At 37.0% G+C, this 471,376-nt stretch overlaps 5 protein-coding genes, 3 long non-coding RNA genes and 1 other non-coding gene across 10 annotated transcripts; 4 read left to right on the top strand and 5 right to left on the bottom strand.

Annotated features, from left to right (window-relative positions):
* The first annotated feature begins 1,494 nt into the window (after nt 1-1,494).
* Nucleotides 1,495-118,350, top strand: LIN7A (lin-7 homolog A, crumbs cell polarity complex component). The gene is made up of 6 exons (XM_032346905.1): nt 1,495-1,566; nt 42,155-42,273; nt 82,644-82,715; nt 85,120-85,329; nt 111,468-111,686; nt 118,250-118,350. The coding sequence occupies exons 3-5, from the start codon at nt 82,656-82,658 to the stop codon at nt 111,684-111,686; spliced, it is 489 nt and encodes a 162-aa protein (XP_032202796.1). The 5' UTR covers nt 1,495-1,566; nt 42,155-42,273; nt 82,644-82,655; the 3' UTR covers nt 118,250-118,350.
* A 54,582-nt stretch (nt 118,351-172,932) lies between these two features.
* Nucleotides 172,933-175,945, bottom strand: MYF5 (myogenic factor 5). Its single transcript, XM_032345597.1, has 3 exons — nt 175,308-175,945; nt 174,549-174,624; nt 172,933-174,143 (listed from the first exon to the last, which is right to left on the bottom strand). The coding sequence occupies exons 1-3, from the start codon at nt 175,806-175,808 to the stop codon at nt 173,953-173,955; spliced, it is 768 nt and encodes a 255-aa protein (XP_032201488.1). The 5' UTR covers nt 175,809-175,945; the 3' UTR covers nt 172,933-173,952.
* Nucleotides 175,946-183,325: 7,380 nt separating this feature from the next.
* On the bottom strand, nt 183,326-185,155 carry MYF6 (myogenic factor 6). The gene is made up of 3 exons (XM_032346906.1): nt 184,573-185,155; nt 184,194-184,284; nt 183,326-183,974 (listed from the first exon to the last, which is right to left on the bottom strand). The coding sequence occupies exons 1-3, from the start codon at nt 185,089-185,091 to the stop codon at nt 183,856-183,858; spliced, it is 729 nt and encodes a 242-aa protein (XP_032202797.1). The 5' UTR covers nt 185,092-185,155; the 3' UTR covers nt 183,326-183,855.
* Nucleotides 185,156-209,552: 24,397 nt separating this feature from the next.
* On the bottom strand, nt 209,553-427,938 carry PTPRQ (protein tyrosine phosphatase receptor type Q). 2 transcript variants are annotated; one of them, XM_032346908.1, is made up of 50 exons: nt 427,749-427,938; nt 424,203-424,300; nt 411,819-411,984; nt 410,202-410,462; nt 403,004-403,164; nt 402,071-402,182; nt 401,186-401,412; nt 398,734-398,803; nt 394,731-394,930; nt 393,335-393,584; nt 391,632-391,760; nt 389,621-389,767; nt 383,516-383,688; nt 373,911-374,091; nt 372,445-372,606; nt 372,161-372,340; nt 371,457-371,564; nt 371,031-371,312; nt 362,182-362,364; nt 361,725-361,826; nt 357,678-357,798; nt 344,777-344,937; nt 343,915-344,060; nt 339,182-339,350; nt 337,467-337,757; nt 336,944-337,219; nt 336,424-336,575; nt 335,654-335,761; nt 332,936-333,077; nt 329,045-329,314; nt 299,865-300,188; nt 280,766-280,887; nt 275,077-275,263; nt 271,853-272,097; nt 269,354-269,420; nt 265,990-266,148; nt 265,218-265,440; nt 263,305-263,378; nt 253,136-253,235; nt 250,257-250,385; nt 236,846-236,872; nt 236,126-236,207; nt 232,951-233,041; nt 227,588-227,664; nt 221,969-222,103; nt 221,648-221,773; nt 220,639-220,787; nt 216,647-216,782; nt 211,007-211,130; nt 209,553-210,760 (listed from the first exon to the last, which is right to left on the bottom strand). In XM_032346908.1, exons 1-50 carry the CDS (start codon nt 427,861-427,863, stop codon nt 210,723-210,725), a joined length of 7,758 nt encoding a protein of 2,585 aa, XP_032202799.1. In that variant the 5' UTR covers nt 427,864-427,938; the 3' UTR covers nt 209,553-210,722. The 2 variants fall into 2 exon arrangements, with proteins under 2 accessions (XP_032202799.1, XP_032202800.1); XM_032346909.1 differs by lacking the exons at nt 335,654-335,761; nt 403,004-403,164; nt 410,202-410,462; ... (1 more) ...; nt 424,203-424,300; nt 427,749-427,938 and adding an exon at nt 402,539-402,655.
* Nucleotides 242,454-247,413, top strand: LOC116593089. The gene is made up of 3 exons (XR_004286740.1): nt 242,454-242,485; nt 246,756-246,834; nt 247,334-247,413. It is a non-coding gene; the product is annotated as an uncharacterized LOC116593089 (long non-coding RNA).
* LOC116593092 lies at nt 261,165-265,324 on the top strand. The gene is made up of 3 exons (XR_004286742.1): nt 261,165-261,297; nt 262,860-262,930; nt 265,241-265,324. It is a non-coding gene; the product is annotated as an uncharacterized LOC116593092 (long non-coding RNA).
* LOC116594585 lies at nt 280,267-280,373 on the bottom strand. Its single transcript, XR_004287298.1, has one exon. It is a non-coding gene; the product is annotated as a U6 spliceosomal RNA (small nuclear RNA).
* LOC116593090 lies at nt 318,952-328,281 on the top strand. The gene is made up of 3 exons (XR_004286741.1): nt 318,952-319,012; nt 321,750-321,860; nt 327,648-328,281. It is a non-coding gene; the product is annotated as an uncharacterized LOC116593090 (long non-coding RNA).
* Nucleotides 427,939-428,100: 162 nt separating the features above from the next.
* Nucleotides 428,101-457,802, bottom strand: LOC116593460. The gene is made up of 14 exons (XM_032347733.1): nt 457,737-457,802; nt 457,350-457,622; nt 455,946-455,993; nt 454,905-455,042; nt 453,071-453,203; nt 452,332-452,589; nt 450,316-450,530; nt 446,816-447,005; nt 446,403-446,708; nt 444,519-444,794; nt 439,273-439,542; nt 430,402-430,532; nt 430,093-430,222; nt 428,101-428,461 (listed from the first exon to the last, which is right to left on the bottom strand). The coding sequence occupies exons 1-14, from the start codon at nt 457,800-457,802 to the stop codon at nt 428,238-428,240; spliced, it is 2,658 nt and encodes an 885-aa protein (XP_032203624.1). The 3' UTR covers nt 428,101-428,237.
* Nucleotides 457,803-471,376: the final 13,574 nt, after the last annotated feature.

Consider the following 471,376-nt stretch of genomic DNA (forward strand, 5'->3'; position numbering starts at 1 on the left):
GGATGGAGGCAGCTTTGTCATTTCCAATCCTGAACCCACAGCCATCAACTTTCTGCTTATGTAAGATTTCTATACGCTTCTTATTTTTCTGGATCAGGAAATGAAAGTCCCTACAGTGGCAGGATAGTGGAAGCCATCTGTTGGGGTGAAGGGGTCACAGCCAGTATTTGAAGGTTCTAGTCACTGAATCCTGATCAACTGACTCTAAAATGACCCTTTTAATAACATTATCTCCCACCAGACCACAGGCTAAATGAAGGCGGGAACTGTCCTCAACTCCCAAGTGAGACCATAGCACATGGCATGGAACCCTCCTAGCTTATTTCCTGTCACACACGTCAGCGAGTGGCAACTCTTAGTAACCAGTGGCAATAAATCAACCCCCCAAAGTGCTAGGTACACGTTTTTCAAACTGAGTGACAGAAATTTCTCTGTGTGTGTGTGTGTTGTGTGTGTGTGTGTGTGTGTCTTTTAATTTAAAACCATTTTTAAAAAGTTTGTGTTTAAGATATATTGTTTTCTAGGCAATACACTCGGGTCCTTAAGGGAGACCTAGTGATGGAACACTGGCCTTAGGTCCGTTATCCTGGATACTGTTATACCTCAACATTCCAAAAAACACTTTAACAGAAATTAACAGCAACTATACTGAAATCCTGACATTTCTGAACGAGAAGCGTTTTCTAAGGGGTGGGATTACTGGGTTGACAATTTCTCTTAATCTGAAAAAAAAAAAAAATCCATCTTCCTTCCTCCCTCCCTCCCCCCATCCCCTTTCGGTCTTCTTCCATCCCGAGAGACGCACGAAGACTCTGACGGTTTTTATTTGAGTGGAAAGTTGAAAGAGAGCAGCACACCGGCTGCACCCATCCAGCGCTCCTTGGGGTGGAATAGCAAAGTTCTAGGGCACAGCCTTCCAGCCCGGAGCCGGCGAGGCAGCCGCTCTCCGCTACCTGCTCAGCTTCACGCCGCATCTGAAGGTCCGCCCGCCGCGGAACAGTTGCGTCTCCATCTGGCTGCCAACCCACCCAAGCTTTCTTCTCCTCCACCACCACCACCTTCCCTCCTTCCCCCCTCCTCCCCCTCCTTTCCGTCTTCCCTCTCCACCCCCGCCCCCAATCTCCTCCTCTTTTTCTCACTACAAGCGGTTGCTGATGCTGAAGCCGAGCGTCACTTCGGCTCCCACGGCAGACATGGCGACATTGACAGTGGTCCAGCCGCTCACTCTGGACAGAGGTAAGGGAGCGGCTCGCCCGCCAGGCCACTGCGTCCCCTCTGCCTCCCTCTCTGCCCCTGCCAACTCCCACCGGGACAGCCGGACGCGCTCGGGCAGGGGCAGCAGGGCGAGCGAGGACGAGCGAAAACGAGCGTAGAAGGCGTTCGCGCGGAGAGCAGGATACTTTCTTCCCCTTTCTCTGCCCGCCACGTCCCCACTGTCCCTGCACGCTGCGCTCGCCCGGCCCAGGGATGCCTTCGCCGGGCTCTGGCGCCCCCGCTGCCACTCCCAGCCCCTCGCCCGGTCGCCTCCGGGCCGCCGGCTTTGTTGGAGCGGAGGCGCAGAGACCGGTAGGCGCCCGGGGCTCGGGGTTGGAGAGGGGCAGGGAGGAAGCTCGCCACGCCGGGCGAGGGCGCCTGCAGCCGGAGACCGGGGAAGCCTGGCGAGGGAGCCGCCTGCCAGCCTGCGCAGCCCGCGGGCCCGAGAGGGAGGAAGTTTGTCCGGGCGCGGGGGAACGAAGGTCGGTAGGGCTGCGGCTGCTCAGGCGGCCGCCCGGGGGCGGAGGAGGCGCACCCCGGGGTGGCCTGTGCCGGGGCGCACGGCGGCGGGGCTGCAGCGGCGAGGAGCTGCCCTCGGCCGAAAGGGCAACGCGGAGCACCGGCAGCAGCGCCCGGGCTGGGGGCGCAGCGTCGCTGCCGCCGAGCCCGACTCTTTCCGGCTTCTTGCTCCGAAGGCGGCCGGGGTCTCCTCTGCCCCTCGCCGTCCGCCACGCTCCGGTGGTGGCAACTGTTTCTCCTGCCCCGGCCAGCCTCGTTCCTTCTCTCCCCAGCCCGGTGTCAGCGCCGTACCCCGGCTGCGGAAGGCGCTGGGACGCCGCGTGGACTGGCTTGAAATTCAACTTCTGACCCGCGACCCGGTGCGTCTTGCTCTCTGACTTGAATGGGGAAGCAGTGTGTGCTTCCTCCCAGGACCTCGCCAAGCCCAAGGCTAGAACCCCCCGCCGCTCTGCGGTGGGGTGAGGGGCCTCTCTGGAGCGCGCGTACGAGGCTGTACCTGTGCCTGTGTGTTCGGGTTTCCTTTCTGGCTTCCGACGTCTAGTTATGCAGGCGCGGGAGTCCCACGACGCCGCAGCTGAGGACACCTGCTCGTCCCCGACCGCAGCAGCCGGATTTAGGACCCTGGGCGGCCATTTGGAAATGGTGTGCTCAGTCGGAGATGATTTAGTCCGATGTGCCTCTAAAAATATTCTTCCTAGCGGATTAAACTGGACTGTGGGGCAAAGCGAAAGAGCATCCCGCTGCGAGTACAGTGCAAAAGCCAGGGAACTCAGTGGGGTTTTAATTTGGAGAGACTGTGGATGACTTTAACGCAATCTGTTGGCGCCAGAACAGATAGTATGTAGTGCCCAGGCAACCTTACTTGGGGTAAGAGTAGAAAAATAAAAACCAAAAATTAATTAATTAATTAATCAATTAATTAAATTTTAAAATGTAATGATTGATTTATGTTGGGAAACGTTGATTTGCAAGCCACTAAATTAATAACAGTAGTTAAAAAAACTCAGAAATCTAGGGTATCATGCATGATTTCACCCCAGTATCATCATCTACACTAAGCAGGATAAATCCATTGCCACTAAGAGCCAGATGGCAAGCTATTAGAAATTATGGATTTCCCACGAATTTCTGTTTTAATGTTATGAGCTCTTATATCGTCCCATTACTAAATCAGCCTTTAAACATCCCAAGTAAAACGACTATACTGGGAGAAAAAAACCAACTGCAAGAAAATTGCCTACCTGAGGAATTTTATATATTAAGACTACTAAACGTATTTCACCTCTTGGGTTTTACCTTAGCCCCGAGATTCCTGACGCAGTTGTGGAGAAGTGCAATCGGATGGGGATCTATTCTTAAAGTTTGTTCTAGCTCACAGCCAGACTGTACCTGTCCTTCCCAGTGTGATTAGGTCCATTTAGTAAGTAGCTCAAGAGGCAGAATGAGACTAGACGTAGCTGAATAAATTAACCAGCAGCAAACTGCAAAGTCTGATTTGTGGATGATGAGTTATTGGCACCACTGCTGTCCATAAAGTCAGTGTGTGTAAATATTTTCCCCTCTACCTTATTAAAACATGATTAATTATTTGATTAATTGCATCATTAAACCAATGAGAGAAAGAGTTCTGAAAAATGTTCCTCCAAAAAGATTCAAATCTGTTTAGAAAGGCAGCCCAATAATACTTATCTAGGCCCTATTTGGTTAGAACCGTGGTGCTTGCTTTGGATAGGTTGGTTAGCATCTTTGGGCATCAGTTTTCCTCTGTGCGCTGTAAGGAATTTGAATTAGATGATTCTGATACTGTGCAACTTTCGTAGTCTATAAGTCAATTAGTTGAAATTAGAACTCAGTTTCTGGTCATCTACTGGAAGATTTTCCAGATTAGTCCCTCTCCCAGGTTGTTTGAGTGACCTTTGATGTATCCAGAGGTCACACACTGATCTGGCCCCGTCAAAGCATTTCTCATATGCTGGTGCATCTGTCTCCTTGCTGAATGGTTGCTCCTTGAGAGAAAAGACCATTTCTAAATTCATTTTCTTATTCTCAGTGCCTGTCATAGTTCCTGACTCACAGTAGAAGATCAAAAATTAATGTGAACTAAGGACTGCAGTAATTTAAACAATGTTAAAAGATAGGATTTAGCAGTGAACCAAGGTACAGTTCATAGATTCATGACATTTTGGTTCTGGGAAAGATGGCAGGAAAAACACAGGCCAGTGGTTCTTAACCTTTCTTTCTCTCTATGTGCTTGACAGATTCCTATCAGTAACCATAGCTCACCAAAGCTGTCATTAGTAACCAAGGGGGGTTGGAGCAGGTAGGCAAAGAAGAAGGAAATAAGATGCTTGACAAAGCCTCCCAAAGGCATCTCAGCAAATCGGAATGCATAGATCCATAATTTGATTTTTTTTTTCCTAGCATCTTTCCTTTTCAAGTGAGAAACCTTGAAGAAGTAGAAAGTATTTTCAAGATTACTCTACTAGTTAGTGGGAGGTTTTATGCTAAAATTTAAATCTCCTTGTTTGATGCCCTTTGGCACCATAAACTGATTTATCTGGAATCTTCAGGGCAAAGGTTTTAAGCAAAGAAATCAAACCTGTGGATTGAAATTATGATTTACTCCTCCCAGAATTCAAAAGATATTACCTGAAACTAAGAAGCTCAGAAGTCTACACCAGCTTCTTGGACCTTGTTTGGGAAGCAAGATTTTGCCAGGACCAGGCTGGGCTCTGAAAAGATGAACACAGGGACCTAATATTCGAAACTCTTTTCTACCTTCCATTAAGATCTCATATTAAGCCTGTAAAGGCCTCTGGTGGCTATGGCCAGAGGCGGTTCCTGTTTACCTTGGTCCTAGTCCTTTGGATTCTTTACTCACTCATTAAATGCCTGGTATAAGGCAGACCCTACTATAGAAAGGTTAACTGGTTAACACGGTGGTGAACTAAACAGACATAATTCTAGTCTCCGTGGCATTTAAAGACCATGGGGAGAGAGAGGTTATCCATATAAAAACATATGCACACATGCATACACAAAAAATTCACTCATGCAATAAATATTCATTCATTGAATGTTTATATCATATATGTATATACACATAAGGTATACATATGATATATTACTCTGTCTATATGTAATATACTATAGAAATACCAGAAACAAAAGTTTCTGCTTTTCTGGTCCTTAAGAGTGTCGTGGTGGAAACAGATAATAAATAAAGGACTGATTAGTTAATTCAACAAATGAGTATTGAGTGTCAGCCTTATGGAAAGCATTATTTTCAGCTTTGTGGCTAATGAACAAAAGAGATAAAGTCTAACAGAGTCTACACACTCATGAGTGAGACGCAGAGCGCATTCACGTACAATGCCACCAAGAAGAGCTAAGACTGGACCAAGGAGAGTGGCAGGGGCTGCTCTTGTGGATGCGAGAGTCAAGAAAGGCCCTCCCTCCTGGACTGATGACATTTGAGAAAAGATCCAAAGGAAATAAGGAAGCTAACTCTGCAGACATGGTGGGGTGGAGTGGTGGTGATGGGGGGTGCCCTCTGCAGAAGGATGTTATCTGTGCGTCCTAGGAACATCACGGAAGTCTACATGAAAAGGAGAGCCAGGGAAGAGTGGTGGAAAGTGAATGTGTGACGTTGGTGGCCAGGAACCAGATGATGTAGGTTATGATGTGGATTTTAGATTGGTTGAAAGTCTGAAGACAGAAATGATGGGAAGATGGAAAAGAGTGGGGAAGGACCTATTTACATGGTGTTGGGCAAGGGAAGGTCATGAGAAAGCAAAATTTAAAACTGAGTTTTGATGTATTAATACAATTTTTAGGAACAACATTCTGGATAAAGGGAAGAATACACATAAAAGCAACTTGATTGTGTACAGCTTGGCTACCATTCCATTAATACATCTAGAACCAAACAAATGATCCAAAAGAAGAATTACCGAGAAGTAGTAACACTTCAAATGTGCCTCTGAGGATAGAAATTTGGTTTTAAGTATACCAAGAAAATCTATAGATCAGTTTTTTCTTCTTATTGCTGGGATAAAATATCATATAATTAGATTTTTAAAGACATACTGAGAGCTGTAACGTACACATCACTATGCGTAAATCTACATGTTGAACCCAAGTGGTCATACTATGAGATACAGTCATTTTTAGTCTAATATTTTATATTAGACAGTGATGTAGAAAGTAGTACCTGTAATTTACCCTTGTGGCAGAGAGAAGAGCCTGATAAGGAGATTAGTGTGGAGTCTTCTCTGCCAGAATTTAAAATGTTTATAGCAATTCTTCCCTACACCAGAGGTTAGTTTGTCCCTGATTATAATCTCTAAAACAGGGAATGACCTTCAGCTAAACTCAACAGAACAAGGCAGGATGCAATCCATGATACTTAACACTTTCATAACAAGAGACACAGGAATACTTCACTACATTCAAGACTTCATGGATTTAGGCACTTTCTTAAATACAATAGCTCCAACTCTCCTTCACTTTCCATCTCAAGGTCAGAAAAGATAACACAACTGAATTCTTCAAAATTTCACTTCTTTCTACCTCCCTCCTCTAACTTTGATCGGAGTTGCTTTTTCTTTTCAAATTAAGGCTTATAAACAAATAATACAAAAACAGGTCTTAGAGAACTGTGGATAAATAAAACAATTTCTAGGTGTGATTAAAATTGTATCAACTTTTGAGACTTTGTTAATGACATGATTAATAGTTTACAATCTATGTGAGGTGCCTCCATAAAATAAAACATTGGTATCCCTGAGTTAGATGCAACTTGGATAAGTCACAAAAGTATAAATGGAAATCTTGATTTCTTGGTTTCTGAAAAGAGTCATAATCTAAGATATTGATTAAACAAATCTTGCTGTGTTTTCTCCTTAAGAAAATGAAACTTTTAGTCCTTTAAAAATTAAGAGCTTTTATTTTGTGGATGTCAACTTTATGAAAAAAAAAAAAGAGTGCAAAATTGAATGCAAATGAAAATCCCATGGGTGCCACACTTTTCACGGGATGTATAATACATTAAAATTTTCTTTCTTTTCCTTTCACTTTTCAAGGCATTCAGAGCTTATTACTTTATGTATCTCCCATTTCAGGCCTTGGGCAGCCCTATAGCTTTCTAATCAACTGTATTTGCCCATCTTTATAAAATCTGCATTTGCCTGAAATTGCTTTTGCTCGCAGTCCAAAGGGGCTTGCCCTTCCTCGCTCTCCTTGCTATTTCTTTTAACATGAGGAGCGGTAGAGGAAAACGGAAAACAAAAATTAAGGTAGTTCTTCTGTTGTTTCACACATGTATGCCGTGATGGGGAGGAAGAAGAGGGATCGACATTGTCTTATGGCTCTGGTCCTAAAACCTCACATCAGCAGCCAAGTATGTTTTCATCTATAAACATTAAGTGCTTGCTTGATTTCTCGTATTTTCTGTGAGCTTCACTACATCTAAAAATTTTATTTTTATTGAACTTTTTTTTTTGACAAATCAATATCCGAGTCTTTCATTCTTCACTATATAGTTAGTTACGCAACATTTTCCAGGAGTCAGAATACGCCACATCCATCTTCTCTTTTCCTTTGATAATGAAAAGTTGCAAGAAGAAGGTCTCAAATTTTAGAAATCTGTTGATTATTAAAAAAAGGTATTTTTCATGTAATGGGAGCTTTATGTACAGTTTTAAATCTGAAAAGAAATCAAGAAATTAATGATAGAGCTTCCAGAAAAAAGAAAAATATATCTGATATGTACTCTGGGTTGGCGCAGTAACTATTCAAACCCTGAGACGTTTTTGGTGTGCTCTAGTCATTTATGAAACTAATTCCTTTGCTTTTGGAGTGCTTCCTGGGCGATCACAACTAGGGCTAGTAAGGAAAAGGAAACATGGAATGAGTAGTGTCAAATGGGTATTGGGTAATACTGGGTATTGGGGAAGCTATTATAGGTGCAAAGCCAATACCTCTTGGAGAGAATTCTTTTCTTAGTCCTGATATCAGTCTATTAGGATACAGGCTTCATCAGATCAGGGCACTGGCCTCGTTTATGTAGAACTCAACACATTATCTGGCACAGAGTTGGCACACTCCTAATATTTGCTGATTGAACGAACGGATGAAATTGACTTAGCTGGACTGCCTCTCCTGGACACATCTGTAATGCTTAAAAACAAACAACAACAACAACAAAAGAACCAACCTTCCAGCCTATAATAATGTGAAAAGGTGGCTACCTTACTCTATCACTTTGCTTCTGTGTCTGTGTATGTGTAGCAGACTCTTAAAAGTGGCATGCTCCCCAGGGCCCAGAAAGGCTGCAAAGTGCTGGTGTTGATATCAAGGGCTACTTTCATCGTTCATATCCACCTGCAATTTTAACTTGTTATTTGAACCACTCAAGCTAATGCTAAAATACAACTGAAAAGTTGTATTGAAAAATGCTAAAATACAAACTAAAAAAAAAAAAAAAAAAAAAGTTGTGTGTGTATGTGTGTGTGTGTGTGTGTATTTGTATGTAGAGGGGTCTAGCAGAATTTCCTACGTGCGCACACACACACACAATCTACACTGCTTCATCCCTTTTTTAAAAAACTACAAATGGATGAATGATAAAGCTGTGTTCTGATAAGCAAGTTAAAACGGATTTAGTTTGAAATCACTATGTGTTGGCAAGAGGGAACACGCTTTAAAAGTCATATTGATTACATCGATGATTTACTTCTGGGCTAGGTGGTAGACAAGTTGTTTTATGATTGAATTTTACTAACATTTTGTGCTAGCTGAATTTGAAGACTGGTCTAATAAAAAAATAAATATGCCCAAACACTACTTGAAAAAAAAATTATGTTGAATTAAGACTTACTTTGACTTTATACTCGGATAGTTATTTATCTTGGATAGAAAACTGTAGCTCCTTCTTTAAAGTGATGGCAATTTCCCGTAGAAACACTGTAGCTATTTCAAGTCCAACTGGTTCTGCTATTTTTGTTTACTTGGCCAGTGTGGTGATAGTTATGATATTCCAGTATAAAATCTGTTTTTTTTTTTCCTATTAAAGAATTATCTTTAACTAAAAAAGGCTAGAATATAGGGAATCACAAAATGGCAATACAAGTTAAGCCCCCAGTTTAGATGGGGGAGAAAACCATCAAATCCCAGCTGAGTCTATTTAATAAAATGAGGGAATTGTGAGATATGGCTGAGAGATTCCTGAAAGTGATCTTTTGAGGAAAATTGGAGAAGAGCAGTAATTGCTGATAGACAAATACCCTTGATTCCAAAAGAGTGAGAAAAGTGTTTTAGGAAACTGTAGTTCAATCTACTAGTTTTGTGGGGGGGGGGGGTTTGGTTTGTTGTTGTTGTTGTTGTTTTTTTTTTACAGAAAAGGCAGTGATCAGCTACTTTTTATTTATTTATTTATTTAGTGTACCAGAATTTGTTGTTTATATACCACACCCAGTGTTCCATGCAATACATGCCCTCCATAATACCCACCACCAGGCTCACCCAACCTCCCAAGGTTTTGCTTGCTGGCAGAAAAATCTAAGGACAGTAGTAGAAGAATGGGATTTGGGCACTTACAAAAGAAATTGGTGATCCCGCAGAGCCTACATGAGATCACTGAGAATAGATCTTGTCAAATTTCAGGTGTGTGCTATGACCCTACAATACCCATGCCATCACAACTGTTAGAGAAGCCTTATGAAAAGCATAGAAATACATGAAGTGGCTGATCATATTCTAGGATTTCTAGTGGTTGAAACACTGCTGCAAGGCAGTTTGGTTCTCTGTCCTGTTCACTGTTGTTACTGTTATTTTGGATGAGGGTCTCGGGAGATTTGTGTAGATGATGTAGAACTAGGCAGGATAGCGAATGGTTAAAGAAACCATGTCAATATTCTAAAATTATACTTGGCTTGAATGGCAGGTTACAACATTAGAGATAAAATTTAGGGGCAATGAATAAAGTCTTCATTCATTCATTCATTCACCAGGAAAAAGGAGCCAACCTGGCTATTTACTGCTCTTGGTCATACTGCCCAGGGAATACTGCTCTACCGACTCCATTCAGCCACCTGGAAGACCTCGGTCCTGGGCTGGAGTAGGGGGTGTTTCAAATGACAAAGAGGCATTCCAGAATCAGCCTGCCTGGTTTTGAATCCCAGCTTTTGCCTTTACTGGTTCTGCACTTCCAAAGTTTCTAGACTCTTTTGACTCTCCATTTTCTTGTCTGTAAAATGTCAAATGACAAAAATAGCACTGACTTCATAAAATGTTCGCTTTACATGACCTAATACGTATGAAGTATTACTATTGTACATATTACAGGTCATCCTAGTAACCACTCAACAATAGTAATTATTTCTTCCTTGAATCGGAAGTTCTGTCACCCCACCATACTCCCAGGGGGCAGAGACAGATAATGTTTCATGTCTTCAGGCTATCCTAAGAGGCAGAGACTATTTATTTTGGTATTCTCTAGGAGCAAGATACGTTTGGAGATGCTTGGAGTTCAAAACCAAGTTTCCTGTATACATACCTTATTTGCCAACCCACTCTCCCCAAATTGCTTTTTTCTTGATGCTTGAATAACAGCTCCCCCCCATAATTCCGTTGGAGTACTTAGCACACAAGAGTGACTTTTTTTTTACACTGCTCTCACCCCAGCAAAATTAAGTTATTTGCATTCATTTTGTTGTTCTCATTACCTATCACAGTGCCTGAAAGATAAGCGCTCAGATGTGTGCTGAATAAATTACTGGTTGGTCTTCACATGTTGCATGTGAAGGGAGTAAGCCTAGCTAGGTAAGCAGATGACACAAGACGACAGATTTTTATTTAAGAAAAAAAATTATCTACATTTATTCTGCTCAAAATTAAAATGGGTGCCTTCCAGAAATAAGTGAACATCTTACTACTGGATTCCTGGAAATATACAGGCAAAAGTTGGCTGACAGATTGGAAAAGCTACTGAGTGACTTTAAGATTCAGTAAAAGTTTAGGACAGAGATTAGAGTTTATGTAGATGTTCATTGTTTTTTGCCTTGTTTTATTTGTATGCGGATAGCAAAAGTGTTCCAAATGGTTGACTGGAGAAAATATAACCAAGAGCAACTTTTTTTTTTTTTTTTCTCTCCTTTGTAGTGCTATTTCATTGCTAAGCATCACAGGACAGGGAGAGGCATATAGATGCCAGTGAGGGGTAAGAGCTCCGGATCTGGATGGCTGGGTTCAATTCCTCCCTATCCCTACCTCTCCCTTGCTATGTCAACTTGGCCTGTTTCTACCCTCTCTCTCTCTTTTTTTTTTTCGTTTTCATCTGTAAGTTTGGAAATAATATCTCTCTACCTCTTGAGGTTGCTCTAAAAATGAACTGGGAAAACCTATACAAGTGCTCAGACCATTGCCAGGTCCATATAAATGCTCAAGCCTGATTGATTATTCCCCACCTCTTCTCCCCAGGGCATGCATTTTCCCCAATGCAATAAATGAAAAGTGTGCAAGCTTCAGATCTAGACAGATGGGGATTTGAATTGCAGTTCTGCTACTTACTATCTGTGAAAGCGTAAGACATTTCTTATTCTCTCCACATCTTCTTTCTTTCATTCTTTTTTAAAAATTTTTTTAAAGATTTTTATTTATTTATTTGACAGAGATCACAAGTAGGCAGAGAGGCCGGGGGTGGGGTGGGGGCGCGAAGCAGGCTTCCTGCCATGCAGAGAGCCCAGTGCAAGGCTGGATCCCAGGACCCTGGAATCATGAAGGCAGAGGCTTTCTCTGGCGCCCCTTTTCTTTCATTCTTAATACAGGAATAATGACACACACTTTGTATGGTGATCCATTCCTTCGATTCTTCCCCTCCTTTAGCCTTTCAAGGAACAGTGAATCAGTCTGCTTTGTGCCTGGTACCAAGTCAAGGGCTAGAGGTAGAGCTTGCAGTCCAGGGGAGAGAGACCTTACGCAGATGGTTCATAATAAGATAGTTTAAGTATTAGAACAACGGCTCATGAATTGAGCATTTACTACATTACACTGCATTATACTACCTCGGCTACTAGGCAGCCAGGCGTTCTGCTTAAGTCTCTTCTTGTCCCATTTTAATTAGTCCTCAAAACAAGACTTTGAGGCAGATGCTTTTAGTATTTTGAAGATGTGGGAATTGAGGCATAAACAGGCTAAATAAAGTGATTGAGGCTCAGGCTGGCTGATTCCTGAGGCCTTCAGCTTCATCACTATGCTATGCCAGAGGGCAAGTGCATAGGTCCATAACGGGGTCTGTAACAAGCTTTGAGGAATTTGACCTTGTAAGGGACAAAAGATGCAGGGGTGCTTGCAATGTCTTCAAAAGACAGACAGACAGACAGACAGAAGTCACACCAGGAATGCATGTTACTCTGAGAGAAATGACTTTGTCCAGTGCTTGCAAAAGGAATGTATACCAGTGTTGGTCAAGATTAATTTAAGTGATGTATTTTTAAGAGTCTACCACAATTATTGTAAAATAGCAGGTGTTTAATAAATGGTTGTGCTTAGTTTCATTTCTTAGTACCAAAGAGAGAATATCAATAGATAGAATTATAAGAAAGTACTAGCAATATTCTGTTCCTTCCCATGCTGTGCCGGTGAACACAAAAATAATGACTGTGGCATTCAGATTACGTTTCGGCAATCTGTACTGCTCAGCTAAAACAGCCAAAACTTCTTTGTAGAACCAGAATTTTCACAGACTCTCTTAAGGGAGTGATAATAATGTCCCAAATCCCCTTTCCTTACAGTCTTTGCCTCTAAGTGGGATTAGTGAGAGGGATCTGGGAAGGTAACAGAACTCAAATTTCAGGCACACAGAGAAAATTGTGACTTCTTTTTCTCTTTCAAAATTAGCTTTCAGTGTCTTGAAGAGTGTAAACACACTCTGCTTACCCATTATTATTAAAATATATGAGATGATGTTTAAATACGGATTTCAGTGGTGCAAGTAATGCTGTATTTGTGTAGCATTAAGTGTGGAGGAGAGGTTGCACTGAGGTAAAATTTACAGATGATTGAGGTTTACTCCTGTAGGCCCCAAACTTACTAATTTTTAACTTAAAAAATATAGGATTCATTTACTTTCCTTCTTTGATACCAGGTATGTTCTCTAGAAAATGGGATTTTTGTGAAGGAATTGTGGAAGGTAAATAAGGCAGTAAAACTTAATGCACATTACTGAAGGAAAGATGAGATACTTATTTGGACGGGAAAGGGAAATTCTGCATCTCTCCAGCTTCTCAGACCTACTTTAGTTATTTGAGGGTGACAGATACACGCCTCTGGATAAATGAAGTACTCTGGATCGTGTAGACACTCTGTGACACTCGTGTGACACTCTGATGTCACGCGCATTCCCAGTATTGCCAATTTGGCATCCCAATGGGAACTGCAAATAGCAGAATATTAAGATGGGCATATGCTATGGACTGAAAGTGTCTCTCTCATTCCTATTTATACATTGGAGCCCTGACCCCCAACATGGTAGTATTTGGACTTTCAGGAGGCGTTTAGATTCAGGGGAGGTCATGAGGGGTTTGCCCCACGTTGAGATTGACGTCCTTCCAAGAAGAGACCAGAGGACTCTCTCACCTGGCGAGCATGTACATGCTGAAGGCACAGGTTGCAAGCTAGGAAGGAGCTGAAGGAACGGCATCTGTGGGCACCTCGATCTTGAACTTCCCAGCCTCCAAAACTGTGAGAAATAAATGCCTGGTTTTTTTTTTTAAAGCCACCTAGTCGATGATATTTGGCTATAGCCATCTAAGCTAGGACAGAGTGGCAGTCATCACATGGTCTTGGCCTCAGCAGTCCTTTGTCCTAAGAAGTTGAACAAATTAGCCACCAGCAAGATCTGCTGTGCATAGATACGCATTAAGGTATGCCTAATTTCCTGCTTTGCTTTCATTTTCTCCCCTCTCTGGGTTTAGAAATCTCTGCTTTACATGTACTAACAAGTTTTCAAAGCTTCTTGTCTTGCATTGCTCTCCATTATTTTCAGAGCTTTGAAGAAAATATATTTAATTATTCTTTTCTTAAAAGTTTCTCCGGGATATTTTCCAAGAGGAGATTTTCTGTTTGTGAATTATATGTTTTCCAAATGTGAAGGAGCTCTAACTAATCAATTGTCTTATATTCAAATAATACTTTCCTGATCTATTATTGATGTAGGCCTTTGCATATCTTGCTATTACCTTTCTTTGACTGATTGTGGTGGTAGCCCCAGGGTTGACAGGATATATCTTTAATTTAGCACTGTTGTCCTTCAAACAATACTCTTCCAATTGCTTCTTCCCATCTTTTGCCCTATTGTTGTACCTATGCTAGAAGCCTGTAATTCATTGCTATTAAACCAGGGGTCACAAACTAGAGCCCCCCAAACCCAATTTAGCGTGTGACCTAAGATTGTTTGGATTTTTTTTTTCCTACATTTTTGAATGGTTAGAAAACTCAAAAGAAGAATATTTTGACAGAAGAAAATTCTATTACCTTCAAATTTCAGTGTCCACAAGTGAAGTTTGATTGGAACACCGTGTGGTCATTCATTTGCATATGGTATATTTGCATATGGTACATTTGCATATGGTACATGGCTGTCCTCCAGCTGTAAAGGAAGACTTTGAGAGTCAAGGAGTTGCGACAGACCATTTGGTCTGCAAAGCCCATGCTCTTTACTGTCTGACTCTTTACAGAAAATGCTTGCTGACCTCTGCTTTTAAAGCATTAGAAAAAATAGAGGAGAGAATATGTCTTTTATGTTTATCTTATTTTAACCATTTGAGGGTCTTTGCCCTCAGCTTTCAGTCTTTCTTGTGCACCTGTGTCCCAGATGGCTCACTCCACTTGCTCTCTGCCTTCCCCCAAGGGTAGACTGCTGTTGCTTCTTACCTGATACTGATCTGGTGGTGGGGATCGCAGGGGTTTCTCTATTGTCCTGGCCCAGCCTCAGTCTCAGGAAGGCCCTGTGCCTGCGTCTCAAGGATGGCCTTTTCTAAATCATCCTGCCTCTCTTTGGTCTACAGACTAAAAACTGTACCTTCATCTCTGGAAGGTCTTATGTAGGAGAGTTCAGCGCGGCCTTCCCTAGTGGTAGGAGATTTCTAATAGTATTGGCATAGGATCCTGGATCTAGGAGTTTCCTGCCTCCTCCCTCCCCCTTGCGGTAGAGAATTTTTCTTTTACCATCTTCCTGTTGTAATGTGTCTTCATTTCCGGTTCTCATCCTGATCCATTCTTTCTCATGAACTCCCAGCAAAAGTTTGTGGAAAAAGCCCATGAGTATTTGCCTGCACTCACTCCCCCTTTCTACTTGAAGGATTTTCTATACCCTTAGTTACTACTGTTTTGCCAGGTTAACTCAATCTATGTGAGCTGTGATTCCTACTAACCTAGTTGAGTAAGGAATTGTGTTCCCAGTTGAGAAGACAGGCTTTGAAAGCATTTTTTACAGCTTAGTTAATTTTCAGTACCGATTTGCACATCTGAGCAACTATTTGGTTAGGCAGACTGTCTTTATGTTGTTATTCATATTTCAAATTAAAATCCAATTCTGAGACTAATTTGAGTGAATCTGTAATATGGCAGACTGAGCTCACACAGAACCTCTCCCATTACAAACATCAAGTTGTGCCAGATAAAACCCAACAATTAAAAAAACTATCTATAGCTTAGATTGCAAGTGAGAAAGCATAATCTTCAGGTGCCAGAAATGAAAAGGGAAGTGAAGGTTGGAATGACATCTTGGTAGAAGTGGAGGGAGGGAGATGGGAAACATGTCAAGTGGTTCCAGACTTAGAAATTAGCCCCCTGGTTGGGGGCAAAGCAGGAGCTAGGGGTGAGGTTAGATATGCTCTATACCCACACTTTAGACTTAATTACTTAGCTTGGATTTTAAATATATGCCACAGAGTTGATTCAGGAAATGTTCTGTCAAGAAATATACATAAAGTGATTGCTAGTCTAGAACAAACTAGACGAAGTAAAATGAAAGACAGTGATCTTAAGAAACATCTAGCGACACTGGTTTCTCATAGAACAAATAATCCCTGCCCAACAGGGGCTCACAATTAAACATTAGAAACATATCAGAAGGAGCTAGAACCTTGGGCTGAGTCAGTATTCACAACCAATCAGTGAGTGAATGAACCCTGCATTTCTGGCAGAGGGAACAGAAATTCAGAGAGAAGGTATGTCTGTAAAACGAAAACAACTTGATGTGGAAAAAATCAGAAAGAGACTCTAAAATAAACATAATTTATAATTATTTTAAGAATGTATTTTAAAAGAGTGGGAACTATAAGGAGATGACCTGACACTGAAAAATTAATAGGCACATTTGAAAAACACTATTGAAAAACATGAGAAAAGAATGCTGAAAGATTTTTTTTTAATAAAATGCTATTCAATTACGTTAAAGTTCTGAAAAATTTAAAAACTTCAATGTATAAGACCATTTTTGTGTTTTACATACAGGGAAAAAATCACTTACATAGCAACATTTTCACTTTTTCTGATGTTATAGGCTTATATTAGAAATTACTGGGGAACCTGAAAGGAAGCTATTGTGGATTAAATATTAAAGAAGCCAGGAACTGGGGGTGAGGCTTATGTTGGGTTTTGTTTTTCTGAGAAATTAATCTGATCATGTCATCCCTTGCATTAAACTCTTCAGTGACTTCTCACTGTCCGACATTCTTAACATGTTTTATATGTTCTTAATTTTATTCATTGAGCATATGCCAAATATTCATTTGTGTATGACGTCTTCCATTTACCCCTTAGGTCCCAAATGCCTGGAACACAGTCTGGTACACTGCAGGTGTTTAATAGCTGTTGAAGAAACAGATAAACTCAAGGTCTTGGCTGATGTTCACTTTGCGGGGAAACTCCTCCCGTCCCCTTCTTTCCCTTGGCCTGGCAAACTCCTCTATTTGTCAGCGTTCAGATTTCAGATTCTGCAAGAAATCTTTTCTTGCTCTTTCAGCCTAGTTTAGACCCCTGTTTTATACTTCTGCCGCACCTTATAATTCCCTTTTGTAACATTACTCAATTATTCACTTGACAAGTAGTTTTTGAGCACCTGCGACGTCTCAACCATTGGTCTAGGCCCTGGGAATGCAGTAGCAAACACAACAGACCATCTGAACTCTTGGGAAGTTTACATTCCAGTGTGGTTGGGGTGGCGAGGGCAGGCAAGACAGAAGTAAACAAGTAAGTACATTGTACTTCATTTAATTATAAGTAGCAGGAGGAAACAGGAAGCAAGCTTAGGGGGATGAGAGAGCCAAAGAAGTGGGGAGTGGCTCATGGACACAGGGGACCAGAGAGGTCCTCATGCAATGAGGCATTGGCCCTGAGAATAACTAGGGGAAGTGGACCCGTCAGAGGAAAGAGCAAGGGTAAATGCCTTGAGGCTAGAATATTCTAGGGTATTATAGGACAGCAATGAAGCTAGTGTGGTTGGAACATAGTGAAGGAGAGAAAGGGTAGTAGGATATGAAGTCAGAGAGGGACTTAAAAATTTTCTTTTTTAAATTTTAGGAGTGATGTCATTTTAGTTGGTACATTTACCCCTGAGCTGGGCATGGTGCAGGGAAAAGGGACATGGTATGGCTTCTGGACTCGTGAGGGTTCAGAGGAGTGCCGGAGGCCCAACAGCTCCAGGACCAGCAGTGAGATGGCGCCGGGTGGCACAGGTCAATTCAGGATGTGGGGTGTGGGGCTGGGAGCTGGGTGTCCACCACTGATTCTAGAGGACCCCATAGCCAGCCCTCTGCAAAGCTTGTGGGCTTAGGAACTTCTTTCCTCAAGCCTCAGATGGGCTTCGCTCCACTTAAGAGATCCTGGTCCCAAGGTCTGGGCGTGGCCATGGTGGTGCCCACCTGCTTGAGGGGCAGTTCCTGGTCACAGCCTGGGGATTGACCGGGTCCAGCTGAGCTAACTCAGTAGAAGGTCACACCCAGCTCCTTTCCGTGCTGCTGGGGCCGTCGAAGCAGTGAGGGCCCCACAGAGCCAGTCGCCATGATCATGGCTTTTGAGGGCCACGTTGGCTGCCTCCTGGAAGAGGGTGTGGAAGTTTTTGTGGAGATGAGCTAAGTGCTGGAGAGAGGCCACTGCACCCACGGACTGGCTGAGGCTCGCTATTTTAAGGGCTTTGGTTTTGTACTCCTAAGATATTAAAGCCATGAGAGGGATTTTAGTTTGAACAGGCTCTTTGCTAAGTTGACAATAGTGGGTAAAAAGTTCACGGGGAGTTAGAAAGTAATTAAAAGAATCTAGATCAGAGATGATGGCATTTGGGACCTAGGTAGTAGGAGAAGCAGTGATAGGTGGTCAGCTTCTGGATACATTGGGGACATTTAGCCAGCAGGATGATGAAAGTTTGAATATAGGGTATGAGAGAAACAAAGCAGTCAATCATGATCAGGCCTCTGGTCTGAGTATCTGGAAAGAGGGAACCCAATTTACTGAGATTGGGAAGACTACAGAAGAGCAGAAAGAAGGGGTTATTCCAAGAGGAATACAAATTTGGACATGTTGAGGTATCTATAGGACACACAAATGAATTCGAGTTAGCAACTATATATAAAATTCTGGAACTCAAGGGGAAAGTCCAAGATGAAGATATAAATAGGGTTATTAACATATAGATGTTATTTAAGGCATCTGGAGGGTAGAAAGATGAAGATTGTTGACTCATCTCTGGGTAATTCCAACATTTAAAGGTTGAGAAGATGAGGAAGCATGAGCTAGAGAGGAAAACTAAAAGAGAGTGGTGATCAGAGTCCATGTAAATGTCTTTTAAGAAGATGGCAAGGATTATCTCTATGAAATGCTAACAGGTAAGGTAAGATATCATTTAGGAATTGACCATGGTATCTAGCAGTGTGGAGGTTATCGGTGGTCCTGACAACTTGTTGGAATAGGTGAAAGCTTCATTAGAATAGGTACAACAGAGTATGGGAACAGTTATTTTAGAGACAGAATGAATGAGTTTTTGGAGAAATTTGCTTTCAAAGGTTTAAAGAAAACAGAGTAGCTGGAAGAAGGTAGAATACTTGACATACTTAAAACTCTGTGTCTGTAAGTGGTAAGAATTGTATGTTGTGGTAACAGCTCTGTCCATCATGTTAACTTTTTTGCCTACTACAATACTTGACCCACAGCAGAAGCACAATTAAATATTTCTTAAACAAGTACCATTTCAGTTAAAATTAGAACCTCAAATTTGTTATCATTTAGAAATATTTTCAATTGACATTGCTTTTTCTTTTAAATTGGGCAAGCATATGTATTTTGACACTGGTGAAAAAATGAAGCGATCACAGATAATATGATTATTCCACATCTACTCCCCAGTTCCCCAGCTGACTTAATTATGCAAAGCACCACATACCACCTTTATTTCAGAAAAACCATGCGATGTGACAAATTAATTTGCTAAAAATATTCAGCACAGGTAGCTTTAATTATCTGGAGCAGAGTTTTTCAAATCACAGAAAAAAGAAAGAAAATCTTATTTTTCTTCAACAAAGTAGACTTTGACTTACGTTTGGAGAGGTTCAGGAAACCATGAAGTCTTTTCTAAAGTCTTTTCTAAAGGAGTGCCATAGTTGTGTGTCAAAGGTTGATTCACTGCTAAGGGATGGTACACTATTATGTGATGAAACACATGTATTTGATCGGAGGATGATCAGTTGTCGTACTACAGATCCTAAGCCTGACATCTAGGGAACTACACAGATGAACGAAGTCATAAAAGATAAGATGAAACACATAAGGTGCAGATAGATAGGGGTGCTTAGCTTTGTTTGATGGATAATCAAGAATGTTTAAAACTTTTAAGGCAGGTAGTGAAATGATCTGAGCTGTGAATTTATTAACTAATATGAAAATTAGCTGCAAGATTGAAATGTATGAAGATCAGTATTTTACAAACACGACTCTGGGAGATTTTATTGGATGCACTTTGAAAAAAGTCCCATGGTAAAAGGAATGAGGATATACCAGATCTCCAAAGTGCTGGATTAAGGAAACTTAAAGATGTCTGTCAACTTTACAGCCTATAACATGGTTTTGAATCTCCAAGTCCTAGGCACATGATCGAACTCTTTGTTCAAGAAACTCAGTTATTCTTTGGAACAGTTTGACAGTTTTGGTCTGTATTTTCATTGTGATCTGGTTGGATGACCAAACCTGACCCTGAGGAAGAATTATGGGAATGGAAATGAAGGAGGTGGTGATAATGGGCATGTATTGACTAATAGGGGGTGAAAACAGGGAAAGGGAAAAGCCTAAAGGGAAACATATTGATCTACAAGGCTGATGAGTTAGCTTGGCACTTAATAAGCTTTGAGATGCTGTGAGGACAACCTTATATAAGTTAGGGCTTTGATCCTGAAAGAAGTTTCAGAAGCACAGACAGCATATAGTGCACCATGTTGAGAATAATGGGAATGATTAGAGCACTGATTAAGGATATTGAAGAAATAGTAGCTACAGAGTTTTGTTTTTTTGGTTTTTTTTTGGAAAAAAATGCAGTATAGAGCAAAAGACTAGTTTTAGAAAAGATACCGCAACAAGTACTTGAAAGTAAGTATTTGTTTATTTTTTTTAGCGTGACTAGCATCATTTCCAGTATTCAGATGGAGATATAAAAAGAAAACCAATGTAAAAAATGTTTTTCTACTCAGCATATTAATTCACTGTGGCAGGAAAGTGTGATGCCTCCTTCAGAAATCCTGAAATACTCAGGATCCTTGGGCAATCAGTGTTTTGTGACGAGTCAGGAATTCCACACTCAGCTTTGTCATCCTTCCGGTGAGTCTTTGGGGTGGCCCATTGTGTCATATCGGGATTACATGCTAGGCTCCCAACGCCTCAACTTGACGTGCTCAGAGGTCTCCCTTCTGGGCTTCCTTGAGAACCACCAGTTCGCAAAGAAGTATTTATTCTTAGAACTGTGCCTGTCAGCCCTTGCAGGTGTATCATGGAAAGTGCAGGAATTTACTGAATGACTGAAAAGCTGACAAGGCGCCATCACCAGAAACAAAACCTTTTAAAACGTCAGAAAGCTGAGATTAAATAAAATACAACACACTGTGTCCCTCGTTGTATTAATATCCTTTACATAATTAAGTCCACTTGCTTTTATGTTTAGAAGGAAGTGGATGTAGCAAAACCTATGAATGCATTTTCAAGGTCAGAATGTGGAGTTTGGAAGAAAAATAGGGAGCAGAAGGTAAGCTCATAGGAAAATTAAATCAGCCAGCTCTCCCCAGATGGTCACCTTTATACTGTTTTTTGTAGCTCCTGAATTAGGCACCTGTGTTTTCTTCAACTCACTCCCTGCCATGTGAATTCTTGCATTTGACATTTTAATTGCAAATGAAAACAATAAATCCTGATTTTTTTTTCACCAACCCCCCCCCCCCATGTTTTTTACTCTTATTCTTTCTTGGAATGCAATAACACATTTGTATTCGGTGATTCCTAAAATGCTTCTTTGAATTTTACAATTCAAATTGTATAATATGTTATGATAATAGAAATGCAAGGATAGTGGTTTGACACACATAAAGGATTTCTTCTTGCACTCTTCAGGAGACCTGACGAGTAACTTTTAAGATCTGTTCAGTTTCAAAATATATATTACATGTTTTCTATAGTATGCATTTTTAAAGTAGATCTATGATTCATGATAAGAATAGCCATATGGGGGCCCCTAAGTGGCTCAGTCCGTTAAGCTCTGCCCTCAGTGCAGGTTGTGATCCCAGGGTCCTGGAATCAAGCCCTTCGTCTGGCTCCCTGCTCTGCGGGGAGTCTGCTTCTCCCTCTCCTCTCTGCTTGTGCTCTCTTTCGCTCTCTCTAAGAAATAAATAAAGTCTTTTTTAAAAGGGGTGGAAAAAAGAATACCCATAGGGTTTTCATACCTAATTCAATTTAAAATGTTCCTTGAATGTGATAGTCACATGTCAAGTACCTCATCTACCCCCATACATGAGAAGAACATAATGCCTTTAAATAAACAATGACTTAATAAACAAATGACTCAATAAACAAAAGAATGTACTTTTCTCAGTCACTGCTTTCAGACTTCAGGGGCATTTGAACTGGCATTCTTATTATTGAAATATCAGGTAAAAACAGTAAGCTACCACCATCAGTTCTTAATAAACCAACACGGTAATTTCCACTTTCTTTTGCAGTGCTTCTATGCATTGATAAGTGTTAACACTGAGGTTCATATTAAAGAAAAGGGATTCCTAAGAGATACACCTTATTTTTTCTCTTTCTGTTAGAGATACCCTTGATAAATATAGCAGAAAACTAAATGTGTTTAAAGCATTTATACAATGTGATGAAATATTTGCACCTATTTTACGGTGCTCAGTGCACATACAATTAAAGATAGGATAAAACTACTCCGTAAATTATGGCAGGAGTGGTTTATATTAATACCACTTGAAAAACAATGCCTTTCAAATTAAACTCATTTATGTAGGAGTAATTAGTCTTGCAGTAAAAAAAAAAAAAAAAAAGAGAATTCATGATCAGATTTAAAGATTAGTACCTTATTTATCTCATTCAAAAGATAAAACTAAGCTTTTTATTTAATAGTCTCTCACATGGAACAAAACCAAGTTATTTACTGTATATTCAGGACCTTGTTGAGTAAGTCATTTCAAGTTTATTGCATTAGCCTGTTTATTTTGAGTTAATTAGATCCTAATGACTCATGAAATAGAAAAGGTACAAGTATAATTTCAAGGACATCTAGTGGTCTATGGATTTAAATTTTTTCATCTGACAAAATATTAAATTATTATTTAATCTAATATGAGCTTGTAGCAGCTGTTTTTACCCAATTAAATGTTTTACTTGTGAATTTAAAAATTAACTCCTCATGCTTAGAATCTACAACTCAACCTCCAATTTTATCTCCTAGAACTTCCTTAAAATTGCATTTAAAAGTTTCTGATACATTTTCATGTATACAGAGATTGAATAATGATTATAGAATCAGTGAACAGTCTTTTGAACAGTATGTGTTGAATGGCATTGAGCAATTCAACCCTACCCTCCAAATAGTTCCTCCATTTTCTGGACAGGCATTTTCTTTTGGCTCATTTATTTATTCTGCAAATATTTAATGAGTACCTGTCATGTTACAGGCCTTAAGCTAGGCATGGACATCAAAGGAGAACAAAAAGCAATCATGGTTCTTGTTCTCATGATACTTACAATCTGCAGGAGAGAGAGTAGCCAAATAATCATGGAAATAATGTAAAAGTTAAAATAATAATAAATACTAGGAAGCAAGGGTAGATGGTACTATGAAAGAATGATGGCACATGGTAGGCATTTAATAGGAGGCACTTAATCTTTGTTTGCTGGATTAATGAAAGAATAATGGAGTAAAAGGGCTAGCACAGGGACTTGTCTTAGAAAAAGCTTCCAAAAAAAAAGAAAAGGAAAGAAAAGAAAAGAAAAAGCTTCCCTGAGGAAAGTATATTTGACCTGAGATCTGAAGCATGCATAGGCATTTACTTGGCAAAGAATAAAGGGTTTAAAACAAAAACAACAACAAGATTTGGTGGCAAGATAGAACTTGACAGATAAAGAAGAGTGAACCTGTAAAAAAAGTTCAAGATAGAACATGATGCCAGTAGAAACTGGAGTGGTTGATCTTTATTCACAGACAACATGATTGTCTATATAGAAAATCCTACAGAACCTACTGAAACAGCTACTAAAACTGATTTTTATAAGATGAGAAAATATAAGGTTAACATTAAAATATCAATTATATTTCTATATAATAACAGTGAGCAGTATCAAAATCATGGAATATTTTGAATCACATGTAACAAAATATGTACAAGTATTATTTACAAAAAAACTACAAAACACTGCTGAAAGAAATTAAAGATTTATATAAGTGGAACAGCATACTATGTTTACAGTATTGGAAATTCCAACATTGTAGAGATGTTAGTTTTTCTCGAATAGATTTGACACAATCCTAGTTAAAATATCACAGTCTTTTTAAAAACAAAAGCTGACAAGCTAATTATATGTAATTATTATAAAACTTATATGAAAATGTAGAAGATATAGTGTAGCAAAATTGAAAAGCAAGAACAAAGTTGGATGGTTTATACTACTGCTTCATTTCAAAACTCACTATAAAGATATAGTAATTAAGAAAGTATGATATTAGTGTAAGTATTAATATACAGGTCAGTGAAATAGAGCAGAGCTCAGAAATAGGCTCACAGATATATAGCCAACTGATATTCAGCACGTGGGTTGGGAAAGTCAGTGAAGAAAGGCTAATCCTTTCAATAAATGTACTATAAAAATTGGATACCCATATGCTATGCTGAAAAATCAACTCAAAATGGGCCATAAATATAAATGTAAGATCTGAAACTATATTATATTATTTTATTATATTTTAAAAGATTTTATTTATTTATTTGACACAGAGAGAGAGAGATCACAAGTAGGCAGAGCCAAGTAGAGAAAGAGGGGGAGACAGGCTCCCTGCTGAGCAGACAGCCCAATGCGGGGCTCGATCCCAGGACCCTGGGATCATGACCTGAGCCAAAGGCAGAGGCTTTAATCCACTGAGCCATCCAAGAGCCCCTGAAACTATATTATTTTAAAAGAAAGTATAGAAGGGAGGACTCCTGGGGGTCAGTTGGTTAAACGTCTGACTCTTGATTTCCGCTCAGGTTATGATCTCAGGGTCTTGAGATCAAGGCCTGTGTTGGGCTCCCCACTGAGTGGAGAGTCTGCTTGAGAGTCTCTCTCTCCCCCACATCCCATCTCAAATGAATAAGTAAATCTTTTAAATAGTGATAATAATAATAATAAAAAGAAAGTATAGAAGAAAATGTTTAAGACCTTAAGCTAATCCAAGATTTCTTAGATTGACTGTAAAAAGCATAAACCATAATAGAAAACAGGGTCAAATTTAAAATTACTGGCTAAAAAAAATCAATTTACTTTCATTTTATTTAAGAAAATTTTTTAAAAGCCAAGGAATAAGAGAAAACACTCTTGAAACATATCTGATAAAGGATTTTCACCCAGAATCTATACAGAACTCTTAAAACTCAACAATAAAAGAAAATAAAATGACCCAATAAAAAAATAAACAAAAGATTTAAATAGATAAATAAGTGGCAAATAAATATATGAAGATATTCAACCAGTGTTCAGGGAAAAGCAGATTAAAACTACACTAAGATTCCTAGTAGGATTTTTTTTTCCTTAAAGTCCTAAATTCTGTGTATTATTTTTAAAAAGGTAGACTTTACTCTGTGTGATTATTAATTACAGAACAGTATAGAAATGGCTCTTCCCTCATACAAGAGGTCTTATCTAGGCTCAATGCTGTCAGTCTTCTTTCTCCAGTAATCACCTTTCATTTGATAATAAACGCTCATTTTCCGAAAATTTTCCCTGTTTAAAACTTCAGACAAATCATAGTGTGTCCTTTGACCTCAGATATAAAATGTAGAGTTTGGAACACAAAGTCCCTTCTGACTCCGTGATACTACTCTCTTAAAATTGAGATAACTTTTTGATAAAAATCAAACAAAACTAGCCTCCTTCATCTACATTTGGCCCATCTATGGTGGGAATACAGGCATATAGATACCAGATTCTGGTAAGACATACTCCTCGTACAATTGTGCATATTAAAACTGTAACATTTATTTTGATTATTTTTGTAACCTTTTCCCCTGAGTCAAATTTTTACTATAACTCTCATTACCAATATATCTGAATTACACTAAAAAGATGAACCTTGATATAGTAGATATGTGAGTATTGATTGAGGAAATGTTGGACTCATTCTTATAATTGGTACATTTATGTATACAGTAAGTTATTTTTAAGTAGGACTCAAGGACAAAAGCAAGTCTGAACTATTTCAGTTAACTATTGAATGGTAGTATAGTGGAAGGACATCTGCCCTGGGATTCAGACTATCTTAGTTTTTGTTCTGGCTTTATCAGTAACATTTCAGACTACTTCATCTAAGTACTTGAGTACTCAAATGTACTCAAGTAACATTTCAGACTACTTAGTCTAAGTACTTGAGTACTTAGACAAATCTTATTTATGTATGTATTTATTTAGAGTTCATTCATGTGGAGGCGGGGAGGGGTTGAGGAAGAAAGAGACAGACACTCTAAAGCAGGCTCCGTACCCAGCATAGAGCCTGACACAGGGCTCGATCTCACCCTGAGATCATAACCTGAGCTGAAACCAAGAGCCAGGAGCTTTCCTTAACCATCTGAGCCACCCAGGAGCCCGCGTACTCAGCCTTTAGATTGTGGGCAGTAATTTTATCTTACTTGGTGTTGATTTCCTCATCTTTAAATTTATAGATCTGATTTGATTATCACTAGTGTGACTCCTGTTTGAATAGTTTATTGCTTCTATTCCGATTTATTACTTTCAAGCATGTATAAAAATTTAAATTAGGCTAACTGTCTATGGAGAACACTTTTAAATAACTCATTTTCTTTTACTATCTTTTATTTACTATTAATTTACCTAGTAGCAGGGCTTTCTGTTACCTCCTCTGTGAGCATTCTTCCTTTTGAACTCTCCTGCACAAAACCGTCTTAGCCTAATTGTGTATTGGGCCCCATTCTTCCTGGGGCTCAAGCCATCCTCTCCCACCACTTTTTTTTGTGTCCCATTAATTAATGGCACTCTTGATAAATGAACCATCCTGTTAGGCAGAACACTTACTTTTTAAGGCAAAAAAAAAAAAAAGAAAAAAAATCAACTAGTCCAAAACATTGATTTTATAAAGATGCTGAAGTTGATAGAAATTAAGCAAATTTCCAAAATTATAGCAAAAATTTTAGGACTCTGAACCAGGAATCTTGACTTCTAGTCTTTCGTGGTTTCCATAATATCATAAGGCATTTCTAGAGCAAGAAGGTAATGATAAAAGGAGGATTTGTATCAAGGTGGGAGGTTAAGCATATGTGATTTCCCCCCTACCTCAAAAATCATCGATGTCAAATAGATGTAAAACAAACAATAAATTTTAAAAGATGATGGGGGATAAAGGGTTGTTACTAAAACACAAAGTTTTGAAGAATTCCTAGAAGTGAGCAAGCAGACAGGATCGGATTGGTGATTGACGAAGACAAGAATGATCAGTAGTAACATTCATTGAGCATTTACTATGTACCAGGCGCAATGCTGAGCATTTTCATTTATAATGCTCACAGACAGGCACGTACACACGCACACACTCTGGGGTAGATTTTATCATGATCTTTGCTTTACGGTGAAGGAAACTCAACAAGGTTGAGACCCCTATCTAATACCCTATGCCCAAACCCCTTAGCTTCCCTGCCTCTCGGGTTCCTGTCTCCTTTCTAACCACTGTGATATTCTGGCAGAACAGAGAGTACTAAAACTCTAAAGCATGAACCTGAGAGAGCAAAGTATGGACAAATTCTCCTAGTGAAGGCCGGACAAGAACCCTAAACTCATATAGAGAGGGCAGAAGAGATTCCTGGTACAAACATTTGGTGATCCATGAAAGAACTGAATTGATAGAGTAAATCCATTCTCTTTCCTTCTTTAGACTTCAACACAGCAGCAGTTGTTCCTAGCTTAAAAGCTCCAGCATTACTCTCTAAAGGAAGACATTTCAATTTCAGAGTAGGAGCCGAGATGAGAAAAGCATAACAATAATCCCCAGATGTTTTTCAAAAGCCAGGAGCAATGGAGCCATCATACCCTGGGACAGCCATCTCTTTATTACCCTTTGCTGAAGAGGCCGATTCCTCAGCCACTTGGCATATCTACTCCTGGAAGTAGGTTTTAATTATTAGAAACTCTATCCCCTCACAAATGGATGGGAATGCCTATTTGATTACAGAAGCATATAGTTTAAGTTGTTAAGTATATTTATTAAATAAAGCAAAAAAAAAGTCACTAGCTCTTTAAGAATGACCATCTATATGGTGATATATATATTTATATAATTATAGATAATTATCCTAGAGGAGATAGAATTAATAGAGCAAACAGTGCATTCTTTAAAAAATAAATATCAGAAAAATCAAGAAAATAATAGGCTGAGGTGAAGAAGGGACAATCATAGAGAAAGAGTTTGAAAATAAGAGATGAAAGAGTAAGGAACCTATCAGAGTTTATGGAATACAATAATGAAAAAAGCAAAAACACTAGAAAGAAGAAATACTAGGGAAACATTAGAAAAATATAGCAAAATCATTAAAACATCAGTCAAAAGAAAATCTAAGCCAAAATTAAATGGGACAAGATGATACTTAATTTAGAGAAAAATTACTAAGAATGTATTAATATCGGGTGCCTGCGTGGCTCAGGTGGTTAAGCCACTGACTTTGGCTCAGGTCATGATCCTGGAGTTCCAGTATCGAGTCCCTCATCGGGCTCTCAGCTCTGTGGGGAGTCTGCTTCTCCCTTTGACCTTCTGCTCTCTCATGCTCTCTCTCTCTCTCTCTCTCAAATAAATAAAATTTTTTAAAAAATGTATTAGTATCCTAGAGAATGTATTAGTATCCTTACATACCTAAGATCAGAGTTTGAAGTACATGTGTATGAGGTAACAACTAATAGTGGGAAAAATTAGCAATTCACACAACTTTCTCAGAGATGATCAGCTCCAATAGACAAAAATGTAAGACCAGTTGAAATTTCAATAAGTCATTTTAACAAACTTGAGTATACATATAGGTTTGTGTACGTATTATCTAAAGTTTTCAAGCATCTGTGCTATGACTTTAAATTTGTTATTAAAATCCAAAATGAGAAACGAAACAAGTAATTTTTTCTCTGATCAATATGTAAAAAATCACAAAATAAAGATTAAAAATATAGTCCTTTTAAAAGCATTGCCTTGGTAACTTTTTTTTTCTCCCTCTAAATAATGTTTTCTTAAGGAGCACCTGGGTAGCTCAGTTGGTTGAGACTGGCTCTTGGTTTTGACTCAGATCATGATCTCAGGGTTGTAAGATTGCCCTGCATGTTGGGCTCCATGCTTAGTGGGGAATCTGCTTAGGATTCTTTCTTTTTCCATCCTCCCTGCCCCTTCCCCCAACTCGTGTACTCAAGTGTGTGTACTTGCACACTTGCTCTCTTTGTCTCAGATAAATAAATAATTTTTAAAAAACCACTTAATAAGAAATCAAAATTAAACAGTAGACAGGAAAGAAATGATCCACTCTGTCAAAAGAAGAAAGATAGAGCTATGGTGGGATTCTGATTCCTCAGAACTCATGCAGAATCATGAACACACCCATAAACCTACGCAAACTATAAAGAAGGAGATAATAAAGATATTAGTAAGTAAAATAATCATGAAACAAAACATATTTCATGAAACCAAATGTTGGATTTTTGAAATGACCAGTATCATGAATGAAATGTTTTTATGTTTGATCAAGAAAAAGAGCACTGGTTCAAATTTTAAAAAGAGAAAATCGGATGAAATGTATATTCTAAGACCACAGGACAATGAAGTGATAGAATATTGGAATAGCCCAATAGCAGAAGAAACTGAAAAGAAAAGCTAAAACCTACTGTAGGGTCCCAGTTCCAAATGAATTAGTAAAGATCTGTCCTTCAAAGAACAGGAACTTCTAAAGTATTTTACCTATTCCAGAGTATATGTTAAAATTAATGGAAAAATAATATTTGGAAACTCAGTAAATAAGATATTAGGTTTTTTTTTTTTTTTTTTTGAGAGAGCAAGTGAGAGAGAGCGAGCAAGTGAGCATGAGTGGTAGGGTGCAGAGGGAGAGGGAGAGAATCTTAAATAGGCTTTATGCTGAGCACAGAGCCCATCATAGGGCTAGATCCAATGACCCTGAAATCACATCTGAGCTGAAATCAAGAGTCAGACGCTTAACCAACTGAGCCACCCAGGCAGGCCAAGGATTCTATTAATTCTAATATAAAGAATGATTTGATGAAAGAGTAAATGATTATCATAAAACTAAAATTTTATAGAATGGAGTCACTATATACCCATGATTACAATTTTTTTAAGTTTTTTTTTTTTCTTTTTGAGAGAGAGAGAGAGAGAGAATGAGAGGGGAGAAGGTCAGAGGGAGAAGGAGACTCCCCGCTGAGCAGGGAGCCCAATGCGGGACTTAATCCTGGGACTCCAGGATCATGACCTGAGCCACCCAGGTGCCCCCTATGATTGCAATTCTTGATAAAATAATGAATTTTAAGACTTAGAAATTTAAATAATTACTTTCCATTTTAACCTAAAGTTATTCACTTAGTTAAAATTAGTTTGAATCATCTTTGAAATTTTTCATTTTAATTTTAGGAAAAAATGATTAATAATAGAACATGTTAAAAGATTTTTTAAACAAAGAAAAAGTGTCTAGAGCACAGGACTGGGCTTCGGACTTACCCTATAAACCCACAAGATGTGACTTTATTTTATAATTAGGAAAAAATACTCAAATTCATTTTGATAATCTCTAATTTTATCTAATACTTCATAAAACTGTACTTAAATCAAATAACACTTCATTAGTAACTATGCAAATGCAGTAAGTTACTAAACAATTACTTTTCCTCCTCCTCTATTCCCAAGATTTAGTTTATAAAAGAAACATCAATAGAAAATCTGAGAAAGCAGCCCCAAGGAATCTAACATAATGAGGAGAAACTCATTATTTCATGTGTTACACTTGGCAGTTTAAATCCTCTTAATAGTAATCATGTTCTCGAGAAAATACATAAACTATTCACCATAACAACTTCTGCAAAGTCCAAGCTTCACCTTGTCCCATGAGCATCTATTACAGATGTAGATAGACCACACTAACCTCACCACATAATTCCAAAGTAACTAAGAAACTGGATGACAGTATGATACAGTAGCGAGAACACAGAAGAGCAAACATATTGTTAAGTAGCTCGATAGCCGAATAATACATCAAAGTGTCAGTTTGGATAAAAACATTCATCCATTTTCTGGTATAGGAGATACTGGAGGACATGAGAAGTTAAATTTGTAAGGTTTCTTTGTAACAAGCTCTCTGAAAACACCCCGTTTGATTGGGTGTCTCTCCAGCAATTTCTTGATAAAGTCTTTCCCTTCCAATTTCCTGAGCACTGTGAAAAAGGGAATTGGGTTTTACTAATGATAATTATAAAAAGAGCCTCCCAATTTTATGATACACCCAGGTGGAATCACTACCAATATGAAAAGTTGGTTGCTTTTTTAGGCACTAAGCTAGGGAAATATTATACAGATTACTGTAGAGCCTAAGCGTCCACATCATTTCGGGTCTAGTGTTTTTAAGATGTCAAATAATAATTATCGTTTTACTAACTTTCATTGGAAATCATTAGACAGACAAGGAGTTGTAGGAAGGAAGGTAAAAAAATACACAGACTTTAATTTTAAGGTGAACTAAAGCTTTGTGAAAGCTTTCAACCAGCTGCATCTAAGGTCAGTTGAGGTCATAAATAAAGCAGAAATATATAATAGTGTAGATGGACAGGCTGGGTCTCTGGGGGTGCACTGTGGAGGTATCCTGTTGCTGATCTGGATACGATGGTTTTATTGTGTTTCTACAGTCCTCTACCCAGTACAGTTAATTGGCTAATGAATAAGTGTTCATCATACTCATGTTCTAAGAAACTTCAGAAACAGTTTATCTGCATACAAAATGTTGTCCTCTGGACAGCCTATTTTAAAATACCTCCCTAGCGAGCTTAAAATAAGACTTCTCTAAATTTTTTCACAAAGCTAAAATGAACTTTGATACACGTTTAAGTCATAGTCATGGGTTCTTACTCCTGCTTATGGAAGAATGATTAAGCTGATCATTATGGAAAGATAGGGTCTGGTCCCTTTAGTTCTCATTTTCTTAGAACTCACACTTCGTAAGAAACCTAAATCTTGTCAGTGAGGCTCTACACAAGTATCACTGTTAAGTAATGAATACAAATACAATAGAACTGTAACAAGAAAATTTAATTCCATACAATCAGTGCCATTCTACAGACACTTTTCAAGTGCCTACAATTGTCATGATTCTGTATTGGATACAATGGCATATGCAAAAATTAGTAGGACACAGATGTTCTAGTATTTAGCGTAGAAGAGGACAGTAGATTGTTTCATTTCATTCTTTCAGACATGAAAAGACAGTTTACATTTTAGTTCAGGTCTAATCCCTCATAGGTTCCCAAAACACATTCAAGTCAGCTGTTCGTTTGCATGGATGCCACGAAAGTTAGAAATAAGAAAATATGGACTGAGCTAATTTCACTTTCATTAGGAATAAGTTATAGTTGGCTGTCATGATGTACAGACATGGATGCAAGATTGAGTAGAGAAGTGAGGTGAAAATATAGAAGGAAAGGGAAGACATCACATACAATAGAGCTCAAAGAAAGCTCAAAAAAAGGGACGTGCAACTTTTGACTTCCCGAGATCTTGGGTAACGGTAGGCAAATAAAGATTCAGTTTCAGCTGTTTGGGAAAATTAGATGAATTTTAAAAGGGGGAGGGGTGGGTGTGGAGGAAGAAGAAAAGAAAAAGAACAAAATGCTGATTATAGTTCCTAGAAAAACTGGGAAACATTACTCATTCTGACCACATAATGGATTGTTTAACAAAGAAAACTGTATCTTAAGCTTTGTATACCTAAAGATTTGTTTATTGGGTAAGTAATCACTTTCAAATGAAATAGGTACCTTCCATTTCAGAGAATCTCTCAGCAACTACAGCTTTTCATTTTGTAGCACAAATTGTTCCCTTGGTTGTGGTAGGTTTGGTAAACACTTTACAGAGAGTCTGGGCCAGGATTTTGTCATTCTATAAATTCATGACTTAAAAATTCTAGTATGGTCAAACTTGTTTTTTTTGTGTGTTTTTTTTTGTTATATACTCCAGTATCATCCCAAATCCTATGAGGAAGAGTCATTCTGTTTTTGCTAAATAACATAAAATTGGGTATTTTAAAGAACATAGTGAGCGCATTTAAATTGGGATAATTCTTTTTTTTCGAGTTTACTAGTTGGTCTGCATTTGAGGAACATGGCAAGTTGGTGGTGGATCAAAGCAGAAACGATTGGCAGATGAGAAGGACATACTGATTCTCATGTCTCATTAGTAACCTGTGAAGTGAGAGCGTTTCCTTTCATAAAGAGTCTTGGAAGCGCACAGCATTATTGAGCATTTATTTGGTTGGTACATATGCTCCCGCTGTACAGCATTAGATTTTTAAACTGACCCTTTACCTGCCCAGTGGGAGCTGATTGGTAAGTAGTGAGGAATTTTGCAATCTAGTGATATCATACTGGTAGTTTGAAATGGCTGTGGTAGGAGTATTTACATAACAGAAGTCAGCAAATGTTACCAATGAGGACTTTTGTCTTGTTTTGTTTTTGTCTTTTTGTTTTGGGGAACTGTTTGTGGATTATTTACCAGGACACCACTGTTGACATGCTCTGCATCTCACTCATCAAGTTGCATTGACCTTGGTTTAGCTTGTTCTTCTAACATGTAGACTTGCTCCTCTCAGTTTTTAGGGTCTTTGCCCTTGCTGTTCTCTGTCTGGATGCCCCTGCTTTGGATTTGCATAAGGCTGGCTTCTTCTGAACATTCAGGTTTCACTCCAAATGTCACCTTTCCAGGGAGGCTGTCTAAGACCCTCTTAATCAAAAGACGAACATAGGTGACCCGATATCTTCAACCTTAGCTCTGCAACCTAGAATAGTGTCTTTAAAGTTATGTGCTCATGTATCAGCTAGGTCGTATCTGGTTGCGAGTCACAGAAAACCAAACAGTAAAGCCCGTATTTGTCTCGTAGGCAGAAATCATGGGGCTGCACAGTTCAAGGCTGGTACACCAGCTCAGGGATGGCATCAAGGGCTGGGATCCTTTCTTTTTCCTGCTCCACCTTCCTTAAGAAGTGAAGGTTCTTTGCATGATCACAAACTGGGGAAAGAGGAAGGGTGCAAAGACCAAATGGCTGAAGGTCTATGCCAGCAGTTTGTCCATTCAAAAAGCCTCCTTAGAAACCATGCCCAGTGTCTTTACACTTAAAACAACTGGCCAAATGACAAGAGTCTGGAAAGAGAAGTATGTTTGCTTTCCAGCTTTTATAGTAGAAGGCAAGAAACATGAAGGTTTTAGGTGGCTTTAGAGTAGATAATTCATATTGTTTGCCACAGTACCCAATAAATGTTTATGGGATTAGTCAACAATATGCTTTAAATAACCCAGCTTCATCTTCATCCAGGTTCCAGATGGAGATGAGTCATAGGTCAGATTCTGCAGTCTAAATGTCAGTCAAGTTAATAAAAATTCATCATTAAGGAAAAAGAAGAAGGTAATTTGATTTTTCTAGATCACTGGGAGCTCATGCCATTAAGTTTCAATGTTTTCTTGTTTTGGGTTGTAATGTCCAACCTATCTTAAAGGAAATCTTTCCAAAATAGGTTATCCTACTATCATCAGGTACTTGATGACTGATCATTTTTCAGTGATCAAAATATGTTATTAGGGACATTTCACTCAGTTGATTAAGTGCTCAACTCTTGGTTTCAGCTCAGGTCATGCTCTTGCATTTGTGGGATCAAGCCCTGTGTTGGGCTCTATACTCAGTGTGGAATCCGCTTCAAACTCTCTCTCCCTCTCCCTCTCCCTCATTCTCTCTCAAATAAATAAAATCTTTTAAAAAAAATATGTTATCAATATGAACATATTCATTATACCATAATGTTTTGAGTGGTCACCTCCTGGGTCTCTGGGCAGTGTTACGACTCTTTGTCCCAGCTTACAGTGGTCCATGATGCTATATTAAAATTAAAAAAAATTTTTTTTTTGCTCTGCCTTTATTGTTTTATTTTTAATCCCTTTTCTGTGGCAGGGTAGAGAAATAAATAAGAACATGGCCACTGGAGTCAAACACGTATGGTTTTGGATCCTGGCCCTATCATTTACTACTTGTATTGCCTTGAGCCAGATAATTCATCTTTCTAAGTCTTATTTGTTATTTTTCTTTAACTATACAGTGGAAACAACAGTAATTCTTGTATATATGGTTGAGGATTTTATAAAATGATATAAATAGGGCAAATAAGCGCTGAATAGATGATGACCTCACCCTGTTCTGGATCACATATTAAACTGTTAGTAGTAACCCAGAGACTATGTCTGTGATCTACTGCCTGCATCAGCCCCATCTGAGAGGATTACTAACAGAGCAGATTTCAAGGTTCAGTCAACCTTCAACATCTTTTTTTTTTATCTCAATTTTTAATAATAATAATAATAATAATAATAATAATAATAATAATAAATGGCCCAGAGTTAAATTTTTATGTTGACTAAAATTTGAGAACCACTGCCTTCAGGCCTCAAGCAAGGATTTGTTGATCAGATTAACTTAATCTCTGTTAACAACCTTGGAGAACGGCTGGGAATGATTGTAAGAATATGGATTCCTGAGTCCCTTCTGAGTGTAGTCCAGATTCTACAGCAATATTGCTGAGATTCAGATCTTAACTTTACAACTTACTATTTCCCTGGGGAAGTCATTTTAACTCTACTGGTCGCAGTTTCCTTTTCTGTAAAATGGGAGTAATAACGGTACCTACCTCATAGTGCGGTTAAGAGGAGTGAAATGTTTAAATCAGTGCCATACTACATACCAGATACAACAGCTAATACTATTAAAAGTAACATTGCTCTTTAAAATCCCTGGGCTATACGCTGAGATTCCCTATCGGTGAATCTCAGTATGACCACACATCATCACCAGAGAGCTCTGAAGATCTTGATGTCAAGTCCATACCCCAGAACAATGAAATCAGAAATAGATGTAGGTAGGATCCAGGTACATGGTTTTATTTTTTTCCAGTGTTCCCAATTGACGACAGTGAGTAGCCAAGACCAGAAATCACTCCTCCCTGCCATTTTAAAGCTCTCCAGGTGATTCTGATGATCAGAGAGTACTATCTGAGAGAGGTAGACTGGCAAATGGAACAGGGGTTAATCTTTATTGAGGGAGGAAAGATTAAGAGCTCAGCCTCCGACCAGGAAAGCCTGCAGAGCGTAGAGCTATTATAAAAGTACTGAATGTTGAAGGCAAAAGCTGCTAAAAGAAAAGCTGTGAATGGAATAAAAATAAAAGGCACAGGGTTTAGAATCCCTTAGATCTGGACTCCAGACTCCGATCCTGATTGTTAATGAGGTACTTAATACTCCGTAGAAACCTCAATTTTCTCATTGCAAAATGTGGATATTTACTACCACATACAGGTTGTTGGAAGGATAAAATGGGTTAAAGATGTAAAGTTCTTAGCATACTATGCCTCCTACTTCAGAGGCATTAAATCTTTATTGTTATTGTTGCTTTTAGAAGTGAGGATTCAGGAATGCCTATAATTAACAACACAGGAAACAACATGTTGGTGAGGATGCAGAGAAAGGAGGTCACCCTTACACTCTTGCTGGGAAAGCAAACTGGTGCAGTCACTCTGAAAAACAGTATGGAGTTTCCTCCAAAAGTTAAAAATAGAACCACCCTATAATTCAGCAATTCCACTATTAAGTATTTACCCAAAGGATACAAACATACTAATTTGAAGGGATACGTGCCCCATGTTTATAGCAGCGTTATCTACAATAACCACAGTATGGAAAGAACCCAAATGTCCACAAACTGATAAATGGATAAAGAGGATGTGGTGTGTGTATATATATATATATATGTGTGTGTGTGTATACACACACACACACACACACAGGACTATTACTCAGCCATAAAAAGGAATAAAATCTTGCCATTTGCAACAATGTGGTTGGAGCTCGAGAGTATTATGCTAAGTGAAATAAGTCAGTCAGAGAAAGACAAATACCATATGATTTCATTCATATGTGTAATTTAAGAAACAAAACAGATGAATGTAGGGGGCAAAAAGAGAAGCAAACCAAGAAACAGACTCTTAACAAACTGATGGTTACCAACAGGGAAGTGGCTGGGGCGGGGGGGACACTGAGATGGGTTAAATAGGTGAAGGACATCAAGGAGAACACTTGTGGATGAGCACTGGGAGTTGTATGTAAGGGATGAATCACTAAATTCTGTACCTGGAAGAAAAAACTATAACAACATTGTATGGTGACAGATATTACTATGCTTACTGCAATGAGCACTGAGTAGTGGATAGAATTCTTGAATTGGAATGTTGTATGCCTGAAACCAAATATCACAGTTATGTTAATTATATTTCAATAAAAATTATGTTAGTAATCTATATTAAAATAAAGACATGAGGATTAATGGAATCCAGGATATGAGAAAGAGTGAGGGGGCATGTGTAATACCCCAGCACTTCTGGGACAAATGCTGCATAGAGGGATGAACTTGAGAATTGGCAGAGCAGAGGAGGAGTCGGTTTCAGGAAAATATTCTGAGATCTTCTTATTTTCATTGTTTGTCTGGCAGCCTTCCCAGTCCTTATCTAATATTCCTTCTAGGCTGAGCTAAACTAGTAAACCCAGACTTCAATATTAGTAACCAAATTTGGTAGAATGGGTTCATGAAATAAGTGCAAGGAGGTTCTGAATAAGAACCTTAAGGGGGCTCATCAGTAAAGTAGGCACACTTGCTGTGGTTTTAAGAACAAGTTTTTTGCTGACTCCAAAGCCTCTTTTGCTCCCTTCCAGATCCTGACCTTGCAGGTTTCTGTTACTTCTACAGAGCTAAAGGGAATTAGAAATCCATGGAAAACTCTAGTTTGTATCGAGTTGATTACTCACCAACTTTCTGCAACACCAGCCAGGTCTGGGTTGGTGAGACCCAATTTCTCCCACTTTTGGTCTTTAGACTTCTTTTGGCTTTTACCGACTGCTGTGAATCCCATGACCTTATCCTGCTCGATTCTCTTAGGTGGCTTCCAGCAAGACGGTTTAGGCCCCAGAAGTCTCTGCTTTCCAGTTCTCTCCCTCTCACCAGATAGGCATACAGGGCATGCAAGCCTCCAAGTCTGTTGTCTGTGCAACCAGGAAAGACTCCAGTCTCCCTTCTTGCAGGGCCCCCCAGCAGCCGTCATTGGTTCTACTGGGAACATACCTCAGTGGATAGAAGTGAAGCAAAGACTTAGTATTCTGACCTAAGTTAATGACGTAATACTTCTCCATGAGTTTTCCTTCCGCTCACCATTACCTCTTCATAAGGACTGGAAAAGGCCTAGCCTGTAACGTAAGAGGGCTGGTCCAGCTTTTAATGGGATGTGCCCGGTTTCCTTGATCTTTTTTTTTTTTTTTTTGAATTAATATTTCTTAGCCTTGGATGGGCATAGGAATCACCTGAAAGCTTAAACAAACAAAAATTCTGATGACTGGGTCCCAGTCTTACAGATTCTGATTTAATTAGTGTGGAGTAGCAGGCGGGTTTAAAAACTCCACAGGTGATTCTAAAGACAGCCAGCCTAGTGGTGGGTACTAGGGAGGGCACGTATTGCATAAAACCTTGGGTGTGGTGCATAAACAGTGAATCTTGGAACACTCAAAAAATAAAATAAAATAAAATAAAATAAAAAATAAAGACAGCCTTTCTAAGGAACACTGTTTTAGAATGGGGTGGTACTTAACATCCATAAACTTGTACCAGTCATTCTGAGGCTTCTGGAAAAACCCTATTCAGTGTTACACAGGGTAGTGAAGAATAATGGAAATGCTAGGATTCTGGAATGTGGGGACTGATAGGAGCCTGAAAGATCCATTTTATTTACTTTCTCAACAAACAGGGTCTGTGAACCAACAACTTCAGAATCACTTGAAACGTTTGTTTAAAAGGCCAATCCCTGGGCCTTATTTTCACACCTTCTGAATTAACCTCTCTAAGTGGGGGTAGAGGGTCAGGAACATATGTTCTAATAACTTCCCTCAGGTGATTGCTAGATACATTCATGGTTTAGAGACATTAATCTGTATCAGAGCTTTTAAACCCTGGGGGCACATTAGAATCACATAGAGCTATAAAAATACCCATGCCAAGTAGACCAGTAGTTCTCAACCTTGCTTTCAGCTTGAGCCATACTGAACTCCTTTTAGTTCTCTGAGTGCCCCACACTCTGTTGACCAGACTACTCAACCAGTAGTTCACAACTGGTGTTGTGAATATTATGGCATAATTTGGGGGGGTGGGTGGGCTGGGGAGAAGTCTTAGGCATTAATAATTTTTAAATATATCCCAGAAAATTATAATGTGCAGTCAAGGTTGAGAATTCCCGAGTATTCAGGTTGGGGTCATTTTCCCTCAGTGTGGTTGGTTACTCAGTGGCCTCTAGCCTAGAGATGCATGCTTGCCTCCTTCTCCCATACCAGATCCATGCCAGTCTTGACCAAGGAGGTCTAGTCTCATGAGAAGTCATGTGTCCCTGTAGACACAAACCTCTAACCCCTGCTTTCCTGAGTTAGTTTCATTAATTAATCTATCACTCATTCGGTAAGTGTGTATTAAACTTCTGATATTTGCCAAGTACTCTGCATTGAACCATAGATACATTGGCAAATAAGATATTGTTCCCACCCCTCAAGAAGCTCGGAGATTTGCAAGGGTAAAGGAGGGAGATAGACATGCAAACAGAGGCAGAGCAGAGAGTAGGAATTACTACATCGGATGAGTCAAGAGAACTGTGGGATCACAGATAAGGGAGAAACTTCAACAGCCTTGGAGAATCAGGAAAGCCATGCCAAGGAGATGCTATTTAAGCCAAGTCTTCCCCCATGATTTAAAACAGTTTCCATGATGTGATTTCTCTCTATTTCATTTCTTGCTACCCTTGCCTTGCTTTCAGCTTGAGCCATACTGAACTTTTTTCAGTTCTCTGAGTGCCCCACACTCTGTTGACCAGACTTCAGTCTGCGTTGATTTGCTGGAGATATAGTTTCCCTTTCCCCACCCTGCACCTCCTACCTAAGACCCTGCTTACCTATTAATTCCATGAAGAGGCCCTTCCTGGCCTCCTGAATGATGATAAATGCCTTCATTAGGTCCATGCAGCAACCTGTAGTGATTCTTCTATAGGACATGCCCGCTTTACTGTGTGTCTGTGACTCCTCAAACCTATAAATGTCATGAAAGGGACAAAACCCAGCTGTGTCCTTTACCACTGTATCCTATGCATAACACGGATGAGTGACTTAACTGTGTTCCAGGAACAGGGGATGATGTGTGCAAAGCCATATAGGTTGCAATTCTGTGCCACATCCTAGAATAACAGAAAGTTTGGATGTCCAAAATAACAATGAGCAGGGAAAAGTTCTTAGAGATGAGTCAGAAGCGGTTGGTTGTGAAGGGCCTTGAGTGTAACGCTACCTGGTCTGAACTTCACCTTGTAAGCAGTGGGAAGCCAGAGAAGGTATTACGTAGGGGAGATAATAATGAGGTTTATCATTCAGGGTAGTCATTCTGGAAGCAAGGTGGAGGATAGAATGAGCAAGAAAAGGCTAACATAAAGAACAGTTGGGAGATGTTTCAGTTCTGTGAGTGAAAAATAATAAAGGCTTTTCTGAAGTCATCAAGCAAAAGGGCTCCATTCAAAAGGGGTATTTGAGATAGCATCTTCACTGCCACTGACTAACTGCATGTGGGGGTGCATGTGAACAATGTTGCCATTGTCTAGCTTGCAGGACAGGCTGGGTGGGGGTGTTATTAATGGAATTATGGAATATGGAAAGAGAAGAATTAGCTTCAGGAAAAATATTAATGAGCTCAGTTTTTAACATGTGGAGAATTCCATATACCTGTGGACATCTAGGTAGAGTCTTCTGTGCAGTAAAAAATGCATGAAATTCTTAGCTTGGTAACTTACTGATTATGAATATGGCTGGTATTATCCAATTGACTACCTCGACTTCCAGTTTATGTACAAAAAGACCAAATTTTCAAACTGGCAGTGTTGTGTCGATTTCATGATTTTTGCTTCGTTGGGCCACACTTGAAAATTAGTTGGCAGTACTTCAAGGGAGAGTCTCCATTAAAGTTGCTTACTGGTTATTTTTTTTGATTAGGTACATACATGTATGCTAACCTAAATTCCAAGGACGTAATGATTTTATTATAGGTAGCCATGCTGTTATAGTCTCCTCATTTGACTGTGAGTTCAGAAGGGATGTGTGTCTTATTCTTACTGTCAAACTTAGTGCCTGCTCTAATAGGAACACAAATTAGTGGATGGATGGATGGGTGGATAGATGGATGAATTTAAAATCTGATGGCAGGGATATGGGATGCTTTCTGGAACTAATCCCTTAGGAACTGAAAACCCTCTATCTTACACATAAATACCTACGTGACTCTTCACTGAGCTATTGACTACAACAAGTAGAAGAGATCACCATAAGTATTTTTAAAGGAAGGGGTCTTTCGTCATATCATTTTTTTTTTTTTTTTTGGCAGTACAAAACCATGCTTGGAATTTTAAAGCTATGGGTATAAAAGACAGTGGTTCTTGATACATTAACTTTTGATGTTGTCAAGTACAAGAGGAGCCTTTAACTTAATTGTTACAGAAAATTCTTTTGCTTGGTACTGTTCTAAAAGTTGGTAGGTGGGTACATGATCAGATTCTTTAGGAAGATAACCTTATGGACCTTATGAAGAGACTGGAGGAGAAGGAATGACTCTGTCTGAACAGAGAGGAGATAATGATGAGGGCTTAGAATAATAGAGAAGCAGTTAAATGGATAGAGCCCATTAGTTAATTAATTAATTCATCAGATATTTAGTCACTATATTATACCAGACTCTGGGGATGCAAAGGTGACCAAACTTAGAGAAGTTCCTACCCTGTAAGAGTTTATCAGTAAGTGGAAGAAATGCACATTGATCAAATCATGACACTAATAAATGTAAAATTGCCGATGTGATAAATATAGTATGGGAAAGGAAGAGTCAGACTGCAAACAGCATCTCAGAGACAAAATTTACAGGACTTATTTCGTTATTGGGTGTCAATAAAAGGCATGTTTCCTACTCTTCTTTGCTAAGAGAATATTCAAACTAGTGTGTGTGACAGAAATAACATACATGAAATGCCACCGAGGAAGGCATATTCAGCGACGAATTGTGTAGAACAAATTAAAATGACTTTTTACCAAAAGATTAGATCAATAAGCTATGAATTTTAAGTTGTGATTTTGCAATTCATTCCACTTGTTTTTCATTGCACCATTCAACTGGAATAATAGTACTTTGCTGATGAGATACAGTTGATTCTAGATGTCTCTATTTTGATTTTTTTTTTTTTTCAGATGTTGCCAGAGCAATTGAATTACTGGAAAAACTACAGGAATCTGGAGAAGTACCAGTGCACAAGCTACAATCCCTCAAAAAAGTGCTTCAGAGTGAGTTTTGTACTGCTATTCGAGAGGTATGACACTAAAATTTTAATCACTTCTATTTAGCCATATGTCTTCTGAAGAGAAAGCATGTCTTTTCCACACAAACAGTTGAATAGTTAAGACTGGAGCTACATTTAAGCTTTCTGTTTTTAGTTCCTTGGACAGATGATAAAATATGATTTAGTCTGCTAAATTCTTAAATTAGATCCAGTCAGGATTTATACATTCGTGTAAAACCAAATGTTGACCTTATGGTACCGATGAGGTCACTCCCTCAGCAGGTTAACTATTACATACTTGTAGTTTAAGTTACTTCGTGGCCACATGCAGTCATATGGAAATTCAGTTCAAAATAGTCATAATTCGTGAGGGTTGAGCTTTTCTTAAAAGGACACTCAACTGAATCTTAGATAAATCTGGAAGAGTTACTTCCTACGGACTAATGTTATAATTATCCAAACATTGCTGTCTAGTGAAATAATGGAAAATCTCTGAACAGACTGCTATGCCCTTCTAACAAATTTTTGTAATGCTTTCCTCGCTGGTGGTTGCAAGAAGCTTAACATATCCAAGTGTGTAGAAATGACTGAATTTTTGCATTGACTTGTGGTGGCATTGACTAATTCACTAATGAATTTAATTGGTTATAAAAGAGTTCATTTGGGATGTATAAGCCATATTGTTTTTTGAACAAAATAATATTAAGTAAGCCCATCATTTCTTCCCCATCAGGTTCTAAGTAATAATTCATTATTTAATAATTACTTAGAACCTAAAGTCCCTAAATCCAGCATATTTGCTCCACTAGAAGCCCCCAATAATAAATTATCTACCGTCATCCTCTCCAAAGCCAGTTGAACCCAGTGACAATCCGGAGAGTTTGTTCTGGTGAAGGACATACACTCGACAAGGAATATTGATATCAACTTCCCTTTCTCTTTGCAGTTCTACCTGTAGCTAATGCATTTATTTTTACCTCAACAATGCTAACAGTCACCACACAGGAAAAACCTAGGGGACTAAGAGAGACATACAAAACCTCTTTCACTACAAGTTTAAACTGTAGCCTATCCAGTGTGGTTACAGTTTGGATTTTGCTGAGATTTGACTTAAACTAGGCTTGTGCTAAATATCAGGTAAAGTTGTTTGCTATTGAAGTGTTCTTTATAATGAACACAGCTTAAGTAAATAACCATAATTGTGTCTCCAAGTTCAAAACTGTGGATTTAACCAAAAGCTGAAAGGAAATTTCTCAAAGTGTGTGAGTTCTTGGCCACCGGCTGCTCAGTGGGAAAGGTATGACTATGTGAAAACCCTGTGGGCCTCTCTGAGGTAAATTTCTGTAGTTACTCTGTAGATCAAGGTTAGATTCCCTACACACACTTTTCTTCCTTCACAGAGTGCTACTCCTCTGAGATTTGATGGCCGATTTTCATTTTTAGATATTCTATCATCTCTTTTACTCTCCGCAGAACTAACTGAAGAATAGGACACATCAAATATATAACTCTCCTCACTGGGAGTTTGGCATATGATCAATGTGAAGTATCTATCTTCATGGAATTTACTTTCCAGTGAGAATATGATTAAATAAATATGCAATACAATGTCAGAGGGTGACAGAACTATGGAAATTAATAAAGCAGGATTAGGGGAGGTAGGAGTAAAGTTCTGTTAAGTTGAGGTGGTAAGAAAATAACCTAATTGAGTTGAGGTGGTGAGAAAATAGCCTAACTGAAGTAATTGAACACGTCACAAATATAAGTGAGGTAGAGTTTTTCAGGCAGAAGAAACCACAAGTGCAAAAACCAAGAATGATCTGAGTCCATAGAAGGAATGTCCCCCAAACCAGACCGTCTGCAGTAAAATAAGCAAGGTAGACTTCCCAGAGGCAGCCAGAGATCAGATCACATAAGGCCTTGCATGCTAAGGTTGGGACAGTGGATTTCATTCTAAGCATGGGAGAAAGCCCTTGGAGAGTTTTGCCCTGACCTGACTGGATTTTTAAAAGGGTCCTCTGACTGCTGTGAGAGAATACAAGTGTGTGGGCAAGAGAAGAAATCAGAGATTCCAGGAACAAAGTCATGAGCAGATCGAGTGAGAGGCTAGATGATGGCAGCTTGCATGGTTAACAGTGTAAGTCGTCAGGTTCAAGGTGTGCTTTTTGGAAGTCAAGTTAACAGGAATTGTTCATGCGCTGGGTACACAGATGAGAGAGACAAGTCTCAATCGAGGTTTCAGCTTGAACTGTTGGGTGAATGGTTACATAACTGGGTAGGAATCTTTGCAGCTGGACCAAATTTGGACTGTCCAAGGGCTCTGTTGTGGACAAGAGTAAGTTGATGATGCTTTTCTGGCATCCAAGTAGGAGTCTGGTAGGCATCTGAGTCTTGAGCCTGGAGGAGAGGCTGGGTCTGGAGATGTAGCCTATCCATCATTTCTTCCCCATCAGGTTCTAAGTAATAATTCATTATTTAATAATTACTTAGAATCTAAAGTCCCTAAATCCAGCATATTTGCTCCACTAGAAGCCCCCAATAATAAATTATCTACTGTCATCCTCTCCAAAGCCAGTTGAACACAGCTGTGTTATGGGTATGTGTTCAAACAAATGCACAGGCCTTTTTCTTTAAAGAGTTTATTAAGGAAAAAGAGAGTAAAAGTAAAAAAGAAAATAAATATGAAGACATTATATTGGCATTAGAAACATAACTTCCAAACCCCATCTGTGGTAAATCGTTCTGTGTGTATCATTAGTGATCCACGGAAATCTGTAACTGAACTACGGGGGCAGTCCAATAATTTCGGAGGGAAATAGGTGATGTAATTTATCTGCCTTACATTTTATAAATTTGGACTAATGAGATTTAATTTTAGGTTCATAGTAAGGCCCTTATAATAATTTTGTCCTGAAGGGCCATGCATGTTATACAGAAACTGTTTTCATCACTTCATCTTGACTCATATTCCACACTAGTTTTATGATATCATTCATACTTAAGTTTGGAATGTTCCTTGTTATTCTCATTATGTCACTGTACATTAACTGGGAAGTCACAGTAAAAATAGCAATATGTATTCAACAATTCTGAATCATAGAATTGTATTGTATCTCCATGTAGTAACAAGGTCTTCAATAAAAATGTAAAACATGAACCCATGTTGCCAGACAGGTGAATCCACAAGCCAGGAAAGAAAAGGGCAGCTAGGAAGTACGATGATGTACAACAGCAAATATGTGAAAATTAAATTTTTGGAGTCAAGGATCCTTTCCCTCTTGGTCTCTTGGGTACTATTATACTGTCGTGAAACCTTTGAAGTTACAGTTTCTTATTCAATTCTTGTTCTTATTCTTATTCAATTATAATTCAGGTATTATTCTTACTCAAATTATGCTCAGAATCTCTATGATTAAATTATTTGATTTTTCAGAGATATTTGCTAGTTAATACTTCCCAGTGTGAAAGTTATGTGTTTGTCATGACAGGTAGCCCTTTGTCGGGCTTACCAGAGCAAAAACAGGTGAGGTCATTGTCAAGAAGACCGTAAAATCCTAATTTTGCTAAAAAACAAACAAACAAACAAAAAAACGGGGCGCCTGGGTGGCTCAGTGGGTTAAAGCCTCTGCCTTCAGCTCAAGTCATGATCCCAGAGTCCTGGGATCGAGCCCCGCATCGGGCTCTCTGCTTGGCAAGGAGCCTGCTTCCTCCTCTCTCTGCCTGCCTCTCTGCCTACTTGTGATCTCTGTCTGTCAAATAAATAAATAAAATCTTTAAAAAAAAAAAAGGCAGGACAATCAATGGCCAATTTTTTTGAATTGCCTTACACAAGTGTAACAGTAGTTATTGTTCCAATCCCATGTTTTGCTTTACATTTGGATGAGACCACTAAATCAACTCTTGGCCTATGGGCAGTATTTATAGGGGAGAAATGGTTTAATGAAATTTTATTTTGTTTTTTTGCTGCAGATCAATGATTAAAAGACACTTGATGTTTTCTGTTTGTAACTCTTCTTCTGTGATCTCTAATAAAGATGGACAAAAATCATGTTGAGCTCAGGACTGAAGCAAGACCATGTATGTGTATAACTAGAAAAGACCTCGTTCTATTAATGAGTTTCACTCGAATGCCAGTCCATACACAGCTTTAGCCACAGAATACAGAGAGTAGTTTGCAATACTCATGTACCTTGATATTGTGTTTTCTTGCTGAAAGATCTTAAAAGCACCTGATTAATAATTAAATTGCACCTATTCTGTGCAAGTAATTTTGAAGTGCATGGCTGGTAAATGAACTGCCACATGCTTCTGCTCTCCCATAGTGAGAGGCACTGGCTGACAAGAGAAAGTTCACAGAACTTTTTGAATGAGAGATGAAATAAAATTTTATGGTACTGATATATTCCCAGTAAGGACCATTTCTGGGATTTTAAGTGGCTTCTTCAAGTTTTAGTTCTTCACTCTACTATTTAGGTTGAGTGACCTAAGTTTATAAATTGAAATATAAGGAAATATAGGGTTGAAATATAGGGATTATAAAACGTTGACTTCGGATAAGAGAATAGTCCATGAGAACTGGAGGGTGAACTTGGATTGAATTCAAATAGCTCGATTGCCAAGAGATGAAATTTTCCCTGACACTTCATGTTCTTTGCGCCTCAGAGAAAGAAATCAATAGTATCTGAGTGGTCATATTTTAAGGGGATGTCCAATTTCTGCAACAAAATTCAAAGAAATTCTTTCTGAAACTAAAATAATAAAAAAACAGAATGAATTTATTTACCACCATCATCTTCCAAGTTTTGCAACATTCAGGATTCCTGATTTCCAGGGTGATATGCTCATTGATCCGATATTTGATGTGCTGCTGAGAGCGGTCTGTGGCGATGATTTGCTCCCACATTTATGACTATCATATTCATGTGAGAACCAAAAATGCAGAACCAAATGACATAGTCACCAAAGACTGCCTTGCTTGGCCAGTCACCAGATGCTGTGTGCTAGTATGCTCTAATGTAGTAGAACTGTAGATTAAGAAAGTAATCCAACTCCATATGGAATCCTTCTGTGAGAGTCAGTAGGATTGTTGGAAAACATTCCAGTTCTCCTCTCCTTCTTAGCACATGTTACAGTTGGATTTCCCCAAACTCCTTAAAGCAGGATGTGGTTATGACAACTGCTTTGGCGAAGAAAATGTGAATGGAAGTGATGTGTGCCATTGCCTTGGTGAAGCCTTTGAGTCAGTGCGTGATATGTTGTGTTCCTTCCCCTTTACCATGGGACTAGTGATGTTTTACCTGATAAAGGATCAATCAGCCTGGGTTGCAGAGGGAGAAAATGAGAAATATGGGCTTTAGCCAAGCTTTTGCAAACACGTAGCCTGAGCAAGAAATACACCTTTGTTACTTTAAGCCTCCAGGATATTGGGGTTACAGTACCACAACATAATTCAAGCCATCCTGACTGATAATACACAACTATCAAGCCAAATTTAGCATGGGTAAATGTTATAAGCTGTAGCAAGCAACCCTTTAACTGCTGTAAATCAAAAGTCTATGTTGTTATTTTTGGTAAGCTAGGGTAAATCTTTTTAAAACTATATGAAATTAAAATTGATAACCACTATAAGTACCTATGCCCATTAGGTGACTCATTAATTTTAAATTGAGACACTTAGGTCATGGATTTTGCTACTAGATTATTTTCCATTTGCTCCTATTCTCATTTTTTTTTTCTCCCTGAGGGTGAATCTCCTTAACCCTCCAGCACCACCTCCCACCCTATCTAAGTCTTACATTTTTGCCTTATAAAGGAATTTCTTTGTTTTATATACTTAAAGTTATAAGCCACTTAGAAGAGATATTTAGAATGTATCAGTCTGCTAATCAATGGCTCTTAGTCTCCAGTGAGATTCTTTCCCTGAAGGGATTTATAGATTAGGAATTACCACCACAGTGCCTCCCACAAGGAATGTATTAACTGTCACTGTTATGCATTCTGTCAGATGGGGGGAGGTGTGTGTGTGTGGTGGGGGTGGCAGCAACATCATTAGAGCAGTGTTGTAGTCAAGTCAATGACCAATGTTTGAATCCCAACTTGGCTACTTATTTCAGTCCTCTGTAATATTTTATTCGTTAATTTTTAATAATGGAATGATACCAACAGTCTTGAAGTGATTCTGACAATTAGAGATCTTGTATGTAAAGTCACAGAGTAGAGTCTGGCATCCAATCAGAGGATGCTATTGTAATTGAAGAGTAGACTCCCAAATTATCCCTAGGTCCAGTGTTTTGGTAAGTCAGGAAATGGAAAACAGGGTTGGGGGAGAAGAAATCTATAGGCTAGATTTAAGAAAACCCGTAAGACTAATGGACATACTCATTGCCCCAACGTTAATCATGAAAACAAAATTAACAGAGCCATTGTACCCTACTGCCATGGCCATCTGGGACATACCATTATGACACACATGTTTGTTTTTGGTGCCGTTCTGTACATCTTAATCTACTGTGTGAATGAAAATGTGGGCAGTACGTTTAATCAGCTTTATGAGAAAACTAATGGTGGGCGGTATGGCAGAATACAGATTTATAATTACCTTAAGAAAACACGTATGTGGGGGCGCCTGGGTGGCTCAGTGCGTTAAGCCGCTGCCTTCGGCTCAGGTCATGATCTCAGGGTCCTGGGATTAAGTCCCGCATCGGGCTCTCTGCTCAGCAGGGAGCCTGCTTCCCTCTCTCTCTCTCTCTGCCTGCCTCTCCATCTACTTGTGATTTCTCTCTGTCAAATAAATACATAAAATCTTAAAAAAAAAAAAAAAAAACAGAAAGAAAACACGTATGTGGATCAGTACTGACAAGAAGAGGTGAAGTAAGGATACGTAGGAGGAGAAAAGAGAGTGGGAGGAAGGGAGAGTGGAAGGGAAGGAAGGTAGAAAGGGAGAGGGAGAGGGAAGGAAGCAGCTGAGAAAGGAAGAAAGAAAAGGTAGGAAGGAAGGAAGGAAGGGCGGCAGACTGATGTGGAATCATGGCTTTGCGTTGTGTATTAGGACAATGGCAAGAATATGGAGTCCTACAGAGCACTGACCACGAATTCTGACAGCCTGGACTCAAATCATTGCTTAGCCCTTTAATGATATGCTCTTGCTGTACTCACTACTTAACTTCTGTGTTCTTGGTTTTGTGTATCCTTTTTTAAAAAAATGATTTTTTGAAATTTATTTTATTTTATTTAAAAAAGATTTTATTTGTTTATTTGACAGAGAGATAGAGAGCACAAGTAGGCCCGGTGGCAGGGAGAGGGAGAGGGGGAGAAACAGGCTCTCTGCTGAGCAGGGAGCCCGAGGCAGGGTCCTGGGATCATGACTTGAACGGACGGCAGCCACTTAACGGCAGCCACCCAGGTGTCCCCCACCAAATATTCTTATTTATTAATTTGAGAGAGAGAGAGAGATACTGAGAGAGCACAGAGGCGGAATGAGAGGGAGAAGCAGACTCCCCACTGAGCGGAGAGCCCGATGCGGGACTCGATCCAGGACCCTGAGATCATGACCTGAGATGAAAGCAAATGCCTAACCAACTGAGACACCCAGGTGCCCAGGTTTATCCTCTTTTTTAACATAAAGGAAGACAATAATAACTTTGTGGGGCTGTTGGGAAGGTTAAATCAAATGAGACTAAAAAGTATAAAATACTTAGGCTAACACAGTATAACTAGAAGTATAGCTAAAAGAAGAAGCAGGTAAGAAATGGTAGTTACTCTGGTGAAAAAATCAGTGGTTTTAGTGACAAGACAATAAAATTTTATTGTGTTCTAATAGAAACATTAGTTATAAATACAAAGAATAATTGTTCTGTAGTTATTAATCGTCCAAACAAATGAAAAATCTTTTTCTCAATAGGAAGCTCACATTTTAAAAAATATCTTGACAATCTGGAGTGGTTTTAGAATAAACCAGTTAGTAAGGAATCTGGAAACCTTGTCATTCTACAAGAAGTTAAGGACTTGGTGATTGTTAACCACAAAAGAAAAAAAAAAAAAAACAGTGGGTAACATATTTGTCATTTATTATTTGGTAGGATAAAGTGAAATGGATATAACCAATGTGGACCACTGGGTGAAAAGTAGCAGATTATAGATAATTAGCAATAACCACCAATTGGCTCTTTTATAATGTAAGAAGCTTCCTGTAACAACAGCAGAGGTTGGACGGTCATATTTCAGACCCATTTTTGCACAAGAGTTTTTAACTTAATGTCATGTATAAACTTCATGTTGTAGGTAAAGTAAAAGCAAATATATTTGCATGCTTTAATAATTTATTTATATACTTACATATACATATATATAGTACAGAATTTATATTTATATGCCTTATTTTTATTCCCTTCCATTTGTGTGCAAAAGTTTCATGGAAAAATATGTTTTTAATGTTTTACTTTAAACATGGACAGAATGGCATGGGTTCATTATGTAAAATTATCAATCTGTTATATAATGGCATCTAGAATAGTATTACATTCAAGGGAATTAACAAAAAATGTGTCTGACATATGTTTACACGTATCTTTCTGTTCATATTGAATTTAGCTTAAGTTGGCAGATGACGAAAGAAAGCTTGATGGCTCTTATACATTTCCCTTGATTTTATTTGCACTGCCAAATGTGATAGGACATGAAAGCTAGATTGTTCCTTGTGTGATATGTTTCCTGCCAAGAAGAGCATGAAGTCAATAAATCTTATTTCTGAGCATCCTGAAGATTCATCGCACAATAGAGAATTTTTATGTTCTTTACCAAAACTTGTATTTGTCCCCGCGTGTCTTGACATGTCTCCAAGCCAAAGGAACCATAAATAATCGGGGAAAGCTTGATCAAATCAGGTACTCTAGAAATGTCTGAACGGGTGGGTTGCTCAGAACTACAAGAACAACAAAAATCTCAAAGAGTGCCTCTGTTCATTTGCTATAACCTATTCCTGAACTCTGACATTTTGCTACTATTTTGAAACCCGTTATGGTGAAAATAGCTGTATGGCATGCAATTAGTGTAAAGTCTGATTGTTTCGGTAAAGCTCTGATTTTTATCTATCATGTGAGTGCTGAGGGTCCTATTGAAGTCCGTGTGTGTGTGTGTGTGTGTGTGTGTGTGTGTGTGTGTGTGTGTTACCCCATGGGTAATTTAAAGACCCAAGTTGTTCCAACGGTAAAAAGTTTCTTTGTTCTGCAGAACTCCAGATGGAAGAAAACTCTTCATATTCAGAGAGCATGTGGGGTAGCGTTTGGAGTTTCTGGGTTCAACATCCAGCTCGATTACTCTGGAGAAGAAGATGGAGCTTTTACTTTTTATGGAGATTTATTACTTTTCAACATCAGCAGGCATTAGTGTCAAAGACTCTGACGATTATCCTAAAAGATATCTTGCTTGCTCTGGGAAAAGTGGCCCAATAATTTCAAAGCCGTAGCCTAGAACCTTTGGCTTTCTAAGGTTTTATTTAGAAATGGAGCAAACTGTGTTCTCTTTACTGTCAAAGGTTTTGTTTGTTTGTTTTGGGGTTTTTTTTTTGGCTTTCCCAAGGATAAGTGTTAATGCACTCGGTTGAACTTGGGTCAGAAATTTCACTTTATTCATTTTTTAAATATCGGATTTATTTTTCCTGGTACCTTAGAACAGATTGACAAGAGAGGTTCATTTGTAGCTAGACTTTCTTGTAGTAACATCTAAAATGGCTGTAAGAAGGAGGCTAGTCATCAGATTCCAGAGACACTGTATGATAGCTGCTAGAAATGTCTGCCATTTTGGAAGGAGACATTAGAACTGAAAACTTGTGACCTTTCCAGAGCTGAAGCAAGGATATTTGTGAGGGGAAAGGGAGTTGAAAATGAGAAAGCCTTGTCAGTTTAACCATGGGAAAGAACTAGAGCAACTGAAAAGACTGCAAAACTCTTTTAAAGGTTACTTCTGCATAGATGATTTAAATTGAAAAAAAAAAAAATTTCAAACGTCTTTCTTTGCTGACAGAGGCTGCATTGTTGATGCCAACCTTTCCCAAAAATAACTTTATTTGCCTTAAGGACACAGGATTTGGTAGGACCTAAATTCAACTTGAAGTGTCTTGAAGGAAGTTCAGGTGTCTTGACATAAGTCTGTTCTGCCATAATGGAGCTTAATTCTGTTTGCTTTTGAAAGTGCCGCAGGCGGCAACTTTGTGCCCTTGCTGGTATTAAAACAGACTCAGAACTGACTGAATACTAAAAATGACACAAATATTTCCGTGTAAAAGATCACTCCAAACTTTAACTTCTTCCAAATCAAACAAGCTTCTCATTGAAATATATATTTAAGCAGACACAGAATTTTCTTCTTTTTATATGGTTTGGTTAATTTGATTAATTTTCCAGACAGCAGCCATTCATTTTTACAAGAGAAGAATCACATAATCTTAATAAAACTAACTCAATGTCAAAAGCAAAACATGGCATGAACCCTTACACACATGGCTGCGTTTTTCTTGGGATGACACCATAACTTTATCCGACTCTCGAAAGGGCCCATGATCTAGGCTCCCGCTCCACCTCCCAGGAAATGAAGACTACTCCCTAATGAAAGATTCTGGTATCAGTGGAGATGAGATGTACTACTTAACTCAGCTGGTCTCCCTCTCTAAGATCCTCCCAGTTTTATGAATCTGTAATTGCATAGCAAGTGACATATGCTTTTCTTCACAAAAATGACATGGAATTATAGAAGGCTGAGCATCTATGGATGGTAGGAATATGTGACTCTGTGAGGCCGTGTGTTATTGGTGTAAGGAAGACAGATATGATGGAGATTTTGAAACTGAAAAAATAATGAGAAAAATAAGTATACTCATTGAGTTTTTCGAAGAATATAATTATAAGTTTATCACAGGAAATTGCAAAAACGGAATGACTAACTCATGGGAAACCAAATCTTTAAGTTATATTTCTGCAGCTTTCTCGGGAAAGACACATTTGTAACAATGTGAGGAGCGTTTATAACATCAACAGGTCACTTTCTGGTAGCGAGAACGGGGTTCTGTGTGGCAGGAACCATCTTAGACTGTAATTGCGCTAATGGGTCATTGATCTTAAAGATATCTAAACAGAACCTCACAAATAGTCTGTAATGACTCTGAAGGCTGTTAGCATCCACTGTTGGGTAAATACTCAGCTCAGACTTTCTATTTGCTGTAACAAATGATAAACAGTTCATAATTCTAGAAGCTTGTAATTACATGTACCTACATAGGAGTTCAAAATAATGGAGTCCTCAGAGAAGTTGTATTTTATATCAGTTAGATAAAGTGAACATCCTGTCTTCTGTTGAGATCACAGGGCTGGAAGTCAGAACTTCTATTTTTGGTTGACAACTTTTTTTTTTCAGTGAACAAGTCATTTAGCCTTTTCTTGCATCAGTACTGCCAACATATGTGCAGACAAGTCCATTTGTACAAGCCATCTCAAGTGAATGTTAAGTTGCAAATTGTCATTTTTAAGCAGCTTGCTATTATCCCTTGGGTGTGATTTGCATATTAGTATCACTTATAATTCAAATATATGCAAGGTGATCATTAACTTCCTCCCTCCCTTCCTTCTTTCTCTCCTTCCTGCCCTTTTTCTTTCATACAAGATGTAGGGCTGACTGCTGACCACGACATCTTGTATTCATCATTTCCTTGTTTTTTATATGGGCTGCATGTTTGTGTATTTTCCTCAAATATATTATTTTATTATTTTTTAATATTTTACTTATTTATTTGAGAGGGAGAGAAAAGGAGCAAGTGAGCATGAGCTGGTGGGGGCAAGGCAGGGGGAGAGGCAGAAGCAGACTCCCCGCTGAGCAGGGAGCCCCTATCCAGGGCTCAACGTGGGCCTCCATCCTAGATACCGAGCTCACAACCCGAGCTGAAGGCAAATGCTTAACCAGCTGAGCCACCCAGGTGCCCCTCATGTGTATTTATTTTAATTCTATTTAAAATATTATAAAAAGGTATCATGCTGCTGAAATCTTTGGGGGATGTCCTTTTTTCACTTAATATTCTACTTCTAAGATCCGCTCATACTTTATGGTGTTACTGTAGTTCACTTATTTTGACTGTTGTGTGATAATTCCATTGTATAAATATACTATCTTTTGTTAATTCACTCTCTCATTGATGAACATTTAAATTGTTTCCACGTGCTACTATTAACATACCTGCACTTCTTGTCACATGAACAAGACTTCTTTTGGGCTCATATCTAGATTTGGAATTTCTGGATCATAAGGTGTAAAAAATATTCAACTTTAAGAAATAATGCCAAACTGTTTTTAAGTTTGGTTGCTCCAGTTTATACCCTAACAAGTAATACAGAAGTTGTGTATCCACATTACCTCTAACTTGGCATAGGAGACATTTAAACTTATACTAACTGAATATACTAAAATAGCATCTCGTCGTAGTCATCATTTGCATTTAAGTGATCACTACATTATTTAATGCCTCTTCTTATAATTATTGGCCATTATGTTTCTTTTTCTGTTAAATATCTGTTCATGTATTTTTTTCACTGATTTATGCTTATTTTTTAAAATCAGGCAATTTTTACTTACCTGATTTTTTTTAAAGATTTTATTTATTTATTTGTCAGAGAGAAAGAGAGAATGAGCACACAAGCAGGCAGAGAGGCAGGCAGAGGCAGAGAGAGAAGCAGGCTCCCTGCTGAGCAAGGAGCCCAATGCGGGACTGGATCCTAGGACTCTGGGATCATGACCTGAGCCGAAGGCAGCGGCTTAACACACTGAGCCACCCAGGCGTCCCTATGTTTATTTTTTAAAAGATTTTTTATATGTATTCTTTTCTTTTCTTTTCTTTTCTTTTCTTTTTTTTTTTAAGTAGTCTGCCCAAAATGGAGCCTAGCACAGGTGTTGAACTCACAACCCTGAGATCAAGACCTGAACTGAGATCAAGAGTCAGTGGCTTAACCAACTGATCTACCCAAGTGCCCTTTACATAATCTTGTTACTAACTTTTTGCTGATGGTGTATGTAAGTTCTCCTACATTGTACTTCCTATGTTATAACTTGTCTTCAAGATGTCTTTCATAAATAAAATTCTTAATTTAAAATAGTCACATTAATTACCTTTTTAATAATCACTGATTTTGGGGGGTATCTTACTTAAGAAGTATTTCCTTCCCCAATGTCTAAAAGATATTCATCTATATTTTCTACGAAAAGTAGAAGTTTTATTTTTGAAATTTATGTTCTTAATCCATCTAGAATTGATTTTTTCTTGTATGTTGTATGAAGTAGGCATCTGATTTTGTCTTTTATTTATAAGGATAACTATTCCATGTCCTATTTTTTAAAATGTAATTTAAATTTTTTAGTGTTCCAAGATTCATTGTTTATGCACCACATCCAGTGCTCCATACAGTATGTGCCCTCCTTAATACCTACCACCAGGCTCACCCAACCCCCCACCTCTTTCCCCTCCCAAACCCTCAGTTTGTTTCTCAGAGTCCATAGTCTCTCATGGTTCGTCTCCCCCTCCGATTTCCCTCAATTCACTTTTCCATTATTGAATAATCCATAATTTTTTCTGTGACTTGCCATATTAATACATACTGAACTATACATATGGATCTGTTTCTGGGTTTCTGATTAATTGGTCAATTTATCTAACCTTTCATTAATGCCCTACTTATTTCTTTTGGGAGAGGCAAGGTAATGAGTACAGGGTTTGGGGGTATAGTTTTAATCCTAGCTTTTGTTTTATTAGGAGATTTATGAGTGCTTATTACATGTGTGTATGTGTGTGTGTATGTGCAAAAGGAAATTGATGAAAGCAAACCATTCATGCATCAATGAACAGTGATAAGTATGTACCGTAAACTAACGATTTTTATAACACCAATTCTGCTTTTTACATTAGAGGTCCCGAGGGTGGGGGGATACCGCAGTTTCATATTCGTAATTTGTGGGTCCCTTTCAATTTATTTCATCAAGGTTAATTAAGATTTTAAGTTAAGTCATTTTTCTTATTCAGCTGAAGGCAGAGATTTCAGTTATCACAGCAAAATTAGTGCCCACTGCAGTATCTACCAAATAGTGAGCATTTAATAAATACTTGTAGTATGCATAAAAAATTAATTAAGATGACCTTTTTATTAAGACAAACATATATTTGATTTTCATGGGTCTTGATTTTAAAATGGGACCCTGAGCTCATACAAATCCCAGGTAAAACCTGATAACACCTCTAGTTCAGAATAAGATCTTACTTACCTTAAAATGGCTTCCAACCTTGAAAGGTGATCAGTGATTAAAACCAAATGCTTTTCTTTTTATATTTAAAAATTGTTTCTGGGGTGCCTGGGTGGCTCAGTGGGTTAAGGCCTCTGCCTTCAGCTCGGGTCATGATCCCAGGGTCCTGGGATTGAGCCCCACATTGGGCTCTCTACTCAGGGGGGAGCCTGCTTCCCCCTCTCTCTCTGTCTGCCTCTCTGACTACTTGTGATCTGTCAAATAAATAAATAAAATCTTTAAAAAAAATGTTTCTGACTATGAAAACTGACCAGTAATTAAAATAAAAATTTCAAATCTTTTTATGTATTTGTATAAATATATACACTGGTATGGGTGTGCATATATGTAATACATCGGTTTTCATGTGGTGAGTGTATAACTATTGTAGCTGACATAAAATTTAGTAATGTGTATAGGTCATAAAGGAACCTTAGAAAGACCCTACTCCTGTGAAATTTAGACTTAGGGGAGTTATACCCTTCTTAGTGGATCTTGTGATTGCAACTCTTATAAAATTATGAATCATTTTTCAAGGAATAGGTATTGCAAATTTTATAAATGCAGGGCGTTGGTAAGTTCTCTAAAATGGAGCCCTTTGGAGTCTTAATCTATTATAATTGTAGTTTTATAGATAAGAAAATAAGAACTGGAAAGTTTAAGTTATCTTTCAAGCTAGTTAGTGCCTGAGTTAGTAACAGCAAAGTTTCCTGATGCTAGGCCAGTTCTAATTCCCCTTGCTTTGGACAGTATTTCAGAACATTCTGAAATGTGGAAACAATGAAACATTATTTCACTATTTATCAGTAATGAACCAAAATAATTGGAAAATTGCATCATGGTTCCCATTTCCATAATCCCTATTCATATCAGTGTTCCATGTGTACCAACAACATTATTCAAAATTTTTGCCTTTTAGTTCTTCCTTTGCTTCATTTAACATAAGACAATACATTGTGGCTTAGTTTTATATCCTCTCATATATTTGTAATCCAAATTTCCAAGAGACAGCGTAAAAATTTTAGTTACTAATCATTGCATAATTGGCATTATATCACCGAAAGAGTTACGACATTTGCAGAAAATTTCAGCCTCTACTAGAATAATTTAGTATTTTTAAGATCAAGCTTTAGCAAATGTGTTTCAGAATCTATCACAAATATGCATGTCTATTCAACTATGCCTTTAGTCCTTTTCTTAGTAAGTTAGTCCTAGAGGCAGCAACACCATTTTCAACAAATAGCTATATTGGGGAGAATGCCTGCTATGCTAGCTGGAGGAAAAAAAATCTATTACAGGTAATCTTGTCTTCCAGACTACTTTGTTTTCCTCCTGTCTGCCTGTTGATTATATAAGAGATGCCAAATATTTATTAAGCCTGATACTTGGAAACCTTTTGAACTGCATTTTCTTCACGTTGTTTCCTGTAATCAGCAATGGGGCCAACAGGGATCCATCCTTTTCTCCTTCTCAGTCTTGCTTCTAGAAGGGTGGGGCCAGTGACCAGGGACACTGGTGACAGAGAATTCATGGAGGTCTGAAGAGCCAACAAGAAGCATCGCCTTGATGGCAGTGGACAGATGTGTATTTTCCATGTTAAGTGCTGTATTGACCCTCTTTATTTAACGTGAAGAAAGAAGAGGGGACTTAGTCTTTCTGGAACATCTAGTAGAACAGATAACTGCTCACTCACTGATTTTGTAGAAATCATTTCCTAAACAATTTTCAGGTCCTATCCACTTTGGGATAACAGTACAGGCATGTGGTCATAACAAGGATGACAGCGCCACACACATTTTTCTAAAGAATACTTGTGTACTATAAGCCCATATGAAATCAACGTGGGAAAGGTTACTGGCTGTGTAGCGAAATTAAAGAATCCTACCTCCTAGAGTTTCTAATTGAAAAAATATTCTGTTAAATTTTCTTTATGACCACCTGCATGACTGCCAGATATTTTTTTACTCCTTATTTCAGAAAGTGAATTATAACTGGATTCTCTTACATTTCTTTGAAAATCATTCCGTTTCCTCACAGATGGGACAGTAATTACTTCTGTGTCCAGGATAGAGACTAGCCAACTGCCACTATACACTGAGAGAATTGGGATTGCTAGACATTAGCTAAGTAAATTAGACTTTCCTAAACAAGATTAAAAAATATATATATATGTCCTTTCTCCACAAATGACAAAGATCTGTGTCAATTATATTTCAGTAAAAATTAAAATAGCCAAATCATAAAGTTGGAAGAAATTTGAGGTCTTAGAAAATTATAAAGACACCATAATTATTCGGTAGAACTTCTAAATAATAAATATTTTAAATGTCTGAAGATAGTCCCATGAGAGGACAATAATTTATTAGTTACTATGGTTGAAGAGTTTGTAATTATATGATTCAAATCACATTGTTGATATTTCATGCAAAATACCTTGTCAAGCATAGGCAATTACTCAAACAATAGTTAAGAGGAAGAGATTCATTTAGAATGTTCATTTGCTTTAATTAATTTTGGCACATGACTACAGCCGAGGGAGGAATTTTTAAGATTTCCATGACTTACTGATGGAAAGTAGGAGAGCCACTGAATCATACTTGATACTCATATTTTCATCTTAGAAAGGATGAACTTGGGTAATAAAGAGTCCATTTAAAATGTTGATTTACTCATTGTGGTAATAAAATTGTTTTTAATGAAATTGCTTATTATTATAATTATGGCTTTATAATATCTGCATAGCCAAGTATAAAAACAGACTGAGGTAGCCACACATTTGAACATGTGACTATGTAAATGAATTTTCCCTAAACTTGAATTTAGTATATAATGAAAATTGGACCCTGTTAAGCTATAACTTAGAAAAAAAAAGGAAAACCTCAGAACGTTTATTCCATCTTTAGTCGAGTTCGTTATAATGATCTACTAATGAGAAAAAGAAATATTTCATATTTCATAAAATATTTCCATTCTGTAGGAGATAAAATATTTTTTCATTGAATTACCAGTGATAGTAAGATTTACATTTGTTAACTTATTGTAAGATTCCAGAAAGTATTTGACTATCAAATACTTACATTTAATTTTGAAAGATGTTTTACAGTGGATACATAAACGTGAGTTTACAAGCAAAATATTCACAATTTCATCATCTGTCAGGCTATTTTGTTTATTTAATGTCAAATGTTCAGATGTTTACAGACATCGATTTTCTTTTAGGAAAGCAATATTTAGAATTGTTAGGAAGACATATGCTTATTGAACTATACATTTCAGTGTATTCAGTATTGATATACATATTGGCAGCTAAAAAATAGTAAAAGGAGAGTTTCCCTCAGTGACTGATTTCAATATATAAAACTAGTTAGTTGGCTTTCAAACCAGATGCATTGTAATTAAGCTTATTGACTTGCTTTGCTAACAGAAATAATTCCTTAAAGATACTCTTTCAGACACTGCAATTCAATATACATTATTTTTAATGTAGCAGGTTATTAAGGAAACAAAATCATTATGTGTTGTGCGTTAACTCAGGGACATTTCCTGTTTCCCGCCCTTCTCCGCTACCTTCCCTTTCTCTGAGCATCTAAAAGTCAGGTAACCACTGAAACATTGTCTTTACCTCCTCTCATTCCACCGCTTCTATCCTTGAATGTGTCTGGAAAAGGGAAAGAAGCTGAGTGAGAAGGATACCTACCTCACCCCCCGTCACTGTTTTCAGCTGAAGATTTCTTAATTCTGACTGCGATTTTGGTTCTTTTAAAAATGTAGCAATTACTAGTTTTAGGGCCTCGGGGCTTAGATCATTTCTACATGAATGCTTTTTCCATTTGTAGCAGAATTTTCCATTGACCTTTCCTAAGGTATACAAATAATCCCTCAGACTCCCTGTTTGCTGCTAAAGTTAATACAAACATATTACATTTACGGTGTTCATGGACAGTGGTAAATTAGGCCCCGGATCAATGACTTTTTTAGTATGTAGCTAGCACCCAGAGGAGCCCCCAGGGAAAGGAATGACTCTGCTAAACATAGTCTGGCCAGAGTTCGGGCTCAGCAAGTTTTTTCCTATTTATGATCTCTGGTCACAACAGACTTTCTCTTCCATTGTGGTCTCCCCTAGTAAGCCATAGTTGACGGCACCAGACACCTAGAAGGTGTTTGTGGTGCTAGCTGTAATTCAGTGCATCTTTGGACGGTGTCTTCAGTCCTCTGTGCTTGCTGTGCCCCCTCCCCCACAGCCCCAACTTCTGTTTACTTCTCATCAGCTGCTGCTCCTCAACTCTGTGCCCAGGACTTGTCCAGAATTTTTTTTTTTAAGTATCAGGCTGATCACCCGGACTGGCAGAATTCCCTTTCTTCCTGTTGAAGAGGAGAGTGTACTTACGCTAGGTATTATTCTGGAACTTCTCAAGCATCGTAAGTAAGACTGGGCACTGCATCTTTTTGGGACATCATTCATTTTTGTCGTGGATTTGAATATTTATTACTATGATGTCCTGGCAGATGGCTGTGTCTTGAAGAAGGGCCAGCTTTCTCTAACATGCACAGAGGCACCAATTATGCTAAGTACAAGATGGGATTTCCCACAACATATTCTTTGTCATTTTGTACATTTATAATGGGAAGGTAGGGCTTTGTACATTGAGATTCTAAGAGAGATCCCAAACCTATTAGGAGTTAGCCAAAGTCCCCAGAGCCTTACAACCAACAAGCTTCCTCTCCCTGATTGGAGCTTTCTTATCCTTTAACTCCCATCCTTTCTATAATCTGGTTATCTGTCTATAATAAATGCAGAAGTTCATGAGAAATGCTTGCTGAAAATATTTGATTCTATAATTTTAAGTTTTGCCTGATTGCTTTACATGTAACACTGTTATGTAACTCATGCCCACTCAGTGCCCCATGGGGATTATATATATGGCCTTAGTGATAATTCAGTTGCATTATGCTCTTAATAGTTAAATTTCTAACAATACATATACCGTTGTATGGTCATCTATTTCTTGGAATCTTCCACAATATGTTATTCAGTGAAACGATTTCCAAAAAGTTTATAAATTAGGAATATGTCTATTCATGGGGCGCCTGGGTGGCTCAGTGAGTTGAGCCTCTGTCTTTGACTTGGGTCATGATCTCAGGGTCCTGGGATCGGTCCTCACATACGGCTTTCTGCTCCGTGTGGGGGCCTGCTTCCCCCTCTCTCTCTGCCTGCCTCTCTGCCTACTTGTGATCTCTCTCTGTCAAATAAATAAAATCTTTAAAAAAAAAAAAAAGAATATGTCTATTTTAAGGACACATGGGATGTGAATTTTATTTTTTTTTTAAAGATTTTATTTATTTGACAGTTCACAAGTAGGCAGAAAGAGGAAGGGAAGAAAGCTCTCTGCTGAGCAGAGAGCCCAATGCGGGCTCGATCCCAAGACCCTGGGACCATGACCTGAGCCGAAGGCAGAGGCTTAACCCACTGAGCCACCCAGGCGCCCTGGGATGCGAATTTTTAAAAAGTACAGGGTCGCAACAGGCATGGTTCTCAGCCCAAACCTCTAGGGCTCTTTGCAACTCCTGATAGCTGTGATGGAGTATGGTACCTTCTGCCGGAGTGACTCCACACCTGGCCGACTCAACTATCTACCCAAGCAGTGTGGATTGGGCAGAAGGGACAGACGTGTCCCCAGCACTCTCCTCACTGGGGCATCCTCAAATTCGTATGGAAACACTTTCTTTCTTTACGTGTGACCAGAAAGCACAGGCATCTGAAAGACCAGAGGGAGTTCCCACGAAGCCTTTAGCTGAGCCTCACAGGCTTCTTCTGCTCGCCTGTCTCATATACCACGTGACATTTTAAAACGAAGTTTAAGCTATTTGGGGTTCAACTGTTAAATTCCAGTGTCTTTTCTCTGTCTACTTTTCAAAACGCAGTTCACCTGAGCTGCTTCTCCCTGTGGCTTCACCTGGGCTCTTCTCAATGGCACGTGTGTCCTTGTTTCGATAAGATCACGTCCTTATCGACATTCTTAGGTGTCAAATGCGGAGCAGTTCCAATGCAGTGGGTCTGTTTTTGGACACCGGAGAAGAGTCTCTGCTCTAGGATTTCCTCAAGATGGAGCCAATCCCACCAACGGATAGTGATGATAACCAACAGGGACTGCTTGCAAAAGCAGCCAAGAGGCGAGTTCTAGCCTCCAGTGATCTTATCCAACGGGGTGTCTGTGCTCACTTAATTAACGCTGAGCCATAAGTTTGCTGAGCAGTTTGGCAGGTAGCATTTCTGATCTATCTTGTCAGGAGACAGTTAAGTGAGATCCTAGCCACGTGCTGGTTTCTGAATTAATTAGTTCCTGGCAAGTTTGACCTAAGAGACAAATGGCACACGGCTGTGGAGAAAGGCATACTTCCTGCCAGTTTCTTTCCTGTCTTACCAGCAGGGCTGATGTCTCTGGATCCTTGAGTAGGCAAACACTGACGTGTTGGAAGAACTCTGAGTGATGACCTCGCCACTAAGCAGATGGCCTCCCATAATTACCATTACACTCCCGCGGAAGGCAACTTCAGCATTACCAAAGATAAGAATTGCTACCAAGGTGCGGTCAAGATGCTAACCATCCAGTATTTCACCACAGCAGGCCCAGACTAGCTGCTTCCAGCTTTTCTTTTGCTCTGCTGTCAGTGTAGGAACACTTTAGGGATACGTATTTTGGTGTGGACTGTGTATCTGAAGTATACTTAAATGTAAACGGAAATTCTACTAATATGTTAAATTGGCAATATAATACCCATGCAGCAGACATGTCTTTTATACATTTCTGGGCCTGAAGGGGATGGGTTGCAAGTACTAACAAAATGCATATTGAAAAGAATTGGATTTTATTATAAGAAGACCCTACCACCAAGGAAGCATGCTTGGAGAACGAGATTGTTTCCAGTTGATTTTCCTCGGAGCCCTGCCATCCTCATAATTTCTCACTTTGATGGAGCAAAGAAAGATGGGAGAAGAATGGATAGAAATCCTACCTAAGATGAAACCTATCTTATGATGATGGCGTAGAGGGAGTAGAATGGGGAAGAAAGGAATAGAGCGGACGCTCCATGGTTCCTACCAAACAGCTTCCCTCACTTCTCTCCGATGGCCGGAAAGATGACTTTATTTAGGGGCTTATACCTCCTACCTCTGCATCCTTCCCCCAGAATAATTCAGGGAAGGATGAGTTTACTCCCTCAGAGGGGTTAGTCTTACTGGCTTAAAGTAAGGCAGGTGCCCCAGTGTAAGCCCCTTGGGAATGATAGGTTTAGCAGGGTGAGGAAGTGACCCTGATACAGCTAATGTGGCAAGAGAGGAAGTCCAATGACAAGTTTCTGGGGAGTTTATTGTAGCTATTAAGGAAAGACATAGAAACAGATAAATACCTCTTTTCTACTGGATCTTATCTTGTCTGGATATGATTTTTTTTTTTTTTTGGAACTATGATGGCCTTTTGAGGGCTCTAAGGAGAGCAAGCCTCCAAAGACAAAACGGACATTCGGAACATTCCAGAGGAGTAAAAGCCTGGGTTTTTGATAAAAAGATTAAGTCCCTGAACTAATTCTCTAGATTCGCCTTATCTTGAACTTTATTGTTGCTAGCTTTTCTCAGTATTTGAGCCAGTATTTTCCAAACTGCACAGGAGAATCTGCACAGGCAGAACTTTAAAAAATCCGAATGCCCAGCTCTCACCCCACTGCTGTCTGGTCAGAGTATTGGGTGGGAGCCAGATACCAGTATATTTCAAGGAACCCCCAGGTGATTCCATTATGTAGCAACATTTGGAAACCATCTGGTCTGAGCTATTTTGAAGTATATCTTTTGTTATTTCCATCCAAGTGCTTCCTAACTGAAATGACAGAATTCAAACTAAGAAAAAAAGAAAAAAAAAAGGAAAAAAGAAACTAAAAACATTATTTGTATGAGTAGCTACACTGAATAAGAAAATAGAAACAATATTAAGGAGAGTATAATAAAGAGTCAAAAATGCTTTCGTAGTTTTCAAGAGGAACTCTAAGTCAGTTACTTAGCAATTTAATTGAACCACATTCAAATGTAATCAAGTACCTACTACTCTTGATAGAGTAGTCTTACTGATTAGTTCCTTTGATAAAACTTCATGTCTATTTAATAACCTGAAGTTTAATTTATGTAAAATAATTAAAAGTGAGAGAATCCTTCCATCTTTATTAAATTTGGTCTTTGAAGAATGTCCACACAACAGAAACAAATATTGGCTTCTGTTATATAGAATTTCAACAGCGGAAGATTCATTATCCTTGTCAGCTGTTACAAATCTCCCTGAACACACATACGCACACACACACACACACAGGCAAATATACACACATCGTGTTTTAACCCCTGGGGAATCCTAGATTAAGTTCCTCTGATATCTTATCTTGCTGTGTAGTCCATAATTATTATAATATTGAATTTAGGAAACCATCTAAGGAATGATCTACTTACACTCCACATGGGGAAACTCAGGCCACAAAACTAACAGCTCCCTGGGAATCATGGCAATAATTCTAGGATTCAACCAGGAAGTCTCATTTTCTATTCTTCAGAAGGTTATACTTTCTCTTATTTTGAGAAGGGGAACTTCCTGTCTTCTCCTTCAGGGTAGAGATTAGAGAACAATAATCCATCAGTTGTTTCCTTATCTCAGAGCCAAAGGACAGCAGTCTGTGCCTTTCTCACACTTTTAAAACACTGTGCCGCTGACTCAGGATCTTGCTGAGAATTTCAGTGTCACCTCAGCCCAAGGGTGGTTATTTTTGGTTCCCTAAATATTAACCTTGTTTGTAATCACAGTACATCATAATGTAACATAATGGCTTCCAGAAAAACCTTGCAGTTTTTGTAAAAAATGTTCTTGATGTCTCCGAGCTATCATGGATCCCATTCCTCTTCTCCACTGTTCAGTCGTTGGATTGGGACCTTGACTTCCTACTTTGTCTTCAAGTAGGGTCATAAAAACTGGGATAGGTACGACATATGAAGGTATCTCTAGTCTCATTAGATAGCAGGACAGGCCACTCAATTTAAAAAACAAGTCTGGTAAATTGACAGATAAATGGGCTTTGCATTTCATTGGTCATACCAGTGTAGAATGTCTTTAATTCTACAATACAGAGAGATAAGTTTCTCAACAGATTCGCAAAGGGACTACCCAATCTATTTAAATAAAAGACTTTTCAAGAATATGCATTTGCATATTCATAAAGAGGACACTGCAGATTTAGAAACAGGCTTGAAGGGCACCTGGATGTCTCAGTCAGTTAAGCATCCAACTTCAGCTCAGGTCGGTCATGATCTCAGAGTCCTGGGATCAAGCCCTGCTTTGGACGCCCTGCTCAGCGGGGAGTCTGCTTGTTCCTCCTCCTCTGCCCCTCCTTGCTGAATCCCCTCTCCGCCCTTCATGGCCCTCCTCTCTCTCAAAATAAATAAATAAAATATTTTTTTAAAAAAACCAGACATGAGATCACAAGATTGTTTCCCTTTAATGGTGAGTTGTGCTGACAATTATCTCTAATAAAAATGAATGGGCAGGGGCGCCTGGGTGGCTCAGTGGGTTAAGCCTCTGCCTTTGGCTCAGGTCATGATCCCGGGGTCCTGGGATCGAGCCCCGCATTGGGCTCTCTGCTCAGCAGGGAGCCTGCTTCCTTCTTTCTCTCTGCCTATTTGTGATCTCTCTCTATCAAATAAATAAATAAAATCTTTTTAAAAAAATGAGTGGGCAATGTGACAGGAATCATCAGTGACTGAGAGAGAGATTTTATCAATCTGAGTGGATAGCATTTACCTGATTGAGGGGAGGTAGTAATGAAGCACTTCAACGTGATTAATCTTTGAGCTTTTCTTCCCCCTTTTGAGACTTAGATTTTCTTTTATAGGATTTAATTGGAAGGATATGGAAATACAAAGGGGGATTTTTGTCCCGCGTAAGGACAGGTTAATAATGCAGTCAGATTCACATCATCTTCGAGGTTGATAAAATTGACCTACTTTTTCTTCAAGAGACAAAAAGTCTCATGAAATATTTTCACATTAAAAAATGTTGCATTTTGGTGTCTTTCTTCTTGCATTCTATAATTAAACCTGGCATATCACTTCCAAAAGTTAAATGAAGTTTAGTTCATTTTCAGGTCTGGGCTATGCAATGAGTTAGCATTTCTGCTGCTTGAGACAAGTGGCATTTGCTGCTTTGTCTGCCAGAGAAGTTTTCTGACAGTAGTGATAATGATGCAGATGTTTTTCTTTGTAGGGATCTTCCAACAATATCCCTAATGGAAACACATGCCTACTTCCTGGCAAAGAAAAACAATCATTTTTGAAAGCAAGAAAATTCAAATGCCTTTATCAAAGATGGTCAATGTAAACAGTCCATGATTTTCTTTACCTCATTTCTGCTGTGTTCTGTTGCAGCCATAAAGTGATTCTCTTTTTTTACTTTTTTTTTTTTTTCCCCCTGGCTCTCATATTGACCCAACTTTGGAAAATCTTATGCAGGTTCCAAGTGGAGTGGGGGTATTTAAAGTGGTGAGGGTGTCATTGGAGCAGAGGGTTCAAGCTTTGTGAATGCACTCTTAAAATTGATTTGCCATGTCATCTTGAATGTTAGGTCCAGGTGAGCTGATTTGGTTTCAGTAAAGAAAGAAATACAGTCAGTATCAATCATATGTCCTTACACTTAGGAATGTAACTTTGACTCTTGGGATTTTTCTAGATGAAAATATTGAAAGACACGTGTAAGTAATCTTTAGCAAATCCTTTTATAAATATGGTCAATATATAATTGAACAAATCTTTTTACATTGAACAAAAATGTGACATTTTACAAAAATGCAGCTGAGATTCTCACAAAACTGAAAAAAATTTGGGGTTAAGTGAATGTTTGATTCTGCCCTTTCCTCAAAGGAACATTTTAATATGTTCCAGAAAACAAGCCTTTTGTCAGTTAGCTTTTAAAAAAGAATTTCCGTTGATATGCACAAGACGTGTCCTTTTCTATTCATTTTTTTAAAAATGTTATTTTATTCTTGTAAGAATGCTTAACATGAGATATATCCTCTTAGCAAATTGTTACGTGTACAATGCAGTAATTTTGACCAGAGGTACAATGTTGTATAGCAGGTCTCTAGAATTTATCTTGCTTCATTGAAACTTTATGTCCATTGTTCAGTAATTTCCCATTTCTCCATTCCCCCAGACCCTAGCAACCATTAGGCCCCTGTATGAGTCTATTAATTTAATTATTTTAACATCCCTCACATAAGTAGAATCATGCAATATTTGTCTTTCTGTGACTAGCTTATTTCATTTCGCTTAAACAGAGGACAATACATGTTGGTTAGGATGTGGAGAAATTAGAACCCTTACGCAAGGTTAGTAGAAATGCAAAATGGTGCATTGTTGAAAACAGTATGTAGTTTCCTCAAAAAGTTAAAAATAGAACTACCATATAATCTAGCAGTCACACTTCTGAGTATTTATCCAAAAGAATTGAAATCAAGATCTTGAAAAGGTGTGCGTGTCCTGAAAGTCATGACGATGTATTCCTCAGTCTCCCTGCAAGGCTGACCCATTCCACGAGATGGGATACGGAATGGAGTAAAGACCAGAAATATCTGTTGTAGCCATTGTTTGGTCCTTGAAAAATCCAGCATTTTAAATATACTTGTCCGTGTTAAGAGAACTATGTCAAAATGCCACTTCTGATGAGCCAGACCAAAATAGTCATTTTCAAAACCTATTTACCACCAGGGCAGCTATTTTGAGCCAGCTCTCTCTCCTTCTTGGGTGAATGAGCCATCACAGTCATAGGACATAAAAGTAAAAAACTCACCAATATAGAGGGGGAGGGCCCAGAACAGTCTGGGTAATTCAAGCCAAATAAATTCTGTCATTAGTAGCAACCTGGTTAAGTTTGGGTGTGCCTATGGACAAGTGATTCTGTTCTCTCTTTCTCTTATCTTTGAGAGGACACACTGCCCTTTTGTATGACTAGCCTTAGAACCATTTTTAGGCTCTACCTTTATAAATTAAGTATGTTTAATTATGTTTGCTTACTTGCTCTGCTTCAGTTACCTTTTTAATCTAACAAGAAAATGGAGAACAAAATCACTTCTGTGTGTCTATTTAGCCCTTGAATGAATGAACTTGAAATAGAACTCTAACTCTGTTAGAGTTCTTAAGCCAGTAGTTTTTAAAAAACAAAACAAAACAAAACAAAACAAAAAACCTTCATTCCCTCCCTCCCTCTTTTTATCAGACCTGCACATGTTTAAGAGCTTGGGGTCATCTTTGATGACAAATTAGAACTTAGTGATCGTTTTATGCACTTTATGAGATTAATTGAACAGAGCCAAGCCTGGTGCCTTGAACAGAAGTTGAATTTAATAGAGCACATCAGAGAAGAGGAAATGGAAAACTCCTGCCCTTGCAGAGGATAGTCTGGTGTTTTGGTAATGGCGAGCCGGGACAGTGTCAGGAAAGGGAAGCCTGTTCTGATACTCTTCATTTTGTAGCTTCTTAAATGAATTATCCTCATACAATCAGTCTTCATTATTCAGGGGTGCTGTATATATGAATTCACTTACTTGCTAAAATTTATTTTGCGGTCATTCTTGAACATGTGCACAGTTGTGAAAAACGTGAGTCACCCAGTGAGCACCCTCATGTTCCTGGCTGAAAATAAGCAAGGCAGTGCTCCGCCATAAACAAGTGTTCTTTTCATGGTCTGTTTAGTGTCAAGTCTGTCTCATTTTTGTATTTTTGTTGGTGATGCCGCTGTTGGGATTGGCCCCCAAGCATAGCACTGAAGTTCTGGCCAGTGTTCCTCCCTGCAAGAAGGCTTGGGATGTGCCTTACAGGAGAAAGCTCTTTCTAGATTAACTTCATTCCGGTGTAAGTGGTAGTGCTGTTGGCCTTGAGTTCAATGTTAAAGATCAAAAACGTTTATTGAATTAAGTGTCTTTAAACAAAAACACACATAAAACAAGTTAATAAATTGGTTGGTTGATGAGGATGTTGTGACCAGAGGCTCGCAGGAACCTAGGCCCATGTTTCCCTGGGAACAATGGCTCAGTATTGGCTAATTCAGCATTTGCAGACACTTAATAGACCTTAACTACTGCAAGTCACAGGAATCAGTTGTAGAGCTCATTTTCAATATAATCATTCAAGAGGAGAGATCAGGCCTAGGAATGCAACTAATATGTATAAATATATAATTATAAAGATTCATGATTTTTTCCCAAGAGACTCAGAAATTATGATAAAACTATTTTTATAAGTTTCCCAGAAATCACCAAAATGTGCCTCACAGTAAAGGTAGTGCGAGCTGGAAGACTCGGTCAGAGCTTTGACAGTTATGACATCTGCATTCTGATAACTTCTTTGGAAAAGAACCAAATCTTCTACTTCTCTATTTTGAAGATTTATTTCAAGGACTGCATAACTCCTATCTCAAAGTCTTTAAATGGGGAATTAGCACTCTCTTTAAAACTATTTTTTTAAATGGTAGAAGGAGCCATGGAACATTTGGAAAAATTGGTGATTATGCAATAATTTCGTATTAAAACTCAGACCAAAACTTGGGATTCTTTCTGTTCATTTTTCAACATGTGTCTGTAGCCTCTCCTGTTCTGAAACTTCATTTATCAAGCAGATAAAACAATATCTGTTTTAGTAATTTTCTCGCTTGTTAGGGTAAATTTTATCTATAGCAAGAATTGCTTCCTGTAGTGAGTATAAGAAAATTTTGTTTCTGTGTATCACTTAAATTGGCAGGAGGTACAGATGGGGAGTTACTGAAAATACTTTGTTAATATCTTCTCTTTTTATTCAACTGTCTATAACTCAGTTTTAACATCAGTAAATTTTCAAGTAATCAAATAGAAAGAAAAAAGAAAAACAAAACAAAAGTAATTAGTAGATTAAAAAATAAGTCACATGATCTGATCCCAATCCTTTTTTGCATTAGCAACAAACTTTTATGGTTGAAAAATCATGTCTGTCACCAATAGGATTTTTTCTAATGCACACTTTTTTACGACAATCAGTACCCACTCACCACCTAGCGTGGTTTTGCCATGAGCAGTGATAATGTATACAATCTGCTTTTGTGTTTTAATGAGCTGGTTATGATCTAATTGGTAAAATGCAGAGTTTAATTTTATGTGTTATATTTATATGCTTAAGATTTAAAGAAAATCAAGACAAGTCTAATGTATATTTAGCAGTGAACGTACTGTATTTGATCAGGAAGTAATTACAGTCCACTTCTCTTTTCTATTGACCCTATCACATTTATCCCGTTTTTTAACAGACTTCTAGTTACAACTAAATGGGTCTGTTTTTTTCTTGAGTCTATCTGAACATGAGAAAGAAGAGGTAGGAATGAATAAATATCCAGTGTATAAACTACAGCAAAAATGGTAATTGATAAACTCTTTCACAGGGACAGATGATAAGATCTGTACATAAGGTATAGAGTGCCTTTTATGTTTCATAAATACATATGGCACAGTATAAGATTAAATACAAGGAAACCATTAAAACATATGAAAGAGTATTTAATACATGAGGAAAACATTCCCAATATTTTAAGTAAAACACCAGATTACAAAAAGTATATAGTGACTGAATTGATGTTGATTTTTAAAATTGAACAAATAAAACAGACTAGAAATAAATCTCCCAAAATGTTAACAGTGGTTGTATCCTAATACGGAATTACAAATTATTTTAACTTTTTGCTTGTACAGTTCTATATTGTACAAATTTTCTATAATGTATGTAAATTATATATGCTGGTAACTCACTTTTTAAAGATGTATCTATTTGTATTCTTTTTCTCCTGGATATAGTTTTTTTTCTTTTTCTTTTTCTTTTCCTTTTATTATTTTTTTTAATTTAATTTTATTTTTTCGGTGTTCCAAGATTCATTGTTTATGCACCATACCCAGTGCTCCATGCAGTATGTGCCCGCCTTAATACCCACTAACTCTAGAAATATTTTGCTGGAAAAGGCATATTTGTGAATTATTTAAGTTCAAAAAAGATGACTTGGCTCCATTGGTTCAATATAAGACTAAGGCTCAGTTTATACATTACATAGGTGGATGTTAGAGCCAGCCCTTAAGACCCCATTTTCTCACTCTAAATTTCTCCTAGAAGATAACATCTACACAAAGGGCTTCATTTGCCAACTAAGTAGATAACTCACAAATTGTATCTTACAGTTTATATTCTTCCTCTGGCCTTCAGATCTACATATCTAGCTATCTACTGAACATTTCTTGGAGATCACAAGACAAATCAAGCAATATCATCCAAAATCAAACCCATTATCCAGCATCCCTGCCCACACCTCCACACTGGACCTCTTTCCATCTTTCCTCACCCAGAGCCTACGAACACCAAGTTCTGTTCAGTCTACACCTTAGTTGTATGGACTATTTTGCTCTGAATTTTATCCAACATTTCTGGCCTCCCAAACTATAATAGTCTCTTTTTCAACCACAATCCATTTATGATGTCCCAAATATTATGTGGGACATATTTAAACTAAAAATCTAACCATTGTCTGAAATTCCAGTTTAATTGGGCATCCTGTATTTTTACTGCTACCTCTGGAAACCTATTATTAGTCATAATAATTTCAGTTCAGTCAACTGAATAATCAGGTTTGTTTTTAATAACTGAGTTGAGTTTTTCTTTAGTGTTTACTTATTAGTTCATATGACTCCTGTGACAATGACTGTACACACCAAAATGACCCAAATGATTAGTTCACTTACCACATAAAGACCTGTTTGAAGAAGTAGAATTTTACAACACTTGCAAAATTTTAAGTGCATAGGTGAATTTTAAATTTTAAAATTGCTCCCAGTGAGCAATATTCTCGTGTTTTGGGACCCTTCATGAAATTTCACATCATCTTAATCCAATCACTAAAATGAGACAAATTTTTAGGCCCCAAACCTCATTTGAATTTTACCCCGAATAAACAAATAGAGATAATCCAGTCCCTTTGAATGGTGTTAGACTAATTGGATATGACATCTTCCCAACATTTTGTTCAGGCATTTCCTGTCACAGAGGACTCTGGCTGTGTAACAAGGACAGGATGGGAACAGCTGCCTTAAGGGAATTCTTTTTTAGACAACCATAAGGAAAGAGATTTCTCCCTGGTGGCTTGGCCACCTGCCATGTGGACCCTGTGAAAATGCTGTTATTTATGATCTCCCTTTTTTCCTTCAGTTATTAAATGATTTGTACAAAGCATTTAATTTGCCTTACCTTATGAAAGTTATATGTGTAAAGAACCCGCTAGGAAATATAAACCCATCATAAAAATAAGTAGAGAAATTAATAGTTAATGACACAGTTTTCTTTTAAATTATAGCCATTCCTCAGTTTTATAGCCTAACAGCTAATTATTGTACTTTTATATAACAGAATAATTAGTTGCAAAACTATAAAACTGAACAAAGTATTTTCTCTTCCCTTTGGAAAAATAAGTATAAGTACCGTCATTTTAATTCATTTAAAACAAGCGATATAAATAACCTCTGGAAATTTCACAATTGGTAGAGATCTGAGGACTGTGTTATGTAACACACCAATAGTTTTGAGGCTTTCCTACTGAGTCCCTACAAAACCAAAAACAAATTAAAAGATGTGCCATTTACTGTCAAGCGTGAGGGGGGCATTTAATCCTCATTGTTAAGTGACCCCAGAATACCCTCCTTAAGGGTCCTCTCATCCCTCCGACATCAGTTAGGCAGTAGAGTGCTGGAGAACTTTCTTAATGGTTCTTCTTATTAACATTAACCTATAAACAACATTTCAAAAAAACTTGTAGTTCCATTGTAACTTGGCGAGGCAGATGGGTGGATATTTAAAGGCATCATTCTGTCCAAAATATTCATCTTTATCTAACTCCAAGCATTAGAGATCACTTGCAACTTGAGGCTGTTTTCCTTCAGCAGAATAATACTATGTTCACATAAATCCTCTAAGACATGAGATTGGTCACAAATTATGAACCCTTTCAATTCAGCTCTTCTACTGCTGTGGTCTACTCAGTGTCCTTTGAAGAAAGTCATAGATGGTATGTGTCACAGGGCAGCAGAAAGTCTGAGTCAGGTAGTTGAGCTTGGACTTACACAAGTGGATTGTGAGAGACAGACCTGAAGTGTCTACGCTGTTAAGATGTTTTATAGCCAGTGGGTCCGGGAGTGCTCAAGTCCTCTTCTGCATTTCACCCTTCCTTCTCAGGGAGTTACCAATCAAAGATGCTAGATGAAAGGACCAAAACCAAATAAGAAACATATTACTGCTTTGTTAATGGCATGGAAAGTAACCAAATCCTCTGTAGGGCAGCTCTGTCTAGTAAAACATAGATTAGATAATGAATTTTGGGCCCAGACACCTAAATGAACCAATCTTTTCTCCAGTCTGAATTTGTGGTGTCTGGTTAAGCCTGCGAAAGTAGACTTTGAAACAACACGGCCAGCTACATCTGCCCCAGGTGGGCATCTCCTGCCTGATTTCTTGTGACATGGATACAGAAAGGGATGAAGGGGTGTCTCATGACGGCTGAGCTTTTAGAAACACGATCAGTGTCACTAGTAAAACCGTGGCCTAACACAGCTCCTGGCTGCTGACCAATCACAGGAGCAACAGGTCTTCCTTCCCTGTGGCTACTGGGACAAAAAGTAAGCAGGTATGCAGAGGCTAACATGGGGGAGGGAGGGCCAGAAGCTTTTAGTCTCAAAATGTCATATTTGTTTAAGATCTTCAAATTCAGTATTTATTGTTTGTTTATTTTTGCTTTAAATTATAGGTAATGCCATCTTGTTGATGACTTAGTTGTCAGCTGTATCTTGGCAGGAGACTGGTGAAGTAGGAGGCTCTGTAGGAAAGCTGATTTGCTTCTGGAGAGCAGTAGTTGTATTGACAATTTTTTTTTTTTAAGATTTTATTTATTTATTTGACAGAGATCACAAGCAGGCAGAGAGGCAGGCAGAGAGAGAGGAGGAAGCAGGCTCCTTGCTGAGCAGAGAACCCGATGTGGGGCTCGATCCCAGGACCCTGAGATCATGACCTGAGCCGAAGGCAGAGGCTTTAACCCACTGAGCCGCCCAGGCGCCCCTATTGACAATTTTTAATTGAGGTTTTTTTCTTCAGTGCTGAAAGGAAGTGCTCTCTTTCAAAAAGCATTTACTATATACCATACCGGCACTGTTGAAAAAAAATGAAGTTTTGAGGCATACTGCCTAAAAAAAAGGTATTTTGTGGCTAAAAACTGCAGAGTCCATTTATCTTCCCCTTCCTGGTTTGAGGACATAAAGAGTATTTTACATGGCACAGTTGTCACTGAACCAAGGAGGAAGACTTCCACTTCAAGGTCCATTTCTGGAAGCAATGTCAGTCGCCTGTTTGATTAGTCCAACAATACCATCAATTGTCTGCCTTACTGACTGAACCCTCTTCTGCAAATCATTGCAGTCTAATAGAGATATATTGTCCTTTGCTTCTTTATACCTGTCAATATTTTTCTTGTCCAGCGGGTGGCATATTTTCATCAGGGTTGATGGCTATTAGAAAGCTGTAGAAAAAGACATTACTCTAGAAATTTTATCCTTCTTGGACTTTCACAGGATTAATTTGACCTCTGCTAATTGTAGCAGACATGAATGGTAACCAGTATGTCATTTTCGTTCCTTTTTGCAAACAATGGTTGGTTCGTTCTAGACATGAAGTTTTATACATTAAATTCCTTAGTTTATAGGAATTCTAACACTGCAATTTTAAACAAAATGTTTGGCTGCTACAAAAGCATATGGAAAGCATATATGATAGATACATAGATAGTTATAGTTTTAAATACATAGCATTTATTTATGGTTGCCATTTTTCCAAAATGGAAGAAAAACTCAAGGCAAAAGTTAGGTATTTTTTGAACTCTTTTCGTTAATAGATGAACCAATTTTCGGTTGATCTGGGATTATTTCTACAAAACCTCTTAAAATAAGCAGATCGTATTTTCAGTAACTTAAGCTCTATCTCTATTTTATTTTAGCCATATGAAGTATATAGTATGCACATCCACATCAAGGCACTTGATTTTTTGCATGCATGGACTCCACTCCACTAAATGCATTTAAATTTAGAGCCACAAATTCATTTTAATACCTCCCCTGCCTAAAATCTGCTTTCAGAAAACCTTCCATATTTTTAGTATATTATGATAGGTATATTGTGACTTAATATTGTAGATGTTGTCCAACTACCCAGGTGGCTGTAATTATAAAAGATATGAAAAAGGATCAATCTTTGCTTTTAATATCATTAGAATATTTAAATACTTTGCAATCAAGATACTATATCAAATAACTTTCTTTATTCAACTCTTACCTGAGTTTCCAAATCTGAAAAATCAAGAAAACCACTAAAAATTATAAATATAGATACAAATATCAGTCTTAATATTTTTACTGGCTTTTTATTATCTTCAAAATGTGCATTCTTATTTGCTTTTTAAATAAAAACTATAGATTTCATAAGTCTTAACGAACACTGTAATGTAGTAGGATTTGGACCATATCGTTTTCCCATTTGGACTTTGTTTCTCATTAATTTACTCTAATAATTCTGATCGTTTGTCTTTCCACTTTTTTTTCCTTCTCGAGTTACCTAATGTAATTTTCATTATTCACAATGTTGCTGAAAGGTTTATTTCTTTTTTCTAGTCACTGATATAGAGGAGTGTATTTAATCCTAATTGTAATTCTATTGACATTTTAGGAGCCAGCCTCTTCGTAATGAGGTACTACAAAATCTCTGGAGCATCCTTACTTGAAAGAAATGTTACCATCCATTAAAGTATATGTTGCTTTCCACATTTATAAACTTTAAGGCATGGGAACTGATGTCATCTTTTCATTCTACTAAGCACTTTAAATATATGTTGTTCTTTGTATTTCAAAGCCCTTGTGTTTCATTTCCAAAACCATGATGAAGTTTCAGAATATTTTCATCTCAAAATATTTTCTGCTTTTTTAAAAATTTGGGTCATGGAAGTATAATTTACATAAAGTAATAATATTTCCTCTTTTCGGTGTACAATTCTAAGAGTTTTAATTGTCACAGGCAATCATGTGATCCTCACCATTGTCAGGATTAGGATTTCCAAGACACCCAAATTTCTTCATGTCTGGTAGTCAACTCTTCCCCATCCCCAACTTGTGGCAACTTTGATCTATATTCTGTTCCTCTTATTTTCCCAGAGTGTCACAGACATGAAATAGTTTTGGATTCTGGCTTCTTTCATTTAAGCGACATCCATCTGGGATTCATCTACATCGTCGTATGTATGAGTAGTTTCTTCCTTTTTACTGCCAAGCGGTATTCCTTTGTACAGATGTGCTTCCATTTAATTATTCATTTGGCATCGGAGGCTATTTGAATTGTTTCCAGTTTGTGGTGTGTATGAAGAGGGCTGCTATAAATATTTGCACACCATTTTTTATGAATACATGTTTTTATTTATCTTGGACAAATAGCTGGAAGTAGATAAGGGAATCTTAAGATAAGTGTAGGTTTAACGTTATAGCAAAATGGTATCCTGTTTTTGCAAGTGGTTGTGCCATTGAGCGTTCCTACCAGCAATGTACAAGAGTTCCAGTTGTTCAACATTCTTGCCCATAGTAGGTGTTGTCAATGTTTTTAAAAAGTCTAGACATAGTAAAAGAGTGTAGATGTATCTAATTATGTTTAATTTGAATCTTCCTAGTGACTAATGATATTGAGTATCTGTGGTGATGAGGATCTTCATATTTGTCACCCATAGATCTTCCTTGATGACATGTCTATTCAAAGAGTTTATCCAGCTTTTAATTGGACTGTTTTCTTACTCTTGACTTTTTGGAAGTTCTTTATTATTTGTTTAAGCCACTGAAGTTGGATTTTCTGCTACGTTCAGCCAAGAGAATTCCTGATTGCTATATTATTTGAGTAAACATTAAATGGAACTCTGCTATATTTATTTTTTTTCTTTTAAACTACATTTTAGTCTCTCCTTTCTCAGTGTCTAAACCCTGATATTGACAAATTTGCACTGGACTGTTGGTAGGAAAATTAAACCCATCTTACCCAAGTGGAAAGTACTTAGAAATGCTGTAGCTGAAATTGTCCAGACATTTGGAGACCCAGCTGATTCTGGAAACTGTAAGCCCCACTGTCCCTGACTGAAGCTCATGCAACCATTTTCTGTTTTCCCTTTAAGAATTCTCTTCAGGGCATCTGGTAAAATATTTTAGCTTCCTATAACAACTTCCTTCAAAGTTTTACAAATGTTTGCACAATGGTCTTTGAAAAGTAAGATAGGTAGGGATACATTTTGTCCCCAGAAATTGATGAACTCAGTAACTTTCATAAGGCAACATAGCTAATGGAAATAGAACTAATATCTCCCAGTTTTGACTTGACTCTAACTCGACCATGTCAGCCAGTATTTAAAAACCAACGGATCAGAATCTGCGGTGCCTTACAGAAGAAAAGACTAACAATAATATTTGGCTTCTTTTCCTTGACTCTCGGTACATTATAATCATAAAAGAATTTAAAATGCTATTTCACTTTCATTTGGATTGATGAATTTGTTAGTTTCCAAATCATATGATACATTTGCAGCCACCACTTGTATAATGGTAGGGATCATATTCAACCTAGATGGATTTATTCCAAATGTAAACAAATATTGGTGACATCTTCCAAGTTTTTGTTTCCCCATTGCTGCCAAAATAATAGTAGTCTGATGCTGTCTCAATAAGAAAGCCTCATGTGGTTGAAAGAGGGAAGATTTGGGAGGCAATTACATCTGAATCTCTACATCAAATCTGCCATTACCTGTGTGGTCACAGGCATGCTACTACCGTCTCTGTGGCCGGTTCCTTGTGTGTAGAGTGCCTGAGCCCTAAGTTGTGAGCATCGAATGAACTTACAGATATAAAACGCTTAGCATTACACTTGGCCTTGAACAAGTCTTCATCAGATGCTCACCAGAATCATGACTATTTACTCCGAAAGATATTTGTTGAACAAGAACCCCCCCTTTTTTTAATCGTTTACAAGATCCTTTACCCAGTGCTACGTAAGTGTCTTTTCATGGCTGACTATTGATTATGTATAAGAAGAAATGATAGAGCATGATTTCTTAGGTCCGGGTTTTTCTATCTCAAGACTATTGACATTTTGGCAGATGGTTCTTTGTTCTAGAGAGCTAGTCTGATCCTGGTAGGCTATTTAACAGCATCTCGGTCTTCAAATAATAGATGCCAATAATGCCATCCCCCTCTGCATAGGTGACAACCCAAAATGTCTCCAGACATTGCCAAATAATGTCTCCTACTATGCAAAAACAACCCCAGCTGAGAACTACAGTCTCCCATCGATTCTCTGTAAAATATTTTCATGGACTACCAATCCCAGGAGATGCTTCCCAAAAGATCCCAGTGTCAAATAAGTTGGGAAACATTGAATATTAATCATCATCATCATCATCATAGCTCATTTTTTTATAAACTTATTACATGCTGCAAACTGCTCTGACCTCATTTAATCCTCTTAACAGACCTAGAAGTTAGTTACAACTCTAAGGTTTATGTTGCAAATGAGAAAATTGAACCCTAGTGAAATCAAGTAGCTGACCGGAATGTACAATGAATACATGGCATCTGCAGGACCTGTGGATTATCTGTCCATAAAGCTGCCTGTTGCATACTCCACTTTTTAATTCACAATTCAAATTGGAATATTAAAGATGATTATTCTTAAATTTTTATTGACTTTATCTCAGAAACTCACAAAATTGCTTTCTGCTTTCATCCATTGATGACAACTTCCTCATTATTTGCTAATGATTGTCCTCATAAACATCCTTGGTTGCAAGCAAAGATAGAACTTTCCCTGGAAAAGATCACAAAAATGACTCCAGACAAATTCAAATGGTTTAAAACTAAGGAGGGAGAGATTTCTCTGCTTGGATGAAGCCAGGAACAAGAAATGGAGAAAATGATAATTGGGTCTTTTAGCATCGTGTTAAACAGGTATACACAAGGGGCTGCCAAGTGAAAGGGCATTCCAAACAGAGCAAACCGTACATGCAAAGATGTAAGCAGCTGGAACCCTGTGATATGTTTGGGGAACAGTGAGGGTGGAGGAGAACAAGTAGGGGAATGAAGTCATGAGAAAAGGGTGGGTTCCGCATTATTGTCATTGGTTTAACTCCTGGAGGCATCTGACTTTGCAACTTTTAAGAGCTGAAGACAGCTAAAAGCACAATAGTGACATGGTCAGGTAGGTCCTTGACAATGGTAACCAAAGTTAATAGTGTTTGGTGGTGGGAGACCCAATGAAGACACTAATCCGAGCTTTGAGCAAGAGATAGTGAGTTACGATAGAACGAAAGAGGAGCACCTGGGTGGCTCAGTTGGTTAAGCATCTGCCTTTGGCTCAGGTCTTCATCCTGGAGTTTCAAGATTAAGCCCCACATAGGGCTCTCTGCTCAGTGGGGAGACTGCTTCTCGCTCTGCCTCTCACCCCACTTGTGTTTGCTCTCTTTCGTGCGCTCTCTCTCTCTTTCAAATAAATAAAAATCTTTTAGAAAAGAGATAGAATGAAGGGATAAGATTTAAGAGAGATTATTAACAAGAAAAGCAGAGTAAGGAGAATCTTGCTCTTAAATTGTCTGTAAGATCAAATAAGTAGAACTAATTTGTGGAAGAGAGATCTCTCCAAAACAAAGCGATGCACTTTCAAGGAAATAACATGGAAACATGTTAAGCAGCTGGTAACCCGGAGAATTTGCATTAACAAGTCTCAGGCTGCACAAATGCTTTCCTGGAAAACTATTCCCTTCCAATTCAGACTTCTCACTACTTCTTAGTGAAGTATAGGGCCAAGTGATAGATTCTGAATGGTGCCCCTACCTTTCTAGTCCAGGCCACCTTGTCTTTTTCCTTCTAAACATGCCCCTTGGGAAAGATGCATTAGCCTTAATGGAGACTCAACCAAATGTATTTTGAGAAATGATGAGCCAGCTAAGAAATGTTGGGAAGAGGTCCATCTGAGATAGTCAGAGAAAGATTGTTGAATAGATGCATGAATCACATTCTGAATTCACTTTAATAACTTTTTACTTAAGTGTGGAAAATAATTTTCTACTTCATCTTTTACTGAAGTAGCTAATTGATCACTCTCAAAAAAGTTCCCCAGCAAAATTCCAAATGGACTTTTACCTCTACACATCATATAATTGATTTTTACAACTTTATTATTTAAATCTTTAAAATGGGCAGAGAGTCTAAAATATTTAACCTTCCTGGTTTCTTTTCCTAAATGTCATCTTCAAACTATGTTTTAAGGGTCCTTCTCTATACTTAAGCTTATTTATGATGAAGCAATGTATTTTAGCACTGATATATAGGTTTTATAACCCTATCCTTGACAATTTAGAAGGAAAACATTTTTTTTCTACTACATTCTAACAATTTTCATAGTTGTGCCTAAAATCGTAATTAATAATAATGCCTGCTATTTAAGGAGTGGTCTTTAAGTGCCAGAGTATTATTTCTTGAAAGTATTATTTCAAGAAAAAACTATACTAAATAAATATTCTTTACCCATTTCTCAGATGGGCAAAAAGAAGGTCAAACTGGTGAGGTGGTTCAACCAGGACCTCGTAGTTCCCCAGTTAGACTGCAAGGCTTAAACTTTGGTCCATTAGTCGGCAAAAACTATGTGCTTAGTACAATATCATTCTGAGTCCAGATTTTACTTCTGTTATTTTTATTTCATTTAAATGTTAATATGAGCCCATAGCTGATATGTTCCTCTCTGCAACTAGTCCTAAGAATCTCTGTCTTTACTTGTCCCTACCCCCAAATACCATTTATCTTCTATATTTATGAATTATGAATATGTGTCATGAATGGTAACATACCTTCCAACATGCAAGGAAAAGATATTGTTAGGCCAGCTTTGTGGAATATTAATTTATGAAACTATTTAAGATTTAATTTATTTATTTTAGAGAGAGAGTGTGTGAGAGAGGGAGCGGAGGTGGGGGGAAGAGCAAAGGGAGAGGGACAAGCAGACTCTGTGCTGAGCTCTATCTCTGTCTCACTACCCTGAGTTCATGACCTGAGCAGAAAACAAGAGCCCCACACTCAACTGACTGAGCCACTGCAGTGCCCTAAAAATTATTTTTAAAGTGTTACTTTAAAAATAAATTTTTAAAAAATTTAAAAAACATTTTAAGTATTTTTAAAGTGTTACTTTACTAGGGGTGCCGGGGTGGGTCAGGCATTAAGCATCTGCCTTCGGCTCAGGTCAGGATCGAGGGTCATGGGATCGAGTCCCATGTCAGGCTCCCTGCTTAGGGGAAGCCTGCTTCTCCCTCTCCCACGCCCCCTGTTTGTGTTCCCTCTCTCACTGTCTCTCTCTCTCTCTCTGTCAAATAAATAAACAAAATCTTAAAAAAAATTTAAAGTGTTCCTGGGGCACCTGGGTGGCTCAGTGGTTTAAAGCCTCTGCCTTCAGCTCACGTCATGATCTCAGGGTCCTGGGATCGAGCCCCGCATCAGGCTCTCTGCTCGGCGGTGAGCCTGCTTCCTCCTCTCTCCTTCTCTGCCTGACTCTCTGCCTACTTGTGATTTCTATCTGTCAGATTAATAAATAAAATCTTAAAAAAAAAAAAAATTTAAAGTGTTCCTTAGTTTTTATGTTTGACGAACGCAGATAGCCAATAATAAAAATGGTCGTCTTCTCTGTTGCAACCATCCCCCACCAAAAAAAAAAAAAAAAAAAAGGAAGGAAGGAAGGACTTTTGGTCCCAATCACCAGGATAACTGACCCAGAGCTATTTCGCATTGTGACATAGAACTTGGTTTTACGATGAAAATTTGTCATCCTATCGCAATGAAAGAATCGATATTCGTAATGTTCTTACCCATTCTTTTTTTTTTTTTTTTTTATGTGAACATTTTAGGTGTATCAATACATGCACGAAACGATCACTGTTAATGGCTGTCCTGAATTCCGTGCCAGGGCCACAGCAAAGGTAAGGCTTGAGTAACTTTGAAAGTATACTTGACCCCAGTGATCTAGTAATTGATTGTGCGCGTGTGTGTTTCAGGTATTCTCGTGTGTACACTGTAAGAGAATTTAGACATCAGTGGCAGCCCAGAGTCTAGAACCAGTACTACTTCCCAGGTAAAAATCCTAATGGACAATTGAACGTTTCTGCTGCTTCTGTAGCTTAAGAAAGGAGAATGATTTCATTAAACTCACTAAACGTCCATTTGGCACAAGCAAATCTACTGGTTCATTGTATGAGATCATATGTGGTTTTCTGACACATGTCTCTGATCCAAAAGAGCTTGTTCCCTATTCAGTGCATGAAGATTTATTTGCATAAGTCGAAAGATTTGACTTGAAGCAGACTTGAAGGGAACTCCCCTGAAACCCACTGACCTAGCATTCTTCCTTATCTTCAGCGCAGTGGGTAGCTTGCGGAAAGAATGTGACCTTGACCTAAAGGGAAAGCCCATCACCTTTTGTGGTACTGACCACATTTGTTCCTTGAAGACTCAAATCCAGAGACTGCAGAGAAACCTGATGGAACTCTGTCCCTAACAGAACTCTTATAGCAACAGGATCATGAAATTATCTGGAAAATAGACCATTAGGAAACAACAGTTTTAAACTAAGACCACTGATGTAGTTCTTATTTTACAAACACAGAGGTGTTACAATAGATGCACAACAACTTGCTTTTCAAAAGCTCTTCTCTTTCTAATAATGTATGAGAAACAAGAACTGGTGAAAATAATCAGCATTTTCCATTAAATTCTTTTGTGTTATATCACCTCGTTTGGTTTCTCTCCTGATTTTTTTTAGTTGTCATTCTGTAACTGAACACGGTAGATTTGTAAGTTGTTTTGGTTTGTTTTGTTTTGAACCCAGACAAAAAGAGAGTGTTTTTATCATTATATCCTGCTTTGCTTGTACTGAAGTGGAACACACACAGAAAAATGATCCCTACATGGTTTAATTAAGGGGAAAGTGAATTATGTAGTGTTTTACCATTCTCATTTCTTATTCATGTAGAACAGCAGGATAGCAGCATACTGTTGCAATAGCACAATATTTTCTGGTTGTTTCTGGGCTGTCTGCATTGCATCCATGTCAGCCATTAAAATCTATGCATGACGATGAGGTTTGCATGAGCAAATGCATGTAGCTAAAAACAAGCCATTATTTCCATATCATTCACTAAATTTCACTAAATGCAGACAGTAGTATAATGCTCAATTGATGTGACAATGCTGTGTGTGGAAAAGAATGGACGGTAGTTGGCAATCAGTACTTTCAGAGTGTGGAGTAATTCACTTCATGGTAGGCCTCTAATCAACTGTGGTTAAGGCAGGTGAATGCAAGTGGAAAAGACGAAGCAGGCAGAGAATCTTTTCTTGGTAGAAACTACTTCAGGGCTGTTCTTTTCTTTCCATGAGGGGTGGGAACTAATGGTAAGTTGTGTTTTGGACTTATTTTTTAAAAATTAATAGATGAGTCTTAAAACTATATCCATAGTAAATGAAATTTTGGACGTGTTGATATAAAACCATAGGCTGCTCATTTTTGCCCACAACCCCACAGGAGGTGAAATATTAAATGTAAAATGTGGGGGGAAACATCCTTACCAGATAAGAAGACTTCTCATAATAATGCTCAACATTGATGTGAAATACTAATAATCTGTTTGAATCTATTGTTTTAGCTTTTATTTTCCTCTAAGTATCCTCAATCAAAAAAGAAAGAAAGAAAGAAAGAAAGAAAGAAAGAAAGAAAGAAAGAAAGAAAGAGAGAAAGAAACCCCAAAAACAAAAACCAAAAAACCCCCCCAAAACTCAATTTGCTAAGCCAGTGGTCAGGCCAGAGTGAGATTATATACGTATCCGCCAGAGTTTATATGTATAAGTGCTTCTAAGTACATTGAGTAAATATTCATGAGCATTTATGGGCAAGCACTGGGCAAGACTGTGTCACACAAAGAAGCAGATTACGTAATCTCTGCCCTTCTGGGGCCCACGGTCAACACGTACACAAAATCATTAGAGCACGCGCAGGGTGCGGAGGTAGTCTATGGACCCAACCTATTTTGGAGTGCAAGAAAAGGAGGAATTTCAGCTGCCTCAGTACCTGGGAATGAGTTTGGTGAAAAGGGGACATTTGTATCAGAATGGATGAATTCTAGAAAGCCGGAAATAGCCAGTTAGGGCTTTGCCAAAGAAAGGACTCCTAGATGACATTTAAGCGAAGCAAGCTCCCTCCCCACCGTGTTCTTTTTTTCCACAGGAGAATGCTATAAAAATAAGAGGAAGTGCCCGACCCTACCCACTGCAAAGCGTAGGAAGAGCCTTATTTCCCTCGTTTTATTACCCAGTGACCATCTTTTCTTTCAGGCAACAGTTGCAGCTTTTGCAGCTAGTGAAGGCCACTCCCACCCTCGGGTAGTCGAACTGCCAAAGACTGATGAAGGCCTTGGTTTTAACGTGATGGGAGGAAAGGAGCAAAACTCCCCCATTTATATCTCTCGCATCATTCCTGGAGGGGTGGCCGAAAGACACGGAGGCCTCAAAAGGGGAGACCAGCTGCTATCAGTGAACGGAGTGGTATGTTCCTAAAATAACCAGAGGTTTTCTCCCCTGAGCACCTTTCTCCCCCCTGCTGTTCCTGAAGTCAATGTTGAAAACCCAGAAGAAATCAGAATTTTGCGTCCAAACGGCTTCCTCCGTGTTGATGGACGGGAAACCCACAAAAGCAGTCACTTTGTATAGTTTTCAGGTTTCGTTTCGTTGGTTTGGGTATGATTAATACAAACTAGTTAGAAAACCATGCCAAAGAGTCATCCCAAGTAGTAGAAATTTCCCCGATACGACACTCTAATGGATTTCATGTTTAGAAGAACATAATAATCCCAAGGCACTTTTTATTCAAATTACTATAGAAAAATATATGCATTTAAGAAATAAAGATAAAACTCCTCACCCTGTATTTTTTATTTTAATTAAAGAGGAAGGATAATTTTAATGGAAAAAGATAACGCACAGCTAATTCCTTAATGTACAGCTCTGATAAAAATATATTAGCCTCTTCCCCCAAAAAGCTTGATTATGTTATATATTCATCCTGTATATTTTCATTTTGGCATGAAGTTAAGGCAGATTAAAATATATAACATTTTAAAGTAGAAGTATGAACATATTTTTTTTTTCATACCCTTGCATTCTTTGGATGCCATTACCTCCACATGTAATAAGGACTTGCTTAAGAAATAGCTTTATCTGAATCATTTTCTCCTCCTAACTTCTACTTACATCAAAAATAATTGAAAAGCATAAATTTTAGAAGTTTAAATAGGAACAGATCAGTGTTCACCTGTGTATTATTCTCCTAACAGCTTTTCCTGAGAACTTAAGATTTTAATTAATCAACTAGATCTGGGTTATTTGTGGCCATGTTGATCTCTGCTTAGAACACAACATCTAAAATAAAACACATCTGGAATGTGAGATTGGTAACGAAAGGGTAAATTCTTGTGTATTTATATCTTGTATTTTGTTTGTTTGTTTCTTTTTTTATTTTTTTGGCCTAACTAGTAGTTTTACAGAACCCCAGACTACTCATTCAACTCTGCTGACCATCAATGGCCATCAAAATCATCAATCCATGAAAATTCTATGTCCCTTCAGCATTCCAGTTCTCAAATTACCATTTCATTTACTTTTTTCTATGTAACAATGCTTTGCGATGAGCTTTCTTGTTGACCTTTAGGTAACTATGACTTTTTCAAAGCATCATTCTACTGATCATTTCAGAGTCCAACTTTCTGGTAGACCTAGGTCATTCAAGTATGTCACAAAGTAATCTGTACCTCAGTGTATGAATTTACTATAGTTTATCCGAAAATATAGGGAAGATCAAAAGAAAATATAGATTTTTTTAAAAATGAAAAGTACAGGAAAGAACCAAAAATACATTAATAGAAATTGTGATTATATATAGCAACAATAAATGTCAATGAAATCGATTTAATGGGTGGTTGGTTGACATTTAACTATCTGTCAAGGGAGCTAAAGAGCCTTTGTTTAACCCATGTATTTGCAAGGAAACAGCTGTAGGCATTTCATAATCTCTCGTCTATTCCTTGCAGTGACCATGTGACTTTATCTGGGAGGCTGCAGGGGGTATTGGAGAGTGGAATCAGATGCATCAGTCTCTATCACTCAAAATTCATATGATTATAAGCTAACATCCCCCACACTTGAATTCCCTAGCCACAATAAGGGGAGTTGTAAGAAAGGGCCCTGATGAAGATTAAAATGAGGCAGACTGTCTTTTAAGAACTGTCCTGTCATAATTTGGTGAAACACCCTTTGATAAAGTAAGGGTGTTTACTGAAGAAGGTAGAAGAGGGTTAGCGGTAGCCCCATGATAGTTAATGCTAGCCTTGCTAAAAGTATGTCTTAAGGCAAGTTCTACTACACAGGCAGGTATATTTTATTTTATTTTTTTGAAGATTTTATTTATTTATTTATTTGAAAGAGAGAGAGATAACAAGCAGGAGGGAGGAACAGAGGGAGAGAGAGAACAGACTCCCTACTGAGCAGGGAGACTGACTCAGGACTGATCTCAGGACCCTGAGATCATGACCCGTGCGGAAGGCAGTCGCTTAACCGACTGAGCTACCCAGGCGCCCCTACATGTAAGCCTATTTCAGCAAACATGTTAGCAAAAAGGCACTCATTCATTCTCTTTCAGAAGTTGATCAAATTCTACTTCTCTGTCCATTCAGATGTTTCAGTCATTACCTGGGAAAAAAGGTTCACTTGAAGCAGATGAAACAACATTCCAGGGCCAGGATTTTGCTACCCTTACCTTCAGTCTCAGACAATGAGAGATCCTATTAAACTGGCAGTTAGAAATCAGAAGCTTTAGTGATCAGACTTGGGCCGCTAATCCTATGGTATGGGCTATGAGCCTCCTCAAGATTTTTGCACCCTGCTTGTGCAAAGATGGTGAGTGTCTCCAAAAGTCTTTAATATTCCACGTATACTTAAAACTCTTCATCTTACCAGTGAAGTTCCATTTATCATGTAGTTAATGAGTCACTAGTTTCACCAATTTTGAATCCATTTCTGATATACTTTTGCTAATAAGCAAAGCATAATTTTTTCAGTGAAATAGTATAATTAATGCTTTTACGGTGGCCAAGCTCTTGGACTGGTTTAAGCTTCTCAAATTAGGGTTTCAAGTATTGCACATCCATATATTTAAACTATATGTTATAAGCTACATATTTTAAAGTTTTTTAAAAGTAAGTTGTATACATTTTAAGAGTGCCTAATATTGACTAGATGTTCATCAAGAGGTAGTTTTCATTCTGTAGATGAGAAACTTCTTGAGTTTCTCCTAGCCATGCAAAGAGTAATTAATCCCATGCAAGAACCCCAGGCTTCTAACACCTAATCCAGAAGTCATTTCAGTATGAATTTCAGTCAGATAGAAGTACTTAATTAGAAAAAATAATAATAACCCCATAATGGAAGAGCTAAAAAAGAGGAAAGATTGGCAAATGATCAAATTATTTCTCTTAACACCTTAAAGTACCATTTGAGGAAATTACTATGGAAGATTTTGAGAACATGTCATTATAAACTGAGAAAAAAAAAATTAGAATAAAGTGATCTGAAGGGCTGAAGCAAACCTAAACTACTTTAGTACAAGTACTCTGGGGAACATTTCCTAAAGTCCTACTTAAAAAGTGAAGAAATTATTCCATGGGTCTTTATACATCTGAAAAGATATTTGAAAGTATGTCTTTATTATGTATGTTTGTTTTTATCCCCTGCCTCCTTTTAGAAAGGATATGTCACAATGTCTGATAAAAAAAAATGTATATATAGAACTATTAAAATGCACATTCGGTAATAAAGTGGGATGATGGAAAGAGGGAAAAATAAATAAGTAGATATAAATAAAAGATACAGCAATGGAGCAGGTGATTTTCAGTTTCTCTCTTAGTGTCTTGGAAGACAAAACAGAAGGAAACTCATACCAGCTCAGCTATCATTGGAGGGAATTTTTTTTTTTTCTCTAAACCTGAGCTTCGGAGAAATTTCCCATGGGATTCTTACAAATGGGACATTGAATCACCTAATACGATTTTCTAGAAAATACAGAGGCCTTTTGTGTAGGGCTACTTCTTATGTCAATCCTCAGTAAAAACAGAGCTGAATGCTCGATTAAAATCTAACGTTAACAGAGGGTCAAAATGTTACTGTTCGAGTTTATAGCTTTGTATTGATCTTCTTTTCACCCTTCTCTGCCCAAGTATGTCATCAGCAATTTTGAGAAAGGACTCAAGCGTGTAAGCCTTTTTTTTTTTTTTAAGGGTGCAGCCATTGTGGAGGCGGCAAAGACAATAAATAAATTTAGTGATAAAGCCCAGATAGTAAAAATAAAAATCTCAGTAGAATGGTAGAATAGGCCTAATTTTTTTTTAAAGATTTTATTTATTTATTTGACAGACAGAGATCCAAGTAGGCAGAGAGGCAGGCAGAGAGAGAGGAGGAAGCAGGCTCCCCACTGAGCAGAGAACCCGATGCAGGGCTCGATCCCAGGACCCCAAGATCATAACTTGAGCTGAAGGCAGAGGCATTAACCCACTGAGCCACCCAGGCGCCCCAAGAATAGGCCTAATTTAATGGGAACCTACATGAGGTCTTGCTCCTGTGCCCACAATACTAGCTACCTCTGTGCAAAATCAGGGAGGAATGACTAAACATCAAAACCAGAGAGGAAAAAAAAAAAGTTTGGGGATTTCAGTTGATTTCAAGAGGAATATGAGGGAAGTTGGAAAAAATAAAAAGAACAACACAAAAACATGTTAATGTGAGTGTCAGGGCATTAATGCAAATATAATGTACAGACATGGCAGGAAACTGGTCCAGCTCTGGAATGTGCTGTTCAGCTCCCACCCCATTGTGCTCCAGCCCTGGTTCCATCCCTGTGGAGAACAATTAAGTCCATCCAGACATGAGCAGTCTTGTATCCAATGAACATGTTAAAGAAGGAAGAGAGTTGTTTAGGATGGAGAAGATAACATTTAGGGGAATGATGCTTGTCTTCAGTCATCCTGCCTTGTGTGAGGTGCCTGATGGCAGAACCAAGGCCCTTGGGTAGAAGTCATAAGGAAGGTATTTCAAACTTATTATACTAAAGAGCTTTTCAACACATAGAGCTCTATAAACGGGGAAAGACTGAATCCTGAAACAGTGTGTGCCCATCATTTGAAGTTTTGATCAGAGAACAGAAGAACCACCTTGAAGGAGTATTTTAGAGTACGTGTAGAAAGCTGGAATAGTTGGCCCCAAGTTCCCTTCTAACTCTGTAACGGTGATTCTGTGCCCTCAGATGGAATTTCCCTGAGACCCCTATACACACCCCCACACACTCCTTTTTATACAGGTAAGTAGGTTCCAACTACTCTCTGTGCACACGACTAATGCGAGATTTTTCCCGAACAGAACGATTAGGAAGCTACTTACAATATGATACTTTGTTTATTTAGAACTTTACGATTTATGAGTGGCATTTACATGATATTCTCCCAGTTGTTCCTCAGAAGAGTTGAGCATGAAATGGGTAGCTTGGCCAGAGTTTGCTCCCCGTCCCAACACGCGCACACACACACACACACACACACACACACACACAGAAATTGATACACAGAAACCCACACTGAAATACACACACGGGAAATGAATTCCGGTCTTTATTGTGATCATAACCGATGCTTACCAAATGTTAACTATTAGTTACTTAAAAAGTCAATCCCAGTGAAATCTGAGTAAGTTCCATGGATTGTGCCAACATCAATTTTCTATTTTTAACATTAAACAATACTTTTAAAAGATGCTAATATTGGGAGAAGCTGAGTAAAGGGTGCGTGGGGCTTCCCTCTCTATTGCTTTTCAACTTTCTATGACTCTATAATTATTTTCTAGTAATCCTTTTTAAACAGAGAAATTTCAAAAGAATCCACTTGAAATATGATATCCTACTGGTACTGATGGAAGAGAGGGCAGGTGGGAAGCAAACAGCAGAAGACAGAAAGATAAAAGCACCAGAACTTTAAAAATATGTGCTAGTGGGAAGAGGCCTTCATTAGCCTCTGAAATCCATGCGTGTTTTTAGAGCATCATTGGTAGGAAAATTGCAGTTAAATTTGCCCAGCTCTGTAGTTAATCCTAAATAAAGCTGTTGATACAGTGTATGCACAGTGCTAATTGATTTTTAAGCATAACAGATGAATGAGCAAAAGTTTAGGGATGGAACAGAGTAAATTGTTTTCCTGGAATTTGGCTTTTTTCCCATTTTACAAATACCTATGCCAAGTTAAGGGTGAGTAGTCACAGTCTAAATTACTTATGCAGAAATGCTGTCAGGTGTGGAAGGAGGGCGGAACAAAAATTAGAATTCCTTAGATTTGAGCTCTGAAGAGCTACAGTATCCCAGAAGGGAAATCTGTGTGAAAATCTTACTTGCCCATTACCGGAACAAAGAAAACACAAATAAAATAATTTTTAAAAGTTACTATGAAATGTATTAAGATTTCTATGAAAATTTAAGCTCCACATCAGAATGGGTGTCCAATGACAGTAGTAATTGTTTTATTAATTATTTTTATTAACATATAATGTATTATTGGCCCCAGGGGTACAGGCTTGTGAATCGTCAGACTTACACACTTCACAGCACTCACGACAGCACATTTTTTGTTCATTGCCTTACCTTCAGCCTTGAACAGTCCCTTTACATAGACAAGGCTCCATATCGAATCGCTGGACACCAGACACCATTGTAAGCGCTCTACAAAATGAATTTGTTGTTTCCCCATAATGATCTTTTGTGGTAGGTGCTATTATTAGTACTCTTATTTTACAAATGGGGAAACCGAGGAAGAGAGCAATCAAGAAACTTCCCCAAGGTCATACAGCTACTGAATGACAGAGTTGGAAATTCTAACTCAGGCAGTCTGGCCTTATTCATTCATAAAGGTAAATATATACCTTAGCCATTAATAAATTCATATTTTTTTCTATCTGTAGGAAAAAAATCAAGGTATCTTAACCTTTATGGGTTTACGTAAGTGCATTATTGGTGGGAAAAGGGTCTGTCCTTTTTCTCAGACTCTCACAAGGGGCTTTGACCTTTCAAATTTAAGAAACATTCCTAAAAATAGTCATGTCTTGGAAAAGGATGCGTTTATTTGAAATCAGGTGGCTCAGAATACAGAAGGGGCCTGAAGAGCTTGGTTTGAATGTATTTGAGCCGTTCCACAGCTGGCTAACCCCTCAGTCCACTCTGTGCAGAAATCGCAGAGGCCACAGCGTGGCCGGAAACACCAGTTACAGCCCCCACTGACCCGCAACCCCTGCCCACGTCACTAGCCCGTTAGAAGGGAGCAGGCATAGACCTCAGCAGGGGAAGGCAGAGAGGCGGAGCCTCTGTCTTCACTTTCCCTAGAGGCCTGCGGTGAAGAGTCCCCAGCTCTGCTCTAGACCACGGGGCCTCAAGGAAAGCTATTCTCCTCACTTCTTTCTGCCTAGGAGGCCTTTCCAGATTCTTCGCCTTTCTTGGCAACTGAGTGGCAGATTGTTTCCATTATAATTAAATAGGAGTGCAAGCTGGAACCTCATTTAAGTACTGAAAACTTTTGTTCTCTGGATGTCTTCACGAGACATTCCACTTACAACTGTAAAGGAGCCACGAGAAATACAACTGTGTTGTTTAATTATCCCAGTCACCTTGGGAGGGACACACCCAAGACACCAGGCACCATATCCTCCAGTATGTGGCAACGCTGAGCAGGGAGTGGTCTGGTCCCCTTTGTCCTGATGTGGCTTGTGAGGTCAGCCACCCCAACAGAACAGGTGACAAGAGCTCACAGGCTATAGCTGCGGCCTTCCCGCTGTGTGGTTTCAGCCTGCTGCCCTGGGCCCTGTGAGTACTGGTTCTCAGACATGAACAGCTCTACTTGAGATTTGAGCATCCAAATCTCAATCCTGAGATTGTTCTGGTAAAACTGACTGAAAATGGCTCAGTGCCAGGACACACTCACATTTAGGCAATAATAAAAGACAGATATCTAGATGCTCAAAAGCACTCCTACACATGGGGTCAGACTGACCTAAATCTCTGCTTAGCTTGCTGACAATGGGTTTTTGATGGTTCTCTGTAGTTGCTAGTGCAGTCTTGCTCAGTTATTTTTACCATTTGTTTTTTGTGTTTTCCTTGTTTTGTGCTATTTTAGCAATTTTTTTTCATTCATTCAACAATTATTTGTAGAGCAATTATTATATGACAGCTGCTGAGCGAAGCCCTGGGTACAGATGGTGAACAAAATAAAAAAGGTTTTAAGTCTGATGGAACTTTCTGCCTGGTAGAGAGTAGGAAAGTGATGCTGATAGTGATAATGAGAATATACACATAAATCTATATGGTACTGGTGATATATCTGTCACTTCTCCAACCTGAAGGAAATCACCCTGATGACTGAGTTCTGTTCTACACTGGCCAGAATAATGAGATTTTCACTCCAGATAGTTGATACAGGAGCAGTCCTATGGCTGCTCCAACAAATGATCACAAACTTGATGGCTTAAACAATAGAAAAGAGTTCTCTCAGAGTTCAAGAGGGCAGAAGTCTGACATCAGTTGAATGACCCAAAACCAAGGGGTGAGCAGGGCTTGACCCCTTCCTGAGTTTCTAGAGGACAATCCTGTTCTCTTTCCGCTAGCTCTAGTGGCTGCAGACATTCCTTGACCTGTGGCTATCTCGCTTAAATCTCTTGCCTCCACGGTAACATTACCTTTCTCTCTCCGGGGTCAAACCTTCCTCCACTCCCCTCTTATAAAGACGCTTGGGGTTGCACTTAGGGCCCACCTGGATTGTGCGGGATAATCTCCTCATCTCGATTCTTAATGCAATCACATCAGCAAAGCCCCTTTTTCCATGTAAGGTGACTTTTGTAAGTTCCAGGGAATAAGACCAGCCTAAGACCAGCCTTCTACAGCCTTCTGCAGGGTGCTAAGTCCAGAGGGCATACGGGTGTCCAAGACCATGGAATAGGACAGCCTCACAGGCTGGGGGCCAACTGGTTTTCCAGTCTTAGGCAAGCATGTGCTGAATCTTGTCCAGCTTCCTCCCGATCCTGCCCGGCCACCTTGGAAACTTTCCTCCTTTCACTTTTTGTCTCTCCAGTCGACGAAGCCCCTCGGCCGCCTCTTGGCCGTCCCCCCAGCCCCAATTCTATCTCATCTTTGGATGATGGAAGATACTGCTGCCATTTCTTTCTGCAGAACAGCCAAAGGTTTTCAGCTATTTTTTTGAGTCCTTTTTTTGTCACCTGGGTGTGGTTTGAAGGAAGCCAAGGGTATGGGGGGTGGGGAAACACAACACACAAAAAAACACAAAAATTTATTCTTCTGGACATAAAACTGCCTCATAAGTAAGCCCTGTGACAGGTGCCAGAAAGGGAAAAGGAGAAGAAAATAAGGTGCTGTATAAAAGAGTATGAGAAGGTACTTTTAATAACCATTAGGGATAGTCTGTCTGAGACAGAGGGCAAGGAAGAGTCCGTTGTCCTCAGAGGAGAGAGTTTGTGTGGGGGCACCCAGGTAAGAAAGTCTGTGGCTTGCCACGTGGGACTGGCCAATATGAACAGATCGACTGCATCATGGAGAGTCAGATACCATGAGCTCAAGGGCTGGCTGGGAATGGGACAGATTCATGTAGGTGCAACCAAAGAGGTTTTATTTCCTTTTAAGTGCAAGAGGAAATCTTGATGTCCATCTACTCTGAAATCTGGTGATAGGCTAAGGATTTCTGATACCTTCTATGGCTATTCATTATGAAATGAAACACGTGATACTTTTTCACTATTTAAATATGGTGTTTTTTGGTCTCTTATTTACATTTTCTTTCTATACTCTTACACCACTTGACTAAGATCGGGCACCTGCTAACAACTTCAAAGCAATTTTCTGTCTTTCTATCCTACTTTTAATGGAAATGAGAACACTTTCACTGCCAATTGATATTTTCAACATCTCAATTAAGACATGAAAATTCGAGTTCTTATAGGTTCTGAGGCGTGTAAGGATATTCTAGCCATAATAAGATCATTTATTTTTTTTTAAAGATTTTACTTATTTATTTGAGAGAGAGAGAGAGAGAGCACAAGCAGTGGGGAGGAGTAGAGGCAGAAGCAGACTCCTCACTGAGCAGGGAGCCCAATGCGGGACTCGATTCCAGGACCCTGGGATCACAACCTGAGCAGAAGGCAGACGCTTAACCAACTGAGCCACCAGGTGCCTGATCATTTACTCTTTGAAACTCTGTTTCATCATGTATAATGCAGAAACGACAATACCTTTCTTGCAGGGCAGATGTGATTAACTAAGAGAAAGTATGTGAAAGTATCTGCCACTAAGTATCTGCCATTAATTCTTACTAATGACTATTTATATTAACTGTTAATGTAAATAACTTTCCTTTAAGACAGTTAAGGGTCCCTTTCTATCTTACAATTTTACCTGTATATATATTTAAACTCCCATTTCAGGCTAAGTCATTTCCTTTCCTCTTCTCTCTGTTTATCTTCAAACGTCAGTAAAAGTCCCCTGTTGACCATTCTAAGTCCAGAGGCAGTTGGAGCCTATTCATTGGTTGATATTGACAAGTCATTGGATTTCTTGGTGTTCTTATACCTTCAAAACTGATATAAGAGCACCTGTCCAATCTACCTTGCTTAATAGTATTGAAGGTAAAAGAGGGAATTAATGAATATAGATAGCATTGGCAAAAAGAAGACTGTATCTTTCCACTAAAAAAAAAAATGCACCATTATTGCCATATATTATTATCAAAAAGCCTTTACCCTCAAGCTCCCAGATGGGTCTGTCTGTATTTCCTGTTGCTACAGAGTCTTAATTTGCAAGTGCTGAAAATGGAAGTAATCATCCTTCTTCTGTTGGCTGAGAACCATGTGGTTTATCTCAAAGGAATACAGCATTTGTCTTCAAATTCTGTGCTTCATCGAGTTCTGGCATCATTCTGGCTTTGAGGAATTCACCAAACTCAATTACTGGTTATTGTTATAACCATTAGCAGAGAAGCCAATTTCTATTGCCTAAGAGCTGTGCTTGATGATTCAGTTTAAGCTTAACTGGCTTGAGAAAGAGCATTCTTTTAGGTTATTAAATGTTGGTCCACAGACTGCTGGCACCCGCCTAAAGCAGAGTTAGGATGTTGTTAATATACCACGATTCTGTAGGTATGCCTAATGAAATGCAGACCACGTGAAAGCCCAGTTTGTGGAGGTTTCCACAAGGGATTTTGATCTTGTCTTGTTCTTGATTACATTTACAAAGAAAGTAGATGCCGATACAAATGGCAGTCATATAACAAATCGTAAGCTCTGTGTGGCTACTGGGAGGTTCATCCCCCCCAAACCTAGATGTTAGTTGCCGAGCCTCAGCTATGGGAAGTGGAAGGAGGGAGTCCTGGCCATCGTGGTGTCAGAACAACACCTCTCTAAGTTAGCCAGGGGCTATGACCGCATTTAATGAAATTGCAAAGTGTGTCATATTGAGCCATAGACTTCCACCGAATCATAGCATGTAGCATGCTCCTTTCCAGCATTCTGGAGAGGGGACTGCATCCAAGGCTTGTCTCAGAATGATAGGATCCATGAGAAGGAAACCTGCCATGGACCTTAATTACCATGGGTGACAAAGGCAAAGAGACTGACAGCTCATCGTGAGTGAATCTGTGTCTACAGGCCGGCAGCACTTTGAGAAATCACTTCAAAGGATTCAATCAGACTGCCAAAAAAGAATTATTAACCATGTGCACCTATGCCTGGGAATGGGAAAGGAGCAGTTTAGCAAAACAGAGATCATACCGTGAAGGGGCTTGCTTTTATCTAATTATCCTGGAAACATCAAGTTAAGTCTTTCATAAATGGCTACATTACCCATAATTGGCCTTAGATTTAGCTTTGGATGATTGGTAGAAATATTGGGTCACTATGTTATGAACAGAAACAGGCTAAGACCTCTCCACTTTTCTGCCTGAATCTAGATGGCACAGTAGTCTATTTGACCATGCTATTAAAGTCTAGAACTGAAGTCTGCAGGGAACCTGAGATCCTGAGAGCCCTCTGAGTTTTATATTGGATCTGGAATGAGACTGACTACCAGGCTGGGAGGAGGGACAGTTCCTGATCGTGAAATTCTCTTTATTCTTGTGTCTACGATCTATCTAAATTTTTAGAAAATTTAAATGGTTATTATGTTGTTATTCATTCTTAACGTAAAAAGCAACTTTTTATTAACTAATTAATTTATTTGTTTATTTATTTTTAAAGATTTTATCTATTTGACAGAGAGAGATCACAAGTAGGCAGAGAGACAGGCAGAGAGAGAAAGGGAAGCAGGCTCCCTGCTGAGCAGAGAGCCCGATGCGGGGCTGGATCCCAGGACCCTGAGATCATGACCTGAGCTGAAGGCAGAGGCTTAACCCACTGAGCCACTCAGCCACCCCAAGAAGCAACTTTAAATATCACTGGCCATGCTATCGCAATTGAGACAGAGCTAATTCCCATAGGAACCCACTGTACACTCCCTTTTGCCTGGGTCTTATTTTACTAAGTGAAATTGGCAGGAGGGATAGTACAACGCTGTATGATGCTAGTTATCAGATCACACATCATTTTAGGGTGTCAATATTTGTAGAAGTTAAAATGCCTTCTCTAGTTGTATTGAATATATTTTGCACATATTTGGAGTGTTCCACAAAGACCCAATCACTTTTAACCTGCTTGACCTCTAATACATTTATTAAGAAAATCATCAAGAAGTTAATTATGTGCAACTTATTAGGCACATTTGATTACTCTGTGAATAAAACAAATCAAATATAGTCATTAACATTCCATCTGATGTACTTTCAGTTATCTAAGAAATGCGGGACCCTAGTCAAACTTGAAATTTTAACTCTCTTTTTCGTGTTACTCTCTCTGGACCTAACCACACCATCTGCTTTCTCTTAACACATTAGCTACTTAGTTACTCCACCAAAATTTTAGTTTGAGAGAGTAGAATCAGACTATCCGCTGACAAAAGATAGTTAAATTCCCTGTCCCTAGAGCACATATGTAGCCAAATAAGGTTATATAACATTGCCTGGTTATAGTCTTGATAGTCATTTATTTGTCCAAAAAAAAAAAGTATTTTTTAAGTGTCTGTAGGGTGCCAGGCACTATCAGAGGCAGTCAGGATCCTCTGGTGAGAAAAAAAAAAAAGAGAGAGAGAGAGAAAGAGAGAGAGGGAAATTCTTATCTTCATGGAGTTTCTATTCCAGTGAGGAAGATAAGCAATACATGAAATAAATAAACATCTATAATGTTAGATGGTGGCAAGCGTTAAAGGAAAAGAAAAGAAATCAGTACAGTGTAAGGATGGGGAGTGCCAGGGTACCGGGAGGATCAATAATCATCATAGAGATGAACATAAAGGAATATGAAGTCAACTCACGTCATTTTCAAAAAACTTCCTGGGTGGATTGATTTATACCTGTCTCTGGGATCTCACATCTATCAAGCTTGAAATCACTGCCGTTTTTCAACTCAGGAGGCATTAGGTGAAAAGCAAAAATTTAAAGCTGCAGTATTTCATAATTCTTCCTCACCATTTCTCAGTCAAACAGCATTCTCTGAAAACCTGGAGGTATACCATGCCTGCTTCAGCACGAATGATCTACCAGGCCGTGAAACCGAAATGTTAGCACAGATCAATAAGCAACGAGAGGACGTGGAAGAAAGGAAAACTCAGGCTGGTTTCAGAAAATTAAAGAGACCAGCAGAAAAAACATTCGGTGATGACAGTTCAAACGGAATCTCGGTGGTTTTCCCAGACCACATTTCTACATCTATAACTTTTGCAATAATGCAGCTAAAATCCCTTCATTTCACCTAAATTACCCAGGCAATTACAGTTATAATTTTTTTTTTGCTCAAATTCCTTCAAAGCTGTGCCTCAAAGCCCTTTTCAAACAAAATTACCCTTTGTCCCACCTTCGGTTTATTCTAGAATGACTTTCCCCTCTCATTTTCTTTATGATGATATTGGGCTAGTGTATTAAATTATACAAAAAATATGAATCCATCCTTATAAAACTTGCAAATCATTCAGTGTGAAAAGACCCCAGTCAATTAAAAAAACAAAAACAAACCTTTTTAACCATTCTTCATTCCATTCTAGTTCTTTCCTCCCTCCACCTGCCTTTGAGAAGAAACGCTATGAGACTAGGTACTTACGCAAACATTTTTATTTGCGCTCAAGCACATTTATTTAATTATTTATTTTCAAGAATTTAAATTATTTATTTAATTACTTTTTAAAATTACTTATTTATTTAATTACTTATTTGTGTTTAAACCTAAACATATAAGGCAATACAGAGCTGTGATTACAAGGCAAGTGGGGAGGCAGAGTCCTTACACATTAATGGTGTTGTGTCCTTGGAAACTCACTGAGCCTCAGTTTCCTTGTACAAAATTCAGATGATAACATTACATACCCCACCCGGTTGTTAGGAAGGGTAACTATTTTGATAAATTTAATAGTAAACACTCCATGAATGCTATTTTTATAAGTAAGCTTTAAAAATGCATTGATATTTTCATATGTACTTATTATTCCGTGACTTGCTTTCTCAGAAGTATGTCTTGGGGGGCATCTGGGTGGCACAGTCTGTTCAGCATCTAACTCTTGGTTTCGTCTGCAGTCGTGATCTTGGGATCATGGGATCGAGCCCCACACTGGGCTCTGTGCTCAGCAGGGAGTCTGCTTGGGTTTCTCTTTCCCTCTCCCTCTGCCCCTCCCTGTCCTCCCCCAGTGCTGACTCTCACACTCTCTCTCTCTCTCTCTAATGACTAAATAAATATTTTTTTAAGAAGTATGTCTTGGATATCTTCCCTTGTCAGCATATGCTTACATTTTTAAAGAAGGTTTTATTTATTTGTTTGACAGAGAGAGAAGGAGAACAAGTAGGGGGAGCAGCCAGAAGAGGGAGAGGGAGAAGTAGGCTCCTCACTGAGTAAGGAGCCTGAAGTGGGACTTGATCCTAGGACCCTGGGATCATGACCTGAGCCGAAGGCAGATGCTTAACCAACTGAGCCACCCAGGTGCACCATATGCTTCCATTTTTAATCTGCTCTGCAGTATTCTGTGGTGTGTGAGCACCACAGTTAATCTAAGCATTCCCCCAGAGATAGACATTTACCTTGTTACCCAACTGGCTTTCTGTTTTTTGGTTGTTTTTGTTTATTTGTTTGTTTTGTTTTTGTTATTGTGAACATGGCTTTAATGAAAATCTTCATGTTTACCAGTGACTGTTTTTCTGGCGTGGATACTGACATGGGCTCTAAGGTTAGGGAGATCTGGGCATACTGTTATTTTAATGGACACTGCCAAACTGACCTCCAGTTTATACTTCTGCATTGTATGAGAACATAAATTTCTCCAAGTCTTTGGCAATACATTATCAATTTTTAAAAATAAATGGATAATTTTTGTCCCATTCTGGATTTATTCTGTATCTCCCTAAGTAATAAAGTCGAGCATTTTTTTACTTGAACGCTTTATGAGAGGGCGCTAGTCATTCTAAATTCTGGCAGAAATGAACGAGGCATGTACAATTCAAAAAAGAACTCCATTGTGATTTTGGGGTATGAATGAAGGGGAGAGTCTTAGGAGGTAAAGTTAAAGAGGTCAGCTGGGAGTGCAGAGGGAAGGTCCTTGTAGGTCACTGTAAGGTGTTTGGACCAAGAAAATGAATGACCTAATAGAGAAGTGCTATCTGGAATGGACTTTGAATGATGGGTGGGGATTTACTACCACAGGAGAATGAAGGAAAGACATTCTAGGCAGAGGGAATAAGACTGAGAGATTACGGAAGCATGAAAATACATGGAAAAAACAGAATATGAGTTGACCATATATTGGAAATGAATATAAGGAAGCAGGGTTGGGCCCACCTATATGAGGGAAGTAGTTTGCATGCTATACAAAGTTATGGGAAAATATTCATCAGGTAGAGGAACCTGCCTTTCTTGGGTGCATTCTGTGGGCCAGGTACTTTACATGGTACTTTACATGGGTAGTTCATTAATCCTTAAGTGACACTGCTAAAGGAAGCATTACACCATTTTGCAGGCATAGGAACTGAAGCTCAGGGAAATTATATAATTTGCCCTAAATCATACAGCTGCTAATCTTTGGGTCAAAGCTTTGAAGCCAGCTCTCCCCAGATAGGTTAAGCAGACGCTGGGTGCGTACTGTGTCCTGTGCTGGGTACTGGGGAGAAACGATTGATGTGGCCCTGTTCCTGGTCTCTAGGACAGTGTCTACCAGAGCTGTGTATATTCTGCTCCTCACCGGAGTAAGCAACAGCATGGAAAGACCAAGGGACTCAGACAAGACTCTGGAGAACAGTTTTGATGATAAGAGAGAAGACAGAGGATATTTTAAAATCCAGGCAAGATATCATAAGAAATAAGAGGGAGGAGAGATGAGATGGTAAGTGGGGAATGAATATCAATCAGTTTGGTGGTTAATTGGGTGAGGGGAGCATGCAAGAAATGTTCCCAGAGTGTCTAGTATGGCCACTGCATGGCCAGTGACAGCAAGATCCAGAGAGGAAGGGTGAAAAGAATCTTTGGAGGTTAGAGCCAGTTAAAGCATTGGAAATAAGTTTTATTTTGTGGACCTACCTGAAAAATCTTAGTGTTAAGTCACTGGTGACAAATCCAAGAATATTCTCTGGGTGTACTTTTAATTGGAAAAGACATTTATATGCAGAGCCAGAGAGATATTGGACAGTAAACCCAAAATAGCCTTTAAATGTTCGCTTCTCCTGCAAGAAGGCATCTGTAATGTTAAGTCTCCAGAATTAAATTAAATATTATAGCTATTATTAATGTTTATTATTCATGATACACAGCAACATAAATGTACCCCTGCTGCTTTTTACACTTCACAAAAAAAAAAAAAAAAAAAAATCAAAACACCACATTTGACAGCTCTGGACTCAGAGCTGCCTAGGTTTTTTATGTTTCTCCCAAATGCTTTATATGAATTGCCTGGGCGTCTAGGATTCTAAAACTGGTTAAATTATTATTTAACCATGTATCATTTGAGGGGTTTGATTGAATAATTTCAGGAACCTATTATTTTCTCTGACACCCCTTAGAATACGGTGGTCTCTGTGAGATCTCTAGAGTTAAGACGCCGAAACACGGGAAGGGAATCAAAACCAAACACACTATCCTGGTTGACAGAATCCCAGTTGTTACTGCAGGGAGAGAAGACAGGGTGATGTGCACTGTGCTTAGTTAAATAGGATTCCCCTATGCCTCCTAGAGATGAAGCCTTTTTTATAAGCTGCAACATCTTTCATACAACCTTCCAGTATTGGCCTTATCCCTATCACAGCAACAGCCCAGCCATCCTCAAATTCAGTGGGGACTGTTAGGAGAGTGGGCTTTGGGAATTTGACCTGAGGGATCTCAGCCAGTGTCAAGGTACGCCACACGACCTCATCAACATTTAAAAGACCTCCACTGAATCGGAGTACTCCTTCTAACCTAGTTTGACAAGTCAAAGCCAGCCCCCTCCGGGCTTAGGATTCTGCAGGAGCAGCGGATCCCACTCAGTCTGCTTTTCGGGTCTTGGGCAAAATTGCAAAGTGAGCAATAATGACTGAGGTGCCAGAAAACCTACTCTTTCCAACTTTTCTCTTAAGTGAGATCTCTCCTTCCTTTCCCTTCCTCATGCTGCCTGGTATGCAGCGGACCTGTCCTTTGATAAAACTGCTTCCCCTCGTGTCCACTGAAAATTCATACTCCACAAGGACGGCTGATTTTTTTTAAAAAACCAAAGATTTACCAAAGAAAGAGGATGTACCAGGCGTTACTATGTATTTTTTGGTAACATCTTCCTGCATCTTAATGAGTGACAACTGTCGTGGGTTGCCGGGGACGGAGGCAATTCCTGGGACATGAGTGCTCAAACCAGGGATTGTCTCTATCTAGGAGTTGAGGCTCAGAGAGGAAGGGCATTTTCAAAGGATCACACTCTTCATCAGTGATTTGTCTGCTCTTAACATGCCTCGATCTTCTTGACTCCAGTCCCTGGGCTTTCAGCCCTGTCACACAGGCTATACTAGGGTCAGTCTGGTGAGTTGCTGAAGAGTCACTAAATGTGAGAGGCTGAGATATATTTGCGTGTTTCAGTGGAGTATAATAGTGGGGAGTTTGGAGAAGGCATTTTTGGGAGGGGTATGTGGGATGGTGGTTATCACACCTCCACACCACCCCCCCTCACGGTTTGCAAACCACACCCGGAAGCAGATGTTGAAAATCAGCATTTACTGCACGACTGTTTCTAGACGAGGGCAAGAGTCTCTGCAGCTCAGGGCTTTAGTGTCACAGAGTCTGTGGCTTGGGAGAGTGTGGATGGACACAGCATGCATGTTAGCAGCACAAATCAGGTCAATCATGACTAGGAAGGGTTCTCTGTAACCTCAACTTTTGCTGAAACTCACTCCTCAGAAATGAACAGACCAGTTGGAAGATCTCCCATGCAGCTGGCTTCTGTTTCGGATCCCTAGTGCTCACATTTGTACTGAAGATGGTGATGTGTGTGTGTGTCTGTGTGTGTGTATATGTGTGTATATTTACTGTGTGTATGTGCATGTGTGTGTACGTGTATTTATTGAATGTGTGTGTATTGTGTAGTGTGTGTGTGTGTGTGTGTGTGTGTGTGTAATCTTCAACTGAACAAGCATCAGGAATTTTTTCCCTTCCTTTGGAGCCAGAACATCATGCATTGAGCAGTTACTACAAAGCATTACAACTGAAGTGTCATAGCTGCATTTGTTTTCCATCTTAGCCTCCAGATCTGAAAGGTGGGCTGAAATCACCCAAATGCTAGAATGGTGTATTCTGGTGCTGATTTTTCTTCTAAAGCTTTTGCCCTCTCCAGGTATTTTGCCTCCTGGGCCACCTGGCAATGCTCTGCATTCTCTGCTGTCATGGTTCAGAAATTTTTATATTTATAACTACTCCCACAGGATGAAAATACGTGTAATTATAGAAACGCTTTTCTCCTGTCAATCTCTCCACTCTTTTGTAGTGTTGGGTCAGTTGATGATTTTCCCCTCTCCAGTTCGCTCACATAATGTGTGCTACTATCAAGCAAATCTCTTGCCCACTGTTCTTCTCCTTAACGAAGTGGGACACAGTGGAGGGACTGAGAGGGATAGTTTTTCATGAATAAATAATGATCATTTGTAATGACCATATCAATTGCATGTATGGAAATGGTGCTTCTAAATTACTTGACAGTGATTAGAAGCAGTTGATTTACCTAAATAGTTGTAAACGCCCTTCCAGCAAACTCCACCCACTGTTCATTTATTTAACAGGCTTGGCCCCTAGATAATATAAAGGAAATGTCTACTTACTCCAGAATTAGAGTTTGTTGTTGCTATCGTCCTTAAGCACCTGAAGCCCTACAGTAAGATCATCGCAAAGAGCTAGCATTTCTTGGACCTTCTTTAAATGTCACACACTTTTCCAGGGGCTTTGTGTACGTTAAGTTCAATGCCCATAATGATCCTTAGGAGTGGAGAATCTATACCAGTTTTACAGATGAAGACCTTGAAGCTTGGAGGTACTAACCAACTTGTCTGAGCTGATAAGGGAAGAAGTTCAAATTCAAACCAAAGCAGTACTGACTCCTTAGCTTAATAGGAAAAGTGTTATATACATGCATACATACATATATGTATATACATGTATCTATAGGTATATGTATATATGTAAGCATTTGTATATGTAAGACTCATGTCACACACATGTTATATGTATGTGCCATGTGTCATGTCATATGTATATATGAGACATGTGGTGTGTGTGTATATATGTATATGAGTGGGGGGGAGGGTGAGAGGGAGGGGAGAAAGGAGAAAGATGGTTTTTTCATTGACTCTTAATTGAACACACAATGCACACAGTAGATGCTGGGCATAGAGATAAGTAAGACTCATCTTGCCCTTGGACAGTCTGGTGACAGCAGAATGATTGTAAACTGATAAATTACAGTGCACTGAAATAGATATTAGCATTTAGGCAGGGAAAGAGTACTATGGGAGAATATTAGCATATTTTTTCCAAGGGATAAATGTGATACTTTTTATACACTTGTCACTTTTCTTCAGCAAAAGAGAATACATTTAGAACAGGAAATTAACATATTTGAGGGAAGGAATGGATCAAAAAGTCATAAAAGTTTTTTCTGAATATGTCCTGCAGCTAGTGCAGAGATATTCCATTCTTAATTAAATACCCAATTAATATGTGTAAGGTATTCTCAGTGACCAAAAATGATGATTCTAGAGCTACGCCATGGCAAAATTACAAGATTTTCTAACCCACTCAGCTCTCTTTCCCAGAATAACATAGCAGAGAAATTGACTATTTACTATTTGGGTTAATTATAGTCTAGAGTACTGTGCCCAAACACTGATGTACGTGTCCGTGCCTGGTTGGCTGGCTGTATGAGTTTTATAAAGTCACATATTCCTGGTCATGTTGCTGAGGATATGGTAAGTTTGAGATACACAGGCCTCTAATATTTTAAAAAAATGCCTCAGTTGATTCCTATGGACATCCAGATTTAGAACTACTGGTCTTTAAAAAAACCACAAATAGGGAATAGCCCCCCCCCCATATGATATTTACTTTCTCTTTAATATCTTGTTTAATGCTATGAATTTGGTAAGTAAGAGTCTAATTCTCTGGAAACAGATCTCAGTTCATTTTAATCTGATCCACATACTACCTGGAGGCCTAGGATAAATTTCTTAAGCGTTTCATTCCCATTTTTATAGAGTTATGAGGATTATATATAATGCACAGAAAGTAGCTAGCAGTGCTTTGCACTCAGTAAGTGCTCAATAAATGTCAGAGTACACACACACACACACACACTTATTTTTATATATAGACATATGTACTCTTAGAATAATAAAATGACTTAATGGACTAAAAGAAAAACTATCCTAAGAACAAAATGATCAGTCACTGGAAACTTTGTGGAAAAGGAGTAGGTCTGTCTTTGACTATATTGGAACATTTCCAATGTGAGAACCATAACCCACAGGGAGCCCCTCACTAGCCCTCATGCTGCCTTCACTAGACAATTCATGCATTTTAGAGCTAGGAATTGACCAATCTCACCCTTGTCATTATTTCCTATTCTTTCACATCACCCACAAAAACCAATCTCTGTAAAAAAGGCACAGATTTCCAGATATTGGTAAGTCAGAAGGGCACCATGGCAACTGTAGTTAATAATTCTGTATTGCGTCTGTATTATAGTTAATAATTCTGTATTAATAAAAATTGAAAGTGTTAAAGTAGATCTTAAGAGTTCTCGTCACAAGAAAAGCATTTTGTAACTATAATTGGTGATGGATGTTAACAAGACGAAAGATTAGATACAAGGAGATAACGAAGATTGTTTCTAAGGGTCTTTACAGCTGTAATGTTCTGAGTTTCTGAGCTACCTGATTCCTATGACCCAGCGCTCTTCATATATTTTACTCCCTGGATCATTTGGCCCTTAATGCAAAGGAATGACTGATGTCATGGTAGGAGCCCATATATTACCCTGTCTCCAGATATGCCTAGAGTAACAGAGAGGTAGAGTGAATACTTGGTTATCTGGAAAAGTATTTAAGCAACTTTTGTAACAGCAAACTCTGTCAGGATTATGTTCAAGTAGTCCCCACAGAGTGAGACCTACATAAAGACCTGGGCATGGACCATCTGACAGCTAATTACGCACAGATAACAAGCTTCTTCCCCAGGATGGGCATCTCTTCTATCTGAGGGCCAGCCAGGGTCAAAATTTAACAACGAGGTTCCCTAGTGCAACAGGGAAGAAACACAAGTCATGAGCAAATTAGTGGCTGCAGTGTGATCCAAAGTTCTCTTTTATTAGACAGAATTCTTAATCAACCAGGAAATTGAGCATACCATGAACTAGCAAACATTTTGCTATCTCCCAACCTGTGGAAATAGCAAAGCTATTGAAAGAGCAGAAGCCAGCCATGTTGTTAAGTTGGTTCATTTACCAGCCACTGATTTATTAAACTTTCATCAAATTAACTAACTTCAAAGCTTCCTTGAGCTTACTGCTGCATGAGATTACTGATGAAACCAGTATGCAACTGGTTTTTACTGAGCTATTTCCCGCCCCCCCCCCCCTCCGGCTTCCTGAATGAAATATCTTCTCTTATATAGTAACATTATAGGATTATGGTTTTATATCAATTCAATGTTTTATTAGCTTGTATTTGTGCATTTAGAAGTGATAACAAATGATTAAAATTCTCTCATACTGATTTCTATGTATATTTTTAAAAGATTTAGCAGGAGAAATATGTATTTTCAGGATAGAAATGTCCGTTCTTCCTGGTGCCTTTTAATTCATTCCAATAAATGATTATGGCCAAAGTATGTGTAACTGTGGGGCAGATAATATCTCTCTGTAGGGCCTTTTCTTTTTCAGGACCATATTCGCCTTAGTCTAAATGTTTCTTAGGTACCTACTATTCCCCCATGCCTTCTCTACCACCCCTCGCCTTCTAAATAACATCTTTCACCAGATGTCTTTACTAAATGAATCCTTGCTTATGAGTTCCTAAAATTGCAGTAGGTACACCAAAACTCTTAAAGCAAGAGAATGAAATCCAATCATATAGAATTTCCAATTTTAACTGCAAGAGGGGGTTTTGCTTTAAAACAGGAAGCCCCTCGAGGTTTCTTCAAAGTACAGAAGGGCCACACTCTCCCCATCTGTGACGAGCTGGTGCCCCAGGGTCTCAGTGACCGCTCCAAGAGCGAGGTGTCACAAAGGACAATTCTGGGTCAGGATGGCTTTTATACATAAAGCTTTGACAGAAACAGTTCAATTGTCAACAAATGAACGATTACATTTCAAAAAGCATGTTTTATATACTTACCTCAAAATAAGGCACACTTTTCATTAAAAGTGAGAAATAGGAGAAGCCAAAAGTAGGGATAGGTGATAAACTTTCAGGGCTCAAGGAATACCTATTAACAAGTGTTTGCACATCAACACATATACCCTCACTGAGCAGATAGTTTGGTGGCTTTTTATGCATGGATGAGACCTCCATGGGAAGGTGATCTGCTTTTTCATTCCTAGCTTTAAAAAAATAAAAAAAGAGAGAGAGAGGAAGAAAGGAAGAAAAGAGAGGGAAGGAGGAAGGAAGGAAGGAAAGAAAGAAAAAAAAAGAAAAAACAAAGAAGAGAAAACAGCCTTATTCTTCTAATAAGTCGAGCTAAGGGACTAAAAGCACGCAAGAGATAAATTATAGGTTAAAGAGGCAAGCATCTGCATTGAAAAGCATCCGCAAAGTAGGCAAAGGCCATTGGAAGAAGCCATCCAGATCAGTCATTAAGACAAGAGTTGAGACATTTTTCCGAAAACAATTTAAAAATAAGGTTGAAGAGGGTTTGAAATAGTACATTCTACAAACATACTTCTATTTCTTTGAATCTCTGAGTTACCTCTTAGTTTCTCTTGTACCCTTCAATTATAAACTTTAGACTCTTTGAACCAAGCATTTTTGGAAGCAGAAGTATGACCCTCTGCCCAGATCCCATCAGAAGGTTCTGTGCTCTGGTGAAGAAAGCAAGGTGGAAGTTGGAGTCAGACCAGGAGACCTGGTATCGCTGGTGAGCTGAAGGAGAGCCTGAGTCAGAGGGAGAGAGCATCAGGGCAAACATTCCAAATTCAAAGACCGTGGAGTCTGGTTTTTAATAAATCGCTGACTGTATGGGGGAGAACAGAAGTTGGGCTGGGAGAGGGTAACTTTGAGGATTCCGTGGGACTGAGTATGGCATACCAGCCATATTTCTCTCAGTTCTCTGTCCCTGTGGTGAGAGCTTGATAGCCCCATGTATCAGCCCCACAGCCCTCCCGTGGCAACTCTAAATTGCAGGCATAGTGCCTACACGGGGATAATGGGCCTCTAAAGGTCTGGCCTAGAATTTCCAACTCTATTAAATGAAAGCAAACAGAACAAAAGCCAAAAAGGGAGTTTGGAGATTAATCATCTGGCCTAGAAAACGGGTGAACCAATGAAACTGAACCAATTTCAATGTTATTGAAATACATGAACACATACATTTTAATATTAAAAAAGAAATTAGAGAAGGGCGTCAACAATCAAATCGCCCAGATTTCCTTTTGAAGATTTTTCACATCATAACCATTCATCTTGAGGCAAATTAGAAATTTTGAGCACACTGAAAACAGGGATGATATTTTACAAAGTAGTCAGAGTTTTCCTCTATCCTTTAATGTTCTTCCCAAGAACTGAGTAGAATAGAACTCATAGAATAAATGCTAAATAAGCATCTGTTGAGGGACCAAGTCCATGATTGAATGAATAATTAAGAGAATGAATTGATCAATAAACAAGCCTATTTTCCTAGGCTTTAACCACAGGCAAAAACTCACTCTGCTCAACCACTGTTTATAAACCCTTGCTCTCCAGACTTGGGGAAAGGCTGGTTCTGTAAATTATCTCCAGGGCTCATCATGGTCATTTCTTAAATCCTTAGTATCTGCTTCGTACATGTGATGAAGCAGCATTCTTACACGCCATGATGGCTGCCTCATTGCTAAATTCAAAGCACTTTCTTTTTCTCAGTCCGCATCCACCTTGATGAAGCAAGTGATAAAATTGGAACACGGTCTCTTGTCTCCAAATCTGTATAATGTGGCAATCATGAGTCTCCACACATATAACTGAAATGTGCTTGAAATGCAACTCACTTTACTTTTTTGTAGCTCAATATAATACCATTTTTAGACCCCTTTCTGCTTGGGTTATAAAATGTGATCTCAACCAACCTGGGGTGGCCTTCCTAGTCTCTTCAGTCCACTCTTGGGTGTTCTGACACTCTCTCAGCCTATCTCCTCATGCAGACTTTTTTTTTTTTCTGGGAGCTTTATCTAGGAAGCAAGTCAAAAAGACCTATGCACTTTGATCTATAAAATGTGGGTTAGGTTATCTGCCCTGAGGATCAGCTGACAGAGAAGATTATCTCCTTTTCATGCGGCCCTGCAATGTCTGATTACAGCTTTCTTCTGTTTTGCCTCTCCCTAATCCCAACCTGGAGACTCTTTAGAAGGTTTGGGAATAGAAACCTCTTTACCTACTTGTAGTACAAGTAGTAAAAACATAGTTTCCCAACTATTATCTATACCATGATGTCTACAAGACTTGGAACTCAAAAGCCAAGAAGTGATTTATTTTTTGCTTTCTGCTTCATCATCCCTACCTTATAAGTATGTGTGCATATCTGATTATATCCTTAGTAAGCTTTTCTGAAAATAAACTATTCTTTATAAAGGGCTTATTTGATGCATAACAATAATGCCCTCTGGAAAAATCGTGTCAGTTTGTGTTAAGTTACTAGCCTTGTATGACAGTCCCATTTCCCTCGGTCTTTGCAAATACACCCTATTTTAAAAAATACATATTCACCATTTTAAAATTAGAGTTATAAATGAAGTATTTTTTTTTCATCTGTACTTCTTTCATTGCAAGGGAGCTTTAACATCCTTTCATAGGGTGTTTTTCTGTTTTGTTTTGTTTTATTTTAATCATTTGTCCCTGAGTTCATGAGCCCATCTTGCTTAGGACTTTATAGACTCTTCAGAGTCCTTCATGGTAAGAATATGAACAAATTGTCATATACTGAGAATATTTTTTCTTGTTTGTTATTTGGCCCTTTTATTGTATATGAGATATAGAAACTTACAATTTGTAAATCTGATTTTGTGATTCCCCCCCCGCCTTGGCATTTTTACCTAAGCATTCTTTCTCCATTGCCAGATGAACGTTTCAGCTCTGCTTCATTTTAGTTGTTTTATGGTTTTATTTTTCCATGTAAATTTTTAATTTGTTATGTTTAGCATAGTCTAGGAGATCGGGCTCTACATTATTTTCCGTCATTTAATGATTTGTTTCAGCATCATTATTTAGCTGTCCTTTCCCCCTTTGGTCTAAATCCCCCATTTATCATATAACAAAGTTTTACGCATGATGGATCCGCTTCTAGACTCCGTGTTCTGTCTGTCACTACAACAATAAGACACTTCTTTAATCGAGATAGATTCCCAATCACATCAGTCTCTGATAGCGAAAGTTCCTCTTCGTATTACTTTTTCTTAAATTCTTTCAGAATTTCCTTGACCAGTGCATTTCCTCTTCCAGCTGAACTTTAGAAATCCCACGCTCAACCTTAGCGAGGTCTCTTAGGTCTTGGTGACTTCTCACCCTCCAAACCTGAACCCCCATTCAATCCGTCCTGTACCCTAGTGCGCCCTCACCTGCCTCTCCTTCGACCACAAACGCAGTAAATAACAACAGTCCTAGCGGCGCGCCCCATCTGCCGTGCCTTCTTGACCTGTCAAACCGGGATTTGAAGGAGACCCTAATCGCAGATGGGTCTCGCAGGGAGAAGAGGGCGCGAGCTTGCCCTTTTAAGCGCTGCCCCTGTCTTTTCAGAGCGTGGAAGGGGAGCACCACGAGAAAGCGGTGGAGCTGCTCAAGGCTGCTAAAGACAGCGTCAAGCTGGTGGTCCGCTACACCCCCAAAGTCCTGGAAGAGATGGAGGCGCGCTTCGAGAAGCTCCGCACGGCCCGGCGCCGGCAGCAGCAGCAGCAGCTCATTCAGCAGCAGCAACAGCAGCAGCAGCAGCAGACACAGCAGAACCACATGTCCTAGGTGAGAAGCGCCTTCTTCACACACCCGCGAGGTCCCTGACACAGACGAGTGTGTGGAGGGTTTTCCTACGTATTGTTTCTGAGACCGCTGGGACAGAAGCATTAGATTTAACAACACCCCCCCCGCCCCCGCCCCTGAATCACTCAAGCAAATAAAAACAATGAAGACCTCAGAAAATGTTAACAAGATAGTCGCTGACGTTTTATAGGCCATTCAGCCGTGTTGTGCCAATGTAAGATATTTTGGAAAATAATATACTTGGGAGGGCCAGGTGGAGACTCTCTAGGACGCCTCTATACACATGAGGGAAATGCGGCCTCTGGGCAACCCAGGTCCCTGGGCACGCTCAATGACAAGAGTGCGGGCTGGGTTCCAGCCCCCCACTCACCCTCTTGGCCAGTTGCCTTTGCACAGTGTACAGACTTACCAACCATATAGTGTGGATCCTGGGAAGATCCCTTTAGAATACTGATAGAAATTCCTGGAAAACTACTCCATGGTGAAGAATGATGGGGAGACCTGCCAGTGTGGGTGCTTCTAAATACCACTGTAACAAAATTTCTTAGTCAGGTCTTGCGATATGCTTTTAAGAACATTAAGGGGGAAAAAATGTAAAGAGTAAGAATCCCCGTCTTTGAAGTGCTTCCTATGTGCTAGGCTTTTCACCTATGTTATTCCTTATCCTCAGAAAAATCCTTCCAGGTATGTATCTCTAAAACCCCATTTTTTAGATGAATGATATGAAGTTGCAGTGGCTTTGTGGAGCCCTCACAACCACACTTTCAAGGAGTGTAGAATTATTTTCCTTTTTGCTGTTGCAGGCCATTCCATCTGCCAACATCAGATAGTCTGGAGTTCTATAAATTGTCCTTGCTCTCCTTTGGAAGGATAGTTAATAGCATAACACACCTCTCCACTATGATGTCTGCAAATGTGATTTTGAAGGGAGGTCCAGAGTTCTTGGGAAAATGGCAGTAGGCATTTTATCAGACTACTATTGGAACAACCAGAAACATTGGATATGACATGTGACTTTCAATGGTTTGTGACTCACACAGAAAGGAGAAGCTACATGGGGAAGTGTAAAGACTACAGGATTTGTCCTCAGACATGGCTGAGAATTCAGCAGTCTAAGTTTCTTTTATAGCTTGTAGGTTTTATGGTATATATCCCATAGTTTGGTGACTTCAACTAAAAATCACCTTCCATTCACTCTAATTTTTTTTTAAGAGTTTATTTGTCAAAGGGGGGGTGGGGACAGAGCACAAGCAGGGGGAGCGGTGGGCAGAGGGAGAAGCAGGCTCCCTGCTGAGCAAGGAGGCCGATATAGGACTCCATCCCAGGACCCTGTAACGGTGACCTGAGCCGAAGGCAGTTGCTTAACCAACTGAGCCATCCAGGCGCCCAACCTAACGTTCACTCTAAAAACGACATTTATTTAGCGACAAGTATCTATTTGGTACTGCCCGGGGCTTGACACTGTTCAATGGGCTGTAGAAACAGCCTGAGCAAAGCAAAGTGTTGCATCATGATGCTTACCTTCTGGTTGGAGGAGATAGTTAATATCCAGGTAAATGAAAATAGCCTATGGGGACCAGTACTTCAGAGAGTTCAAGTAGAATGCTTTGATAGACACTGGCTAGGGGACAACCTTCTATTAGGTGATCAGGGGAGACGTCTCAAAGGAGAGAACTTTTATTCTGAGGTTGAATACTGAGGAGAAGCCAGAAATGAGCATAAGAAGGAAAGGAGTTAGCCAGTGCCTGGCTCTAAGAGAGACAAGGGCTATTTGATGTTTGAGGAATAGAAAGAAAGCTGGGGTAGTTAGTTAGGAAATAATGAGTAAGGACAGAGAGGTAGATCGGGGCCGGGTCACAGAAAGCTTTTTAAATCACGGAGGGAAGTTAGATTTTATTGCGGTGGAAGCCACTAAATGTTTCAGGCAAAGGAGGGACATGATCTGATTTATGTATTTAAAAAGATCACTCGTGCTGTTCTGAGGAAAACGGATGATTGCAAGGTAAGAGCGAGAGCAGTGACTAATTAGAAGGCTGCTACAGAGCAGTCCAGGCAACAGACGCAGTGGTTGGACCAGGATGACAGGGTTGGGATGGGGGGATAAGGGTGCATGTGGACAAGGCAGTTTGCCCACGTCATTTTCCTCTCTAACCCATTGCGTATACAAAGGCACTTCACCTCACCCGGTAGTGTCAGAATCCCTTCAAAGGTCTTTTTCTCCTAATATCCATCCACAATTCTTTTTTTTTTATTTTTTTTTTAAGATTTTATTTATTCATTTGACAGAGAGAGATCACAAGCAGGCAGAGAGGCAGGCAGAGAGAGAGGAGGAAGCAGGCTCCCTGCTGAGCAGAGAGCCTGATGCGGGGCTCGATCCCAGGACCTCGAGATCATGACCTGAGCCGAAGGCAGCGGCTTAACCACTGAGCCACCCAGGTGCCCCTCCATCCACAATTCTTTAGTCAAACGTGGAACTCTTTCCACTAACTCATTTTTTTTTTCTTCCCTCCTCAGTAATGCGGACTTACACCATTTTCCTAATTGATTTGCCACACGGGCCCACAGTGAAATTATTCTACAGTGTTTTAAAAGAAATATGTTGCCGTTCAGACTTCTGAGGTCTTACTAAAAGCTTCTACTGTTCTATCTATTCAGTCATCTTTGGAAGGATACAGCTTGGCCACGACTGTGGGCTGGGCTGTGCACCCCATTTCCTTTCTCCGCTCCATCAGTCTTCATTAAATCACTTCAGAATTTCCTATTGTCGCATTGCCAAAGACTAACATTTTTAATAAAAGACATTTACAAACTCTTTTTCTCTTGTAGAGGATACGGGAAAGTTCTATTTAAATGAACGTGAAATTTACATTTATGCCTGCCAGGACAGCCCTAGCTACGCTCGTGGCCCCTTGAGGTGAAATGGTAGCGGCCACTTTAAGTAGGAGCGAAGTGGTACCGAGTCGTGTCACCCATGGATTTTATGGTGAATTCAGTCAAAGAGACCTGCATTAGCTCTTGCTCAACTCTTAATTAATTAAATTTTTAAGGATTAAATGGGATTTGTTACACTTCCTAACTCATACTATGGTTGCTTTGGGGAAGAAATTTGAAGCTAATTTGACTAATTTACTTTGAACCGATCTCTGATTTTTTTTTTAAGTTTGACAAGTCACGCAAAGACCAAATAAAGCAACATACTTGTCAGATAGTCTTATTGTTTATCAAGCAAAACACAATTTCTATTCTCTAAATTAGGAATTTTTAAAAATCTAAAATAGTGTAATTTATTAAGTAATGGTAAGTAGTGCATACGTAATGGTAAGTAGTGCATACAAATGGAAAACTGGTTGAATGCAAGTGGTATGTGGAGACTATCTCTGTTGCCCACTTATAATTTCAAATTCCCCTGAAATAAAACTCACTTGTCTTTTCCCCTAACTTCCATGTTTCATAATCAGGAGTAGATTACATTTTCTAAAAGGTAATAGAGATGATCACTATACAACCGAATTATAGAAACCTAAACAGAGAAGAGGAATAAAGCTATTTTTATGCTACCCCCACTTTCTTGGCAAAGAGCAGTACATTTACTCAGCGTTAAGCACCTCATTTTTTAAAGCATCATTTTATAGACATCTCTGTTTCACTCAGATTCACAAAGAGTAAAAGGAGGAAGGAAGAGGAATCCTTCTTGAGTTGTCAACATTCTGAGGAAGTCAAGACTGAAAGATTGTCCAATTTCTCTGACCTCCTATTGCTGGGTTGACAGTGGAGAATTCCCTGCATTTGAAACCAGGCTGGATCTTAACAGATTTACAAATAGCTAGAGCTTACCAGTGGCCTCACCACCTGTCAGGCCCCCACTCTCCTTCCCTTGTCCGCTACCGACCGTCTCACCTCCCACGACCAGGGCCCCAGCCACCGTCCTGCTGGTCCGATCCAGGGACCCACTGCAGAATTGAGGAAACCAGCCTCAAAGGATGACTCTGATAAAATCGAATCCAAGGAACTCAGAGTTCACCAAGCAGAAAACCAGAGTAATAGCAATAATCATCGTAATGCCAAGTAACATTTATCAAGCAGTCAGGGTGTGCTGAAAGCCTCTTCTAATTGCTTCATCCATGTTCAAGTACTTAATCTTCACAACAATCTTATGAGTAGGAGGTACTATTTTGAATCTCATTTTAAAGGGAGAAACTGAGGCATATAGGATTTTTAAAAAATCTATACCACAGTTCACAGCTTATAAGTGATAGGGCCATGATTCGAACCCAGAAACACGGGCTTCAGAGCCTCTTTCTCTACATCACCATGCTGTGCTTCTGTTTTCTTCAATGGCTCCCGCCCTTACATTCCCCCATCCCTTGTCACAGGACGTGGTCACACGAGCTTTCCAGGGATTCCTTATGCTACTTAGAGTCATCCAACTCATCCTTACCATTTACCCCTTACTTCAGAGTACTCCCATCATGTCAGCTGTCTTCCTTTCTTAACTGCTGCCTTAGAAAAATTGCCACAAATTTGGTGGTGCAAAGGAACACAAATTTATTATCCCGTAATTCTTTAGGACTGAAGTTGAGCACAGTCTCTCTGGGCTTTAGGAGGCTCCAAGGAGAAAATTCATTTCCTTTACTTTCCTAGCTTCTAGACACTCTCTCAATCCCTTGCCTTGTGGTCCTTTCTCCATCTTCACAACCAGCAAGCGTGGTTGAGCCCTCACTTGCTCTGACATCTGCTTCCACATCACATCCCCTCCGTTGGCTCCTCCTCTCTCCACCATCCACTTTTAATGTTAATTACAGATCCTACCTGGACAATCCAGGATCCTCTCCCTGTTTTAACATCAGCTGTTTAGCAACCTTAATTCCATCTACAACTTTAATCTCCCTTTAACGTGGGATCTAATGCCAGGGATTAGGATGTGGATAGATTTAGGGTCCATTAATGTGCCTACCACAATGGCTCATTTAAAAGTTAGCAAAGGGGGCATCTGGGGGGGCTCCGTCGTTAAGTGTCTGCCTTCGGCTCAGGTCATGATCTCAGGGTCCTGGGATCCAGCCCCAGGTCTGGCTCCCTGCTCCGCGGGAAGCCTACTTCTCCCTCTCCCACTCCCCCTGCTTGTGGTCCCTTTCTTGTGGTCTCTTTCTCTCTCAAATAAATAAATAAAATCTTTAAAAAATTAAAAAATAAAAGTTAGCAAAGCAATCAGAGATAAAATTTACATCAAAAGGGCTTTTATTTAAACAAGTAAAAAAAAAAAAACCAGTGATCCTTTGAATTACAAATCAAAGCAATGAGAGAAATAATGGGAACATTTGGTGCAGATGGTTCTTCCCAGTGGGTGTTTCAGTGACCCACATTTTGGATGCCCGGTGATCTCTTAGCTGCTGGCATATCTCTCAGGCCTACTCCCTCCCCACTCTCTGGAAAGGTGAAAAGACCCAAGACTGTTACTAAAATTCACCTGTTCTGAGTCCTGTTCCCTTGCGACATATACTATATAATAAATTAATTTGTTAAAAATTCAGTTTCTAGATCTCTGTCCCTTGCCCACCCCGGGGACCTATAAGAAGTTATTTAACAGAAGATTCTGTGAAATGGTCTGTTATGGAGATTAAGAAAAAAATATGTAGAACTTCTAACAAAATATGGGACAATTAGTGAGCACTCAGTTGGAGTAGGTGTCCTATTGTAGTAGGGGTCCTGAAGAAGCACAATGGCCTTGTGCAGGGCTTTGAAGCCCCACTCAAGGCCTTCCAGGCACATCTACTGAAGGCCTGCCAGCGCTGAGTGGGGGGGAGTGGGGGGGAAGGGGGGCTGATGCAAAGTAGGCAGATTAGGAGGCCGGCCACAATTTGTAAAAATCCATTTTGTGTAGCATGCTTGACATTCATGGGCATAAAAAATATCTGCAGCTTTAGAAACAGAGATCAGAAAGCACTGTTGTCTCTGAAATGATCCCATAGTGGGGGAACAGTTACTGGCCTCGGGAAGAGTGTTCCCATGAGGCTGCTTCTCGGGGTCCGAGCATGTGGGCGGCTGCCCACGGCGTTCAACTTGGTGTCAGGCTGACCTTGTGCGAGAAGAAACGGGCCTGTGAATCTGCTTCAGAGCAGGGGAGGCTGGTGTTTCCCACTTGTCAGTGGGAGGCTCTGCTGGTGGTACCCCAACCAGAGCACTACTAATCGCCCTGAGAATCACACTGTAAAGGTTAGCTAGGCTTCACCTTCGTGAAGAAGAAAGAGAGGCATCCGGAACTGGGAAGCAGAAATGTTGGGCTTTGGAAATGCTTCCCAACTGGTGTTCTGTGTTTCATTTTGGGGAACAACTGTGTCTTTTCCATCCTCGTTTGATAATGACTTCCTTGGCAAACATCAAGCAACTTTTTTTTTTTTAGTATTTGGAAGATTGTGCATGAGTGACAGGGCCTAAAATAATTCTTGCTGTTCTCGCATAGCGCACGCTCTTTTGATATTTTTAGCATATTGTCGTTGACAAATGAATACTCATCACTGGCTTCCCTTCGTGCTTTCCCCCTCTTTCAGGTCCTTAAAGAGAAGCCACCTGATCGAAGATCTGATAGTCACAAATTCGAAACCGGGCTTCCGAATCCCAGCACATAGTAAAAGGAAGAGACCACATTGATAATTATACCTGTCAAGAAGCTGTGAACACGGGGTGTATGAATTCTTTACCAAGGCGACTCGACACCATCTTTCTCGGGGGCTGAATCCCACTGCTCACACACTCTTTACACACACAGACCTTCCATTCGCTGCAGTGGGAATTCTCAGTGTGTAAAGGGAGAGGTTTTCCAGTCTGCAGACTGAAGTAGTACAAGAAGAGTCAAGTCCATGACTTTCTGATAAATCACCAGGCCAAGACAAAGTGAATCTTTGGGCTATAGCTTTTCCAGAGATGAACGAATCCCTCTTTAGGCTGTATTTCAAACTGTATCAGTTCAAGGTTGTTATCACTTACAAGATACCTACGCAGGGTACCCATACCCTGACCTTGTCCACATCCATATTGCTGAATTGTCCGAAATAGAATTCCAGTTAATTGCAAATTTAGCATTTATCCACCCCCCCCTTCAAAATGGCAAGTTATACTATTGATACTCTATTCAGGTTCTAGAAGCAACTGGCTTTTTATTTTCTGTCTCCATGAATTTAATTATGCATTAATGGAGTGCAACAATTTTTGCCCAACTTTTGGTTTACTAGAGGCAAGGGAAGAGAACTCTCATAGGGTATTTTTTTTTTAATTTAAGTATTGCTTTTATCTATGATTATTGATTCTAACAGGATATAATGTATATTTATTCCACACAATATATATTATCAGAGTGTATTTGCTACGAACTGAGGTCTTCTCTTACCAAATGTTACAAATCTGGTAAGAGAACACTAGCAACAGACCTAGCTTTTGGTTAAGTTTTATATTTTTTGATTGATAAACTCTGGAGAAATCTAAACTCTTTCGACCTATACCAATACGTCATTATAGAAATTTATTTAATATTTTAAAGCTGAGAGCTTTACAAAGCTCAATTATTGATATGTGTTCATATGTATATATATATACATATATATATATATACAGACACACAAATACATATTTCACACAATGTTTAGATCAGTTTCCCCAAAGATAAACTGGACATTTTTGGCAATCTAAGACCAAAAGTATTACTCCTTTTAAAATTATGCAGCTGTAAACCAGGATATAATATTGTAAATGAAAAGAAGCTGTTCCTTCTAGAGGGAAAAAAATGCCTCGTTCATTACACATATTCATGTAGGGAAATAGACAAGGAGAAACCATCTTTCAGGAAGTATCAGTTGCTGGAAAATGATCTATTAGGAGCCCCCTATACAGATCAACCCTTTTGACTTATGATAAATCGAAGCACATAAATTGACTTTACTCAATGGAATGAATAGGAAGCAATAATCATTTAGGCACTTAAATAACTTAGGCACAAAAATGTACCAGAAAAAAGAATAAATGTTTCAGCTGAAACATTCTAGAAAGAGCATTGGAACTGAGGCAAATATTTGGATGTTCCCTTTTCTCAAATGCAGAAATTGATACCCCAACCTAGAGTTTACATTTCAGATAGTCCCCCAAATTAGAAATCGATGAAACTCTGTTCAAGAGCTATTGCTTGAAAACAAGATAAAACCAGTCAGAATAAAATAGAACCACACATTTTCTTTTGCCCTGCCAAGGGGTAGTATTGTCAGTACCAAGTTCTGCCTGTTCTTCGCAACACATCCCCCAGCAGAGAGCAAAGAGCGAGGAAACTAGGAGCTACACCAATTTCAACAACCTTCCTGTGAACATATCATTTTTTACTGGAGAAAACTGGGGTGGGGGAGGGGAGGGAGGGCAAAGGGAGGGAGGACCTTGAATGTTATGTAAAATAGGTTTACAAAAGAGATAAGCATGACTAAAGGGAGTGAATGGAGACTACGCGTGAGTATTACTCAGTTTGAAAGAGGTAGTTCTCATTTTTATAAGAAAAATTTAATAAAACATATATTTTAGTTATCATTTAACAAAGAAGTATAAAAGCTATTCAGACGATGCCACAGATTCTCATAAAGGGAAATCATTGCACCCTTGTAATGAGAAAATGGTCATTTCAACACATTTCAATGCCTTGTGTAAATTTGGAGCTTAAGGTTTGTTTTCATTTAACCGTAAGCGTATGGTTGATATGAAATGATCATATGTTTTTCCATCAATATATATTGTCACGGTGTTATAGAAGCAGCTATCAAATGAACCGATACCTTACATTTGTGTTTTCTAGATGTCTTTGTATGTTATGCTTCACTTGCATAATGTTAAATGCTAATAAATGTATGCCAAGTCCTTTGTCAAAGTGAAGGGGCGAACCATCACACCAAAGGCATCTAAAGACAGATTACATGTCACAGTGGTCCTACATACAAATGACCAAATGGCCAGGTTTGGGTTTTGTTTTGTTTTCAGTAAAATCTGGTCATTGAAATATAAACCTTCCCTTAAAGTTTTAATCAAAAGTTTCTGTTCCTAAGACTTAGAGAGGCCCCTGTGTGGTTCTCTACGTTTCACCGAAGCCAGAGGGAAAGGGAAAAAATTTACTACCACCTGTACTAATGTTCTAATGTTCTTTATTATTAATGATCCTGGTAGAGCCACTGACGTGTTCAAAATCATATTAAGGACATATCAGGTTGCTCTTACGTGAATGTCACTCTTGAGTCTCATAATTAGATATTCAAAGTTAGTGGGGAGATCTGGTACGACTAGTCTTCCATGATCCTGGTGAATTTGAGTTCTTCCCTTTGGTCAGGTCGGTGGCCAGATTTTGCTAAACTCTTTCCTGCTGTGATTTTGAAGGCCAGTACACAGAGCATAGTTTAGTAAAAAGAATACCTGAACCTCTTCATTGGGGGCATTTCCATTTTGATTCTGTTGCCATTTGAAATAGAACATCCGCTGGGAGATAATGAGCTTAAATTACAATTGACTTTTGGAAAAGTAACAGACTTTTGTGCTTCCTCAATCATGTAATCAATGGGGAATTCTCTCTGTCTGTGAATTACCCCTATCTTTTAAGACAATGCTAAAATCTAAATGTAAAATCTAGCTTTCAGGGGCTTTTTAAGAAATCAAGGCTGTCTTGGACAAACTTGGCTAGAGATGGATTAATTACATCAATTTACAAATGCGGTTCTCAACCGCGACAAATCGAACGGATGTGATCCCAGCTCGTTTTACTCAGCTGTGCCCATAGGACTCCAAGATGCTGGGAGATTTTGTCTACGTTATCTTAAACGTCGATAGATATCTGTGAATGGGTGAATAATGCCTGAATTTCTCATCTTTTAGCTGGTTTGTGTTTATTATACGGACAGCCTGTTAATAAGACCAGCTTTCGATAGGGCTGTGAAGTAGAAATCAATGTTCTGAAGACTTAGGGAAGCCAACGTTAGGCAATAGCTCCCCAAACTTGGGGCAGTCCTACCCAGCGTGGCCCTCTCTGGATCATAAACTCCACGAGAAGAAGGTCTGTGCCGGCTTTGTGGACCTGACATCCGGTGGGGGGCCTGCCACATGATAGGTGCTCAAATGGTGTTTGTTGAATGAATGGAAGACTGGGTTTAGGTCGATAGACAAACGAATCTTGCCTTCAGATAATTTGAAAAATTTCACCAGCATACAGCAATTGGCACTGTAATTTCTGAATTTCATAGAACCAGAATTGACTCTTTTCATAAATAAATACTTTTCAGATAGATTGAATTTGGAATCAATTACTTGAAACCTTCAAGGATTTGAGGCCATTTAGATGAGGGATAGTGTTTGGGGATTAAGTTTTTAACAATGAAGAAAGCTCAGCCTTTCTAGTTCTTTATGAAAGCTCCCTGAGTTATTTTGTAAGGGCGATTAAAAAACATAGAACTCCATTTATGAGTTTTATAAAATATTCTGTTTCAATTTTTAAAAAAGGAAGAAAAGTCATGACATCAAGCACATGATTAATATCACCTTTCATATTTTCTGATAACTTCTCTCTGAGGAGTTCATAGTAATTGGGGACACATCTCTAAATCTTCTTCTGCTTTCAAAAGATCACTTCTTTCCCATTCGATTTCTAGACTATACGTGACCTAAAGATGAATCACAGCTACTAAGCCTTTTCCGTGTATTTATTCATTTAACAAATATTTCCTGTGCACCGAGTACATGGTAGGTTCTAGAAATACAATGGCAAACAAGACAGACATAGTGCCCTCCTGGGGCTTACTGTGAGGAACTCCACGTTCCTCTGGCGATAGCTAGGGTTTACTGTCCATCTCCCTCTTCACAGCCGACATAAAGAAAATGCCTGGCTCATGGAAATCATGAAAGACCCCCTGCTCATATTTTATGCGAGCTTGCTTTTCTAAAAGCAACACTCAAAAATACTACTCACCTTGCCCATATACCATAGTTAGATCCCAGCAAGGTAGGTAAGTAATAATTTATTCATAATACTTAGCTATTACTAGGTTCTGCTGTGCTTAGTACTTTCCATGAGCTGTACCACTGAATCCCTTCAACAACTCTAGTAGGTTTCATTTTATAGGTAAGAAAACTGAGGCACAGGTATGCGACTTGTCCAGATCACACAGCTAGCAGAAGAAATGGGGATCTGAACCCATGCAGTGTAACATAAGAGTTCATGTGTCTAACCATGATCTGTGGTTTGGGGGATGCCATTACATTAAAATAAACGGGTCATTAAATGAGTCACTGTATATAAAAGTCCTTTGAAGTTGTAAAGTAGTAAACAAAAAGATAGTTCAGTATTAAGGTCAACAGTCCATCAGAGGCAGAAGCAGACTGAGAACTCAATCTTACATTAACAGCTTACTCTCGAGAAGAACATGTCAAGCCAGGGACATGGATAAAGTGCAGGTTCCGAAAAATTTTGACGTGTGATAAATATGTCAATGACTTTTCAGAATTATGTGTTAGCCACTGTGTCTATCTGGTGCTACAAGAAACAAACAAAATCCCTTGCTGTAAGGGCTTCTAATAAACACACAGTGTGAAGCTGAACCAAGGATATTCCACATTTCCAGGGAAAGATCGGGCAATAGTACTATTTTCTCACCATTGCATGTGATCGTGTCTTTCCAATTGTTTTCTTTATTTTCCTGAAAGAGCTGCAAAACTGTGCAGTGGTTCAACCTGACCAAAGTGGTATTATGCTGCTGGGAAGTAAAAGTATTAGACACCAGACTGGAAGTATTGTCTTCATTATCAAATAACTTTTAAGTTCATTTAAAAAAAGGGTGTAGGGGTGCCTGGGTGACACAGTCTGTTAAGCCTCTGATTCTTGGTTTCTGCTCAGGTCATGATCTCAGTGTTGTGAGATGGAGCATAGCATCGGGCTCTGCGCCCAGTGTGGAATCCGCTTGAGATTCTCCCGCTCTGTCCTTCTGCCCCTCCCCCATCCTCACACTCACTCTCTCTTTCTGTCTCTCTCAAATCAATCTTTAAAAAATAATAAAACAGTGAATGCTGTGAAGTGTGCAAACCTGGCGATTCACAGACCTGTACCCCTGGGGCTAATAATACATTATCTGTTTATTTTTAAAAATTTTTAAAAAATTATCTTTTTAAATAAAAAAAATAATAATAATAAAACATGGATATAGAAAGATTTTTAGATGCTGAAGTTGCCTGAATATTTGGATGCCAATTTTCTTGTACTTTTTCAGTCCAGACCATACAGTGGGGTCACATTTTTGAAGGGGTGGGTTTGAAATCCAATATGAAAGGCAGAAATTGAGACTGGCCTAATGTTAGAACAACAGTCAGCGGATGTGACCACATTTCCAGAGGCTGACAGGAACTGACCCCTTCTGTGGGAATAGCGAACTCCTGCTTTCATCTTATTCCCTCACAAAGAAGAAACCTCCACGTGATTTACACGTGTGCTCTCTCTCTCTGCCCCTCCAGTTAAATGTGCACAACATGCAACTTAAGTGGTGGTTCCTGCTGGTGACAGCAAGGAGTCTTCTTAAGAAATCTTTAAAATCATAATTCTCCCCCCCAGTACTAAGTAATTAGCCCCCCTTCAAAATAGCTAACATTTTAGGAAGTTTAGCTTTGCACATCATACACCAGTGGGGACATTCAAATATTTTATATCCCAAATCACACTGGTTACACCTCTCCACCTCCCTCCTCCTTTTGTCCTCTTTATTTTTTCTGGTAATATTCTCCGTGCAAATATTGTCATCTTTCTCACTTCTATTTATATCTAGTCTTAGATTCTTTGGATTTCACTTTGGCAAAGTCTCCTGAAATTATCTTCCTTTACCCATTCTCACTATTCCTACCCATGCATAGAACCTGAGTATTTTTTAGCAAGGCTTTCATGAGCTTTTAACTATTTTCACAACATGCTTCTCCAATTTTCCCTATATATCAGTGCTAGGTAAGCCCCTCCCCCCAACTGAAGTTATTCCTTTGTTCAAAATCATCTGACGGGTCTCCTATCACCACACACACACACACACACACACACACACACACAGTCAGATTCTCAGTCTAAACCAAAACACTAGTATGGTGTTGGGGAAAGAGGACGTGAGAGTGCCCTCCCACCCACAAGTGTAAAATATGGAACATGAAATGTGATAATATTGATATCTGGTGCATAGGTTGTGAAATAGAAGTTACGAGTTTCATGACACTGAAACAATTACAAGTTCTTTTTCAAGGTGAAATTAAAAACAAAGAGACACTAGCAGTGTTCTATAGCAAAGATATCTATCAAGATTCCATCAGATTATGATCCACAAACTCCAGAGTATTTGCTTGAGGTAGGAGCTGTGTGTGTCCGCATGTACGCGTGTGCACGCTCATGTTTGTGTGTGTGTGTGTGTGTGTGTGTGTGTGTGTACAGATGGGTTACCATGCTAACGTTAGGAAGAGGTATAGGTTGAGATGCATTTCCCTACTATACAGCATCGCGTTTTTAGCCATCTTGCTCTGTCTCGTGGTCCAAGTTTACCACTACCTATTACTAGAAACTATAAGACCTATACTATGATATACAGTAATACCTACACTGTAAACCTTCCCCTGAGCTTTTGGTTATTTCTGAGCTGCCTCTTGCCTTCCTCTATATCTATGCCTAAAAAAAATTGCTCAAATTTTAAATGGTCCCTCTTCAAAGAAGCTTTTTCTTTATCTTCCAAGCCTGATACTATCTACCCCATCATCACACTCCATTGTGGTACTTGTACCATCCTCCAGCTCTTCTTTTAGCTGACAGTATAACTATTTGTGCCTTTATCATCCTAATTTGCCCTGTAGTTAGTAATTACCTATGGAATGGGTGCTTACTTAAGAGGAATTACCTTTCATTTGTCAACACATTTGTCATCACAGAACGACTTCTGTATTATTTTGGGGTCTATCTCAGTAGTTCACCCATGAAACTCATCTGAATTGAGGACTCAACACCAGACACTTTTAAAAGAGAAAAAAATGGGGACGGCTGGGTGGCTCCGTGGGTTAAGCCTTTGTCTTTGCCTCAGGTCATGATCTCAGGGTCCTGGGATCGAGCCCCGCATCATCATCGGGCTCTCTGCTCAGCGGGGAGCCTGCTTCCTCTTCCTGCTTCTCTGCCTACTTGTGATCTCTCTGCGTGTGTCAAATAAGAGGAAAAAAAAGTAACTTCTAAATCTTTTTATTAAAAAGAAAAGAAAACATAAAGATAATAGTGTTAATTCTTATCACTTATTTCCTAGGTTTCTCTAACCTGGTTTTTTGCTCTCAGGATGAATATGAAGGTTGATATAAATATTTAAGACATCCCCCCCCCACCCTTTCCACACACACATACACACACATACAATGACTTTAATGATCGCTTATCCCCATGTATTTATTCCGTTGCATATTACATGGAGAAAACAGTAATGGGTAAAATTAGGTTTCAAGTTAGCAACTGAACAAACAAGGTGGGTACCGTGTTACCACTTCCGATTAGAGTCCAGTCCTGTATGAATGGTCCCGACTGTTTCTGCCATTCACTAGATACAGGCCTACCTACTTATTATCAGTCCTCCCTTCCATGAGCCCCCAAGCCTCTACATCAGCCATGAAGGACTGGGAAGCTAAATATATTGCCTCTGCTTTAGCTTATACAGGAAAATAAAAGTTAATGGAAATCAAACAATTTCTCCAGTCGCAGTCACGCATTGCGGTTTTTGGTAGGGTCAACCTAGTTTTATCTGAATGGCCTGTCTATGCCAAACCTATTTAACATCTAATTTGAGCATGATATTCATTTATTTCTCTCCACAAGATAGAAAACACAGTATCTTACAGGAAAATTCCCACGCAGAGACTGAAACCTGCACTCTTTTGAATTCTTTAAGTTACAAACAGAGCTCCAAGAAATCTCCTACATGAACACAACATAGTGTCAATGAGCTTAGTCGCTACCTGTCTACTAAACTCCCTGTGGATTCTTGTCCATTAACTGGGTTCTATCTAACCAGTCTGTAAGAGCAGGGTGCTGACTGACAGCCACGGAAGGAGACCCAGAGAGGCTCCATACCTGGATTTTTGGCGACACGACTTCCCAGCATCGGGTCCTCTGAGGAGAGGGTTGACCTCCACAAAGAACTTGGCTCAGACGAACACACTGTCACTTCCACCATATTCTAGTGACTAAAACAAGTCACAAGGCCAGCCCAGATTCAAGGATTGGGGAAAGAGCCTCTCCTGCCTAACAGGAGATGTTCAATGCAAAGGACATTACAATACAGAGAGGGACAGAAAACTGAGCGATTTTTCAGTCTGCAGCAATGCTTTTGTGAAAATAAGATGATTGAGAAAACATCCTGGGTAGACAAAGCTATAGCTAACAGCTAACATTAAGTGTTTCCTGTGTGCGCCAGGCACTGTTCTAAGAGCCTAACACGCACTGACACATTTTAATTCTTCCAACATCTTTCATTTCAGAGAAATAGATGACCTGCCTATAGAAGGCTGGATGGGACTTATTGTTAGAAAAGGAACCATAGTTGAGTCCAAGGCCAGGAATTCCCTGAACTCTGGGCCATTGTCATCAGAAGTCAAGATTATGCTGCGTAATTGCTGCTTGGGTGTCCAGCTGCCCAGGTAGAATACAACAACTAATAACATAAGGTATTAGGGCTCTCCAAAGAAACAGAAGCAATGGGAGATGAATAGATAGATAGAGATCTATGATAGGAATTGACTCAGGTTACTATGAAGGCTAAGAAATCCCACAGTCTGCCATCTGCCAAACAGAGAACCAGGAAAGCTGATGGTGTAATTAGGTCTGAGTCTGAGGGCCTTGGGACATCCTGAGAACCTGCACTGCCTGTGTCAGTGGGCAGGAGAAGATGGATGTCCGCGCCAGCAAGAGGGCAAATCCACTCTTCCTCTGCCTTTTTGTTCTATTCAGGCCCTTAATGGACTGGGTGTTGTCCTGCATTGGTGAGAGTGATCTCCACTTGGTCCACTGATTCATATGCTAATCCCTTCCAGAAACACCCTCACATACAGTCCCAGAAATAACATTTTGCCAGCTATCTGAACATCTCTTCTCCCAGTCAAGATGGTACATAAAAATCAACCATCACAGATGGTTTCAACTTCTTCCTCCCAAAGAGAATGCGATCTAATGAGGCAGATGTAATAGGATGTTGAGAGGATTCCCCCTCCCCCGCCCTGCCATTGGCAAGAATTATGGCTAAGACTTGAGGCTGAAATCAGAATTTACCAAACATTACCAGAATCTGAAGACAGTGTTAGACTTTCTAAGACCGTAGCAGAATTGGCTCCATTCACGTCTACCCAATCACCAAACATCACAACAGCGGAAAGAGGGAGAGAGACAGAAAGATATAGAATATGTAATATTTTAGAAATTTTCCATTTCTGCCTCCACTCCCATCCAGCACAAGCCATGTGAGAGAGGAGAGCTTTAAGGCAATCTCTCATAAAGAGGAAGGGGTTACTCTAAGAAAAAAATAATTGGAAACTCACTCCCTTGCTGAACAATTGCTGAACTGTGGAAATACGTCGTTCCCCCAAAGTGCCATTATTTCTATAGCTGAGAGCGATGAGAGGGTTCTTAGGAGAGCTTCGAGATTATCCCTTGGACGTGGGGCACACGTGGACAAGGAGACCAAAGACAAGGAGACTCCTCCAGGGCCTGCACCAGCAAGGCTTGAAAGGAGTGTGGTGCTTGAGGAGAACAAATCTCTGTTTCATTCCAATTCCCTCTGGTCCTCAGGATACCCTAACAAGGTTCTCAGTAGTGCCAATAGGTCTGTACGATGAAGTATAGAATTTAGAGGAGGTGCTTGAACGAACTTGGTGTTACATCAATGTCAAGTTGTTAAACAAGCTTCTAAATGCTTAGACGCTTATTTTGCCTCTCACCAGTAGTAAACCATTTGTGGGCCAAAGAGACTCCATGGACCGACCACACTTTGAACGTGAAAGGGAGCAAGTTTTGCCAGGATATGTCACTTTGGCATAAGGATTATTTTGAGCTCAAGGCATTCAAGACCTAACAGACTCAAGGAAAAATTTTACCCCTCCCTTAATTACCTAAAAGAATTTAGATATGGGGCTTGGCCCAGAAAGAGAGCTATTATTAGATAAGTTTTTATCTGAAAGACCTATCGGTAGGGCAGGGCAAACATCTCATTACTAAACTAAACATCTGCTCTTCTGACTGCCCAGTGAATTAGCCTCCTCCCCTTCCAAGGCCCCCATCCTATTCCTTAGCTCTGGACGGCAGATAAGCCTCAACTGCCTGACTTGCCCTGGAGTCTCATATGTTTGGGGCTCCCATGTGGACTAAATTAAATTTGTTCTTCTCCTGTTAATCTGTCACATGTCAATTTAATTATTAAAACAACCAAAGAATCTAGATGGAAAGAGGGTAAAAATTTTCCACCGCTACAAACAGCACAGCCTATATACACTCTGCAGAAGAGCTCTGGATCGAATATAAAGATCGCAGATTTAAATAGAACCAAGATTTAATTTCAATGGACAAAAGCAAACAGAAAGTTGTGAAATCTGCCCAAGATACCGCCAAAAAAGGATTGCAAGAAAAAATTTTTTTAAAAATTGCTGAAAAAAAATTGAAAAACAGAAGAACAATATCATTTATACCATTGAATACAGAGATTTTCAACAAATTCATGAACTTATAATAATTCTCATTCTAAGTTTAAACTCATTTTACCCTTTTGTGAGTGCTTACATTAGAATACAGTCGGATCACAGCAATGATCTGCTTCAAAAGTGAACCAATCAGAGCAACAGTCTTGTGTGACACTGTTATTTATAATAAATATTTAATCTGTTAGGGCACCAAGCTCCTCAAAAACCCTTGGAACTTCCTGGGATGAGCTCAACAAAGGTGTCTTTTGTTATGTTAATAAAGCAGCTTTCAGAAAGTCCCTAGGTCACCTAAAGATGTGGGCTGATTGCTGGTGGAGCCAACTTCATGATTAGAAGTCTCGAACATTCAGACTTACCCTGTACCCTTCCAGGAGGGAGGAGGAACTGGAGGTTGAGTTCAGTCACCAATGGCCAGGGATGTAATTTATCATGCTGCTGTAATGAGGCTTCCATAAAACTCCTCAAAGGACAGCATTCAGAGAGCATCCGGGCTGGTGAACATAGGAAGATTGAGGGAGAATGATGTGCCTCAAGAAGGTGTGGAAACTCCATGCCCTTTCCCCACACCTGTTCTATGCTTGCTGCTCCTGAGTTGTATCTTTTTATAATAAACCAGTAACCTAGTAAATAAAATGTTTCTCTGAGTTCTGTGAGCTACTCTAGCAAATTAATAGAAACCATAATGGGGGTCACTGGAACCTCCAGTCTCTAGCTGGTTGGTCAGGATATCAGCAGCAAGGGACCGACCACAGTGATGTTCATGCAGTTTGCTGAGTTGCATCCTTTTATAGTAAAGCAGTAATCTCGTAAATAAGATGTATTTTATTTGGACGCAAGGCAAATGAAACCTCCTTAGTACTGTTCCTTACATGTTCCTCCAGGTAGACGATTGCTTGGTTCAGGTCAGAGAGAAGCACACACACCGCGCACACAAGAGTTTGTTTCCCAGCCTGTGAAAGAAAATGCCTAGGCCAAGAGATGGAGGCCTGTTGTGGTTCTATGCTGAGAAATTTTCAGAAATTCATATGTTCAGGAAAAAAGCAAGCTGTTGAATTTACAATTTTCATTTCAAATATACTTTTAGAGAGGGATCACACTCAACATAGCATTAAGAGTTTTGCATTTCCTATTTCATATTGGACAGAAATACACCCCAGTAGGAAGATGTCATTCTCTTGCATACCTTGACTGGAAATCACTGAACAAAAAAAGGCGAACACATGCCCCCTTTCCCACAAAACACAGAGCTGCTATATAAAAACTTGAGACTCGTGGCTTACCTTTCTCTGGCCAAGGTTTATAGTGCAAGCAGCACCAGGGGTCTTTTTATTTAAAACAAAAACAAACAAACAAAGTAAAGAGGAATATCTTGAGAGTGGTTTCTCATCATGGGAAGCATGGTAAAGTTAATGAGAATCGTCATTAGTTACAAAATAGTGGGGAAGGGGCCCTGAGCTTCAAAGGTTGTCTGGATTTTGTTTTGTTTTTGTTACGGTCATGGTGATGGTAAAGACTTGAAGAGCAGCAAATTCGAAGGGTGGAAGCAGGTCTCTTTCCCCATTAGAGAGAGAGATAGCAATTCACCTTGCGGATTGAATGAAGAAGTTGGAATTTAATTTAAACATAAAGCCATTACCCATACTTTATTCTTAGAGGAAACTGAATCACCATTCTGTGTGTGTGCGTGTGTGTGCGCACGCGCGCGCGTGTGTCTGTATAGTGTATAGTGTGCGGCGTGTGTGTGTGTTAAAGAAGTAAAGGAACCAGAGGAAAGCCTTGGTCTTACCACTCCAGCAACTGGGAAGCGTCTCATGAAACACCAGTCTTCCTCTCTCTTCCAGGAATGACTCATAATCTTGCTTCTCTCCTTTTTTGTTTCCTAACAACTGGCGTCCCAGACTATAACTCTATACACTTGAAATGAAGCAAAAAGAAATTTGTAGACGGGTTAGGATATACATTATATAATAAAAGAGTCACTTAGAACCTTCAGTGAAATTAAGAAAACAGTGATGTAACCTAATGCATGACCTACCTGTTGATAAAATGAGAGCAGTGAACTTCCGAATGCAAATTTGAGATACAATTTTTTCACGTGGCCTGGAAATACACAAATGGCTTTCCACGGCTCGCAGGTGCAATTTTCGATATTACCACCAGGGGGCAGAAAAAGGCCTTGAAAGGCGAGCTCTTCAATCACTTAGACGTGAAAATGTCAAAACCTTACCACGAAGGGAATGCAAATAAAGCCAAAGAAATAAAGTGCGTTGATGAACACGATGGTTCTTTTGTTTTAACAATACAGGATGCCAGAAGGTGTAGCTACGACAAACCATCTCAGCCATTTTCCATCTCAGTATCTTTTAAAGATATGATAGTTTCATCAACCATCATTTTGCTGGTTTGCGTTGAGGAGGCAATGCCTCCTCTCTCTGAACGTGAGCAAGTACTAAAGAAAGGAAGGGGCAACATACGCACCCGGTTTACTTCCTGAAGTGAATTCACCTGTCTGAAAAGGGGGACATTGTGATATTGCCATAGGAAAACCTTCAACACGGACTTCTTCCCTAAGGAGTTCTCTTGAGTCCTAGCACATCTAGCTGAAAAACTGCAAGCAAATCCACAATTTCTCTTGGTGTGTCAGTGCCAATAGAGTTTAGTTTAGTCACTGACACATTCTAAATTAAATTCCAGGCTATCGGCTATACAATCAAAAATCATGGTTAAACTTCTGGTTTATAGGCAAGTTTCACAAGTTATCCTTGAATATGTAAAATCAACCTGCCATGTGCCTTTAATTTAAAGTAATGAGTTCATGTTCAAAAATCTCCCCTGGGTTTTTATTTTAAACAGGACTTCTCCAAAAAATAATTGGTCTTAGAATTAAGTTGGAAAATGTGTCTTTGAAATCTGGCAGTCCTAATCTTCCCTTCCCAGTTCCTTAACTCTTTTTGCATTCTATACACCACCACCACCACCATCTTCCCTGAGTGCCAATATATACATGATTGCTCAACACCTGTTGTCACAACCTCAATTGCTATAAATGACCCAGTGACCACCTTCCCAGGTCACCCTTCTGAGCACCAACTGAAGTGTTACAAGCCTCGAATACTTAAAGCCGAAGGAAGAAGAAACGGCATAAAACTTTAGACTCAGGATGCTGGTTTAAATCCCAGCTCTGCTCTTACTAGCAAATTTCTTAACTTCTGAGTGATTTCTTTTTCTCTTTTGTAAAACAGAGTAGTCGTAGCAGCTAGCTTGTGGAGCTGCTTAAGCCTTAAGCAAGATCATGGGACATTGTGTCTGGCGTGTTGCAAACTCTTAATGAGAGTTAGTTATATGTCTTCATTACAAGGGAGGTTTTCTTTCTTTTCTTTCTTTCTTTCTTTCTTTCTTTCTTTCTGTCTGTCTTTCTGTCTTTCTTTCTTTCTTTTTTTAAACAAGCCCCTTCTCGAGTGGTTGGAGTCATTTCTCCTGGCAGGTTTTCCCTTAAATAGACCAGAGCATTCTGTGCTTGGCTATGATTTAATGCCTAGACGGTAGTTTATATCAACAACTGTTCATGACAACAGTGCCATCTGCCGAACCTGGTACAAGTCATCCAATCTTTTTGACAAATAAACCCCTACATTTGTAAAGAAATGTTATTGACTAGACCAACAAATAGTGTATAACCGTAATCTCCAAGTTCTTTCCCAACGAAGAAGTATTAAGGTAGGATCTCGTATGACTAACCCACATCTCAAGCCCAGCACACCCCAAACTGAACTCCTGACCACCCCACCTCCACATTCATGTCCCCCCTTCTTAATTTATGACAGCCTCACCCTGCTGTTTGTTTGGCGTGACCCCCACATCCAGTATGTTAGGAAATTAGATGGAGTCCTCCTTCAAAAATATACCTACCCAGCCGCTGACCACTTTTCACAACTTACATTGCCATCATTCTGATTTTGGCCACCATCTCTCACCTGAGTGGCTGTAGTAACTTCCCCACCCCCAGGCTATTCTCAGCACAGTGGCCAGATCCTTAAAAATGACGGGTCAGATTATGTAACTCCTCTGCTCACAGCCCTGTAATGACTCTTCACCCAGAGTAAAACCCATGTTTCTTACAACATCCTCAAGGCTCCATTAGCCCACTCCTCTAGATCCTACTGTCCTTGAAGTTGTTCCTCAAAAATGCCAGGCCTCTGAGCTAGCTCTTCTCTCTTTCCAGCATATTCTCCTCCAGACAACTGCTTGACGAATTCCTGCAGATTCTTCAAAGCTTTGTTCAGGTCTTAATTTCACAGTATGACCTATCTTAACCTCTCTAGTTCCCAATGCAAATTGCCCGTCCTCACCCCTCATGCTCTGAACCCATTTACCCTGCTCTGCTTTTTCCTCTTAGCACTTACCACCACCCGTCATATATATCGGTGTAGCCTCTCTTCTTTCTCTGTCCATTTTTTTGTGCTGCTTATTTTATTTTGTCTATTTCCCTCTCCTGGAGTATAAGCTCCACAAGGGTAAGGATTTTGATCGGTTTTATTCATTGATGGGTCCCTACCTAAAACACTCCATAAAATTTGCTGAATGATGGGAGAAAAGTAGTGCGGTTCATTGGTTATTGATCTAAACAATTTCACATACGTATCTATCGGTTTTCCTCTTTCACATGATTAACAAAATCCAAGCTTCTGTTAACACAGACTTGTGTCATCATTTTGATCGGTTTTATTCATTGATGGGTCCCTACCTAAAACACTCCATAATATTTGCTGAATGATGGGAGAAAAGTAGTGCGGTTTTTTTTTTTTTTTAAAGATTTTATTTATTTATTTGACAGAGAGAGAAATCACAAGTAGGCGGAGAGTCAGGCAGAGAGAGAGAGAGAGAAGCAGGCTCCCGCTGAGCAAAGAGCCTGATGAGGGGCTCGATCCCAGGACACTGAGATCATGACCTGAGCCGAAGGCAGTGGATTAATCCACTGAGCCACCCAGGCGCCCCAGTAGTGCGGTTTATTGGTTATTGATCTAAACAATTTCACATACATACCTATCAGTTTTCCTCTTTCACATGATTAACAAAATCCAAGCTTCTGTTAACACAGACTTGTGTCATCATTTCTTGCCTAAGATTTGCTTTTCAGGTATCAGCAGTAGATGCTGAGACACAATTACCACCTCTTCATATATAATTGGTTCAAAACCATAACAAGAAGAACAGGAATCAAGAATCAGAAAGACAAGGAAATGGCAAATTCCTTGAATATAGCTTCCGAAGGTAATAAGCACAGCCCTTACATGTTCCAGAGTCCAGCAGTCAAGTTTGTCACATGTAAACTCACATTTGTAAGTCATTTTCTTAAAAATGTTAAAATCAATAACTTATAATAATTAATTAATTAATATAAAAGATGAATTTAAGTTTTACTTAAATTTTAAAGATTACTAAATTCAGGGCACCTGAGTGGCTCAGTCCATTAAATGTCCAACTCTTGATTTTGGCTCAGGTCATGATCTCAGGGTCGTGAGATCAAGCCCCACATCAGACTCCATGTTCAGCATGGAATCTGCTTGGGATTCCCTCTCTTCTTCTCTCTCTCTGCCCCTCCCCCAGCTCAAGCTCTCTCTTTATGTCTCTCAAATAAATAAAATCTTAAAAAAAAAAAAGATAACTAAACTGAACACACATAAAATGAGTGACCATTATTCACCAAGCAATGTATAAGCAGTTAGTAGAATACCAGATGAAACATGGTGTTCACCCAGTAAGAGTAGGAAACATAAGACATGTACCACCAGTAATTATAATTCAGTGCAGAATGTGATAAGTGCTATCATAAAGGTACAGAGCACAATAGAGAGACAGGAATGAGAATGATTAATTCCAATACTTGGAGATATTCACTTTTAAAGTTCATTTTAAATTTGTGCATGTGTTTATCTCTTGCAAGATGCTTCAACTAAATTGACCTCAGCCAGTTCCAAATAATTGCTATGGTTTTTATTTTATGTTATCAGACTCTATGCTCTTCATTTGTCATTCCCTCAATTTGTTTAAGTAATGCTTTGCAAAGTACAAAGCCCTGAATCCTGAAGTTTTAAAGATTATTTTTTAAATCTAATAACTTCCCATAATCTAAAGTACTACTGAACTCAATTTAATTCATCTCATTATCTGAAGTCAAAATGAATCAGGAAATGTGAATTATGAATCCCTTAAAACACTTCAAGCACCTATCAAATGAAAAATATTGTGAAGTTAGCTTCATGAACACAACTACCTGATGGTGTTTGGTCAAAATTACAAATATACGATCAAAGCAAAAACAATGAGGACATTCCTATGCCAATATTCCCTTTTCCCGTGAATGATGAAATCAGAAGCAGAAACTTAGGAACTGTCTTTGAAATCTCCCTATCTTTCCCCCCACTCTAGAGCAAATTCAGCATCAGACCCTATAGATTTTTCCCTCCCCAGTACCTTCCAAATGCATCCATTTCTCTCCATTGCCTGCCATGCTAGCTCAGCCTACCACATATGCCCCCTGGACAATTGCACTGGCTGGTCATCTACGTGGGCTCTCACCTCCTACACACCATTCTCCACGCTGTGCCAGGAGTGAGTCCCATTTGCATCTGTGGCTATTATGGGGACTCTGGGTGTCCAGGGCCAAGTGACTCCCAGTTTTCAGTTCATGGCATAATATCATCACCGTCCGTACAACGTCCCTCTCTTGTTTTAACTGTTTTTATTTTCTCCCTCTACCCCCCATTGCCATTATTTTCTTCTCTCATTTCGTTTATTCCTGTAGACAGATATACTTGCAAGAAATATGAGGTTGTTTCAGCATAATGGGGTTTTAAACGGTATAAATGTTACTATGTGAAAGATTATACTCTGTATCTTATTTTTATTCACTCATCACTATGCTCTTAAAGATTTCACAATGTCTGCACTTATCAAATCACCATGGTGTACTTTTCAAATGCATCAAAGCACCAAATTTTAATATTTAGGGGTCATTTTACCTTGATTAAAAAATATTTATTTATGACACTGTTTGTTCATCTAATTAATTACTTTCACCTGCTGCCAAGCGTGCTGTTGGCTGCATTCACTACATTTTCATTCACTGTGCTATGAACATGAATTCTTATATTTGACCCATATACGTTGAGTACAACTATGGGTTTGGCAATTTTTCAGGCCATGGAGAAAATAAGAGCATATAAAAAAGACAAAAATCCATGCCGCTCAGGAATTGGTATTCTGTTGGTAGAAACAGATAATAAATAAGATAAATAAGTAAAATATAGATTATGTTGGATGATAAAATCTATAGGAGACAAACAGGGGAGCAGGTGTAAGAAGTATGCAAGGATAGGGGACAGTCAAGAAAACAGTTTTGGGTTCTGAGAAGGTGATATGTGAATGAAGACCTAGAAGAAGTGAAGGTATGAGCCATATGAGTATTTGGGAGAAGAGCATTCCAGGTCCTGAAAGGGCAAATCCTGGGGTGCCTGTGCCTTCAGCTCAGGTCATGATCTCGGAGGCCTGGGATCAAGCCCCACATTGGGCTCTCTACTCGGTGGGGAGCCTGCATCCCCCCCCCAACCCCGGCCTGCCTCTTTGCCTACATGTAATCTCTCTCTCTCTCTCTCTCTCTCTGTCAAATAAATAAATAAATAAAATCTTAAGAAAAGAAAAAGAAAAGGAAAGGGCAAATCCAAGTCCTGAGGTGAGAGTGAACTAATGTGTTCAAGAAACAGCAAAGACGCCAATGGGCTAGAGCAGAGTGAACCAGAACCAGGGAGGAAGAGTAGAGGTGGGATTCGAGAAGGTGTGGAAGTTCCTTTTCTATGGCTTTGTAGCTCACTTTAAGGAATTTAGCATTTGTGCTAAATTAGATGAGAAACCACTGAAATATTTGAGTGAGGAATAACATGGTCAGGTGTATGTTTCATCAGGATCTGACTACTGTGTTGAGAACCGACTGAAAGGGGCAAGGCAGAAGTGGGGAGACTAGTTAAGTGATAAGAAGCTATTTGGCTTTTGATATATTTAGAATGTAGAGCCAGAATGGTTAAATAAATCATAATAACTTATGAAATAAAAAGAGTCAAAGGTTTCTGGCTTGAGCAACTGAAATAATGAATTGTCCTTACTGAGGGGGGAATATAAAAAAAATTACATTTTTCCCATGTGCAGTTTGAGATGCTTATTAAACATCTAAGCAGAGTGGTTGATCAGACAGCTAGATTTATGAGTTTATAGTTCAGAGGGAAAAATCTTGGCTAGAGTTATAAATTTGAGAGTCTTCAACATTTGACCAATGTATTTAAAGCCGCGAGGCGGAAGGAATTCACTAAGGTACCCTAGATACCCCAGACTCACTAACATTTGTAGATCAGGAAGATGAAAGAAAACAAAATAAAACAAAGCAAACAAAGCTAAAATGTGTCCAGAGGGGCAGTTCTCCATCTGGTGTTAAAAAAAATAAAAAGAAATAAAAAAAAATAAAGATTTTCAAAAAGCATGCCTGTTTCAGTCTATGGAAATACAGCTAAGGTCAAAGCAAGGACCTAGGCTTGGCATTTCGGGTTTTCTTTTTCTTTCTTTCTAATAAAAAAAAAACACAACCATTTATTTAATTTTATTTATTTATTTATGTGACACAGAGAGACACAGCAAGAGAGGAGGGATCACTGTAGGGAGCGGAAGATGGAGAAGCAGGCTTCCCCAGGAGCAGAGAACCCCTTATCCCAGACCCTGGGACCATGACCTAAGGCGAAGGCAGTTGCCCAATGACTGAGCCACCTAGGCACCCCGCATTTGGGGTTTCTGATACCAAGAAAAATTGTACATCAACACCCTTAGCTTAAGAAGCTTTTACTTTTTTATTTCCTCTAGAAGCTAAGAGACATCTGCACGTAAGCAAGATGGGGTGGGGCTGGAAGGGGGCATCTTTCTCACCAGCTAAGCCTTTGCTCCCCGCCAACAGGTTTATCTCAGGGTCTCACCTGCAGATGTCTTTGCCAAGGGTAGGGGATACATAATGGTCTTCATGTAGCAATTTGCAGCCAGCTCTGCACACTCTCTAGGACACAAAGGTCAGCATGGCTCATGTCTGCCCAGCAGGCTGTATGCTAATTGGGGAAATCCAGAGCTCTGGAAGGGTCTCACATTCTATTGGTTTGCAATGGTTATCAGCCTTATTCCGATTGGTTAGACCCAAAGTTACCTAAGCCATGCCAGCATTGATTATATAACATTTTTTATATGTTGTTCCTTATAAATGCGTTTTAGAACTTTTTTTAAAAAATTCTCAAAAAATTTTTAAAAAATTTTTAAAAGATTTTATTTATCTATTTGACAGAGAGATCACAAGTAGACAGAGAAGCAGGCAGAAAGCGGGGAGGGAAGCAGGCCCCCTGCGGAACAAAGAACCCATGCAGGACTTGATCCCAGTACACTGAGATCATGACCTGAGCCAAAGACAGAGGCTTAACCCACTGGGCCACCACCCAGGCTCATCTTTGAGGTACATCAGGTCTTTATCTCCTTTGAGTGAGATGCTCTCTACTGATCTGAAAGGAAGAAAACATGTTCACAACTTGAGCAACTCTTGACAAGAGCATGTTTACCACCATTATGGCACAGAAAAAAAAAAGATTTTATTCATTTTTATTAAAATGCAGGATAAGGCATACTTAACAAAAAATTTATTTGAATGCCTGACCATGATTCTGCTTCAAATGCTTTAAGAGATTCCTATTGTTCTAAGACTAAAGACCAAATTATCTAAAGTGGCCAGTTGGACCTTACAAGGTCTAGCCTCAACCCACCGGTCCAGTCTGATCTCAGAGCAATCACTTTTATCCACACTGGCCCTTTCGATTGAACCTCTGTTCAGTGCAGGGATTTTGTATGCAGTTTTCTCTCTGGGGAGCTCTCTTCCCCAATCCCATTCCCAGCTACCCTATACTCACCCAATTAACTCTTGTAATCTCCCATCATTTACTTCTTCCTCAGGGCAGACTTTCCTGATTCTCCAGACTAGGTCTAGGTCCATGTCACTTGTTTCTACAGCACCCTAGGTCTTGCCTTTGTAGCCCATTGTATCATTTGTATTTTGATTTTCATCTGTATAATTATTTAATGAATATATTCCTAAGCAGAAAATAAACTCCACTGCATCCCAGCAACTAGCATAATGTCACATTACAGAGTAGGTCTTCGTTAATACTTGTCGAGTGAACCAATACATAGAAAGCACCTGTTGGGGCACCTGCATGATGCCATTGGCTCTTGGTTTCAGCTCAGGTCATGATCGCATGTGGTGGGGTCCATGCGGGAGTCTCCATGCGGGAGTCCACTATATGGCTGTAGTGGAACAGGGCAGCTTTCTTAAAGTGCTTATTCATTCCCTTGAAAGGTCCAAGTTGGAAGCAGCAGGCTACGGGTTTCCTCTTGTTATCCAAAAATAGTGTTCCTACGAAAACTTTCATAAGGCGAAATCGCATAAAGTGAAGAGACAATTACTATTAATTTATATAAGAAAAATTTGAAGCATTCCCAGACCCCAAACTTAACCTCCCTTAGGCTCTTCTGGTACTTTAGGACACATTGCCCATGGATGAGCAAAATGAATGAAGACAAAGCACAGACGCTGTGATGCAGGAGAGTAGGTCCCGGAGAAGGAGCTCGGACACATGCTGCGTCCATAATGGCTCACAGCAAAACAATCATGAACACTAGTTTTTGTTTTTCACCTTTTTATAGAAATGAAGTTTCTTTTCTGAGGCCCTTCAGTTAGTGAAAACAGTTACTAATAGAGTAAAGTGGTTGTAACACAAACTTTCGAAAAGCGGGGATAGCTGTATGTAATACAGATATCTTAAATCTACCACCAAATTGGATTTTTTTTGCCTGCATGTTGCAGAAGCTAGAATAGTGGATATTATCATTCATGCTCTGGATGTTTCAGACAACAAAAGTGACCTATTGTCAGTCTGCGTGTCTGACACCTATGCATTACCGTTGGAAGAACACAGCTCAACACACACTAAGCGTGAGGGGAATTTGACTCATTGAGCATCCATGTTCTTACATTGAATTTGGGGATTTTTATGGAACACGGCCACAGGGACTATGGGCATGAGTCATGAGAGGCCTACCCTGAATATGCTCACTTCCAATCAAAAAGAGAATTTTGACAACTCTGTTGACACCTCAACGCTCCCACTGGTTATTCTTATTTTTTTATTTTTTTAAAGACTTTATTTATTTGACTGACAGAGATCACAAGTAGGCAGAAAGACAGGGGGGAAGCAGGCTCCCCTGCTGAGCAGAAAGCCTGGTGTGGGGCTCGATCCCTGGACCTTGAGATCAAGACCCGAGCCCAAGGAAGAGGCTTAACCCACTGAGCCACCCAGGCTTCCCCCCACTGGTTATTTTTAAATTGTAATATATGTTTTGGGTTGACCAGTATCTAAATTCCTTGATTATTAGTTACATAGTTCTGCTGAGAATTTTGGACTGCCGTGCATCTCATGCTGCCAAAGATTTATGACGTATCCATGCCAAAAGCCCAAAGACAGGACAGTTTCCCAGTGTTGACTCTCCCATCTGGGAGGAAGAGTTGTCACAGTGCCTGCTGTGAGCGCCCACTCCTGCAATCCTTTCTTTTCATTCCAAGCCTAAACAAAGCACACCACCTTCTTTATTTCCTTTTGTTTTCCTTGGATCATTTCATTATGGAGGCAAAAAGGATACAGGTGGTTTTCCAAGAGATTTAGAGTTTGATTGTAGGCTTAATTAAGCAGAAAGAAGGGGTCTTGTTGAGAATGTAGTAGAAAAATTCAAGAAGTTCAGAGTGGAAACAAGAAAAAAACAGCAAAGGACCAAAAGCTCTGCCCAGCTAAAGAAATCATCCTTCAGAACACAGCTTTGACACCTTCCATAAGCAGGAAGCTTAAGACTTGAGCAGAATCAGTTAAGAAAATTATAGACTTCTGGTTGAGTTTTGCTGTGTAAAAGCTTTACTCATTTTTGCCCTTATTCACACCCCTTCATATAATATTGTTTTATTTTCCTATAGCACTTATTACCACCTAATGGGTTCTTTCCCTCTCTCTCCTTCTTCCCTCCTCCCTCCCTCCTTTTCTCTCTCTCTCTCTTTCTTTCTTTCTTTCTTTCTTTCTTCCTCTTGTCTCTCTAGCCCTACTCTGTAAACTCTGGGAACAGAGAACTTGGCAGTTTTGTTCTAAACTATATTCCTACTGCCTTAAAAAGCATATGGCACTGAACGAACCCTCAAGAAACCTTTACTAAGTGAATTAAATAATGTTTAAAGTCCCAGCAAGGGGCATCTGGGTGGCCTTGATAGTTAAACATCTGCCTTGGGCTCAGGTCATGATCTCCAGGTCCTGGGATCGAGCCCTGCACTGGGCTCCCTGCTCAGTGGGGAGTCTGCTTCTCCCTTTTCCTCTGCCTCTCCCCTCATGAGTGAGCTCTCTCTCTCAAATGAATAAATAAAATCTTAAAAAAAAAAAAAAAGTCCCAACAAATATTTCTATCTTCTCTATAAAGTCCTTGCTGATTCCTTGAGGTGAAGGAAGTCACTCCCTCTATATTCCTGACATATTTCATCCGTCCATCCATTCATCTATCCAATGATTCATTTCTTCATTCATACCACAAACATTCACTGCGTGTGTGCAGTACACTAAGCACCACGAGAGACACGGAGGCTGTAGGTCGGATAAAACTCTACCTACTGTTACAGTCTGGAGGAAGAGACAGGAAGTCAGTGCCAAAACAGAGCTACGCACCGGCGTTTAGGAGCGTGCACAGGAAAGAGTTCTTAACCCAGCATTGCCGGGCCACGAAGGTTTCCCCAGAGGAGATTCTTTAAGCTGAAATCTGAATAACGAATAGAAGGGAATTGCAGTTTAGAAAAAGAAATGGCTTTTCCAAGTCAAAGTCGAACATAGTATATGTCAAGAACTATGCTGTTCATCTGACAAATAGCAAGGAGATGCCATGCACATAGTAAATACTCAGTAAATGTTTTATCCCAGTGGTTGCATGGTTTCTGCATCGACGAACAGAACAATTATGGAAATGAGAAAATCACCCATAATGAATTACTTCGTGCTTTCCTTGATCTGATTTAAGGGTAATGCAATTTCCCTCTCCTGTTAAACCAGTATATGGCTGAAATAGCATTCGTGCCCTCAAGTGTTGTATTTTGTAAGTACACTGAAGGACAGAATCCAGGTCTCCTATGCAGTCCCCTGACTGCACAAGGCTTCTCAATTCAGTGGTGCATCTCCTCCTGTTGTGGATGTAGAAAGGCCTGGTACCAACTGTCCCCCCACCCGGTACCCTCACCATTCCAGGTCTGAAAGGAAATCATCCTGCACTCTGTCTCAGGAGATACAAAACAGGTGCTTAAAATCTATCAAAAAGCTTTTACGACTCTTTGGCAAAAAGGCAAAACAATGAGCTCCATTATTCTTTCAGTATTCTGAGTTTTCCAGTACATTCCATGCTACTTAATATAGAATAACTTTGGAGGATTTCTTGGCAATCATGATTCATGGCTGGCTTCTCTCTGTTCTTTATGATTTCTAACCAACTCCCATCTGTTCTGTAATTTCAATATGGACTTGTCACAAAAGAGATTCACTGCCCACCTAAGGTTCAAGGAGGTAGCACAAGAGTGGCAGAGATGTCTCACATCTCAATCTGTAAGAAAAAGGAAAAATGGTAGGACCCAGGGTACCTGTGAAGGTTGTTAGAGTCAGAAAATGTGCCAGTTATTATTGAGGTACTGAAAACACATACAAAACAGCTTGTTCAAGAATTACCTGACTTTAAGGGCACCTGGGTGGCTCAGTGGGTTAAGCCGCTGCCTTCGGCTCAGGTCATGATCTCAGGGTCCTGGGATCGAGCCCCGCATCAGGCTCCTTGCTCAGCGGGGAGTTTGCTTTCTCCCCCACTACACCACCCCCCAACTGCCGCCTGCTGCTACGCCTACTTGTGATTTCTCTCTCTGTCAAATAAATAAATAGAATCTTAAAAAAAAAAAAAAAGAAAAAAGAAAAGAATTGCCTTACTTTAAAACGAAACCAAAGCAATCAATCTGGAACACAACAGGATTCTAAGGAGAGAGATTGCTGCACGAGGTCAGCTGCCAACCTGCATAGTATTTGACATCGGTCTACTGGCCATCTCGTCCCCAAACCTGTCAGCTCCTTTCTGATGGGTCTATCCCTTTTTTCTCTTCTCCAGATCAGTCCTCCCTTCCTGACGAGGCATGTACAAAATTCGTGATTAGAAAACAATTTTATTTCATCCACATAACTTACAAACATGACCATTTTACATAAAAATTGAGATGCTTAGTGTCTCTTGGAGGGAAAAAAATGGGCCCGCATTCCTTTTTGGTGATAATTAGCTAGAGCTGACGTCTCACTGTTCTGGAGTCCCTGTTTGCCCCATCGTCACGAATCCCTTCAATCGCACACAGCGATTCACTTGTTTACTTACGTCAGCTGTCTGTTTCTAGAGAAGTTTGAATTTCATTTCTCCGGTTTTCAATTTTAGTGCCTGGATCTCTTTTAGGGCGTGTATCACCTACCGTCTGTTCTTATAATCACCGAGACACAAGTCCTTCCTCTTCCGCAACTGTTAGCTCCGTAAGATATCTGTGCTTCACTGTTGAATGAACATGAACGCAGAGGAAGGCATATAATGGATGTTCAATAAATATTCGATGGAAGGATACAGCAGTAGATGAGAAAGTGTCACAGAGTGGAGACAGGACTGGTCCTGGAGTTAGAACATCTCGCTTTTCTATTAACATATTATGTGACCTTCAGCAAGGTATACATCCATTTTTGACCCTCAGTTTCCGTGTTTCTCAAAACAGGGAAGTTCATTTGGATGATCACAACTGTCTTTTCACTCTAGAATTTTATGATTCGAGAGTTCTCTGAACTGGACTTTCATCAGTTTCTATAAATTTGCCAGCTGGGTCCCGAAATCCCCACCCTGTATGATTGGGAAATTATTGTGATTACGGTTTTGCAAAAGCGAGAGAGCATGTCAAGGAAAATAATACTTGGCACCTTGTGAATGAGATTTAAGGCCAAATATTTTTAGACTGTGTTTTTTTTTCTTTGATGTGTCTTTATCTAAATCCTCCTCACAGGGCTCCTTTCAGACGTGATTTAGAGTTAATAATATGTTAAGAGTCAAGCAACTCTGTCTTCCCCCGTTATGCAACACAAAAGAGGAGAATGCAGGCGTCAGGGAACTTGTGATGAAGAATTTGCCAAGTCATCTGTTCCTTTATATTCTGCAGAGCAGTGAGAGTTCTGTTGCCACTTGAAAGATAAATAATAATAATTGTAATAAGTTCTTCTCTATTCCCAGCAGGACTGTCAGAATCTGAACACTACTTCTTTGCAATATTGCAACTGGGGGACACAGGCCCCCTGGTGTTTCTAGGAAGTGAGAATCATGTCATAGGATATCTTCTTTTTCCCCTGACTTGGCCTCAGGCCGGATGTCTCAAGTAAAGGAAGTGATTTCCTTCTTAAAATGTAGCACTAAAGAAATATTAATTAACCATTGTAGAAACATTTAAATATAAATAAAAAAGACAACATTACAATGAAGTCCCCTAAAATACTGCTCTATAGATAGTTAACAATTCCAAATACAAGCACATCATTTTGAAAAGGATGTTTATCATTTTCTTCTCTAGTATCTTCCCCCCTTTTACCCGCACTCTGCTGTCCTGGGGAATGTCCTGTCCACCTCCGTCACTTGGAGTTTTAGGGAGGCCGTGAATCTGAGTGTGAAGAAGAAGTATTATTTCCCAACATTTGTACTTCTGTAAGGAGCGGTTATTCTCAGCCTTGCACCACTGTCCCCTTGAGCCCGGTAAGGTTCTGTCGTGGGAGCTTTCTTGTGCATTGTACTTGTTTAGCAGCATCTCTGGCCCTTGTCCTCCAGATGCCGGCAACACCCCTCTGATTTTGACAGCCAAAAATTTCTCCAGCCATTGCCACTGGGGCAAGATGGCTCCCAGTACAGAACTGATGATGTAGTATGATTGCCCTCAAATAAAATTCTAGGCCTCTTGGGAGGGAGGAATGACTTAGCTTTTTAGAGATGCAGAGGAGAGGAACCAAGCATGCTTGCTCTGGCATCTCTGGACTTCCTTTTGGGATCTGTGGCTGTTAGCGAACGTATTGTGCTCTGCTCTTAGTCTTCTGGTCATATAACCAGAACTTAAGATTTGGGTGGTGATTTACCGAACCACCTTTTTTTTTTTTTTTTTTTAAACTTAGATGATGGTCAAAACTGTGCTATTTGACATACTTTTAAGGTTGTGGAGTTGACTTTAAACTGACATGATTTAGGCGAGTGGCTTTAAGACTTGGCATTTTTTGTGTGCAGGCTACATGGTTCTTTTGACCTTGACAGGTCATCACAGTGTAAGGTGGCTTTATCCTCAGGCAACTGACTGTATCTTAGCAAAATGGGCCATAATGGCCTTGGCAGAGGTCTGCTGTGTAGGCTCTAGAAGGCAAGCAGCCGTAGCTTGACCATAAGCTCTATTTTGACTTGGACTGCAATAGAGACAGAAAGTGGATTCGTTCCTTTTGAGCATTAATAGGGAGAGAAATGTTGGCCATTTGTGCTGCTTTTCAGTCAGGCTTTCAGGGAGGACTTCGCACAGCACATGCCGCCGGGTTCCAAGTGGGCCCCAGTAGTGAATTTCAGACTTTAAATCATTGGTGCCAGGCCTGAACAGACGGTGCTGCATCAGCTGCCTGAAATCCCCTCCTTTGTGTTGTCTTCAACTGCATTCTTGGCAAAGGAAGAGCTAACATCTTTGATTCATGGTCCTTGTCCACATGCTTGCACATGTGTACCCTCCACGGCCGTCACTCAGTGGCTCTCGAAGGCTGTGGTTTTGTTCATTACATGAATTCTGACCATTTTGACCTCCACACTGGAGAGGCCCTAAGTGTGATTTTATTCATATTAATGTGGCCAATTTTAGTAATCATGAAGAAATAAGTAAAATTATGTCATTCCTCCCCATAAAGATGATATCCTTTCTTCTTTGTTGGAATCCGAGAAAGTGTTCACTGAACTTTTTGCAAAGTAAGGGTCTATGCCTGCAGCCACATGTTTCCTGGAATTGCAGTGCCCAAGAATTGGTTTAAAAAAATTAGGCTTCAGACATATATTCAGAAAGAAGCAAGAGAAGACTAAAAATAAAACAAGGAAGGCAAAAAATTAAACTCGAGGAAGAGAAAGAATTCTTTATTTTTTTATTTTTATTTTTTTATTTTTTTTAAAGATTTTATTTATTTATTTATTTGATAGAGAGAGATCACAGTAGACAGAGAGGCAGGCAGAGAGAGAGAGAGGGAAGCAGGTTCCCTGCTGAGCAGAGAGCCCGATGTGGGACTTGACCCCAGGACCCTGAGATCATGACCTGAGCTGAAGGCAGCGGCTTAATCCACTGAGCCACCCAGGCACTCAGAATTCTTTATTTTTTTAAAAAAATATTTTATTCACTTATTTAACACAGAAAGAGATCACAGGTAGGCAGAGATGCAGGCAGAGAGAGAAGGGGAAGTAGGCTTCTTGCTGAGCAGAAAGCCCGATGCGGGGCTCGATCCCAGGACCCTGAGATCATGATCTGAGCCGAAGGCAGAGGCTTAACCCACTGAGCCACCCTGGCCCCCCAGAAAACATTCTTTAAAGTTAAGACCATAGAGGATATTCTAGAGAGATATGAAGGGGAGAATGACATTAGATCTTCAAGACTGTAAGAACTAGATACAAAAAAAGAAAAGGGGGGATCACCGGGTTGGCGCAGTGAGTCTGACTCTTGATTTCAGCTCACGTCATAATCTCAAGGTTGCGAGATCCGAGCTCTGAATCAGGCTCTGAGCTCAGCAAAGATTCTTCTTCAGGATTCTCTCTTTCTCTCCCTCTGTCCCTCCATCCCCCCATAAATAAATAAACATATTTTTTTTAAGTCTTAAAAAAAAACCAGAAAAGGAATTTTTTAGATCTCATTTCGTTTAGAGAGAATATATAGAGGAATCATTTCAGTCATTCACAAAGGGTAACGAGGGTCCAACAAGAACTTCTAATAGAAGAAGGGATGCCATATCTTAAAGAGTAGGTTAAAATGACTGCCTTTCAAAGAATAGGACTTGAGAAATTACTGACCTTGAGTCTCATAGTTCAATTAAAGCGGTTGCAGGGTCAAAGTCAGCACACTTGGAAAGCCCCCTTGAAGACTAGGACAGTTACAGCAGACAGCTTCAATATAGAAAATTTGTACCTATTGAAAAAAAAAAAAACCAAAACTGTAAGATTGCTATAGAAACTCAAGAAGGATCTGGTGAATGACTGTTCAGGGTGATAGTAATTGTCAGCAGGCTAGCAAGTACTGCCTGTGTTTTGAAGGAATATGTGCCAGGAACTCTGGACATTTTAAATCCAAAGGAAGCACAGGCAAGATGAGACATCCTACTGAAAACTGGGCAGAACCATACTAGCGTCCATGCCTGACCTGAATTTTGCCTGAAGAAGAATATCTCCTGGGTGAGATGATCTGACTTGTAAGGAATAAAGAGGGACACAATTTGTTTGAATACTGGAGACTTTTAAGTGGTCCCATAAATTACATATTTCTATGGCAGATGCCAATAAGGCAAAATCTAGATGACTATGTAAGAAAATGAAGTCTGAGCCAAAAAATAAAGGAGAGAAAGGAAAGAACAAGACATTCAAATCTAGCGAATAACGCCAATTCTACCTACCTAGGAAAGGGAGAAATGTAAAAATCAGAAAAACGGTTGAATCTAACTGAATGTCTCTAAAAGCAACAAGGGAATACCAAAAGGTCATAAAGAAAAACTATAACAGCTCTGTAACAAATCTGCACAAGATTGATCTAGAACTTTCCCAGGTTTCAGGAAGACAATGTCTTGCGGAGCACGTGGCAGAGGTATTGACTGGTCTTTACTGCATGCACCCTGGGACACGAGCCTCAATATGTCAACAGCAGTGTCAGCTCAGGAATGTGCTGAAGGTGATTTTGTGGCTGAACAAACGTGGAGAGCAGGTGAAAACCTTCCCAAGCTCACGGTTTCACAAGCCTCAAAACTAGTACAACAAGAAAACAGTGAGAGCAGCCACTGTGCTTGTGTTCGGGAGAGAGTGGAGGCTTTCCAGTAAGTGTGGAACCATGGCATCAGAACACAGACTCTGCTGGAAGATGAGGTGAAGGAGTTTTGAGTCTGCTGAGTAAGACCTGGTCACAGGAGATCTCACAGCATGGATTTTAAACTTTGCAGGGCAATAACAGTATTACAGTATGTCTACGTAAAGCATTTGATGGGCTGATTAGGAAGGGAAATTATTCCAGAGAGAGGGAATCGTGTCTTCAAGACTAAGAGTCCTGAGGTAAGTGTCCTAGTTGGAGGATCACGAAGTCAAGTGATGAACGATGTAATGCCCAGAAATGAAGACGAGGGGAGATCATATGTACAGAGAAGCACAACACATCGTAGGTACTGAATTTATGTCAGAAAGAGACACGAAAGCATTCAAATGTAACAACAAATTTGAATCATGGTGATACTTAGTGTCTTAGAAAAAGCAACAGTTACAAGCATTTATGGTAAGGCTGATAACATTGGGCCAGAAACAGAAGTAGTTTTAGCAGAAGTAACAAATAAATACTATATACTGTTTTGATTATCTGTCATTGCTCAGAAATATGGCTGAAAATTTAATAGCGTGAAACAACAGCAGTTTATTGTTTTTCATAACCCCGGGGGTTGGTTGGATGGCTCTTCTGATCTCAGTTGAGCTTTCTCATGGGGTTCATTTGGTTCATTTGGTGTTTTGGTTGGGGTTGGGCTCAGCTGGGGCAGCTGGGTTGGCAGGGTTTTTCTCTCAATGTACTCTTTTCCTCAAAGAGGCTTGGTTGAGCTTCCTCATAGCATGGCAGTCTCAAGGTTCCAATGGGGTGAAGGTGACAGCTGTAAAACTTTTTGAGTTCTAGGTTCAAAAACCTGTACAATATTACTTATACCACATTTTATGTGTCAAAGCAAGCAGCATGGTCAGCCCCTTGCTGAGATGCAGCAAAATACTGTAGCCATATATTTTTCAGTCCATCTGACCAACTCATAAACTTGAAATTCAAGTCAGTTGAGAACTGACTTCAAACATCTGAACATCCACTGGCCAGTCTAGGACACTGTCTGTATTCCAGATTACTCCATTTGTAATGAAGTAATGGTGTTCTAGTTCTATAAATGCTACTCACAGATGGGCCTTGCAGTATATGGGTTATTTTTTCCTTCATCCACAACTTTTTTTTTTAATAGAATTAATATTTGTTTTGTTTTTTTGTCTGTTGTGTGAATTTTTTTACATTTATATTAATCCATCCCCAAATTCTCTCTCACTGGGCTGTTAATCTCTTCTCTGTTCACTTAAAAACAGGAGGTATTCTTCATTTTCTGAAGATGTTTCCTGTGGAAAATTCTATCTCGCTCCAATCTGATTGGTCAGCCAAACAGCTGCCTCCTCAAAATTTGTCATTAGTTTATTGATGGGTCTTATGTCTCACTTGTTCCTTTGTAAACTCCCTGCTACTAGTGAAATATATCCCCTAGTAACTTTCTGAAAGACAGTAAATTTTTGAAACTATGCGTCTCTATTAAAACTATCCTTATTCTATCTCCACACTTAATTGAAAAATGTCTAGATGGAAACTCATTTTCACACAGGATTATGAAGTCATTGTTTTGCTGTCTTCTGTCTTTGTGTATTGTTTTGAGATGTTTATTGCTTTCGGATCTTGATCATGTGTGTAAAATCTATGGTCTTGTCTCTGGAAGGTTTTTAGAATCTTCTTTTTGTCCTTATCTTCTGAAATTGCATACTAACATTATTTGGTTTGGGTCAATATTCACGCAGTGTGTCAAGCATTCAAAAGATTCATTCAATCCGATAAATCCATTTCTTACTCCCTGGAGAATTTTTTAAGTTATTCCTTTCTCTGTTTTCTTTTAGAACTTCTATTATTTGGGTGTTAAGTTACTTGGCATAGTCCAATAAGATGTTCAGTCCTTTCTTTGCTCTTTTTTCTCTACTTTCTGAGAGGCATCTTTGACTTTATTCTTCAGTCCTACTCCTGAATATTTTATTGTTATACTTTTATTTTCCATGAGTTCTTTTTTGTTCTCTGAATATTCCTTTTCTGTAGGATCCATTCCTGTTTCTTTATTTTTTTGAAAGGTTTTATTTATTTGATAGAGAAATAGTGAGCAAAAGAGAGAGAAAGAGCAGGGGGAGAGACAGAGGGAGAGGGAGAAGTAGACTCCCCGCTGAACAGGGAGCCCAATATGGCACCCGATCCTGATCCAGGCGCTCTAAGATCATGACCTGAGCTGAAGGAAAATGCTTAAATGACTGAGCCTCCCAGGTGCCCCTCTTCTTGTTTTTTGATACAATAATTTCTAAGAATCACAAAGGCTAAATTTTTGGTCTGTTCTACAAACAACTGAGTACTTGGTGCTTGGCACACAGTAAATGCTCAAATATTTGTTAAATGAATCTCTCTGGAAATATTTTTTACAGGATTTTGGAGGTTTTCTTCTCTCTGCATAGTCCCTGTTTCCTCTAAATTTTTATTTTCTAATTATTTTGCTTCTTTCATTGTACATCTACTGATTCTTGCTTGTCTGCTCATAGAAAAGCTTGGCTCTAAAAAACTGATTTAAAAAAAAAACTCTTTAAACACAGACTGAGCTTGTTGACAGATTTCTTGTATGGCATCAGTCAAATGGAATTTAAGATATTCAGTTCCAGTTTTTAATACACATTTTAGTTAGATTTAACTACAGAGTGTTCAAAATCATGTAGGATATATGTAAATGTCTAGTTTTAACATTCTCCACCATTTTTCTCATCTTCCTGAATCCTTCTTAATCTTTTCTATAAAGACCTCCACAGGGTAAGTCTACATCAAATGCTTATCTCTTAATTTTACCTTCCAAATATATTCATATAAATATCCAAAGATCTATAAAACTATTCACTGCATTGTTGTTTGTAAACAAGCCAAATTTTCATCAGTATGGAAAGTGTAAAATAAATGATGGCATATAATGAGACATTATACTGATTTTTAAAAACATAAGGGATACGTACATGCGCATATATGGAAAGAAATTTAAATTTTCTTTAAAACATTGTGCAAAAACGTAAAGAAAAACAGGTAGTGTTCCACTTGCATGAAAAATGAATAGGCACAGAATTGATTATCCCTCTCCTATAAATAACACTTAGGCTGTTGGGAAATAAACAAAATATCTATTTCCTCTGGTAACTTACTCTAAGGATTAATAAAAAAATCCATGACAATAAAGCCATCTTTATGTCTCATTTCTGTAACCTCAAAAGAAAATTTATTTACTTATATATTAGTTACTACATTTCAGGTACCCTTTTGTGAACATGTATATTTCAGATACTTTGCATATGTTAAGTTTAATTCTTAGAACTGAATATAAAGTAGATCCTATCATTATTTTTATTTTTTCCTTTTCCTTTTTCTTTTTTTTTGAAGATTTTATTTATTTATTTATAAATATACTGTATTTATTTATAAATTTATAAATTATTTATAATATTTATTTATTTATTTGACAGAGATCACAAGTAGGCAGAGAGGCAGGCAGAGAGAGAGGAGGAAACAGGCTCCCCGCTGAGCAGAGAGCCTGATGTGGGGCTCCATCCCAGGACCCTGGGATCATGACCTGAGCCGAAGGCAGAGGCTTAACCTACTGAGCCACCCAGGCACCCCTCCCCCCATTTTTAGATGAGGAAACTGACACACAAGGAAATTAATTAACTTGCTTAAGTTTACTACCTAACATTTGAATCTATAATATCTGTATCCAGAACTTTTGCTTTAACCACCATGCTATCCTATTTATTTATCCATCATATGTTGGGTTTTCTATTCTTTGAACCAAAGAATTTCTAGTTGATATATGATTGGAAGGGCCAACTTTGATCAGTTTAAAATTATCGTTGGTCATTCCAAAGAAGATGATCTTTTAAACATTTTAATCTGCAGCTTACTCTAATATGCATTATTAATCACATCTACACTGAATCACAACTCCTACTGGTATTTCATTTTTATATCTTCATTCTTATGAAGCCTTAAATTCCAGACTTGTCTTTCCCTCACTTGGTGCTGGCAGCAGCCAAGGAACATTTGTATACTTGAAATCTAAGAAATAGATTTTCACCACACAAAAGAAGGAGAAGGAGGAGAAGAAGAAGGAAAGAAGGAAGAAAGGAAGGGAAGAATAGAAAGAGAGGGAAAAGAAAGCTATGTGAAGTAATAAATTAATGGATATGTTTATTAGCTGGACTGTGGTGATCACTTCACAAAGTACACATATATTGAAACATCAAGTTGTCTACTTTAAATATAATACAATTTTTATTTGTCAACTTTACCTCATAACCCTGAAGACAAATCCCACATTTGCACTTACACACTTATCCTGAGTATCGTCTTTTCTAGTAGCTAGAGATACAGTCAGCAAACTGGCAGGATCATCATAGCAAGGGCTCAGGCTCAACTCAAGAAATATATTCTCAGGGCACCTGGGTGGCTCAGTGGGTTAAAGCCTCTGCCTTCGGCTCAGGTCATGATCCCAAGGTCCTGGGATCGAGCCCCACATCGGGATCTCTGCTCAGCAGGGAGCCTGCTTCCCCCTCTCTCTCTCTGCCTGCCTCTCTGCCTACTTGTGGTCTCTGTCAAATAAATAAATAAAATCTTAAAAAAAAAAAAGAAGTATATTCTCCTCATAGCCTCCCCTTGCCCTCTGAATTATATCAAACCTTCTCAGAGCTTATAAAGCCCACATTAATGAAATCATATTTGTGTAATATGCTAGTGTGCCAAAGTTATTTTATTTCTATACCATTGAAGAAAATGAAGAAAACTAGAATATATCTCTAAGCACTCTAGCCTCAGTTCCAGCTCTCCTATTTTAAAAAATTATTTTATTGGAAAAGGGATTGATTTTATTTTTAAATGTCCTAGGAGCCTCTGGAGACCTTCCTGTCTATGGCCCACTTTACCCTTCTGGTAGATTCCAACTGGTTCTTTCTATAGCATTGTATCCTACTAAGAGAAAACTATTTTAAAGAGCAGTAGACACTATGCTCGCCCTGTTCAGGTCCCCTCAGATCCCTTCTGTCTTGTCTGTGCCCATCTCCAGGTTCCATCCTTGTTTCTCCACCAATACTGACCTTGGCTAGAGCCACTCTGCCAAGTGTAGAGGTAGGAATTTCCTAGGACATTACCGGCAGAGCCCTTAGCCAATAACTGATTTGATTCTCAGGCATAAAAACCCAATTCCTGCACCTCCAGTAAGGACAAATCCTGAGATAGAATTCATGTTTCAGCGATCGGGCTGATGCTGGAGCTCTGTCTAAAATCCCATATTTTCTTAGTTTCTTCCTCTTCTCTATTCTGCTTCGTACACTCTGTTGCAGGGTTTTTCTGGGAGACCTTCTTTAATAAATGACTTATCGTGGGACCTACTACTAGGGATGCCAACTTCCTAACCCAAGACATGAAGGAATAGATTTTCATCAGTTGTTTGGAGCATCAGATTCTCCCCCAAACTCAGTCCCACCGTGTGTCTATGGTTTTGTACAGTCTGGATCTGATGGCTTTAATAGGTTTTTCTCTCCTCATCTACCTACCTCATGCTACTGTGGTATTTTTGCATGTACTTGTTTCTTTTCTTGGCATTCATTTTTAAAGTTCAAGGCTCTTCTGGCTACTGAATGTTGTCTGTACTCTACAAGATCCTAAAAACTGCATTCTTTGCTACTAACTCTTTCTCAAGAGTTCAAGTCTGATTCCCTATTAGATATTTTGAGATCTTCAGTAAGTCAAAGTCTTAAACCTTTTCTCTTTCATCCTTACTGCTTCTAGAGTATTAGTTCTGAATGTGTGGATTACCGCATCAGAATTAGCTGAGTCAAAGTGATTTCTGCTGCTATTCTCACAAAAATGTTTTTACATCGTGATTCTCTATGCACATACATACCCACACATTCCCCCACGCGTATATAACTGAAAGAATATTTTTAAAGAAATGACACTTATTCTTACTACATATAATACGATCTGATATTTTGTACTCCATTTCATATTTTGATTCTACTTAAACTCAGCAACTTTAAAATATATCCTTTTTTCTCTCCAGCTTGTATTTCTACCCTTTTTGCTCATATAATCTTAGGGTAATATAATTTTTATGACTCGTCTTTTTAAATTTTAATTCCAGTATGGTGAACATACAGTGTTGTATTAGTTTCAGGTGTACAATATAGCGATTCGATAATTCTATACACCACCCAGTGGTGATCATAACAATCCCTATCACCAATTTCACCCGTGCCCCCACCCACCTCCCATCGGGTCACCATCCGTTTGTTCTCTATAGTTAAGAGTGTTTCTTGAGGGGCGCCTGGGTGGCTCAGTGGATTAAGCCGCTGCCTTCGGCTCAGGTCATGATCTCAGTGTCCTGGGATCGAGCCCCGCATCGGGCTCTCTGCTCAGCAGGGAGCCTGCTTCTCTCTCTCTCTCTGCCTGCCTCTCTGCCTACTTGTGATCTCTCTCTCTGTCAAATAAATAAATAAAATAAAATAAAAAAAAAAAAAAAAAAAAAAGAGTGTTTCTTGATCTGTCTCGCTCTATGATCCCTTTGCTTGTTTGTTTTGTTTCTTAAATTGCACATATGAGTGAAATCATATGGTATTTGTCTTTTTCTGACTATCTTAGTTCACTTAGCATTATACTCTCACCTTTAACCATGCCACTGCAAATGACAAATTTCATTCTTTCTATGGCTGAATAATATTCCACTGTATGTATACCACAGCTTCCTCATCCATTCATCTGTTGATGGACAGACATCCAAATCTGGTCAATGGACACATGAAAAGATGCTCAACATCACTCATCATCAAGGAAATGCAAATCAAGCTACAGCGAGTATCACCTCACACCTGTCAGAATGGCTTAAATCAACAACACAAAAACATCAAGTCTTGATAAGGATGTGGAGAAAAAAGAACACTCATGTGCTGTTGGTGGAAATGCAAACTAGTACAGCTGCTATGGAAAGCAGTATGAAAATTTAAAAATAGAACTACCTTATAATTCAGTAATCACACTACTGGGTATTTATTCCCAATATGCAAAATATTAGTTCAAAGGGATATATGAACCCCTATGCTTATGACCCATTGTCTCTTATTGAGCTCACTATCATAATTCTGCATAACAAAAGTACACATCAAATTTGAATTTAATTAAAAATGAAACTTCCTCTGACTATAAAATCCTAAGTGTGTTAAAGGATCCTAAATGATTCTTTCAGATGGTTTTTCCAATGAACACTCCCACCAGCATTAGTCCACATCCTTACCAACACCTGGGATTGTCAGACTTCTCAATTTTTGCCAATCCAGTATACATAAAATGAGAGTCAATTGTAGCTTTAATTTGCATTTCCTTGATTATAAATGAAGTTGAGCAACTTTCTATGTGTTTATTGAACATTCCAATTTCCAATTTCCTCTTTTATGATGTTTTGGCTTATATGTTTTGGCCACCTTTTAATTATTTGTTTTTTACATTATTGATTTGAATAGTTTTAATATGTATATTGTCTAAATATTAAGTACTATATATATAAGATATAATAACAATCCTTTGTTGGCTATGTGTTGTAACTACCTTATTTGTAGCATATATTTTCACTCTTTTATTATGTTCTTTGATGGACATAACTTAAAAATTTTAATGGACAAGTATTTAACATCTTTTCTGTGCTTTGTGCTACATGCCTTATGTAAGAAATCCATCACTATATCTGAACATCACAAAGATATTCTTTTCTTTTTGGACTGTTATTGAGATATCATTGACAAATAGAACTACATAGTTTAATGTGTACAGCATAATGATTTGATTTACATTTACTGTGAAATGATGACTACATTAAATTTAGTTAACATATATCCATCTCCGTTGCATGCATGTTACACCTTTTAAAATTGTCCTCTACTTGGGACGCCTGGGTGGCTCATTTGGTTAAGCGACTGCCTTCTGCTCAGGTCATGATCCCAAGGTCCTGAGTTTGTGTCCCAAGTCTGGATCCCTGCTCAGTGGGGAGCCTGCTTCTCCCTCTGCCTGTTCTGCCTGCTCGGCCTACCACTCCCCCTGCTTGTGGTCTCTCTCTGACAAATAAATAAATAAGATCTTTAAATAGCTATTAAATAATAAAATAAAGTAAAATAAAATTGTCCTATAGTTCCTGGATAGTCTATTCTTTTTTATTATTTTTTTCTTTGTAGTTTAGTTTTGAAAGTCTCTATTGATGCCTCCTTTAAACTTACTGGTTCTTTTCTTGGCCTTGGTCAGCCTGCTGATGCGACAGCCCATGAGAAACATTTTTCATTTCTGTGGTAGCATTTTTGGTTTCCAGCATTTCTTTTTGACTCTCAGAATTTCCATCTCCTTGCTTATATTGCCTATCCATTCTTCCATATTGTTTACTTTTTCCATTATAGACCTTAACCTCTTAATCGGAGTTATTTTAAATCCCGTGTCTGCTAATCCCAAAATTTGGGTCATACATGATTTTTTTTTTTTCTGATGGTTGATGGTTGTCTTCACCCTGAGTCTCTTTCTGCCTTTTAGCATGACTGTAGTACTTTGTGGAGAATCTGGCATAATGCATCAAGTAACAGAAGCTGAGGTGAATAGAACTTTGGTAAGAGGTTTTATGTTCACCTGACTAGGAGTTAAGCTGTGTTTAATATTTCCTGGGCTATAGATAACAGAAGCCTCAAATTCCCAAGTATCCTTATTTTTGTCTTTTTCTGTGTCTTTGTGTTTCCCTAAGAATCCTTTCTTAAATCAAGTCTGAGCCTTGCAGCTCTTTCCATTATAATCTACTCTTGGGGCACTAGAGTTCTGCTGATGTGGTGGCAAGGAACAGGAGAATGTAAGCATTCTGTAGCCTATGATTAAATACCCAGCTTTTAGTTGACTTATGTCCTAGGGCTGTGACCTTCACTTCTGTTTTCACCCAGGGTAGGACTTTGTTATGGAGAAGGTGTTGGGTGTATTTCCAAATGGTAACTTTTCCCCCATTCCCTGCCTGAAACAGGCAGTGATTTTTCTTGGCTCTACAGTGAAAACCTAGTGGGTTCCTGGAAGTAAAACACATGAGATCATGGGGACCCTTCTAAGACTGAGGCTCCCAAGAGCATCTCACTCTCAAGTTGGTCCACACTGATCCTCTGCAATTTGTTAAAATTATCATCTAAATATTCCTGTCAGTTTATGACTCCAGCCCCTTATGCTCCAGATAAGCTGATAAGGGCTGTGTTTCCCTGGGTTCTTGAGTCTTCCAGATTTCAGGGGGAAAATTTGCATTGCAACCTCAATTTTGTGTTAGGTCTAAGAAAAATTATTGGTTTTCAGTTTGTTCATTTTCTCTCTGGTTGAAGAACAGGTGGCTTATTTTTAAGGTTTTTACGTGTCAGAGTTGAAACCGGAAGTCCAACTCTTTTTCTTAGAGTCCTGTGTGTCCCCCCCCCCCATTTTTATAAGGGATCAGCTCTTGAATATCATCTATCTAGATGCAATGCAGAACACCACCTTTAGTGATAAATAAACCCATCTTCACTCCCCATCAAATCAAGAACAACCAATACTGTCCCTTACCACAAAAAGAAACATTAAGAAACAATCTCACGTATTATATTTCTTATCTGGGGCTTCCTTACAACACTTTTGTAGTTTGCACAGACTTCTCTGAGAGCTCGTTCCTGCTTCTTTTACCCATTCTTCTCCCTCCCCTTGGTTCTTTTTTTTTTTTTTTTTTTTAAGATTTTGTTTACTTATTTGACAGAGAGAGACACAGTGAGAGAGTGAATACAAGCAGAGGGAGCGGGAGAGGGAGAAGCAGGCTTCCCACAGAGCAGGGAGCCTGATGCTGGGCTGGATCCCAGGACTCTAGGATCATGACCTGAGCCGAAGGCAGATGCTTAACGACTGAGCCCCCCAGGCATCCCTCCTCTCCTTGATTCTTAAATATAGTCAGTCTTCAGGGACCATCTCTTCATTCCACATGCTTTCCTATAGTTCATGGATTCAGTGAATATTCAGCTAATTAAAAATTTCAAAATCTTATTTCTGTCTCAGCTTTTTAAAAAAAATTCCAACATATATATCCAGTTGGCTCTCAGTATTTATATTTAAGTTTCTTAAAAGCGGCTCAGTAAATATTTTGATGGATAGAATGATCAGAGTCTTGTGAGAATGCCATTGCTACAGTGTCATTAATCAGTGAGCTCAGTAATTAGTGCCTGAAGAGCACTGTCAGTTGGGTTAAAGCCCAAAGGCGAAAATATTTGTGTTGTTGTTGTTGTTGTTTTCTCCACATGTGATTGTAAACCCTTGAAAATAGTCCCCATAACTTGTTCATCATGGAAAGGGTCATAAAATATTTTTCCAATTATATTTTCCAGGTAGTGAATACTGTTGTTCTTTCAGAAAAAAAATCTGACAAGTACGTTATAGATTTCTTCACCTTGATTTCATAATCTGTAAAATAATGCATGTCAAAGAGTGAGTGCAGTGAGTGTCTTTCTGTAATAGCTGTTACTGAGCTAAGGCAGTGCACCTCGAGTCCTTCTGGCTACAGGCTCGTAAATGCATGTCAGGAGCTGGGGTGCTCTGGGTTGCCACTCATTACTAGAATTGATTGAACACCAATTTAGGATTATTCAATCAGGCTTTTGCTTTCAGGTGAATGGCTTCTAACATTTTTTTACCAACTTCTAAAGGAGCAGAACACCTCTTTCTTACTTTCCTGGAATACAAAATCAGAAGACACATGAAAGAAAGAAAGGTTTTCTGCAGCAGGCCCTAAGGTTTTTTGTTTCTTTTTTTTTTTTTTTTTTCACCAATCGATGTCTCCTGAGCTTCAGATCTGATCCACAGTCCACTGAGTTTAATCTGAATACTGTAGAAAGAAGAGACCATCTAAAGTTAAATAAGAAAAACTATGTTTAAAAGTCTTTTCCACTCTGGGTAGCAACTGTAGACTCAATTTAATATTCCAAATGATGTAGTGTTCTGCAAAATTCATGCCAAGGATTTAAACCTTCACGTTACTTAGATTTCCCCAAGAATGTTTTGCCCCAGTTAACACTGCAAAATGTATGATGAAGTAACTGATACCGGAAATGAGTTTCCCTTATTATTTGTTCCCTGACTCACCATGGCAGGGTTGTTTCTCGCCCTACCAGAACCCAAGCTGGCCAAGCCCAGTCCTGTGTTGTCTGCTGCTTGGATCTCTCAACACCATCCTGAGGAAGTTCCCGGTGCACTGATGATCCAATACAGACATGATAACTGATTATAGTCTCGGTCTGTGTATTCTAAATGCAGGCATATCAAGGATGGATTCTGATTGAACCGGCACATTCTTCTAAAGGGGCAACGTTTGGGAGATATATTTGTTAAGAGGCACTCAAAGGTGCCTCCTTCCAAAAGGGGAAACAACAACAACAACAACAACCAAACCCCAAGCCAGTTGCATATCAGAAATAGCATCCATTAATCTCTTTGCCAAGCAGCCCGAAGTAAAGAGGCCTTTGAAAGGAGTTGCCCTTAAGAAAGGAGTCATGGTTTAATGTGGTTGATTTGGAGCACCTTGCTTCCAGAAGCTAGCACCTGCAGCGGACTGACAGAGTCACTGCTTCTGGGAGCAGATTGGGTAATGATACTGATGACATTTATGGTCCAACATTTCAAGAATGAATTTACAGTGGAAATGGTTCTTAGTGCGGTGAATACATCATCGCAGTGAAAGATGGACGCCGAGTTTATCAGCTATAAACTATGCAGCCCAGCTTAAGTTCTCTAGAAGGCAAGCCTTACACACATTACTCACAGTTATTGGGGGTTCATAATTCACTGGGAGAATATTTGAAGTACGAAGCTATATGCCACTATGGTAAAAGCAAGAACAAAAAACCTAGAAAGGGATTTGCAGGCAAGGAAGAACAATGGAGAAACATGTTTCAGGTGCCTCCGTGTCTTTTTCCTCCTCTGGTCAGATTTTCCATGGAAGCCACATAATTTTATCCTTGACAATCCCCTATATCCTGCTTTAGCAAGATTCTACCAAAACATTATATTTATTCATCTTGTCTTCTTTATCATTACTGTATAGGCCAGTCCATCATGTTCATTAGAAAGAATTTTTTTCTCTGAATCTATTAGAGAAATTCACACAAAATGCATATCTTTAATTTGTTGTGTGGACTTTATTATGCTTTACAAGTCACTCCTTTCTAGCCTTCGATAAGAACAAATATTTTCCTCAGACTTCTGGAATATTCTCCAAATGACGCTAAGTAGCTTCTCTTTCAGTGGGAGATGGCTCTGTGTACTGAAAAAAAAAAGTACTAGAGATATACTGGCAATAAATCCACATGTAAATATTGATAAGAATATATGAATAGACTTGTGTTAAAATTGAAAAATAATAAAAATTAAAATTATGCAAAGAGGATTAATGTAAGCTATTTATTGCAGTAAGCTCAGACTAATACTTGCATTAGAAAGCTAGTTATTGAGAAGCAGAGATACTGGAGTCATAAGTATTAGTACTTATTCTTGGCTCTGAAATAGACTTTGGATAAAGTCTTTAATTGAAATCAATATTTTTCTGTCTTGAAATTAACATGATCTTTCTCAAAGATATCCTGAGTATAAATAATATGTAGGGAGGAATATTTTGATGGGGGTGGTCTAAGTAATCAGTAGGGGAGTAAGGAGATACACTCCAACTGGCTTTCACAGAAGCTTCTGTCAGAATTCTGTACAATGGGTTTTTACTAAGTCTGGTAAATATACCAGGGCCCACCCTCAAATACATTTTCCTTCCCTCCCAACCTATCCTTCTTATGGTTAAAGCTTATGGAATTAGATGTATACAGTAAATGAAACATTAGGTCTACTTTCAAAATCAACTAATTCTCTAAAAGAAGACTTTACAGATTGAGTAATGTTGGTATAAGAAGAGCATGAAGTTTTATCCACTGTTTTGTTTTCTTTATTCAAGTGTCCATTTAAAAAACTCAGAAAAGACTAAAAAAAGGAAAATAATGAGGCAATTGTATCCAGAGTTCCCTCACCCAGATGTGCTCTCATTCTTTGTACATTAATATCCAGGAATTTATAGTACGAAGAATTTGCCACATACTATAAAATGTCATTACTTTGGCCTGCACGTTTACTGGCAACCAATATATAAAGTAATTTTTAAAATACCACCCATAAAAACAGAAGTCTTCCATATAACTTACTAGCAAGTGATACGGCTCAGCGATTAAAGCTAGAATGGACGAACCAGAGACACTCAACACTTGGTCAATGTTCCCAAGTGCCATAGCAAATATAACACATGAAACTTAATAGCCACGATTTTAAGAATTAACCTCCGGACAGGATTAGACTAACAATTAGAATCCTATGTATTTAAGTTTCAGTGAGCTATGAGTCTTGCCACCCGACTTTGGTTACACAATGATTTTAAAAGGGATGATTTTGCATACCACACTCAAGTTAGAATGAAAAATTATCTTCTCATGAATGCTGAAGTAACCATACCTACCCAGACAAGGTGAAGAGCACTTTGATTGTAATTTGCTTGCAACTCACTTATGCCAATCGCTAGTATATGATCTCAAAGTGTAACTCAGATATTTTTCTCTAAGGATTATTAAAATAGTTTTTATAGCACTTCTGTATTGTATGCACACATGTATTTATTAATATTTCAGAGTTTGATTTATATAGTGAAAACATTTTAAAATTTGCATCTTCAGTTATTAATTCAGAGAGCGATGACCAAAGTTCAGAAGGGAGATGGGATGGAGAAGATATAGTTCTGGTGATGAAAGTAAGATTTTATTAAAGCTTATAAATTAATCAAAATAAAAAGAATAATTATTTTAGGTAACTAATTTAAGTAACTTTATTTAATACTGGAGCATTATATAATGTCGTATATAAACATTAATATTTGTTTGAAAATTCTAGGGTTTATCAAACTGAGTTTGAAACAACTCATTTTGGAATCTTGATTGAATATTTATTGTTAGGCAGAAACAACAAAACAAAAAACTAGTGTGTTTGTGTTTTCTCTAGTTCTACCTAAACATATCTTCCAGCTATGAAAGATACTATACAAGGTGTATAATCTATTGCTATTGCTGAAGCATCTTAAGTTAAACCAGACTCTCTCTTGGGCCAACAACTTTCAGGTCCCTAAGTTAAGAAAAATTTAGTATTTAGGAGTATATGTCTCAGAATTCCCTCCCTGGTGTTTTGTATGAATTCTGCCTACCAGAACTTTCCCATGTATAGTGTGGGTTCTCTGTAATAGGAATTGATTTCAGAGCTTGATACATGGTACGCGTATAACTAATCCTAAAAACAGCTTGCCGAGCCGAGAATTAAGAACTCTGTGTTGTGACTGAGGAAAATAAAGTACAGAGAGGAAAAGTAGCTTGATCAACCTTTAAGCTGGGAAACCGTGACTTGTCCAGTGTCACTCTTCTTTTGCGGCTCATTCCCTTAACTATACCCATCGCTTTCTACACTCTGTATGCTGGATCAGAAAACCGAAGAAGCCCCATGTGTTACTAAGAAACTCTTGAGCTGTTGAATCACCTCTTAAACTCAGTTAGTTGCACTAAGATGACTTTTGTGGTCATCAAGGACCCTAGGGACTTGATACCGATACAGAACATTTAACCTCCCTGGCCTGGCCAGAAATCTAATTTGAGCAGTTTTACTCTGATGCTCTATTTTTGATTGGTTAAGCCATTCATCCTGTTTGACATTGTTGTGTAGTGTTGCTATGCTTCCTTTAGCCAGCTGTCACATTCCAGCCCAGAGGTGGGTGAAATGATTCTTGTTTATTCTGAAACGACTCTTAGATGCTCTGAGTTGGCAATGTGTCAACGTAAAAGACACTTATCCTTTCAGCATAGCAAGCCTGAAAGACTTTCAAAATTCTTCGTGGAACTTTAAAAAAAAAAATTTCTTTCTGCCATTCAAATGTTGGCAGCCTGATGCAATTATTTCCAGCTCTGTTATTAACCCTGTGATTGTAAAAAGATGTCTTTGTAGTGGGTACTCATTTCTTCATGTTGAATTGATTCTAAATCTGTATGAGACTATTCATATCATATATCCTGTCCTTCTGAAAGAGATTACAACATTTAAAACAGGATGCATGTTCTGATCTACAATTAAATATGGAAAGAAGTTTGAATTCCTCTAGTAGAGGTTCTACTCATGTATACAAACTGATTCAAGAATATAGAAATTTATTCAATGAGCATTCATTTTATACTTTTTATGTGCCTGAAGCAAGACTAGATATCAGGGGCTCTGGATTCTGGGAACTCATAACCGAGTAGGAAAAAAAAAAGCAAAACCACATGCTTTTAATATTCTTTAGCCAACAACTTAGGCTCCTTCCAAAATGTGTTAAAAACTAGACTCAGTGGAGTTTTGGTGTAGTTGTCCAGAAAATCATCTCAATTCTCCTTACCACTTTTCTGTGTAGATAGTTCGTCTTTCTAGTTACTATTATCCTTATCCACAGAATGTAAAGCCAATCAAGTGATTCAAAAAGTAATTTTAAAAATCAGCATTTTTTTCAAGGAAAAAAAATATGGGAAGAGCCCAAGTGTCCATTGATGAATAGATGATGAATAGTTAAATAGATGGCAAATGGATAAAGAAGATGTGGTGTATATGCACAGTGGAATATTACTTAGTCATAAAAAATGAAATATTTTCATTTGCAACAGTGTGGATGGATCTAGGAAGTATTATGCCAAGAAAAGTAAGTCAGTCAGAGAAAGACAAATACCATATGATTTTGCTCATATGTAGAATTTAAGAAACAACACAAATGATCATAGGGAAAAAAAAGAGAGAGAGAGAGAGAGACAAACCAAGAAACAGACTCTAAACTGGAGAGAACAAACTGATGGTGACCAGAGGGGAGGTGGATGGGGGCATGGATGAAATAGGTGATGGAGATTAAGAATGATGAGCATTAGGTGTTGTATGGAATGTAAAATTACTAAACTATACACCTAAAATTAATATTACACTGTTTTTTAAAAAGTATCACACTGCATGCTAACTCAATGGAATTTAAATAAAAACTTTTAAAAAGTATATCAGAAGAGCCATAGACTTAACTCATTGGAACTGCAATGTGTATGGTGCATCCTTCAACTAACACTCTATTTCATTACGATACAAGTGCTAGTAAACATATGTGTATAAACACAAGTGATGAGCCCTAGGCTTATCTCATTAAATCTACACTGTGTATCAAAGAGAAAATAAAAGTCAATCCTATAGCAGCTGATCTCTTTATCATCATGCACACAAACCACTCACATAACCAGTTATTCAAACTTTTATTTCTCAGTAAGTCAGGGTAGCAGTTAGATATTCAATGAATTTGATCAAAAAGTATTATCTTCAGGGATCCTGGGTGGCTTAGTCAGTTAAGTGTCTGCCTTGGGCTCAGGTCATGATCCCAGGGTCCTGAGATCCAGCCCAACTATGGGCTCCTTATTCAGCAGGGAGCCTACTTCTCCTTCTCCTCCCTATTCCTGATCACTCACGATCTCTCTCTCTCTCTTTCAAATAAATAAATAAAATCTCAAAAAAAAATTTTTTTTTGAAAGCGTTACCCTCAATGATAGATCAATGTTCTTATTTTCAAATTACATTTACTTTACTTTGGCAATAATTTTTAAAAAACCAGAGGTATATGTATTTTATGTTACCACCATTACTTAATTAAAGTAGTATGATTTTATCAAAGTTGGGATTTTAGAATACATTATTATGTGCAATATAGTTGTTTAGGAGGATAAACTTGACTTTTAGTGAACTGAATATGGCATTACAATACTTCACTTTTTTTTTTTATCACATTTGAACTGTGCACAGAAGGAAAGTGTTAACATTTAATTGTCTGTGAAACATTTTGAAGGAGTTAGCTTTGATGTGCAAAAATAATAGTTACTTAGAGGACTGTAATGCTGTAAGCTTGAGACACCCAACCCAAAGAAAATTTTTTGAATAAAAAGAAAAGAAACCACCACAAATAGTGCTTAAGCTACGTCTCTGATAATATGAAGCTTTCCCTTTCTTCATAATTTACTAGGTCTCACTTATTTAGGTCCACCTGCCTGCTATATAATCATATAATCATTCATCTTTTAGCGATTCATCAGCCCTGGCAATCTGATTAACCATTCCACAGGAAAAAAAAAAAAAATTGAAGAAATAGCAATTGGTACAGGCTCAAGCTGCGTTAACTCAATGCTATTCATCTGGATGAAAAGTAAAAAAGGCAGTCAATCAGTTAAAAGTTTTAAATGTTTGATGGCAACGTATCATGTAACCTTAACATCTGGATGACTGGATTTTACTCTTTATATCCAGATGTCTGGCATCATACAGACACAACCTCAGCAGTTCAATCAGTCAACAACTTTCATTGAGAACCCTGCGTGTGCTGGACAAATCAGCAGGGCCTGAAGGACAGTGTCACCTCACGCAGGGGCCATTTACAAAATCCTCCTAATTAGTCCTCCAGGCTCTACCCTCTCCCCACTACCAGAATACTAAAACACCATTTTCAAGATCTCTCGTGACTCGCCCAAAATACTTGCCTTGCCTCAGGTTTTCACTGAACTCTAGTCACTGCATCGGGCTATAATTGGACGGTTTACAGGAACCCCATTTATGAATTGATCATATTACTTTCCTCTCTGCGTGTCAGTAAGCCCTTCCTCAGCTAGAGCCTGGGGTCGGTAATACTCATCTCACTGAGCCGCTTTTATGCTTAGAGATATATTATGCCCATCAGACGCTGAGAATATTTCTAGGGACATAGCAGTCGCTCCACGAGTGGAGGTAATTATTTTATCTACTAGTGATCAACATTAATAATACATGTAAAACCCAGTTTCTAATGTAAAAGAAATGTTTAATCAAGGTCCTTTCTTAACTTTCTCTTGGGGTCAACGTTTCTTTGACCTTAAAATCCCGTTGACTGTAAGATGTTCAGCTTAAAATGACTTTATGAGTAAAAAAAAAGAATCTTCATTAAATGTTGGCAAAGAATATAAAACCAGAACTGATTTCATAAATTACAGTGTGGGAAATTATACTTATTGAGGAAAAATACTATTGTTTCCATTACTGTTACTGTCATTACTTTTACAATTCCCTGTCGTGTGTTTTACCCACCAACTGAATTAACTATTGTGTGGGGAAATGAGGAAACAAAAATGGTTCTAAAATTTCTGGCAGGCTTACCTAGGCAAAAATCCCACAAAGTGAAATAGGATACACAGGAGAAGATGCATCTAATTTTGTCCACGTTGGGACTGCCGTCAAAGGGCAACGTTTCAGGGGCCACTGGAAACAGGAATGGCTTTCTGTAGAAAAACCTGCAGATAATATTTGGAGGATGCTTTAATGTGATTCTTTCAGTTGCAAATCCACTCCATGTAGCTCATTTGTGAGATTCATAAAGAGGAATAAGGGAATGACTTGGGCCCACAGGCAGTGAAGCGGGAGGATTTTCTGGATGGTTCCAAAGATCCCCACCTCTGACATTTATTTACGAGCCTTCATCCTAAGTCTCAACCATTGAGCTTTCTTTTATTAATTATCATTCCCTGAGTATTTGTTATGTATGAGGCACTAAGCTAGCCATTTTTATGCCTCAGATCATGCAATCCTCCCAAGTTCTGTGATTTATATTCTGTTACTATCCCCATTTATAGGGAAGAAAACAAGGTTTTGAGAATTTAAGTAACTTACCTAAGTTCCCTCAGCTAATTAGTGATAAATCAGTGGAGCTCAAATTCGGCTCTTGTCCAGGGCCCCGGATTTACTATAAATAGTGGGCACATAGTCGGTGATGTGTTCTATTCTGTCTCTGAGTCCTCTCTATCCCACTACTGATGGGCTTCTCTTGTTGACTTAATTCATATTCTTCCATAATTTCAGCCTATGCATAGCTTATAATAACCTCTCCAGCCCTATCAACATCATGATCTTTCAGTTTAGCTCCTATAATTAAACAGTGATCTATTTATCTGAGTCTGAATTCCTGATTTAAAAAAAAAATACGTTTATTTCAATGCATATATTGGAATCAAGCTACGTATTTCCTAAGTGTTGATCCCTCTGTGGGATTGGTTACTCTCAGGTCAGATATCCACCCCTACCAGATTAAGTTACTAAAAAGGATAATCCATGCCAATCAGAGGCTACATGCAGGGAAGCTTCCCTTAGAAATGGTATAGATGAGGCAATGGTAGAAACATCTCCACCATAGGCTCTAAGTAGGACATGAAGCTATGGAATTAGAAAAGTCCACAGTAGACCAAAAGAAAAGAGGCCACACAACAGAACCTTAAGAAATAAATGTATACAGATTGGCCAGAATTAGAGAGGTCAGTATGAGAAATTAACGAAAAACAGAAAAGTAAGAGAACCAGTAGAAAAATAGAAAATAGTATTAAAGAATTCTATGAACAAGGGAGTTTAAAAAATAAGAGTGTGTTCCACAACAACAAATGCTTCAGCAATATCAACTCATTCATATATATAACATAAAATATGCTACTGCAGTCCAGGGGACACAGGGTTGAGCAAGAAGAACAGGTCCTTGTTCACATGGCAGAAGAAACAAATGTTAATAATCATGCAAAACAATACATGATTGTGATACATGATGAGACATGCTACAGAGGGGAGGTATATGGTATTTTTTAAGGTTTTATTTATTTATTTTTTTATTTGAGAGAGAGAGAGAGCATGAGCAGGGGTCAGGGACAGAAGGAAAGGAATAAGCAGGCTTCCTGCTGAGCAAGGAGCCCAACATGGGGCTCACAATCCCAGGACCCGGGATCATGACCTGAGTGGAAGACAGATGCTTAACTGACTGAGCCACCCGTGCATCTCTTGGGTGATGAGATCATAGAATCAGAGGACATGACATTGTGAAAGAGTGCAAGGAAAACTTCAAATTGATGCCTGAGCTGACGTCAAAAGGAGATTGGAAATCAACTAGGTGAACTGGAGGAAGGAAGAGCCATGCAGACAGAATGTGGGAAGCTCCTTTGGCAAGAGGGAACACGATGGCTGATAAAGGTCCTTTAGGTGGCTGGAGTGGAGAAAGCAAGGACTTGATATTACCTCTACAAAGAGGTAATGCTTGAGATGTAGCTAGGAGATAGGCATGCAGAACTGGAGGGTGCTGTTAAGTCTGGTCTATTGTAAACCTATGTGCAATAGTAAGCTGGAGGGGAAATGGGGTGATTGACATGATCAGATGAACGTTCTGAGATGATGCTTCTGGCTGGAATGGGCAGAAAAGACCAAAAGTGATAATATGCAAGATTTTTTCAGTTCACAGTGTTTGCACTTATACTGGTTTAAGGGAGAAGATAACGTTCACTCCAAACCTGTAAAGCCTGGCCAATCGTGGATATTCAGGTATATTGGGATCCACATACTTAATGATGTTTTCAGGAATATAATTCTTGGCATCACAGGCACAGCTTGGCTTTCTACTCTGTTGGCTTTGTTTTTAGGCAGAATTTCCAGTCTTGGGGATGAAATGGCAGCTGGCAACCTAGAGTTAAAAAAAAAAAATCCTCTATATTATCACACTAGCAGAAAGAGAAATTTTCCCCCCTATCGATCCAGCAAATATCCCAGGACTGACACTTGAACAACTTGGTCAACTTGGTCATGAAACAATCATTGCGGCCAAAGAAGAGGACATACTCCGAGTGAGCCCTGAATGACTTGCTCACTTCTAGAGTCAGATGGTAGAGTCAATCTCACCTGAGCGACATGGCCTGAGAAAAGAAAAGGGACAGTCCCCAAAGAGAACCTTGGATGATGTCTCCAGGAGTGGGAGACCCAGAGAAAATATGAGGTGAGGGGACAGGTTAAGAGGATCTTATGATATTCCTGGATAGAGATAACCACAGTTTTGATTGAGAGTAGAGGTCTGAGAGCTACTTAGGAGAATAAATTTACAGGATTTTGTAATGAATTAGCCAAGAGGAAAAGGGATATTGACATATCAGGAGTCAGTGCTAAGCTTCACGTTTACATCACTGGTGATACCATTCACTGAGAGACTCAGTACGGAAAGGGAGCCAGGGTAAGAGGTCAGGAGAGAGACGGAATATCATGAGTTGAATTTGGAACATATTCGGTTGGAAGTGCCATTGAGACATTAAAGAGACGCCAGGAATACACAGGTAAAAAGATCAGGAGTGACATCTGGGCTGCAAGTATAACCTTGCCCAGAATAGGAACAGTCTACTGATTTGAAAGTTGTCTTGACGATGGATAAGGAGAGTAGCAGAGCCAGATTACAGTGAATGGGTAAAATGGGTGAAAGTTAGAGAAACAGAGAAAGTATATACTAGTCAGTATGGTAGATTCAATGTTATAAATTCATTATTATTAAAATAAATTCATTATTATTTTTTCCATTGAAAAGTGGAGTTTAATTTGCTTCTCAGTGATTCTAGGCTGGCTTTAGTAACTTGCTTGACCAGAAGAATGTTCTGAGACTTCCAGTGCTAGGTCATAGGAAGCCTTGTAACCTCCGCCTGAGCCTACTGGAATCTGAGTTATGAGGGAGTCTAATTAGCCAGTCCAAATAGAGCGTTCTTAGGCGAATTATTAAATCCTTTAGCCTCAATTTCCTCATTTGCATAATGAGAAGTACTCAATAATTACTAGTTGCTGCTTTATCATTAGTGCCCACTGAATCTATAATGAAATGAATTCAGTAGCATAAATGGAGGTAAAATTTGGCTTATTTTCCTCTTTATGGAGAATTATTTTGTAGGATTTTAACACTATAACAATATTAGTAGCAACTCCTTGTAATAGCATCACAAATGGCCATTTATCCTGTTTTACAGATATGGCAAATAAAAACTGAGAAGACAGCAAGACATCATTCTAGACCCAGTTTAGACTTTAGATTGAATGCTAGATCCTCTGCTCAGCCAATGTACCATGTTAAACAACTGAATCACTAGGCAAGAAAAATAGCTATAATCAGCATTCTTAAAGGAAATCGACTTAGTGTTCTATGCTTTTTGCAATGATGTGGAAAAACATCGAGAGGTGATATTTTCAGGGGGTACTTTGCCACTTCAGCTGGGCTTTCCTGAAGTTACAGAGAGCTGTGCTCTAATATCCTTCCCAGAAATACCAGCTCTGAAAGTCATGGGATTAAATTACGACTTTAAGCTAGTAACTGTTATAGCCCCAAAGAGAGCATTTCAGGAAAAACCTCTCTCAGATTCAGTAATTGTAGGAATGCCATCTTAAGGAAGAATTTGTGTACAATTTAGCCACTAACTCGTGTCTTTCAAATGAGAAGAACAAAACAAAAACAAAAAACAGGGGCAATCAAGACTCCTTGATTTTTGATAGCAGCTCCCTTCCAAATAGCACTTCCCAGTTTCCATCACCTCACTAGAGTTTTCCTGCATAACCCAGTAGGCTTGTGTTTCTCAGGCACAAGGAGAGAAGAGTCTCCTTTTGACTATTTCCCAAGAGCCTCCTCCCCACAGGTCTGCAGATAGTAAAAGGAACATTGTCAGTTTCTTCTAGAAGTTTGTCTGCCGATTGCATTTTCCCAACGGCTGAGGTGGGGTGGTCTGACATAAGCTCAATGACACCCCAACCGTTCACTCTAGGGGATTTCTAGTTTGCCAACTCCTGTTGTTGGTTGAATATTTTGCAGGGGTCCCTTCTCACTCCCCCCCATCCACTTCTGTGGAGAAGAGACTTTTCTGGGTATGGACTACGGGAGAGCCAATTCTCGAAGGCCCCTTGTCAAAAAAGTATATAGGACGGTGTGTGATATGTTGTGCCAAGCTGGTTGCTGAGGAGACACCAGCCTTGGATGTTAGTACACAGGAAATGAGAATGACTGAGCAAGTTGGCGTGGACTGTGTTACCGTCAATGACACATCGATCCCTACCTAGATTCACTCCAGACCAGCAGAAGATGAACTCAACACTTGGAGGCACTATAATTTCCACTGAGAATACCAGATACATTGACAAGTTGTAGAAGTGACTGGAGTTTGCTAAGGAAAAAAGTTCATTTTTATTCACTTGAGTAAAATTACACAATATTCTCTGCTTGCTTTTCTGAAATGGAACAGAGTATGGTAATGTGACTTAGAATTGAATTTGAAAAAAAAAAAACAAACGAATCTTTGGATGACTCTCTTTATTCCAATTCTACAGAGAACAGCAACAAATCTCCAACCTCTCCACAGAAGTATAAGAAAGAGTGTATACTTAGCACAGCGTCCAGTGAGGGTGAATAACTCAAATTTATACTAAAACTATGCATATATCTCTGCCATGCCTTCTTGAATTCTCCTTACCTCAACTCCTCACACTACCAACCAAGGATGAAGAAAGACTCACCTGTGTGCTTAAAGTCGGCATCCCTATTAGGCCAAGATGCTAACAGAGACAGGAGGCTTCATGATTTTTTTGAACTCAGCCCTTCTTCTCTTCTTTCCTTAATGGAATAACTTCCATTCTTTTAAGTCCGATGACTGGACAAGCACAAGAAAGATAATATTGGAAGGATGGGAAAAGTCTTCCTGAGAACAGTGTAATTGCCAAGCTCTGGCAAAAAGTCCATTGGATTACTGTATATAATGCAATCCTTAGCAATTTTAAGTGAAAGTGCACATTAGAGGATGAAACAATTATCTTTTCTGTGCCTGGGAACAGTTACTCTAGATGCTTCAAGGATATTTCCTTTTTATCTCTCTCAGCAGTAAACTTGTGAGAATTATCTCAATAATCATCTGAGCCTATTTCCTACTTAATTGTTCTATTTTTTAAATCTCAATTCTTGCTAAAGGAGATTTAAAGTGATGAACAATGAAAAATGCATGTCCATCATACACACATACAGAGACACACACAATATGATTAATAAAATCAGAAAGGCTCTGGAAAGGAGGAAGCCAACTGTAGTCTGTTTCACTTGACTATAGTTTAAGTTTTATTATTATAGCACTTTAGCAATACAAAAAAAAAATCAGCCCAATACTTTTAAATATTTTATTGACAATATTAACATAATGTATCAAGATATTTTCAGGCAAGTAGATAAAGTAAATATGATCTAACTCATGAGCTATTAAAATGTAATGTTGTACATTCTTTTCATTGAAACATGTGGCCTTGTCCTGAATGACTTCCCTCCACACACACATAATCTGACATTATATGGCACGGTACTCAGAGAAGGGAAAAACTGTATTTAGCAGGCTCCCTTCAAAGCTGATTAAAATAGAAATGTTCTCTTCTTTTGTCACAACAGGACCTAAACTGTGTCCATGAGATGGCAAACATTCACACGTATCCACAAAGCCAACTATTTTGTTATTTTCAGCCCCATGTTAAAAATTTTGTGTCAGTGACCGCTAATTCCATTAGGGGTGTTCTTTTTTTAAAAACATAAACCAAAATATTTCTTTCATCTGAACAATTTTATTTATGGTGGAATTTCCAAAATTTCTTATATCTTGAAATTATCCACAAAGTATTATTTTGTGCTTACACAAAAAAGAGGCATTCCTTACAAGAAAAGATAAAAAAAAACATACCATTAGGCAGTATTGTTATGTGTTTACTTAATACAATATCACCAAAGGGTTAATAGAAAAACAAAAGTTAAATATATTTAAAGTTTCCTGTAACTGATTTCTGGCTGTTCTAATGTTTTAAAGAAAAAAAAAATAAAGATCTAACATCAGACATAATATTTTGATAAGCAATATTTATTAAAAAATATAAGTTAAGCATTGCAACAAGCTACCTTCAATAAATGGCCCCCTACCAGAAAGAATATTATTGGAACTATATATCTAAAGCAATAAGGAGGTAAAGAAGAAGGAGGAGGAAGTGGAGGAGGAGGAGGAGGAGATAAGAAAGTATAATCACAACGGTGACTTTTGAGTTAAATACACTTTCCGTATAAAGTGGCAAGATAATATTTACAAATTTACAACTGAAAGGAAATCTTTATATACAAGTTGTTTTGCTTTTGAACTTTTGGGGCTTCCTTCCTCCTGTGTAATAGGCCCTCCTTGTAGAACTCATCTAGACTAGATTTTCAGTTCATAGCACATGATAGATGAGCCTGGAATTAGAGGCCCCTGGAGTTGCAGGCTGTGAATCCGTGCTGGCAACAGGGGAGAGAGAGGCCGGGTCCTGGAGAGGCAATCCAGGCTGCTCTGAGTTGGCGATTCGATCCACTATGCTGGATAAACAATCCAAGCTGGATAAGGAGCTTTTATCTGTGGCATATACTAAGAATACAAGGAGAAAACCATTAAAAAAAAAAAATCCCAAATAGAGAGACTTGCTTATGTGGCCTCTTAAACCATAGGTCAGCAACTTTGACATCCAGAGGTCAGGTGGTCACAGAAAGCCTGTTGTAGAAATTTGCAACAAATATCTAGCAATTCACGGGGGTGAACAGGGAGTGGAGAAGCCCTTTGGTAAAATTTCAAGCAAAAGTGCATATGTGTGCATCTGTTAGGGGGATTTTGAACAAAAGATGTGTGCCTATTTTGCTGCACCAAAACCTCTCCATAGGAATCTCTCTTCTATTCCCTTCCCCAATACAGCCTGGAAAACCAGACTCTGCTTTGACAGGCTCAACTGTGAAGTTGAACTGATTTTGAAATTCCTCTGAAGTCATCAGTTCTTACCATTTGGCATATCAGGGCAGTAGATGCTCTCAAAACTGCTGCTTTTTCTGGACCAGACCGGACTGTTACATTCAGGCTATAATACAAGACACAAAGGAAGTTTGTTTTCAGGTCTTGGCAAAAAGATGCTTCGAACTAGGGTGGCGCTGGGCTTGACCGCTAGCTCCATGCATTGACCACTCTCCATCACCTTCATTGCCTCGATTTAGGAAGGACTGGACCTCGCCAAATTGTAAGGGCACCGAGGTCAATCTCTGTGCTTGAAGAAGAGGAGAGCAGCGGCAAAGGGAAGAGGGTGGGGGTGGAATTCAGCAGCAATGTGCATTGGGTTAACCATGCAAAATGGATTGGAGTAGAAGGAAGCCACACTAATTCAGGGAGAGAATACTTTCCCAGGGCAAAAACACATTAAAACCTGGCAACGATGGGGCAAATGCCCTCCAAAAAGAATGCATCAATATCCCTTTCCAGCCAGGCCTCAGCAACGCAGAGATGGGGGCCATGTTATTGATCATTTGCAGCCACCTGTCTCATATGACAACTCTCTCCTGCAATGTTCACCTGGAACCTGGGAAGAAGTCAAACTAAAATCCTGTTCAACAGCTGTTTCCTGGCATCTTTCTAATTGTGGCACCCCTTCTCTAGCACCCCCCCCCCAACTACCAAGCAGTAACTATTGAATATTTCGTTGCCACTCCTGGTTTAAATGAGATGTAAGAATTTTTGGAAAAGACTGGGGTGACCAGCGCTAACTCTTACCATGCCGTCAGAGCAGTTGGAGGTGGGGCTGGTGGGCTCCGAGCAGCTCTGTCCTGGCAGGCTGTAGTAGTTCTCCACCTGCTCCCTCAGCAGCTCCTGCAGGCTCTCGATGTAGCGGATGGCATTCCTGAGGATCTCCACCTTGGGCAGCCTCTGGTTGGGGTTGGTCGTGGTGCACCTCTTGAGCGTCTCGAAAGCCTGGTTGACCTTCTTCAGGCGTCTCCTCTCACGCATGGTGGCCGCCTTCCGCCGATCCATGGTGGTCGACTTTCTCTTGCATGCTTTGCAAGCCCACATGAGACAGTGTCCAGCCTGGTGGTGGCCTGTAGGTGCTCGCACGTGCTCGTCCTCGTCTGAGCCTTGCAGCTCTGGTTTGTGCGCCCCGAAGGCAGCTCCTCTTGGCTCAAACTCATCCCCGAACTCGCCCTCAGGGGACGGGATGCAGGAGCCGTCGTAGAAGTACTCAGAAGGCGAGAACTGGCAGCCGTCCATCATTTCCATCCTTTGCGGTGAAGCAAGTGGTGCACCTGGACAGCTGCGAGAGATACAGGGGATAGACGGAGCCTGGCGCCGCTGTGGGCCAGTGAATCCCCGGGCGGAGCTCCCCGGTCGGTTTCTCCGGTAATTAACAAGGGCAAACGCCTGGCGGCCTGGGTCGGGTGTGCTGGGGTTGGGGCTCTTTATATATTCTTGGGGGAGGGAGGCCGGCCCCAGTGGCCAGGCACTATTAGCATATCCCACCACAACCCCCGCAGGGGCTGTCTGGGCGAACCTCCGCCTTTCCTCTAGAGACAATTTGCTGTTTACAGCCCCTTTTGACGCTAATGGTTTTACTGCATTTCTGCTGGGGCGGGGGATCCGACCCGCTTACTCGCACTCTCTAGGTTACCTAAACCAAGGGATCACTTAAAGAGTGGTAGAGACAAAGGGACGAAGTCCATCCAACCTTTTGGGATTGCTCACACATCAAAAAATATTAAAACAAAAAACACACCTTACTATAAGCTGAAACCAAAAGCCGACCCACCTTCCCAATCTTGGACATGAGGAATTAGCTTATTTTTTGGTGTTTGTTTCTCTTCTACATGAACTTTAATTATCTCAGGAATTTTTTTAGTCAGTGGATCGAATAACGGTTGCTAAAAACTTTGAAGCAACACTTTGAATCATGGAGTGAATCTGGATTTTTAAAAATCTATTTTGCTCTGGTCAGCTGGTCACTTTATAGGCTCTGCGTTGTTGGAGGATGGGCAGGGAGGTTCCTTTTTCCCCAAGACAGGGCTCACTCTGAGTTCTGCTTATCGAAAAGGAGGTGGGCTCCAGGGCCAGGTGATGCGAACCATCCTCGCTTCCCTTCCCCTTCTGCACACGTTTACTGAGCGCCTCTGCCCTTGTACTAGGCCTTTGCTAGACCTGGTACAGATCTGGCAGTTCTGTGCTGACTGCACCTCTGTGATTTGTACGGGAAGAAACTGAGTTTTAGACGGCGACCTCTCTTTCCAGGGGCGAGTTTCCTTTCTCCCCTTTCTGCTCCGCCCTGCCATTTCGACAGACTAAACAGCCAAGCTGGGCTTTGGGGTCGCTAATTTTCTGCTTTCAGGCGAGCTAACACCGTTACAGATGCGTCCCAGCTGCCAGCACAGCAATCCTTCTCGGCTCGTGTAAAATTTCCAGCTCAAACCTTGAGTAACTTCACACACTTTGGTGACAAAAGCCTTCCAGAAAAGTAATTAGGGTCTGTGGAACTTTGGTGGGTAGGAGAGAAGAGGGGGCTGCCATTTACGTAAGAATCAGTCTATCAGTTGGCGTTTGCCAATGCTCCTCCACCTTTAACCTACTTCCAGATCTCTCAGGGCGGGGATGCGAGGGAACACTGCTCTTCATGGACAGGAAAAACGATTCCTTAAGGTCTGGGCACATAGACTTAAGTAGCCTGGAGATTTAGACAGGGGCTGTGGCCCGGTTCAGATAGGAGGGAGTGTTTTCATCACCATCTTCAGTCACCAGTCCAGGAAGTGTTGTGGCTGGTGGGGCGGCGGGGGGGGGGGGGGGGGCGCTTTCTTGTATAACTTATTCCTAGAATTATTTTCCTCAAGCAACCCTGGTTGGCTGATCCCAAGTCTGTAGGGATCAGAGAAGTTCTAACTTTTTCAGGGTGACATCCGCTCTCCAGTGTGAAGGTTCAGAAAAACAGGAGTGGTCAAATGTCAGTCACTAAGGTTAGCTTCTACCTGCAGGGCTCTGCCCCCTTTCCCACATTCATTCATCCCTAAGACAAAGACACCACCACACCCCTCACCTCTTGAAAAATCAAGCTCCTTTTTCACACCAACGGGCTGCTTAATCGTCTGGCCAGTGGGAAATCCGTCTGCACCTTATTTAGGACTATTAACAAGTGGATGCCTTTGAAATGAATAGGGTACTGAGGGCTACACTAGATGAAGGAGTCAAGTTCCTGAAGGACCCAGGCGGAGTCTAGACTCCATCCACAGCGGTGGAAACATTGGAATTGCATACACATTGCTACCTCTGAAATACAACTGTGGGGAGATAATCTCAGCCAGGAAGTCACACAGGTTCCGGCCATCAGCAATACCCCCACTTTCTCCGATTGTGCAGCACACACCTGACGCACAGATTTATGATTTGGGCGCAAATCAACTTGCCCTTCCAAGTTTAAGTGGAAGACGTTATCCTCGCCTTTCAGCTGATTTCTTCCCATCAGGCGCCTCCGGTGCTCTGTACCCGATCCCTCAGCGCGGGATATGTGTAGTAAACAATGATTCAGATTTTTCTATTTGCCGAGCACTGTTCTTATCCCTTCCATGTGTTCATTCATTTCCCAAGGTCGACGACTCGGGGAGGGGGACTGTTTATTAGATCCATGTTTAGAAGACGGTAGCCGAAGCTCAAGGGGAAAGTAATCTGCCCGTAGTCACGCAGGGTTGGAACTGGCCATCCTGAGTCTTAGAGCTCGGGCTCCTAGAAGTGAATTTTGTTTGTTTTCTTGTCCATTCCGACTCCGTGCGCGCGCTTGGCGCTGCAGCAGACCCTCGCCCGCGCTGGTGCCGCTCGCCCTTCCCTCCGCGCGGGGCCTGGGAGATGCTGTCACTCAGGAGGCTCTGTCAGTAAGGGCAGTTCTCCGGGGTTAGGGCCGTCTTGGGTAAGGTGATCTCAAAACAAATTTACCAGAGTGCCGCGGGCGAGTGGAACTAAAGAAGCCGCGAAAACACAAGCGCCCGGAGGCTTAATGGGACTTGTTGGTCGGGGGAAACAAGGTCCGGGGTTGAGGACCCTTGGGACTCAAGCGCTGAAAATAGGATCTCAAAACGCCGCAGTGAAAAAAACGAGACAAAACTTAAACCGCTGTCAGTGGTGGGGGCGAGGGAGGGTGAGGAGGAGGGGGAGGAGAGAGCAAAACAAAACAAAACAAACACACACAAAAACGAGAGACAATATACAAAGGGAAAAGGAAGCCAGTGTTTCCAAGATGGCTGGGGTCCCCCGGTACAGGAGGGATTCTGCTGCTCTTTTCCGACGGGAAACTGCGTAAGAGAAAATGAGGAACTGGGTGAGCTTCGAGAGAAAAATACTTTTTTTGGAGTGGGGAAATTGAACAAAGCAGAATGAAAAAAGTTGAAAATCACTTCGAGAGAGAGAGAGACATCTGATTATTTGGGTGCTCTTACTTAAAATCAGACTAGACTGACTTTTGTTCCTCATCCAAAAGAATAAAAATACAAGCAGTGGTTCACTCTTTCCTGAGAAGTGAATTTCCTCCGTGCAGAGAAAACTCCTAAGTATTTAATAAGCAACCACGTTGTTAGAAATGACATTCCAACACTAACTATAGAAAAACCTTCCAGTAGGCAGATGAAGGGAAGACAGTAAGCCATGCATGGTGTTATAAATGAATGCCACCCAAGGTTTTCATGGAGTATATCAATAATTAAAATATTTTTTCACTTAACATTTTGAAGGAAAATAAACGCATGTTTGACTTTCTTACAGTTTAGACTCAACAGGTTTGAACTGCATAGACCTTTAAGTAATCACCAACCCTTTTTTTTTTTTTTTGAGAACCTATTTTAATTTAAGTATTATGGCAACAATCCTAGTGTTGATGGACAGACTCCACCAGCAATACAATGCTCAGAGCTCCCTTTCCTAGTAAATTTTGTCTACCCTAGGAATTCTGCATTACTCCAAATTTTCTGTGATTCTCTCAGTGGGAGAAACCAAATACACATAGAAAGATGAGTCCATTTCAATTGCTTCTGCCTCTGTCTGAGACCCTTATCAATTCCTGGACAAAGGGAGCTGTTCTAGAGATTTTTTGCTTATCGTATATGACTTCACAATGTGCTAAACAATTTCAAACTGCTATTAACTCTGGGAACCAGGCACACCTAAGTAAACACATTAGTACCTGCCAAAGCTGCTGGAAGAATTTGTGGAGAAGACAGCTGAGGAAGACATTGGCCTCTGCTTGGATTCGAAGACTCCCAGGAGAGATCAAAGGCCCATGGAGGGACTTTGAGCAGCCTTGAGAGTAGAGAAAGGAGCCAGTCCTTGCAGCATTATCTTTGTTTCAGCACATGGCATAGCCATTCTGAACTCAGAAGCCAGGCTGACTCTGAACTCGGCTTGCAAAAAATGTCCTTTTCAGAATGAAACCTTTAGGGCTGAGAGTCATCTTTTTATAACACTGCTTTTGAGGGTAAGGGAGTTACTGGAGGGGTCTGTTGGAGAAATGTCTTGAAGGCTTGGCTCTTTGAGGAAGCACTATGTCATTCCTAACTTACTAATGCATTCGGAAATGAGATATTCAAAAGTTCAAGCTTAACTATATTTAAATATATCTTTCTCAGAGAATTTTGAGATAAATAAAAGATATAAAATATTGCTTACTAAGAGAAAAGCATGAACAGCTATATTCTAACTTTGAGTCAAAAATGTCTTAGCAACCCAAGACTCCTCTGGCAGTCTCAACGGTAGTTGAGATCATTGAATTTCAGCACCATGCTCCCATTCCCCACACACAGGAAGGGGTCTGATATATCTATATCATCTATATCTATCTCCATCCATTAGACATAAATGAATTTCCATTATTTTTAGGGTTGGATTTCAATGATTCAGGTGTGATAATCAAAGTTAGTTTGAAAAAGCTGGCATTTGATCTTTCATAAATTATTTGTATAGTAATATATAAAAAGAAAATAACTCATTTAAAAAAATATTTGATAACTTTATGGCTACTTTGAGAAAGAGACTCAGTTTAAATCCCAAATTGCTTATCTTTACCGAGTTATTATATCTTGATTTTCTGCTTCCATGGTCCTGTTTGTTTTGCCTTTGGCCTTAGTAGAGATTATCATCATTAATATGAAATAAAAACATTTTAATTGCAAACACACCAAGGATTTCATTGGAAAACCTAATATGTCAACTATAGCAGTGGAGGTCACATGAAGTCTTTGGGAAATATTTGCTCTATTTAATGAAGAAACCTCTATAGGCAACTTACTCCAAACAATTTCTCAAGTTACCTAGCTAGGGGAGATAGAGAAGATTTGCTTTGTAAAGACTGAATAAAATCCATCAAGCAAATAAAGTCCATGAATTGATAAAAAAAACATTCTGCTGCTAAATAGTTTATAGTACACAGCTTATTATAGATACATGTGCAATCATAAAGTAAATGAATTCACCTGGTTAATTATGACATTTGATTTCAGTTGTGGCATGAATCTGTGGCACACATATATACCTATATCTTATTTTATATATATACTATATATAATATGTAATGTGTATACATATAGCAACAAACATACATACATAAGTACACACACATTTTAGGGAAATTCTCTATTGATTCTCAAGAAAAAAAAATCATAGATACATAATAAGCATGATGGGTGGACATACACACCACCCAGACATACTCATATTCATACACATGTTCTGATTGGATAATTGGAAATGCTCTACACTTTATCTTTAATTAAACTACTGCCCTAATTTGGAGTTGGCTAGCTAATCACTCTTGCGAAAGAACATTTGGAAAATAATTGCTGAAGAGAGCCAAACTGTCCTAGACCATAAATGTTCTTTCTTATTTGCCAAAGGCTTCTCTTTCAGGCCACAAGCGGTCGGGCCAAGGGGCTGGAAACCACTGGTATTTACTTGCTCTAAGCCCTGACTCTTTGCTTACAAATCCAAGAAACTCTTTCTTCCAAAGAAACCTTTCCCGGAAGAAGTAACAAGTTTCTCTCACACAAGCAGTTGTAGGATTCTGAGTGAATATGTAAAGTGCTAAGAATGAGTCTTTCATATTGCTACTGATTTCATTGTTATTAATACTTTTCCCAAATAGCACTTGCAAGGCAGACTGCATTTGAAGGGACTGTGGCTTTTGGTGGAAGAAAACATTTGGTGGTCAAAGTAGATTTACTGATGAAAAATAACGAGAGCCCACATTTAGTGCTTGGGGTTCAGCTTTGGCTAAATCCTTTATGTGCTTCAACTCACTGAAATCTTCACACCCCTGAGTTAAGCACCATTATTGTTGTCTATTATTTTATAAGTGAGGAACCCGGAAGAAGACAGGAGCTGGGATAGCCCAAGAATACACAGGAGCAACCCGGATTCAATCCAGGTAGGCAGTGCGCACAGCAACTCAGCCCTTTGCAGCCCCTCACATTCCCGCCTGCTTTTTTCAAATCTCTGAGAGAGATTATATTTCAATGGTTCTCTATGAACCTTTCTGCACTCTATAAACCTTCTAGAAGAAACGAGAATTATCCGAGTGCTGGGAAGGCAGAGTAACTACTACCCCAGCATGAGGCCTTTAGAGATAGATAAGCGGCACGATACTGCTCCGTGCCTGCAGGGGGCGCTGTCTGTGGTGGTATCTGGAACTTGCGTGGTGTGCAACAGGAACGTCCAGACTGTTGGGCTGGGAAATAGCGAATTCGGTTTGATTTTCACATTTGTAAACTGAGGACCAGCTGTGGGGAAAAAGAGGGAGGAAGAAGTCAGGGGTGGGGAGGGGTGTTGGAGGGAAGGTGCCCTTTGCAGAACCTAAGCGAGAAGTAGCGATTCCAGAGAAACGGCTGGCCCTCTCCCCCGCTTCACTTCCCACTGCGATTCTTGGTGGTCGTCCCTTCCTGAAGTTACAGGATAAACAAACCTGGCACACGTTGTAAAATCCTGGCTGTGAGGAGCTCCTGCGGCTTCAGGCTTCTCTGGGGGCTTTGCTATTTGGTCCAGTTAAGAGGTTTCATGTGTGTTGTTGTTGTCTTTTGCCCACAGCCATTTAACCCTTCCCTCTCTTGAAGCAACCTGTCCTTCAAAGAAGCCCACCCCCCCACCTCCAGAGACAAATTGTTCCCTTCTTTTATCTTTCTATTTGCAAAACAAACCCCAGCCCCCGAGGCCTGGAGGATAGTCCCGTCTTTTAACCGGTCTAGTTCAAGAAAACTAGGGAAGGTCCAACGACCTGGCTGGGAGGCCCGTGCAGCCCCTGGCTCCTCCTGCGAAGGCTTCTTCGTGAAGGGCCCGGTCTGAAAAGTCAAACAGGGAGAGTAATTTGGGCTCAGTTAGCTGAAGAGATTTTTAGGCGGATACAAGTTTTTGTGTGGCTATCTCTTGCAACAGTGAGATTGTTACTGGACTGAAAATTCAGTTGTTAACTCTGGGTAAGTAAATCTTGCCCAGATCTCCAGGTAGAGGACGGTGAAAACATAAAAAGGATGCTGATAAAAAAGAAAAGGGCAGATTCCTCCTGGATATTCTTCACTTTTAGCCCCAAGTGTGAGGTCTAGAGATAGAAAAGTGAACAATTTAATTCAGACCCAGGAAAACAACTCATGTTCTTCCCTTACAGTCAGCCTTTAAGAACACACCCAAATAAATGGGCTTGTGTGGCTTCTTCGGTAAAATACGGCTCCTCTTTATTTACGTGCACCTGCGCCCAAACATATTTCTCAGATGAATCAAATTAGGACCAACTTTGTCCATAAAGAAACTTATTTTTTAATATTACAATATCAGGATCCTCGCACATTTTATATGCAATCCGTCACTCCACATTTAAAATAATATTTCTTAGGTTTACATAAAAAATGAAAGTACTAAGATTATTTACAAAAAATACATTCAATACCACTAACATTTAGAGGCAACGTTCCCACTTGGCTTCAGACAGGAATGAACTTCTTTTGGACACGGCACAAAGGGACCCCCGGAATCAAAGGAAGAGGTTACACAACTAACCACACACACACAGAATAAGGCTGCTAGGGCTAAGCCACTCGCGGTTCCAGAAGTAAAAGCCCAAAGCCGAAAGGCTTTTTCATCTGAGCGTGCACAACAGTTTCTGAGAAGTTTCTTTGTGAACAGGTCTCCTTCCCTTTCATAAACTCCTGGGTCTGCGCTCCTAAATGTTAATGTAATGTGACCCAGGCTCCAGGATTAGGCGAAGGAGGGAGGGTGGGGGTCTTCCCGCGCCGTGGAGGACATCCCACACTCCGGCCGCGAGCTACTTCTCCACCACCTCTTCCACGCAGGGCAGTTTGCGTTCCTCGGAGGAAATACTGTCCACGATGGAAGACAGGCATCGAAGGCTACTCGAGGCTGACGAATCGATGCTTGCCCCTCCTGAGTTCAGAAAAAGAAAAAACACTCAAGCACAGCATCCCGGGGTGGGGCGGGGGGGCGGGGAGTAGGGGGCAGCTCCGGGCCCCGCGGGAGGACGTCGGCCCCGCGGGAGGACCTCGGCCCCGCGCGTCCCGCCGTCCCTGCGAGCCCTTTCTTCCCTTGACCCCAGGCCCCCTCCCGGGATATTCTCCAGCACGGCCCAGTGCCCTTTTACTTTACCTTCCTTGGCAGTTATCACGAGCCCCCTGGAATGATCCGAAACACTTGGCCACTGGGAGCTGCAGGTGCGCAGGAAATCCGCACCCTCAAGCTGGAGAAAAACCAAGGCCGCAGATTAGGAAAGAAACCTCGGTTCCGGGGAGGGAGTGGGGAGGTTCTGTGGGGGTGTTTCCCCTACTTCCTCGGCCGGGGACGAATTTCCTGCCTACTGCAGGCACCCCGAGTTCACGGGTCACTGGGGGTTCACTGGAGAGGGAGCGGGAGGGGCGGGCGAGGAAGGGGAACTGGGAAGGGAGACGGAGCAGCTGGAGGTTAAGGCCCCGAGGAAAGCGTCTAATCAGCCGGCGCATTCCCCTGTCCCAGCAGCATCTGGGCTTACATTCTCTTGCTTGGGTCTGTAGCTGAAGGGGTCCACCCCTAGCTCCTGCATTTTTTCCTGCTGATCCAGCTGATGAAGCAGGTCCTGCAGCCGCTCGATGTAGCTGATGGCACTCCGCAGAATCTCCACCTTGGGCAGCCTCTGGTTGGGGTTGGCCACAGTCCTCCGCTTCAGTGCCTCGAAGGCCTCGTTGATTTTCTTTAGTCGCCTCCTCTCGCGCAGGGTGGCAGCTTTCCGCCGGTCCGTGGGGGCCGATTTTCTCTTGCAGGTCTTGCAAGCCCAGATCAGACACTGGCCCGGGCAGTGGGGGGGCTGCAGGCCCGGGGGCGCCAGGACGTGCTCCTCTCCGCTGCTGTCGCTCCCAGCTTCCGGGGGCATTTGGTCCTGGCAGGGGGACAAGGTACCATCACTCCCTGGGTACAAAGGAGAGCCCTCGGCCACTTCTAATGGCTGCAGAGTAACATTTTCCCCGTCCAAGTAGAAGAAATAGGAGCCAGTTTCAAAAAGGTCCATCATCATGTTCTCCTCCTTGGCCTCTGACTCGGTTTGAACTGGGTGATGGGCTCAAAAACCCAGAGGAACCACCCAGATGGCATTTAATTAGTGCGGTGACATAAGTCGCCCCAGCTTTATATATAGTAGCTCCTGAAACTCAATCCAACTTTTAGCTGTCATGGAGCATCAGTCTCCCAATGTGATCACAGCCAGTGCTCTCCGGAATATCTGGTTTGAAAGAAAACTGAGAAGTGTCACCACCAGGACGACAGGACAATCTGTGTGCAGAACAGGTTAAAACAAAATACTCCAGGGAGAATCCTACAATTTAAATAAAACGTTTGAATGTTTCCATTTAAAACAGTTTAGGTGCTAACCTGTTTACTGGACAACTTCAAAACAACTGGGGATTTACACTGCTCCGTTCCCCTCCCCCAGGCTCATCTGAATTCTAAGTATAGACCCATGATGAAAGATTTCAGAGGCAATAGCCATTGCTCCAAAATAGCCTGGTTAATATTTGCAGAGTGGTTCAGCTCTTTTCTCTGTCCCGCCTGTCAAAAAGATGCTATTCCTGTGATTAAAACCATTACAGTCCTTCAAAGTTATACATGACTTTCAGGCTTCAGCCTCAATAGCAGCAGGTAAATCTCTTTCCTCTCTTTTACTAAGGCTGATAAGATGATTTGGGAGCTGGAGGGGTGGCTGAAGGGTGCTCAGATTCCTTCTCTGGCTATCTGCTTTGGGGGGGGGGTGGCAACCAAGATCTGAATTCTGTACCCATCCCTAATGGGGAGCCGTGGTGTGGTACCAGTGAGGTAAAGGGTGGCAGAGGATGGGGTTGTAATACACGGAATCACTTCTTTGAAAACAGTTTTAGTGGAAACAAGACTCACACCATAGCTATTTGCTATTTCAGAATTCTCTGTGCCCTTCCCCTACCCCAAGGTTCCCCCGTTATGGCTCCTACTCTGCACACTGTTCTCAGGGCTTGGTGGTTCACATCCTGATACCCATTGACTCCAAATAAGTTGTTGCATAGGATTCAGGTGAGAAAAGTGGCAACAAGTCCCAAGCAAGGATTACCAATTTTAGTTGTAGCCCGCCATGGTCCCATGGTCGGGAACATAATACAATATAAGGATGAAGGAGAGCATCTCTAGATGGGAGAGAACCCCCTTCCAGTCCTAGCTAAGGTAATTTCAATGTATGTGTACATAGACAAGTACTAGTTCTGGATTGCTCCAGGATACTAACAGTTGTATTATAGAATTTTGTAGAGCGTTGACTCCAATGGTGTCATGCTTGGGAAGCACTTAGCCTTATATCGGCTGCTTGATGAACATTAGTTAGCACTAAAAGCATAAGGCTCTGTGCGGGGCTAAGACCATTTCGTACGAAGGAAAGAAAACAGCTATTGCAAAGCATTTTTTTTCTTTTTTATTATCGCATTCTTTCCTTTTCCTTTCTCTTTCCTTTCTTTTGCTTTTCCCTCCCCGAGCTGTGCAGCCTTCACCTGTAAATGGCCTTTGGGATGACAGTCAACCTTGGTTTTGTCCTCAATAGTCAGTGCCTAAAAAAGTAGATGGAAACATAAGGTATTCCTATTCTACCCCCAAATAGGGATAATTATAGGCTGTGTTCAATATGACTTTATCTTTTAGATGACTATGTGAAGACCGTTTAAGGGATCAATGGGCAATGTAGGAACTAGCTTCATTTTTGTGTCAAGTCACTTATTCCAAAAGATAATTCTTCATAGCCTTTTCTTACTGAGCCACAGGCTTCAGGGGTTATGTTCTGACATTTGAGACTGTTTTTATTTTTTTGTTATTGTGTAGCTGAATAATTTCCTATCCAGTTTGAGAACCATTTTTATTTTTATTTATTTATTTTTTTTAAGTACGAAACACGGGGAAGAATAATATGAAGCCATTACCTATTTTGTGACATTTCCTTCTATTTCTGGCAGGGCTGATTGCTAATATCAGCAGGTGAAACAGCAGATTGGGGGTCCTGACAACTCATCTTATAATGTGAAGACAATTTGAAAAGTCACTTTTAACCAATAAAATATATCACATTATTGCTAAGATAATTAAGATAACAATAATTAAAATTCATTTATTCAACATTTGGGGGGTACCTACTAAGTGCCAGATAGTGTCCTGGGGGATAAGGATAAAAGAGTAAAAAATGATCCCTTTTCTCATGGAGTTTTGAACCTAGAAGGGTGAATGAAAATCACTAAGTAGTAAAAAATATGAGAGAGCCCTCAATTTGGGGTGCAGAAGGCTTAGATTACAGTCGTTTTAGCTTGTGAAGTCTCTGGCAACTCTAATATCTCAGATTCTCACTTTTTTGTCCATAAAGTTGAAATAGTGACAAAAGACGTCATACTCTCAAAGGTAGTAATGAAGAAGAAGTTTTTAAAATTGTGCAATCCACTTATGTGGATTGCACTTATTGTGCAATCCAATATGCAAAATTGTTGCATATTCTATAAAAGTACTTTCATTAATGGAATTAGGTGTAGACAAAAATGAGATAAGAACAACATCACTTCTAAGGAAATTTGTCACTTGGAGAAGCAACGTTAAGGTGGTACCATTCTGAGACTCACTGTTGATTTTAAGAGGTATCAGATAGGTGGGGCTTCGCACGGTGAGCCTGCTATCTTTTTCCCTCATTCAAGTGTTGTCACTGGAGAAACAGTGAGTCAAAAATGTAGAAAGAAAAGATTCTAGAAAGTAGAAAAAGCTTTGAGGTGCTGATCAATATCACCCTCCCAGACAGGAGTGGCATTTCTTTGTGTGAAATCAAACCTTACCTCGGAATTGTGGTCCCTTATTAAATTATAAAGCCCCTTTCCCAACATTCTCTAGAACTTGGGCCAATAAAATTTAGTGTTGCTGTTCACCTTGGTTGAAACAGGCTTTTCCTTCTTTTGTTGTTGTTTTGGGGTGGAGGTTGGAGGAGAGAAAAAGGAAATGCCAGCTTGGGAAATAACCACCCATTACTAGATTAGGTAATGGGAAAATACGCAGTGATTCCAAACAACTAACTGGTGAACTCTTGGAACTCGAACTGTTTACAGAATATGAGATGCCTGTAATTGCAATTGCATTATTTCTCAGCAGAACTGGGGAGACACAGACCTTGACAAGGGGTCCAAACAGGTTTGTGTAAACTGAAATCCTCCAAACTTTAAATAGTGCAAATGCATTTAAAAAAAATTATGGACCAATTAATAATAATGAGAGAATAACAATATTAAGGATCACTTATTCACTTCAGGGGCCTAGAGTTCATTCATAACAAAATCTGAAACTAGGTTGGTGATAGAATTGAGAGTTTTCAAACAATTTGCCACCTTGTTGTTCTTACTTCATGCTTAGTTATTTGCAAATGCATTTTCTTCCCATCATCTCCACAGAAGCTTGACTATATCCAGTTCTCCGTGAAAAGGAGTGGAAGGGAAAGGATTATGGCTGTGGCTACGAGCCTTTGGGAAGGTGTTGCAAGCAGTAGAAAAACAGCTTTAGAATGAGACAGAATCCAAGTTCCAGCCATTCTTCTTAATTTTTTTTTTTAAGATTTTATTTATTTATTTGAGAGGAAGAGAACAGGAGCTGGGGGAGGGGTGGTGGCAGGTGGAGAGGGAGAAGCAGATTCCCCACTGAGCAGGGCTTGGTCCCAGGACCCTGGGATCAGGAATTGAGCCAAGGCAGATGCTTAATCCACCGAGTCACCAAGGCACCCCTCTGGCCATTCTTAATTATATATTTGGAGCCTCAGTTTTTTTTTTTTTTTTAAGATTTTATTTATTTATTTGACAGAGAGAGATCACAAGTAGGCAGAGAGGCAGGCAGAGAGAGAAGGGAAAGCAGGGTCCCTGCTGAGCAGAGACTTCTCAATCCGGGGCTCGATCCCAGGACCCTGAGATCATGACCTGAGCAGAACGCAGAGGCTTAACCCACTGAGCCACCCAGGTGCCCTGGAGCCTTAATTTTTTATAAGAAATCAACTGGCATGTATAACACATCCATCACAGGCATGTCCTTCACCTAAAATGAAACGATTAAACGTTGAGTTCATAATAAGAAATACGCACTCAACAAATGTTACTTTTTTCCCTTTCCTTACTCAGTTCTTCAGGCCTCTGATCGAAATAGCCAGAGTGAATTAATGGCAATACCTCGATTTGGTGAGACAAATATTTAAGATGAATTTAGGGACCGAATGATGTTAATGGTATAGTGGAAGTGAAAATATTGCACCTAGTGACTCCAACAAAGTGTTTGATGTATTTATGCCCCCAATAAATCCTGGTTTCCTGCGGGACAGATGCTAATGAAAAATAACCACAAAAATGAGTAACGGAACTAGGAACTTTGGAGGAAAGAACTTTGGAAGCCAGCATACAGTGACGAGTCTATCCTGAACTGGAAGCTTGAGAAAGGTCGGTTTGGGGTGGAAGTTCCTGAATGTGTGGTTGGTATTTCCAGGAGCATGCTGAAGATTTTTAGCAAACCTGTGGGTTGGGATGGTGGCGACAGAAGGAGGAAATTCAAGGAAGAAACCGTCACCGGTGAAGGTTTGTCAGAAACTGGTGAAGAGATTTCTGTGGGTCATGTCTCAGGAATCTGGCTCTATTATCGCATAGTTCGGTTCATAGAAAGCCGTTTCACTGATAGCTGAGAAAGTAGGACTGAGAGCCAGAAGGAAGCAGCAATGAACAGAAAAAGAAGAGAGAAAAAAAAGACAGAAGAAAGGAAGGGGGCTGGAGAGGAGAGAGGCAGGATGGACCGTGAACTTGGTCCAGCTTGCCTGTGGGAAAAGAGTCAACCAGCAGGCCTCTGACAGGCCTAAAGAATAGTGGTGAAGGAAAAGCCCGGTGACAGAAAGGGAAAATTCAGAAGAGGCAGATTAATGCTTGAAACTTGCGGCAGCGCAGTGAGTAACATGAACCCCAGCACCTGTAATTTACCTAATCGGCAAACAGTTTGTGCCCAGAGATTCCCCAACACTGTGGTAAAAATAGTTCTGCACTTAGACTGACAGAACATTCGAGTCACTTCAGAGAATATGGGGGAGGGGCACGGACCACGCAGAGGAACTGGGAAGATTTAAAAGGCAGGTCCTGCGCCGTCTCTAGAGGGCGGCAGGGAGAGGTGATACTGGGAAATGGGGCAGGACCCGGGCTCCCGAGGACTCTGGTTTTGAGGCCTGCTCCAGAGCTGGTTGCCTTTTTAAAACAGCCGAGACACAGATCTAAGACAAGCAAGGGAGGAACCAGACAGGCTGCTATTCAGATCTTTTCATGAGTGTGTTGCTTGCTCTTTGCTCTCAGCTGGCCTGATTCCCTTCCATTTGGGAGTAGAACCCTACTTCCACAAAACTCGTGTTCAGGTCACGCACTGACCACAAAAGATACTGTAAGAGCCTCTGCCACATTTCTTATTTTCTAGGCCATAATTTCCAGGGAAAGAGACAATGAATGCTCCTCTCCCTGCGAAACACTCATTCCTTGCTGTTTACAAAAATGAAGTTTTCTTATAATTTTGTACTCTCCGTTACTTTTCATTCAGATTGATAAATTGGGGAGCAAAATTCGGGAAACTTTAGAATCTTTCCAGGTTAAATAATGCTTCCTGGTGACTGACCAACTGGGTCACCAACTGGTGTAGGTCTGCTTAGGATGGGAACCAGGAGCTCTGACATACAGCACTAAAACTGGGAAAATGCCATGCAAATCAAGGAGCTGGTCACCATAAATCCCAGAAAAAGACAATAGATGCCTACAGTTATCTCTTCATAAATAAGACAACAGAGTGCAGGATATACAAAGCGACTTTAAAAAAAATTACAGTGATTACAAATACGCAGTTTGCCTTTAGATTCAAGTTCTAGGCCCAGCTCTGCCACTTGGTGATATTCGACCTTGGGTAAATTATATAACTTCTCTAAGTCTCAATTAACTAGTCCATAAAGTGAAAATAATTTTACTTTATTTAAGGTTGTTTTAAAGATTAAAACAATATGTTTTAAAGATTATGTTTTAAAGATTAATTATGTTTTAAAGATTAAAACAATGAAACACTTAATATATAGTGTCTGGCCCATAGTAAAACTCAATACAAACCAGTATTATATTATTTAACTTTTGATCAAAGAAAAGAAGGAAAATCATCCAACTACATATCACCTTAATAAATCACACTCTTCTTTGTTTTCTGTATGTCAAAAAGTTTCATATAATGTAATATTACATAATGTAAGTGTTGTATTACATTATTTAAAAATATAAATCTAATACAGTATTACATATATGTTACATTTTGTACTTAAAATATTATATGACCTTTTTCATGATACTACATACAACTATTGTTTAAAATGTCTAAGAGACACAGAGTAATCTTTTAGTGTCATTTACATCTTTTAAAAACCAAATGAATTGTGCTATTTAGAGCATCCAAATTATAGTAGGGTCTGGTGTTACTAGCTTTGCTAAGCTAAACAGATGTCTCTCGTGTAGAACGGTTGGCCAAGTATTTTGTTACTGTCCTCCAACTGGCTGGTTATGACATATTGTCCAAAATAGTTGGTGCTTTAATGCCAATGTCAGAGCCTCCCGTGACAAATAGTCACCACTGTACAAACACATTTATTCCATAAAGTTTTTCTACCGGTTGAGGGGAAAAAAAAGTTGTTTAGTCAGCCATACACACACATTTCATACTTTCTGAGAAGCTCAAACATTTCTGCCTCCTGATAATACATGTTAGTTTTTAGAATAATGATATAAGCACCCCAACAATTAGAATATGTTTAAATTGTATATTATCTGAGCTTTTTCAGTACATAAATAACATGGTTGATGTGTCCCTAGTCACGTAAAATATCTGTTAAGTTTTGATTTCGTGATCCAGGCTACATGTTGTGATTGGAAGACTTTGCTGTGTAATTTTACAGTAAAAGTATACCCGGTTTATTAAACCATGTAAATTAATTTTTCTTTTTCTTCTGTTTAAGCATAAACTACCATGAGATTTAAGCTCTTTGAAAATATAATGTACAAGAAGTGGTACTTTGAGAGTGTAGACTTTTAAAAGTAGAGTGCAGTTTTACAGTTTATTTTGTAAAGTCATAGCCATTATTCAACTCTGAAAAAAAGAAGTAACAGGCCCTGTGTTGAAGTGCTTTAATGAATGATCTCATACCATCTTCACAGTGTTTTACCAAGCATGTTATGTAATTAAGAGAGAGAAAGCAAAGAGAAATTTGTCTACTTGCTCAAGTTCACGTGCTTATAAACCAATCCTGGTTCTTATACCAGTGATTGATACAATCAGAAGGAAGTTCTTATTCTGAGCACCCTTACAGTAACCAATAGAAGGATAGTCCTCAGTGGGGGGGAAAAAAAATCTCGGGGCAAACAAACTTAGAGGACGTTTAAATGTTTATTTGGCAGCCTGTAGGGTAACTTATTTTCTAGTAGAGTGACCAAAAGAGGCAGTGTTGAGAGCTGATGGCTGAGGTTTGGATCTGTGTTTGGTTGCATTGGGAAATAGCAAAGCAACTGTGTTTTCCATGTTACTGCCACGTACAGGCAGCCTGTCCCATATACATGATGCAAGGGTGCCTGGGTGGCTCAGTTGGTTGAGCGACTGCCTTCAGCTCAAGTCATGATCCTGGAGTTCCCAAATGGAGTCCTTGCATCTGGCTCCCTGCTCAGTGGGGGGTCTACTTCTCCCTCTGACCTTCCCCCTCTCATGCTCACTCTCTCATTCTCTCTCTCTCAAATGAATAAAAATCTTAAAAAATACATAAAATAAAAATAAAAGTGTCCGATTTGTTTTCCAAACCATTTGCTTTGATATTTAATTTCATCTATTCTTCTTTCTCCTCTTATAGTCTAGGGTAGGACTGAATATTCTGAAAAATGGCAAATGTATATTATATCTTCTTTCACAATGATTATGTATGGGCTTCCAACTAGAATGGCTGTTTGCTTCATTGTTGACCTACCTTATTTTAATTCTTTACTATGAATCTGTCTTTATAAAAGGTTATAGTATCATCTCATTTCGATCTGCCTCTGTCCATTCCTTGGACTTTGTTTCTTTTTGGAACCTGCTATTTTATGTATGTACAGTCCCACACCCAACCCTATATTCCACTTCAGGTTTATGTGCCTGCTGGAGAGTCTGTCACTTACTACCATATTTCTTAAATTTCTAGATCTCAAGTTACAAACATTGATATGATTAACAATTTAACAATAGATCCAACTTTACCACTTCTGACTCCATATTCTTCATGTATTTTAAAATTTTCAAGATGATTTTCTCTTTTTAAAATACATCCTTTCAAATGTTTGCTTAATTAGCAGATTTTAGGTTTAATATTAAGTGAAATAGTAAGTGAATATTAAGTGGAAGCTTCAGAGATTCAATAAACTCCCACATGAAATGTTTTTTAAATTTCCATTTATTCTCATTCTCTTTTTCTACCTCTTCCTTAACAAGCCTTTATTCTGTGCAGAATTTTGTATTAAACTTAGAGAGATCTATATATTTGCCCTCACAGTGTTCATTTTGGTACCTTTGGTTTATTAATGTGAATTACATTGATGTTTAAAAGATTATCTCACATAAGCCATTTATAAAGAAAGCCTTTCTTAAGAAATCCTTTTAACATAGTGTCTTCCTGAAATAGAGAGGAAACATACTTCAAATTTTCTATTTATTAATTATGCTTTTAGTCAGATTTAATAATCAGGAAAAAAGTTTATTTTTATTACTATTCATTTATTGACAGAACAGAGAAAATTGAGTCTTGAGTGGGGTTGCTCCTGAAAAAAGCTAGAACTTAAAATACTTTAGTTCCAAATATTTTAGAACTCACTTAGAAATAAGATCATTTGGGCTTGAAAGAGTCTTTTTCTCTCTCAAAAATAATGGACACATTTTGGTCCAAGAATTACATCGCTGAGGGTAGAATTTCTTTCTAAATTTGTTTCCATGAAAACAGACGATCATATGCTGCTGGAGATCAAAAAAATAAGACGCCCACATAGCCCGTAATAAAACATTCTTTTCTGCTCAATGCAGGCTAATGCGGGCTGTGACAAGCATGACTTCTATGATGGATATTTGGTAAAGTTCGATGTTCTTTTCATACAAACAAGGGCTCTATTAACATGGTTTCCTCAACTCCACTTCTCACTTCCAAATCCTCTAGGAACTGACACCAACTGTCCATTTTGACACTTGTTCATTAATTTCCTTTCAATAGAACTATTCTCTTTGCTCAGCTGTTGCAGCAATGTAAGGTTTTACCAACTCTTCTGACGCGGGTTTTTGTCGAACATTCTGTCTGTATCCAGAAGATAATATAACCCCAGAGCCCTAAAGTATGTCCCCTAGTCATTGGTGCAGTTTCCACTTGTTACATTACCCACGCTCACAGAGGGAAATTTTAGCTTGACCTCTTCACCAATGAAAAGAGAAAAATAGATTCATTCTCTCTACCTAGACTACTGTCTGAGGTTCCCTAAATGGTGACCATTAATCTGTGCCAGTCCTTCCTTTCCTAACTTGCCTCCTTCCACACACCTGGCCAGAGTGGAGGCAACAGTTCCTGAGTTCTAAACGGCTTACAGAAAATCTCCCTGCCCCCACTCCATTTGGGAGGTATGGATACGCCCACCCTGTGGGAAGAGTCCCTTCACCACCATGACTGGAAACACGAACAGATCCTAGGGAACAGAGAATGAGTGTTGTATCTCTTTGTGAAACATGGCCAACCTGGCTAACTTTTACTCACGATTGGGAAACTCCAGCTCTTTGAGGATTAAAGGATATAATAATGAGTAATAAAAGGCATGGTTGGAGTTGAGTATAACATTTATTTTGTAGTTAAAGTAAAGTTGGACCATGCACAATGGTATGTCTTTTTCATGGCACAGCAAGCTCTTTACTTGTGTGTCAGTTTTTGTTTGAGGTTAGTGAGAAACATCACATCACGAAGAAAGAATGCAAGAATCAAGGGTTGCTTTGCTCTTTACCAATCTGTTGCACTGTTCTCAGAAATGTTTGCATTTGAAGTTGCCAAAAGATAGCAATCTTTTTTTTTTTTTTTTTGTGGCTGCTATGCTTAAAACTAACATAAGTGTAATAAGTGGTATTTGATTGTTTTTATATTCTTTTAACATTTTATTCAGATCAGTGTGGTTTAGTCTTTCAGATTTTTGTATTATGTTATATAATGTAATAGCGTTAGGAACATATGCTACTTTTTTTTTTTTAAAGAACTAAGTAATTTCAAGATATTAATTCTTTCATGTTCATATATGATTCTAAGATAGCTAGACTTCTTATGTTTCCAACTTTATTTTTACTTCTTTGAGGGTTTGGTATTTTATATAGCTTTCTGAAACTCCCATAACAGATTTTTTTTCTTTAATCTTATCCATTTCAATTCACCAAAAAGCTTATTTTTTTCCCGACTTTGAAGAAAATCCCAGTCTTCTCAATGGAATAAGTTATCTTTTGAAGATTAAAGTGATGATTAACATCAGCTTTTGGACATATGCTAATACTATAATACTATTTTTGGCAGTGGTGTGTTACTTAAAGAGTTTTATAAATACGTTATCTTAGCAATAACCTCAGCCACAGGAAAAAATGAAGCACGATCTTATAAGATCTTATAAGATTAGTGTGAGATTTCCTGAGGGTGCAGTAATTTAGCTCTACCTTTAGAAGTGGGCAACAAGACTTTTCTGGGGGCTCTGGGACTTTTAATAGTCTATCTAGAGAAAAGGCAAATAATGGAAAGAGAAGGGGAGAGGCAGGGAAGCAAGGAGAGGGGAGGGGAGGGGAGGGCAGGGCTAGGAGAGGAAGAGTAGGTTGTGAAATCATTCTGAGTTCAGAACTGACAACTAGACCTTCATCAAAATCCACTCTCTAAGAAAGCCAGTGTTTTGAAAATCAAGGTATATTTGGAATTATATTAAATGCTTAGCATTCCCGGATAACACAAAAGGCTTTAGGGTAAAGCCCTTTTTTTTTTTTTTTTTCCCCTGGCATGCTTCCTTGGGCACAAAATTTGATGAAAGAGCACGGTCCCAGGAAGCTTGCAAACACTTGGGTTGTCTCACATGAAAGGTGCCTGAAAGGTGATGACTTTGAGGAACTCACAAGGAAACTATTTGTAGGGTCTGGAGCAGCAGACGCTGCCCATTTTTCACAACTGTCTCTTTCCATATAGCTCATATTGATTATAATATCTGCTTCTAGAATTATTCAGAACCAAGCACTTACCGCATTGCCCTATAATGCTTATTTGTTCATATGACCCACTCTCGAGGGCAGGAACCGTGGAACCGGCAGTGCTTGGAAAACGACCTGGTGGAGAACAGGTCCTACGTCATCTTTGCTGCGCCTGTTCACAAGAACGGTGATTGTCAAAATCCGCCTCGACCTTTCTGAGATGAAGGGGCATTTTTCTTCAGTAGAGATTTATTGCTATTTTTACTTCTACTTAGGATTTGCTTGTTTATTCATGCTTTGCCAAAAGACGTGTAATTGAGGTCAGTACAAGATATAATGAACATTTACTCTCTTTGGAAAGGGTTCTCTGACCTTTGTTTTGATAGAAGTTCCCAGAAACTTTATGGGACCAGGAGCTCTCTTACTCAAAACAACACTTTATAGCCAAACTTCTCTTTTTGTACCTGAAATTACTAAGACTCAGATACTAAGTCTAACTAATTAATTGCTAAATCTGACCGTCACAATTTAATTAGGGTAGAGAATTTGAGTTCAGGCACTCACGCTGTGTTTATATGAGACTATGACTGTTCATTGGTTGTTCCTTTTTTTTTTTTTTTTTCAAGGTTTTATTTATTTGAGAGAGAGATAGAGATAGCGAGAGAAACCATGAGCAGGGGTAGGGGAGCGGGAGAAGCAAGCTCCCGTTGAGCAGGGAACCGGACTCGAGGCTCCATCCAAAGACCCTGAGATCATGACCTGAGCTGAAGGCAGACACTTAACTGTCTGAGCCACACAGGCGCCCCACGGCTGTTCATTTTAAAAGTATTGGTGGGTTGGTTGTTCCTGGTCACCCAGCTCCTGAATACTTGGCCATCCTTGATGTTTCTGGCCTTTGTGTCAACAAGAGTCACTATTGGCCCCATTAGAGTGAGAGCCTCAGGATAAGGCTTAGCTCAGGATAAGCTTAGGATAATTATTTCACACCCAGCCATTCCCCAGGACACTCTTGAGAAGCTGATCTGTGTTGTTATCTGCTCACCTCCCGAACCCGGCAGCTTCCGTTTCCTGGGTACCTGAAGGTAGTTACAACAACATGGAATTCAGCATGGACAGTTGTAACACATAACTCCCCTCACTACGTCTTTTAACTTTCTCCTTCATAAAGTTTTGGCTTTATAGTAATAAAATTGTGTTTTAATTTACCTTAAAAGAACTTAATTTTGTAAAAAAAAAAATTAAGCCAGTAAAACTTCATTTAAAAAAAAGGTATCTTTAATGTTATCTACCGGGTAGCCCCATTTATAAAACACCTTTGAAATGAAGACGGTAGACTATATAAGGCACTTACTGAAACAACCAGGCCTCGAGGTTTATTTTAAGAAGCAGTCTTGGTATCAATTGCATCAGAATCCCTAAGGGAGCTTGTTAAAATTTGGATTCCCATGACCCACTGCAGCCAGCTGAAGTAGAATATTTCTGTAAATGCTAATAGAGTTGTTGCTGGAATTCAATGTGTCTAGCACAGTGCTTTTTCATCTTGGCTGGGAAGTTTAGAAAACACCAGGTGATTTTAATGCACAGTCAAGTTTGAGAACCCCAGATCTAACACAATGACCAACACTTACTAGATACCCAGTGATTGACAGATACCCTTGTTAGACGAATAGAAGCTAGTAACTAATTAAAAACCAATCTCTAAATTCAATTTACTAACAGAAAGGAGGAGCAATGAAATCTCCGGTATGTATTTTTTTTACTTCAAATAAGACTAGATCTTGGATATTTATCTCCGAAATACATCTAGTTAAATGATTTTACATTAGGTAAGAATAAATAGCATTTAAATTATAAATAGCATTGGTAATGTTGTATAATACAACTCCTTTTCTTGAGGAAAGTCCTACTTTAAAACATGGGTTCAGAACACAATGTTAAGAAGAGGTAAAACCATAGTTCAGTTACTGAAATATCCAAATTTCCATATGATAATAAAAATGGGATGATAAGCACCAATACTTAATTGCATACTTACCATGAGACATTTTAAATAATTGTTTAAAATTAAAAATTATTTAGATATATTAACTTTTTTAAAACAATATCTCTAATAGTTAATATCACATCTAAATCCACACTGCTTTTAAAGTAAAAGCTTTTAAAGTAAAAATAAACATGTAGCAAAAAGTGCTAGGATGACTCACCTAGCCCCCATGCATCATTTCTTTTATAAAGAATTCTTTATTGGAATAACATTTGCATAAGCATCTCTTAAATTGTAATTTTTTTTCTTTAAAAGTTCACAGAATGGCATTCTTCTTTGTGTATAATCACCTACTTTGTTATTTTATGAAGAGTATGAGAGCTGAAGTGCAAACTATTCCATATTATAATGTTGACTTGCTAGATTATGTGAAATGTCTTTTAAAAATTAGACAGTAGGGGCACCTGGGTGGCTCAGTGGGTTAAAGCCTCTGCCTTCAGCTCAAGTCATGATCTCAGGGTCCTGGAATCGAGCCCCACATTGGGCTCTTTGCTCGGTGGGGAGCCTGCTTCCTCCTCTCTCTCTTTCTCTCTCTCTGCCTCCCTCTCTGCCTACTTGAGATTTGTCAAATAAATAAAAATAAAAGTCTTAAAAAAATAAAAATTAGACAGTAAGTTCCTGTTTAATATAGTTAGATTATATTCAGTATGCAAAAAGGACATTTCTTAAAAATTGAGCTTAATATAACAAACATATTTTAAAAAATAATAATCCAATAAACTTAGAAAAACATAATAGAAAACTCAGTAGAATAGGCCTTGCCGTTCAACTAACTGACTTTAGCACATTTATGGATAGATTCATCTAAAATTTTTTTTTGTAAATTGCACATAATTCAAGCCTGAACTTTAAAGCAAAAGTCATACTTCACTTCAATGCTGTAAATATCCCAATTACCTTATTAAACATTTCTATAAAATCCTGATGCATTTCTCTCTCTGACCATGACCAGAAAAAAGAAGAAAAAGAAAATGTAAAGCGCAACTCCAAATTGTTCATAATAGCTACACTTACCAAAAAAAAAAAAAAAAAAAGTTACACTTAGGTACTGGAATTTTGATTGGTATACATTTTTTAAAGAGATTTTTCTGGTGTTAAAAAAAATCTATAAGCATTTTCTACTTTTGTAATGAGAAAATCAAATGAAGATCATTTGAGAAAATCAAATAAAACAAAAAACTGGAACTAGTATATCTGGCAAGTAACACCAATAATAGGACCAGGAAACAAGACCTATAGCACATTTACAGCAAAGTTTGATTGATGCTGACCCAGAAGTATTAAAGGAATATATTGTAAATTTCCCTATATAAGGACAAAATTCTTTGCAGAGTTTGGGGCAAGGCTGAGCTTTCTGGTTAACTGGAATTGCTTCTGATAGACATGAGGACTCTGACACAGGCAACCAGGTAGCCAGCTCCACATGAGAAGCTTCCATTATCTGGGAAATTCAGTCCTTCCTAGTTAGAACAGATTTTGTTACATGCTACTTTACTTAAATTTTTTGGACTGGGAAGTAAGTTTACCCTAAGTGACCCAGTAGTCTAAACTCCAGATTTTGTTTCTGGGACATAGATGTGTCTTGGAATTCTTGTAAATTGTGGGAAAAAATGTAAACATTGCATGTTAAAGTGGTATGATCCTTTGGGCATTAGAAGTTGGGTGAGAGATTATTCTAAAAGAGTGAAATTATTTATGGTCATTAAAGGGAAAAACGGCCATGCACATACTAAGATTTGTTTGCTCCAAAATTCATTTTGGTTAATGGTGAGGTGGGTAAATCTAACATGATTCTTTCTTAGCGGCCAATTTCTTTTCATCATTTACTGAATAATATGTCTTTTTTTCACTGTGGTTTTTTCCTTACCAACATTTTAAAACCTTATAACTTGGTCTGTGTTAGAAAAACTTGTTTCATTGAGGTATTGCCTGCTTCTCATATCAGTAATATAATTTACTTGGATGGTAAAACATCTTAATAGCTGAAAGAATAATTCTCCCATCACTCTTACTACTCAAAAAATCTTAAGCTATTTCCCAGTTATTTACTCTTTCAGATAAACTTAAGAAGTTTTTACAAATTTGAAATAATCTAATTTGAAAAGAACCATGTTCTTTATAACAGGGTTCCCTTACCAAAAAATTTAATATTTTAGATTTCTCTATTTTATAGTTTTCTTCAGAAATGTCCTATAAATTTAACCTCATGGAATTTTATAATATTTTGGACATTATCAGTGAACTAATTTTTCTCATTATATCTTCTCACTCATTAAGTGGCTATTTATAGTTTTGGTATATTTATTTTGAGGTCACCTGCATTAGAGAATTTGTTATTATTTATAAAATTTTTCAGGATACTTATTTCTATCTTCTAGGTTCTTTTTTTTTTTGCTACATTATTTTTGTATCAAATAATGGCAATTTTGACTTCTGTTATTTTTGTTATTGTTTTGGTTAGATTAGCGGTATATATTTTTGGTAACTGATTTTGATAATTTTTTTTAATATTTTATTTATTTATTTGACAGAGAGAGATCACAAGTAGGCAGACAGGCAGGCAGAGAGAGAGGAGGAAGCAGGCTCCCCGCTGAGCAGAGAGCCCGATGCAGAACTCGATCCCAGGACCCTGAGATCATGACCTGAGCCGAAGGCAGCGGCTTAACCCACTGAGCCACCCAGGCGCCCGATATTTTTTTTTTTTTTTTTTTTGGCCTCGATCAGCTCTCTAATACCCTAGTTACTTAAGGCACTCATTCATTCACCATTTATTTAGAGCTTATGCTCTATGAAGGAGAGATATAGAGATATAGATAAATATGTGTATGTGTGTATGTCTATATCCCTATCATCCATCAATCCGTCTATCTATCATCTATCACCTATCTATCACCATTTATCTATCTTCAGGAGATAAGGGGTCATTGACACCTGCCTGGGTCTCTCTACTTTGTGTCTGTTTCTGAGGAAAGAAGTCCCCTTTAAATCTAGCTGGCATGTAGGACTCTGCTCTCTGCTGACCCACTTTCCTGCCTTTGCCTTTTCTTGGATCTGCAAGCGCCAGTTCCTGGACTCTCTTCAGCCTTGCCTCACCTGCCTGTTATGACATGTTACCTCTCCCCAGCCCACACTCATGTGTCCTGCTAGCCTGGTTTGCCACCTGTCACTCACTCCCATCCTCTCTTGGACCCCGCGAGCGTGCAGGGACAGCTGGATCCCGACCTGCCCCTGCATCTCCGGCAGCAGCCTCACTGTGGATTATCTTGTTCCAAGTTTCTGAAACCGCCTCACCCTGCCTTTTTAGTCTAATTCATTTTGATAAGGTTTTTTAAAAATGTGCTAAACCTATTCCTGACTCCTTAAAGAGTAAAAAAAATGTTTTCATCAAGAGGACCTTGGTTGTGATAGGTATTATTGTTCTGTCTAGGGGCTACTGAAATATGCTGGATTTCAAATGGTCCTGACTTTTCAACTTTGAATGCCTATGTGCTTTTAATAAAAGGGGTGTGTGTGTGGGTGTGGGTGTGCACACAATATTAAGGATGTAATCTATTGGCTTTGGTGTTTTCAAACCACTGTGAACTGGGAAACCAAGTTTGCTGAAGTGTTTGTAATGTTGGGGGGAAGGCTGTTGATAAATTATGTTTGAATAAGTCTCCCAAATGTACAGAATTCTTTTTCATCAACTTGAGTTGTTTTAAAGGTTTTTTGCATTTTCTCATGATCTTGGTTTCATTCTGGATCAACGAGAATCCTGAACAAACCACACCATGTTGATGCCCCCTTCCCTGCTCTCCCGCCTTTATCTGTGATCCCGCCGTGTTTGCTCCCTGATCAGAGAGAGAATTTAGCCTGTGTGCATTGGTAAGAAGAGAGGCTGTCACATAGGTGATATTATTTTACTTCTGCTATGGCAAACTTTCTACTGGACATATTTGAGTTTCTCTCGAGTATTAGATGTTACGGCAAATGCTACGTGAATAAAATCAGGAGCACTTAGTCTTTGTTCACAAGTGGTTGACAATCTAGTAAGTGGGGCATGCCAGTGGATAAGAGCTATCGAGGAAAATGGAGGCGCCAACAAATGGTTTTAGGAATATGTAGGGTGGGCTTTTGTACGCAAGTATTCTTACTGGGCTGAGTCTAGAAAAAGAGAGTAATACTGTGGGAAAGGATTTTTTTTTTTAAAGATTTATTTAGTTTTAGAGAGAAAGATTGTGTGTGGGGAGGAGAGGGGGTGAGGGGGAAGGAGAGAGAAACCGAAGCAGTCTTGGTGCAGAGCGTAGAACCCAGTGCAGGGCTTGATCTCAGGACCCTGAGATCATGACCTGAATGGAAACCAAGAGTCGGGCACTTAGTGCCACCTAGGTGCCCCCAAAGGATTTTTTTTTTAAATGAGTTTAATTCAACAGACAATGAAGGCTATTGAACAGATTAGTGAAATGATAAGAGCTGAGAGCTAGGGAGATAAATTTGGCACTGAGTTGTAGAGAACTGGAAAAACAAATAAACAAGACAATTTGGTCTGGACCAAATATATACTGGAAGGGGCAGCAAATTACAGAAAGAAGACTGGATTAGGTCCCTGAATTTAAAGGCCAGCACTACCACTGGCCATGTGGCATAAATAATTTGTAAAGTGGCCTAATTTAGACAATATCAAGAAATTTCTGTTCTTGAAGATGTGAGTAATTAGCATTCACATGTGTGTGTGTTCTGTGTCTAATTAGGGAAGAACAAAGATATTAGATATATAGTGGTCTCTAGGTAATAAATTGGGGTATGGTGGTGCACACTCACCTTTGAAATCAGACTTCCGGTCTCAAACCCAGATTCTTATACTTACTTAGTGTGTAACCTGGGGCAGATTATTTAACCTTTTTTGCTTTTGTTTTCTCATTTGTAAAACACAGTAGCACTAAGAATTGTCAGGAGATTAATTCATTAACATTTGTAAAGTCAGATGAGTGCCTGGCACATAATAAGAATGCAATAAAGACAAGGGTTACTAAGTTACAATAAATAAAATTATAATAATCTATTTTATGCAGATTATTCACATCACAATTTTTAATAGTCCAGGGCACAGGCATTAATCTGTTTGCCTGCATCTGTTTAGGAAGGTGGTGTCCTTAGACTCATGAAACTCTGTCCAGCAAGTGAATCTTCATATCTTCCATGATAATTCACCTGGTTATAAATACTAAGTGAGTAAGAACATAGTGAATTCTGTGGGAAGCTCTTGGAGCATGTCAAGGTTTATTTTTAATGTATAAAACACCAATTGTTAGGGCTTAGGGAGTGTGGTGGGTAAATAACAGAAGTAAATAAATATTTCCATTTTGTGCTCATTCAATCAGGAGAGCGGGGCACTTTGACAGATTTGTGAAAATAATATGTAAATATTTTATATGATTTAGTAAATTTTTAGAGTTTAAAATTTACTCATGTTTGTAGAAGTATGAATTGTTTCAAACACAAAGAGAACTTTAAAGAATGATATAAACTTATTCACTCATTACTTCATTTTGACAAATCTGTGTTGCCATATAGACTATCTACGTTTCAAATTTTAAACCAAGATTTATAAATGCACTTGAAACTCATGGGGATCCTCCTGATTCCATGGCAATCCATCACCGTATCTGTGTTCCTCCCATGTCAGAAGAAACCATGATTCTCATGTGAAATAATTCATGAAAATACGTACTATTTGTTGTATTTTTAAGAATTCTGTAAACGGTATATTGTAACTATTTTGTGGCTATTTTTTCATTACCCTTTTTTTAAAATGAACTTTATTGAACTATAATTTACATGAAATAAAATGCACTCCGTGTATACAATTTTTTAAAGTTTTAAAAATTTATTTATTTTAGAGAGAGAGAGAGAGAGTGGAGGCTGGGGTGGAGGGAAAGGGAGAGAGAATCTCAAGCAGATTCCATGCTGAGCATAGAGCCTCACTTGGGGCTCAGTCTCACAACCCTGAGATCATGACCTGAACTGAAGTACAGGCGGGCCTTGGTTGCTCAGTCAGTTAAGTGTCCAGCTTTTGGTTTTGCCTCAGGTCATGGTCTCATGGGTTCTGGGATCAAGCCGCCTGTAGGATTCTGCACTCAGTGGGAAGTCTGCTTGAAGATTCTCTCCCTCTGCCCCTCTTCCCACTTATGCACTCGCATGGTCTCTCCTCTCTCTCTTTCTCTGAAATAAATAAATAGATCTTAAAAAAAGAACATTAGATTTTTAATTCCTCTTAGATAAATGCCTAGGAGTGGAAATGCTGGGTAAAATGATAATATGGTCTTATGTTTAACTTTATAAGAAGTTACAAAACCTTTTTCAAAAGTGGCTACCATTTATTTCCAGTTCCAACTGTTCTAAATCCTCTCCAAGATGACTTCATATGACCAGTCATTTTAATTTTAATCATTCTAATGGTATGATTATCTCATTCTGATTTTAATTTGCATTTCCTTGACGACTAATGATGTTGAGCACCTTTTCATGTATTGGCCATTTGTGTGAGAGAGAGTGTGTGTGTGTGTGTGTGTGTGTGTGTGTGGCGGGGGTGGGGTGCGTGTATGTGTATCATGCTATAAATATACATGTGTTCTGGATACAAGTCTCCTGTGACATTCCCCCAGCCTGTGGTTTGACCTTTCATTTTTTCTTTTTTTAAAAGTTTAAAGGTTTTTAAAGATTTTATTTATTTATTTGACAGACAGAGATCACAAATAAGCAGAGAAGCAGGCAGAGAGAGAGGAGGAAGCAGGCTCCCTGCCAAGCAGAGAGTCTGATGTGGGGCTTGATCCCAGGACCCTGGGATCATGACCTGAACCAAAAGCAGAGGCTTTAACCCACTGAGCCACCCAGGCGCCCCCAACCTTTCATTTTCTTAATAGTGCCTTTTGAAGAACAGAAAGTTATACTTTTGATGAAGAACAATTTATTTTTATATTACATTTCATTTTTTGTACTCTAAGAAATCTTTGCTTATCCCAAGGTAATAAGGATTTTTTTTTTCAGTTTCTTTTCTATAAGCTTTATAGTTTTAATGATTATATTTAGGTCTGTATTACATTTCAATTTAATTTTTGTATTTGTTAAATGAGATAGAGATAAAAATTGTTTTTTCCAAATGGACATTATTGGAAAGACACTCTTTTCCCATTGAATTACCTTGTCATCTTTGTTGAAAAACAACTGATCAGATATGTGAGGATTTATTTTTGACTTTCTATTTTTTCTTTTAATGAAAACACTGTATATATATTAAACTGTATTCTACTTAAAATTTATTTTCACTATTCTAGTCTTTGCATCATTTCTATATAACTGCAAAACCAGCCTATCAATTTCTAGAAAAGAAAAGCCTTATGGTATTAAGATTGCTATTTCAGGGTCACCTGGGTGGTGCAGTCCGTTAGGCATATGAAACTTGGTTTGGCTCAGGTCATGATCTCAGGGTTGTGAGATTGAGCCCTGTGTCAGGGTCTACACTTAGCATATGTGTGTGGAGAACTAATATCTTAGCAATGTTGAGTTTTTGAGTTCATGGAAATATATTTAAAAAAATATTTGAATATTCTTTAATTCTTCTCATCAATATAATTTCTGGTATACAGATCCTGTACCTATTTTGTTAAATTTATTCTTAAGTATGTTTATAGATGCTATTGCTAATGGTATTTTTAATAAAATTTCCTGTTGTTCATTGATTGTATGTAGAAATAAAATTGATCTTTGTATCTTGATCTTATATCTTGTAACTTTTTAAAAGCTACTTATCATACTTAGCAGTTCTTTTTGAAAATAGATTTTTCAAGGATTTCCTCGCACATAATTATACCTTCTACTCACATAGACAGTTTTGTTTCTTCCTTTAGAAACCTTATTCCTTTTGTTTCCTTTTCTTGTCTTATTGTAATGGCTAGGAACACCAGTACAATGCAGAATAGAAGTTGTGAGAGTGGGTATTTTTGCCATTTTCTTGATCTTGGAGTGAGAGCCTTTAATATTTCACTATTAAGTATGATATTAGCTCTAGTTTTTGTTTTTTGTTTTTTTTTGTAGCTGCTCTTAATCAGTTTTTAAAATTAATTTATTAAATATTTTATTTTAATTTATTTGAGAGAGAGAGAGGGAGTGAGAGAGAGCATAAGAGGGGAGAAGGTCAGAGGGAGAAGCAGACTCCCCGCAGAGCTGGGAGCCCCATGCAGGACTCAATCCTGGGACTCCGGATCATGACCTGAGCCAAAGGCAGTGGCTTAACCAACTGAGTGACCCAGGTGCCCCCTTAATCAGTTTTAGAAGCTACTTTCAACACTTTGAATGTCATTGCATTGTCTTTTGGCTTACAGTATTTCTGAATAGAAGCCAGCAAATTTTCCTATCTTTGAACCCCTGAATCGGATTATTTTCTTTGTTGCCTTTAAAATTTTTATCTTTATCATCCACTCATAGTTACTTGATTATGATATGCAGCTCCCACTCTTGCTAAACATGGTCTCAGGCACAGTAATTACACTTTCATTATATTTACCTGTAATATGGGACTCTGCAAAACTTAAAAGATTTTGTAGGGATTAGTTGGGATGATGTATATAAAAGTATTCTAAAAAGTTTAAAATTTACTACAATGAATTTCAATTTCAAGAATACTTTCAATGAAAATTAAAATAGAAACATAGTATTATTAACAAGAGAATAAGGATTTTTGTTGCCTTATATTAAGTTATAGTTTTATTTTCAAATGACTGTATTGCAGACACTGATTCAGAATATGCAGTTGAAATGTCCAAAATCAAAATCTCCTGACTTGTTGTCTAAATCACATTTATGTTACTTGTGCACATGTCTGTCTATTCATTTTAGTCCAGAAATTCCTTGAGAATGCTCAAATCATTCGTGGAAAAAAATAGACTGTCTTATTTAGCAGAAGTTGATATAACTGCCGTAATTTTCAGTAAGTGCATGTGAAACATACACAAGTGCATGACATACAGATATGGCACTAATATCAAAAAGTACAATACAACCTAAAAATGAGATGCATTATCTCGCTGATAAACATTACACACTGACCAGTCTGGGTGAAAGACTAACTTTGCGGAGTTCATTGTACTTTTATGAAACACTTTCCTATGTGCAATCTAATCTACTCCTCAAAACATCTTCGTGAGCTGGTAGGTGTATGACTCCTGCTTCCACACCAAAACTCTATGCACGATTATGATTCAACAGGAAATATTACTTGTCCTAAAAAGGCAATCTGTTTTGCCATGATTATGGTTTATAAGCTTTTATTTCATATTTACACTTTTCCATACCATTCAATTGGGAATTTCAGGTCATTTTGTGTTCCAGGCTTCGTCAAAACTTTCATGTGAGTTTTCTGAAAGTTGGCCATGAAATGGACTTGCCACAATAATGCCATGGACTTGGAGGATGCATACTTTGCTGAGCTTAAATTCCATTTCTAAAATCTAGTGTTTGGTACCAGATGTGGAGGGTGAATCACCATCTTTTTATGAAGAGGGAAAGCTTTAATTAGCTTTATTTCAAAAGACTTATTATACATCTCACCTATAAACTGAGAGAAGAAAATTATGCGTTTTAAAGTGGGATGAAAGTAGAGGTGATACCCGCAGCTGCTGTCGTCTCTGGCAAACCATTCTGAGAGGCTCCAGTTTCATTTGGTTCAGATGAAACACATGTTGCTCATTTATTGTACATGTGCTTCAACGTATTTTGACAAATCGGATCTAAACATGTTACAGATGTTCCTCATTATTCTAATTTGCACTTAGTAGCAATAGACACCTATAGAATGTGTCTATATACTGGCTGTTTCACAATATAAGACAAAATTTAGCTATCATTTATATAGGTGAGTTTTGATTCAATTTTAGGTATAGTTTTGTGATAAAGCTAGGGAGTGATACACATTCAACAGGTGTTCTAATATTTTTTTTTTTTTCTGTGAAGACAGAGATTTTTTTAAACAGGTTTCAAGTAATTTCAAGTGGAGATGAAATTATTCTGATCTTAATGTCTTTTAGAGATGTGCTATTTAATATATGGCCTGAGATGAGGCAGCAGTATTATAACTTGAATACTTACTAGAAGTTAAGAATCTCGGGTTCTACCCTAGACCTACCGAAACAGAGTCTGCACATTAACACAATCCCGAGGTGATGTGTATACACATTAGAGTTTGACTGGCACTGTTTTGTAAGAGGTCTTATATTAAACCTCGGCTTTGTACACACACATATGCATATACACATGGGTCAAACCTGAAACCCTACGCTGTACATATCTGTTTTATACACATGTTGTAAAGAGTGGGCCGGCCTGTCAATTGACCTGCTTATTTTCTTATTATTTAATACACTAAAAAGTAACCTCATGAGTACTTTCCAAAAGCTGTCGGTCTTCCGTGAATACAAAAACCCATATTCATAACTATTGACTCACCACACTTTTTCATTAACTGATACATGAAGGAAATTGAAGAACTTCTACTCCAACTTCAATCTTTTAGAATTCTCATTTTTTACTGTTTTCTGTAATTTTCTATAGAATAAAGTCGGAACAATAGTGGATTTCATTATTACACTGCTTTGCCAAGAAAAAAACAAGAAACAGGACTGCTTATAAGATTAAAGAATTTAATTTCTTGGGTAATAAATTTGATTTTCAAATATCTTACTACTGATGGTCACCTTGGGAAATAGGTATATGTTAATTAAATATATTATACTTTAGTACTATATTGTATTTATATATGATTTACTGCATTATATTAGTTAAGGTAATTATCAATTATTTCTCACTATGTGATATAAAATAAAATTTAGACTTACAAGGACCTCTGAAATCATGATGCAAAGTAACTCAGTTCCTTAAATTTAATTTTATTGGCCATCACATTTCCTATATGTATATGCCAGCAGAAAGAAGCATAAGGTATTCTTTTTTTTTTTTAAGACTTTATTTATTTATTTGACAGACAGAGATCACAGGTAGGCAGAGAGGCAGTCAGAGAGAGAGAGAGGAGGAAGCATGCTCCCTGCTGAGCAGAGAGCTCGGTGTTGGGCTCGATCCCAGGACCCTGGGAACATGACCTGAGCGGAAGGCAGAGGCTTTAACCCACTGAGCCACCCAGGCGCCCCATAATTCTTATTATAGAAGAAATATAATAATTGATACTATTTCATTTTAAGATCCTTAATTGAAATATATGATGAAATAATTTCATGTAGTTCAAAACTTAGTACATTGTCACTATCAAACAAAAAGGAAATTGAAATATATTAAGAAAAAAATCTCTAATTTGCTACGACCTGGTTAATTTTTTTGTTTATAGTTTCCACGAAGTACACTCCTCTAAGATCAATCTTGCGAGATGAAAAAAGATCCTTTTATATAATCTATTCAGAAATTTCTGTTGGCACCACCATAGCACATCATTAGTTTACAAGTTTGCCATACATCATACATTTCTGCAGAAAAGACCTTTCAAAACTATCAATACTCGGTTGAGTAGACATCTAATAGACAAATACTTTGATAACCCTGTATTTAATGCTACAGCACAGTGGTACAGCTTGTCCTGAAAAAGGTACAAAGGTACAAATGTACTCTGTAGCTTCGTATCAGCAATCACACTGTTTCATTTTTCTTTTTGTTTTTCCAGCTAAAGATCACAATGCAACTAAATAGCCCTAAGTGTCCCCAAAGAGCTACTGTGTGTTGTATAAAGGCTAAGTAATCCCGGCAGTGTCAAGGGGTTACTGTTCAGCTGTTGGAGATCATGAGATGATATCTCAGCACTCATAAAACAGAGGAATCAAAACACAGGGGTGTACATGGAAGTGTACAGATCGTTATGACAGTCCTGGAAGTTATCCACAAGGAACGTTAACACCTTGGAGGCCAAAATAACACGACCGAATCAACATTTACAACTTCTGTTCAAGATTCAATCTAATATGTGGGGAAAATTTATGTGGAAACATTCATGCTAATATAATGATAATTTTCTATTTGGCTCATTCCAAAGATACGGAAGACTTAAAAAAATCTCCGGGATCTCTTCTTTTAAACATTTTAAATGTATATTAATTCTGTACAAAAAAAATGACTACCCTGAATTACTTATTTCCTAGAATTATTCCTAAAATGTCAATCCATTTAGTAAGGCACAGTAACAGAAACACAGAGATTTCTTTAAGGTTGTACATTTCAATTCAGAAGAGTGAGGGGGAGATTTTGGCCCCTGGGATTTGAAAATGTCTTCCAGTTGTAATCTTTGGTCTGGATATTTACATGGTGGTCTCTTCCCATTCAAGCTCAACATCACCTATAACATAAAGTAACATGTCACAAGAGAGAACTGAAACTACCAGTTCAAAAGATTTAAGTGTTTCATAGCAAAAATAGAGCGCAGATACAGAGGCTCTTACCTTACCTTGGATTAGAGAGAAATAATAAAAATTTGCTATATGCACTAACCAAGCTTCTAAAACATTTTCATCTAAAACATTAAATTTAATTAAATTTATGCTCCTGGTACACTAGCAAATTGGTACATGATGCCTCTGTTTACCTTCCATGGCATCCAAAGAGTCCATCTTCTGAAGTGCTGAATAGTTAACAAAACAGATGGGCTGATTACTTCCTTTACTTGATAAAAGATCCAGAATGCACTGGTATAAAAAGATATACTGTGCCTAGACACCAAAGAAAGAGTGGTTAAATAAATGGGTAGGGTGGATTTTTTAAAAATTATTTTTTCTTATAAGGGGAGCTATGCTGTTACAGTGAAAAGTAAGGCTGAATTTAAAAATGTTAAATAGCCAAATGAGAAGCATAGAATTTACCATGTATATAAATGATTTTGTACCATTTCAAACATCAGGTTTTCTAAATTCCTATGGCTTCTTGTAGCTCCAATTTTTTTTTTAAATACTTATCATTAAACCCCATGCTAATTTGTTCTTGCTTGCTGTGATTATAAAAAGGTGGCAAATTAGGTTATTTAAATCTGTTTATGAATTTCCTTTTTCTTGTTAGGTCTAAATGAGTAATTTTCCTTATAAACAGTTTTCTTGTTAGAATGATTAGAATGGCTATTCGAATGCAGATGATTCATTTGCTTTCACTATCTGGGAGTGAGCACATTTACACACCATCAGCACATTTAAAATATGTTTGACAATTCTGTTAATCACCTGATATTTGGCCTACCCAGTGTCAAGTATCTGTTCTTTATTTGTAAGTACGAGGCAGTTGATCACTGAATTATCCAAACACCCATGCCCCAGACAAGGACTCCTGTTTCATCTGAATGTTTAGGCTAAATTCAGTATCGTCTAGGTTTTTTCAGTTTTTTCAGTATAACTCAATAACCTGTTAGCATTTCTGACTTCGGACTTTCCCAAAGTTCTTAAGGTTAAGTCATAGAAAATCACCCTCTTTTTTACAAAGGAAACATAACTGATGTTAAAGGAACATAATCCAATATTTATACTCTACATATTACCTATTATCTATGTACGTATGTATATTGATGATTTAAATAAGATGTCCTCTAAGGTGACCATCTTCAGAACTCTATGTTCATATCCATTTTTACTGTATCTCAAAACCTTTTTGGAACTCCTCTACTGAAACTGTCTTCAGAAACTGTTGGTCATTGTTACGAATATCTATTTCTTCATGAATTACAAAACGCTTCCACAAACATCTCCTCAACAGAATGTCAATTCTGGGAGGGCAGAATCCTGTCACATTCAGGACTCCATTCCCATTACCTGTAATAGTGCCTGGCATGTAGTAGTTACGTAACAAATGTTTGTTGACTCAGTATCATTTAATTCTCACAACTAGCCAACCTTTACCATTTAAGGAAGGATTTCATTTGGAGAACATTTAGAAGTCATTAGGGATTAAGTTTTGTCAGCCAGTGGGCGATCAAGTTACATGATTCAATTTTGGTAAGAAATGAGGTGTCGTTATACAGTAATGAAAATCCTGTCGAAATTGCTAGTAAAGTACTTCTCATGGTAGTTCCGAAAAAAAGTGTATTCAAATACATGTCACATGATGAGTAACATCCTTGGCAGAAATATATGGACCTAATATAATTTCTTTTAAAACAACAATCATTTGAATTGATGCGTTTTGGTAGTTCTTACAAAATCACATTTGAATTTGAAGTCACATTTGATATGTGATGCTTCAGACTGTCCCGATCTCATTTTCTCCACTGGAAAGAATGATAGGTTTAAATTCTGCCAGCAGGCCAGGCTGATTTCCAAAGGGCAGGACTGTATTTTCCAAGATCCCTCTTGCCATGATGTGTTATTGCCAAGGAGGCAGTGGAGAGCTCAGTTCTAGTTCCTGCCTTAGATAATCATGGTACCTGAAGAACAGAACTTGTCTGATGTTTAGCTTCCTCATCTGGAGGATCATAACACCTATGTTGTGATATTTAAAGGACTTACTATATGTAAAGTGCCGTGCAAAAGAACTAGGCAGCCTAAGTATATTAGCTTTTTTTTTTTTTTTTTTTCCTTCTACCCAGCGACTTCATATCAGTAAATTTCTAGGAAAACCAGAGCAGGACAGGGACTCATCCAGATTAATCTTTATTTGATTATTATTTGATATTTGATCCCTAATGACTTCTAAATGTTCTCCAAATGAAATCCTTCCTTACATGGTAAAGGTTGACTAGTTGTGAGAATTAAATGATACAGAGTCAACAAACATTTGTTACATAACTTCTACATGCCAGGCAGTACTACAGGTAACGGGAATGGAGTCGTGAATGTGACAGGATTCCACCCTCCCAGAACTGACATTCTGTTGAGGAGATGTTTGTAGGAGCATTCTGTAATTCATGAGGAAATAGATATTCGTAATAATGACCAACAGTTTTGAAGACAGTTTCAGTAGAGGACTTATTTGAGGGTCTGATAGCCGCTCAGGATATTATCTCACTGAGGCCTGTTCTCTCAGAAAGTTCTTGGGGTGGCTATGAACTGTTTTTTGGTAGACAGTGAAAGAGCTCCATGTTCTCTGCTGGGTCTGGGCCATGCTCCCAGAGCAGGGTTGTAGTGGTAATATATTCTGAGGTTCCCACCACCCAGCCCCTGCCCATGGCTACTGTAGTATGTGCTGAGACCGCATTCTTCATCCAAATGGCAATCACTCCCGAGTGAAACAGAGGAAAGTAAGAAACCACTCTTGTGCAAGGCAATCCTGATTTGTAAGGGCTGGAGCCAAGGACTGTGGTCATTTTCCTTTTTATCATCAAAGAGAAAAGATGGTAATGAGCAAAACTTCTGGGAAGGAAATCAGGTGAAAGAGAGCTTCTGAGTAGCAGCTTTTCAGCACGGAGGGAATCCAGCAGAATTCCGTCAGATAGTTACTGCACAATGGGGAGGGACTGTGTGTTTGCTGCTTTAGTACTTTCTCTTATTTAATACTGACCATAAGCAAGTATAACATGATGATTTTACAAAAGAGAAAAAACTCAAAGCGGTTATTTAAACAAGTCACAGAGCCAGCAATTAATTCAGCAGCTGAGCTGGAATCCTAATTCCTTTCTCTGACTTCAAAAGTCATGTTCTTTCCCTCCCCTACCCAACTGTAGCATATTGCTTGGGCTGGTTAGACAAGCATAATATACGAAGTTGAGAGCATATATTGTGTACTAAATTGTGTGAAATTATTAACAGGCATTCTTGAACACACTGTTTACCAAGTTCAGTTCCACAAAAATATAGAGCTTGGCAAAATAGTTTCAACTTTTATTCCCTGAAGAGGGACTCTAGATTCTAGAAGGAAACAAGATCCCGATCTGTCCCACCCTCTATCCTATCCAAATCTTGATCAATGTCAAGAACAGGGAGTACCTGTGTGCACGAGTAATCTAGGGACACAGGAGGAGAAACACTAGCTTAGTGCTTATTCTTACTGTTAGCAAACATAAAAAAGAATTTGGGTTTTTTTTTTTTAAAGATTATATTTATTTATTTGACAGAGAGAGATCACAAGTAAGCAGAGAGGCAGGCAGAGAGAGAGAGAGGAGGAAGCAAGCTCCCTATTGAGCAGAGAGCCCGATGCAGGCTTGATCCCAGGACCCTGAGATCATGACCTGAGCCGAAGGCAGCGGCTTAACCCACTGAACCACCCAGGCGCCCAAGAATTTGGGTTTTAATAATGGTTCATAAATAGTTGGATTGATATTGGAACCCTTATCATTGAGAACAAGCTACCTAATTTGTGGGCCCACTGCAAAATGAAAATGAGAGTGTCCTCCCTCAAAAATCATTAAAGATTTTCAAGATAGTGAGAGCAAACACTAAGCCAGGTGCAATGTCCTATTGAATATGGGGCCTGTGAGATTGTACAGGCTGTACACCCAGGAAGTCAACCCTGGTCACAAGTTATCTTCCATTTCTGAAATATCCTAAGGGTAGAGTGATACTTCACTCCTTTGTTCCCCTTCAGCATATAGGGGAATGGATATGGATTCCATTACCTAGTTTCACCTAATCATCACAAAATTGTAGTGGCTTAAAAAGATTCCTACAAAGAGACCATGGATTGAAGGTAGTGTTTATCACGTGAGCCCAGATGAACGACAAGGAAACGGCAGGGCTGCTGTTCTTTGTGCTTCTAGAATAAAACTTATAACCATTCTGTGAGGTTAAAAACAACTATGTAAGGAAATATGACAAAAATCTAGATCATTTTTTAAAAAATCATAAATAATGTATAATATATATTTATAATATATATTTAAAACCACTATTGAAACAGAATTATCTCATGCTAAGGATCATTATCTTAATAATAATATGAAGGCATCACAATTACAAGATTTCAAAATATTACTTATTTGATCTTTATCTGATATCTTTGATTTCTCATTTAGTACATATGCATTTTATAATTTATATAATTGTTCAACCTACATTTAAAAATAAATATAGATTTATTGGAATTGAATGCCCAAGCATTCTTCCTGAGAGGAATGTGCAGTCCACAAAGTTTAAATGTCTCTGGTCTAGAGCAGCATCTTTCTAATAGTATTAGTGTTCCCCTATATAACATTATAGGTACTGAGGTCAAAAGAGGTTCAGGGATTTCACAATCATGTAATTTTGGGAAATAATGTTCATAAGGGTTCTGGCTCTATAACTGTCAATGTACAGTCACATAGAGACTTTAGGAAATTCTAAGATCAGTTTAACTTCTTTTCAAACTTATTTAGCAAAGAACCCGTTTTCTCACACCTTTAACAACTGTGATGGTGCATGTGTTTTCTAGTAGGTATTGCAGAAATTACAGCAGATCTAGATATTTACCATGAGAAAACTTCCATTTGAAAAGTATAGAAATATCAGTCCAAATATACAGAGAAAAATCTTACATATTATAGTTAGACAGACTCTGGCTTGAATTTTGGTTCTGAAACATTAATTGTATAATCTTGAAATATCACTTAAATTCCTCGGATGGAATATCTGCTTCCCTATTTGTAAAGCAAAGCCAAGAATACCTAGTCTGTTGATTAGTTTTATTGACACTGCTTTACAAATAAAGTATTAAATAAGAAAATATATTAAAGGATTATCATAGAAGGCGGAACTCTCTAGACACCCAATGTAAGTTTTTGTCTTATTACCATACTATGTGATTTTTTTAATGAAGAAAAATCTATATATTTTATAAATGTTTTTGCCTTTAAACCAAAACAAAACAAAAAACTCCCAGGGAGTTAGCTAATATGACAACTGTTTTGAGTACTAACATACAAAGGGATAAATATGAACACGTGAAATACATAGAATCTCATAACAGTCAATATTTTAAGATTTTCCCAAATATAACATTTAGCATGTTTATAAAAGAAAATGATCTGATTCATTTCTTAAGTTTCCCCAATTTCTTAGTATTTCCCCAATACTAAGGACATCAATTTTTGAATTGCTTTCTATATGCCTGTCAGTATAAACAAGCTAGGATGAGCAGTCAGTAACAGTACTGAGGGGTGACTGCCCCACGTGGGATGTCCTCCCCAAACCTCCTCCCCTCTAGGGGGTTTATTATGTAGAAAAAGTATCTACTCTGCAACAAAGTTTCAAGTCCATGCCCAACCAGACTGCTGCCGCTAAGATCCTCCCTTGTAGAAAGTGCAGAGCTGACACTAAACACAGTTTAGCGGTCTTACCAGGTTCTGTACCATGCACATTCTTTCACTTCTCAGTTCAGCTACTAATCCATATATATCCACAAAATCGTGGTCATTTATATGTTGTGTCAAGTGGTCCAGAGCAATAAAAACTCCAGTTCTTCCAACTCCAGCACTGCGGGAGGAATAAGATTATATAAACATTGTTCATCATGTTGATAGTGATGAAAAAAGAGAACTGTGAACTATGGTAGTAATATACTCTCAACAGGTCCTTTTCTTACTTGGAGGAACTTTTTTTTTTTTTTTAAAGATTTTATTTAAATATTTTATTTGACAGACAGAGATCACAAGTAGGCAGAGAGGCAGGCAGAGAGCGAGAGGAGGAAGCAGGCTCTCCGCGGAGCAGACAGCCCGATGCAGGGCTCGATCCCAGTACCCTGGGATCATGACCTGAGCTGAAGGCAGAGGCTTTAACCCACTGAGCCACCCAGGCGCCCCTTGGAGGAACTTTTTTTGGAGAGTCTTTAGATTTGTGTTGTTACTGAGACTGTCTAGATAGTTCAACATGATTAATATCAGCACTCTATCAAATGTTTGAGGTTTTGTTTTGTCTGGTTATTTTTTCCAGTTGAACTTTTCCTCTTCTTTCGTATTATAAAGGAGATAGTTGGAGAAGTATAGAGAAGAGTTAAAAAAAAAAATGTTGAAAATTCTTGGGGCGCCTGGGTGGCTCAGTCAGTTAAGTGTCTGTTTTGGGTTCAAGGTCATGATCCCAGGATCCTGGTTCTCTGCTCAGCAGGGAGTCTGCCTGCCCCTCTCCTTTCGCCCCTCCCCGCAGTGCGCTCCTTCGCTCACTCTCTCTCTCTCAAATAAGTAAATACAGTCTTTTAAATAATTGTTGAGAATTCTTAACACCAGAAACTTTGTATTGAACATATTTTTGGTTACCAATAGAAATGCTAAACATTAAAAACATCCTACTCTTTAGCTCCATAGCATTTCTCTGTATCTTGTTGGTAATCTCTTGTGTGTTCTTTTCACTTTCTTTTCTTAGATTTTTTTTTTTTTACTTCCTATAGATAAAAAAACTGAAAAGCTATTTTTTTTTAAATTAGTTTAACACCCAGGGACAAGTATGTGCTCCATAGAAACATTGAATTGATAAACGTGACAAGACTTATGCAGAAATTCCCATTAGAAGGACAAGAATCTTGGTATTTGAATGGTTAACCTAGGAAGTAAATATAAAAAGAACAACAAAAGACGTTTGGCAGGTCACCTGGCCTTATAAATGTTACTTTGAACAACATAAAAATGCCATTTTGTAGGTAAGAAATAGTCGAATCTTAGCAATATCTCATGATTCAACCATGTAAGAAATAATGAGCATTTCAATGTAAATTCGATTATGGCAACACATGCGCACATATGTTGAAAAGTGGAATCTGTCATGACATCATTCAACATACCTCGAGTGTCAGAGCCTGTCCTAGGCATCTGGGGTACAGCTGTGAAAAACAGCACAGAGTCCCTGAACTTAGGGAGGTTACTCTCTAGAGGACAGAGAAGGGCAGTGCATAGCTAAGTAAGCATGCATAGAATGTGCCTGGCGGTAAAAAGTGCTATGAAGAAAGATAAATCAGGTTAAGGAGAAGGCATCTCTGATTATGTAATATTTGAAAAGAAACTTGCGTAAGAGAGCCCACAGTTGGGTCTTTGGGAGGGGAGCACATAGCCCAGGGGAGTGGGGGGAGAAGGGATTTGAGTGGCATGAGTTCTGTGTGCTAGAAGAAGAGCAGGGAGCCCAGATGGGCAGAGTGCAGTGGGGAGGCGAGAGGGGTGAGTCATCAGAGTGTGCTGCAGGGCTGCAGGTGGAACTTGGGAAGAGCAGAGTCAAGGATGACCCCACGGTTTTGGCGCCACACAGAAAGGATCTGCCTGCCATTTACCAAGATGCAGGTTGAGAAGCAGGAGTGAGTTTGGAGACTGAGTCAAGCATTCTGTTTTAGACACATCACATTTTCAGAGTTTTGTGGTCACTCAGGTTGTCACATCAAATTAGCAGTTAAATGTATGTCTGAGTTGAGGTGAGAAGTTGGAGTTAGAATAAAAATTCAGTAGACAGTTTCAAATGATGCTAAAAGAGAATTATTAACATGAGCATGCTTTTTTCTGAACTCCCTTATCCATTCCAATCACAAAGAAGGAGATTCTCTCTCTTTGATTATGGATTGGAGTATAGTTGACACACGGTGTGACAGCATTTCAGGGGCGCAACATAGTGATTTGACAAGCCTATGCATTTTGCTGTTTATTACAGTGTAGCTACTCTCTGCTCTCTACTCTGAGGCTACAAAGGTGATATTAGGTCCTTTTCTAACAGACTTCCCTGTCAGTGGCACTGTATGTGCAAGATACAGAGAAGCCGAAGGCAGCTACTGCCCATTAAAGGTTTTAATCATCAATGACCCAGCTTAAAAGCAATCATCAACGTTAGAAGAAAACTATTACACTATTTACACTATATATTATTCTGTTGAAAATGTTATGTAGAAGAAGGAGAAATGGAATTGGGAGGGTAAAAATAACACTTTAACTTTTTGTTCTATATGCTTTTTAAATCTAAGCATTATTTAGATATTTTATAATTGAATCTAAGCATTTATGTATTACCCTTATAATTTTAAAAAATCCACAATATTCCTGGAAAATATATAATCATTTAAACTACATGGTGAGTTTTTTTCCACTAAATAAGAGTAAAAATTTGGATGGATTGATATTTTCTTACATCTTTAACCACATTAATTATAGTATTTATCTGTTAGAAAAATTATCAATTATTAGACTTATTATAATTAATAATGTATTAATTATTAATGTGACTAAGATACTATTACTTAAATATTTATTACAGTAAAGGATACATAACATAAAATTACCATTTTAAGGATTTTTAAGTACACACATCTAAGTTGATGTTAAGCACATTCACAATGCTGTGCAGCTGTCACCACCATCCATTTCTAGAACTTTTTCATCATCCCAAATAGACATTCTCATTAAACAACTAATTAGACAATGCACCCATTAAATAACAACCGTCCTTCTCTCTCTCCCTTGAGTCCCTGGTAGCCACAGTTCTACTTTCTATCTCTATGAATTTACCCATTCTAGGTATCTCCTGTAAGCTAAATCATAAAATAGTGTATTATTACCTACTTTTTCTCTGGTTTACAAACCAATTATCAAAGAGACTCAAGTTGAGACTTATTTAAGTTTATTATGATAGAAAACAATCAAATCCATCTGTTCAGAAAAAGCTCTGAATTCTAAACAATCTTGAGTTCTATTTCTTAGAGTGTTAAATACCAATTAAAAGAAAGTGGAGAAAAACTTCAATTTATAGTTATATTCCCTTAAGTATGTCCAAAGATCTAGTCAAAGGAAGACACCTGTGTAGCTAAAATTTGTAAAAATTGTTGTCATACTTGGGTTGCTCACTTAATTTGGTCTTTAAATTTTGTTTTCTTTTATTCTTTATAACTCAAATCTAAAAATTTGCTTTTATGAAAAAAACTTAAATTATGGTAGTAGGTTAATGCCAATTGACATAATAAAGGATCAGATGTTTATCTGTAAAATTCTTAAAATCTTACACACACACACATACACACACACACACACACACATCAATGAGGGGCTACTATTAAAAAAAAAAAATTGAAGACTTTCGTTTGAGAGGCATAATCCAGTCAAGAGTTCAAAAAGATTCCCTTACCAGTAAGATACTTTTCCTTGCTTTTAGACACCTTCACTACTCATTTTATTTTTGCCATCTAACCTTTTATAAAGTTAAAATTTGATCCATTACAACCAGTAAAACATCTGAAAACTGGAAATTGGAATGAAGCTACATTAACATTCTGCCAGAAAATAACCAATGGTATCATGATAATAAAAAGACCACATTGACTTTAAAGACCATATCTAGTGTTTCATATAGGTTCTGGAAGTATCTTCCTTACCTGCAGTGAACAATCATGGGCGTGGTGTCATGCGCTCTGCTTGCTCGAACCAATTTTACAAAGTGAACTAGAGGGGCACTGTTTTCAGGGACCCCGTGCTCAGGCCAAGCAGTAAAGTTACACTGTCGAACAGTCATGCAATCTCCATGCTAGGTAGCGTGACAGATTAAAGAAGCATGACATGATTATTAAAGTATCACAATGAAGGTTTAAGGCAGCTGACATCCTACCTTTTAAAGGTGATCTTTTAAAAATGACTATTTACCAAACAGAGGAACCTGTTTTTCATGATTTCCTGCAAGACAGATCTTCTATGATTGTTACAATAAAGCAAGTTGCCTTCCAGTATGAATGGAACAAGTAAAAAAGCTTGCGAACAGATGATAATATAGAGTGTTTATATTCAAATGTAGTGTAATATTTGGTAGCACAAGAATAGGAGATTTTAAAATAATTTCGATCCAAAATTAAATAAACACATTCACATATTATTCAAAACACAAGTATTGAGTGTCTGATAATGTCAGAAAGTATAAAGATCCTTGTGCCATTTTCTGTCAGTATAGGCATTGATACGAACTGATAAAGTTGGGATCCCACAGTCTATCTTCAGTATCAGTTCTGGATTAAATAGAAAATCAAATTATTAAAATAAAGAGATGACTGATTAGGGAAATTCCTGTTTTAAGGAATTTAAAATTTTTCACTTTATAGTTTCTTCATCAAAGAAAAACCTAATCTATAATTTCCTTCTTTTTTTTTTTTCCTCTTTTCTGCCTAAGAATTTGATGTTCATTGGTTAATATAAACTTTAACCATAAGATTTGGAATTAAACACAGTGACCTAGATACTGAAGTCAGTTATCAAAAATTTCTGTTTAGAAAATAAGAGGAAAACACTGTTGAATATAGAGGTATTGTAGCAAGGGACAGTTCTAGAAATTAATTTTACTTTTAGACAGAGCACTCATATCTACTATGGTGTTCCCCTCCCCTCCCCTTGTTTTACCCTTTCAATTTTCAGATCCCTGATGGTCCAGTCTATTTGTACATCCTCCATTAGCTTTGTAATCACTATATCTCCAAAGACGGTAACTGGTTTGTTGTCCTCTGGCCAATACTGATGGCATCTGATCTGCATTCAGAGAAAATCAGCAGTCATAAGAACCATTGTTATATGGATCGATATATCACAGTTATTGCTACTAAGTTAAAACTGTCTTATAGATGTCCAGGTTATTGATGACTCACAGTATTAGCAGAAATTGCCACACATATATTAAGACAATTGTAAAATAACATCTTGTGAACAGATTTTCAAATAACTTACCCTTCCTTTTTCAAAACACTGAGTTAGCATTACTAATGTTTTTGCTCTGGTTTCCCATACCATTCTCCAAAAATCCCCAACGGTTCCTGGTAATGGACCTTGAGTGGCAATAAATTCATTTGGACATAAGTAGCCCTAGAAGGATATAATGACAATATTAAATCAACATATATACATACAGTATTTTTTAGTTTTTGAGCAATAGATAAAAATGCACTAATTGTAAAATATCTAATAGAATGTGGAATTCACCCACAATATCATTATCCAGAATGAAATGTCATTAACATTTTGGTCAATTTCTTTACAGTATTAAAATATGTACATTTCTCCATTGATATAATATTTATGAGTTCCTACTGTGTGCCAAGCACTGTCCTAGGATCTGGAGATTCATCACTGACAAAAAAACACTAAAATTCCATTCTTAGTTATTTTATATTCTCTATATTTATACAAATAAATATACTGATATTTACTTTATATTATCTATTTATTACATATTAGGGAAGATAGACATTAAGTCCATTAATAAGTCTGTTAAATAAGCAAATTACATAGAACCTTTAAAAGAGGTATATGTTATGAGAGAGGGTTTTCAGAAAATTTGATGTTCAGAAAAGACTCACTGATGACATCTAAGGAAAGACTTGAAGAAGTAAGGCAGTAAGCTCTGCAGGATTTTGGGGCCAGTGTTCCTGGTAGAAAGTCAAGTGTAACATTAAAGAAAAAAAAAGTGCCTAGAATTTTCTATGAACACTAAATGGCTAGAGTGGAGTAAATGAGGAGGGGACAGATACAGAAGATAACAGAAGAAAGAACAGAGGAGGGAGGATAGGATGCTTTAGGTCCTAGCAGGTAATTAGAAGACTTTGGTTTTCACTCAGGATGATCTAGAAAGCTGTTGGAAGGTTTTAAATATATAGAGTGTATGGTTTAATAGTTTTACTCTGGTTTCTGAGAGAAGACCAGCCTATATGGGTTAAAAGTGAAAGGAGAGTAGCTAGAAGGTTATCGCAACGATACAACCAAGGGGTTAGTTAGGGTGATAACAGGGGGGATGGTGAGAAGCGAAAGGATCTGGATATACTTTGAAGACTGAGTCAAAAGAATTTGCTGATGGACTGGATATTGGGTATTAAAATCAGTAAAAATTTTAAAGGAAGGTTTGGAAGACTTTGGGATATGCAGGTTTGAAGGGAAAATTGGAAATTTGTTACAGACCCGTTAAACTTGAAATCCTTGTTAGATATTCAAGTGGGAATATTATGAAGGCAATTGGGTATATGAGTTTAGAATTCAAGAAGAAATCCAAACTGGAGACAAAATTTGAAAGTAATCAGGCAACCCACGGAATGGGAGAAAATATTTGCAAATGACAGTACAGACAAAAGGTGGATATCCAGGATCTATAAAGAACTTCTCAAACTCAACACACACAAAACAGACAATCATATCAAAAAATGGGCAGAAGATATGAACAGACACTTCTCCAATCAAGACATACAAATGGCTATCAGACACATGAAAAAATGTTCATCATCACTAGCCATCAGGGAGATTCAAATTAAAACCACATTGAGATACTACCTTACACCAGTTAGAATGGCAAAATTAGCAAGACAGGAAACAACATGTGTTGGAGGGGATGTGGAGAAAGGGGAACCCTCTTCCACTGTTGGTGGGAATGCAAGTTGGTGCAGCCACTTTGGAGAACAGTGTGGAGATTCCTCAAGAAATTAAAAATAGAGCTTCCCTATGACCCTGCCATTGCACTCCTGGGTATTTACCCCACAGATACAGATGTCGTGAAAAGAAGGGCCATCTGTACCCCAATGTTTATAGCAGCAATGGCCACAGTCGCCAAACTGTGGAAAGAACCAAAATGCCCTTCAGTGGAGGAATGGATAAGGAAGATGTGGTCCATATACACTATGGAGTATTATGCCTCCATCAGAAAGGATGAATACCCAACTTTTGTAGCAACATGGACGGGATTGGAAGAGATTATGTTGAGTGAAATAAATTAAGCAGAGAGAGTCAATTATCATATGGTTTCACTAATTTGCAGAGAATAACAAATAACATGGAGGACATGGGAAGATGGAGAGGAGAAGGGAGTTGAGGGAAATTGGAAGGGGAGGTGAACCATGAGGACTATGGACTCTGAAAAACAATCTGAGGGTTGTGAAGGGGTGGGGGGGTGGAGGTTGGGGGAGCCAGGTGGTGGGTTTTAAGGAGGGCATGTATTGCATGGAGCACTGGGTGTGGTGCAAAAACAATGAATACTGTTATGCTGAAAAGAAATTAAAAAAAAAAAAAGGAAGTAATCACCACACAGCTAAAGCACAAGATTAGATAAAATTATCAAGGAAATGAATTCGGAAAGGAAGAGTAAATTCAAGGATTGGGCTCTAGATAATTCAGGTGTTTGGTGGTGAAGGAGAAAACAGAAAACCCACCACACTGAGATGAAAGAGAGCTGTAGAAGGAAAATTGAGAGAATGATGTTCTGGATGCCAGAAGAAGAAAGTATTTCAAGGATGAGGACAGTTAACACGAATCAATTTATAAAATATTTCTCCTGGTCATCAGCATTTTCCTTTCTCAGGGACTAAATGTACTTTGGCACTATAATATTCTATCAACGTGGGAACAACTATGATGTTTCTGATGTTATTACAGCTCCTTTGCATCATGGCCTTTAATCTTTAACTTCCAATTATGGTAAAAAATCTCTCAGGTTAAAGTAATATCAGGCATAGGGTTTAGTGCCTTTCTCTTGTTCTATTATGTTTCCATTGTTAATTCTCTTGAAAGCCCTTCTAAACTCATTTGTAAAGTTAGTGGTTGTTTATAGGGACGCAGCATCTCTTTCCCTCCCTACCTCTCTCCCATAGTTCTTCCATCATCAAACTGTTCCCAGCTCTCTATGAATCCTAGCTATGCATAGGAGCACAATTCTGAAGGACAGGTGAGGGCAGAGAGGTGAAGTTAAATTAACCTAGTTACAGACCCTGACCTGGAGTTTCCCAATCTTAAAGGATATCCCTCAGATGTACTTATAGTATCTTACTTCTCCCTTTTCCTCTCCCAGACTTGAGTTCTTTTGCTTTTCCATCTGAAGACTAGTTATTCTGTTTTCTTCCCTACCTCCCATTATGGTTCTCCTCCCTTTTTCCTCTAGCACTGGGACATATAGGAATCCAGAAACCATTTGTAGATGGCCTCTGTCTTTTGCTCCTGGAACAAGTGTTCATGAATTTTCAGATAGAAGTGTCATGGAACAAAACGGGGGAGGTGGAGGGAATTGATACATCTGACCTTTCTTTCTGAGACGTTTTCACTCTTTCTGAGGGAAGATTGCCCGAATTTGGGGATGGCAAAGTACGGGCCATTGTGGTATCACGGCTTTTCTATTTCCATCTATTTCTGGAATTCCAAGCAAAGAAGATTTACCTAAAGTCTAAGAGCAGCAATATCCTTCCACTCCAATTCTGAAATCTGCCTTAACCTATATTAAGATCTTTTCCATCCGGGCCTGCTTCCCATGCAGCTCAGTAATGATTATGCATATCATTACGTATGGGTCATAGTGACTTTGTTGTAAGATTTATTATATTACAACGTCACTTGATTATAGCAGGATATATATATTCAGAATCCTTAGTTTTATTGCTCACCCTACATTATCATCTTCTTATAGCTGCTTCCTGACAACCTGTAATATTTAAAGGGAGCACTGGGTGTTCATGAATATTCCTTTGTTTATGTAAATCTGTTTGGTTTAGTTACACCTACTAAAACTGTCAGTTTCCTTTCTAATCATATTCATACCCTATATTGTTACCCTATGCCTGGTTGAACATTAGAGAATGTGAGTTATTCTTTTGTACCTACTTATTAGTGAATATAAATGGTACAAACAAGAGATACAACCATTTGTCCTTGCCCTGTTCTGTAGTATCACAAAACATATGATCACTAGCACATTGATTAAATTTAAATGCATATATGCAACATTCTGTAAATCAAAGTAAAACTTCAACATAGTATGGAGTTTGAGCTGTAATGAAAATTAGTAAGCACAAGATTTCACCAAAATCTTTAGAGAAGAATTATATTTTCAAGGGCATCAATCATTTGAAAAATGACTAAAATATGTCCCCACAGTAGACAACGTGTGTGGTTTTTCAAAATGGATTTAAAGTTCTTGCATAAAAATAGACTGGAATTCAAAGGATGCTTTAACTCCTACAAACACTCGCTCATTTCCCCTATTAAAAAATCTCAAATTCTCTCTTTATATATTCCTTTCACAATAAGACCCAATATATGATTGAGGTTTTGGAGTCATTATCAACCAATAAAGAATTTAGAATGAAAATTTCCCCCTTAACAGGGGTTTCAAGGGAACGAGACACAGAAGAAGTTATGTTAATGGGGAAAGGCTGGAGCAACACAGAAGCAGAGTCCCCGTGGGACTAAAGGGCAGGCCTGGGAGTGACCTACATTTAAAAAAAATTAAGATGTAAACCTGGTGATTCACAGACCTGTACCCCTGGGGATAAAAATATATGTTTATAAAAAATAAAAAATTAAAAAAAATTTAAGATGTGAAAAAAAAAAAAAAAGAATACAAGACTGTGGACACTAGAAGAAACCCTCAAGTGTCTGTAGGGTCACCGTAATAAGGATGGCTAACTTTGCTATATATTAGAATTGAACCCAGTGGGTGAAAATATAAGGGGAAAAATCTTGTTTTTATAAAAACAACAATATATTGGAGCTGTTCAGAGTTCTGGCTTAGGAGAAAGTAGGTGAATCAATGCCAAGAGAGGCTAACATCTTATTATCAGGATTTTTTCAGAAGCAGCTTTGAGGCAAATGGTTGAATTTAATAACCACAAGGTCACAAGGGCAATTCCATGTGTCAGCCCTGGTGCTGGTCTTGGGTACATTTCAAGTTTTTATGTACCTGTGATAGTGATGAGCCCTGAGAGCAGAAGAGAGCCATGAAAGAGAGGGAGAGAGAGATCCCTAAAACACTTTGGTGTCATTCAATTTTTAATCTAATACAGTAAGCATTTATTATCTATGATGTGCCAATTAGTACATTAGGCATGTAACAATTCATCTCATGTTGGTTCATTTATGTTTTTTGAGCAGCTACAATGAATGCACATTCTACAGGTAACTGAGGATCAAAGAAGAACATGACATTGTAGTCTCCTTGAAGGACTGAAAATCTAGATGGCAAAAAGAGCATAAAATTTTTATATTGTATGGACATAACTATATTTGATTTTTTCTTTATAAGAGAGATTGACAGACATCATTGCATACAAAGAATTTACTGACAAACATTAATTAGAGGAAAGGCCTGGGGATATGTAGCTTGAAGTTATGTATCTGTCACTTGGTAAATTGAAATCTCTATTAGGAGCCCCTATTTTTGCATCTATAAAATGGGGGTAACTAGTGTTGTTGTAAGGAATTTTATGCACATAAAATGCATAGAGTTTATAATAAATTTCTTATTTAAAATAGTTGGAAGAGTAATATAATCAAAGTATTCATGTTTTATAAGAATATAAAGCAAAACAAATAGCAACTTACAGAAACATAGCTGGCATTAATATAATCTGATCCTGGAATACTAGCGTCAGCTATCAGCTTCACTCTGTTATTATTATCTAGAGGAAAATATAAGACAGTAATGCTAATTCATTGTTTAAATTGCCACTACTTGATTTTACTATAAAAGTAATACAAAGAAATTCATGATGTAACATTGAATATCACAGATGGTAGTAAAATTAAAATAGAAGTTCCCTCTTATCCCATATTTCCACTACCCAGATACAATGACTATTAATATGTTCTTGTATATATTTCTAGAATCTATCCAATTTCATAAAAACTAACCATAAATGGAGTGATAGACATTCTTTTTTGCATTTTTTTCATTTACCTATATCTTTCCATATATTCATAAACAAAAATATCTAGGTTATTATTTTAAACAGTCATATCATATTTCATTGTTCAAATATAACATACTAATTTAACTCATGATGATTTCAACTCACCTCATTTTGTTATTGTAAAATGATACGTAAATATCACTAAATTTTTTGCCTATGTGTTGTGGCCTATTTATAGAATAATTACGAGCAGTAAAATTCCCGAATACTGTCATGCATTTCAAATTTTGAAAGATATTGCCAAATCGTTCTCTAAATATATCAATTTATACTCTGAATAAAAGTGTTTGAAAGTGAACAATTCTGTTTCCTTTTACTTTCTACTACAAGATATTGTTAAACATTTTAGTTTATGATTATTTTGATAGATACAAATTGATGTCTCATAATACTTATTCTTATTTCCTTAAATATAAAAGCAATTCAGCTGAGCTTCTTTGCTTGTGTATTGACCATCTTAAATACCGTTTTCATTAATGGTCATTTCATATTATAATATTTTTCTATTTAAAAATATTTTATACAAAGATATATCATGTTACAATTTTAATACACACTACATGTATTGAAATAATCTTCTAATTTTTTGACCCTATCCATCAATGTACCTAGCCTAGCTATCTTGCCATACATAAAATGTACATTTTTTAATAATCAAAATTAAAAGTTTTTTTCCTCATAGCATCATGATGACTTCTTGTGTTATTTCATACAAATGTGTCTTTCACACCAATATTATTATTTTTACAAATCTTCCATTCATATTTTCTTCTAGAACTTCAATGGTTTTTCTGCTTTTAACTATTTCAATCTTTGATCCATTGGGATTTATTATTATTTTTTATGGAAGTAGGTAAAATCTATCTTCTATTGTTTGTTTCTTTGTTGCCATTTGGAGCAATGAAGTCCCAGTTTCTTAATATTTCCTCACTTCCCCCTTATTCAAAATACCACTCTTATTATACACAAGGTTGCTCCATGTATTTCTAAGACTATTTCTGGACTATTTATTCACTTCCATTAATTTATCTGCCCATTCTTTCTTTAATACCAAACCTTTAATTATTATTCTTTAGACTATTTTAAGATCTGATAACATTAGATTCCCCCAATCATTATTTTTCTTCAAAAAAGGGGTTCATATTTTTTTTTTTGAGGATTTTTACCAAGTTGGTATATGGGTATCTCAATTGGAATGTCCAGTGCTAGTTTTAGCAAGGAATGGAAATGATACAAAATACCTATTATACATAATTATTTTGATTTTTTTTTTAAATCTCATTGGGAAGGCACTCAGTAGTGGAGGAAAATGGGTAAATGGTGGGTTTGAATTCCAAAATTCAAATGAATGGCCATTCATTTAGAGCCGTTCAAATATGAGTGGCTTTAGGTGCATTTCTTAACTTCTCTGCTCCTTCACTACCTCACCTATAATATACAGTTACAATATTTATTTCGTAGAATCCTCATGAAGAAAACGTACATGAAAGCTTATGGAACTTCTAAAGCTGAATAGGATTTAATTAAACTTAAGCACATGCTACTTTTCCAACTTTTTGTATTGTTAGTGATTCAAATGACCTGCCTGATATGCTTAGAGATGGGGAATGTTTAAGCAAATTTATGCAAATGATTTATGTCCCAAAGACTTTGAATTTGGTATGACCTAACTATTTTAATGACATTGTGGCTATTCCTGTAACTTAGGAAGGGAAGCCATCAGGTTTCTGTTCATGCGATATGCCTGCTTGTAACTATATGAGTCAACCACAAGCTAAAACTTTTCTTCGTGGTGTTGGAACATTTCTGAAGGTCATAGTGTCCTGTCAAACCGAGATTTGGAAATCTCTTCTGCAAGCATTTGCTGCTAATTCTAGTATCTTAAAGCCCTGTAAGCTAATATCTTCTAAAATGCACTGTGATATTTGAAATCCTACTTCCTGCATTACTCAGGGGAAACAATGCACTTCACTAAGCTGTCTCAAGCTAAAATTCAGAGTCTATTAAAATGAATTCATTCTCTACGGGAGGAAAAAAACGTTTCTTCAGCTTAATGGCTTCTCTGCAAGCACAGTGGGAGAATATATTAAGTTTAAACATCTCATTTGCTTGTTCTGTGTGTGTGTGTGTGTGTGTGTGTGTGTGTGTGTGGCCGGGGAGTACTTGCCATCAGAAGTGGCTGAGTTTAGAGCTTGTCTTCTCACTGAGGTTAGGGAAGTGGGTTTGTTATATCCAGACTATACACCCCAAGGGCCTGTTATTAAATCTTATTCACCCCCAAAATTAACAGCTTTAAAAATAAGCAATCTATTGATTACTAACAATCATAAGAATTAACATCAAGAGCTTTCCATGTTCCAGTATTGGGCAAAGTGATTTACGTAATTATTTCATTTAATCCTCCCTATAACCTTATGAAGTGGACACCACGGAACAGTATGTCCAGTCACTAAGGCAGCTAGTAGGTTCACAGGATTGTAGCCCAGGAAGTTTGATCAGAGCCCACACATTCTTAACATTTTTACTACATAGCTGGCAGTACATAGTTAGCTGGATCAATAAATTATTCTCATCACATTCTTGAAAAATAGAGAAATCTACCTAACAAAATTATTTCTTATAGGAGCTCCAACTCTCTAAGAGCACAGTTAAGAAAAAGATTTTCTACAAATGCATTACAGGATATTGAATGTAGATGCAATACACTTGAAAAGTTATTGTAAGTTTTCTGTACTGAAATGAAGAAGAAAGCAGAAAACAATTGGACATTATCCATTTGACTCTAGCAAAGGTGAAAAATGTATGAAATGCCAATTATAATATCCCAAACACTCTTGATTTATAACATAATTCCATCATCAACAATTACTATTTGTCTTAGCTTCTTAGATTAGAAGAAATTGGGCAATCAGACTTTTCAGGTCTCCTTGTTGTTTTAAGGTTATTCACTTTCCTTGACCACTCTTATTCTCTTCCTATCCTATAAGTAATAATCTATATGGTCTGACTTTTCTTTCAGCCGGGATGTGAATCTGAATAATAATGTACTGGGATCTTCATAATAAAAGAGTGATTAAAAAATATCTTGGGTTGCCTGGGTGACTCAGTCAGTTGGGCGTCTGACTCTTGATTTTGCCTCAGGTCATGATTTTGGGGTTGAGAGATTGAGACTGTGTCAGGCTCTGTGATCGGGCAGAAGTGTATGCTCTGCGTGAGATTCTACCCCTCCCTCTCCTGCTGCCCTTCCTTCTGCTTGCACTCTCTCTCTCTCTCTCTTAAAATCTTAAAAAATATCTTGCTACTGTGTCAAATTTTTATGTATTTTAAATTAGATACTCTTTGGTCTTTGGAAATAAGTTAGCTGTATTTGGTTTGCTTATTTTATATATACTGATGTAAGTTACTCCAGCCAAATATATGATTGTAAATAAATATTAAATATTCCTTAGAAACTGTCTTTTTAAAAAAAGATTTCTTATTTATTTATTTTTAAGAGAGAGGGAGAGAGAGAACATGGGAGCGCACAAGTCAGGGGAGGAACAGAGGGAGAAGCAGGCTTCCCACTGAGCAGGGAGCCTGGTGCAGAACTTGATTCCGGGACCCTGAGATCAGGACTTCAGCTGAAGGTAGACGCTTAACTGACTGAGCCACCCAGGCACTCAGTAACTGTCTTTCAATCAGATTACAGTGTTTATTTTCACAGAACAGCACTGAATAGGCATGAACCAGTACCAAAGAAATTTAGGTAACGACAAATATAAAAACACGAGAATTTCCGTTATCTTTTAAATTTACGATGCATCGAAACCAGGTTAACTCTCTGAAAAGGAAAACAAAAGGACCTATTGAGAAACTGTGCCACAGAAATTTAGAGAGTCTATACTAACATTCCTTACTTCCTACAAAAGAGTCTGGTTTGTCAACTTGCTCCTAAAGTCATTTACTTATGACTTGCTTTGTTCCAGAAAGGATTTGGGGTGATTAGAGCTATTTGCATTTTCATTTTATCCTAATTCTTGGGAATTATCAGATTCCACTAGATTACTACTTCCTATATCACATTTCCCTAAATTTGTTTACTTCATGCCTCAGTTATCCTTGAGTTCTAGAATATCAGAATTCAGTCCATGTCCTCCTATCTATATCCTTTATGATTTTACACTCTGTTATTGTATCCTCCTTCAATCTATGTCTTTCTAGACAGAAGAGTTAATTCTTCAGTAAGGAATTTTCCCAATATAGTTTTGAAAATGCACAGAACATACAAAAATGTATATTTATTAAAAATACTTTCAGATTAGGAACATTTTAAAATTCTAGATTTTGAAGCAATAGTAACAATATTTTAGAATATCACAAAAAGCGTATTGAATCAGAATATAGATAGGAGGCACATCTGTTCAAAAAATGTAATATCAAATATATAGCTATTATGAACAGAATTTTTCTTTCACATCATTGCTAATTCTTAAAGTGACAATACAGTTTTTCTTATTGATTGAAAAATGAAGTTTTATTTACTATGGTGAGACACTACCCTGTTTCCTTTGTAAAACCAATCCTGGTAAGCACACATTTGCTTTGATCTCCAAGGAATATTTCGCAATACAACTTTTATATTCTATAAGAAAGCACTGCCCAGCTTTTAAGGGAAATGAATGCACAAAGTTACGTTTCTCTTTTCACTGGAGAACTAGATCTGTAGGAAGATGTTAGAGAGATTCATTACTTGGGTTAAATTACAAAGCTAAGAAAATATTAGGTCTACAGTTTCTTGCACCTGCATAAGTGAACCTTGTATGAACAAGCTGAAAATCATGTACATTATCTTTACTAAAGATTAACAAAGCAAGAGAGATACCATTTGAAAATTACTGCTAATAAAATGCATCATTATAATTTGATTAATATGTAATATAATAGGTTTAAGAAATAAAAAGACTAAGATGCATTTGGTGCTCATTTTAAAAAACCAGAGACAGTAAGGGCACATACATGGTTTTATGTTTGGAAAGCGGTTTTTTGCTCGGTTCCAAGGCAGATCAGCATCAGTTGAAGAAAGATCCTGAAGAAATTTTGGTAGTTCCTGTGGAATGAAGTCATTGCAAAGTTGAGATTTATTTCGGAGGTAAACAAGAAATTCTACTTAGGAAAAAAACATTCTTTATTCTAAACCTTTTTACTTTTAAATTATAAACACCTCTCATAACTGCAGAAACAAGGTCAAATTAATAGCAATGAACTTCCACAACCGTTTACTGAAAATGTCCTGAATAAAATTGGCAAGTTGGGCTGTTGCTTCCTCTGGGATAATTTCTTTGTACTTTTGGAAGCCCTAAGATGTGGCAACCGTGTTAATAATAGCCTTCTCTATACTTTATTAATGGTTTCATCAGGAACACACTGATTATTATTTAATATTTTAATGTCTACTTAGTAGGGGAAGGGAGTTCAGTGATTTATTTTTTGTTTTTTCTCCTCAGGCAGTGTGATTTCATGCCTATTAATTGGTAAAACATTGGTCAGTTTAAGAAGATGCCAAAGGTCAATTTCCGTTCTCAGTAGGCATTGTTAAATCGATACTGGAATGCAAAGGTGCGACTAAGAATTATCAGACACAGATGAAGGGTCAAGGAGATCCGTTATTGACATTTTGGTAAAAAATGATATTACCCCTTCATCCTTAAGAAAGTTGGTGCAAGAAAATGCATTCATTATTTTGTTGAGCTGGTGTTTTATATTTACAAAGTTTATAGTTTTTCATTTTAGAAATGTCTCAACTTGCCAAATTCCTTAAAAAAGTATTAAGAATTTGTGTTTCTACAATTTTTTCAACATTTATTAGATGAGTCTCCCTTTCCCCCTTATGTTTGGAAAGCGGTTTGAAACATAAGCATTTGAAATCTGGTGTATTGGCATAAAAGGCTTAGAAAAAATGTGTTTAACTAAGTAGGGAATCTTAGGATAGTTTCCCTGTGTCAAGGTGTTGGGAATATATGTCCGTGTGTCCGTAAGAGACAAAGGAATAGGGGGGAAACACAGGTGAAATGGAAATCTCCTGAAAGCTGGTACTTTTTTTTCTGTAATTATTTCACATAGAAGTTTCCATTCATAGATTTAAATGACTGTGGCCTTGATAATCAATACCCAATTACCAGGTTGAGTGTTTGGATAGTAATGTCACACTTGGCAGCCTTTTTCTTATCAGAGAACACAGGCCTTCCAGCATCCTCTGTAGTTCTTTCTTCTATTGTTTTTTCTGTTCAGTGGAATCTCAGATGAGTAAGACTGTTCTTCATCTTTTTGCTTTTGCATTCTTTCTCCCTCTCTGGGATATTCTTCCCCTCTCTGTCTACCCATTGGTCTTCTGTTTGTCCCAAAGTGCATCAAACGGTACCTTTTTGTGCATGCTTTTCTAACTGTTATCCAAATAATGTCAGTCCTCACTTCTGTCTGCACATCTCTGTCTCAATTCAGTGTATTTATGTATTATTTGTGCAGATCTGCAGTTCTTAACATAGTATGAGCTTCCTTATGGTAAAAGTCATCATCCTAATCTAATAGCTATTAGTGCTTGTATCAGCCACTATTCTTAGTGTTATACACATTCGATCATTTTAGTGTCCACAGCTCAGTGAGGAAAATGTTAGTATTTTACAAATGAGGATATTGAGGAACAGAGAGTTTATGTGGTTTGTTCAAAGTCGCTTAACTATTAAGTGTTGAATTGATATATATTAATATGCCAAATATTTTTTTAGAACATTTTATTTATTGTTTGACAGAGAGAGACACAGCAAGAGAGGGAACACAAGCAAGGGGAGTAGGAGAGGGAGAACAGAACAGGCTTTCCGCAGAGCAAGGAGCCGGAGACGGGGCTCGATCCCAGGACCCTGGGATCATGACCTGAGCTGAAGACAGACACTTAATGACCGAGCCACCCAGGCGCCCCAGTATTTAAGAAAGTTTTTAAAACCATGATCTCCAAAGAGGTTGAACTAGAAATTTTCTCAATGTAATATATGTGAAAATGTTGTCGCTAATAGAACTTTTCATCTACTCAGTCATGCATAATGTAATTATATTTGCTCCTATTATAGTGAAATTACACTTTTGCTCTTGAAAAATTACAAGTTCTCGCTGTGTAAATGCTAAGAAAAGTTTTATGGTACCATCGATTTTGTTAAGTCCAGGCCAATATTACTTAAGAAGCATAACCAAAGAGCTGTAGGAAATACCATTAATCTTCTCACATTTTGTTATTATTCCCTGAGAGGCTGAAATAGTATAATCCTGAATTATTCAAGCCAATTGCTTAATTCTTTGTTTCATAGGTTCACACACTAAAAATTTCATGGAAAAAAAAAGAAAATTGTTGGTGACATTTAGAAATCCATTTTACTTATATAATACAAAATAATTATATAAGTTTGGAAAGAGGTATACAAGTTTTAAAAAAGCTTATTTATAGATCTGATATATACCTCATGCATTAATATAATTTCAATTTTATAGATATATAAAATGCTAAAAGCAATATAATTAATCTTAACTTTTAAAAAGTGTTGAAGTGGAATTTTCTTCACTTCATGTATTCTCCATAAGGTGATATGTACTTATTTCATAGTAACTAAAAACTAAGCCTCATAAAACATGGATATTTTTACTTTTAGATAGTTCTAGAAATACCACTTTTGTATTTTCTGGAAACATCATGCTCTGTTCTCAGGTTCATCTATATCCCTAACATAAACTAAGTGGCAAATATAAAATGGAATTATTTAGTCTCTAAATATAAAATCATTATTTAAATATAAAACCCCATGTATGGTAAAGCCTAAATCTCACACACCAGCAAAAACCAATGAATGCAACTTTCCAGATTCCCGTGTATATCTGGATGAAAGAGCAGGAATGAGGCCAGGCTGCCATTGCTAGGGAGGTCTGAAGAGGAGAACCCTTTCCTCACACAGTAGGTGAGTAATTCTGTTCAGGTTGCACCAGAGGCCATCCCGTGTAACATTACTATCCAAACAATCAACCTGGTAATTGGGTATTGATTATCAAGGCCAGAGTCCTTCATGGCCTTGCCTTCTTAAAATGGACATGAAATGTGACACATGAAAGGACTGGAGGTCTGGCAATGTTGTGACAACTGCTGGTAACATACCGAAAATTCTTCTTGAAACTTTAGGTTGTTGTTTGTGCAAAGCTCTTCAACGTGTTGCAGGAAGGTCTTCTTGCTTACCGGCCTCCAAGCAAAGAGAGGTAGAAAATGGAATTATATTAGATTGGCACTGGCTGTACGATGAACAAGTCAAAGAACAGCAGACATTTCAAAACCCATAACCACATAGCCCTTTAAAGTCACTCTGCCATGTTGACAAAATTAACTTTTCCCCTGTAAGTGTGCTTTCTTTGTATCGGTGGCACCAAAGCCTTTCCATTTTTAAGTGACTTTATATGATGATTTCACATTGTAAGGGAAAAAGTTATTCAAGTAAATATAAGGGCATAAAGTTATCATTGAGCCCTAAAGCACATAATACCTCTTTGTCATACAGAAAACATTTTATACATTATAAGGTTTTAGAAGATATAAAATATTGCAGTGACCTCATTCTCATAATGACATGGTTTTTAAACCCTAAGGAGTTTAAATATCCCCGTATTACTTCCCAAGCTAAAATACAGACATGCAAGCTTCACCCCAGAGAGAGAGAAAGCATTTCTCCAGTTACCATGCAATTAGTCATGCTTTTATGATTTATATCCAGCTTGGAGGCTTTTCTAGCAAACATACAAAAAAGGAACCACACATTAAGATTCATTGAGTCAGTGAATTTAACAATGACATTCAAAAAGAAGAAAAGATATTTAACAAACTTACTTGATGGATTTTCTATAACTAAGTAACCTGCAACAGAGATTGTGTTAAATGCATGATAAGTTGAGGGTATAGCTCTTTCTGAAAGAGTTCTAGATTAAAATCAGATAAATAAAATAAATCCATAGTGTAGGATGTGCTATGCCTTTCCCTGATATGCAATCATTATTCTAAATTCTATTTCCTTTTTCTAACTCATATTATTTGGGCTCAAATATGGCCAAATAATAACTTAGCTTCCCTCTCAAACGAAGATACTCTTTTAGTATCGTTAGGCATTTGGGGTACTATGCTAAAAACAGATCACTTTTTATTATATTGCATAGTATTTAGAGTCTAAGAGAGTTAATATAGATTTAAAAAAAATATTTTCTTTGCCCATAAAGAGTGCTTCACCAGGGAAAGTAGATCTTTGAAAAATGACATCATATTGCCTAAGTTTTATTTCACGAGTGAATTTTGATGAGCATTTAAGCCATAAAAAAAAAATCACAATTCTTTCAGTTATTTAGACAAAACTCCTCTGAGAGTTTGTTGGTCAGTTATTCATACTCTGGAAAAAATTGGAATAATTTTTAACAGCCAAGTAGACTATGCGAAACACACAAATTCAGAGATGGTAACACCTTTAATAACATGTTTGTCATGCACAATTAACACTGCAAAACCACAAAAAGCACAAAGTATAATGAAATAAAACCAATAAAATATAAACTTTTCAAAGTTTTATATTTTAAATATTAACAGGAATGATTTCACTACATTCCTTAAGTGAATAATGTTTATAAGAGGATGCGGTTTTTGAAGTAAAGAACAAATAAAAGAAAATAGATTGAAAAAATGTGTCATAATCAATATTATGAAAATTGTACAAAGGAGTATATTCAATGAAGAAAACATGAGTCAAAAGTTCATTTTATTAAAAGAATTGGTGAAAAGCATGGGGGTGCAGGAGCAAATATTACTAAGAAGAATGATAAAATTCTGGTTAATGTGATAGGTGTCCCCAAGGAGATGGAGGTATCTCTCCTCTTCTCAGGGTAGAACCCCATACAGCATCCCATTATCAAACATGGCATCACAGTGATAAAAGAGCAATGTTTGAGCAGTCTTGGTAGATGAATTTGTAAGCTTCCTACAATAACCTAGAGTGATTCTGAGAAGGCAACAGAGAACTTTTTAACTAAAGGATATGGAAATGGTTGAATATGCTACTAAATCAGAAGAATCCTCAATTTGGGGTTTGCAACAGGAAGACAGAGTCTGAATTAGAGGCCCTAGACATATTTCTGACATAGCAACAGATAAAATGGGCACTGAGGCAACAGTCAGTCCCTGTTGGAAATAATTACCCTTCAGCAAAGACCAGCAAGAAAAAAATATGACCATGGGCTAGAACCATACTACCCAAATACACTTAGATGTCTGATGCCCCAGTGCCCTTATGCCATCATATTCCTTAGAAACAGGAAAGGCAAGTGAGTTAGGTTGGGTAAAGCCTAATTGACTGAGCTGATAGAAATATGAATGAGATATGAATGAGAAATAGGAATGAGATATTTGAGTTAGCAAGATCAATTTCCCTGCTACCACACAGAAATGGAAATTCTTGAGTTGCATGGGTATCGCTTTCATAACAACAAGGAGCATTATTTAATTTGTGATTGGTGAAATTCAAACACACCACATCTGATTTAATGACAGGCTCATGGTCTACCTATTTAAGGACAACCAGCCTGCCTTCCTACAGTGGGGAGCATCTCTCTTCCTAGAAAATCCAGGAGTATTTGAGGTGGTGTTGGCAGAATATTTTTCCTAGGCTATCTAGAAGCTGAAGTAGGGCTAGCTTCTGGGCAGCCATCGACAAGGCATTTGAAGAATCAGAAGACGTTCATCAAATCCTCAAAAGACATTAAACATGAATAATCATATTAAAATATAAATGCACAAGAAGTAGTTAAAGCACCATGTTATTATTCACATCCTTGCTCTTTTTCTCATTAATGTCTCTTCTCATTTAGAAATTATGACTAAAAAATGTATTTTTCTTTTGTTAATTTCTTTACAGTGAAAAAGAAAGTTGCTTCTTTTTAAACTATTATTTTATTTTGCATCTGAAAGATCTCTCTAAAGATACTAATTTTGAACTGTAACTGGCTAGCTATTGGATCCAGGTGGCTATTTGTGAATTCTTTCCTTACTATAAAATATGAGCGCTTCAAATATCCACTCTAGCAATTAACCAGTTACTTAATCACTTAAGTAAGTAACCAGTTACTTACTTAAGCAAGTTACTGAATCTTTCTGTGCCTCTGTTCCTAATTTGGAAAACAGAGCAAGTATTTGTAAATCAAGCTCATATATTTACAATGCTTAGAAATGCCTTTGGCTTTGGAAGCAATACATAAATATTTGTTAATATCATTAATATTATAAATTGCTATTTCTACTTTATTTTATAAAACTCAAGCTCCTCTTACCCATCTGTCCTACAATTCACTGATATAAAGGAGGATTTCTTTTTGTTTCCAAGAGAATATTCTACCTTAATTTTACTCAAAACTGGGTAGACTAAAAGATGCTAAATTAAGCAATGAGCTTTCCTGTTTTATTCTTCTTAATCAGGGTCTCAACACAAAGAGTGGTCATAAATATCCAGACTTCAAATCCAAGTCTGGTTTTCTAGTTCTCAATTTAAGATCCTAAATAAATCTCTAAGAACATAAAGGTGGTAATAATTCAGTTTTCACATTACCGTGTGAAAGCATTCTCATCACGCCAGCATTTTTAACATTATTCCTTACAAACTACCTTTTACCTTTTAACATTATTCCTTATAAACTACCTTTCACATACCCTGTTTGTATTCCAGATTTTTTCTACCATTCCTCCCTCTCAGTTTGCACCATTCTAAGGGTTTTCCTGCAACTGGATCCTACTGATCCTCAATAGCTGATTCGAGTGTTAACTCTTCCATGCACCTCACTCTGTTCTGATATAGAGAAAATGATTTCTTCCTTCCACAAAAAGAAATTCTTATGGGCAAACCACTTTCCCCCTTGTATTATGGTATATAAGCACATGCATTAAGGATAATGTATTGAGGTTCATATGTGCTTAGAAGCAGGGGTAGGATTAATACTGGCTTACCACAAGACCCTCATAACCTTATTCATAGTAGACAATGAATAAATCATTATTAAATGTATAATTGTGGATTCATTCAGACTAAGAAACACAGAAAGCTAAATGTAAGTACTGTGCTTATTATGACAGTATCTGAATTTAATGAATTTTCCACTAAAATAGTAAGCAACTGAGAATTCTCAAGAGCTTTAGGTAAGTATGATCAATAGATATATTAATAAACACTCATGAGTCTAGGGTGCCCGTGTGGCTCAGTCGGTTAAGTGTCCCCCTTTGGCTGAGGTCATAATCCCAGGGTCCTTGGATCAAACCCCCCATTGGGCTTCTTGTTCAGTGGGGAGCCGGTGTCTCCCTCTCCCAATCTCCCTGCTTGTCCTCTCTCTCTCTCTCTGTTAAATAATAAAGTCTCAAAAAAACCCCCAAAACACTACATGAGTCTAAAAAATTGAGAAAGCCATATTAGATCCCCTCACAGTAGAAAGTTTATAGGTGTTAGAAACTTTTTAGGAAATTAGATATATGAACAATAAAATCATCTTGCCTATTCAAGTAAGAAAAAGATAGACTTCAAAAAAAGAGTAAGATCTATTTTGGCTTCTTTTTCCTTTGTCCCACTCTCTTTATCCAAACCCAATCACTTTATGTAACCCATTCTTCACATGTGTATATACATAACATGAGAAACAAGACTTCTAAAGTCTAATTTTTATGCAGTTTTCCAGTCTATGCCGATGTCACCAGTACATGTAAACTGAAATTGAAATATCTATCTGGGTAGCCTAAATTGAGAAGACATTTTGGCAAATATTACCTGTTTCCAATAAAAGATTTTTGTGGTTGTGTATCGTATCCGTATCACTATTTTGATACTTACTCTCATATTGTATGGGTGCATTTTTCTTTTAAGGATTAGTTGCATTCTGGGGTGCTTGGGTGGCACAGTTTGGTTAAGCATCTGACTCTTGATTTCTGCTCTAGTCACGATCTCAAGAGTTGTGAGTTCAAGGCCCCTGTCAGGCTATGAGAAGAGTGGGGTCTCTGCCCGAGATAGTCTCTCTCTCTTTCTCCCTTTGCCCTTCCATCTCACACACTCTCTCTCAAATGACTAAGTAAATCTTTTTTAAAAAGGAATTGGCTTCATTCTAAATTTTGTTATAGTTTTAAAGTTTTGTTTTTAAATAGGAAAAAATTAACTTAGACAACTTATACATGGAATTAGAAAAGAAGGTGGGGCATAATACAAAAAAAGCATTGACTTTTACTGATAAGGAAATTAAATTCTTTTAGGAAAAACTGTTTGGTTAGATAAGTATTAAAAAAACCACACAGAAATTAATGTGCATGAAAGTCAACAATGTTATTTTAGGAGTGCTATTTTCAAATTAAGTGATCTGTGAAGACACTCAAAGAAACTCAAATAGAAAACTTTTTATTACCATTTTTAAAAACAGATTGTTACATGAAGAGCATTTTAGCCTGATATTTTATTCACTTACAATGGTGAATGATACTGTCAAATCAAATTCAGTTCATTATTATATAAATCAATTTGGGAATTGTCCAGATTTCAGTAAGATAACCAACCACGTTCCAACAGAAGGGGCTAAACACTTTTTATTACATGAATCTTAGGTGTCTTAAATCTGATTCCCTTTTGTTGAAAAGGGTATTATTTCATGTCTGGGCTCATTTTTTAAAAGTCTATCAAAAACTTAAATTCCACTCAGATTACTCTTGATAGATCCAGAGAGAAACCATTTATTTATGTTGGCAGTGGTGATTGAAGACCATATTGTCACAGAGACTCAGCTTTCCCTAAAGGTCAATTAGTTGAAATCTATAGGGAATTAAAATATCGTCCAAATAGAGAGCCATGGATGATACCCTATAGATGAGCAGCTTAAATCAGCATTACCAGTGGCATAGGACAAACTGAGAAACTTTGTGTTTTCTACTTAAGTCAGGTAAAAAGAAAAGAATCTCAAACTTTATTGCATTGATTAAAAATATGTATTTGGCACACTGACATGTACTTCGGATTCAAATAAAAATTTGTTAAGAATCTATCTTTCTGGTAAAACATTAATTAATCCTTCCAAGTGCTATAAAAGATTGAGTATGAATTTTTAATTTCTATATTTCAATCAAGTCATTAATTCCTCCGACATTTACACCTACTTCTATAATGATATCCTATTACTTATCCTCAGCACTAACTATAATGCATTCAAAGATGTCTTCAGTTTTGTTCTTTCCCAAAATTTTTATTTGTTCTAGGCTTTAGAATGGTATTATTTCAGATCTTTCTTTCTTTCTTTTTAAAAAAAAGACTTTATTTGACAGGGAGAGAGTGAGAGAGCACAAGCAGGGAGACCTGCAGAGAGTGGGAGAAGCAGGATCCCCACTGAGCAGGGAGCCCGATGAGGGGCTTGATCCCAGGATCCCTGGATCATGACCTGAGCTGAAGGCAGCCGCTTCACTGACTGAGCCACCCAGGTACCCCATTTTCAGATCTTTCTTCATTCTTTTATCCAATTGCCAATGATTTTTCTGGAGTCCCTAATATAAATTTAAATATTATCCTAACCAATCCTCATCAAGTTAAAAAAACTACCAGATGATCTAGCAAATCTACTTCTAGAAATATATTCACAGGAAAGGAAAACACTAACTCAAAAAGACATCTGCATCTCCATGTTTATGGAAACATTATTTACCACAGCCAAGAAATGGAGGGAACCCAAGTGTCCATCAGTGGCGGAATCGATAAAGAAGTTGTGGCATTTGTACACAGAGGAATTCCTTTGGCCACAAAAAGAGGAAAACTTACTGCCTGCAACAACATGGATAGGCTTGAAGGTACTATGCTAAGTGAAATAAGTCAGACAGAAAAGAACAAATACTTATGATATTACTTATATGTGGAATCTAAAACACAAACAAACACAAATTCGTAGAGAAAGAAATCAATTTTGTGGTTATAAGACTCAGAGGACAGAGGGAGGGAGTATTGGAGGAACGTGGGTAAAAGGTGCAAACGTCCAGTATTAAACTAAATAAGTACTAGGGATGTAACGTACAACGCAATGGCCGTGGCCAACATGGCTCTATGGTATATTTGAAAGTTGTAAGGAAAAGAGACCCTAAGAATTTTCATCATGAGGAGAAGATTTTTTTTCCATTTTTCTTTTCTTCATTCTTTTCTTTTTATTGTATTTATATGAAAAAAAAAGTTTGTTAACTGAACCTACTGTGGTAATCACTTCACAGTATATGTAAATCAAACCATTATGCTCTACACCTTAAACTTACACAGTGACGAATGTCAGTTATTCCTCAATAAAACTGTAAATAACGTTAGAAAACGTTATCCTGATGGCTGGAACAGAATAGCTGATTCAGACTTCACCTTATAAGGTAAACATCTCAATAAGTAATATAGATTTTTCTTATTCAGTTAGAAAACAGTCAATTAGTAAGTGCTATCTAAGTATTTTCTCAGTATATCTCCTCATATCTGTAAAGACAAATAGATTTAAAAGCTTAGCCCTTTGAAGGGCAGCTCTTTGGAATCAATGCCCCTTCTGTTTTCATCACGGCATTTCCAGGGCCCAGAACAGTGCTTGGCACCTGGCAGATGCCCACTGATACTTCTTTTACCCAATAGAGGTAAAAGGGACTTTTAGATCGATAAGGAAAAGCAATATTCTTGCTGATGTCAAAGAGCTGAGAAAAGATTCCCAAGGTGGCAAGAGTTGAATTTGCATTATTACTAAGCCTCTCCACATTAGCACATTGGAAAACAAATTCCTGACAGATGTTTTATTTTGTCAGCCACATATTCTCAATTACGGCCAGGGCCACAAGCTTAGCTACCTTAGGCAAGAGGGCAGAAGGAGTAGAAAGAGAAGCTGGAAAAACTGCTGACAGCTATGTGAAGAGAGGGGCACAGGCTCTCAGTGAGACCACAGTGAAGAGGACACAAATGACACGGTATCACCTAAAAAAGGAGTGCTTGGAGCCTGAACTATTAGCTAGTAAGGCAAGTTAGCCCTAAAGTTCCTCAGTTAGGTGTTAGAAGGTAACCTCAAAAAACTAAATTTGGAAGAAGACTACATCTACCTTAGCAAATAGGATTTATGCGCAGGTGGGTTCTATAAAGGTTCTGATGAATCCAAACCGTTAAGTTAAGCTCTATCAGAGTAAGAGCTCTAACTAAATAGGACACTACTAACTGATTCTAAGGGAGAAAATGTGGTGCTCGAGGAAAAACACGAGGTAAAAATAGAAGTATTTTTTTTTTTTGAGGCATTAATGGCATAAGGTAAAAAAAAAAAAAAAAAGAAAAGAAAAAGAATAAAAAGTAAAAGAATTCTGTTTAATGATGATGAAGAAAGTTACTTGGCAGAGCTGCTCTACCAGACCCCTTGTGAGTCTGGAGTCCTGAGAGGTCAGCTTTGAGGGCTGGTTGGAAATGGATATTTTATGTGTGATGTGATCACTTAAACCTTCAGCTCAACAGTCTCACTTTGACAACTGAATCTGATCAAGCAGGTCCTTTGAGGAAAATGTATTTTTATAAAACCATTTTAATTCTGTCAATGGAAACTTGGCAATTAGTTAATAGGAAGTAAAACAAGGTAACCTATGATTCCGAAATGCTAAATATGATTAGAGTAGAAAGAGTCCTGGCTTCCACTGTTTTAATCATGCTGAGCACTATCCGTGATCAATGAGAGTGTCAGGGATCTTGGCCCCATCCAGCCTTGTGGCTCATGGAGACTGATTTCTCTGTCATAGATGTGGGGTTTTAAAATCAAACGCATTTTTGTTCTTTGCCTCCATTCATATTCTTTGCATGAAGAAACTGATTATCTCTGGGGCATTCAATCTGTTGCTGGGGTCACCGGTAATGCTGACATTTTGTTATGCTACCTTCAGAAGCCATAAGGCAATTTTTGTGCTAGCATATAAATGGCATTTCCGAGCATCAGAGGAGTGCCTGAAAGCGTGCACAGCTAGCTACCCATTGATTAGTGCAGAAGTGCAGATACTATGAACTGTGCCACTCTGTGTATGCCCCAGAGGTACAGAACGGGAAATTTCATCATCCTGGTCCTTACAGATTAAATGAGCTCGTGTGAAGTGTGGGCCCAGACTCGATCTGTCAGATGGAAAACTCAGCTTTGTATTGTGGTAATAATAAGACAGGATGCATGTGAAGGAATCGAGGTGGATACTTATTTTACTATCAAAGCTAACACAACATGAGAACACAGCAAATTCTTAGGACATGCACATTATGAGTCAATGTGCATTTTGATAAGGTTAACTTTACCATATCAATAGCATGCAAATTATAGAGGACATATTGTAAGTAGAAAGCATAGGGCTTGGGCTTTTTTTTTTTTTTTTTCTTTTGGCTTGGAAAAAAATAGCATGTTAAACCACGAAACGCTCAATATAGTGCATTTAAAAATATAGAGCACACCACCTGACAAGATGAAAACAATCACAGCAGAGCTCTGCATCACCACAGTAACTTACTGGATGACAAAAATCTCCTTGCGTCTAAAGAAAAATGAAGAATATCTGGAAGTAGAGATTCATTATGTATTTAGTACACAAACACACTGAATTATCTTTTGCTACTACAAGAACATGAGCATTAAATTAATTAAATCATCCTACTTCAGGACACTTGCCTGGAATTCACATATTTGTCAGACACTTCTTATCTGGATTCATGTATTTTTGTCGTTGTTTGCAAAATAGTTTAAGAGAGAAGTAAAAATTCATAGCTAGAGCCTGTCAGAGTTGATGGCGATTGAAATACCAACAATTTTACACAGAATTTCATGTATCACATACATGTGATGTGATATATCACATGTATCACATATCATGCATTCTCACTGAAGGTACAGTAAGACTTGTACTACTAAAGATCTTTCGGTTTCTGCAAGTTTGAGCCTATACTAAAATGCCATCACTCCTTTGTCCCATATAACTAAAGAACAAAGAATTCAAAAAAAGCAGAATCATTTTTCAGCATAGGAAAAGCTGCTTGAAGAAGGATCCCATGGGGTCATGTCTTTAAGAAGGGTTATATTGATCTCATCTAATACGCTTCCAAGTTACACATACACACGCACACAGAGGGGCAAGCGTATCTTGTTACCTCTGAATCCAACACACCCAGGCTAGCATCATGGCTGTCCTATTTACCTGGTCAGCTACTTAAATTCTCTAAGTATCTTTCGTTTTTCAACTGCAAAATGGGGAAAAAAGTATCTACCACCAAGGATTGAAAGGGTTACGTGGGATCATTACACACAGAATTAACACATAGTAATTGCTCAAAAACAGTAGCAATTATTATGTTAACAAGCCCTCTATGTGAAGGTAGATTGGGGTGATTTTTAATTCTTTAAAGTTTGCAAATAATAATAATAATTCCCACTGTATGCTGATTTAGAGTTTATAAGAGTTTTCTGAAAACGCAATTCAATATGCAAACTTCTAAAGTTTTTGAAGAAAGAAAGATACTCTTAAAAGAGCAATTCAATTGCTCCCTTTATTTTGTTGAGGATTTTAATTAATGCACTAGTACGTTCTTAAAATAGGTAAGAGAATTAATATGGAATAATGCACAAAATTTGGGTGGGGAAATTGAGGCTTGGAAGAAGTTGAGTGTCAAGTAATTAGATAAGTAACATGATTAATGTTATTCTACTGTGTTTTGTTTTGTTTTTTCCCGATTTAGTCACCATGGCCAGGAAGGGGGATGGGGGAGCAGAGAGGAAGAGGGAGACCCAGAACCTACTATAACTTAATGAAGCCTGGTAAGGAAATAGTGAAAAATAAACATTTTTAGCAAATAGAATATTTAACTTGTGAACTTTGTTAGGTTATTTAATTTTAAGTGTTATAACTCTCTTGGAAAGGTAGTTTGTGTTGCAGTTAAATTAGTTAAAGCAACCCATAGGGCCAGCTGGTCTCAGCAATCTTGAAGAGACAGGTCTGTTACACCTGAGTGCAAGCTGATCTTGCCAATATTCCCTCTGAGAAACCTTTCTCACTTCCTTAGGCTAGGTGGCTGTTTTTGTTTGTTTATCAAATAACAACCCCAAGGGTCATTTTCTAATCAGGTGAATGTGGAAGAGATGAGCTCAACCCTTCCTCAGAAATATATTGTGCATTGTCTAAACTTAAATATAAAATGTGCATAAGGAAATGATATAATTATCATTCCAGACAGAAATTGAAAACATTATTTTGGCCTATCCTGAATGTTCTCATGGAGTTCCAGAGTACTAAATTGTTTTTGTTTTTTTTTTCTAGAGTACTAAATCTTCCTTTGAGTTTTGTTCTTCAGGAAGAAAAAGTACAATGTGAGAGAATTCTTCTTCAGATCCTTTGTGAAACAGGTAATTTATAATTAATGAGAGGTGACACACAAAATTTACAGGATGAATCTTAACATGTAAATAAATACATAGGCACGTGTCATAAAATGAGTACTTTCTTAACTATAAAATTCCAAGTCCTTGAGAGGATTTAGTACAAGCATCATAATGACTTTTGTCAACTAGATAACTCCCTAAAATTAGTATTTTAAGTATTGATTAGATATTTTTCTTTTATCATTTCTCTTATGGACATGTCAAGATATAGGACAACTGAGGAAAACTGCTAGTCCATTAGCATGAAGAAAGTGGGCAGGTTAGAAGGAAAAGAACATACGTAAGCCTCAGGTAGAAAGAGCATATATGTTAGTGTGATATTTTTTAGTGCTGTATCTCAGTTTTATTTTATTTTATTTTAATTATGTTATGTTAGTAACCATAAAATACATCATTAATATTCGATGCAGTGTTCCAAGATTCATTGGGGTAGATTTAAAAGAAATTACCCAAGTTCTTTCCTGCAAATAACAAAGACTTATGACATAAGTTATTCAACAATTTAGAAACTAAGTCAAAGTCCCTGATTCTTTTTTTTTTTTTTTTTAACTCCCTGATTCTTTACTCTCAGAATCTACTATCAGTCTCTGTGGTTTATTCTCATGACCTATATGACTTCTAATAGATTTAGATCTTCCAGCACCTCAAGACATGTGAAGGGCTTTAAGCTTCACTGAAAGACGGCTCCTCATGTGTGTGCACATGACTAATTATGGATCCATTAGTTACCATTTCTTCTAGGCTTATTTTCTACTGTATTACTGACCTTATTAACATGAAAAACCTTCCAAAAATAGTAAATCTGGAGACAGATCTCTGTAATGAAGCTAGTACTCAAACTACTTGATAGTTAACTTCAATAAATTTCTATAATAATCAGGCAAAGCATAGTCTTATGAGGCACCAGAATTACAAATAAGGATATTTCACAGTCATGAATGCTGGAATCATAACAAAAATGAGAAAGTAAAAAGCATAGATGCTAAAATTTCCAACTTTACAATTTTGGGGGTAATATGTACTAAAGATCTATGTGCAAAAATAAATAAATATTATTTGAAATATACTTGACAGACACTTCTACATCATTTTACAAATAAATCCATATATACATAAATAAACTTGGAAGCAAGAAAATAAATAATTAGGAGTTGAGAAAATAAATAATTAGGAGAAATAAGGCAGCCCCTGATTTATAAAAAACCAATAATAAACAATCCATGCAATCCTTATCCACTGTTTCCATTAGCTGCCATGACAGTCATTGTTAAAAAAAAAAAAAAAGCTTCCAGTTTTCAGACAATGGCCATGTTCAGAAGTATAGGAAAGAGCAAACTGTGAAAACACACAGAGCTTAAGGAATCTAACCTCACCACAGCCTGCCTAGAATGATAACCTCCTCGATAACGAGCACTTTAATACAGACTAGCTTTTTTCACTTTATTAAGTCTTTTCTCTCTCCTAAAGATCTACTTAACTGAGGACTTTGGGGGGATCAATAAAGCTTCTTTTAAAAAATTGCCATAAAAGTGTTTGGACACTTAGAAGTTTCCATTTCAGTATGAACAGATCCAAATAAATTGTTCAAACAACTAAAAATAATTGTACTGAGAGATCTGATGTGTTATCCCTTGTACTTTTGGGTGTTAGAAGACGCTGAGACTCCAGGTCTGTGGTGGTGGCCTGAACACTGAGAAAGGGAGCTGGGAGGGTGCTACAAAAGTTCAGTTGGCCCACAGGGGGACAGCAGAAGAGATTTCCTTTTAATCTGCAGGATGACCCTTTTAATTTATGATAACACTGGATAACTTTCATTTTGCAGTATTTGGAAGGCCCCTGCTTACCGGATGACACTTCCCTCTGTAACACATATTAGATATTTTTTTCAAAGTCACTCTCTTAGGTAAAGACCAGCTTTGCTAAATGACAACTATAAACAATTCCTTTTTAAGTTCAAGAACTTTCACGGCCTATTTCTGGAGTTAATAATTTTTTTAAAGCCTAGCAGAGTTGTTCGTGTACTTTGTAAAAACTGTCATGTGCTTATAATCATCACAAAATACTGGATCTTATAAGAATCTAAACTTGTTATGATGGCCTGATGACAGTTTTTATTAAGGATTTGATGAATTATCTTAATAGACAAGTTTTTCAAATGTGCCAACATTTTGAATGATTTATAATGATCTCAAAAGGCCTTAAAATACTTTCTCTTTAAAATTAAGCACCTTTACTATTTCTAGTACATACTGATGACACACTTTTCCTTCCAAAGGTAATTTTTACTTTGTATTTCATTTTTAAATATTAAGCAATTTAAAAAATAAAGTGTTAATACACAAGTTACATTTTTAACGTAATTTCATACTAAAATAAAGAGCTATCAGGCTTTTATAAAAGTGATAAAACAATATCAAGTCATCACAAATTTAATTAAACTTGTAATTAAAAATATGGACATTTCCAGAAAATCCAATATAAAAGAAGTCGATCACATGAAGTGAATTATTAAACATAATTTTAAAAGTTTAATGTGTAAAAATATTTGTCTCAGGAAAAAAAAAAAACTTGCTTGAACCTTATAGTCCGAGGTTCATATTGAACCCAAAGCATGAGGAAGATTAAGTGATTCTCCGAACACCAGTGAGAAGTGTGCAGAAGATGGAGGTCACCCTTTGAAAGAAGATCTCTATGACCTGTGTAAATAGGAGCCCCACAAACACTTCCAACAAGCATAGGTCAGAATAGGGTCATGGCTCCAGGCCCTCTGAACCACTGTTCGCCAAGAGGAGTGTGCTCACCGCGTTAATCTCTCGTCCTTCAGTTCCAGGTCCGCCACAGTGATGAGCTGATCCAGCTTGAATTTGGTGTCAATAATTTCTGCATCTTGAGGAGAGTATGTGCCACCTTCTTTCTGCTTCTGTCGAATTCTAAAATAAGTGTGGTAAAGTCCGAAAAGGAAATACCATAGAAAGCATATGAAATTAAGTTTCATTTTCTTTTTAAGGAAAGATATCCATCCAGTATTTTCTTTGTTGGGGTCATGTCTCTGAATATGGTGCAGATTTTTAGCTACTCAACTCCTTTCCCCTGTTTTAATTTCATAAAACCCAATTCTACTATATTCCTTTAACAGGTTGCTTTGTTGTAGTTTCAAATTTTAATGAGAATCTGTTGATCAGGGCCTGGACCACTGGCAAATTTTAAACCACAGTGCAAATGAAACTGATGCTGTGAGCTTGTTTTTCCTCCCTCTAGCTGTCTCTAGATTTGTCATAAAGAGAACATAAGCCGAAGTGGAACCCGCTCATTGCTATCAGCACCAGTGTTAAAGGACAATGGCACGTCTACAGTCATGAAAATGTATAGAAATATGTTTTGAATTGTCCCATTGGCTTTTTATAAAGATACTGTGCAGCTTATAATGTTATCTTCATTTACATTCAGAAAACTCAGGTTCAAAAATAAAAGTCACATGAATTTGAGAATCAAATCCAAGTCCTTTCATTTTAAGCCCTTTACATGTTTATTTTTCTATGACATAGAATGGTCATTACAAAGTGATATTAGCTAATCTTTTACATTTCAAACACTTATTATGTAATATCAGTTGTGTATTCAGGATGGAATAGAAAGTATAAAATATGGTGCCTATTCTCAAGAACATTACAGTTTAGTTGAGAAGCAAGATCTAAATGTAGCAAAAGCAATAAAAAGAAAAAAAAAATCCCAATCCCAATTCATAAGACAACTATTAGTATTGACAGGAAGTAAAAAAGTGAGATCTGATTTGAGTGTTCCAGAATAAGAAGGAGGAAGAAGCACAATTCTGGCTGACTGATAAAAGCAGAGTTGTATAAAAACCTTAGGAATGTTCAGGTGAGAACAGACCCATTTGGTTGAAGAGAAGTGTATCAGGAGGTTGTAGGGAATAAGAGGGAAGTATTTCTTGCCCACATAAGGAGTTCATCCTATAAGGAGACGAAAAGTCAGAAAAGTTTTTAGAGCAAGGAAACAATATGAATATGGCCAAAGCATACCCCTCAGGACAAGGAAGATATCTTACACAATCCATCCCTAAAAGTGCCTAGAATAATGACATTCCCTCACCATCTCCTAGCTGAATCTGAGAACAGTATGTAGCAAAAGAAAAATATTTGTTTCAAGAGCTCCTCAAATTATCCATCAAAATGATGATTTAAGAGATTAATGGTGAAAGAGATGATGCATGGCGTACGGAATATGGGACCACCTTCTCCAGATAGAATAAAAACAGCCTATCGACCTACTTAGGAAATTAGTGTCATGGTTATTTTTGCAAATATAAGGCCCCTTTAGCTCAAAAACTATTTTATGAAGCCAGATTTTAGGACCACAACTAAGATTTCCCCTGAGGCCCTGTAAACAGCAAGAATTAGGAGACTGATACTGGGAATTTAAAGGGATCCTTGGGGACACCTGGGTGGCTCGGTGGGTTGGGCCACTGCCTTCAGCTCAGGTCATGATCTTAGGGTCCTGGGATTGAGCCCCACATTGGGCTCTCTGCTCAGCGGGGAGCCTGCTCCCCCCGCCCCCCCGCCTACCTCTCTGCCTACTTGTGATCTCTCTCTTTGTCAAATAAATAGATAAAATCTTAAAAAAAAAAAAAAAAGAAAGAAATTTAAAGGGACCCTTGGAAAATGCAGTAGAGACTTGTTGGTAAAATAAACAGGAAAAAGGGGTCCACCATGTAAGGAAGTTGGACGTCTTCCAAGTGTTGTCCTGATTGTAAAAATGATCTCTTCTGTATAAACTTTAAGATTTAGACCTAATTAAAATATTTTTCATTAAACCTATCAGAGTTATAAGTTATTTTAAAAATGCAGAAATCCCAGCATCTTCAGCTTTTGTGGTTTCACTTTATTGTCTCTTAGTTTTAAACCCAGCCTTCTTCGCCTTGCTTTGTGATACTGGAGCTAGACTCTATAATACTTCCCTTTGCCAGTTGTATTCACTGGTGAATGATTCTGGTAGCTCAGCACCCCCCACACTATTCAGCAAGATGGGCTGTTTCTACAGACCAATTGGAGTCTGCCTATCTTCCATTCAGGACAGTTAGCTTCCCACAACAGCTCAGAGGCCCTTCCCTCCGACATTTTCTTTGCTTGCGGGTTGCTGCTAGGTGACAGGCTGTATGTGCCTGTCGTAGACATTCTACGTCAAACTTTGGAGTGAGACTTCTAATTCTTAGTTCCTTTATTGTCCATTCTTCCTCAGCCTTCAGAGAGCAGCCGTTTTGTAGGATTTGTTACTTCTGGACCCTTGAGAGTTCTTTTTTTTTTTTTAATTTTTAAGATTTTATTTATTTATTTGACAGACAGAGATCACAAGTAGGCTGAGAGGCAGGCAGAGAGAGAGGAAGGGAAGCAGGCTCCCTGCCAAGCAGAGAGCCCGATGTGCGGCTCGATCCCAGGATGCTGGGATCATGACCGAAGGCAGAGGCTTTAACCCACTGAGCCACCCAGGCGCCCCATGAGAGTTCTTTTATCACCTATAGTAGTTAACTATTTCAACCTGTTAGCAATTTTTTAAATTAAATATTCCCCATTCAAATGAGAATTGTGGCTTTTGTCTCCTGATTGGAAATGACTGAATAATGTCCATAACGCAGCTTAGGGAAGTGAGTACAAATAAATCTTACCTTGCAAATGCAAAAATAGCTGTCCCAAGAAGAATGATTGAAAGGATACACAAAGTGACGGAAAGAATAATTTCTACAGTTCTTTCAGAAAGTCCTTCACCTGAAGAGGAAGTAGAACATTATTATTGATTTATTATTGTGAAATACTACTGGGGTCTCAAAACACAGAAAAATATTTTCTTGGAATGCTTCTCAAGAATGCTAATAAGGTGAACATATATGTTTGTTCTCCTTCTTCTCCTAGGTTTTCTAAATCTGGGGCTCAGACCTTGAACCCCTTCTTTTTTCTATCTAAACTTACGAACTTAGTGAGCCCCTGCAGTCTTGTGGTTTTAATTTTCAACATAGGATGATGACAACGTAATTGCTATCTATCGAACTTCAGACTTGAGTATCCACTTGCCTACTATATATCTTTACTTAGAAATGTAATTAAAATTTCAAAATCAGTATCTAGATTGAACTCCTGTAACTCCTTCATTTCAACTGCATCTTTCTACCTCTTAGTGGATGGCAACTTCACTGATCTAGTTACTCAGTCCAAAAACTCTGAAGTCATATTTGACTCTCTTTCTCTTATAGAACACATTGACAAATCCTAGGAAATTCTGGTGCCTCCATCTTCAAAATACATACACTTTTCATTAAAAGAAACTAAGGAAACTTGGAGAGATAGAAATCAAAGTGTGATAAGCAAACAAAAGGAATTTGGGACATCTAGTGGGGCCAGACAGCCAAGAAGCTATCAAAAAGGCTAATGGTTTTTTTTTTGTTTTTTTTTGTTTTTTTATAAACATATGTTTTTATCCCCAGGGGTACAGGTCTGTGAAACACCAGGTTTACACACTTCACAGCACTCACCAAAGCACATACCCTCCCCAGTGTCCATAATCCCACCCCCTTCTCCCAAACCCCCTCCCCCCAGCAACCCTCAGTTTGTTTTGTGAGATTAATAAAAAAAAAAAAAAAAAAAAAGGCTAATGGTACAGAAAGAACTAAAGATCATCTTGCAGAAGTTCCCACTGGTTAAAGAGGGAACAATTCAAATTTTATGATGAATAAAAACTGGAATTGGTGGAAACAGATTCAATATATAAAAATCCACAAGTTCTAATATTATTCATTGAAAGAGAAATAAAAAAAAATACACAAACTTTTAATCTGTGAATAGTGCTTATAGCCAGACTACCATTTCCTTATTTTAAAAGTAAGCAATTAAAGGGAAAAAAGTAGGCATTTTTTCCTAACTTTCTCATACGAACTATATTTCATGAATTAAAAAAAAAATAGTCCTGCATAAGGCAATAAAGGTCTTCTGAGAGAAGAGTTCCATTTAGTAAGTGCAGAAGGAATAATACAATTAGAAATTAGTTTTTCACTCCTAATAAAGTAAGTGATTTAGGTAACAATCATAAATCCATCCTTAATGATTAGGAGGTAGGTTGAAAGGAATTGGATATTAACAGGACACTAAACTCTCATCCTACAGATTATTTGTTGGTTATAACAAGGGGGAAAAACCCAACTTGCCAATGTAGGATCGTGCTGTCACTATAACTAAACCCACTGATCAATTTTAACATCATTGAAATGTGACAACCAGATATTATATGCCTCCTGATGAGAGGTAATTTAATCTAGGCAGCCAACACCTGCAAAATAGCCTTGCCGAAAATGTTAATTGTGAATATTCAAACCTTTAGATCTTATTTCTAATTTTAAGAAAGTAGAGGAAGGAATAAAAATTAAATCATCCCTAGAGAAAACAAACAATCAGAATATGGGACCACCCATAGAACAACTCATGTGGTTGCCTAAATGAATCTATGGCATAGGGGAAAAAAGAGGAAGAAGAAAAGAGATTGAGAGACACAACAACAAAAATAATAAATGGACCTCTTACTGGGGTCCTGATTCAGACATATTATGAAGAAAAAAACAGAAGATGATTTGAAAATATGTAGAATATTATATATTAAGGATTTTATTTATCATTAATTTTATTTAACTGTGACAATAGAAATGTTCTTATTAAAGAAACATACTAAATAGTGGAACATAATGCATTGTGTGATTTCCTTCTTTCCTCCCTCTCTCTCTCTCTTTTTTCTTTTCTTTTGTTTCTCCCTTTCTCCCTCCCTTCCTTCCTTCTTTCCTTCCTTCCTTTAGATTTATATTTATTTATCTGACAGATAGAGACACAACGAGAGAGGGAACACAAGCCGCGGGAGTGGGAGAGAGAGAAGCAGGCTCCCCGCTAAGCAGGGAGCCCAATGCGGGGGATTGATCCCAGGATCCTGGGATCATGACTGGAGCCCAAGGGAGAGGCTTAATGACTGAGGCACCTGGGCACCCCTGTGTGATTTACTTTAAAATACTTCAGAAATAAAGGAACAAATGTGTAAATAAAACAAGTGTAATAAAATGTTAAAAACTATTACATTTAATTAGTAAGGATTTAGGGTTTCATTATACTATTCAAAACTTTGTGTAAGCTGCATTCATTTCTCATCCCCTCTGCTGCCAGGATCCTGAGCCAGGCCACCACCCTGCTTTGCACAAATTATTGTATAGATACCTAACAAGTCTTGGATTCACCCTTGTGCTCTTCCCATTTATTTTCAATACAGCAGGGAGAGCAATCCTTTTTATAACATTACCTTTCTAATTAAAATCCTCCTCATCTCTCACAGGGAGAAGCCAAAGTCCTTCCAATGGCCTCTGAGATCTGGTCCCTCATTAACTCTTTGACTCCCTGTTATCTCTCTGACTTCTCTTTCAATCTCTACCTTTCTCGCTCTGCTGGAGCCAGACTGGCCCCCTTGTTGTTCTTGGAACATATCAGGTCATGGGGCATTTGCACCAGCTTCTTCCAGTGCTTGGAAAAGTATTCCCCTTGTACACTGTCTGAGTAGCCATTTCATAACCGTTGAGGGTTTGCTCAAAGATCACCTCAATGAAGCCTGAATGGATCAAATATATGTGTTCTTCCAAACTTCATATGTTGAAGCCCTAACCCCTCAGTATGACTGTATTTGGAGTTAGGAAGTCACTAACATTAAATGAAGTCATAAGGGTTGCGCCCTAATCCAATAGACTTAGTGTTCTTATAACAAGAGACACCAGAAAGCTATCTCTCTCCCTCTACGTGCATAGACTGAGGAAAGACCCCATGAGAACGCAGTAAGAGGGAGATCTTCTGCCAGCCAGTAAGAGAGCCCTGACCACACAACAAAATGACTGGAACTTGGTTCTTGGACTCCTAGCATCCTGAACTGTGAGCAAAATTTCTGTTGTTTAAGCTATACAGTCTATGGCATTTTGTTATGCTAGCCTAAGCAGACTAAGACATCATTCTATTTAAAACTGAAAGCTCCAACTTTCTCACTTCTGCCTTCTGCCTTCTACCTCAACTGTACTCCGTTCTACTTTTTCTTTTCTCCATTGCTCTTACCACACTTTAATATATCTTAAAATACATTTATTATTTATAGTCCTCATTGTTCATTGACCAGAGTGTAAAGCTCCCTGAGGACAGGAGTTTTTGTTTTATTCAAAACTGTATTCCCAGTTCTGAGAATAATACCAGATACATAATAAATGCTCAATAAATTGAACATTCATTAGTAAATTTGTTAAATTTACTAATGAATATAAATATTAGTTTTGAAATAGACACTAAAAATTTTCAGGTTAAAGATCAAACATTGAAACAAATAAGAAATGCAAGATATTTATCATTTACTTAGAAACAACTATTACAATTATAACCATTTTTAAGTTACATGAGTTATCATTTAAAATTGTCCTGTAAAAAGTATTAAAGTTAAGTGACAAAATAAAATGGGTTAACTAACTATGTAGCAGGCAAGAATTGGTGTTTTAATTTTTTCCCCCTGGATTGGTGCTTATGAAATGTTAACAATAGTAAAGGGTTCCTGTGGCTATTTTGCCTGGTGGATTCAAATGAATACTGACTCTTAAAAACTGTTTCCAGAGTTTCATGGACATCTAGAATCTCCAGCTAAGTTAGGAGACTGGAAAGCAGCACGTAGCTCATACAGTATTTTAGATACCCTCTTTTTTATATGTTAACATGTGAATGGCTTGTTTTAAGAATTTTCATATGCTGACTCTAATTGGATGTTTATGGGAAAGGAAATACATGAAGATGAATAAAGAATCCTCTTTATTAGGTAATACTTAATCATTGGACCTTCGAACCCAGTGGGGAAAAAAATGATTTCATAGACCACAAAAAAATGTTTCAGATTAGATTACGGTTTCAAAGCACTAGCCAAGTGAAGTGAGGAAATGACATACAATGTATTAATAAACAGTATGTAATCCTTTTGGGCACAAGTATTACAAATGTACTAGTAGGAAAGGACAAAGTGTACCATGACTGTTGAGCACAAATTCTGATTCACTGCTATGCATATACCCACAGAGCATTACTGTCCGAAATGAAGTCACTTCTCCAAATCCTTCCATATGACATGGAATTCTTTCACTTGAAAATATCAACATGATTCTCTCTGTAATAAGCAGAAGTCATTTCCTGACCAAACTTAAAGTCCTAAAAAAGGTCACATTAAATTATGTTTTATTTGCCTAATAAAATGTGCTGCTGTAATTAAGCAAACATAATTATAAAGCACTAATTTTTCATAAGTGTTTTTTGATTGAAATTATTATTATTTCACTTCAGGTGTTATATCTGCTATAAGCCAGTTTTCTAACTCTAAGCGGAAGCTGAATTAAATGAATTATAAAGCTCATTGGACACATCTGGCTCTTGATATAGATGAATGTCATGTGAAAAATCTTCTAATATCATTATTAATCTTAAAAGAAAACAAATTGTTATAACAGAACTCAAGTATAAGGATCTCTTCTCTTTTGGACAGTACTGTTCATCCCAGATGTTCATGTACTGCACAAAGAATTTATTAAAAGTCACTCAATTTCATAATTGAAGAAATGTAAGTTAAAACACCCTAGGGGCACCTGAGTGGCTCAGTCAGTTAAGCGTCTACCTTTGGCTCTGTTTATTATACTACGGTCCTGGGATCGAGCCCTGCATTGGCCTCCTTCCTCAGCAGGGAGCCTGCTTCTACCTCTGCCCTCTTCCTCTGCCCTCTCCCTCTTCCCTTCCCCCACTCATGTTCTCTCTCTCTCTCTCTCTTTCTCTCTCTCTCAGATAAATAAAGAGAATATTTAAAAATAAATAAAATAAAATACCCTGGACATATTTTCATGCATCAGTTTGGCAAAATATTAAAAGTAGACAATAAACAGTGGTTTCCAGGGTGTAAAGAAACACTCCTTGTTTAAAAAAAAAAAAAAGGAATTTTTGTATCTTTTTGTGCAAAAGTAAAGCATACTCATATGTGAATCCTAATCTCAAAAAGCTAGGAGAAGAAGATGATTAAAAAAAAAAAAAACAGCTGAACGTAATTAAGAATGTTGCGAGGAGAAAATGGTACACAAGGACAGTAAGTCTGTGGGAGCAGAACCATCCCTTGGAGCAGGGCAACTGCAATGGACTCGGACACATAGCAATTTCCAAGCAATGCGTCCAGTGGTTACAAGCACAGAGCTGACCTGAGTCAGGCTGCCTGGCTCTAAAAGCTGGGGCTACCCTGTCCCAGCTCTGTAGCCTCAGGCAAATTGCTTTAAAGACCCACCTTCAGATTTCTTAGCAATAAATTGAGGATACCTATAAATAGGGGATTTTGTTAATAGGGTTGTGAAGAGGATGTGTAGTTACATATAAAAAATATTCATAAAAGCCTTGGCACATTAATAATTATCTTTATTAATAAACATTTCATATTTATTCATCATTCATTCATCTGATTTGCCCTTTCAGTTAGCTGATGAGGTGGGTACTATTATTTTCATTTTGGAAATAAGATTTCAGAAATTAATTTGTTAAAGTAATGAACCCAAGGCTACATAAATTCAATATATGCCCATACTGCTTGAAATATCCCTGTCTGACTCCAAAGTTTATGAGGTTCAGCACCACATTACCACTGCCTTGTTAACATCATAAAACTTTCCTCATTTGTCTGGTGTCTTGGAAGCAAGTGATCCTTTTGCTGCAAAAAAAATACATAGCGACTCCCTACTTCTGCTTCTAAGTGAGCATTTTGGAACTTCTCATTGTTAGCATAGTAATTAAATGAGAAGTGTTATGACAAAAGAAAACAATCACAGAGTGCCTTTGCCATGGGGTTTAAGGTTTCATCTTGCTCCGCTTTAATGAAGCCCGGAAAGGTGCAGAAAGCAGTGTCTGGTTTTCAAATCACAGGAATCCTCTATAATTAAACCTTGTAATCAAAACATTGCCGATGAGCAGTTTCCATAAACTGATGTGCCTAACGAGGATTTTTAAGAAGAGTTTAAGACAATCCTTATGAGTTTTGCTAGTAAAAATGCTAATGCTCATTCCGAGTGAAAACAAAATCAAATAAATTGTAGGTATTTTTTAGGATTAAAATAATGGCATATGTCATTTCCCCTGTTTATTCCTACAGGCCATAAAGATTACCCTAAACGCAAACTCCTCTTCCACATACTCATACTTATTCAGCAAAACCCTGCCTGGTCCCTTCTTACTTGTGTTTTTGTTAGCCCTTTTCAGTAAACTTAAATCTTTTAGTTGATCAGTCTACAGTGATTCTTTTACCCCTAATTTTAACTTCCAAATAATAGTATTCATAAGACGCCCAACCACTGTCAAAATGGTCTGTCTTGGAAATGTATACTCTATATTAACTTAAAAAGACAGTCTTGCAAAGACTTAAATCCTGAAGATTTTACTTTGCTTGGAGCTCACCGCCTGTGCTATGCTAAATACCAGTGAAGGAATGTGTATCCACGGGTGGTTTGAAGACCTAGATGGGATCCTCACTTCTTTCACTGAAGTCTGAGATCACATACACACATAACTTCTCAGCAGGCTTGTTAGGAATGTTGGGAGCCTCTAGTCTGTTGCAAATGGTATCACTCATCCTAATACATGACATATTTGAGATAAACAAGGACTTGAACATCCATTGTAATATTCTGATGATACCGGAGTGTTGCATCAATGCACTGTTTGCTCCCTATTTGCTTGCTCCCATTTTCACAGCCATGAAACCATTCTTACCACTGACCAATGTAGAAATATTTATGTTTATTTCCTTTTTGAGTCCTACTACATCTTCACTGGCAATTCCTCACCACCCCCACCAAACTCTTGTAAGTCCATGGTCTTTTATTAATGTCAAACCATGGATCATGGCCATTTCTGGAGGGTACTCTTTGGTGCCAGACCCATCAAGCTGAATCTGATATCCACAGAACTGTAAGATCTAATAGTCAGGTGTAATATGAGGACAGAAATTGATGGTAGTAAATCCATTAACCAGCCAGATGACTGGGCTACGTTTCCAGACACTGAGGAATTCTGCTCCAGTGGCCCACTCCATATTCCCAAAGTACACATCTCATTTCACCGCCACTCAGGGTGGCACTCCTAACCATTTTCTCCACTCCTGCCTGTCATGGTTTCACTAACTTTAAATGACTATCTTGATAGCAGAACTCATGTGATCAATCCAGAGTAAGATTATAGGGCAGAAGCCTAATACAAAGCCATTGTTTATCAGAAGAAAATCCATTGAGGAAACTTCAAGGAGGAGCCTGAACAGCTTCTCTTATGTCCCTGGTCTACAAATAATGTACAAATTCTGAAAAATTAGATCACAGATGTAGGGGACCATTCCTTGTAACTACCCAACCTAATGACTTTCTACCTTATATGTTGAATCTACATTTCACCAGTGCTACCTTCACTAATTTTGACCAGATCCTCTGCTCTGCTCTTTGTTCCACATCTTGCATCCCCTTTAGACTCCTGTTATTACCAGGGCACACAGACATTAGTACCTGGATGACTGGGGTGGGGATAGTCATGATTTCAAAGAAGGAATGAGAGAACTCATGGCATATTTCTGCTACCTTCTAGAATTATTTTATTCCACTGAATTGGTGGCGAGAGAAAGGAAGAAAAAGAAGAGCATCACCGAGGAGCACCTTGAAACCACCTGCAGCCAAAGTACTAGTTGAGGTCCACCTTCAGCCAGAGAGAACCTATTTGACAGAATGTGAGAAATCACATCCTTGAATATCATGGTTCCGCATGCTCGTCTTTCCCCTTTTTTCATTCCTATTACTCTGGGTGTTGTAACTTCATCTCTCAGAGAACTGACTGAATGTATCTTCACATCGATAATCTGCATGAAACCAGCAATCTATGAGAGACATACCACACAAGAAAACTACACAGCGAGGCAACATCTTCAGCACTGTTCCTACAAAATGTCATCTCTGTTAGATACATGAACTATCCACTTTGTCTGTGTCTCTTATCTTCCTTGGTAAACGCACCAGGATCACCATTTTGTTGTCGTAATAGTTTCTGAATGCTCTGACCTAAAGGAAATGATGTTGGTGCCATCAAGACATTTAGTTCACTGTGGTGGTGTCAGGGTGTGATCCACTCACCTATCAAATTATAAAATTCTCCACACCATTTCAAAACCACAAGTCTAGTCAGCCAGATGTAAAATGATTGAATTACTGGGTAAAATTAATTAATCAAACTATTGATTTCATGGAATAAGACAGTTGAGGCAAAGAAATTCATGTTATTCCTTTATAAACATCTATGTAGCCAACCATAAAGCCCCCTTATTTCTTCAAGACTGAAAATTTCCTTAACTAAGTAGAGGTTGCTGAAGCTGACTTTTTAGACAATTAAAACTTCCTCAACCAGCGGAGAATTTCTAACTTAGAATAGTGGAAAAATCTACCTTCTTCCAGCCACAACTCTCACTGAAATCTGTTGCAACTCACATTATACTGTGGATCTGAATGGCACACAAAGGTACACATTCTAAGAGCTTGGCACAGAGAAAATTGGAAGCTACAATGTATTAGGAGAAATCCTAGGGAAATAATTTTTCCTAAAAAACCGTGTATTTCTATAATCCTTGATTATAACTTATCCAAAAAGAAGTGATTAAGTATTTAAAATTTTACTAACTATAAAATATTACTATCTTTATATACGCTATTTTATTTAAGTCTTTCAAGTGGACACTCTCATCACCATTTTCTAAATAGGAAACTGAGGTTTATAGAAATTATTTTCTCAAGTGGCAGAGTCAAGTTTTGAATCCAGGTCTAAATCTTGTTTTTCTATTTGTAATGGTTATGGAATCTGTGCTAGAATACTGGTTGAGCCACTTAATTACTTAATCTGGGCCTTGGTTTCCTCATCTATAAAGTGGAGCTAGCAGCACCTAAAAGCTTCTCTCCATCTATTGACATTATGCACTAAATTCTTTGCTGAAAAGACTGTCCAGAGTAATACAGGATGTTCAGCAGCCTCTCTGGCCTCTACCCACTAAATACCAGTAGCTTGGCCCATAATTGTGACAACCAGACAACCAAAAATGGCCACAGACATTGCTACCTATTCCCTGGAGAGTAAAATCATTCTGGTTGAGAACTACTGGTATCAATTAAAAGACAGTTGTGAAGAGTCCATTAGTTACTACATACAAAGAGTCTAGAAGATGATGATGATGGTAAAGATGGGGGTGGGGAGGAAGTGGAGGAAAACACTTGGCATTGGACTAAATTGTACTTCTGTTTTATTCAGCCTGATTGGAGAGAGATCATAAAAACTCATGAAAGACTTGATTAGAAAGAAAATAAACTTTAAAACAGCTGGTAAGTTTCTAGTTTTTAAGATTATTTCAGGTTTATTCCATAAACCTTTTCCTTTCTTTATTAAGTAAAAATGTTTTACATAGGAGATTATATATTAAACAGCCAAGTAAACATTTGCTTAGTATAATGCTAGTACACATCAGCATAGAACTAACACCATATTGAAATCGATGTCCAGATTTGAATAGATGGAACATCCATCACTTAAAAAAATATCACAAATACTATTTTTTCTTTGTCAGGCTACTTAACCTTGAAATGAATTTATACTTGAGAACATTCAGTCATGGATTAATATATTTACTAATGAATGTTACAACTATGATTACCATGCTGAGATTATCAATGGAATTAAATTACAGAATATATCTTACCTAAAGTCTTAACAGGATCAGAATAATCAGAATCAGTAAATTGTCCCATAATATTTGTGGCTCTAAATTTAAATCTATGAAATAAAAAAAATTAAAAACCAACAATTTGCATGGTATATGACTTTTTTCTATGAACAATTTAACAAATTGCAATGAAAATGCACATTTTTATTCAAGAGAAAATGTATTTATAAGATGCAAACTTGGAAATCAGTTGCCATCAGAACAATATATCCTATCCTTATGTGAGATGAATAATTATCCTGAACATAAGAGAGTAATTAAAAGTTTGGTCAGACTCGTGAGGTCAGCAGTTTAAACAGATGAAGATTACATCCCTCATAGATTTATTTGGATGAAATTGTTTCATGTCTGTGAAACTGTGTTACACAAATATACCGTACAAATACAAAGTATAATAACTGCTATACCTCAACTACCTTTAAAAATCCCAGTGATTTGGAATGGTCATACAGAATTATTTTGTTCACATGTTAACAAAGTAAGAAAAATTCTTCTTAATTTTCTGTGTGCACAGAAGTGTTTTCACTTTCTATGCATTTATGACATAAGAAACAGAAAATGGTTACAGAATGGGTGATTCTAACATCTTCAGAGATAACTGAAATTTACCTTATTTAAAAATGATAGACATCTAAGCATTTTAAAGTACAAAACCAACTTATATTAATAAGTTTCAGTTTGTAATTTAATCTCTACCCTTCTAAAATTCTCATGATTTTATTGATTATGTGAAGAGTCTGTGTTGGAAAAAGATGCAAGATAAAAAAAATTGAATAAATATTACATTTTATTTCAAATAAAATATTTGAATAAATATAAATATTAAAATATTTGAATAAATAGTAAATAAATAAAATTTGAATATTAAACTTTGAATAAGTATTAAATATTTGAGTAAATATTAAATAAACAAATAAGTAAGTAATTTTATTACTGCCTATGTATAATGATTAAATTTCAGGTAATGACTTAGTAACCAAAGTAACTATACTTATTAGTTGATGATACAGCAGTCTATTTTTTCAAATGTATAACCTTTCTGTTTTTCTAATGTTAACTTGGCTTAGGATGTTTATGAAGAATTTAATAATGCTTTAAGTATCAGGCAAACAAGAAATTAGCTGCATTTTTCAAATTTAGTAGTAAAAACTATATTTTGGAGATTAAATAATTTAAAATTAAAATTGACAAATTTTAAAAGATAAAAAATTTAAAAAAATAAAAATAAAAAAATAAAATTGACAAATTTTAAAAATTTAAGATTTAAAATGACAAAACACAGTCAATTTAACAGGAGATGTGATTAATTTAGCAAAGCATTTAATAAAACCAGAATACCAGCAGTAGTATTTAATACACTAGATTATTATGATCTACAAAATGACAAATATTAAAGTGAATTATAAATATTTCAGTCACTAATTGAGTGGCTTGGTAGTACAAAGAGGACAAAATTACTGGTATGACTGATAAACTGAAGATGTCATCAACTAAAAGATTAAGATAGTGTTTCTAAAAACCCGTACATTAGCATGTGTTGCAAAATACTGAGTGAAGAGCACAAAATATTATATGTTAGTCATATTATCTTTTACAGAAAGAATTCAGTTCTCCTATCCATGTTCTCCAATTACATGTTTTTCATATTGTTCTTATGTCACTTACCATATCAAGTCATAATTACTTCTAAGCTTGCTTACTTTCCCTACAGAACTGTACATTTAGGGAATGTAAGGACAATGTTTTATTGATCTTCACCTCATAGCAGGTCATGATACATTACGGATGCTAGTGCTTATTGGAAATACAAAAAGATGGGTAGATGGATGAATAAAAGACGTCGACTTGCTTGCTGTCATGATGCATTCATAAGTGTCAACTATACTTACAAGTATTGCTTTTTTGGTTTCAGAGGTCCATTGCAAACTCTGTCTTCATTGCCAGGAATCATGCACGCATTATCAGCACCAATGATGTAGATTTCTTCATTGCCACTGAACTTTGTCTTTCCTTCCGTACACGGAGGATTAGGAAAGCCTTCATTTGTAAAATATGGCCTTGGTTTATTAAAATATGCATCATACCACTTTGTTACATTTCCATCATGCTGAGCTATTTTCAGAAAAAAAGGATAAAATAACAAGTAATATATGAAGTATTTTCACATTTCTGAAGAGCATTTCTGTAATCGCATGAGGAAAATCTGGATGCAACATCCGTCACTCTGTGAACCACAAGGGATGATTCAGCTGATCTACCTGGATAAACAGGGAACCCTATCTTTTTCCATTCCACATGACTGAGGCTTTATTGTGGAGGATAACTTCTCAGAGACTGAAAGAACCTCTCTCAGTCAAGGGTAACTCTCCTGTTCATACCTCCAAAGAAGCTATCAAGACTCCATCTTGCCAAAATCAAGCAATCCAGTCAGTATATGGAATAAATAGATCACATATTTTAACTATGCCTTTTCTTATTTTTGTCAAGTAATTTAGGTGTACATTAATGATTAGTATAATTAATGATAATATTAATAGTATTAAGCTCAAAAGTTGTGTGATAACAGGTAATCAACCTTATATTACTAATTTTGAACTGAAATTTCTTTAGCATTCAACAATTCATACCCTAATTACAAGATAAGTTAACAGTTGATGATACCTCCTGCTTCTGTTACAAGCACTTGTACATTTTTGATTGGTCCATGATCATCATTGTAGTAACATATTGGCATTCTGATTGTAATTGTTGTTGAAGTCACAAGCAGTTTTCCTGTGGCATCATAAATAGCGGTTGGTTTGGTTTTTGGTCGTGCTGGAGCTTTAAACAAAGAAGAAATACCACTGCAATTGATTTTTTTGTTTCTGAAGAGAAGAAAAAATTTTAAATTCTCATTTCATGCAGGCGATTTATATATAAAATGATGACAAATGACAAATGAAACAGAGTTTTGTTTGAATATAACAGATGGTTAGCAATTATTATCTCCTGAAGTTTTAATTATGTATTTCTTTTTTTTTAAATTATGTATTTCATAATTGCTTGAGATAATGGGGCTCAGGTGTGATTTTTACCCATCTGAGTCCTCTTCACATATTAAAAAAAATCAAACTATTTATGTTCCCATTCATATAATTTTTATAAGTGCATTAAATCATACAATATTTTAGTGGTTTTTTCCTTCTTTTACTTCCTTTAGCTGATTCATCAATTTCTATTCTAGTCATACCAACATCCCTCCCACAGTTTATCCATGCCAAACATATGGATGATATCCCCCATATTTTTCTCCATGTTCACATAACTATATAAAATAGATAAAGTCATAGATGATGGATTATTCTCACTTTTGATTTTTTTAAATGGGACTATATCATGTATTATAATCACTCCACATATTGCTTTCTTCACTTATGTATGACTTATATAAGTCTTTCTATGTCACCAAGCATGGGGCTAACTCATTCTTTTTAATGATTATGTTATATATCAGGGTGTGACATCATATTTATTCAATCATTCAGCTAGTAATGGGAATTCACTTTTCCTTCTGGTTTTGAACATTTGCTGCAATAAATAGCCTTATATATTTAGTCTTATTTACTGATCCTTTTATTTCTATGGAATAGATTTCCAAGAACAGAATTTCTGAAACAAAATACATAAATATTTTTAACTTTAATAGGTATTACCAGAATAATTTCTGAAAGTGCCATGATAATTCACATTTTACTGTCAATGCATACAAACGTCTCCAAAATCAATATCTGTAAGAGCTCTGCTTGTTTCATTTCATCTCATAGCTATATGCGTAGACCAGCTTTTGGAGCACAGCACGTTGCTTAATCAAACTTCAATTTCCATATTTATTAAAATTTTTTTAAAAGCCTCTCAATAATGCCATAAAATTGGCAATACCATTTCCATTTTATAGATGAGGAAATGGCCTTATGTCACATAGCTGTAAAAGGGAAATACCAAGATTTCAATCAAATCTTTTTGGCTTGATCTTTAGCTCATTCCTCTGTAATATAAGGGCTATAATAATATTAGAAGTTTAGGAAGTTTATTGGAGGAACTACCCATGAAGAGTCAAGGAACAGGGAACAGAAGTAGGCAGCAAGAGCCTTTAGACCCCAGATCACAGGTTTAATACCTGTGTGAGACAAGAAGGAAGGAAGGATTCAGCAGCAAGAGCCTCAGATTTCCCGGATTTCTGGAAAACTCTCAGCCAGGCCACTGGGGAGTCCCTAAGAAAAGGTTTCCAGTTAGAGGAATCTGGCATTTTGATAGGATTATCCAACTGTATATTATGTGTCAAATGCAAATTTAATGACACTACTATTAATTCAAGGCCACTCCATGTCACCAAAAATAATCATGCATATTACTGGAGAAAAATGAGTCTCTAGCACCTCACCAGTACCACCAGTACTCACATATTTTTTCTAGACACCTAATCACGAGTCTATCTGTCCTATCTAAGGAGTGGAAAGTCAGAACAAATCATCTCTATATGGGGATGATCAAAGCAATACACATAGGAAGTTTTGCTAAAGAATTAATAAAATGAAGCCATCGTTATCTGCATACTGACTGGTCTGTCACTGAATAACAAAAAGAGATTAACATGGTATGACATAAGTCCTTCTTTATGAAGTCATTTTGTAAAACAGCTGATGTTTTTGAAGAACTTATGCATTTGCATGTTCCAAGTAGTTTGGAATTAAAAGCGAAAGCAAATCTCAATACTTTTAAATAATACTACAGTTAAATAAACTATCATTGATGAAAAGACAAAATTTACCAGCTTCATCTTACAGGGAATATTTCTTAATAGTACTTAATAGTACTAGTTTCTAGGCACTGTCCTAAGGGTTTTCAAAGATTCTCTCTTTTAATCTTTACAACAATCTGTGAGGTAGGAACTAGCCTTATCTGCATTTTACAACTTATAGAGGTTAAGACACTTGCCCAAAGTCTAACAGATATCAAGAGGCCAGTCCAGTATTCAGTCTCCGTAGTCTGATCTGGCTCGTTTAATCACTCTGCTCTGCTGTGCTTACAAAAGACTAAGAAAAGTTACTCTCTGCTTCAGAATGAGGAGCATTCTACTAACGGTCTGTATGTTTCATTTTTTTTTTTAAAGATTTTATTTATTTATTTGACAGAGAGAAATTACAAGTACACTGAGAGGCAGGCAGAGAGAGAGAGAGAAGGAAGCAGGCTCCCTGCTGAGCAGAGAGCCCGATGCGGGACTCGATCCCAGGACCCTGAGATCATGACCTGAGCCGAAGGCAGCGGCTTAACCCACTGAGCCACCCAGGCGCCCTGTATGTTTCATTTTTTTAATCTCTGCAGGTTTTACTATAGATTTTTAGAGAGATGGCACAGTTGCATGTATGTTTTCAGTCAGGAAGAGAAAGAATCCGAATGACTGACTAGCCCTAAGTTTTTCTTAACAATCTCTTTTGGTTTTCATGGATCGTTTTGTGTGAGGGAGGCAGACTTCAATCTTAATTATATTTTCTATAAACAATACCTGTCAGAATAATGAATTGATCGATCTACTTTACAGTCAGAATCACAAAGCAGAATATATGGTAGTGCAGTAAACATTATCTGATTAAAAAAGAATTTTACTTTCAAGATAAAGATCAGTCAAGGAATTTAATTAAGACTAGTCAAAGTCTAGCCATGGGTAATTTAACAATGAATTTTCAATAAAACTACAAAACATAATAACGGACTATAAAATTTGTCTTAGAAAACTTTAAATTCAGAGGGAAAGAATGTAAGATAAATAGCAGGTGGGCATTCTCTTTAAGATGGTAATTTGCATTATTATTTAGACATTTTAAATATAGCTTTAATAAGCAGAGTTTATTACTAAATGTAGGCTTATTATTGCATATGTATCATTTAAAAGCTTGACTACATTCTTAGCTCTAATAATAGAATTCAATTATAATTACTCTTTGATTAAGACCACAGTATTTCACAGGAAGGCAGTTCATGTCTGTACCTTTAATGTCCATGGTTATTCTCATCTGAACCTTTGGCCCTGCGCCAGCACTATTGATTGCATAAACCTAAAAAAAGAGAAATATCTTGTTACTATTTTTATCAGGGTCATATGTAATTTTAAAATGATTCTATTTTTAAAAACAAACATAGCCTATTTATTATATTTTTCTTGCATTTACTCAAATGAATACAATCTGTGGAGGAAGATCATTCATAATAAAGTAGTTTTTCAAACTATCTTACAGTACTAAGGCCTGAGAACAAAGGGTGAGTGACTTCAACAGCCCTATCATGGTGACCAGGAAGGATGTGGCTTCACTTTGAACCCGTGGGAGGAGCAGAGGCAGAAAGCCCCTAGGTCTACACTCCTTCATCTACTCTCACATCTGCGCCATCCCTCTGTAGCTAGATAACTCTGGCTTTCTTTAAATCCATATTCAAGACTCTCTTTTTTTCCCCTTCTCTGAAATGAAATCCTATTCCTTCAACCTCCTTGTTTTCCTGTATTAAATCATCCCTCTGAAAGTTGGCCTTTATGCCCTTTTTCACCCCTGCCCCGAAGTATCCGACACTATAACCTGCATAATGGAGCATATACACATAAAACATTTCTGTTTGTATAGACAGAGGGTGATTCACACAAATGGGGATCCTTTCAATTCACTTAATGCTTAAGAAATTGTAGACAGAGAATCTTTTATTTACTTTATTTTGCTCTATAAAAACAGAGACTATATTCTTGCCCAATCTCATTCACAAACACAATTCAGAATATAATATGTGTATTGGAACTAATTGACTTGTTTTCTATACTTCCACTCTATAGATACTTACAAAACTAAAATTATAGTAATATATATGATGCAATGGGCACAGTAAACAGACAAAGCCTAAAAAATGGGGTCAAAAAATATCTAAAGAAAATATTTATTGGAACTTGTAAATTTAAGGAAAGAAGTATTAGGGTGCCTGGGTGTCTCAGTTGGTTAAGTATCCGCCTTCGGCTCAGGCTCAGGTCATGATTCCAGGGTCCTGGGATCGGAGCCCGACATGGGCTCCCTGCTCAGTGGGGAGTCTGCTTCTCCCTCTCCCTCTGCCTTTCCCACCTCATCCCCTCCACACCACTTGTAAACCTGTTGAATGAAGATATGCAGGTTTTGTTTAAGTAGGTTGGGATGTTATATATTGTTAATAAATTCCTTGGTGTTGGGGAGCTATAAATTGCATTTTTTGAGCAGTAAGTTAGATAACTTTTTTACTATTAAGTTTTTGCTATTTTTTTCTTCAAATTATGAATTAGTTCTACTTTGTTTCCTATTCTTTTCTCTTATTCCAAAAGGCAAAACTCATGGAGAACTCACTGCTTCCTATAACTCTAATTCTTTAAATCTTACAATAATCTTATAAAGAAAGCATTATTCCTATTACTGTTTTTTCCTTTTTTTTTTTTTTGGTTTCAAGTTTTTATTTAAATTCCAGTTGGTTAACATATAGTGTAATATTAGTTTCAAGAGCAGAATTTACTGGTTTTTTTTTTTAGATAAAGAAACTGAGGTACAGAATTGAGGCAAGTGCTCAGAAGCAAATCACAGAGTCAGGATTTGAACTCAGATCAGTTCATTCTTTTAACCACCCTCCCTCTACCTTACAGAATAAAAGTCCATATAATGGGGTGTGCAATAAGAATCCTAGCAGGACAGATACATATATTAAAAAATATATTAATAAAGAAAAATAATACAATAAAAAAAATACAGGATCATATATTGAACGTTCAAAAACAATATGGGTGAGAGTTACTTTTTTTATTTTGTGATATTTCTGTGTTTACTCATGTATCCTGAGGACCTTTGATGAAAATATATTTTTAAAAAAATTAAAAAAAATATATATATATAGTGAGTGAAGGAAGAAATGAAGATATGCAGGTATATAGATGTAATATAAAGAAAAACATATATATGAATATAAATTATTTATAAGTGTTCTGATTACATGATAATCATAAAAGAAGGTAGGAAAATTAATTACTAAGCTACTTCAATGTTTAGGGTGAACTCTATGTTGCTTAAAAGATGATATTCTGACCATATAATTCTATTCGCAAAGTTTAAGACATACTACAAAAACACATTTTTGAAATAAATTGTGTGAATATCTGTATGTCTGTAAACACACATGGATAATTAAAATTGGGATGTAAAATGCTTAGCTTTAGTAATTATTATGTGAAAGGTATGTGAATTTCAAACATGTAAATCGTTGTTTCTGCCCTTTGCCTTTGAAATTTGCTTTTCCATTTTCCATTTTCCATTTATAATCACACATAAATGGCCTCCCTTCAGGTAGAATCTCTCTTTACATATCACTGCTCTCTTGCTTTTAACATGCATTTTTCCCCCTTTATTTTATTTCTGGATTTCTACTATTGTTGGATGCTGAGTTTGCAAACTGACTTTTTAAAACAGGAGAGTCATTAAAAGCTACGGATGCTTACACTGATATTATACGTATGTCCACCTTTTAGTCCTTCCAACATCGCAATGACGGATGTGTCAGTTTGCTGGATAATACTGAGGTTGTGAATCTGGACAGCGGTAGGATCATCTTCTCGGTAAACTAAAGCTTGGTATACTTGGATATTTCCATTGGGTTGAGAAGGAGGAAGAAACGTTAACTGGAATTTTGTAACCTCATCTGGTATCTTCTGAAATGTCATGTTGTTAGGTGGATCCTTGGGGACTAAAGTGAAATATTAATCAATTAGTTTTTAAAACTTTTTGTTTCTCTTTTTAATCTCCATTTAAAATATATGTTAAATGTCTGCTTCTAAAATGTGTTACACAATTATTTAAACCATGTATGCTACGGAGACAAGCAAAATGGCTGATATGTGTGGGCTACAGAAATCATAATGGTGATTCACTTAGTTTGGTTATTTATTTATTTTGACTTCTACATGTATTTGTTTTTATATAGAATGCATTCCCATGACTTTTGTACTGCTTATTTAAAGATAATGTAGACTCACAGGAATTTGTGAAAGTGGTCCATACATACCCCTAGAACATTCCCCCGAATTTTACCAGTGGTGACAACTTAACTAACTAGTTTTATATCAAATCTCAAACCTGGATATTGACTTTAGTACAATACTGTTAATTAGATTACAGGCCTTAATCGGGTTTCACCATTCTCACATGTTTTCATAAATGTGTGTGTAGTTCTATGCAATTTCATTCCATGTAAAGATTCCTGTAATCATTACCAGAAATAAGGTGTGAAACTTTTCCATTTCCATAGAGAAACCTCCCCGGCTGTCCCCTTGCATTTGCACCCTATGCATTCCCAAAACACGAACCATTGTTCTTCACAGTTCTGTCACTTTAAGGAAAGCACCAGCATAATGCTTAAATTCCATCAAGGTTGTTGTATGTATCAGTGATTCATTCTTTTTTTTATCACGGAGCAGTGTTCCAGTTTGTGGATACACCAAAGTTTGTTTAATCATAGAAAAGCATTTGGGTTGTTTCTAGTTTTTCTGTTACTTCTAATAAACCTGCTATTAATGCTCATTTACAGCTGTTTGTGTGAACATAAACTTTTAATTCTCTGTGATAATTGTCCAAGAATATGATTGCTAGGTAATGTGCTCTAAGTGCATGCTTAGTTTTATAAAAGGCTGCCAAACTATTTTTCAGTGTGGCTGTATCCTTTTGCTTTCCCACTAACAATGTACAAGAGATCCAATCTCTTTGTATCTTTGCCAGCATTTGGCATCATCACTATTTTATAATTATTATTTTATCTGTTCTAGTAGATGCATAGTGATATCTCATTGTGGTTCTAATTTGCATTTCCTTAATAGCTAATGATGCTGAAACTCTATCTTATCATGAGTTTATTTGCCCACTGTATCTCCTCATGATGAAATGTCTGGTCAAGTCTTTTCCCAATTTCTAAATGGAATTTTTTTGAGTTTCGAGAGTTCTTCATATATTCTAGATATTTCATCTTATTTTTAATAAATAAAAATTAGCCTAATACACAACAGCTAAGTGTCAGTGAATTATCATGAAAGAAAGTGATATATGTGAGTATGAAATTAATTTATGAATATAAGAACTAGTTCTTGCTGTACTACATATTAGTGTTCTCTATATAAATGAATGACTGCATGAATATATTTATTTTGATCAAACTGAAATGGATATATCTCCCATACTAAGGGGATTTCCATGAATAAGGCTGCTAATATTTGGCTAGCAAAGCTCGGATGCTCAAGCTCTAGTATTTTTATTTATTATTTATTATCTTATAAAATATCTTTATAGGTAAAACTCTGCAACAAGCAAAAAAAAAAAAAGCAAATAATAACGGTGGGAAAAAAAGAGGAACAGATAAATATGGTATAGTGCCAAATATCAATATTAAGTAGAAAAATGCATAGCTAAAGTGAAAGTTAAATTGGCTCAAGAGAGATGTATTGTCACATTTGTTGTTATACATTTCTATGATATAAAAATATGTTTTCTTTTAATAAGAACTCTTTCTAAAAAATCAGATTAGGTTTAAGGTTGGATAAGTGAAATAACTCTCTGAATGCTGGAAAGAATTTCCCATTTTCCAAATATCTTCGGTTTTACCTCTAAAATTCTACTCTTAGAGATTTAGTAATAATTTATTTAACCATGATATCTTTGTGAGGGGTAGCATTTGACAATCAGTACTTCACGGTATGAGTGTGAATAAATTCAGCAGCAACTTTCCTCCCAGGTGAGATGTGGGAGAAGTACAAAGTATAAGAAAGTAAGTATCTGGGATATATGTGGCAGCAAAATGGAAACAAATGAAATTTTAGGGTGCTGAGGATATCTTCTAATGCAGAACCATAACTTTATAGACAATAGAGCATATAACATAATGAAAAGACTAGCTAAAAAACATGTTTTACCTCCTATACTTACCTTACAGAGAGCAACAAATAAACTATAGCAACACTTCCCTTCATGTGCTCTTTCCAAAGATAAATCTGGTGGCAAAGAACATCAGGAGTCTGAAGGAGGATAGGGCAAGCAAGTTCTGGGAAGCTGACTTTCCACACTTAATTCCTATTGGTTACAAACTTATTATTCATTCAGACCCTGTTTGTAGGAACTTGAGGACATCTGTATGGATTCTGACATTTATTAAATAGGTTATGTAATAAAAACACGTCATTTGATTAGGTGAGAAAAACAGAGAAGGTAAGCATGACCAGGATTCTAATTTTGAATTGCAGATTATATAATGATAGACTATTACTACTTTAATGTGCATTTAAATCATAGAAATAATTAAAATGGAATTTTACATGAAAAATTATTGGCTATAGACCATTTGAAAAATCTTCTCTTAGGCAAGGTAACTCAATTTCTGAAATATTTAGTGTTTAAATAAATACAAAAAAATACAATTAGGACATTATTATGAGCTAATTTGTTTCTGTATTTCCAAGAACCAATTATTCTATATAATTCCTCTTTGCCTAAAAAATGTAAATAGAAAACTTCACGTTTATCAGTTATGGTGAATCACGGAATTTTGTATTTTATACACTTAAAAAATGTCTTGTAAAACATACCCTTTTAAAGGGGTGGTATGAGAAATTCTAAAAAAAAAAAAAAAAAAAGGCACTTAAATCTCAGTCAGCTTTTAGCAGTGATGGGAAATATGCCTTACCTGATTCTAAAGTAGTAACAATCACTTCAGCGCTTGACTTTCCTTCTGCATATGCAGCACTTATGTTTCCAGTGAACGCTGTGATCACCACAGAATACCTTGTGAATATTTTCAAGTCTTTAATTTCTATGGTCTTATTTTCCTCATTTGACTTGATGAAGGAAATATTAAATTCATCACTGTCTACCTATAGGAAAAAATAGCTAGTAATTAAAGGAAGTTAGTTGCACTTGAGATCCAAATCACCAAAACATAATACTACAAAGCTACGTGTGGTACACTTATCTAGCCAAGATTTAAATTAGTTTTTTTCTTGCAGTCAGATTGTCCTGGGAAATCTAAAGTGCCACTTTAACAGTCTACTTATAAGCAATTATTTCAACAACTGAAAGTAAAAGAAAAAAATAATAAACTAACCCATCACAGTCAGTCAATCCATCTAATGAACAAGTAAGTATTATCTCTGTGTCAATGAAACTCTACTTTCAACTGCATTTTTTATACCAACATATAAAGTATTATTTGTTTGAGGGGTACAGGTCTGTGAATCATCAGTCTTACACAATTCACAGCACTCACCATAGCACATACCCTCCCCAATGGCCATCACCCAGCCACCCAATCCTTCCCACCTCCTCCTCTCCAGCAACCCTCAGTTTGTTTCCTTAGATTAAGAGTCTCAACTGCAATGTTTTATAGGAGAAAGAATACAGGTTTGGGTAATTAATCAGTAAAGGTTCAAATCCCAACTTGGTCATGTAATAGTTCCTGTAGCATTTGACAAATCACTTGTGTTCTCTGTGTCTTACTTTCTGTGTACGTAAAATTGCAGTAATAATATCTATTTAGTTTGGTGAGAATTAGAAAAACAGATCTGAAGTAGTTGGCCCAGAGAATTTGATTTTTTTTTGACTATGACTTACCAAAAGGAAGCACATTTTGTAACATAACTCAGAATGTGTGTGTTATACTCTTATATGTATACATATACACACTTCTTTACAACTTGAAAACAATTTCCAGAAATGCAACTTCTTTCTGAAATGCACTTTGATATTTTCTTCTTTTTGAAATTTTACTCCAGTTCATTAAAAAAAATTTTGGTCATGAGTGCAGTTTGAAAAACTCCCATCTAGCACTAAGCATGGCACTGGATGAGGAGACAATCGTGGATGTTATAAGTATTAGATGCGCAAAAATGAGTATCCTTAGGTGTATTAAATATAGTCGCATAGTGTATTCAAACATCGTCTGCGTTTGTCTTTGATGCAGAGTCTGGCCTATTCATTGCAGGTATTAAACATAGCTAAAGTTTCTAGCAATACAAAGAAGGGATTTTCCAAAGATGAACAACAGAAAATTTGAAATCCTACAATGCATGCTACTCTCAGGTATCCAAATTGAAACACTTAAAACCAGATTGTGTACACTGTTCACACTACTAAGTTCTTCTCAACTTGACCCTCCCTTGTAACTTTGGAAGATTTTTTGTTCAAAATATTCTTCAAATGCCCTTTTCTAAGAGCTTTTTTAACTTAAAGAAGATGTTGCTATGAGAAACACAGTAAAAGGCTGACCAATAACGTAAGCATTGCGAAGTCAAAGAGATTGTTCCCACCTTAGAGCACTGAAGGCAGTTGCCTCCTTTCTGTAAAGTGGCAGAAAACCAAATCAGCATAGGAATACTATTGATCAAGTGCATGTACTCACTGGTAGGAAGTGAGTGTGATTCAGTTAGTTCTCAGCATTTAAACATCCCTTAAAAATCTAGCTTTTAAAATTTTCCTTAAGACTACCCTTATATTGGGACACCTGGGTGGCTCAGTCAGTTGAGTCTTTGGCTCAGGTCATGGTCCTGGAGTCCTGGAATCAAGTCCGGCATCAGGCTCCCAGCTCCATGGGAAGTCTGCTTCTCCCTCTGACCTCCCCTCTCATGTTCTCTCTCACTCTGTCTCTCTCTCTCAAATAAATAAATAAAATCTTAAAAAAAAAAAGGATTAAGTTTATGTTCATGCTCGGCAAGAATTACCTAGAGATGAGTGACAGTTGACTCCTATAACGGGGCATGAGTCTTCAAATCACCATGGCTCTGCCCGACTGGCTGAAGTTTATCTTACTTGACTGACCACCATAACTATATGAATTCTGATTTTATAGAGTTGGTGAATTCCTCAACATTCCACAGTTATTTCGTAGCTCAAATAGAATTTGCTCCCAAGTCTTTCAAGAATTCAGAACTCTCTACACTACTACACTGGGCCTGATCTTATAAAGTAAAATTAAATTATTTCAATGTCTTCCATTAAGATAGGATGTACCAAATATTGAGTAATAAAAAGTGACATAATATGCCAGTGTTCTACTATATCTTAAAAAACATATATAATAAAATCCAAAAAGAATATTGGGTCTTCAAATACAGAATGTACCAAAATTCATTTATATTCTTCACTAAACCTACTCTGTCATTGTTATTGTTAATCATTATTTGTTCGCTTACCCAGGACTGAAACCTCAGACCTTTTGGATTCATTATTTCCCTTTTACCAATTCCAAGCTTGTTTGCTCATATTTTATTTGATCATCTATTATTATTATGAAATGTGCCCCATTATTTTTTCAGTACAGTAGTTTTATAGGCAATGTCAGCCGTTAGACTTTGATTCTATTTTCTTTCCTTTTCCTACCCCATTTGCCCTCTTCCCCACCTGGCACACCTCAATTCATTCCTCAAGTCCCATAACCAATATAACCTCCTCTGTGAAGTCTCCTATGTATTGTATGCCACTCATAACAGGAACTTTAATTACTTTGCTAGTTTATGGTCCTAAAAAACCATATAGCTCACATTCTATGATTAGCTGTTTGCATTTTGGTGTCTCCCACTACAGTGTGAGCTACCTAAGTTCTGCATCCTTATTTTGATGAGCAGAAATGATAAATAATTGTTATTTTGAAAACAAACAAACAAAACAAACAAAACCAACAAAGGGAACAACAAACAAGGGACCACAAAAATGCATGAATTTATGATAGTATCATCCAGGGTGATACCTGTGCCCATATATCTTTAAGACTATCAAGTTTTGCTTGAGCCTTTTAGGAAGAGAGTTTTATGACCCTGTGACTAGTATTTGGTAAAGGCTACAGCGCAAGTCTTAAATTCAATGATATGTGTTCTTCCCTGGCCTAGGAGCCAATGATTTTTGAAGACAGATAATTATGTATCCATGAAATGAGCTACAGATAAGCTCCATAAAGACAATGTCCATATCAGACTTGTTCCAGGTATCCAGCACCTAGCACATTTCAAACCATGACAGCCTAGTTCCAAGAACCCTGGGGTAACTGAGAAGTGCTACAATCTCTTTGAATTCTTGTTATCTTTGACCCAAAAGGTTTGGATGGTCATATACTACAACTTGGCACATTTTATTTTCTACTTGGTGGTTTTTCCTTTCTCCTATCACACTACTGTCTGCTGGGTATAGTCAGGTCTCAACCATTTGAGAAGCCATCATCTCTGTGCTTCAACCCCCCTTTATGCAAAATGAAGATAATATATTTACAGCAAAATATTAGAGGAGAGGCTACTGATAGAAAGTAAACAATTACCATGTTCATCATCCTTCTCTTTCCCTCGCTCATTTTTAATATCTTTAAGAATACTAAGAGAGTGAGGTTATAAACCACTTTTTAAAAAAAATTATTTTCCCCTCCTTTAAATATGATCAAATTTCAAGAGAGAACTGTTTTCATTAATAAGGTGTCTTTTGACAGAACAGAGCGTTCTCATTTTATAATTTGCTTTTAATACATATTCCCAGAGTGCTTGTCATGCGTGTTGATTACTTTTGGCTAATTGTGAACTAAGTCTTCACAAATATGCTCTAAAAAGGAACATAAACAGAAGACTGAGTGGGAGTCCAAATGCAACAATAATCCCTTAAATTTTCTTTTAATCATGACAGGTCTTTTGAGAGAGAGGCACTTCCATTTTAGAAATAACACAAAGACACAATAAAACTATAAACATTAGACAAAAGGTAGGTAGAGAAAGCACGGAAGGGGGAGGAAAATCTACTGTAAATTAATTATCTGACTCAGTGCATGAGAGTCACGAGAAGAGAGTAGTCATCAGACCCAGTAAAACCCAAGCAGGGCCCTCACGAGCTTTTTCCGATCCTAATCCTAGCTTACACTCTGCATTATTTCCATTGGTGAGCACCTGTTTTAGGTGAAAGGATTGACTCTCACACCTGGGTTTCCATCTGTCTGGATGGCTCCTAGGCTGGTGACTTCAGTGGCCTCTTCTTTGAATGTCTGGATTCCCCAGGATTCAATCCTCAGGTTAGTTCTTAACAGAAGAGGTCCTTATGTGACATGTCCCGAATTTCATCTCATCCCTTCCTATCATTGCAACTACCATCTGAATACCAACACTTCCCAGATTTGCCAATTCAGATTTCCTCTCCTGAGCTCCAGATCTAGATACAATAGTGCTAAGGGAGTATCTTCATCTGGGACTCCTGGGTATCTCAAACTCAGTACATCTAGTACTGAATTCATTCCTTTCCTTTACAAATCTCTTTCTCTTCACACTTTTCCAAATTCTGTATCTTGAAGTCATCCTCAATTATTCCTTTTACTCACCATCCACCAAAATTTTTTTTCACCAAATCCTGTAGGTATAAATGATTTTCCATTCCCTTCCCTCAATACATTTCCTCTGTCCTTATCTTTTCCTACCCAGTTACTCTTACAGCATCCCGTCCCTGGTCGGATTTTGCACTAGGGCTGCTCTGTCCTCTGCAGTGCAACCAAGCTGATCCTATAAAATAGAAATCTATATCCCAGCACTGCTTTAATTCCTCAATTGATACTCCACTGGGTTTATCATGAAACCCACATTCCATTAACTGTTGTACAGTCTGCCTTCCTAATCTAGTTTCTCTCAGCATGTTTCTTGAATGCTTTGACCAAGGATTCCTGAACTGCTCACTTCTTCATGAATGAATCTTAATTTTCACAATGTTAGTACCATTTCTTCCTCATGGCCTGCTTCAGGTGTTTCTTGCATTAAGCTCTGATGTTACCTCTTTGGGGAGCTATTTCCCCTAATGTCTTCTCCCTTCACCTTTCGTATTCTGAGTTTTTTTTTTCACTGTATTTTTATTATTATTATTGTTTTAAAATAAGGAATGTTTCATGAATTTGCATGTCATCTTTGTTCAGGGCCCATGCTAATCTGCTCTTTGTCCTTCCAATTTTAGCATATATGCTGCTGAAGTAAGTACTTTTTCCACTGTATTTTAAACCAGTGTATTATTATCAGTTTAACCACCTGTTTACATACATTATCTAAAACCTGGGGATAAATATGATAATCGTGCTTATAATACTTTACTTACATTTATTAGGCCTTATTTACATTCACTGACCCTCAACTCAGGCAATGTTTAAAGTACTTTATGCATTATTTTCTAATTTAGTCTTCACAAGATCTCTGTACCCTGAGTACTATTCTTGATCTTTACTTTATAGATGTGGATACTAAAACACATATAAGTTAAGTAAGTTGCCCAAGGTCTAACAGAGCTAGGATTAAAATTCCAATAGTCTGGTTCCAATATGTGTATCCTTAATCACTCTCTATACTGTCTTTTGCAGAAGGTAAGACACACCTTACCGATTTGACATCAACCAGATAGAATGTTGGTCCAGTGATGGTAGCAGGTTCACTCCAGCTGATGTTGATGCTAAAAGGGGATGTTGCTATTACATGTACACTTTCAGGAGGACCATCTGGAGCTGTGAAAATTGAAAATCAATTACCCTGGGACTACTGAGTTAGTCTTTGCTGCAAGATAATAATAGAAAAGGCCATGAGAAAAATATAGTGATAATGAATTAATTATACATTAATTTATAGTTTATGCGTACTAAAGGCGCTGGCAAATTGAAAGATGTAATTCCTTTCAAAACAATTACTATATATAAGAAACTTTCACACGACATATTAATGATCATAAACATATGATTTTTAAACTCAAAATAATATTTTGAAATGAAAACATTACTATTGCAAATCTTTTTGAATAAATGCTTTTATTTAAAAATAGATTGCCTAATAATGCTGTTTTAGGAAGACCTGCAGAAACATGTTTGACTACAAAAAAAGTGGAACTGGAACAAAGGAATTATGTCTAAAATTGAGTTGCTTTTATTGTTTCCACCAAGGGAGTAACATAGGAAATAGGTTTACAACTGATATTATCACAAATGTAAATTTTTCCTGAATTCATTATGACTCCACATAAATTCTTTAATTTGTCCTATTTTTATTACTTTTTTTTTATCAAGAGTGCAAAACAAGAGATAATATTTTAGGGAACTGCCTGCTAAAAACCCTTCCGTAAATTTTCAATTTGTGACTGTTATGAACTAGAAGAGTTTTTAGTACGTTAAGAAGGATTTAGTCACTGTTGATTTGATATATATTGAACTAGGGACACTGCTATTCATATCTCTGTCCTCCTATGGCCCCTAGTCAATTTCAGGGGCATTAAATACTTGGAGATAAGAATTTTCCAGTTTTTCTAATTTTTAAATCCATGTAAGCAAACATTATCAAACAAATATTGTCCCACGAATCCTGAGAAGGTATAAAGAAAAAGATTATTAAAATAGTCCTTTCCACAAATAATTTATTCTTATAAATTGTACTAGCTCAGTCAAACAAAATTTCTGGACCTTGGTTTCCTCCTTATATGTATAGTTCATAGTGTTTTAAAAGAATCGTGTATTCAAAACGTGTGAAAGTGGCCAATTAGTCTACTGTTCAGCCCATCATTGTCAATCAATACAATATGTTATAACAAAAGGCTAAGTTAAGATCAGGACAAATCAGAAATACAAAGAATCAACTGTGAGTGGGCCAAGGGCAGAGTGCTGAATACAGATGGAGCGGGGAGTTTAGGTAAAGTTGCTCAGAGGAGATGGGAATCCAATAAGCTTTGAAAGATGAGAAGGATTTCAATAATCAGAGGAATAGTTTTAGGGGCACTTCTTTGCTAAGAGGATCACAAGCATAGCCACAAAGACATAAACAGCAGGGTCCCCAGACAGACAGAATTTTATCACTGTAGAAGTGTTTTCCTTGGTAATCTTATGTTTATTATTTTATACATTCAAAAATATTGTCCTAGGAAGGAGTTCACACACTTCCTCAGACTGGCAAAGGAATTCAGGATGCAAAAAAAGATTCAGAATCCCTAAATTCAAGGAATACAGGTATCACAGACAGACCCGTGTTCATATGGTAAGGAACAAGACTCAGATGGTCTTTTGGACACTAAGGTTATTATGTTAAAGCGTTTGAAGCTCATTCTTTTTTTTTTTTTAATTTTATTTATTTATTTGACAGAGAGTGAGAGACAGTGAGAGAGGGAACACAAGCAGGGGGAGCGGCAGAGGGAGAAGCAAGCCCCCCACTCAGCAGGGAGCCCAATGTGGGGCTCCATCCCTGGGATCATGATCTGAGCTGAAGGCAGAACTTAATGACTGAGCCACCCAGGCGTCCCGTAGCTCATTCTTTAAATAATAGAATGCCACCGAAGGTTTTTGAAAAAGGAATATTTTTCTAATGATTTAGGAAGAAAACTTTAGTAGTTATACAATAGGTAGGTGCTCTGAAGCATTGAGTCCAGGGAGGCTATTTCCAAAAAGCCAAATAAGATAGGATGAGATCCTAAACTAGATTAGTGACACTGGGTATAGATGGGAGGAGATGAATCCTAGAGTCATTTAGAAAATTTAAATGAAAAACAAACAAACAAACTTGAGGCTGATTACATGTGGGTAAAAACTGACATAGAGGATGGAGCAAAAGCTAAAAGCTAGTGTTAGTACCAGGAGAATGTTGATAGAATTCATACCAACAGTATATTCAGGGGCAGATACTGGTTTAAGTAGGGATAAAACTTTGGAAGGAGATAATAATTTTGGATTTGTACTCACTGAGTCTGAGATACTTCTAAGAATTGAGAATGCCTACCTGATAATTTGAAAGATAGGCCTAGAATTAGGAAGATAGGGCCAGGATAGAAAAGAATTTTTTTTAAATTTCAGATAATTCCTTACAAATCAAGGTAGCACAAATACAGCAAGCATATCTGGTTCAAGTGAGTCACATCCTCTGAAGAGACCCAAAGGATTATTTCAGTGCTAGATAGTTATTTAAAATGTTAACAGCATGGACATTGCTGCTATGAACATTGGAATGCACAGGGCCCTTCTTTTCACTACATCTGTATCTTTGGGGTAAATACCCAGTAGTGCAATTGCTGGATCATAAGGCAGCTCTATTTTTAACTTTTTTGAGGAACCTCCACACTGTTTTCTGAAATGGCTGTACCAGCTTGCATTCCCACCAACAATGTAAGAGGGTTTCCCTTTCTCCACAACCTCTCCAACATTTGTTTTTTCTTGCCTTGTCAATTTTTGCCATTCTAACTGATATAAGGTGGTATCTCAATGTGGTTTTGATTTGAATTTCCCTGATGGCTAATGATGATGGTGATTGGTATTAAGGAGGGCACGTACTGCATGGAGCACTGGCTATTATAAGCAAACAATGAATCATGGAACACTACAGCAAAAACTAATGTTGTGCCATATGGTGACTAACAGAACATAAAAAAAAGATAAAATGTTAATAGTAGTGACAATTTTTAAACTATGAATATGTTATTGGCACTTAGAGTATGTTTCCATGAGAGATATTATGTGTGGAATTTAGGTATGCAACTCAGTCCATAAAAATGTATTTTAATAGTAGCATTAAAATATTTTTACACAATATTCAGATGTAACAATAGAGGACTCTAACAATCATATAAAAGGAAATTTCTGTGGGAAAATGCCTTTGAGGTACCAAACGTATCTTTCCGACACATACCATTTCTGACCCTTGTGCAACACTCTGTACACTAACTCAGAGATCTAGTCTGTATGGCCCAGGAAGGCATCCTGGAGAGACAGTGGAGAGAGGATGCTTCAGGATTCAGAAGTCTGATGAGCTAAGGAGCACTAATAATGATGACAAAATTGGATACATGATTTCTTTGGTAGCTAATATGGAGAAATCATGGAATCCCAGCACTTAAACATACCTGCATATCCTAACATCTTCAGTCTTTATTACTTCTAATTTTATAATCCTAGATTTATGAAGTGTCTCAAATTATAGCATAATTCATTAGATAATTACATATAACAAACGAGAGCTATGAGAGATCTGCCAGTCGCATAATCGATTGCCTTTGGATGCCCAGCAGAATAATGCACTTCATATTCAAGAGTGGCAATCCTTTTTCCTTTCCAAACTGGATGTTCCTTAGAAATGTTAAGACCACCTTAACAAGCAGCAAAATAACAAAGAGCATCCCAATGTTACATGAAGAGAGGACAGGCTTCAGGACCAGGTACACCATTACTGATCATAACCACACACTTTTCCTCACAGAGAAATCTGCTTTAAAAACAGTAAGATGGTCTGTAGTGGCCTATCTTCTGCTGCCTTTGACTCTATAAATGGGGATGAGCTGCAGTTAAGTGCAAATTTATTAAGACATCTACTAATTAATTAATAATGTTTTGTTATTTAACATTAATTAATCCTTTTGCAAAACTGGCCTTCTAGCTCTGTAAGAACCATTGTGGAAAGGAACAATTTTCTGACAGGCCACAAATTTAAAGTATACCACTTTAAAGAAAATATTTGAGGCTCCCTTTCTCTTTAGTTATATCCAAATGTTCTGTTGGCTTTTAAATTAAATTTATATGTTTAACCAACCAGCAAATATTGACTGAATACCTTCTGTGTACCAGATACTGGGAAAACACAAAAACTACAGAAGTGATGGATGTAGTTATAGACCTATCTATATAGAGTTTCTAGAATGTAACTTCTCTTCTTCACTCAACAACTATTTATTGAACACCTAATACACGATGGACATCTTTGAAGTCTGGTGGTAGAGAAGAAAACCCAAGAGATAACGATCATAGAACCTCTATTTTAGTGGAGGGAGATAAATAATATATAACATAAAAATTTAGGTCAGTTAATACTAATATGTAAGTAAATTACATATGATGTTAGGAAGTGATATAAACCATGGCAAAAAATGAAACAGGATAGTAAGAATGGGGGTGCTGATGAGAATTACTATTTTAAATATGGCAGTCAGGGCATACCTCTATAAGCAGGTGACATTAAAACAGCTTTGAAGGAGGTAAAAGAGCATGAGAATGTTTGAAGAAAGAGTGTCAAAGACAAGACTCTGGCTAATGCAAAGGCCCTGAGGCAGGATTTTGCCTGGTCTATTTTTAGGAATAACGAGGACTCCAGTGAGGCTGAAGCCAGGTAATAATGAGAGTAAGAGAGGAAATGGGAGCCAGTTTGTGTAGGGCCTTTAAGGTCAGTGTTAGGGACTTTGTAAGAACTGCTGTCAAGGGTAAAAAGAAAATGCCATAGTGTATTTTCACTATGGGGCCTAAAGGGGCCTCTAAAGATTTTGACATTCGATGTCTAACACATACCAGAAAGATAGGCCAAACTTAATTAGATCCAAAGAGGAAATATTACCTGCAGAATGTATTTCATACACCTCTATAAAGTATACCAATTCAATGGCTGTTGGGACTAACTTTTAAACCAAACTCTTGTAGCAGAAAAGCAAGATGTTACATTACTAACAAATATCACAGACGGTTTACTGATAATTTTCTGTGACTAAGAAAGTTGATGAAATTTTTCTGTGACTATGTTGATGGTCATCTGTCTTTGGAAATATTCCCAAGGAAATATGTCTATGTCTCTTCTGCTCTGTAGTTTGGGTCTTTCGGGTCTCAAGTGAAGGCCGATCCAAAACCATTTCCCAAGGGAAACCTTGGCCAATTTTGCAAGTATGTCTGTAGGCCAGTTCAGAAAGCAGTATGAAGCCTTGCTTCCAACTCTTATCTTTCATAGGAAAATGTCAACTCTGCAATCATTCCTTAAATACTAGTAATCAAGCCCTCATCAGGGAGTGTCTGCTACCCCAAGCAGAGTTGAGAGAAAAGTGACATTTAAAGATCATTCATGGCAGACACTAACCAATTGGACTACTAAATATTTTCAGTTCTGTACACTAATCAATCATTATTTTAAAAAAGACAAGGTATTTAGCCCCTTGCTGAGCTGTGCTTTAATGCCATTTCTTGAACTTTTCTCAAAGACTTTTTCTTTTTTCTTTTTTAAGAAACACTCTAAAGAACATTTGCACTTTTAATCAATCTGATAAAATTGCTTTCTTTATACAAGGTTTCTTGTGTTGAATCCACTGTGAAAATTTCTCTTAGAAGGTAGTGTATCAATCTGTATTCTTGAAGAATTAGGATATAATGATATCAGAACCCCTAAATCTATATTAAAAAAAAGTAAACACACACATCACTAAACTGATATAAGAATATATAATATGCATTTAATTGATTCTTATTTTATCTGTATAAAACAATTAAAGATAATCGTTTAATTCACAGATAATTTAAGAGAAATACATAGAATACCAAAATGCTTGTCTATTAGAAAACAGTATCAATTATTTTAATATTGTCCAAACATTATAGTGTACTTTAAAGCATATGATATTTTCAAATTTCTTTTAGGTAATATTCTTTTGGAAATTCTCAAAATTCCAAAAATACATAATAAGATATATGAGTATTTTTTTCTCTTTTATTCCAATGTGTAGTAAACTATTACTAAAATCATATAAAGGAGAATGCAAAATTAAAATTAAAAATGCCAATCAGCAAAACCAAGGAAGCTTAAAGCACTAAAGAAGTGGGGAGATGAAAATATGCCAGTTTAAAAGCTTAGTAACGTATAAGCATCTTTGGGAGACTTTGTTTGTCTCCCCATAAACTGTCACATTCTGATTTAGGATTGTTTGTGAAATGAATCTAGTCAGTAATGGGCCAAGATATCACTATACCCTTTCTCTTATAAATCACAGCAATTTACTCAGTAGGAATGATCTATCTTTATTCTCTCATTCCCCATAATCCAATCACTTCCTCTCATAAGCACTTTTCCCCTGGTTTTCACAATAATGCATTTTCTGTAACTAACAACCATCATTTCCTGATTATCATGCTTCTATCCTTGCACAGGAATGTGGGTCTTATGTGGGTCAGGGTCATCTTTCCCATCCATCTGTGTCCCCATGCTAAGTGTGTTAGCTGAAAGGTGAGTCTGGATAGACCATCATTTTGCCTCATACGTATAAGAGCTTTAAGGCCTCCTAGTCTATGCCAGTTTGATTAAGAACCATATATTTTGGTGTGTCTAATACTATACTTTCAAAATAAGCACATTCAAAGACTTATTATTATTATTAACTTTGCCTTCTGCAGATCCCCACAAAAATAATGATGAAAAATGTAGAAAATACTGAGTTTTTTAGTGCACCACACAATCGTGATGTTCCTCAAAGAATAAACATAAATAAATAAATGACTTGACAACAACTCACAACACAGAAAATCTTGAGCTCTGCACACATGTTATTTAAATTGCCTGTGTATCTATTTGGATTTAAGTTGAGCTTAAAGCTTATTTCAAGGGCCTATCTTTTAGGGTATTTTGGTTTCAGGATTTGGTAGAGTAGACTACCACATTCCTAGCTACTACATGAGGGACTCCATTCTTTCTCAACTTATACAAGTATTAGCCCCTAGGACTGTGAGTTGGCTTTGATTCAGCACACCTGGAAGAATTAGCTTTAAGTTTTACTTGTCTCTCAAGACCAGAGGAAATCTAATTGGTTGGGTGGTTTGAGTAGATTCCTTGAATTTTAAATAATTCAAGAGCATCCCAGGACACACCGTATTGGTTACAGCACTACACTAATCAGCTATCCTTCCCTGGGGCTGAATGCTTCCCTAAAGCCCTAAAGGTAGTGATCTCACTGCCTAGTACAGGACAATATGGTTGGGGTATAAAATAGTTCCTAGCATTCTATAGGACCTTAATTTTGTTTTATAGTTAGATTTTCTAACACCAAGATGGCATCACAAAGCCAAATACCATAAGCACAAGAATGTATTTAATCAGACTGTTTGATGTGTATTGAGAATGATTCATGGATGCTTATAGTATTAGACCTCACTGAATGACCATTTTCTGTGATGTGTAATGAGTAATTTTTTGAGTCATTTCAGTCTGGCTTACATTGAAAAAAATTCAAAATACAAAAAACTCTCATTTCCAACACTTACCATGCCAGGTAAGAATTAAAATATTTTAATATTAGTACTATTGCTTTTAGGATCAGATGATGCATCTTTTTCTAGACCATCAGGTTTATAAAATAACTTCCTATGATTGTGGTTCTCAAAATGGGATTTCCATACAAGCAGTATCAATAATTACCTGGGAAGTTTTTTGAAAAGCAAATTCTGAAGTCACACCCCAGATGTAACCGAATCAGAAGCCTGGGCAGGGATTAAATTACTGCTTCTGTGAGAGCTAGGGAAGCAGTGGAGGAGGGCTTGGGAGCTGGTGGTGATAAACACGGAAATGTGCATCCAGCCGATACATACTCCATAGACTGGTCTCCTCCTACCTTCCATTTATTTTAATTCTGGATAAATTACAGCAAGGCTTCTCCCTACTGTCACTCCTTCCCATTCCCAAAGTTCCCACAGTAATAATAGGCCCTTGTGTCCCATAAGAATACAGAAACTCTGTGAAGGAACCATCTGGAATAATACAGATAGGGCCATCAGCAGATCAGATGAGGCCATCACCACAGCGGAGTATTGGCACCAAGATAAATGTCCCTATTTCATCCTTCCAGTCATTATATGTGGGTAAGATAACTATGAGGTATATCAGCAAAGAGAAAAGAAACTGAAAGTGTAGTTTTGAATAGAAGTCCCTTCCAAACTATTTGGGAATGGAGATGGTGGGATTATATACTAGAAGCTTGTCTAATATCTCCAGGTCTGTTTTAGTCCCAGTTGTTGAAGTTAATAATATCACATAGTGATTATCCTTAAAATTTCTTTTAACTGTTTGGTTCTTAGTGCTTTTGCTATAAAAGACATTGCATTTGTTCATGCAAATGGGATTTCAAAGTATATTTATTTATGTTCTGGAAAACTTTCTTAAGGTTTGGCAAAAGCTTTTTTGACACTAAATATTGAATTGGATGCTTCAGCAAACAGTTTAATTTTAAATACTTACTAGTATTTCCTTTAAATTACTTTTTAACAGGATAGCTTCTCTTTGTAATCCTACTTAGCACCTCTCTGCTTCTTTTTTTTTTTTAAGATTTTATTTATTTGAGAGACCAAGAGTGACTGAGGGAGAGAGAGAGAGAAAAAGAAAGGGAGAGAGAGAGAAGGAGCAGGGGAGGGACAAAAGCAGAGGGAGAAGCAGACTCTCCACCGAGGAGGGGGCCGTATGAGGGACTTGATCCTAGGACCCTGGGATCATGGCCTGAGCTGAAGGCAGATGCCTATCTGACTGAGCCACCTGGGTGTCCCTCTCTGCTTCTTTTTTTGTGGTACTTTCATTTCACCAGGAGGCTTTGCCCAAGTCCTATTTCAGATCTAAGATCACAGACTCTACCCTAGAAATAAATGAGGTTCATGAATGAATCAATGTGTGCAAAGTTCTTAGAATAGAACCAGCATATAACACTTGATAAGCTTAGCTATTGTCATTATTTTTAACAACCCAGCAAAGGGCTCTCAGTTCAATTGTTGGTTCCAACCAAAAAGTGCCCCAGACTACCAGGTATAGCAATTATATGGTCTTTTCAGATTTGAGAGTTTTCCATAATCAAATCAGAGTTCTCCCCACTTCCTTAGTAATGCAGAAGAAAATGGATCTGAAAGTAACAAAGAATAAAGCCATTAACATCACACTTCTTTTTGAACCAAGAAAAAAAAAATCTCAGAAGAGTCCAAATAAACTCAGTGCACTATGAGATTTGAAGTTTGAGATGAGAAAGTGAGAGAATTCATTTGAATTCATTTATCATTGAAAGATAAAATACAGGTAGCTACACTTAGGGGAAAGATATTTTTTCTCATTTTTCCCCCTATGATAACCAGTCCTTCTTAACGTTAGTGATTTTAAAAGTAACTGATGATCTTTATAACATCCTTTTATTTTTAATGATTTTGCTGAGAAACATGCTCTATGTGCTTATGTAAAAGAATTTTAAAAATTTTTATTTAAACTCTGACAACTTGTTTAATAATTTGACAAAAGCTCTGAGTTAAATATATAGTTGACTTCTCTATTAAATTCCTTAATTTTATATGCTTACTATTTTGTTTTAAATTGTGATTTCACCCAAATATCTTTTCTTTGTAATCATACTTAGCAGCCCAAATTTAGACATTGTTCTCTTTTGTTTTCTTCATGGACTATCAATCTATTATGATCCCACTTTGCTATACAAATACAGTAAGTAAATTCTCTCAGTTAATCATATAGATACTGTTAATGCTTCTGAAATGGGCATATACTATTTTTCTTTATTGTTTGAAATATTTCTCAATTTATTACATGCATAATTCTTTCCTAAGTGCAGAATTCATGCTTCCTATGCTAATGACAAGGAAAAATAAAAACAATATCAGCAATATAAAATAGACTGGCTTCATGAAATAAAAGAAGCTACACATGTTCAACATGGACAGTAACTGGGAGAATTTTAATTTTGGCTATAACTATGTAAGTATTTGAAAGACAAATTATAGAAAAAAATGAAGAAAAGAATTAGTATGAATTATTTTGTAATGGAGAATTTTGACATTGATAAACTTCCACATTAAGTCCAATGCCTTCCATGAGTCCAAATGCCATAGTCATTTAATCTTAGATACTAAGTCGGCATGGAGGTAGAAACATACACAAGACATGGTCACCTAGTTGTCTCTGCTTTTTCAAAAGATTTATTTATTTATTTGAGGTGGGGAGAGAGTACACAAGTGGGAGGGGGAGAAGAAGAGAGAATCTTAAGCGGACTCCATGCAACTTGTGGAGACCAGTATGGGGCTTGATCTCAAGACCCTGAAATCATGACCTGAGCTGAAACCTTTTAGTTTCTGATGCTTAGCTGACCACACCACCTAGACACCCCAATCATCTCTGCTTTTAAGGAGCTCATAGTACCACAAACGAAGGAGAGAAAAACAATTATGAAGCAAAATATTCAGTATTTGAGAAACAGTTCTCAAGATGTGGGAGTGGAGAGAGGAACTCATAGAAGGGTTTGCAAAAGAGATGGTTGGTGTGAAATATAAAGAAAAGGAAGCTGTTTTCAAAAAACAAAAAACAAAACAAAACAAAAAACAAAAACAAACCCCACAGAAAGGACAGTGAGAAAGAATAGCAAAGATTCTGGAGCACAAAAAAAGACCAAGGGAAATGTAAGTGGAATCACAGATGACCTACCTTATACAACATACTAAAAAGTATGATTTTTATGCCACAGGAAAATGGAAACTTTAAAGATTTTAAGCAGGGCACTAACATGGTCAGATAGGTGTATTCAAAAGCTGGGTTCAGGTGGAATATAGAGGAAATGGGACCGGAAAGATCACTTAGATATTTTTTGTAATAATGCAAGAAATTAATTTTAAGAGTCTGGATTTAGAGATGTTTAACAGAGGAAAATAAATTCACGAAGTACTTAGAAGGTAACTTCAATAAGACTCACGTATGGAGTTGGGGTGGGGGATGGGAGGCGACTAGAAATAACGATTCTAGGGTGGCTGGCATGAACAATTAAATGAACAATAGTACAAGTGCACTGAAACAGTGAAAACACAGGCAGGCAAGGTTTGCTGTTGGGGGGGGGGCGGGAGGTGGGCAGTAGTAATATGGGTCTGACATGTCTGTGGAAACCTAAGCAGTCATGCTAGTAACCTCAACCTACAGCCTAGAAGAGAGATGTCCTCTTGAACTACACATTTGGGAGTCTCAGGCAACTGAATGAGAAGGCTTTCAATAGCATCTAACGAATTTCACAGAAGTACAACCATCATGTCTAGAATAAATTATATTCATTTCCTCTAGTGGCAGCAGGTTAGAGCCATTCTAAAAATTCATTGCCACCAAATGGGCTTCTTTATGTCTTGGATTATATTTTCCTATTTATTTATGACTAACATCTCTTATCTTTATATAATTGCTTCTTTATAGAAGGGATAACATCTACCTTTGTTAGATAGCACTTATCACATTCTAAGTGCATTATACCATTTAAAATAAATTAAGGAAAAAAACTGAATACATAGTAACTCAGTAACCACTTCTTATTTTTAAAAATTGTTAAGGCATATTTTGTCCTTTATTTAGTTTTTTTTTTTTCTTTTTAGATCATAAAGTTGCATTCCTTGGAAGCCTCTTTGATGAGGCATGTTTTGTTGAATTTTTTTTTTTAACCTAACAGATGTTTGGGTAGTTAAAATTCCTCATGAGTATGGTATCCTGTGGTTTTCACAACCTAAGTGTTACCCCAGGAATTTTCCTTTCTTGCTGTCTTCCAGTCCTGGTGGTCTATAGGAGATGCACATTATGAGAGTCTCATTTCATTCCATACTAATTTCACACCCACACTCTTTTAAAGTTGTACATTTCCTCAGCATTATAAGCACTTATTGTGCACCATGGAGATATTTAGCAGCTTTCCATTCGACATTCCTCCTCCACACACAACTCAAATGGCTTTTGAGTATAAAGGCAATCAGAAAAAAAGAGATGAGTAAAATAATCTGCAAGACTTTAATGTCTCAAGTTAAATATTTCTGCCATTTGTAATTTTTGTGATTATGTTTGTATCTATACACACTCAGCATGAAGTAGAGAGTTATGGCTATTATACAGATGACTTAAGGAGAAAAGCAATTTGGCTTCAATTATCTAGATCAGAGTATGTGGGAGAAAGAAATGTTAGCTTGAGTTGGCTGAATATTGTTTCCTTTCTTCACTCTAGTTTACAGTGGTAGATTCAAATGCAGAAAGTACCTCAATTTAATTCTCAGTTCACATTCTAGCTTTGCTCCCTAAATCTTGATTTGAGTACTCTTCCTTATGAGTTCAAAGAGAGAGAATACTACATATTTTCTTATTCTACAAGCCATTTCAGAATGTTTTACAATATTTATTATTCAGACAATATTTAATGTTCAATGTTATTATTTATTAATAATAAATAAATATTAATGGTAATAAAATTATTATTCTAATAATTTTAGAATTATTTAATTTTTGTATTTTGAATTCAGAGTTTTAAAAAAGTCAATATCAAACTAGCCATCAATTTCTAGCTCCTTATTTAGAATCTCCAGGCTTTGATATGAGGGTCCATTACTAAGCGCTTCTGTGCAACTCAATGCCATTAGAAATGCATACATATGAAATAGCGATTTGTACTAATTTATATTGTTGTTTATTCTTTACTATCATTGAGAGAAACAGTTCATTTTCATCATTTTATCTTCTTACATGAGATTATGAAACAACATAACACTTTTTTGAATAATGACTATACAAAATATTAATTTTCTTCATTCAGATTACTTTTTATGTTTGTAAAAGGTCTTTAATACTTTTCATCTTTAATATTCAGAATAAATGCTACTTATTTTTTATCTTAAAAGCATTACTGTTTATCAATATTTTTGTTGCTGGACTATTTTAATTTATTTTATTCTTTTTTTTTAAAGATTTTATTTACTTATTTGAGAGAGAAAGTGAGAGAGCACATGAGCAGGTACAGAGGAGGAAGAAGTAGACTCCTAGCTTTGCAGGGAGCCCGATGTGGGGCTCAATCTGTGGACCCCAGGATCATGACCTGAGCTGAAGGAAGACACTTAACTGACTGAGCCACCTAATTTCTTTTATTATTATTATTTTTTAAGATTTCATTTATTCATTTGACAGAGATCACAAGTAGGCAGAGAAGCAGGAAGAGAGAGAGAGGAGGAAACAGGCTCCCTGCTGAGCAGAGAGCCAGATGTGGGGCTCGATCCCAAGACCCTGGGATCACAACCCGAGCCGAAAGCAGAGGCTTTAAACCACTGAGCCACCTAGGTGCCCCTATTTTATTCTTGTATTATATGTTAGTTCTCTGTATATATTATTTGGCAATAATATGTATCGTGTCTTTTTGTCTTTCATATCAAGTACAATCCCAGATGATCTCTCCTGGGCTTAATATAATAAATAAAACTTTTCTCTCACTGTACAATTATGAAATTCAGATATATATGTATGCATACGTGTATAAATATATATGCATATGCCATTCAGAAAAAAATGTCTTTTCCATTCTGAGACAAAAAGGGGTAACCAACTCATTCTCGTTCTCATAATTATACAATTATTCCCACACATATGAATACTCAGATGAAAAGCTAGTAAGTTTGCAAATGCCAAGAAAAATCATTTGTCTATTGTCACAAATTCTGAAATATATAAACCTTTTTAATTTTCTCTCTAAATCACAGTGGCAGGAAGGCAGTTTCCATGTATCCTCTGGAACTAAGATAGGAAAAAAATTTTTTTTCTACTGATAAATATCAGAGTAGAAAATCAGCTCTCGAGCAGAAAGAAAAAGAGGAAGGGAAAAGGATTAGTATAGACAACCTACTTATATACTGATAAACAGCTTCATACCAGTATTCATACAAGCAAGCTTCATACAAGCAAGTATTCTCTGATGGCGAATTCAAATTGTGGCAGTGAGATACTAGATCCAGGGAGAAGAATGGTACCAGATAAAAGACAAACTAGAGCTTTGTAGACAGGCTCTCTGTGAATTAGTCATCAAGTAAAGACCTGGAAACTGGGGTGAAGAGAAGCCAAGATTACTTTCTCCATTGCATCAGGAACGAGCCAACCAACAAACCACCAATGACAAAGGGACTTATCCTGCTAAAACCAGGAAAGTAACACTTCAAAAAAAAAAAAAAAAAAAAAAAGCTCATGCTGATTGTGAAAAGTTTGCAATACTCTACCATTATTCCTTTAGACCAAAATGAACAAAATAGAGTAGCAGGAAATTGAAAATGAGCTAGTGGGTCGATCACGGATCTAAAACGGGGTGGTAAGGAGGAGGGGAGACTAGGGTAGAGGCAATGACATTCAAATGGAAAAATTCCTAAATTTTCAAATTAAGAACGTGAGAGTCCTTAAAAACTTAGCTTTGCAGTTTCATTGAGCAGATTCTGAATTAATCATTTTAATTATCATTTTATGCTAATTGAACATCTATCATTATGTCTAGAGTGCTTGAAGAGATGAGGCATCCAGAAAATCTACTTGCTGGCTCACGGTAGGAGGTAAAAGCAGGTACCATCCAAGTGAGATGATGGTAAGGAATGGGATGGGAAACCTCAGTGTCAGGGTGGGAATCCTCAGTGTCTAAATCCTCAGACCCTCAGCGCAGGCAGAAGGTCTATTTTAACTAAAGGTTCCAAAGCTGCTGTCCACAGGCCAGATCGGGGCTACAGATGTGTTTAGTTTGAACTATTAAATGATTTTTTAAAAAGATTTTATTTATTTATTTGACAGAGAGAGAAATCACAAGTAGGCAGAGAGGCAGGCAGAGAAAGAGGAGGGAGCAGGCTCCCTGCTGAACAGAGAACCGAATGTGGGGCTTGATCCCAGGGCCCTGAGATCATGACCTGAGCCGAAGGCAGAGGCTTAACCCACTGAGCCACCCAGGTGCCCCACCCAGGTGCCTCTTAAATAATTTTAAATTAAAAAAAAAAAAAAAGTCACAAGCAAGAAACTGTTTTCACATTTAAAAAAAAAAATCTAAATTTCCTGTTTCTCTGAAAACATCAGAAGTCCTAATAGCATGATCTATTGGACAGTAATAAGCCTTTAGGTAGCACATTCTCTGTTAATTTGTCAGTTTCCACCACCCCCAATTGCCTTACATCAGCCTGCTTCATTCATTTTAGCACCCCTACAGTTAACTTCCAGTTGCTCGGGACCTTAAAGTTTATTCATTCAGTCAATGTCCCATTTTTTTTTTTTAAGATTTTATTTTTTATTTGAGAGAGAGAGAGAAAGAGAGAGAATGGGGGGTGCACATGCATGTACACATAAGTAGGGGGAGGGGCAAAGGGAGAAGCAGACTCCCCATCGAGCAAGGAGCCCAACTAGGGGCTCAATCTGAGGACCCTGGGGTCATGACCTGAGCCGAAGGCAGACACTTAACTGACTGAACCACCCAGGTGCCCCAGTCAGTGTCACACTTTTTAGTCAAATCTTCATTTGTGATTTTCCACACTGATGCAACTAAAGTCCCTAGTTTTTCCTACATTCTTATCACTAAGCATGTATTTCTGTTTTCTAGTTAATTGGATTAGAATAGTTACTTCTTCTCAAATCCAACAGATTCAAAATAACCATGGTTACTGACTAAACCCAATCCAAATATGATTTTTCCGTTTTCTTTTTTTCTTTTCTGTGTTACGGCGCTATCATCCTCAGTATCACCTGAACTAGAAAATAGTTCATTCCCCTACCCACTTTAGCTTACTCAATCAATTTCACTTACTTAGGAAATATTAATAGAGTACCTACTCTTACCAGGCACCATTCTCTAGGCAATAAGAGATAGCAATGGTCAAGACAGATTCTAAAAACAAACAAAAATAAAAAGCAATTGCATATTTATAAACGCTCATTTAGATAACATGACATTCTAGAAAAAGACTGCAAAGCTACTTTAGGTTGGGTGGTCGGGAAAATCCATTCTGAGTAGGAATCATTTAAATAGAGGTATACATTATGAGAAGCTGCCCCTGCAAAGCTAGAGGTGAAAGAACATTCCAGTCAAAAGGAACAGGGGATGCAAAGGCCCAAGTTCTGGGAGTTTAGTGTGTTCAAGCAACAGAAAAAATGTCTTGTGTGAATGATGAGTAATGGTTAAGAGGGAAAGTAGCTATGGATGAGGTTAGGGTGTTAGGTAAGGGCCAGGTCATGCAAATCATGTTAAGAGATTTGAGTTTGGGATGCCCAGGTAGGTCAGTCAGTTAAGCATCTGCCTTCAGCTCAGGTCAGGATCCCAGAGTTCTAGGATCGAGTCCCTCATCCGGCTCCTTGCTCAGCTGGGAGACTGTTTCTCCCTCTGCCTGTCTCTCCACCTGCTCGTTCTCTCTCTCTCTCTTTCTGACAAATAAATAACATCTTGAAAAAAGAAATTTGAATTTTATTCTAAAGCAATGGAAATCCACTGGATGGCTTTAAACAGGGAAGTGATCGCATCTGATTTAGGTTTAAAAAGGTCAGCCTAGAAGCTCTGGAGGTCAGTTAGGTTCATGCAGTGGTAACAGTAATGAAGGAAAGGGCTAGTATGATAGCAATGCAAAGGGAGAGATGTATTTAGATGGCAGAAATAAATAAATCATTGGAAGAGTTGAGCAGGAAAAGAAAACTGCCTATATTTTCATTTTCTGCAACCATATGAATAATGGCACATTTTACTGAGATAGGCAATGTTAGAAGAGGAGAGGTTAGGTGTTTAGACCACATTAAATTTTGAAAGGGGGCGCCTGGGTGGCTCAGTGGGTTAAGCCGCTGCCTTCAGCTCAGGTCATGATCTCAGGGTCCTGGGATCGAGTCCCACATCGGGCTCTCTGCTCGGCAGGGAGCCTGCTTCCTCCTCTCTCTCTCTCTGCCTTCCTCTCTGCCTACTTGTGATCTCTCTCTGTCAAATAAATAAACTAAAAAATCTTTAAAAAAAATTTTTTTGAAAGGTATATTTGACACACACACACAATAGGGTCAAAAGACATCAGTTGATCAGGTAAATATACTGATCTGGGATCAGTATATTTTATTCAGTATATATAATCAGTATATTATATTCTAGGGATGAATCAGAGCTAGAAATAGATATTTGAGAATAATTACCGTATCAGTAAACTTTAAAGTCGTAGGACCAGATAAAGTCACATCAAGGTAAGATCTCCTGGGGGTTGTATGTTGATACAAAAAGGGTTAAATACAGATATCTGGGTACCCCAACACTTAGATTTTAAAAAGGGATGAGCAAAGGAGACTGAGAAAGAGCTACCAGGGAGACAGGAGAAAAGCAAGAAGGGCAGATATTACAGAAAGCTAGAGTCAAAGTGCTACAAGGAGGAGAGGCTGGATAATTGTGTTGAAAGTTGAGTTGTTTGGACTCTATCTCAGATGTTGAATTGTATTAACAATATGGATTGGAAATTTACTCTGCAAAAATTACGCTATACTCTCCTGGGAATACATTTAGTAACCTAAAAAATAAAGCCTCTAGATCAAAGTTTATTTCTCTATTTATAAAGGCCTATGACAGCATCTATTTATTACCGAAAATCTCTCTGTATGTGTGTGTTCACTCAACTTATAGGTACCAAAAATTTTTAGGAAAATGAGATTTGGATTTGAAAGGAATCACCTTTCAAAAGGTGATTTAGTAACAGTCTTGATCAAGATAGAAGAATGGTAACAGAAGGTGCCTATTTGGATGGTTTATATGGGAGGGTATTGCAATGGGTGACCTGGGCAACTTGAAATTTGCTCAGGATGGCTTGGGGTGGAAATGGCATTTCAGAAAGTGCAGCTCTGGTTTGCAGCATTTGATCTGCAATTTATTTAGTTTTCACGAAGCCATTATAATTCTATGTAGATACTGCTTAGGATAATTAATAGAAATTTATTTACTTACTCATGGTTAATCATTTTATCTAACCAAGTAGGGTAACCAGTTAGTTTTAAAATATAAAACTAAAGTTATAACAGCATTTTTATGTGGACTTTGAATAATTTCTATGGAGAAGCATTAAAAGAGCTCTTTCCTGAATATAAAAGTCCTGAAAGATGGATAAATAGCAGAGAAATTTTTAAGAAATTATTTTATATTCCTTCTCTGTGCTTTTTCCCTTCTTCACATCTCCAGCTAGGAGTTGAACCCCTGGTATTTGTTTGCCTCCAAATTTTATATGGGTATAGCACAAGCTGAGAAGCTACTTGCCAGGAGATCTGTTTCAGCTGGTGTGTGTGTGTGTGTGTGTGTGAGTATCCATAAAGTCACCAAAAAGGTTGTAAAGTATAGCTTAAAAAGTGCAGGGCATCTAGATATGAAGGGGAAAATGTAGGCATGGACAAAGGGAGCTCAGTGGCAATCAGTATAGCCTAGTAATATACTCCAAGAGAGGCCCAGAATGCTTTATTGCAAGAGAAGACTCTAGGATTTCAGTATGACTCTGAAAGTCTAAGAAAACTCTTTAATAATGTCTGAAATTGAATTTTCCATTGGGATTCAATTAAATTAAAAACAAATGTTATTATATCTATTAGTTTATAAACAAATTCATTTAATTTTCATGTCCAGTGATTGTATTAAGTAAAAAATCATTAATTCAACAGATATCAGTATATGTATTTATTCTTTCATAAATATGTATATATTTATTTCCTTTGCATGGAAGCCATTATAATTCCATGTAGATAGTATTCAGGATAAGTCATAGAAATTTATTTAGCTAATTATGAGTAATGATTCTATCTAAACAAGAAGAGTAGTTAGTTTTAAGACATAAAACTAAAGTTACAACAATCATTACTTATACTTTGAGTGATTTCTGCAGAAAAACATTCAAAGAGCTTTTTCTCAAAAGCAGAAGTATAAACACATATAGAAGATAATACTTACGACCAGGAAGGGTTTGTGTAGATATCCAATTGGAAGCATTGCCATAGCCGGCATTGGTGCTGGCAGCCACTTGGAATCGGTACCACCTAAATTTCTTTAATCCATACACTGTCTCTTCAGTTAAGTCAGCTTCATAAAGGTATTGAGTTTTTTGATACTCAACACATTCTTCAGAATCCCATTCTATGCATTTCTGAGCCCGCAGCTGAGTGGTGATCTTGTAATTTTGAAAGTAGCCAAGAATAGTGTCAGGTCTCACCCACGTTATTGTTGCACTAGTTGACTGAACATTAGAAAAAGCAATATTTGTGGGAACACTAGGAACTAAAAGTTAAAGGAGAAAAATTGAAAACAATTAGAACTACCAAAAACTGTTAAAAAGAAGGAAGACTGGATTCAAAAATATGTCTTTATTATGCATCTAGTGTCAATCCCTTATTACAACTACCCTTAGTTCAGCAGTACCACATTTACTGAGTGGAACCTTAAGGTGGTGCTTCAGAGACCACTAATCTAAAAGGTAGAGGACAAAACAACTGTGATTTGATTAATTCCAAGTTTTGCTCCCAAACTGACTCATAAGAATCTCGTATAAACTTACTTTGGCTTCATACATAAACATTAGTACAAAATAAAATTGTATGCTCATTTAACCTTATGTACTTCCCTGGATATGGTCTGAGTTTTAATATTCAGTTCCCAAGAAAGACATACTTATATTTAAATGTTGGATAGACACAAATGCATCCTATATATAGTAAAGATTGATTATATAATAATTCTAAATAAACAATGCTATTAGCTGAATTAGAAATTTACTTATTAGTTGATTTTTATTTTATCTTGCATATACTTACATTTGATAAAAACCAATATAAACAAACAAACAAATTAATTAATTAATTTGTCAAAACCCTTTCTAGAACATCATTCAGCACACTGCTATTAAATACACAGACAAAGAAATCTGCATATCACCTATAATCACAAGGTCTTACTTGGGGTCACTTATTTGATTTCATATTGACCACCAATATGAAATTTGCTATTTGTATACCATCTGTGAGGTTCTGAGCCTGATGTGAAGGATTCAAGATATAAAAGGATTATGTCTGATTTTTTAAGAAACTGCAATTTATTGAACAAGTAATACAAGCATGTTATAATTAGGAATATGAAAGAACAATGAAATAAGTGATGTAAGAACTTTCCTCAACCAAGTCTTTCCCTGCATGTGTGAAAAGGCTTTTGCTTAGAAGACTAAGATAGAATGGTAACAATGACTTGTATGAAAATGACATAATTTATAAAAATTATATGATAATAGTCACACTTAAAAATTAGAAAATAAATGAGAGAAAACTCATTTATTCCTGAAAGTATCATATTAATTCAGGATTCAGTAAATGTCTAATGAGCACCTAATTTGTGCCAAGTGCTACTGTAGGTGCTGGGTATACAATGAATAAACCGGACAGAAGTCCCTGACCTTGTGTAATTTATATTTGGTGTATTTACATACAATAAAAGTATAAGTGACTACTGTATATAGTATTTTAGATGATGATTAGTGTTTTGGGGGAGAAATAAGGAAAGGAAGAAGAGAAAGATGATACTGATCATCTTTCATTTGAAAAAAATCATTTAAACTGATTTGTTTAACTGAGTATTCAGAGAAGGCCTCACTGATTAGAAGACATGAAGTTCCTGACGAAGTTGGGGGAACCAACCCTGGGAATGTTTGAAAAATGAACATTCCTGGCAGGGAAAAATGCATGATTATAAGCTCTAAGTTGTAACCATCCTTGGTATATTTGAAGAATAATTAGGAGGCCAGTGTGGCTTATTAATAAGAGTTGAAGTCTGAGAAAAAAAATAATGAAGGCTAGATTATATACAACATTTTTTTTTAAGATTTTACTTCTTTATTTGACATAAAGAAAGAGAGAAAGAGAGAGCACGCGTGTACAAGCAGGGGGGAGTGGGAGAGGGAGAAGGGAGTCCGATGCAGGACTCGATCCCAAGACACTGGGATCAAAACCTGAGCTGAAGACAGATGGTAAACCAACTGAGCCACCCAGGCACCCTGAAGGACATTCTTTTGAGCAGTGGAATGACAGGTTCTAACATGTTTTCACACAATCCGACTACTGTGCTGATTATAGAGTGAAGAGATGTAAGGGTACAAACAGGAAGAGCAATTACTAGTCTATTGCAGTGTCAACACAACAGATCATGATGGGGATTACAGCAGCAGAAATGAAAGGAAGAATTCAGACACTGAACATATTTTTAAGGGGAGCTGACAGGATTTGCTGATGTGTGACATGTGGGGTATAAGAGAAGGAGAGAGTAGAGGAAAGCTCTAAAGCCTTTGGATTGAGCAAACAGAGGATGAAGTCATCATTAACCAAGATGACATGGAAGGAGTAAACACTGGGGAGAGATTAAGAATTTATTTTGAGGGGCACCTGGGTGGCTCAGTGGGTTAAGCCTCTGTCTTCGGCTCAGGTCATGATCCCAGGGTCCTGGGATTGAGCCCTGCATCAAGCCCCGCATCGGGCTCTCTGCTCGGCAGGGAGCCTGCTATGCTTCCTCTCTCTGCCTGCCTTTCTGCCTACTTGTGATCTCTGTCTGTCAAATAAATAAATAAAATCTTAAAAAAATAAAAGATCCTTTTTTTAAAAAGATTTTATTTATTTATTTTTAAAGGATCTGTACTTGAGGAACTATAGAACACTCATGAAAGAAATTGAAGAAGACACAAAAAGATGGAAGACCATTCCATGCTCTTGAATCGGAAGAATAAACATTGTTAAAATGTCTATACTGCCTAGAGCAATATATACTTTTAATGGCATTCTGATCAAAATTCCACCAGTATTCTTCAAAGAGCTGGAGCAAATAATCCAAAAATTTGTATGGAATCAGAAGAGACCCTGAATCGCTAAGGAAATGTTGAAAAACAAAAATAAAGCTGGGAGCATCACGTTACCTGATTTCAAGCTTTATTACAAAGCTGTGATCACCAAGACAGCATGGTACTGGCATAAAAACAGACACATAGACCAGTGGAACATAGTAGAGAACCCAGATATGGACCCTCAACTCTATGGTCAATTAATCTTCGACAAAACAGGAAAAAATATACAGTGGAAAAAAGACACTCTCTTCAATAAATGATGTTGGGAAAACTGGACAGCTATAAGTAGAAGAATGGAACTCGACCATTCTCTTACACCATACACAAAGATAAACTTAAAATGGATAAAAGACCTCAACATGAGACAGGAATCCATCAGAATCCTAGAGGAGAACATAGGCAGTAATCTCTTCGATATCAGCCACAGCAACTTCTTTCAAGATATGTCTCCAAAGGCAAAGGAAACAAAAGCGAAAATAAACTTTTGGGACTTCATCAAAATCAAAAGCTTCAAAAAAAAAAAAATCAAAAGCTTCTGCACAGCAAAGGAAACAGTCAAAAAAACAAAGAGGCAACCCATGGAATGGGAGAAGATATTTGCAAATGACAGTACAGACAAAAGGTAGATATCCAGGATCTATAATGAACTCCTCAAACTCAACACACACGAAACAGGCAAACATATCAAAAAATGGGCAGAAGATATGAACAGACACTTCTCCAATCAAGACATACAAATGGCTATCAGACACATGAAAAAATGTTCATCATCACTAGCCCTCAGGGAGATACAAATTAAAACCACATTGAGATATCACCTTACACCAGTTAGAATGGCCAAAATTAACAAAACAGAAAACAACATGTGTTGGAGAGGATGTGGAGAAAGGGGAACCCTCTGACACTGTTGGTGGGAATGCAAGTTGGTGCAGCCTCTTTGGAGAACAGTGTGGAGATTCCTCAAGAAATTAAAAATAGAACTTCCCTATGACCCTGCCATTGCACTCCTGGGTATTTACCCCAAAGATACAGATGTCGTGAAAAGAAGGGCCATCTGTACCCCAATGTTTATAGCAGCAATGGCCACGGTCGTCAAACTGTGGAAAGAACCAAAATGCCCTTCAGTGGAGGAATGGATAAGGAAGATGTGGTCCATATACACTATGGAGTATTATGCCTCCATCAGAAAGGATGAATACCCAACTTTTGTAGCAACATGGACGGGACTGGAAGAGATTATGTCGAGTGAAATAAGTCAAGCAGAGAGAGTCAATTATCATATGGTTTCACTTATTTGTAGAGCATAACAAATATCATGGAGGACAAGGGGTGTTATAGAGGAGAAGGGAGTTGGGGTAAATTGGAAGGGGAGGTGAATCATGAGAGACTATGGACTCTGAAAAACAATCTGAGGGGTCTGAAGTAGCAGGGGGGTGGGAGGTTGGGGTACCAGGTGGTGAGTATTATAGAGGGCACGGATTGCATGGAGCACTGGGTGTGGTGAAGAAATAATGAATACTGTTTTTCTGAAAATAAATAAATTAATTTAATTTAAAAAAAAAAGAATTTATTTTGAGCATGTTAACTTTGAAATGACTACCAGATACCCAGAAAGAGATGTCATATAGATGGGCACATGAGTCTGGAGTTCTGTAGAAAGGTCTAGACTTGAGTTAAAATTTTTAATTTCCTCTTAAATTTTTGCTGAATTATATGTAGACCTATTGCTTATATATTTGCCTAAATCTGAAAGAGGACAGAAATTCTAATGCAATGGAAAATAAGAAGCACGTAATTTAAAGCCATATGGTCAGATTCAATTATTCTATTTTCTAATACTAATATTTACTATCAAATTTTATTGTATTTAATTGAATTAATTAACCTTTAAAGTAGATTGCAAGCAGAATATTTGATACAATACCTACAACATAACTACTATTTTTAGTTAAGCAGAAAAGCAATTAGAGAAAAAGTTATTTTTTAAGGAAAATTTACCTTATAGAGGAATCATTTTAATAATTAAAAAATAGAATTTTCATAAAAAGTAGAATTTCTATAATTTATTCAAATCTCTCAGCCACTAAGTTTGAACTCAGACCACCTAAAGAAAACACAAATTTTCAAAATATTCTAACCCAAGGCAGAGACATATGGATGACCTGGTGGTTCAGGAGAAGCCTTAAGAGAAAAAGTGGCAGGGCGCCTGGGTGGCTCAGTGGGTTAAGCCTCTGCCTTCGGCCCAGGTCATGGTCTCAGGGTCCTGGGATGGAGCCCCGCATCGAAGCCTGCTTCCCTTCCTCTCTCTCTCTGCCTGCCTCTCTGCCTACTTGTGATCTCTGTCTGTCAAATAAATGTATAAAATATTTAAAAAAAAAAAGAGAGAAAACGTGGCATGTGAGACAGGATTTCACTGATTGTTAAGGTAGAGATTTAGAAGAAGGGTAATGTGATCTAAGTCAAGTTCAACTATTATTTATAGTTCATACTGCCAATTAAAACAGAAAGGCTACACAATAACCTGGGGATATACTGAGAGGAACATAGAGTTTGTTAGACAATGGAAAGCTATTGAAGTGTCAGAATGAGATGTTCAGAAGTACATTTTATCAAGTCTAGTCTGATAATTATACTACAGGAAAAAGGACAAATTTATAGATCACTAGATATGTTTTAAAAAAAAGAAAAAAATTGTAGCAATAAAAAAGAAATATATTTTTAGATCTATTTTGGTGGTCGAATTCATGGAATAGGCAAATGAATCAGAAGATGACAGAAGCAGAATTTGAAGGAAGTTTAGAGATGATCTTGGTCAGCTTGTCTTTTTATGCCTGACCTTTATATAGACAGACATCCCCAAGATTCCTGGCCCCTGTACACTCACCTTCATCCAATTTTTCAACTAAGCTCAGATATAGGAACCGATATGAGAAAATTTTTCATCTGTAATTAAGAAACCAAATCAATTAAGGGAAGCACGTGTGGTGAGCACCAGGTGTTGTATGGAAGTGTTGAATCACTATTCATATGCCTGAAACTAATATTATGCTGTTAACTAACTGAAATGTAAATAAAGACTTAACAAATAAATAAAGAAATAAAATAAGGACGGATTATACAATGAACCTGATTTTATAGACTGAGTCCTTTAAAAGCAAAGAGTTTTCTTTGTTTCATTACAAAAGAGGAAGGAACATACTCTAAGCAAGAGACAGATATGATATATAAAAATGTATCCATTATTGTCTTGGGAGAAGAAGGAGCTATAGGATAAAGAATCTAGGACATCTCTAGGAACTAAGAGAAGCCCTTGGCTATTAGCCAGCCAGGAACTGGGGATCTCAGAACTATCAATGTAAGAAACCAAATTCTGTCGCAATCTTGTGAGCTTAGAAGAGGACTGAGTTCCACGTGAGTATACAGCTTGCTGACACCTTGAGTTGGCTTGTGGGCCTCTGGGTATGGAATCGATGCACAATATACCCAGACTTCTGACCTACAGAACAGTGTAATAATCAATGGGCATAGTTTTAAACCACAAAGTTTGTGATCATTTGTGACATAACGATAGAAAACTAATGTAATTTTCCTCTATAAAATGGCCAATTTCTACTTTTCTGGCCTCTACTTAAATACATAGAGCAAAAGGAAACTCAGTCTTGAGGGGATCCCTTTTGAAATTTATTTTCAGATAGCTCTATTAGTTTCTACTTCATTGTTTTGAACTGATAGCCACCCTTCTCTAAATCCTAATTCTACTTTGAAAACCCACCTCAACTAGGCCTAATCTTTTCAACTCCACTTCATTCCAATATGTATTCTCAAGGTCTAGAAAGGTTCTGATTCTACATTCATATCAATAAAAAAGATTGAGCAATGACTACAAAATGTGTATGATTATTCATATGTCATATATACATACAAATATCAATCTACACAAATAATCAAATACTAGATTGTGTCTCTGAAGGTCTAGAGTCATGTTTGCAACAAAATAGACATTTAATAAATATTTTTAAAGCAATGAATAAGAAGGCATAACAGGAGATTTCATTAATTTATTTTTAAAGATTTCACTTACTTATGAGAGAAAGCAAAAGAGCAAGAGAGTGAGAGTGGGAGGGAGGGGCAGAGGGAGTGGGAGAAGCAGACTCCCCACTGAGCAGGAACCCTGACATGGGGCTCCATCCCAGGACTCTGGGATCATGACCTAAGCCTAAGGCAGGCACTTAACCAACTGAGCCACCCAGGCACCCCAGAGATTTCAATTAGATAGTTGGTCAGGGAAGACTTTAATTTAATCAGAGAACTGAAAGATAAGATTAGCTTTCCAGGTGAATAACATCAGGATGTGTTAAGATTCTGAGGAGAAGAAGTGTGGTACATTAGAAACACTTAAGGAACATAGCTGGGTCCACAAGGAGATGGATAGGAAGATAGAAAGCTGGAGATGTAGGTCAGAATCAGATAATGCTGAACCTTCTGGACTGTATTCAAGATTTTTAGTTTTATCTCAAGTATAGTGAGGACACTTGGGAAGTTTTCATTTGCATTAAAACTGTACACTCTGCTCTTTCTCTATGGGAATCAGGGAGTATAAACCATACATTTCCCTCCCTTTTGAGTCCATCACCAAACACCCCTTCTGCATTTCAATTTCTTTTATTTAGGATTTACTAAGCAACTAGGAGTGGGAAGAAAATGGGATGTGTTAGCTATCCAATGAACTGGAGAAGTCAGAGGAACTATGTTTTTCCCAATTCAGCAGAGGGGATTACTAAATGCCCATGGTTGTCCTATGACAAACTTTTATCCTGCTTGCAATGTTCAGATTTTAGGAATGAAGACTTCAATGGCAAAATGGGTTATGCATAAAAACTTTCACCATATTAATGCTGGTCCACAGACTCTTGGGTTTTCCAAATAAGTATTGCAAAGAAATAAGGGTCAAAAAGAAACAAGAAGAACTATGTGTAACCTGGCTAAAGGAAGAGTAACAACAATTGAGTTGCCTTCCATGTGACAGGCACAATGATGGAACCTGCACCGATACACAGCATCTGGCACATGCAGGAACTCAGTATGTGTTGAATATATGAATAAGTTATGGTTCATTGAAACAGTCTTTTGGCTTTCAAGTCGTATAAAATTTTGTCCACATTTTCTAATCACATATATTTAGAAAGATAAACCAGAAATAAATTTAATCTGAGCCCAAATATATAGCTCATAGACAATTTTTTAAAGGAAGGCTACCTCAGTGGCACTCATAAAAGACTAGCATTGATATGCAGTATCTTCTCTTTTGATGAACTGTGTGTTGAACTGGACTATTTCAAAGCAACTGCCCTATTGAATTACAGATACAAAAAGGATTACACTCATTTTAGCATGGAGAATCAGATTTCCATTCTTTGAGAATGACTAAAAACCTCAATTTTTTTCTATCCACAGATGGTACTAATTTGAACACATCATTCCATGCTTCCTGGAGTAATCACACAGCTTGCTTAGATTTTCTAAACATGACTGAACTGTGATGAAGCGATCAACATTCACTGGCAAGGTATTCCGTGAATTACATTTTTATTCATAAATTATTCTTATCTGTGAAATACTTTCATCATGGTTGAAATGAAAGTCTATAGAACTATAGAAGTGAAATGTGTTGTACGTTTAAATGCATGTCAGTTTTTAGTGACTATTTAGTAGGTCCCACTTAGAAGAGGAAAATGGGTATAAAGTGTAATTATTCTTTAAACTTCTGAATATCAGCTGTTAGAAGTTGCCAACCTCCCATGATAAGATTCTGACAGTGGTTTGTATTGGCTTCTCACTGACCTGATTAAGTATACAAATATGGAAGACCAAGTTTCTTTAAATATTTATTTATAACTAAGTATTTTTATCTTCAACCACAGATGTACTTTCTTTTAAACAAAACAGATGCCTGAACAATTATATTTATAATTTATATTTATAAAACCTTAAAAAGTACCAACACAATCTATCCTAGTTTATCAATAAAATATTTGTCTCTAGTAGTTTTAAATAATCTATACTCCTTTTAGAAACACAAGGTGCTATCATATGATCTGAGCATATACAAATAAAATTACACTTTATCAACACTAACATAGTATGAATCAATATAAAAATAGAAATTCTTATGAAGTTGAGTGCAAAAATATTTCAGCATAGCAGATAAAAATTTTGCATTAACTTGAATTTAATCAATAACAATTACTGATCATTCATATTGAACAGTGTGGGCAAGTTATTATAGTCTTAGGGAATAAGCTGCTTTTCATACATATATGAAAAGCAATTTAACTCATAGAAACCACCACAAATAGGCAATGCCTAAAGGAAACTTTCAAGGAAAGAGAATATCTGGGGGCTATAACTTGAAGGAATAATTAAGAATCCATAGGCATGTGGAAGAAAAGATGTTCAAGGGCATTAAGTATGGGAGAGATATAAGTAACTGTTACAAACTGTGAAAGTCTGGAAAGTATACTAGACTCAAGAAAAGAGTAATAAGAAAAAAAAGAGGGGGCCAGTTGTGTTGTTTGAGAAAAAAGTTTAGGTGACTACCTAAGCTCTATTAAGCAACAGAGAACAATCAACAGAGATTAACTGGTAAAGTTTAAACTTAAAGGAAATCCTGAGCCTCCATGTAAATAGTTATTAGGTAAAGTATAATTTAATAGAAACTGGTTAGATGTTATACACATGCAGTGTAATGCAGATTACAATAACAAACAATAATTGGGAATAGAGTTTTTTAAAAACAGCAAAGAATATCAGCAGAATGTGTTTATTTATTGGGCAGAGGGGCGATAGGAGTAAAACATGGAATGAATCCAGTAATTAGGTCAATAGAAAATGTACACTGTTCACTTCCTAAAGGTAGACTATGACTTGGCTCTGTGTTGTAGAAAATTATACAAAAGAGAAACTCAATATTTTAAATCTCTGTAATTATAAATGAAAGCAAATTAAATGAACAAGAAAATACAATAATCTCTGTTACTGAGAAGAAATATTTCTCTCTCTTCTCTCAAAAAAAATCAAATAAACAGGTTGCCATATAATTTAATGAACAATATCTTCAACAACATCCTTACATAGCAAATGCTAAGTATCTGTAAGTTGGCTCTTTCTTACAATGGCTCTCAATTTGAATGAGAGAATAACTATCAAACATGTTTTAGTAAAACTATTTCTTCAGAGTTTCTAATTATTCAGTTGAGGCATTCTTCTAGCAGTCTAGTTTAACCTAGAAATAGATTTTGGAGTAGCTGGGTTAGAATTTATCAAAATATGCTACATAAACATGATAATAGGTGGCACTATGAAACTGGGAACATGGGTTGACACATTCTTATTAGTGTGCTAAATAAAATCACCTTAAATATTCCACTTAAATGAAAGAGAACTGAGAAAGTATAAAGCAGGATAAAATTTCCTAAAAAAATTTTAAAGTGTCTGTCTTAATGCATGTATAAATGGACAACGGAGGGGCCCAAAACTCTATGGACCATAGCTATAATTATCTAGTTCTTAAATCAAGTATTACTGAATGTATAACTTATTTATAAAAATGTTTCACTAAAACTTTTGTTTTGTTTTATTTTTGGACACCACTACAAAGAAAATGGGTTATATATGTTCTGTTTGGAGAGACAATGAATTGATTTATTTTATAAAGTCATTACTTTGACAGCTTTATATACCAAACTAAATAGTGAGAATGTCCATCAAAAATGACAACTTTGATTTGAAATTATTTATCTGAAGCAGTTCTTAGGGTAGTAATTATATAGAAGAGTTAGTTGTCTATTAAGAACAACCCTATAACACCTGAAGATGAAATTGAATTATCAGCATTAATGAAGAAATGGGAAATATATACTGGTTTGTGGGATTTACTTGAGGATGGATATGAGTAAATGACATGTTAGTTTCATATCTTGTTAACATGAATAGAGATATCTTGGGAGGAAAAGATTGGGTTAGCCTAAGAAGTCAAGAGAAGCTAATTTGGCATAAATAAGCATCAGTAAGCTTGGAAAATCGTAAGAGTGAAAAAACATTTAAGGGGCATATTTGTATATATAGTATCACCATAGCAGATGATAAAGAACTGAGTCTCTATCAAGTTAGTAGTTAATGGGCAGTAAAGTAGAATGGGAAAAAGAAATCATAAAAAAATTCAGTCAATAATGTCTGGCTTATACTGATACTTGAGAAATATTTGTATAACAAATAAATAAATAACTGAGGAAATGAATGGATGGTCGTATGTACTGATTTCAAGAAGAAAGTGTCACCAGTGCTGTAACCAATGTTGACTGATGAACAAGTATCACCAATGCTGATTGTAATCAAATGCTACTTAAAACTATTCCTGTTTTCTAAGGATTGTGGCTGTACAGAAAACCCTGATAGACTAAAATGTACAAAAGGAGTCTTGGTTTTAAAGTTTGGGGAAAGCTCTATAAAAGAAAAAGAAGAATTTGGAGTTTTCCAGGATTCTGTGAGACACACACACACACACACACACACACACAGAATCAAAGGAGAGATGAAAATAGATGAAAACAACCGACAGAGGAGAAAGGATGAAAGGATGGGGTGAGATTGGAGACTCTGTGAAATAATGTAGTGGACAGAAAAAATCCCTGATTGTCAAAATATTTTTAAGAACAAAAATATATACTGTTTATTTTAGAGTCGTGTGTATTATTGCAATGTAAACCTCCCCTCTGCGTGCTTATCACAAAATATTCAGTAAGGCTATTTTTACATAAAAGTGTTCAGTATGACTAGAATTGTCAAAATCATACAAAAAATAATTTTGCAGAAGCAGCAAAATATCAAAACATTCTACTGCCCAAACACAGGAAGTTTGAGGATCTGTTCTGATGGTACAGCAATAGTTCGTATCAGATTAATTCTGCAGATAACAACTACGCACTGTGGAGGAAACAAAGAAGCATATAAACGGCTTTTGGCTTGAGGTGTAGGGAATGGCATATGAAACTGCCAAAATAGTTAGTTGGAAAAAGAGGGAGCCAAAGAGGGGTTAGACCTAAATTCTGGGTCTAAACTCCTCTGAAATCCTTGGCTAATCTCTTAATCGTTCATGTATGAAGGACACACTGAGGAACATGGTGGAAAGAAATGGATGCAAAACTGAGTAGAAAGTTTAGTTGCTTCCCAGTGTAGAGAAGACAGAATTTGGAGTTTCAATTCCACCAAAGTGAGGGATTGGTAAATAGCATAGGCCTCATACAAAATCCTAAAATGGCCCATACATTTAACTTTACTCTATATCCCAGGATTAAGGAATTTCCTCTGTAAATAATGGAGAAATCAAAACCACACATTCACAAAATTGTTATTTAGTAATTTAATGTCTGGTAGAATAAAAGCCAACACTCTTCAGAACAAGATAGCAAAATCCAGAGCTTCTGCAAAACATCACCAACAATGTCCAATATAAGTTCAAAGATTACTGGGTAAGCAGGAAAATTTCTAGTGACAGGAAAATGTAACTCATAGGAAGAAAAAGTGCTCAATAGAAAGAGATCACAGAATAACTCAGGTGGAGGAATTAGAAGAAAATGAATTTCAAACAATATAAATATTTTATTTGACTTAACAGAAAATACAATCATAATTAGAAACCAAATAGGGAATTTCAGGAAAGGAATAGATTTAAGGAAACACTAAACTAAATAAAAACTCTAGAACTTAAAAATACATCTGAACTGGATTTATTTAACACCAGTGTAAAAATAGGAGAAGATAAGTCAATAAACTTCATAAAACATCAACAGAACTCCACTTTGAAGAACATAGGAAAAAAGGTGAAAAAAGTTTAATAAAACCTCAGTCATTCAAAGAATGATATCAAGAGGTTATAATTGGAGTCTCAAAATTGGATAGAGGAGGGAAGAGAAATACTTGAAAAAATAATGGCCAAAAATTTCTCAAATTTCAGAAAAATATTAATTTACCAATACAAAAAGCTAAATGGACCCTTAGCAAAACAAGCGCAACAAAGTACACTAGCCGTATCACTGACAAACTGCCTTAAAGAAAATATAAAGAAAAAGGATCTTGAAAAGTGCCAGAAAAAATTACATGTATCACAGACAAAAGAATGACATCTTCAAAGAGAAAAATACTTAGGGAGAGGGTGGGGAGAAACTACCTTTTCAGAATTTTATATCTGGAATTATCTAAAATAATTCCATTTTAAATAAATAATATCTGAGAGAATTTGTTATGAGCAAACCTGCACTAGAACAAAGTCTTAACAATGTTAAAGGGAAAGGACACTAGATGTGTGACATTGGGTGAAATGACACTGTAATAAAGAACACCAAAAACAGTAATTACATAGAAAAGATATGCAGTCTTTTCTAAATTTATTTAAATCTACTGGTAGATTTACTGGGAAGTAAAAATAAATTGTAGGGCTTACAATGTACATATATGTAAATTATTTATATGGATATCAAATGCATGACATGAATAACACAAAGTATGGCAAAAAACATTGAACTTTTGCAACTCCATGGAGTGGGAGGATGGGAGAAGGTGGGGCTGAGGGAGAGAGAGATTCTTAAGCAGGCTCCACACCCAGTGCAGAGTCCAACATGGGGCTTGACCTCACAACCCTGAGATCATGACTTGAGCCAAATTCAAGAGTTGGATGCTTAACCTACTGAACCACCCAGGTGCTCCTGCAACTCCATTTATTTTATGTGAAGTTGTATGATATTAATTAGCTATAACAACCCAAATAATCCTATTATAATCCCCTTGAGCAACCACTAAATATTAATAAGACAAAGAAGTACAGCCAAAAATACAACAGAAGAATTAAAATAGAAAGCTGAAACTATTCAATTAGCCCAAAAGAAGGCAAGAAAGAAGGGAGGAACTATAAAAGAGATAAGACAAAGAGAAAACAAATAGTAAACAGTAGAACTAAACTCAACAAAATTAATAATGACTTTAAATATAAATAGATTAAATGCTCCACTTAAAAAGCAGAGATTGATGTTATACTGAACTGATGAATCATTGAACATTATATAAAAAAACAATGATGTACTATACCTTGGCTAATTGAATTTAAATTAAAAAAAATTCTTGTATAGTAAAAAAATAAAAATTAAAAAGCAGAGAATGTCAGTCAAAATAAAAATAAATGGTCCAATTATATGCTGTCCACAAGAAGCATACTTTGCTGTCACTATGCACATAGTTTAAATATGATACAAATAATTCAAAAGCAAGGTTAGAAAAAGATGTATGATGCAAACAATAAACTAAAGAACATGTGCCAATATTAATATCAAACAAAATAACTTTTAGCATAAGGAGTATTCCCAAAGATAAAAGTAACAGTTATAATGATTAAAGGGTCAGTTAAGAAATTATAACAATCATAAATATGTATATGTTTTAAAAAGAACAAACTCTGAAGTACATGAACCAAATATTTACAGAACTGAAAGAAGAAACAGACAAATCCACAATCATCATGGTATATTTTAACATTCCCTTCTCAATAATTGATAGAATAATTAGGCTAAAATATGGTAGGGATATAGATTTGCAAAACATGTGCAAACACAATGAATTAATACAGAGAACATTATGGCCAACAACTGAAGAATATACATTGTTTTCAAGTGTGCATGGAAGAATATTCAACAAGATAAATCATATGTAGAGTGATAGAAAATTTCTCCACAATTTTTTAAAGATAAAGTCTTAAAGATAAATTCTCTGACAATAATGGCAATAAATTAAAAGTTGATGACATGAGAATATCTGGAAAAGTGTCAAATAATCAGAAATCAAACATATTTTTATGTAACCATGGCACAAAGAATAAATTGCAAAGGAAATTAGAAAATATTTTTATCTGGAAGTAAAAAACTAAAATTTTTGATATAAAATTATCAGAAGGAGACATCACTATGATTATATTTGAAAAGAAGAGAGGTTTAAAATCATTTTGTTAAGTGAAATAAGCCAGATTCAGAAAGGTATAGATAAGTCTGAAATCTAAAAAAGTCAAACTCATAGTAAGAGGATTTAGCATCATTAATCATCACTGATATGAAAATAAAACTTACAGCAAGATAGAAATTCTTAACATGAAGTAGAATGTCTGAAATTATGAAGACCAAATTCTGCTGGTACTGAGAATTAGAACTCTCACATATTACTGTTAGGTATGTATTTAAAATAGTACAACCATTTTAGAAAACTGCCAGTTTCTTGAATAAAAACACATATCTAGACTATGACCCAGAAATTCCACAAGAAAAGATTTAAACAAAAATATCTGTAATGCTTTTATTCATAACAGTTTAGAACAACCTACATGACCAGAAAAACAGACACACAAGTAATGGAATAGTCATATATTGGAAAAATATTTAACAGTAAAAAAGAACAAATTAGTAAAACCCTCAAGAATATGGGTTTCACAATTAAGTTTGAAGAAACAGAACAGAAATGAGAGAATACATACAGCTCAAGAACAACTGAAAGTAACTTTTGCTGATTGAAATCAGGACAGTGGTTGCCTTTGAGAGTGGATGTCCAAGGGAATTTTCTGTGAGAGATGGAAATGTTCTATATGTTGTTAAGTGGTGTTACATGGGGGGTACACATATATGGAAAACCACTGAACTGCTTGCTTAACTTTGGTGCATTTCATTTTGTATAAAATAATTTCCCATATGTAAAAAACATAAAAAAGAAAACATAAAAACATGAAAAGGAAAAAGCTTTCCCATAAAATTATAGCAGTAATATCTAAAATAAGTTACATATTACATCTCTACAGAAATTTAAAATACTAAACATTAGGGGCACCTGGGTGACTCAGTGGGTTAAAGCCTCTGCCTTTGGTTCAGGTTATGATCCCAGGGTCCTGGGATTGAGCCCTGCGTCGGGCTCTCTGCTCAGCGGGGAGCCTGCTTCCCTCTCTCTCTGCCTGCCTCTCTACCTACTTGTGATCTCTGTCTGTCAAATAAATAAATAAAATCTTAAAAAATAATACTAGACATTGATACTTTATAGTTAATGTTTTATAAATCTACCTGTTAGTGGGATAAAATAAGGAGCTTTGTTGTATTTTTCATATATCCATACTAGAGAAGCCTTACAGATTAGTTCAAGTAATCAATGAACACTTTCAACTTCAACTATCTTCTGGCAATTGTTCAATCTTCAAGCAAAGTTCCTACTAGTACTTGTGAGAATAGCATTCTATCCAGCTTTCAAGGATCATGTCTTATACAATTAACCATTTCTCTGTCATGATATTCTAAATATAAAGTTAGTTTTAAATTTTAAGTCTAAACTTTAAAAATGTTAGACTTTTCTTATTAATGTAGTTGTGTTTTAAAAAATCACAAACAAGATCTTGGTTATTAAAAAAAAATCCTTTCTAAAGCAGGCTAATTTAATTACCAACAAAGCAGAAAATTAGACTACTGATTAATGTATCTTTTAATTGGTATAGATTTTATTACTGTGATACATAAGGAATAACAGTTATTATCTTTCTAACATTTGTTGCAAATTGTTTTTAAGGTAATAATTTTTCATAATAAGGTAACCAGACACAGAACTAATGGGTGATTTGAGGGTGCAAAGAATACTGGGTGGTGAAAATTCAAATTATAATGATAACATTAATATACTAAGAATCATTATTTCTTTACTTGAATTTTGGAAGTGTTTAATCACATGGTGGCTGCTATTTATGCATGCCTTATTTTATAAAATAGTTTCCTAACCAAAAGTTATTTTCTTACACACCACGAAACTTGTAATATTTCAAGTTCATTAAGGGGAAGTTCACAATAACAATTTGTTCAAAGCTTTTTCTTTATATTCACATTGCACTGTTTTATTAAAATTGAATTTAAATGTAGCATTGTTAATGAAATTTTGCTAACAGTAAAAGTCATTTATTTTACATTTCAGAATTTTTACACCGTTCATAAATCGTTTCCCCTGACGCTTATAATCTCACCGAAACAACAGGCACATTCCTGAAGCTTTCAAGTAATAGGGTTACTAGAGATAAAGAAAGAAGGCTCTTGCATGCACACATACACATCCTTAATTTACTTAAAAAAGAAAGTAAAAGAGAAAAAGGAAAAAAAATAGAGTGAAATGCGGGAGGAGGTTGATATGTAGAAGCTGTTATGAAAAGTACCAGCTACAGCTGCATAGGACAGGAATGGAAAATAGGGTAATAAGATACGCCCCAGTTCTTAAATAAGTTAATAAAAATGCTGCTTGAAGAACAGCTGTCTTTAGCTGGAGCTGGGATGAAGAAAGGAGTAATGCCGGGAGTGTGCTTAGTGAAAGGTATTAGAGCATCCGTGGGGTCAAGGAGAATCTTGCAGAGTGACTCCTATTCATTTTTTACAAATGGAATTACTGTTAAAAGGAGTTTTAAATTTATAATTTAGAATTTGACACCTAAGACAATCTTACAAAGCCAAACATCACACCTTTGGAATGAATCCAGGATAAAAAAAAAAAAAATGTGATACATGTTTAGGAACTCTAAAAATTCACAGAATAGCTGCAGTATTTTACATAGTATTTTTAGTATTATAGTACTTTTGGATTAAAGGTAAGCACATATCTGATGATAGAAATTGAGTTTTCCTTCATTTTAAATCCGTATTTGGGCAAAAGTCTGTATATAGTTTTATCATAAATATATCGGCACAAATTAATGAGGAAATTCATATAATGGACCTCAATCTCTTCACCCCATAAGAATTTTGTTCAGATATTGTGAAATAATGGAAGAAAACAATTCTAATTTCAATAAATACAATGATTCATTGAATTTTTAAGGTAAGGGTAAATAAGAAGAAAGAGTTCTGGATCGGTGGTAGTTCTGCTAATAATTAGTTATAGCTCACTGAACAGACGCTTAACCTGTGTGCTTCATTTCCCACGTCTGCCAAATGAGATGACTGAATGAGGTTATCTCTGAAGTCCAATGAAGATATAAAATTATATAATTCTAAATTTTAAAAGCACAAAGAATAAATTTGTTTCATCATAGTCTTCCCATAGTCCCTAGCATACTACTTCATATGTATTAAATAACATCATCTTGAGTAGGTGGATAAAAAGGGCACCATGCATGATACTAAACATGTTTAGAATTTTTCTGGAAGTATTTTTGCTGGAAGCATCTTTGCTGCATAACTAATTGACTCCAAGGCAACTCTGCCATAAATGAAAAAATCATGAAAAATTAAAGAGGGATATTCATTAAAAAGGACATAATGAAACATTAAAAATGAATGATAGAATTTGAAAGATTTTATTGCAAAATACTAAATATCTGAATACATTAAAAATGTATAGTGTCGATTCGTGGCAGTACTGCAAAAATAATGGATTTTATTTTTTGGAGTGTACCTAAGCACTTGTCATCAGCAAAGTTTTTCATCCATTGTATCACATAGGTTTTTGCTTGTTGATTTATCTTCATGTACAGTATCTCATTTTTTTCCCCTAAAATTTCTTCCTTCACTAAAGGATATATCAGTTTCCAAATACTGGAATGCATTTTTGTAAGTGAGCTTTGTCTTTCATTGTGAAAACCTTCCACGCTGTTATTGGTTCTTGGCATTTTGTCACATGCCCACTGAAGGATGTTCCAAAGTTCTATGGGAAGTGTGGGTTCAAAACTCTGTGCCATTCTACAGACCACCATGGGAACCGGCTAAGATTTTTATCATATAAAAATGGGAGAACTGTAACAATAGAGAAATGAAACCAAACTGTCAACCAGCTGATGAAATGAACCATCAAATCAAACTGTCAGCCCGTTATTTTTATCTTTTTCAGTGAAATTGCCTTACAGAGTGGAAATGATCTGATTGTGGTGAAAATGCTTACAGCAAAGATGCTTACTTAGAACCATTAAATATATCCCCATATGAACTTCTGCTTTGGAGAAGATAGAGTAGATGTATTCTCGTTACTCCTTCCACTACCTGCAACTAAAACCATGGACATTAAATATAAATATTTAGATATTTATATTTAAATATTTAAATTAAATATAAAGTGAAGACACTCAAAGGTGGAGAGAAGGCAGAGGAACTAGGGAAATCAGGACCCAAGAAACAGCACAGTGGTGAGTTCTCTGCATTTTCTTTTTGCCTTATACATCCCTGAGGCCAGCAATCTGGAAAAGCCAACTAGCTGAGGCCAAGAAAGTCCCAATAAAAGCCTGCTTTCTCTAGGCAAAAAACCATGTAGCTTAGTGAGACAAAAACTTTTAGACAGTAATAGCTCTACCCAAAATCACAGAAGAAAACTGTGGCTCCACCTCCTCACATACAGCAAAGCTCAAATGGGGAACCTAGTCTCCTGCCCTAGGTATTAAGGCACGCCAACCATTTTTGGTAGGGTGAAGTTGGAGTTGACAGAATAAGAAGCTAGAACTTCTACTCTTACCAGAAGTAACAAGACCCCTCCCCCATGTCAGTGGAGAACCCATGTGGAGCATAATGAGGAACTCCTATCCCTCCCAGCTAGGGCCAGGAGGCCTCCTCAGTAGAGGCTAGTGGGCAGCCCTCTTTCCTGTGCCCACTCAGCATTCTTCCCTGGGGTGTCAGCAGAGGGCGAGGGGGGAACTCCGATTCCTACCCCCAACTGCCAGGAATGGAGAGGTGCCCTCCCTTTCCCTACCAGAGTGGGTCACAGGAAATCATATGCATATAATGGCCTTGATAATTATAGGGCTATTCACATACTAGGTGAGCTGTGGAAACTGTGGTTTTTTAACACAGAGTTTATTTCACCTAAGGTATAAAATTCTTGTGTGTGAAGCTGTTGGTATTATTTCCTTATTATCTTTTTGATGTTAGTAATGTCTATAGTAGCTTCATTCCTAAATACTGGTAAGTTGCGTCTTCTTTTTCTTTGCCAGGATTGCTAGGGGTTTGTTAATGTTAACTTTTGTTTATTTTAAATTTTACTTCTTATAACTGCATATGAATCTACAACTATGTCAAAATAAAGTTTAATTTAAAAAATATATTCCAGGGACGCCTGGGTGGCTCACTTGGTTAAGAGGCTGCCTTCAGCTCAGGTCATGATCCCAGCGTCCTGGGATCAAGTCCCATATCGGGCTCCTTGCTCAACAGGGAGCTTGCTTCTCTCTCTGTCTCTTCCTGGAACTCTGTCTCGCACTCTCTCTCTGACAAATAAATAAATTTTAAAAAATAAATTAAAAAAAATAAAAAATATATTCCAGAAGACATACCTTTCTTAGTTTGCCATATAATTGTTTAAAAATAATTTTATAACCATAAGTTTTTATTTAAGGCTCCCAAAGTATACATATTAAGTGTTTACTGTGTGCTTACCACTTTTCTAGGACTGTGTACTGATTGATTGGTTGATTCATTCAATCTTCATAATGTATTTATTGAGTATCACTGAATTCCAGACACATTTCTGGACATTGGAAATAGCTGTAAACTACACAAAGAAAAATCCCTATCCTCACAGAATGTGTATTATAATGAGGACAGACCTGTAGACAATACTATATACAATACAGAAAAGTAAAACAGATAAAGAGGACAGAAAATTTTAGCTGGGAGGAGGTTCAATTATAAATAAATCAGATCCTCTTTAAAGAGGTGGCATTTGAGGATAAATTTTCAAAAGATAAAGGAGGAGACAATACATAACTAGAGGAAGAGCATGGTGGGTTAAAAATGGACCCTCTGGGCCATTGAAATGACTGTGGATTTTATTCTTTGTGACTTGGGGGGGGCGGGGGGCTCAGTAACTATGTAATGAACAAATTCTTCTTCTCAAAATTACTGCAGTCTTTTAGGACAATGGTCAATAAACAATCACTATTTTTAGAGTTACTTATGTTGCTTCCTATTTTAAATTTAGCAGAGTTCTCATTTTTTCCACGATATTATATTCAAACTTCTGCTACAAATATGCAAAACTAAGAGCAAAATAAGGCCCACTTAAGTAATTCAACCTCCCCTCCTACACTCTTTCCAATACAATGCATCCCACTCTAGTCAGGTTTCCACCTGAGCCTGCCCGCCCCCCCTCACCCCCCCACCCCCCCACTTTTTTTTTTTAAAGGTCTTATTTATTTGAGAGAAAGGCAGAGATAGTAATTGAGATAGGGAGAGAGAGCATGAGCTGGGAGGAGAGGAGGAAGCAGGCTCCCACAGAGCAGGGAGCCGCATGCAAGGCTCTATCCTAGGACCCTGGGATCATGACACGAGCCGAAGGCAGAAGCTTAACCAACTGAGCCACACAAGCACCCTTCAGCCTGATCCCATTCCTTTATCTCACTGTGTATCTTGGAATTCATATTTACTTCCTTCTCTCTTTTAATCTCACTATTCATGAATAGTGATGGTGCCACAGGATGGCTTACCATGAGTGCCTTAGCATACCCACAATCTTTAGTTCTCCCTACCATTCATATAGCTCAAATAAAATGAAGAATGTTCTTTGACATGTAATATGACATTTTCTCAAAGCATATTGAGGAACAACAAAAAAGGGCATTTCAAAAACTTGGCTCTTTTATTGATCTGTATCAGATTATCTAAGTAAACACTAGTATAACTGCCTATGAAATTCAAGTTTCAAGACCATATCATTTCCCATTAGGTTACTGAATCTAAGCTTTTTATACAAAGAAATGCTGAAGCTACCAATGAGCAACATCTAATTTATATTCCATTTCTTCAATACAGCTTTCAGTAAAATCTATTTCTAATCTTCAATGTCGCTTTCAATAAAATCTATTTCCTATTTGATTTAATCTTCAATCCACACAACTATTAACTATTAATATAGTTTCATATTTAATTGCTTTATAGAAATATCTTTACAATAATAGTGGCATTATTTGGAAGCACACAGCGGAGATCACTGGTGCTATTTGGGATACACACTTGGATCTTGAACCCTAAACACAGAGCCTGAAAATAGTAAGTATTAAATAAGTATTTATTGGTCAAATTTTCACACTACAAGTATAAAAGTTACTTCAGACCTGATATTCACTCTTAAGAGAAGGATTATATTTAATACTTAAGTCCGTATGAGGGATATTTTGTAGAACACTTGAATTTCAATTAGAGTAGCAATGCTAATAGCTATTTCTTTCTGATCTGTGACAGACAACTATAATGGTTTTTATGCTTTCAGCAATTACTGACTAGTAAGTAGAATGTGTCAATTCATTTGCTTAAGAACAAATAGGAGCATTCAATTTTCCTACATGCTTGACTTCTCATCTCAACTAAGGTGATGGATAAGGAGAACAATGTCAGTGGGATGCAGACAAAGGAAAAAGTAAACTTTTGAATTACTGCATGAGTTTGCAACCCTGAGAAACATTCAGTCTATTAAATGGTATTTGAGAATGGTATGCATTCTTGTAAGTGATATAAATATTTTATATTTTTAAAAACCTGGTAAATGGAAACCAAATTTAGTTGTAATGACAGTTTGCCCAGTAATCTCTGCACTGCTCAGAGAGGTCCACAGAATAGGGATGCAAATAAAATGCATGACACATAAATATTTCTTAAATAATTCTCAGGGGAACTGCAGTCAGTACTTTGCAGAAGAGGATTGAGAGTAAAATAGATATTAATATAGATAATTTATTAAAATATATATTATGAACATTATATATAATTTTATTAATATGTATAATAAGTTACATATATTATATATATTATATACTTAAATGCAAAAATATATGCATTTTTAATGCCATCTATGTGTTTTTCAAATAATCAACAGTAGAAGAAAAAAGAAAAACAAGGAAATTGAACACATTCCAATTCAATCATACTGTTCCATTAATATATTTGCTAGCTCAAAAGAAACAGTCAACAAAACAAAGAGGAGACTTACAGAATGAAAGAAGAAATTCACAAATAACACTACAGACAAGGGGATGATATCCAAGATCTATAAAGAACTCCTCAAACTCACACGCAAAACAGGTAATCACATCAAAAAATGGGCAGAAGACATGAACAGACACTTCTCCAAAGATATACAAATGGTTAACAGACACATAAAAAAATGTTCATCATCATTAGCCATCAGGGAGATTCAAAGCAAAAACACATTGAGATACTACCTTACTTAACACCCATTAGAATGGCCAAAATTAACAAGACAGTAAACAACATGTGTTGGAGAGGATGTAGAGAAAGGGGAACCCTCTTACACTGCTGGTGAGAATGCAACTTAGTGTAGCCACTTTGGAAAACAGAGTGGAGATTCCTTAAGAAATTAAAAATTGAGCTACCCTATGATCCTACAATTGCACTACTGAGTATTTACCAAAAAGATACAGATGTAGTGAAAAGAAGGGCCACCTGTACCCCAATGTTCATAGCAGCAATGGCCATAGTTGCCAAACTATGGAAAGAACTAAGATGTCCTTCAATGGATGAATGGATAAAGAAGATATGGTCCATATATACAATGGAGTATTATGCCTCCATCAGAAAGGATGAATACCCAACTTTTGCATCAACATGGACAGGACTGGAAGCGATTATTTTGAGTGAATTAAGTCAAGCAGAGAGAGTCAGTTATCATAGGGTTTCACTTACTTGTGGAGCATAAGGAATAACACAGAAGAAATTGGGAGATGGAGAGAAGTGAGATGGGGGAAATTGGAAGGGGAGACAAACCATGAGAGATGGTGGACTCTGTGAAACAAACTGAGGGTTTTGGAGAGGAGGGAGTTGGGGGTTGGGTGAGGCTGGTGGTGGGTATTAAGAAGGGCACATATTGCATGGAGCATTGGTGTGGTGCATAAACAATGAATTATGGAACACTGAAAATAAATAAAATAAAATTAAATATATTTATATTTATATTTATATTTGCTAGCTCAGTAGACTTCCAGTGGGTTCCTATGTACCTGATATCTTCTGTTGGACAAAAATGAATGAAGAAATCATTGCTGAAAAGAACACTCCTAAAAACACAAATGTGTATTTTACTTTCCCTCAATGGAGTTTTGGTCATCCAAGGGATGTAGATAATTCTTCTCTCTTGATACTAAATTATTGAACTTGGAAGAGCTTTGAATAAATCCAAACTGTAAAATTATCTTCCAAGAGAAAAAAAAGTCTTAAAAACTCAATATTAAGTCACATTTACTAAGATTTGAAAATAATATGAGTAAGTACATGTATTTTGATCTAATATGAGATTCTAAAACTTCAGTTCTGGTTGCACATGAACTTGCTGTAATATTTTTATTGGTACATATGATATATTTTGATATAAAATACTGTTTAAAGTACCAAGGTATGGGACCATCATCTATATTTGCCCTATTCCAACATGCTTAACTGTGACAATGGAACCAGCTTAGACGCCAAACACTAATCTTCTCATAAATTTAGTCGTCATGACGCATGTTTAACTGTGCCCAGATATGCCCAAGTTTACACTGAGAAAAATACCCAATAATCCCTGGAAGGAATGTTAAGGTCAGACACCAGGCAGTGAGAGAGTGAGCCAAATTTGATTTTACTTTATGTCAAAAATAAATACAGAGTCAGTGACTCAGAGCTGACTATACACCATGACCAATCTTAGACACTATAAATTAGAAGTTTGCAACAGCTATAAAACTGTTTCCATTCTGAACAATGAATCTCCAGTTCTAACTAATGTCTAATCAACAAACAATTCATGTGAACCCAGATAAAAGCAAAGTATTTACCTAACAAATATTGTAATCAGAAATATAATTATATCCTAGATCTGAAACTTAATTTAAAGATGAAAAAATTACTTAACTATCTTTGAAGTACCAATTAATACTTATGTTTCAGGTGAATGACTCTCCTTAATTAAAAATACTTCTACATTTGCATGGGAGAAAATATCTGTAATTTTGCCTGGTGAAAATGTAGAAAGAATATTTTTTAAAGGTTTTATTTATTTATTTGACAGAGAGAGAGCGCACACAAGCAGGGGTAGCAGTAGAGGGAGAGGAAGAAGAAGCCTTCCTACGGAGCAGGGAGCCCCATGTGGGGCTCAATCCCAGGACCCTGGGATCAATATTTGAGCCAAAGACAGATGCTTAACCATCTGAACCACCCAGGTTCCCCTAGAAATAATATTCTGCAATGGGATAAAAACCCTTATGGAAAATGATAAATTTCATAACAAAACAATCCATTTCTTTCCTCTACAAACATGTGAGTACCTATAATTCCCAGGGTATGTGCTAGAAACTGTGAGTAAAATAAAGACAAACTAGACATAGGCCCTGCAAGCAAAAATTTTACAAAGGAATAGAGTGCATGTCTAATTTCAGCATTGTTCTACCCATGTATCTTGTTTAAATGCAGACTTGTTGTGAGTCTTATTTCCCAAATTCTGACTCCTTAGATCTGGAGTAGGGTCTCAGGGATATACACATTCAGATGCAGGGAGTTAGGAATACAAACTTTGAAAAGAATTTGTCTTTAGTAGTGAATGAGTACATCACACACAGTACCATATATCTAATATCTGCCTAATTCATTGATTTAGATACCATTCAGCTTTCACTCATGCAGTCTTCTAACCCTGAGTTAAGATCAAATTCAAATATATATATTTTTTACAAAGACCTATATCTTGCATTCAGGTGTCTCTTTATCCAATGCAGGTTACTTACTATTTTGATTACATGTCTCAGTTCTACTAACTGAACTTCTGCTTTGTTCTTGTGATGAAGCAGTCACCCTGAGTACCAATGGACTCAATAATGAGTCTTTGGCCTCATTTTCAGTCTTGAACCTCTCATTTATCTCGGAATTATTGTCCTGTCTTTTTTCCAGTTCTCTGAGACTCAGTTCCTGTCCAATGATCAAGACCACTGTACCTGGTACTAGACCATCTGCCTGGATTTGAACATATTTCCTTCTTCCAGATTCTACATAGCAATGGTCTGCTGCCCACCTACTAGGCAACTACCTATCACTCTTTTTTGAACCTCTTTGACACTCCCTGTCCTCACTGCTACATAGCACCAACCATCAAAGTTCATGAGTAATCTACTCCAGTACTTCCCCAGATATAGCCATCAGATCACCTAAAGAAATGCTTAACAGATTCTTGGGCCTCAACTCCTGAAGATGTGATTCAGCAAGTCAGGAGTGAAGCCTGTGGCTTTAAAGCTTGGCATGTCATTGAAGAATTTAAAACACACACACACACACACAGACACACACACACACACACACACTTAAATTGGACTTTTAAGAATGAATAGAGTTTTGTGTGACCTAGAAAAGGAAAAGGACAATATAGCTACAGGAAGCAAAACAATTTGATCATGAGAAAGTGTTGGATATGTTTAAAAAGAGAGAGTCTAATCAATTATTAGCCCATAGCAAGAAGCGAGAAGTTAATAAATGTTCTTTGAATTGAATACTTCAAGTCTATATACTGAAAAATGAAGTTTGGCTAGAGGCATCAGCTAGATGAGGAAAAGCAGGGGAGGGACATAAAAATGAAAAGCTAGACAGAAGTCAGATTCTAATTGTTGATAAATTCTGGGATGAATTTTCTTTCTTTCTTTTCTTTCTTTCTTTCTTTCTTTCTTTTTTTTTTTTTCTTTATTTTATTTATTTGACAGAGAGACAGCAAGAGAGGGAACACAAGCAGGGGGAGTGGGAGAGGGAGAGGCAGGCTTTCTGCTGAACAGGGAGCCTGATGCAGGGCTCGATCCTAGCTCCCTGAGATCATGACCTGAGCCAAAGGTAGACCTTAACAACTGAGTCATCCAGGTACCCCCAGGATGCATTTTCTAGACAATAAGAATAAGTATTCTGGACCATCTCCTACATCTTGTGGCTTTCATTCTTAACTCTATGCCTCAAATCTATATGTTTAGCTTTCACCCTCAGATAGTAAACTTTAACTGCCAACCCATAAATGCTCTAAACTGTGTATGAGAGACAATTCAATCAATGTAAGAGCGTAGGAAGAGAAGACTGATGAGCAGGCTGGATGAGTGTGTGTAGTAAGGCTACCTTAGGGTCTTATTACAGGAAGCAATGAGACTATGATGCAAAATGGGGCAGACAAGTTGGAGAAGAAGGAGCAGAGTGCAGAACCAAGGCAGAGACTGAACTGATAAGATCTGATTTTATTCAGGAAAGATGGGAGTAAGAATCACATATAAATATGAGGCTTGGTGTCAAAATGATTATAAAGTACAGGCATAGAAAAGTAGGGAAGAGAAGAATTCATGTAGTATAAATTCCATGTGAAAATATTTAGGGCTGATATGCCAACCAGTTCCTTAGCTGAAATTTTCTAATAATTTATGTGGGTGTGTATTTGTGTGTGTGTATGTGAGAGAGAGAGGTGGGAAAAAATGCAGGAGAAGGTATTAAATTGATGGAGTAATGTTCTAGAGGAGATATGATATTGAAACAGATTTCTGAAATGAGGAAGTCAGTGATACCCCTGAGAGGCTATCTGGAGAGCATAAATGAAGATATGGGCAAATTTTGAAGGAGGTTAAGTCAGTATCACAATATAGTAAAATGAATAACCACATCAAATATAGATGATAATATGGGTAGATTATGTTCAAAATGAGAGAATAATTCTGCTATGGAAAATTGAAAGAGTATGAACAAAGGGTATGTAGAAGATTATGGAGCAACTAGGAGAGTTATAAAAGGTGAATTTATAGGTGAAACAGGTAAACCATTTCTGTTTTTTTATAGCACTATTCTTCAGCCAGCATCTAGTGAAAACAAACAGTGGAGTCCTCTCAGCGTTGGGAAACCCCTGGAGGATGAGTCACAGTGGCATGGTTTGAGATATCAAGAGTAAGAGGCGGCGTTGCTGAAAAGCATTCATTCCAGCTGAACAGTAAGAACACTGAAGTCTAAAGAAGTGTTGCATTGGAAGAATGAAAAGGAAAGGATGCTGATCAGGATGCTGAAACCAGAGAGAAGGCACACCATGTCTCAAAGTTCTACGGTTTACCACCTCAAGGATAGAGAAATGGAGTAAAATTGGGTGATGCTGATTTCAAAAGGAGTAAGGAATTACAAGATGCTACCAAGATAATAGATTCAAATGTGCTAGAAGTAAACAATTATGCCATTAACCACAGTCCCTGTTGGAACTTCCAGGAAAGTAATTATCAGGAAGGAATCAGACTTACATGTATATGAGCAGGTACAATACTGGAGAAGGTAAAAGGATGAAGGAGATTATGACATAGATAGACCAGTGCTGGGAAGGCAAGAGTTTTCTTCTTTGTGGACTAGAGCTTAGTGAACTGGATGTTTTTATTCAGATAATATACAAGATAAGGGCTGGTATGTATGAAAACAAATAGATGAATGAGAGTTTGACACCATCAGCTATGGAATTCAGGGAAGCATCTAGAATTCCATAAAGTCAATTAAGTAAAAGATAAATATCAAAATGTTTACATGTTTATTCCATATTTTAAATTATGAGGAAGCATAACTCAATAAGTTCAGAGTTTGGATAGTAAGAAATAGATATTTGTGGAAACACAGTAGAGCAGATTTTCTCTCTTTTTTCCTCCTTTTAATCTCCCAATGTTGTGGAGAGGGGTCAATGTACTACACAGCTAGTGCTCAGGTAACACATGTCATAAAAATGTATGTGTTATAATTTTTAAATATGTCTTTTGTGTCTTCAGATAAATGTGGCACAAAGACAAATACCACGTGAATTCACTCATATGTGAAACTTAAGGAACAAAACAGATGACTAAAGGACGAAAAAAAAGAGAGAGAAAGAGGCAAACCAAAAAACAGAGAGAGAAAAATTAGAGAGAAATACTGAAGGTTGCTGGAAGGGAGGTAGGTGGGGGGATGGGCTAAATATGTGATGGGGAATAAGGCAGGCAATTGTGATGAGCACAATTAGGTGTTGTATATAAATGATGAATCACTAAATTCTATATCTGAAACTAATACTACATTGTCTGTTAAACAGAATTCAAGTAAATACTTGAAAGAAAAAAAAAAGATTACAAATGGTATTGAAAAATATCTGACACAGGCCACAAAGAGTTACTTGTTTCAGGTGTGAGGTAAATTACCTGTTTCAGATCAGTTACATGTTTCAAAGTAGTTACCTGCTTCAGGAAGGGTGCTGACAGTGCATGTTTTTTCATCACCTTCACCAGCTGAGGTTGACGCTCTTATTTTAAAGATGTAAGAGGTATTGGCAAGAAGTTTCACGAAAGTATACATGTGCTCTTGGGGAGAGACTTCTGTAGAATTCCTTTCAACTGTTACCATATAATGTGTAATTATTCCATTTGCCTTTTTGGGTGGATCCCATGTCACTAAAGCTGACTGCCAGCTAGTTGCCACACACTGTATGTTCTGTACAGCTTCTGGAACTTAAAAGATAAATGTCCAAAGTTAAAATTTATCCACATGTAGTAAATGATTTCATTACATCATTGCTACACAAAATCATGTTTAGGAGTTGAGACCAAATAAAAATTTAACATATCAGCCTTGCAATGTAGGCTAAGTTCTTAAAGTAGACTGAATCAAATGGCAATTAGCTCCTTTTCTATACTATTATGTTAATACTTGCAATACTGAGCCAATCACTGAATATTTTCCTAGGCCTAAGCAGAAATCATCCTCGAATCCTGAGAAGCAACTAACTGTGCAGCCTCAAGCTCAGGCAGTGGCTGAAGCCTGTTCTCCTTATCTCTTAACTGGAAAGGAGTAGTCTTAGTAATACTTTTTTAATGGAAACTTTTTTATGGAAAACATAGATGTAGGTACCTCCATGATGTGATACCTCTGGACCTAAGACTATTAGGAGATAGTTGGACAGGCAGTCAGAGCCAGGGTCCGCAACAGGAAAATAAAGAGTCAGAACAGCTAAGACAAACCAGCACTAACATCCGGTTTTGCAGCTAAAACAGGACCGGACTGATATTCTGCTTTGCAGCATTTGAAGAAGTGACTTCTACAAAACATCCTAACATAAGACAAATAACTACAAAGTATATGTCAATATCATGAGCAAGGGGCAGTTAAGACATAAGCCCCAGATGTCAACCAAACAAGACCATCAGCAGTTGGACATTAACCTAATAGGTAGACCTATACGTGATCAAAGCCCTGGTTGGCGTGACTCAGCACACCCTACTTGCTGAAGATAGTTCTGCAAAAAAGCTCATAAAAACCCCTAAACTTAGAAACTCTGACAGCAACTCTCTCAGGTCCCCTCGCTCTCTGGGAGCTTTATACTCTCTTGCTCAATAAACTTTGCTTTGGAGCTCACCACTCTCTGTCTCATCTACCTTTTCATTCTTCGAAGCGGCATGACCAAGGACCAGGTGCACTAAAGGCAGAGAATTCCTGCAACAACAGTACTAGGAAACATGCGATCAATTTAGGAATTTTGTTTTTATAACTGGTAGTCTTCTTTGGAAGAATTGTGAAAGACTGATCCCTCAGTATCTTTTAAAAAGTCACTGGAGAGAAGATTTAAATCAGTCCCTGCTTTTAATTCAGTACTATTTTTTTCTAGAACTTCCATGAATTTACTTGGAAGTAACCCAATTTCTCAGAGGCCCACTATATCTTGTGGACCTGTTTGAAGAGCAGTACCCCAGCCCATCAAAGTGACTGAGGATTAGACTGGCTACTTCCCATGAAAATGTCTAATTATGTAATGTCCCCTAATATTAGCATAGCTTTTCTTATTACAGTAAAAAGAGGATGCTAGAAGGAAAATTTGCATATCATCATTTTGTGGATTGTAAAGAAGTAGCAGAGTATGAAGACTTGGTGGAGTATAAAGAAGTGTAAACAACTTGCTGCCATTATGAAAAGCATCATTATTTATTTTTTTGAATTATTTTTATTTTTTAAATTATATTTACTATCATATAATGTATTATTTGCCTGAGGGGTAAAGGTCAAGGCATCATTATTTAAAGAGTACTCAAGTACTCTTTCATTTTCTCCTCTGACCTAAATTTATCTTTACAAATTTTCTTCCTCTGTAAGATAAAGGCATCTGCACTAAAGGATATGTGGCATTTAAAATTAAAGAAAAGACAATTTCTCAGCTGATCCAGAGTTCTGGCAATTAAATATTATTAATTATTTGCTTTCTTATTTTCAAAAATATATAATATTTTCATAAAATAAATTCAGTTTACGCTTTGCTTAAGTTTAATTTATAAATCCAGATTTTGTGAATATATCTATTTCACTGACTCTGTAAACCAAAAAATAATTAACCAGCAATATTTAACCCTTAAAGTTGAAAATCTTTTTTACTTAACCAATCAAGGCATAGAATTTTATGCAATAATTTTATTTTATTGATGAAAGCATTTACTGGATTACTATCTAAAAGATTAGCATTGATTTTTACTAAACTGATACATGTATAAATCATTAAAATGTTTTTCTTCTTTATAGGTTTAACATTTGTATAGAATATGTAAATTATCATTTATAATATAGCCATTTCCTACAGTCATGTCCACGCTTCACTAGTGGTCAGAAGCTGATGTTCTAATTCAGTTTCTTCACTAATTTTTCAGACCTTTTTATCTAAACTGTCTGAATCATGGTTTCTTCATCTGTAACATGAGAATGGGGCAAGAGTAATATTTTTTTTGGCCACTAAATGTGTGCCCAAAACTCTAATAAGGACTTTATGTGGATCTTTTAAAATATTTTCCACCACAGCCTTAGAGGTGGCTACTGCTTACACGTATTTCTTTTCAGTTAGGAACATTAGAGGCTCAGAGGACTCATGGACCTTTGCAAGGTTATATAGCTATGCAAGCTTGGATTCAAATTCAGACACTGACTTCAAAGCATGCACTTTTATCCATGATATATATTTTTGTCTTAGCCTGTTTTATGGGAATGCTCTGGAAAAAAAGTCTCAGATATTCATAAATCAATGCAAAAATGACTAACTTATCAGTGAGTGGTCCCGAGTTTCAAGTTAGAGATTCACTAAAGTGAGAGGAAGTACATCTAAAGGTACAGAGTAAAAACAACTAGAGTAATATCTTGTGCTCATTCAATAATCACTGATGAAAAAAGTGAGGCAGAGGAGCTTTTATATATATGGTCCAGTTGAGAGAAGGAAAGTGCATTTCTAAGTCACCCATGAAATAGATCATAAACACAAACTATCCAGTACACAAGCAAAGGTGAGCTTTGGCATGTATGTGACATGTAGGTACATTGTTTAATTAGACTGGTGGTATTTCATAGTCTTCATAATTCCCTCCACTTGTTACAGATGGACGATTGGAAAATAGAAGCTTACATAATGACCAGTGGTCTTCACATGTCACAATACATTATCTTAAAAAAAAAAAAAACACTGGTATCGCTTCATGGAAATATAAACCAATCTGTTAAAAGTGACTACTGGTTGGTTTCTCTTCCCTCCTCCACAACCCCAGCTGTCTCAGTTGATACTAAGAATTTAAGAAACAAAACAAACAAGCAAAGGGAAATAAAAAAGGGAGAGAGAGGGAAACCAAGGAATAGACTTTTAACTATAGAGAACTGTTGGTCACCAGAGGAGAGGTGGGTGGTGTTGGGTAAAACAGGTGATAGGGATTAAGGAGGGCACTTGTTATGAGTACCTGGTGTTGTATGGAACTATTGAATCACTATATTGTATACCTGAATCTAATATTACCCTGCATGTTAGCTAATGAATTTAAATAAAAACTTTATATAAAAAAAGAATTAGGTAATTTTCACAGATACCTAGAAACCTACTTTGTTCCTAAACTATTTCCTTCTTTCAATTACCTCCGTTCAAAAGGAAAAATCACATGTAAATATATGTATAGATTGGAAGGCAGACAAGATAGCCTACTGTTAAAGTCCTGAAATTCAACTTCCCTTTGAATGCACTATTAAATGATGATACTTTATCACATAAACCAAAAAGAAGAGAAAAGTGTTAAATGCAGAGTGAAACATCTTAGGATCAAAAAACTGTGTCTTACCTGATTCTTGAGTTGTGAATTTTACTACATTACTAAACTGATTACCATTTCCAACCTTCGTAAATGCAGATACACTGACAGAATAGGTGCTGACTGGTTGCAGTCCAAAAAGTTGCATTTCAGTTTGAACACCTGAAATATTCTGGAAAGCAGGAAATAATTCTTTGTCACAAAACATTACCAAAAATTTGTAAATGGAAGAAAAGTTTTGTTACATGAAAGTTATGCCATCTATGTTTAATAAGCATGGGTATTTTCAGTGAAAGAGTAAACATTTTTTGTGCCACAGGGTGGGATCATATTATGATAATAGGATGAACTAGGCACCCTCTCAGCTCTAAAGACTGTCATAATGGCTATAGTTTAAATTTTTTTTAATGCTAGAGTATTTTGTCTCCTTAACACTTGCTTAGATTAATATACTGATTACTTCCTTTAAATTTGCAAAAATCAAAGTCTCCAACTTAAATCAAATTATGGGTGGTCAGCAATATTCGATTTTTCTTGAATTCATCTAGAGTCATTTTTTTTAAACCCAGTAATATCCTATGTAAATTAATTTATTCATCAGCTACTTCCTACTAGGTATTAGAAATACAATAATTAATTAAACAAAATATCTACTCTCATGAATCTTAAATAAGGAGTTTACTCAGATAATTCCTAAATTTCTAATATTACCCAATCTGTTAGGAAAATGAAAAAAGAAACAAAACAGTTATCACAACTGCTCAAGGAAGGATTTGCATTCTCATATAAAAATTTATCATTAAGTGTAAAGTCTTCATTCAAAGATAATTGTCAAAACTGAGAGATCAGTTAAGACTAATTTGTTATGTTTATGGAAAGAGAAGACAATCTCCTATGATGGTATAATTTTTAAAATGCTGCATTATATCTGACCCAAATAGAAACCACTTTGACTTATTAAACATTTCAGTAACAGAAATTTAGCAAGAATACTACCTTGCAAGGTACTTACAGTTTAATCACATTTTAAATTAAATCATATTTTAAATTAATATGCCAAGTCATTCACATATTTTAGGAACTCATTGTATTATATTATTTCCTCTCAGTCTTTCACACTTACTATTTATAAAGTATACTGTTAGATAACTAGGAGATTATAAAGATACGAATATAAGAAATACATGGTTCCTGTATCAAGGAATTTTTATATTGAACAAAGAAAGCTATCAACAATTTATTGAGGAGAAATTAAACACAGCTCAGGTAAATAAATTTCGATTTGCATTAGGAGGGGCTCGTACCCAGAAAAATGACAGAATTTGAGGTTATAATTAAAAAAAAAAAAGGTGAGCGGCTTACTGGATAGTTACCAGATTTACATAAGAGAAGTTGTAAGAAGGAGAATTGAGGGAGGAATATTTCCAAACGTTGTAACAGAACTTTTTTACTGAACAATTTCCTTTCATCAGATGTGTGAATGATCCAAGTTACCAGCAGGCCTGGATCTAATTGGTCTCCATGCGGACCACACCGGACTGACTGCGATGGTGGGAATATTTGGGGATGGATCGGGAACTATTCAGCCTCCACAATCCCACATGTAATTTGAACGGATAAAAAAGGAAAAAAATATAAACCAATAGGAAAGAGGCAGAGGAAAACATAGAAAGGGAAATAGGATAAATCGCTTGGAAAGGAAAAAAGGCGGCATGAAGTACATGTAAAGGAATTTAAAATAAGACTATGAAGGGGTGCCTGCGTGGCTCAGTTGATTAAGTGCCTGACTCTTGGTTTTTGCTCTGATTACTATCTCAGGGTCCTAAGATTCAGCTGTCTCAGGCTCCAACATCAGCAGGGAGTCTGCTCCTTTCCCCCCTCTCTGTCTCTTCCCATTCTCACAAGCACACTCTCTCTCTAAAAAATATTAAAAAAAAAAAGACTATGAAAATTGACAGAAGAGAAAAATGGATGTAAATAGCAATAAATAAAAGTAGTAAATTTTAAAGAAAAACTATTCCCTCAATTTAAAGTGGCACATTTAATACTTATGGTATAAAGGTAATATGTTTGCTACTAGTGAAATTTTAATGGTAGCGTTTCTACTGAAAAATGAAGAGGTTTAAAAGCTTAGACTATAACTTCTCATATTCAGGTAGAGGTGTACTGTCTTTCATGCTTAGTACTATGACAGCGCCGGATGGATTTTTAAAATCTTTTTTTGAAATATGTATGATAACAACAACAACAGCTAATACATTTGTCGAGTGCTAAAGATTATTCTAAATGCTTGATATAGAGTCTCCCTTTATAATCCTCATTTTTTAATGTATGCATCCTTATAATTCCTATTTTACATTTGAAGAAACTGAGAGATTAAGCAACTGCTATAATGTAGCACATTAAGTCCCAAATGTGATTGCAGTAAGAAAATGATTGCCCTTTCCTTTTTTATATAAGTTTCCCAGTGACCATTACAGATAAAACAAACAAAAAATGGGAATATGTTAAGATTAGACCAGGCATAGATATTAGAGGGCTAGAGACTTAGCATCATTAATAGAATTTCACGCTTTGGGGAAAGAGTCCACATTTATGGAGTATTATAATTCAAATTCTACTCAGCCAATCAGATTTTAAATTAATATCTTGATTTCCAGAAAGAAAGTCATTGTTCCTTAAGACATCACCTTAACCACTCCTTTTGCTTTTTACTAGTAAGTTACATATGCCATAAAAATGATTTACCATCAACAATAAATTGTAATGCATATAATATTGGGGACAATGTTTACTGCAGAGTTTTTTCACGCTTCTTGCTGTAACTAAGTAAGAGCATCCCAGTACTTCATCTGCCTTTTGGAAAAATAAAAAATAAAAACATTTTTAAAAACAAAAGCCAGTCATATACCAGATTTTGGCAATTAAATGCTATTATATATGAGATCCTTTATAATATCAGTTCTTTGGGTATTTTTCATTGATTCTGGAACCTAAAAATGGAGGAGGGAAAGGGTATTTAGTGTTACAAATGAATTAGTTTTGAAAAGAATAATGGTATAGCTTAAAAGACCAATTAGTGTGGGATTATATTCTATCAGGGAAGATTACCAGATTCCGGTATAAATACTTTTCTGAAAGATTAAAAACATCACTGGGTATCTATCTTGACAATAAATAGAAATATATTGCATTTAAGATAACAACAGGTTTTAAATAGTCTGAAAAAATTTACTATATACTTTCCAGCATTAACAATACAATGCAATTATTTCTTAACTCTTTAATATCTAGAAGTTGTAAGTGCTAAGTAAATTGCTCTACAAAGTATTCAGCTTCCATATCTGACAAATGTTCTCTCGTGTTTTCCACAAACACCCCTAAATTGCAGGAAAAAAAAAATTTTAAAAGATGATCCTTGTTTAATTTAAAACAGTCTGTTTTCCCCTGCATGTCAAAAGATTTTAATTCAATTTTTGAATTTTTGAAATTAACATACACTGTTATAATCAACCTACCTTATAAAATATAGTATCAGTTTCATGTTCATGAATTTTAAAACTATATATTTTAACAATACCGCCTGGAACAGGACTTGGGTTCCATTTCAGCCATACAAAGTCTGAAGTATAGTTGATTAAAGTCAAATTTTGAGGAGGTGCTAAAGGCACTGCAGGAAAACACATTATAAAACTTATATTCATAACATTTTTAGCATAAAAATATAATTGTGACTCTAGCTTCCTAAAAACACTAGTTAAGATTTCTAAAATGATGGTATTTCAATCTCAGAAATAAATAGCAGCAGTAATTACATTTTTACACTTGGAACTCAGTAGTTCCAAAGTAGTTTTAAACAAACACTTCATTCTGAAGCTTGAACTAAGGGAAAAAAAAATGTTCAGCAAAGTAGATGAATAGTTGTAAGCTTGTTACAAATAGGTCACTGAACATCCTTTCAATTTCCATGCTGTTCCTTAAAGAGAGAGCAAGGCTGCAACAGTGAAATCATTTGAATAGGTATGGATTCCGGCTTACCTGACTCGTCTGTGTAAAAGAAAAGAGTACTGGAAGGACCAAGTCCTTTCATAGTTCTTGCAGCAGCAAAAAAACTATATAATGTAAATGGTGAAAGCTCTTCCAATATTAGATAGTTATCAGAAGTAATAAAAGAATAATTTTCATTTGGTCCTTGTAAAGTTAAATCATAATTTATTATTGCACCATTTGGCTTTACTGGGGGATCCCATGATAAGAGAACTGAGGTAGAGGAAAGGTTTTTAAAAGTGTTGATTATTGGTGAAGTTTCTGGGACTATAAAAGAAAAAAAGAATATTAAATAAAACAAAAGTGAATTAGCATTAAAAAGAAGAGGCTTAATAGTAATGGGACTTAATTTTATTAGCAGATAATTATTTTAATTTTAAAATAGAGTTTGTTATGTTTATGGAAAGACTAATTATTTGAGAACAAACAGATTCTATATAAGAATGATGATTTCTATCAGAAAGCCCCTATAAATTAGAAATCAGCTTATAGGCAATAAAAGGGTCCAGCCTACCATCTTCTTCAGTTTTGATGTGTAGCTGGGCAGTATAGGTATCAGAGAATCCCTTTTCTGTTGATGGGGTGATTTTTAATATATAATCAGTATATTTTTCCAGATTATCAAAATACATGCTTCTTTCATAGGTAACGAGAAGTGGTCTCACGTGGCGAGGAGTCTGCTGTAAGCTCAGAGAAACATAGTAGAAGACTAGACCATTTGGTTGAGACGGCGGGCTCCAGCTTACATTTATTGCAGTTGACGAAATGGACTCGTAAGTTAGGTTTCCAACAAACCCTTCAGGTACTATGGTAGTAACGTGCAAAATATAAGAATTATCAGTCACCCTAAATGAAATCTAAGTAAATTCACAAACTGAGGGTAATTGTTGCAGTGGCATTTTTTATACCATCAGCTCTTACATCATTTAAATGCAGATGTAGTAAATACCACCTACTATAAAATATCATTACAAAATAATTATATTAAAAATGATTCAAAATATAAACCCTGTCATCTTTAATATGGGAGAGAATTGCTTTATGTAATACTCTCTTGTCTTTTTTTCCTACAACATGGAGATTATCCATGTATTATACATGTACAACTGTGTATATATACACCGATATTTAAATAATAGATAATTTGTATTATCTAAATTATTTAAACAATTTTTATTTTCTTTCTTCTAAAGATTATCTTTATCGTACATATATCACATCTAGGACTTCTCATCCGCAACAGTGCACAGTAAGTGTTTATTATTCACGGTGCTATAATGGTCACTGATAAAATTTATGGGTTGGTGAAAATACAGGGAGAGATCTGCATTTAAAGAATGTCTGAAATGATATTGACCACATACTGCACTAAAACACTTTGCTAAAGACTCTGCAAGCACATATTTTCACATACTTTTTCATAACTTATTCTGTCACTCACTGTGTAAACTATTTAAAAGAGTGCTCTAAGGAAGGCATTCCCTCATATGTATCGCGTCTGTTAGTTTACAATCTTTAGACAATAAACACAGAATCTTACTCTTCGCAGAATTTTAGGTCAATACCATTTCTCAGTAGGAGACTAGTCTTTAAGAAATAAGTGGACACCAGAAACAAGAAGAAATAGGCAACGATTTTTGTGTCATTGTATTCTTGAAGCTGAAACCTGAAAAACATCAAGTGCTTCAATCATCACAGTTTTCTGAACACTCAGCACAAACAGGATACTGCTACAGCTCCATAAAAGAAACTTCTGGGGTTAAAAAAAAAAGTAAAGACATTCCAGGTATCTGAGTCAAAATCACAGGAAGAAGCTGTATAGAGTCCTATGTGGATTCAAAGGCTGAAATGGAAGTTGCTAGATTTAAAAAAAAAAAAAAAAAGTAGCTCCTAAAAGCAAAGGGACAAGTACATTAAGTATTGGAAAATCCATCCCTGGATGCAACAGCATTTTTCATGCTTATAACTTGGATGGCTGTGACATCTTCTGAAGGAATAAAAGTGATAGAGTCTTCATGAATGGTAGTAGTTTTCATGAACAGAGAAAGCTGTTATTCTAATAGTTTTATAGTTGCATTAAATGCATTTTGAACTTTTATAATAACTAATTAAATGTGCCTAAATAAATTACAGATTTTGCTAGCAATGCATGCAACAGAAAAAAAGGTTCTGAAATAAAGTTTTAAATTAATCCTATTAAAGGTTAATAAATGCTTTTGGTTTACATACTGTCTTGATCTGTGTATACTTGAACTATGTCACTGCTTTTATTCCCATTTCCAACTGAAGTACTTGCTGTGACCCAAAATGTATAGTAGCTGAATATTGCCAGTTTATCTATTATTGCAGATACGGTCATATTGTCAAAGTCATTGGTGACTTCATGGAGTGTAAAATTCTGAAAAATAAACATATCATTTTAATTGTTCAGGATATAGTTTTAGCATACATAAACATTTCAGAATAATTATTATCCATGAATTGGTTGTCTCATTTTAATATGTCAATTTTTGAGAAAAATCAACATAGAAAATTTTAGTGCAATAATTAAACTGGAAATATGTTGTGCTAAAAGAGGAATGGATGGTAGTAGCTTTTATCCTAAAATCAACATACAGAATAGCTAAGAGGAGAAACTTCCAGCTTATGGTGAATATTCACTGGCCAACTGAAAATGCTACAACTGTACTCTCAGTGTTCCGTCTTCCTTATAAAACATTCAAGTATTTTTCAAAACACTGACCATATATTTTTGAACAAGTTTAAGTATCCTATAAAAACTTTTATTTTTTTCATCCTGTTAATGATGAAGAAATTATGAAAATATTCACCTCTTTCTCTCAAATTGTTATTATTCATCCTTAATGGGGCTTTTTTTTTTTATAATCATGCAGAGAGATAGGAAGTCAGATGGATTTTCTTTCTTCTATGCAGAGTGAGAGCAATTTTAAAAATCTTTTTCCTGACTTCTAGTTATATTTGTCCTAAGGCATTTTTCGATGATTAGGGAAATTAGGGAACTTATTTATGCAATCATTTCCTTTCTGAACATATTTAAACACAAAACACATAGTTAAAGAAAACCAATTCTAAAATAAAGGAAAATAGACTTAAAAATTATGTAGGTAATTAGTATGACTAAGTCTTAATAATAATGTGCATCTACACAAAGAAAGCTTAGTCATTCCAATCCCGACAAAGCTTTGAACATCCTATAGATTTAATTCAATTCTAGCAGAGTAGCCCTCAATAAATCAACTCAACTCATAACTTCTCCTTCCTCAACTATAAAATAGGAATAATTATTTCTACCTCACAGAGAGATTTTGAGGATTAGATGTTATGGAAGCATATAAAACAATATCTGGTATACAATTAAAACCACACTAAATGATAAATAGTTCATTTAAATGAAAAAACAGGGTAATCTGGGTGGCTCAGTTGGTTAAGCATCTTACTCTTTTTATTTTTTTTAAGATTTTATTTGTTTATTTGATACAGAGTGGGTGAGAGAGAGGCAGAGGGGGAAGGAGAGGCAGACTTCCTGCCTAGCAGGGAGCCTGAGGTGGGGCTTAATTCCAGGACCCTGGGATCATGAGCTGAAGGCAGATGCTTAACTGACTGAGCCACCCAGGTGCCCTACACACTGACTCTTGATTTTGGCTGGGATCATGATCTCAGGGTCCTGGGATGAGACCCCATGTCGGGCTCTGCCCTCAGCCAGGAGTCTGTTTGACAGTATCTCTCCCTCCCTCTTCCACAGCCCCTCCCCTGCTCTCATGCACACATGTGTGCATTCTCTCTCTCTCTCTCAAATAAATAAATAAATATAAATGAAAACCTTAGGGTAGTCCATTTGACTAAAGTTTATAGTTAGGATGGTTCTATAATGTATCAAAAAATTAAATTCAGCAAAGTTTTGTGGTTTTTTGGCCAATATTTGGTGGAGGGAGGAATGAGTGTAATAAAAGATCTACCTCAATTTTGTGGTTGCTTATCCAGAAACAGGCAAGTTAAAACAACATAATAATGTCCCACAAAATATGATCTGTAAACTTCAATATCTTTCAACATATCTATTTTACACATGGAGTAACTGGGTTACATGAAGTATCTTTTAAAAATATGAATATAATTAGTCATTTAAAAAGAAGGAAATCTTGCCATTTGCAACAGCAAGGACGAACCTTGAAGGCATGCTGCTGAATGAAATGTGTCCGACAGAGAAAGACAAATACCATGTGATCCCATTCATATGAGGAAGCTAAAACAAACAAAAAACCAAAATCCTGCACTCACAGATACAGAGAACAGATTGGTGGTTGCCAGAGGTACAGAGTGGGAGGAGGTGGACAAAATGGGTGAAAATGATCAAAAGGTACAGACTCAAGTTATAAAATAAATAAGTCATGATTAGGTAATGAAAAAATATATTAATATAGCTTTTGAGTATAATTTTTAATTTTTCTTTGTTATGGAATTTATTCTGATTACCTATCAGAATAATTTACCTATTGACTATTCAGATATGAATGATTTTGAATCACCCAGAACTCATTCGTGATCAATATAACATGCATAAACATGTAATAAATTTGGAATTAGATCAGTTATCCAGATGATTATTTCAGTCATTTTATTCGGTTTTTGGAAAAAACTGTCTTTCAGCTTAAATTATTGAATTAAGACTTGCTACTTTGTATATATAAATGCAGCCAGAAGTTATATAGTGAAAGCATTCAAATTTGATTAATCCACCATTACAGTATTTATTTAGCATTCCCGTTAGTAAAACAGGACACTATGTCAGGTACAGGGAGGAGATATGACATAAGTGGGTCAAAGGGAAAATGTGGAAGCGTTAATACATTCTACTAAACACAATGTGCAGCAATTGAGGGAAAAACACATGAGATTAAAACACAAGAGATTAAATTCCCCCAGATAAGAAGAAGGAAAAATCACTTTACCACAAACTCAAATGCTCCATAACTAAGTGCCAAAAATAAGGTTGATCTATTATAATAATTTTGTGTTCTTTCAACTAAAAATATTTACTGAGCATTAAACCTATGTATGATAGAGTACCAGGGGACTTTGGAGGATGGAATGATAAGTGTCACATGACCCTTTTCTTCAAGTTATTTGCTATGGCATAGGAGCTGAGACAAGTAAGCAGATACCAGGAATGAAAAGCAGAATATGATGGGCCCTCCATGAAGTATTCTACAAAGTTCTGTGGGAAAGAGAAGGAGGAAGACAAAAGCGTTATACTTATTCTGCTATATGATTTTTATTTTGAGGATTTCTTCTGTTCTGCCAATACAAAACAGAAAATTAGGAAGTGAAGATGATGTATTTAACACTAACTGGAGGCACAAATTAAAGCAGAGATGAACTTTAAGCAATATGAGAAATGTTTTCACATCATTAGTCTGTCACTTAAAAGCATTCTTAAGATTATTTAATAAAATATTACATTTTCTAAGATAGATGAATTGTAAACAGGATGGTATCATATACCCAGGTTTAAATAAATAGGTTCATAAGATCATATTGAAACCATAGTTAGATGTTTACACTTCATTATTTAGATGTGGACAAAGAGAACCAAGATAGAATTTTGTACATAGGTCATAAAGTAAATTGTGCAGAGGCAAAACCTTTGCTAAGGTTTAGAACTACTGATACCAGTTTGCAATATTTTTGTTGAGTGGATGAAAGAAGAAAAATTTGCATTTTGAATGGTCTCTATGACATAATGACACATCGTTAAATTTGTAAAACAATTGTATAAAAATAATAAATTGCACATGAATCCCATTTCTTTTCTCCAAATAGAGTAGAACAAAAAGGAATAGCAAAAACTGCTTAATACACATAGAAGGGAAAAAAGCATCCTCCTTTCTTCTGCTGCTCTTAAGGTATTTGTTTAAAAAGTCTACATCTATAGCTACATATATATCTATATCTTCATGTCTTGTATAAAGTTGTTTTCCTTTTGGCATAACGTTTTAAGTAGTCACACGTATTCAACCCCTACCCTTAGAGGGTTTTGAGCAGAATATCAAAACCAAACCAATCTTGGATTTCTCCTCTTCACTGCTGGGTTAGTCCTGAGACAGCTAGTAAAATTCTGGTCTGACTCTACTGATCAGTCTAAACTAAAGCAAATAATACAATAAATCCTGCTTTGTTTCCCGAGATTGTAAATTGTAGTATTTCTTTGAAATTGTTTTTTTTTTTCCAAATTATATTCCAACCCTATTTCTGATTCAATCACAACCATTCCAGTTTCATACTTTTCATATATTAGAGGTCTATAAAATATTTAGTTTGGATAAATAGAGGATTTCTGTTGAGTAAATTGAAAACATTTCTCTAAATGAAATGCATTTTAGCTATCTTCATAACCATCATTCACATCAGAAAACTATGCGATCCTAAAACCCTGCAGAGGGTTAATATCAAGTTAAATAACCACATTACTAGTAGTTTTATTACATCTAATACTAAGTAACAACAACAACAACCCCTTCTGCTAGTAGTGAAAATTTTTAAAATTGAGGAAAAATACCCAAACATATCCAAACTTGCACTGTATACAAACAAAAGGGGAAAATTTAGCTAAGAAATAAGTGAGGGTAAATTAAACCATCAACTCTTTAGAGAACACTTCTTGGAGAAGTAGAATTAAGGGCCGTATTTATACACAGAATTTTAAATAGGTGGTCCCTTCATTGTTAGCAATACATTTGAAATGTGTGAGCATGCATAGCTAGATTAAAATGTATCTGACATTTTTTCCACCACATTTTCTTAACGTCAGTGGGAGTTTTACAAAATGTCTATGCATAATTATCAGTGTAAGAAAAATGATTTTTCTACCATGCCAAGTCTTTATCATCATCAACAAAACTGAAGGATATAAATAAAGAAGTAGGAGAAAACTCAGGTCTTACCTGCACAAAAGTACCTGTAGTATTTCTGTAATAAACCGAATAATATTGTATAATACCATTAGGTTTTGAAGGAGGCATCCAAAAGAGCATTATTGATGAAGAACTGAGATTTACATAATGAACATCTTTGGGAGGATCACTTGGTGCTACAAAAAAAAAAAAAAAATTTTGAACAGAAGACTGTACTTGTGGTTTCAAGTAATGTTTTGAAATCTAAATACCTGTCTTTGATAAGTAATGACCATATTTTTTCATTAAAAAATTAAATTAGGAATAATACCTAATTAGAAGTCAGAAATGAAATTGAAATCCATAGGCTCTCACACTATATCTTAGCAATACCCAAGCAGAAGACTATTAGATTTTTTTACTCATAAAACACTATCTCAGCTCTAAGACATGCCCATTGCCCTGTATTTGAAAACAACATCATAACAAGTCTCCAATATAAAGCACATAATATGAAATTCTAATTTAACTTAGAATCTGGAAACAGAGAATAAAGGTAAAAAGCTGACTTCATGCATTTTGTTTCATTTCACTTCATGCACTGTGTTTCATTTAACAAATATGTAAAATGCTTACTAACTGTCAAGTTCTGTACTGGGTGCCTTTGCAAATATAAACTCATTTAAGCCTCATAAGGAGCCTGTAAATTAGGTATACATTGTTTCCATTAATATAGATAGGAAACTGAGGCACAGAGAGATTAATTTTCCCAACATCACAGAGCTGGGAAATGATGCAATTTTGCCTCCAAAATGATGACAGATGTTGGGTTTAATAATACATTTTGATATTTACTACTTATTTTTTCTAAGTAGGATATTCTTTTACTTGGCCTACATCCAAAAGAACTCACCTCCCTCAGGTGTTCGAAAGTTAATGATACTGCTTCTCATTTTCCCATCACCAAACCTGGTGCTAGCTGTTACATAAGCACTATATTCAATATCATAGTCCAAATCTGAGAACTCTAATGATGTTTCAGTTACATTAATAGCTTTAAATGATGATCTATCCCTGGGAGAAAAAAAAGAAATTATCTGTATAATTGACTATTAAACATTACACATACATTTTGAGCACAAGCACATTAAAACAGGATAAAAATGCCACTTATTCTGAAAGGCTGAAGAGTGAAATTCAGAATAATTCAATAAATAAATTTCTTTTGTTTTCAAGTATATCCAGTAATTTAATCAAGTGTTAATAAGATATTCATACATGACTTTGCTTGGGCTGATTTCAATAGATCTATAGGAATACTATGTGGTCCAAATAATTACACTACTCCTTTTCATACCCATGTTTTAATTGTTCAAATATGTGTTCTTTTTAAGTGTTGACAATATCTTATTTATACTCTTTATTTGTCAAATTCACTTTTCATATGTATTGTACAAAAGTAATATTTACCTTAGACCAATTCAAAAAAATAGTAAATATTTGAATGGTAGTATCAACTAAAATAACAAGCTCATGGGTTACCCTTCATTTATTCATTATATTAATTAACCTTTAATTATTAATTTCTAATAATAAATTATGTACTAACTGGAAACATACTAAAAAGAATGTATGTATAACATACAAAAAAGAAAAAGGTAGAGCTCATGTCTTTCATCAAATTAAAATCTTAGAAGTATTTAAAATGTCACTCCACAAAAGGAAACACAAATAAATGTTGATTAAAAACTCTCCAAGTACTGAAATCACAAGAGGGAAAAGAAAGTCTAAAGAACAAAATGTTGCTAAGTTATAAAATACTACAATTATCTTATTTCATGCTCATAGAGTTTCTATAGTTTTGAATTAAGTATCGATTAGAATCTAAATTAAAGAATGAACATGTATAGAGGGGTGCTGAAAACAGCATTTAAAAAGAAGTTTAAGGGCGCTGGGTGGCTCAGTCAGTTAACATCTGGTTCTTTATTTTGGCTCAGGTCATTATCTCAGGGTTCTGGGATCGAGCCCCACATCAGGCTCTGTGCTCAGTGGGGAGTCTTCTTGAGGATTCTCCTCTCCCTCTGTGCTTCCCCCCACCTCTGCCTCTCAAATAAATAATCTTGTAAAAAAACTTAGATTTTAAAAAGCAAGAAAATTAATTATGAAAGAATGTAAGGGAATATGATCAACATCACAGAAAAAGTATATATCTTTCACGTAATCTCATTTTTCCTCTAAAGTATCACAAAGCACCCAAGAAGTAAATGGATATTTCCTCTGAGTAAAAATGCTCTCTCTTTGCCATTAAAATAATGAAGGGTATCCACAAAGACAGACATTTCAGGCGTGGTTTTACTATTACAAAAGTGTCAATCCACTCCAAATATTAAGTGTGGTTATCTGAAAAGTAGTTGGAAAGCTTACCATAGTGAGAAAAATATGGATTCAGAGTATGAGATTGGAGACGGGCAGGATTAGCAAGGCTGTTCAGCAATTTGAAACAGTTCCATCAGACTGTCTCTCTCAGAGACAGTCGGGACTTCACTGAGACCCAGGAGGGGGCTCTTAGAACTTAATGCTGTGGCTGTTAGTCTCGGAGAAATGCCTTGTCACAGAAACTCTACCCAATTCCATACTCCTGTCATTGGTCACAGGTCATTAGACACTGCAGTATGGTTAATCCAATTCAGATCTCCAAAGCTATGGAATTAGCTAAAGTAATCTAATTGCACTTTATCTATTTTAAAAATTCCTTTTCAAGCATATTTTTCAATGCTATCCTCTGCCTTACGTCACTACCTTCTTGCCCTGATCTTCACAACAAAATACTGCAGATGACTATGCCTACAATAAGAAAAACCCTGATTATGTTCCATAAATAATGTAGAGTGGAGGCAATTACCTGGAAAAGGCAGGTCAGAGTAAATTTTGTCTCCTATATCCAGATATTTCAGTAAGAAGATAGTCTTTATGAATTATCTGAATAACAAAACCAATAATCCACCTCAGCATATACCAACATAGTTTCTAAATCTGTTCTGGGTTATCCTGAGACAAAATAGTACTAACAACATTTTTCAGATACTGATACATCTTGCTGTTTCAGGCTTGTTTGTTTTTCATTTGGAATTTAGGATTGTTGCTGATATTTTAATGACTAAGGTAAAAAAAAAATATCTGAGCATAAGTAAACTCAATTGAAATTCCAAATTCTGATCCAAATTCAGAACACAGATAAAGAGTTTGCTCTATAACCAAGAACGTGGAAGTAAAATATGAGGGAAGTGCTCTGTCTCCAAGGAACTGACTCCACCCTCCTGCTCTAAAGCAGTTGCCAGATGGGAGGAAAGACCCATGAACCTCTGGGCTGATGCCTGAGCTCTCTGCCTTCCAAAGAGGAATCTCGGAGCCATCCTGCAGCTCAGATGGGTCACTCCGTCCCGTGCATGAGAAACCCTGGCTGGACACTGCCATCATCTTTTGGCTTTTAACTGGCTTGGTTTAAAGACCTCCGTTTTGTTCTTACTAGTTTGAAAATATTGTAACAGGAATGTTAGGTGTTCCGTTAGAGTTTTTTATTTCCACTTATAAAAGTATGTGTTCTTCTATATCTTGATTGTTTTTGGCTTATTATGATTTATGTGATTAACAATAACAATAATCTATATCATTATTTTTTTTGTAGTTCCCTAATTCGGATGTATCATAGTTATTCAGCCATTCTTCTGTAAAACTAACATTTATGTTGCTTTCTCTCTCTCTCTCTCTCTCTTTTAGTTACTAATCATGATTCAGCAATCATTCTTACACAAATGCCTTTTCATAATGGCACTTGAATTTCTGTAGGTTAAATTCCCAGTAGTGTAATCATTGATTCAAATGGTTTGATTTTTTTTAAATGATTACTGTTCCAAAATTGTTTCTGTCCCAAATTATAAATGATTATAATTTAGAGCCACAACTACAACGTGTGAGAGCACACCTTTTGGCAAACTCTTATCACTAGTTTGGATATTAATCTTTTTACTTACTACAGGCTTGACCAAAAAAAAAAAATCTATTTAATCTGTACATCCCTAACCATTTGTGAGATAGAATATCTTTTCATATGTATGTGGTCCTTTCTTCTTTTTTGCATATTGTACACATTTCCTTTTCTATGTTTTACTGTAATGGTTTAAATGGAAAACAATATATATTAGCATTAGAAAGACTATTCTTATTAGACTATAGAATAATATATAGAGAATATATAGAATAGAAAGACTAATTATTAGTCTATATATTATATTAGACTATATATATAGTCTATATATTAGAATTAGAAATGCTTCCTATTAGTACTCCAAACAAAGGACAGATACTTCCCCAGGCCCTCTGAATTTAGAAATGATATGCATGCAATCAACATTTGACAAAATTTATTGAACATTTACTTTATTCAGGAACTATGTTAAAAATAGATATGAGTAAGATGTAGCCCCTGTTCTCAAAATAGACAGAACAGTAAATAATTATAAAACAATTCATTAATAACAATGGGATCCCTTTAAGTACAACACCTTCCCCATCCCAACCACCAGTGGCTCACAGCAAAGAAAAGTTGATGAGCAAAAAAATTAAATCAGTGAAAAAAAAGTTAAATTTGTAAAATTTATCTATTGGTAACATTTAGAAAAGGAGAATAAGGCATAACTCCCAAAGATGCAGGAAACTGTTGACTAGAAAGTTAGTTTGTAAGGTTTGTGCGCAGAAGAGGGATGTAAGAGAAAGAATAGAGGCCTCCCTGACAAAACAGGTTTAAGTCTTACATATCCAAAAGGATAAACTGTGTAGAAAAGGAAGGAATATAAATATCAACAATACTTAATCTCTGAAGTAGGTAACTTTCAACAGCAGGCAAACCTCCTAGTCAGTGTAAATTTTCAAATTGAGAAAAAACTTGAGGGGAGTACTCAGTGCTTTCATATTACTGATTTAATTCTGGAAACTTATTCAAACATCTTAAAAGCTTTCTTGAATTTGAGATATCAAAATAACTTGAATAACCTTGAAACCAGGCTGAATAAATAGAAGACACGGTTTTGCTCTCTATCTCATCGGTAACACCAACGTTACCAAGAAATGTCTTGGGATGGGCTTAATGTAATCTTTAAAACAAAGTTATTTCCTCATTAAGTTATGATTTTTTTCCCCCAAAAAACAGAGCACATTTTGACTTCTAGGGCATAAAGGAAATTCTAGAGTATAAGAGCAATTCTTTTGGTCTGGGTTAGCACTTTCTTTGCTCATCTTTTACCACATCAAGATCGTGGTAAGCAAGAATCACCAGTGGAGGAATGCTGAGTACCAAAACTGCCTGGGAAGACTCAGACAAATTCCACTTCCCTAAGCATGGACGTGAATGGTTTTCCAAACAAGGTCTGAGATCCTTTGGAAAGGCGTGGTCTTAATTCTAACTTTCATCATTTGGTATTTTGTTCCATGTGGGTAATCTAATCTAATGACATATCCATCCTTGCCCATTTCTATGTTTTCAAAGCTATAATCTGCTGTTATATATTCTAGATTAACCATTTCACTCAGTAAATAACACTTCCAATAATAATTTAAACATCCACATATATGACTCTGTCAAATGCTCTCTTCTTCTATGAACAAATTTTCCCAGTATAAGAAAACTGCTTGACTATGTTGTGCTTTAGTCTAGAACAATTACCTGCATAGCTGAGTTCATATAGACTCACAATTATGTATTAAACAACCCCAAACTAATTAAGACAAAAATGGGTGCATATTCTATGATCCTAAAGCTCTTAATAGTGTTTCAGAGAGAGTCTGAGTAAAAGCAGGGTATTTACTTGTCATTGCTATTATTCTTACTGTCATCATTTGTTTAGCTGGTTGATTTGGTTTGGTTTTGTCTTGTTTGTTTGCCTTTGCAGAAAAGACACACTTATAAGATTAAAAGAAAAAGAGAATGAAGTTGAAGATAGGGAACCATTTATAAACTATGATCTTGGAGCAGACACAAGGAATTAAGGACCGAAAGATAGGAGGAGGGATTGTGCTTCGGCTGAAGGAGAAAGATTTCATTCCCTGAGAGTAAATATCCCTTAGGCTAGAATGAGAAGTTTGAATTTTATTTAAAAAGGACTAGAAAGTCCTTGGAGTATTTTCTCTAGCAGTGTGATCTTTGGGTCCATGGCTAAAATAAAAATTTTAAATCCCATAAAATATTGAGATTCATATTCTCCTGATAGATGGGCAGATAGAGACATATGTATACCCTTATTCAAGCCTCAAAAATCCATGTGTCTGGGCTGCTCACCTCTCTAGCTTCATCATCTCCTGCTTTCCTCCTGAACCATTATACTCAAGATATAGGGTTGCTTTGTTGTTATCCCCACAAGCTTCTTACTGTTAACCACATCTAATGAAATTATTTGAGCTCCTACATCCAATTAGCATATCCTAGATTTTCAGCCATATGTCAATAAATTCCTATTTTTGCTTAAGCTTATTTAAGTTGGGTCCAGGCACTTGAAACTAAAAGTCTTGACTGAAACCTCTTCCTGTTCTCCCAGCAGTTTCTCACATGCCTTGATCTTGTGTATTTCCACCATCTGCATCCCTCCCTCCCTGAACAAGCTCTATTTTGTTTACATGCTATAGACAGAGACCAGCAATCATAATGGTTTTCACATGAAACAGTGTACCTATTCTCTCACAATGAATATAGTCCATCAATTAATGCAGACCAATAACAAATCAGTGATTTTTTTATAGAAATAGCCCATATATGTTGATGCAATAAGCTTAATTTATTATAACCCTACAGGGTTAGTAGTGTTTCTCACAAATACTTTTATCAAACTAAGACTTCCCGTCACCCTCCCCTCCACGAGAAACCGAAGGAGGCAGAGGTAGAAGGAAAAGTAAATAAAGTTCAATTTCTTCTAAACCTAAATCTTATTAACAAGGATGCTTGATAGCAGGAATGGAACATTCCACCAGACTTCCAATTGTCTTTACTCGATAACAACTAAGCCTTCAATATCCTGATAGTATTCTTTGCCCCAATAGCCCTTCTGAACACCCCTTTGTCCTCACCTACCCAACCGTGGGGTATATAACATGCCCACCTTCACAACCCGGGGCAGCCTCATCTCTGCCTGCCCACGGGCCCTGTCCCTGTGCTTTAATAAACCACCATTTTGCACCAAAAAAAAAAAAAAACAAAAAAAAAACTAAGACTTCCCTAATTCTGTAGGTATACTGCTGAGTATTTAGAACAGATGCCAGATATAGCACTTATTCCTAGTGATTTGAGAAATGTATGATTTAGAACTAAGACAGATCTAGGCATGAATTCTTTTTTTTAAATTAATTTATTTATTTTCAGCATAACAGTATTCATTATTTTTTCACCACACCCAGTGCTCCATGCAATCCTTGCCCTCTATAATACCCACCACCTGGTACCCCAACCCTAGGCATGAATTCTTACTGTTATCTTCTAGCTCTGTAAACTCAAATAACTCCTTAATCTCAGAACTCAGTTTTCACACCCACAAAATGGGAATAATATTCTCTTTATGGTGTTTTTATGAGAAATAAATAAAGAAATATAGGTAAGGAACCAAACACATTTGTCCCCAAATATTAACTACTACACTATCCCTCTTGGCCTTTTTGCCTAGCTTTCCAAGATGCTGTGTTCCCTAAGTCTGGAATACAAGGAAATAACAATCTCTCCCAGCTGTGTACATATCACAAATGTGATTTAAAGACCCCCAAATTAAGGGTGTAAAGATTCAAGATCCACCCAAGCAAAATAAATGACTAAGAAGACTGGATTTGAAACAGGGTGTGGTGGGAACTGTGGTAAATTGTCAAGCAAATGCCCCATCTAAAGACAGCTTCTATTTAACTCCAGCTGATTTTTTATCAAAGGGAATATGGCAAACTTCCTGATTTCTGCAAGAAACAAAGGAATCTGAAGTTTTACTAGAGATCTAGTCATTGTAAAACGTTGACAGAATTCTAATCAAAATTGATTAACGGTTCACAGGTCCAGCAAAGCACAGGTGGCCCACAAGGAGCCTGTCCATGACCTGACACCCACCTTCATCTAGGTCATTCAGAAAAACAACTAACAAGAAGAACTGACATGGGAGTTTTTAATATCCCCCTAGAAACCTCAAGTTAAACAATTCAAGGGTATCCTTGTATTGAACCACTTTCTCTACATGTGTTCCTATCTCTCCCAGCCGAATGTGACCCCAATATTCCATCTTTATAATGCTACTTATCAACATCCTGGCACGGTTCACTCCCATGTCTCCAAGCCTTCATATTCATTGTCCTTAATCCATAGAGGATATATTCCAAGACCCTCAGTGGATTTCTGCCTGAAAAGACAGGTAACTCTGAACCCTATGTATATTCTTTCCATACATACATACCTAAGATGAACTTTAATTTATAAGTTAGGCACAGTAAGAGATTAACAACAGTAGCTAATAATTCAACAGAATGATTATAATAAGATACCATAATAAAATTACATGAATGTGGCCTCTCTCTCTTAAAACATCTTATTGTACTGTACTCAGCCTTGTTCTTGTGATGACGTAAGATGATAAAATGCCTATGTGATGAAATGAAGTGAGATGAATGGCGCAGGCATGGTGAGGCAGCATTGGGCTCTTACCGACCTGATAATTTGTCAGGAGGATCATCTACTTTGGGGCTGCAGCTGACTGTGGGTGGGTGATATTGCAGAAACCAAAACCACAGTTAAGGGGAGACTACTGGACTGTTTCCACTGAGGTGTTCTACTGATTTATCAATCTAACTTTACAACCTTCCCTTTCTGATTATTGATCTATATTGTATGCTCAAACAGGTAATTTTGCTAGGGGGGAAATATTGTAGAAAACTGGAAGCAACAGAACTAAGTATAATTTTAGCATATACAACGCCATTTCCAAAGTTAAACTTTTATGTTATGGGGGAAATTATTTGACAATCGACATTTTTTAAAAAGCTGACTTCCTAATATACTACTTAGCAAATATTTTTAGAATTATTTCATACACATATTTTATCTCCAATTAACCTACAATCATTTTTAAATTCTCTTTATATTTTTATCTCCCCACAGAGTTTAATAAACATTTGTCAGACTGACTGATTCAAAACTACTACTAAGAAAATGAGAAACATTTAAAAGCCAAAATTTGTACATAAGCTAGAATTTTCAACATTACTTTCACTCCAGTCTTTTAGCTATACCTTATATGGCATTCACCTGGAAGTTTTATAAACAACAACAAAAAAAGAAAACTACTGTTAAGTTTTACTAAAAATATAGAAGCAAAATTGCTAAACAAATCTAAGTTGAGTTCCACTACAGATGGTTCCCAACTTACAATGGTTATTATAAAGGATTTTTCCATTTCACAATGATGTGAGGAGCAACACATATTCAGTAGAAAGTGTACTTGGAATTTTAAATTTTGACCTTTTCCTAGGCTAGCCATATGTAGTAGAGTCCTCTCTTGTGATGCTGGGAGAAGCAGCAAGCCATAGCTCCCAGTCAGCCACACAATCATGAGGATCAACAACCAATATACTTACAAGGATACTGTACCCATATGACCATTCTGTTTCAGTAAAGTACTCAATAAATTACATGATGTTTTCAACACTTTATTGTAGAGGAGGTCTGTGTTAGATGATTTTGCCCAACTCTAGGTTAATATAGGTGTTCTAAACACATTTTGGTAGGCTGGGCTAAGCTGTGATATTCTGAAGGTTAAGTATATTAAATACACTTTTGACTTAATGATACTTTCAACTTAGGTGTTTATCCGGATGTAACCTTATTGCAAATTAAGGAAGATCTATATAAAGTAAATAAATGAGCTTTGTATCAGTTTACTACAATATTATACCTCAATCCAAAGTGTATTAAAAAAAGCAACTGCTTCAATGGGAATTCATTTATTTAATGGTGGTTGCCCTTGCAATGCAAAGATTGTTTATCGTTTAGACACATGGAAACATAACATCAATACAACTGAGGGGAAAATGCTACTTTACCATTTTGATAAATTGATAAAAGCTATTACATAAAACAAAGTTTAAAAAGAAACATCATTTAAAAATGCAATTAGTTAAAGAAGATTTCTGTGCACACCATCTAAAAACCAAATGTGACTCACATAGTAGTGGTTATTCACCCATATTCATGACAGAGAGAAGTCACCCATTATAATGAATAAAATTGGCAGTCTGGATTTTGTAGATATACTGAAAATAAGAAATATTTAAAGATGTTGTTTTTAAAAGAATTTGGTAATTACTGGAGCAACCAAAATAATGGAAACTGAGAAGTATGAAAGAAATGTGAACCCCTGAAACAGGAACACTGTTAATAACAATATCACCATTTATCCAGTATTTCAAGAGAACCACACAGATAATTGAAAGGCAGTGTCAGAATTCAACCCCATGTCTCCAAAAGTGTTCCAGGTCCCAGTTTAACAAAAAAATGTAATATTAAAACCTTTTATAAGGAGTTCTTTCTATATCCTTTCAAATATAATTCCTGGGAGGTCTTTGGTTAGAGGTTGTTAGAGTTAATATAGTAAGAGTTTATTTTTTAATCTCAATAAGTTGTGAAATAACTTTAAAGTTTTAATAAATTTATGTACCTTTAAACAATATTTATTTTAATACTTAAAAAGAAAGATTCACATATTCATTCCAACAACTTTATCAGGCTTGGCTGTCCAATAAGTTACACACACACTCAGGCACTCCGAAGGTCATGGAACGGCTTTTTAACTGAACGAGTCAGGACAAAGTGGCCACATTCCCACAACTGGACTCCAAGTTCATTTTTCACAAGGCACCTTACTGTGGGGCAGCTGCAGTTGAACCCTGCCCCTGGATTATGAAACCAGTGAAGTCAGCCTGATTCTCATGGCTACTTTGACTTCCAAGTGTCTTATTTACTGAAGTGGAACTTTCTGAATGGAGAGGCTGAGCTATTGCCTGCTCAGTAAAATATACATATAAAATTTTCAGTAACATCCTAGACTCAGACAGGCAATCAACAGTAAAATACATGTCAGTAGCCTGTTCTTGACAGATGATATAGCAGCCCTGGCTCAAGGATTTCTTTCCCTACAAGAGTCTTAATATTGTTGGCTAGTTGATGCTTTGCTTTTTTTGACTATTTGCTGGTTTTGATGAATTTTCTGTGATCCAGGGTGTGCTCAAGTATTTCTTTTGGAGTCATCCTACAGCTGGGGATATATTTCAATGCCTTAAAAGAAGTTCTCTGGCTCCCTCTATAACAAAGGAGGAGGTGATTCTCTTGGGTGATGCCCCATCTATTGACCACTTAACTGCCATCTTAAACTCTCAGCTGATCCTAGGAGCAGCTTCTCTGACTCAGTGTCTCTGTGAATAACTCCGAACGACAGTAAGAAGGGCTTGTTCCTTCTTAGGATGGAGAGAAAAATGAAAAGCCTCTTACAAAATCTGTCTTCAGTAAGCCACCATATTCACAAGATCTAAAAGCTCCTCTAGTAGATCATCTGGAGCGACAGAAGGATGTGGAAGTCACCTTTGCAATCCTGCCCACTGCACATTAGTGACAGCATCTGGCTACCTGAAGGTTAAGACAGGAATGCTAAGAGAGCTAGGGCACTAGAATAAGCCTGAAGTTGGATCAAGGATAAAACAGAAAATCAGAAGCTTGAAACTAGAAGCTATGACTACAGGTGAGCAACAACACAATTCCCAAAAAAACAGGTAAGATGAGCTGTAATATCCACAGACTTGAGATTCCCTGACCCCACTTTCAGTGGGCTTCCCTTGTACCTAGAATACATCTTACTAAGTGAGAAAGAACAGAGACACACCTCAGAAGAGGAGAGAGAATGCACCACTGGGAAGTTGAATTTACATAGCATGAACACTATATAGAGGGATGAGATTGTCCCTACAGCATGGGCCAGAAACCCCAGTTGTAAAATCTTAAAGTGATTCTCACTTTTATTAACTTATTTCACTTCCATTTTTTCTAACTCAATAAAATGGTGTTAAAAATCTCAAAGTCATCGTTCTTTATTCAAAAGTCTAAAAGTCATCATTGATTCATCTCTCTTTTTTTATCCTCACATCCAATGTATCTCCAAGTCCTGTCAACTTTCTTTCTTAAATGTAGAAAAAAGCTACCCACTTCTGTCCATTGTCAGTAACATCTATTGCCCAGACCACTAAAATAGTCCCCTAGCTACTATCCCTGCCAACAGTTTTGCTATCTACAATTCTTTCTCCATAAAGTATCCAAAGTGCTTAAAATTATCCAATAATTCTCATTACAGTTACAATTTAAAAAATCATATCCTTTTTGTGGCTTAGCTCCTGACCTTTGGCTGCCTTCAACCTCTCAGTATGACCCTGTCTCTCTAACCCCCCAAACAACACTGACATCTCTGGTCTTCAAAATAACAAATTATGTTTCTTCACAGAGCCTATACAGCTGATGTTCTCTCTTCTTGATAAATTCCACCTTGTAGATCTTCATTTGATAAAAAGCTTGTCATCCAGACTGTGAACTCTGGAAATGATTTCCTCAAGAATCCCATCAAAAATAGTTCTGTTTCCCCTGACTTTCCTTCATTTGTTTGTTTCTGGGATATTAGTCCACTTTAAGAATGTAAGCTCTTTGACCGCAGGAGGCATATGTATGTCTCCTTCACTGGTATACAGGCACTTTATCAGTTTTGTTGAATGAAGTAATGAAAAATTGATAATGAATGAACTGGGCCACAGAGGAGAATGGTTACCTTCTTCTCATTGCTTCTCTTCCTACTGATATTTCTCATGTCACCCTCAATTTTTTCATGACTAGGCAAAATGACTAGGAATCAAGCAATGAAAAAAACAGGAAGTGTAGCCCTAAAGAGTGGTATGCAAAGGGTTTAAAGAGATATTATGGAAAGAAAAGTCTTAGTTTAGGAAAGAGAAGAGTAGACTTCTTTAAAACATCATAGCCTCTCAGTGTTGGACCTTCAAGTCAGGAATATAAAGGTAAGAAATGCCTATGTTCTGTATGATATAAATTGTATTTTCTGAGTTGAAATATTTAAAATCCACTGGGAAATATTACCTGGTGAATCTTTGCAAAGGATTTTCATTAGCTTAAGGTGAGGATTTTTATTTACTGGGTTTTCATGAAGCAGTAGAGCCATGTTGTTAACTGATGTGAACTGATGTGATGTGAGTATTTAATCATTTACACAACTGACACATGAATAGGTAATCAGGGTAAAGGTGATCAGAAAAAAAATAGATGCACTGCTTCAATTTCGTTGGAAAATTGGCTGTAAATAACAGATCTATGAAGAAATATCTTTCAGTTAAATTTGTTAAAATTATTCTGCTCAAAGAAACTTAACAAAGCAGTGATATACAGAATATTTGTGTAAAACTGAGTTTAAAATTATATGCTTGTACACATAAGTTGATTAGTCAATGGCTTTTAAGAGCAGAAATTTAGTATAATTATACGTTTTTAGGTACAAAAATTATATTGTTTGACTATGGTTGGACCTTTTGCATAGTATGGGAAAGACTTGTTTCTTTAAAAAAAACATATTAACTAGCTTATTAACAATCAGGTTCTTAATGTAGCATCACATTCTAAAATAAAAAAACTACATTCCTATTATGTTACAGATTAATACTTGTTCTCAGAACTATTTCCAAAAAAGAAAGAAGTTTCTTACCAGACATAAACTGTGTAATAGAGGATAATTCCATTTGGCTCCAGGGGTGGTTGCCATGACAACTTCACCGTGATACCAGACAACTGTTTTACAGAGAAGTCTTGGGGGGGAGAATCAGGAGCTGAAAAGTTAGGGTAAGGATAATACATTTTATTAAACATATATAAGAGATCACTAAAAAGGAAACACCCAAAGTTTTCACTTCAAATGTTCTGGTAAATGAAATCAGGTACAGTGCCTTTCTCCATGAGCATGGGAGACTAATTGTTTACTTTCAAAATGAGATGATAAAAAGAGATTTTGCATGGTGGCGTTAGAACATCTGTTTCTGTGATTCAATGGAAAAAAATATTTCATGAGAAAAAAGAACAAGAAGTATGTCACAGTGATTCACCTACTGTTCAAGTACATCTTGGTAAATTATCATCCTCTAGTAAAAATAAAACAACTGGGGTGAATAAATATAGTGTGTAGTAAAAATGCTCCTCAAACAATAAAAAGAGATGGGGAAAAAATCACACATTCAAGAAGTGGTAAAGTGATAAGCATAACACGGAGAGAGCAGTTAAAATGACTGACCTCACGAATAAAAACTATATTCTTCAATTTCACTTGCTTTAAACTGTAAAATAGTATCAAAATCTGTTAACTGAGTCTTCAAAATTGAATGGTGACAAAGAAAACCAGTGTGGCACATAAACAAGAACATGGACAGGATAGGGTCTGCTTCTAATTCTGCTGTGACAGCATAAGGATTCAAATACCTTAGCAGTTCTGCACTGTACAATCACTAAAAAAAATTACTAGCAACCTTCTTAACCAAGTTTATATTCACATTTAGATAAAACGTTTAGAATGGCCATTTCTCAGCTACTGTATAGCACCATAGTACTGTCTTAGAAGATTAATATACAACCTTTTGCATACAGAAGGGTATAAATCATTAAAACTTTTTTTATCATTGTTATAGTTATATATGGAAAGTGAACTCATAGGTAGCTGATAGAAGTTTTAAGAATTTGTTCAGATCTTTGAACAGTCTTAATATATATATTAGCACACATGCACATCACTTTTTGTAATAATTTGGAGAAAACACGACTTGAATTATTTTAATTTTTGATTTTCTGAATAATCTCAGCTAGAGTTGTGGGTGTACATATGCTTGTATGTGTGTATGTGCGTTTTCATTATTTTGGTAACAACGACTTTCCAACAACAAAAAAATTATTGAGCAGAGAAAAGTTTTATGAGATGAATTCTAAAGAATAATGGTGACAGCTGTATTCGTGTTTTCATTTGGTATTCTCACAAGCACTACAATAAAAATGCTATCAAATATTGATTATCACAAGAATCCATATATCACTTGGAAATGTCTGTTTCCCAAGATATGAATTACTTCTGAGAACTCTGTCATTTGTCAAAACAAAAGCTTATGATATTTTTACTAACATCTTTGCAAACTTAACTTTTTTTATTATTGAAAAAAAAGGATTTCCATCAAAAATAGTACTGATTTTGAACATAATATGTTGTAACTAAACATTTCTATTCTATAATATGCTTTCAGGCTTTTATGTCAAATATCAGATAATTCTGAATGTTTTATTTTTAATTTCAGGATATTCTTGGGTATTTTCCTTTTTTATGTAAAACTTTTTGTTGCTAACTAAATACAATTACCAGTCTAGCTAAACAAAATATGTACTATCATTTTGGCATTTGTATTCTGAAGTACAATTAAAAAAAAATGAAATTGGTGAGGGAGATTAAGAGGCACAAACTCTCAGTTATAAAATAAATGTTAAAAAATTAAATTTACTTTAAAGAAAGAAAGAAGGAAATTAGAATACATACCTGCAGCATCTTCTTTTTAAAGATTATTTATTTATTTATTTATTTGACAGACAGAGATCACAAGTAGGCAGAGAGGCAGGCAGAGAGAGAGAGGAGGAAGCAGGCTCCCCACTAAGCAGGGAGCCTGATGTGGGGCTCAATCCCAGGACCCTGGGATCATGACCTGATCGGAAGGCAGAGGGGCTTTAACCCACTGAGTCACCCAGGTGCCCACACATGCAATATCTTTTGAAATCTCTCCAGTTCATCATGAGAGAGCATATGAGCATAAGTGAGAAGGGCATGCATAAGACTCCTCCTCCCTCTAGCTGCTGTGGTCTTTCCTATCTCTCATCCTCCCTCTTCACTCACTTCCCTCAGGTCACAGCTTAGGTGTACCTTCCTTAGCTACTCTTCCTCTGATGTCTCAGAGTAACTAAAATTCCTCTTTTGTCCTTAGGAATTACTTGGGGAAATATTTAAACCAGTGACTAACGCTACAAAGATTATTCATCTACACACAAATCCAATTTAGATCTCTTCCACTAAACCACAAGTTTCATGAGGGTAAAAGAGCACCTAATACCCAAGAAAGCAAAGTTTTTCAGTCATTTATCCATTCTTGATTTGCTGAAATTTTTCAATAAAGGGGTCTGTTCTTCACCCTTTTCATTAGCAAATATATTGATGACTTGGCCAAGGACTCAGATGGTAAATTCACTATGATGACATACCATGATGTTTAGCAGTCCAGATAATTCAGATACACCGTATAGTTTGGAACTATTGACTTAAGTGGTAAAAAACAAAACTCTTGTCAGCTCAGCATATATGTTTACTACTGGTTTAAGTTCTTCATATAGACCTCAAATTCTTACCATCAGGACTATTTTATTAAATTAGAAAAAAAAAGTGAGTACTATGTTCACAGGGACGTTGCATAAATGGTTCAGTACATCTTTCGTAGGCATTATCTAAGATGGAAAAAAGAGCCAACCTCACCCATGCCCCAGTCTTTAACAATTGTCCCATTGGGAAGGATTTACTTATTAATCTTTACTTTCTTTCAGCACAAAGAATTCAACTAGGAAAAAATGAAAATTTGAACAAGTGAGTTTTGATGGAGAAATTAGCATAGTTAGGAGATGCAATGACAAAGGAAGACCAACCCATGAGAGTATTTAGAACCTGGGATAAACAGAGCAGCCCACCAGGATGCTTTGATGAAGTAATTTGATGGAGGCAAAAATAGGGAAGAACCTGAAATGGAGAAGAAGGCTCCGAAGACCGTCATTTTTAATAAAATAAGAACAATGCAGAGAAAATCCTTCCTTCTTCTTGAAGTATATAATGCATATTTTGTCCTGGTGAATGATTAGAATCTGAACATCCACAGAATGCGAGCAAACTTGAGGATGGAAAAATTTGAAAGTGGGGAGGAAGATACCCTACAAACACTAATGATACATCCCTCATGACAACAGGACATCCCTTTGTAGAAATATAAATAACAGTCTCAAATATATACAATGTATAAAACATAAAATGCAAATCCAAATCCCAAATATATCCCTCAAAAGTAATTTTCCTAGCATGATATATGCCTAGAACTTGGTGAGGTACCGGTGTAAAGCGGTCTCAGTAGTAAAGTTGATTTTATTCAGGTTAGGAAAAGACATGTTTAAATATTCAATATGAAGGCTATTAACATTCAAAAATAGCATCTTGGCAAATTATGTAGAGAAACCTGGAAACTGGCCTGAACTCATTAGCAAGCTAATCCTAATATAGTAAAAAAGGTTGCAGGTTGACATAACAGAATCCACTACAAAACTGATATAAATGTCTATTCTTATGAACATTAAAGTTGAAAAACAGTCATAATATACAGTAGCTGATGTTCAAACCATTCAAACCAAAGTTTTAGCCTTAAAATTTCCCATGAAAAAAATACTGCTGATTTCTTACAGAGCAAGGATGACTTCAGAATAAAAAAAAAAAAAAGAGCATTTTATACCTGATTTTTTTTAACATAAATCTAACTTTGCTAGCTTCTTTAACTGTGACATGAAATCTCTCTAATGCTGGCATGACACACAACAGATAACCCAAATCTTATAGAATTTTTACTTTATACCTTCATTTTATATACACACTTTTTTTTAAATGTGATGGATTCAAAATATATGTATCCACTACTATATTTACCATCTTCTTCAGTCAGTACACTTATGGGCTCACTCCGCACTCCTTCACCCCTAAGTGTACTAGCAGACACCTCAATCTTGTACTGGGTATATTTCTTCAGTCCTAAAAAGAAAGTAAATTGATAAGACTTACAAAATATCCTTTATTAATACACAAGAGGCAAATTATGAAATGACCTAATATTCCAAAAGTAAAAACTAAATGAAAATGAAGTGTTTTCAAATAGTAAGTCTTATTACAAAGACAAAATGATATAGGATAATATGACAAAGGATTGACTTAAAGTATTCTTTCATGTGACTATAATAAACTCTTAGTTTATTTAACTAAAAAGCCAGAACTGTCATACCTCGAATAAAACTAATCATATTTACCATTTATAATATAAAAGCAAGCCAATATTTTGTGCCCACTATCGATATTAGTATAAAGGCCCAACACTACATATTATTTTTACCTTTAATGCTCTGGGTCAAAGAAGTTGTATTTATAGTTCTTTCCTCATTTCCATTATTTCTCCTGAGATAAATTGTATATTTTTGTATGATTCCATTAGGACTACTTGGGGGAAAGAATGACAGCTCAATCTCTCCAGAAGATATATTTTTGTAAGTAATATTTTCTGGTGCACTGTCAGGCACTGGGAAAAAACAAAAACATAAATGCATAAAATAATTCCATCCTAAAAATGTATTCTGGAAAAAAAATGAAAATTTTGCTGAAGTCTTCACTCAAGTGCACAACGATGTGTATATAAGAACATCCTAAATGGAATAAGAGATACAAAACTTATACAGTTACAACTATGTAAGAATTACATCTCAAAAGAAAAATTTCATCCTCTGATTCTACAGAATAATGCTTATAAGATGATATTTTTATTAAAATACTTGAGATGGTATTAAACTTTCTATCACTGCAGAACACACAGATGCAAGAAAGAAGTTTGAGAAACACCTAAAAATCAATTCTGCCTTTCATTAATATTGATAATATATAAAAGATTAATAATTAGTTTGGGTATAAAACAAGATGTATGATAAGGCAAGGAACCTCTCCTAGTTATAATATTGTACAGTAGGACTGAGCAGCAAATCAGTCTTCCAAGGATACAAAATAACATTGATAAAATACTAGTTTTGGGGGCCTGGGTGGCTCAGTGGGTTAAGCCACTGCCTTCGGCTCAGGTCATGATCTCGGGTTCCAGGGATCAAGCCCCACACTGGGCTCTCTGTTCAGCGGGAAGCCTGCTTCCCTCTCTCTCTCTGCCTGCCTCTCTGCCTACTTGAGATCTCTCTCTGTCAAATAAATAAATAAAATCTTTTAAAAAATAAAAAATAAAAAATACTAGTTTTATGTATCTACTAATGCCTTATTATATTGAATTCAATGGTTGTAAAATGGTTCTATACACATATTCAAATACTATTACTACATGTGGGATTCTGACTCTGGTAAATATTGAAACAGGTACCCTAAAACTGAATGACTATCTTAATTAAAACTCTTCATAAAATTAAAATAGGGGAGCCTGGGTGGCTCAGTGGGTTAAGCCACTGCCTTCGGCTCAGGTCATGATTCCAGGGTCCTGGGATTGAGCCCCACATCGGGCTCTCTGCTCAGCAGGGAGCCTGCCTCCCCCTCTCTCTGTGCCTGCTTCTCTGCCTACTTGTGATCTCTGTCTGTCAAATAAATAAATAAATAAAATAAAAACGAAAACTTTACAAGAATTACAGAGTGGATAAGAAATTCAGAAATCTGTGGTAGCCAAAAAACAAAAGAAAAAAATAATTAAACAAAAAACAAAGTTAAAATGGGTATCCTGAAACAGAAGCTGGTAGGAAAGCCAGCTTTGTCTTAGAGAGGACTGGCCAATCCTGGCGATGTTTTTGCATTAACAGCTGTGTGGAATGCCAGATAAAGAAGAGAAAGCCTTGGGCCAAGAGCAGAGTAAAGAATATCCCTGTATAAGAAGCTGGAAGACCAAAAGCACACAATTTCAACCACTCTACTGGACAACTCCAGAGGGCAACTTGAATTATTCTGCAGAATGCCCCAGAATTCAGTGTGATCTTGTGCAATGTGGTGTGTCCACCCTCAGGGAGGAGGGAGTGGGAAGTAAAACCACCACACAAAAGAGGGCAGAGAAGATTTTTTTTTTCCTTATTCCACACTAGATGAAAAAAAGAAAGAAAAATGATGCAATTTTGAACTGCAAGCCTATCCCTAAGAGCGTATGTAGCTGAAATCCATGCTACCTGAAAAACTTCACTTCAGAATTTAAGTTAAAATGAATCTGTGAGGGAGTTGCTGTCATTCAAAAGCAACTAAACATATCGATTCTCTCAGCCAGAACTCAGCTTCAACTTAGCGCTCTTGGGTAACAGGCAGTCTTTTTTTTTTTTTTTTTTTTTTTTCCTTACAATCCCTAAAACCATAGGACCTGGGAGTTCAGTAGCTGGATTTATCACTCTTTGCCATATCTGGATTGTTTCTCCTTCCTTCTACCTGACAAGCTCTAGCGCTACCCCTCCTTAAGAGTCAAACTTCTTCAAACATCTTAAAAATGTGGGACGCCTGGGTGGCTTAGTTGGTTGGGCAGCTGCCTTCGGCTCCAGTCGTGATCCCAGCGTCCTGGGATCGAGTCCCACATTGGGCTCCTTGCTCAGCAGGGAGCCTGCTTCTCCCTCTGCCTCTGCCTGCCATTCTGTCTGCCTGTGCTCACTCCCTCTCTCTCTCTGATAAATAAATAAAATCTTTAAAAAAAATCTTAAAAATGTTATCACCTAAGAGGAGAAGAGGGTGGGGAGAGGGGGGAAATAGGTGATGGGATTTCCTGTGCGGAGCGCCAGATAGCGCGTGAAGTGCTGCATCACCGTATTGCACACCTGAAACTAATATAACACTGCATGTGAACTAACTGGAATTAAAATTAAAACTTAAAAAGGAAAAAAAAATCATTTGTATGACTGACTTCCTCTCTACCACTCTTAAGAGATGTCAATGTTAAAGCAAATGATCTGCCCAATTCCCCAGACTCTATATTCCTTGATCTCCATAATTCTAGTTTTCCTCCACCTTACTTTAACCAGTAGCTTTTGTGGTTATAACCACAACCTAGTCGTTACCCATCACTTCCGATATTCCTTTCTTTGGCAACACCTCCTACCTTTCTAGCTTACTGACCTTTGTTCTGACGATCCAACAGACCTTCGACCCTCATCATAACTTCGCTGTTCATCGCCACCTCTATGTCCTCATCTCCCTACTCACTCAGGCCAGAGCCTACCTCCACAACCAGCCCCTAGTAATCTCCATCAGCTCCTTCTGTTTCCATCTGGCTTTCCAGCAAAATTCCGATTTGAGTTAAACTGAGCTCAGTGCTAATTCCAGATCTGCACTGAACAGCTGAAAATATCGAAAGAAAACAAAACTCTAGGCTAACAAGCTTCATTTAAATTTAAACCTCAAATTTCAAATGAATCATCTCTACCTCCCAGCAGCCTATATTTACTTTTGTCAGTTCCGTCTACAACTCTGTTAAGTATGTTTTCACCATCTTCTCTGTCCACAAACATCCAAAAATCTTCCCTACTTCTTATTCAAAGCTGAAAAACTTGCTTCCCACTTCATTGAGGTAATAAAAACACTCAGGAGAAAACAGCATTATCTTCCTTCTACTGACTTTCCTTTAACTGCTTTCTCTCCTAACTCCCTTCCAAGACACAGCTCGGCACTTATTTTTATTTCTTCTTTCAAGTCTTTATTTAAATTCCAGTTTATTAACATACAGTGTAATATTAGTTACAGGTGTAGAATGTAGCTGTTCATCACTTACATACAACACCTAGGGCTCATCATATGTGCCCTCCTTAATCCCCATCATCTATTTAACCTATCTCTCCACTAACCTCTTTTCCAGTAACCATCAGTTTGTTCTCTATAGTTAAGAGTCCACTTCCTGGTTTTCCTTTCTTTTTTGTCCCCTCTGTTCATCTGTTTTGTTTCTTAAGTTCTGCATGCATTGGTATTTGTCTTTCTCTGACTGACTTATTTCTCTTAACATAATGCTCTCTAGCTATATCAATGTCATTGCAAATGGCAAGGTTTCATTCTTTTTGATGGCTGAGTAGCATTCCATTGTATGAAAATACATCTTCTTTATCCATTCAACAGTCGATGGAAATTTGGCTAGCCCCCCATTTCTTTGCTAGATTCCATTCTATCTTATCTGGTCAGAGGTTTTAGAATTGAAGTTATTCCCTCTCTGTTGTGTTATTGATTTTTCTTTTTGTTGAATTATTTCTATTTTGTGTCCATGTGAACACACTTACACATGTTATATCACAGCAAAGAAAAAAGACACTTGACTCCCTTTTCTCTTTCAAATATTGCTCCATTCTGTCCTCCATGTCATATCAAAACTGCTCAAAAGTCAGCTTTACTCATTTTCTCCACTTTTTCAATCTGTCATTCCTTGTCTTACTTTATTTAGTCAGGCATTTTCCTCCATTTTTTCCATGAAACCTGCTGTCATGAAGTCATGAGTGATCTCCATAATGCTAAACCACTCAGTTGTATGCCCTCATTTTACTCACTTCACTGGCAGCAGTATTTGGCACAGGAAATAGATTCCTTCTACTTGAAAATCTTTATTCACTTGCATTACAAGACACAATCTTCTGATTTTCCTCTTACCTCACCACAACCCACTTCTGATTAGTCCTTGACTAACTCCTCTCTGACTTCCCCAAGTCTATAGGTTATATTGCCTCAGAACATAGGTGTCTGCTTCTTTCCATTTCTATCTACATGCCCCCTGAGGTGACTTTATCTCATCCATGACTTCAAATTGTATATTCAACCCTGAATCCTCTCCCTGAGTTTCAAAGTTACATATCCAATTGCCTTAATAACATGTAATCAGATATTTAAAACATGTTCAAAGCAGAACTGAATTTCCTCCAAGCTGACCTCTTCTCCAGACTTCCCTATCTCAGTAAATGGTACCATCATTCACCCAGATATTCAAATGAAATACCTAGTAAGTAATTGTGTTTTTCTCCGCATTCCCAAATCCAATATAGTGAGTAATGACCTTCCAAAATTACAAATCATATCATGTTCTTGTCATAATTCTTCAATAGCTACTCATTAAAATTAAACTCCAAACCTCTTAGAATGACACCAAGAATCTGCACAGTCTACCTTCGCCAGCTTGTCTCTCTCCTCATCTGCTAATTCTCTTCCCATAATTCCTAGTACTCAAATGACAGAAATCCTCTGCTCTTCTTCAGCCACAAAGGATCTTCCCATCTGAGGATCTGGCTTTTGCTATTCATTCTTCTGGAGCATTTTTATTTTTTATCCTCATCTAATTTACTCTTATACATTTGTTACTCTCTCTGGGCCAATATAATTGTCCTCTGCCTCAAACAGTCTGTTTACTAGTCAATAACTTTCTATTCTTTCCCTGCTTTTTTTTTTTCTTACTAGAATTTAACACTACTGAAGTCATATACATTACTTGTTTACTGATTTATTTTCTGTGAAACATCTAAAATATTAAGTTCTAGGATGGTAGAGATTCTGTCTTACTGCTATATCCACAATGCATGAATCCACGAAAACCTGTTCAGGCCATGAATAATACATTCAACATGACATAAAATATATTTAAAAGCAAGAAAGAAATTCACAGCTAAGCAAAACAAGATTGAATTGAATAGCTCTTTAATGGCAAGAATAAAAGGACTTAGTAATACAATGCCTGAACTTCATAACTCATTATGACTTCTGATTTTGAAAAATTCTCATTGGAACTTACTAAGTTGTCCCTCTGGAGTTGTCTGCCTACTACCAGTAGTCAGAAAATAAATATACATCCCTGACCCCAGGCTGATATCCTTTGCATTTTTATTCATTTATCCTTAGGGATAACCAGTGTTGGATTCAGGGAAAATGAAGAAGACAGACCTGATGGCTTACTGATTTTGGAGAGTAATGATGGACTTAGAGTTTTCTGAACTAACACAGTGTGTCAAATTGAAAAAGTATTGTGTAAAATAGATAACTAATGAATAAAAAATAAATTATTACAATCAGTTGAAAGTAAGTTGAATCTATTTAAAAAATAAAAATAAGAAAAGTTTGCTCATGATGGTCCTAAAACAGGAAGTGACATGTAATTTTTAGTATGCCAAAAGATTGTTGTTTGGCATACACAATTACAATGACATGTGGAAAATTTTTAAAATTCTATTCATTAATATAAATAAATCTATAGGGTCTTACACAAAATTCTGGTCAACATCTAAGATGCTATCCACTAGTGGTTATTACTCCACACCAGACATATTCAAGGTATTTTGTTAAAGACTTACCACAAAGAAAGTTAGATCTTAAAAAAGGAAAGAGAAAAATAAAGATCACCAAAAGGTAATTTATATGAGAACTTAAAGTTCCTTATGTGATTACTGAACCCTGAGTATAAGAAAACATGAATTAATCTTATTTGTTTGCAAACTATACATTTTCTACTTAAAAAGCACATAATCACACAGTTTCTCTTTCACACACACACACAGCCATGAGATCCACCTCAGATTAATCTTTTCTGCTTGAATACAGAATATTTTACTCCCAAGCATAAGTAAACTGATTCCCCAAACAAGACAAAGTATGTGCACAAAAAATTTATTCTTAATTTGAAGCTAGCAGCATTAACACACCACTAACCAATCTCTCAATTTCTCCTGAAACAATATTGAAAAATAGGCTCTTTTTTTTTTTAAATAACAACAGTAGAGGATGAATTCATTGTATTTAATAAGAACATGAAGGCTTGAGAATAGATAATTGTTCTTGAGTACATTTTCCTTCAAATGACACCTTGAGACTACTTAACATTCTAGCTTCCTCTTTTGCAAAAAGAGCTAAAGTTGGTGGCTCAGTAGTTGCACACATATTATGAGGAAAGTCAGTAATGTAGAGTTCATTGTCCACCATTTCCATCTGGAATGAAGGATGCAAAGATGTTGAAAGTAAGACACTTTAGGACAGAGAGTTAGAATTAGAAGTATGGACACTGAACACTATGCCCTATTATTTGGTCTGTCTTGCTTCTGAAGAGTCTAGTGTCAAAATGACCCAAACCCACACAAATGGGTGAGCTAGTGAGCCCAGGCATAATTTTTTCCTTCTTCTCTCTACTTTTATCACTAGCTCAGGAGGCTTACCTCCAAGTCCTAACATTACTTCTCATCTACTCTGATTTTTGAGTCATTTTGCTAAAGCATTTCTAGGGTCTCCTCATCTATAAAATAAAGAGTTCTGTGTGTTTTGTAAGATCCCTTTCAAAACTAATATTCTCATTCTTAATTACATGTCAAATTAAATTCTTATATTCATTTAAGGTTTATTAGCCTTACCTTGGAATTAAGCTCATCTAAGAGATAGTAAAATGAAAATTAAATTTACTTATTCAATACTAAGTAAAAGATTGCATGCATGTAAAAATTAGCCAACAAAAAAGATTATTCTATAGATAATCATGAAGATAAGGTATTCTTGATCTGTGACCACTTAAGCAGTGAAGTATTTGATAAATATTCATAAATATGGTGATTATTTAACATAACAGGAACTTTGAAAGTTCTCCTTTCCATCCTCAAGCTGTGCAGAACCCAAGCAGCAAAATATCACTGCAAAAATAAACAAAAAGAATCCCAAATATATTCTATAATTTGCCAACTTTATTGATGTTTTCTAAAACAGATTATATTGTGAAAGGAAATATGCTTTACAGTCTGATTCATTTGAGTTCCAGGTCCAGCTTCGTCACTTACCAGCTGGGTGACCTTAAGCAATTAAACATCCACCAATTAATTTTAACTTTAGAGGGTAGAAATTCACTTTCCTTTACAATACTATATTCTCAGTAGCCTTGGCATATTGCAAATATGTGTTGAGTATTTACTGAAAGGATGAACTTTTCAGACCTGCTTTTTATTAGGCAATAAAGATAATAATACCTTAATGCTCTATTTTAAAACTAAAAAGTAAGTTTTCATGAAAGCCAATGACATAGCCCATGGCACTTTGTAGGTGTTTAAAATACAATGATTTCTTTCCTTGATCCAATGTAAAATAAAGCTAGGTCAGGTAAAGAGCAGGTATTTTTCTTAAAAAAAAAATACTGATTTTAAAATCAATTTCTATAAAAACAATGAAACATGCCAACATACAGTTTAACATCAATTAGATTTCATTTTAAGGGACAACTCTTAATGCTATAAAACTTCCCTTTCATTATTCTCTCAGTCCAGCAATTAAAGAGCGCCATTCTCCATGGGCTCTTTTGCGTCATCTCATTAATATCTGTGAACAGTGTCAAGAAGAAACTTCTGTTTAAAGCTTCTGTATCTAGCTTTGCTAGACACCTGGATCCTCAAGATTAGAGACAGGGCCTCACATAGAGCATCAGGCTGAAACATATGAAATTGCTGATATTTGGCCATTATAACCCATAGGAATGGTAATTCCACATGGTTCAGCCAGTAGCTAGTCAATAAATATTTAATTTTTTTAAAGTAGGAATCAACCAGTAACTTTACACTTAGTTATTAATTCTTGGCATAAATTATAGAGTTGGCTTAAGAGTGATGCTCCAATATATGATTATAAACATAACATAAAAATAAACTAAGATCATCAAGCAGAATGTCTACCTTATGCTATTTGTTCTGGTAGCACTGAAACTGAAACCCAAGAGTATAATTCCTTGCTTCTCTGATTTCCTTTAGATAAGATATTCCCCTCCCTGCCTACCCAACAACTTCAATAACATCCATTCTATCCTGCTCTTCAAGATCTAGGTCAGATGCTACCTCTTCCATAAACCCCACCCAGGCATGCCCTTCCTATGCTCCCACTCTGCACCTCTCTATACACATACCTTATAGGAGTACAGAACTCTGTTCTTATGAGTGTGCTCTGCTTTTACTGACTTTGCAAGCACGTCGTTATTTTACAGGTACACTGAAAGATTCCTTGGTTTCTCAAGGTCTTGCATTTGAAAAATTCGCTGACCTTATTCTGGAATTCCCATATATGTAAATAAGACATAACAATCGACACAGCATGCCCTTTTCCCACACCTTACCAGAAAAAATAAATAAATAAATTTATAGATTATATAAAAAAGAATGAGAGATTGTAGGTTACTGAAGATATAAACAATATGACAATTGTTAGCCATGTTTACTTCATTACTAGGTATTATTATACAACAAATACACAACTTACCAGTCTCAGATGTCCTTACAGAGAGTAAAGAAGATAACTGATTGCCATGACCAAATCTGGTATATGACCTGACAGAAATGTTGTAGAGAGTGTAAGGTTTTAAGTCCCTTAAGGTTATGTTTGTGGTTGAAGTGTTCTTCATAAACAGGGCATCTATATTTTTATACAGCACTTCGTAAGCAACAATAATCCCATTGGGTTTCTCAGGTGGTAACCACTTCAAATTTATTTCACTTGCAGTAACATCAATAACTTCAACATCTTGAGGTGATGATTCTGGCTCTGGGAGATGAAAACAAAATTTTAAATACTGTATTTTTCCAAGCTAATTGCTTCAGCCACTAGGGAACATGAGGTAGACAGTAAGCATGTAACACGACTTGCTTTTTTTTTTTTTTTAATTAAAACTGCACCTGATATTCTTACCATCTTCTGGAGTTCTCACAAAGATGTCATTTTCTTCAGACAAAGAACTTTCTCCAACATGGGTTGAGGCAGCCACTCTCATTTTGTATTTTGTGTATTTCTTTAACCCTATAATGACAACAGGTAATCTGCTTAAGATCATAAAATAACATTCATGGATTAGGTTCATTTGACAAAGGACTAGTGAAAATAATTTATTTGGGAGACTGGCTCTCCAAGTGAGTTTCCATGTAATCCCAGTGTTCCAAAATTCCTTGGGCTTAAGTGCCTTCCCATGTTGATATTTTACTTCTTTTCTGAATATTAAGGCAATCATCTGAAGCTGAAAAATAATTTTTGGCCCACTGCAAGGACTATGTTGACCTGGCACAAACAGCATTCAACTCAGTTACTTCAGCTGATTTTCACATTCATGCATTTAAAGTTTTTAACACTTTATTTCAGTGTACCAGATAAAAATATTCTCTGGGTTAAGTATGTCCGTACAATACTTGTGGTCTGATTACCTCTCTTTTTTTTTTGTAGATAAATATAGATAAAGAAAAACTCATTTAATCAAGGTATTTCTGCACATTTTTCAAGATATCCATGGCAGCACAGCATAAGGAAATCTGAAATATGCAGCACGTGTCCTGCAGTGCTTAAGGCAGAAGGAGATGCCTGTTTTCATCAGAAAAGCAATGTTTTAAAAAAGATTGTTCTACCTGTTATGAGAAAGCTGTTGGCTGTAGTGGTCATCTGGAATGCTCTATTTGTATCCAGTTCCATTGCATAAATGGTATAATGAGTTATCTTTCCATTGGGATATTCTGGAGGATCCCAATATAACAAAATAGATGAAGAACTAATATTTTTGTAGTTTATAATTTGAATGGAGCTTGGCACTTGTAAAGAAGAATGAACAATTAATGTGAACAAAAAGAAAATGTATTACAATGTGTAAGAAAAATATTTGCAGGTAATTATTTCAAAGGAAATACATTCTTACCTTGCTCCTGTGTCCTCACATTGAGAACCGTTGGTGGTCCTTCTCCCATGATGGTGAAAGCAGATACACTAATCATGTGCTCAGTGAAAGGTACAAGCCTCCTGATAACATAAGACAGCTGTTCAGCTGCAATGTTAGTGATATACAGATTCTCTGTAGTTCCTATTGAAATCAGTTAAAAAAATCATCAAAATTATTTTTTCTCACAGAGTGAAATCTTAAACTTGATTTCACATTAGTCATTAATTTCTCTATGTACTTCTTTATGCAAAATAATGAAGATATGGGTGAATAATATATATATATATTATTAATAATACATACATCCTGGAACATGAGACCAGGGTTTTGGAAAAATATAGCCTTCTGAAAGGGACTGGCTAAGAATTGTTTTCTGAAATGAAAGATGCGGCAGTAATATCAAATTAAAATGTTATAAGTCAATGCTCTGTTGTAATGTAAATGTTATCAAAATGAGAATTATTTGGACTCAAAAATCACCTTACCTTTATTAAAACTCTTGTAGGTTTAAAGTAAACTCGCTAGGGTAACTTACACATAAATAAGGATTTCAACAAATGTTAATTTCTTTAAATTAAGAACCTGTGCTTCCAACAATGTTAAATAAAAATTAGGCCAAACAAATACCCAAGGAAACATCTGTATCAGAAATGGTAGGTCTCTTAATTTTTGGTCTTGCTCTGGTCTTTTCACAGGAAAAAAATGTATCAGTAAACGAAATAAACATATATTGAATGCAATGTGATTTTTTTTTATTAATTCTACCATCATAAAATAACATAACACTTTTAATTTGGAATGAGATAATTACCAAATCAGAAAAAAGGCAATGAAAAACAACATTCTTCTCACTCTTAGAATGACCAAAGAGATCATTTCGATCTTGTGTCGTGTAACCAAGTATTTTTAATTTGCTATCTATGGCATTCTTCTCTTAGAAACAATAAGATCTACTGACCCTGAAAAGCAAGTGCATACACTAATGACATCACCACATCGCTGGGGTCACCTACACCTGTTTATCACCGCATGCACTAGAGTTGTAACTTTCTGACCTATTTACCTTTAGTGACATTTGAAAACCTATTACTCAAAAGCTGCAGAGAGTGGGAGGCCTGTAAATGATTTGAAGATATGTTAATCCCTCCCCATCACACCTGCTTTGGCAACTGTAATAACTGATTGTCTATGCAGCTTGGCCAGAGACTCTAGGGTGCTACTTTCTCTAGGAGGAAGGTCAGATGGGTTAGGAGGGGCCAACTCCTGCCTGTGTGGCATTTCCATTTGCTGCATGAGGTTATCCAACAGTTGAAGAAGAAAAAAAATCTGACTCCAGCTCATGAACCATTAATAATATGGTTGAACTCAAAGTTAAGGTTCATATCTGGGCTAGCTAGGACTGGTGGTTTGAAATGCACTTCAAAGAACATAAAAATTGTACCTACCAATTGCTGAATGCTGGTCTTCAACTCTGTTCCTCACAGGAAAGTTATTATGTGCATGGCTGTTATATATAGCGGAAGCAAGAGAGTACAGGTCTGAAGATATCTCTGCTGAACCCTCAAATAATTCTGCCATTGACTCTACTATGTTCACAGTTTCTGGAGTCATAGGGTCATCTATATACTGCAGTTAAAAACAGACATTTACCATGACTCTAACAGTTACACTTAATAATGACTTGGCTCAAGTATTTAACTTAAAAAACTAGTAACTTTGGAATCACACTTTTCAAAAAGATAATATTATTTCCATGGCTACTGTTTTCCTTTACATTCCCAGATTTCATCCTAGAGCTATTAAATTCCTGCATCATTTTAACACATCCTAATCACTCCATTATTTAAGAGATCAAAACCGTATTGTGGGATGAAGGGGATATTTGTTGCTGGAGTGAGTTACTTTATTGTGAAATTAGTTGTCCGCATACAGAAGTTTCATAACTCAACTATTTTAAAACTATTCACCCCCAAAAGTAAGTGTTCTGGGCACACTGCCTCGTTAAAATATGTTTTGCTTCTCTATCTTTGTGTTCTCATTTGCACATGAGGTGTGAGAGGCTTTCATGCCCACTTGATACATCAATAAACAGTAGTTTATCTTTGATCAAGGGAAGTTACAGACAAGAACAAAGCTGCATGGCAATAGCTTTCAAATAGCTTGTCCAAGGCTCTGGACCTAAAGAATATTTTAAGTAACCGTGATTGCTCCTACATCCCATAATGTACTTCACACATGTCAAGTTCACCGAATTAACCTATACTGAAGAGAAAATATCAGGGGCACATTACAGCTAAAGAAAGAAAGAGTTTCTATTGGGATAACAAGATGACTCTCTCCCTTCTCCCCCCCGACACAGCATAACGGATAGAGGGATAAGGGTATTTGGGCCAAATACCATTAAGTATTTTCTGTAGTTTTTCAACCTCGGAAATAACGCTAAGTGCTAATCAAAGTAAATGTTGCCTTAAGAGACTTAACAACCAAATGAAATGTGTGGACTTTGGATTCTAATTAGTACATACCTACCAACACAGTCTTCAAAGATAATCAGGAAAATTTGAATATGTTCTAGATATTAGATGATACCAAAACAATACTAGTAATTCTGATACTCATGGTAATGGAATCATTATATGAATTAAAATGTCCATAAGTTTTAGAGATTTGTTCTTAAGTAGGCATGTAGGAGCAAAATGAAGTCTGGAATTCATTCTAAAATATGTCTAAGGCAATAGTAACAATGGGAAACAGCTGATGTCGGTGTGGCAGGATGTTGGTTACTAAACCAAGGTAAAGGACTAATAGGGGGTTATTACATTCTCTTCTCTACTATTATATCTGTTCAAAATTTTCCAAGATAAAATCATTTTGAAAAAAAAAATTGCAAGAACTACTTGCTTTTGGTCCATTCCTTTTCAAGTTCTACTTCAAAATTCACCTTTTTAAGAAAAGCAAAAATGCTTTTTGCATTTATTCCTTCCCAACTCCATGCTCTCGTATCCTCAAAACTTATAATATATAATAAAGGTTTTATTTATGTAAGTAAGTTTTGGTACTCTTATTTTTTTAATTATCTTACATGTTTTGGGGTTGTCTTTAGTCCTAGAGCCAAAAACAGGGTTTTTATTCCTAAATAATATCAACACTTTCTATTTAAAAAAAAAGTAAGAGGTGTTCAGGAAAAATTTCAGGAAGGCAAGAAATTTTAAGGCAGTTTGTTTAACCATCTACAAAGATAGGCCATTGGAATATTAACTTTTCTGAGATATGAAAGAATGGAGAAATGGTCCAAGGAAATCTCTAGTTCTCCAAATGATGTTTATAAAATAAAATTATCTAAATCTTGTTACATTTTTAGCCAGAAGAGTATTGTGATGGAAAGCAGGGGGACACCTATAAGATCTATTCTAAAATTGTTGCAAAAAGAACTCTGAAAAGGGAACTCTATATGGGACAAGTTAAAGGTCTTCTATCTTCCAACGGCTCACTTCAGTTCTGCCTCCACAAGGAAATCAGGAAGGGCATGAATCACAAACACATAATTCAGAGATGCTCTGGTATTCCAGTCAATAGTTTATGCTTGAAACACACAGCTGTTTCCACTATCAATCAGCCACTCTTTGAGAGTCTACTGTGTACAAAGCACTACAGAAGGTACAATGAATTAGTACAATTTCCCCCTGAACTACAACTTTGCATTAAATCTCCCAATATTTTACACTCCATGTCAGATACATTATTGAGAGTAAAGCCACAGCATCCTATCGGTTAACTAAGTTAAGCATCTCTGTTGGCAACTGCCATTTCAATAAAAGAGTTGACCTAAATAATTTTGACTTTCTGAATTTCTCTCGAATTCTGGTATTCTGGAAAGACCCTTCCTAACTGGGGCGATGATTTGAACCTTGGTTTCACAACAACCCAGAATATTATTTGTTACCACTGAGAGGGCTGTGCCATGAATATTTCCCACACTTCGCCTCTCTTAAAAAGACAGCAGATATTAAATTTTTCAAAGAATGAAAAATAATTATCTCAAGAGCAAAAATGATGGGAAAGAACTAGAACTGAAGAAAGTAACTAGGGGGTGCCTGGGTGGCTCAGTTGGTTAAACATCTGCCTTTGGCTGAGGTCATGATCCCAGGATACTAGGATTGAGCCCCACATTGGTCTCCCTGCTCTGTGTGGAGTCTGCTTCTTCCTCTGCCTGCCACTCCCCTGGCTTGTGTTTGCTCGCTCTCTCTCTCTCTCTCTCTGTGTCAAATATAAAATCTAAAAAAAAAAAAAAAAAAAAAAAAAGAAAGAAAGAAAGAAAAAGTGGTTGGAAGTGGTAGAAATGGACATGAGAGAAACAGAAGGGAAAAGAAGCCCACTGCAACTCCTAAAGGTTTCAGACTGAGTTAGTCCCAGGCTCTCAACCTCAGTACTATTGACATTCTGTGTTAGATAATGTTTTGTTGTGGGAGATCTAGCAACATCCCTGGTCCCTACCCATGAGAAGCATCTCCTCAGTTGTGACAAAGAAAAACGTCTTCAAAGATTGCCAACTGGAGAGCAAAATCTCCCTTGGTTGAACACAATTGACTTAGGAAATGTCACAGTTCACCAACATGAAAGGCCTCTCATATGTTACCCAGGAATCTTTGGAATTTATGTGAAAGAATTACAAGTTCCTCAGAGTTAAATTCCTAATCCATCTGTATAAACCAACCCGATTCTACGTGTAATTACCTTCATTATAGTTAATGTGATTTTATTTCTAAAAAAAAACTCCATTACATCTATCAATTTGGACTCACTGGAGGTCTACTGGGTTAAATTAATGAAACAGTTGACTTATTCTTAAGAAAGGCTTCTATATTTTATTATGAACTATAACATGATTTATGCTGTTATTAAGCAGTGGCAAAAAGAAAAGTCCACAATTAGTGTATGTTTGGAAACCTAATGGATATTGTATCCTCCTGCATATTATTTGGGTAACAAATCCTTAAGGCTTAATTCTTTTTCTGTTCCTAATGGTCAATAAAGTAAACTTTATCACAAGCATTCCTAAGCTACCCTTGAGTCCTGTCAGCTTCATTCCATAGCAATTGGTCAAGCATTTAGCTGGCTTTCTTCTCATGTTCACCAATGACAAAGATTGAGATTCTTGTGAAATAAATCGGATGAAAAGATGTATCTGTATAAATCGCAGAAATTCATAACATTAGGCAGCAAGATGGTGTTTTAGGGGAGAAAATGCTCCAGGATTCTACCAGAAGAACAAGTACAAGATGAGAGCTGACTGAAAATTCAACTTAAGAGCAGTCCATGGAGAGATGACTTAAGGGTTTTACAGACTTTAGTCTCAGTGGAATAAGTCTTGCTAAGAAATTAATTTTATTCTTTGCATTGAAAGAAGTAAGAAACGAACATCAAGGTAGAAAATATTTCTTCTCAAGACAGATCTAATCAAATTACATATGGAATATTGTGTTCAGATAATTAAGAGGCTCATTGACAAACTGGAAAATATACATAGGAGAGTAATCAATAATATGATGGATCCAGAAACCACAGCTGATGAGAAACTGAGGACATTAAGCCTTAGGGAAATGACCATTGTTTTCAAATGATAAAAAATACACTACTGTGTGGTATTGTTACGACTACAAAGAATGACATTTAAAACTACTACGTGTCAAATATAGTGCTAAGTACTTTCACTCATATATCACTTCATTATAGCCCAAAGAGGTATCAAGAGCTTAATTTTACAGTCATCTGTTCAAGTTCACAAAAATAGTCATAGCAGAAGTAGGACTGAAACAGATTTCTCTGGTTCCAAATTCCAAGCTCATACCATGTGAGTCTAGAGAAGAGAGAGGAAACAAACTGGTAAACATTAGAAGAAAAATAGTTCAGTTCTGAACAATTAGAGAACAGAGTAGTTTCTTACTCATCTGTGTATTTCTTGGACCTAACAGAATGCTTGGAACTTTGTAGTTACTTAATAACTACATGCCTGCGAGGTCACAAAGAAGAATATTTTAAAGTTCATAGAATAGGAGCTGTTTTTATGGTAGTAGTTATCCTCTTATCAGAGCTGATCAAATATTTTAGCAGAGTCTGGATTCCCAATCATTTATTAGGCATATTATACATGCAATTCATATATAAATTTGGAAGCTGAAATAAAAGTCTTCAAATGTAGGCACCTGGATGGCTCTGTGGGTTAAGCCTCTGCTTTCAGCTCCAGTCATGATCTCAGGGTCCTGGGATCGAGCCCCACATCGGGCTCTGGCTTGGTAGAGAGCCTGCTGCCCCTTCTCTCTCTGCCTGCCTCTCTGCCTACTTGTGATCTCTCTTTCTCTCTGTCAAATAAATAAATAAAATCTAAAACAAAAGTCTTCAAATTCTGAGGTTTAATTTTCTAATATATTTTTCAAGAATTTGTTTAAATATTGAAAATGAAATCTTATACATGTTTCAGCATACTCATATAATCCCTATTTATTAAGAAATGAACAAACCATAAAAGGTCACTGGAAAAAAAATTTTCAATAAGGATGACTCACTTTCTACCATGGAGTTAGATTTCTTAAATAGATATATACCTTCCCCATCTCTTCTCGATTTTTAGTTACTTTGCATTAGAGAGAAGTATAAATAATATACTTAAACCTGGAAGGATTATTCTAATAGAGTGTGAAATATGTAATAGTGGGCTGGGACAGTGTGGTGTACCCACTCTCATGTGACCCCCCCTATTATTCCTACCTGCTGCTGTTCATGCATTTGTATAATTCCTATGGTTGTGTGGGAACTATGATTTGCATATAACCAATGAAACCAGGCAAAGGTGAGAGGATGACATTCCTATGATTACATTGTACCAAACAGATTCCCCTTGCGGGCAGGATGAACTAAATGGCCACTTTGGGAAAATCCTCATGACCATCTTCCTGTGGGAGGTCTCTGTGAGCTGGGACTAAGGCTAGCATCCAGTCAAAAAGCTGAGGCCCTCAGTTTTCCAGTCAAAAGTATATTAAATCTGCTGATCAGTCTGGAAATGGCTTCTTCCCAGTCAAGCTACCAGACGAGAACACAGCACAGTCTCTGACCACAGCATTTCAAGACCCTAAGCAGAGAATGCATCTAAGCTGTGTGGATTCCTGACTCACAGAAACTGTGACATAATAAATTAATATGAGTTGTCTTTTTTAATAAAGATTTTATGTATTTATTTGACAGACAGAGATCACAAGTAGGCAGAGAGGCAGGCAGAGAGGCAGGCAGAGAGAGAGAGGAGGAAGAAGGCTCCCCGCGGAGCAGAGAGCCTGATGTGGGGCTCGATCCCAGGACCCTGGGATCATGACCTGAGCCAAAAGCAGAGGCTTTAACCCACTGAGCCACCCAGGTGCCCCTAATATGAGTTGTCTTGAGCTTGTGGCAAATTGTTATACGACAGTGGAAAACTGATGCAGTAAGACTACAATAGTCCAGGCAAGAGACTATGCAATCCAGAGCTATGGTGGGGACCCAGGAATGAAATATAGATGTATGAATTACCCTTTGGAGGTAAAAATAGCTGGCTTAATCTTGAATGACTACTCAACGTTCAGTATAACCCAAGTCAGAGGTAACCCCATGGTTTTGAACTTTTACAACAGAAAGAGTAACAATGCCATAATCTGAAAAGAGAAGTATCAGGCATGTAAAAGCACCATAAAGGCCTTCTCAGTGCTCTGAAAATGACCTTCACATCAGAGACCTGTGGTGTCCCAGTCCAAAGAGTAAAGGAATTCTAAGCCTAGTAATTCGGTATCTAGGGTGTAAATTAGTCTCTTTCCAGACTTCATTCTTCATAACTGAAACTATTGTCTTTCTTCTTGTGTGTCCCGTGGAAACCTTCACAGGTCTCCATCGCCATCCCCGGATCTGTCAAGTCATCGGTTCCAAGCTGTATCCCATCTTTGTCTCCTCCTCCTGGTCATTAACCAGACCATTATCCATAGAAGGATTTTTGTTTGTTTGTTTGTTTGTTTTATGAGGGAAAATGAGTTTAGATGAGATAAACCCTGACAGAATCTCTCTACAGATGGTTGCCATTAGGAATAGAGTACCAGAGAAAGACCAGAGTAGAAAGCAAGGCAAAGGGATTATTCAGGTAGGAAGCTGTGATTGAAACCGTATGATCATCAAAAGAGACTGTAAGAAGAAGGCTGAAAACAGGACTGGCTGGAATATGTTTATAATGAAGGAGTTAGAAAATCATAGGAGAACTAGCTGTTTCATTTTATTTTGTACTATACAAGAGCAAAGTTTTGCAAAGTCACAGCATATGAAAGTGGAGGAAGCATGAGGCAGAAAATAATCAAAAGCTGGAGAGTAGGAGAGCAGAAAATCGGATTTTGGAGGAGACAATAAAGATGGGGACACTTAAAAATATATAACCACCTTATTTGACACTTAGGTCACTGGTGACTTCTAACAAGATTTCAAAGACTTAGATAATTCTTATGAAAGAGTGTGGAGGCCATACTTTGAGAAGTAGAAGAGCAAATGAAAAGTAAGAGCCCTTATCTGGTATCAAGGTCAAAATGAAGCATAATAAATGAATGCACTACACCAGAGGTTTTAACTATTATTTCCCCTACTCCTCACCCTATAAGGTAGGTCTATAAGCCCTGCTTTAAAAATGAGGGTACCAAGTCTCCAAAAGTTGACTTGTCCGAGGTTATTGAGCTAGTATAAGGCAGAGCCAAGGCTAGAACCGAAGTCCGTTTGGATTTAGAGCCTCTGCCATGTCTCTCTCCCCAAATCAACTTCCCGAAAGATGAACCCAAACATCAGTCACATGGGAAAACAGAAATATCAGTAATAGACCTGATCTGATAAAAAAAGATACCATCATAGAAACAAGGAGAAGTAACGTGTTCTTTTATTGAGAGAGGTCAAAGAAACTAATAATGTGTATCAATCAGAGCTAAAGTTTCAATGCCATGATTAATAATCACAACAGTTTACAATTATTTAGCATAGTACTTATTACATACCACACACTGTTCTAAACTCTTTTGTACGCATTAACCCATTAAATCCTCATTAATACTTTTGTTATAGGGACTCTTACAATCTGGATCTTTGAGAAGAGAAAACTGAAGGTCAGAAAGGTCAGGCCAACTTTCTAAGGTTAAACCAACCGTAATTGACAAAACCAAGGTTTAAACCCGAGCATTCTGCCTCCTAGAACCATGCTCTCAATCTCTCTACTGTAGAGCCCATTAAGTGACCAGGATCTAAATCCAGATTTATAGGACTCTAAAGCTCATGCTCTCTTCAGTGTATCATAGGGATTACAAGCCATATAGACAGAAGCAGAATCCCAAAGAAGTCTTTCTAGAACACCTTAGTTTCAAGATAAAAACAGGTGTATTTGACCATTCAACAGATGTCATTAACAGAAGTGGGAGACCTGTCACCTCGTCTCAAAACAGCTAACTATCTAATTTAAGACCGTCTCAGCCAGAGCAAAGGTTTAAGCTTTTGCTCTTTGCCTGAATTGTCCACTAGAGTATCAGAGAAAGCTTTAACACATCTTTTACACACAGAAAAGGAGTAAACATAGGATTGAATTTTAATCCTGTGCTGGAGATGTTGAATAATTGGGAGTCATAAATCTTGGGCAGCCAGAGTGCTTTGAGCACACAGCAACATCAATTTTCAAGGGTGTACAAGAAGTGAAAGAAAGTAGAGACTAGAAATAGAATAGACAGTATGTATGGGGAAAAATAATAGCACAGCTAGAAAAAGCAGTGATTCTGGACCAAAGCAGTAGAAATGAGTTGATGAACAGCCATCAGGTAGCTCCTGCAAGGCCTGTGATTGGATTCACTGGTCCTAAGTGCATTTATGTTTGTACCCATTCTTGGATGTGCCTAGTGTGGAGGCTTCCAGGGCTCTCACAGGTGAAGAGCTGGCTGGGTAAGGTGAATGAAGACAGGAAAGGGAAACCAGTGTGGCCCATATTTCTAACAAAAACAAAGGGGAAGGGGTGCCTGGGTGGCTCAGTGGGTTAGGCCTCTGCCTTTGGCTCAGGTCATGATCTCAAGATTCGGAGATCAAGCCCCGCATGGGGCTCTCTGCTCAGTGGGGAGCCTGCTTCCCCCACCATCCCCCACCCCGCCTGCTTGTGATCTCTCTCTCTCTCTTTTTCAAATTAATAAATAAAACCTTTAAAACAAACAAACAAACAAACAAACAAACCAAAGGGGAAAAAAATAAGACTCCCATTGTGAATAGAGGCAAACACATTGTCCTTTTATAGCTTTATAAAAGGATAGCTTAATCTCCATCATTTAGTAGGTTGTTGTTTTTTTTTTAAAGATTGATTTATTTATTTGAGAGAGAGAGAGTGAGTGAGCAGGTAGAAGGGCAGAGGAAGAGGAAGAGAGAGAACCTCAAGCCGACTCCCCTCACTGCAGGGAGTGGGACAGGAGCCCACCCATGCAACTTTGAGATCATGACCTGAGCCTGACACTTAACCAACTGAGCCACCTAGATGCCATCTGCTTTCTGTAATCAAACATACTCTGCTTTTTTTTTTTTTTCCCCCAACGAGAGAGCTTTGAAAAAAATTAGCTCCCAAAGACTGAACAGGACAAGTCATTTGTCAACAACTACGAAATACTGTGCTTTTCCCTGGCAACTGTTACAAATTGCAAGCAGGCCTAAGAGGAGTGTTTAAATCATAACAGGAGTTTCTAAACAATTCATTAACTGAATTACCATAATAATATTCACTTATGGAAGCACCTTTAGTCCCGCTTCATTGCTCATTTAACATTTTTATATGCTGAAAAAGAATGATAGCATTTAACTAATAATATATGTTCTAAAATGAAATATGACCTAGTTGCATGAACTTTATAGCCCCAATTTACTTCACTTTGTACCATGATGCTTGTCACACATTTTGTTTGAATGCTGGAAAGTCTTCCAAGTTATCAGGGCCAAAACCAAGGAGAAAGGGCTCACCAAGATGTGAAATGAAAGTGAATACCTCATCTTTTCCTGTGAGCAAAGTATTTTCCAGAATTACTCCTGTCTCTGAAACCAGAACTTTGACTCGGTATTGGTTAATGATTCCATTTGGTTGTCGTGGTTTCTTCCAAGTAATTCTTATTTGTGTGGCTTCTACTTCTGCAAGTTGTAAATCAAATACTGCACCTGGAACTAAGAAAAAAAAAAAAGAATAATAAAGAGGGACGAGTTTAACAGTATATTTTTAAATCTTAAAAATTCCCTAAATTCTTAGCTCAACATTTAAGATTTGTAAGGAAGTCCATTAGAAAATAGACTACAACAATTTATTATTTATTAACAAATATGTATAAGACTCATTAAATAAATAGATAGAGTTAAATTTCCACATATTGTTCTCAAAAATGTAAATAAGAAATAGGATAACATAGAGTAATTTCCTCAAATCAGAATGTCATAATATTTGTTTGAAACAAATTCATTAATCAAAATAACTTCCCAGAAAAAGCTGTTTAGGGATGATTAATGCCCACCTGAAAGCTTTATAAAATTATAACAACATATCAAAAAATAATATTCAGAAGACTTTGCCCAAAATGAAATGTAGTTGGTAAATTCAACTAGGTTATCTTTCAACTTATTACATGAGATTGCTTGAAGAGTTGATTGATTTCGGTCCGCTGATTTTACAAATGAATTATGTGAGTCTCTAATTTGAGGTACTCTTACTCTTTTCAGTAATAAAGAGAAACAGAAACAAACTAACCACTGGCTTACAATAAAGCACCAAGTACGTAAATTGTAGTTAGAAAGTGACCATGAGTGACATCCAGTAACCATCCCAGCACCAAAGGAGTAATAATGAATCAAGGATAAACATGCCCTGGGCTTTGGTCTACTTTTTGTTTATAGCTAGTGTGATTATGAATAGCCAATTTACCCCTCCCCTAAGTTTGCTAACCTATAAAATGAGTAAAATTATACTGTTCTTATTACTATGGAAGGTTACCATAAGAAACCTTGAATGAAAGGCTCAAGAAAGAAAATAATATAACTTCTTATGATCAAGATGTAGTAAAACATCAAATTCATTTCCCTAAGCTATTTCACATTAGGATAGTTTTTGCAAATATCATTTAGAACAGAGGTAATTTAGGGATATAATATAAATAGAGAATGACCCTTTTCCCTTCTAAGATAACAGAAAGGACTTGAAAATCAGTTTCACAACTCTTGTAAACATTTACAAGATTTAAAATTAATGAATTTAAATTGATTTAAAATTAATTTAAATTAAATTAATGAATTTAAATTGATTTAAAATTAATGAATATAATTATGCTTATCTCAACCATATAGGAAACTAGGGATTTTTCATTCCACAGATTTGAGGTTTTTTTGTCTCTTTATGAAGTAGCCATTTAAAAAGCCCCCTAGATAGTGTAACAATATAAGTATTTCTAAATCTTTCTAAATAATTAATGGCTAGATGAATGAATGAGTAATTCTTGCCTAAGATTTTCATTACTACTGCAGCCAATATTTTCCTGTCCAGCACATAGTAACAACTCTGCTCAAAACTAGGATATAAACATGAAAGTACCACTGTAATTTGCTAATTCTTTAAATCTCCTTTTCTAAAAACATTTCCGTATTTCTTTATATAGAAGGATAACTCTTTAGATTGATCTCTCCCCCAGAACTTCTGATTGAAGGAAAAACGGTTTGACGTCTGAAGGATGGAGGAAGAGTTCTAGATTAGGACCCCATAATCACAGATTCACTCCATCATCCAGCAGACTGAGCCCTCATCTTTTAATCATTGTTCTAGGCTCTTGAGGATCGAGCAAGAAGTAAGATAGATAAAAAGTTCTGCACAGGTCACCTCTTATGTAAGTATATACAAAATAAATATTGTTCCTAACATATATGGTCCTTATGTTTCTATCATCATATTTACCAACACACATTTTTCCAAAGGCAGAGCAACTTTCCAATCGACTGTGTACTATGAAAATAACACAGCCACTTAAAAAGCAAAGCTCCCATTCCACTGTTCTTCTACATTTTATTTTAGAGTTGCTATGTAGACAAAGCCTTGGCCAGTATTGTATCATGGAAGAGATCTGGCATTTTTCCATTTAATTTGATCTTGTGTAGAACTTCAACTGAAGAAACAAATTTAATGACTACACTGATCAGATTAAGAGCTAAGGAAACCCTGCCTACCAAAAAAATAAGTAAAGTGTCACTTCCATTTGATGTAACACATTAATCTAGTGAATACCAGAAACTACCCAGTACAGCAAAAAGAAAAAAAAGTAAGAGTGTGTGTGTGTGTGTGTGTGTGTGTGTGTGTGTGAATTTACTATCCCTTATTTAATCAAAGAGAGGAAATCTTCTAATTTATAAGATATTTTTAAAAATAACTAAGTATTGCTCTATGACACTAATGCCTTAAATTACAGTTCAAGTAAAGATTAAGTTATTGTATATTACCCTAAAAATGTACCCCTGTGTAAGAGTGACTGTAAAGCTATCTCTCTCTCTCTCTCTCTTTCTTTTTCAGTGAAAGAAAAAAAAGCTTGGGGGGCAAAGGAAATGACTCCATTTGTCCTTGTCCTTGTCCAAAGAAGGATACTTGATCTGTTACAGCAAAAATTCTTATTAGGAAACCAGAGAAGTATGGATTAAATCAGATTCTTTTAATATTGATACCAAATTAACTAAAGAAAATAAAAAACACAAGGGAATTATTCACAGTTCAGCATCGATTCTGAGGTGTAGTCTACAGGAATTTCCTGAGAATCATTCTCAAGTCAATACACTTATAAATTTTATTAATAAATGAGAAACAGAACAGACATATAAAGGATAAATAATGTTCAAATGAGTTTAAGCTTTCAAATGAAAAAGGGTTAGAAAAAAATAAAATGGAGACACTGGCACAGGGGAAAGAAAATGTATTAAAATAAATTTTGCCATTATGTAGGATGTCTGGGTGGCTCAGTTAGTTGAGTATCTGACTCTTGGTTTCGGCTCAGGTCATGAACTCAAGGCAATGATCTTAGGGTTATGAGATGGGGAGCCCTGTGTCAGGTTCTGTGCTCAGTAGGGAGTCTGTTTAAGGTTCTCTCCCTCTGCCCCAACCCTGGCTCTTTTTCTCTCTTTCTCTCTAAAATAAATCAAGCTTTTAAAGCATAAATTAAATGTTGCTATTGTCTAGCAAATTAAACTAATTTATTGAATTTTAATTAAATTAAACTAATTTTGGAAAAAAATCTATTGACAAAAGTCATTGAGAACCCTGAAAATTTGAGACTTTCTCTGATTTCTCTACGAATGATTATACTATTTGCAGAAAGGAACAAGTTGGAGGACAAAAATCTTCATTTTCATAATCTATTTATGGAAGAATAAATATAGATTTCAATACTCTATTTGCTTTTAAGAAACAATGTTAACCTTCTTATGAGATTTTTATACTAGTGACAGAAAAGTTATTAGGTGATATTGAAGCAACAAAGTTTTACCTAAGATTTGTTTAACCATCCCAAACAAATAAGAAAATGCTGATGTCTATGTTGTATATACTGTCTCATTTTGGGATAGGCAACTCCATGACACTTTGTAACATCAGAAATTATTAAACTATCTTTGTTTTCCGAAACCATCTCTTCCTCATACTTGTGTAGAAATCTGCTCAGTAAAACATTAATGTATATATAGGAATTTTATGAAATGTACAAGAGTACTGCCATGACATGATGTTGACTTTCATTGATGATCAAAGTAGACTATGGACTATAACATTCTCAGTGTTAATGAAATCAGCCCCATATTACTATAATGGCATATGCAATTGTCTATAAAAGAAATTCAACATAAATATATAAATATATATATAGTTATATATATAAATATATAAATTCAACATAAATATAAAATTCAACATTTTTTCCATGACTATCTGGAGATTTGTTAGAATACCAGTTGTTTTAAAAAACATTAATTTAAAAATTGGTCCTAGTATATTTTTAAATAGAGAGTCTACTTTTAAATACGGAGAGGAAAATAAATTGGGTAACCTTAATTAGAATACAAAGAACCCAGCTGTATTAATAAATGAAGAAGAAAACAGTCTAAAATTAAGGTATCAATTTTAACCAAAAGTATATAGTTCTAGTGAGTTATTAGATTGTTCTCATATAGTTTAAAGATTCCCTTATTGCAAAGTTTTAATTAGTAGGACTAGGACTAATTAGTGTTGTCAGAAGCTGAGAAATACATTTACTGCATTTGCCACAGCATTTCACTAAAGCCTTTCCTAAGTCTGAACTATCCCAAGAGAACTCTATGGAGGAAGGCTAGCACGCAGAGATAAGAACCATGCCACTGCTGCACTTAGTGGAGCCCACCTGCTGCCAGTGGAACCCCCTGAGGGCCACCTGGACATGGTCAGGAGGGTAGTTAAGATAAAACTCACGATAAATTGTTTATTACATAGGGCAAACAAAATCGTTTGTTCAAAATAATTTTGTGTCAAAAATAAGCTGTGTGAAAAATATAGAGCAACATTTTAAATTTTTATTTATTGTTTTGTGAATAAAAAAAGATGCAAAAATAAAGAAAGAGGGATGAACTCTTTTAATGATGTCCAAAATCAACAACATGAGAGCATATGTGGCAATATAGTACCTATTTCCCTATTTTTGCCAAATGCGATAGGCCAAAAATAAGGACAATAAAAAAAAAAACCTTAAATTATCGATTCAACATAGGGGTGCCCAAACTGGCTTGATTTGAAGGAAGACAAAAATTCTGAATTTATTTAACTGCATGACTTAAGAATAAAAATCAGTTGGCCAATTAAGTGGTTTGAGAAAATGTTATTAAAATCAAACCAAAGGACTCTAGACTAATGAGGGCCAGGTCACTCTGCCATTTTTGGTAGCCATTCATAAAGCTGTCTAGCTTTCTAAGAAATGCTTAAGAGCAGTTATTAGGTGAAGGGGAGATTTAAGGTGTAATGGAAATAAGTACAAAGGTAAGACTTCTGACAGAAACACAATGGAAAAAATTTAGTAACAAAGAAATGAAAACATTTTGCTTGTAAGTTTACATCTCTTTCTTAATCTGTGTATTGAAATAATATACACATCAGCATTTTCATTTGATATAAAACATAATGTTGACATTCTTTCAACAGCAAAATATTAATAAGGGGTTAATTGTACTTTGAAGGGAAGAACAAAATTCCCTAATAGTTGCTGCCCTCTAATGGTCAGATACTTGAGTGATTTATCTCTCAGTCTTGATGAACATAATAAGCCCAATCTTTAGTTATATGTGCATATGTGCACTTGAACACATGTGTGTATTTAATTTACAAGTTCCTGTATGTTAGCTATCACACAAAATCTGGAAATTTTTCCAGTGTTAATGTGCTTGTAATAAAATTGTGATGTTCTCAAATAATTGCAATCCGTAAGTAAAAATGAAGACGTTTTAGCAAGTTTGATGTGGGCCAGGAAAATGAGTTGTGAGACAATGCAGGAACATTTTTTAAACACCTAAAACTGTGATGTTTAATACATGCTAACAAAAACTTTCTTTAGGAAAGCTATTTTGTAATTATTTCAGGATGTGCTAGTAAACTTGTATTATGCATCCTCTAGGAATCTTCACTTGCTTAATATATCCTTTTGTTTACAAACATATTTTGTTAGAGGCATTGGGGATATATGGATTCTCCTAAACGTCATTCTATGAGAAAAATCTATTCTACATTGAATAATGTGAGTCAAACAATGTTAAATGTGTTTGTTTTTTTCCTCGGACCTCTTGAGGTTTTGCCAGTCTTCACTGTGAGTCTCAAACACACTGACACTACAGGTAGTACTTCCTAACCTTACTTGATCTCCAGTTCCTCTATGAAGCATGGTGTGGGTTTAATGTTCTGAGGAACACATGTTTGGAATGCATAGGTAGTTATCTGGTAAGGAAACAGCATGAAATAAGTAAATATAAACCAAATAGCTTCTAATATAATGTTTAACCAATGCAGTAAAATCTACAAACAGAGTAAAATATCTTATGAGCACACTGAAAAAGATGTTTTTACCTTCTGGAGGAGTGAATACTGAAATATTTGTTTTGGGTCCAATTCCTGCACTGGTCTCAGCGGCAACATATACATCATACACCGTAAATGGTGTTAGGTTAGTGAACGCAAATTTAAGGTCTTTCGTGCTATTATCCAAAATTCGACCTGCAAAAAACAAAAGATACTGTGAATTATTTTCTCATTAGGCACATAATCATTTTCACATTTCAGTAGAGAACCAAGAATAGCAATTAACGTTTGTTATTACAATTTTAATACATTATAATTACAATTATTTCAAGTTTCAAACATTTAGCTTAGTGGTACATTGATATCAGGTTAAATAAAACAATGGAAAGAACATGAAAATCTCCTGGTAGTCAGAATAACATTAAATCATAAAGCCCTATCCAATTACCATGTTACTTTTTGACATTTTTAAAAAGAAAACATTAGATTTTGCTAATATTAAAATAATGACAGTATTTTATACATAAATTTAGTTAATTAAGTTACTAAACATTCTCATTATCTTCTATAAAAAGACATTTTTAGAAAATACTTGTAGTTCTGCTTCTGAGCATAACTCCTTCTTAATAGCCCATCATCAAAATTCTTTTAATCCTCAAGTTTACCTCTGAATAATTCTTTCATTTCTTGCTGTAGCTGGAACCTGGCTCTCGCCTAAGAACATGGCTTCTGTTCCCCGAATGGTCTAATTTATCTCACGGTCACCAAGTGATGATGCCTTTGGGTATGGCATGTGTTTCCCGAGCACCTCAGGGTCTAATCTTAGACAAGCCCACCTCTCTCCTTACAAAAGCTCACAGCTTTCAATCTCATGCCATGTATGGTCTCCACCAGCCCTCCTTGTTGCTGTGATAGATTTAGGCCTAGGGTCATTCACCTTCATTCTGGATGGTTTAGTGCCTGCTTCAATGTCACTGTCTTTAGTGCTAATTTGTGGTGATTTCAGGATTCCCTAGACTTGGTCCTTAAAACACTCCCTGCTATCCTCAAATAATCTAATCTACCACCCTATCTCATCCACTCCCATAGACATCACTACTGCCAGTAACTGCGAATCTTCCATGATCCCAATTTCTTGCAACTCTCTCTGACTTATTCTAGAACCCCAAAGCAACAATTCTTTAAGTTCATTGGGACCTCCAATCCATTGATCGTATGAACTATTTTATTTTATTCTGCTTGGTTTGGTCCCTTACCACTTGGTTTCCACTATTATCCAACCTCAATGGCACTGTCAATTAATCACTACCTTTGCACAAGCCTTCCATTCCCTTGCCCTCTTCTTGTTGAAAGGAGCTGGAGAAAAACACAGATCCACTCTGATTGATATCACTTTATTCCCTACCACATCCCAAAGGAGCCCTAAATTTTGCCTAGACCCCTATTCAACTTCTGTGACCCAACACTCTCTACTCTTCTGGTTGATTTCTTCTGTAGCACTATTTTAGCAAAGAATTTTAGAGTTTACTTAGTTGACTTCCAGCAATAATATCTGAACCCCTCAAAATACCTGATAAGGGAACATCCAGGTCGTGCTTGTTGAAAAAGATGAACTTGCAACATTATAAAGATGCCTGTATTATTTTTAGAGAGGTCTAATTATTAGAAATGCACTCCTTGTTCTAAGCAGAGATTTGAACTAACTGAAGTCCATTGTTCTTTAAAAACATATTTGCAATTAAGTAAGTCAAGGTCCTCCTATTCAAACATTTGAAGACATATATGTCCTCTAACACTTCTTAGGAGTTATCTCATTCTCTTAGCTTCTCCTCATGAAATAAGGAACATGAACAATGTTTTGCCATCCATATACTTATCTATGATTTTAAATAAAAAGTTCAAAGAGCCTCACCTCCCTTGTTGCTTTTCTATTATTTGCGTCAATTGTAAGATCTTATATAAAAAAAGATCATGTTATTTTTAAGAACTTTGAAAATACTAATGTGCTTTGTATAATTCTTACTCCAAAAGGTAAACACAAAACTGGTTTGAGACTTACCTGGTGGTCCATATAATTCAACTCTGTAACTAAATTTCCCTGTTACTATACTAGGTGGGTCCCATGAAATTGAAAAGGACTTCCCTGTAATGTTGCCTGTTACACAGTTTTGTGGCGGTCCTTCAGGCACTAAAATGGTTATAGAAAAACATGAATAAATAATATATACTTAAAATAAATGAGCATTTTATTAAATATACACAACAAAACACAAAATCTGAAAGAAAAGAACATATCATACTATGAGCAAAGGGTTTTTTAACTTTAGAAAAAGGAAAAATGAATAAATTGAAGAATTTAAATAAGGCATGCTGGATCATCAGATGAACTACTTATTTGCAACAGTTACTACTTTAATTTAATGTTGTATATGACTGCACAGGCTATTTCATTCTCATTCTAATATTGTTCCTTGTATAGTTACATTGTCCTGATACACACCTATATATTGAATTAAACCAGCCCTCGGCATCTGACTTGAAAAACACCCTCCCCCTGGTGGACACAGGTAGAAGGGTCAGGGAATTAACTGTCTCTACATTACCTTATTGGCAAAGATCTTCACTTTATGTATCAATATTTGTATTTGTTTCTGAGAGGAAATTTATAACCTACAGTTAGAAAATTCTAATGTAACATTGGCATCATATTTAAAAAATGACATTTTAAAATAGTCTACTTTTCACAGATGTAGTCCCACATTTTACTTTCTTTTGATTGCAATGAAACATTCCAAATATTTTTCTCAAGCCAAAGTTCTTGTCTACCAAATTTCACTTTGTGTTATCCTTAAGAAATTATTTTTAACTGTATAAGTAGTATAGAAGGAAAAAATGGTATGATTCAAAGATGACTATTTAAATCAAGAAAAAACTTCAAACTTGATGTGATGAAATGATAAAAACTGACAGCTATGTCATCAGAAAAAAAAATACTGTGCTTTAGGGAAATTACCCTACCAGTAATAATTTCCAGTAGCCTCAAAAATTACCAATCACAATGGAATGTCTCATACTATATATTTAATATAGTATTATGTCAGTAACTACATAAATTTACATATATATAATACTGTAATCCCATAATTAAATATATAAACACACATAGCTAGAAATTGTGTGCACTCTTCAAGTTTCATAATAATACAAATTACACTCATTGAATCCTACCACCACCACCATAAGGGAGGTACTACTGCTGTCTCCATTTTTCACATAGGGAAACCCAGTGCAAAGAGAAGATAAATAGGTATATTTTTAAGTACTATTTTTGTCTAATACTGAAATATGAATCACATGATATTTCTCCTACTATAGGTCTAACTTCCACTTTTGGTTGTAACAGTATCAGTGAGAAGAGGGTATAGATGATTATCGGAGAAGGAGAAGGACAGAGATGATTTTGAAAATTGCTCAGATCAAAGATAAATTAAAGCTGATTGTAGGATCATGGTTATTAAGCTCAAGAATCCATTCTTCCAAATGTCCTTTCTCTTTTTAGATGCTTATGTTAGTATTGTAAAAGAGTACTGAAATTAAAGATGCTTCAGATGGTATGCCCATGATCTGTTTGTTATTGGGGGGAAAAGTTATTGGAAGGGAAAGAAGGTTTTAACAGAAAGATCTATATAGAAAAAATGAAAGATCATTATATAACTAATTCAATTCTTTTTTTTTCTACATACACAAAAAATGAAACCATACCTGATTCTGGTGTTCTGACGATTGTACTATCAATATAACCTGCTTCAGTTGTAACAGCAGAAACTTCAAAAAGATACGTTGTATAAGGTCTCAAATGTGTCACTACAAAACTGATAGGCTCTTTCCACACAGAGCTTATTTTACTCCTAGCCAACGTGCTTGATGAGTATGTGGTACGTGATGGGGGCGTAACTCTAGCAAGGGTTGGAGAAGGGCTGGTTGTACTCCACAAAAAAGATTCATTATTCTCCTAGTAAATAAAATAAACAGCAATAGAAAAATAATGTGGTATCTCTTAATGAATATGAGTAGTATAATTTATTTCTTTCCTTTATAGCATAAATATTATTCTTAAATTTATGTTTATGTATATGATTAAGATTTTAATAGATATAGATTGTTATCTATTCCAAGTTATGGACCAATTTGCTAGAGCTTAATTATACCCATTTATGTCTACAGTTTTAGAAGAGAATATATTTATTGCATTCTTTATACCTTCATATTTCTTATGAATAGGATTTCAAAAGGCTTAGCAACAGCAAAATCATTAGTAAGAATTTTTGAAATTCATGTTAAAAGTTCAAGAACCAAAAGATAGTCTCCCTTTTGTGAAATTTCAAGCATACATCACTTTATTACTGGTACTATCATTTTTTCCTCAAAAATACTTAAATGATAAAGCCAATAACATAAATGTTGTATATGGATATATATGGGCATATATGTATATGTGTGTATTAGAAATACAGCCTAATTTTAAAAAGAAGGTTTTAAGACTTCTATAACTTACAGTATTTAAAACAAAAGTAATTTTGTTTGTTTTCCCATCAATAATATCCTAAAGATCATCTAGATTACTTTTGGGAAAACATTATTATGGTACTTCCAGGGATTTCCCATAAATGAGTAGAGTCATTTAACAAATTCTTCACCAAAGATATGCACAACAAAAACAATCTACTTCCATGAACATCATTTTGACTGTTGCCTTCTCTACCCCTCCCGTCACATGGAAATTTTTTTTTTCAGTGATATCCTTTACTTTCCTATTTCAGCTCTTTTTAAATATCCTCCACCCAAAATACTCCTCACACAATCTCCCCTGTCCTTACACCAAGGCAATTCCAAGGTCCATTAACAAATGCTACTCCTTTCATGATGTCTCTTCAGAGCTTCCTGTAAGATTTTTATATCTCTTGAATTCTCAAACCCTGCTCTTACTCCACCTTGAATACAGTCAGTTGCGTCTAACATGATACTATAACTGAACACTATAAGGAATCAAACAGCTAATAACCACTGTGGTTTAAAAAGTTTCCAGATACTAGAAACTTCAAGTGATAGGCTCACACCTAAACTTTATGAGACACAGAAAGTGTTCCATGATACTTACATTACATTCTGGCAATTTCCCAGTTAAAATGTCTTCCACTCTGATGGAGACATCTTTCACTACTATCCCACTTCTGGCATGTTTCACACTAATCTTGAAGCTGGTAATTTTGCCATTTGGTTGCCGAGGTAAATACCAAATCAGGTTTACTGCAGAATAGTTAAAAGCCTCAACTGTGAGATTCACCACTTTTCCTGGAGCTGGGGAAGTAACAGAGATTGAAGGAAAAGAAAAAACACTGTTATAAAATTTAGAATGGCATTTATATAATGTTGAGATGTTATTTTTTTCAAGTTATATAAAATTAAATATACCCTGTTAGAAAAACCTACTCTCTCTCTCAAATAAATAATAAAATATTTAAAAATAAAATAAATTTAAGATGTACAAGATGTGAATTTGCTACATTTCCATACTGTGCTATGACTGCCATTGTAGTGATATTTAGTACTTCTATGATATTACATAATTATAAAATCACCTTATGTAACTATAATATCACACTGTTATCTATATTCATTATACTGTGCATCAGATCTCTATGCTTATTTATTATTTGAGGCAAGTTTGTACTCATAAACAACATCAGTCTTACACTCCCACCCCATCCTCTGGTGACCACCATTTTACTCGATTCATGAATCCCAATCGCCCTTTCAAATTTCTTATTTGTGTAAACTATACATACGCTTATAAGTATGCCTGTATACACAGACATACACACACAAATTAAATATATTCATACAAAAAAACAAATACAATTTGCTTTCAAAACATTTTCAAATGAGCTTCAATAACAGTCACAGGGAAGTACTTGAGTATAGATAAACTTGAATTTATAACATAATCAAAAATTTATTAAATACATGATTTTGAAATATTTGAAAAGTACCAAAAATATTAAATACATAGAAAGTTATTAAATATGTTGGGGCACCTGGGTGGTTCAGTCAGTTAGTTAAAGCATCTGACTTCAGCTCAGATCACAGTCCCAGGGTCCTGGGATCAGATTGAGCCCTGCTCCTGGAATTGAGCCCCCTCTTGAGCCCCCTGTTGGGCTCCCTGCTTGGCGGGGGAGTCTGCTTCTTTTTCTCCCTCTGTCCCTCCCCCGCTCATGTGCTCTCTCTCTCTGTCTCTCTGATAAATGCATAAAATATTTTTTAAAAAGAAAGTAATAAAATATGCTAAACATTTAGTGAAAAAGGTATTTTTATTAACTTGCTTTAATCCTTTTAATCTCAATTAAATATTTCTGCTTTTATTTTCTTTTTTGACTTCATTATGTCCGAAGAATAATGCTGGCTCTTTTCTGTAGTTGGTAGGTCTTTCCCTAAATATTGCAGTTTCTACTTCTGAACTTTCATGTGCCAAAACCCATTATTTCTTGATGTTCATAGAATGAATTCATCCATCTTGATTCAAGCAAAGGTTTGACACTGCGGCACCAAAAACTTCTGTTCATAAAGTCATTTCATCTTTCAGTTAGGTGTCTTCTAACACTTTGAGGATATATCTAGACTAGTGATATGCATAAATCTGTATAAGTTGTGTGAAGGTGTCTACAACTTTACAAAGTATATGTTATGCAAAGTATACATTTATTGAGCCAGAAAGAAACTTCATAAATCCAATATAGAGACTTTTCCTGCATTTCTAATGATTCATCAAGTTGAAAATGGAAGTGCATTCTATTATCCCAAAGCCCAAATAAATTCTATGTTTACCTGAAATAATGCTGCACGGTAAGTTAAGAAGTTGAGATTTTTGTGCTTGTGGATGCAATATCAACTCAGTATGGTATAACTAGTTAACTCATACACTCTTCCTAAGAGTATTTTTATTCACAGGAAAAGAAATTCCTTCTTATTTAACAATTAAAAATGCAGCTTATTTATTCCATGAACTAGTCCTTAAATTTGGATTCTTTATATCATAAATAATGAAAAGGGGTACTTAGGGTGAAAATGGTAGAATACCGATACAATTAAATTTAGATTTACCTAATGTCTTTACCTCTTTATATTTACCAAAAAAAAAAAAAAGGAAATATAGGGGCAAGAGAAATTATATAATATCTAATTTGCCCAAAAACACACAATAAATGAGAAACAGTGACTCCCAAGAAAAAATTTTTCATATGTCATTCAAAAGTTATCCAATTAACTTCCCTAAAACTGAAAACATAAGTAATAAATTTTTCTTTTTTATCCTGGTGAATATTTAATTTTGAAATGATAATTTTCCCACTTGAATTTTAGTTGTATGAATAATTTGAAAGTCAATATGCTCAAAATCAACAAGAGTAATTTAAATCTCATAAATGATTAATTTCTAATTTTAATAAACTGAATTTTCTCTAACTTTCTATGGAATAGAGCATGTTTCATATGCTTCTCTAGATAAAGTCTCAAACAGAAACTAGGCCACAAAACTTGATGTATCTTTTTTAACATGAGCCATTGCATTAGCCCCTCTAGATACACAGGGTTTATTCAATTTATCTCATTGGCATAAAGCAGCTCACTGGAAGATTTTTATCTTCTAAATATGTAGAACATTTATAGTTGCAAAAAATTATGGAAATTCTTTTTACAGTAGTTACCACTAACCTGACATATTACTTAGTAACTCATAGTTATCTCAGCCCACAGAATGTAAGTTCCACAGAAAATATCTATTGTTGAATGGAGATGCCATTATTTATCTAATCGTTCTGCATTTATTGGTCCTAACTTTTTACTATTATAAATAAATAGAGGAATTATTAAATAAATAAAAACACCTCCATTCGTTAACTTATTTTTATCAAAAATCTTGTGTTCTACTAGGCTGATATATAGAATAAAAAATAAGCAAGTAAATGTGTACTATATCAGGCTGCTCTAATGAAGAAAAATAATTTGTTAGGACTAGAGATGGACAGGAAGAAATACAGCCTATTTTAGGAGGTATAGTTAGGAAATCTAATGTGAGATTTGAATTAACTAGCAGAGAGAGAGATGTGGATATTTAGTGAAAGAGTATTTCAGTTAGAGGAAACAGCAAGTACAAAGGCTCTATGATGGAAGATAGGTATGGATGGTGTTATTTGGAGGGAAGGGAGAATGTTAGAGATGGATCAGAGAGGGAAAAGAACATCCTGAGTGCTATGCACCATGGGAAGGACTTATGGTCTTATTCTGAGTAAGATAGGAACCCTACTAAGAAGAGAGAAATACTATGGTCTGGCTTATGTTTCAAAACGATGATGCAACTCTTGTGGAGATGGAAAATTGTAGACAGGTAAGCTGGAAACAGGAAAACCAGTAAGGAGATGTTCAGTTGCTCAGGCAAGAAGTGATAATAAATTAGAGTGATTTGCAACTGGGGTGAGATTCAGGATGCATGTGGATATAGTGCTGGCAGGATTTGCTGATAGACTAGAGTTTACTATGAGAAAGAGGCATCAATAATACATCAAACTCTTTCTTCTCCACCATTGAAAGAAGGGAGGTAACTTACATTGGTTTGAAAATGATTACATGTTATAGAATAATATAACTATAAAATCCATATTTCCAAAGGTCTAATGTCATAAAAATGTATATGATTTGATATTAACAGGAAAAAGCAGGATATAAACTTGTATAAATGGTATAAGGCTACTTTCATGAACATATACTCACTCATATAGCCACATATTCATAAGAGGAAAAAAAGGACCAGCCAGGAGCACACCAAAACGGTAACAGAGTTTTTATATGACAAGGTCATGGGTAATTTTTACTGTCTGTTTCTTATTTTTTCAAAGCTTTTTTTAAGATAACACTGCTTTCATAAATTTAGAGAATAATATATATTTTAATAAATAATTATCTAAGAAGACTCTAAAAGTAATTGAATGGCCATGCTATTGAAGAGTCTATGGATTTTAACATCATTATTTGACTTATATACCTATTTATTTTAAATAAAAAAAACTTATAATTAAGTTAATTTAGAATAAATGATTTAAGCAAATTACCACTTTCTGCAGTTTGGAAAAGAAATGGGTCACTAAACACTCCAATACCAGCACTGTTTTCAGCAGCAACCTAAAACAGACCAAAAGAATTATGTTCATGCTCTCTAATTAAACAGAATCTGAAATAATAACATTTTGATATTGATTAGTTAAATGACAAAGATATTTTTCCCTTAATCCCTGCAAAACTCCCAAAGTGGAAAGCACACTTGGAGCTATTCCATATTTCTATTATCCTTAAGGATATATTTGCAGCATAGTTTGATTCAACATATTTAATCAATTCCCAATAGAAAAATTAATAGTCAAGTTTTATAGCCAATTAGTATTAGTAATAGTAACAGTTATTTATGGGCAACTTTCATGTACCAGGAAATCTCCTAGAAATTTTACACATCTCATTTTATCCACATAATCAAAGCATGAAGTGTTCTTATCAGCATTTTATAGATGAGAAAACTGGTTGAGAGAAGTCAAGTAACTTGCTTGAGTCTTACGGAATAAGTGGTAGAACCAGAATTCCACTGAAGTTGTGTTTATTTCTAAAGCTCAACCTCTTTCTATTATATTCACTTCATGCCAGATACTATGACTATTTCTGTAACAAATATGAAACCATATATATTGTATCTTGCCTTATAGTTTACAATCTAAACAAATACATACTCAAGAAAACAATTAAAAAAATAAGTCTAATCAGTTAGACTAAGTATTTTGAATTTGAAAGATGGAAAAAATAGATAGAAAAATTCTTTTAAACTCAGATATCCTAATCAAATAGACTAGAATAGGCAGAGATAATGTCATTATTGAGATTAAGATTCTTCACTATCCAAATGCCAAAACCGGAGTCTGAAAACCTTAATTTAAATTGCACTCCACTAATTCTTAAATGAGTAGTTGTAGGCAATTTATTGGCCTTATTCTAGGTAACATTTTCCTTTTCTTTAAAATGAGAATGATATATCTATGTCATAGAATTGTTCTAAGGACTAAATGAAATAATACCTGTAAAGAACTTAATGGGATTTTCCCCTGATCATATAGATTTGAGATCTACATTTGAAGATATCAAACATACTGCACCAAATACTCTTTGTAATTCTGAAATGGCTAACACTTATTTGAGCAGATTAAAGGTCACAACAATGATTTAGAAAAGTGTGGAATTAAAAGAAGAATAAGGGCTTCCCAATAGGCTTGAAATAAGAAAATTCAAAGGAATAACAATTTGAACTCTATATAGATCTAAGTAGAACTAGCTGTCTGTAACAGCTTTTTATGATCACATTAAAATTTAATCTTTACATATTACCTTCAATAGTATATTTTAACATATAAACTAATCTAAAATGTACTGTTGACAAAATATATGTACACTGTGCTATTTTATGTGTCAGTTAGAAAAGGTCTCCTACTCTTGACCTATGTCTCTGCAATGAAATAACCACCATGAATCTTTGACATTTGCAAAAATTTCCCTTTAACTGTTCTCATACAGGGGATTCCTACTACTGGGATGCTCTCTAATTCTTACTGTGTGCTTTGCTTTCACAAATAGGCATGCTTCCAATAACGAAACCCCCTCCCCAGGCAAATTCTTTCTTTCCCATCATTTCTTAGCATCCAGAAAGTCATCTCACTTATGTCTTATCACATATTTATACAGCTTTTATAGATTTTTTTCCTCTATATTGAATTATCTTAAAAACTCAAAGAATATAGTGATGTTATATTGAAAATAGAAAGGATCACAAAGATATCTGTATCTTTTACTAACCTCTGAAAATATCACAAATATATCTTAATTGGAAACATTTTCACATGGCATAGTTTAGGATTGCTTTTTATATGCTCTTCTTTATTTAATTTTTAATAAGATGTTTGATTTTGCATATTAAACATGGTAAAGAACTAAACATTTTTATAAACACAAAAGACACAATAAATGTTCAAGAAATACTTATTGAATGGAACTGAATTGAATTTATTGTTCTCTGAGAAGCTGGCTCAATAGAAACTTTCATTCCATTATTTAAATTTTGATAACTGACACAGAAATACAACAGGATTAAGGGAAAAATAACAAAGCTAACTTAAAGGTTAATGAAAAAGTAGACTATTTTTTACCTATAAAGCCTAAATTATGTCATTTAAACTAGATTCATTCTTTGAAAAAGTTGCTAAGTTAAACGTTTTTAAAATAAATAAATTATACAAATACATCTAATAATGAAAAAATGTTATAACAGTTGTTCAAATTTTAAAGGCCCAGATGGGCACTGAGGTCAGGACTCAGGTGATCATTCTTCAATCACTTGGCTGTGTTCGGCTGTAAAGACTTAACCAGGTGGGGAAAAGTGCCCTCATCTTTAAAATGAATGGAGTATTTTAATATTGTGTTAATACTAAATACTTAATATTTAATACTAAATATTAACAAAAATATTACCTTGATTTCATATGTTGTTCCAGGATTAAGATTAGTAAGAAGAACTTCCAGACTGTCTGGCTTTGTTCTAACTTGTGTGTATTCTGTTTGCATCCATGGACAAACTTCCTTATATTTCACAATATAAGACATAATCCTTCCATTTGGATTAGGTGGTGTATTCCAAGATAGAAGAATTCCAGCAGATCCAACTCTTTCTCCTGCCAGGAAGACTGGAGGTCCCGGTTCTATTTAAAAAAAAAATACGTTGTTAAAAGGTCAAACAATTATTACATTTTCACAATCATAAATAAGAAAGCTTTTACAAATGTAGACTTTCCAAGTTCCCAAAGACTAATGGTCTCTCAAATGTGACTTTATCTTCCCTAGAGCTTTGCTACCAATAGAAAAAAAAAAAAGATTTAATGCTTTGGGGAATACCAGAAACATTCTTTTATAAGAATGTAAAAAATGGAATGCTACTACATACATGCCAAATACACTTTTGATGCCAGATCATTTTTAAAAGAAACTTATTTGTGCAAAGCTTACACATAAAACTAAGAAAGCCAGAACACAGTCTTACAAACTTAATTATTCTTCCTGAATAAGAGTACTGAGTCTATTTTCATGGCTCTGTATTATTTAAATATTACCATTAACGGTCTCTCTGGTCAATTTCACAAACAAGTATAATTATCTTTACTCTGAAAGTCAAGAAAGCTAAAGAAGCAGTAGGACACAGGACCTAAACAGATCACTTTCTTAAGTTTCCATTATGCTTTAATTACTAACCTGTTTTCATGTATATAAGGCTCATAGTGCTAAGCTAAGTATTTCCATCCAATAGACTAACTGCAAATACTTCATAAAAAGTACTTCATAAAAGAAGGAACATATACTTACTTGTTACATTGGTTGTCACTGTTCTACTAACAGGTGAGCTGTATGTTGTAGCAGAAATAGTAGAGATGGTTACATCGTACCTAGTTCCAGGAACAGCTTTGGAAACATCAACCTGGAACACCAAAACCAAATAATTGCATTAAAACTCTTTCTGGAAAACAAGAACGCTAAAACAATAAATCCATCACAACAATAACAGAATAAAGTTAACATCTCACCCTATAAACTCTGCACTGTTTAAAATATTCCAAGTTCCATATTATTGTAAAATATAATAAATTTGTTCTATCACATAACTATTTACCAAGTAACAGATAATAAAAACTTACAAAGCATACAGTGTTATCAAAAACGAAATCAGTACTTCAATCCCTCTTGTTTGTTGTCACAAGAAACAACTATTTAAGAGTCTTAAGAAATCTACAACCCATTACTTAACCCTGGTTTTTAAGAGTATGTATGAAATACCTGTGTCTCTGAAGCTCCAATAAAAAGTAAAAGAAAAATGATAAGAAAATCCATCATTATTACATTTTTCAGGCAGTGGAATCACATTGATGGCTCTAGAGAGAAATGTTGCCTGCATTAATGATTTAAAGACAGATCCTCCTGGCAAGTACACAATTAATGAGCCTGGATTACTCAATAGCTCTGCCCTTTCTTTGTTAAACTATTCATGAACCCTTGGATGGCTGGCTGTAGGTTCAGGGTAAGACTTAAGAAAAAAGGCATAGACGTTGCTAAGGTAACAGTCCACCCATGCTGAAACTTACACTCATCAACTCAGCATCAGTGTTTTTGTCTTCATTTTATGCTTTTAAAAACTCTCAAAGGAGTAAGTGTTCATGGTGTATGAGTTTCATAAAGAACTTTCCTATGAGGATCAAATATAAATACAAGTTGGCTCGGCAAGTATGATAATAAAAACTATACCTGATACTCTTCACCTCCAAGATCTTTGATAGTAACAAAGCCGCTGTCAGGAACAAGATCCACATTAAACCTTTCCACATGGCCAGAGGGCAGGCTCCAGTAGAGAGAAAAGGACTGTGTGGAAATATTGAAGGCTTTAAGTTTCTCGGGTTTTTCCGGTTCTGATATTGAAAAATAGAGGTTTGAAATTAGAGTTATTCTCCTAAATATTCAAAAGAAAAAATGAAAATCAACAATCTGTCAGATTTCAATATAATCACATTGCTAAAAGGCACCGAATCCTCTAAATTATCTCTGATCACACAAAAGTGTTAGGCATCTAAATCTTTAATAATAAATATTTTTAAGTATAATTATCAGAAATAATATATCAATTAATGTATCTGTTTCTGGGATATTCTTTACCTGCTAAAATCTGCTGGTTGCCCAAATTGTTTTATAAACCTTAAGCTCTAATTGAAAACTTGAATCATTTTAAGCAAATTATTTAAATCCAAACTATTGATCCAATTAACTGGATATTTTATAAAGCAGAAGATAATTGGAAAAAATATAACTAACATCTGCCAAATTTTTTTAAAGGGTGAGCATTTCTGATGAATATTTAGTCAGGTGTCTCCTTAAAAGAAAAGCTTTTTTCATGTAGGAAGTGAAATACAATAGCTTCTCAACAATAAGTATTAATAGTTCTAGCCACTTCAACCATATTTTTCTACTTTTATTTCCACTGTTCCCAGAGTCTTGTTTATGCTGCCTGTACCTCCTTGAAGGGAGTTTTCTACGTAAGGTTCTTCTGATTGGTTGCCAATGAGTCAGATTTTCACTCTCCCTTATCTTTAGTGCAGATTCCAGACAAACAATATAGGGGGAGGAAGAGAGATTATGAAGCCAAGCATGCCAAAAACATACCTGATAAAGACAAATTTAATACCACTCCCAGAAGAAAGGACTGTGGAATTAAATATTTAACTCTGCTTATCATTTTAAAGCCATCTATCAGAGATGATTTTAAATGAATATAATAAAAAATGAAATATATATTTTCTAACAAAACTGATAGGTCACATGATATAAAATAGAAACCTTAACAGGTCAATTTCTCACATTGGGGCAGGTGAGAGATACTTTTAGAGTAGTCTTTCTTTATCTTCTTTTAAAAGTTTTTTTTAAGGCTTATAATGCTTTCCTGGTAACTGGCCTTGGTATTGACCAGTTAATTTCCACAATGACATTCAAAGACACAATAAACATTCTCTCAGCATCATCTCCAAATTGTCCATGTAGGGAAAACTATAGTTTTATAATAACTCTTTAGAATATGAAAGCCAAGGTAAAAAGATCAGAGGAATACCAGTTTGTATGGGTAGAATTCCTTTATTATGCATAGCTGCTGCTGGCATTTTTCCTGGATCATTCTGAACATAGACCTATGTCCTCCGTATTCCCAAGCTTGAGAGAAAAGAGCTTGGTTCTTCTCACCAACTCATAGTAAAATAGACAAAAATCCAACATGACAAAAATCCAACCAGTTAGTACTCACGCTTACTGATTTATGTGAGGACTAATACTTTTTATTTCCAAGTTCCTAGAAAGTAACAAATATCCATGAAATCTTAGTCAAGAAACTGGAAAAGGACCTGGAATGAAACTTTGGAAGAAGAAAAAAGATAGGGGAAGTAAAGGTCTGCTTACTGGGATGGTGATGAGATAGGATATAGTTTCCTAGTCTGTGGGTTAAGATTACACACTGAAGGAGGGTTGGCTAAGGATAAAGCATGTCTCACCAAGAAAAGGAAGAATGTATTTGTCTGGAAACCTGCCGATCTGATTGAGAGAGAAGACTGGAAGCTTCCACACAGTTTGGTAAAGACTTTTCAAGCAGAATTAATAGAAGCCCTGGAAGTGGACAGAATTTAGTGTAAGTGAGAAAGGCCAACCTGAGTTTCTGGAATCAAGTAAGAAAGAGAAAGTCTGATGATCATGCTGGCTATCATAAAGATGTTACCTTCCCCTCCACCTTAAATGCAATGGAAACCTGGAGAATTTGAAGAAATCAATGTGACTTTTTAAAATTATTATTTTAAAAGATTAGCTTGAAATAGTATATGAAAAACATGAGACTTGGAGAGAAGTGAAAATGGCAATGGGAGGGCAATTAGTAGGATACTGTGGTAGTCTGGACAGAGAGACAGGAGGCTTGCCCTCAGAAAAAAGTAGTGGAGATGGAGCAACACTTATGTCATTGTGGAAGAGTGCACAGTCCTGAATATGAGCTGGAAGATTCAATTAACTGAAAGTAAATGCTGTAATAAATACATGATTTGTACCTCATGGAATGTAATCTCTCAAAAGGCAGGAAAATGTGAAGCGAAACTATTACTCTCAAATTGTTACTAACCAACAAAAATCAAATTGTGAGATGGATGTGTTTGGAGTTTTAAGAGAATATCACATTGTGTTCAATTTAATTAGGGATAGCAAACAGAATTCTAGGCATAGTTACATATTTTTTTTTCAGACTAAATTTCTTGAGCTAATCCTCAGAAACCTAAATCCTCAGAGTTTAAAAGATGTTCTATGATTCATCCACTTTGTCAATAACTTCTTTGTTTAAGTTAAACAGCTTTCTTTATTGTGGGATATCTCAGAGACTTAAATATGCTTAACTGTCTCTTGATTCTATAAAGCAGCAGTGTCCAAAAAATATAATGTGAGCCACATGAACAGGGTAAAAAGAAACATGTAAAATTAACCCAATAATACATTTTATTTAAGCCAATATATCAAAAACATCATTTCACATTTAGTCAATGTAACATTGTTAATGAGCCAGTTCCCTGTATTTCATATTGTCTTTGAAATCCTATATCTTTCACACTTATCGCCCAGCTGAATTTGGACTGGTCATGTCTTAAAACTCAATAGTCACAGATTGCTTATCACTCTATATTGGACAGTATAGCTTTAAAGAATCTCTCAACTTTTCCCCTTAGTGTTTTGGTAAGTTTACCTAAACTGCATTTTGAGAAACTAAAAAAAAAAAAAATAGCAACAATCTAATCTTATGATCAGTGTCTACAAAGAAAAAAAAAGTTCAAAAGAACTCGGCGGACCTCAAAAACAAAATTCTGGTACAAACTATGGTATATTATCCTTTAAGAAAGAGAGGAAGAGGAGACTCAAAATGGAAGAACAAGCTACATAAGCAACTCCTCAGAAGATTCTGACTCAAAGAGCACACTTACACAAAGTGAGAGGAAGATGTTACATACCTTGGAATACCCACAAAAAAGCTGCACATACTTATCAAAACACTATCAAGAAAACAAAAGCCAGCTATTTTAAAATCAAATGGGAAGACTTAAAAAGTTTCCACTACCATTATTATGAATTTTTATTTATACTTCCTATGTACCAACACTGTATAGAATAAGCTTGGCATATCCCATTTAAATCCTTCCATGACTAAATCATAAGCTGGGCACAATATATAGTATCATTGAGGAGATACTCATGCATAAGATGTGCAAAATTATCACTAATTGTACCAAGTTTATGATACCATCTGTCCTGGGCTAGCACTTTCACATGCTCTATGCAACAGTCATAACCATTCATAAGTACATACCATTATCATTGTCATTTAAGAAATGAGAAAACTAAGAAACAAAGAATTTAGGCAACTTCACCAAGGTCTCGAAGCTAATAGGCGAACTAGGTAGAGCCAGGATTTAGACCTAGAAGCAACAGCTTTGGAACTTAAGGTTCAATAATTAAGATAACTGCACCTCTCTAACCTATACTAAGTGGCTTACAAATAACAGCAGATCAAGAAATACCAAATAAATCAATACTTTATAGAGGATTCAAGCAACAGGGTGATCCATAGTTTTACTGTTAAGTCTAAGATTATTTGAAATGGTCCCCAATTTAAAGGGACTCCATCTAAGGCAACACATATTCATCAAGTGGCTATAGCTTTCTCCTATTTCAAAAATAGGTATAAATTATTAATAAAATAAGCATTCTCTAGTAAGTCAGCATCACCTTAGGTGCCGTAAGTCTAAACAAGGAATCATTTTTTAGTAACAGGCACTGGTCATGGGCCCTAGAACTGGTTTACTGGGTTTAAACCCTGGCTCTGCCACATAAGTAAGATTTTAGGCAAAATCCTTAACCCCTCTGTACCTCACTGGCTGCATCAATTTGGAGATAATAATACTGCTACTCTATACACTATTGTGAGAATAAAATAAGTTAATACATATAAAATGTCTAGAAGAGTGGCTTGAACATAGCAAGAGCTTAGTAAATGTAAGCCCTGACTAGTAGAAAACCATCACATTGCCTCTTTTACATTTCTTAATTTTAATCCCCTCCTCATGTCAACAGTGCTCTGCACACAATGCCCCCCCCCAACATTGTTCCATTATTACTACCCTGCGAAAAGCAGGGTGGCAGGATCTATTCCTGCTCCAGAGACACCCCCCGCCCCGCCCCGCTCCCACCCCGGGGAACCTAGATTGCCACCTTCTCTATTTCCCTTCCTTATCAACTCACTTCAAATCACTCCTCTCCTCTAACAGTGACTTCCATTACCCACCTATAGTCTCTCAAAACCATCTCCTATACCACACTGCGTTCAGATCATCAGGTTCCTATTTCATAAAGTGTTCTCTTTCATGAAAATGACCACTGACAGTCTATATTTTCCATAAAACTTTTCTGACATTGACATTATTTTGGTTACTTTACCAAATTCTTATTGAGCAAACTCTGTTCCATTTACTGCATAATCTTCTTTACCTGTACATCAGCAAAATATTTACCATGCTTTTTCTCAATCTTTGCTCAGTGATTTGATCTTTCCGTCCAACCACATACATCAGTGCTTACCATGGACCATTTGTGACTTTGCCAACTTCTGGATTTCTGGAAATGCAATGTGATTACCATGACACTATTATGTAGTGGGCAGAGGTCAGGGATGCAGCTAAACATCCTACAGTGCATAATACAGACCCACAAAAGAGGGAATCACCCAGCCCAAAATGTCAGTAGTACTGAGGTTTAGAAAATCTGCCACAGACTGAAAATTTTTGAATGGGTCCAGTTTTAATGTGTTTGATTGTATACTGTACTTGCTGTGACACTCTGAAGAAAAGACATTGAATACATGATTGAACAAATGTGTTCTTAAAGAAATAACAAAGATGTAGAGTATTTATATATAAATAATATTTAAAATGTACAAAGTAGGGGCCCCTGGGTGATTAGGTGGGTTAACCATCTGTCTTTGGCTTGGGTCATGATCTCAGGGTCCTGGGATTGAGCCCCATGAAGGGTTCCCTGCTCAGTGGGAAGTCTTCTTCTCTCTCTCTCTCCCTCTCCTTCTGCCCCTCCCCACCACTCATGTGCTCTCTCTCTCTCTCTCAAATAAATAAAACCTTTAAAAATTAAAAAATAAAATGAACAAAGTGTAATAGAATGTTTAAGAGTCATAGGAGTCTCAAAGATCATGTACTCCAAGTTATACTGAAACATAAAGCCAAAGATACTAGGTAACAAACAATAATAGTCAGTTAATAAGTATCAAATCCAGGAGTAAAGCTGATGAATGAATTCTAAACACATTGCTTGTTTTTCATTGTCACATACATATCACATTTAGGAAAACAATAGTGTATTTAGGACGCAGAATAATGACACTCCAAGGTGCCCACATGCTAACCCCTGAAGCCTTGTAATATGTTATGTTACATGGCAATAGGGGCTTTAGATGTAACTAGGATTATGGACTTTAAAACAGAGAAATCAACCTAGATTATTCAGGTAGGCCCAATCTAAACACACAGGCCCTTAAAAGTGGAAGGAAGAGCAGTCACATGTGATAGGGAAAAAAAAAAGGTAGGAGAGAGTTTAAGCATGGGTGCAATTCAACCTTCTTTCTTGGCTTTGGAGATGGAAGACGAGGATTACAAACCAAGGAATGAGGCTTCCTCTCGAGCTGGCATCAATTCTCGGCTGCCAGCAAGGACATGGTCAAGGAACTGAATTTTGCAAATAATCTAAATGAGCAAAGAACTGGGTTTCCTCTGGAACTTCTAAAAAGAACACAACCTTCCAAACACCTTGACTTTAGACTGGCAAGATCTGTGTTGAATGTATGACCTACAGAATTAGGACATAATAAATTTTTTTGTTGGTTCATGCCACTGAGCTTATGACAGTTTGTTATAACAGCAGTTAGAGGCAAATACTATGTATAAAAGCCACATCACAAATGTTCACAGACTGAGTTATCATTGCATGTCTGCTTTGGATTGTGTTGAATCCACAGTCTTAAAGATTGCTTAAGAACAATCTCATAAGCTATTGCTGTGACTGTGTTCTTTTTTCAAAAATTTAAAATATTGATAGGTTTCACAGCTTCATTTGGATTTTAAAATGATGCTTTGTTCAGAATATGATTTTGTTCACATATACAAACAACAAAATCTTACAATATTGAATTGCTTATTATTCCACAAATAGGCCATTTTTCATTTCATCTCCATAATTCTGCATAGGCTATTCCCTCTCTCTGTGAGTCTTCCCCCTCTCACACCCCACATGCCCTCTAGTCAAATTAAAAAATGCCTTACACTTTACAGTCATTACCAGGCTCAAAGAACCTTCTTGATCCCTGCCATGGAGCTAGTCTTTTCCTTTTCTATGCAACCAGAATAAGTTTGAATTTATTTCCATTGTGTCACCTATTAATTTGACTTATACTATACGTTACATTATGCTTCCATTCTTTACTACTCTCTGTACAATCTAAGACTATGCTTTTTCACGTGTATATCACCTCGTAGGACACAAAAAACAATGAGTAAGGTTTTAGGAGAATGGATGATCCCCAAATCATCCACCTACTTTCACTAGCTGGACCTCTAATTTGATGTGACATTCAAGTGTAGTATTAGTTACATTTCCTGAGCACTGACCATGCACCAGAAACTATTTAATCCAATTTGCATTTTACCTATATTCTTTCAAAAAATGCACAGACTATCCCAATAAAATGAGTATTTTACCCTCATTTTATAAAGTTTAAATTTTCAAATTAAAAAAAAATGCACTGAAATTCTATCTTGAACAATATAATATGTAACACAAATGTTAATTTTTAAAATATCAATAAGAATTTGTATACCTGTAACAACTCTGATAAATGTGCGAGGTCTCTCAACATTGCCTCTCACTCTATGTATGACGATGTTATGTATTCCACCAGGAGTCAGATCTGTAACTGTGTGTTCTGGAATAATTCTGCAAATAAAATGTTCGTCTGCAAATGTTCTGTTTGATATATAAATCTTGTACTGAGTGAAACTGGTCTCTGTTGGATTCCACATTAAATGTGCAGAAGTAGTATTCACAGCTTTTAATGTTAAGCCACATATCCTAGATGGTTCTATTGAAAAGGTAAATTATATATAAGTTAAAATCACGTACACACACACACACACACACACACACACACACACATATACACAAAGCAAAATGAATAATATAATTTAATCATCTAGGTACCAATCCTTAAATTTTTTCATGTATAACAGCTTCTATGTTCAGCTCTGCAAATAGAGAAACAGGACATTATATATATTTAGCTTCAATTTAAGTGACTCATTAATATCTTCCCTAGTTCCCAAATGTCTTTCCTTAATCAATCATAAGTCAAGTCACTAGTAATTCCTGTAGACTTGTGCCCCCTGAGTGCTTGTAACGGAAGTATCCTTACACCATATAATCCCAAATTTGTTAGCTACGACTAGCAGTTAGCTAGATATTGAATAAAGCCTGGGTGGTTCAGTCAGTTGAAGGATCTGACCCTTGATTTCAGCTCAGGTCACGACCTCAGGTTTTGAGATAAAGCTTTGTTAGGCTCCCTGCTAGGTATGGAGGCTGCTTGAGATTCTTTCTCTCCCTCTCCCTCTGTCCCTTCCACCTCATGCTTTCTACAAAGAAAAAAAGAAGAGAAAAGGGAAGGAAAGAAAAGGAAAAGGGAGAGGAAAGAGAAAGGAAAGGAAAGAGAGGGGAGGGGAAGGAAAGAAAGGGCAAGGCAAGGCAAGGCAGAAAGAAACGGAACAAGTCAGTCAGAGAGTGAACAAGGGTCAGAAGTAAGGGTAATTCGAATGTGGTTCTGGTTACATCAAAGCTTTTAGCATTCCTATATTGCTACATTTTTAATGCATTTGTCAAAGGAAGTAATGTTGTTTCTTGCACTACCAATTCATTTGCACTGAGAGGGGATCCTGTAGGCCTCACACACACTTTAGTAAGAATTATTGGTAAGATACCATTATTCCACCACATCCAAAATATTATGAAACTGATTAACAGTAAATTTACAAATATCAGGGAGGAAAAAATTTCTATCAAACCCCTTCCTCAGTAGAAAATGAATTGTGTTTATATTATTGTGGCGTACTATATACAGTGTTTGTGTATATACACAAACATATATGCATGTATGCACACATGTGTATTTCATATATGTGATAAATAATACACACACTTATATATACATGCTGGCTTCAGATTATTTAGAAAAAACTCTAGGTACTTCTCAATGCATTTAGTCATACAAAGATTTGCTTGTTGTTCATATAGTCTTTGAGAATTATCTTAACCATATTTTTATCGTCATAATTTTCCTTCATTATCAGGCTTTATGTTTTAAAATAGCTATATTTATGCTAAGCCAAAACACTTTAAGTTCTTATAAAACTATACGGCAAAGAATTTATTTATGATATAACCTTACTTGTAGCCACTTTCGTCATTACAGATACACTGTAATCTCTGCCTCTAACTGTCTTCATGTCCAACATGTAGTCCACCCCTGGAATCAAATTCTTTACTTTGGCTTTGTTGTCATCCACAATTATTTGAAATGTATTTTCCTTTTTAGATGTCATACAAAAGAATATCTAGAGAAAGAGAGAAATTTATGCTTTTGACTGTTAAAAAATAATTTACTTAGCACCAACTCTGTACCAGTCAAATTCACAGACATTAATACTGAAAAGAAGGGGTTGTGATTCTTCCTGTCTTCATCAAGGAGTAATTTGGGGCCAGTTGATTCTGAATAACTTAGTGAAGTTCACATAGTTAATAAGCATAATTGTCTGACTCAGAAGTTTATGTACTAAAACACAAAGTCTCAAATAGTTTTTAAATTTCATACACACACACACACATCCATGCATACATAGATATATATATATATACATATGTATATACAAATATATATAAATGAAGTATTTAAAATATGTATCTGTATACATATGTGTGTATATATGTATATATTCTGACTTATATGTGGATATGTGTATAATAGATGTACTGCATAATGAATTGGACTTTTCATGTTGTTCACCTGAAAACAAAAAAATATCACTCTCCCAACTCCACATAAGCAGAATACTAGAGGAGGAAAAAGCAGGAATCACTGGAGTCGCAAGTTTCTAACCTCGTAAAGAAGACCATGGCTTTTCCCTGGCTTCCCAAGGTATTGTAAACAGGGGGATTCTGCCCACCCCCCACACTGCAGGTAAATGAGACCAATGTGTATCTCTACTATAAATTGAGGGTGCCTACTAGAAAGAATGACATCTCCCACTTGGACATGTACTTAGCAGACCTGCTGCTCATGTTCCCAAGTGGTCAGAGAAAAAGGAAATTGATAAGAAAGAACATTGCAAAAAAAGAGCCATGGAACAATCTGTACACCCACTTCTGCCCTGACAAAGATGACAATGTCCTATGAATCAAGTACAAGCACATGGAGTAGTCAGCCTTAAACCATCTTCCCAATACTCCACTAGGAAAGCTGGCCCCTAGACAGAGACACTGGCAGCACAAACAGTGGGATATAATGTCAGGGTTAGAGACAGGGTTGAGAGGAGATGCAAAAGGTTGAGACTGAGCTGGGTCCATCATGTCAAGGAAATGGACAATGAGGACAAGTCCCAGGGCTCTCCAGAGCACTCACACATGTGCCTCAGGAGAGAAACAGGATTTGGAGGACTGCTAAATAAACTGGAATACATTCAGTGTTAGGGGAGTCAAACAAAAACAAAGCAGCAAGAGAGAGAACAACAAAAAGACACACCTGGGATAGAGAACGCCCTCCAGTGATTATTAAATGGATGCCTGACAAATGTGCTCCATGCCAGGCCATCTTCCATTGTGACCTGAGCCAATCGATTATTCATTAAAGCTCTGAGAACTGGCATTGCCTTTAGAAATTTTCAGTGGAATAACCTGATAGTTCTAATACCTTGAAGATTTATTGAGTCATTAAAAGCTGTAACAATCTTTACTCTTCTTCACTCTATATTTCGTGTTTGTAAAACAGAAAGATGTATCTAAATGAAAATAATGACATTAATTGTATAAATTATTTAAACATTATGATGCTTTAAAAAGCAATTGTTATGTGGTAGGAATCAGAGAAACAATTTTCCGAGGTAGACATGTTTTTCACTGTCTTGTGGGAAGAGTGTTTTGTTACTGAGAAAGATAATCATGAGGTCTGGATGCATATCATTGTTTATTGATTTATAAGGTGTCACTGACAATTACCTTGCTTGTCTGGCATATGGAAAGGCAGGAGGAGTGAGGAGAATGCTGAAGACTTCCAGGACAAAAAGGATGGTAGGAGAAGGTACTTTGTAATAACAGAATATAATCTTAATGGGGTGCTAAATTTGAACATACGAAGAGTTACATTAAGGCATTAATGAATGGAAAGAAAGAAAAGAAATAGTCTGTGGTGATCTCAGGTAAAATATATAAATTCTTAAAATCCAGTTTTAAGGATAGAGATTTGTTTCCCAAAGTATGGGGACTATGCATCTAACAAAAATCAATTGAAAAAAAATGTAATTCTGGCTTTATTTCTACTTTTAAAGCATAGTTTGAAGATCTGGGATGATTAATTTTAAATGATTAGGTAAATGATCCCAATTATGCAATTACACTGTGCTAAGCAAACAGGATACTGTTGCTTAATTCATTAAAATTTAACAAATAATCTCATTGGTTGAGAATGATTAGGATAGCCATTAGTAATATGACATAGTTGAAAAATAATATGAATCCTAAATATTAACGTGATTTCTCAGAATAAGTTTCATTTATTAGTATATACATAATTTACAGTCTCTGGGGAAAACGTGTTCATACAAAAATAGGAAAAATTAACTCTAAACTTATATCTTTCATCTGACAATAAATAATTTTATAGCCTCAGTTAACCCCAAAGAAAGATTTTTTTTTTTTTTTTGGCATTTGCCTTGAAAAATGAGAATTAGTACAGACAGGTAAGGGTAAAATAAAATGTGAACTTGTTACAATTAATATTAAAAATGTTTAGAATTTTCACCTATACTGAATATAAAAATGAATCAAATAATTTCAGAAAGAATAGGATTTTCAATGAATGATTTATAAGGAGGCTCCTATCATTGAATGACATTTAGAAATAACAAATAGAATGCTCACTCATGACCTTGTGAACCTGCTCATGTGGAATCATTTCTTTTCCATGAGTATGAAGCCTACTAAAAGTGCATCTCAAGTTTTACATTTTCCTGATACTGTATTCAGTATTGATATCTTCCCTCCATAATTATCCCAATCATATATGGGGAAACAATGTTATGTTTTAATTATTTATCAAATATTTATTGAGCTTCTTATTCAGGGTAAACATTAGTATAGGCACTAGGTATAATTGGGATAAAGAAGACAGAAAAGACATCTGATTGTAGGGAAGTTACTGTCTAGCAGGAGCACCTAACAACAAGCAAACTCAATAAATAAATGAATGAGATAACTCAGCTACATCAGGGAGCAGTTTTGTTTAGATCAAAGAGCAGTTTTGTTTAGATTACACAATCAGAAAAGGAGATGGGAAGATAATATTTGAGATTAGAATTTAGTAACAGGAAAAAGACAACCAAAACTGAAAGCAAGATATCCATGCAAAATGAATGTCAAGGGGAAAACCTTGAAATGAAGATGTTTTGGGCATGCTAGAGGAGTAGAAAGAAAGTCACATATGGTTGTGCCCATAGTAACTAAGTAGACAGGATAGTTAGATGAAGGTCCAATCACATAAGGTCTTGGAGACCACGGCAGGGAGTTTAGTTTTTATTTGAAGGGCAATGGAAATCTACCAGAAGATGGTAAAACAATGAAAGACACTGTTTTTAATAGCTCTCTCTTTCTCTGGCTGTTATATGCAAAGTGGATTATAAGGGAATCAAGAATGGAAACAGACCAGTTGGGATGTGAGAAGCTACCATCTGTCACCTAGACTGCTGTCTTGGTAAGAAGTTATAGTGACTAGGACATGAGAGGTGCAGTGGTGATGGAGAGAAATAGACACACCGACAATCTGTTTTAGAGGTTTAAATGTCAGAACTAGCTGACGGATTGAAGGAGGAGAGGATGGCAAAAATTGGGCAGTGATTTAAGGACAGTAGCCTTTCCTGAGCTGACAGAGATTGGAAGGAGAAGAGATAAGGTCACAAGAGAAAGGAAGAGCATTGTAAGCCATGGCAGGAGATTTTAAACCCAAGAATGATACATATTTTATACTTCCAGGAGAGAGAATTCTGATTGTTGTGTGGCAAGGGAGGGGGGTAAAGAGATTCACATCAAAATTAAGTTTCTTTGGGCAACCCAGGTGGCTCAGTCAGTTGGGCATCTGCCTTTGGCTTGGGTTTTGATCCCAGGGTCCAGGGATTAAGTCCTGCATCTGGCTCCTTGCTTGGCGGGGAGCCTGCTTCTCTCTCTCATCTACCCACCACTCTCCTGATTGTGCTCTCTCTCAATACCAAATAAATAAATATAATTTTTTTAAAAGATTGAAGATTGATGAGAATTAACCCATGCTTACATTATCAAATAATCTAGGACAAAGAAGGCAAGAATACAATGGAAAAAAGAGAGAATCTTCAATAAGTGATGCTGGATAGACTAGACAGATGATACAAAAAACAACAACAACAACAACAACAAAAACAAAACAAAAGGAACTGGATGACTTTCTTATGCTATACACAAAAATAAACTCAAAATGGATTAAAAAAACCTAAATATGAAAACTGAAACCATAAAACTCCTAGAAAAAAAACATAGGTATAGTGATTTCTTTGACATCAGCCATAGAAACATCTTTCCAGATATGTCCCCTCAGGCAAGGGACACAAAAGCCAAAATAAACTACTGGTACCACACCAAAATATCTCAAAGTATTTTTTATTTCTCCCCTGATTTCTTCATTGACTCACTTACAGTTCAGTAGCATGTTGTTTAATCTCGATATATTTTGTGACTTTTCCAGCTTTTTTCCTATAACTGAGTTATAGTTTCATACCATTGTGGTCAAAAAAGATGCTTGATAGGATTTCAGTCTTTTTATAGAGATTAGTTTTGTGGCCAACATGTGATCTATCTTGGAGAATATTTCATGTGCACTTAAGGTGAATGTATATTCTACTGTCTTTGGATGGGATAGTCTGTATTTACCTATTGACTCTGTCTGGTCCAATGTGTCATTTAAGGCTGATTTTTCTTTACTGATTTTCTTTCTGGAGGATCTGTCCATTGATGTAAGTGTGGTATTAAAGTCCCCACTATCGTTGTACTGATGCCTATTTCTCCCTTTAGATTATTAATATTTGCTTTATGTATTTAGATGCTCCTATGTTGGGTGCATAAATATTTACAAATGTTATATATTTCTGTTGGGTTGAGCTTTACCATTATGAAACTCCCTTCTCCATCTTTTATTACAGACTTTTTTTTTTAAGATTTATTTACTTGAGAGAGATGTAGAGAGGAAGAAAGAGGGAGGGAAAGCATGCGAGTGGGAGAAGGGGCAAAAGGAGAGAATCTAAGCATGAAGCCACTTAGTGCCCTTTGTGCCCCTTCTTCGTGGGGCATGAAGCCCCATGTAGAACTTGATCCCACAACCCATGAGATCAAGACCTGAGTTGAAACCACGAGTCAGATACTTAACTGAGCCACCAACGCACCCCTTTGTTTAAAAGTCTATTTTTCCTGATGTTAGTATAGCTACCGCAGCTTTCTTTTGGTTTTCATTTTTATGGAACATCTTTTTCCTTCGAAGAATTTAATACATTCATAATTTCATTCATTCATTAATTCATTCATTCATACAATCTCTACATCTAACATGGGGCTCAAACTCATAGCCCTAAGATCAAGAGTCACATATTCCTCCATCTGAGCCAGACAGGCACCCCTCAAGTAATTATTGGTACATATGTGTATATTGGTATTTTGATGATCATTTTCTGGCTTTCTTCTCTGTCCCTTTCTTCTCCACTTGCTTTCTTCCATTGTGGTTTGATGACTTTCTTTAGTGTTATACTTAGATTCCTTTCTCACTACCTTTTGAGTATCTACTATAGGTTTTTGCTTTGTGGTTACCATGAGCCTCACATATAACATTTTATATATAGACTAAGTCTATTTTAAGTTGATGGCAACTTAAATCCAAATGCACTGAAAAACTCTACATTTTTATTCTTCTTGCCCACATTTTATGTTTTTGTTGTCACATCTCACATATTTTTATTTTGTGTATGTATCCCTTAACAAATGTGTAGTTTTATTTTTACTACTTTCATTTTTTAGCTTTCATACTAGCTTTATAAGTGATTAATCCACTACTTGTACTATATATTTATCTTTACCAATGAGATCTATACTTTGATAGCTTTTCTTGTTACAAACAAGTGTTCTTTATTTCCAGGTCAAAGAAGCTTTAATATTTCTTCTAAGTCTGGTTTAGTAATGATGAACTTTTACTTTCATTTGTCTAGAAAACTCTACCTCTCCTTCAATTCTAAATGATAATTTTGCTACGTAGAATTTTCTTTGTTGGAAGTTTTTTCTTTCAACGCTTTGAATATATTTTGCCATTCTCTTCTGGCCTGCAAAATTACTGCTAAAAAGTCTCCAAAGTCTTACAGGGGTTCCTCTTTACATAGCACATAATGTTTTCTCTAGCTTCTTTTAAAATTCTCTCTTAAACTTTTGCTATTTTAATTGTAATATGTCTTGGTGTGGATCTCTTTGGGTTTTTCCCTTTTGAAATTTTCTGGGCTTCCTGGATCTGGATGTCTGATTCCCTACGTAAGTTAAAGCAGTTTTCATCATTGTTTCTTCAAATTGAGTTTTCGGCCCCTTCTCTCTCTTTTCCTCTGGGATCCTTATCATGTGAATGTTATTCCACTTGATGCTGTGCTCTAAGTCCCTTTAGATATCTTCTCTTTTAAAAATTCTTTTTTTCTTTTTGTTGCTCTGAGTTCCACAATCCTACCTTCTAGATCATTGATCTTTTCTTCTGCTTTACCTAATTTGCCATTGAACCCATTTCGTTTTCGGTTTTATTTTTGTTGTTGCTGCTGTTGTTTTAGCTCAGCTACGGTATCCTTCAGTTCTCTGAGTTGGTTTGGTACTCTCTTCTATTTTCTATCTCCCTGAAGTTCTCACTGTGTTCATCCATTCTTCTTCTAAGTTTGGTGAGCATTTACTGATGACTATTTTTTACTTTTATCAGATAAATTACTTATCTCCATTTAATTATGGTCTTTTTCTGAGGTTTTATCTTTTCCTATCATTTAAAATAGAATCCTTGGATCCCTCATCTTGCTGCTCTCTCTGTGTTGGTTTCCACGTATTAGGAAAACAGCTCCCTCCCCCACTCTTGAAGGAGAGACCTCGTGTAGGAGAGAAACCTTATTGTTCAACCTTGTCCCAGCTCTTGGCTGTCTCTCAAACCTTTGTGATTCTCCAAAAAGTCTGGCTTATTCTTCCTAGGTCCCAGTTGAAGAGGTGTGCCAAGACCTGCTAGTATTCCAAAGGGAGAGATCTCAGTCATCACCTAGTTTCAGTCTGACAGGAAATACAGAACCCCAGGAAGCAGCTTTTAATGTATGCAAATATATATACTCCTGTGGGATCACAATGATAAATCCTGCTGGCCTCCCAACCAGGTGGTCTGAAGAGCAAACGTTGTAAAAATCAGGGCTCCAAATGAGTATAAAATTTCTTTCTGGGAGATACCAGCAAGCTTACTGAGGCCAAGGCAAAGCACAAAGGTGACTTCCCCCAGCAAATGCTCCCTGAGAACACTTACACAGCCTCTAAATATGTGGCAAACTAAGGTCTGCCCTCCAGGCTGAAGCTCTAGGACAAGTAAATAGGCCTTTTTCACAGCAAGACTGGGGGTGTGCTTTACTCTGTGATCTGTGAAGTGCCCTGGGGTTTGTGTCCTTCCAAAACTATCTCTCTAATTGTTTCTATCCCATGGAACCCAGAAACACAAACACCCTGACCATTGGAACCACATCAAGGAGCATTCCCTGTGGGGACTATGTGCCTACGTTTATGGCTTTAGCTTGGCAGCAGGAGAGAGCAGGACTGGGGCACACCTACTGATTTTACCAGGCCAGTGGGTGAATGTAGGAACTACACATGCCCAACAATGCTAGCATGGTAGAGGAAAAACACAAAAATGGTTCCTGTTAAGACCTCTGTCACTGGGCAATGTCCCAAGAGGCCACTGCCTTTCCAACAGAAACTTTAAGATAAGCAAATGAATCTCTTTCATATATAGTTTAGATGCTTTTCAAACAGCTGCTTTCAGCTGGGTCCCAGGAAGGATGAGTCTGTGTGAGAGCCCTTAGAGCAGTATCTCAATATTTTACAGTCCTTTGGGTCCCTTGGACATAACCCCACTGAATTTCAAAACCACGTGTTTTGGGAGTTCATCATTCCAGTACAGGTCTTAGGGGTCTGATGTGGGGTATGGACACTTTGCTTCTCAGGAAGAAGCTCCAGGTTTGTGATATCCCTCCCTATTGTGGGTTACTGTGGCAGGAATGGGGTTTTTGGCCTCTCAGCCTCTCATACCCATCTCAATCTGACCCTTTTATTGTTTGTTGGAAAGGAGCTCTTCATCTAGTCTTCAGGTCTTTTTCAGAAGGAACTGTTCCATTGTAGCTATGGATTCAGTGTGCCTGTGGGAGATGAGTTCAGGAGCTTCCTATGCTACCATCTTGGACTGCCCCCTTACTTGTATCTTTTTACTTTTTTTTAATGTCTCTATTAGACAATTTAAAATTATACATATGGTTCTCATTTATGGTTTCCATTATATTTCTATTGGATGGTACGGGTCTATAACATAATTCAGAGTACATAAAAAATAGTTGAAAGGTATTAAGAAGGGAAATCGCAAATTTCCATTGATGTCCTATATCAGCTATATGATTTTTTCTAAGTTCACACTGAATTCTTTTAGGTCTTAAATGTGGGAGCCAATGTTTATTTTCATGCTTGGAATACAGTACACCTTCAGTTCTGTTACAGTTATGAGATTCTCTGAAATGATATAAATCTTTTTGCACTCCCAGTGCTCATGAAAAGAAAGCTAGCAATCTAATAGTTTCAGAGGATTATTCACTAGACAAATATTTGGTGTTCATATGAATTTCACAGTTTGTCTATACTAATAAAATGTTCTGTCTTTATATTTTGAATGCTCAGAATGCCGAGCAAAACAAAACAAGGATTTCTGGGGCACCTGGGTGGCTTAGTGGGTTAAAGCCTCTGCCTTCGGCTCGGGTCATGATCCCAGGGTCCTGGGATGGAGCCCCACATTGGGCTCTCTGCTCAGCAGGGATCCTGCTTTCCTTCCTCTCTCTCTGCCCACCTTTCTGCCTACTTGTGATCTCTCTGTCAAATAAATAAATAAAAGTATAAAGAAAACAAAAAATACACAAGGATTTCTGTTTTGTAAAGAAACTCCTATTATGAAATCTATTGCCAGAATATTCTGCATAAGCATATCACTATGAGCTTAATTCCTCTGAAAAAGGCAGAATTGGTTGAAGTCAATGTTTACTAATATCATCAGAAATATAAGATACCTGTTTTCTTATGTTAACTGTGACATAGACGTTTATGATCTTGTATGCCAGGCAGACTCCATCATTTCACATTGGTAGAGAACTTTTAGGTGGTTTGGTTTTCTGAGAAACCATGAGGAGCCAACTGGAATTTATACTGCAGTAATGGAATTAATAATACTTGGTGACTGAGACTGAAAATTTCATTTAAGATAGTTCATTTAAAAATTTTCCTTGGTTAATCAACCAAGGCTTTTAACCCATAATGCTCTCTTTCCTTTTGATTTCAGAGGATTTAAGCTTGATCTTCCCTCCTCCAGGCTTTTTTAACCATTCTAGTCACTAGCTTTCTCATATCTGCAATTCTCCTAGAATATAAGCACCATCAAGACAAGAATTTGTTGTTGAAGGAATAATTTTTTTTAATGTTGAATGTTGGATTTATTGAATGAATGAAATTTTACTGTTCCAGGAATCTTTCAACTCAGCCTGAAGGCATACACCATACCTCTATCCTTTAAAAAATAATAATGATAACTCCTTTTTACTTTATTTCTATTAATCTTATATAATTAATAAAGTACTATAATATAAAGAGTTTAACTCCATTTTTTACTTGACTATTGACAACCTTGAGATCTTCACCCTTCTTTCCAGTCTTCCCTACATCTGGGCCTCAAGATAAGAAAGACTTGGATCCCTTTGCCTCTGAAAGCAGGAAATTTTCAAACCTCCCAGCTTCTAGTTCTTCCAGGAAGCCCCTGCTCCAGCTCTATCCTCTAATCACAATAAAAACCAAACTCAACCTCTCTTCCTTTCTATTTGCTCCCCTCCTCATTGGACCCTTATTAAGCCTATCCCCCTCTGGGAATTCTCAATTTGTTTTGAATATTAGTGAAGTGATGTTGTGTCTCTCTGGCATCCAAAGACATTCCTGGTGAGCAATCAAAACAAGTATGTGGTAAATATCTGAAATTAATAAACGTTATGTATCAACTATACTCAAATTAAAAAATTTAATAAACAAGTATATTGTATAAAGGCTGTGACAAAGACATAAACAGAAAATTGTATGGATCACAGAAGAGAAAAAATAATTATTTTGGAAATAGCTGGGGAAGCCATCTGCCATAATATGGTAACAATAAAAATATGCCAATAAAAAAAAAAAAAAAAAAAAAATATGCCAATAAACACTTAAGAGAGAAATAACTTACAGGGATGAGTCTCAAAAGGGTGTGTACTATTGAGGAAAGTAAGAGTAAGATGTTTAATGTATTTACAATATAAGCCTGAAATTTAAAATGAATACAGGGAAAAGAAACAAGATGAAGTTTCAATATATTTAGGATTATCCTGGGGTCAGCTTGATCCTTGGAGCACAAGGGAGCCAACAATAATGGGAAGAGCCTGAACAGAGGTAAAGAAAAAGGGAATGGAAAGAATAAGTAGGAATTTCCCAATAATTCTAAGTTGGAATCATCAGGATTCAGTCAACAAGTACATATGGACATGAAAGAAAAAGAAGTCAAAGATTATGCACAATTTCTGGTATGGGAGACTGATAACTGGTGTTCAAGAGAACTTTCACAGAGAGAATATATCTGAGCAGGGTCTTAAAGAACTGTCAAAGAAAAACGGGAGAGAATGTATTCTGGTTAAAAGGACATGACTAAGGAGTCGAGTCAAGAAAACACAAAATATGTAGATAATTGTAGGCAATATAATTCTGCTGAAATATGAAGTCTTGAGAAAATAGATGAGACAGGTTGTTAGAGTCTGATTCTGAAGGTCACACTCAGTAGCGTGCACATTAGAAGGACAATGGGGAAGCACCAAAAGACTCTCTATTTTATACAAGTGCATTATCTTGCTTCTTTTACTGACCTTTATTGTCAAGAAATTCATACTCAAATATAAAACCCAGATGTACTAATCTGTTCATATCATGTATCTAGGAATTTTATTGTTCTGGCTCCTTTTAGATTGCACTGATTCTATAAATTATTAAATTCTGTATTATTTTTTATTTCTAGGAAACATCTTTTGCTATGTTCGCCATAAAGCTAATGATTGTTTTTATAACCTCTCCCCCACAAACCTGTGGGCACCATGTATTACACGATTTGGAACCTAGAAGCGCAGTTAACTGGAACTGTACTAGGTGTCTAATGCAATTTGGAATAATCACAGTCCTCCCCATGGGAATCTAAGGAGAATCTGTCTCTCTGTGGCTGGTAACACACCATTTATACTCATAAGTTGTATACAGCACTCTTTCCCTCACCACATGGATTGCTTAGTGAAGAAAATTGGTCATTAGGGGGAAAAAAAAAAAAAGCAGGCAGATGAGTAGAAGTAGACAAAAAAGAAAATAACCTGTGGATTCTCCACAGGCATAAAATACATTACAGGTCTTCTTAACACCCAGCTATGCCCTTTTCCTTGGTCTCCATGAAGCACTCTTGTATTAATGCATTTTTTTTCTTTATTGCTTAAACTATGTCAGATTGTTTTCTATTATTTGTAACTCAAATTATCATCTCCTACTGCTATGAAAGTATGGAAAAGTTGTTTGCCCCCACAGAATACAAAGCAGTAGTGCTGTCTCTGGCCGCTTACTCTGTAAACCATACAATGTAGGATGCAGGGTGGATATATTAATGTGATGCTTGGTTACATTATTAATGACAAAAGACAACAAAAATGTTCATGTTTACTACAAATAGCAACAGATACAGTTGAAAAGTGGCTTCTCCATATATCTTATTCTCCCACTTTCTTGGCCACAAATCTCCACTCAACTAAATCGCTTGGATAAGGTTAAAAGGGAGCTTATGACACATCATCCAGCTTAACAGCTCACATTTTTGTCTGGCCAGTGCTGTCACAGAAGCATTACTCCCCAGCACCATTGTCCCTTTATTCCCTTCCTTGTACTACGTGTGCACACGTCTACCTCTGTTGAAAACCGTAATCTTAAAGTATCAGCTTTGATTCATATTTGAACACTTGCCATGATAACCTTGTACTTTTAAAGCAGTAAATAGAAAATTTACTTTGGAGGAAAATCTTATGTTAAAAGTAGAAAAGTTTCCAAAATCATGATGCAAAAGAAAAGATAAAAACAAAGAGTGAAATAAAGATTCCACTAAACATCAATGTGGTATGATAGCAGCACTGTTATTTACCTGAAACTTTTCAAAGCCTCCTTGTGGAAGTTTCCAAGACAAATATATTGTGTTTTCTTCCTGGTGGTGGGTCATCAAATCTGATGGTGGGTCTGGATCTATGGGTAATGAAATAAGGGTAACAAAATAAGACACTGGAATAATATCTTTTTAAAAAATCTATACAGAAGTTATCAAACTCAACACTCAAAAAATCGAGATAAGAAATGGGCAGAAGACATGAACAGATATTTCTCCAAAGAAGACATTCAGATGGCCAACAGACATATGAAAAATGCTCAACATCACTCAGGATCAGGAAAATACAAATCAAAACCACAATGAGATATCAGCTTATACTGGTCAGATGGCTATAACTAACAACTCAGAAAACAACTCTGGCGAGGCTGCAGAGAAAGAAGAACTCTTTTACACTACTGGTAGAAATGCAGACTGGTGTAGTCACTCTGAAAAACAGTATGGCGTTTCCTCAAAAAGTTAAAAAAGTTAAAAAAAGAGCTACCTTATGATCCAGCAATTCTACTACTAGGTTTATCCAAAGGATATAAACATAGTGGTTTGAAGAGGCACCTGCACCCCAATATTGATTACAACTTTGTCCTCAAGAGTCAAACCATGGAAAGAGCCCAGGTGTCGAACAAAATCTTGCCATTTACAATGATGTGGGTAGAACTAGAGGGTATTATGCTGAGTGAAATAAGTCAGCCAAGAAAGACAAATACCATAGGAATTCACTCCTATGTGGAATTTAAGAAACAAAACAGAGGAACATAGGGGAAGAGAAGAAAAAATAAAATAAGATGAAAATAGAGAGGGATGCAAACCAAAAGAGATGTTGAACTCCAGGAAACAAACAGGGTTGCTGAAGAGGAGGCAGGTAGGGAGAAGGGTAATTGGGTGATGGGCATTAAGGAGGGTCATTGATATAATGAGCACTGGGTGTTACAGGCAATTGATGAATCACGTAATTCTATCCCTGAAACTAATAGTACAGTATATGTTAATGTTTAGCACTATGTGATCTTATGTAAGCTATCTACCCTGAATCTCAGTCTCCCCAACTCTGCAATGGAAGGGAGAAAAGAATTTTCTAGAAAGCCTCTTCCTACAATAAAATCATATAAACTATGAATTTTACCATTTTTCTCACAGCAGAATTCATTATGAAGTTATTACAATTGGGATTTTTAACTTACAATTTTACACACTGCATGGAGAGACTGATCTATCTCCCTTGTCTTAAGTTCACAAACTCCTTTTCCCTTTAAATGCTGTATCTGAGAATGTTCTTGAATCTTATCCTTCAAATTGGTAACATGACTCTATTTCTAATTTATATTAAAAACTGACATATTGCATTGCTTTCTTTAACTCAGGGAAACAAAACATTAATATTTTATTGGAATGATTTCATCCCTAAAATTCAAATTTTGCATAAGATTTTTTGTGCCCACTTACATATTGATTTAAGTTTATTAGAATTCAGCTCAGTGGTAGATTTAAACCTGAGTCGCTGAATCACCATCATTTTTATTTTATTTTTCTGTGATGCATATTCCCTCCTAACTGGAATAAATTTATTTTACCTCTAAATTCTCATAATATATTTTAGCTCTATTTTATAATTTATTAATATCCCACCTACTTCAAATGGAGTTGAGGTGGCTTCCAGAAAAGAGAGGTACAGAAAGATAAAAAATCATTAACATACAGTAGAAGATAAGAGTCAAATCTCTTATCTTATCTTATCAAGGAAAAGAGTAGCCTTGTCTTGCAAAACACAGCCAAAACAACATCATGAAATATGAAAGTATTATTAAACCCAGAGTAGAAATGAAGATCTTGAGGTTCAAAAAGAATCAGGATTTGTACAAAGTCACAGAGCCAAGAGTGGGTAGGTAGTATCCTTCCTTGACAGATATAGTGGCCTTCCTAGTGAAGCACAGTTGTTACAAGGGCAAAATTTTATGTTAGGGAAATCAAGTTCAAATCTTTGTTATCTTGTATAAGCTCCTAGAATTCTCCAAGCCTCAGTTTCCTCACTTACAAAAAAATGTAAAAATATGCATCTCATTATGATCGATAGAATAGAAGTTGTCATTCAGAATTAAGTGACATAAAGGATAGAAAATCCTGAGCAGTCTCTGACACACAACAAGCACTCAATTTGATGATGACAATGATGGTGAAGGTGGCAGTGATAATGGCACAGCTCAGATCAAAGCAGCAAAGAAACTTGCACTGACAAATTTTTTTTTAAGATTTTATTTATTTATTTGACAGATCACAAGTAGGCAGAGAGGCAGGCAGAGAGAGAGGAGGAAGCAGGCTCCCTGCTGAGCAGAAAGTCCGATGTGGGGCTTGATCCCAGGATCCTGAGATCATGACCTACGCCACCCAGGCGCCCCACAAAAAAAAATTCTTTTTAATAAAATTTATCCAAATGAAACTGCTTCTCATCTATTTCTGATATTTCTTAGGATGGTCTTTGTGAGAGGCTGCAAAGTTCCTATCAGTTTTGGAGTTAGTTAACTGGGTTAAAAATCTCACCTTCCATGATGAGTAATGAACACCTCTGAGCCTTAACCTACATTTGAGGTAGCCTAGGCAGATTCAATATGGTGACTTAAGCACATAATACCACGCTGGTAAATTGTAACTGCTCAGATGTTTTAGTGTCTTTTCCAGGAATTGACCTGGCTGTTGCTCATCTTCCTGTGCTTTCTATTCCTCCACGCTGCAAATTCTGAGAGTAAGCCCCTTCTCACACTGATAGGGCACTGGTACCTGAGCACAGGTGCATGTGGCTGGGCCCCACATGGGAAAGGGCTTTTTGGAACACTGCATATGTTCAGGACGAGCTTACGTGAAAGTGATGCTAATAAGATCAAAAGAGGCAAACTGAACCCAAATAATGCAATTAAAAAGACAGTGCTAGGGCGCCTGGGGGGTGGCTCAGTCAGTTAAGTATCTGCCTTCAGCTCAGGTCATGACTCCAGGATCTTGGGACAGAGTCCCATGTTGGGCTGCCTGCTCAGCATGTCCCTCTTCCTCTACCACTTCCCCTGCTTGTGCTCTCTATCAAATAAATAAATAAAATTTTTAAATAAATAAATAAATAACAGTGCCATCTATTTGTTCATACTCCAAGTTTTGTTTTGTGCTTCATAAAATGTTAAATACAGGCAAAATATTAGAAAAATATTATTTCGTTACAATAACAGCTTGAGGTTTAGAGTACTTTGCACTTGCACAAAGAGCTTTGCGCTTGGATCTTAGTAACAAGATTTTGTACCTAGGCAGGAATAATTATTCTCATTTTCTAAGAGAAAACTTAATAGTTTTGCCCAAGGTCACATAACTAATAAGCGGTGGAGGCAGGAATATAACTCAGGCGTTCTCCGAATAAATGCAGTGCTCCTTTTCTTCAAGCATGCCATAAACCACTTCCATTTTCATTCATTTTTAATTAGATATTGGCTTAAACACAATCATTTCCATTATTTTTTTCCCATGAAAAGTCAATTAAATATAAAATAAACTTACAAGTGCTAATCATGAGGACAGTAGGATGGCTTCTCTTCAGTCCCTTGGTAGTTATAATGCTAATTAAAAAGTCAGTCCCTGAAGACAAGCTATTAAATGTGAAGGTCCTACACATTTAAAAAAAAATCAAGTATTAAAACGTTTCGTTCAGAAACATTTGGAAAACTCCCATTTTCTCATACTGTCTACAAAAAGGATTTTATGTTAAAGTCTTATAGTATTTTTACTGCCTCTCATGGAAATAATCTGCTATGCTTAAGCACAAATGTTAATGAGAAACCATAGCTTCTTACACAGAGTAATTCATTTAAGTCGAAAACTGTATTATATATATAAGCATGAGCCATCCTGAATTGGTTTATAATTATTTATTTGCAGAAAGGATTTGTTACTGTACATCTGATTCAGGTATTCTAATCACACTATAGTCCAAAAAGTTGTCTTACGTTTTTCTAATTTCTGTTTATATTAAGCCACTAATATAGCTTTTCAAAAATATATATAAAATGTTAATCTCATGTTCCATGTAACGTAACACAATTTCTCTTCGATATTTTCATACCTTTCTGTGGAAGGCAGGATTTCCTCTTTCATTGAGCATTCGCTGGATATTGAAATAATGTATCCATCCAGAAGACTTCTAGCTGAAGGCCAGCTAACAGTTATTGCATTGGAGTTTCTACTGTGGTTCATAAATTCAACGGCACTCGGGGCTATATCATTAAAACGTACACATAAAATAACATTTTCTACCACACAAAGCACCTGCTCTAAAACAGTCTTGAAACACTCCCAAGATTTGTTTTACTTCCTGTAAACTCTGAGGGTAAGCAAGATAGTTCTTTTATTCTTCCCGGTACATATGAAAAGTTAAAAGTCAAAAAAGAGAAACAAACAAACAGCAAGTATCATTTTAAACTTTAAAATGAACACAATATATATTATTGTAGTACTGCAGCCAACATTTCCCTTGCCTCAAAATGTAGGGAGAGATTATATCTTGGTTCTGGGCAACCACTAAAAAGGAGCAGAAAATGCCATCCCAAAATATTCCTCTTTGCCATAAGGATTATTTCAAGCTGGTTGTTTCTAATAAACAGCAGATACAGGAGAAACTCTGAAAACTGAGTAAAAGCTACCCTTTTTAAGAGACACATTTATAAGGGAAATCTCCATTCATAAGAATGTCTCCCTCTACTAGAGGGAGAAGCCTGACTAAATTTCTTAGAAACTCTTAACAATGGAGAAGACAGACCTAAATCTTCATAACAACCTTAAATTTGTTTTCTGTGCTTTTCCTGGTAGCCTCCCATAACTGGCTCCCTTACCCCTTCAATATTTTCTTTTGTCTTTAGTTGGAGATGATATTTAAGGTGGTGGTTTAGACCATTTCAGAGAGTTTCTCAGATTCCTTGGGTCTCTTCTACATATGCAGGAAGTATACTTGTTATTAAAATTCTGTTTATTTCTCTCTTGTTGATCTGTCTTAGAGGAGTTAGTAGGGGTGGCGGGGTGGTGTTGGGTCTCAGTCAAGGACATAGAAGGGCAGAGAAAAAATTATTTTTCTTCCCAACACCATGAATCTCAGAAATATTTAATGATTTTTCGGACTCATTCTAATTAAATACCAAATAGTGACAAGGTTAATCAGCAGGAAAGTTCATTGCAATCTAAACATGAAATGCTTCCCTTCCTTCCTAAGGAAAAAAAGTTAAACGAAATAGTGTATAATATGTATTTTGTTTTGTCTCTAAAATTCTTCCATGTATAAGAAAGGAACAAAACTGCCAAGATATTCTCTCCCAATTCCATTCTGTATTAATACAGTAAAGGAATACCAGATATGACCCGTTTCTAAACACATAGATCAATGTTCCCATAACATCAGTGTCAAGAGTCACTAAAATAGCTATTTTAGTAGGACAGTTGAAAATGTTACTTCATCTAGATATGAAAATGCATACATTTTACATACATCCTTCCCAATCGTCTTTTATTTCATATGACTAGCTTAGAATAATCACCATCTGCCATGGAGAGTAAATTGCTAACACTGGGGAAATGTCACTTCATTGCCTGCTTAACTGAACAATGAAGGAATTGGATCACAAATGGAAAATCTGGTCAGACCCCGGGCAACTAGCCACACTACTGCCTGGCAATACATATACAAGAGAGGTTATTCTAACCCATATAAAGGGAAACAGAAAGAGGGACAAGAGATGACAATTGTCTGTCCATAAAGAAAATCCGGGAAGAACAAACTATTTTCTAAATCTTCCCTAAAGAATGAAACCAATAACTGAACACGGAATAATACGTAAAGTGCTTATGCAGGCTGTACCTGTTTGTATTTCTTTGACATTAGGAGGGCTGTCTTTAAAACCTCCCCTTTCAGTGTGAATTGAGAAGGTGTACACTGTGGTGGGATCCAGGTGGGAGAACGTTGCTGCTTCTTGAACGACCTTCTGGACCTATCCATCCAAAAGAATAAATTAGCAAGTGTTCATTTAAAAAATGTTCCACAATTCAGCACAACCAAATAAGCACGGAGGTTATTTAATCTCACTACCATCTAGTGTAAGAACGCAGTAATATTGGGTTCAGCATGAAAGATTCGAGTTAATGCCTCCAAGAGCCACCTGTAACGTACCATGAGAGCAGCAGTACAGTTCAGGCATGTGATTTCATAATGCTGGAAACTCCCATCAACTCGATTCCAGAGAATCTCTATGGAAGAGTCTGTCACTTTGCCCTCATGGATATCTGATGGCGATTCCAGACCTACCCAAAACACACAACACATTTAAATTCTGTTTTCTAACTGGGTTTTTCTTTTAATTTATCCCTTTAAAGGGGAAAAAAACATAATTTTGGGTAAAGAATAAAGTTTATTAATCAAACATCTCTATATCCTAATTTAAAGAATTGTTTATATATCCATGACAGTTTATCAAATATAATAATCAGTGGCAATACTCAGAGTCATTGAGAACACTGTAACAAGCAGCTGATTTTGGTTTTGCCACAAAAACTACATAACAGGAAATTCACAGTGCAAATTGTATGATATCCAAAAGAAAAAAAAGAGATTAAAGCTTTCTGAGTCTATTACCATACGCTAAAAGGACAACAGAGAGAAAAATGTGAAGTCCAGACAAGGAAGTAAAAGAATCCTCTTTGTATCAAATATTGGCTAACGCTAAAATCAAATCTTATCTGATGAATTTATTTTCAAATTAAAGATTCCATTCAGCATACAGAAAAAGAAATTTGCATAAAAACTAAAAAAATTGCTGCTTTAGATTGTCATCTTATATATCGATATATTTTGCCACTTATATCACAAAATTGATATATTTAGATGATCGAGTACTAATTATTTTTAAAGACAAGAACTGTCAAATATAATGCTGCCCATAAAGATTTATAACACAAGGAAGAGACAGAGAATATAGATATGATATAAAAAGTATATAAAAATTGCAAACAAAAATAAAGTATAAACGTATACTGAGCTGATTAAAGTAATATTACAGTATGTGACTGGTGATAGCAGTTTGGGAGTGTTTTATGAAAACTTGAGTTTAAACAGTAATGGAAAGATTACAATTTGAGAAGAAATGACACACAGTAATATAATAATATATGTGTACATTTAAAGAGTGAAAGAGAAAAACGTGAAGAACTTGGATATGTTATAGTCAAAATTATTACATTTTTAGGACTACATATGATTTTTGTTTGGCATTTATTACTCTGTGCCATTCATTTCTATATCTACTAGGTCAATAGCTTAGATGAATTTCATGTGTCTTTGATGTTGAAAATGAGTATTTGTAGAATTTATGAGTGACTTAAAGAAAAGACAAACCAAAATTGATATGAAATTCAAAACGTAAGTATTGGGGCACCTGGGTGGCTCAGTGGGTTAAAGCCTCTGCTTTCAGCTCAGGTCATGATCCCAGGGTCCTGGGATAGAGCCCCGCATCGGGTTCTCTGCTCAGCAGGGAGCCTGCTTTCTTTCCTCTCTCTCTGCCTGCCTCTCTACCTACTTGTGATCTCTGTCTGTCAAATAAATTAAAAAAAAAATTAAATTCAAAACATAAGTATTGGTATGAACAAATATAATACACACTAATTTTAAATATTCAAAGAAGTGGGGAAAATATATACTAGTTCTTTCCAGACAAAGGCAGCATGGAGAGAGCAAACACATGCTAAGATTACATGCTTTGAGAGACACTATTAAGTGTCTCTAGACTCAAAAAATATAGCCTAGTTCTCATAATTTGCCTAAAACTATTCACATTCCTCACTCTTAAAATAAGTCATTTTAAGTTCTGATTAATATGCACATACATTTTTTGTTAATGGATAGATTTAAAAATTCAGGACTTGTCAATTTTACATAAAGTTAGCTCTTCATACTTGAGCAACGAAAGATCAGGCTCAGTAGAAAGGCATTTGTAATTATTTTAGAAGAGCTTTGAAAATAACTGCATTGAAGTAAATGTAGCCTACTAATATGAAATGGTACACAAAATCAAAATCAAGAAAACACGTAAATCCTAAAATACTTATTTAACTGCAGGCACATAATACTTATTACTTAATTTAGTCCCACTGATGATGTAAACAAAAAAATTATATTCTGTGCCTGGGATTAAATTGCCAACAGTTATTTTACTGTCATGTTTCAAGGACTTGGTCATATTTGGCCCTCCTTCAATTACAACGTGTATGCCGTCAAACACTCCAATATTGGGCATTCGAACAAATAAGATTATAGAGGTACTATGGCTTTCATATGGGATGACAATTTGGACTGGTTTGGGATCTGAAAGATAAAAAGAGAGATTTATAAGTAGTGGGCTTTTTTTTTTTTTAAGATTTTATTTATTCATTAGAGAAAGAGAGAGCACACAGCAGGGGGAGAGGTAGAGGAAGAGGGAGAAGCAGGCTCCCCACTAAGCTCGGAGCCTGACACGGGACTCGACGTGGGGCTTGATCCCAGGACCAGGAGATCATGACCCAAGTCAAAGGCAGACACTTAACAATCTGAGCCACCCAGTTACCCCAGTGGGCTTTTTTTTTTTTTTAATTTCAAATCTATTTCTCTCCATTTTGTCTGGCATGTTCTAGAATATGCACAAACACTAAAAGCCTGTGCAAACTTATGTTTACTATATCAGAAAAATAAGGTGGATATTCTGAAAGACTGTATGTACATATATATTGGAAATACTTGATTAACTTTCATTTTTTGATTCTCAGGAATAGTCTCCAAAACCTAAGAATCTGAGATTTTCTGATTTTTTTTACCTTTTTTATATTTTTATTAAGCCAATGCTTTTGAAAACCTATATACTAGGAAGAGTGCTTAAATAAAGTTAAGTAAGGCCAGATTCCTGCATTCAGATTTCCCAATCTCAAGAAAGAGATATGCAAATCCCTTACTAAATCCCAAATGCATAGAGCTGAGCTGGTAACATGAACAAAAAGCTGTTGAGAAGAAAGGAAGAAAACCATTTTAGCAGAGATCATTGGAGAAGGCTTCCAGAGTCTATGAAGTTTTATCTGAATCTTAAAGGGTAGTACAGGTTAACCAGAAAGAGAATGTGGTGGTGAGAGGTGGTAAGAAGGGAATTTCAGACAAAGAGAAAACGATGAATGAAGCATGGAAACCAAAAAGGAAATTGGGATGATTATCATCATCACTGTGTATTCAGGGAATATCATGTTCTTTCCTCTGTTTACTAGCATGACAAGTTACTAATCACTAGTCTTTGGCAACTATGGCAAGATTAGTCCCTAATCTTTGGCAGGTTACTAAATCACTCTGTGCCTTGGTTTCCTCATTCCTAAAATGGGAAGGAGACTAGTATCTACTCTGCAAGGTCATTGTGATGATCCAATGAGAGACTGTATTTGTATACAAAGTGCTTAGTTCCAGGCTCAGGTGGTAAAAGCCCGGGGTACGTGAGGAACAGGGATCAGGCTGGCAAGGCCACCTCTGGGGCTGGGTGCTGTCTGCAAGAGGCTTTGCATGCCGTGCTATGGAGGTCAGATCAGACTCTATCCTGTGGGCACAGGGATTCTGAACAGATTTCATTTCATTTTTAGGAGCGCAGTCCTGGCAACAGTTTAGGGGAATGATTCACTTACATCTCATACTCTCGCTGACCTCTCTGTAAGAGCTTTCTTGTACTGTAATCCTCTGCTGTCCTATTTAGAGCAGATTTGAAATTTCAGATGAATTCTATTCACATTTTTCCCCCCTCAGGTCAATTTTAATTTCAACTGTATTTGTGGATTATTGAAATACAACCTAGTATATCCTTATATGTGTCTTTCTTCCAAGTATATATCTTCTTCTAAGATACATTCTGAGGAAATATTCTTTCTTCCAGAGAGTAATTGGACAGCCTTTGCTTTTCAGTTTTCTTTGTGACATCTGGTTTGATGTAATGGAACTTGTTTTAAGTCAATAATACTGTATTTGATAATGTGATTTCGCCAGTTTACCCAGAACCAGTACAGTGTAAAAGGATTTAAATACATACCTATAATTAGCATTCCAGAACATAAAACCTGTGCAATATGTCCATCAATTCGTTCATTTGTAACATAAATTTCTTGCCTTTTTTAGTCTGGGGAGTTATGAGGAAATGTTCAATGTATTAATCATAACAAATACCATATGGTTTACTACTGGGTTTCAAAGCATTTTTACCATGTTTTTCTTTTTCAAGCTATATTAACTTTCCTTTTTCTGTCATCACTGATGCTTTTTGTGGGTTTCCTCTTTAAATCCCTTACAGCTCTCCTCAGTTACAAAGCTGTGAACAAAAAGTATGGTTGTTCCAAGGCGAGTCTGACATCCCACAAGTATCCAATCCATCTGAATGTGTGAGCAATGATATGAAAGTTTCTAAATCTACCTTGAGCAGAAATTAAATATCAGGAGATTGGAAATAAGTGGCCAGTGTAGTCATGGAAACAGTTCACTTCCTTGTTCCTAGGCACTGAAGATATCTTCTAAGGAAAGACAATGCTTTAAATAAGCATTATCTAATTTAGTTTCTAAAATTGTATAGTCTTGACATTCTCTATAGTAAGTGTGGGGTTTTTCATCAGTTCCGCTTGTTCAGGGAAATGGGACCAATGACATCAATAAATGACATATTACAGCAGATGGACACCAAGGCTGGAAAAGTGTAAAACAAGACAAAGTTCTTTCTTCTCTTTAAAACTGTATCCTGAACCTCTGGAAACGCAAGTGAGAGAAAGTATTGCAAATTAATTAATTAATTAATTAATTAATTAATTGTATTGTCATATTCTGGAGACATCTAGGTGTCTCCACTTTCGTGGCTGTGACCTTTATCCTTACCCATTTTCCTGAAAGAGATCTTTTTTTTTTAATGTTAAACTACTCATCTTTATTAACAGCATTTAAGTTAAAAAAGAAAACAATTACATTAGTAAATTATAAAACTTTTTCATTTGGGACAGAAGGGTTGGATTGTCATGGTAACAGTCATCAAATCACCATAGCCAGAAAGACAAGAATCAACATGGAGTCCTCCTTCCTCTCCATCCCAAACTATATACAGTCTACACTAAGTTTCTTTGTGTGTGCCCCTTTAATAACTCACATATCTGTTATTCCTCTTCACCATTTCTGCTGTTGCCCAATTTACATGCTCATTTACTAGTGGACCCCAGCAATAATCTGTACTGACTATTTCTGATCTCCTGGCTTATCCTTCATATCCTAGCCTTCTTGTTTTTTATTTTTATTTTTTATTTTTTATAAACATATAATGTATTATTAGCCCCAGGGGTACAGGTCTGTGAATCTCCAGGTTTATACACTTCACAGCACTCACCATAGCACACACCCTCCCCAGTGTCCATAACCCAACCACACTCTCCCCCCCCGCAACCCTCAGTTTGTTTCGTGAGACTAAAAGTGTCTTACAGTTTGTCTCCCTCCCAATCCCATCTTGTTTCTCTTATTCTTTTCCTGTCCCCCAAACTCTCCACGTTGCATCTCCACTTCCTCATGAAAGAGATCTTTTAAAAGGAGTGAAAGCAGTGGGGACTATATGAGGTTTTGTTGATTTTTTTTTCAATATAAGATAAATGGAACAAGGCTAAATTCAAAGGGTTTTATTATGGGCAAGGAAGAATGAAGTCTCAGAGATTTCCAGCCTGTCTTAATATTTATCCTTCTATACTGAGAGAAAAAGAAGGAGATTCAAATACCAGCTCTCCCTCCCTCAAGAAAAGGAGTACTTAATTCCTCCAACAATGAGAGACTACATAAACAAACGGCTTTACTGTAGTTGAAACACTAGGGATGCTCTTCACGCCTCAAGCCAACAGTCCAGTCCTACTGAGAAAATAAAAATCGTCACAATAATAAACATTTTCAGAATGCTTGCTTGGTGTCTGAGCCCTTAAATTTTATTGATTTCATACAGTAGATAAGATTATCATCATTCCCATTTTAGAGAGAAGGAACTTAGGGCCAATAAAGCTTGAGGGACTTTCCAGTGGATATAAGCTGATAATCGTGGAGCTGGAATTCCAGCTGAGACAATCCAGTCCCAAGGTCGGTGCTGCTAAGCACTGCCTCCTCCCAAAGGTCACATGTTACAATTCATGTGCACCAACATAATAACTGGAAATCAAATCTGGCTAGTTATTTTCAAGATAATTTAGAGTGATGGACAAATATGTTTCAAAAAGAAAAGGGAAGTCAATGAAGATGTGAGTTTTATTTTCTTCTCTGCTTCTGCAAAAGGTCATTAACAGGTACAGGTCTCTCTATGCTTTAACCATCTCAAATTGTACGGAAGAAAGAGAAATGGGACATGGTAGGTAACAGTTATCAACAAATGTTTGTTGAATGGATGCATACAGAGAATTAATTTCTATTTATGCACCTTGGGATAGGTTAATATATATCATCTGAGACAAATAAAAATGATGAATGGTAAATAATCTGATGGCACCAGTAGTGCTTCTAAGGTTAAGAACAGAATAGAAAAGCTAATAGAATTATGAGAAATAGTGATATGCTTGAAGGAACTAAAGACAATTCACCAGAAAGGAAGAAACTGTAGAAACCAGGAACACCGAATGGCTATTTCCAAACAACTGATGTCCTTTCATGTGAATCAGGGAGTAGATGTGTTCTCTTTGTAATGCTTCTGGAAACAAACACGGTCTTATAATAGAGAAAAATTACAGGGATGCATTTACAAAATAATGAGAGGCTCTATGCTAGGAATCACATATCAGGTAGGGCATTGGCAAGAAGATTTCTGTCTTAACTTCAAACCCCCAGATTCTATCATTTTTCCTAGGATTTATATATGTTAATCATGTTTCAGCCTGCATGCTAGAGAGCAGTTTTACAAATGTGTTTGAGTTAAACAGAGTTAAGAACTGTCGGACACCTGGAGATTCCAGGCTGAGTAAGATTTCAAAGAAGCTCACTTTCTAGAAAGGGAGATAAAATTTTTATATTTTAGATAGCAGAGGGTTGAAATCTCCTGAGTTCCCTGGACTCAAAGAAAAAAATAGGACTTTAGAGCTGGAAGTCAATTTAAAAATGTATTCAATGATCTAAATTTTTAAGAGAAAACTTAGGCACCAAGACACTGTGGGGACACTCTAACCTCATATTGTTAATAGTTGGTTCATTTTCCATTTATGAATTTTAATTTTAGTACTTCCATTCTGCCAATAAAAATTTGGGGGTTGGGCATGATATATATATTTTTAGGAATATTTTTTTTTAGAAATATCTTTTTTTCAGATGTTTTCTTTTTTCCTAACCTTTTCCTATGATAATTATCTTCAGGCACATTTTCTCAGAAATTTAAGTATGGAATAGCTATAGACAAATTTAGTTTTAGTCTTCTTTTTTTTTTATTAAGTTCAGTTAGCCAGCATATAGTACATCATTAGTTTTTGATGTAGTATTCAATGATTCATTAGTTTTAGTCTTTGGAAGACAAAATGGTAAGAATTGATGTGGTTGAGTGTGGACACTACTGGTACATAATTTTTTGGACCAAGTCATTTTTCCCATCAGGCTACCCTACTATTAGCCAAAAAGGCCTGTGAGGTCTAATCTTCTTTCCTTCCGCAGAGATACCTCTTTCTAACCAAATCAGATACAAGTAAAACAAAACAAAACAAAACAAAAATGCCCTTCCTTTATTCCTCACATGCACTCTATCACCAAAGCTCAGACTTCCTACTTTCACACTATAAAATATATCTACTACTTTCTATCTGCTCTTTCCCATCCTTGCCCACCATCATCTTTTCCCTAAATTCTAGGACACTCTTACCCAGCTGTCCTACTTCCATCCCTGACCCTTTACAAATCATTCTTTGCACACAATCGGGGGGAATTTTTGTAACGGAGCTCACACCAACACTCTCCTGAATAAAACTCTGAATGGCTTCCCATTGCCCTCAAAACAAACTCAAAAGCACAGCCTATAAGATCTCTGTGATCTAACCCCTGAATACCTCTGCAATATCATTTCATATTCCTCTTCTCCCTCTTCATTAGACACAGCATATTACAGCCTTTTTTGGTCTCAGATACACCAAACGTTTCCCTGTTTTATAGCCTTTGTGCCTTTACACTGGGTGTTGGTGCCTACCGCACCCTTCATCCACCTGATCGCCCTGTGGCTCCTTCTCATCCATTAGGTAACTCCCATTACAGTCCATCCACACCAGAACCGCCCACCCCTCTTCAGTTACATCACACCACATTGCTTTTTCCCCTCCTAATGTTTAACACAATTTATAAATATCCAAAAATATTATTTATTTACTTGTCATTTCTTTTCTTTCTCCTTCCTTAATAGATTTGTTTTGGCATTTTCTATTTTAATTTCTTTTTTTAGATTTTTAATGATTACGTATTGCATGAATTAACCTTATTCGAGAAAGAACATGGAGATTGGTCGTTGGTTTGGTCCTAAGCCTTTTAAATACTGTCAGTATTTTCTTTCAATGTGCTGCAACAGCATGCCTTTATAATAATAATTACAGACATTCATATAGCTATGTGTCAGGCACTGTTCTAAGCCCTCACCTTTATTAAACCTATTCTCAGGAAAATCCATTCAATATGTACATACCATTATTTTCTCCCACTTTAGAAATGGGTAAATTAAGGCAAAAATATGTTAAATACATTGCTCAGGGCCACTCAACTAGTTTGGTCCAGATTCAGACTTAGGCGGTGTGGCTTTAGGGTCAAGTTTCTAATCAAAAACAAAGTTGCCTTAATTCATGCATTAAGCATTCTCGGGAGAAGAGGAATGCAAACCACTCCAGGTCCTGGGCTACCATTAGATAAGCAACCAACAATCTACTTAAAAAGATAAAACCTACTACCAGAGGGGAGTGTCAGGGAATGTTCCACAATAGCCCCAAATCAGCAGATATCTGTTATGAATGAAAAACATTTGATTCTCACTTAGAGTCTGTTGAATGGTTACCAGCTCACTCAAATTCCCATTCATCACTGTTGCCATTCCAATGTCATATGTCATCCCAGGGGTTAAATGATCAATCTTTAATCTATTAGCATTCCTTACAAAAAGCTTCAGGACTTCTCTTATATCTGATGAGGGTTTGATTTGAATGTAGACCTCGTGGCCATCTGGTGGGGATTCCCACTGAAGAATTATACTGTCCTCTCTCACATCTTCAGGTTTAATGTGAACCTTCTGAGGAGGATTAATACCTTCAAAAAAACAGATAAGTAGATAGACTTATCTTAGTTTATTGTTAGCATTACTCTTGCTCTGGAGTAAAAAATGTCTTAATCCAATATTAGTTCCTGTTTACAGTAAAATTTAGCAAATCCCTACATCACCATGACTTAAAATAGACTCAATTTTAGAGAAAAATATGTCTTGTTATTACTATGTAAGATTTGTCAATAAGATTAAGCACATTGCACATTAAGGAAATCTAGAGTCTTTGGCAAATTCTTCAGATTTTAAAAAAAGATTTTATTTATTTATTTGACAGAAAGAGAGAGAAATCAGAAGTAGGCAGAGAGGCAGGCAGAGAGAGAGTCAGAAGCAGGCTCCCCACAGAGCAGAGAGCCCGATGCGGGGCTCAATTCCAGGTCTCTGAGATGATAACTTGAGCCGAAGGCAGGGGCTTAACCCACTGATCCACCCAGGCACCCCAAATTCTTCAGATTTTTAAGAGTTCCATCAGAGTAAGGTTTCTATTGCCAAGGTTATTCCTTTTTTCATCAAATGTGCATGGCACCTACTAACATACCAGGCAGTCACCAGCACAAAAAATAACAAAGATCACTGCCTTATGCAGTTTATATTGTAATGGGTGGAAATACACAATAAACAATCATAAAATAAATGTAAATATTATATAGTACTTTAGATATGATTAGGCTAAGGGAAAAAAGAAAAAGTAAGCTAAGGCTAGGGAGCCCAGGAAGGAGGTGGCTTTGGGGGAAAGTTGTGGTATTAAATAGGGAATCTAGGGCAGGTGTCTTTGAAAGGATGAGATTTTGAGCTAAGCATTGGAAGGAGGTTAAGAAAGTAGAAGATGTGGTTTATATATACAATGGAATATTACTCAGCCATTAAAAAGGATGAATACGTATCATTTACATTGACATGGATGGAACTGGAGGGGATTATGCTAAGTGAAGTAAGTCAAGCAGAGAAAGACAATTATCATATGGTTTCATTTATATGTAGAGCATAAGGAATAGCTCAGAAGACCATAGAGGAAGGGAGGGAAAACTTATGGGAGAAATCAGAGAGGAAGACAATGAGACACTCTGGACTCCAGGGAAACAAACTGAAGGTTACAGAAGGGAGTGGGTAGGGGAATAGGGTTAGGTGATGGGCATGAAGGAGGACACATGATCTGATGAGTACTGAGTGTTATACACAATTAATACATCTTTGAATACTACATCAAAAAACTAATGATGTACTATATATTGGCTAACTGAACATAATAAATTTTTTAAAAAGATAGATATTCAATATCTGGAAGAAGAGTTTTCCAGGCAGGGGGAAAAATTTTGCTTATAATTATAACCTATTATAACCTATTATAAAAGCTTTTACATGGTGGGAGTTTACTTGTTATCTTCAAATACAGAAAACCAGAGTGAAAGGACAAAGTAGTAGAATGAGGTCAGGGGATAACAGAAACCCAGAGGTTTCATGGGCTTTTACTTTGAACAAAGTAGGTAGCAACTACAATTATGTGCAGAAGCATGATCTCGCCTAAATTTAAAAGAATCACTTGGGTGTTAACGTTAATAACCAACCCCACAGAGAGCCAATGGTTGAAACAGAGGAGGCAAGCCCAGGACTCCTGGCGAGAGAAAGTGGTGGCCTGGATGACAGCAACCATAAGGAAAGCAGGGAGAAGTATTCAGATTCTAGATTCATTGCAAAGATAGAAACAGTAGGATTTCCTGACAGCTAGGGTGTAGGCTGTAAGAAAAACAGAAGAGCTGAGGATGCCTTCAAGGTTTTTGACCTAAACAACCGGAGGAATGAAATAGCCATGAACTGACCTGACATAGTTGTAGGTACAGCAGATTTGGGTGGAAACATCTGTAGTTCCATTTTGGACATATTGGATTTAAGATGTCTATCAGATATCCAAATAAGATATATTACTGTAAACATATATAAGTCTGAAGCTCAGGAGTAATGTCTGGGGGCTGAAGATATACACTTGGGAGTTATTAACATGTAGATTTTTTTTTTAGACTTTGAGACTCGTATTTATCCTAGAAATAGTTATAACTTTATATTACTTTTCTAATTTCCGAAGGTGTGATATCTATTTGAAAATAGGATGATACCAGGTTGTCGTTGCTATTCTTACAGAAAATCATCAGAGAGCTCTTGATAGTCTATCATAATAACTGAAGAAAATACTTGGGGCTAATTAGCTCCTTATACAATTTACACGACTATCAACCCTTGTGATTTTTAATACTATACAATTCTGTCAAAATAGTAATCCCCTCCTTTTAGGCTTAATTGTTTATCCCATGTCATATACTTCCTCTGAACTTTCAATAGTTCACCAAAACAAAGATCAATCATTAATTTATGTCCAAGAATACTTATGTAATTTTAAACTGTTCAGTAGTTATACTTTAAATAATCTTCAAAGAATTCTTTACAATTTTTGTCATTAGTTTATTCCCAAAAACTGTAACTTGACTTTTAATCTGTTTTGAGATTCACTTCCTATCAACACAATAAAGACTGACCATATTTTTAGTTCTCAGGAAAATATCACTCTGGGTCAGACCCATAATCTGCTCATCCTATACCGCTTCACAAAACTGTAGCTGGTCTGACTAGAGGCATTGAAATTAATTATGTATATAAAAATGATCAGAGAATGCTAGAATAATCCAATTAGACAAGCTGCCCACAAGATTCCAGGGTGAAACAACTTCAGATCTTTGTTCTTGTGTGATTGCAAAACTCACGAACATTTACTTCAGTGCAGGACTTAGATGAAATCTATGAATGCCACACATAAGCAGAGATTGAGGAAAAGATGAGATCTGGTAAGTCTGTGATAGCCCTATAATTACTCACACAAATTTCTGTTTATGCATGTGCATTTTTATGGGAAAGGGTCCATTAATCTTTCCACATTCTCAAAAGACTTCATGACCCATAAAAGTTAAATTTTACTGAATAAAATATACTCCTTAATATGTATGAAAGCTCTTCCTATTCTGTGCCTAGCTTACACTTTCTAGATTCTCTGCATGCCCCCGTACTTCAGCCTTGCCAAACTATTTACCAATTTGCTAATGATCAAATGTCAGTCCTTTCTAAAAGTTCTGGCTTTCCCAGGTATAGCTACCTAGATGCCTCTTTTTTGGTCCTCTCTGCCTGTGCACTTGCTGTTTGCCCTACTCACAGCATCCTCTTGCCTCGCTACTGCCCCCTGGCGAACTCCTAGTCTTCCTCCTGAAGCAGTGCATGACTCCACCAGAAGACTTCTGGGTTAACTGATCCTTCTTATGGGCCCATAGTCCCCAGAGCAGAACCCCTATAGTTGCAACTATAAGACAGCATTATCACTGTTTTTTAAATTACTTGTCTCACTCTATTAGCACATAGCCCTTTAAAGTCAGAAGCTAGGTTTTATTCATCTTTGCATCTCTAGTACCTATTATCATTCTAGTCTAGATACTAGTCATCTCCAGTACCTATTACTGATACTAAAAAAATAACATATTGAATGAATAATGAATGAAAAAAGGATATTGCCTTAAGCTTAAGAGTAAAAGAACACGGGATTACTAATTTCTACATATGCACTGCTATGTCAGTTTACAGTTAATACACAGAGCAAATGACCCCAAAATTAAAAGTGCAGACACACATGTACCTTCTTCCTGTCCCTCTAGTAAGCAGGTATATGCCATGGAAGATTCTAATTTGACTTCAAAATGAACAAATCTATGAGAAATCCTCCTAGTCTTCCTGTCAGTTACAAATGGAAACATTTACAGAGAAGAGACCAAAGGTTACCGGAGAAGATCTGTATTGGAGAGTAGGCAAAAGGGGTAAAGGGGGTCAAGGGCAGCATGATGGAGGGTAACTAGACTTTTGAGTGATCACTGTGTAGTGTATACAGATGTTGAATTATAATATTGTACACATGAAGCATATATAATAAAAAAAGAGAAAAAGAAAAGAAAGCATCTTCATAAGTGTAATAGAGTCAACCAAGCATTTATCCATTGAAGGGAGCTTTGTCTGAGCTCAAGGAAGAGAAAAAATTGGCTATCTACTATCCATTTGGAAAAATACGTTTGCTTAGGATTTGCAACACTGCATACATGTATGTTAAGCATTTGCATTTAGTTCTCATTGAATAGCACCTTTTGTTGTTTTATTTTCAAAGTATTGCGAGTATTCCCAATAAGTATGAGAAGGCTAATTGCTCTATGGCTGTGCACATTTTGCATTTCTCCTACCTTGGTCTAGCATGTTTAAATTTTAGCTATTCTGACTTGACTGGAATTTCAGCTAAAGAACTTTGCATATAGGCATGTTAAATACACATGCACAAACAATACAATTACAAACAATTACACACGCAGGAATATACTCCAAAAAGTGTTTAGCTATGCGTTGTTTCATATAATACTGTAATCTTTTCAAAAAAAAGTGACTCATAAAAGTATACCTACTGCTTTATTAAAAGATGGGTTACTCTAATGATTATGTTCCAGACAAGAATTCAAAATTGGCATGTGGAGGTGAAGGATTATAAATGCAATTGCCCAAAGTCCTGGAGTGATACTGCCCCCTAGAGGTGAACTCCTCACACTGTGTAAGAAAATGAATTTGAGTAAAAGAATATGCAGACCAATATGCTGGATCTAGAAGTGGATGAACTAATCTTCATGTTTCATGATAACTTTTTTCCCAGCCAAGGCTATTATAAGAAATATGTCTTCTAGGAACTCTTGTAGGAACAACGCAGATGTTTAAAGTGTTCATGTAAATCTAAACGAATTTAGTCCATAGAATCTATGCTAAATTTTGATTTAACACTCAAATGTTTAACTGTATTTATACCGATGAAGGATCAACATAATTGAACTTCAGCAGATAAATTTCAAAATATGAAGTTTAAATTTTTTATTAAAAGGCAAAATCGGCCTGTGCTTACCTGTAACGGCTGAGATAGGTCTCTCAAAGCAGCTTAAAGTTCCTCTTTCCCCAACACTGAATAGATATATCTGATAATGATGGAAAGATTTCAGATCTCCAATTTTCACTGATGTGCTGAATTTTTCAACAAGCACCTCTTCTGATTTGTTGTTTTCCACATCCAAAATAGTCACAAGATAATGGTGAAAAGACATAAGATCTGGAGGATTCCAATGTAAAAATACTTCTGTTGGGGTCACAAGAGTCACTGTGACATTCTGAGCTGATAATGGGCCTGGGAGATTTCAAAAATCAGAAAAATAGATCATATTAGTGATATAATGTGGCAGAATACTCTAGCACCTCTCAGTACTTCCCTAATATTCTAGGTTGGAGAAAAGGAAAACTGGATTTGAGACCTAGCTTTTCTACTGTATGTCTCTACTCCCTGAGTAAATTATTTACTTTCCCTGAGCCTGTATTTTTCTTTTGACTGTACAATGGGAATTACAGTAGTAGCGATATTGGAACATTATTAAGAAGATTAAATGAGATAAGGAATGGAGAGCACTTCACAAATCATTTGACCTCTGTTATTGGTTCAATCATTATTATTATAACAAAACCACCAAAAATGGCATTTCTGGCATTCTGTGATCATATCTTAAATGCCTCTTAACCCTTCTGCCCTGTCAGACTAGAGAGCAGGGACTTCCTATTCCTTATTCTTCATTTCTGTCATCACTAGACCTCAGGTATTCATCCTCGCAGAAATCTTTCCCTACACCAAAGCATTTCAACCAATCCCAGTCAGTGGTTTTTCTAATCCATCCTTCCAGATTAATTTTCTTTAAAAAGCACCTTGCACGTATCAACTTCAAACCCATATCCATCCCTAACCTCCAAACACACACACACACATACACACACACACACACACACACACACACACGCATGCACACAGTACACCCATTCCTTTCGATCCTTTCTTTAGAAGCAATAGCTCAAGAGTTCAAATGAGACCATCTGGGTTCCTGTGTGGCTAACAAAGCATGTTCCTCTAGTCAGTTTATTTAACCTTTCCGAAGCTCAGTTTTCTCATTTCTATATAGCTACTCCCAGGGCTGAGGTACGACCTTTGTGAGATTATGCATTAAAAGTGTTTCGTAAAAGGTAAAGTGAGTTTTAGAAACTGCACTTAATGGATTTCCAATGCTTCTAAGGTCAAGTCCAACCATCTGAGATTCACACCCCTGGCACTCCCAAATCTGGTACACTTCACCACTCCAACTGTTTTTACCTTCATGCCTGAGGAAATCTTTTCCAGTTAACCTACACAATTCTTTCCCCACAAACTGCTGTCTCCATACTTTTGCTCACAATGTGTTTTCCTTCAAGTTTGAAGCTAAGCCTCCCCTTTTCATGAGTCTTCCCATCACCCATCTTCTGAATTCTAGAAAGCACTTATTAAATGTATCACTAAGTGATTGATAATTTAGGCTCCTACATTTTCCTACACTTTGCTATCTTTTGTTTGCTTTTACTTTTCTTCCTTACTAATTCTCTTCATTGCAAGTCTCCCCAAATCCACAATGCATGTCTGTTTATCTCCTGCTCTTAGTACATATCAAAACTTAAGTTCCAAAAAAAAAAATGTCTCAATTATCCACTGTGGGCTGGACACCAGTCTAGTCTGTGTTGTTAAGACAAGTAAGATATAGTTCCTGCCCTTATGGCTATCTAGTTTAATAGCAAAGTCAAACAGATCCACTGTAATTTAAAATGGTTAAAGATCTAGGTATGTCAAGAGTGTTATGAGAAAATACCAAACCCTCAGGAAATATCTGCTAGTTATGATATTCAATAACTGAAAAATCACATTTTCAGAGATTTTGTAACTTACGTGTTTCAACAATAAATACTGAACTTAACATAGTTCTTGCCTCCCATTCATTTACTGCAAAGAGTAAAAATCTGTAAATATGGCCAGGAAACAATTTGGTAATTGTTTTTTCTGTAGTATTTGGGGATATGCTTTCAAAATATTGTTCTTCTGTATAATCTAAATAATACTTAATGATAATTTTATATCCCAGTTTTAGCCACTTATTCAAAGTGTTCCAAACATTCCAATTATGCCAACCAAATACAACTTCAGTTGTTCCAACATCCTTTATATGGATTAAAAGGTTTTCCTGCAGAGAAGGTGCTGAAAAAAATACAGAGGAGGATTGTTTGTAATCAAAAATCATAATTCTATCTTTACAATAATGACAGTGAGTTACATGGTATAAGAATATTAATAAAAATAATTACGTTCATATTTACAAATATATGGCAGTGGAACATAACAGAAAAATCTTGTATAGAAATAGTTTGATCCAGTTGCATTTTGTTGCAAAATGTAGCAATCTGTTTCATTCTTGGGTAGCATTGGAAAAGAAAAGGTTTCATTTTTCTTAAGGCCAAAAGATGATCCATCTGTCCATGTGAGATGACCGTCCTTCTGAAATAAGATGTACAAATTAAGCCGAGAACAAGAAACAGGTGTCATATCTTCCAAATATATGTATCCTTCATGAATTATTGGAGCCAAAAACAGAGTTCACTTTTATTCACCCATTGGCCTTATGTCTTCAAGCAAATTGCTGAGTCTCACATTAAGCTTTTATTTTCTCATCCATAAAATGGCTGTGATAATAGAACCAACATCCTAAATTAATTACAGAGGCAGTGCAGGTAAAGGCCCAACACAATGCCAAGTATAGACCCCACTATTCATTACAGATTAGTTACTTTATTTCAGCTCACCGAATAAGCCAGAGGCATCAAGGGAGGTCATTGATACCTTTCTACTACAGGATGTCACTGGTGAGTATCACCAACCTCAATGCTCACAGGTAAGAGATGTTAAAACAATCTGTTCCAATTCCACCTAACAGAATAGAAGAATACTGTTTCCTTGAAAAACTGCACATAGTGGGCTGCAGCTTAGCAAAAAGACAGAGGATTGGAGACAGTACACGTAAGTGGTCAGGGCACAGAGCACTGGTCAGACTGACACAGATTCAAAGCCTGGCAGGGCCATCTCTTAGCAGTGTGACCAGGATTTTTCTGAGCTCCATCTTCCTTTATCTATAAATGAGAACAATAACAGTACTTCCCTCATAAATTTGTTGTGAGAACTAAATGAGAGTTACCGGTTTAAACTTTCTAGATTGGAAGACAGAACTATTAATCTTTCCTTCATCACATTCCTGCTGAGTGCCAGGCCGTAACTGGAAGCTGGGGTAGAATGATGAATAAGACACTGTCTTTATCCTCAAAGTCGAGTAACAAACTCATACTTATTCAGCAAGAGTGAATGAGGTGATGTCTTTCGCTACCTGCCACAGGGATTATAACCCAGGAGGTGACTTTGATGTTAACCTCAAGAGACCACCTTAACGTAGAGGTTATAGAATATAATGGTTAAGAGCAGACTCTGATGCATGTCCACATGGGCAAGCTAACTCCCTGTGCTCCAATTTCCTCATATGGCATACAAGTAAATCACACAGAATGGAGCTTTGCACTTAGGAGACACTATAGGACTCAGCTATTATTATAAAGGAAGTTTTTCTTAATAGTTACTTTGATGTTTCATTTACCTCCTAAATTATTTTTAAGTATCATAAAAGCAGAGACTGTATCTTACACCCCTTTGAATAATTCACAGCAACCATCATGATACCTTGGGCACCCTCGCTTTGGCTGTCATGACCATATGACCTGAACCTGATACCAGAAGCCAGTAACAAGAACTACTGGAAGAGTACATTCTAATTTAACAGTTTATAAAAATCATGCTAACAGCAGGAAACAACGATATATATACACTCACTGGTCTACTTGAAAAGAGACTGGCATGCTGGGAGGCCGGCTTGGGAGAGTCAGAGATGAACTGTGATTTGAGGAATCTTTATTAGAACTTCATTCCCTGACTGTGAAAAGATAAAGGAGGCCCCAAAAGAGAATGATGAAAATGTGATTAAAGACTGTCAATAAAGAGCACCTGGGTGGTACAGTCATTTAAGCTATGACTCTTGGGATTCACCTCAGGTCATGATCTCAGGGTCAGGCTTCGCACTCAGGGCAGAGTCTGCTTAAGACTGTCTCTCCCTCTGTCCCTCTCACCCCCTCTCTCAAAGAAATTTTAAAAATCTTAAAAAAAAAAAAAAAGACTGTCAATAGTTTTCCTCAAGTTGATGCAAAGTTCCACAGGGGGGGAAAAAAAATGGTATCAAACTGATGTGCCTTGGGTCTCTAGAGGTCAGGCTATCTGGTAGAGAACAGATTTATTTTTGAGTGGAAGGAAATTTTTAATAAATGGATCATCAAGAAGAAAACACAGAGTAGACAGAGGTAACTATGCTATGTCTTGGGTTTTCCTACAAAAAGCTGACCAAAATGAAATTTCATGAGATTTTCCATAGTGATAAGAATGTTGGGAGAAAATATCACACATTCCTTATTTCACTGGTATTGCATAAGATCTTTAGATCTTTCTATAACTCTTTTAGTAAAATTAAATTTCATGAACCTAGATGTTTTATCGTTCCAATTTTAGTATATGTGCTGCCAAAGCAAGCACGAACCTGGATGTTTTAAATAAAAAAATAAAATGAACAAAATTTCTATACTCCATATTTTCAGTTTCACATTATTCTGTTTTTCACAGAGGTGAGAAATAGAGGAAGTAGAGCAGGTTGGTGGGAAGGAAAGGACAGTCTGGGCAATCTTGAAGTGTCTGTGGAAAATTCCTAAACAGATAATCAGAAGAAAATAAGATAGGGGTGCCTGGGTGGCTCAGTCAGTTAAGAGCCTGCCTTTGGCTCAGGTCATGATTCCACGATGCTGGGATCAAGCCCCGCATTGAGCTCCTTGCTCTACGGGGACCGTGCTTCTCCCTCTCCCTCTGTCTGCCACTCCCCCTGCCTGTGGGTGCTCTCTCTCTGTCAAATAAAAAAATAAAATCTTTTTTAAAAATCTTCTTTAAAAAAGAAGAAAATTTGATGTCCGGAACGCAGAAGAGAAAAGTGGGCTACGTAAATACATAAGAACAGTTGAGCTAGGTGGTAAATAAGAAATGGATGACATCACCCACATTTAAAACAGGTCTGGGGAAGACCAAAATTAAAACAAGATCATGGAAAGAAATAGATGCCTACAAAGAGAGTGAAGGGGGTGGGAAGAGACAAATAGGCAGAGAACAGCGGATTTTAGGTTGATGAAAGTATTTTGCATGATACCAAAATAATCAGTGTATGTCATTATACATTTCTCCAAACCCAGAGAATATACAGTACTAAAAGTGAACCATAAGGTAAACTTACGAATTTGGGGTGATCACAATGTTGTCAGTATATGTTCCTCGGTTGTTAACAACTGTATCACTCTGGTGGGGGATGCTGATAACGGCGTACGCTATTTCTGTGTGGAGACAGGGTATGTGGGAAATCTCTGGACCTTCCCCTCAATTTTGTTATGAACCTAAACTGCTCTAAAGACAGGTGATGGGGAGGCAAGGAGGGAGGGAAAGATTGAGATAGAGAAACGGAGAATGAAACAGTGTCTGGCTTATAAGAAGTACTCTAAATATTTAGTGCATGATGGACGAAGGAAGGAAGAGGGGGAGGGAGGGAGGGAGGAGAAAAGGAAGGAAAGAGAAAGGAAGAGAATGGTGGGGGGCGGGGAAGAGAGGAAGCAAGGAATTAGGAAGGAAGGAAGGAAACATAGCTTTATCATGATACATGCCCTTCTTTACATTGACTAACCTTCAAGTCATTAAGACCAGTCCATATTATTATCTGATTTTTTGACCTGAGAAGTGAAATTATAAATTTTTTTTCCTCTTCACTTATTATATCCACAAGGTGTGCAGAACTTAAGGATAACCTACAGCGTCGCTGGGCTATGTTCCATGGCACCCTCTCTTTGCTAATTTTGTAACAACTGTTTCTTAATGCTAGCCATCCTCGTGAACATGAACCTACCGAAAGAAAAATGTTTTGTGAAAGATGAATTCAGTAATATAACATTTAATTAGTACATTTCTTAACATTTATAGTAATTAATCATGAAAATCTCATAGCATTAATTGTGCACTTTCCCTGTAGTTCTCCCAAACCAGTAAAATTACTAAAGTTGCTATTATTCAAGTAGCAAATGGGTTACAAACAATTAAAATAGTTTTAAGTAGTTTCTAAGAATTAATTATGCAGAATTATTGTCCAATTATAACTTAATTAAAATAAAACCACAGATTTATTTCTTTTCTTTCTAAGTCACTTTAGTTTGCCCTTTCTTTCTATCACTCTTATGTTGGCAGAGAATTTTTAAGTGTTTATTTTAGAGACTTTTCAGGTTTATCTATATTTTAGAGACTTTTCAGGTTTATCTATATTTTAGAGAACTAGATATAACACTTGCTAAGAATTCTGCTCTCTGCTATTGCTACTTGACTTCAAATGGGTTCACTTTCCAGAAAACACTTAGACTTTTTCTCTAAGATTATACACCATGGAAAGACTGGGGAAAATATCAAGCTATTGAGAGTAGATTTTTTTAAAAAATAATATTTTATTTATTTATTTCACAGAGATAGATCACAAGTAGGCAAAGAGGCAGGCAGAGAGAGGCGGCGGGGGGTGGGGGAAAGCAGTCTCCCTGCTGAGCAGAGAGCCCGATGTAGGGCTCGATCCCAGGACCCTGAGATCATGACCTGAGCCAAAAGCAGAGGCTTTAACCCACTGAGCCACCCTGGTGCCCGGAGAGTAGATATTTTATCAGAGCTTCAACCCAACATATTGGGGAGATGTAAGAAGGATCTTTTGAACAAACTGTTGTCCTCTTTCTTCACAGGGAGGAGAAGGAGATGGGAAGAGGGGATGCTTTAATTACCTTACTTTCTTTTTCTTATTACTGACGTGTAACTCTATACTGGAGTTCAAAGTTTATTCCTATACAGGGTATTAAAATAGCACACAGCCCATCACAGTGTGTTGCTGTTATTAGGGGTCTATGACTCTCTCCTTTTCTCTTAAATCTTTTTCACCATGTGGAAGAAGGAAGTGGATCTAGGAAGCCACAAAGAAGTTAAACGTACATTCTCTTATCCCTTGGAATATTCCAAATTTTGGTCACATCCGACTGGGGATGAATAATGAAGAAGCCTTATATAGGATGAAAGATTGATATTTTTATGGATTTTAATGGATCTATTAATACCTGAAGATAAGACCATTCATTGATATTTTAAAGTCACCTAAAAAGCTATCAATAGTGATGCCTGGGTGGCTGTCAGTTAAGCGTCTGCCTTTGGCTCAGGTCATGATCCCACGGTCCTGGGATCGAGCCCCACCCACATCAGACCTCCTGCTCATCAGGAAACCTTCTTCTTCCTCTCCCCCTGCTTGTGGTCCCTCTCTCACTGTGTCTCTCTCTGTCAAAAAAAAAAAAAAAAAAAAAAAAAAAAAAAAAAAACCTTAAAAAAAAAAGCTATCAATAGTTGCCAGAACTAAAGAAAAGAGAACCCACTTGGTTTCATTTTTAAGACGTGGTGGAAGGAAACAAAGTTCTTAACCAGCTTGTTAAGTTCTAAATCCAGCTTGTTCAATAAATCAGTCAAATACCAGAATGATATAGTTAGAAAAAAGGAACTATGCTGGTTCACTTACAAGCAATTTCCTGTAGCTAATATTTGGCTCAGCCACTTTTGAAAAGAACAATACATCTACCAAGTTATCTACAAGATATATAATATATTAATAATGAACCAGATATTTGCATACCTGTTTCTACTTGAACATCCAGTCTCTGCAATATATTTATAAAATCCAAATACAACTGTTTAAATTCAAATTTAAAACTATATAGGCTTCTAGGTTTTAAATTATCCCACTCATAAACTGTAACATTATTTGGCATAATTTGTGAAGAATTATTGAGAGATATTGACACTGAAATGTCATTGGAAGACAGTACACTCCAATTAAAAGAAACACTCGTGCTTGTCACTACTGTTTTAATATTGCTAGTTGAGAAACTACCTAAAAAAAAAAAATCAAGAACAATAATTAGTTGGATTCAAATAAAACTGAATGAAACACAAAAGATGTTGAGTCACAAAAGAATAACTATGATGGGAGAGCAAATTATCTACTATGAAATACTTTCTAGACTATATGAGAGTTTCTTGTCCCCTGCTTAAAATAAATGACTTAGATTACAAATCTGCATTGTAATATTTTTAGATAATCTGGATTGCATGTAACATCTCTGCTATGCCTATCTATTCATATTAGTACACATCAAATGTCAGAAATTAAAATCTTCTTCTTAATTTATAATTTCCTTTAAATTTTGAAGTTTACATTATGTTAAAAAAAAACACAAAACACTATCATCATGATGTAATTTTGGACCATTATATGACTGTTAATTACTACAAAATTCAGATTACCTGGTAATAAAATTGTTTCCCTTTTACAATTAGGCAATACAGACAAACAACAAATATATATTACTTACAGATTTTAAATGACTTTTCACTTAAAATTTGTCCATATTTTAGGGACTGTAGAATGATGTGATAGTCTTCATTTTCCTCTAATGTTATTGATTTTGAAAGCTCTTGTGGATTTACAAGAATGCTTTTGATATTCTGTAAATAATTAGATTCATCTGCTTAAGGAATGTTTATTAACTGAGTCAGGTATGTTCATTAAAAGTTTGACTTTTGTATATTTCTTTCGTAAGAAGCAATTTTTCAAATAGAATACAAATATATACATAAAATATTTATTTTTACATAAAATGATATTACCTCAAGTAATTACTCTCTGTATAACATATAAATTATTAAAAATATAATCATTCCTATGAAAAAGTTCAAGGGTAATTTGATTGACTACTTATTGAAGATATTTCACAAAATGCTCACATTTCACACACTAATGAAATAAGAGTAAGAAATCCCAATAACTGCATAGCAAAAGAAAAGATAAACAAAAGAAAAAGCCAATCTATGGAATAGGAGAAAATATTTGCAAACCACACATCTGATAGTGGGTTAATACCCAACATATATAATGAACTCCTATAACTCAATAACAAAAAGCAAACAAACAGCAACAAATAATCCAATTAAAATGGGCAAAGACCCGAAGAAATATTTTTCCAAAGAAGATATTCAAATGTCCAACAGGCATACGAAAAGGTATTCAATATCATTAGTCATCAGAGATATACAAATTGAAACTACAGTGTCAAAATGGCACCTATCAGAATGGCTATCATCAAAAAGAAGAGACAACAAATGCTATGTAGGGATATGGAGAAAAGGGAACCCTTGGTGCAGTTCTGCTGAGAATATCAATTTGTGCAGCTACTATGGAAAACAGTATGGAACGTTCTCAAAAAAATTAAAATTAAAACTACCAGAAAGATAGGAAACAAAATTACCATCCCAAAGAGATATCAGCACCCCTAAGTTCACTACAGAATTATCTACAATAGCCAAGATATAGAAAACAATAAAAGTGCCCATTGATAGATGAATGGATAAAGAAAATCTGGTATATACATGCCCAAACACAGACATACACAACACAGGGGAATACTATTCAGTTATAAAAAAGTAGAAAATCCTGCCATTGTGACAACATGGATGGACCCTGAAGGTATTATTACACTAAGTGAAATCAGTCAGAGTAAGACAAATACTGATCTCACTTATATGTAGAATTAAGAAAACTAAAATCATACAAATAGATCAGAGTGGTGGTTGCCAGAGCTGAGGGAATACTGGGTGAAGATAACCAAAAGATACAAATTTCTAATTATAAGATAAATAATTTCTGGAGATATAATGTAGAACATGATGAGAATAAGTAACAATATTGTTGTGTACTTCAAGGTTGCTCCAGGGTAGATCATAAAAGTTTTCATCATAAGGAAAAAAAACCACTTGTCATTATGTGAGCTAATACATATTAACTAAACTTACTATGGTCATCATTTTGCAATATACAGTATACAAATATCAAATGTCAGATCATTTCAATATACAAATATCAAATCATTATATCATATATACATATACATACACATATATCAAATTATATATACCTTAGACTTATATATGTTTATTTATATATGACCTGAGCTGAAGGCAGACACCTAACCAACTGAGCCACCCAGGCGACCCTAGACTTATACAATGTTATATGTCAATTATTATCTCAATAAAATTGGAGAAAAAGGAATCTCAATAACCATCAAATTCCTACTATGATGTGACATTAAGTCCCAATACATTTACATTATGCTTACTTTTTATCAGAGTAAAAAAAAAATGTCTTACTTTTTCAGCAAAATTATTAACAAGTTGGTATTTTAAAAAATAAAATTCAGGATTTCCTGCCTTAGGAAATTCATCCCATTCAATAAAAACTGTTGTTGTTTTATTATTCATTGGCATATAACAGAAACTTTTTGAGATCTGAAATGGGAAAGAAAAGTAACTGTAAAGATATAATAAAAATGCATTCTTTGTTATTATTAACCATTTCTATTTTATTAGAAAACTTACAAAAATGAAGCCCATAATATGTCAAATTATAACTGAAAAGTATCTCAGCAGTCTCAATTTCTACACATGAATTAGGTAACATCCCATTGGATACTTTATTTGTAAACATAATTTTGAAAATGACTTAAGGAAGATAAGTAAAAATGAAAGCAAGGAAATTCAAGATCCATGTTTCTCAAAGTTGGAAACACCATGTTCCTGGGGTCAGGGAGAAAAGAAGAGACTCAAAATCACAAGAAAAGCACAGCACCCCCTCCTGGTGTGTCCATTATGTACTTTGATCATAATGGCTACAGAGCTAAATTATTTCACAGACATTCTTGATAACACACTTGCAACAGAAATAAGTTAGAGTAAAAAAATGCTCGATTCTGAGTTATTTTAGAGATTCAGTTTATTGCTACAGAAAGAAAATGTTAGCAACTGAGACAAAACAGCTAGACCACAGGATTAGAGATGTATTCCTTAGATGATTAAAAAAAAAAAAAAAAAAAAAAAAAACCTCAGACCTCAAGAGAATGATATACTTAATCAAAATTCCTACCAAAAATAACTTTAAAATGCCTCACTATACCATGAATCTTACCAATTTCTGATCTCTCTTCCCACAGATTTTTCCCAACACAATGTGTGAGCAGTGAAAACAGATGCCGTTTACATGTACAAATCTGTGCAACATCTAGCAGACACCCCGACGCGGGGATCCCAGGACCCTGGGATCATGACCTGAGCTCAAGGCAGAGGCTTTAACTGGCTGAGCCACCCAGGTGCCCCTAACTAATTATTTTTTAAAAATGCTCAAAAATGTCTTACCTTAACAACATATTGTAACCAGAGCAATAGAATAATTGATTTCTTCATCTGAAAAATAAAGTATATTCAGCTCAATTAAACATGTATTTTTTTAGCCTCAAAACTAAATCACTGGACATTCTTTAGATGTGTATGTATATCACTTCAATGTCATCTTTTCAAGTTAGACTGTTCATCCAACTAAATGTTAAAGTATTAATAAGTAGGTGCTGCTTAATACCCTCCATCTAATAAGACTGGAATCGCCAGTACTTTCCAACAAATTACAAAGTAACTTGCTTCTAGAAGCTGCTATAATTAAGTATAAAAGGGGTGTTAGAAATAAAATGAATTATCAGGCAATTACAGGAAATTGTATCACATTGTGTGAAACTATTTAATCTTAATTGTTGGAAATTTAGAACACCTACACACTGCTACTTCATGGAAGTAATTTCTCACATTTTAACATCACACCATCGTTAAGAAAAATATTTCAGAACTATTGACGAACTGGGAAAAACATTTAAGTCTTTTCAACTTAGTTTATTTTTAAAGCACATTTATCTAAAAAGCTTATGTCACTTTTCCTAGGAATCTAGACTCTCTGGGTAACTGAGACCTTTCCATTCAACGAAAGATATAACGGAAAAAAATTAACAGACTTGGTATTATACATATTTCTAAAACTGATAATATTTAAACAGGTACCCATGATCCATTTTAAAACCCCTAGAGAGCCCACTGTAAAGCGAATTCCTTCCTACAAAATCCTCTTTAGTTCCTGTCACGCTGTTTACCTGAGATAAAAGTCAACCCCGTTAAAAAATACGTAATAATCCAATCCAGACACCTGCACAAAAGTGCAATGTTTAACCTTGTTCATTTCCCCCCAACCTGAGGTAACTGTACTATCCGCGGGGCTGCGGTATCCACCTCCCGCGCCAGCTCTCCAAGTGAGAACTAGCATTGCGAAAGCTGTGCCCCCTCCTAAGAATGCCAACGTGGAAAGATCTCTCCGGGCTGCCTGCTCGTCAAGTCCAAGTCCCCGCTCAAATTCAAATCTGTGGAGTCACAGGGTCCGCGCCCGGGACGGAGAAAGAGAGCGGCTGCCCTGGGGCGCACTGGTTTAGAAAGAGGCCGCGGGAGCCCACTTTGGGCGGACGGAGCGCGGAACAGGGTTGAGAGAAAAGGCCTCCGGTTGTAAGGGTGGCCGCGCTGGGGTCGGGGTGGGGGTGGGAGCGTGGGACCGCGCGGAGGGCAGAGCCCAGAGGTCCGGGCGCGGGACGCCCAGCGCAGCAGCGGGTGCGGGCTGGAGTCCACGCCCGCCCCGCCGCGCGGCCGCCCGCGCTTTGCACGGTTCGCGCGCAGGTGCGGGCCGGACAGGCGCAGACGGCGGGGCGCCCACTCGCCGCCGCACCCCACCTGGCGCCCGTGCTCCTTGCAGCCTCCTCCCCGAGGCTCCAGCTCTTCCCGCCGCTGCTCGGGATCCGCCGGGTCGCGTTCCCGCCTGGGGGCCCTGTCCGTCGGTTCATTAAGAGAACGTCTCCATGGAAACGCTGAGAGGCGGCGGGTGGGAAGGGGAGTGGGAGGCGAGCCCCGCGACGTCGGTGTGTGGAGGAGCCGGACGCAGGCAGCATGGAAGAAGGGAGGGAAGGGGCGGGCGGTGACGGAGAACCCGAGTGGGAAATTCGGCCTCTCGTGAAAAAGAAACAGAAGCCCACCGGGTGGCTGTGAACAGCCCTGAGTGGACACAGGCCTTGGGGTTTAATTGCTGCTTATCTTCCGCAGCGTTTGAAGTGCTGATTGAACTCTTCCTCCTTTCTGGACGCTGCTGCAGTTGGCACCCCTGACATCACCCTCGCCTGGATCTTCCATCTTAGTCCACCTTATCCTCTGACATTTCCACCTTAAAAGTGAACTTGACCCAGGGCGCCTTTGTTGAGTCAGGGTTATTTTGTTCCCTTGTGTGATTTCGGTCCTATTCAAGATACTGCAGTATCTACAGCTCAGTATTGGCTCTCTTCACCCTGATGTCCCCAAAAAGCAATTCAAAACCATCTTTCCAAAAGGAAATTCATGATCATCCTTCTCCCAGCCCTTCCCGAGTAGAGTGTCAGCCAACCCCCCCCCACCAAAAAAATTATCAACTCTGCATCTTCAGATTCTTTCCCTCACTATCCAAAGTCAATTTTGTCCTCAAAAATCTTTTTTGATTCTGCCTCTAACACATCTTTTAGGGCAATTGTTTCCTATCCAGTCCCACAGCCATGGGCTTAGGTGATAACCTTGGCTACCTCTCCTCTCTGGAAAGTATATGCCACGTTTAAGAGTTGGAATCTCAGTTCATTCAGGTCGTTTGGCTCAGTTTACTAGCTCAGCATCTCTGAAAAGGTGGGCGTAGTCAACGGTAGGCTTGTAGAGGGCTCCTGGAGCGTAAATACTTAATACACTGACAACTAGTACTGGTTTGTCGAAATTACTTCCAATAAGTTCATACTTGGACTAGGTCAGACTTCACACAGAAAGGAGGAAGAGTTCAATCAACACTTCAAATGCTGCGGAAAATAAACAGCAATTAAACTTGGACTAGGTCAAAGCCCGCACTGGCTAACTGTTAGCCAGTACGGGCTTTCTGAAATACACACATGATCCTCCTGGAGGCGCTTACTTAAAAGCCTATTCTGACTCTTGCTTACATAGTACCTCAGGCCAAATCCACTTTCCATCTTCACCTCTTTCCTCTTTGGCACCCTAACTTGTATCCTCCTAAGTCACAGGCCGTAATCATTTGCATCTCTGTTTTCCTGTATGACTTTATTCATATTCTTACACAAAAATTTAGTTTTTATGTGTTTATGTCCTTAGCCAGATTAGGAATTCCTTGATGGCATGGACTGCTTTATAATTTAAGCACAGTTACAGATACGAACTATATATTTTTGTTTAATTCCTGAGGGTAGTACATATCTTTACTTTATAAAAGTAGAAAGTATCAAGGGAGTATATCACAAAATGATTTTATTGCCAATGAATTAGTTTTAGGCTTCGAGAAATATGATCAGATTAAAAATGCACCAACGGGGGTGCCTGGGTGGCTCAGTGTGTTAAAGCCTCTGCCTTTGGCTCAGGTTATGATCCTAGGGTCCTGGGATCTAGCCCCGCATCAGGCTTTCTGCTCAGCGGGGAGCCTGCTTCCTCCTCTCTCTCTCTGCCTGCCTCTCTGCCTACTTGTGATCTCTGTCAAATAAATAAAATCTTAAAAAAAAAATCCACCAATGATGTTGACTGAACATTTTTGGTAATCACTTTGCAGCATATACATATATCAAATCATTATTTTACACCTTAAAATTGTACAATGTCTTATGTCAATTGTATCTCAAGAAAATGGGAAAAAAACAGACAAATCAGGAAACTGATCACAAAAATAAATAAATATATAAGATAACGATCCATCAAGTGAATTGAATCAAGTATATCTAATTCAGTATGTGGTGGGATTTTGGGGGAGGCAGTCATATATTTGCTTTGCAAACAATGGCATTTTAAATAAACAGACATTGTTAAGGCTACACCTTCCAGGGGCAGCTGGGTGGCTCAATGGGTTAAGAATCTGCCTTTGGCTCAGGTAATGATCTGGGAATCCGGAGTCAGAGGTTCCTGCTCAGCGGGGAGTATGCATCTCCCTCTGCCCCTCACCCTCCTGGAGCTCTCTTTCTTGCTCTCTAAAATAAGTAAAATCTGAAGAAGGAGAAGGAGAAGAAGACCACTACCTTCCATAGTTGACATCAGTCTTTCCACTAAGTCAGCAAACTTGGTTGCAAGTTAATCAATAGTGTTTCCCTCAAAAGCTGTTTCCTGACACAATACCCTATGAAATTCTATCCCAGTTAAGAGTTTGTTCCTTTATTTGGCCTAGGAACTTAGTTATGGAGAAACAAAGAGAATGATTTTTAAAATTATGGGTCCTCTCTTTCTAGAAATGGGAAAGTATTGAATTAGGACAATTTCAGGACATTTAGTTTTTAATGGAAAGAACTTACTTTTCTGATGGTGAAACACAGCCGAAAGCCATTTAGGCAATAATGGAGATCATTAATGTTTTAAAACTTCAATTCCCTATTAGGAAATATGTTGTTTGGCATCTTATTTAAATATCTATTATGACAAGAAACCCACATCATCACCAGAGGTTGGGTGGACATAACATGTATAACCACATCTCTGATAGAAATGTAACAATTACACAAATGATAGCCAACCCTTCCTCACCTTCAAATTGCAGGAATTCAGCAAAGGTTTTTAGTGAATGTTATGTGTCAAGCTCAGGGCTAAGCACTGAGGCTATAGCAACAAATGTTCCTAGTTCTCCCTTACATAGCTACCAGTTACTAGCTTAAATTCTACTGAAGGACTGCTGAGTAAGTATTATATACTATGATCCTATGCACAGCCATATTCCTCTTGATCCTGTTCTTACTATCTAAATCCAGGACCTCTTTCCCGCTCATCTAATCTTTGGGTTCCTGGACCCAGTTCCAATGTGTGTGATTGGGATGGGAGGTGCTACCCCAACACCACCAAACAATTCTTGGGATACCACCTTGGTGTCCCATACATAATTCAACTCAATTCTGACACTGTCCACCCAGAGATAGAGTCAAATTCCACAGGCTAAGCATTCAGTCCTACAAGACTCCCCCCACCACCCCATTTCATATGTCTGTCACACGCCCAGGTTGCTATCCATGCTTCTGACCTATGGACTGTAGGCTCAGTTGAACTCCCTGGGTTCAATTAATTTGCTAGAGTGGCTCACAGAACTCAGAAAATCTGCTTACTCACTAGATGAGTGATTTATTATAAAAGGATGGAACTCAGGAACAGCCAGATAGAAGAGATGCAAGAGCAGGGTATGTTGGAAGAGACATCCACACCCTCTTGGAGTACACCACTCTCCCCAAGTGTCCATGTGTTCACCAAGCTGGAAGCTCCCCCAACTCCAATGGTTTTTTTTTGTTTTGTTTTGTTTTGTTTTGTTTTGTTTTAATGGAGGTTTCATTACATAGGCACAGTCCTACAAGCCCTCTCCCCTTCGGGGAGATGGTGATAGAACTGAAATTTCCATCCCCCTGATCATATAATTGGCTTCACTGGCAACAAACCCCCATTCTTAGAATCTGTCCAAAGGTCATCTTATTAAAATAACAGAAGACACTTTTATAGCTCCCATCACTTAGGAAATTCCAAGGAAAACAGTGATGAGAACCAAATATATATTTTATTCTAACTCTCAATATAACACTGGATAACTGGCATCACTTCATGCCTTCTTATTAGATTGATCTAAAACAGTTCTCCTTCTCTCTAGGGACACCTGGGTGGCTCAGTCAGTTAAGCGTCTGACTCTTGAGTCGGGTTCAGGTCATGATCTCAGCGTCTTGAGATCGAGCCCAGCCTTGTGCTTTGTGCTGTGTGTGAAGCCTGTTCAAGATTCTCTCTCTCCCTTTCCTTCTCCCTCTACCTGCACCTTCTACTCTGCCCCCTGCCAAAATACAATACAAAATAAGTCTCCTTATCTCTGGTTTTTCTTCTTTTCTAATCTATTTTCAACTTTCTTCAGATTGTGTTTTCAATGACTCACAGTGTTTTCAATGACTCTTCTCACGGTGTTTTCAATGACTCTTCAGCCTCCCTAATTCCTTACTGTACCCAGTAAGTCCTCCAGAAATATTTTGGTTTACTTCATACATGTTCAGTTCACTGTTTTTCCAATATTTTCCTCTTATTTCACCTTCTTCATGAAACTTGTCCTGGTATTACTAACAAGAGCTCTATCCCCTCCTCTGTGCTTCTGTGGTACTTAGTGCCCCTAATACATGGCTCATAGAATTCTTTTTTTTTATATAATTATCTGTGAACAACTTAGTATCTCTATCAGACTGTAATCTCCCTGAAGATAAGTCTTATTTCTTATTGATTTTCATATTACGATCCAATTGTGTTATCTTACATAATGAGCCCTCAACAAACATGTTTTGAATAAATACTTGTAGGAGAAATATTCTAAAACTCTGCCACCTCCTTTTTCTAGGTGACACTGGGGATTCACTTCATTGTAAATATTTCTAAACGTTTTTGAAACACAAATACAAGTTTTAAGATGAGTCATGTCATTCTAAAAAAACTAATGTATGACTTATAGGAGTCCTCTAATATGGATCTGCTTTAAAACTGGAGAGTCTTTTTCTGAACTGTTTGTGATGTGCCTGAGATTCTTTCTACCCTAATGATTTCCTCTTTAGAGTAACAAGATCTGTCACATTCCAGATTGTGGAGAAGTATATTGTTTTAAGGTTCAAATGGAACAGTGCTTAAAAGTTAAAGACCAACACAAAAATATTCTATCTTAAATCTTCTAGATAAATTAGATGAAGTGTTTTTGTCTTTCCTTGTTTCCTGACTCCTATTTTTATGGGTCTTTTTAAATGTCCCCTTTCAAAGGAGATATTTTACTCTAAATTTTCTTACAAAAATAAGACTTTTATAAGCTGACATGTAATCAAAGTGAGCCAGATTTCTATCATTATTTAAAGGAAAGCCATTGTTGCTATAGAATTTCTAAGCTTTATTTTGCTGGCATGAGTTACAAGAGAAAGAATATAAAAGATGGATTAGCAGCATGTTTTTCATTTGTATTTATTTCTTAAATGTGATGCCAAAAAGCTTGGTGTTTTAGTTCTGTAACTAGGATTGGCCTTTTTTACAATGCAAAATTTCCTAACAATTTGTGGCATTATCTTTTTAGCATATTTATTTATACAATATGAAAAGTAGTTATTGCAACAGATCTTTTGTGAAATGATTTAATCATCCAAATTAATCCAAATGAATTTGCTTTGAGTGAAAATTGTATGTTTAATAATGTGTTATTGGCTGCATTTCAGAATCAAAGATTAAAACTCAGATTTATTTGTATTTATTGGTGTGGACTAAAATGCAAATGTCATATTGAGAATTGAGACTAAAAAAGGACTTGCATCTCTGGAATGGGGTAGTTGTGAAATAATCTGAGGTCTGGTCCATCACGTTTATGGCTTTCCTGAGAGATTTGTTAACGAGTATGCCAAGATGGGTGAGAATTTATTTCTAAATGAGATTATCAGTACATTTAACATGTTTAATGAATTCAGTAAATTTTTACTGAGAAACTTTCCAGCAGAAGGGACAGGAAAGATAAGGCAAGAAAACTGTGACTTCTTTACTACAAGAGCTTTCAATCTAGACAGGAAGATCCACTATCCTTATACCCTGAAAAATGAAAGGGAGAAGTTAAAGACCAACATAAAAATATCCCTCCTTAAAACTTATAACCTGAATAAATTAGTGACATGGTTTTTGTCTCTTTTTATGGGACACTAGAGGATAAGGGAGATCTGTGACCTTACAAGGGGATGGCCAATGACCCTGGCAGTCCAAGAAAGATACTCAAACCCTTACTGTTGGCACAATTCTAGGATGACACCTAAAATTTCCACCCCCTGTTATTCACACCCTGTATAATCCCCTCCCCCTGAGGCTTGGTGGACCTGTGAAAATGATGAGATCATCACTACCATGATTATTTACTTTATAGACTACTTCACTATAGCAGAACAAAAAAGCCATTCTCCTGCTGACTTCTAAGAAGTAAGTTGCCATGATGTGAGAGGGCCAGATGGTTAGAACATGAGCCTTGCCTCCAGAGGCTGAGGGTGTGTGCCAGCCTACAGTCAGTCAGAACACTGTGATCTCAGTCCCAGAGTCTCACGGAACTTAATTCTGCAACGATGTGAATGAGCCTGGAAAAAGAGGACCCATAGCCTCAGATGAGATCACAGTCCTAAGTAACAACTTGATTTCAGCCTGGTGAGATCCTGAGCAGAGAGCCCAGACTCCTGGTTCACAGAAACTGTCAGATAATAAATGTTTTGATTCAAGACATTAAATTTGTGGTACTTCATTTCACAGCAATAGAAAAGCAATACCCACAGTTAATGGGATCGCAAACTTGGGCAGTCGTCGCACAGGAGTTCCTAACAAGAAGTCAGAGATGGATGTCCTATCCTCTTTGTTGGAAAACATCTTGAAGGGTTGTTTCATCAAAACTGCCATAGTTATATACAAGGTTGCCATGTGGAGCAACAGGAATGCAGTGGGAGAAAATGGAGTTGGCAGAGCAAGGGAAGCAGAGATAAATGCATTCAAGTCTTGGCATTTCTTTCACTCTGGCCCATCTCAAAGTTGGTTATCTCAAATTCTTAAATTCTGTGAAAGATATTCTTTGCAGTGGCGCTCATCCTCCCCAGAATTAATGAGTAGCAAGTGGGATTTGATCCCAGGCATCTAGTTCCAGAGGCTGTTTTCTTAACCATGAATCACAGAAGAATATCCTTACCCCTTGTTTACATAATCAATCTCATCTTATTTGATATAATTTAGAGCAGCTGCAGGTAGATCAAGAAAATGAACATGACAAAAAGCACAGGTATCCAGGTACTACTCTTAACGGGTCTAATATATTTATATCTTATAGATTTTTTCTAAAGTTAAGAAATAATTTTCTAAATGTTCACTTAATCTACTGCTCTCAACATTAAATAATCTCATATGTTTGGTTAAACATTTGTTATCCCAATAGTTTGTAGTATTTTCTCAAGACTCCTTTGCAAAATTTTGTAGACCTTTTGTATAATGCTAATATTTGAGTCTCAGTTTGTACTGTTCTAAAATACAAAAACAAAACAAAGTTCACAAACAAAAACTGTGTAACAGAATATAACTGACTTCAGAAGAAAATCTGTTATTTATTATATGTAAAATTTACCAGGAAAGACAAAAGAGATAGCTTACATCTCTCTGATTTCCAATTCCCTAACTCAGAGTTCTGTGCATCAGAAGCTGGTCAGTGGACACATGGTGCTGAAACAGTGTCTTTCAGGAAGTAGTTAAACTTTTCTCTAATTCCAACTCTCTTTCTGGTCTTTCTGAATCGCTTGAGAGTTAGTAGTTCCCAGGAAACAAAGGAGTTTAGCAGTACTCCACTGTATTTTATGAGCACTCATTACAAGATAAGCATTATAGATGAGAGTGTCAAGAAAAATGAAGGATAAAAATGCTAGATGTGAGCAAAAAAAAATCATAGTTTTTCATGACTTTTGATAATTCAGGATATCAGAGATGCATGAAATGATGTAGAGAGAATCTGTGACCTTTGTAGTTGGAAACTATTAGGACAAGCTTGCCAGAATATAGAAAGTAAAATAGGAATAGACTTTTTCATCCTGTCCTGTAGCTGGAAATATGAGAGTAAAATTCTTACCGTTCCTCAAGTGGTAATAGAGGACAACCACAGGCAATCCATATAACCTAATATAAACAGCCAAAATGACATGAAAATAAGCCATGAGACCTATGAAAAAGTACTACAAAGCAAAGAGAATATCATCTTAAAAATTGAGGAAAAGAAGAGATTAGATATTATAAGTACTTTGATGCAGAATTCAAGGGAAGAAATCAGGAAAGTTTTTGTCTTTGTCTGAAGTACGTAAAATACATGATTTCTGTAAAAGTATGAGAAAATACTGAGAAGAATAATTTTGTATCAATAGAAAATAGCCTGAAGTTAAAAAAAATTAGATGAGTTAAAAAGAGAATCTGATAGGAAATAAATACAAGGAACTAAAAATGATTTTTCAGATTTACAATCTACACTGACAGAAGTAGAGTAAGCATGAATAACTATTATGGAAAAAAATATACAATTATGAAGAGCAAAAAAGACAAATAGATGAAGACATAGAAAGAAATTATCATAGGTATGAAAGAAAAACAATGTATACATAATTTTTCTGAATATAAAATCAGATTAAAAGGGAAACATATCAAATAAAAATATACTAGCAATAGAAGAAACACCTTTTATATATTTAAAAAAAGATTGTGTGAAGATCAGAAAATCCAAAAGAATATCAATAAATATAGAACCATACCTATACACACTTTCACAATAGAAGAATTTAAAACTTAAAGGAAAATTGTAATAAGCAACCGTTCAAAGAAAAAAGAAAAGAAATATACCTATAATGGAACCATATACTAAAATGGAAACCAGACTTTTCTTTTGCAGCACTAAATGTCCAAACACAATGAAGCAATGTCTAGAGTTTTTGAAAGCAAACTATGAACTCAAATTTTTATACTCTGCTTATATATATCAAGTCCTATATGTTAAACACTCTAGTAAGTACTTTACATGTATTAACTCCATTAGCCTCACACAAATCCTTTGAGGAATTTGAAAACTATGAAGTGCAAAATTATTAAGTTTGTTTAGAGTCACACAGAAAAATATGATATTAGGATTTGAATTTATACCTATTTCATCCAAGGGCCTGAGACCTTAGTTATTATGTAAAAGTGTGAGTAAAGTCTTAGGAAATATATAACCCATATACCTTTCTGGAGAAAAATTACTTGAAGACAAAATCAAGCAACCAAGAAATCAAACAAACATAAGGATTCAGTAATGGAGATACTAGGACTCTCAGTAAAGACTGTGGTTAGTCCATATACAGAATTATAAAATTAGATAGCAAAAACTGAATTTATTTTTATGTGTATGTTTATGTGCAGGCATATATAGCTTTTAATAGAATAAATAGATAAAATTTAATTTTGGCACAAAATAAATATGACTAAGAAGGCAGAAAGCTTAAATTCCATATCTTTAGTAAACAAAACACAATTTTTAAAATTTTGTATCCATCTCAAGGTTTCTATAATCTATTTTCTGATAATAGATAACATTTTTGATAATATGATAGAATTTTAACTTTAACCAGAATGTCAGTCTTTCTAGTTAACAGTGAAATAACTCTGAAAAGTCAAATATTCCCCCCCAACCAAAGATGCTGTTTAGAGGCAAGATTTCAAGTACTATAGCCTTTCATGTGACATCATTAGAAAAAAAAAAAATGGATGGGAAAGCTATGAACAAGATGGTTGTTAATATTTGTGCAAGTTAGCAAAAGATGCCTCCTCATGGTAGATACACTAGGAAAAGGCACAGTGTGTGGTGGATAAATTAGAAAATACCTCAGGAATTATTAGAAAGTGCTCCTCCCTCTGGGAAGATGACTCCCAGATGGGTGTTTGGCTTGGCAAGAGACCAGTGTCTTCATGCAAAGAAAAAGGCATTCCTTCCTCTGGATAGAAAGAGCTTCTTGTCACGGTATATGACCTGGCTTGAGAAACATGAGCCAGATTTCAGTACTCCCTTGTCCCTCAGGTGAGCACTTCTATACGGAAACCAGACTGCTGGACCATTCACATTGACCTTGTCTGGGAATATTAGCGCAAATGTGAATCTTAATTCACTGGGCTGTAAGCCGTCTGGCCAGAGTCATAACTTTTGTGTATCTTGAAATCTTCTGAGTCTACATGTTGTAACCACAAACGTTCTTGAAAGATTAATTTTAAGAAATTGTTGAGATATCTTTATTTCAGTAGTGTCCGTTCTTAATGTAATGTGAACATTAACCGTGAAACATTGCATGATAGTTAATTGCCTAGAAAAAGCTCAGAAACCTTTAAATTCCTAGTAAGAGCATCTATTCTCTTTTGGACATTAGAGCCTCAAGATACCGTGTCTGTCTTCTCTCCATTTCAGCTTAAATTGAATGAAATATATCAATAATTTATTCATATTCATCTCTTAAAACTAACATGAATAAAAGGTTTTGTTTCACTCCTAATAATTAAATTTTAAAAACAGAACCCAAAGTCCCAGGGTATATTAATTATAATACTTAAAGATGGAGACAGGTCAATTAAAGCTTGCAAAATCATTTGTCCTGAAAGAGAACTCTATAAAATTACCACTAAGAAAATGGACAAAGAAAAAATAGACAAAAGATAAAATGAGTATATAGAAAGGTTTGAATTCAGTGGCACAGTCAGGTATCTATTCTGCTGTGAGCTGACCTTTTTTCTAATATCATCAATAAGGATTTTCTTTGTTATTATCAATAAGGACATTCTACTATGAGCTGACCTTTTTTCTTATTATTACCAATAAGGAATTTTGTCTGGTACTACCTAGTGTTGATGATGATAAAGAATAAAAAAAAAAAAAACTCATAAACTTCTTGGGGAAGGAAAAAGTTGATCAGCAGTTGTGGAAGACAGATTAGCAAAATGTATGGAAATTCTTCAGCATGTTGATGTCATTTGGTCCTTCAATTTCACTTCGTGAGTAAGGGTTTATAATAGGGAAAATGAGAAACAAATTTAATAACCATTAATAGACCAGTTAAATAGATCATGATATTCACTTGTGAAAATACTATATAGCATATAAAATTTCTAGTGCAGAAAATCTTTTTAGAACATAAAAATTCTTAAAGAAATTTAAAATTAAAAGATGTATATTCAATTTAATCCTTGAGCAAGAGAGACAGAGAGATAAGTGGAAATAAAATGACAATAGAAATTATTTAGATGGATGTTTTATATTCTTCTTTATCTCCTAGAAACTGCATGATTTTGTTTTTTACTCTTCTCCCTTCCAACAGGACATAGCAAACAGTTAAATCTTTATTGATTTAATAAGCTAAAGTTAACATTTCGTAGTTTTAGTGTTAATCTCTGAGCCTGTCAGGAAATATGTATGTGGTTCAAGTCCGTGCTGACACAGCACAGACAGACATTAAATTTGTTATTTACTGATGTGGGGAAGACTCTGCAAGGAACTGATTTACGGGAAGTGGGGCAGGAGAGGAGTCAAAATTACTAGAGAGTCGGCCACAGCTCACGTAGAACACAGATGTCTCTGGAGAGCCAAAGGAACCACTGCATCTGGGAATCGTCTGTGAGATGAGTGACAGTGAGCAATTTACCTGCGGGCTCCTGGGCCTGCCGTCATTGCTCAGAGTTCATTTCACAGGGTACTTATCCCCTCTTTATTCCAGGCCATATCACCCAGTTTATCAGGGTAGTCATGGGGGTGTGGTGCTTCTTCCACAGAAGGCTCAGAGGTGGTGGGAGAAGCCAGTGTCTATGGCAGGGAGAAAGAAAACATAGGTCAGGGGAAGGCAAGGAGGCCAGTGGCTTTGCCTGGTCCTCAGCACGTGCACTGCGCTGTTCCCGTCCAGCTGTTTCAGGCTGCCTGCAGAGAGAATTGCCATGAAGGCGGCAGAAGGTCCAGGACCACCAGCTGCCGAAACATGAACATGTGCCTGCGTGAATCTGGGCATGAGTACAGCAGGAGAGGTGTGTATTTTGGGTTCAACTGACCATCCACTAATCACCTTTCAACCTACTTACTGTGGTCTGAATTTTTGTGTCTCCCACTCCCGGTCCCGCCTCAAATTCACAACACCCTATGTGATGGTATTAGGAAGTTGGCCTTTGGGAGATGAGTAGAACATGAGGGTTAAGCCCTCTGGAATGGGATTAGTGCCGTTACAGAAGATACCCCAGGCAGCTCCCTCATCCCTCCTGCAGGTGAGAAAACAGCAAGAAGACTGCTAGCACCTTGTTCTTGGACTTCCCAGTCTCAAGAGTTATAAGAAATAAATGTTTATGGTTTCTAAGCCACCTAGCCTAAAAAAAAAAAAGTATAAAAAAGCTTTTAATTGGCTACCATCTTGTAGGTGAGAAATGGCTTTTTTTGTGTAAATTGAATGTGAAATGCTTTTATTAAAAGCATGCTCCAGGGGCGCCTGGGTGGCTCAGTGGGTTAAAGCCTCTGCCTTCTACTCTGGTCATGATCCCAGGGTCCTGGGATCGAGCCCCGCATCGGGCTTTTCTGTCTGGCAAATAAACAAATAAATCTTAAAAAAATAAATAAATAAAGCATGCTCCATTGGGGTGTCTGGGTGGTGTATTCAATTGAGTGTCCAACTGTTGATTTCTGCTGGGATTGTGATCTCAGGGCCATGGAATCAAGCCCTGCATCAGGCTCTGTGCTGAGCTCAGATTCTGCTCGGGATTCTCTTTCCCTCTTCCCCTCCCCACCATTCTTTCATTCTCTCTCTTTCCCTCTTTCTCTCTCAAATAAATAAATAAATAAATCCCTTTAAAAAGTATGCTCAATTATCTTTCCAGTGTCCTCAAGTATTATTTCTTTTTCTCTCTCATATCATACAAGTTATTGGCCTATTTTTCTATTAGGTTGTTCATATTTTCCTTTTGTGTTCTTTTTTAGGAGCTCTTGCTATAGAAGACGAGCCTTTATCAATGATACATTGTAAATATTGTGCTTTGGTTTTACATTTTTTTCTTTTGACTTTGACTTTTTTTGTCTTGCAGAATTTGTTTTCAGTTTTCTTATTAAATTTATCAATGTTTCCTTCTGGGCTTCTGGATGTTGAGTCAGAATTGGAATGACTCTCCCCCACTCTAAGGTATTAGTGAATTTCTCCCATATTTTCTTTAGTTTTACCCTCTCCCTCCCTTTTTGAACATTTCAATCTCTGATTCATGTAGAATTTATCTTCATGTCAATGGATGTATGAATCCAACTTTCTCAAAACGGCTAGGCAGGAACAGCACAGCTCATGTGCAGAGCACCATGAATCCAAATCCAAGTTACTATCCAGTGGTCCCAACAGCAGGTTATTGTCCAGGTTATTATCCAGGTGTCCCAAATCATCACCTCTGATGATTGGAGGGTCACCTGGATCATATGCTACATTTCAAAGTTTGGGGCACTCCTTCTGAACTTTCTCATAGGTATGTTTATGTGACTAATGCCTACTTTCTCATAAGACTTTAAATTACAGGAGAGTCTACACTGTGTCTGCTTTATTTTACATTTGTCCTCAGAGCTCAGAATAGCACCTGGCTCAGAGAAGGTGCTCAATACCTATCTGTTATATTGCAGAATGCTTATCATGTTCTAGGACAATGTTTCCCGTTTTCCCCCACAAATAGATCTAAACGTAATTTAGTATTTTTAATTTAATTACAAGTATTTTACAGAGCATGAAAATAAAGAAATGTGTGGCAGACAATAGACAACATTACCTGCCTCAGCAGAGGTACATAATAGTTTCTCTCAAGCAATGTTAATTTATTTTAACCAAAGACATTTGATTCAATCTATATGTTAACAGGAGTCAAAGAATACCGAAATGTTAATGTCTAGATGAAACACTTTTATTAAGCACAAATAAGATAAAGCCCATTTTTATAAATAGAAGGCACTGGGACATTGCAGAAGCAATGTTCATTTCATTCTTTCATTTGTTTCTTAGTAACCCTGGAGGTCCAAAATATCTGATAAGTTGCATTTTTTTCTGGGAAGCATGATTTTGAAATCCAAGCAACTCACCTAGCTGAAATCACCAGGCTCACCCACATCTGCTTTTCAATGCACCTTTACTGTTTTCATGTTGCTATTTGAC

The sequence above is a fragment of the Mustela erminea genome, chromosome 6 (genome assembly GCF_009829155.1).
Source record: "Mustela erminea isolate mMusErm1 chromosome 6, mMusErm1.Pri, whole genome shotgun sequence".
NCBI classification, from domain to species: Eukaryota; Metazoa; Chordata; class Mammalia; order Carnivora; family Mustelidae; genus Mustela; species Mustela erminea.

Bases quoted from the DNA above. Each gene is read 5' to 3' on its own strand.
- LIN7A (XM_032346905.1), top strand. From the start codon at position 82,656: ATGCACGAAACGATCACTGTTAATGGCTGTCCTGAATTCCGTGCCAGG. The intron at 82,716-85,119 runs GTAAGGCTTGAG...CTTTTCTTTCAG, and splicing joins GTGCCAGGGCCACAGCAAAG to GCAACAGTTGCAGCTTTTGC. The intron at 85,330-111,467 runs GTATGTTCCTAA...CTGTCTTTTCAG, and splicing joins TGCTATCAGTGAACGGAGTG to AGCGTGGAAGGGGAGCACCA.
- MYF5 (XM_032345597.1), bottom strand. From the start codon at position 175,808: ATGGAAATGATGGACGGCTGCCAGTTCTCGCCTTCTGAGTACTTCTAC. The intron at 174,625-175,307 runs GTAAGAGTTAGC...CTTGTATTATAG, and splicing joins CCAACTGCTCTGACGGCATG to CCTGAATGTAACAGTCCGGT. The intron at 174,144-174,548 runs GTAAGAACTGAT...TTGTATTCTTAG, and splicing joins CTGCCCTGATATGCCAAATG to TATATGCCACAGATAAAAGC.
- MYF6 (XM_032346906.1), bottom strand. From the start codon at position 185,091: ATGATGATGGACCTTTTTGAAACTGGCTCCTATTTCTTCTACTTGGAC. The intron at 184,285-184,572 runs GTAAGCCCAGAT...GTTTTTCTCCAG, and splicing joins ACAGACCCAAGCAAGAGAAT to CTTGAGGGTGCGGATTTCCT. The intron at 183,975-184,193 runs GTAAAGTAAAAG...TTCTGAACTCAG, and splicing joins CGTGATAACTGCCAAGGAAG to GAGGGGCAAGCATCGATTCG.
- PTPRQ (XM_032346908.1), bottom strand. From the start codon at position 427,863: ATGTGTAGGACCTTCACATTTAATAGCTTGTCTTCAGGGACTGACTTT. The intron at 336,576-336,943 runs GTAAGCCGGAAT...GTTTTCCTGCAG, and splicing joins CTTTTACACAGACGAGTCAG to TGCCTTTAGCACCTCCTCAA. The intron at 216,783-220,638 runs GTAAGGAAGATA...TTCCTCCCGCAG, and splicing joins CCCATGATTGTTCACTGCAG to TGCTGGAGTTGGAAGAACTG.
- LOC116593460 (XM_032347733.1), bottom strand. From the start codon at position 457,802: ATGGAAGATCCAGGCGAGGGTGATGTCAGGGGTGCCAACTGCAGCAGC. The intron at 453,204-454,904 runs GTAAGACATTTT...AATTATTTACAG, and splicing joins TTAATAATTTTGCTGAAAAA to AATATCAAAAGCATTCTTGT. The intron at 452,590-453,070 runs GTAAGTAATATA...TTTTTTTTTTAG, and splicing joins TGAAAAGTCATTTAAAATCT to GTAGTTTCTCAACTAGCAAT.